Raw genomic sequence first — 576,716 nt, 5'->3', positions numbered from 1 at the left:
AGCCCACCAGTAGACGCTCCTCGATTACCAGGGAAGCCATAGAGAGAGTTATGGAATGCCCTGGAATGCCTTAGAAGTCATCTATGCTACAATTTTTTTTTTTTTGAGGAGTCTCACTGTCATCTAGGCTGGAGTGCAGTGGCGTGATCTCGGCTCACTGTAAGCTCCGCCTCCCAGGTTCACACCATTCTCTTGCCTCAGCCTCCCGAGTAGCTGGGACTACAGGCACCTGCCACCTCGCCCAGCTAATTTTTTATATTTTTAGTAGAGACTGTGTTTCACCATGTCAGCCAGGATGGTCTTGATCTCCTGACCTCGTGATCCACCTGCCTCGGCCTCCCAAAATGCTGGGATTACAGGCATGAGCTACCGTGCCCAGCCTATGCTACAATTTTTGACAGTTTTATTTGCCTTCTAGTCTCCAAGGAGGAAGGTGCAGTTACCCTTTTTTTTAGAAAATTTGAGCCTTTACCTGCTATCACAAGGATTTACTTGCTTTGTATTTGGGGGGAAGAAAAGAATGTTGATTTTTTAAAATGGTTTTAAAGATAATAATTGCATCTCCCTCCCATCTGCTTGTTTACACAGTTTAGCACAGAAGGGGTTTAATTCCTTATTTAGAACCTGCTGGAAGTTTGAGTTATAAAACTCCCAATTCTGTGCCTAACGGAAATGATGTTTAAAGTTCTGTAGCCAGCTGCCATCAAAAGACACTTGGACAGCTTTAATTTTCTTCATCACAGAAGCCAATGCCTGAGAAAATGGAATCAGAAATAAAGGCTCTTGAAGCAGTAGTATTGGCCCAATAAAGCTAGAGGAGGGGGAAACTGAGGCATCATGCAGCCTTCATTATTTGCATATGTGCAACACCGTTAGCATCTTCTTTAAATGCAAAGTGACATAGAACATTAGAAAATGTAACTCTTCTCCCAAAGGCTTGGCTATTTCTGCGTGGAATGCATGACTAAAGTTACAATTTTATTTTATTTTTAGGCAACTCTATAGACCACTGGGGACTCATCCTGCAGATATCATTCAAGATATCCAGTTCAGAATCTATCACCAGCTCAGATTGTAGCCTCTAAAGAGATCTCAGATGTTTTGTGCCTTATACATTTAATTCTGAGATCATAGAGCCCGAGGAGGTTTTGAGGACCCTCTACCCCCACCTTCGGATGTTTTCAGAGGAGTTAGTGGCAGGGCTGGGCCACTGGGCCTTGCTGGGCAATAATTCTCCTACCCACGTGTGTCCTATAGACCATGAATTTTCTCCTAAACACTCTTGACTTTTCACTTATTAAATTAAAGCATTTTCTTAAAGAAAAGATTAAAGCCAAGAGGTGTGAACATTTTTTTAATGGGAGAAGAGGTATGTGTGTGTTTCCCCAGCCTAATCCACTTCCTCAATGTGCATATCCATACATCACATTCTTATTTTCTTTAATCCTAACTTGGACTTTTCCCCCCTCTTTAAAAAACTACTTTGCTCAATTTCTTTTCTTTTTCATTTTCTTCCTGTCTTCTGTGATGTACAAAATACTATTTCCAGGGTTTTTCTCCTCCTCCTCCTCCTCTTCTCCTTCCTCACTTTCCTTTATGCAAAGTTATACTCTCTGGGAACATAATTAACGTTTACTGGGCACTGGTGATTGATCCATTCCTCTGGTAATCCTCTCCCACTCTATGCTCTCCTTCCCCATGACTCCTCCTCCACCCACCTTATCCAGGAATACAGAATTTTCCACTGCCTCAGATTCACGCCTTTATAAGAGTTCCCACCCTTTTCCTTCTAATATGTGCTGCCTTTTCCAAGTTGAATTACAAGACTGGAACCAATTTCTGTTTATAGCCTCATAACTCTGCAAGACCCTCCATTCTTACTACCCTGGGATATGGAGACTTGAAATCACCTGACTTTCTCCCTTGCTTTTTCACATGTAAGGGAGCACCTAAAAGCAGCATCATTTTGTATAAGATTGGATTCAGTGCAATTTGGAGCTCTGCTCTCATGACAGTGTTTTTACATTATACAAAATGCCTGTAGGTTCCCTCATCTGTGAATTCTCAAGAAAGATCCATCCAAGTAAAGAGAAAGCTTGATTTATGACTCATCAAAGAAGGGGGTAATAATAATTTTTAAATAATAAATTATTCTTTGGGGATTTACAAATAAAAATGTTAAAAGCCTTGTTGAATTAAAATTACGAAAATCATTTAAAAATTGAGATCTCCCTTCCAGCTCCAATCTTATCATATAACTGTGACTTTGGCCCAGTCACCCCTCTGCAGCCCCAGGCTGCCTCATCTGCAAAATTGTAGCTCTAGGGGCTCTAAGAAGCCTATGAATGCATCTGAGATGGGATATTTTGCCTTGGTAACTCCTCATTCTGTCCTCCAGCATAGAATAACCCCTCACCTCTGAGCCAGAGTGAATCTTTTTCCTCATCTTGGTTTCTACCTCTGTGGATCATGGCACCTATCACATCATATTAGAGTGAGATACTTGCCTGCCAGTTTTCCCAACCAAACAACAATCAGATTCTATTATTATGTCATAAGTAAGAGAAAATACAAATCAAGCAGGCTGAAAAAATAAAGGTAATTTTTTAGTTCATGCAACTGAAGGGTCCAGCCATGTCCCGGCCTCAGGTCTGACTGGATCTAAGCTCATGTAATGTAACAGGCTTCAATTTCTCTCCTTGCTGTGCCTCTGCTTCCCTGTTTGCAGGTCCATTCCCAGGTGGACATGAGATGGCAGCCATAAGCTCCTGCAATTACATCCATTCTCAGTCACATCCAAAGGGAGTGAGAGAGCTTTTTCCGGTGGTTCTAATAGAAGGAAGATGTTTTTCCTTCCCAGAAGCTTCTGCAAATTTTCTCCAGAGGTAGTGACTGGTGGGGTCGGGTCACATGTCTATCCCTGAACCAATGGCTGAGGCCAAGAAGATGAGATATGCTAATTAGTATGAGCTACTCAGGCTGCCCTGCCTCCTGGCAGCTAGGGGTAGAGTCAGCCCCACCCACCTGCATGGCTGAGAATGGGGTGGGGGATGGAGGGGGAGGAGTGAATCCCTAGCCAGATGTTAGGGCATCAGAAGTGGGACAAGGCAAATGGTGGGGAGGTCTTTGGAGCTGTCACTCCCCTGGCCATGCTGAGAGCCTGCGGACCCCATCTTTTTACTCCACAGCAATATTAGTGTGTTCCAGCATCAGAGGAGCTGATGAAGAAAAGAATCCATCAGTCAGGCTTTGGATATGACATTTATGACAAAGGGACACAGGTGGGTATAAAAATAAAAAAAAACAAAACAAAAACAAACAGCTTAACTTCTTTTGCTCAGTGATAAAATTACCTGGGTTGAGCCTCTATCAGAAAGAGACAGGTGAAAGGCAGTAGTGGAAATGAGCTTTTGCCCTCATTCTCCAAAAGCAATCTGGTATTTAGCTGGAGGCAGCTACTGTAAAAAGATTTGTGGCAGTGACTGTGAAAGAGAAATGAAATGTCAGGGTCTTCTGCATGATGGGGCTGTGTTGGGTCAGGGCAGATGGTATCTCCCATCCCCCTTCATTCAGGAGGCTGAAAATACAATTTAAAGGATATTTCCTTGACTTAGCAACCTATGGTCACCAAACATAATGGAATATGAGATAGCTAATGAGATGCTATGTGAAAATGTTGATTAATATGGATGCTCTATTTGAAATAATCTAAGTTAAAAAACAAACCCAGAATTTAAAAATAGCATAAACACCCTGATTATAGCTCCACAAAACATGTGTTCACTTTTAAATATTGAAAGAGTGTTTGCAGTAAAGTAAATAGTTTATTAGGTTGGATTCTTCTGTAAAGTGCCTTAGCTCATAAATTTTAGAGGACTTTTGCAGAAAGGCCTTCACTGGGAGAATGAGTTGTGCATTTTCAGGAACTGAATTCTGCTCATTCCAGGCCAGCTGGGTGTGGGTAGTGGTCTCAGCCTAAAAACAACAGTGTAGAACATGAGGAGAGAAAGGAAAGAAGGAAGGAAGGAAGGAAGGAAGGAAAGAGGGAGGGAGGAAGGGAAGGAAGGAGGGAAGGGAGGAAGTGAGGGAGGGAGGAAAAAAGGAAGGGAGGAAAGAAGGAAGGAAAGAAAGAAAAAAGGAAGACAGGAAGGAAGAGAAGGAGTAGGGAGGGAGGGAGAAAAAAGGAAGGAAGGAAAGATAAAAGGAAGGAAGGAAAGAAAGAGGGAAGGAAGGCACGAAGAAGGGGAGGAGGAGGGAGGGAAGAAAGAAAGGAAGGAAAGAAGGGAGGGAGGGAAGAAGGAAGGAAGGAAAGAAAGAAAGGAGGAGAGAAAGAGGGAAGGAAGGCAGGAAAGAAAGGAAGGAGGAGGGAGAGAAGGAAAGAATGGAGGGAGGAAGGAAAGAAGGAAGAAAAAAGGAAGGAAGGAGGGAAGGAAGGAGGGAAAAGAATGAAGGAAGGAGGGAAGGAAGGAGGGAAAAGAATGAAGGAAGGAGGGAAGGAAGGAAGGAAAAGAATGAAGGAAAGACAGAAGGAAGGAGGGAAGGCAGGCAGGCAGGATTGGGACAGTCCAGGAGTTTCCCACCTAAGCATGTCAAAGCCCATAGTGATCATCCTGCAGTTGTGCAAAACTGGAAACTTTCTAAACTTGTGAAGCAACTCAGACTGACTTAAGGCAGATTTATATCTCCAGTCACTGAAGCCCTGGTCTCAAACAATAACTGTGAGTTCCTTGGGAACCTGATGTGAATCCTTCGGTTAATACAGTGTCCAGGCCTGTGCTAGGAGCTGTGGAGGGGCCACGAGAGGAGGAGCGTGGTCTGTCATTAGCACACCTTCCATCTCATAAAACAGACGACAAAAACATATATTAGGCAGCTTGAAAACAAAACCACATATACTGAAATGCAAGATTGAAAAGTACCGAGAAAAGAAAAAGTGTTCTATAATTGAAAAGATAAATTAATGACTTTGGGGGTAATCAAGGAAGGTTCCTGGGGAAAGGTGGCAATTTGACTGGGTCTGAGAGCATGGCTGTGGTTTAGATGGGGGGCCCCAACCCCCAGGCGACAGACCAGTACCAGTACCACTACCAGTCCCTGGCCTGTTAGGAACTGTACCACACAGTAGGAGGTGGGGGCCAGCGAGCAGGATCGCCTGAGCTCCACCTTCTGTCAGATCAGCCGTGGCAGTGGCAGTAGATTCTCATCGGCGCACGAACGGTATTGTGAACTGCGAGTGCGAGGGTCTAGGTTCTGAGCTCCTTGTGAGAATCTAATCAGTTTCATCCCCCAACCCCACCTCCACCCTCCCCCACCATCACCTCCCCATCCCACCTCCACCGTCCCCCACCGCCCCCCACTCCCAGTCGGTGGAAAAATTGTCTTCCATGAAACCCGTCCAGGTGCCGAAAAGGATGGGGCGTGCTGATGTAGATGATTGCATTTACAAAAAGGCCCAGAGACCATGAGCAAGGGGAGCCAGAGGCAATGAGTCCCACCACCTGGGGCGGCGTGGGTAGAGCAGAGGGACACAAAACTGGTGGGGGCTGTGAGTGGGAGTGTGGGGGTTGGTGGGGGTAGATCCTGGAGAGTCTCAGCAGCCAGATGCTACGGAACTCAGCTTCAGGAGAAAGGAGGCCACCGTAGGTTTTTGAGAAAAGATGGCATTTGGGGAACATTGATTTGGCAGCGTGGGTTTGGGGGATGGGGTGCCCACTGGGGTCAAGAGAAGCAGTCCCCGGGGGAAATTCACTAAACTCCAGGTGAGGCGGGGATGGGCCGCGGAAGAGGGTGGGACCTCCAGAGCTGTTGTGAGTGGAGAGGAGAGGACAGAGAGGAGAACCACAAAGAAAATTCAACCAACCTCCTTTCCCCGTATCTGACCCCAATGTGTAGGTTGTAAGACAGAGGGCTTGAGCTCCCAGCAGCTCTGCTAACTTCTTCCTTGGCCTTGGGTAAGTCACTCCATCTCTGTCTCTGTCTCCTTTTGTGAAGAATCAGCATAATACTTGCTTTATTTCTTTCAAAAGATGCCTGAGGGAAGCAGACAAAATAATTTTTTAAACATTTTGCAAAATGTAAAGTATTAGGCAAATACTTGCTGTTATTCTATATGATTCCCATTCTGTAATCTAAGATCAGGCTGCCATCAGATGAGCTACGACTTTCTGCCTTCATCAGAGATGGTCTCAGGACACCATTCTTTTCAGCCTCTCTCACAGCTTTCAAATCATCTCCCTCCCAGAGTGTGGTCTTGCTTCTGCTGCTAACCTCTGTGGTTCCTGTGTCTCTTATACTTTTGTGCTTCTACCATAGAGTTGTAAGCCAAATAGCCAGTTTCATTAGGACTGAATGTAAAATAAGAATAAATAGGTGCTGAGTGAGACCTTAAAAAGGCTCTCCTGCAGCAAAGTTATAAATGTTGGGTATTAATTTTTTGGCATCACTTTGGCTACTCATTTTACTTAATAAGAGTAAAGATATCCTGAATGCTTGGCGCTGATTTCTGGACTCTCAGTGCATTCCAGGCCACAGAGACTGTCGGGTGAGTGATGGCTGAGCAGGAGAGATGTCGCACAGTGATGCCATTGGAACTCTTACTGCGCTTGGTGGAGGTTGACCACGGGGAGTCAGATGCAGTATACAGGAATTCAATTAAATAAACATTTCATTTATAATTTGTATTTCTGTCAAAGGAGTATATAATGGAAATGAATCGTGAAATATTTGCCAAAGACGAGGACGTTAATTATAGGAGCTGGTTTGCAGTGAATATAGATTATTCTATTTCATACATATTACATTTGAGGTGATGACAAGACATGGCCAGGGAATTGTCTCATGGCAAAGGGGAGATTCAGGAGTAGAACCTGGGTGACAGAGAAGGACTGAGATCAGAGAGAAGGCATACGAGTTATCTGCAAATCAGTGGTGGGTTTATTTAAAAAAAAAAAAAGTACACAAAGGGGCTGAGGCAGGAGAATAGGGCCTGGAGGCGGGGAACCTGAGGACTTCCTGGAATGAAATCAAATGGAAACACTTCAGCAATGACAGGAGTGTGACTGGCTTTGTAACGTCACTTTATCCTGCCCATTTACACAGGCAGTAATATCCTCTCTGTTTCCACAAGATGCATACCAAGTAAATGACTTTGTAACTTGACTTCATCCTCTTTATTTACATATGGCATACACCAAGTAACCAATGGGCAACCTCTAGAGGGTATTGAGAACCCAGAAAATTCTGTAAGCAGGGCCCTTGAGCCCCTTGCTCGGGCCCACTCCCACCCTGTGGAGTGTGCTTTCGGTTTCAATACATCTTTGCTTTTGTTGCTTCATTCTTTCCTCGCTTTATTTGTGTGTTTTGTCTAATTCTTTGCTCAAAACACCAAGAACCTGGACACCTTCAACCAGTAACTGGACTACTCTATGTGGAGAGGGTCAGAGGACCAAGGGTTGAGCCCCGCGCAAAGCCAGAGGTGGGAGCAGAGGGTGGAAAGCGTGAAGCACCGCTCCCAACCCCTAGGAGAAGCCATCTTATTGGAAACACTGAACACGCACATCATGAAAGATGACGGAGTGACGCATGGTTATAAAAAGGACACACGGTCATTTGGGCTCCCCACGCTGTAAATGCTATAGGCAGTCAGAAGGAGAGACGCCCTGAGTTAAAGCAGCTGCAGGAGGCTTCCTGGGAAGAGGGAGAAGCTCAGCCTGGGAAAGGTGGCCTGGGGGTTCTGAGCTGACTTCAGTGTATTTGGGGAGCCCTTTAGCACAGAGGCAAGGGGGTAGAAATGTGGGGGGCCTCATCCACCCAGTGAAAGAGCTCCCTCCCTGCCCCCAGACACCAGAGACATCTCCCCGACACTGCCTCCCTCCTCCACTCCCCTAAATTCTTCCTCCAGGTCCTGTGCACAAATCTTGCCTCTGAATCCTGGCCTGGGCCACCCTTCCCTGCCTGGATGGCCTTTCCCTTCCTCTCCCTCAGTGATACTTTCTGGAAACCTCGCAGGGCCTCCCTAGTTGACCTCTCCATCTGTGCAACTCTAGGAACATTATTTTCTTTGCCATGTGTTTGGAACGTTAGATACAATTCTTTATATTCCTGTTCCTCAATTAAATTGTGTATCATCTGCCTTCAAAGATTGTTCTCAGGCTCAGGGGCAATGTCTATAAGGCACCAGCACAGGTAAGCACTTGGTAAGAGCTGGCTGTTATCCATGGTATTGTGATGCCCCTTGAGACCAGCAGCCATGTGTGATGCCCTCTGCACCCCTAGCTAGTGGCAGGCACATGGTGAGTGCCAGTGAATGGCAGGAGAATCTCCCCCCAGTCAACTGGCTGCTTCTGCATCTCTGCCAGGGATAGCAATTTTGTTTAACAGCAGAGACTTTAAGAGCTCATTTCTGGGAAGTCTTGAGAAGATATTTACCCATTTATTTTTTTAAGAAATGGCTGGAGAAAAGCCAGCTCCCTTCTTCTTTCGTGATGAAGGACAAGTTGCTTTTGTTAAATATAACATCTTAAAAATGTTTCAAATGAATATGAATGCTAATGACAAGACTCAACCTCAGCAAACTGCTGACAAATGGGGACTTATTGGCTCAGGAAGAGAACACACACAGAGAGTTTTAAATCCCTGGCTGTCCCTGGGTGCTTGATCCATTAATGGAGTGAGTAATGCCCTTCTTGCCCTGTGCTAGTTGGGGATTTTGCCTCATATTTTAGAGCACCTGCAGAAGGAGAGAGGGGAGGGGGAGGAGGAGGAGGAAGATGAGAAGGAGGAGGAGGAGGAGGAACAGGAGAAGGAGGAACTGGGAAAAGGAGGGACACCAGGAGGAGGAGAGGGAGGAGGAGGAGGAGAAAGGGAGGAGGAGAGGGAGGAGGATTAGGAGACAGGGAGGAGGAAGAGGGAAGGAGGAGGCGGAGAAAGGGAGGAGGAAGAGGGAAGGAGGAGGAGGAGAAAGGGAGAAGGAGGAGGAGAGAGGGAGGAGGAGGAGGGAAGGAGGAGGAGGATGAAGGGAGGAGGAGAGGTAAGAGGAGAAAGGGAGGAGGAGAGGGAGGAGGAGGAGAAAGGGAGGAGAAGAGGGAGGAGGAGGAGAAAGGGAGGAGGAGAGGAAGGAGGAGGAGAAAGGGAGGAGGAGAGGGAGGAGGAGAAGAAAGGGAGGAGGAAGAGGGAAGAAGGAGGAAAGGAGAATGACCTGGTTTTCTTCTTGCAAGTGGCAGGTATGAAGCCCAGCCTGGATGATTTCCATGATATTATTTTTTGAAACAGCCATTTTTAGAGTTTGGAGTGGCTTCAATCAGATCAGCCCCGTTGTCTCTGATGCTGGCAGGAAGAGGAGGTGGAAGTGTTCATGTCCCCGGAGAGGGTTCAGGTTTCCTCTTAGCTGCAGCAGTCATGGTCTGGTCTGCTGCAGCATTTGCTGGGAGAGGGATGGAGATGCAGCTATTGGAATTCCTGTGCCACATCTCTTTTGCACACTGACCTTCAGATGTTTGCTATTTTTTTAAGTTGGTATCCCCAGAATGAGAACAAAAAGCCTGCTTATTGATACTTATGAGTATTTCACATTTCACATTCCTGTAGTGAATGTCTAAAGAGTGGTAAAGGGAAGACATGCTTCCTAGTTTCTTGTCTGCCTCCTCCAAGAAGCTTGGGTGCATTTCCATGTCATGGAGATCGAGCCCAAAAGGAACTCAGATAGGTGGCCTGTCCTTAGGACATGCTGCTGGTCCCTCTGGTCAGCACGACCTTTCCAGGTGACCACCTGGACACTTCCTCTGCACTAGACAGGCCTGGCTTCATCATGCAGTCACCTTTAGTTTCCTTCCAAGGAAACAGCTGCAGAGCCCCCCAAGAAACCCCGCTGCACCCTCAATTCCCCCTCATCCCCTAGATGACGACGTGGGAAGGATGCCTGCCTCTGGGGCATCCAGTCTGTGCTGCCGACTTGAGATGTGACTGGGAATTGAAGCCTCACCCAAGTGGGGCAAAGTGATTAAAACCAGAACCTCTCCCTCTGGAATCTGCATTGGAGAAATGGGGTCATCGCTAATGCTGGATTGCCTGAAAAGACCTGCAGATTGCACAGGAGGTCCAGGAGGGAGCTGAAGCAAGCAGTGAGGCCGAGAGACGCACACTAGGTGGGCAAGGGAGGGACCCTTTGCTGGTGCCAGGGGCAGAAGAGGAGGATGTGAAGGGCTGGCTCCATAAGAGGGACTACTACGCTCCGGCCACCTGGTCACTAGCGTGGCCTCGAATCAGAAACTCTTGCCACCTCCTGCACCCTGTGGGTTCTGTACTACGTGAGGCCAATGCCCAGTGGCTACTGCTCATCCCTGGGCCCAGGGCCCTGATGGTCCAGCTTTTCCCGATTTCCATGAAGTCCAAACAAGGGTCCCATTTTCCTCACTCCCACACATAACCTTAAGGTAAAGTCCTAAGGCCGGGTGCAGTGGCTTATGCCTGTAATCCTTGCACTTTAGAAGGCCAAGGTGGGAGGATCACTTGAGTTCAGGAGTTTGAGACCAGCCTGGGCAACATAGCAAGACCCCATCTCTACTGAAACACAAACAAACAAACAATCTGGGCATGGTGATATGCGCCTGTAGGTCCCAGTTACTTGGGAGACTGAGGTGGGAGGATTGTTTGAGCCTGGGAGATGGAGGCTGTAGTGTGCTGTGATCACACCACTGAAAAAAAAAAAAAGAAATGAAGTCCTTATTCCTTGAATGTAGACTGAGTCTGAATCCTGACTCCTGCTGAGCCAGTCTATCATCTTCTCACCTCTACACCAAAATATCCTCATTTACTATGATTTTTTTGTTTGCTTTAGGAGAAGATATCAAGACTCTGTGGGACAGGGCTGGGCATGGTGGCTCACACCTGTAATTCCAGCACTTTGGGAGGCTGAGGTGGGCAGATCACTCGAGGACAGGAGTTCAAGACCAGCCTGGCAAACATGGTGAAACCCTATGTCCACTAAAAATACCAAAATTAGCTGGGCATGGTGGCGCACACCTGTAATCCCAGCTACTTGGAAGGCTAAGGTGGGAGAATCACTTGAATCTGGGAGGTGGAGGTTGCAGTGAGCCAAGATTGCACCACTGCACTCCAAGCCCAGGTGACAGAGCGAGACTCTGTCTACAAGAAAAAAAAAAAAAGACTCTGTGGGATGAATAATGCATTAAAGTTACACTGAGACTTGATGGATATTTCACTCTAAAGAGCTCAGGCTTCCACCTGCAGAGCTCAGGCCAGACAGTCGCCTTAGCTTCTCAGGTTGAAACCAAGTAACTAAGAGCTGTGCAGGAACCCCAGGGGGGCCAAAGGCCAAAACCAGCAAGGCTGATGGGCCCTGGAGGAGAAAAATGAAGACGGAGCCAAGGAGAAAAGGGACTCCTCAATGCCCAGCCCAAAGTGGGTCCTGAATGGATTTGCAGTTGACCTGATCTTTGTTGATCTATTAATTCATTTATTCAACAGGGATTACTGAGCACCTGTGATGTGCCGGCAACATTTCTAATTCTTATTGTTTATTGCATAAATAATAAGGTATATCAGGTGATGCTAATGCCCAGAAGAAGAGTAAAATGTTGATGACGGCGAAGGAGAATATGTGTCTATGTTTGCAATTTTAGGTAGCTGGCATTTGAGCAATGGTCTGGTTATAAATAGAAACTCAGATGATTTCATAAGAGAATTGCAGGAAGTTGCTCCTGAGACTTGCCTCTTTTTCTCCTTTTTTGCTTTAAAAATCAGGGCACTGACTGGGGGAGTGTTAGCCTTTAGAGTATCCAATCAGGAAACAAAATGCAGAAGAAAGGGGGTGCCCAGAGAGCTCTCACCATTTTGAAGTAATCACCCATCCATGCCCAGTGTCTCAGCGCTTCGGCAGTTCAGACGGATCACACCTGTCTTTCAGGTCTGGATTCAGAAGCAGATCCCAGATCTCTGTGACTCCATTGGGACCTGCCCTCTCCACCCTCACAGGTGATCTGGACAAATTTGTGACATGTTGCTGAGGCCTACTGTTGGCCATTTTCCCCCCAAGGTGTCCTGGGATTTATCCGGGACATGTGGCAGGCATGAGGCAGCTGGTGGGGGCTCCCGCTGAGCGGGCACGCAGGGCCCTTCAGAGCCCCTGGGTTCAGGCTCATGAACACCAGTGAAATGGACTCAGGCTGCCCACACTACTTCTGGGAAACCAAACCACTGGCTATTCAAGTAGCTTTTGGAATAAAACCACTAAGAAAGAAATGACCCCATAGCTTAGGTCAATTAAAGATTTGAATGTCTCAGATGTTTGATTTTTAAAAACTCTTCTGGCCGGGCGCGGTGGCTCAAGCCTGTAATCCCAGCACTTTGGGAGGCCGAGACGGGTGGATCGCGAGGTCAGGAGATCGAGACCAACCTAGCTAACACGGCGAAACCCCGTCTCTACTAAAAAATACAAAAAACTAGCCGGGCGAGTTGGCGGGCGCCTGTAGTCCCAGCTACTTGGGAGGCTGAGGCAGGAGAATGGCATAAACCTGGGAGGCGGAGCTTGCAGTGAGCTGAGATCCGGCCACTGCACTCCAGCCTGGGCGACAGAGCGAGACTCCGTCTCAAAAAAAAAAAAAAAAAAAAAAAAAAAAAAAAAAAAAAAAAAACTCTTCTAACTTGACTCATGATTACTTTTGTATTTCCTGATGTGGGCTACCTCTGTTGATAGGGGTGTGAAGCAGAGTGGCTTATGTCAGGGGACATTCAGGCATCATTCATTGTTGAATGGTCCATCACTGCCTGGCAGAGGGAGGATAGAACAGTTGCCCCAGGGGGTGGGGGGGTCTTCACCATGACAGGCCCCCCCTCAGTGACCTCATGTTGCTGCAGTCAAGAAACTCGATCCCTAGAAACTTCACTTTTTTGGGCTTGAAAAAAGTGGCCTGTGTGTCAGCTGCCCCTGCTTCCATGTGAGCAGTACTACCACCTGTTGCTCGATGGATGTCTCCCTTTTGGGGACCCTCCCAAAGTCCCTGGCTACTGAATTCAAATCTTCTTGCTGCAGAATGCAGGAGTTTACAAATCTTCCCACACAAACATCTTCCCTGTCATCTCTGGTGGGAGATGATGCAATAAGCAGAAAACAGCAGGGTCTGGCAGTGACCATCTGAATGTTGATACTTTTTTTTTTTTTTTTTGAGATGGTATCTCACTCTGTTGCCAGGCTGGGCTGTGGTGGCACGATCTCGGCTCACTGCAACTTCTGCCTCCTGGGTTCAAGCAATTCTCCTACCTCAGCCTCTGGAGTAGCTGGGACTACAGGCACATGCCACCATGCCCAGCTAATGTTTGTATTTTCAATAGAGATGGGGTTTCACCATGTTGGCCAGGATGATCTCGATCTCTTCACCTCGTGATCCACCTGCCTCAGCCTCCCAAAGTGCTGGGATTACAGGTGTGAGCCACCGCGCCCGGCCGTGTGTTGATACTTCTGAGCTCTCAGGGTGGGAGCCGCTCTGGAGTCAGCCAGCCCCTCGGTGTGGCAGTCTGGACTCTGCCTTGGGGCTAGACATGAGGGCCTGGAGGCAAGCGTGGTTGGTGCTCTTGGTAGTTTGCTAACTACAGATCCCGGACAAAGCTGAGCATGTAGCGAAGGATGTGACAGACCTGGTGGCCTCCCCAGTGGAATACTACTTCTGCACCTCAGCTCCAGAGCGCTACTGAGCTGGCCCTCTGCTTTTCTTTCCATCTACCTCCGGGCTTAGGAAACCACATGAGCTAGAGTCAGAGGTTGGGGGGGTCAATTGTTGGGCTCACCTCCATAGCTCACAGGGCTCTGTGGCCTAGTGGCAGGACATTCTAATGGTTACACACATAGACACTGCAGGAGGTGCCCATTTGACTACCTCCCAGCTGTGGGTAAGTTACTTCAATTCTCTGTGCCTCAGTTTTCTCCTGGGGACAATAATATTGCCTATTTCATAAGGTTGTCGTGCAGACTGAATTTCTCAAACATATGGATTTTCAGACAGTGCGTGACACAAAGCAAGCATTTAATATGGAAAATAGCTTAAAAACACTGGAGGCACTTGAGGTCAGGAGTTCGAGACCAGCCTGGCCAACACGGTGAAACCCCATCTCTACTAAAAATACAAAAATTAGCTGGGCATGGTGGTGCATGCCTGTAGTCCCAGCTACTCCAGAGGCTGAGGCATGAGAATCGCTTGAACCCAGGAGGCAGAGGTTGCAGTGAGCCGAAATCATGTCACTGCACTCCAGACTGGGCGACAGAGTGAGACTCCATCTCAAACAAACAAACAAACAAAACATTGGAGGCAAATGAGTAGGAACTTTTCTGTAGGACTGTTTGGACTATAAAAATTCAGGTCTAGTTCTTTTCAAATATTCTGATTTTCTACTATGAACCAAAAGGTATCTGAGACAGGTCTCAAACAATTTAGAAAGTTTACCTTGCCAAGGTTAAGAACACGCGTCTGGGAGGCAGGTCTGTGCCTTCTTCAAAGATGATTCTGAAGGCTTCAATATTTAAAGGGGAAAGGGTGGACACTGGGGAAACAGGAAGGCCTTTTTTAAAGGTTTGGGTAGATAAGAGACAAACGATTGCATTCTTTTGAGTCCTTGATCATCTTTTCACCAAATACACAATTTACAGGTGAGAGGGGGTTACAGGAATAGTCACTTATGCCTTCATCTAGTTCCGTGAATCTGCATCTTTGCATCAGAGAAAGCAATCAGACATGCATTTGTCTCAGGTGAGCAGAAGGATGGCTTTGAGTTCTCTCTGTTGTTCCGCACCTGCGAAGATAAGCTATCAATTTACGTTGTTAGGGTGAAATTCAACAGAATTGTATTAGGATAAAGATCTTGGGGCCCATAAGGAATTTCCTGGTAGGCAAGTGGTGAGGGATGTAGGTAGCTTTTAAAAAAAATCTTTGTAGCCATCTTATTTAGGAATAAAATGGGAGGGAGGTTTGCCTGATGCAGTTTCCAGCTTGACGTTTCCCTTTGGCTTAGTGATTTTGGGGTCCTGAGATTTATTTTCCTTTCACACTACTCACTAGAAGCAAGAGCAACATCTCTTCCACAGATTGGTTGTGTTTTGACTGTTACTGCCATCCAGAGACCACCGCTTGCAAAGCTGCAAGTGGCCACTGCTCTCTGTCCACCTGGCACGTGCTTGTCACACAGTAGATCCAGTGAGGACATCACCAAATGTCTGTTAAGTAAAGGGGGAGAAGCGGTGGGCCTATTTTGAACTTGGATGGAGTTTTGATTTCTTCAAGACCTTTGCATGCACGTGAGGTTCTTGCTAGTGTCTTTCCGGAGGCCACGCCTTCTCAAAACAGAGCCTTCCTTGCAATTCGTAAGAGATAGTGACATGGATAGACAAAATCTACTGTTTAATGAATTTAGTGTGTCAATCAAATCAGACTCAAAATACAGCCTTCAATATAAATGACCCTGCCTATAGTTGAGGACAGGAGGTGAGGTACATGGTTTAGTTACAGCAGCAGAGGAGGCTGAATGTAGCTGTGTGTCCAGGCAATAGGCCAGGCCACACACTAAAAGGAACTCACTACATCCATCAGCTGAGCCCAAGCCCAGATATGGTTTCAGCCTGGTCAGCAGTGGCTTCCTCGTGTCCTCTCAGCTAATCCTGGCACAGAGCATGTGGAGCTCAGAAGGCTTACGCAAGGTAAAATGCACTCTGGAGCCGTGGTGTATTTTATCACTGCCTGTACACTGGTTGGGATACCTTGCAAAGTTGCTGATTTTCTATGACTGGGAGCCACATGGGGGCTCTTCCTGGAGTACAAAGATGACATAGATACAAAATTAAAACCAACTTATATTCTGAGAATTAGTGCTTCTTATCATGACTAAAGTCAGTAAGGATGTAAAAAGGAGTCAGCCAACTTCAGGATTAACAGCACATGTTTCACAAAATTTCAGAGCTCTTCAATTTAGTTCATTTTTTGCAGATGAGAAAACTGAGGCTCTGCGGGAATTGAGTGAGTCTAACAGGGTCACACAATTTGTAGCAAAACCTTGATTAGAACCCAGATTTCCTCATCTCACATTTTGATGCTAAAAAATAAAAAGAATGCAGATTTTCTAACTTCAGTTCAATTCCTGGACTAAAACTACTCTTTTTCTTTTCTTTTCTTTTCTTTTTCTTTTGGTTTCAAATGTTGCTAATGATACATTGTTTCCAAGGTATTTATTCAGGTTTGTTATTTTGAAGTGACAGCCAATTGGAACCTTTTTTCCCAAGGATTTTTTTTTTTTTTTTTAGGGAAAAAAATATATATCACCACCATTGATAAGCTATCACCATCTGAGTTAGCTGTGATTCCTCCTCCTCCTCCCCTCCCCATCAACATCTAATCTGTCAGGAGGTCCTGTTCTATTTTTGAAGTGCATTTCAAATCCATCTCCCTCTGTAAAACTTCTGTTACAAGCCATTTCTTGCCTTGACTGTTGCAAAAGCCTCCCATCGATTCTCCATACTAAGAATTTTTTTTAGAACTTTTTATCTTGAAATAATTATGACTCACAGGGAGTTGTCAAAAGAAAAATCACGTTTTGGGTAAATATTAAGATAGTTCTCTTTCTTTTTCTGTGTCCTGTTTTGTATACTTAAGAAGGATTCAAACCCATCTCTATGTGTATACTACATGTCCCAAATAATGCGATGTCGCCCTGATGAGAAAAGTGTATGCTTACCCAATAGCTTGTGCTGCCTGGATTTGCCTCAGCTTTCTCAGCCCCTCCCATGCAGGGGACTTCATGCTGATGACAGTGTTTAAGTTTTGTCCTGAATGCACGGCTGCAGAGTGCCCCTCGGTTAAGATTTCATGCCGCCTGGCCATCAACATGAGATATCTTGTATTTATTAGGTCCTTTCAAAACTTTCTCTCTCTATCACAAGCCCTGAGGATGCATTCCTATCATTGTTAAGTATGAAGGTTAATTTTTCTTTAAATGTAGCTGCTCCCAGAAACTCTCATTTTCCTGTGAAGCCCAAATAAGCTCCCGAAGCTAGCTCTGGACCCCCCATGGCAATGGGGCCTTCCTCGTCAGAACAGAGGAGCTTTCTTTTTATACTTTGAACCGAGGGAGTCTGCTGAGGTGACACAGACCATTGGAAACACAGGCTATTCTGTGAAGGGTCCTTGGTCACATCATGCCCTGTGGGTGGACACCCTCCTTTGTAGGACCTGCCCTGGACAAGACTGAGAGGTAGAAGACACTTGCCTTTCCATTTCTCCCCCAAGATTCCCTCCATTCAGGGCCATCCACAGCTCTTTCTGCAGCCCCATCTCTCTGAAGCTGGCAGGCAGGGACAGCCTTTGGTCATCATTCCACGTTTCCTCGGGCAATCTGGACTTCAGTGTTAATCCATTACTTCATTAAACACCCACTCATTGGGACATCTCTGGGCTAGGCTTAGCGTCAAATCCTGAAGATAAGAAGATGAAGGGCATGGAGGTTCAGGCCATTTTGGAACTTCCAGGCCCCGCAGGGATGGCAGAGAATTGGACAGGCAAGCCCAGGAACCCGTGAAGGCAGCTGTGCTGCTGTCAGTTATGTGTGTTACGCAACCAAGGCTCGTAGATTTTGGTCCCAGCAAAGCCAGCTGGGAAAGGAAAAGGGACAGTTCTGAGCTCTGAGAGTCAGCTTCCTTGAATTGTTCTTTGAGCTAAACTCAAAGCTGTCAATTAAGACTCTTTTGCTACCAATCTGTGGAACAAATTGCCCCAGGAGGCCTGACTTTCCCCTTTCCTCACCCTGCAAACACCAGCAGCAGGTTGTCAACAGAGGGCAATGATTGATTCCTCTCCCAAATCCCCTTAGTCGCCCTGTGTTGTGTTTTTCTTTTGCACCTGCTGTCTCCTTGTCTAAAATCCAGATGTAGTCACAAGGACAGGAAATTCAGGCAGGCCCTTGGCATGGCCCGGGCACAGCCAACTGCAGTCAGAGGAGACCCTGGCAGAGACCCCCACTTGTGGTCTCTATGTTCACCATCCTCTCCTGGTGACTGAGTGCCACCTGATGAGGGAAGGTATCTTTCCAGTGCCAGGGTTATCCTTAGGTTTATTAAAATATACTTCATACTTTGCTGATTTTTCTCTCTACTTAAAAATGTTTTCAGCCAGGTGCGGTGGCTCACGCCTGTAATCCCAGCACTTTGGGAGGCCAAGGCAGGCAGATCACGATATTAGGAGATAGAGGCCATCCTGGCTAACACGGTGAAACCCCGTCTCTACTAAAAATACAAAAAATTAGCTAGGCGTGGTGGCGGGCACCTGTAGTCCCAGCTACTCGGGAGGCTGAGGTGGGAGAATTGCATGAACCCAGGAGGCGGAGCTTGCAGTGAGCCGAGATGGCGCCACTGCACTCCAGCCTGGGCGACAGAGCGAGACTCTGTCTCAAAAAAAAAAAAAAAAAAATTTCTTAATTGGAATTTATAATTCAAGAAACAGAATCTATTTGTTCTCCCTTTATTCTGAAAGAAAACTATTGATAAAGAGCTTACATTCCTTTCAGATATTTCTATTGCTCTTGCCTCACCCGGTGATTCTACTGAAGATAAAAATCTCATTACTGGAAGCAGATGTGCTCTGGGGCTGAAACTGCCTTGTTTTCTCCATTTCAGGTCATTGTGCATTGCAGATAGACCCCAGGGGCTGCTCAGCGCTGGAGTGTATGTTTATCTTCCTTGGAGTGTTTCAGGAGGATTAAAAGACACTTGGTGCCCAGGAAGAACTGAGTGCGGAGGCAGCAGGGCAGGGACTTCAGGGACTGCCTCTGCCCCACGTGCCCCTGGCCCTGTTTCTTGACTGTTCTGACAATCAGTTTCTTCACCTGCTAAATGGGGGCAATTCGAGTGCCTGCCTCACAGGTGATTTGGACTACACGTGTGCAGCACAAAGCCCAGGATCTGGCACAGTAAATCTTTTTGGAAATGTCAGCTACACTAATTATTATACAACTTATTGACTGACCTCAAATGTGAACGAAACATAAAGTAGAGACAAAGAAATGCTAAGACCATGGTAGGGCGCGGTGGATCATGGATCATGCTTATAATTCCAGCATTTTGGGAGGCCAAGGTGGGTGGATCACTGGAGCTCAGGAGTTCAAGATCAGCCTGGCCAACATGGCAAAACCCTGTCTCTACTAAAAATACAAAAATTAGCTGGGTGTGGTGGTGCACGCCTGTAACCCCAGCTATTTGGGAGACTGAGGAAGGAGAATTGTTTGAACCTGGGAGGCAAAGGTTGCAGTGAGCCCAGATAGCACCACTGCACTCCAGCCTGGGCAACAGAGTAAGACTCCGTCTCAAAAAAGAAATAAAAAAAAAGTCAAAGAAATGCTAAGACCATATGTGATGCTTCTTTGATTGCCTCGAAGCCTAAAAAGAGCAACAATCACAGCGCGATGGGGCAGATGACCTCCCCAGGCTTTTGTGACCAAAGCCTCTCCACAGCCAAATGAGGCTTTCCCTCCCAGGGGTTCTGCGTCTGCCTGGTTATTGGCATCCCCCATCTTGGGTAAGATCACTCAGCTGGACCATCTCCAAAGCCCAGCTGCTCCCCTGCAGTCTCCTGGCAGCAGCTTCTGCAGATGCAGAACCGCACTGTGTGACTCAAGAGGAATGCACTCACCTCCACAGTCAACCTTGAGTGAATGAGTGAGTGACAGCCAGAGTGGATGGATCCCCAAAGTCCATTATAGCCGGGAGGAAGGGTGGGAGGGAAGTGAGAGAGAAAAGACTACATATTGGACACAGTGTATACTGCTCAGGTGATGGGTGCACTGAAACCTCAGAAATCACCACTAAAGAACTTATCCATGCAACCAAAAACCACCTGTATCCCCAAAATTAATGAAATAAAAAAAAGAGTAGATGGATCTTCTCTGCATCTTGGGACCCTCTGAATGTAAAGGCCGAACAAAGCTATTCCTGGTGTTCTTAGCAGTATGTGTCAGGTTCCTACCGTAAAGCGAGCTACACCACATAACTGAGAAAACAAAACAAAAGAGGCCAGAGGCAGACTGGGGACAGACCCAGCAGCTGGTAGGGGAGTGGAGCAGAATGAGAAGGGAGCTTGGGGAGAAAAAAGAGGTATAGGCAGGCCAGGAGGCCTCCCCAGAGCCCTCAGCCCCTCCAATCCCCCACTGTGGGCCCAGCTTCCCTTGAGGCCCCATAGCTGCTGAGGGCCTGTTTCTTGTGCTGGAAGGACAACCGGTGATGGCCAACCTCAGGTGTTCCCAGGAGAATTCACTCCATTTCATTCATCAGCTTCTCGCTGAGGCTGTAAAAATGGAAACATCCTGACCTGCCCAGCCTCTGTTCCCTGGCATCCTCGTTTTCGTTGCTAAGTTATTTCTTTGCACATTTGAAGAGTCCAAAGGAGCACAAAGTCACAGCCCCCATTTCTCTTTCCTCCCTACTGCCTGCTGCAGTCTGGAGGCATCTGGGTGGGAGGGCACACCGGCAGCTCAGCAGGAAGGCAGGGCAAAGAGCCATGTGGGTGCTGGTGTTCTGTGACTCCTTCCAATCTCAAACATGTAGTTACCTTTCCTTATTTGCTCCCTCAGGTTCCAAGGGACCTGGAACCTTTCCAGGTGCCGGGAACAAAAATGGCCAACAAAGTAGAAAAGCATTTCCTGCTCTCAGAGTTTCTATCCTGGTGAGAGACACCGGCAAAAAATATTCACTGTCAAATGGCAATGAGTGTTACAAGCAAAAAGGAAGCTGGGAAAGAGGTAAAACGTCTGGAAAGGTTTCAGGTTGCAGTTTTAAATAGTGAACAGGTGTCATCGGGCAGGGACTTGAAGGAGGAAAGGGGGTGAGCCTGCAGATATCAGGGCAGAGAGATGTCAACCTACAGTCACAGGAGACAGCAAGTGCAAAGGCCCTGAGGTCGGAGGGGGCCCAGCCTTTTCAGGAAAAAGCCAAGAAGGCCCAAGTGGCTGGAGCAGAAGGAGTGAGGACAGACGAGGAGAGGATGAGGTTCCAAAGGTGAACTGGAGATGAAATAATGCAGGGACTTGCAGGATTTTGGCTTTTACGCTGGGTAGGATGGAAAGCCAGCCAACTGTTTTGAGAGTGTCATCATCTAAATGATGTTTCAAAGAATCACACTAGCTGGTGTCCTGAGAATAGAACAGGAGGGGCAATAGCAGAAGAACAGACAAGAGTTAGGAGGCTAGTGCCTGAGGATGCTGGCTTGGACCAAGGATGGTGCAGGGGAGATGGTGAAAAGTGGGTTAGCAGATGTGATTTTAAGAAAGCTGAAAGGGAGAGGGAGAAACTATTTTTCTGGGATGGTGAAAACTACAGAAAGAGCAGGTTTGGGGAAAACAACAACAACAACAGGACTTCAGTGTTGAGCAGACGCTGCCTAAATAAGTCTGGAATTTGGGGCAGGAACCAAGAATGGCCATTGTTTAATGGCAGTTAAAGTCATCAGCCATATAATTACTTGCTCCCAATTTAAAACGTGATTAGGGGCCTGGTGTGGTGACTCACGCCTGTAATCCCAGCACTTTGGGAAGCCGAAGTGGGAGGATCGCTTGAGGCCCGGAGTTTGAGATCAGACTGGACAACTTAATGAGATCACGTTCTACAAAAAAAAAAAAATTAAAAATTAGGCGGGCGTGGAGGCACATGCCTGTAGTCCCAGCTATTCAGGAGGCTGAGGCAGGAGGACCACTTGAGTTCAAGAGTTCAAAGCTGCAGTGAGCTATGAGCACACCACTGTACTCCAGCCTGGGCAATAGAGTGAGACCGTCTCTAAAAAACAAAAAATAAAATGGCAGAAAGAAAATACTGGAGTAAAAATTCACAGAACCTGAGATCTGGAGGAGACCCCTCTTTTAGGGCTGTTTTTTTTTTTTTACCCCGTTCTGTTTTAAAAAACTTTTATCCATTTTTCTTTTTTATTCCAACAAAGTTCAGTCTCCATAGAGACTGTCAAAAATTGCCAATGCTGACTATATTTCAAGTTGTCATGGCAGGGTATTGGGAAAAGTTTTCAATTAACAATAATTGTGCCTCAGATAAATCTAATTGGCTCCGATACTGACACTGTGCAAAGCTTACCCACTTTTCTATGCCTGTTTTCCTCACTATAGCTTTTTGGAAATTTCTCTTTTGCTCCATTAGGAATTGGAGAGAAGAGGATTCAATGACAATCAGAGCCAGTATGATTGTGGGTGCTGCCTGCTGCGTTTCTATGCACAGATTCTATTCAGCTGGGATTTTTTGGTGGAAGTCTCAGAGGAAACAAGAAATTGAGGTTTCCTCGGGCTTATGTGAACCTGCCACATACTGGATTCAGATGACCTAGAAGTTCTTTTCTTGAATCAGGAGCTTGGATTTCTTTACTCAGGTAACTCCTGCATTACGCCGCTGGCTCATGAGTGGGCCCTGGCAGCTGAAAGAAGGGAGGAACTTGTTGCTGGAGGAACCAGCAGCTGGACCAAAAGGCGTGGCTCAAGCCCTTGTCTAGCCACTCACATGTAACATAACCTTGGACAGCTTATGCAATATCTTAGCTGTAATGACTGTGAAACATGGGTAACAGGTCCCCATTATTCATGGATTCCGTATTTATGAACTAATCTGCTTGCTAACATTTATTTGTGACCCCCAGGTCAGCACTCAGGATGCTTTCCCCGTCATTCACAGACTCATGTAGAGCAGGGAAACCATAGAGCACCCACCCTGAGGCCTGGGGCCGATGTTCCGCCTCCTTCCTGCTCTCGTAGTGTAAACAAAGGGATTTTTCACAGTATTCACTTAGTGCCACAAATTTTTATTTTATTTTATTTTATTTTTATGATTTTTCTGTTTAAAACAGCACCTGGCTGGGAGCAGTGGCTCACACCTGTAATCCTAGCACTTTGGGAAGCCAAGGTGGGAAGATCACCTGAGGTCAGGAGTTCAGGACGAGCCAATATCGTGAAACCCTGTCTCTACTAAAAATATGAAAATTAGCTGAGCGTGGTGGTGGGTGCCTGTAATCCCAGCTACTTGGGAGGCTGAGGCAGGAGAATCACTTGAACCTGGGAGGTGGAGGTTGCTGTGAGCTGAGATTGTGCCACTGCGCTCCAGCCTGGGCAACAAAGAGACGCCATCTCAAACAAACACACAACCCCCCGCCCCACCAAAAAAAAAACACAAAAAACAAAAAACAGCTCCCAGGCATAGCACTAAGACACCAGGTGTTCCTTGGCACAGGAAGGCCAGGATGTGCCTTATGGAGAAAACACACGTCTTAGATAAGCTTTGTCCAGTTGTGATTTACAGTGCTGCTGGCTGTGAGTTCAATGCTAATGAATCAAAATCGTATATTAAATAAAGTATGTTTAAACAGAAACACACATGAAACAAGGTTACGTATTGATCAGTTAACAAAAATATTGTGGCCAGAGGCTCCTAGGAACGAACCTTGAAGCAAGGGTTCGGTGTGTGCTCATGCAGGGACTTTCCAGGACATGACTACCATGAATAATGAGAATAGCTGCACTCATTCTACCCAACTCAAAAGATTGTTGTAAAGGTCACTTGATGCAGGAAATGCACAATTGCCTTTTAAACCAGAAGAACTGAGAGGAACCACACTTGCCTGGCAGTTTACAGCAAAAATACTTGGACGTGGCCGGGGGCGGTGGCTCACGCCTATAATCGCAGCACTTTGCGAGGCCGAGGCGGGTGGATCACAAGGTCAGGAGATCAAGACCATCCTGGCTAACACGGTGAAACCCTATCTCTACTAAAAAGAGAAAAAAATTAGCTGGGCATGATGGCAGGTGCCTGTAATCCCAGCTACTCAGGAGGCCGAGGCAGGAGAATGGTGTGAACCCGGGAGGTGGAGCTTGCAGTGAGCCGAGATCGCACTACTGCACTCCAGCCTGGGTGACAGAGCCAGACTCCATCTCAAAAAAAAAAAAAAAAAAAATACTTGGACGTTCATTATCTCAGCTGATCTCCATCACACCTCTGTGGTACAGGATTTGTTGTTATAGCTGTTAAATGTTTCAAATATAAGAAAATCAGAGGCAAGAGAAGTGAAGGGACCCTTCCATGGTGGGTGGTGTGCATCTACTCTCTGTGGGGCTCTGTATGCAATGCCGTGAGGAATGCCACAATGAATGTGCTTGACTCTTGTGCTTCCTAAACACCTGAGCTTGGCTCTCACCTTCCTGGGCATCCACCTGCCAGGCTGATGATCCACCTGCCAGGAGGATGATATGGTTTGGCTGTGTCCTCACCCAAATCTCAAATTGTAGCTCCCATAATTCCCACATGTCATGGGAGGGACCCAGTGGGAGGTAACTGAATCATCGGGGCAGGTCTTTCCTGTGCTGTTCTCGTGAGAGTGAATAAGTCTCATGAGATCTGACGGTTTTATAAAGAGGAGTTTCCCTGCACAAGCTCTCTCTCTCTTGCTTGCTGCCATGCAAGATGTGACTTTGCTCCTCATTTGCCTTCTGCCATGATTGTGAGGGTTCCCCAGCCATGTAGAACTGTGAATCCATTCAACTTCTTTTCTTTGTAAATTACTCAGTCTCATGTATGTCCTTATTAGCAGCTTAAAAGTAGACTAATACAGAGGGTTTGAAATGGACAGCAGGAAAGCAAGGAGGAAGCTTTCCGCTGTGTGCCTCCTGAATTTGCCTCTCTGGGTTTTGGCCATGGAGAAGATATTTTGGATAAGTTAAGGGCTACTTAAATCTTGCCCTCTGACTAGTTTAGGGGCCTGGAGAGGCTGATATATAAGCCACTGCCACATCAGGCTAAGGGATGTCACAGATGAGTCAGTCAGAACCCCAGTAGTCAGATGCAGGCTCTCAGGAATCATTTTACCAGGATGCCTGAGGTCCTGATGTGGCCTGTGCAGGGCCCAAAAATAGCTGGGACTCTGGCTGAGGGCCCTGCCAGAGGAGGGTTCTATTTCTGGGCAGCATAAAGCCTGTGCCAAGGGACCACAAGCTAGGCTAAGTGGGAGTTTTGCCAGGCTTCTGGTGGGTCTACCGCACTGAGTAAGTGACAGTCTTCAGCCCTGAAGCTCTAGTGGCCAGAGTGGCCCAGGGTAAAAGGGAGAGTCAGAGGAGGAGGACACTGCTTGAGAGACCCAGCACTTTTATCAGAGACTGAACCCTGTCCTGGAGGGCCTGCCTCAGTGCCTCTCAAAGTTCCATGTGCATGAAGGCCACCCAGAGATCTTACAAAATGCAGATTTGGATTCATTAGGTCTGCAGTGGGGCCTGAGACTGGCCAGTCCCCAGCTGAGGCTGGTGCCTTTGGGCTCAGGCCACACTTTGAATAGCAAGATTCTTTGTTATTGGATCAAATCACCCTTGAACTAGACTGGAACGTTAACAATTTCTTCTATTAGGTAGTGGTGGAGACTCAGGGGGAGAACAAGAGAGTCATAGACTCATAACAGAAATATATATATATATATTTTTGTTTTCCAGAGAAACAAAAACAATAAGATGAGGTTTGTTATGAGAATTGGCTCACACAATCGTGGAGGCTAAGAATTGCCACGACATATGATCTGCAAATTGGAGACCCAGGAAGGTCAATGGAGTAATTCAGACTGAATCCAAAGGCATCAGTTAGGAAGAAGGCAGAAGAACACTGACGTCCCAGCGCAAGGGGAGAAAGTGAAAATGTACCTTTCTCTGGCTTTTTTGTTCTATTCAGGTCCTCAATGGATTGGACATTGGTGAGGGCAGATCTTCTTCACTCAGTCCACTGATTCAAATGCTCATCTTCTTTGAAAACATCCTCACAGACACACCCAGAAATAAGGCTTTACCAGTTTTCTGGATATTCCTTAGCATAATCAAGTTGACAAATAAAATTAACCAGTACAAATCCAGCTCTTATCAACCTGACACTCATATGTTCCTTAAAACATCATTAATCTCCAAAGAAAGACAAGGTCATAATTTATCCCACAATGATACAGTTATCCTGCCTACAGCTGAAACCCACTAATCCCTTCCCTGGAAGAGGAGATAAAGTTCTTGCATAAACTTTACTCTTTGGATATCTGTAACTTCAATTATATGATATAAAATTAATAATACTTCAATACTGATACAAAGTCAATACATCTTATGTTACATGATAAGGGAATAAGAGGAAAGAAAATAAAGATATTTACTTCATATAGTATATATACACACAAGCATATTGAAAACAAAATAAGGAGGAATACTCATGAAAATTACAGTCCTTCTTTCTGTAACTGGTCACATGGTCATAGCTGGTGTTTAGAACTACTTTTTTTTTACTGCCCATTTTGTGTTCCCTAAGCCTTCAGCAAATACTTCAACCAGTAATGATTCTTCACCTAGTAGAGTGACCCAAATATTCATTCATGAAGGATCTAGGCCATTTATAGCCCTGCCTGGATGGCGTTGCTGTAGTTTCCATTGACCTAATCACAGGTCATGGTAATACTAAGAGACACACTAAGGGACCTTTTGCATTCTAGACATACTGTTTCTTATGTCCATGTTAAAGTAGCAGTCCAATTTGCTCTTGGCAGTCCAGATCAATCACCCTAGTCAGCATCGTTACTCCGCTCTTAGCCTGCTGACCCAGAGACACGAGGAGTCCAAAGTGGCTAATGGCAGTCTTAATTTCCAGTTCAATGAACTTGTGTCTGCTGGTGGAAGCATTTCTCCTTCTGGAACTAAGACCTCTAGTCAAGCAGCGAGCATAAAGCTTTGGGAACAAGAAGCAAACCTCTTTGCTAGTGGGTCACTAGGGTTAATGGTCAGTGGTGCCACTATCATTTCCACCCCTTCATTCCTGGACCTGTGAATCCTGGCTGTGGGAGAAATAGAACCATATGTTAGATGCTGATTCCATGCATATACAGCCATCTGGAGAACACTGCCCAGGCTCTGCAAGGTATTACCACCTACCTAGTGCTGTAACTGAGTTAAAAAAAAATTGTTATTTTTTATCCAGTCATACCCCTGAACCAGAACAGGTTCAAAACACCTACCAGTAACTGAGTCTATAAAAGGCCATTCCAGTGTTCTATTAAGCCAGCTGCTTCAGGATCGTGGGAAACATGGTCAGACAGTGAATTCTTGGACCATGGCCCTTTGTTCTATCTCTTTCGATGGGTGGTGAGTCCCTTGAAGAGAAGAAATGTTGTGTGGAATACCATGACAGTGGATAAAGGGTTCTGAAAGTTCATGGATGGTAATTGTGGCAGAAGCATTATGTGCAGGGAAGGAAAATCCGTATCTAGAGTAACTGTCAATTTCAGTAAGAACAAAATGCTGCCTTTCCATGATGAAAATGGTCCAATGTAACCAACCTGCCACCAGGCAGCTGGGTGATCAGCCCCAGGGAACGATGCCATACTGGGAGCTTGATGTTGATCTCTACTGCTGGCAGATTGGGCACTCAGAGATAACCATAGCCAGGTTAGCCCTGGTGAGTGGAAGTCCATGTTGCTGAGCCCACACATAACCTCCATCCCTGCCACCATGGTCCCTTTGTTCACGAGCCCATTGGGTGATGATGGAGTGGCTGGGGAATGAGGCTGACTGGTATTCATAGAACGGGTATCTTATCCACCTGATTATGAAAGTCTTTGGTCGCCCTTTGGTGCTTTGGTGAGCATCTACATGAGACACAAATGTCTTCACATTTTTTTGCCCATTAAGACAGGTCGATCCATGCACCTCTTCCAGATGTCTTGGTTACCAGTTTTCCAGTCATGTATCTTCCAAATCCCTGACCATCCAGCCAAACCATTGGCTACAGCCCATAAATCAGTACATAATCACATGTCTGGCTATTTCTCCCTCCAACCAAAGTGCACAACCATATGCACTGCCCAGAGTTCTGCCCATGGGGAAGTTTTCCTTCACTATTGTCCTTCAGCAGTGTTCCAGAAAGGGGCTGTCATGCTGCCATTACTGCCCGCTTTCAGGTGGTGCCTGCGTATTGTGCAAAAGCATCTGTAAACCAGGCCCAAGTCTCTTCCCTGTGATAGAGTTACTTGTGTCTGTAGGGGCTGCTCAGGCCCTGGCATGTATATATGCCTTCCATCTGATGATGTAGTGCTGCTGTGCATGCCTAACTTTATGGCTTGTTGGGTCCAATATCACTCAGTTCATGATGGAGAGCCCAGATTGCCTGGTAACTTGGTGGCTCATGGTCAAGTGTTCAGTTTTTATTAAGGCCCAGTAGCAGGCCAAGAGCTGTTTCTCAAAAGGATGGTAGTTATCCATGGATGGCAGGGCCTTGCTCCAAAATCCTAAAGGCTTCCACATGATTCATTTATAGGGGCCTGCCAAAGACTCCAAACAGCATCCCTGTGTGCCATCGACACTTCAAGCATCATTTTATCTGCTGGATCATACGGCACAAGTGGCAGAGCAGCTTGCATAGCAGCCTGGACCTGTTGCAGGGCCTTCTCTTGTTCTGGGCCCCATTCAAAACTGGCAGCTTTTAGGGTCACTTGTTAATAGGTTGGAGTAACACACCCAAATGTGGAGTATGTTGGCTCTAAAATCCAAATTTGCCTACCAGGCATTGTGCCTTTTTCTTGGTGGTACGAGGGGCCAGATACAACAACTTATCCTTCACCTTAGAGGGTATATGTCCCACATCACTGCACCCCTAGCAATTTCATTGAGAAAGAAAGCCCCCAGATTTTAGTCAGATTTATTTTCTACCTTCTGACATGCAAATGTCTTACCAGTAAGTCTAAAGTTGCTACTTCTCACTCACTAGGTTCAATCAGCATAATGTCATCATGTAATGGACCAGTGTGATATCTTGTTGAAGGGAAAGGTAATCAAGATTCCTGTGAACTAAACGATAAAATAGGGCTGGATAGTTGATATGTCCCTGAAGTAGGAGAGTAAAGGTGCATTGCTGGCCTTGCCAGCTGAAAGCAAACTGATACTGGTGGGCCTTATGGACAGGGATGGAAGAAAGGGCATTTGCCAAATCAGTAGCTGCATACCATGTACCAGGGATATGTTAATTTGCTCAAGTCATAAAACCACCTCTGGTACAGCAGCTGCAATTAGAGCCACCATTTGTTCTTATGAAAACCTACTGTTATTCTAGAAGATCCATCTGTCTTCTACACAGGCCAGTTAGAGCAGTTAAATGGGGACATGGTGGGAATCATTACCTTTGCATCTTTCAAGTCATTGATGGTGGTAGTAGTCTCTGCTCTTCCTCCAGGATTGTAGTATTGCTTTTGGTTTACCGTTTTCCTAGGTAGGGACAGTTCTAAAGGCGTCCATTTGCCGTTATTACCACAAAAGCCCTCATTCTGGCCATGCTCAGTGGCTCATGCCCGTAATTCCAACATTTTGGGAGGCTGAGACAGGTGGATCACCTGAGGTCAGGAGTTCAAAACCAGCCTGGCCAACATGGTGAAACCCTATCTCTACTAAAAATACAAAACTTAGCTGGACGTGGTGGTGGGTGCCTGTAATCCCAGCTACTCGGGAGGCTGAAGCAGGAGAATTGCTTGAACCCCGGAGGCGGAGGTTGCAGTGAGCCGAGATCATGCTACTGTACTCCAGCCTGGGCAACAAGAACAAAATTCCATCTGAAAAAAAGAAAAGAAAAGAAAAAAGCCCTAATTCTGCAGGTCAGGGAACCAATGTGGTGATTCTGCCAGCTGCTGTCTGGGCCAGTGATGTATCTGGAAGTGGGGAAATAAACACAGGGTAAGTTCAGAGAACCACTGGCCCCACTATGAGATGGACCTAAGCTATGATTCCACTGATGCCCTGACTTCCATAAGCCCCTACTCTGAGTGGAGAAACCACAGTGACATTTTGGGTGTACACCAGTGTCCTTCCTTGAGGGGACATTGCCTTCCTTTCATTCAAGAGATTCTGGGTCTGTAAACTGGCTGAAATCTGGGAATTGACCGAGGGGTTATGATTCTTTTTATAATTCAAGTTAGGCTTTTGTTCACTTGACCTGAAACTTTTCTGCCTATATAAATCGAGTCAGAATTTATTAGGCATCCTATCTAATTCTAGGAGCGCCACAATTAGCCAGTGCCAATAGTGTGCTAGCATGCGTGAGTCGATAGTGTGTGCGAGTCGATAGTGTGCCAGTTGATAGTGCACCAGTTGATAGTGTGCATGAGTCGATAGTGTGCATGAGTTGATAGTGTAACAGTTGATAGCGTGTGTGAGTCGATACGACAGTGTGCCAGTTGATAGCATGCACGAGTCAACTGTGTGCATGAATACATAGTGTGCGTGAGTCGATAGTGTGCATGAGTTGACAGTGTGTATGAGTTGATAGTGTGTGTGAGTTGATAGTGGGCACGAGTTGATAAGCATGCACGAGTCAACTGTGTGCATGAGTCGATAGTGTGCGTGAGTCGATAGTGTGCGTGAGTTGATAGTGTGTATGAGTTGATAGTGTGAGTGAGTTGATAGTGGGCACGAGTTGATAGTGTACACATTGATAGTGTGTGCGAGTTGATAGTGTGCACAAGTTGATAGTGTGTGAGTTGATTGTGTGTGAGTTGGTAGTGTGTGCGAGGTGATAGTGTGTGAGTTGATAGTGTGTGCAAGTTGATAGTGTGTGAGTTGATAATGTGCACAAGTTTATAGGGTGCGAGTTGATAGTGTGTGCAAGTTGATAGTGTGAGCAAGTTAATAGGGTGCAAGTTGATAGGGTGCGAGTTGATGGTGTGTGCAAGTTGATAGTGTGTGCGTTGATAGCGTGTGAGTTGATAGTGTGTGCCAGTTGATAGTGTGTGAGTTGATAGTGTGCATGAGTTGCCAGTGTGCACGAGATGATAGTGTGTGAGTTGATAGTGTGTGCACTAGTTGATAGTGTGCACTAGTTGATAGCATGTGCATTGATAGTGTCTACAGGAGTCGACGGTGTGCGAGTTGATAGTGTGTCAGTTGATAGTGTGTGCATGAGTTGCTAGTGCACGAGTTGATTGTGTGAGTTGATAGTGTGCAAGTTGATAGTGTGTCAGTTGATAGTGTGTATGAGTTGATAGTGTGTGCATGAGTTGATACTATGTGCGAGTTGATAGTGTGTGTGCATTGTGTGTGCATGAGTTGATAGCGTGTGAATTGATAGTGTGCAAGTTGATAGTGTGCATGAGTTGATATTGTGTGCATGAGTTGATATGTGTGCGAGTTGGTAGTGTGCATGAGTTAACAATGTGCAGGAGTTGATAGTGTGCACCACTTGATAGTGTGTGAGTTGATTGTGTGTGAGTTGGTAGTGTGTGCGAGGTGATAGTGTGTGAGTTGATAGTGTGTGCAAGTTGATAGTGTGTGAGTTGATAATGTGCACAAGTTTATAGGGTGCGAGTTGATAGTGTGTGCAAGTTGATAGTGTGAGCAAGTTAATAGGGTGCAAGTTGATAGGGTGCGAGTTGATGGTGTGTGCAAGTTGATAGTGTGTGCGTTGATAGCGTGTGAGTTGATAGTGTGCAAGTTGATAGTGTGTGAGTTGATAGTGTGCATGAGTTGCCAGTGTGCACGAGATGATAGTGTGTGAGTTGATAGTGTGTGCACTAGTTGATAGTGTGCACTAGTTGATAGCATGTGCATTGATAGTGTCTACAGGAGTCGACGGTGTGCGAGTTGATAGTGTGTCAGTTGATAGTGTGTGCATGAGTTGCTAGTGCACGAGTTGATTGTGTGAGTTGATAGTGTGCAAGTTGATAGTGTGTCAGTTGATAGTGTGTATGAGTTGATAGTGTGTGCATGAGTTGATACTATGTGCGAGTTGATAGTGTGTGTGCATTGTGTGTGCATGAGTTGATAGCGTGTGAATTGATAGTGTGCAAGTTGATAGTGTGCATGAGTTGATATTGTGTGCATGAGTTGATATTGTGTGCGAGTTGGTAGTGTGCATGAGTTAACAATGTGCAGGAGTTGATAGTGTGCACCACTTGATAGTGTGTGAGTTGATAATGTGCGAGTTGATAGTGTGTGCAAGTTGAAAGTGTATGTGTAAGGAGCTGATAGCATGTGCGAGCTGATTGTGAGAGTCGGTAGTGTGTAATGAGCTGACAGTGTGTGCGAGTTGTTAGTGTGTGTGAATTGATGGTGTGTGTGTGAGTTGAATGTGTGAGTTGATAGGGTGTGCGAATTGATAGTGTACGAGTTGATGGTGTGTGAGTTGATAGTGTGCGTGAGTTGGTAGTGTACAAGTTGATGGTGTGTGTGTGTGAGTTGATAGTGTGCTTGAGTCAGTCTACTTTGATTAAGGCTTTGCCTCCACTGCCTGTTGAGGTGGCCACGCCCACCTTGCCTTTGGTGATTGAGTGCTGCCATTTGGCTTCTGCCAATCCGATATCCAATTACTCTCATTGCCTTGAGGTCTTCAAATTGTGTGGCTGAGGTCCCACTGTAAGTTCTGGTCTATAGAAAAGAGCAGTCCCAGCACTCTTCAGGGACACTCCAAGGACTGTTGTTACCGGTTTATTTTTCAAAGCATTTGCCACAGGTATGTCTTCTAGATCCTCCCAGTGGAGGTGAGCAGGTCTTTAATGGCAAATCCACTCTGACATTCCAAGCTTCCTAAACCCTCGAATCCCTTCCCCTACCTTAAATCAAGGGAGATGGGGCATTTTCAGTTTGCTCGTGGTGGGCCATTTTGTGGCCCACATTTCAGTCAATCAACCAAGCAAACTGTTAGAGCCCTTTCTCTCTCCCTGTGTGCAACACTGCACGCAGACTCTGCTGGGTGGACCCACATGAATACAGTTGGCCTGATCCAACTTTATGCTCCTTCCACGATTATCCCACACCCTCGATATCCCTCCTTGCACACACTCCCTGGGTTTCTGTCCCTATAAATTGGAAACATAAAGTAGTTCTTTGGAGGGTAGTGCACTCCTCACAGGCCACACTTCGACCCTCACCTTTAGAGACCTGCTGGAACTTGAGTCTGGTCATAAGTCTGGAAGCGAACAGGGGTGATGGGGGTGGGTTCTGAGGAGAATCAGCAGTGTCTTGCATGGCAACTGCCTCAGGGGAGGCCATTCATGTTTCCTCCAGCCATGCAGGGTGAAACCCCTCACAGGGATATAGAAAGGCTGGCATCACTACTGGGTAGGAAGGCCACATCTCCGAGTTTGGGGACAGAGCCTTTCTGGGGCTTGCAGAGGCCACTTTTGGTGATGACTGGGAGGTCTCTTTCACTGGCAGAAAAGACTCATCAGAATTTAGGGGCTCAGTGTCCCCAGTTTCATCAGGGTCTTCCCACACATCCCTGTCCCAAAGGATAGGATTCTATTGTCTTAATCAATGCCCTCACTTTACCAGTCACAGTAATTTAGCTAGTCTCAGTCTTTGGCCTTCTTGTATTTATTATGGTGATTTTTTTTTCTGTGTATCTGGTTGTAAGGGGCACAGCACAGTCTCTGTCCTTGAGCTGCACCCACTTAACCAAAGTCCCGCCAGGCAGGCCTCTACTCCAGGTCTACTGACTGCCACGTTCATATTGTTTTCATTCTTCTTGGTGGCCAGGGATCCTACAGCCAAGGCCTGGGGGAGCACCTGACTAGTCACGGCCCCAAAGAGAAGAACCTAGGAGAGAAATCAGAGGGGAAAGGTGTGATCACGTCAGGATTTGATGGCTACACTGTGGTTCCCCTTGGTGACCAAGACCTCAATTCTACAAGCATTTGCCAAGCACCTTTTAGGGCAGGTAGGTTCCATTCCTATAGGGCCATCAGTCCATCAGGAATACAAGGATGAGAAGAGATAGTCCTGCCCCAGGGATTTCCTATCTGGCAGGGAAGGTAGGTGCACAAATAGCCACACTTCTACGGTTCATGTTAATTTTCCTTTATGCAAACCTTCAGAATACAGTGCGGTTGTTTAGATAGAATCTAATAGGACCATGTAGGATCTATTGTCTAATAGGGAATTGTGTCATGGAAAAATGTATTACTTCAACGTTTCATGGAAACTTTGCAGCGGCTTCAATTTGGTCCTGTTTGTACCTCTCACCCCACCTTGTGGTCATTTATCTGAGTTGCAAGGTCAGTTCTTGGGTGAATCCTCTTGGAAAATGAATTTGCAAATCTAAATGTATCTTGAAATGTTACTAAATGTCTCAGAGAATGACAGCCTCACTGTTGAATGGGACATCTTTCCTACTTTGGAACCCTGGAAACTTCTCAGTACATTTTTGTATGGCTGTTTTTTGAAACTGAAAAATATTACCTTTTGGCTTAGGTGGTTTTCACGAGTTGATTTCTAAAGAGGAAAGGATCTTTTAAATGTTTTTTCCAGCCATGTTTTGTTAGACTAAGCCAACCAGAGAGAGAGAGAGAGAGAGAGAGGGAGAGAGAGAGAGAGAGAGACAAAGAGAGGAAGACAGAGAGGAAAGGTGAGGAGAGGAGCAGGCAAGAAAGAGAAAAATTAATAGAATACAAACAGTAAAACAACAACAACAAACGCAAAACCAACTATTTTTGAAAGCACTAAATCTTAAATAGCACAAAAGTAAGATATTTTGTTCCAAATGTATGAAGGCATTCTTTATGGCTATCCCATCTATTAAGCGCTGTATATTCTCATGATCAAGATGTATTTATTAAGTAGCCTTTTTCCTGGTGCTAGGCATGGTGCAAAGGGAGTTAAGCACGTTGTTTTAATTCCAAAGGCTTAAAGTAGCAACACCATTATTAAAAGTCACTATTATTCCAGGAGGAAAAATAAAATAGGAAAAATTAGCAGTTTGTTTTCAGGTGTAAATAGTGACAACAAGAACTCAAATCCCAGTGGGTGTCAAGAGGTCAGGAATGGGAACTTTCAGCTTTCAGCCACGATCTTCATCAATTGGTTTTCTCATTAAATAAGGTTACATTTTGACATTTTCCACTCCAAAGCAACTTTAAGCCCTGTCTTCCAACCAACTGCTACTCCTCTTTCCTATAGAAATTTTGGAGCCACCATCTCTAAACATCCTGCCTAACAGGACTTCTAGAAGTTAGCCAAAGGTCTCCTCAACCCCAGTTCAGTGATGTAATTTTGGTTTCTGAAGAGTGTTGACATTTATGGATCACCTGGTTGGAGGACTGAAGAAATTTCTGGCAAGTGGATACCGCGTTGACAAGGTGCTCACAACTGGGTGAGTGAGCCAATTAATTACTCGAGTGTGACTCACAAGCCTGCCAGTCATTAAACAAAGCAGGCCATTCATTGTGTTTAACTACGAGATCTGCCAGACTCAACTCAAAAGTTGGTTTCCTTTAGTTGCAAACTGTATGCAATTCAGATCTCTCATTCCCATGACCACAAGACCGCAGGCTAACGTGAGGTCAAAAAGTATTCAAAATATCTGGTGGAAATGCCTGGTTCATATTTAAAATAAAGGTTTAGTAAAAAGAAAAGATGAAAATGATTTGAAAGGGACTAATTACAATAACCACAAATGAACCAAATAGTAAGTCAAAAATTTCGCAAAAACTCCCTGAGTAGCTTTGTCCCTGAGTGGCTAAGATGGGAGGTTTAATGAGACGTAACATGGAAGGTTATTTTAATGCCCAGGAGAAAACATATATCTCGTTGATAGATGATAGATATAAAATATAAATCAAATGGGTTCACAGAGAGAAGAACAGGTTGCTGAGGAGAAAGGAGGCGGTGGAGCACACTCATTCATTCAGCATTTTTTTATTGAGTGCCTAAATCTATTCATTTCTTCAGCTCAGCATTCATTTGAGTGCAGGTACTCCGCTAGGCAAGAATGATACCAAAGTCAGAGAGTCTGTGTTTATGGAGCTTCAACTTAGATGGAGAGGCAAGCACATGAATAATGTCAGCTAGGACCATGGCTACTAAGAGGGGTAGCTGGATCATATAATATTTTTAAAAGGAACAAATAGGCCCAGAAAGGCTCCTGAGAAAGTGACACTTGGGTTGAAAGGGGTTAATTCCTAGACAAGAGGAGAAGAGTCCTGCAGATGGTGGGAACAGCATGAGCAAAGGCCCTGTGATACAAGGAGCCTGGTGAGTATAAGGGCCTGTGGAAGAGCAGTGTGGCTGTGGCACAGGCTGTGAGCTGGTAGGACCTGGAAGATGCAGGGCGCTGAGGGCTGTGTCGGGAGTGAATGGGTAACATGCTCTGTTCCCCTGCTCCACTCAGAAAGTGAGTAGATCTGCTTAGAGGAATGTGACAAGGCAGAAAAGAACCGCAAGGCTCCCCTGGCTTTGGTTTTCAGAAAAAAAAGTTAGGGGGTACCTAGTGTAGTGGCTCACGCCTGTAATCCCAGCACTTTGGGAGGCCAAGGTGGGCATATCGCTTGAGTCCAGGAGTTTGGGACCAGCCTGGCCAATATGGTGAAACCCTGTCTCCCAAAAAATACAAAAAAAAAAAAAAAAAAAAAAGCCAGGCATTGCGGCTCATGCCAGTAGTTCCAGCTACTCCATAGGCTCAGGTGGGAGGATCACGTGAGCCCAGAAGCTGGAGGTTGCAGTGAGCCGAGATCACACCACTGCACTCCAGCCTGGGTGACAGAGTGAGACCTTGTCTCTAAAATAAAATAAAATAAAACAAGTGTTAGGGGCATGCAAGGGACTCCCAATTCAGGAAAAATGTTTAGAAGGTCTCCTTCCATCAAACTCGAAAGAGTTCCTTGGAGGCTGAGGAAGGAAGAGGAAGGTGAGGAGAGGGGCAGATGTGGGTGCTGAGGATCCCAGCGAGAGGGTTCCTGCTCTCCACTCTTCCTAGAGAACCCAGGGTGAGTAGGGGGCTGAGGTGGGAGTGAGGAAAGCCCACGGGAAGGTCAAGCAGCTGGGGCCTTGGGCAGCCTCACAGCATGGCTAAGGGACAGCAGAAAGAGCCATTGAGCCTGGCAGACCATGTGGTCCCATTGGGGCAAGATGAGGGACGTTCCAGCAGTGACCCGGGAGGACCCATGACAATCTGGGTCTCTGTCTGGACCCCTCCCCACACACAGCATGGGAGACCCCTAGACTCTAGATCCAGTCCCAGGGAAGGCAGAATGGACTGTGTGGAATTTGCAGATTAACTGGGATGTGGTTCCTGCAAATGCAACCATACCGAGATAATAGAGAGGAAAGGAGGTGGGGGAAGAGGGACCTTTTGTTTATGCACTTCTATAAGCATAGACTACCCCTGGAAAGACAGGCAAAAATCATTGGCTGTGGTTGTCTTTGTGGAAGGGATACATGACAAGGGAGATAAACGTTGGCTCTTTGTCCTTTTGAGTTTTGTGACACACGTACCACTTACCTATTTTCGAAAATGTGATCAGTGTTGAAAACCCTAATGCTAGGTAGAGATGAATTTGTATATTTTTCGCGGGGTTTTCAATTTGCTTTAGCAGACAAGAAAACTTAAAATCTAGTGCTTTTACCAAGGGGCTCCAACTCGCCTCGGTCTGAGGACTGCAAGTACATATGACTTTAGGAAAAATTTGTGCCACCTGCCTTGTGCAATATATTATTGTGTCTTTGTACTTATGTAGATCAGTAAGCTATTTCCGATTCTTTCAGGAGAGCATGTGGGATGAAACTTAAATAAGAATAGGCCACATTTGGTGACTCATGCCTGTAATCTCATCATGGGAGGCCGAGGTGGGCAGATCACTTGAGGTCAAGAGTTCAAGACCAGTCTGGTCAACATAGTGAGACCCCATCTTTACTAAAAATACAAAAAAATTAGCTTGGCCTGGTGGCACAGGCCTGTAATCTCAGCCCTACGGGAGGCTGAGGCATGAGAATTGCTTGAACCCGGGAAGTGGAAGTTGTGGTGAGCCAAGATCATGTCACTGCACTCAAGCCTAGGTGACAGAGTGAGACTATGTCTCAAAAAAAATAAAATAAAATAAAAGAATAGTACTTAACTTCTTTTTTAAAAGTTTAATAAGAAAAAGTTCCTGCGTCATTCCAGATAAGTGAATGCAGTTATATTCCCAGTAATAGCAAAGGATGTTGGGAGATTTTATTGGCTTGCATTTTACTCCTACTCCAGTTATGATGGTATTTTCTCATTCTATTTCCAACTCTGCTTTAAATTTTTGGAAAGAGGTAGAGGGTTCTCATTTGTATTTATTCTTTCTCATTTCTAAGTTGACACCTCTGTATCAATGGTACAGATTGTATGTTTCATTTGCAACAATTATTTAATTATAGTTTTCAAATTTGTCAGTTAAAATAGAGTACAAGAAAGCAGACGTGAATAGAAAATGCTGACAAACATCTGTGGCATCAGGAGCAGAATTCTGTGATGCCAGCCTTTAAAGAAGGTGCCAGAACTGTGCATCCATAATCTGGGAAGGACACATCTCTTGCTCTGGAGTTAGCAACAGTGATGTTGCAGTGACTCAACATAAGTTGCTGACTGATCAGTGGCATCTTCTGAAGAGATTAGTTGAATTGATTTCTTATTAATGGGGTCCCAGATGATTTTCTTTTCTTTTTTTAATACAATGAACCTTTATCTCAGATGTATCCTCCAGAGTTTAAATTTATTTGCAAGTGATCTGAAAAGTCCAAGGTATGTAGCAACATAGACTGGCTTGTGGCTAGGCACTGGGTGTGCTTTAACGCTGGTTTGCAGGAACAATCTTGTGGCTAGTGAATGAGCCTAGCTGGCTGCTAGTGTGTCCATTGCTACTGGAGTGATCTGTTCTCTATTTATTGCTTCATTTACAATAATCACCCATAACGGTCCAAAGAGATTGCTTTGCCTTTTTCCATTAGACTTACCATATTTTATGAAGAAAATCATACTCTATAAGTGGTACTTGCTATTTGGAATTCCTCAAAAGGTCAATGATCCACTGGTAAGCCTTTGAATGAGACACAGAGGAGGGGACCTTATGTTCCTTTCTCTTATTTATTAAGTGTGCTTACCTCTGAATGCCTCCCCATTCATATGTTGAATAAATGTAGCTGTATTTGGGCTGGGCATGGTGGCTGACATCTGTAATTCCAGCACTTGGGAGGCCAAGGAGGAAGGATTGCTAGAGATCAGGAATTCAAGACTAGCCTGGACAACTTAGTGAGACCTCGTTGGTTGGTTAACCAAGGTTAGTGAGACCTCAATTTTAAGAAAATATAAAAAACATTAGCCCCGCATGGTGGCTTGTGTCTGTAGTCCCAGCTACTTGGGAGACTGAAGTAGGAGGATTGCTTTGGTCCAGGAATTTGAGGTGACAGTGAGCTATGATCATGCCTTTGTTTTTAATCCCATCAATTTCAATTTAATTCATTTAATATCTTTTCTTTCTCTTTTTCCTCTCTCTTTCTCTCTCTTTCTTTCTTTCTTTCTTTCTTTCTTTTTCTCTCTTTCTGAGGCAGGGTCTCACTCTGTCACTCAGGCTGGAGTACAGTGGCATGATTATAGCTCACTGCAACCTCAAACTCCTGTGCTCAAGTACTCTTCCTGCCTCAGACTCCTAAGCAGCTAGGACTACAGGTAAGTGCCACCATGCTAAGTTTTTAAATTTTTTGTAGAGATGGGATCTTGCTATATTTCCCTGGCCTCAAGTGATCCTCCCACCCCAGCTCCCAAAGCACTGGCATTGTAGGCACGAGCCACCATGCCCTGCCCATTTTTTAACCATTCAAAGATTTCCACCCTGCTGATTTCCATGGCCTCTCTTTTCTTTTTCCTCTTAGGTTCACCCCATTAATGTTTTCTTCATTCGTCTTTCTTTAATTTGATAAGGCTTCTTGAACTATTGCTCAATTCTGCAGGATTATTCCTGCAGAACATCACATGGAGTGACCATGTAGAAGGGGCCCTCTTAACCACAGCGCTTACCATGACCTGGATAATGGGCATAGCCATTGGATGAATATTCCTGTCATCATAAAGCCAGTCCCATATAGCTTGCATACAGCAAAGCATATCAGTTGCTTATCTGGAGTGCTGTAATTGGTACTTATAAGGGGAATTGAGCCATCTCCCCTCTCAGTGTAAAGAAGCCTTACAGTGACTTTTATCCAGTACACCAGACTTGCTGTTACCTCAGTGATAACCTGTGTGTCTGGATCACATCCAGCTTCGTCTGTGATTGTTCAGTAATGAACTGTGGGTTCTGCATGAACCCAAATATGTTCTTCCACTCTGCAGCACTTAAAACCAGAGTTACTGCTTCTAAATTAGTTACTCTCATAATCCATTTTAAAGTTTCCTCTGGAAGCTGATGACACTAATCTACAAAGTAGAACAATTTCTTCACATTATGCCCTCTGGTTTTCATAGTTACTTGGTTTTGTCCTTCTTTCACATTGACCACCTTCTTGGTAACTATGGGTCTCAGAAGTATCTTCCATTACCCTGGCATGACTTTTCCGTTTGTGGATGGCTTTGAGGTACTTTCTGTTGCCCTGGCATAATCTTACCCTTGTGTATGGGTGGCTTTGAGGCTAGTGACCTGACCTCAGACAGACTGAAATCTGAGCTTAGTCCAGCCTCGAGGTTGAGGCCTGACCCAGCACCCTCTTTTGCTTTCACATTAGCTATTACAGTTAGCAATAACCAAAAGATCATGTACTGAGAGACAGGACTAGCTGGATTTCCTAGGCTAAGAATCCCTAAGCCTCGTTGGGAAGGTGACTGCTTCCACGTTTAAACACGGGGCTTGCAACTTAGCTCACACCTGACCAAACAGATAGTAAAGAGAGCTCACTAAAATGCTAATTAGGCAAAAACAGGAGGTAAAGAAATAGTCAATCATCTATTGCCTGAGAGCACAGCAGGAGGGACAGTGATCGGGGATATAAACCCAGGCATTCAAGCCGTCAATGGCTACCCTCTTTGGGTCCCCTCCCTTTGTATGGGAGCTCTGCCTTCACTCTGTTAAATCTTGTAACTGCACTCTCTTTTGGTCCATGTTTGTTACGGCTTGAGCTGAGCTTTCGCTCCCCATCCACTACTGCTGTTTGCCGCTGTCACAGAACCGCTGCTGACTTCCATCCCTCCGGATCTGGCAGGGTGTCTGCTGTGCTCCTGATCCAGCGAGCTGCCCATTGCCGCTCCCGACCTGGCTAAAAGCTTACCATTGTTCCTGCACAGCTAAGTGCCCAGAGTCATCCTAATCGAGCTGAACACTAGTCACTGGGTTCCACGGTTCTCTTCTGTGACCCATGGCTTCTAATAGAGCTATAACACTCACCACATGGCCCAAGATTCCGTTCCTTCAATTCCGTGAGGCCCAGAACCCCAGGTCAGAGAACACGAGGCTTGCCACCATCTCGGAAGCAGCCCGCCCACATCTTGGGAGCTCTGGGAGCAAGGACCCCCAGTAACAGTATTTAGTGCACTTCTTATTAGCTTGCATTTCCTCATGCATCCAGTGAACCAACTCCCTGCGAGCTCCCTTTTATCCTTTCTCTTTTTATCCATTTAGCTTTATCTGTATCTTTTTTTAACCTTCATTTTGGAAAAAAAAAATCTTTAAATGACCTCTAAACTAGACAAAATTACATCTCCTTTAGCAAAAACCACATCTTCGTTTTTTTTATAACTTCACCCAAACACATCTTTCTTTATACACTCTGTATATAGAACTGTTTCTCTTGTATCTAGTAGTTTTAATTACATACATTAATTACAATATTAACTCTTATGAACTCTTATTTTTATTGAAAAACCTAGGAAGTAAGCAATCATAATTGTGTACCAGATATAGAGGCCATGAACAGAGATGTGGAGAAAATGCCTGACCTTTTCCAGCATAGCCAGGAGGCACAGCTGGGTCAGGGAGAACTCTGCATATGTTCCCAGGCCTTACCATGGCCATTTGTTTAGAGCCTGGAATATAATGGTTCTAAGACATAAGTTCACAGGCAAGTCGAACAATTACCAAAAATATCGCCTAGTCAAGTTTATGATCGTAAAATGTCTAGGAGAGCTAGCTTAAACCTGTTTGGCCAGCAGACCCAGGCAAAAATGTCTAAGTTATATTTAGTTCTGACAATTCTGAAGACATTCCTATTTATTTTACCAACAATTTTAAAACTAGTTTTATTTACCAAAGATTACTAAAGTCATGCGAGCTAAAAAGCATTGGAGTTAGTTTCCCTTTTCCTAAAAAAAAAGATATAAGTGCTTACTTTCTCATTAAGTCAGTTTACTGGAGCTATTTCATATATTTTGGTAGTAAAATATCACATCCGCATGACACATATCAACATAGAGACATAGAGACACACAGATAGAAGCAGGTCTTAAAGATTTATAAGACTCTGTTGGCCAGTTTTCAAGTAGCTTCTCTCCTTCCTTTAGATTAGCAATCATTTTCAAAGACATAGTTCTTAGGTAAAATAAGGTAGAACATTTACATCTCAGAGGCACAGAACTTATGTCTAAATACCATTACTTGCTGAGACAAAGGGCACAGGTAAAAGCCCAGTTAAAACAATATTGCCAGAAAAAGTATCTTAAACATGGTAAAGTTTTTAATGTAAACGTTAAGACTTTGTCTTCTTACCATAAAGGTTTCTAGTGGTTTAGGTACAGAGAATGAGACACTTTTATAGATAGTGATCTCCTTTACAGATGTAAATTTCTTTTACAAAGACTATCAAAATAGCCAGCTAAATGTAGACTGATTTAGTTTGATAGGTGAACTTTTCAACTTGGTTTGCTTCTTGATTAGATTACTGGCATGAAAGTCGAGCTCTTTGATGAACAGGGCAAAGGAAATCAGGCCTAGTTGGAAGGCAGAACACTTAGATCTCCCAAAATCAGAGATCCCATTTTTACACTGAGTTTTGGGTCCCTAAAAGAGGAAAGTGCCACTGGGCTGGACACTGCAATGCTTCCATTGTCACCGTACTGTGATGACATTCCCCCAAGGCTGGTGGGCAACTCAGCATCAATCAGTTCACTCCGTGATCAGTCCATCCCCCATGGGAGTCTCATCCCTCACTGAGGGGTGTTTCCATGGCTTCTAGGTGCCCAAATTGTGCTTTTTCATATCAAAATGCCCAAAGAAACAGGTATCCCTTGGTAGTAATAACCATCTACTGTCAACAACTGCTGTTAGCCATCTCTAACACTGTAGATCTTGCCTGTGACTCACCAGCCATCACATGCTAATGTGAGTTCTCTAACAGTACAAAGTAACCTCTGGCAGACCCCAAAAGCCAAGGAGATTGGGTTATGCAGTACAAAAGAGAGCAGAGTTTTATATCTGAGAGGAATCTGTCTCTTTACAACTCTTGAGGTTTCATTAAAAAATAAAAAGGAAAAAACAGAAGTCCCCCCGCACCCTCCAAAAGAGGAGACTTCGGCATCTCTTCTGTTTTCCTTAAGGGATCTCAGGCTGTTAGAAAATCTCTTTTTTGTTCTGTTTTGTTTTTTGGTCCCCTCTTGTGGTATTGAGGGTGGCAAGGGGGAGGAAAAATAGACAGAAGTAAATGGAAAAACAGAATTCAGTTGACTCATTTTTGCCTTTGGGTAAATAAAGTAGCCTATGGCTACTACCAACTGGATGGTTTAGTGGGGCCCTTGGCTGGGCCCCAGGTTGGCCCACAGTCCTGGTTGGCCCACAGCACTGAGAAGACGCTGGAATTTGATTGTAGAGGAAGTAAAAGTCATAACAAGGCCAGTAATCCCAGCACTTTGAGAGGCTGTGGTGGGCGGATCATGAGGTCAGGAGATCGAGACCATGCTTGCTAACACGGTGAAACCCTATCTTAACTAAAAATACAAAAAATTAGCCGGGGGTGGTGGCGTGAACTTGTAGTCCCAGCTACTTGGGAGACTGAGGCAGGAGAATGGCTTGAACCTGGGAGGCAGAGGTTGCAGTGAGCTGAGATCACACCACTTCCACTCCAGTCTGGGTGACAGAGCGAGACTCCATCTCAAAAAAAATTGTAACAAGGTAAAAGCCACAACAAAGGAGGACATGCAGACCTGTGCTGGTCGCTTGGTGCTGAAAAAAGCCAACTATTGACTGTAGAGTTCTTATAAAAGAATAATTTCCATTCTATTGCAGCAGCTGCTAGCTGCGTTTCCTTACCCCAGTGAGGTAGATGGCTCTCAGTTAACTATCACATGAAACCTGCCAGCATTTTTTGGAGTGTCCCTGTACTCATGTGGTGGTCCATAAGCGTCTACATGGGGAACCATACCACTCCACACAGAAGTGGCTGTCACTCATGGATTTTCCCCCGTGGATACTTCATTCCCTTCACTCATTTCTTGGTCTCTCAGCTCCTGGTTAACTCACCAAGTATTCTGCAGTGGCAGATCTCTGCAAAACTAGCACTTAAGACTGAGGAAGGCCGCGCGCAGTGGCTCACGCCTATAATCCAGGCACTTTGGGAGGCCAAGGTGGGTGGATCACCTGAGGCCAGGAGTTCAGGACCAGCCTGGCCAACATGGCGAAATCCCATCTCTGCTAAAAATACAAAAATTAACCAGGCGTGGTGGTGCACGCCTAGAGGCTGAGGCGGGAGAATCACTTGAACCCGGGAAGTGGAGGCTGCAGTGAGCCGAGATTGCGCCTTTGCTTGCCAGCCTGGGCAACAAGAGTGAAACTCCATCTCAAAAAATAATAATAAAAAAAAAATCTGAGGAAGCCAAGAGGCTGAAGAAAGAAGCTGACAAATCCAGTTTCACAGAAAAAAAAAAAAAACACTTAATAGGGACTTATGATCAGAAGCCATGTCTTAGGCAGCCACAAGATGAGGTCCCTGGACCATCAACCTCCAGGCACAGGGCTCATATACCATAGAGAATTGGCCTAATGGAAGGACTTCTGATAAATGTGGGTTTCTGGTAACCATCGAGATTGTTTTGACTTAAGGACAGGATTTACGGTAATCACATGGAAATAGAAATCTTAGAGGCATTCCCGGAACTTGGGTTAATCAGAAAATGGTGGCTTAGCATTCAAGATGGAGTTGCTTTATCCTTCACATAGAGTAACTGTTCTTCCTCTTACATTTTAGGTTAAGATGCAAGACTGGCTAGAAGGATAAGCAGTGGGAACAACGGCACAGGAGATGTCCTTATGTGTCCCCTACACTTTCTCTTTTGCCCTTTGGCAGGTACTAGTGACAGGTGAGACCTGACCAGAAGTGGGGAAAGGGAAGTGGCATCTTTTTCCTTTCAGGAGATTTGATTGCGAACCTGATGGAACCAATTCTGACATATCTACTGTCCCAGTCTGACATTCCTAACCCATGCCAAACCCTGCACACGAGGGTATTTTTTTTTAAAAAGACCCAAAGTTTGTGTATTTTTTTTATTTTCCTGTCAGGCACTCAGGAGCCCTGGGATCTGCCATCTTGTCATTCATCATTAGTGAAGGGAAGCCCCACACTTCCCTTCAGAGGAGAATTCCTAATAATATCTTCCCTTTGGAAACATTTCTGCCAGTTTCTAAGGACTTTACTCATCTATCATGAGCTTTGTGACCACTCTGTGAGGCAGGAAGAAAGAAAAGGTTTTGTCATCTTCACTTTATGAGTAAGAAAAATAAGATTGGAGAGGTTAAGTGACTTGCCCAAGGTCAAACAGCCTCTAGGTGGTTGAGCAGAAATTTAATCCCGGGTCATCTGACTCCAGGGCTCAGCGGGGAGAACACTGACTTGGGAATCTGGGGATCTGGTTAATGTTTCAGATCTGCAGGTAACTCTCCTGCAACCCATGGTAACCACTTGTCAACAGGAAAGTAGGAAGTTGGGGTCACCTGGGGGATCTCTAGGTTCTTTGATTCTCTCTGCTGATGGGAAGTGTGGCTATCCATTTTTCCCTCCCAATGCTCCCCAGTATTACTCAAGCTATGGAAATCAGAAATAGAGGTTAATACATTCCAGAGAGAATTTATTTCTTTCCTGTAAGTACAGATATAGGTGAAAAATCACTGAGGAATTGGCAAAATGCACGATAGCCCCAAACCTCCTTAAGTCACTTGTGCTGCCTGAATCTGAAGTTAAGCTCTGGCTTTCTCCTAAGCTGCTGGCAAGCTGTCCGTCTAATTACAACATGGCAGGAATCTCCGTCATGGCTTGCAGAGCAACAGTGTGCTTTACCTGAAATTCACTTATGAAAACTGCCCTTTTAGAGTGTGAGCAAGGAGAGGCTGTTACAGAGTCTGAATTTGGGGTGTTGGGATTACTTTTTTTTTTTGAGACGGAGTTTCACTCTTGTTGCCCAGGCTGGAGTGCAGTGGTGCGATCTTGGCTCACTGCAACCTCTGCCTCCCTGGTTCCAGTGATTCTCCTGCCTCAGCCTTCCGAGTAGCTGGGATTACAGGCACATGCCACCACACCGGCTCATTTTGTATTTTTAGTGGAGATGGGGTTTCTCCATGTTGGTCAGGCTGGTCTCGAACTCCTTACCTCAGGTGATCCACCTGCTTCGGCCTCCCAAAGTGCTGGGATTACAGGCTTAAGCTACCATGCCCGACCCTGTTGTGGTTACTTTGAACTTGATATCTCCCACTGAAGCCACCCCTGCATTTCCTTCAATAGCCTTCCGCCAGTGTTCCTAACTCTACAAACTGACTCTTTTTCATTGGCAATGACATTTCAGTCTTCTGAATGCTGAATATTGCTTTGATTTCTGTGGTAACACCCCAGAAGGGAGATCAAACAAATAGGTTCACATCACATCACATAAGCTCCATGCCAAATCCATGAGAGGAAATGGGTTTGGGCAAGACCAGCACCATCATCAACTTCCTGGCATCCCTGGAAATCCACCTCTCCTCAGCAATGCCCTCGTCCTCTCCTGGGACAACTTTGCTTTACACATCGCTCTGCTCTTCCTTGTTTTACAGCAGAGTGGTGGTAATTGAAGTGAATGTTCTATTAAACAGACAGAAGGGTGAGCCAAAGGCCTCTTAGTTAATAGACAGTTCAGTTCTATCAAACTTGTTGAAATACTTTGCATTCTGATATACTTTTTAAATTTTAATTTATTTTATTTATTTTTGAGACAGGATCTCAGCTCCATCACTCAGGCTGGAGTGCAGTGGTGTGATTTCCAGTCACTGCAGTCTCTACCTCCCAGGCTCAAGCAATCCTTCCACCTGAGCCTCCCGTGTGGCTGGGACCACAGGCATGTGTCAACATGCCTAATTTCTTTTGTATTTTTTGTAGACTTGGGGCTTCACCATGTTGCCCAGGCTGGTCTTGACCTCCTGGATTCAAACAATCCTTCCACCTCGGCCTCCCAAAGTGCTGGGATTACAGGCATGAGCCACCTCACCACTGGCTGGACTCCTCCAATTGACTTTTATTCACCGGAATGATGATGGCTCTGGTTCTCACCCTGTTGTCGTTTGCATGGGAACATTCCCTAGAATATTGGAATCAACCCAAATGTCCATCAGTGACAGACTGGATTAAGAAAATGTGGCACATATACACCATGGAATACTATGCAGCCATAAAAAAGGATGAGTTTGTGTCCTTTGTAGGGACATAGATACAGCTGGAAACCATCATTCTCAGCAAACTATCGCAAGAACAGAAAACCAAACACTGCATGTTCTCACTCATAGGTGGGAACTGAACGATGAGATCACTTGGACTTGGGAAGGGGAACACCACACACCGGGGCCTATTATGGGGAGGGGGGAGGGGGGAGGGGCTGCATTGGGAGTTATACCTGATGTAAATGACCAGTTGATTGGTGCTGACGAGTTGATGGATGCAGCACACCAACATGGCACAAGTATACATATGTAACAAACCTGCACGTTATGCACATGTACCCTAGAACTTAAAGTATAATAAGAAAAAAATTACCTATTCCAAAAAATAAATAAATAAATAAATAAATAAAATATATATCAGCATTATATCATCAACATAATAAATTACAATAGCTTTCAATTGAAAACAAAAAAGAAAAGAGATAAGACCTCTCTCCTGCCCTTCTTCCACCCAGATTAAGACTGTGAGATGAAGACACAAACGGCATCTGCTGAGGCACCTTCTCTTGTGAGTTCTCTGCTGCCAACAGACCTTGGGTGGGCACAGCCTGGCAGGCAGGTGACAAGGGGAAGTGAAAGCATCATTACTGCCGAGTGGCCTTAAAATGGTACAGAAGCCTGGCCTGACACTGTGAATCCCAACCTCTGGCTTTACAGGGTTTCCCTGAAATCTGGTCTGAGAGTTTAACCTCTTCCTTTCTGGTTGGACCCTTGAAGGTAGCATGATATAAGTAGCACACCAAAGTGTCAAGATTGGGATGAAAACACATTTTCCTTAGAATCACTTTCCTAAGCACTATTTTAGGTCACTGTGTCTTAAACAATGGGCTTCTTAGACTTTCGGACGCTATATGTAAGTTGTGACTCTTGAGAGTGTATTTGTTTCCTGGGGCTGCCACAACGAAGCACTGCAAAGCCAGTGACTTAAAGAACAGGTATCCTCTCCAAACTCGAGGCCAGAAACCTGACATCAGCTATGCTCCCTCTGAACCTCGTGGAGAGAATTTTCCCTTGCCTCTTCTTAGCTGATGGTGTCAGCCGACAATCCTTGGGTGTTCCTTGGCTTGTAGACACATCACTCCAATCTCTGCCTCCACCATCACAGAGCTGTTTCCCTGTGTCTTATATGAACACCAGACCCATTTCCCTGGGTCTCTTATACACATACCAGTCCTGTTGGATTTGGGGCCCAGCCTACTCCAGTATGACTTTATCCTAATTTACCTAATTATTTTGTGTTTCGTTTTGTTTGTTTTGAGACAAGGTCTTGCTCTGTTGCTCAGGATGGAGTACAGTGGCGTGATCACGGCTCACTGCAGCCTCAACTTCACAGGCTCAAGTGATCCTCCTGACTCAGCTTTCCAAGTAGCTGAGACTACAGGCGCATGCCATGATGCCCAGCTAATTTTAGTACTTTTTTTGGGTAGAGATGAGATCTCCCTATGTTGCTCAAGCTGATCTCCAACTCCTGGGCTCAAGTGATCCACCCAACTTGGCCTCCCAAAGTGCCAGGCTTAAAGGCGTGAGCTACTCCACCCAGCCTAATTTACCTAGTTACATCTGTAATGACACTATTTCAAAATAAGTTCACATTCTGAGGTACTGGGTATTAAGACTTCAGCATATTTTTGGGGGGAACAATTTCACACGTAACAAGAAAGAATACAGAATCCAAGATTTCCTAGACATATGTGTCCAGAGAACTTTTTTTTAAAGTTGGGGGGTCTCCCTCTGTTGCCCTAGCTGGAGTGCAGTGGTCCCATCATGGCTCACTGCAGCCTCAACCTCCTGGGCTCAAGCAATCCTCCCACCTCAGCCTCCCAAGTAGTTGCAACTACAGGCGCACACCACCATGCCTGGCTAATTTATTTTTATTTTTTTATTTTTTGGAAAAATGGAGTCTGGCTATATTGTCCAGGCTAGTCTCAAACTCCTGGGCTTCTCCTTTTTCAGCCTCCTAAAGCACTGGGATTACAGGCATGAGCATGGCACCAGGCCTAGAGATGAAAGATCAAAGAGATCAAAGAGAAGGCTGTGGAACTACGGACCTGTGGAAGCTATTGGTAGAAGGATGCCCTTGGCTCTCTGAAATGCTTGCTCATAGACTTCTCCAGCTCACCTTAAATTTTACTGTCAACATCACTGCCTTTCAGGCTGTGACACCGTTATTCTTCCATTTCAATTTCCTAGAGGGCCATGGAGCTTGCCACCCACGAGAGGAACTCCTGCCTTTTGGGTGAGGTTGCACAACTGGCCTGTTCCTTCCAAGTTCATGAACTTGCTCTCTCAAATGGAAACTGGGACCCTCTCTAAGTGTGTGCCTGCCAGCTTGTGGTGGGGTCTGTTTTTTTAAAACAAGAGAGAATATTTTGCCTCTGCCAAGATTGACACTGCTTCAAAGTGCAAACCATCTCACTGCAGCTGCTCTGCACCCTCCTGGACCCCCCTAGTTATGCTCTGGTCTTTCTGAAACTGGTCTATGTGCTGTTTCACCTGTTCTGTCCCTACACTTCTTGAGGTGTCTTTGACCCCGTTGACTACTCTAGGACATCACACTCCCTTTGTCCTTGCAGCCTACTCTTTTGTTGTTGTTGTTGAGATGGAATCTCGCTCTGTCTCTAGGCTGGAGTGCAGTGGTGCAATCTCGGCTCACTGCAACCTCCGCCTCCTGGGTTCAAGCAATTCCCCTTCCTCAGCCTCCCAAGTAGCTAGGACTACAGGCTCAGACCACTATGCCCAGCTAATTTTTGTATTTTTAGTAGAGACGGGGTTTCACCATGTTGGCCAGGATAGTCTTGATCTCTTGACCTCATGATCCGCCTGCCTCAGCCTCCCAAAGTGCTGGGATTACAGGTGTGAGCCACTGCATCCGACCACAGCCTACTCTTAGTTCCTTATTAAGTCATCTTTTCCTGGCCTTGGTTACATAATGCAACCTGTATACACCAGTGTGCCTTCCCAATCAAGACCAGTGTCTTTCTAACTTTTGTTACCAAGATCTACAATAAGAAGTTTGCTTTTATTTTATTATTATTTTTTTGAGACAGAGTCTCCCTCTGTTGCCCAGGCTGGAGTGCAGTGGTGTGATCTTGGCTCACTGCAACCTCCACTTCCCAGGTTCAAGGGATTCTTCTGCCTCAGCCTCCTGAGTAGCTGGGAATACGGGCGCACCACCAAGCCTGGCTAATTTTTGTAGTTTTAGTAGAGATGAGGTTTCGCCATGTTGGCCAGGCTGCTCTCAAACTCCTGACCTCAGGTGATCCATCTGCCTCAGCCTCCCAAAGTGCTGGGATTATAGGCGTGAGTCACTGCGCCTGGCCAAGAAGTTTTCTTTTAATCCTGAACCAATGCACATACCCAAAAATATTTTTCACTACATTAAGTATCATGAAATAGTTTTTACCATTACTGAATGCCATGCACTCAATTTTCTTTTATATTCTAGTCCAGCCTATGCTAGTTCATTAATAAATGTTTAAGGTCATAAACCATTGAATTTGATTTCACTACCCATGACTGGGCTGCAACTTGCCTTCTGAGAAACAGTGACCTAGATGTAGGCAGGACTTTCTTGAATAATCTTCCTGCCTCTACTCTTCTCTCTAATTTATTTGTCCCGGTAGCAAGAGTGATATTTTGCAAACCTAAATTAGATCAGGTCTCTCCAGTACTTAAACCCTCCAGAGTCTTTCATTCGCTTAGCATAAAACCCAAACTCCTTATCATAGCACACAACCTCCTATCTAGAGAGACCCTTTTCCAACTTTGGTTTCTACTGCCCTCAACCTGAACCACCCCGTTCCAGCCTCAGCAGCCTTCTCTGTTCTACCAGTGCCTGCTAATCTTGACCATTGACTCTGATGCTTTTTGCCATTCAGTTCTCAGTCCCAAAGTTGTCTCCTCAGAGAGGCCTTCTCTGATCACCCTAGCCATGTTATATCACTGTTTATCAATTTATCCTTTTTCTGTTCCTCTTAGTACTTACTAGCTCCTGAAAGTATTGATTAATTTGCTTGCTTGTTTGCTTTCCAGCCGTCCCACTAGGATATAAGCTCCACAGGAGGGGACTGTCCTAGATTCTGAGGGGAAGATTAGCACAGGACTTTATCAGGGAGAATTCTTGGGGTCAACACAGCAGGAGGGGGATGGAGAAACAGGACTGGGCAGAGGGAGACATTGGGCTGTGATGTCATCACCACAGATGCCACAGCTCAGCCTACAGGGAATTCTGAAGATGGGATCACCCTTCAGAACTGTCTAGATTTAGCTAGAGAGCCAAGCCTTTGGATCTCTTGGTGACCAATAATTGGATGTAGAAAGAGGGAGTGATGCTGAGCAAGACCCAGTGTGTCTTCAACCAAGTAAGACCTAGTGGGGTGACAGCTGGACTAGTGAGTGGTGGCAGCACTCCCTGGCTGGAGATGGAGACCCCATCACACCATTTGCCGTGCGTTCCAAACCAACCTTTTCACAACCATCACTCCAGCATGGTGGACAGTACCAGTGCTCAGTAGTTGCCTCTGTTTTGGTGGCTGTTCTCCTGAAACTGCCTTTGCAAAGATTATGACAGTGAGATAATCTAACATGGCTGAGTCCACCTTAATTCTAGCCTCACAGGCTGGCTGTCCTCATTCGTTCCTGGATGTGGGCCAAGCTAACTTTGGGAAGCATTTAGTTTATAGTTTAACTTTGAAGCAAGGATGATAATAGTCCCTCCCTAAAACTGACCCCTTCCTTCTTCCAGGGCTGAAACCCTGATTAATGAAAGGCTACAAGAGTAGGATTATGAGAGGGGCCTGCAATCTGCTAAAATGTAGGCATAGTTTCTATAATCTCTTACTGCTCAGGAGTCATGTGGCCAGAGCTCACAGAATTTGTGACTTCCTCAATTGATCTTAGAGATAATATCACTATTGTAGAACCTAAGATTGGGCTTTTGAGATGTTTTTAAAATGTTTGCATTCTGGCAACTCACCAACCCCATCCAGACTCCTGACTCATGTCTCAGACAGTCCTGTGGCCCCATCAAGAGGCAGACTCAGCATGTGAGGACCATTTCCCACACTCATATGATTTTATCCCCAACCAATCAGCAGCACCCATTTCCTAGTCCCCTGCCTGCCCCCCAAATTATTCATAAAAACCCTAGCTTCTGAGTTCTTGGGAAGGCTGTTGTGGGTAATAAACTCTATCTTCCGCATGGCTAACCTCATGTTAATTTAACTCTTTCTTTACTGCAATACTGCCATTTCAGTGAATTGGTTTTCTTGGTGCAGTAGGCAGGAAGAACATGTTGGGCAATTACACTCTGACCTCCCCTCTCCCTTCAGTTTCCTACTTAGGTTCCCATTACCAACCTCAAAGTCAATCTGCTCTTAGTCAATCCCTTCTGATGCCCACATCTTCCCTTGAATGGGATCCCACTCCCCTACTGCTCGTCAACTTCTAATATCAAGATCAGACTCCCCACTACTTTCTTTGGGCCACATTCTAGGATTCCTTACCCCTTACCCAAAAGCCAATAGCTCTTCATTCTCAACAGCCACAGGAGGCCCTCAGTCACCCAGTTCCTTGTGCTGCCAGAAGGTGTTGTTGTTGCTCTAAGGGCAAAAGTTGTGCAGAGCATTTTGATAAAAATCCAAGTGGCTACTTGAGATTTGCTTTCATTAACATCTCATTGCCTATATGTTCAATCATGATATGTGCTTTGGTAATATGACAATGACGATTTTGACGATAGAGCCATATTTTCACAGTCTATCCATGCAGTTCCCTTCTGATATTTGCAATACTTAAGCAAAATGAATAACAGGAATGGGCAAGAAGGGGCTGGCATCTTGTTTTATAGGCAAGGAACATTACTATTGGCTCAGCACTATTTCTGAGGTTTTCTGGGGGAAGGTAGTGGTAAAGATATAAAATAACTAAGAGAAATGGGCCTTGTTTTTAAGAAGTGTGCAATCTGGTTGAGAACTCTTTCTTTTTATATATAATAATAACATTATGTTCATAAAACTTGTTCTATGCACTTTACATATATTAACTCAGTTACTCCTCACTACAACCTTATGGGCTGGGTACTTTTATTGTTCCATTTTACAGAGGAGAAACTGAGGCACAAAGGAGTTAAGTAACTTGCTTAAGTTCACACCACTGGCAAGTGGCAAATTCAGGACTGAAACACAAGCAGCTTGACCCAGAGCATGCACTACGTTACATGATATTGTGTTTCTTCACTAATGATTCTAGACCCTTGAACACCAGTAAGGGAGTTTTAATGTATTAAACCATATATACTTTAACCCTTAAAATGTATAGAAATATTATATATTGATTGTTGAAAATATGAAAAATGTTGAACAATATAAATAGGAAAATTGAAAATCAAGTATGACTCAGAGATCACCAGTATTAATATTTTGATACATGCTCTAAGTTGTTCTATGCACATTTCTAATACTCATATAGTCCTTTAAAATTTAATATTGTGTTATAGGTTTTATATAAAATTTTGAACGTAAAGTTTTGTAGCTAATGTTATTTTCAATTTACTTGTATAATTTCCAATTTATTTCTTCATATTATTGAATATTTCACAAAACAGAATTTTGCTTTTTAGTAGTCCATCACAATTTATTTAATCATCTTTCTAGCATTGCTGTTTATTGTTGTTTTCAATTTTGTGCTATTATAAGTAGTGCTGAAATGAGCATTTTTATGCAAAAAGCTTCTTTTGCATTTCAGACTCTTTGAGGTTTATTTCTAAATTTTTTTTTTTTTGTTTAAAATTACCTTTCAAATGATACTTAATGAATATTGGCAATTTTCTTTTCACAAAAGCTGTATCAATTTACATACCCCAGATGTGTATGAAACGAGAAAGACTGCTTTATCTCACTCTTGCCAAACTTGACTATTATATTTTAATATAATTCCATGAGTCTGGCTGAGTTGGTGTACTGATTAGAGTAATTCAACATGGTATTCTGTTGTTAATTTGCATTTTTATACTGTTGAGTTTGAACATTTTTTTTCATTAAAAAATTTTATTTAAGTTTTTTAAGAATAGTAGAGACATGGTCTCACTATGTTACCCAGGCTGGTCTCAAACTCCTGGGCTCCAGCAATCCTCCTACCTCAGCCTCTCTGAGACCTGAGATGTGCTACAGCTACATCTCTTTTAACAAAGATTCTTATTGACAAAGACTCTCTCTTTGACCACACTCGAGTCAGCTCCTCAGGACCCCCTTTTCAACGAAGTCCTGATCTTGGACTCTGCCCTTGGCCTGCTTAGTCCAGTTTTAGCAAGAATCCTGTTGAGTCAGCTTATCTAAGATTCCCCTCTCCATTGAGAGCCATTTTCGTCAATATCTAACCAAATTCCTCAAACTTCATTCTTGGTTTCTGACCATCTTTGATATCTGATCAAATTCCTCTTCCCCACCCTTGATGTCTTGTCACCCTGGCCCGCTTTCCACAAGAATGCCCCTAGCCTTGATGTATCCTCTTAGTAATTTTCCATCTACTGACCCTCCGCCCTACTTTGCCTTACTCCAAGGACAAGCATAAATCTCCACTTGTCCTTGTTGTATTTGGAGTTGAGCCCAATCTCTCTCCCCTACAGCAAAACCCCCATTGTAATAGTCCCTTGTGTGAGACAAAGTAGCAAACATAAGAAACCATGTTTGTTCATCTCTGCTTGCCCACATAATTTCACAAAATCCCTGCCTCTGTGATGATGTGCAGCTTTGAAGACAAAACAAGATAGAGCACACAGCCTCCCACATCTCTTCCCTGAGTCACTGTATTCCTTAAAAGATAAATAACCCTAATCCTTGACTCTTCCTACATAGGAGATAAAATCTGACAGCGTTAGCAATTGTGCCTCTGTAATCTATAACCAGATGTGCTCTTACACCCAGACTTTGATGTAGTTCTGTGATACTGTGACTTCTGAGCAAGTCTGATGTACTTTTGCACACTCTGACACCCTGCCACCACTATATAAGCAGTGGGTTGAAACACTGTTCTGGGGAGTCTAACAGGAATGCTCCTGGGCTGTCGTCCTCAGTCTCTGTCCTCAAGACTTCTGAATAAAACCAATTTTAATTCTTTAAAACCTTGATTTTTGTTTGCTTGTTTAGTTGACACTTGAATAGTCTTCCTTACCATCCAACAAATGTCAGGATGAATTTTTCTGTAACATTGTAGACTACTGCAGGAGGACTGCAGATCGATGAACACTTTGGAAGCCTGCTTGGTATTACTTTGTAAAGATGAGTGTTTGCCCACCCTATGACCATACTTCTCTGCCTAGGACACTCTTCCCTGGGGGTACCAGGACCAGTGCAACCACTGTGTGGGGCGGGAAGTTGTGCACTGTGCATGCAACTTCAGGAAGGTGCCTTTTACATCACAGATGTGTAGCAGGTGTGAACATGGTGGTGATGCAGGATTTTTCTTGGCCCCTTTACTGGATTCACAGAAGGGGTGCCCCATCTACGCAGCCCACTGTGCTCAGCACTTTGTGGGAGGGAGCATATGAGCTAGTGAGTGCAGGATCCAGCCCATGGCTCTGGGCACTGATACAGGAGCAAACTCCATGCAGGGCTTGTGGCCAGACCAGCTATGTCGCCTTGAGGGGAATGTGGCAGTGCCCAGGTGAGGGTACCTGCAACCCTGAGGCCCAAGAGGGGGCATTACAGTGCTCTTTTAATTATGTCATCCACAGATAGAAGCATGTTAGTAGATCAATTGGCCCCTTGTATCATTGTGTGGGGCAGCTGCCCTCCACCAGTGAGGGCAAAGGGCAGTATGACAGCCTTTCTGGGTACTCACGTTTGCTGCATCCTGAGCTCTTGTCCAGCATCCAAGAAGAATGTGGTCACACAGATAATTGAAGGATGGTGAAGGTAGAGAATTTTACTGAGCAACGAAGACGACTGCCGATGGAGAGGGGAGCTAGAGAGGGGACAGGAAGGGTAGATCATCTTCCCCAAAGTCAGGTTGTCTCTTCCCTGAAGTCGGGTCATCTCCTCCTCTACTGACTGAGTCTGGGGTCTTTATAGCCACAGGATAGGGAGTGTGTGCTGATTGGTTTGTGAGTATGCAAAAAAGGTTAAAGCAAAGACACCACTCAAAGGTGCACACAACAGCATAGGAAACAATTAGGAAATGGTAGGTATATGCAAAATAGGTGAAGCATGGGGATCAATCAGAGGAACGCGTGCCAAACAGGAACACAAGTTCTCAATCTTGTCCGCAGATTTAACTTCTAGTTTGGCTTTCAGGCTTTAGATTGTCTTTCTCAGTGGCCTATCTTGGAGACATACCAAGACTGTTCATGTATGTTGCTTAACCCCTCTGATATGGTTTGCATGTCTGTCCCCTCCATATATCATGTTGAAATGTGATCCCCAGTGTTACAGGTGGGGCTTAGGGGGAGGTATTGGATCATGGGGACAGATCCCTCATGAATGGCTTAGCACCATTGCCTTGGTGATGAGTGAGTTCTTGCTCAGTTATTTCACTTGAGATCTGGCTGTTTATGAGTCTGGGACCTCCTCCTCCTTTCTCTTGCTCCTGCTTTCACCACATGACACAGTGGCTCCCCATTGCCTTCTGCCATGACTGTAAGCTTCCTGAGGCCCTCACCAGAAGCTAAGCAGATGTTGGTGCCATGCTTCTCATGCAGCCTGCAGAACTGTGAGACAATTAAACCTCTTTTATAAATTACCTAGTCTCAGATATTTCTTTAAGCAACACAAGAACAGCCTAATACACTCTTCAGGCCTCAATTTCTTTAATAAAACAAGGACAATAAAAGTGCCCGCTGTGGAGCTTGAGTGGGATTGTTACCACCTTTCCCTCTGCTCCTCAGAGTTCAGATGTAGACCAGAAGTTAGACTGATCAACCCAAATTACTAGTTTCATTACTGGGAAAAGTCAATTGAAGAATGCAGGTGGATTTCGGGGTAGAATCGGGCTTCCCACTTCTTCCTCCTCACAACTACCACTGTCTTGTTCCATTTCTCTCATCCCCCAATTCAACCAATTCTGCTCCAGTAGGCTTACTCCTGGGAGGAATAAATGATTCGTGCATCTGGACGGGCCTCGAGGAAATAGAGATAGCAGAGGGACGACAGTCCTGCAGCAGTCCTCTGCGAAGCAGTGAGCAAGGGGAGGTTGAGAGAGAGGCCTGGGAGCCAGTGGACATCTCTTTCTTTCTAGGTGGAAATGTAAGGAGTGAGGGAAGAAAATGCTTCTTGACATCTACCTTGTAGATCTGAAGTGAGTATTAAATGTTGTCAAGTGAGTATCACAGTGCCTGACAGAGGAAATGCTTATGAAAACATGAGTTGTGATTTTATAATTATCATTACAGTTGGCTAAGCAAAGCCAGCCAGTGTCTCCCTCAGTTGACTTTGCAAATCTCTGTTCCAATCCACTCCAAAATGATTTAAAATTAAGATACAGGCCATCTGATTTTTTAAATTTTCAGTTCTTATAGTGCATTTCATTATAATAGTGGGTCTATTATATACTTCATTCTTAATTTTTTGACCAGAATTTCAAGGACAAGAACACTAGAGTGAGTTTTTTCCTCCTTCTTTCTTTCCTTTCTTCTCTCCTTCTTTTGTATGTTGATTTCTGATTTTAATAAAATTGCTTCTTGTGTTTTATCAGAAACAACGTTGATTGAGTTTAAGATAGATTTTTAAAATTACTGGCTTCTAAAGAAGTTTCTAAAAATCAGAGTGGATGTTAAATATCAGATAACTTCTAGAAATCTTTGGACATTATTATATAATTTAAAAATTTGACCAACAGTTGTAATATATTACAGGTTGAACATCTCTATCTGAAATGCCTCTTACCAGAAATGTTCCGGAATTTTTATTTTTGGAGGGTTTGAAAGTTTTTTGTTATAGATGAGCACCCTAATTTGAAAGTCTAAAGTCTGAAATTCTCCAGTGAGCATTTTCTTTGAGTGTCATGTTGGTTCTCAAAAAGTTTCAGATTTTCGAGCATTTTCAATTTTCGATTTTCAAATTAGGGATTCTCAACCTGTAACAGGTTTCTTCTTATTTAATTATCCTGTATCCTTTGGGTAAATCGTATTTGACTATAGAAGATATATTTTAAACACACTAATAAATGAAATGGCCAATTCTTTTTGTAAAATTTATGAGTAGGATTCATAAATGAGACTAATTTTTATTTTCTGGTCTGCTATCTTTGTTAACATTTTAAAATAAGATTATACTATTTTGCTCAATAAATTGGGAAGCTTTTCGTGGTTATATATACTCTGAAACTTTTTATTTAGCCTGAGTAATACCTGTTCTTTGAATCTTTGAAAAGTTCACCATCTGAGCTGGGATACTTTTATTCACATAAAATGATTTGATGTTTGTAATTTTTTAAACCATAGTCATTGATTCTTTTTTTTTTTTTTTTGAGATGGAGTCTCACTCTGTCGCCCAGGCTGGAGTGCAGTGGCACGATCTCGGCTCACTGCAAGCTCCGCCTCCCAGGTTCACGTCATTCTCCTGCCTCAGCATCCCAAGTAACTGGGACTACAGGCGCCCACCACCACGCCCGGCTAATTTTTTTTGTATTTTTAGTAGAGACAGGGTTTCACTGTGTTAGCCAGGATGGTCTTGATCTCCTCACCTCGTGATCCACGTGCCTCAGCCTCCCAAAGTGCTGGGATTACAGGTGTGAGCCACTGCGCCTGGTCAGTCACTGATCTTTTGTTAGTTTTGGAACTTTGTTTCTTTTAGGGAAATTATTCCAGATTATCTGGGCGGTCCCAGTGTAATCAGGAGAGAGCCCTGCCTCTTAGTTGACACCTTGATTTTGGACTTTCAGCCTCCAGAACTGTGAGAGAATGATACATTTCTGTGTTTTAAACTATCTAGACTCTGATACTATGTTACAGCAGCCCTGGGAAACTAACATATTCAGGCATCTTCTTAAATGCCAAGCAACAAATGCTTTTATTGAGAGACACCTTGTAGTCTCAGATACTTGGAAGGCTAAAGTGGGAGGATTGCTTGAGCCCAAGAGTTTGTAGCTGCAGTGAGCTATGCTTGCACCACTGTACTCCAGCCTGGGTGACAGAATGAGACCCTCTCTCTCTCTTAAAGAAAACTATCTTGTTTTGTAAAAATTAAGTCTCCATAAGAAGCGAATATACTATTGATAACTCTTACATAATACTACTCCGGAATATGACATTTTCCTATTAAAAACATTTGTGACTAATACCACTACAGAGTTTCTATCCTCTTTTCTTGAATGCGTGTCATGTTGTTTGTGGTTAAGCTTTTTCATATAAAGGCATTGATTTCAAAAGATCATATAATATGGTGGTTGGAGAACTTCTATAATTTTTATTTTTTAGGCCCCTACCCAAGACCAAAGCAGCACTGTTTAGATATTTTTTGGATAAGGAAAAGAAACACTTAGAAAATCCCTCAACCTCAAAATTAATGCTTTGATTGGAACAGAGACAGACTCACTTGAATTACGTTCCAGAACCAACTTCAACTTTCTGAGACCTGTATTTTCTTTTGAGCTTTTTTGCCTGAGAGCTCTTTCTATGAAGAGCCTCTCCCCAAACCCATCACGGCTCCACTTAAATGCTCATCATGTTGAATAGTACATTCAGCTGGGGAAATCCAAAACCCTTTCTCCAAGGAAAGTAAGGAGTAAGGCAAAGTAAGGACGGGAATATGTGATTTGCTTGGAGAAGGTGGGATATAACCTTTAATTCCCGCTCCATAGTCCTCCATATTGGGACCATGTCACTTCCACCACCACCAATTTTTTTTTTTTTTTTTTTTTTTTAATTTTACCTTAAGTTCTGGGATACATGTGCAGAACGTGCAGGTTTGTTACTTAGGTATACATGTGCCCTGGTAGTTTGCTGCACCTATCAACCCATCATCTAGGTTTTAAGCCCCGCATGCATTAGGTATTTGTCCTAATGCTCTCCCTCTCCTTGCCCCCCACCCACTGACCAGCCCCAGTGTGTGATGTTCTCCTCCCTGTGTCCATGTGTTCTCACTGGTCACCTCCCACTTATAGTAGAAACATGCGGTGTTTGGTTTTCTGTTCCTGTGTTAGTTTGCTGAGAATGACAGTTTCCAGCTTCATCCATGTCCCTGCAAAAGACACGAACTCATTCTTTCTTATGGCCACATAGTATTCCATGGCACCACTGCCAAATTTTATGCAAACAGTTCCTCTTCCCAGTCCCACAGTTTCCTTTCCAAATAAGACCCCTGTTAGCTTTCATTTGAACTGCTGCAATGGTTCTTTGACTCATCTTCCTGCCAAAGCTTTTATTGGCCCCTGATTTTGTGACCAGATTATTTTACCTTAAAATAGTTTTAAAAACATCACTTCCATTCTTTATTGAAGCTTTGAATATCCATTTACTGGGAGTTTATTATGTGCAAGACACTGTACACATTTCTGTTGTTTTAAACCATAGAGGTTACAATACTCTGTCCCAGCAGCTCCAGCAAACTAATGCAATCAGGCATCTTCTTAAATGCTAAGCAGCCAACGCCTTTGTCAAGAGCCATCTTGTTTTCCAAAAATGATGTCCCAATAAATTATTCTTAGAGGAAAAATAAGAGTGAGAAATATTTACTAGCTCTGATGATATTTTTTTATTTGCAGAAAAGCAAAATGGTGCTTTATTAAGACACCATGTAAGAACAATTTTCAATAATTGTTTTATCTTTAGAATAATTTGCTTTTCTGGGTGATGTAGGGGCTTGGGTTTGGAGAATCTGAATTTGGAATAAAGTAGGGCATGTGAGAAAGAGCCTTTCCTGTAGCTCAGTGGCTCTCAAACTTTAGCCAGCATCAGAGTCACTTTAGGGCGGTTGAAATGCAGATTGCAGGGTCATGGTCCTACAGTTTCTGATTCAAGAAGCCTGGAGTGAGGCCTGGGAACCTGCATTTTATCAAGTTCCCAGGTGCTGCCAATGCTCTGATCCAGGACCATACTCTGAGGACTCCGGCTCTGACTCACTCACTGTGCCTGGGCCACGGTAGGTAGTTCTTCATTTGCTTTTCTTTTCAGAGCAGTGGAGTTTCTTATAAGATGCCTCATCCTGAGAATTCATTGGGCTAATGTAGATAAAGGGTTAATACAGTGCTGGCACAGAGTAGGTAATACATGATAAACGTCAGCATCATAAACCCTCTGAGCAATTAGCTATATGATAAATACCCTTGGTGGGTTGATATAAGTGAGCATAAGGCCAATTAAGTTTTAAAGCATTTGTGAATTCCTTAGGTTTTTCCAGCTTCACATTGGAACATTGATAAGATCATGAAGTACAACATAGGCACATCCTATTTCAAGTCTTCAACTTGAACTTGCTAAATGAGCAGTTGATTTAAATGTTTGACACCAGTTGGCTTGTGTGAATGGATAGAACAGTCACCTCACTCAATGCCCCAAAAATTCTCTTTTGTGGAAAGTTTTTCAAACATATTTGGCTTCTTTGGTGAATACATATTCGAAAAGCAAAAAGGAAAATGAACACAGGGATCATTAGATTTAATGTCAGCATTGAGAGTTAAAAATAACCTGTGTGTCTTGGGGAGTTGTGTCTTCTAGAATAGTATTATTCAAAATGTGGTCTGCAGATGGGGCTTCTGAACATGACTCTTGGTTACCAGTTCCCAAATGAGGTAAGAAACATGTACTAGAATGTAAATTCAGGGACATCAACCACATCACTATACACACTGTTTAGTTCCACTGGCCTTTATAAAAGGAAAGTATTGTCCCCCTCCCGTAAGAGGGGGGGGACAAGACTGGGGGACAAGACTTTCCTGAGGAAGGAAGCTGCATTGATTACATCCTGGCACAAGCTCCTTTCCGGACTGGCACCTTGAGCAGCACTGTCCCAGAAGACAATGAGTTCAAGACTACATAAAAGCTTCGAAATCTCTGTGGGCCCTGTCCCCTCTTAGCCTAAATCAGGGACTCCGTGTGTGTGCGATTCTATTGTCAGCCCACAGTTTAACGAAAAGAGGCTCTCTTAAAAAAAAAGTTTACTTAGGGATTAGGAAATTGCAAGGTAATACGCATGCCATAATAAGCTATGTTCATATTCAGGGAGGTAAGGGAAAATCATTTCTTTCTTTTACTATTAGTATCTTTTAATTTTTAATTTCATTCATTTATTATTATTTTCCCTTACCTCCCCGAATATGAACATAGCTTATTATGGCATGCATATTTTATTTTGAAATAAAATAACTATGTCGAAATTTTGAGATAATTATCCTTGGCTACAAGGACCAATAATAAGAATGACGCCAGTTCATGATTGGACAGGCAGTTGCTGGGCAGATGTCCTTCCAGAAGTGTTAGGTTGTGATGACCTTTGTGTGAGATTAGGGTGTCTGCAATCTTTTGAGAGAGTTCTGACGCCTGCTACAACATGGATGAACCTCGAGGCCATTATGCTAAGTGAAATAAGCTGGTGACAAAAGGACCAATGCTGTGTAGTTTCACATGATACGAAGAGCCTAGAGTCATCAAATTCACAGAGACAGAAAGCAGTCTGGAGGTTACCTGGGGCTGGCGGAGGGTGAATGGGGTTATTTATTTAATGGGTCTCGAGTTTCTATTGCGTAGTGAAGAAGGTTTGGAAATACTGGTGATGGTTGCACAACATTGTGGATGTAACTGTAATGCCACCAACTGTACCCTTACAAGTGGTTAAGATGATCAATTTTATGCTATATATAGTTTACCACAATAAAAAATGCAAAAGTGCATGTTGATATATGCATCTACTATGTACCCCTCAAAATTTTCAAAATATGTATTTTTAAAAATTTAAATGCATGCTAATTGAAAAAAATCAAATTATATAAGTGAGAGAGGACTGAGATAGGCAACAACCTTCCTCCCCTTCCCCTAGTCTCCAAAAACTCAAGGGAACAAATATCCCAAGAGACTTGGAAACTACTCCCAAGGGGCATGGAGATTGGTTGATGACGGACCAGCCAGAAGGGCCCTGTCATCTGGGTTTGGAGGATGCAGAGGTGGTGGGAGGCAGAATATGTCTGGGTGTAAGTGCAGCCTGCACACTGTCTGTTGCCTAAGACCACCGGGACTAGACCCTTCCATGGGACCCATCAAGATGGGGCCACACCAAGACCTGCCTCTCTCTCTCCCAGTACCAGGACACTCTGTGGGCACTCAGGGAAATGGAAGGGCAAGAGAGAGAGAATGCTATTTGTCTCTGTATCAAAACAGAGGGGTAAAATTGTCAGTTATTTATTTATTACTTATTTGAGGCAATAATTAATAAATAAATTATTTATTACTTTTATTTATTATTTGAGGCAGTGTCTTAGTTCGTTCTCACACTGCTATAAAGATACCACCTGAGACTGGGTAATTTATGCGGGGGAAGTGCAACACTTTTAAACCATCAGATCTCACGAGAGCTCACTCACTGTGATGAGAACAGCCTGAGGAAACTGCCCCCATGATCCAGTCACCTCCCCCCAGCTCCCTCCCTGGCACATGAGGATTACAATTCGAGGTAAGATTTGGGTGAGCGCACAGAGCCAAACCATATCAGACATATCAGACAGGATCTTGCTGTGTCACTCAGGCTGGAGTGCAGTAGTGCCATCCTAGCTCACTGAAGCCTCAAATACTTGAGCTCAAGTGATCCTCCCACTTAGCCTCCCGAGTAGCTATGGGCCACCACGCATGGCTAATTTGTTAATTTTTTATTTTTTGGTAGCGATGAGGTCTTGCTATGTTGACAGGCTGGCCTCAAACTCCTGGCCTCAAGTGATCCTCCTGCCTTGGCCTCCCAAATCACTGGGATTACAGGCATAAGCCCCCATGCCTAGCCAAAATTGTCTTGACAGCAAAATTAAATTTTCTGTCATCAGTGGAAATGTAATGATTAAACCAGACAACAAATCTGAAGTGAGTAATGAAACACAACCGGTGTGAAAGTGTCTCATACCATCTTCCAACGCATCCATCCTCAGCACTCCTCCCTTTTCCTCACTTCATGAGGAAAACATGTTGTGGAAACAAGCTGACCAGGGTGCTTTAGAGCTACTCAGAGTAGAGAGATAGTTGGGCCTTCCCCAAGTCAGCAGTGTGGCATGACACTATGCCGCCAACCACAGCTCTGCTTCTAAAATAAAACCAAATGGAAACTTTGATATTAGCAGAGGCCTTTACCATCAAGGTTGGTGGGGAACACAAGGCATTTGCTATCTTGACTTGACCATGAAAGAGAGGCCTGGCCATGGAGATGGGGTTGGATATGGAGAACTGGGGGTCTAGCTCAGGTGAGCATTGTGGGAATCCACATCAAGAAGGAGGCAGGGATGGTATTGTGGAAATCCAAGAGTGAGAGTGCTGGGAAGGATGCACTTCACTGGCCCTGCAGGTGCTTTGGAATATAAAGCAGTGTGGGCACCAGAGTTCCAGGGCTGTGTGCCTCCCCTCCTGGTGTCACCATGACCTGCCCTGCCCCTCTACACTACCTATTCCTGCCACCCTTTGCCCCCTGGTAGCAGCTGCCAATTCTTTTCCTCTATGCTATATGCATTTTTAAACCTCTTTTCTGTATTTCTCCTAAGCTAAGCTGGAGCCACATGATGCCAAGTACCTGTACCTGCTACATCAGTGCAAGAAACCTGCACCTCCTACTTTCCATTCCCCAACCAGGCTGGTGTGGCACCAATGGGCTCTGGCCAAGGACTCTGGCCTGCTATGAAGAAGTGAACAACAGGGGAGCCATTCCAATGGGATACACACAGGGCTTATTTCTGCCCATTTATCTGACACTGACCCTCGGCCTATTTGTACTTCATTTTCTTCATTTGGAAAATGAAGATACTAATGGGATCTATTGCACAGGGTTGTTGTGAGGTACATATGAGTAAACATGCGTAAGTGCTAAGAAGGGAACCTGGTACCACAATGTGTGTGCTTGATGTGTCCCCAATTCTCAACCTGTCACTGTTCCCCGCCCCCACATTCCATTTAGGGTGAAGAAAACATTTACCAGCATGACCTACAGAGACCTGCCTCATCTGGCACTTTCCTACCTCTCTGGCTCCCTGCATCCCCTGTTTACGCCCTCCTGAAATCCTCAGCTCCTGTCAATCCTCTCCACAGGTACCTGTTCCTTCCAAGGCATAGGCTTTTGCCCACACCTGGAACTGGAATTAAAAGAAATTTTAAAATGTGTAAGCAAAAGCTCAGTTGTATGTAAGAAAAACCAATTCCCCCTGAGGAAGAGAAAGAGCTGAATTCCTTTAAAAATTGACTGCCTGTTTTTCTGAGGCTAGTGAGTCTTATCTCTTCCTTTCCTGGGCATTGTGAAGACCCTGTTTCTCTAGGTGTGCAGCTGCAAGGTCACTAGATAGATAAACTCAAGTCATAAAACATGTTGTTCCTTGAAAAGTAAGAAATAATGTAATGCATGTCTTAATTGAATAGCTCTCTTTGTTTCTCACTTCTGTAATACGCTTCACCCTGCACAAATCTCCCCCCACCCCACAAAATGCTTAAAAGGTAGCTTGACTCTTTGTTTGGGGCTCAGTCCTTTGGATGTTAATCCGACTGGTTTGGTGCACCTAAATAATTAAGTAATTCCTCCTCAACCCCTTGGTCTCTCTGATTCCTCAATTATCCTGCTGCACACCATGACCTCTGCCTGGAAGGCTCTCTCCTCCCCCATGACTGATTCCCACTCACAGCTCCAACCTCAACTCAACCATTCCTTCCTCTGGGAAGCCTCTGATTTCACCAACTCAGCCCAGTCATGCTCCAGTCAGCTCCCTAGCAGCTCATAGGGAAGTTGGAATGTGGCCTTAGTATGTGAGATTCAATCTGCTTGTCTGTCTGTAGCTCCGGGCTCCATGAGGCATGTGCAGCCCCTACTGCCCTCTGATCCATGTCTGGCCCCAAATGCAATGCCTTTTGCATGGATCCCCCAAAAATAGATGTTAAATTAATGAGTTAATGAATGAATGAAGGAATGCATGGTCACTTTGCTTTTCTTCTCTGTCTTGAACCAAGCAATTGAGAGCAAGAATCTTTTCTTTTCCATTGCAAGTTGCCAAACATGATGGAAAGCCACCCTCGGGCATGGTTGTCCTTAAGTTTCTGCTCCTCTGGGGCTCTCAATGGCTTTAGAATCCCCTACAGACTCATTCTGCTGGGCATGTGGTCTGAAACCCAAGAGACTCAGGCAATACTCTAACTAGCCGGCCAGCTGCTGCATGCCGTAGCTGTTGGTATTCCCTTCTGAGATGGGGGTGCCTCCCAGACTTCACCCACCAGTACACTGTAACCAATTTCCACCACCCCATTTTTCCTGGGCTTCATCCTGTTCCTGACACTGATATGAATTCTGCTTTTGTAGTTACAGGCACAGAAGATCTTTCTGATTCTTCAAAGGTAAGGAGACACATGGGCTGAAACCTAGCCAGGCCTGGGACCTCCTAGGAGCAGAGGCAGTTGCCACCCGTGTCCCCTCACCTTGTCTTTCCCCTGGGCTGTGAGGTGTTGCTGCCTCACAGGCCTTGTTTCTCTCTGCACATTTGTTCTGCTCTTCTCTTGCTATGGAGTGGTTCCTTTATTCTGTGTTTTTAGTGGGATGTAAAGAGAAGCTGGGCCCCAACACAGGCTCTACCGTTTTCAGCTGCCTGTGTGGGGTTGGATCACATGGATTGGACATGTCCCCTCTGACACACTTTCAGCAGGCACAGGGAGGGCACGAAGCTGTAGGCATGGCAGGCAGCACCACCAAATTCAGTGGTCTGTGGAGGCCAGTGCTTCCATAATAAACTTTGCTTATTATCTTTTTTTTTTTTTTTTGAGACGGAGTCTCTCTCTGTCACCCAGGCTGGAGTGCAGTGGCGCCATCTGGGCTCACTGAAAGCTCCGCCTCCTGGGTTCATGCCATTCTCCTGCCTCAGCCTCCCGAGTAGCTGGGACTACAGGCGCCCACCACCACACCCTGCTAATTTTTTGTATTTTTAGTAGAGATGGGGTTTCACTGTGTTAGCCAGGATGGTCTCAATCTCCTGACCTTGTGATCCACCTGCCTCGGCCTCCCAAAGTGCTGGGATTACAAGCTTGAGCCACCGCGCCCGGCCTGCTTATTATCTTTTACAGAGTTCTCTGGAGTTAGGGAACCAGTATGATATACATTTTAAAAAACAGCTGTCTATCACAAAAAGGAGTATTACAATATATGATACAACAAAACCATCAAAATGACTATTCAAATAAATAACACATATTCAATTTATAACAGCTCAAAATTCTGAAATTATGGAATAGTATTCAGTAGAAATTCTCTCACCATTGTCCCCCATCTATCCAGTTTCCATATTCCCTCCAAAACAAGTAACCACTGTTTTTTTAACTCTTTATTTTGAAATAATATAGACTCGCAAGAAATTGCAAAATTAATAAGGAGAATTCCTTATATAACCACTCTTTAGAGTATACTCTTCCAGGAAATACATACATAAGCTTGTATAAATGTATCATATTTTCCACTCTGTTTTATTCAAGTGGCATCATGTTATACATACTTTTGCACTTTGATGCTAAAGACTGAATGTGTCTTGGCAAAATTCATATGTTGGAGCCTTAACTCTCAATACAATGGTATTTGGAGGTTGGGCCTTTGGGAGGTGAACAGGTGATGAGAGTGGAGCCCTCATTAATGAGATTAGTGGTCTTATAAGAAAAAGATGAGAGAGATGGTCTATTTCCGCCATCTACTGTGTGAGGTTACAGCAAGAAGGTACCTGTTGGCAAACCAGGAGGGGAGCCCTCACTAGGAGCTGACTTGCCAGCACCTTAATTTTGGACTTCTCAACCTCCAGAACTATGATAAATTTTTTTCTTTCTTTCTTTCTTTCTTTTTGTGAGGGAGTTTCACTCCTGTCGCCCAGGCTGGAGTGCAATGGCACAATCTCGGCTCACTGAAACCTCCGCCTTCTGGGTTCAAGCTATTTTCCTGCCTCAGCCTCCTAAGTAGCTGAGATTGCAGGCATGTGCCACCATGCCCAACTAATTTTTGTATTTTTAGTAGAGATAGGGTTTCATCATATTGTCCAGGCTGGTCTCGAACTCCTGACCTCAAGTGATCATCCCCCCTTCAGTCTCCCAAAGTGCCAGGATTATAGGCATAAGTCACCACAACTGGCCGAGAAATAAATTTCTATTGTTTAAGCCACCCGGTCCATAGTATTTTTGTTATTTCAACCATAACTGACTAAGGCACTTGCTAAAACAGACAGACAAACAAATGAAAAGCCCTACTGAATTTATCACATAAATAATCAAGTTGTCACTTTAATTTTTTGTGTCACTTTTCCTGGATCAAAGTCCTTCTCTGATGCAAAACATGATATTCTCTTTACTCCATATATTGACTCAGGTATCATAAAAAAAAAAATCAAAACCGTAGTGCTATTTTCACAAACATGCCATTTAAAATGCATGGTGCCAAACCTCTTTCCTGAATATTTTCTTCCAGCAGATCTGAGTTGGTGTGCAGAAATCTATTTAAAAAAAAAAAAGTTCTTCAGGTGATCTAGCTAGATCTAGCACATGGAAGTTCTTACTCAGGTTCTGGCAATTGTTGTCTAAGAATATATTGATAGAGTACAAACTTTTAAAAAGTGAATGCACTGGTGCATGACCAAAGGCACAACACCCCACACATGTGACTGTGATCTTTGCTCCTTTGCAAAGTCCTCATAGAGTTAAAGAGTTCTGCACTTTGTTCCTTCCCTGGCACACCTCTCTCTCTGCATTCCTTCCATCTCCTGACATTCTCCACTACTGTCTCTGTGTTTTAAAACCAGTGTAGGAAGTGTGCATGCTTGTGGCATCAGACTCCAGGCCATGTTTTTCCTGACTCCCATATTGGTAGCCATTCTCTGCATTTTGGTTGTGTGGATCTTTAAAAATGCTGATAGACACATGGAGAAAAAGAAGGGGGAGCCTGGAGCCATGGCCGAGGCTCGCCCCTGGGTGGATGAAGACTTAAAAGACAGCAGTGACCTGCACCAAGCCGAAGAAGGTAAATATACCAGCTATGCTGCTTAGCTTTGCTGTCATATGTGTTGATGATGAGTGTGAGTCAATGGCAGGGCTTATGGAGAGGAATAAACACACACAGGCCAGCTTCAGCATCAACCTCTATTCTGCTAATGAATCAGTGCCTGGCACAGACAGATCATCTGTCTCCAGTGATGAGCTTGTCACCTGCTGGGACCAACCCTTTTTTATTTTGGATGCTCAGTGAAAATGCTGTTGAGAGGCTGAAGTTTTCCCTGGCTCCAATTCTGTTCTGGTTGTTAAAATCTTTCTGCAGGGATTCATCCCAGGCTGGCAGTGGGCAGGGTCTAAGTGGCCAGGTTTTGATCAGGAACTTTGAAATCTACCAAGTGTCATCACCTAGGAGGCTGCCACCTTTCCCTGTGCCAGGTCCTGAAAATGAAAGACTGGGGTGGCCTTTGTCCTCAACACACTGCATGTCCCAATTCAGCTGCCAAGAGGATACACGAGAATCAGAGAAAGTAACAAAGAGACAGACCCGGTGGAACTGATTCTAAGGTGTTTAGAGCAGGCCTGGGAGTTTGACAGTACAATCAGGGAAAGGACAAACCGGGCTGGGAGGATGAATGGGGTACAAATAGCAAGTGCTGGGCGGCCTGTCAGGCAACAAGTGGCAGAAGAAGCAGGAGCACCAGGAGGCCTGGGGTGGGGGTAAGAGAGGAAGTGGAGACTCGAGGGCAGAGGGAGGGGGTAAGAATGGAAGTAGAGAATTGAGGGTGGGAGGGTTATGGCCACCTTGAGAAGAAGAGGTGATGAAGGAGGCAGGTAGGAAGGGAGAGACTGTGGAAGAGGCTTGAGCCACCAGTGTTTGAGAAGCTTTGTCTGGGATGGGTTTGATTTGGAAGAGGCTCCATGATCTTCAGCTGGGCTAATGATGCCCCTATCCCCAAACAGAGTCTATCTGGACATGTGAGTGTGAGTGTGTGTGTGTTCATGAATGTGCATGTGTGTGTGCAGAAGAGTGTATGTGTGTGTGCATGTGTGTGTTTGTGTGTGAGTTTGCATGTGAGTGTTCATTAATGTGCATGTGTGAGTGTGTGTACATGAGAGTGTGCATGAGTGTGTGTGAGTGTGCATGTGAGTGTGCATGTATGTGTGTGCTTGCATGAATGTGTGTGAGCATGCATGAGTGTGTGTGTGTATGCGTGTGTTTGTGAGAGTATGTGTGCGTGAGTGTGTGTCCTAATCTCAGTTCCGGGGCACAGGGTGTCCAGCTGTACCTCAGTGCTAGGAGCCTGCAGTGCTGAATGCACCGCACAGGAGTCTAGCCTCTCAGCAGGGCTGCCTCTTGCTCTCCTACACTGAAAGCTCTTCCACTCAGAATGTCAATTCTACCCAGCAGAGAAGCACTTTTAATCCAGGGGACATCTGCTGTGAAGCTGGGTAATGGTTTGTGCTGGTAAGGGTGGCCCGGATGGTGGGGGCAGTGGGAATGCAGGGGAAGGGGTGGATCAGAGTGAAGTTAATGGAAGAGCAACAGGGTTTGCTAATAAATTGGATATTGGGAAAAGGAGGAGATAGGGAGAGTTGGAAGCTGGAAGCTATTATAAGTGGGTGAGGGAATGAGGATCCAGCTTAAAGGGGAAGATGTTGAGTTCCATCAAGGACATGTTTTATTTCAGATGACAGTGACACACCTGAGCAGAAAAGGGAGAGAACAGTCTAGGTTAGAGGCCCAGGCCACAGATACTGACTGGAGAGTCACCAGTATGGGGAAGATACTTGGAACCTGGACAACTAATGAATCCACAAAGAGAGCATTGCTAGAGAGAAGGGTGAGGATAGAACTTGGGGGACACGTGCAGTTAAGAGGAACTGTGGAAGAGAAATGTACTAGAGAAAGGGAGAAGCTGTGGGAAAGGGAGCTCTGGGATCACAACAGTAACAAGCCCTTATATATTAATAGCACTTACGGTATGCAATCAGAGTCACATTTTATGTGTAGTAAATCGTTTCATCTTCGTGACAGTACAATGATTCTAATAGGTAGGTACTATTAGAATCACCATATTATAGATAAGGAAACTGAGGCTCCAATAGGGTAAGCCCAGGAAGGTGACTGCAGAGACAGGACCCAAGCAGTCTGGCTGTAGGGTCCAGATATATAGCTGTTTGATGGGCTGCCTCTCACCTGGGAGAATGACCTAGAATGGAGGAGGCAGGAGATAACCAGCAGGGACAAACATTAAATGAGAGACCAGAAAGAGTGTGCATTGAGGAAAGGCCACTGGATTTGAAGACTCAAGAGGTCTGAGGACACAAGAGAGCTTGGGCAGGCTGTTGAGGGTGAGGTCCTGGGGCTGGGCCTGGAGGCTGGGAACACTGAGCAGAACTGGAGGGCCATTCTCTGGCTCTCTGCCTGATCACTTACTTTTGCAAAGTGCTTTGTCTCTTCATTCTCTGTTCCCTTCCATCCTCATCCTTCTCTTATCTTTATGCAGAGGAATGAAAGGGACAGCCTTAGTGTCCTCCTTAGCAGCTGGGGCAAAGACTGCCCTGAGTGTGGCATTCACAGATCTCTTGTATGGGGATTCTAATAGTGCCTACCTCATTGTATTGTCATGAAGATGAAATGATTTACTCCTCATCTCTTATGTTTACGTAAGTGGTGCATGCTAAGGTCACACAGGTGGCCGGTGAGAACAAATGCTTAAACCCAGGCTTCTCAGCCCCCAAGTCTCTGCTCTTAGTCACAGGGTGGTGGACATGATCTATGTGGAGATCTTACTCTAGGTCCGGAAGGGATTGAGAAGGAGCTAACTGGAGAAGAGAACGGACTCCTTTACTTAAGAAACATGGAGATGGCGTTGTTGACTGGAAATAGATACTAGATTCAAGCCATTTTTAATATTAACAAGACGCTAAATGGTAAAATAAGTATTGTAGGACATTCTAGCATGAGTTAAGGAAAATATGGATACCAATCTAACCTCCTGCAGCTCTGATTCACAAATAATTCCTACTCCATGTTCACAGGTCAGAGAATTGACATCTGTGTGTAGGGGTGGGTTGGGGGGATGGAGATGGAACATTGTGTGTCCATGCTTATTAGACATGTGTATGTGTGTGTAGGGGGGTGGGGAGTGGTGAAGGAACATGGTGTGTCCATGCTTATTAGACATTGTGTGTGGGTGGGTTGGGTGAGTGGTGAGGGAACACTGTGTGTCCATGCTTATTAGACATTGTGTGTGGGTGGGTTGGGGGTTGGTGAGGAAACACTGTATGTCCATGCTTATTACACATGTGTGTGTGTGGGTGGGTTGGGGGGTGGTGAGGGAACATTGTGTGTCCATGCTTATTAGATGTAAAGTATAGTCTTCCTCTGCAAATGAGCCAAGCTTGGTGTCCTGTTAATACCTTGTTTGTCTACAGTTAGGGTCCAAGAAGGAAGAGTTGCTGAAGTTTATCTCAAAGAAATAAATCTCAGATTGTCCCAGTAAAATGAATTGAAAATCCTACCCACAAATCCTTTAGTTAGGCCCAGAATCATAGAAGTTCATAGAAATGGGAAAAGAAGAAAAAAGAAACACATCTCATTAAGATTAATCTGTTTTAATGTTAGTGGGGGATTCTTCTGTACTTAGCTTCATTGGCCATCCAAAAGCTATTATTCTAATTGAAGTCACTAACTGAATAATAAGAGACCTATCTTGTCCAGTCTTTTCTAAGAAAGAAAGGCCTGAGTTAATTTTTTTATCCAGTGTGGGTAACACTTGAGGACAAAAATGTTCCTACAAACTTGGGAAACAGACTGTTATATGCCCATAATAACAAGTAGCTTTCAGAACTGGTTCCAAGTCTGAGCAGTGGATCCATGACAACTCATTTCAGAATAAACTTGGCAAGCTAACCAATCAGTGTCAGCCTCATGCTTCTGAAAGTCAGCCAACCAGGGGTGGACTCATTCCCAGGGCCAGCTCCTCTGAGTGTCAAGAGTCTCAACCAAATGACACTGATCCTACAAATGATGTGTGTCACTCACACCCTTGAAAGTCCACCAGTTCCTAAACTTCATGCTTCCCAATCAAGTAGCATACTAGGGCTAGTCTCTGGGGATTAGCAAGGACCAATTGTTAAATATTTAGGAGTTTTTTTGTTAAATCATCAGTGGCTTGAAGTCAGGCCATGGTGTGATTATTTGCATCATGGATACTGGCAAGTGCTATAAATCAGTGCTTTCTCTCTTCCACCCTGCAAAGAGTTGGCTTACCAGCACACCATTGCCAAAAATTCTATACTAAGTCGGCATTCTACTCTGCTCAGAGAGTCATGCTTGATCAGCATAGTTGTCTTTTACTATGGGAAGCAACACAATCAGCTTTGTCTTGGACACACCCAGACATTAATACTTTGACATGACTAACTGAAGAAGTTGGTTTGCTAGACTCCTGTAAGACCTTAAGCTTTTAGAACAAGAGACAGGCAAGTTTAGATGAGAGAAGAGTAGGAAAGGAAAAGGACTTGAATGAAGATGTTGTTCTTGAGATCAAGTCTGGGTGGGTTCCTACTAGGGGAAAGTTAAGGTCAGCAAAGGACATTGGGGTACTGAAAGAGATAAAGGGACTCAGAAGAACAAATCCTGTCAACTTCACTCCATTGCTTTGGAGACAAGGATAAAAATACCTTTTTCTCTACCCAATCTAGGTTCATGGCTGAGGCTCCTGTAACAAAAGACAGATTCACAGAAAGTGTAAATGTTTATTTAGCATAAGTTTCATGTGATACAGGAGCCTTCATAGGCAAATGAAGACCCAAAGGAACAGTTAAACCTGTGTGTTTTCATGCTAGGTTTCGTGAAAACTGAACAGTCGTGGAGATATACAAGAGGACAGAGGGGCTATGGTCTAATGTGATCTAATGGCAATAAGCTGGAGAAACTTCGTGTATTTGTCTGTTTTCAGACTGCTGATAAAGACATATCTGAGACTCAGTAATTTATAAAGAAAAAGATTTAATGGACTCACGTTCCATGTGGCTAGAGATGCCTCACAATCATGGTAGAAGGTGAAAGGCTTGGCTTACATGGTGGCAGGCAAAGAGGGAATGAGAATCAAGCAAAAGGGGCTTCCCCTTATAAAACCATCAGATCTCCTGAGACTTATTCACTACTACAAGAACAGTATGGGGGAAACTGCCCCTATGATTCAATTCTCTCCCACTAGGTCCGTCCCACAACACATGGGAATTATGGGAGCTACAATTCAAGATGAGATTTGGGTGGGGACACAGCCAAAACATACCACTTTGCAGTATCTATTTGTTCAGATTTTTCTCTGTGTCCCTAACATCTTCAGAGATGAGGATGCTGCTTTCCTCTGGATGGGCACCTCTTACATGGGGGACATATGTCCTGCCTCAGGGGAGGGTCAGAAAATTCTTCCTAGGTTTTATGACCTGCTTCAGGAAAGAAAGCTCTTCTTGCTCTGAAGTTGGCGTGTTTTGGGGTAATATTTTCTGAACCCCATTGACTTTAGGATAGCATTGCCCTATTCAAGGTTTCTCTGTCTGGGCACCCTTCAGCCTTCTCAATCCCCACCCACCTCAGTGCTACCAATGAAATAATCCATCTATACAGCAGCCAGGTGTCACCTTAATAGTTCAGTTGCTCGAAGCACATAGCAAGTCAATACATTGAGAAACCAGTTTGCAACAGAGAAAGAGGTTTAATCATAAGGCTACTGAATGAGGAGGCAGGAGGAAACCTTAAATCCATATCCCTGAGGAGTTTGGAGCTAGGATTTTTTAGGGTTTTGGAGTGGGTCAAAGTGTGGCGGTCATTGATTGGTCAGAGTGCAGGGTGAAGTCATGGGACAGGGAAATGAAGAATCTGTATTCTCATGCTGATTCCACTTCATCATGGGAGTCTTCAAACTGGTTGGCATCAGCTATTACTGGAATTCACGATTTGAAAAACATTTTAAGTAATTTTAAAACAAAAGCCTTATGATACTGATAGAGAGATCTTATCTATCTCAAACAAAAGCCTTGTGATTCTAAGGTCAGAAATTCTATGTATAGGAACAGTGGGGATGCAAAAGGTCAGTATCTACTAGTGCTATGAGACTTTCAGAACAAGGAAGTGGGTCAAAGCAGCCTGATGAATGTTGATTATAACTGTACTTCTGTCTACAATTCTTGTTAGCCCTATGAGGATGGCCTCACAGGAAGCGGGATGACTGAGAGGCCAGGTAGAGAGCAGAGTAATGGTGAAGCAGCTGGGAAAGAGGCATTGTCGGGGCAGGTGCTGAGCCCTGAAGTGACTCCCATCCTCACCTTCAAAATCTGCATCACCCTCTTCCTTAGTAACGTTACTCCTCAAGGCTCCCAAAATTGCAAGAAGGGAACAAGGATGATGTGACACAAATTGTCCTTGGTTTCTTAATTAGAAAATAGTGGCCCGTTTGCAAAGACTGTGTAGTAGAACTGAAAAAAAAAAACACTAAAGCAATGCATTTCGAGATACAACCAGAAAAACACCTCCATGTTAAATGTGAAAAGATAGAAGTGACCTAGAATTACCTCGCTGGCTAAACCTAATTATGGCACAATTAAAGGATTCCTTGGCATTAAAGCGATTGTAGGGACCAAGGGATTGATTGCTAGAAAGCTGATCGTGTGTATTACCACTCCCTCTTCATATCTGCTTCCTTCTAACTAAAATTATACAGTTTGGGCCAAAACTGTTCCTGCTAGTGAACTATGAAAAGAAGTTTCTCCTCTGCCCTCTGAAGGTTCACTGAAAATGAACTGACAAGAGACAACTTAACAGAAGAAAAGGCATACAAATTTATTTAACATGTGTAAGCACTGGGGAATCCCAGGAGAATGGTTACCCAATAACCCAATGGGGTCCAGATGCTTATATATCCTTCTCCATAGGGGATGAGGGGATGGTGGGGGTGCATAGGAGTAAATGATTTTCAGGGGAAATGAGTGGGTCCAAAGAACAATGCTTTGGGATGAAGTTCCTTGAGCTTATGAGAAGTAGTGGGAAGGCGAGGGGTGGAACTTCAGTGTGAACAAAAGTCTTCTCATTATGCAGGTAAAGTCCCCCAGGTTATCTCTGTCTGCCTGGATTCCTAGGCAGGGGGTCTTAAGACAATTACATTTCTTCATCTTCTTCGTTCCTTTTCTTAATACATAGGGTATTGCTTTGTTGCCCAGGCTGGAGTGCAGTGGCATGATCATAGCTTACTGAAGCCTCAAACTCCTAGTCTCAAGCTATCCTTCCACCTTAGCCTCTTGAGTAGCTAGGACTATGGGCACACACCACCATGCCTAATTTTTAGATTTTTTGTAAAGACGAGGTCTCTCTATGTTGCCCAGGCTGGTCTTGAACTCCTGGGCTCAAGCAATCCTCCTACCTCAGCCTCCCAAAGTGCTGGGATTACAGGCATGAGCCACTGGGCCCATCCCAATTACATTTCTTTTGGAAAGAAATGTCCTTAGTCAGATTGGGAAATTCCAGAAAGAGTCTCTCTCAGTGCTTCAGGAAAAAGGATCAGAGAGACCAGAGACCAGGCAGGTCAGAGGGAGACCTGGAGGTGCTTCTTTAGTTCACCAGATCAAATGTCAAGTGTCAGTATTTTAGGGTATTGTTTGCAGACCCCCAGTGCAATGATACAAGGCAAGTTACTGTTGGCATCAATAGCAAGCCCCAAGTGTGGCAGCACAAGATTTACATTCAAAAAGCAGGCCATAATAGTACACATTTACTTTGCACTATGTGGGCCTTAGAGCTTGAATCCCTGGTGGCTTGACTGCTCTAGAGTGAAGGCAGGGAAACACAGGAGTTTACACAGCCTGCTCTCTTGCCTCTGGGTGAGGGCCACATTCCTCGGGAGCAGTCAAGAGTTCAAGGGAAGGGGAGAAGTGGAAGCTCACTGAGCTCCTAGCCTGGCCCTGCTGGTCTCATTTGCCAGCCATAGTATAGACCTTCTGCCCTGTGAAAGGCTCCAGGAATGGCAGCCCGGCTGTACACTTTTCCGAGAGTGCACTCAGGACAATCCCATCAGGAGGTGATGAGGACCATTTGACCATTCCCTGATCAGGGATAATGGCTGGCACTGATAATGAGGCAACAGTTTGCTTCCTTCTGCTAATTAAGAGAGTCTGCCTTGGACTCTAGAAGCTGCAGAAACTGCCAAGTCATGCATTTAGACCACTTTTAGTTTTTACAAGTGCTGAATGGATCTTAAGAGTTAGTAACTTATCTTTCAAACAGTTAAGGAAGCATTTAATGCATTTACTTATATTTCACTTATTAACTACAGAGGCTGCCAGACTTCATCTTAAATGGTGTCGAAAGGATCATTTGTGTTGAAAGTCTTTATTGACACCTTGGTAAAATTCAGGGTTGTCACTGTGACATTGATGATATTGGCATTTCGTTAGGACTGATTGTTAGAAAGCTGATAGATGTTTATTACCACTCCCCCATCACACCTACTTTCTTCTAAACAGGCCCAAACTATCCCTGCTAGAGAAATATAAAAAGAAGTTTCCTCACTAAGTTTCCCAGGCAAACTTTGTCATAAACCATTGTTCTCAGGTCCCATTCAATTCCCAAAGGGAATTATTGACGATATATCATCTGATCGTTGGGTCCATTCATTCCCCCTGAAATTCATTACTCTTACACCTCCCATCTCCTCTTCCTCTATAAAAAAGGGTGTATAAGCATTTGGACCCCACTGGGTTATTAAGTGATCATTCTCTTGCTATTGTCCCATGCTATGCATGTTAGAATAATTTTGTATGGCTTTTTCTCCTATTAATCTGTCTTTTGTCAATTTGTTTTCAGTGAACCTTCAGAGAGTGAAGGGGGGAGCTTTCCCTCTTCACCCCTATGGTATAAAAGTCACATCTATCTTGTTCACTAATATATATCAAAGTCTCAATAAAAACCTTGTTGAATGAATTGTATATTTCCATCTTCCAGGAAGATTTTGAGAGCTTTACTAAATGTAATTTGCATTATACATAGTATGTTTTGCAAATGTATAATTATAACCTGAAAACTTGTTTTTTTCCCAACTAATCATATGCACCAGAGACTTTTATTCCACTATACCACCCTTCTCTCCCTAAAACACCACAACTACCACTACCACTACCACAACAACAACCATTGCAAAATCATTGCTATTGGCATTTCCTGAACAGATGTCTAAAAAAAGAAAGTTGTTTAGTTCCACTAATTTAAAACAGATCAACTTTAGGACTTGCATTGCTTTTTCATGCTTTGTTCTTTTAGCTAATGTATAATACTTACATAACCTAGGGGTCAGCTGAGCTCATCCTATTTAGAAAAAATAAATAAACTAAAAATAAGATTTAGAAAAGGCTGAATCCTCAATCCTACATGCTTTGAGGAGGCCAATTCCCTCTCAAGGATTTGAGAGTCCCCACAGAACCTGGGTCCATGGAGTCACCTCTGGCTCTGAGGTTCATTCCTCATGGACTCCTAATTTCCTCTATGTGTTTTCTTCTTCCACCTCACACCAATTTATCTGTGGAAATCAACCTTTGTTTCTGTTTGTTTCTTTGGTCCCTCATCTCCCAACTTCTCACACGGCATGTTAGCATGTGAGGGAACCCTTCTTTCTTCTAAAGGTCTTTTGAACCACTGTCGTAGGTCTCCCTTTGGGCTCCACTCCCTGAACTCTGTTCCCCTCACTTGGTCATGCTCAGCTCCTCTCCCTCTAAGACTCATGCCTGTGCTCTGAAAAAGCGTGGTCCATGGAATCCAGGGACGTGGCAGTACAGGAAAATCATCAGAGGTTTAGAATTTTACACTATCTTCTGTCCTCATCAGCTTGGTGAGGAGAAGTGAGCAATTTATTTTCCACAAATGATGCTACTTTGCTCAGAAGGCAAAAGTACCTACGGCCGGTTTTGTTTACATTTTTAAGTTCTTACTCATTGTTTTAAACTCTAAATCTTTCTTGAAAGCATTGACATTTTAAATATGAAACAGGAATTTTAAATATTGGTTTTGCTATTGTACTTAGAAAAATGGTAACATGGCAAGAAATTCATCTCTAAGGATCTAAGTTTCCACTGTATCTAGACTTTACCTACTTTCGCTGAACTTGAACTTTTGCTGCATTGAGAAAATGTAAGCATCTTTTGTCCTTTATAGAATTTTTTTTTAAAGTTCTGGACAGTTGACCTATTCTTGATTCCTCTGGTAATTAATCTCTACGGCCTTCTTCTCATTGAAAAAACTCTTAATTGTGAAATGTACTTACTGACGAAGTGTATAAAACATAGATGAACACCTTAACAAATAGTTATTAAGCAAAACCTTACACAATTATCACTTAGGATAAGAAATATACACATTCAACATTTCATAAACACCCATATGTCATTCCCTAGTCACAACCTTTTCTCTCCCCAGCAGAAGTAACTACTATTTTGAATGTTACGGAAATTATTTATTTGCTTTTCTTCTTAGTTGCATCACTCTTACACAACTAAACGTTCCTAAACATTAAAATTATACTGTTTATATTATTTTGACTTGCTGTTTTATATTTGTAAGAGTCAAATATAATGCTAAGCAGGTTGAGCATGTAACTGAGGCTCATTCATTTTCACTATTGTATAGTATTCTATTATATGACTATATCACAATTTATTCTACTGTTGACGAACATTTGGTCTATTTCTAGTTTAGGACTATTATAAACTATTTCTGTAAACATTTTAATACTAGTTTTGTACATATGCGCATGGATTTTTCTGGTGCATGCATGGAATTGCAGAGTCATGGTGTGAAGGGTCTGATGATGTACCACGCGGATTCCCCCTTGAGGAAGGGTTTGCTGCCTCTACTGCTGGGGGTACTGTCAGCCTCTTCCAGGGATGGCCTCTGCTGTAGACAGCTGTCTCTCCTGAGATCCCACCTCTCCCAGGATGGCCCACATCTAATGACTGATTGCAGTGGTTGTTTAAAGACCCAACCATTATGGCCTAATCTAAGACAACTCTGATGGGTACTTTTAGTTTCAAAATAGCCCTTGCTGTGGTTGAGGCCGTCTCTCAACTTGCATTGCAGCTTGGCTTCTTCTGCCCAATCTGTTTCTTTCCTCTCCCTTCCATAGGTTTTAATCCCAAAGATACTTCCTATAAACGTTCCACACAGTAGACTCAGTCTCAGAGTCAACTTCTTGGAGAACCTAAGTAGAGACATGTAGGGTACCCCTCTATCCAATTTTACTAGACGATACTGAGTTCTAAAATCTCAAATTTGTATTTTTCAACAATTTTGGAAAAATTTCAGCCATTGCCTTTTCAGATATTGCCTCTGGCCCATTCCCTCTCTCTTTTCTCCCTTCAGGACTCCAGTTAAATGGTTAGACCTTCTCACTGTATCCTCTGATGTCTTTTACATTCTCACCTATGTTTTCTATCTTTCTCTTTCCATGCTACATTTTGGATAGGTAAGAAGAAACTATCTTTCTATTGATTCATTTCCTCTTCAGCTGTGCCTACTTTGATGTTAAACCTATTAATTAAATGTTTAATTTCGTTTGTTTTCATTTTTGTTTCTAGAGGATCTTTTTAGTTCTTTTTTCAAATTTGCTGCCACTTTTTTTCACCAAAGTCATGTGTCTTGTACTTCTTTGGACATAGTGAGCATAGTTGTTTCATGATCTGTGGCTGGTAACTCCAGTATCATAAGTCATTGTTGGTCTGTTTCTGATGCCCATAGTTTTTTGATGGTTCTTATTCATGACTTTGTGTTTTCCTAAATACACTCTTATTTTTCATTGTTTGCTAGTCATTCTTTTGGAAAATTACTTATAAAAACTTTGTGAGGTCTAGGATATTGGTACTTATTTCCAGGGAAAATTCACTTTTGTGCTTACATGGTGTGACACTAATACTCTGGGATGACTTTAACCTAAGGTGAAAGCCTGTGGTTCCCTGGATCACTCAGATGATATTGTCTTAGGCTGCAAGCATATATCAGGGCTGGTTTATTTTAAATTCCCCCTTACTGTGAGACTGTAGACCTTGAGGGTCCCAGCTTAAAGTGTAGGGGCTGTCAAGCTCCCAGCCCTGGGTAGACCTGGGATTTTGGCTTTTGTTGTCATCCTTTATCTCAGATCAACCTCACAGCTGTTTCTTGGTAATTGGAAAATATATAATACTCTGGGCATTTGAATGCTGGTCTACCTCTGTGGTACTAACCTTCAGCTAGATTTTGACTGTCATTTTCTACAGTAACAGATGAGCATTCCAATGCATATAAGAAAATGTTTTAAAATATATTTTACAAAGCATTTCAGTTTGTTTTTGTTTTTCTAGCTTACAGCATCCATAAAAATTCTCTAATTAACCACTACTAAAAGTGGAATTCCTTTAATAGATGCCACAACCACAATTGCAACAACTATAACCACAGCTGCATCAGCTAATCAATGAGATCAAAATGGATTTATGGTTGGGTGCAGTGGCTCATGTCTGTAATCCCAGCACTTTGGGAGGCTGAGATGGGAGGATTGCTTGAGTCCAGGAGTTTGAGGCCCGCACAACCTAATGAGACCATGTCTCTAAATTTATAATAATAATAATATTATTTAAAAAAACCCTCCTCCCAAAAAAAATCACTTGAAGTGGATTTGTATCTACTAAAAGAAAAAAGTAACAAGTTATTGTCTTCCATCACACAGCTCAAGGCATGGGATACACATCATATCAAGCACATATAATTGGGTTTTGGGGAGGTTGTCAATGAGGAAGATGTATAACAACATTATATTCAGTTTCCTAAAGACACAGTTTAGGTAGTACAATAATGATTCAGGTAGACCACAAACACGTGCACATACATACATTTTAATGGTTTAAAAGACCTTAAATTTGTTACTTTAGGAAAGTGAGTGTGATCATTTTCAGCCATATGATGGCAGACTGATGGTCTGTTCTTATCTAAGTAGGAGTTGCTTTCTGTGGTGATATTGCTTCTCTGCACCCATTCCCATCAGACTGAAAAATATTAGGGCAGGCTTATTAAAGACTGAATTATCTACTCATTAGATCCCAACATTTCAGTGTTTGCTCTGTGGGTAGCCTTCTCAGTGAAGCTTTCTGTATGTGATTCAAATTTCACTGAAAAAATTCCAACTCACAGCAATTCATTCTGATTTAATATACTGAGGTTTACTTTCTATACTGGCCTCATTTTGGTATATTTTGCCTCCTAGGTTCTAGGAATTGATAAAACTCAACAACAACTGGAAGCCCAAGACCAGCCCAAGACAAGCAAGGAATATCTTTTTTTTTTTTTTTTTTGCCATCCAAATATTTTCCCCTCAATAATTTTAAGTGTTTGAAGACAGCATCTTAGAATTTTTTTCTGTTGAAATCTTTGTAGTTCAGAAGTATGTCTTTTCATGAGCTTAAGTGAAATGAAGAAACAGTATTCAGAAGAGCTGTGAAATTTTGGATATATAACAAACAATTTTGAGAATATTGGAATGTAGTATCTGGGAATTTGACAATATCGTCTTCAAAACCCTTGTTTGTAGAGACTATCTTGAATTTCACAATGTTATTTGTTGGAAAATCTTCTTCTAAAATAAGGTAACTGGGTCTGCCCTTGGTGAAGCTTTTAGTGCACTAGACACATCATCCTTCTTATCTTCTGCCATATCTGTGGGCTCATTTTGTTTCTCATAAGTTTTATCATTTTTAGCTTCAGTGATTGACCCTTCTGTTGCACCTTTATCTTCTCTAAGATCTTGAACTACTGATAATGAGCTTGCAGAACTCTCTGAACAGGAGGGTAATGGGGAAAACAGAAGAAGTGGCAGAAGCGGGCAGATGTAATGAGAAATTTTATGTAGTTAAATGTAAGAGTTCTTTTCTTATGTTTAATTTTTTTGTGTCTTGTTTAAGAAATCCTTCTCCACTCCAAGGTCATGAAGACATTCTCTTATATTCTCTTCTAAAAGCTTTAAAAATTAATCTTCCATATTTAGAATTGTGGTGAGAACATTCAACATCCTATTGTTCTCAATCTCTGATGGAAGAGTTTCAAAGATTCATCATTACCATAGCTGGATGTGGTGGGGATTTTCCCCTCATAGTTAGACGATTCATCATTACCATAGTTGGATGTGGTGGGGATTTTCTCCCCATAATTAGACTATGAGATTAAGAAAGTTCCTTTCTCCAAATTTACTAAGAGATAAATGTCAAATTTTATCAAACATCTTTTCTGCATTGTAATGATTTTTGTGGTTTATGTTCTTCAGCTTTTTAATGTGACCAAAAAAAAAAAAAAGATTGTTTTTCTAATGTTAAATTAACCTCTTATTCCTGGGATAACTCCAACTTGCTCAAGATGTATTTTTTAAATAAATTGCTGAATTCTGTTATTCATATTTTGTTTAGGATTTTTGTACCGTGTTTGTGAGGAAATTGAGCCTGTAGCTTTTTGTTCTCTTAATGCCCTACTTACATTTGGTATCAAGGCTGTGGTCATTCCATAAAATGAGTTGGAGGGTGTTTACTCTTTTTCTAATGTTGGGAAGAGTTTGAGAATTTAGCAGTATTATCTCTGTGAAAGTTTGGTAGAACTCCTTCATGAAGCTATCTGAACGCAAAGTTGTTTTCTCTTTTAGGGAAATCTCTGCTTACTAATTCAGTTTATTTAATAGTCAGCAGACTTTTCAGTTTTTCTATTTTGAAGTTAGTCTTGGCAGGTTATATTTTGAAGAAATTGGTCTATTTTATATAAATTTTCTAAAATATATTGGTATAATAAGTATTCTCATACTGTTTGTTAAATGACAGTAACATCTATAGTGATGCCTCCTTTTTCATTCTTGAAATTTGTTATTTATGCTTTCTCTTTTTCTTGATCAATCTTGCCAGAGGATTGCCAATTTAATCAGTTTCTACAGAGAACCAGCTTTGGTTTTGATGTTTCGCCCTACTGGATGTTTGTGGTTGTTTTCCTTAATATGTCATATTTAATATTTGCTTCTTTCTACATCTTTGGTTTTAGTTGGGTATTTTTTCTAACTTCTTGAAACTGATCTTTAATTCATTAATTTTTAGGGTTTGTTCCTATCTAATGTATGTATGTAAGGCTTGGAATCTCCCTCTAATTATAATATTTTAATGTTATTGCATAGATTTTTCTTTTTCTTTTTTTTTTTTTTTTTTGAGACGGAGTCTCGCTCTGCCGCCCAGGCTGGAGTACAGTGGCCGGATCTCAGCTCACTGCAAGCTCCGCCCCCCGGGTTTACGCCATTCTCCTACCTCAGCCTCCTGAGTAGCTGGGACTACAGGCGCCCGCCACCGCGCCCGGCTAATTTTTTTTTTTTGTATTTTTAGTAGAGACGGGGTTTCACTGTGGTCTCGATCTCCTGACCTTGTGATCCGCCCGCCTCGGCCTCCCAAAGTGCTGGGATTACAGGCGTGAGCCACCGCGCCCGGCCAGATTTTTCAACACATAAGAATGTCATATTTTAATTCTGAAATATTTTCTAATTTTCATTAAGCTATTTTGTTTTTTTAACTTATCTTTTTGTTACTAGTTTAGTTGCATTACAGTTAGAGATCATTATCTATTGGGCCATTAAAATATGTTGAGAGTTATTTTCTGGTCCAATAAGTCTGCTTAAAAAGAATGTGTGTTCTGTAGTTGTTTGTTGTAGTGTCCTATATAAGTCTATTTGGTCATCTTCGTCAGTTACCTTGTTAAAATTTTCTGTATCCTTACTGATTTTTTTCTTCTGCTTATTCTATCATTACTGAGAGAGATGTGTTAAGATCTTTCACTGAGTTGTGGATTTTTACATTTCTTCTTAAAAGTCTGTCTTGAGGTCATGTAATGTAATTGCATACATATTTAAAATTATGTTTTCCCAGCAAATTAAATTATGTTATTATAAACTGACCCTTTTTATTATCAGCAATGCTTTTTGTCTTTTTTTTTCAACTAGTATAGTTACATGATGCACGGTATGACTTTCAAACTTTCTATATGCTTATGTTTTAGGTGTGTCACTTATAAACAGCATACTTGGACTTAAAATAATCATTGGCCTTTATCAGGAACATTTAGTTCATTTCTATTCAATGCAGCTATTTTTGCCTTGCTTAAAAATTCAGTTATTTCTGTGTTCTTCCCGAGGTAACTTTTTTTTCCCTCTGGTTGCTTTCAATATCTTTATATTTTATTGTAAAATGTATAGTTTTTGAAAAAATAACTCTTTGAATTTACTAGGCCTCAGAGTAAAAGTATGCCATTTACATAGCTTACCTGTAGGCAAGAAGCCTGAAATAACTTGTAGTTTGTCATCTAATGTAGCCCCTGATTTACTTTCATTGTTGTCAGGATCAATTATGAAACTGAAGTTTGGCGCCTTCTTTTTAATCACATTTTCCTCCTTGTAGCAGCTGTGTTTAATGTCATTAAAAATAGTCAGGTGCAATAGTGCACACCTGTACTCCCAGCTACTCAGGAGGCTGAGGCTGGAGGATCCCTTGAGGCCAGGAGTTTGAGTCCAGCCTGGCAACATAGCAAAACCCCATTTCTAATTTTAAAAGAAGAGAAAGAAAAATGTTCTCATAAAAAAAAGAAAAAAAAAGAACTTACCAGCCCCCGCCCTCTTGAATCTGTAGATCTGGTATTTTTCATGAGTTCTGTGAAAATCTCAGATGCTATCTTTTCAAATATTGCCTCCACCACATTCTCTTTGAATAAAATGATCATATGTATATTAGACATTCTCACTCTTCACTCTACTCTATTTTTTCTTGCCCTTTCTTCTATATTTTCTTTTTGCCTCTCCTTGCCCCATTCTAAGTGTTTTCTTCTGACTTATCTCTCAGTTCATTAATTTTTCTGTAGCTAGTCTAACCTGCTAGTTAACCATCCATTTACGTTCTTAATTCTATTATTTTCCAATTCCAGAAGTTCTCTATTTTTTCAGATTGTTTTTTTTTTTTTTTTTTTTTTTTTTTTTTTTTGAGACGGAGTCTCGCTCTGTCGCCCAGGCTGGAGTGCAGTGGCCGGATCTCAGCTCACTGCAAGCTCTGCCTCCCGGGTTTACGCCATTCTCCTGCCTCAGCCTCCCGAGTAGCTGGGACTATAGGCGCCCGCCACCGCGCCCGGCTAGTTTTTTGTATTTTTTAGTAGAGACGGGGTTTCACTGTGTTAGCCAGGGTGGTCTCGATCTCCTGACCTCGTGATCCGCCGTCTCGGCCTCCCACAGTGCTGGGATTACAGGCTTGAGCCACCGCGCCCGGCCAGATTGTTTATATTAACTTTTATCTTTATTTTTGCTGTTGTTTTTGTTTTTTCTTCTTTCTAATTTTTTTCTTTTGTTCTTTCGTGTACCCTACATACAGATTTATATAAGTTTGTCTTTTTTCTCTAAATATAGTAATCATAGTTGTTTTATCTTCTGGGTCTGATAATTCCAGTATTTGGAGTCTTTGGGCATCTGACTTTATTTTTTAAAAAAATGGATTCTGCTGTTTCTTGTCCAAGATGCTTTCTTCTTTATGTGCCTGATTGCATTTGGTGGGTTGCTGATGATTATACTTAAAATTATTTGTATATTGGCATTTGCTTTTACTAGACAACCGGGGTACTTTCAGACAGGACAAGTTTATTCCAAGTTCAAGTTTGAAGCAAGATGCATCAAACTGATATAAACCCTTGAGGAATAATTTATTTATGATTCATACTTCCCCTACGGATGTAGTTTTGGGGTCTTAGCTTATTAGACTTCACATTCTGTGTGGGCCTGGGCTTTGATATCTGTCACCCTTGATCCCTGCAGATATAAAAATGGAATTCAAATGTGTGGGGATTGGCAAATACAGTAAGGGAAAAAAAATGTACCTTCTGCGTTTGTTTACTTGTGTGAGTTCAAATTTTCTCTTCACTTTGGCCTGCAAATTTCTTGCTATGTTGTAGGCTCAATGATTTCAAAAAAGACTTATTTTTCTAAATAAAGAAAAATACTTTACTTAGAGATCTGAGTGGTTTTCAGCTGATGGGAGATTGTTTCAAATAACCTAGTCCATCATTAACAGAAATTTGAATTCCTCATCTTTTCGTAGGTAAAATTTTTCTTTTCTTGATTTATAATTAGTCTGGAGTTTTTGCTTCTTTTTTTTTTTTTTCTTTTTTTTTGAGATGGAGTCTCACTCTGTCACCCATGCTGGAGTGCAGTGGTGCAATCTCGGCTCACTGCAAACTCTGCCTCCCAGGTTCAAGCGATTCTCATGCTTCAGCCTCCCAAGTAGCTGGGATCACAGGTGTGCACCACAACACCTGGCTAAGTTTTGTATTTTTAGTAGAGATGGGGTTTCACCATGTTGACCAGGTTGGTCTCGAACGCCCAACCTCAAGTGATCCACCCGCCTTGGCCTCCCAAAATGCTGGGATTACGGGCATAAGCCACCACGCCCAGACTTTTCTTTTTCTTTCTTTTCTTTCTTTTTTCTTTTTTTTTTTTTTTAAAGAGACTGGGTGTCTTTCCATTGCCCAGGTTAGAGTGCAGTGGTGTGATGATAGCTGATTGCAGCCTTGAAATCCTGGGCTCAAGCGACCCTCTCACCTCAGTCTCCAGAGCAGCTGGGAATACACGTGTGAGCCATTGCACCCAGCTGGAGTTTTAAGGATAGCCAAGATCAGTGGTAAGGATTCTGTAAATCTCTTCTTTTTTATTTTATTGTATTTTTTTTAGTTCATAACCTTACATATTTGAGAACTTTTCTTCTTCTCCCCAGTGGTCACCTTATGACCAAGAGATCATTTAGTTTGTTACCTTTCTTGTTCTTATTTGCAGATGCTGATGAATGGCAAGAATCAGAAGAAAGTGTTGAACACATCCCCTTCTCTCATACCTACTACCCTGAGAAGGAAATGGTTAAGAGGTCTCAGGAATTTTATGAACTTCTCAACAAGAGACGGTCAGTCAGGTTCATAAGTAATGAGCAAGTTCCAATGGAAGTCATTGATAATGTCATCAGAACGGCAGGTCTGTACTTGCAGATGGGGTCTTTGGAAATGTTAGCCACTTTACTGGTGTGACTCCAACAATGGAAAAATGTCAAAGTTTAAACATAGTGAATAAAGCCTAGAGTGATATGTTTATCTATAAAGTCTTACCCAAGTGCTGAGTGACTGTCAGAAACACAATGACTCTACTTTCCACATTTTGACTATTACAGGCTTCTTGGAAGCAGATATGACAATAATTCAAAACTTCTGCAATTATTCAGTTCATGATCTTTTAATTAAAAACCAAGATTTCTGATCACATCATTATATTAATATATTGGAGAAGATACAGCTTCTTTCTTTCCCTCCCCTTAAAACACACCAGACACATACACACTTGCATACTCAGTTATATTTGTTTTCTTTGGAAGCAAATTTCTTATATTACACACCGTGATGCTATAGTCCAGTATTCTCATTAACTAGCAAAATTTACTTATGTAAATTTGCAAAGTAAATCAAAGAAAGAAAAAACTCATTTTAATGTAAATTAATATTTCCACTGAGAAAAAAAAAGAGCTACAGAAAATGGAGAGGAGAAATAAGAGAAATCTCACTACTTGAGAATTTCCTGTGATTGGAGTCTTATTCTTACATAAACCACATTTAAGTTTATTTGCAAAAATTTTCACATGCTCATTGTTAATCTATTGTCCAACGTGAAAGGAAGCAAGAATAAAATACTTTACTTCAGTTAGGAATACAAATACATTAGATTGTTGAGTCCTTAGTCTAACTAACAGCAGTTACTAAATTTCACCTTTACCTGTATCTGTATTTGTATATGTGTATGTACACATATGCTGTGAAGGTAAATTTGACACAACTAAAAACGTTAGGGAAAACTTTATTTCTTATGTTTAGAGATACAAATGTTTAGTAAACAAATAAAATGGGTACAAAGTTAACTGGAATCACTCTGCAGAAATTGGGGTCTCGTGTTTAGCTTTTGACTTGCATTTCCCAAGCCAGTTGTGACTTCTAGTGTTGGGAGTGGTGTGTGGCAAGCAAGAACCCCACCAAGAGTCTGCAGCCCTTCCTCCTCCATCTGTGGATTAAACTATCCATTGGGAAGGAAGGAAGAGTTGCTTCTGAAATATCTCACCTGTGAGTCACTGTGGTCTCCCCCTGGGAACAGTGGGCCATCTCTAGGTCCGAGGGACGACACCCAGATCAGAAGCTGGCCCCTACTCTCACCAGAATCCCACAGGGAACTGAGGCTCCTTGGACAAAGGTGATGCACTGTGAAGCTTTGCCCTGGGACACTGGAACTGATCAAGGTGTGGGCTGAGAGGTCCCAAAGTCTCCCTGGGAGTAGAATGACACATGGCTGTGCGTATCGAGTACCCATGTCTAAGAGTTCTCCAACTGGGCCAGGCCTGGTGGCTCACGCCTGTAATCCCAGCACTTTGGGAGGCCGAGGCAGGCGGATCACGAAGTCAAGAGATCAAAACCATCCTGGCCAAAATGGTGAAACCCCGTCTCTACTAAAAATACAAAAATTAGCTGCATGTGGTGGCGGGCACCTGTAGTCCCAGCTACTCGGGAGGCTGAGGCAAGAGAATCGCTTGAACCCGGGAAGCAGAAGTTGCACTGAGCCAAGATAAGTGACACTGCACTCCAGCCTGGTGACAGACTGAGACTCCATCAAAAAAAAAAAAAAAAGAATTTCCCCAACTGTCGTGTGTCCCCAAGGATAAACCTCACAGTGCCACACTAATAGCTTTGATATAGGGACCAAACACTGTATAATTAAGTTGCCTTTTGAGGAATGTTTTAAAAACCATCTTACCGTATACATTTTGCCTTCTTCAATAACCTTCACAACTTTTTTTTTTTTTTTCCAAGAATACCAAAAGAAACAACAGTCTGGAGAACTCTGGCTGTCAAAATTTCCCCTCTGAGTTTCTTTCCTTAGTGGTCATGGTGCAGTTACTTGGGGACATTTTCTCCCACATAATTAGAGAAGCAGAGGTGGAGTTCCCACAACCCTGGAACTGCAGAGCTTGATCATTGATCAGTTGGCCTGATGCTGAACAAAACGAACTTGGCAGCAGCATGACAGGGTTCCCTGCCAGGCATTTGTTTTCCAGATTATCTAACTTCATTTTGAGCAAGTATGAATTATTATTTTTTTTTTGAGATAGAGTTTCACTCTTGTTGCCCAGGCTGGAGTACAATGGGATGATCTTAGCTCACGGCAACCTCTGCCTCCCAGGTTCAAACAATTCTCCTGTCTCAGCCTCCCAAGTAGATGGGATTACAGGCACCCACCACCACACCCGGCTAATTTTTCTATTTTTACTAGAGACGGGGTTCCACCATGTTGGCCAGGCTGGTTTTGAACTCCTGACCTCAGGTGATCTACCCACCTCGGCCTCCCAAAGTGCTGGGATTACAGGCATGAGCCACTGCGCCCGGCCAAGTATGAATTATTATGTTTATCCTTAGAAAAAAAATTTTTTAAGAGATAGGATGTCATTCTGTTGCCAGGCTAGGGTGCAGTGGTGCAATCATGACTCACTGCCTCCTGAGCTCAAGCAATCCTCCCACCTCTGCCTCCCAAGCAGTTGGGACTACAGGCACACACCAGCACACCCTGCTAGTTAAAAAAAAAAAAAAAAAAATGCAAAAATGTTTTAATTCTCCAGCTCCAGCCTCCCAAAGTGCTTGGACTACAGGGATGAGCCTCTCCTTAATTAGCAGCCTCACACTTTCCTGCAGTTTTAATTTCTGATTTTAATGGAATGGGTGACAGGAACAGCCCCAAGTGGGGCCCACACAGAGCCCTGGATCTTCGTGGTTGTGAAGGACCCAGATGTGAAGCACAAGATTCGAAAGATCATTGAGGAGGAAGAGGAGATCAACTACATGAAAAGGATGGGACATCGCTGGGTCACAGATCTCAAGAAACTGAGGTACAAACAGTGGTGGAATTGGGGATGTTTGCCTTGGCTTCTTAAAATAAAATCACCACCACCACCATGTCCTGGCTTTGTTGTAAGTGTGGACAAGCTTGATTCTGCCTCTGGGAGGAATTATGGAAGTTAAGACAGAGCTCACTCCCGTATCGGCATGTGAGTGTTTGGTAAATAGGCTCTGACTCAATTATTTGCTTAGTAAATAATTGAGGAATTACTTCACTTTTCACCCATCTGGAATATAAAATGGCGAAATTCTTCTCAAGATCTTGCATGAAGCAAATTACATTTTGCTAAAGTGATCAGGTCTTCCCAATCATTTTACTAAGCAGGTTTTAGTTTTAGGACAAGTTTAGCACAAGTGTAGTTATCTGTGAGGCCTTAGTAACTTTTTGGCTTCCTCAACTCCAGGAAAAAAGTGGAGGGGAATTCAGTGTAAGTAGTTTCACTGTGGTCCCTCAACAAATGCAGCCCCCGGGGTCTGCTCCGGGCATCAAAGTCACAGTCCATGTGCTCTATGGAGGGAATGGAGAGTGTTGGTTCATTGAGTGAGTCAGGAAAGTGGATTACGAGTGGCTCCTCTGTGTTGATATTTCCATGATTTAAAATTCTGATGCTTGGCTTTATTAAAAACCACTTTATGTATTTTAACTATTTTCACCCTTGCAATAACCATAGGGATTGGGTACACAAGAGTACATATTACAGAGGAGGTAACAGTTCCATGGGAGGCCAAGTAGCTTGCCCAGTGGCCAAGACAGTCCAGCTCCAGTGCAGATCTTCTAAAGCATTACCATTTTCCCTCTTTGTAGGGAGAAAAGAAATGACAATAGTCAAATGTAACTAAGCTGGTTGAAGTACAGTTAAGTAGCTTTGAAAGTGTAACATACTGATGTTCATAGTATAAGAGGAACCATGGAGAAATACACAAATGAGTTTCGTGTGCTTCGGAACAAGGAAGCACAACCAGGCTAGAAATGAAATGAACGGTGATTGTCTCTTGCTAATGAATGACATAAGATATCCTAAGGTAAAATCCCAATATATGGGATTATATGACTCTCTGTCCTTTTTGACTATCTGTGCTAGAATAAAGCTTCTGCCAAAATGTGTGGGCCAGGGTAATGAAATCAAGAAAGAGATTTCTGAGCTGGAAAACAAAAATTTAGCTCTGCATTTATACCTCACATGAATGATCTCCCTCTCCCGCAGAAGTTCCCTTCCTTTTTTCTATAACTGGGTGAACAGCATTGCCATCTGCCCACCTGCGATTTTGTGATTTTGGTTAAACCTCACTGCCATCCTTGCCTTCTCCCTGGCTGAATTTTGACCCAGTGCATGCTGGGTAATAGGACCTGCCCTTGTATTTTTCAGCATTTCATATGTCTTGCCATACTAGGCACTTACTAAGACATGTTTATGAAATTGAATGATCCTGGTCAGAAAAAGAGGAATGAGACAAAAATAAAAATTCTGCAGCTGTTCAATTTAAATATAAAAGATGAGTAAATAGGTTTTTATTTTTATCATAAAGAAGCTAAGATAGTAAAAGAGAACAAAAAGTATGGGCAAATATTCTCCTGAATCTCTTTTCTCTTCACAGAACCAACTGGATTAAAGAGTACTTGGATACTGCCCCTATTTTGGTTCTCATTTTCAAACAAGTACATGGTTTTGCTGCAAATGGCAAGAAAAAAGTCCACTACTACAATGAGATCAGCGTTTCCATTGCTTGTGGCATCCTGCTAGCTGCTTTGCAGGTATGTTGGGACATCAAGGGTTAAAGGGTGGCCTTATTAAAACATTTCAGCTGAGTTTTCAATTCAGGGACATTTGGAAATTGTTTTTTAATCTAAAGTGAAATTCCTAAGTGAGGTAACTCTGATGTGAAAACTGACTCTGGAAACCTGGATTGGTGAGTACGATGGTTCAATAAGTTGGGAATTCACTTATCACATCATTTCAAGGTTAGAAAAATTGGGGGTGTGTTTGCCGTCATCTGTAACAACATGAAGTTTCAAGGGTTTTGGCAGACACACATGAAGAACTTTGGAGCCTAAAAGTCAGAGGCTAACTCCCTGGATACGTTTACTGTTGCTCTTAGAGAAGATGAAATGACTAAAAAGCCATGAGAAGGGCTCTTCATAGAGCCCCCTTTCTGAGAAGTTTGCATTGCATGGCATTAGGAAGATGGTCACATGCTTTTCAAAAATTCCATCTGCATAGGAACAAGAGCAGTGCTAACATGAAATGGAGCAGGATTGCTGTATAGTTTTCAAACTATTCATGCATTCACTCAACAATGCATTCACTCAACAAATATTTTCTGAGCTCCTTTTTGTTTTGTTCTGAGACAGGGTCTCATTCTGTCACTCAGGCTGGAGTGCAGTGGCGCTATCACAGCTCACTGCAGCCTTGACCTCCTGGGCTCAAGTGATCCTCCCACCTCAGTCTCCTGAATAGTTGGGACTACAGGCATTCACCACCATGCCCGGCTGATTTTTACTTTTTTTGTATAGATGGGGTTTTGCCATATTGCCTAGGCTAGTCTCAACTCCTGAGCTCCAGTGATTCACTCTTCTCAGGCTCCCGAAGTACTGGGATTACAGGCGTGAGCCACCATGCCGGCCTCTGAGCTCCTTGTATGTGGCAGTTACTGGGAGCCACCGGGGATAGTTTGTCTGATGAACTGTATATTCTAGCAGACACTGGGGGCTGGGTAGGGGATAGAGAGAGATGGTAAACCCATAAAATAAACGTGGAAAACGAGATTATAAGAGCAAGAGCAAGTAATCATACTTTTAAGAGACAATGGAATCCAAAAAAAAAAAAAAAAAAGAGCTTCTTCACTATCTCAAAGAAAAGTATGTAATGTTGAATAACACCTCCCAAAATGTAGTCATTGAAATGTGTTTTAGGTTATTGGGAAAACTATCCTGAAGGAGCTGGCATTGATTTCCTTCCTGAATCTGTAAGCAGGTAAATAATGGAATCACCATGCGGCGTCAGACTGCAGGGCACCGCTACCTGATCCAGGGTCCTGGAAGAAGCGGCGAAGCCTGCAGTAAGCTCAGCTCACAAGGCTGCCCGGGTGCCTCTGCAGCGGGCAATCTTTTTCACTTTGCCATTGAGTTTGCTGCCCCCTAGCTTTCATTAGGCATAATCCCGAGAGTAGGTTACGATTAGTGATGGAGGCAAGAAAAATCTCCATGAAGCCCCCATCTCCGGTATGGTGACTGGGTCCAATAAGCGCGCCATGCATGTCTTATAGAGGCAGCTTCCAGAACTTCCTGGTCAGGTTTAGAGGTGGTGATCTGATTGGAAAAGCTGGAAAGGGGCAGTGAGGGGGAAGTGTCTGGAAGCTCCTCATTGCTTTTACTCAGATGTTTGTTATTTGGAGGCTTGGAAAGAGGTCGATCGGGTACCCCGTGGCCACTGAGTTCCCCATCAATAGGCATCAGCATTTCACTGGGTGGGGAAGCTCTGCTTCCATGGTTGGCTCTGTAGTCACAGGAACTTGCCGTGGTGGTTGTTGTTTAAAATAAAATATACAAGCCTTTATTAATATATTAAATACTAACGGCTAGTAGTAGCTCTATAATTTTAAAGTAGTGATGAATGTAATGATACTTTAAAATATCTGTAACAACTGTAAAATGATATGAAAATAACTGGATTTCATCGGTGATAAAGTCATAGATATTGCTAACACTACTGTGGTTTGCTGCCTACATTTACAAAGGAAGAAACTGCTAAATTTCAGTTAGATGTTAGTGAATATAAAGACTTTGTTTTTCAAATTCAAGTTCATGGACCCACCAAATTCAATCTTTGGCCCTTTGGGGGTCTGAGGATTCCAGTTTAAAAAATCCTGACCTATGATAAGACCAAAGCACTCACATCGAGAGAGTGAAAGATAAAATAATAATAGAAGTCAACTTAACATTAATAATATTAGTAAGAGGAATTGTTTAATATGGTCTGTGTATTTGCAGGTTTCTACTGCTAGAGACATACAAAATTAAGTATGGAGTAAAAGCTATGTCTTGAAAAGGACAAAATATAAAATGACACCAAATTAAGGTGTAATTATTTTCTCAAAAAAGTTTAAGATTTATCCATTCCAAGTTCAAATACTATGTGAAGATATGATCAAGGAGAAGAAACACCATGATAAAGTAGAGCTAATGACAGAAAGAAGAAATCAGTTAGGTTTTCTGATGCATGTATTCTTGAGAACAGTCTCTCAGGTACTGTGAAATCTTTGTTAATCAAGGTATATGATGATGTTGTATAAAAGACCTTCAGCAAGAAACTATATCAAGTCACTCTAGATTCATATATGTGTATATGTGCATGTGTAGATATATATACACACACACATATGGGTTCACGTATATATGGGTTCATATATATATATGGTCCAAATGCCAATATTAGAGTTATTGATAATAAATCATAGATCCCAGGCAGATCACTGGACTTCAGGAAAGAATATTTAGCAGGAAAATTGGCCAGGTATTATGGTTCACACTTGTAATCCCAGCACTTTGGGAGGCCGAGACAGGCAGATCACTTAAACTCAGGTGTTTCAGACAAACCTGGGCAATATGGCAAAACCCCATCTCTACAAATAAATACAAAATATAACTGGGCATGGTGGTGCATGCCTGTAGTCCCAGCTACTCAGGAGACTGAGGTGGGAGGATAGCTTGAGCCTGGGAGGCAGAAGTTACAGTGAGCTGAGATCATGCCACTGCACTCCAGCCTGAACGATAGAGCCATACCTTGTCTCAAAAAAAAAGAATATTTAGTAGGAAAATTATGTCGCATTTGGGCTAGTACACTGCTTTGGTAGACTGCTCTTATGATTTGGTTCTTGTACCAGGACACAGACCAACCACTTAGCTAAAAGGAACTCCCTGTGGTTTTTGCCTTTCCTTTATTATAGTTGTATTCCTACAGTATTTTCCTGTAAAATAACCATTCCTATTTCTTAAGCATCAATGAAAAATAATAATATTTTTCTTCTTCCAGAAGCTTCCCACTGCTTGGTTAAAAGAAGGGAGGGGATGGGGAGATTGATGGTGGCAGGGAGGTTCACGATACCATTACCTGAGCTGGCAGCCTCTTTGCTGCCCAACTTCAGGGAAATGATAGGAAGAGCAGGTATAAATGGGACAAGAAGGTCCCCAGGTTAGAAGGGAGAGCAGTCATTCTGCCTGCTGACTTTCAAATGCTTTCTTGTCCTCTTATTTTAGAACGCAGGTCTGGTGACTGTCACTACCACTCCTCTCAACTGTGGCCCTCGACTGAGGGTGCTCCTGGGCCGCCCCGCACATGAAAAGCTGCTGATGCTGCTCCCCGTGGGGTACCCCAGCAAGGAGGCCACAGTGCCTGACCTCAAGCGCAAACCTCTGGATCAGATCATGGTGACGGTGTAGGCAGGGCCGCCCAAGGGAGTGGCAGGGAGACGGTGCCCCTGCTTCTCCCTGTGCTTCTTGCCTGCTCCTCTCAGGTCTCTTGGCTGCTCTTTCTCCGGGTGTCAGGTCCCCTCATTGCTCTTCTCGGGTGGCCACACTGTGTCAAGAAGCCTCTCCACACTCTGTGGCACTTCCAGTCCCATAAGTCCTGCTTCTTATCCACTTTGGAAATGCATGAACACTTTACAAAGAACATGCCCTGGTTTTTAAATTTTAAAAGTTACTCTAGAAAATCACTGTTGGCTTTTTTCTTGTATTTTTAAAAAACTCACATAGAGGAGACAATCAGAAATTTACCACAGTCCCAATAATTCAGCTACACGACGACTCGAATTTAAATTTAGATTAATCAAATGGTCTCCTGCTCTCTGACTTCTGGTGTCTTTTAGACAAAGGATATGCTTTTGAGAACTACTTTTTTTTAACTGAACTTCAGGGACACTCTGCTAGTTTTGAATAAGTAACCATCAAAGTTACTGAAACATGGCCAGGTGCAGTGATTGATGCCTGTAATCTTAGCACTTTGGGAGGCTGAGGTGGGAAGATTGCCTGAGCTCAAGAGTTCAAGACCAGCCCGGCCAACATGGTGAAACTCCATCTCTACCAAAAATACAAAAAAATTAGCTGGGCGGCATGCACTTGTAATCCCAGCTACTCAGGAGGCTGAGGCAAGAGAATTGCTTGAACCTGGGAGGTAGAGATTGCAGTGAGCCAAGATGGTGAGATGCCATCACTGCACTCCAGCCTGGGCAACGGAGTGAGGCCCTGTCTCAAAAAAAAAACCAGAAACAAAGTTACTAAAATGTCACCTTCACAGAACAGGACAGGGTACACTTGGGTCGCACGGGCCTGGCTGGCATGTAAATGGTCAGTTGCACTGCCTAATGGTGTGTAGATCTGACTTGTAGCATTCATAGAAGCTGCTAAATACTCAAGAATCTTGCAAGACAGTTATTAAACATTCATAGCTTGAAATTGCCCATGGTGGGAGAATTTACATCACAACCACTATAAATCAGGGCTTGCTTTCTTTTTCTTCAAGAGAGCTACTTACCATACACAGCACCCACAGTCTCCCTTCTCTTTTACCCTACCCCATGAAACATACTGACCCCTTTTCTCCAGATGATAACACAGCTGTTTGGGCCTGATAGGGTCACAGGTGCCAGGTTGGGAATGCCAGATGTAGTCTTCACCCATCACCTTCTGTCATCCTCCCAGGGTTGTCATATACAGAGGCAAACTCTTATAGCTTGGATAATTTCTCATCAAGCAACTCTACTCACTCTTTATCCCCTTCCACTACGCTTTTCTTCTTGTTGTCCTCATTTTCCTTGAGAAAACTCTCTCTATAAAAAAATTTCCATAGAGTATGTGGCTTATAAACAACAGAAATTCGTTTCTCACAGTTCTGGAGGCTGGAAGTCCAAGGTCAGAGTGTCTGCATGGTCAGGTGCTGGTGAGGACCCTGATCTGGGTTGCAGACTGCTGACTTCTCATTGTGTCCTCATATGGTAGAAAGAGGGTTAGAGCCTCTGGCATGCCTTTTATAAGGGCACTAATCCCATCATGAGGCCCCACCCTCATGACCTCATCACCTCCCAAAGGCCCCCCTCCTAATACGGTCACATTGGGGGTTAGGGTTTCAACATATGAATTGTGGGGGACACAAACATTCCGTCCATGGCACCTACTTTATAGGGTTTGGCATGCTGCTTGGTACATGATTAACATTCATAAATGGTGGGTGCCCTTACTGTGGTAGACACCATTGTCATTGCAAGGCAGCCCTGCTTGGGATTCAGGTGAGCAAAGGTAACGTGGGTGAGTGAGGGACTCGCTCCTCTTCAGAGAAGCCCTCCTGTGGCTCAGGGGCAGCTGCAAGGCCAGATGGAGTTGGCCTGCAGGGAGTCAGCCTTACCCCATCAGAGACCAACTTGAAGGATTTTTTTCTCTGTGTAGTTGAGTTATCAATCTGATATGCAGCCAGGTTACTTACTTCTGAAGCGTTGTGGCTGTTGATTGCCACTGCCCCGTGGTTCTCACTCTTTGCAGGAACTCTTTAAATTTTTATTTTAAAAATTACAATGGAAATGTCTGGTCATCACCTTAACCAAGTGACAAAGTCCTAGCACACCATTAATGGTAGGATAACTGACATTAGGTGTTCCTGTTGGGATGCATTATGAAGCATTCCTTCCAAAGATATCAATGGAAACTAATCAAGTCTTACACCTAACTTTCAGTTTACAGTAAATACTGAGGATAAAGAAGTTAATGGCATGGTGGAATAACCAAAATGTGCGTCATTTTATAAGAAATAGGCCTGGACTCTTTAAGGAGTGAGTGTCACTGTGGGAAGAATAAGAGGGGGACTGTCCTGTCCTTGCTATTCAAAGGGTGGGCCTGGGCCCATAGCATCATTGGGACCACCTGGGCGCTTGTTAGAATCAAAGATTCTCAGGCCTCACTTAGACATCCAAAATCAAAATCTGCATTTTAACAAGATCCCCAGGTGATCTGCATGTCTGTTAAAGTCTGAGCTCTGTTTCAGATAACCAGAGACCCAACAACCAAAGGCAAAGCATAAGCCTTGATTGGATTTTGTTTTAGGAAAAAATCTCATAGGTATAAAAGACAACTGGGAATGTTGAATGTGGATCTAGTGGTAGGTGATATTGTTAGTGATGTGAGTGACGCATGCTGAAGTACTGAGAGATGAAGCATAATATTGACAACTTACTCCAGGAAAAAAGAAGGTGTGTGTATATGTGTGCGTTCAGCGAGTGTGAGCGAGAACTAACATGGTAAAATGTTAGATGGAGCATATAGGTTCTCATTATACTCTTATTTTAAATGTATGTTTGAACACAGTCAAATCTGAATGGAAATACATGTAAATAAGCATTTCTTTCAGTCATATAAATAATTTGCCTAAAAACGCCCTCTAAGTCCATCATTAGGTTAAGCGATTTACTGAAGGTGCAGATATTATGCTTATTTCATTGGGTTGTTTTGGAATGTCCCCTAGTTGGATAGTTTGAGGCATGAAAATGAGAATCAGAGGAGAAATAAGGCCAGAGGCTCACATTGCTTGCAGGGAACCGACTGAGCAATCAAGAAGAGGAAGGAAGCCCTGGGAAGGAACGTAAAATCCATTTCAGCCTGCCTGCCCCTTGGAATGGAGGGTCTTCTAGGGACCGGAAACACCAGACACTTCTTCTGCCCCAAGCACACCCCACACTAATTTCTGCTGCAGCATCACGATCAGGGCAAATCAGTACAGCCCCCCAGCCATCAGTGGTGTCTAGAAAAGTAACGATAATTTTCTTCCTTCTCTCTGCAGCCTCAAGCTCTTACTAACCTTCTTTTATGTGTGCATAAATGTAGTCATGTGACAACTGTGCTCAAAGTTAGAAATAGTGGTCTGGGAGGCTTATAGATCCTCTTGCTGTTTTGAGGCCTTAAAACAGAAAAAATAATGGAATGATTGCATCACTGTGAGGAAGTATACTTAATTAAGAAACTTGAAAATGGTTTGTGTCTTACTGATAGGACTCACCTGAAGACTCCACTTTGCCGAGAGGGAATTTTTAACTGAAAGCTGTGTTAGCCAGCACAGGGTAGAGCCATGGTCCTCATACTTGCTGGCATCACTCATGTAGGGGTCTGTTAAAGCACAGATTGTTGGGCTGCACCCTCAGGGTGTGTGATTCAGCAGGGCTGGGTGGTGCCCAAATGCTCCGTTTCTAATGTATTCCCAGGTGTTGCTGATGCTGGTGATTGGGTACCACATTTTGAGGACCATGGGGCATTGGCAATCAACAAATGCAATGCTTGTGACTTGACATGATAAAAGTTCATTTGTTGGGCAGGCAAAGTCCCCTGTGGGCCTGGAAACCCTCCGAGACAATTACTTGCATGGGGTAACCCAATAATCTGGTGGGATGCACCTTCCAGGGCATGACTGCCTTCTTCCTAGAGGCAGCAGGGGGAGGAAACACTAGAAGAGCTCACCCCAACAATTCCATCCTACGTTGGCCCAGGAGTGACCTCCTCACTCTCATAGCCCTTTGGCTAGAATTAGTCATGTGACCTCACAGGAGGTGGAGCAATGTCATCAATGTTATCCCCCTGCACCTGCAAGGAAGGGGGCCCAGAAGTGTGTAGGTGCTGGATGTCTCTTCCCCAAAACACTTAACTCTGAATTTAGAAAATAAAACTGGATATAACAAACAAAAAAAGGAGGGGAGAAGGAAAGTTGAAGAAATTGGTGAAATCAGAATAGGACAATGAAAAGCATAAAGATTTTCTTCTGAAACACTAAGATCGGTTGATATTTGTCTAATACAGCTTTAAATAGAGTATTACTTTGGGCCAAAGAAAATTGATACAAACATACATAAAGTGGAACTAAGATTGACTTCTTCCTAGACATCCCTGCTTCTGCCCACAAAATGGAAACTTCCATCAAGAAGTACTGGAGGACACTTCAGTATTTCTTTTTATTTTCTCCTCCCTATGAAAGGAAGAGTGACTTCTCTGATGCATGAAATTGGGGGTAGTTATTGCACATGTTCAAACCCCAACAAAGTAGGGTTTTAAGCCAAATTTACAAACTGGGGGTGATTCACCTTACAAAGATGATCCACCAATTGGTTTTTCTATTTACTTTATTCCTGCTCTGTCACCCACGCTAGAATTCAGTGATGTGATTATAGCTCACTGCAGCCTCCAACTTCTGGACTCAGGTGATCCTCCCACCTTAGCCTCCCAGGTAGCTGGCAATACAGGTGCACACCACCACACCCAGGCTAGTTTTTCTAAATATTGGAGTTCCCAAAGAGTATTCAAACTGATGTGATATTTGAAAAGACATTTTGTAAGCATCTTTTAGGAATATCGGTAAGTGGAAGAAAAACACATAGTTATCAGTGGATATTTTGCCTGAGAGGCATGAGAAATATAATTGTTGTTTTGCTAGGTATCAGCAGAGTGCTCTCTTATAATTTGTGTGAAATGGAAATAATGGTAACATCATGTTTTCAATTCACACTTATATACAAGTAATGAGAGGTCCAGAAGGAATATTGCTCCAGCTCTGCTGCCACTGTGCCTCCCTTCTCCTACCCCACTCACCCCACAAAAAAGGCTGGACACTCAAAAAAAGGTGCGTTTATCTACCGTTTAGAGAAGGTGAATAGCAGAGAACTGGAGGTGGGAATGGTAAGGAACTTCCAGCAGGAGATTGGAGGGAATGGGCTGATGCATCTAAGGCTGATGCCAGGTCCGTTCCCTACCTGGGTGGCCTCAGCAAATGACGTCCAGGACATCCAGGGGCAGGCTCGAGAGAGAACAGTCCCTGAAGCCAAAAACCTGCCAAGCTAAATACAGTAGTTCTAATGAAATGTGAGAGGCTATAATCTCATTTGGGAAATTCCTAAAAAGTCATGAGGCAGGGGAATGGTTTATGTTATTATCATGACCTGAGAGTCATGGCTCAGAGCCAAATGTTCAGGATTAAATTCAACAGCATTTAAATTTCGTTAGAGCGAGATGGAAATATGTTAGCAATGTCTGCAGAGTGCCAAGTAAATGCAAAAGCCAATGAGATCATAGAGGAAGTTGTTAGCTAGCCTAGGTGGAGTCGCCAACTTCCTTCTACTCTAATAATTAAAAATAAAAATAATACTTAGGAGGTAATTTGAATAAAGATTCTAAAATCAAACTCCTCTGAAGGGTGAAAACTGGGAGCCTCCTCTTGCCATAGTAACCATAGCACTCAGGGCACTGTCTTCCAGCATTGGAGTACTGTCTTCTGACCTGAGATCCTAAGCAACCTCTGCTCATCTGAGATGTCCACCATATTGCGGGCATGAGTCCTTGACAACAGTAAATAGTACATCTGTTCCCTTGTTGGGTAAATGATTTTCCAAGTCTGAGAATGTGTGGAACTCATTATGGAAATAATGCAATAATTCAAATCCATAATATTGATACTTTCATGTTAAGTTTAGGAACAATCTTGTGTATGCTCCTTAAGTGATTTGAATATTTAAAAAGCTTATGATTCCAACTTGAAATATGAAATTGATTTGAAGTTGAAAGGTATAGGAATATTTAACTTAGCTCATTACAGTATTAGACTAGATTTACTATGTTTATAAGTGTAATGTATTAGATTTACAAGAGATGCTTAAATATATGAGAATATTTTATCTTAATTGGCTATAATCTTGTCATATCAATGATTTGAAGTGCTAAAATAGAAAATCAAATATGATAAATTATACAAGAAGTTTAGAATGTTTAAGAGATTTTAATAAACAGAGCCTGTAACTGAGACTGATGGTTTAAGGGAGTTTGGCTTATTCAGCTTGAGTTAATCAAACATGAATTAAAGGCTCCCTTCCCCAAAGAGATTTGTTTTATTTTATTTGTTTACTAGTTTTATACATAGAATAATAAAATGTGTATTATCAGGTCAGAATGCTTTTGACAGAAACTAATACAAACAAAAAAACCTCACTATAACCTAAACAAATAAGGGATTATTTTTCCCTCCTAGTGAGAAGTCTGGAGGTAGATATTAGATGCTGGTCTATTGGTTCAATGAAGTCAGTGCCAAAGTCTCAGTGGTTCTCTTGGCCTTTCTTCATAACCACAGGATGCTGTTATAATTTCACCAATCACAACAAGCACAGTGCTTGAAACATAATAGGTGCTCAATAAATACTCAGTATATATTGAATGTGTACAGAGATATATCTCTATCTAGTCATAAAATTTTAGAATGCAAGATCTGAAAAGGACATGGAAATCTGTGTTTTTAACTTGTGTTCCAGGTGATTCTGCTGACCAGGTGAGTATGGTAAGCGTGGCAAGTGTTCTCAAGTGAGCTCATCAGTCCCAGGGCTGTTAGCACCTTCCATCTGCTAGGGCCTCCCCGGTCTAGACCTCCAGCCTTGACCTTGCCCTGAAGCTCCAAACTCTTATGCCCAGCTGCTTTCTCTGTCCCTTCACTTAGATATCAGTAGGCACCACAACCTTTTCATACTCAGAGTACTACTTTTGAGTCCTTTCCACCCCTTACTTGGCCCCTCAATTCATACTTTTTGGGGTAGAGCCTCAAATCTAGAAATCATCTGTATTAGTCCATTCTCACACTGCTAATAAAGAATACCTGAGACTGGGTAATTTATAAAGGAAAGAGGTTTAATTGATTCACAGTTCAGCATGGCTGGGGAGGCCTCAGAAAACTTACAATCATGGCAGAAAGAAAAGCAAACATGTCCTTCTTCACATGGCGACAGGAAGCAGAAGAATGACAGCTGAGTAAATGGGGAAACCCCTTATAAAGTCATCAGATCGCATGAGAACTCACTCACTCTCATGAGAATAACATGGGGGAAACTGCCCCCATGATTCAATTATCCCCCATCAGTTCTCTCCCATGCCATGTGGGGATTATGGGAACTACAATTCAAGATGAGATTTTCGTGAGGACACGGCCAAACTGTATCATCATCTTAAATTTCTGTGATTCTCTTATTCTGCACATCCAAATCCATGAGCAAGTTATACTGACTTTATCTCTGAACATTGACCATGGGAGGGGAGCAAGGAGAAGCAGTGTGAAAGGAAGAGCGTGCTGCCTGCTGCTGTGAATAATAAAATATCTTGCTCCGACCCAGTAGTCTCGTGTCTTCTGTCAGCATCCACACTACTAAGTCAGACTACCTTGCTATTTTGCAAGGAGGGTAAAATCTTAGGTCCTTTACAATTCATGACTCTTGGCATTAGATGTTCTCTCCACCTGCAATGCTCCTCCCCTAGATACTGTCATGGCTGCTTCCTTCATGTCAGTCATGATTCAGCTCAACCCAGTACTTCTGCTGAGAAGCTTTCCTTGACCACCCAATCTCCAGAACCCGCAACAAAACCCCAGTCACTCTCAATCACTTCAGATTTTTATTTTCTTCAGAGCATTTATCATTATTTAATAAATTTTAAATTTTTATAGGGCAACATTTAAAATATATACACAAAATCCTAAGAATATTATAATAAAAACTTTGTAACACAACTTGGGTTAAGATACAAAACATTATCAATACAGTTGATATCCCCTATGTATTACTCCCCAATTCCATCCTCCTTCCTCCCTCCACAGAAGAAAGCACTAATCTAATTTGGTCTTATTAATGCCCATGCATATAAAAAATACTCTTGCTACTAAATAGTATCTAATATTTGTCAATTTAAACTCTGCATAGATGGCATTATACTTTACATATTTTTCTGCAACATTTTGAAGTTATACTTGTGAGATAGTCCATGGTGATATGTGCAGCTCTAGGTCATTCATTTTCACTGCTCTACACCATTGAATGAACATATCACGCATTTTTCATTTTCTTATGAGTTGTCATTTAAATTCTTTTACATTCATTCTTTGTCCTGTGGGAATGTTTAATAATTTCTCCAGGATATATACCTAAGAGTAGACTTACTGGGTCAAAGAGCAATCAAATTTCAGCTTTTCTAGAGCTTGCCAAATTGTTCTTCAAAGGTTTTCCCCCACCCTATGATTTTTAAAATTCATTTACTGAGTAGCTTCCATAATGCAATTGTAAATTCTAAGATAGCTTATCAATCATGCTCCCCTCTCTATTCCTGGTGCCAGTAGCTGCTATGTGAATATTTGTTGAATGGATGAAGAAATGTAGGCTGAGAGGGGTGCTGTGACTTGTCTAGGGTCACAAAACTCTCTTGGTGACCAAGCAGGATTTGAGCCCAGGCTGCTGACTCCCTAAGAGGAAGTGGTTATTGTAAAGCCAGTTCCCCAAGCTGTGATTGCAAAGGTCCTGTCTCCAAGAGAAAGTCTTACACAATTTCACACTGAATAACCGGGGCCCTTCCCACAGTGCCTGAGCTGTTGTGTGCCAGACATGCTCCCAGTGCAGATGGGAGTTGCAGTTCTGGAAGATTCTTCAGCAGATGCAGATCTGAACCCCAGAGTGCAGGAATTGAGCATCTGTGGTGATGGCGTTGAAGTAGCAGGAGCACCCCCAGCAGGGTGGGGAATGGCAGGGTAAGTGGGTCACTCAACTGACCCTCAGAGGTTTTCTATACAAAGCCCTGAGGTTACGTCCACCTTAAATTTAAAAAGCAAAGAAGGAAGCACAAAGAGATCTTCTCTCCAACTCCCCCATTGTCCTTGGAGGACAGCCCTGGAGATTGCTTTGAGCAGAGTTGGAAGGCCCCATGGGGACAGCGCAGATGCATGCACAAGCTTGGACACTGTTTCTTTGGGGTCTTCAGTTTGTGTTTATTCCGGCCCTTCCTTCTAGCCAGTTTGCATTTGGTTTTCATCCCACACTGTCTTGGATCCAGCCTGGAATGTATAAATCACTTAGCTAGCAAGCAAACAGCAGGGCCACCAGAAGGATGGAAAAGAAAATCCTCAAAGTGGGGTTGAGGAAGGGCAACTGGAAAAAGGCGAAGAGGGAGAGAGTGGGCGGGCAGGAGGCAGAGAGAAGCTGAGGACGTGAGCTGTGATTGTGCCTCCCCATCTCCTGAGGATCAGCTCAGCCAGCTGGGATACCTGGAGAGAGAGAGAAGAGAAGCTATATGGAGCATGTGTGCAGAAGGAATATAAAATAGAACAAGCCCATGAACCTAGCTTCAGGGAGCCTGACCATCACTCTGAGTGTCTGCTTCCCACCAGGGGGTTCCACTGAATCAGCTTGAACCTTCTGCTGTGCCCTTTGGGCCCCCGGCTTGCCCTTCTTGCTGAGATCAAGAATCCCCTTCCATGTCCTTCTCCCAGATTTACATCCCCATCCTTGAAGGCCAAGCCTTATGTCACTTTGTCAAAGCCTCCCTGGATTCTCCCATCAGACTTCAGTAGGTAAAGACGAAGGCTGGGCTCATCTCTTTCCTCTGAGCATCCCGTGCTCCCTTCCTATGATGCTGGCCACCCTCCTCCTGGGGCCAAGCCTTCTGCTAGACTCTCAGCTCTCAGAGAGCAGAGACCAGTCTACTCCAACTCTGTGTCCTGGGGCTCCTGGGGGCCATGGTAGGTATCGGCTGGTAAGGTTGTCATTGCAGAGAATCCTTGCAATTTGAATGACACCACTGGATGGTTGCAAGACTCCAAAAGCTTTTCTGCATTTTCTGCTGGAGAACTCTTGGGAAAAAAGAGTGCCTGGATCTCTCTGATTTAGTAGCTAGATGAACCAGTTACAACACAACCCACGTAATTACAGGGAGTGTTGGGGGGTGTGTGAGGAGCAGGGGCAGCAGGAAGAGGTTACGCTTAGTGTGACCTCTTTACTCTTTGGCACCCTGCATTCATAATATAGTTTTGGTCACAGACTGGTAGCATTGAGCTGACTAAACATTTTGTGAAATTCTGGACTGGAAAAGGAATTGAAAGGCTATTTCTAAGCCCGTCTTCTGCTCTTGGAAGGAATAAATGCACCCCATGCTGCTGTACTCTAAGAGATTACAGGGCCGCTCAGACAAGATCCAGTCAGGTAGAGAGATACCATCTTAATTATTTCCAGAAGGGGAATTTAAAACAAGGATTTGATTGCACTGGGGGGACAGCGAGGCAAGAGTGATTAGCCCTGACCCTCCTACCCAGCGCTAGAGGGGCTAGAGGGATGGGAGCACCTGGAGGAATCTGGAACCATACAGAGCTTGCCAGGTAGGCAATGCGGCCACAGCCAATGACGCTGCCTGAGGCTGAGAGGCGGAGGAGGTCTACCCTGAGCTTTCTCTTCCTCCCACCAATGCTTCCCATTGACTGAATTAACCCCACTCCCTCCTTTCCTTCTTTCCCTTCTTTCTGCCTTCCTCCTTCTTTCTCTATTTTTGTTTTAAGAAAAACTTTTTTTTTAAGAGAAAGGAACATTTTTCTAGAGCTCACCAATATCTCTAGAAAAGAGAGTAGCACATTTAAAATAAAGAAGTAAAAAAGATTGTGTCCTTGTAGCCCTGACAGCAATGAGGAACGATGCCTTTTTCCCCTTGATTTCAAAGCACCCATGTGAACTGCAGACAAATGAACCCATCTCTCTGGAGGTGCGGTGGGACATTGGGACACAGTGGCTAGTGAGTAGGAGCATGGGCCCTGGAGCCAGACAACTCGGCCCTACTCCTAACTGGTGATCTTGGGCAAGTGTTTCAACACCTCTGTCGAAGATCTACATCTACAAGTGAGATATACATCTCACTTGTAGAAAGGGGGAAGTGATCACAGTAGTCCCTACTTCATGGGGTCAGTGTAAGGATTATGAAGTTAATACATTTGGGGATCTTAGAACAGCACCTGGCAAACATATGAGGGCTGTGACTTTGAAAAGATTCCTAAATGATCCTGTGTACTCCGCTGTCTTCCAGGCTCCTCAGAATAGAAAACATGCTTTGGCATGCCTCCATGGGGCAGTATTTGGACTTAGGGATCAAATATCATCAATTTTTAGCTTTTAATCAAACACACAGTATTTCTACCAGTAAGAGTCAGGTGCTGGCTTGACATCCTGCCAAGTGTCATCTGGCAAGGACTCAATTAAACTAGAAGCAGGAAGTAGGAAAGACAAAATAAGCCCCCTACTTTTGTCTCAAAATGTCATTTCAAAGACTGCCAGTCTCAGCTGCTGCCCCAGCACCAATCAGGGTTAATGTGCTGCACCTGCAGAATCAGGGCCCTGCCACCACCAGCTGTGACATGGCCACCCAGCACCAGGCCAGGGGAGCTTGATGGGGTTTGAGTGCATTGGCCCAATCATTTGGTTGGCAGGTTGGGCCAGCTCCTCCAAAGCCCATGACACTACAAATTGGTTTCTCAAGTAGCTTTTTCCCTGGTTCCTGCGTGGTCTCTTCTTTATCTTTCAAAGTTATACTATTAATTTCTGAAAGAATGAAAATTGGGCTAGGGATCCCATAACAACACATATTAACCATTGAAACAACAAATGGTTCTATGAAATATACGAGACCCCCAAAGCATCAAGCAAAGATTCAGTTCATAAAATTGAAATGGGGCTTTGTGAAACTTTTATCACAGACTCTTTGTGAACTTAGAAGTTAAGGGACTTCTGATTTTCAGTTAGGTGTTTAAATGTAATTAAATGAACACTTCTGCAATTCCCTTAATTAAGGAATAAGGGAATTAAGTGATCTAACTTATGCCAGTTTTCATCCATGCATGATTTTTTTTTCCATGTTGAAAGCAAAACTCAGAGTTTCCTAGCTTAGAGGCAGAAACTCAACCAGAGCCAGTGTGAACTCTGGCAGTGACCTTAGAAGCGGGAAATTGTGGGGGAGGAGCTGGAGAGAAAATATAGCTTAAAAGAGACAGGATATCCACTAATTAAAACTAATACAGGACATTAAAATCAAAGCTAATGGATGGTAGCTTTAATTCTTTAAGACTTCATTCATATCTAAACATGCATTTCAGTGGCCAAGTCCATCCTTGATGTACTATGAGCATTTGTTAATTGCATGAATCTCTCTTGTTTTCAAAAATATGTCAACTTTCAATAAAGACTTAAGGCAGGTGTTCCTATTAAAACTTGTTTAAAAAACAAAAAGCAGGAGAGTTAAAGACAATAAGGACGGCAAGTTCTAACAAGCTATTTCCCTTTTTCCGGCACTCTTATGTGTAAATATATAAACCTTAATTTAAGAGGATCACATTTAATTAAGTTGTCCAAACATAGGCTCACATGAAAATAGCCTGAGTGTGGAAAGGCTTTTCTAAAGAATATTCCAGTGTTTGTTCTTCATCACTTGAAGCTGCAGTCTTAATTTTAATATGACATGTGGCGTTCCAGACATAGAAGAAGCCATAGATCATAGCCATGGAGAAAAATGACTCACTTCAAAATGATAAATTATGTTGAGGTATTAAAACTTCTCCAAGTCTTACATACAAGTAGATATGATTTAAAAATGCCATTTTGCTTTTATAAACCATATTTCAGTGATTGATCACAAGAAGAAATCTGGAATATTTAGCCAATTTTCAGACCTATATTTTTCAAAGTCAAGTTTAGAAAGGAGAGATTCTGATAGCTCACTGGCTTTCTTCTATATAGTAAATTATGTGTTTATATAGTGAACAGTGAAGAGTATAGTAAACACTATTTCTAGAGTAATACCTGCTTACTCACTATTTCTCATTTGGAATCATTAATTCATAAAATGTAGCATTGAAGTGAGACTTCTTTATCAAACCTAAAACTTAGGAAGCAAATACAGATAAAAACTGCTAGGTCAACATTGGCCAAGGTTCTTTAATGAGAGAAAAACCAGCCATCTCAAAGACTAATACTGTCAGTCACTCAGAGTGGTCGGAAGCCTCCTGTACAGGAGTCAGAAGAAAACCTTCATGTTCCTCCTCTTTGGGTAACATCAGCCATGCCTGCTTTGTTCATTTAAGAACCAGATGAGATCAGGTATATTTTGAAGCTGTAAAGCACCATTTACATATTAGATGTGATAGTCACAGTAGGAACAGAAATACTGGAGATTCAATTCAAGCTATTCTTATTCTTAAAAAATAACCCAAAGTATGTTTCTATAAAATGGAGTCAGTGTCAACTCTCTCTAATTCAATGGACAGCAAGTGAAATAAATAGCCACTCTAAAAATGGAATTGAAACAATAATCTCTGAAAATACAAAAAAAAAAAAAAAAGAGAAAGCTTTTCCCAATGATCTTCAGTCTCAAAACAAAATAGATCTGATCACTGGCTTCTTGGGAGACAATATTAATGGAAGCAATCATATAACATTTATCTTAAGAACCCAACAACTACAATTATAATATATTAGTTGTACTTTGTAACACAGAGCACTCTTCAAAAATCAGTCTGTAAGGTTGAATCCAAGTGACTTAACCATGGGACAAATTGTTCTGTGAACTTGCTCTAAAAATAAATTGTTGGACTGAAAAGATCTGAAGATTGACTTTCATCATGTAATAAAGTATAGAAATGGAAAAAAAATCTTTTTTTTCCACGACGGCTCACATGTCTTAGTTTTGATTTTCAAGGGACTAGTTTCAGCAGCAGGACATAGTTTGTTCATAGGCTCTCTAAGGGTAAAACAAATAGTGTGCAGAGTTTAGATCAATAGCAGAATGACTCGCTTGACAGATATTTGGATCTGTAGAAACCTCAGCCCTCTGGTTCAGATGCTCTGAACTGCCACCTAATTTTTCCCTCTAATATCCTTATAATAACTGTCACAATCCGTATCCTAAAGATGCAGAACAATCCTCCACAACGAAACATTCTTCAAACATTTGCTCAGAGTTAGTTTACTCTATTTTACCATCAATTCTAAAAAGCACACTTATTTTAATTTCCCAGCATATAGTACATAGAAACAGGAATTTAGAAGGTGAAAGAAGAAGAAAAAAACAGGAAGAAACAACATTAAGAAAGATGTGAGCCCAAATGGATGATGGCTCACACCTGTAACCCCAGCTACTCCTGAGACTGAGATGGGAGGATCACCTGAGTCCATTTCAAGCCCAGCCTCAGCAATATTAGTAAGACTCCCTTTCTAAAAAGTAAATAAAGTAAAGAAAGATGTAAAAGCTGACTGTGTACTAGGTAGGCAACAGACAGAAAAATAGAAGCCAAGATGCACTCACTGCAATCAGGGGACAGTAAACTTTCAAGGGTACTTGCCAATTGAATAGTGTTTAAGGCTGTTAATGCATTCAGTGATAAACTTCAAAGTGAATTAAAACATTGAAAGATAAAGGAGGATATATTAAAATAATTTCTTTTCCTGTGGAAAATTTGGATCACGTATGAAAAATATATGAAAAAAAGCCATAATGATCTTGTATCTTAGAAATAATCACTGTCAACAATTGTTTAATTTCCTCCTGCTGCCACCACGTGCAGTAAATTTGCATACACTAAGATCTTATCATTAGGCCATTCCCTAATGCCCTGGCCTTGCTCTTTAAATAGAAACTAATTGTTGGAGCTACTGAGGGGAATCAGTGGACCTGAAGGGGTTCTGGGTGTTTTCTCCCTCATGTTGTAAGGTAAATTGATCTTCTAGAAGAAACTATGAAGATTATAACCATTCTAAAGGGATTTCAATTGCATTTTGATGACATATGTTAAATTTGTTGTGATAAAATGTAAAAATCCGTAGACCTACCTCCTTTAGCTATGTCAAGAGGGCAGCCACATCAGCAATTTCACATGCATCAAAATGTCCACACATCTGCAGATTTGCTTTTAAAAATATGATTTCAGTAACTGGAAAAATGAAGGCAAGTATCTAGAACATAACAACACATAGGAATCCAGCACTTGGAATAAATGCATATTTACATTTTGTAATTTTGCATTCTTTTAAAAATAAAAGTGACAAGGCATTACATGTGAATGGGTAATACCTCATTAGTTTCTTCTTGGTTTTGATGCACGGCAAGTGAGCCCCCAAATTGGGGCTTAGCCTGAGAGGGTTCTTGGCTTTGCCCAGGAAAAACTTTAAAGATGAGCCAGCGGTGTTAGCAACTTCTATTGAAGTGGTCGTGCACAGCAGCAGCAGAGGGACTGCTCCTTGCAGAGCAGAGTCACCCCATTGGCAGGGTGCCCAGAGTAGCAGGGGCAGTTCTGCAGTCATATTTATACCTGCTTTCCATTACATACAAATTAAGGGGCAGGTTATTCGACATTTCTAGAAAAAGGGTGGTAAATTTCTGGTCATTGCCATGGAAGGGAGTGGTAACTTCCAGGTGTTGCCATAGCAATGATAAATTGACATGGCACTGGTGGACATGTGTGATGGTTAATACTGAGCATCAACTTGATTGGATTGAAGGATACAAAGTATCGATCCTAGGTGTGTCTGTGAGGGTGTTCCCAAAGGAGATTAACATTTGAGTCAGTGAGCTGGGAAAGGCAGACCCACCCTCAATCTGGGTAGGCACAGCCTCATCAGCAGCTATCATGGCTAGAACATAAGCAGACAGAAACATGTGAAAAGAGAGACTGGCCTAGCCTCCCAGCCTACATCTTTCTCCCATGCTGGATCCTTCCTTACCTCAAACACTGGATTCCAAGTTCTTCAGTTTTGGAACTTGGATTGGCTCTCCTTGCCCCTCAGCCTGTAGACAGCCTATTGTGGGACCTTGTGATCTTGTGAGTTAATACTTAATAAATTCCTCTCACTCTCTCTCCCTCTATATATATATTCCATTAGTTCTGTCTCTAGACAGATCATGTGAGTTAATACTTAATAAGCTCCTATATACATATTCTGTTAGTTCTGTCCCTCTAGATAACCCTGAGTAATACATGTCTTATGGAGAGGTGTTTTCACCTCCTCCCTGTTTCAGCCAGTCTTCAATTCAGTTTGGAGTAAAGTCTTACCTCCTACCTCAGTTTCAATTCATTCCCTCCTCTTCCTGAGGCAACCACTCCCCTGTGGGTCACTTTTAAATGAAAGGCATCAGTTACTGGCAGAAATCTTTGGAACGTAGCTAAGAAAATGGATGCTGTCAGTAGGATATCACAAATAGGAGTTTTTCTCCTTTTCAAGGGGATGGTCACAACTTCATAAAAGGCTTTCTAACTCTGGCTTGGAACTGACTTGGGTTCAGATTCTGACCTACTAAGCAATTCACCATGTGACCCTGGATGATTTACTTAAATTCCCTGTGACTCAGTTTTGTCATACCTAGAATGAAAATAAAAATGGAACTTATAGGTTTGATGTAAGGATGAAATGAGTTAATTTACATAAAATGCTTAGCATAAATCCTGGCGCATAAAAAAGCCTGGAAAAACGTAAGCGATTTTTTTTTTGAGAACTTGAAAGATGGAGGATATATTAGGAAGTGAATTGTTAGCTGTACAGAAAGTGTCATTGAATGGTGTTTTTTGTTTTGTTTTGTTTTGTTTCCATGGCTTAAGATAGCTAAAGAGTGGGATTTTTATCAAGGGACATCAACAAAGCTCTAGGCTGACATTTGAAAGGGAAATTATTCAATTCAATTAAACGAATATTTATTAAGTGACTAGTATTTAACACGGACAGTGAGATTTCAATCTAATAGTGAGGCAGACAAGTGAACAGCTATTCTGTCATTGCTGCTGGATGATGCTGCATCCGAGAATAGAAGCTCATCTGGAGAGGAGGCTTTCTGCATGGTTCATAATAAGGAATTGGTCAAACATCAATAAAAATATCTTTCTAATTCATAACTGACATAAAGCTGGCATGGTGGGGTGAATCCAAAAGATTATAACAAGCTGGAATTATAGACTAAAATTTTTTAAATGAGATTTAATATGGAGAAATATACACTTCAAAAACCAACTATCCAAGAGCAGCAGGGTAACAGCAGGTCGTTCGAAAAAATCTTGAGGATTTTAGCAGATTTGGAGGAAGCACTATTTGAGCTATCTTACATAGTTGTCAAATGTCCTGCAGACTTGCACTGTATTATTAAGAGAAACACAGTACTACAACCAATAAAGGTCTGGTGGCATTCCCCACTGGCCAGAGCACATTTTGTTCATATTTGAGGGATAGCTGCTTAGAAGGATATTGACACATTGTAATATCTAGAGGAAAGTATCAGAGATGGTATAGGAATGGAAACTATGACTTTATAGAAAAGGTTAATATGTGAAGGTGGCTTCATGGAAAGAAGTATTGAGGCCGAGGACATGGTAGGTGGCTTGGTATACTTTAAAATTTGTCACTCAGTTTTAAAATTTACAGGAAGTTATAAGATGACAAACTGAAAATGTCAAGAACAGCATTCTAGACATTGTAAATAAAATGGTAAGAAAAGAGTTTCCTGCCACTGGATGAAGTGAATGAAATGATTAACTGTCAGATAAATTGCAGAGAACCTTCTTGCATCAATGGGATGAAAGAAGACAGTTCTGACTCACTCTCTCATCCTACAAACGCCCTAGTAGCAAAGTCTGTATCTGAACAGGCTGTGTAATTATTCTCCTCTGTGCTAAGTGAGGTAGAAGTATGTAATTGACTTTATTATGATGAGATCTTTTCGAGCTCCAAAGAGCATTGATTTGTTTTCTAGTCTGTATTTGCATTAATATTTGCTCTTTAAAATAAAACCATTGACCACTTTATATCTACTAAGATGGCTATAATAGTAATATATTTTTAAAATACAGAAAATAACAAGCGTTGGCAAGAATATAGAGAAATTAGAGCCCTCATGCATTGCAAGTGAGAATGTAAAATGGTACAGATGCTGCTGAAAACAACTGGACAGTTTTTCAGAATTAAAGAATTGTCACATAGAATTCTTATCATGGAATTAGCATGTAAACCAGAAATTCCACTCCTAGATATATATACCCAAGAGTATTTTGAAAATATTCATGTTCAAAAACTGAAAAAAAATCATGTACAAAAACTTCCATGAGAATGTTCATAGTAGGATTATTCATAATAGTAAAAGTAGAATAAACACATGTCCATCAACTGATGAATGTGTAAAGTTTGGTATACCCATACAATGGAATATCATTCAGCCATAAAAAGAAAGAAAGTACTGTGATGCTACAAGATGGATGAGCTTTGGAAACATGCCGAGTGAAAGAAGCCAGACACCCAAGGCCATATATTGTATGATTCCATTTGTGTAAAATGTCCAGAATAGGCAAATCCATAGAGATAGAGAGTACATTGGTAATTTCCAAGGGCTGGAGCAGGAAGAGGGCACTGGGAGTGATTGCTGTGGATACGGGTTTATTTTAGGAGGAATGAAAACGTCCTAAACTCAGTTTGAGGTGATGGTTACACAACTTTGTGAATATACTAAAAACCACTCAGCTGTACTCTTTTAAATGGTGAATTTTATGTTATGTAAATTATCTCAATTAAAATCATGTCAATGATTCGGAATACTCTAGTTTTAAAAGTAGGGTAATGTTTTAAAAATTATGACACATTTCCATTTTTCTAACATTTCCAAAGGTTATAGAGGGTTCTGGCCCCACCTTGCTCCCCTCTTAGCCTAGCTGTTTTACCACTCTGTACATTCACGTCTTATAGATCTACATGAAGTGTACAGTTATTCAAAACAACTTGTAACATAAACCATCACTATTTATTCCCTGGAGATCTGGAGGTTGTTTTCTTATTTTTCTTCCCCGAGTTCCTTGTGGCTCTTGTACTGTGGTTGGCATTGAGGTACCCGCAGTTGAGAATGTGAGTGGCTTAGCAGGGAATTGCAGGGAACTGGGGACATTTGCAAGCTGGGAACAACCTTAGGTGGGCACTGGTGGCCTCCAGAATGCAGATGAGAGAGCAGGAAATTCCAGGTAGAGGAAGAGACAGCACAAGCTGGTGTGCCTGGGCTCCAACTTTGGAGCTAAAATGATCAAAGATCCCCAATGTTTCAGAGCAAGAAATACGGGGAAGTTAACGTTATTGTGTGAAGAACATCAGCCTTTGGCTGTTTGATGGATGGCTATTGAGTTTGGAGGTTCTTCTCTATCCTTATTAGTTGCTACAGATATTCTCACTATGTCTTAGCACCTTGTAAAACAGAGGAAAGAGAAGCCTGCAGCTCTCTATCTGCAGATGCCGATAAACATCTGGGGACAGTGACAAAGCCCACAGACTCTGATGGTGTCTTTGATATACAGCCACAATACACATTTTGACACTGAGTAGATGCTTTTAGATGATGCAATCAGTGGTTTTAATTTAGTCATTTGTGTGAAGTTCATGACCTTTCATGCCATGATTGGCTTAAGTAATTCAGAATTAGCTGCGTGTGGGTGCCCTGGAAATACTCTTTCAATCTCTTTCTTATCGGGCCAAATTTGTGCAAAATAAATTGCTGTTTTAATGGGAAAAACAGCAATTAATTTTGCACCAACCCAAGAGTTCACGGGCTATTCAAAGCAATTTTGCAAACTGTATCCTCCAACTCAAGGACTGTGAAACCACTAGATGGCACAGTCATGCTAGATGTAATCAAGACTTCAGCAGAGAAGAAAAATGAGTCTTCCTGGATAACTTTATCAGATACTTAAGCTGTAGTTTACTTCCCCTCTCCAAAATTTTTCTACGTGTTAGTAATTTATGTCTTCCAGATCATGTAAATACAGATGTGTTAGACTTAGTCATCTAAATCAACTGTTCAGTGACTAGAGCCAAACTATAAAAAATGATTACTTCTCTTTGTTTTCAGTTCAAGTATTTTTACTATTCCTTTGCCACATTTATTTTTCATACAGTTACATCAGCGCCCTGGGTCCCTTTTCTTTTGTACACATACTGATAGAGAAATTACTCATCTCCAACGTCCTGGAAATTGTTTTACAGCGCATAAATTTCCTTGCCCTCTGAAAGATGTCACTCATTTTCTTTAGCAGGGCATTAGGGAACTGGAGTTCCCTTTCAGAAAGATGTTAGAAAAGAAATGTCATGTTCCAAGACACAAAGTAAATGATTACTTTCTTTACCCAGCTTTATTTGTCATTTGTCTGAAAAAAAAAATATATATATAGGAGAACTGTTTTATTCACAGTCAGAGGCTAAGGAAGCAAGACAAGGCATGTTAGTGAGGCTGTAAATACCACTGTGTCCACGATCACTTAACACACGCCATCTTCCAGCACAGCCCCAGCCCCTCTAACCCCCCTGCCCCACTGCAGCCCTTAAAGCCAGAAACACTCAGGCCCCCCGAACGTTTAGTAGGGCTGCATTTGGAACAAGTCCAGAGCCAACAAAGGAAAATAGTGGAGACACTTAGGAGGAGGGAGAAGAGAGAAATGAAATTTATTTAGCCCGGGGTCCCCACGCCACGAATGTGGCCAGCAGGGGGCTTCTCGTGCAGACGCTCAAAGCCGGAAGAGCCAGCAGGCTCCCGAAGCCCTCATGGGAGCCGGGGGTTCCATGGCGCAGGCCCCCCGCTGCTGCCCCAAGAAACGCTTGGGTTTGAGAACTCAGGGAACACGGAGAGCCCCCACTGCGATGGTGATGGCCTTGGATTGGGTGGTGCTAAGGAAAGGGCAGCACACCCTTGAGGGCGGGAAGTGAATGGGGTGAGAGTCGGCACTGCTGGCCGTGTTTTCTTTTCCTCCATTTCCTTATGGGACTCAGTTTCTTCAAGGGAAGAACCAAAATGAATAAAGTGTGATATGGTTTGGCTGTGTCTCCACCCAAATCTCGTCTTGAATTATAGCTCCCATAATTCCCACATGTAGTGGGAGGGACCCCATAGGAGGTAATTGAATTGGGAGGGTGGGCCTTTTCCATGCTATTCTCGTGATACTAAGTCTCACGAAATCTGATGGTTTTATGAAGGGCAGTTTACCTCCACACGCTCTCTTGCTTGCCTTCATGTAAGATGTGGCTTGGTTCCCCTTCCTCCTCTGCCATGATTGTGAGGCCTCCCCAGCCATGTGGAACTGTGAGTCAATTAAACTTCTTTCCTTTATAAATTACCCAGTCTTGGGTATGTCTTTATTAGCAGCCTGAGAACAGACTAACACAGAGTCTAAATTACAAAAAAGAATGCCATCTAGTTTTTTATAGAACGAGATGGAGAAAGAGCCCTTGATTGTGCCGACAAGATTTTAGGAACTGTTTATAAGTGCCCTACTGAGGACTCTAGAGATGATACTTCATTCTAGAATTATAAGGTTAAAGTTGTTTGTTTTTTCTACTGGCCTAGTCCTTGGTGTATATAAAGAATCTTGTGGTGCTTTGGTATTTATTAAGAGAGAGAGAGTGTTTAATTTTTGAATACATTGGATCAATTTTTTATACAGTATTGCATTTTTTATAACCCTTATTTACTTTTTATTTTTAAACCCCACCATCTCCTCTATTCTCTTGACCTAGATGTCATGTAATAAGTTATGATATTATACATTTTCACCTTACAGCTATGTTCTGGGGCTTGGCACTCTTATTATTTAAAAAATGGTATCGTCTATGAGAAAACATGAATATTAAAGTAGACATGAATTTAGTTTTGTAATAATTAAATTGAATCCCAGGATGGCAAAGATTTAAATATGATTTATACTTGGCATTAGTCGCAGCAAGCAATACTTGCTGCAGTAACAAAAACCCATTTCAGTGGCTTCGTACAATGAAGGTTTATTTCTCACTCTCATCATCATTCAACATGGATCTCTCAGGAGGCAGAGAGAGCTCTGCTCCATACATTAATTCAGGGATCCAGGCTCTTTCAAACTGGTTGCTCTGTCATCTTCTAGTGCCACGGTTTCCTCTACCAATGCTTTGCATCCTATCAACAGGTGACAAAAGAGGGATAAATCGCATTCCACTCAACCACCTCAGTCTGAAGATGACATACATAATTTCTGCCTACAGCCCATTGGTAAGAATTAGTCCCAAGGACCTATCTCAGGAAGAAGAGAACATGGATATTGTTGCAAAATACTCTGATATCTACCATACACACATGTTAAATCAAGTTTAGCCTAAAGCCGCCTCCTTACATATTTTAAATTTAGCCTAAAGGTTTCTCCCTATATGTTGAACTATAAATTAAATGGCGGTATAAACAGACTGTAACCTTTGTCTGTGCCAATCATTGAGTTTTGGCCAGTCGAAGAGGGCCAGCTGTTCAAACCATGTTCAAATAAGGTAAATGCCAAGATATAACCAACCCAGCTGTTTCTACACTTCACTTCTGTTTTCTGTATATCACTTTCCTTTTTCTTACCATAACTTTTCCACCAGGTGGCTGCGTTGGAGTCTCTGAGCCTACTCTGGCTTGGGAGGCTGCCCAATTTGCAAATCATTCTTTGTTCAACTAAACCATGTTAAATTTAATTTGTCTAAGGTTTTTCTTTTAGCACACATGTGCCAGCAATACAAAGTTTGAGAAGACACTAAACTATTTGTTTCAGGGTGAGAAATGCCATGTCTTACTGCTTGATGTACTCCCCCAGAAGAATCCACCCACTCATACCATACCCAGTCAAGAATAAGCAAAATATGGCCTTGGGGATTAACTTCCTATTTCCAGCATTTGTTTAAACTCAAGAATCTTCGTGAAGTCTTGACCAAGGGAGTTTTAAAGTAAAACAGCATATTTTAAAAGTTGATTTAATCTAGTTCTTGAGAAAACAAGCTTTAAGTCCTTTGTAAATGTGGTGGCCAGCCTACAAAATGGCCCCCAGTGATTCTGTTGCTGATATTCCACCCTGTGTCGTCTCCTCCCACTTTGAATAAGGCTGACTTGTGCAGCCAATAGGATACTGTGAAATGAGAGAGTGTGATTTTTGAGACTGGTCACTAAAGTCATTGCAGCTTCCCTTGCTTTCTTTTGGATTACTTGCTCTTGGGAAAGCCAGTTGCCGTATTGTAAGAACACTCAAGAAGCCCTGCAGAGAGGGCCACATGATGAGGAAATGAGGTTTTCTTCCAACAGCCAGCACCGACTTGCCAGCCACGTGAGTGCACCATCTTGGAATCAAATCTGCCACCTCTAATTAGGCCTTCAGATGGCTGCAGCCCTAGATGACTTTTGACGACAACTTCTTGAGACACCCTGAACCAGAACCACTCAGTTAAGCTGCTCCCAATTTCCTGATCCATAGAAATGGTGTAAGAAAATAAATGTTTATTGTTGTTTTAAGCCACTAAATTCAGAAGGAATTTATTCCATAGGAACAGCTAAAATAAATACAGTATATCCAGACAATCTGTTCTCCTGTTGTGGGTTTTGGAGTGGTGGGTTAACAGTAGACAAAAGGCAAAAGAGGGGACTCCGTGATCTTATCCCACCAATTAGAAATATAATATATATGATTTAAATAGATTCGCTTTCTGCTTTTTTAATGTTATAAAAATATTGGCACTTCAACCAGATTAAGTTCTTTACCATATAAATAACCCTAGCTAGATTGCTTTTCTTTTTGAGGAGAAAAGATCATTAACTTAAAAAGAATATCATTTATTTAAATTTTCACAAAAACCGTATGCTGGAGGTTATTGCCATCTTTACAGATAAGAAAAGAAAGTCTTATAGAGTTTAAACACTTTGACCATACTCTAAATGGCAAAGTCAGGATAGTACAATTCTAGAAGCTGCGTTTCATCCATATTGGTTCCTAAGCCTACCTGAAGTCAATCATTTTTCTCTGTGAAGAGTCGAGACCCCAAGAGGAAGGTAGAGTTAGTTTTGGAGCCTGGTACACGCTAGGCAAGGAGAGACCCGGTTGCAGCTTGGCTTAGTTCAGTGCAGTTGAACAACTGTTTACCAAACACTAATTTGGTAGCATAAATGCTTTTTAGGTCCTACTGGCTGTGGATTATTGATGGTAATAACAATGTCAACAATGGCAGCATGACGCCAGCTGCATCTCAGATGCTGTTCTGATATATTCACATGTGTTAACCCATTTTATCCTACAACAATCCATGGGTAGGAACTGTGATTGTCGCTCTTTTACTGATGAGGCACTAAGGCAAAGAGAGATGAAATAACCTGTCCAAGGTCACCCACCCAGCTAGTAAGAAGTGGAGCGAGGACTCAAACCAGAGAGGCTGACTGCAGTCTGTGTGTCTGACCTTTCCAGGTGGCTTGATTAATGAGCTAGGCCTGTCCTATATCTGCTGGCTTAGTGTCTACCCCACTGCCATCCCTACTCCTCGCATTCCTCATGTCTTGTTCTCCACCAATGTCTTGCTGCTGCTCCGGCCCTGCCCACCGTTGCTGAGCTCACCTGCATGGATGCACTGTGTTCTACTGCTCTGTGGATGCCCATATGGTGGCCAGTGTTGTCTTGGACCCCTGGGAGTCCTTGGGATATCTGTGCTTCCTGTTAGAGCTATATGGGTGCTGGACAGGCAATTATCCCAATGTCCCTAACTTTGATGCAGCCTGAATCAATCTTCAGAGACCGCCAAATAGTTTGAGCTCAAGCAGGGCAGGGTCATTCTCAAGTTGTGATTTGTAGAAGAATCACCTGGTGTACCTACTTAAAATGCAGATCCCCAGGCACTGTGGGAAATTCTGAACCTGTGGGTTTGGGGTAGTGCTGGTTATTCTGAGGCAGGAAACCACCTCCAAGCCTTAGAAGACACCTACAGCAGGGAAATGCCCTCCTCTTCACATGCCCTTCCCCCCTTGGAGGACCTACTCTCCTTCTGGGAGTTTTTATGTTTCAAGCATCATTTTATGCCGTCTTAATCCCTTCAGGCTCTTATGCTGTAATGCCATAGATTGGATGGCTTATAAACAACAGAAATTTATTTCTCACAGTTCCAGAAGCTGGGAAGTCCAAGATCAAAGTGCTGGAAACTTCTGTGTCTGGTGAGGGCCTACTTTCTAATTCATGGACGGTGACTTCTCGCTGTTCCTAGCATGGTAGAAGGGGCAGGGTAGCTCTCTGGGGCCTCTAATCCTCCCAAAGGCCCCATCTCCTAACGCCATCACCTCGGGGATTAGATTTCAACGTGAATTTTGGGGAGACACACTCATTCAGACCATGGTACATGTTTTCCATAATGACTGCCTCCTTCTCTCCAGACTAGGTAACTGGGTCTGGCCCCCACTGTGGCCCACACGCTCCTTTTTCATGCTCGGTGATCTGTTGTCCTCTAGGTCCCCAGGTGAACAAGGGAAGGTGTCTCAGACACCATCCCAGAGTGCCCAATTCCACTCAGTGGCTGCTGGGAGAAGCAGGCCAGGCCTGCATCACCAGCCCTGCCCATAAGGGCCTCAGTTGCTGGTAGACAGTCAGAAATGTAAGCAGATTATCAGTATCTAATGGAAAGAGCTGACAAGTATGAATTGGGTGCCACTGATGGCAGGGGTCGGCCTTCTGGAGCAGCCACTGCCATCACGCTGGTTGCAGCAGGGAGGTGCAACCAGGTATGCACACTCCATGGAGCCAGTGGGAACTGGGGACAAGCAGGTGCCCCGCCCCTTCCAAGTTGGGACAGGAGCTCCCTGGGTGCCGCTGCAGCCACCCAAGCCACGAATGTGGGCCCGGGCATCCCTGTGCTCTTGGAGGGGCCAGGAGCAGGCAGGAACCCCACCCTCCCAGGCACAGCTGCAGCCACCCAAATCAAACTGCAGACCCAGACATTTCTGTGCTCTTGGAGGCCTGGGAAGGCCACCCCTGCCCTCACAGGCTCAGAAGTGCCTGCTCCTGCTGCCTAGTTTCTCCCTGTTGTCAGCGCCTACCCTGATCATGGAGCAAAGTCAGGGCTGAGTCCAGGGCTGTTACAGCTTGGCTGGGTGTGCACACGCTTAGGGCAGTGCTGACACACCAGGCCGCTTCCACCTTGGCCCTCTCTGGACTTTGGGTGCCAATGAGCATAGGTGTGAAGCCAAGGGGGTGCTGAGGACAGCTCTGCGCAGGCCTACAGGTGCCGCTTGGCACCTACAGCCTGGGCACCATAAACATCAGCAGGAGGCAGACAGGTTCCTGGGTGGAAGGGGTCCTACCTTCACATCAGGGAGGGCCTGAAGGCTGCGGGGTGGGCTGCCAGTCCTGCTGACTGGAGTGGGAACGTGTGGTTCATTTTCCAGGCCCACCCATGGCCATGGGCCAGTTGGCATTCACTTCTTCCCCTCTGTGGCTTATAAAAGCCCCAGGCTCTGCCAAAGCTGAGCAGACATTGGGATGACCAGCTGCAAAGAGGAGCTACCCACCCAGGACCTCCTGTATGCTGAGAGCTGGGAAGATGATGGGACGACTTGCATGTAGAGAGGAATGACCCAGTTCAGTGCCACCTCTCTGCTGACAGCTGCAGAGATGATGGGATGACCTGCCTGCAGAGCGGAGCCTCTCACTCCAGGGTCTCCTCTGTGCTAGGATCTGAACAGTCATCGGGTTGCCCTGGCTATAGAAAGGACCTAACCCCTGCAGGTCCCCTCTAAGCTGTTGTATTGCTCAACAAAACTCCTCTTTGTCTTGCTTACCCTCCACTTTTCTGCATAACTCATTCTTCCTTGCTGCAGGACAAGAACTCAGGACCCATCAAATGGCAAGGCTAAAAGAACTGTAACACAAACAGAGCTGAAACATGCCCCTTGCTCACCACGTTGCAAGTGAAGAGAAGGGGAGACGAGCTGTAGCCCTTCAGGGGACCCAGACCTGGGAGCTGCCTGAGCCAGGGCTGTGACTTTCTCTTTGGTTCCTGGTATCTCCAAGCTTCTGGGCACCATTGCAATTCCCAGTGCCAGCAGGGGAAGTTGCTTGTGGTGTGCCTGGTCCAGCTGCAGCCTTGCAGAAAGCTGGCACCCATGCTGGCACCTGGAGCTGCCCACATCATGGCAGCAGCCAGTATGTCTGACTGCATGTGGCTGGACCCCTCACTTGCTCACACAGCCCTCTGCCACTCCATGCCTGACTCACAGTCTCCCTGGGAGATGTGGGATCCAGGCCGGTAGTATGAGCTGAGTACAGCCTACATGGCCAAGTGGGCAAACAAGCCCAGCAGGCCCAAAGCAAAACTCGGGCAAAGACACCACCGGCCACAGGTTTCCAGCAAGAAAAGCAATACCCCAAAGATCCTGTAACACCATCAGAGTTTAGACAGGGGACCTTTTGCTTAAAATGCTCAACACTCAGGGAAGTTTACCAAATAAAGTGACATGTGACCTGGCTGCGAAAGACTAGTAATAGCCTAGGCCCGGGGCTGGCAAACTACATCCCCTGGGCCACATCCAGCCCACTGCCTGCTTTTATACAGCCCACTAGCTAACAATAGTTTTTACATTTTTGAATAACTGAAAAAAAAATCAAGAATATTTTACGCCACATGACAACAATATGAAATTCCAACTCCAGTTTCTATAAATCGAGGTGTGTTGGAATACTACTGTGCTCATTTGTTTCTGAATTGTTTGTGGCTGCTTTTGTGAGTTGAGTTGTTGCAACGGAGACTGTGAGGCCTGCAAAACCTCAAATATTTACTGTCTGGCCCTTGACAGCAAAAGTGTGCTGACTTTTGTTCCAGATAGGAAGGTGCTCTGGGCAGAGGTACGAGGTGAGAAAACACATCCGTGGTTTGTGCATGGAGCTGCCTGCTTTAAGCAGTGTTCTCAGAGCAAGGAGGGTGAGGTAGAGGACGCTGGACAGTGAAGCCGAGGCAACCAAAGGGGCCACGTGGTCTGGGGAGTGATGGGCCTTGCTTAGATGTTGCTCCTGTGTAATGAGGAGCTCTGGAAAGCAGGGAGATGCAGCAATAAGAACTGAATGCTAAAGCTGAGGAGGGGAGGGATGGCAAGTTGGCCATTTAACAGGCTGAGGGGAGAGAGGCCCAGAGGTAGAAGAGAGAAAAGCCAGGAAGGGTGAGGAAGCTCTGCATGTTGGGCAGTTTTGCAGAGGATGAATATGTAGGTGCTGTCGTGCCAGGCACTACTGCCATGTCCCCGTTGCCCTTCCAGTCACTCAGTTCCTGTGATAAAGTCTCATCTTTGTTATTTATTGTCCAAGTCCACAATAAGGATTTCCAGTGGGATGTTACCCTTTTGGATTTTCTCAGATCATGAACCTAAAAATATGATTACGTACCTACAAGATACTTATAACCAGTGAAGTGCCATATAAATGTCAGCTGTTACTGATCGACTGAGGTAAAATTAGGGCTAGGTCACTGCAGGACAGTTTAGGTGGTTAAATGTTGTCTTTTCTTCAGTACCTACCACTATTTGCAGTTTATTCCAGAGATTATTCTTGATTCATGCTGTGTCACTCCTTATGTGACTTGCCATATAAAATTGTCCCCATGAGTTATTAGTTAGGCAAACAGTTTAATCATTTCTCACCATTTGTCTCTGTTCAGGGAGAACTAGCATAACTATCATGCATTTAATGAAGTCTCTAGATAATTATACTCAATGTCTTGCAGGAGGTAGGGGAACTAAAGATCCATGGCTAACTCTATTCTTATTTGGTAATTAATCACTCGAACAATCTTCCAGTAAAAGAGGCACGAACCCTGCAAAGGCCAGGAACTGAGGGAAGGGAATGAGGAAGGATGGAGCACTTTAGAGAATCTTTCTAACCTCAAGTACACCCAGGGAGCACTGAGTCTTGGGCATTAAAACGAGAAAAATGATTAGAAGCCGTAGCAAATGCTCTCTCAGCACTATTTTGCTTTTATTTATATTTGGGGGGAGGAATGAAGTCAGAATTATTTTTAAATAAGAGAGATGATAAAAACCAAACCATTAAAAGGTACTGATTAAATATTCATAAGCACAATCCCACATCCTTAACAGGCAGCCTTCTATGAGGAGGTGGGATGTCTTCCTGTGATTCAGGGAAGGCACATTCATCTTACTTGGAGTCACTTTGCTGGTGGCTGTCTCAGGTCCCAGCCACCCCACGTCTCAAATTAACCGTCCTTGGGGCTGGACCACTGCCCACCATGTTCATATTCCTTCACTTTTGGGGCTTTCTTTTCAAACCACAGCCACAAATGCAGTCTTCAGTTTGCTGAACTTGTCATTTCCCCTAAAAGAGCAAAATCTCACCGTTTGTTTTATTTCTGGGAGGACAGAGGTAAAAAGCAGGCCTGGAGTGGTGACCATAAACCCATGGCTGTGGGCTGCTCTGAATAGACTAGGGGAGGTGGGAGGGAATATTATATTTCCACTGGCCATGAAAAACCACTAAGACAGAGCAACTCCCATGACCCTTCCCACCACAATTAAAAGGGGCAAGGTTTACAAGCTCAGTTTACTGTGGAAGAGGGTTCCAGTCTCAAAGTAGATTCTAGCCACGCGTGTGAATTCACAAGAGGTTAGACAGCAAAAGCTATGAAAGTACACTTAGAACCTTTCTCTTCTTAATCATCACCTAAAAGCAGGAACGGCTGTCTACTTTGAGGGGCTGAGTATAAAACAAACATGCAGGTCCCCCGGTTCAAAATTTAAGAAGTCTATACTCATGAGAGCAGAGCATTAAACCCTTCTGAGTTTGGAGCCCCGGCAACTACACAGATCACACGCCCATGGAAGTTCAAGGCACTTTTTGTTTGTTTGTTTGTTTATGAGATGAAGTCCTGCTCTGTCACCCAGGCTGGAGTGCAGTAGCGTGTTCTTGGCTCACTGCAACCTCCACCTCCCAGGTTCAAGCAGTTCTCCTGTCTCAGCCTCCCAAGTAACTGGGACTACAGGCACATGCCATGATGCCTGGCTAAGTTTTTTTTTTTTTTTTTTTGAGATGGAGTCTTGCTCTGTCGCCGAGGCTGGAGTGCAGTGGCGCGATCTCGGCTAACTGCAAGCTCCACCTCCCGGGTTCACGCCATTCTCCTGCCTCAGCCTCCCGTGTAGCTGGGACTACAGGCACCTGCCACCACACCCAGCTAATTTTTTGTATTTTTAGTAGAAACAGGGTTTCACTGTGTTAGCCAGGATGGTCTCGATCTCCTGACCTTGTGATCCACCTGCCTTGGCCTCCCAAAGAAGTTTTGTATTTTTAGTAGAGACAGGGTTTCACCCTATTGGTCAGGTTGGTCTCAAACTCCTGACCTTAGGTGATCCACCCACCTCAGCCTCCCAAAGTGCTGGGATTACAGGCGTGAGCCACTGTGCCTAGCCATAGCAACTTTCAAAATGTGTCTAATTTACACTAAAAGAGTTAATTCGCCTACTAGGAGTTTGTCTTGTCTAAGTAGAACAAGATTAAACTGTCTATAATTTTTCTTTAAGCTTGCAAAGGAGTGGGTTTCCCTAGAACACACGTGTCTAATTGGTTAAAACCAATTCTTGTCAGTGAGATGCTGGGGGAAGAGTTGTCAGTGCCTGCCTGAGTACCACACATGTGTTTGCAAGCGTCCTGATGTCAGAAGGATTTAACACTCTTTGGAATTATATTACCTTTGTATAGAAAAACTGGTATGTGGAGTTTTGAAAATACATACATTTCTTAAAATTTCATTTCCTTTGTTGCTTTCTCCCTTAGTAGGAATCTATTCACTACTGTCTGCTATTATCCTCAAAAGTTTGGTCTGCTTAGGTGCTTCTTTGGAAAACTGTCTCATTGAAGTTATTCGACAGGGTAGTAGGAGGGGCAAACAGTGTGATTTCAGCTACAAGACAAAAGTTCAGTAGATAAGGCAAACCTTTCAGATTCTGAAAGTCAACATGGATGTGGGATCAGACCTAAAAAGGAAGTAGCAGCCCTGGAAATGGGGAAGGAAGCTACAAAGGAGTCACTCCACAAAGAGAAACAACTCCAAGGAGCTCTACTCTTGGAGGGGGTAGAAGCTGGAGAGGGAGGGTCCAGGGGCAGCCAACTAGAAAATAAGCTGAGGCCCTAAGTGGGCAAACATTCTCACACCTACCTCCACTCCTAGGCCAGGCCATTGCAATAGAGAGATAGCCCAAGATGAAAAGAGCAGACTCTGCAATGTGGAAGAGGACAAGTTAATCCCCACAAGGACTTGTAAGTCAGGCCTCCCACCAGTGGGAGGAAGTACAAGGAGGCCTCAGGCTGCGGTGCCCATCTCTGGGTGGTAGAAGCTGCAGAAGTTGCCTGCAGTGAGCTGGCGGGTGTGGTTCTGGTGGGTTCTGATGCCCGGACACAGTTCCTTTAGTTGTTAGACCCCTGCTTGCCAAAAAGACTTATTCTACTGCTGAGCTGGCTGTAAGGAGGCATTCGGCTTGGGTGGGCCAAGCTAGCCCTGGGCCTGATCCCTGCCTGCACAGGAACTGCCAGCAGTGATGTGAGCAGCCAGAAACCAGCCCAAGCTGAGAGGTGGTGGTTCTACACAGGCCAGCTGGGTGGGTCGGCATTAATATTTGCATGATGTCATGCTGCTTCATCTCATTTTACCAGCATGCACTTCCTAGCCTAGAAATTCAAAAGCCTCATTCTTTGCAGCCGGGAGGATTTTTTTTTTTCCCCACAATATCTTGCTGTTTTTCCCAGGCTGGAGTGAAGTGGCGTGATTTCAGCTCACTGCAACCTCTACCCCCCAGGTTCAAGAGATTCTCCTGCCTCAGCCTCCCAAGTGCCTGGGATTACAGGCATGTGCCACTACACCCGGCTAATTTTTTGTACTTTTATTGGTGATGGGGTTTCGCCGTGTTGGCCGGACTGGTCTGGAACTCCTGACCTCAGGTGATTCATCCGCCTCAGCCTTCCAAAGTGCTGGACTTACAGGGGTGAGCTGCTGCACCAGGCTGAGGATTTTATTTTCACCGTAAAAATGTAGAACAAGAAGCAGGAGGAAACTACTCATACCTGCTATATATGTTCTTCAGAAAATATATCTTTCACTACTGAAAAAAAAATTAAAGAAGGAAAGAGGACAGTCAGGGGGTTACACAAGATCTCTCTGGGCAGGTTTCTCATTTTTCTCTGCTAGATGCTGCCTTCTGGGGAAGACAGATCATGGGGCAAAGGAGGGCTGAGCTCAGAGCTTCCTGCCCTGGCCCTTGGTTTCTCTCCTGCAGAATAAGGGGGTTTGGCTGGATGATTTCTGACGGCAATTCCCCCCAACCCCAACTACTAGTCTTCTATGATTTGAGACTCTCACCTTCCTTTTTGGCACTATTTATTTATTTATGCATTTATTTACTTTTGGCTGAGTTTTCATTTTACTCCTAAATAGTACTTGGGTTTATACTAGTGTAACTGTGGGACCAGCTGAGACTGATTAGCCATTGCTTAAGTTGTTACAGGTAATGCAGAGCCAAAATTGCCCTGGCATGTGCAGTGGGAAAAGTGTTAACCTTCTTATTGTTACCACCACCAGCCTGGCAGACTGGCTGCATTGACATCACCTGGGACCAGTTAGAAAGGCCACAGAAGCTTGACCCACACCTGCACTGGGGAGACGATTTGAGCATCACCTCCTGTGTCCTTACCAGTTGATTCACAATAAAGCTTTTCTTTCTCATAAGCTGTTGCATGGTATTGATTTCCGTGTGTGTTAGAGAGTGAGCCCATTGCTCAGTAACACTAACAGGGTCAAAAGCATAAAAGTCAGAAGAGTGTCTTATTTATGCATCTTTAATAACTGTGTTTGTAGAGAAAGTGTGGGGGACAAGCACCATCTGGGCACAGTGGCTCACACCTGTAATCCCAGCACTTTGGGAGGCCAAGATAGTAGGATTACTTGAGGCCAGGAGCTTGAGACCAGCCTAGGCAATACAGTGATACCCCTGTCTTAATAACAACAACAAAAATTTAAAATTAGCTGGACATGGTGGTGTGCACCTGTAGTTCTAGCTACTCAGGAGGCTGAGGCAGGAGGATTGCTTGAGCCCAGGAGTGAAGACTACAGTAAGCTATGATTTTGCCACTGCACTCCAGCCTGAGTGACAGAGTGAGACCCTGTCTCTTTTAAGAAAGGAGAAGAAAAGGAAGGTGTGGGGCAGAGATAGCTCCAGGTGGTCTGTCTTCTGCAGGGGTTCCTGCCAGAGGCCAGGAGCCTTGTCACTCGAAACCTGAGGATCTCACTTGGGATTGTTGCCTTATCCACAGGAGAGACAGCACTTCAAAAACCCCTAACTCACCCTCAGCATTCACAGGCTCCTTAGGACTCTATTGCCCTCTTCTGAAGTAGAATGCACAACCAGATTTGTTCCCTATTTCTAGAAGATAAAATCTATAGACTGACTTTATGTTTAGGCATTGCAATTAGCTCAACTGTCTACCTCAAACGGAATTTAGGAAAATATTTAAATTCACATAAAATACAATCTGGAAGTTTATAACACTACATATATATGTATGAAATCCAGCCCCATTTTACCTTAGGCCCTGTGACAGGAAGGATGAAACGGCTCCAGCGTCAAGCTCTGCAGCCAGGCAGCGGAATGAACAAATAGCCTTGTTCAGGGAGTGTCACAGTGTCCAGATTTCTGTCTAGGGAGGAATTTATTGTTTGGTTTGGATCCAACCTCAAAGATAACCACCAAAAAAGAGAGGAATTTCAGAGTGCCTTAATCTATGCTGCAGTACAGACAGAACAGGAGGAAGCTCTTCAGAGAAAAGAGTCACTCAGATTTAGACGAGAAAATTAAAGGATCATTCCCCATAAGACAAGCATCTCCTGGAGGCAGCATCCACCCTACTTTTCACACCTGATGTTTCCAGTTCTTCCACTCTCATTTGTTCCTCAACCTGTCCCAGTCAGGTTTGCACCCACACCTCTCCACAGACACAACCCTTGACAATGTCCTGGACCATTTTCATCCATATCCCATGGACAATTCTCAGTCACATCTTACTTGCCCTCTTAGTAGCATTTAACCAGTTGATCACTTCTCCTTAAAACACTTGACTTCCAGGTCCCCACACTTGCATTAATTTCCTTTGATCTCACTGGGCTCTCCTTCACAATCTTCTTTGTTGTGCTCCAGGACTCAGTCCTCAGTCTTCCTGAGGCAATTTCAGCCATTGTCATGGGTTCCATGTTATTTGTACATTGATGGTTTCCACACTTACGACTCCTGTCCTGACCTCTCCCTTGATTTTGAATAACTGCCAGCTTGATATCACCTCTCAGATGTCTAACAGGCATCTCAGATTGAATATGGAAAACCAGAACCCCTGATTCCCTCCCTCATCCTCACCATACCCCTGTCTTCTCCATACCACCAAGTTGTACAGGCATTAATTGCCCTTGAAAGGGATTTAAAAAGGAATGAAAACCGTTTTTCAATCTTTGTGTGTCGGCCAGGTGCAGTGGCTCACGCCTGTAATCCCAGTACTTTGGGAGGCCAAGGTGGGCAGATCGTGAGGTCAGGAGATCGAGACCATCCTGGCTAACACGGTGAAACCTTGTCTCTACTAAAAATACAAAAAAATTAGCCGGGTGCGGTGGTGGGCACCTGTAGTCCCAGCTACTCGGGAGGCTGAGGAAGAATGGTGTGAACCCGGGAGGTGGAGCTTGCAGTGAGCCAAGATCGCGCCACTGCACTCCAGCCTGGGTGACAGAGTGAGACTCTGTCTCAAAAAAAAACAAACAAACAACCTTTGTGTGTCATTGTCCTAAAATTTCCATCTCATTGCTAGTAAAAGAACCAAAATATGGGGGCCAGGCATGGTGCCTCATGCTTGTAATCCCAGCACTTTGGGAGGCCGAGGTGGGTGGATCACTAGGTCAGGAGTTCGACACCAGCCTGGCCAACATGGTGAAACCCTGTCTCTACTAAAGATACAAAAAGCTAGCCGGGCATCGTGGCAGGAACCTGTAATCCCAGCTGCTTGGGAGCCTGAGGCAGGAGAATTGCTTGAACCTGGGAGGCAGAGATTACAGTGAGCCAAGATGGTGCCACTGCACTGCAGCCTGGGCAACAGTGCGAGACTCCGTCTAAAAAAAAAAAAAAGAAAGAATCAAAATATGTTCTGGCCCAGGTAAAGCCCTTGCCTAATTTTAAGAAATCCTAAAACATAGATACTCAAGCAGTATGTATGGAATGAATGAACGAATGAATGGATGAGTCGGAGGAGATGGGGACTTAAATAACCACCCTAGGTCTTTAGGGCCTCATTTATCTAAGGCATTATCCTCATTTACCAACATGTCAGGGTTTTTTATTTATTTATTTATTTATTTATTTATTTTTTTATTATACTTTAAGTTCTAGGGTACATGTGCATGACGTTTATATCATGTATAACTCCCCAATGCAATCCCTCCCTCCTCCCCCCTCCCCATGATAGGCCCCAGTGTGTGATGTTCCCCTTTCCGAGTCCAAGTGATCTCATTGTTCAGTTCCCACCTATGAGTGAGAACATGCGGTGTTTGGTTTTCTCTTCTTGTGATAGTTTGCTAAGAATGATGGTTTCCAGCTGCATCCATGTCCCTACAAAGGACGCAAACTCATCCTTTTTGATGGCTGCATAGTATTCCATGGTGTATATGTGCCACATTTTCTTAATCCAGTCTGTCACAGATGGACATTTGGGTTGATTCCAAGTCTTTGCTATTGTGAATAGTGCCGCAATAAACATACGTGTGCATGTGTCTTTGTAGTAGAGTAATTTATAATCCTTTGGGTATATACCCAGTAGTGGGATGGCTGGGTCATATGGTACATCTAGTACTAGATCCTTGAGGAATCGCCATACTGTTTTCCATAATGGTTGAACTAGTCCTCAGAAATAATACCACACATCTACAGCCATCTGATCTTTGACAAACCTGAGAGAAACAAGAAATGGGGAAAGGATTCCCTATTTAATAAATGGTGCTGGGAAAATTGGCTAGCCATAAGTAGAAAGCTGAAACTGGATCCTTTCCTTACCCCTTATACGAAAATTAATTCAAGATGGATCAGAGACTTAAATGTTAGACCTAATACCATAAAAACCCTAGAAGAAAATCTAGGTAGTACCATTCAGGACATAGGCATGGGCAAGGACTTCATGTCTAAAACACCAAAAGCAACGGCAGCAAAAGCCAAAATTGACACATGGGATCTAATTAAACTAAAGAGCTTTTGCACAGCAAAAGAAACTACCATCAGAGTGAACAGGCAACCTACAGAATGGGAGAAAATTTTTGCAACCTACTCATCTGACAAAGGGCTAATATCCAGAATCTACAAAGAACTCAAACAGATATACAAGAAAAAAACAAACAACCCCATCAAAAAGTGGGGAAAGGATATGAACAGACATTTCTCAAAAGAAGACATCCATACAGCCAACAGACACATGAAAAAATGCTCATCATCACTCGCCATCAGAGAAATGCAAATCAAAACCACAATGAGATACCATCTCACACCAGTTAGAATGGCAATCATTAAGAAGTCAGGAAACAACAGGTGTTGGAGAGGATGTGGAGAAATAGGAACACTTTTACATGTCAGTTTTTTAGAGCAGGCATCCCTGACACCCCGCTGCAGACTGGTACCAGTCCATGGCCTGTTAGGAACCAGGCTGCACAGCAGGAGGTAAGTGGCCGGGGCAAGCATTACCACCTGAGCTCCGCCTCCTGTCAGATCGGCAGCAGCATTAGATTCTCCTAGGAGCATGAATACTATTGTGAACTGCACATGCAAGGGATCTAGGCTGCATGCTCTTGATGAGAATCCGATTGATGTAAGGAGGAACAGTTTTATCCCCAAACCATCCCCCTGCCCGCCCCGCCTTCATCCATGGAAATATTGTCTTCCATGAAACTGGTCCCTGGTGCTGAAAAGGTTAGGGGACCACTGTTTTAGAGACTTAAGAACCTCTCTCTCTCTGACTGGCTAGAGTTCTCAGCTGTTATCTGTGGGCACTTCTCTGCCCGAACTTCTAGCCCTAAGCATGCATGAACTATTAGGCTATACAACTCTGATATTGAAATAGCAGCTTAAATTTAAAATTCTAAGTAAAATACACTAGGCCCAGCATACACCGGTCTACTCTACACAAATTCAAAAACACTTAAAATTGACTACTTGTTTCTGTGGCTTTTCAGGTGGTTCAAAAATAAGGTGCAAATGTTGCCTCTGCCAAATGTTTGGAGAAGAGCAGAGATTGTCAGCTTTCCCTTCCTCATAAAATTGCATAAAAGAAGAGATGTCATAGGCTGAAAGATCAATTTATGTCATCTCTAGATATGCTTAAGAAATAAAGTGGACAACTGTAATCCCAGCACTTTTGGGGGCTGAGCTGGGCAGATCACAAGGTCAGGAGTTTGAGACCAGCCTGGCCAATATGGTGAAACCCCATCTCTACTAAAAATATAAAAATTAGCCAAACATGGTGGTGCGTGCCTGTAGTCCCAGCTACTTGGGAGGCTGAGGCAGGAGAATTGCTTGAACCTGGGAGGCGGAGGTTGCAGTGAGCCACAGTCGCACCACTGCATTCCAGCCTGGGCGACAGAGTGAGACCCTGTTTCAAAAAAAAAAGAAAGAAAAGAAAAGAAAAAGAAAAAGAAAAAAAAAAGAAAGTGGACAATATCACTGTAATACAGATACTCTCTTTTTGCTTTAAAAATTTTCAGTTACTTGCACTCTTGATATCATCTCCCTTTTGAGGACAATCCTCCTTTTAAGCAACTTCAAACAGATCTTCATATTAAAAATACCAGCGATGATGGAATGAAAAATGGGGCAATGAAACCAATAATGGAGGGGAAGTGTGATGTCATTAGGTGTAACATCATTTGTCTGCATCTAAATAAAAACTCTCAGCACGTGCTAGAGAGCTACAGGCTGACTTTTTTTTTTTTTTTTTGATTTTTTGAGATGGAGTCTCGCTCTGTTGCCCAGGCTGGAGTTGCACAGCTGAGATTACAGGCGCCTGCCACCACGCCTGGCTAATTTTTGTATTTTTAGTAGAGACGGAGTTTCACCACGTTGGCCAGTCTGGTCTCAAACTCCAGACCTCAAGTGATCCGTCCACCTTGGCCTCCCAAAGTGCTGAAATTACAGGTGTGAGCCACTGCCCCCGGCCAAGAGAGCTACAGGCTTTCTTCTGAGGTTTTGTGAGTCAGGCTTTATGACAATACATGGATAGGAAAGTCAGCTGCCCCTTCACCTGTTACTCACTGAGGTGACGGCAGGACCAGATGTGATGAAGGACAAAGAACAAGAGGAGGTGGCCCTGACAGAGCCTCACACAGGCAGCCATCTCTGCTGTGCCCATGGGAGCTGGCCTTGGTGCCTTCCATTTCCCTAGGACTTTTCCTTCCCTTCCTCTTTTTCTTCCTTTTTATGGCTATAATTCCTCTCTGTTTCCCTCTCCAAATTCTTCCTCTCCTCCCTCTTTTGGAGCATCAGTCTCAGTCCTTACTTCTCGAGATCACATGAAGAGGGAGAAAGGGAGGAGAGGCCTCCCCCACAGCCCTCTTTCTGCACCACAGGAAGTCTCTGCTCTGAGGAGAAGGAAGGAGGCAGGGAGGGAGTGGAAACTCTGTTTTTTTGCTGCTGCCGCTGAGATACTTGTCTGGGTGCCCACACACCATGGCTGGTATGGCAGGCAGTGGGAAGGGAACCAGGAACAGTGCCCATCTGTCCTCTCCCTGGCCCCTCTCTAGTTCCTCAGGACCCAGGTGCCTGGCCCAACTCACTCTGTCAAGGCTGCTGAGCTCCTGCTCTCCATGGGACCGCAGTAGGAGCTTGGTGGGAGGGAAGCCCTCCTTCCACCACCTAACAGGATGAGGTGAAGTACAGAATCAAACTGTAGAGTCACTGTCAAGGCTGGTGGCTGGGAGTATGTGATGGGAGAAGCAAGGAAGCAGGGAATAAAGGAGCATAGCTTCCTGACAGTCTAGGTTGATATTTATTTCTCCATAGAGAAGTCATTGAAAATAGTGCATTGCTTCTTACATATTTCTATACTCACATACTGAATATATCTATGCACACACATGCACAGTTATCCCCTGAACAAGTGGGTTTGAACTGTGTGGGTCCACTTATACACAGACTTTTTTTCAATAAATATATTGGAAAAAATTTTGGAGGTTTGAAACAATTTGAAAAAACTCAAAGACAAACCCCAGAGCCTAGAAATATAAAAAACAAACAAACAAACAAACAAAAAAACAACAAAAAAAAACAAGAAAAAGGTTAAGTGAAGTTATGTCACAAATGTATAAAACATATGTAAATACTAGCCTAATTTTTTATTTACTACTGCAAAATACACACAAATCTATTATGAAAGTTAAAATTTATCAGAACGTACACACACACAGATCATACATGGCACCATTCACATTCAAAAAAATGTAAGCAAACATAAAGATACTGTATTAAATCATATGGCATAGTCCTAGCTAGAGCAATTAGACAAAAGAAAGAAATAAAGGACATCTAAATTGGAAAAGAGGAAGTCAAACTGTCATTGATCACCAATGATATTATTGTATACCTGGAAAACCCTAAAGACTCATCCAAAAACTCCTAGATCTGATAAATGAATTCAGTGAAGTTTCAGGATACAAAATCCCTGTAAACAAATCAGTACCACTGCTATACACCAATAGCGACCAAACTGAGAATCAAAAGACCCCAATCCCTTTTGCACTAGCTGCAAAAAAGAAATCATAGATGACACAAACAAAGGAAAACACAACCCATGCTCATGAATGAGTAGAATCAATATCATGAAGATGACCATACCGCCAAAAGCAATCTACAGATTCAACACAATTCCCATCAAAATACCATGATCATTCTTCACAGAACTAGAAAAAAGAATGCTAAAATTCATATGGAACCAAAAAAACAGCCCACATAGCCAAAGCAATACTAAGCAGAAAACACAAAACAAACAAAAAAGACCACATTTCTTTAAAATGTTTATTTCAATAGTTTCCCCCAAAACTATTGAAATAAACATTTTAAAGAAAAGAATAATTATAGTAAAAAAATAAATATATACCATAGAATTAACTATAGTACATATAACACTACTGTAATAATGGAGGTATCTCATTACCCAACTTCAAGCTATACTACAAGGCTATGGTTACCAAAACAGCATGGTACTGGTATAAAAATAGGCAAGTAGATCAATGGAACAGAGGAGGGAACCCAGAAATAAAGCCAAATACTTACAGTCAACTGATCTTTGACAAAGCAAACAAAAACATCAAGTGGGGGAAAGGACACCCTATTCAACAAATGGTACTGGGACAATTGGCAAGTCACATGTAGAAGAATAAAACTGGATCTTCATCTCTCACCTTATATGAAAATAAATTCAAGATGGATCAGTCTTAAATCTAAGACCTGAAACCATAAAAATTCTAGAAGACGTCAGAAAAACCCTGCTAGACATTGGCGTAGGCAAAGAATCCATGACCAAGAAACCAAAAGCAAATGAACAAAACCGAAAATAAATAAGGGACCTAATTAAACTAAAAAGCTTCTGCACAGCAAATAATAATAATAATAATCAGCAGCAGCAGCAGCAGAGTAAACAGACAACCCACAGAGCGGGAGAAAATATGCACAAACTGCATCAGACAAAGAACCAACATCCAGAATCTACAAGGAACTCAAACAAAAGAACAAGAAGAAAAACAAAAGAACAAGAAAAAAAAAACAAATATCTCCATCAAAAAGTGGGCAAAGGACACGAATAGAGAATTCTCAAAATGAGATATACAAATGGCAAACAAACCTATGAAAAAACGTCCAACATCACTGTAAGAGAAGTACAAATTAAAACCAGTGAGGTACCACCTTACTCCTGCAATAATGGCCATAATTTGAAAATCAAAAAACAACAGATGTTGGCATAGATGTGGTGAAAAGGAACACTTTTACACTGCTGGTGGGAATCTAAACTAGCACAACCACTATGGAAAACAGCATAGAAATTCCTTAAAGAACTAAAGTAGAACTACCATTTGATCCAGCAATCCCACTACTGGATATCTACCCAAAGGAAAAGAAGTCATTACATAAAAAAGACACTTGCACATGAATGTTTATAGCAGCACAATTTACAACTGCAAAAATATGAAACCAACCTAAATGCCCATCAACCAATGAGTAGATAAAGAAAATGCATACACCATGGAATACTGCTCAGCTATAAAAAGGAACAAAATAATGGCATTGCAGAGAGTTGGATGGAGCTGGGGACCATTATTCTAAATGAAGTAACTCAAGAATGAAAGAATAAGTATCATATGTTCTCATGTATAAGAGGGAGCTAAACTACGAGGATGCAAAAGCATAAGAATGATGTAATGGACTTTAGGGAGCCAGGGAGAAGGGTGGGAGGTGGGTGAGAAATAAAATAAAAATTAGGTTCAGTGCACACTGCTGGGGTAAGGGGTGCACCAAAATCTCAGAAATCACCTTTAAAGAAATTTTCCATATAACCAGAAACCATCTGTTCCCCCAAAACTATTGAAATAAACATTTTAAAGAAAAGAATAGTTATATTTAAAAAAACCATATAGCATACAATTAGCTATAGTACACACAGCACTACTGTAATAATTGTGTAGCTACTTCCTGTTGTTATTGAGGTGAGCCCAAGTGTTGTGAGTATCCATTTAAACACCATGTTATGCTAATTATCTCCGTGTGATCAGTTCATCTCTCCAGTAGGTTGTGTACACCAGTAAAAAGTGATCTCTCACAGTTCTCTTGCAATTTTCATCATGTTTATGCAATACCATAAACCTTGAATAACATCATGGGACTTGTAGGAAGTGTCACTAGTGATGCTATAAGTGCTCCCAAGAAGCAAAGTCATGACATTACAAAAAAAAAAAAAAAAAAGCTTAATTGCCTGATGTGTACCTTAGGTTGATGTCTGCAAATGCCTGCCATTTCAAGACAAATTAATCCAGCATAAGGACCACTGTAAAAAAAAAAAAAGAAAGAAAGAAAGAAAAGGAAATTTGTGAAACCATCCCTGCAGCTGTCAGCAGGCACAAAAACCTTGTACTTTTTGTGAAATACAGTTTTTTTAATCTTGTATTGAAAATGCAACTTGTGTGTATGTGCTTGCAGGATTGCTATAAGAAATGATACCTACAGACTCTAATATGATTAGAGAAAAAGCTAAGTCATTATATGACACCTTAAAAAAAGGAAGGTGAAGAATGTAAAGTTGGAGAATTTAATGCCAGCAAAGGATGGTTTGATAATTTTAGAAAGAGGGTTGACTTTTTAAAATGTCAAGATAACATGAGAAGCAGCTTCTACTGATGAAAGGCACCAGATGAGTTCCCAGGCACCATTAAGAAGGTAATAAGGACTTGCCTGAATAACTTTTCAATGCAGATGAAAGTGGCCTATTCTGGGGGAAAATTGCCACAAATGACATTTATTAGTAAGAAAGAGAAGCAAGCACCAGGATTTAAGGCAGGGGTAGCTAACTGTACTGTTCTGTGCAAATTTACTTGGGTTCGTGAACAGGACTGTCCTTATCTGTAAAGCTGTTAACCTCTGAGCCTTGAAGGGAAAGGATAAATACCAGCTGCTAGTCTTTTGGTTGTACAACAAGAAGGCCTGGACAAAAAGAACCTTTTTTTTCTGGATTGGTTTCATTGATGGTTTGTCCCTGAAGTCAGGAAGTACCTTGCCAGTAAGGGACTATCTTTTAAAGTTTTTTTGATATTAGATCATGCCCCTGGCCACTGAGAACCCCAGAAATTTAAAGTTGAAGTCGTTGAAGTGGTCTACCTGCCCCCAAACACAAAGTCTCTAATTCAGCCTCAATATCAGGTGGTCATAAGGATCTTTAAGATTCATTACACATGGTACTCTATGGGAAGGGTTGTCAACGCTATGGAAGAGATCCCTGATTAGAAAGAACATTATGAAAGTCTGAAAGGTTTACACCATTGAAGATGCCATCACTGTTACAGAAAAACAAACAAACAAACAAACAAAAAAACATGAAAGCCATCAAGCCCAAAACAAGAAATTACTGTTGGAGAAAACTGTGTCCACACATTGTACATAACCTTGCAGGATTTACAACAAAGCCAATCAAGGAAATAATGAAAGGGATTATGGAAAAAAAGATGGGGGTGAAGGGTTTCAAGATATGGTTCCTGGAGAAATTAAAGAACTAAAAGACACCACACCAGAGGAATTAACAGAAGGTGACTTGATGGAGAAGAGTACTTCCAAACCAGTGCCAGACTATGAGAAGAAAGACAGATGAAGCAGTGCCAGAAAACATTAGACAATCTGGAAGACGTCTCCTGATTATTCAAGACTGCTTTGACTTCTTTTATGACATGGACTCTTCCATGATACTGGCACTGAAACTGAAGCAAACAGTTGAAGAATTGGCACTGTAGCATAGAAACACTTTTAGGGAAACAAAAAAGCAATAAAGTCAGACAGAAATTATGATGTATTTCTATAAAGTTACACTGAGTGCCTGCTTCTCCTGCCCTTCCTGCTTCCACCTCTGCCTCCCTGAGACAGCAAGACCAGCCCCTCCTCATCCTTCTTCTCCTTAGCCTACTCAACATGACAACAAGGGTGAAGACCTTTATGATAATCCACTTCCACTTAATAAGCAGTAAATATATTTTCTCTTTCTTATGACTTTCTCAAAACATTTTATTTTCTCTAGTATATTTAATTGTATGGATGCAATATATAATACATATAACATATAGAATATGTGTTAGTGGACTGTCTGTATTATCAGTAAGGCTCCTGGTGAGCAATAGGCTATTAACAGTAGTTAAGTTTTGGGGGAGTCAAAGTTAGACCCACACTTCCGACCTGCACAGGGTGTTGATGCCCCTACCCCTCCATTGTTCAACTATCAACTATATACATACATAACATGTAGTTTTATACTTCAGAAACATTACAGATGAAACAAGGTTTTTAAGGATGGTCTAGGACCCAAACACCATTTATTTTAGGAGGTGCACACATGCAGGAGATAATTCAATTAACCCTTAAGTCCTTGCATTAGTGAAGTACTTATACTTTACTTGTAAAGATAAATACATTGTGTATGATTTCTCTGCTCATTTCTTTTTTTTCTTTCTTTCTTTTTCTTTGAGATACAGTCTCACTCTGTTGCACAGGCTGGAGTGCAGTGGCACAATCTTGGCTCACTGCAACCTCCGACTCCCAAGTTCAAGCGATTCTCCTGCCTTAGCCTCCCAAGTATCTGGGATTACAGGTGTGTGCTACCATAGCCAGCTAATTTTTGTACTTTTAGTAGAGACAGGGTTTCACCATGTTGGCCAGTCTAGTCTCCAACTCCCAACCTCAAGTGATCTGCCTGCCTCAGCCTCCCAGAGTGCTGGGATTACAGGGATGAGCCACCGTGCCAGCCCTCTGATTCTTTCTTGTTTGGTTTTCCTGAGAATCCATCTTGAGCCTGGGGAACTGTATATGCATGTGCTTCCTGTACTGAGTGAAAAAGCAGCATTCAAAGGAGGGGAAATTGAGGAGGAAAACTAGTAGACAGTATTGGCAAGTGTATTAAGGACCAACCTTCAAATCTTCAAATTCCAGCTGAATTTGAAGATTTTGTTTTTGTTTTTTTCAGGCTTAAACTTTTTTTTTTTTTTTTTTTTTGGTTCATGTGTCCAGCACCATGATGAGATTTTGTTTTTGAGAACACCTTGCAAAACTCTATTGCATGATCTTATTTTAGTGATTCTCACCACAAGATATTCCAGCCACAGGATACTACAGTCTGGTCAATACTTGTCCTTGTTAATCTCTTGTGTATTACCTCATCTCAGTTATGAGACATCAAGGACATGACCATTTCAAGCTTTATGTTTCAGGTAGAAATTCTAAGTTTATATTGGTTTTCCTCGCTCAAAACTTAGGATTTTAGGGAAGTCGCATCTCAGGGGTAACTGGATAAAGTGAAGCAAAAAAACTTTGGGCCAGGAGTAAAGAGAAAAATTGGTTAAGGCGTAATTGGGATCTTTTTCTCCCCAACTCCCTAGGTACAGAAGTCAGGAGAAAAGGAAAAGGAAGATAGATTTTATTTTCCAGGAAAAGCAAGCACTGGTAATTGCCGTACTGACACAATATAATCTCAGCATGGTGTCCAAGAGGAAGCGTGGGCTGAATATGTGACTTTAAATGTGTCACTTCATCTCTCTGGGCCTCCATTTGGATTGAACTGGCACCCACTAACCATACTCCTTCCTCTTCATCTATGGAAAACCAGTTTTGTTCAGGCGGTCACTGCTCAGGAAAGTTGCCCCCTACTTTCAGCCTTGGGGGATGAATCTGATTGATCTGAGCCAATCATAGTAATTCTCTATGCTAGTGATTGGTTTGGGGTGGCTATGTGTTATGGACCGAATGGTGTCCCCCATCTAGCCTCAAAAAAAAAAAAATGTTGGAATCCTAACCCCTAGTAGCTTAGAATGTGACCTAATTAAAAATAGGGTCTTTACAGAGACAATTGAGTTAAAATGAGGTCATTCAGGCGGATTCTAATCCAATATTACTGGTATCCTTATAAAAGGAGAAATTTTGACACAGAGACCTATCTAGAGGGAAGCCCATGTAACGAGACACAAGGAGAAGATGCCATCTCCAAGCCCAGGAAAGAGTCTGGAATACACCTTTCCCTCGGAGCCCTCAGAAGGAGCTGATCCTGTTGACACCTTGATGTCGAACTTCCAGCCTCCAGAACTGTGAGACCATCAGTGTCTGTGGTTTAAGCCATCCAGTCTCCGGTACTTTGCTAAGGCAGCCCTGGAAATTAATACAGCATGTTCTGGTCTATGTGCATAATGAGGAAATTTGCTTCCCAGTAAAAAGAGGAGAGAGTGGGAAGAGAGCCACTTTCCCTTCTTACCGCCTTGCCCATAGCATGTGAAGCCTGGGACTTTGGGGCTCTGGCAGCCATCCTGTGACTGTGCCAGGCAAGTCCCAGGACAGATGCTTCTCATGAGGATGGCACAGCAGAAAGAGGCTGGGCCTGTAGGCACTGCTGAAACACCGACCCAACCCAGAACCTCCAACTCTCTGGCTTAATGTTTTATGAAGCACACACACATCTTTATTGCATCAACCAATGTTAAATATTGGGAAATGGGGTTATTTAAGCTCCAACACAATATGATTCCAATTGTTTATCCTTATATGTCCCCAAAGCTGATCTTTGAATCTCTCTTAGTGAGTGATCCCTGAAAGGAAAAAAGGAGTTATCGCTTATAATAGTATGTTTTCTGCAGATGTGGCTCATTTTTCTTTTTGATGTGATGTAGAGACTACCAGGAGAAAGTATTAGAGTGGCATATAATTAATTTCTATAGGAACTTTTTAAATGAATTGTTTATACAGGATACAAAAATGTAAGAAATGGAAGCTTGCACTTTCTAGTAGCTGTTAAATTGCCATTGACCCTGGAAACAGATCACTGGACAGTGAAGACACGTTTTGGAATTGAATGATTTAACTTTCGTATTTGAATTTTGATAGAAGGCTCTGTCTTGAGAGCTGTAGCATCTGCATGTAGTGTCTGGGTGCTGCCCCTGGCTCAGGCAGAGGTAGTCATGTGCCACCCTCTAAGGGGTCATGCCTAGGTAGGCAGGCCCAGGGCCAGCAGGGCCAGGAAGCTTGAGAAGCGCAGACCTGGGGGAAGAGAGCCAAAGCTCAGGAAGAAAGTGGTATCAGGTGTGAAGAGTGAAGAGCAGCTGGAGAAGGGAAAAAAGGAAACTGAGTCTGAAGTGGGAAGGATGAGACACTCCAGGAGGCAGTGCCACAGTGACAGGCTGAGGTTACCAATGGAGAGGGCCCCAGAGTCCCATTTCTATATGGTTACCTGGAACGGGAAAAGTGGTGTTGAATTAAAGAAAACTCTAGGGTTGAACTACATGGTAGGTTGTTCTGATGCTATTCTCTGAAGGATATCCTTTCAGGCAATGTCATTGCTCTTGCCATAACCCAGCATATGAATATGTACTCACCTCTGAGATGAGATACCAGTAGCATGGGGAAAGCACCCCTTCTCCCTAAATATGCCTCCTGAGTCTATCTAGGTGCCTGAAACCCACTACACCAATCCTTTTCTTTGACTATTATATACAGGTACAATTACTCAACTTCTGTCTCTGGTGACACAGTGCACAATGTAATTTAAACCAATCTTTCTGCTGATAACTAAAAGTTCTGGACAAAAAATGTTTAAATATCTTCTTAAAAGTGTCAAAACATTGAGAAGATAGTAAGGAATAATCTAGACATGAAAACTGATGCAGAGAAAAAAATGTTAGCGAATTGCTTATCTGAATATCTGCTTATTTTGCTGGACTCCTAATATACAAGTTCTACCATTACTTTTTGAAGGGTAACAACTTAGCAATAAAATATTTGTTTAAATTTGAGAATATCTTTTATCTCCTTTTCAAAACTACTAATAACTCATTACATGCCAAAATGACACTGAATCTAGAATCTAACCAAAAATCCCATCTGACTTAGAGTATAGTGACACACAGATTAATACTTAGTAAGTATATCAAACAGGGTTTATTTTATTCATTAATGCATTCATCAAATATTTCTCAAGTACCTGCATAGATCAAATATTGTTCTAGTTGCTGGGGATGTAATAATGAACAATAAATAACTGACATTTTCCTTACAATCACGGAGCTTGTGGTCTAATATGGATATAAGCATTAACCAAAAAATCACACAATGACAAAATGTGATAAATGCCCTGACATGAGAGATCTAGAGATCTGGATAAGAATGAAGATTAACATGGAAAGAGGATGGGGCAAGTGAACACCCCAGGCTGAAGTAACCCAGCCTGGGTGCAAAGGTCCTGTGGCATGTTCAAAGAACTGAAAAAAGGCTCAAGAGACTGGGGCAAAGAAAGTGTAGGACAGACGAGGTAATCATGGGCCATGGAGGGCCTTTTAGGTCATGTTATTGATTTAGCTTTAAGAGCAATGGAAAAACCATGTTTTAAGCCAAGAAGAAGATGTTGGTAGATGGGTGTGATCGTATTTTCGCTTTGGCTGCACTGTGAAGAATATTACTAAAGAAGAGTAAGAGTAGATTAAGGAGGACCAGTTAAGAGACCACTGAGGACTGGGAGTGGTGGCTCACGTCTATAATCCCAGCACTTTGGGAGGCCGAGGTGGGTGGATCATGAGGTCAGGAGATTGAGACCATCCTGGCTAACACATTGAAACCCCATCTCTACTAAAAATACAAAAAATTAGCTGGGGCATGGTGGTGGGCACCTGTAGTCCCAGCTACTCAGGAGGCTGAGGCAGGAGAATGGTATGAAGTCGGGAGGCGGAGTTTGTAAGTGAGCTGAGACTGCACCACTGCACTCCAGCCTGAGCGACAGAGCGAGACTCTGTCTCATTAAAAAAAAAAAAAGAGAGAGAGAGAGAGAGAGACCATTGAACTCCAATGAGACATGATGGTGGCTTGGATTGAAGTGGTGACTATGGAGACAAAGAAGTGTGGAAAGGTTTGTGAGATACAGGTGGGTGGACTGGAATTGGTGGTAAGGACAAGAAGGCTCTATTCTTCCAGCTTGTATGGATGAAAGAGAATCATTCAGTAAGGTAGGAAACCTTAGCAGAGGAACCAGGCTTAGCAGAAGATCATGCAGTTTTGATCATGTTGAATTTGAAGTCACCCTAAAGGAGATGTTGAATAAGCAGTCAGACCCATAGGTCTGGAGTTGAACGAGGGGTCTGGGCTGAAGGTACAAATTTGGAAGACAATGGTATATTGTAATTGAAAACATAGGCACACATGGAATTATCCAGGAGGCATGTGCAAAGAAGGAAAGAAGTCCTAGGCAGTGCCTCTCAACGTTAATGGCTAGTGAGAAGAGAAAAAACTCATAAGGAAAAAGAGCGGCCAGAGGTGTATTGGTGAAAGAATAGGAGATCTATGGCAGCGTGCAGTCAAATAACTGTGTTGAACCCTGCTGAGAAGTCAAGAGCCTGAAAAAATGTATATGGATTTACTAACATGGAGATCATTGCAGCTGGTTTTAATAGGATGATGAGGGCAACAGCCACATGGAATGGGTTGAGTGGTGAACAGGAGGTGGAGACAACAGGTGAAGACAGGTCTTGAGAAGTCTGGCTCTGAAAGAGAGGAAAGAAATGGGATGAGCTGAAGAGATATGGGTGGTCAAGGTTAAAATAATCAAAATATCATAAATAATGACACAAATACATCAAAAGACTATCATATGCAACACTACATGCTTGAAATGTGTGATGTCAAATAATTCAAGTACATGCATTAAAATGCATCCAACTGCATTTCTATAGTAGAGGTTTTTCTTTTTTTCTTTTTTTACCTATCTTTAAGCAAATGGAATCTTTTTATTAAAGGATGTTCCATCTACAATCTCAATCTATAAAACAGATCAAAGTGGAGGTGATCCTCATGGCACCTGCACGAAGGACTATGACCCACTCTGTACAAACCAATGTCCTTTGAAAAGGCTGTAGCAAGATGGCACACCTGTTATTAAGTTGATATTCAACAATGACTTCCCTTGAAATGTATTTATTTGAGGTAACTGACAAAGATACATAAAATACAAAAGAATAAAAGAGAAAGGAATTAGAGCAAAGTTAGCCATTAGAATAGCATATCCAAATCTACACTAGCTAATTCTGTACAGATGTCAGACAGGTGAGAATTCTGTCTCTAAGCTTCCCGGTAGCAAAAGCAAAGACATATGCAAGGTTACTCACAGTGTCCTTAAGGTAAGATGCCCAGCTGTTCAAGAAGGTAGCTTTTCATGATAAGGAGGCCCCGAGAAAGCCGTCTCATATGGGAAAGCTAGTATAACGGACGACATCCTCAACAATATCTTCTTCAATAGATACAGTGACACATTTTGTGCAGCCGTTTCTTATTTTTCTCAAGAGGAAATAATGGTATAACATCAAAGTTCAGTCTAATAAAAGGGATTTTTTTGTGAGATTAAGGAGATATGGCAGAGAGGGCAAAGAAATTTCTGAATATCCAAGATGCAGCCCTTTAATGATATTTTAAACCTCCCTTTTTCTCCTCAAGAACAAGCAGGCTTACCTTTTCTGGAAAGAAAGCCAAAACCTTTAAATTTTTTTCATTTGTACAAAAGTAACGTACATTTATTATGAAAATGATAATAATTCTGAAATTTATAAACACAAAAATATAATTTCTAGTAATCCCATCCATCAAGGTAACCACTATTTTCAGTTTCATTATATTCTCTTGAGATTTTTGAATATATGGAAGGCACTAATTTTTGTACATATTTACAAAATGGGATCATACCCTATCTAATGTATAGAACCTTATATTTTAGTGACTGTGGATTAGCTCATTACATGAACGTAAAATACTTATTTAATCAACCACCTATTGATGGATATTTGGGTGTTTCCATCTGTCTCACTATTAAAAATAAGCTTTAATGAATCTTTAATAGGCAAAATTTTAACATCTTACGAGGTTTTTTCCAGGCCTCTCAGGATGCCCTATCCAAACCTCTTCCTGGTAACAGACCTGATTTTAGCTCATCTGTTTTCTAGCTTTACGTTTACAGAGTTATCTTGTGCTTCATTTCTTAAGGACCTGACCTCTCTCCAACGACTCATAGCTTAGAAGAAAACAATTCCCTACTGAAAGTCACTGAGCATTGATGGCCTTGGGGTTTATTCTCCCAGTTATTAATACATTTCCATTGCAGTAGTGTCCTTCCAGAAGCAATGCTTCCTTCACTTGCAGACAGAAATATTTTTTTAAAAAATTAAATTTTTAAAAAATGGGTTCTTGCTATGTTGCCCAGGTTGTTCTCAACTCCTGGGCTCTAATCCTCCTGCCTCAGCCTTCTGAGTAGCTGTGATTATAGATGTGAGCCACTGTGCCTGGCTAGACAGGAACCTTTTGAAAGTGAGAGTTAGGTGGGCAGGTGAGATACCTTAGGTCAGATATATTGAGTCAGCTGCCTAGAAATGGAGCCAGTTTTGCAAGTGTTCACAAACATGCAGTTGGCTTACCTGGAAGGCTGCATGGCACAGTGTTGAAAGGTGACAATTCTGGAGCCCAGCTGCCTGCGTTTGTAATCCTGACTCCAGTGCTCGCTGTGTGTAACCTTAGACAACTTATCTTCTCTCTGCCTCAGTTTTCTTACCTCTAAACTAGATAAAAGGCTGGGAATGGTGGCTCACATCTGTAATCGCAGCACTTTGGGAGGCTGAGGTGGGTGGATCACCTGAGGTCAGGAGTTTGAGACCAGCCTGGCCAATATGACAATACCTCATCTCTACTAAAAATATAAAAATTGGCAGGGCATGGTGGCGAAAGCCTGTAATCCCAGCTACTTGGGGGGCTGAGGCAGGATAATCGCTTGAACTTGGGAGGCAGAGGTTGCAGTGAGCCGAGATCACGTCACTGCACTTCAGCCTGGGCAACAGAGTGAGACTCTGTTCTCAAAATAAATAAATAAATAAAGAGTTATGAGGACAAAATGCATTAATAACTGCAAAGCTTACAGAGCATAACTGGCATAGAGTCTATGTAAACATTTACAATATAAGTATAATCTATTGTCAACCTACCATACACTGATTCAGACACATCAAGCCCCTCCTACCTCAGGCTGCTCTTAAACGGGGCCCAGGCTGAGGGCTGAGGGTTTGTAGCAATCAAGGCCCAATTTTTCTATGGCTAATCAACTCATAGGCTGCTCATCTAGTTCTCCATCCATACACACACACACCGCTATACCCAATGCTTTATTTCCATTGAACACAGCTTCATATAGGCCATTGAAAGCTCTTTTATTCTATTAGTATGAAAATTACTATTCCTTTGGGTGAATTTATAACAGGTTAGAATTTAGTTTAATAAATATTTACTATTGATAAATTTGTAATAGGTCAAATACTTTAGATGCTAGAGAATGGGCACTACTGAGTTACATTTTATTAATTTACTTATCATATGACTTTTTTTTTTGAGACGGAGTCTTGCTCTGTCTCCCAGGCTGGAGTGCAGTGGCGCAATCTTGGCCCACTGCAAGCTCCACCTCCCAGGTTCATGCCATTCTCCTGCCTCAGCCTCCCAAGTAGCTGGGACCACAGGCGCCCGCCACCACGCCCAGCTAAATTTTGTATTTTTAGTAGAGACGGGGTTTCACTGTGTTAGCCAGGATGGTCTTGATCTCCTGACCTCGTGAGCCGCCCACCTTGGCCTCCCAAAGTGCTGGGATTACAGGCGTGAGCCACCGTGCCCGGCCCATATGACTTTTTAAATTCCCAATTTAGTTTGAAAACAGACTTGAAGTGGCTTGACAAATACCACATGAAGAATAAAAAATACTCCATCAGTGTGCCTGTAAGGACAGAGACACTTTTCAAAGCAAATCCTAATTCTGCAGTGGATTTTACTAGGCTTTTTTCCAAATCAGCCTATTAAATTAGTTTCATTATTTTTTGGTGAAGAAAGACTCAACAATAACCACCTTTATTCACCTACAGAAGCGTCTTCTAGAAACAGCACAGTGAGTGCTTACAGACAATGATCTTGTCATGCTCCACCTAGTCTTCCACAGCAGCCATCACCAGGTGCTTTGGAAAGACTGAAAATACCAAAAATGTTCATAAATGGCCGGGCGCGGTGGCTCAAGCTTGTAATCCCAGCACTTTGGGAGGCCGAGACGGGCGGATCACAAGGTCAGGAGATCGAGACCATCCTGGCTAACATGGTGAAACCCTGTCTCTACTAAAAAATACAAAAAACTAGCTGGGCGAGGTGGCGGGCGCCTGTAGTCCCAGCTACTCGGGAGGCTGAGGCAGGAGAATGGCGTGAACCCGGGAGGCGGAGCTTGCAGTGAGCCAGGATCCGGCCACTACACTCCAGCCTGGGTGACAGAGCGAGACTCCGTCTCAAAAAAAAAAAAAAAAATGTTCATAAATATACAAAGTTAGCTCACTGATTTCTTCTGGGAGTGTCTTCTGGGCTATAATGGCTGCCCACTTTGCAACCTGAACTATGAGGCAGTTTTTGTTCATGTAACTAGCTCTAGTTACAGAATTCTTGTCCAGCAATTGCCATTATGCATATGAAACTGTGATTTTTACAAGCCACAATCAACCCTGTTGCACATTGAACAATGAGAACACATGGACACAGGGAGGGAAACATCACACACTGGGGCCTGTCGGGGGTTGGGGAGCTAGGGGAGGAATGGCATTAGGAGAAGTACCTAATGTAGATGATGGGTTGATGGGTGTAGCAATCCACCATGATTTGTGTATACCTACGTAACAAACCTGCAAGTTCTGCACATGTATCCCAGAACTTTAGTATAATAGAAATAAAAACATACCTTGTATTAATGTTTAGTTTTGCTTTTTTGTGGTCTGATATATGGCAATAGCTCATTATTATCTAAAGCCAATGTAACTGTATTGAAACTAAATTACATTTACTTGTCTTCACAGTGTGAGAAGAAAAGACACTTCCATCTCCTCCTTTGGGAGAAAATATCTTAAAGTTTTTCATTAGGGAGTTAAATGCATAAACAAATATAGAAAGCATTACCTTGTAAGTGTTGCCATTTTGATAGCTAATCAGTTAGTTTCAAAAATGAGAGTCAACATCTCAAGTTCAATTAGAAAAATTTTCTGAAAGTGTTTGTTCTAAAGATTCCCTAAAGAAAAGTATTTTTGGCTCAAGTGAAGGTAGGGCTGTAACTTTTTTGTATCTGTATTCCCTATCACTGCCAAGACATGATAGATGCTCAGTAACTGCTGAACTCCATAAATTGTTAAGAATTGGTGAAAATCTTGTTTTAGTGACTTGCCATAAAAGCGAGAACACGGACTTTGAAGTCCAGCATGCCTCAGTTCAAAATAGGTCTCTCTCGCTTGCCATAAGACTGGGCACCTGAATTATCACGTGACCTCCAGTCTGCTCATCAATGAGACGAGAGCAAAAAGACCAATATCTCTGGGCTTCTGGGGAGAACAGTCATAATGGATGTTGGTTACCCAATGTGAAGAAAAGGAGGCTATGGTTATGAGGATTATAAGATAAGGTCTTGACCATGATCATCAGAAAATGACTTTTTCTCTAACATTGACAATCAATCCCCACTTCCTTCGTTATTTTCTCTGTTGATATATATTTCTTGATACTTAGTTCAATTTCCTGCTTTACAGCAAAATATTGCACCTAATGGTCTCTTTCTGATGTTTGATGAGGGGCCCCACAGTAATTATTCATCCTAAACATCACGTAGGATTATTGAGTAAATGGTCATATGGAAAGTGTGAGAAACTGGGTTAAATGTGTCTTGGACCCAATACACTCTGGAAGATGTTTTATTATTTATTTTTTTTTCAAAAGCAACATTATCAGTTTGATTCCTTTAGATTGCCTAACTTCTTTCTCCTAAAGGTAAGGGGCAGAGCACATTTAAGTCAGTGATCTTATTGGTGAGTCTGGGGAGTACAGTGGACATACCAGCTTGACACACTACCCAGGAATGAGCTGTTGCTTTGTAAGTGGGTGGAAAAGGCTTCAACCTGCTCTGGTGCCTAAGAGGCAGAATCTCAGATAAGGGTGGACAGACCGTGCAAACAGGTGCTTCACACACAAATCACAGGGAAAGCCTCCGGATGTGAAGTATGAAAAGAACTGCTCACCACCTAGTGGCGTTATCAGCGACGGGGCGTGTGCATGCACATAGGGCTCTTTGTGGGCCATCCTTGGGGGTGTCTTTGAATTACCAAGGACAGGACACTAGCAGAAGGGTTCGGCAAACAGCTTCTGCATTCTTGAGCTGAATTGGAAGGATGAGAGGTTCAGAGGTAGCCGGAGAGGAAAAGATGTTCAGCTAGAGAGGAGTTAGAGAGTTTTCAGCACTCTATCCCTCTACAAAGGCTTTCTGCAATATGAATGAGGGACGTTTCCTTGCACAACTGACCTTCTCATTGCTTGACATACAGTTGCCGATAAACCTGTCATCAGTGAGCTAATGAGCAGGCCCTTGTGCTGCTGCCTAGAGTAGACAAGAGCCACAGGCACACCGTGATGCCTTTGGAGCCTGTTTTTTCCAATTGAGGCATTTGAAATATGTCCTACACCATGGAACATTAGTGATATTTTGAAATGAAAAAAGGAGCTGTTTCTCCAGCTCAGGGCCCAGTATTGGTAGTAAGGCTGTTTCCTGTGATCCTCAGCAGGCAGGCATGTCACCTGCCTTTTCCTTCGTATTCCATTACATCTCCTGGAAATGACCTTGCCCTAGAGGCCTTGTGTTTGAAGAAATATATCGTCCTCAGATCTGCAGCTTCAACACCGGGAAGCATCGCTCCAAGTAGTGGAGCTGGAGAAGTGCTCTGGAAAGCCAGCAGTAGAACATTCCTCGGTTTCCACCGAGACAGGCCTCTTAGAAAGGCCAGCCTCCGGGCCACACACTTGCTTGGTCCTGGAGTCACTGAAGGCCTGTCTTGCTGGTCCAGTGCTCCTTCCTTTAGGCCAGGCTGTTTCTACACCTATGACCCGGTATTAAAACCAGGCCCACGTGTTACCATGTGGGTCACAGAATGTAAAGTAGCCACCCTATTTTTTTGGATTGTATCCTAATGTTTATGATTCCTGGCAACTGAAAAGTGCTTCCAGGGACAGGACTTATGGTGGGGCGGAAGAGGGAGGAGAGGAAAGTGATGTGAATACTGCTGACACCATGGAAAGGCTGCCAGGAGGGCCCCTGAATCAGCGGGAGTTCACCTTCCTTCCCGTCCCGCTCTCCAGGCCCCAGTGCTGGGGTCAGCAGTTCATGCATAAGAAATCAGGATTCTTTGGAGCAATTCATGCTGCCAAATGCACACTGACATTCCAGGCCAAACCCCACTCTGCATTTGAAGGTCACTTGGCCTGCATCAAGCACACTTGACAATTGCTCAAAGGGAAATGAGGGAATTGTTTTGTATAAATGAGTCAACTTACCTTCAGTGAACACCACTGGAAGTGAACCTGGCAATGATAGATGAGTTTGCCTGCCTTTACCTGAGCACTGTCATAAATTATGACATGTATTATGTACCTCTCAGCTTATGCTCTATGTCAAGTATGGGGAAGAAAATAATATAGTCTAGGCAATTTCAGCAAGACTGGGGGCAACATGTTAGGAGCATGTGTTCACATGTCAGCGACCTGCAGTAAGGAAGAGAGAAATGAACATAGTCCAAGGTGGGAGGTAACCAGCACCAACCTCTTCCTTCCCCTCATATGCCAACCCATGGTGTTAGCTTCTTCTAGGGGTGGCTGGCCACCTACCTCTCAGCGGGAGGTGGAATTACACATCCAACGCACAGTACTGTGGACACTGGCAGGAGACCTGGGGCAGGCTGAGGGGATAAAGAGGTGCCCTGCAGAGCATGGCTAACCTGCACCAGGGACAATGAAGAGTTGGATATGAAGATACCTGGATAAACATTGGAAAATACCTTCAGTTTGACAAAATATTTACAAGTGATTCAGGGAAGAGGATGAGTCCGTGATGCTGTGGGTAGTAAATTAACAACCATATATATTGTGTGCTGAGACAAAACAGGATTGGGAGAAGTCATTTTCATTTAAGAGAAAAGTGGATTTTCCCCATCTTTTCCAACTTGTGCTGCAAGCTCCAATGATGCTGCTGGAGGAAAACTTAGCTCATGGAGGTGTTGGCTACTTTGTATTGTACGGTGGTACAAGGTAGAGGTAACCTCAGAAACTCTGGCAGCCCTTTTATGATCTGTGTTAACTCCCTCCATCATGAAACTGGTGCCTTGGCAGAGGGATTCACAATCCTCACTGGGTTTTCAAAAACATTTGCCACTTAGACATAAATTTTCACCTGAAGTCAGATTACATAGCTATATGCACAAAGGGAGCGCAAGGTCTTTACAGTCAGTTTCCCACTAATCCCCAACATATGCTCGGTAGGAGGGCAGGAAGAATAAATCCAACCTCAACATCTGCAGAGAAGTCCAAAGCTCTGCCAGAGACCCCTTGGGGTTGGCTGCTGCGGTCACCTGGTGGCCCTTCTGCCTAGCTCGATGGAAACCTGTGCACTCAGTCTTGGGGCTATAGACAACCTGATCCAGAAAAGGACTTCCTGCCAGCCTCTCCTCTCCGCCTCCCACCTGGTATGCACAAGACTCCAAGAAAAATTAAAAATTAAATGTTCCTACTTCACAGTAGTTGAGGATTCATGGTATAACTTAAACCTCACCTAGAAAACCAGGAGAGAGAGAGAGTCAGGGTGAGTGTCTATCTCTTTTGACTTCTAAATCTGTGCCCTGTTTTAGTCATCCTGCTCGATGCTTTGCACCGGAAATGGATTCTCTTGATTGTGCCAGATACCCACAATGCCGTGTGTGTGTGCATGTGTGTGTGTGTGTGTGTATGTTTGCATGTGTTATACGTGGGTGCATGCATGCTTGTGTGTGTGTACATGCTTGGGCATGCACGCAAATATCAGGGAGCCAAGGCCAGGTGTAGTGGCTCATGCCTGTAATCCCAGCACTTTGGGAGGCCAAGGTGGGTAGATCACCTAAGGTCAGGAGTTCGAGACCAGCCTGGCCAACATGGTGAAACCCTGTTTCTATTAAAAACACAAAACAATTAGCCAGGCATGGTGGTGCATGCCTGTAGTCCCAGCTACTCAGGAGGCTGAGGCCGTAGAATCACTTGAACCCAGGAGGTGGAGGCTGCAGTGAGCTAAGATCACACCACTGCACTCCAGCCTGGGTGGCGAGTGAAACTTTGTCTAAAAATAATAACAATAATAACATTTTTAAAATTATATATTTTATACATATATAAAATCAGGGAGTCAAGTTTGCCTTCGAGATGCTGAGGAGCAAGCGCTCTAATCCCTCCCTGGTGTTGCCCTGCTGGAAAGAACTAGTGAGAGTGTGGGGAGGGGGAGGCTGAGCATCATCAGGGAACTTGAATGAGGCCTGGCAGTGCCAGCCAGCTTGTGGGAGGAGAGGCGAATTCCTTCTAGAAGATTGCACTATTGTGGGCATGAGGGGAAGTGTGTACACATACTCCATTGTTCGAAGAGGGCCTGGAGAGTAATTGATCAAAGTCTCTTTGGGTTGAGAACAAGGCATAGGCTCATGGCTCATTTGCCTAAGACCACGCTGGGCGAAATCTATGGAAATTAGAGATCACAGATCTGAGGAATTAACAGAAAAACTGAGAGAAATTCTTGTGGAGCTGAAAGCTGCTGTGATCAGCAAGTGCTGTACATGGTGGAGGGCACCACCTGTGACCAGAGCACAGATTCAGTGGGGCAGGGAGACCTTTTATGTTTTGCTCTAATCTCATTTCCTCACTAGGATCTCAAAACACAAGAGATCAGGCACACACATACAAAAAACAGGAAATAGATATGGAATATTTCAAGAATCAGTTATCAAGCTTGAGTTGTGCAGAGCTCTGACAGCCGGTGACCCTGGCTCTGCCCAGCCTCAGCCACCCGCTCCCTGCTCACACCTGTGACCTGACTTCACCACGAGGGCAGTTGCTCCAAGACCTGAGGTCTAGGCTCCTCACCACCACTCACCACTTCCCAGCATCACTGTCCATGACCATTACATCAACAACCCTTGAGCTTTGCCAGAACCCACAATCCAGCATCTTTGCGCTCATTTCTAGCCCACTCTTCAGAATCCTCACTTCCTTCTACCCCAAGCAAGAATCCCATACCTTGTTACTGTAATTATCCCTTCTTGCATCCCAAACACCTGCTAATCTCTCTCCAGCTTACTCACCTGGAAATACCTCCGCTCCTGGTAACATCCAACTCCCTGCCTTCTCTTAGCCTCACCCGGGCAGCTGATGCAGCTGGAGACAAACACACAATATTGGTCAACACTGTCTAGCAGTCTTTTCATATTTCCTTAGAAAATTCATTCCCTGACTCCCCCAGACAACCCTCTCTTACCCTCTTCCTTCTCCTCAGTCCTTCAGCATCCCTGCCTTCCCAGCTGGAGGCCTTGTTTTTCATTTGGTTGAGATCACAGAAACCTCCAGAAGGCACGCTTTTCACCTTCCAGTGCTTAGACTCACCCATCTGACCACACACCTGTCCTTCCTTTTCACTAGATGAACTCACCAAGGCCAGCTCACGAGTTCTAGGTTGGGTTCCTCAGACGTGGATCCTGAGATGAGGATTTGGGTGAAGCAGTTCTTAAGGAAATGCTCCTGGGAGAAACCAGGAATGGCATGGAGAAAGCACAAGGAGAGAGACGAAACCAAGCAAGGGTGCAAATTTCAGACAAAATCCCTTGGGGCGTGGCTTCTGTTGGATCTTGCGGAACTCCAGATTTGTCCTGCCTGCAGGCCGGGGGCTGGACTCTCACTGGCCTGCGTTTACCAGCCACTGGCCAAGGGTCACCCGGGGGCATACACACCCCCAGGTATTTACGGCTTTGTGGGAGCAGGCAAAGGGCTCTATTAGCCTGAGGGCAGTGTTTGAAGAACTGCCGGTATGGGCCTTTGAAAGCAAAAGCACCAAAAGTATATCTATCTATCTATATATATATAATAATTATATTTGGGACATGCAGGAACATGATAAGTTGTAAAAAAAAAAAAAAAGAAAAAGTGGAGTAAGAGAGATTGGAGGCAGGGGATTTAGGAGAGGAGAGCAGGTTCAGTATCAAGTAGGGTGTTCAGGATAAGCCTCATTCAGAAGGTGACATCTGAGTGAAGCCACGAATGAGGCAAAGGAACTAGTGAAAAAGATATCCTGGGAAGAGTGGCTCAGGCAGCAGGACCTGCTACAGCAAAACCCCTCAGGCAGTAACACTCCTGGCAGTAACACTCTTGGCAATTGGGTGACCTGCTCATCCCATTTGCCTGGGACTTTCCGGGTTTATGCCAGCAGATTCCAGGTGCAGCATTTTGGCCAGCATAGCTGGGAAAGTAAGAGGAGGAAGTAGGAGAAGAGGTCAGGGAGGTTACAGGGAGGGTGGCCAGATTAGGTAGGACCTTGTAGAATAAAGTATTTGGCCCCGAGTAAAATGAAGAGCAGAGCATTGATGGGACCATTGTCTTCTTGCTCTCCATCTCCCTTCCTGCTTTGCTTTTGAAGCACTGATCACTGCTATTTGTCTATTTGCTTGTTTATTTTCGGATTCCCTGATTGAGATTCCCTGATCTGAGCCCTGATTGGGCTCCAGGAGGGCAGAGGGTGTCTATGTTGTGTTCATTTCTATGACCTCAACGCTGAGAACAGTACGTGGTGCGTAGCAGCTCGTTAATGAATATTGGTTACAGCGAACGAATGGGTGAATCTGGTATCCAGTAATCTGCCTGAACTGCCCCTGACAACTCCCTAACCCTCTCAGACCAGGAGCCAGTGACTTGGAAGCTCTTTTCTCTTTGTCGTTGGGAGACAATGGGACCCCAAAGCACCTGGCACCCTGGTTTCACCCTCCAAGAGTACCTATCTCGATAGATTGACTTTTTTCTGAGTAGTGTCTGTCAGGACGAAATTGCCTCTCTAATGCCCTAGGCAGTTAGACCTGAGCCATTCTCAGTTATGATTGCAGCAAAGATTTGTGCTCAAAGAAATATCCAATTCACAAAAACCATCAGAAATATTGTATGAGGCTCACTTGAATCTTATAGCAGGATATACACTCTTCCAAAATGCCTGTGAGGAAAACATATAAGAGTTTCAAAATCAAACAGAAGTTAAATGTTGAAATATATTATGCCATTTGGTTGAAAACTCTAAAAGAATATTTCTTTTTCCAAACTGAACAGAAGATGCATTTCTAGTCATATTTCTTCAGTCCTTAAGTAGCCAAAACACTAAATATTTGTCAAAGACACTGCTGCCTAAGCAATAAAAAATGGGGGTCTAAGGACTTCTTTTCCATTAAGGACTTCATTGGCAGTTTATTGACCTGACCTCACTGTGGATTCCATAGGAGATACACCAAGGAAAATGGGGTGATTAGTTTAGTCGATCTTATTCCAACTGTATCTTTACTTCTACAGTAAAATTTACCCACACTTTACCTTTACCACCCATATATTAATTCTAGCCTAATTGCCTGATGGCACATTATTTTCATAATATTGATTTTTCTTCTCATTTTAAAATTAGTGCATACACAGAGTAAACATTTTTTAATTTGCTTGCTCCAATTCATTCCACTTATCCTGGCCACAGCCACAAGATAGAAGAATGAAGGAGCTTCTCAATTCATTCGTATTGATGATGTTGTTTATAAAAATTTCATCTTTGGCTCTGTGTGGTGGCTCACACTTGTAATCCCAGCACTTTGGGAGGCCAAGGTAGGAGAATTGCTTAAGGCCAGGAATTGAAGGCCAGCCTGGGCAACACAGTGAGACTTCATGTCTTTAAAAAAAAAAAAATTAATTACATAAAGAAAAAGAAATTCCATCTGCTTTGGCATGTGGCCTTTTCTTATACTTAACATTCAGGAAATTCAGCAGCTTTTATGCTTGTATTACTTGGGGTGTGTGAGGACAAAGCAATAGTATTGTCATGGAAACTGGCAGAAGGTACCTCAGGAATGTCAAGCCTAGCATATAAACCAGAATCCCATGATAATTCCTAGGCCATGGGTATCAGAGTAACAATAAATTCTCATTTTTAAAAATAGTGAAAACCTACGTGCATATATAATAAAAATAGCAAACACATAGTCTTTTGTGTGTTAATGCCAGACACTATCCTAGGTGCTTTAAACTGAACTCATTTAACCCTACAATGTCTCTTGAGGTAAATACCATTCTCTCTAATTTACAGATAATAAAACTGAGGCACAGAGAGGGTAAGTAACTCATCCCAGGTCACACAGCTCCCAGGTGGATAAGCTGGGATTCAAACCTGTAGATCTGGCTGGAGATCTACACTAGACATCACGAACTGTACTGTCCGCTCGCTGTGAGTGAGGCTCTCAAATACAGTACTTTTCCTTCTCTCAGAACGAGTTGCTGTCCACGGAGTCTACTTTTTTCCTGATCTTGGTTATCCAGCTCAATCTAGAAGTCTAGTATATTATATTTCTGTAACCTGGCACAACAGCATGGGGGAGACCAGTTCTGTCACTGATTCAGGAAGCCATAAAAGTGAGGGGAAATGTGTTGTTCTGGTCAAACATAGGCCCTCTAGTATCAATCTTTTTTGTTTTGTTGTTGTTGAATTTTCCCCCCTTATCTTCTGCTCTCTGGTTGGTGTAGACAAGCCCCAGGTTTTCCTCTATTTAAAACATTCTGGATGTGAAGTTAGTAAACAATTTAGGTGAGCGAGCATATGTGAAGGAAGTGGAAACAGCTGGGGCTGTGAAGCTGCCCTGGCCTGGGTTGTTTTTACATGCGGGAGTCATTGGGAAAGCTCTCAAACCCGGCCTGGAGTGTCACTCTCTGGCTCTTGTGGGACCTGCTGCCTCCTGTCCCTTCCCTTTCCCTCCCCTCCACTCCCCTCCATTCCTTCCTCTACCTCCTCTTTCCATTCTGTTCCCTCCTCTGCTTGGGCTTCATTGTGAAGAAGCACAAAGTCGGCTAGGCTTGGTGGCTCATGCCTGTAATCCCAGCACTTTAGGAGGCCAAGATGGGCAGATCACTTGAGTTCGGGAGTTCAAGACCATCCTGGCCAACATAGTGAAACTCCATCTCTACTAAAAATTCAAAAATTAGCCAGGTATGGTGGCAGGTGCCGGTAATCCCAGCTGCTTGGGAGGCTGAAGCAGGAGAATTGCTCGAACTCGGGCGGCAGAACTGCAGTGAACCAGGATCGTGCCACCACACTCCAGCCTGGGCGACAGAGCAAGACTCTGTCTCAAAAAAAAAAAAAAAAAAAAAGCACAAAGTCTTCCTTCTCAAGATGCCCCCTCTTCTCTCTCCTCTTTTTTATTTTTTAATTGGGAGGTGGTGACTGTTATCATTGTGTTTGCCTCGAGCCCCACAGGACACACAAGGGGCCAGAAGGAATGGACTCTGTTGCCCATAGCACCTGTAGCCAGGACAGCAGCTGTCCGCAATCTTAGTGAGGGAAACCACAGCGGACGCCAAGGCTTCAGGACTGGAGCCCCAGAGGGGAAGGCCAGCCAGGGGCTGCGCAGGAGGAAAGGGGTCAAAAGGCGAGGAGGAGCCCCTCACAGGCAGCACGCTCACGGGGTCGGCTGGAATTATAATGGCGGCATAGAGCCTAACTAAATGCCTCCCTTTTCATTAATAATAGTACTGATAATAATGCAATAGTAGCAAACATTTATGTGACACTCGTTACATTCCAGGCACTAGCCTAAGTTCTTTATCTATAAATACACACATACACATACATATTCTTTTCCTCCTCATAGCAGCCCTTTGAAGTCTGTCTGTATGTTATTGTTGTTGTTATTTTTATGTTTTACAAACAAGGAAACCAAGGCATAGGGAGCGTAGGTAACTTGACCAATGCCACCCTGCCCATAAGTAACAGAGCTGGGACTCCAATTGAGGCAATCTGGCCAGAGTTAGAGCTGCAGTTTTTTGTGTTTTTTTTTTTTTTTAAAGACTTTAAGTTCTAGGGTACATGTGCACAACGTACAGGTTTGTTACATATGTATACATGTGCAATGTTGGTGTGCTGCGTCCATTAACTCGTCATTTACATTAGGTATTTCTCTTAATTCTATCCCTCCCACCTCCCCCTACCCCACGACAGGCCCCCATGTGTGATGTTCCCTGCCCTGCGTCCAAGTGTTCTCATTGTTCAATTCCCACCTATGAATGAGAACATACAGTGTTTGGGTTTCTGTCCTTGCGATAGTTTGCTCAGAATGATGGTTTCCAGCTTCATCCATGTGCCTACAAAGGACGTGAACTCACCCTTTTTTATGGCTGCATAGTATTACATGGTGTATATATGCCACATTTTCTTAATCCAGTCTGTCAGTGATGGACATTTGGGTTGGTTCCAAGCCTTTGCTATTGTGAATAGTGCTGCAATAAACATACATGTGCATGTGCCTTTATAGTAGCATGATTTATAATCCTTTGGGTATATGCCCAGTAATGGGATTGCTGGGTCAAATGGTATTTCTAGTTCTAGATCCTTGAGGAATCACCACACTGTCTTCCACAATGGTTGAACTAGTTTACACTTCCACCACACACTTGCTTCAAAGAGACTAAAATACCTAGGAATCCAACTTACAAGGGATGTGAAGGACCTCTTCAAGGAGAACTATAAACCACTGCTCAACGAAATTAAAGAGGACACAAACAAATGGAAGAACATACCATGCTCATGGATAGGAAGAATCAATATTATGAAAATGGCCATACTGCCCTAGGTAATTTATAGATTCAATGCCACCCCCATCAAACTACCAATGACTTTCTTCACAGAATTGGAAAAATCTAAAGTTCATATGGAACCAAAAAAAAGCCTGCATTGCCAAGACAATCATAAGCAAAAAGAACAAAGCTGGAGGCATTCAAACTATACTATAAGGCTACAGTAACCAAAACAGCATGGTATTGGTAAAAACAGAGATATAGACCAGTAGAACAGAACAGAGGCCTCAGAAATAACACCACACATCTACAACCATCTGATCTTTGACAAACCTGACAAAAACAAGAAATGGGGAAAGGATTTCCTATTTAATATATGGTGCTGGGAAAACTCACTAGCTATATGTAGAAAGCTGAAACTGCATCCCTTCCTTACTCTTTATACAAAAATTAATTCAAGATGGATGAAAGACTTAAATGTTAGACCCAAAACCATAGAAGAAAACCTAGGCAATACCATTTAGGACATAGGCATGGTCAAGGACTTCATGACTAAAACACCAAAAGTAATGGCAACAAAAGCCAAAATAGACAAATGGGATCTTATTAAACTAAAGAGCTTCCACACAGCCAAAGAAACCACCATCAGAGTGAACAGGCAACCTACAGAATGGGATAACATTTTTGCAATCTACCCATCTGACAAAGGGCTGACATCCAGGATCTATAAAGAACTTAAACAAATTTACAAGAAAAAATCAAACAACCACATCAAAAAGCGGGCAAAGGATATGAACAGACACTTCTCAAAAGAAGACATTTATGCAGCCAACAAACACATGAAAAAATGCGCGTCATCACTGGTCATCAGAGAAATGCAAATCAAAATCACAATGAGATACCATCTCATACCAGTTAGAATGGTGATCATTAAAAAGTCAGGAAACAACAGGTGCTGGAGCAGATGTAGAGCTGCAGTTTTTTTTTTTTTTTTTTTTTTTTTTTGAGACAGAGTCTTGCTCTGTGGCCCAGGCTGGAGTGCAGTGGCCGGATCTCAGCTCACTGCAAGCTCCGCCTCCCGGGTTTACACCATTCTCCTGCCTCAGCCTCCCAAGTAGCTGGGACTACAAGTGCCCGCCACCTCACCTGGCTAGTTTTTTTGTATTTTTTAGTAGAGACGGGGTTTCACCATGTTAGCCAGGATGGTCTCGATCTGCTGACCTCGTGATCCACCCGTCTCGGCCTCCTAAAGTGCTGCGATTATAGGCTTGAGCCACCACGCCCGGCCAGAGCTGCAGTTTTAAGGGCCCATTCTCATGCCTGGCTTAACCATGACAGTCAAACAAACAACCTGACCATTTGGCATGGTATAGGAGTGCTTGTGTGTAACAGAGTCGAGCAGTGGTGCGGAATGAGTTTTGAATGTTCTCTAATTCTTCCAACAACTTCACACATGATCATGTGGCTGGATGTAGGCCTGTTAGTGAACACATTCTGTCTACACGTGTGTCTTCTCTGAATGGTCTGAAGTTGAGAAGGAATACTGGAAAGGCAAGTTACCTATTCATTTATTCAATTATGTATTCATTGTCTACATGTGGTAGATGCTGGGACAGACCCTATGGACCTGGAAAAGGAAGGCCATGGCCTGGTTGAGAAGAGAACCAAGTAGAAATAAAGTATATTAATTGCATCAATATGAGAAGAACTATAAAACCAGACAAGCATGCTTATATGTGTGAAGCTATGAAAACCTCTCCTGGCTCTGGCAGAACACAGCAGAAGTTGGGAAGGAGAGATACCAGGGCATCTTTCAGGAAGACATGGTGTATTAGTCAGTTGTCACATCGCTATAAAGAAATACCTGAGACTGGGTCATTTTTATAAAGAAAGAGGTTTATTTGGCTCACGATTCTACAGGCTGAACAGGAAGCATAGCATCTTCTGCTTTGGGGGAGGCCTCTGGAAACTTCCAATGATAGCAGAAGGCAAAGGCAGATCAGGGTTATTATATGGCAGACGCAGCAAGAGAGAGTGACAGGGAGGTGCTGCACATTTGCAAAGTACCAGATCTCATGAGAACTCCCTCGCTGTCTAGAGGACAGTGGGAAGGGGATGGTGCTAAACCAGTCATGAGAAATCTGCCCTCATGATCTAATTACCTGCCACCTGGCCCCACCTCCAACATTGGGGATTACAATCTGACATGAGATTTGCTGGGGACACAGATCCAAACCATTTCAGATAGCATTTGCAACTCATCCTAGAGGATGAGTAGGCACTGAGAAAGTGACCGTGAGTACCATTTCTTCTCTCAGGGTGGAGTTCCAGGACATCCTGTGGTCCTCATGGTGTACACGTAATTGATCATGCTTTCTAGCTAGTCGTCTGTACCATGGGGGAGTCAATAGGTTAATCTTTCTTGTCTGGCACAAACTCCCCAGTGTGGCAAGGGAGAAGGGTACGAGTCAGCACTGGGCAATGCTTCTCAGTGTTAGGTGGTGAAAACATCCTAGCTATAATTGTTACGGACTTGTTTTTCACACCTCTCAATTCATATGTTGAAGTCCTAACACCCAGTACCTCAAAATGGAACTGTGTTTGGAGATTGGGTCTTTAAAGAGGTAATTAAGTTTAAATAAGGTCATTAGGTATACCCTAATCCAATATGATTGGGATCTTATAAGAAGAGGAGATTAGGAAACAGAAACACACAGAGGGATGACCATGTGAACATACACGAAGACAACCATCTGTAAGCCAAGAAGAGAGGCCTCAGAATGAAACCAACCCTGCCTACACTTTGGTCTTGGTCTTCCAGCCTCCAGAACAGTGAGTAAATACATTTCTGTTGTTCCAACTACCCGGTCCGTGTACTAATTATGGAAGCCCTGGGAAATTCCCACACTGCCTTACCCTCATAAATGTCTGTGCAGAACAAACGTGTCTGTCATTGGAGCAATGTCTAAGGGGAAACTCCGGGTTGAAGGCACCAAGGTGGGCAAATCGGGGCTTCAGAGTAAAGACTGTCACCATTCCTTGTCTTAAGGAGCTCTGTGACTTGAAGTGGCACACTGAGAAGGAATGTCTCTCAGCAGACCTGGTTGCCTGGCACAATGCAACATCCAGAATGCAATAAGCTCGGCCTTTCTCTTAGCCCATATTAGGCCAAAAGTTATAACAAGAAGAGATTGCAAAAATGCACGCACAACACATGTGTACAGAGTTTCATGTGTAGAAGGATTCCAAACCCTTCAATGTGTACATAGTTAAATGTGATTGATGAGCTTTAATTCCACATTCTGCCAAAATATTTTCTTCCAGAATAGAAGTATAATTTACTTATGAAGAGCAGATGAACGGGCACTTGGAATCTTAGATGTTTTCTAAAGTAGGGTTTTTGAGGTAATCCTTGAACAAATTGAGTAACCAAGTCAGCTGAGATTTTTTCCTGAAACAGTAAAATAGAAAATTGTGCTATTTTTCCTAATCTAGCATGATTTAGAAGTTAATTATAAGTCATTCCCCCCCCAACACTCCCCATTTATTTCTAGTAATAAAAAACAAGCAGATGGGACAATGCTGCTTATTAGTTAGAAATCCCTTGTAATTACAGTGGTAATATAATTTATCTCTCAAACTAAGATATTTTTCAGAGTAAAAGAAAGCACTATTAAAAATTATGCCAGGATGTCAGAATCCAAGGTTGTTCTAAGCCAATAAATAATCATTGTACTAGACAAACAAATGTGTTTACCCTCCTTGCAGCTGTTATTGAGGAATCTTCCGTGCATTGTCTCATTGTGAAATCCTAAAAATCACAAGCACATAGTTTTCTTTAGACAAAGCCATTTAGATAAACTCAGGATATCATGGATTTTCAGTATTTCTCAAAGCTTTGCCTGTGAAATAACTGCAACTTTGGGTACCCGCATCTGGATGCTTCAGATGAGCTGTAATTCTGCTGACTGACATAACACTTTTTTATAAGATTGACGAAACAGCAATTGTCCATGTCTGAAAATGAGGACAGGGTGCAGACAGAAAGTGCTGGGGCTAAAGCACCCCTGCAGTGTTATTTCCATGATTCAGCTCTAAAGCGTATTAACCTAGGACTTGGTAAGAATAAACATAACGACAAAAAATGAAAGCTGAACATTAACTGCAAGACTAGAATGCACCTAACATGTCAAAATTCCTAAAGAAAAGTGGAACATCACAGTTCTGATTGAGAAACGAAAACATGAAGAAGCATAAGTGATCATCCTAACAACTTTCTCATTAGCCACAGCTTCACTGGCAATAACTTTTAGGATATAACCCTGTAGTTTGGCCTCCTCCATAAATACCTATCACATAATCAACAGACATTTATCTCAAAGTGGGAAATTACGCTTTTCACCCACTAGAATGGCAAAAAGTTAAAAATGCAGTAATAACTGGTGACAGGGAGGCTATCAGGAAACGGACATTAAAATGTGCTTGGTGGGCGTATGAACTGCTTCAACCATTTTTTAAAAAAATAATGTTTTTTATTAAGATATGACTCACAGTAAAATGTACCCATTTTAGCTGTGCATTTTTTTTTTTTTTTTTTTTTTTTTTTTTTTGAGGCGGAGTCTCGCTCTGTAGCCCAGGCTGGAGTGCAGTGGCCAGATCTCAGCTCACTGCAAGCCCCGCCTCCCGAGTTTACGCCATTCTCCTGCCTCAGCCTCCCGAGTAGCTGGGACTACAGGCGCCCGCCACCTCGCCCGGCTAGTTTTTGTATTTTAGTAGAGACGGGGTTTCACAGTGTTCGCCAGGATGGTCTCGATCTCCTGACCTCGTGATCCGCCCGTCTCAGCCTCCCAAAGTGCTGGGATTACAGGCTTGAGCCACCGCGCCCGGCTTAGCTGTGCATTTTAATGAGTTTGACTAATACACCCATAAATCACCTCCACAAACATATAACATTTCTATCACCCCCAAAATGTTCCTTGTACCCCATTCTAGTTAATCCTCCCAATTCCTTGAACCCCAGCTCTCCATTATCTGTTTTCTGTCACTATAGATTAAATCTATCTTTTCTAGGATTGCACATAAATGAAATCATATGTATGTATGCTTTTGTGTCTGGCTTCTTTCACTCACTATCTCACTGTCATGTTTTTAAGATTCATTCATGCTGCTGCATGTATCCGTAGCTCATTCTTTCTATGATGAATTGTACAGAGATAACACAATTTGTTTATGCATTCAACTACTGATGGACATTTGGGTTGTATTCAGTCTTTAGATATTATGAACAAAGCTTCTACAAACATTTGTGTAGAAGTTTTCATGTGCATATAGATTTTCATTTCTTTTAAGAGTGGGTTCGCTGAATCGTATGGAAAGTATATATTTATAAGAAATTGCTAACTGTTTTCCACTGTGGTATCTCATTTTACATTCCCACCAGCAATTCTGCTGATGTGTAATAGGACCCCATTGTAGTTTTACTGTGCATTTCTCTGATGACTGATGGTGTTGAGCATCTTTTCACGTGCTTATTACTCATTTATACATCTTTTGTGAAACATCAGTTCAATAAGAGTTCTTCATATATTCTGGATGAAAAGTGTTCTGGATGGTATAGAGAGAATGTTCTCTCAATTTGTGATTTGTGTTTTTGTTCTTCATGTTTTTTGAAGAACAGAAATTTTTTATTTTGATTAGTAGAATTGTAATTATTATTATTTTTTCAAATTGTATGGTTTGAGTCCTTTGTTTTCTTTTAAAGGCTTTCTTTTCTTATTTTTACATGTAGGATTATGACCACCTGAAACCGATTTTGGTGTAGTGTGAGATAAGGGTCAAAGTCCCTTTTGTGTTGTTGTTTTCTGTAAGGCTAGCTAACTAACCTCGACCTTTTATTGAAAAGATGTTCTTTTCTCCCACTGAATTAGTGTTTGTTTTCTTATTCTTGACTTGTCTTCTAGTTGAAAATGCTATGTTATTAATAGTTATATGTATTAAGAGCATTTTCTCTTAGTCTGTCATTTATCTTTTCATTTTCTTCTTCTGAAAAGTAAAAGTTGTAAAGTTTGTTTTGATAAGTAAAAGTTTTCTATTTTGATGGTCCAACTTATCAATTTTTTTTATGATTTATGTTTTTGGTGCCTTGGGAAATCTTTGCCTAACCCATGGTCATTAAGATTTTCTCCTCTGCTTTCTTCTAGAAGTTTTATAGTTTTAGTTTTACATTTAGTTCTATGATCCATTTTGAGTTAACTTTGGTATACGGTGTGAAATAAGAGTCAAAGTTCTTTTTGTTGTTGTTGTTATATCATTATTTATTAACAGACTTTTTTTTTTTTTTAAACAAAGTCTCACTCTGTTGCCCAGGCTGGAGTGCAATGGCACAATCTTGGCTCATTGCAACCTCCACCTCCCAGGTTCAAGTGATCCTCCTGCCTCAGCCTCCCGAATAGCTGGGATTACAGTCATGTGCCATCACTTGGCTAATTTTTGTATTTTTAGTTGAGATGAGGTTTCACTATATTGGCCAGGCTGGTCTCAAACTCCCGACCTCAGGTAATCCACCTGCCTCGGCCTCCCAAAGTGCTGGGATCACAGGAGTAAGTCACTGCATCTGGCCTATTAAATAGACTTTTTAAAGAACAGTTTTAGATTGGCAGAAAAATTGAACAAATACTAAGGAGAGTCCCCATATATCCCACACCCAGTTTACCCTATTACTAGCATCTTACTTTAGTATGTACATTTGTTATAATGAATAAGTCAATATTGGCACATTATTGACTTATCTTATGACTGAAGTTCATAGTTTATTTATATATATCCTTACTTTTTACCCAATGTCTTTTTTCTGCTCCGGGATCCCATCCACCCCATTAACTCTACATGTCTTATCTCCTTAGTCTCCTCCTGGTGGTGATAGTTTCTCAGACTTTCCTGTTTTTGATGACCTCGAAGAGTTTTGAGGAGTACTGGTCAGGTAGTTCGTAGAATACCTCTACGTTGAAATCTGACTGATGTTTTTCTCAGGATAAGACTGGAGTTAATGTGTTTGGGGAGGAAGATCACAGAGGTAAAGGGTCATTTTATGTCATGTTATCAATATGATTTATGATTGTTGATGTTGTGACCTTGGTTGCCTTGTTGAGGTAGTGTTAGCCAGTCTTCCCCACTATAAAGACACTCTTCTTTGCCCTCCCTTCCCATGCCGTACTCTTTGGAGGGAGTGACTGTGCACAGCACACATCTGAGGAGGAGAGCATTATTCCTTCTCTCTTTAAGGTGGATATCTACGTAATGAATTTTTTTTTTTTTTTTTTGAGACAAGGTCTCACTCTGTCACTTAGGCTGGAGTGCAGTGGCACGATCTTGGCTCACTGTAGCCTTGACCTCCCCAGACTTGAGTGATTATCCCACCTCAGCCTCATGAGTAGCTGGAATTATAGGCATGAGCCACCGTCACCGTGCCTGGCTAATTTTTTGTAGAGATAGTATTTCACCATGTTGCCCAGGCTAGTCTCAAACTCCTGGGCTCAAGTGATCCAGCCACCTTGGCCTCCCAAAGTGGTGGAATTACAAGCGTGAGTCACCGCACCCGGCCTAGAATTCTTCTGCATAGGAAAGTTATCTCTTCCCTTCCCCATTCGTGAATTTGTTTAGTCTTTTATTTATATCAGCATAGACTTTTGAACGTTTATTTTATACTTTTGATTATAGTTTCATATTACTTTATTTGTTCTTGCTCAAATTACTCCAGCTTTGGCTACTGGGAGCTCTTTCAGCTGGCTCCTGTGTCCCTTTGATATACCCCATAAATGTGGGTTATTCTTTTGACTTTTTTAAAGGATAGATTTCTAGTTGTTTCAACATTATTTTTGGAAAGACTCTAATTTCTTCCATTGACACCTTTGCCACGCTGGCACCTTTGTTGAAAAGCACTTGACCGTCTATGTAGTCACCACGTCTTTCTCAGGCCATGGATGCTGTTTTTAACCATTTACCCCCCAAAGTGGGAAGAGGAGTAGCAGAAGACACCCCAGAGGACCACTTGATGGTTATCTGTTTCTTTCTTGTACCCATTTTGTAACTACAGCCCTACCTGCTCCTGTGATCAGAATCAATTACCACTGAGAACGTGGGGACTCCTATTCTTGTCGTCTGATCTCTCAGACCAGTAGACTGACTGCCATGGTGTAAAATGTAAAGGGATTCTTTCTGGTCCCCTGATGGAAATGTCCTCCTACTAATAACCAAGATCCCTAGAGCCACACAGCCTAAAGCTCTCTTAATGGAAAGCACAAACTCCCAGTGGGTTCCTGAGTAAGTGAGCCACTCCTACTTCTACCTGTTGGTTTCTAGACATTTTATTCAGCATTTCAGGGAAACAACAGCATACAATGGTTGTGGATTTAGGATGTACACTAAATCCTGGAGGATGGCGCCTCATCCCTTCAGAGTGTCATGTGCAAGTTGGCACTACAGCTATGCCTTCAAGAGTGTTCTATCCTTATATCAGAAAGCAGCTTTTGGGTGATGTGTTATGTGATAGGACCAGTGGATTCTAGAGTCTTGCACCCACTCTCCCACTTTCTTTGCTGTAAAGTGTGTTCTTTGATTTCAAGGGATAGTATGTGAGATCCTGTGGTATGCAAGTCCTCTGCTAGTGGAACTGGTAGAAACCCTCAGGGTAGAAAGGCAAACTCACACATGGACTATGCATAAATCACAGCTCAGATGAACTACTGCTCCTTCCAGTGTAATCCATTTCTCACCAAATCAAGGGGTAATAAATCAGAGACTAATTACAGGTCTCTTGCTGGCAGGCTGGATGTTAGGCAGTAAACTAGCTAGATCAACCTTGGTGAGTGTGAGCATGTGCTAATGTGCTGATGGGTATTTTCCGTTCGGCTATCATGGCTACTGTGTCCATGGACCCATCATCCAAATGCCAGAGTGGGCCATCTCAGGGCCTGCTGAAATCAGCTGGCTTAGTCATTGAGTCTTCCTGGCTGCTCAGGGCATTTTCCATGGTGGGCTCACTCCCATAGGGCCATCCACACACCTCTTCCAGGACTCTTCCATCTTCCAAACTCTCTCTTTTTAGACCTCAGATCAACAGCACATGCATTTGCCACTGCCCAAGAGCCGTTTATCTTCTTATCTCAGGCTGCTTCTCTTTCACACAAAGTTGAAGACCAGGTACACTGCCCAAAGATCTGCCCGTTGGGAGGATTTCCCCTCATCCCTGCTCTTCAGGGCCACCCCTGAGTGGGGCAAAGGTGCATCAGCAGTGCATTTTGGGCTTCCACCCACATGTCAAGCCAACACACCTCTAATAAAACTCGGCTGTTTCTCTCCTCTATCAGCTGGTGACAAGAACCCTCCGCTCCCCATACACACACACCTATGCAGCCACAAGCATGCACAGAGGGTGAAACGTATGCAATAGCAGAGGAGGACATGGAGGTCTGGGCTGCCTGCTTGGGCAGCCTACTTACACTGTTTGGTCCTGCTCATTCCCAGTCCTGAATGCACTACCCTGTCATACAATGGATTGCGATTGGGCCCACCCAACTTTTAACTTGGTAGGTCTGACAAGTCCTTGCTCATGATGGACAGCTCTAAACACATGACCACTTAATGTCTTATGGTTAAATGCTCTGTCTTTACCAGAGGCAAGTAGCACACCAAAAGATGGTCTTTGAATGGTATAGAATTCTCTCCTATAGAAGGCATGGTTTTGGTCCAGAACTCCAGGGTCTACATTGAGATTCTTCTACTGTGGCTTGCCACAAACTCCACATAGTGACTTTCCCACCACAGACATCTCTGGTACCACAGTGTCTGTTGCATCAAATGGCCTAAGTGGCAGGGAGGCTTGCACTTCTGTCTGACTTATGCAGAACCCTTTCCTGCTCTGGGCCTGATTCAGATCTTGAAGCCTTCCAGAGCCTTAGTAAATGGGTCATTCTCATGTGTAAATAGCATTCTCACGTGTGAAGTATGCAAGTTCTAGAGCAAGAAGAGGCCCACTGAGAATTGTGCTACCTTCTTAATACTAAGAAGCAACAGATATAATAATTTGTCCTTTAATTTGATGGGATGTTCTGGCATATCCCTAAACACTTCACTGATGTGATAGGCCCCTGAGTCTTCATGGAGTTTACCTCCTACTTTTATGGAGCATACCGAGGCCTCCAATGTACTGGCCACTTCTTGCTACATAATTAACATAAGATTAACACAGTATCATCACATGATAATGTAATTAGTATAATAGATTAGTGTGATATTCTACAGGATATCCAGGTGGTGCATAATATATCCAGGGAGTTAACACAGCTCTGGGGCAACATTGTGAATATATACTCTCGTCTGTCCCATATAAACAAGAACTGTTTCTGTGCCTTCTGTCTAACAGGGGTAGAAAAGAAAGTGTTAAGGAAATAAATGGCCACATACTGTGGACCTGAGGTGGTGTGAATCTGCTCTTGTAAATAAAACACATCTGGCATTGCAGCTGCAATTGGAGCATGAAGAGAGGGAGTGTGTGAGAAGATGAGACTGGAAATGTAGGTTAGTTGCAAGTTGCTAATGGAACTGAAGGGCTCACTAAGGGATTACACTTGATCCTGAACACAATGAGGAGAACTTACAGGTTTGGAAGCAATGTGTTCTATCCCCTCACTAGCTTCAAACAGAAAACAGCGCTTTCTAACATTTTAAGAGTGAAGGGGCTACTGTATGCCGAAATGGGCTGCCCAGATCCTAACCTCAGGACTGAAAGACGCATTCTCGTGGCTGTCAGAAGTGTTGGCTGCTGAAGTCTCACGGCTCGGTCCCAACCACCAGGATTTTCATATTTCCAACTCTTCGCACTTGGTATTCTTTCTCTGGAATATCTCCTCTACTTCTGATGCCTGAAGAAATTCTATTCATCCTGCAAGACTTCCTTAGGCATCTCTTCTCATCCCAGGTAGGATTAACTGCTTCTTTCTGTGTTTCTAGAGCATTTTGTTCATCATGTGAGCTTAGAACTGAAAGAGTTCTGTGTATCATACCCTGGCTATCCACTTCACTGGCTCCCTAACTGGGTTGTGCATTTCTTGATGTTCAGGCCACATCTCACTTATCTTCATGTCACCAGAGGTTTCCATGGAGCCTAACACAGGTAGGTATTCAACGAATGATTACTGAATTAATTTTTTTATTTAATTGAATTTTATTCTGGTGTAAAGAAAGGGAAACAAACCCAGGCTGATATGCACACATTTATTCTCCCAAAAAACATGTTTTTGCTGTCATCAAACATTGGGCTCAAACAACACTTTTGTGCTGGTATCATTTGTCATTCTGAATTTGTAAAGTAAAACTGTCTCAAACCTCAATCTTTTTGTCTTCCTTTTATCTGAATTGGAAATATTTAACCAGGAATACAAATGACACTAATACCTTTACAAACTGTTTAAGTGTGCATGTGTGTGTGTGTGTGTGTGTGGATGTGAGTTTGTGTTTGGAAACTCTCACTCTTTGATTCATTCATCTTTTGTTAATAACAATTAAAGCAACCAGATAGTGCTGAGGGCAAAGATGCTTTTGCTTCTATAGTCTCAAAATTACAACCTGGTTTTTATTTTGTAAATAGATTGAGGGCATACAAGTGTACTTTCATTACACGGATATACTGTGTAGTAGTGAGATCTGGGCTTTTAGTTTAGACATCACCAGAATAGTGTACATTGTACCCTATATGTAATTTCTTATCCTTCACCCCCTCCCACCCTCTTATCTTTTGGAGTCTATTATTCCACTCTGTATGTCCGTGTATATACACTGTTTAGCTCCCACTTATAAGTGAGAACATGCAGTATTTGGTTTTCTATTCTGCATTGTCACTTAAGATAATGGCCTCCAGTTCCATCCATGTTGCTGCAAAAGACATAATTTCATTCTTTTTTAAGCCTGAGTAGTATTCTATGGTATACATGTACCACATTTTCTTTATCCAATCATCTGTTGATGGACATTTAGGTTGATTTCATGACTTTGCTGTTGTGAATGGTGCTGAGATAAACACACGAGTGCAGGTGTCTTTTTTACATAATGATTTCTTTTCCCTTGTGTAGATACCTAGTAGTGAGATTGCTGTATCAAATTGTAGTTCTATTTCTAGTTCTTTGAAGAGTCTCCTTGCTGTTTTCCATAAGGTTGTACTCACTTGCATTACCGTATAAGTGGTCCCTTTTCTCCACATCCTCGCCAACATCTGTTGTTTTTTGCCTAATCACCATTCTGACTGGTGTCAAATGATACCTCACTGTGGTTTTAATTTTCATTTATCTGATAATTAGTGATGTTAGACATTTTTTCATATGTATGTTGGCTGCTTGTATGTCCTCTAAAAATGTCTATTCATGTCCTTTGCCCACTTTTTAATGGGGTTATTTGTTTTGTTTTTTCTTGTTGAGTCGTTTTGAGTTCCTTATAGATTTTAGATATTAGTCTTTTGTCAGATGCATAGTTTATAAATATTTTATTCCATTCTGCATGTTGTCTGTTCACTCTGTTGGTGATTTCTTTTGCTGTGTAGAAGCTTTTTAGTTTAAGTCCCATTTGTCTACTTTTTGTTTTGTTGCATTTGTTTTTGAGGTCTTAGTCATAAGCTCTTTGCCTAGGCCAATGTTCTTCTTGAGTTGACTTTTGTATATCATGAGGTATATGGGTCCCATTTCATCTTCTGCACATGGTTATCCAATTTTCCCAGCACCATTTATTGAATAAGATGTCCTTTCCTCAGTGTATATTTTTGTTAACTTTGTTGAAGATCAGTTGGTTGTAGGTATGGAGCTTTATCTCTGTATTCTCTATTCTTTTCCATTGATTGTGTGTCTATTTTTGTACCAGTACCATGCTATTTTGGTTACTGTAGCCTTGTAGTATAATTTGAAGTCAGGTAATGTGATACCTCCAGCTTTGTTCTTTTTGCTTAGTATTGATTTGGCTATTCAGACTCTTTATTATTCCATATAAATTTTAGATTTTTTTTTTCTAATTCTGTGAAAAGTGATGTTGGTAATTTGATAGGAGTTGCACTGAATCTGTAGATTGCTTTGAGCAATATGATCATTTTAACAATATTGATTTTTCCAATTCTTGAGCATGGGATGTTTTTCTATCTGTTTGTGTCATCTACGAATTTTTTCATCATTGTTTTGTAGTTCTTGTGGAGCTCTTTCACCTCCTTGGTTAAATATATTCCTAAGGTTTTTTAAAAAGCTATTGTAAATGGGATTGAGTTCTTGATTTTTTTCTCAACTTGATTGTTATTGATGTGTAGAAATGTTACTGATTTTTGTACATTGATTTTGTATCCTGGAACTTTACTGAAGTCATTTATCAAACTTAGGAGTCTTTTGGAGGAGTCTTTAGGATTTTCTAGGCATAAATAATATCATATCATCAGCAAACAAAGATAACTTAATTTCCTTTTTTTCCAATTTAGATGCCTTTAATTTCTTTCTCTTGCTTGATTGCTCTAGCTGGGACTTCTACCACTATGTTGAATAGGAGTGGTGAAAATGGGCATCCTTGTCTTGCTCCAGTTCTTAAGGGGAATGCTTTCAGCTTTTCCCCATTCAGTATGATGTTGGCTATGGGTTTGCTATATATGGCTTTTATTATTTTGAGATGTGTTCCTTCCATGCCTAGCTTATTGAGGGTTTTTATCATGAAGGGATGCTGAATTTTATCAAATGCTTTTTATGCATCTATTAGATGAATACATGGTTTTTGTTTTTAATTCAGTTATGTGGTGAATCACAATGACTGATTTTGCATATGTTGAACCATCCTTGCATCCCTTGAATAAAACCCACTTTATCATGGTGTATTATCTTTTTGATGTGCTGTTGAGTTCAGTTTGTAGTATTTTGTTGAGGGTTTTTCATACATGTTCATCAGAGATATTGGCCTGTAGTTTTCTTTTTTTGTTGTGTGCTGGCCTAGCTATGGTATCATGGTGATGCTGGCTTTGTAGAATGAGTTAAGGAGGACTCCCCCCTCAATTTTTGGAACAGTTTCGGTAGGATTGATTGATACCAGTTCTTTTTTGTATGTCTAGTGGAATTCGGCTGTGAATCTGTCTGGCTCTGGGCATTTTTTTTTTTTTTTGGGGGAGATTTTATTCATTACTGATTCAATCTCACTATTCATTACTGGTCTATTTAGGATTTCTGTTTCTTCCTGGTACAATCTTGGGAGGTTGCAGATTTCCAGGAATCTCTCCAATTCCTCTGGGTTTTCTAGTTTGTGAGCATAGAGATGTTCATAGTAGTCTCTGATGGTCTTTTGTATTTCTGTGGCATCAGACACATTCAGTTGTAATGTCCTCTTTTTCATTTCTGACTGTGTTTATTTGAGTCTTCTCTCTTTTTTTCCTGGTTAATCTAGTGAGCAGTCTATCAATTTTATCTTTTCAAATAACCAACTTTTTATTTCATTGATTTTTTATATTTTTTTGTCTCAATTTTATTTAGTTCTACTCTAGTCTTTGTTGTTTCTTTTCTTCTGCTAGCTTTGGCCATGGTTTGTTCTTGTTTTTTTAGTTTGTTGAGGTGTGGCATACAGAACCTTCTACCTAACAATCACAGAATATAGGTTTTCTCATCAGCATATGGAACATTTTCCAAATAGACCATGTTAGACCACAAAACAAGCTTCAATAAATTTTAACAAATCAAAATCATATCAAGTATTTTCTCAGACCACAGTGGAATAAAACTAGAAATCAATACCAGGAGAAATGCTCAAAACTATGCAAAGACAAGGAAATTAAACAACCTGCTCCTGAATGATCTTTGGGTCAATGATGAAATTAAGATGGAAATTAAAAAATTTTTTGAAACAAATGAAAACAGAGACGTAACATACCAAAACCTCTGGATATAGCAAAAGCAGTATTAAGAGGGAAGTTTACAGCCTACATCAAAAAGAAAGATCACAAATTTATGACCCAATTTTTAGTTTTACACAAGCTCCAATTCTTTTAAAATTTTGATTACAGTATAAACTATTTATTTCCATGAAGGATTGTGAGTTTGACATGTGTTTACACCTTTTTAGGTACAAATATTCAGTGGAAGGATTCCCAATACAAAGTGCTCAGCACTTAACACCCTCCCACTATGTTTTTTAAATGTGAACCAGATTGACATACATACATCATTTGCCTGTGTCTGCATTATGGACCAAGTGTGTGCATTTTAGACAATAAACAACACATTTAAACAAGCTAGAAAATTGCACACCATATGAGTTAGACCCAACTCACCACTAACTTTAAAATCTTAAATCATAGTGGCTTAAACATATGGAAGAGCACAGAGTGCACTCTCTGTCATGCAAAAGTCTGGGTGTAGAGCAGTCAAGAGCTTTCATGGCAGCTCCATGATTATCTGAGCCCAGGTGAATCCAGCTTTCTGTTAACCAACCCGAGTCTGGTTCTCATTCTCATGGTGTTCCATCATATCTATGTTACAATACCGAATGGATAAAGGGGAGGAAAAGGGGCCTCCATTCTCCCCATCCCCCTTTAGAGACCTGTCCTGGAACTTGTGCACATCACTTTCTCCCGTACTGCATAGGCCAGAACCTAGTTCTGTGACTACAAACAGCTGCAAATGAGACCGGGAAATACAGTTTATTTTTAGAATGGCCATATGCCCAGCTAAGTATTGATGATTCTGTTACTGAAGCAAAAGGAGAAAATATACATTGGGGACCGCTGATATCTCTGCTACATGCACGCATAGCAAAGAGAAAACACAGTGTTCAGATGACATATTGCAAAATAATAAATTGGAGAATTCCAGCTTTGGGGAAGCTGGCTTTGTTTGTCTTCATTTCTTCCACTTGCCCTGGTAAACCTCCTGCTTCCATTTCCTGTTTTCGTGTCTGAAGCCATGTGTTCATCCAAGCCTCTATAGCTTGGCAGGCTTACTCCACAGAGGGCCTCCACACTGGCTCTGCTTATTCAGGAATGTAGCTAATCTACACTCCATGAGCTCAACTGTGAATATTGGACTCATTTGGCAACAATATTTTATTTATAAATAATCATTAACCTTTTCTTACATGTTTTGTTTTGCATTTTGTTTGCTAAAGTTAAAACTCTGGTTTTCTGAGGGCTTAGAAAAATAATTCCAGTAAGTTGAGAAAAAGAACGAGGGCCATAAAGTGGGAGTGGGAAATTGAAGCTAAAACTACTTAACTGGTTCTCTTGGAGTTGCTTCAACTACCCAGAGTAGCGAAATTTTCCATCTGTTTCTCTTTCAACCTGGAATATTTGTGACTTTCATAAACCACATCAATGCTAAAATATTTTTAAGGGGAAGACTGCTATAAGCCTGACATTATCCTTGTTGCTGCAAGATATACAAAAATGTATATATATCCTAGATTTCAGTGGGTAATCTACTCAAAGGAATTAGACAAGGGTATGAATTTAGTCAGGACAAAATAGACTATACTGCAGTACCAAATAAATTGTGGAATTGCAGTGACTTAACACAAGAAATTTGCATTGCTTACTCACCTTTCAGTCTGAGGCAGGTCAGACAGTCTTATAGGACTGCTATCTGGAACTCAGGTCCTTCAAATTTGCCATGGAAGGACGGAGAGGACTACTGCTTACAGTATTCAGTACATTAACATGTTGTTCAGGTCTGTAGCCTGGGTGCAATGTCTATACCCTGCAGCCTAGGTGTGTGGTAAGCCATGCCAGCTAGGTTTGTGTAAGCACACTCTGATGTTCGCACCTTGATTAAATAGCCTGACAATGCAGAATGTATCCCCATTGTCAAGCAACACATGACTATACCTAAATTATATTAGCTTTCAATATTATTTCAAAGACTTTACCTTTTTATCAGTGCAATATACCATTCTTTTACATTCTCTCTAAATTTTCTATGGCATCCTTCTTAAAATGTAAGAACCTATGCATGGCTATTTCACTTAACATAATGACCTCCAGCTCAATCCATCTTCCTGCAAATGATGGGATTTCATTCTTTATTTGACAAATATCGCATGTTCTCACTCACATGTGAGTCAGGACTCAACTCACATGTGAGTTGATCTCAAGGAGGTAGAGAGTAGAATGGTGGTTACCTGGAAAGGGTGAGGAGTGGTATGAAAAGAAGCCAGTGAATGGGTATAAACATAGAGTTAGGTGGAAAGAATCAGTTCTAGTGTACAATAATATAGTGGGGTGACTACAGTTAACAACAATATATTGTATATTTCAAAATAGCTAGAAGAGATTTGAAATCTTCCCAACACAAAGAAATGATACATGTTGGAGATGATGGCTATCCTAAATATCTTGATTTGATCATCACACATTGGATTTGATCATCACACATTGTATGCATATATCAAGATATCACATATACTCCATAAATGTGCATAATTATTATGTTACAACAAAAAATTTTAATGTAAGATTCTAAACAACAAGAACCTGACCAGGAGTGGGAATAAGAGGAAGACTGGATGGACCAACTGGTGTGGTGGGCAGGGGTCAGATCTCTCTGGTTCGGTGCTAAATACTATGCCTTGCTCCACACCTGATAGTAGGAGATCAATAAAATAAACAACACCCTGTCCCACCATCCTTCATCCCAACCCATCAGTTGTTATCATCAGTTCAAAGGAGTAGATGACACTTTGATAAAAGATGACATATCATTGCCTATGGCAGCATTGAAAGTAGTGACCATAGGAAAAAGTTTTATCAGAAAGTCTGGATCAGAAGAATATTATCACACCTGTGATAACTGGAGAGTTTAATCGTTTAAGAGCAAAACCAGGACTGGGAAAACAATAAACAATGTAGGGATAAAGAGAGAGGGAGTAAGTCAGAAAAGAAAAAAGACAACATTAAAAACACAAAATAGGCCAGGTGTGGTGGCTCACACCTGTAATCCCAGCACTTTGGGAGGGCAAGGTGGGCGGATCATGAAGTCAGGAGTTCAAGACCAGCCTGACCAACATAGTGAAACCCTGTCTTTACTAAAAATGCAAAAATTAGCCGGGTGTGGTGGTGCGTACCTGTAATCCCAGCTACTTGGGAGGCTGAGGCAGGAGAATCACTTGAATCCAGGAGGCGGAGGTTGCAGTGAGCCGAGATTGTGCCATTGCACTCCAGCCTGGATGACAGAGTGAGACTCCATCTCAAGAAAAAAAAAAACACACACACACACACAAAATAAAAACACTACATCTGAGGGAGCTACACTACATCTGAGGTGGGCAGATCACTTGAGGTCAGGAGTTTGAGATCAGCCTAGCCAACATGGCGAAACCCCATCTCTACTAAAGCATATATATATATATGTATATATACACATATATACACACAAATTATCCAGGTGTGTTGACATGTGCCTGTATTCCCAGCTACTCGGGCTGGGATAGGAGAATCGTTTGAACCTGAGAGGTGGAGGTTGCCTTGAGCTGAGATCACGTCCCTGCGCTCCAGCCTGGGTGACAGAGAGAGACTCTGTCTCAAAAAACAAACAAACAAATAAACAAAAACCAAAAACAAACAAAAAACACTAGTTTTTGCCTGATGACTATATGTCTAAGTACACTCACATTTAGAATGGCAGCAATTTATCAGGGAAAATTATGCGTTAACGTAGTACCACTCACAGATGTTTCTTGGACATAACCACCATTAGAAAATAGTTTGAAAGTTTATAAGTAAGCAGAATACACGATGTTATGAGATAGACAAGCTAGCCTGCTGACATGACGAGTGTTCTCAGGGCCACACATTTAGTGTTTTAAATCACTGACCTGCACAAAATCATGTTTATTAATAAGTGTTTACAAGAGGGAAGCAACTAGGAAGAATCACAGGATCTTTAGAGCCAACTGACAATTCCTGACTCTGATTGGTGAAGCTCCCATTTGGGCCAGTGGTAGAAAACCAAGGGTTATGGACTCAGTTATGAGCCAAATCAATCCCCTAAAATCGTCGAGGGAGTAAAATACCAGGAGACTTGCAAACCGTCTCTTTAAAAATCCAACGTAAGGAGCCTTGGTCCTGGCTGGGCCATGGACTACAAAGTCACAGCTAAGCCACAATGAGGGTCCATCCTTCACATCAAGTGGCAAGAAGCCAATTATCATTCTTGACCCCAAAGGGAATCCTTGAGATCAGAAAAGAGCGCTACTTTCAGCCAGGCACGGTGACTCATGCCCGTAGTCCCAGGACTTTGGGAGGCCAAGGCGGGCAGATCACGAGGTCAAGAGATCGAGACCATCCTGGCTAACACGGTGAAACCCTGTCTCTACTGAAAATACAAAAATTAGCCGGGTGTGGTGGCAGGCGCCTGTAGTCCCAGCTATTTGGGAGGCTGAGGCAGGAGAATCTCTTGAACCTGGGAGGTGGAGGTTGCAATGAGCTGAGATCGAGCCACTACACTCCAGCCTGGTGACAGAGCAAAACTCCATCAAAAAAAAAAAAAAAAAAGTGCTACTTTCTACTCTCTTTGATTTCTCAGTCAGGGTTATCTTTGTATTATTGTATTATAAAAGAGAATTATGTGGGTTTGGGGGAGGATGATGCTAGTTTTATGTCAACTGAGCTAGGTTACAGCACCCGCTTATTCAATCAATCACTAATCTAGGAGTTGCTTTGTAGATGTGGTTAACATGTACAATCAGTGACTTTGAGTAAAAGTGATTACCCTTGATAATGTGTGTGGGCCTCATCCAATCAGTGGAAGGCCTTCAGAGCAAAACTGAGGTGTCCTTGATGAAGAAGAAATTCACCTGTGGGACTACAGCATCAAGTCCTGACAAAAACCAAAAGCTCCAAATAAAACCATGTGCTTCTGTGATGACTCAGAAAGTTCTGCTCTGACCACTTCGGTTCTATAACCTGGTCTGCCAGAGACTGTGTGACCTTGGCAAATTTCTAAAATACACTGAGTCTTTGTTTCCTTATCCATAATTTTTTAAAAAATACAGTGACTATTAGATGAAATAATTTAAAATATATAGTAAATAAAAGTAGCAGTTGACAAATATAATAAATACAATTTCCTTCCCCTTCCCCTTCTAAATTGTTTCTCCCAAAGAAAGGGCTTCAACTCTTTTGCCTTCTAATGATCTTGTGTCAAAACTGAGCCACTAAAATAGGCACCAGGGATGTCCATGGTCCATGGTAACTTTTTTGTTGTTTCTTTGTTGTTTTTCTTGCTTTTCTTTTCTTTCTTTTTTTTTTTTTTTTCTTTTCTGAGACAGGATCTTGCTCTGTCACCCAGGCTGGAATGCAGTGGTGTGATCATAGCTCACTGCAGCCTCAAATGTCTGGGCTCAAGCAATCTTTGCACTTCAGCCTCCTTAGCAACTGGGACTGCAGGCACACACCACCATGCCCAGCTAATTTTTTAGTATTTTATTTTATTTTTGTAGAGAAGGGGGTCTTGCTGTGCTGGCCAGGCTAATCTCCAACTCCTGTCTTCAAGCAATCCTCCCATGTTGGCCTCTCGATTTGCTGGGGTTATAGGCTCCAGCCACCATGCCCAGCTGTCCATTTGTTTTGAGGTCTTTCTTTGGTATACAACACTTGAGATTAATAAGTCAGAGGCATTCAGAAGAAGCCACCACCCCAGGCATTTCCTGCCATAATTAATAACAAAATCAGGCCCTCATTGCTCACAGACATACATATATGAGCACCAAAGTCCAGTTCGTTTATCCTGCCCTGCTGATCTGAATACATTTCTATTGGAAAAGATACTTCTTTTTAAGTACACAGTTTCAGCATAACACTACCAAAGATACAGAAATCTCCGTAACCTGTCAGCTTTGTAATCTCTCCCCTGGCATCCCTTGCTTTGTTTCTGAGCCCCAGTCCTGCCTTTGGCCCCATCCCACCAAACTCTCTTAATTTTTCCCCACATACATTTTCTGCTCTAGTTAGTTCCACCTCATGAACAAGTCTTAGTCCTGCCTCCCTCCGTATCCCAGGTGGAAAGCCAGAGACATGAGGTCTACACATGGCCTTAACGCCTATTTTTTGCTTGCTTGTTTTAATTTTATTTTGTAGTTGACAAATCATAATTGTATATATTCATGAGGTACATAGTGACGTTTTGATACATATAATGTGTAGTGATCAGATCAGGGTAATTAGCAAATCCATTATCTCAAACATATATTATTTCTTTGTGTTGGGAACATTCGATATCCTCCTTCTAGCAATCTGAAACTATATGTTACAGTTAACTATAGTGATCCCACAGTGCTACAGAACACTAGATCTTATTCCTCCTACCTAGCTGTTATTCTGTATCCTTTGACACAGTGGTCCCCAACCTTTTAGGCACCAGGGACTGGTTTCATGGAAGACTATTTTTCCATGAACCAGGATATGGGGGATGGTTTTGGGATGATTCACACGCATTACATTTATTGTGTACTTTATTTCTATTATTATTACATTGAAATATATAATGAAATAATTATACAACTCACCATAATGTAGAATCAGCGGGAGTCCTGAGTTTGTTTTCCCGTAACAAGACAGTCCCACCTGGGGGTGATGGAGACAGTGACAGATCATCAGGCATTAGATTCTCATAAGGAGCACGCAACCTAGATCGCTTGCATGTACTGATCTGACAGGAGGCAGAGCTCAGGCAGTAATGTGAGCTCACAGGCACTCACCTCCTGCTGTGTGGCCCAGTTTCTAACAAGCCACAGACGAAGTCCAGGACCCAGCAGTTGGGGACCCCTGCTTTAATAAATCTCTTCATATCCCCCACCTGATTCCCTTCCCAGACTGTAGTATCTTCTTTTCTACTTTTTACTTCTATGAGGTCAACTTGTTTGTAGCTTCCACATATGACTGAGAAGATGCAATATGTGACTTTCTGTTCCTGGCTTATTTCACTTACCATAATGTCCTCCAGTTCCATCCGTGTTGCTGCAAGTGACAGGATTTCATTCCTTTTTATGGCTGGATAGTATCCCATGGCCAGCACCTGCGTTGGTGTGGCCTTTGTGTCAAGCCCACCCAGGAGCTTACAGTGCTAAGCTTGGAAGCCATAGTGGCAGCCTGTCTGGCTTCCTGTCTGACCACTAACTGCCTTTTTAGAGAGGAAGGTTGCTGGTCAGACAGAATTTAAACTCCACAGGCTGACGAGGTTGAGCCCTTTGCTCTCTACCTATTCAGATCATGTCACTTGCCTGGTCTACTCTTCTCCCCAAATTTCTATGTGTCCTTCAAAATCCTGTTGCACTTGCCTGCTTTTCCTGATCAACCTTCCATGTCTTAGGCACTATTTTGCCTCATTTTTACCAGGAACAGCCTCAATGGCTTGGTTGTGCACTGATTTTCCCATTTGTTCTTGTCACAGTTCATTCTTGGCTGGTAGCAATGCTGGCACCATCTCAGTGACAACCAGTCATTACAAATTTCAACATAACTAGCCATGCAAAGGTGAGAAGCTTCTTTAAATTCTTTGAACTCACAAGGTGAATATACATATATGTGATTACAAACGTAAGACTATTATCATTGTGTATCTAGGGGTGATTTCAAGCAGTGACAGGTCCAGAGCCATTCTGACTGAGCCAAGGTGCACAGTTGAGTTTGTAGCCAAATAATTTAATTTGGAATTGAGTTGCTAAAGGAGAAACAACCATAACACAGAGTAGCTCCTTCTACCCAGGGACTCAACCTTAATAAAAAGACACATTCAAGATGCTCCTGCCTCACTGAGTCATATCCCCAGGGACACTTTTGTTCAACGTCAGGAATTTGCTCCAGTTTCTGAAATGGTTGCTCACCTCCTTGACAGAAAGCAGAAGGAGTCCTGTTTCCTTGTTGTTTCCTGAAGGAAAAACACTGACCTAAAATCCCTTTTGTCAATAAGTCTGAAGGAACCAGTCCATGTGAGTGGTTTTTCCGGTCCCACTGCAGTTGATTGTAGCCTCAAAGGCTCTCGCAGGATGTTTCTCTCCCAAGTATCTGGACCTCTCATCCCTCAGATGTCCTTGAATAACTCAACAGAGATGACGTCATGCTCCAGAAGCCTTCTCACCTGCGTTCAGGGAGAATAACATACTTCCCTATGCCTGACCATGTAGCTTTGTCTTAAGTAGAGGATTCTACGTGTGTGTGTGTGTCTACATATACATATGTTAGTACATGTGTATATGTTCATGTATATGTACAGATATAAACAGATGTGTGTATGTGTTTAGAGCTTTACCTACCACAAAACCCTACTGCAACAAAATTACACCTCACTGCTGAGGGTGACTTAGCATTTCTGAGTACTATGTACTGAGTAGCATGCCTCTGTCATATAATCCTGCACGACACATGCTCACTTTACAGAGGAGCAAACTGAGGCTCAGCTCACCCAGCTCACAAGTGCCTGAGCTGCAATGCCAACTCCGCTTTATCTGGTTCCATGACCTTTCTCTGTTTCTTCTTCTGTTTCTCACTCAGGCTGTTTTGCTATGGAAGGCTCTTCTTCCTCCCAACCTGCCCCCTTTTTAGAACCTGCTGAGATTCAGTTTCTTCCTGAACCCCTAATTTCCCCAGCCCTCACCCTTGGTGGGATGCTGGAGCCAGCTTGTACTGACTGAGACTGACTCGCAGGAGCCAGCTGGTGCCGTATCTTCCTACTCCGTGTTCAGTGGCATCAGGCTAGGGGTTTGGAATTGGCTGTTGGGGATATTTACACTTCAGAAATCATCAAACAATACAAATCAGGGCTTTCTTTTTAGAAAGCCAGTGGTTAAACATTTACTAGTACAATCTCTTCTTCTAAAATTTTAAACTTACATCCATTTGCAATGTATTGTTTCCTTTCAAGATTATTATTCACATATGCCGGCCCCAGCTCTCAATTATATTACATAAATTTCTCTGGGTGGTGGTGGAATTTTATTCCTTTACCGCTTAGCATCTTAAGAGACTCAGCGCTGTGAAACTAGAAGGCTTTAAGGAGCACTTGGTTAATAGATTTTGTTTTGTTTTGTTTTTTGAGACTAAGTTTTGCTCTGTCACTCAGATTAGAGTGCCATGGTGTGATCATAACTCATTGCAGCCTCAGATTCCAAGCTCAATTGATCCTCCTACCTCAGCCTCTTGAGTAACTGGGATTACAGGCGCAGGTCACCATGCCCAGCTAATTCTTTATTTTTTGTAGAGGCAGGGGTCTCACTACATTTCTCAAACCGGTTTCAAACTCCTAGACTCAAGCAATCCTCCTGCCTTGGCCTCCCAAAGTGCTGGGATTACAGGCGTAATAGATGTTGATGCATCAAATATACACTGATGCCCTTCGTAACGTCATGAGTATCAACTCAGAGATTCCACCAGTTCTGACACATCTTCCCTGACACACCCACTTGTGCCTAAAAGTTGAAGAGTTAAAACAGAGCTTCCCATCCTCCCTGACCCCTACAAACACCCCATCCCACCTTTGGTGTCTCAACCATACCATTCACCAGCTTCTCAGGCCTGGAGTTACTTGTGTTTTTACTTCTTTCTCTCACTACCTGTATTAGTTTCCCAGGGTTGCCATAACAAGTTACCACATACTAGATGGCTTAAAACAAGAGAAATTTATTCTATCACAGTTCTGGAATCTAGAAGTCTGAAATCAAGGTGTCAGCAGGGCCATGTCCCCTCTGAAGGCCCTAAGGAGGGGTCTTCCCTGCCTCTTCCTAGCTTCTGGGGGCTGCTAGCTGTCCTTGGCATTCCTTGGTTGGCAAGTGCGTCACTCCAATCTCTGCTCTGTCGTCCCTTGGCCTTCTGTCCTGTGTGTCTGTGTGGCTCTGTACTGCTCAAATTTCCCACTTCTCAGACACCGGTCACTGGATTTAGGGCCTACCCTAATCCAGTGTGATCTCATTCCAATTTGATTGCATCAGCAAAGACCCTATTTCCAAATAAGGTCACATACACAGGTACCAAGGGTTAGGACTTGAAGATATCTTTTCAGGAAACACAATTCAATCCCCAACACCATCCCAGCTGTCAACACTTGTTTTTTTGCTAATTTGCCTCAGATCTGCTGCTTCCATAACATTGAGAATGCAGACACTCCCAGGAAACTTTCTCGGACTCTAAGGAGAGATGGTAGCACACATCCCTGTGGACAGTCTACCACTGGGATGATCATCCTTGCCACACGACCACTTTCTAGAAAGGCCTCTGACTTGACTCTGCATTGCTGCATGCATCCGCTGATGCCATTAGGGTCTTCCCAATCACCTCCATTTGGTCCCCTCTCCAGTCACTTTTCCTAGAGCCCAATGTATCATAAAATATTTATTAATTCAGTCAAATGGAATGATGCTCAGGTGAAAATGCCAATAAAATAATGTAGGAGAAGGAGCACCTCGAGAGACTTTTTCAGTGTATATTCCTTGGTTTGTTTTCTTCCAAAGCTCTATAAAAGTACAGAATTCTGAGCCTTGCCCTGGAATCAGTAAATTAGAATTCAAGAAAGGGGATTTGGACATCCACATAGTTCTATACTGTTTTATTGAGTAGCTCATGTTTACATGGTCTGAAAATCCATGTGTAAAGTATACATACAACAAAGTATTTAGACGGCATCCTTAAGGTCCTGTCCCCAGTCACCCTCCTTCTCTCTTATCCCCTATATTGTTCGTTATTTTTGTTTTTTATGCAAATTCACATGAATATTAATATATATTTTTCCTCCTTTGTTGCAAAAGTTAAGTATATATGTATACATATATATACAACCTGCGATTTAATTTTTTCATTTAACACTATATCCTAAAGATCTCTTCATATTAGTAGTATATAGGTAAATATTCATTGCCTTTTTTATACTACATAAAATTCCTTTGTGTGGATCTACAATGGTTTAATTACATATATCTTATTGCTTTACACTTGGGTTATTTCCTATCCCTTTGTTGTTACAAACAATGAGACAATGTCTGCATGTGTCATTTATTCTATGTACAGGTGTATCTTTAGTACAGATGATCAGACATGGGCTTCTGGAAACGCACCTATAACTGTGTTTGGTATTGCCAGATGCCTCTCCTCAGGGACAAAGCCAACCATGCCTGAGTGTTTCTTTCCACCATAGCATTACCAACAGAAAGTACCAGGTGTTTTGCTGATTTGACAGGTTAGAAATATTGTCTTGCTATAGTTTTCATTTGTGCTTCTTTTATTATAAATGAGGTTGAGGATCTTTTCATGTTTAAGAACAGATAAGCTACATTTTTAATAGAATCCTTGGATGATTTATATATATATAACTCTCTAAAGTTTCTGACCTAAAGCCAAAGAATTTGAAGGAAAAAAGGGTGCCATGAATGCTGATGCTAAGAAGCAGATTCCTGCCCAGCCTCCCTCCTGAAGATTGTTAATAGCCCCTCTAGGAACCGTTTCCGACTGAGCACATCTTCCCCTGGGACTTTATACCCAGAGAGTTCACCTCACTCCACCTCCAGCAGATGGACCAGCAGGTTTTGAGACAGATTTTGTAAACTGTAGCCCATAACCCACTTCCAGGCTAAATAAGGTGTCGGGAGACACTAAGGATTCTGGGAGAAGGCAGGCTTGCTTTGGAGCGTCAGCCCTCATGTTCTGTTCTTCCCACTTCAAGGACCACAGCCTGTGCACTTCCCCTACCAGGCAAGCCTCGAGGAAGGGCTGCACTGGCCATTTGGAAGGCTTTCCATAAGTCCCTGGAGTTTGATGAGCATAAGAAATAGTATTTAATTCACACCGTGACACTGCAGCTGAAGTGCAGAGATGTGCCTGTTTCAGGTCCATATGTTCTAGGGTGACCCACGACCCTGGTTTGCCCAGGACTGAAAGGTTTCCTAGGAGGTGAGACTTTCTGTGCTAAAACCAGGACAGTCCTGAAAAAACCAGCATAGTTGGTCACCAAGAGTGAGACAAAGGTACCTTTTTCCAAGGAACAGGACTTGGACTGTGGGGACATTGTCTAGCCATGAGTCATCTTTAAGGAGCTCCTATGCTAAAGGAGCACCTGGGAGGGGAAGGGATCCCACAGAGGAGTGCACATAAAAATTCCAGGCCTGTGTGGGGCCACGGCAGCTGGCCGGAGAAGCACTGTCCGTGCAAGGAGCTGTAGTCAGAAGTCCTTGGAGGGATCTTTAGGGAAACCGCAAACACTCCTCACTGAAGACCAGTTTGCACTTGCACATCTGTCGGAAGGTTTCAATGGCAGGTCACACCTGTACCAGCTAAGAATTGTGCCCTTTTTCTCCCATTCCCTGTGTGGACACTGCGATGTCCTAAAGCAGGATGAAGGGTTGGTGCCCTGCTGCTGGGACTGCTGCCTGCACAGAGTCATGCTGCCTTCCTGAGGAGGCCAGCAGCCACTGGCCAACAGATGTGAGAGAATAAAGGCCTGGGCCCTTTGCCAACTGGGGACATCTCTGAAGGGTCATCCCAGCTTCAAAACTCTCTGGGGTCAGCTGAGGCGCCATCGAGACTATATGGCAGCTCAGAGTTCCTTCCTCCCTTCCCCTCCCCAGGTGGTGTGGCCAGGTTTCAGTCCAGAGGCAGGCAGAGCAACTGGTCCAGACTGAGTACACTGGGGCTCAGAGGGTTTGGCTGACATCGTGCTGAATTCAGTTCATTCAATGTACCCCTTACACTAGCTCCACGGCTCTTTCGCTATCCCCAAAATGGGTAAAATAGTGCAATATCTGCACCTTATTTTACAAAACCCTCAACAAAAAACAAAATGATTCAAACTATGTGAGATAAAGGTAGTCAAATGTCTAACCACAAGTCAGGATGTGGGGATTTTATCTGAGTCACTTAACCCAGTTAGTCATTAACCAAGTTTGCCAAGTGAGCTTAAACTATCTCCTTAATAGAAATAATATGGACCCTGTGCTAACCCTGGGCAAATGTGGATACTTGAGCTCTAACCTGGGTTTCTCCTGAACCTTTGAAGACCCCAAGTCACAATTGGACAGGGGACATAAGTGATGTTTGAAAAAGTACTTCACATGTTTAGTTGAGGTCACTAACGGCTCCAGAACAGAAACCTCAGCCTGGTTTCTTCCTGGGTATGGAAGGTTGCAGCCCCCTTGCCCCCTCCCTACCTTCTCAGCAGGTGTTCCTGCACTGCTCTATTTCAGGAGTTTAGGAAGCCTAAGAAATACATGTGTATCCAGCTCTGTTTTCACAACAAGGGTCAAACCAAAAAACCACAGGTCAAAAGGAACCAGGAAAAGGAAAAAAAATACACTTTATCCATAAAATGTATTTTTAAACATCTGTTTTTCCTGTGCAGCTGTCTGGCCTGATTCCTCTCCATTGAAGAGCAAAATGTTTCATGGGTTTTTTTTTTAATGTATAATAATTAAAAATAAATTTTGAAAAGTTACCTCAGGATCAGAATTTTTTTTTAGAATTGAAAAAGTCTCGGCCGGGCGCGGTGGCTCAAGCCTGTAATCCCAGCACTTTGGGAGGCCGAGACGGGCGGATCACGAGGTCAGGAGATCGAGACCATCCTGGCTAACATGGTGAAACCCCGTCTCTACTTAAAATACAAAAAACTAGCCGGGCGACGTGGCGGGCGCCTGTAGTCCCAGCTACTCGGGAGGCTGAGGCAGGAGAATGGCGTGAACCCGGGAGGCGGAGTTTGCAGTGAGCTGAGATCTGGCCACTGCACTCCAGCCTGGGCAACAGAGCCAGACTCCGTCTCAAAAAAAAAAAAAAAAAAAAAGAAAAAGTCTCATAACTCATTTAATCCAACCCTTATTGTATGTAAGTGAAGAAATGGCACCAGGAGGATGACTTGCTGGTTCGTGATGGGACTCCCTTCTGCTGATGCAAGGGCTGACTGCCATAATCACCTCGTATGGGGGCATTTATGACATCCCAAGACTCATAATTTCCCTTGAGAAGTTCCAAGTTTAGTAGATGGAAAAGATATTGCCTGCTCCAGGTAATACTGGAGACATTAGGTGATGTGCTTCAAATTTCACAGCTAGTAACCTTACATCCCTGTTCAAAATTCGATGGTTTTTCTACATAAGAGATAAAGCCTTTGGCCCGCCCCATCACTCATCTTGCCCCTTCACTAGTCCCACCCTCCACGGGCCCTACCCCTCTCTTGCCCCGCCCTCTCTCTGGCCCCACCTTCTCACTGACCTGTCTTTTCATTGGTCCTGCCCTCCCAATGGCCCTACCCTCTTCCTGGCCCCACCTTATCATTGACCCACCTTTTCATTGGACTTGCCCTCGCACTGGCCCCACTCTCTTTCTGGCCCCACCTTCTCACTGACCTGCCTTTTCATTGGCCCTGCCTTCTCACTGGCCCACCTTCTTACTGACCTCTCAGGTCCTTCCATCCTCCCTCCTTGTGGTTGCATGGCTTCCCACATTCTGTGCCTCTGGTGGCACAGGGTTCCAGCACCATCATTAGCTGCGAGGGTGATCCCTGCAAGTCCCCTAAGACTCGAAATTCACTTTCCTCCTCTGTGAAATGAGAAGCCTGCACAGGCCCCCTTTTGAGGATGTCTGCCGGAGGTCGGATCTCTGGATCGGGACAGGCACAGATGTGAGGGAATCGCACCACTCTTGCTGGACTGGCACACCAGGGCCACAGAATGACTCAGTCATGCAGCCCTCGGCCCACAGGTTTCTTGGCTCACTTCCCTGACTCTCCTCTATTCCCTTTGTCTAATAACGTGTCTGAAAGTAAAACAGTTTCCTGGGGAACATTGTCTTCCCATTATAAATTCCTTTACAGCAAGCACCAAGTGACTGTATGTGCACTGGTTAAAGCTCAAGGGTATTTCCTGAGGGCTATATTGAATGTGGAAATTTTATTTACTTGCCTGGGGATTGTGAGTGAATGAATTAAAAATACAAATATTTCCTTCAGAACTCAGTTAAAATGTCATTTCTCAGAGAGGTATTTCCTGACATACTTAGGTCCTCTGTTATTTGCTGGCATAATAGTCATTTTCCTCATCATGATTGTAATAAAATAATTATGTATGCAACTATTTCTTTTTTTTTTTTTTTTTTTGAGACGGAGTCTTGCTCTGTCACCCAGGCTGGAGTGCAGTGGCCGGATCTCAGCTCACTGCAAGCTCCGCCTCCCGGGTTCATGCCATTCTCCTGCCTCAGCCTCCCAGGTAGCTGGGACTACAGGCGCCGCCACCTCGCCCGGCTAGTTTTTTGTAGTTTTTAGTAGAGACGGGGTTTCACCGTGTTAGCCAGGATGGTCTCGATCTCCTGACCTCGCGATCCGCCCGTCTCGGCCTCCCAAAGTGCTAGGATTACAGGCTTGAGCCACCGCGCCCGGCCGTATGCAACTATTTCTTTAACATCCACCTATCCAGTGACACTGGCAATTCCATTTCTCTTGTCATGTTTTATCTCCAGTACCTAGTATAGTATGTGGCACAGAGTAGAAACTCAATAAATATTTGTTGAGTGAATAGTCACCCAGGCCTCCAAGTGTTGTCTACAAATCCACAGCAGCCACACAGCCCCCCTGGGGACTTGTTAGGAATGCAGACTCTAGGCCCTCACCCCAGCCCTACTACATCAGAATCTTGGGGGTGTAGCCCAGCATTCTGTGTTTCATAAGCCTTCCAGGTTACTCTGATTAACACTTCAAGGGACCTGATGAAATAAGTTCAGGTTTAGCACAAGACTATACCATAAGAGATCTGGAATCATAGGGGGAGATGGAAAAGAAAGAAACCTGAACCTGTGGCTTTGGCAAGCACAACCAGGAGTAGGGGCTAGTTATTGTAGGGGGTGGGTGTTGCAGCCACTGGGCACACTGGTCTCTGACATAGTAAATTGGTTCTGTGACCTCCCATCTAATAAGAACAATCAGCTTACTCGGCCTGAGCAGATTTTTGTGTTTTTAATTGTTCTTTTCCTAAGAGAAAAGGTCAATGGCTATATCATTTAGAAAATAGATTCATATTGGATACATAAATTTCAGTGGGAATGAGAACGGTCCCAGCAAAGAGGAGTCCCTGACCGTGAGCTGGGCATGTTAGGTACACTGATTCATAAGGTCTCAGGCTAGTTGCAATAGATGGTGCTACGGAAAGGCTTCATTTGGGATCAGGTTGGAGAAGGTGTGTGGAGGGGCGAGGTGGAAAGGGAATTTCCTCAAGTAAGCTACAAGAGAAGTTGCCTAATATGGTTTGGTTCTGTGTCCCCACCCGAATCTCATCTTGTAGCTCCCATAATTCCCATGTGTTGTGGGAGGGACCCAATGGAAAAGGATTGAATCATGGGGGCGGGTCTTTCCCCTGCTGTTCTCGTGACAGTGAATGGGTCTCACGAGATCTGATGGTTTTAAAAATGACAGATCCCCTGTACAAGCTCTCTTTTTGCTTGCTGCCATCCATGTAAGATGTGACTTGCTCCTCCTTGCCTTCTGCCATGATTGTGAGGCCTCCCCAACCACGTAGAACTGTAAGTCCAATAAACAACTTTATTTTGTAAATTTCCCAGTCTTGGGTATGTCTCTATCAGAAGTGTGAAAATGGACTAATACAGTGCCTCACAACCCCAAATGGCTGATCTCTGAGTTACTGTGGCCTCTGTCTCTCCTCATATCTACAGCCTCCTGGGTATTCCCTACAACCTGTTAGGTGAGAGGCCAGAGAATTTAAAATGGACTTGAGGAGCAGAATGCCACATATCAAGTCCTGTTTTTAAGAAATTGTTACCAGCTAATGAAAATACACATGGAGTATCCACAACGCCTTTGGAACTGAACCACTGTACTTACTCTTCCAGATTATTTCGGACAGTGACGATGTTCTTTCTGAAATGTTCTAGTTTATTGCCAATGAGTAAAAATAGAAGAGCGGAGAAAAAGCCAGGGCTTGAGCCAGCCTGTGGGCCTTTCTAGGTCACTATTTTATTGGTAATCATTTTTTCATAACTGTATATTTATTCCCTATGGGTGTGTCCTGGATTCCATGGCAAATATCCTTTGATGACCACAGCAGTGTCTTCCGATGAAGGTCCAGGGCTGCATCCCAAATACCTCCGCCAATAGCTCAGCCAACAGGATGGATCACGACCAAAACAGATGTTCTTGCTCCCTGCGGCCGAAAAGTTGGAGTCCCTACCTGGAGATGAGACACTTCCCTTTGACACCAGAAGCACCTTCCTGATTTCATCAGATGAGATACTTGTTTGGGGGATGACCCCAATGTCTTGCTTAAGCAAACAAATAAAATGTTTGAATTTAGTGAGGGCATGAACCTGATATGTAAAATGTAGAGTTAGGAAAATTATATTATATAGAAAATAGCACATTATTTCCCTGGTGAACCAGCAACCTCCCAAAATGATTGTGTAAAACAGAGGATGAAAAGAGCTCAGCAAGAAATGCTTACATTCTCGAGAAGGCAACCAAATTGGAGAATGAGGTTTGGTATATGGTATTTCTTAATAAGAACTGTAAAACTGAATTAAAGCCTCAAAGCAATGATGCAACTCTTCCTAAAATATGTAGTCCATGTATTTCTTATGTGTGATTCTTCTGTGTGATTCTTTAGAACTGAACTGAACTAAACACCTTTGGAACTGAAAGGCTGTACTTACTCTTCCAGGTTATTTCAAACAATGAGAGTGTTCTTTCAAAATTAATGTGCTTCTCAAAACTTAACAGGCACATGAGTCAGCTGGAGATCTTGTCAAAATGTAGGGTCTAATTCAGCAAGTCCTAGGTAAGGCCCCAGATTCTGCATGTCTAACAAGCTCCAAGGTTTACACTATTCTTAAAGCAGTGCAGTCATTTCAAAGTGTGGTCATTGGATCATTTGTATGAGAATCTCGTAGGTGATCTGTTGAAAAACACAGATTCCTGAGCTCCACCACAGACTTACAAAATCCAGTGTTTACAGTGATTGCCCAGGAATCTGTATTTAACACACTTACCAGATGATTCTTATTAAAGCTTGAGAACTGACACTGTCTATGGATAAATGGCTAATTTGGGATAACTAGGAAACTTGTAAGAGATGCCATAAGATTGTTGCACACAATGAAGAAGGTTTGGGCTGTGCTAAGTGGGTTCTTGTGCTTCTACAGTAAGGGAAACTGCTAAGCAGTTAAGTGGCTGGGGCATAAATAGCAGGTGCCAGCAAGTCAGGCAGTCCAGGTGACAGGGAAGGAGCTTACAGGAACATTAATGATGATAGAATACTGTACTAATTTCTGTTGGTAAAAGAAACTATAATTTTCAGTATTAAGCAGATGTTCCTTACTTTAAAAAATAGTTATCATTTTGGAAAGTTGCAGAAAATTAAGTTTTTATTCTCTTATCTTCTCATTGACTTCCATTATAATTTTGGAGGAGTTTTGTCATCATTTATGTGAATTCTACAATTGGTGGCAAGTCTTAGCATTTAGTTTTTATATATTTCTAGTCCTCAGTCTCCATTTCTTTGATGGAAGAGAAAAGAACTTGTAAATATATGCTAAATTTTATCAAGTAAGTTTCTCTAAGAAATACAGTAAGTCTTTGTTCAAGATTACACTTGTTTGGTAACAATGATAGCTAACATTTGCAATGCATTTATTACACACAGCACTTGGAACTGTGACAAGTCAATTAAATTTATAATTTCATCCTATCCTAAAAACAACCAAATGAATATGTGCCATTATTATCCCTATTTTCTACTGTATGAATGAATTGCCCAAGGTCACATAGACCACGAGGGGTCAAGGTCAATAAGGGGCCTGGTGCTGGGGCCTGAGGCCTTAACACTGCACTTCTTAGAGATGCTTATTGATTTAATCTTTAAACATTTTTTATTCAAGAAATGGATGTAATTTACTTAAATGCAGTGTTTTCAAATTTAATCTTTTGTTCTTTACTTTTTTCCTTTGATTCTCTATCCCACGTTTTATCCTGTCATCTCATATGAACTACTCGGATAACCTCATAACTATCTTTCCATATTTTTCTAAGTTTATCTAATTTCACACACCCACACACATAAACATGCCTGTATGGATGAAATGTGACTTGTTATTATAATTTGACTTCCCCTGATAAATAGTGGTTTGATCATTTTCCATATTCATCTTAGCTGTGTGGATTTATTCTTGTGAAGTGCCTATTCGTCTTCTTTACTCACTTTTCTGTAGATTGCCTTTCCCTTTTCTTTCTTTTTTTTTTTTGAGACGGAGTCTTGCTGTGTCGCCCAGGCTGGAGTGCGGTGACGCGATCTCCGCTCACTGCAAGCTCCGCCTCCCGGGTTCCCGCCATTCTCCCACCTCAGCCTCCGAGTAGCTGGGACTACAGGCGCCGCCACCGCGCCCGGCTAGTTTTTTGTATTTTTAGTAGAGACGGGGTTTCACCGTGTTAGCCAGGATGGTCTCTATCTCCTGACCTCGTGATTCGCCCGCCTCGGCCTCCCAAAGTGCTGGGATTACAGGCTTGAGCCACCGCGCCCGGCCTGCCTTTCCCTTTTCATCAGTTTCTGAGAAGTTTTAGTATATTGCAAATGTTGTCAGATACTGTTCCCTGCCTTACAAGTATTTTTCCAGATCTGCTGTTTTATCTGTTTTTAAACGTGTACAATTTGCATGGGTCAAATATGTCTTTTTAATTTTCTACCTTCTGAGTTCCTAGACTTTGTTAATAACATCTTCCTCTCCCAATATTAGACAGATTTTCTTAGATTTTTCTGCAGAAATTATTGCTTGTTTTATTTATTCACTTATTTTGGCATTCGGTCTGTAAGACATCTGGAATTTATTTTTTATATAAAGTATGTAGGCGTCCAATTTTATTTTCCAGATAGTGGCAGTGCTTATATTAAATAATCCATTATTTTCCCACTAAATTTAAATCTCACCTAAATTATTACCTATACTCTGTTTATTTGCCTTTATTTTTGGATTCTTCTTTCTGTCTCACTCTTATTTATTCCTATATGAATACCCTATTGATTTGATTACAATGCTTTAGAGTTTTCCCATATTTGGTAAGGCAATTATTTTTCAAAAGCATCTTGACCAATATCAGATAGTTATTCTTCTCTGCAAATTTTAAGATCCTTTAATCTAATTGAAATATTTGATGGAATTCTAACTGGAATTGCATTATGTCCAAATGCTAATTTGGGGGGTATCAATATTTTTATTGTAATAAGCCTTCCCACCCAAGAATATGTAACATTTTTCTAATAGTTTGGAAACTCTATTTCATGTCCTTTGATAAGATTTTATTGTTTGCTTCTTTTAAATCTGGTGTATTTTGTTACTCCTGTATGTGTTAGGGTTTCTGTCTGCATGATAAGTGGTATATTTTACCCATTTATTTAAATTGGAGGTGGGGGGGAATATTGATTTTGAATATTTAGGTTATATCTAAAAACCTAACATGATTTTTATTAATTCAGTTATTAGTCTCAGATGTTTATAGCTACATGGTATTATAATCAGCGCTAGTTTTCAATGTTTACAATGTAATTTCATTTTCTTATCTTACCAAACATTTCTAAGAAACTTAAGGCAGTGTTGAATCTTTTTGTTAAAAAGGAGCATTTCTGTTTTTGCCCAATTTTAACTGAAATGATTTTAAGAATATACTATTTAGGATTAAATTGTGATTGATTTTTAATAGTCTTCACTATATTTATACAGCATCTGATAGTCCTATAAGACTTTGAGATTTAAATAAAAATAACTGCTATTTTGTCAACTGATTTTCACTTTAACAACAGACATTCTAAACACTCTATGAAAATAGTTATACTTATATGCCTTTTTTTTTCTCTCAAGATAGGGTCTTGCTGTGTTGCCCAGAGTGGCTCAAGCAGTCCTCCTACCTCAGCCTCCTAAGTTGCTGGGACTATGTTCAGCAGATTTTTATGGCTACAGAGGGTTTTATCTGTTGGCTGTACATAATTAATTACTACAAACCATATGATTAAAGTTTTAGATGGTTTTCAAAGAGTTCACCAGTATGAACACCATCACAATAAATATTGTGAAAATGTCAGCATTTTCAATAGCTTCTATGGCATGGATATGTCCCTGTTTATTCAATCTTTTTCCTATTGATGGTACTTCAACTTTTTATACTCTTTTGCAACTATAGCTAATGCTTCAACACATTTTCATGTATATCCTGGGGGCCTTATGTTTATATTCTATAGAGTAAATTCATAAATAAAGAATTGTGTGCTGGTCCAATTATTTTAATTCTATTTGCTTATCTTACCAGATTGCTTTTCAAAAGAAATGTAACAATTTATACTTTCACCTGCTATGTATGATAGTGATTTCTTCCTGATCCTCATCAGCACTGAATACGAGTGGCAATTTTATTACTTGCCATATATAGATATATGAAATATATATGAAATAAAATATGGATATATTCTTTTATTTCATACATGTCAGATATATGACATATATATGTCTTTTCCCTAAACTTTTCCCTAAACTTCACGTGTGGTTTTTATAAACAAAAAATGCTGTTGTGGTCTATCCTTCAGTAGAATAATTCAGCCCATTTACATTTAATGGAACTACCAATAAGTTGGATATTATTCCTTCCATTGATTTATGACTTTTATTTATTCACTTTTTTAGTCTCTCCTTTCTCCCTTTTCTTTCTTTCTTTCCCCTGAATCACTTAAGTTATTATCTCTTTCCCATTTCTTCCTATTTTCAGAAGTTCTATTCTGCTTTACCATTTGACTAGAGGTTACAGTCACAATCCAACCCTTATTTCCTACTATTACAATAAAACTAATGTAGCCAGAAAACATGGATGCCTAACACTTGTTCACACATATGCAGTAGAGAGGGGCTGAGGTGCAGAAAAGGAAAAGGGGGTAAAAATGAATTATTTCTATGCCTTCCAAACATCTTTGCCAGCTGCTTAGGATCTAATGCCTCTTTGGATGAAACTCCTTTGTTGATCTGGTTTTGTCCCTATAAAGGCAAGGACTAGAGTCACCCCAAGGTAGGATTCCACACAGGGGTGCAACGTTTCTGTGCAAAGTGCACATAGGAGGACAAGAAGATGCAGGCTGGGTAATAATACAGCAGGATGGAGATTACTCACATGGACTCTTGCTCACTTCTTCTAGCTCAGTGACCCCAACCAAGCCAGGCTAAGTGTAAGAAAGAAAGCTCTGGGGCAAATTTGGACAACAGAAAAAATATCCAGAAGAAAACAGATTGCCATCATTCCACTGTCCACAGAAAGCCACTGCTGTAGGAGTATTCTCCTTCACTGTTATTTTTATGTGTTTGCTTCTGTGTTCACAAGAATTTAGAATATTGACTCTCTCAGCTGGGCACGGTGGCTCACACCTGTAATCCCAGCACTTTGGGAGGCTGAGGCAGGTGGATTACCTGAGGTCAGAAGTTTGAAAGCAGCCTGGCCAACAGGGCAAAACCCCATCTCTACTAAAAATGCAACAATTAGCCGGGTGTGGTGGCAGGTGCCTGTAGTCCCAGCTACTCGGGAGGCTGAGGCAGAAGAAGGGCATGAACCCAGGAGGTGGAGGTTGCAGCGAGCCGAGATCGAGCCACTACACTCCAGCCTGGGTGACAGAGCGAGACTCCATCTCCAAAAAAAAAAAAAAAAAAAAAAGTTGACTCTCTCATTTACTGTGTGTCTTTGGTCTAGCTACTTCTTTTGAATCTCACTTTCTTTTCTGAAAAATGGATATAAAGATGGTACTAGCCTCATATATCTGTAATGAGAGTTAAATAAGGTAAGGCATGTACAGTGTTTAGAAGCCAACACGGAGTAAACACTCAGTTAGGTTAGCTTTCACCTCCTCCTGCTCTTTCTCCTCCATGGTCATGATGACATAGCCTTTCTCAGGCTGCTTACTTTATACTTACAGAGTTGTTGTGAATATAACAAGAGATAAGAACTATAAATGTCATCCTTGTAAACCACAAGCCTCCTGAATTTATTTCTAGGATATTGGAGACCAAATGTTTCCTTTTTCAAAAAATATTTGGCAATCACCACCACGTTCACACAAGTTAGCTGGATTCTGGGGGGAATACAAAACTATTTAAGATGATATCCCTTCCCTTGAATTATGACAATTGGCTTCTTACATTATTCCCTAGGAGGACTCTAGATATCAAGTCATATTCTAAAATTAAGTAATTAAGCATTGTGTTATTGGCACAAAAATAAGAAAATAAATCAGTGGAACATATTACAGAGTCTAGAAGGAAACCCTTGTGTATACGGGAATTTAGCTCATGAAAACCAAGACATTTCAAATTGGTTGCAGAAGAAACTTCAATCAACAGTGTTGAGAAAATTTGCCTTGGGTGATGAAATGGTCTGTACACCAAAACCCTGGGAAACAAGTTTGCCCGTATTTACAAACCTGCATGTGTACCCCTGAACCTAAAACAAAATTAAAAGACATTAAGACAAAATTGGGTATACATTTAGCAAAAGAAATAAAGACCCCTTAAAACACTGATATGGTTTGGCTGTGTCCCCACCCAAATCTCATCCTGAATTCCCATGTGTTGTGGGAGGGACCAAGTTGGAGGTAATTGAATCATGGGGTCAGGTCTTTGCCATGCTGTTCTTGTGACAGTAAGCCTCATGAGATCTGATGGTTTTAAAAAGTAGAGTTTCCCTGCACAAGCTCTCTCTCTTTGCCTCCTGCCATCCATGTAAGATGTGACTTGCTTCTCCTTGCCTTCCGCCATGATTGTGAGGGCTTGCCAGCCACTTGGAACTGTAAGTCCTTTAAATTCTTTTTCCTTTTACTTTCAATGACCCAGTCTCAGGTATGTCTTTATCAGCAGTGTGAACATGGACTAATACACACATCATGCACAAAAATAAGCTTCATGTGGGTTAAAGAGTTAAGAACCAAAAATCCCAAAATAAAACCTCATGTTAGAAGAAAATATAGATGAATCAGTTATTTACTGCCTCATAGCAAACTTCCTCTAAAACATAGTGCTTTACAATTATAATTATCATTGCTCACAAGTCTACAGGTCCTCTGGGCAGTTCTGCTGTTCTGGGTCAGATGGGGCTGACCCCAGGTGGGCTTGCTCACAAGGCTGTGGTCAGCAGGTGGATGTGGTCAGCAGGGTTCTAGGATGACCTAACCTACTGTGTCTTCTGGTTGGCTGGATACTGGCATGAGAATGACTGGGTCACATGCCTTTTATTTTCCAATAAGTCAGTCTGCATTGGCCAATGGAATGTGGTTGAAGTGGCGGTGCCTCATGAAAATTCAGGCTGGCTTATTGGAAAGAGCAAATGGTGCACACTGTCAGTTCTACCACAGGCCACTGGTCAATGCAGGCCACACACAGGGAGATAGCTGGCATCTTTTGATAGACAAAGCAGCAAAGTTGTATTATAGGGCCTGGATACAGAGAGTGAAAACCTGTAGCCATTTTTGCAATTTCCCATGGTGAGAAGTTATTTTTTTTTATTTAATGCTTACAGAATTGATTTCATAAACATTTTAAATTTAGGCACAGTAAAAGATTCTATAAGCAAAGTCAAAAGAAAAAGATCAAACTGAAAAAAATATTAATTTTTGTCTACCATATATGAGCAGCATATATGGTAGACAAAATGTTTCTATTAAACAATCCAAAGATGACATTCTAATTTAAAAATGGACAAAAGTCCAAAACGGCCAGTTCCCTAAAAGAAGTACACCACCATTCAATAAACATATGAAAAGATGCTCAATCTCAACAGTAATCTAGAAAAACACATTTAAAGAAAAGCAAAATAAAGATTGTTATTGAAATGATTGACAAAGATAAAGATAGCATTCAGAGTGTTGTAGGTATGCAAAGAAACACTTTCATGTACTACTGAGGGAGGTGTAAATTCGTGTATCTTTTGTGAAGGCCCATCAGCAATATATATCAAAATACATTCAGCATGTGGGTACCTTGTGTCTCAGCAATTTCTCTTCCAGGGATGTTTCTTAAATGATCAATTGTTTATAACAATTGAAAGCAACCTAAAGTCTAGCCATAGAGAATTAGGCACTCAACTTATGGCATATCCACACAATGTGATAATGTGCAACTATTAAAAAGAAAGAGGTCTATTTGAACTCTTGGCGGAAAGACTACATGACATATTGTTCAGTGAAAAAAGTGATATTATGTATCATATAATCCTATTTTGGTGAAGGCCACTTTGTTTCAACCTCTAGGACTTTACCCACGTTATTCCTTCTGACGGGAAATACAACCACTCGTTTTCTAAAATACACTAGAGTCCATCCTCAACAGCCTCCAGATGACACATCTTTCCCTCCCGGGAGAATTGACAACTTCCTCCCTGGTACTCCTTGGACCTGTACACAATTCTACAAGTCCATTTCTATGTTTATCCTGTCTGCTGCCTAATCTCTCCTTCTCTCTGTCTTTTTATCTCTCTCTCTCTCTCTCTCTCACACACACACACACACACACACACACACACACACACACAGAGTAGCTGGTTTAAAGAAAGACTAAGAAAAATAAATAGAAATTTTGTTAATGGAGAAGACTGGGACATTCCCCATTCATCTTCGTCTCTTTTAATGTTAATCAGCTCAAAATACACTAACACTATTAACACTAATAATGTTATGAGTACTATTAATTAGTGTTATAATACTATTAATACGAATAGTGTATTAATACTATTAACAGTGTTATTAATACTATTAACTAATACTAATCATGTTATTAATGCCATTACTAATAATACTATTAATTATATTATAATTATTATATTTATATTATACTTATAATATTCATATTATATAATTAATATTATAAAATTAATATAAAATATAATTATTATATTATTTAACTAAAAATTAAATATTATTAACATTTAATGTAATATTAAATATTATTAATATTAAATATTAACACTAACATTAATATTATTAATAATGATACTATTAATAATAATATTAATAGTGTTGTTAATAATGTTAATACTAATAGTGTTATTAATACTGTTATTAGTATTAATAGTGTTAGCATATTTTGAGCTGATTAACATTAAAAGAGATGAGGCTGAATGGTGAATGTCTTCAGTTGTCTGCCTGTTTGATGAGGGAGCAATGCCCTGGCTCAGGGCTGCAAGGACAGAGGATCATGTTAGCACATTAGACTGCAAAAGGCAGGCCTATGCCCCTACAGTGTTTCTGGTGCAGAACAAAAATGGGTTTATCCAGTATATGAACTTTACTTGTTAAAAAATGTATGCGTTAATCTACTGAAGCTTTATATAAATTTCCATAGTTCATAAAAAGTGGAAGGCACTTTGAGGGAAAAGAAGTCTGTCTGAATCCTAAGTCAAAAGGACAAAGCTGGAGGCATCACGCTACCTGACTTCAAACTATACTACAAGGCTACAGTAACCAAAACAGCATGGTACTGGTACCACAACAGAGATATAGACCAATGGAACAGAACAGAGTCCTCAGAAATAATACCACACATCTACAGCCATCTGATCTTTGACAAACCTGAGAAAAGCAAGAAATGGGGAAAGGATTCCCTATTTAATAAATGGTGCTGGGAAAATTGGCTAGCCATAAGTAGAAAGCTGAAACTGGATCCTTTCCTTACCCCTTATACGAAAATTAATTCAAGATGGATTAGAGACTTAAATGTTAGACCTAATACCATAAAAACCCTAGAAGAAAATCTAGGTAGTACCATTCAGGACATAGACATGGGCAAGGACTTCATGTCTAAAACACCAAAAGCAACGGCAGCAAAAGCAAAAATTGACACATGGGATCTAATTAAACTAAAGAGCTTTTGCACAGCTAAAGAAACTACCATCAGAGTGAACAGGCAACCTACAGAATGGGAGAAAATTTTTGCAACCTACTCATCTGACAAAGGGCTAATATCCAGAATCTACAAAGAACTCAAACAGATATACAAGAAAAAAACAACAACCCCATCAAAAAGTGGGGAAAGGATATGAACAGACATTTCTCAAAAGAAGACATCCATACCGCCAACAGACACATGAAAAAATGCTCATCATCACTGGCCATCAGAGAAATGCAAATCAAAACCACAATGAGATACCATCTCACACCAGTTAGAATGGCAATCATTAAGAAGTCAGGAAACAACAGGTGTTGGAGAGGATGTGGAGAAATAGGAACACTTTTACACTGTTGGTGGGATTGTAAACTAGTTCAACCATTATGGAAAACAGTATGGCGATTCCTCAAGGATCTAGAACTAGATGTACCATATGACCCAGCCATCCCACTACTGGGTATATACCCAAAGGATTATAAATTACTCTACTACAAAGACACATGCACACGTATGTTTATTGCGGCACTATTCACAATAGCAAAGACTTGGAATCAACCCAAATGTCCATCTGTGACAGACTGGATTAAGAAAATGTGGCACATATACACCATGGAATACTATGCAGCCATCAAAAAGGATGAGTTTGCGTCCTTTGTAGGGACATGGATGCAGCTGGAAACCATCATTCTTAGCAAACTATCACAAGAAGAGAAAACCAAACACCGCATGTTCTCACTCATAGGTGGGAACTGAACAATGAGATCACTTGGACTCGGGAAGGGGAACATCACACACTGGGGCCTATCATGGGGAATGGGGAGGAGGGAGGGATTGCATTGGGGAGTTATACATGATATAAAAGTCATGCACATGTACCCTAGAACTTAAAGTATAATAAAAAAAAAAAGAAAAAAAAAAAAAAAAAGAAGTCTGTCTGCTTGAACTGTGCTCAGAACAGTGGCATGTCAGCAAAGTTAAAAATCCACAGGGATGGAGAGAATAAAGCAAGGCACTGCCTCAGACCTTTCATTGCTATAAAGAAATACACAAGGTTAGGTAATTTATAAAGAAAAGAGGTTTAATTGGCCCACAGTTCTGCAGGCTGTACAGGAAGCAAAGCGGCATCTGCCTCTGGGGAGGCCTCAGGAAACTTCCAATCATGGCAGAATGTAAAAGGGAAGCAGGCATGTCACATGGTGCAAGCAAGAGCAACAGTGAGAGGGGGTGCCACACACTTTTTTTTTTTTTTTTTTTTTTTTTTTTTGAGACGGAGTCTCGCTCTGTCGCCCAGGCTGGAGTGCAGTGGCCGGATCTCAGCTCACTGCAAGCTCCACCTCCCGGGTTTACGCCATTCTCCTGCCTCAACCTCCTGAGTAGCTGGGACTACAGGCGCCCGCCACCTCGCCCGGCTAGTTTTTTGTATTTTTTAGTAGAGACGGGGTTTCACTGTGTTAGCCAGGATGGTCTCGATCTCCTGACCTCGTGATCCGCCCGTCTCGGCCTCCCAAACTGCTGGGATTACAGGCTTGAGCCACCGCGCCCGGCCGCCACACACTTTTAAATGAGATCCCCAGAAAATTCACTCACTAGGGCGAGGACAGCACGAAGAGAACGGTGCCAAATCATTCTTGAGGTATCTGTCCCATGATCCAATCACCTCCCATCAGGCCCCTCCTCCAACAATGGGGATTACATGTCAATCTGAGATTTGGGCAGGGACACACATCCAAACTGTATCAGGCACATTCCCCAAGAAAACCTATTTTAAAAGAAGAGATCATTGTTGCGAGATGAAATCATTTTGTGTGACAAAAGAAAGAAAAATAAAGAGAAAGAAAAATAGAGAGAGAGAAAGAGAGGAGGGAGGGAGGGAGGGAGGAAGGAAGGAAGGAAGGAAGGGAGGGAGGAAGGAAGGAAGGAAGGAAAGTAAAGGAAAGAGGCCGCTTACCCTCTAAGAAAAACAAAACAAAACCTACATATACTCATTATGTGTACAGAAAACTTGGTGCATTGCAAAGTACAATACTGGATTTGGGGTCTTCATGTATATTTGTATTTTGTTAAAGTGTGACCACCTAGTAGTAATCTTTCCATGTTGCCCCACCTTGAAACACACTGTGTGTAATGATTACATTTTAAATCATGTCCTTCTCTGTGTTCTCCTAGTGCAAACCCAAAACATGGAGTTTAGTGATTTTTTTAAATGTGATCATGTAGGAACCTCTGTCAACTACCAGACCCCAGACAATTTTTTAAAAACTACTTCACATATAATAGCTATCAAATACAGAACTGGCTGGGGTTACAATGGGAATAATGACAATACATATAACCTCTAAGTATTTGATATAAAAATTATAGAAGGCTAAAAACTAAAACATGCCAACAGTCTTTAAATTTTCTGAAAGCATGAGATTTTATCTTAACATAGAAATGAACTCTCCCCAGACAAAAGCACCTATACTTTCCCTAAATCTTACACATCAATTAAAATTTATCGGATTACTCATCAAACAGATTTATTTTACAGTTAAATATTCTAGATTAACTATTGACTTACTGCTTTCAGTGACTCTTGAAGAATGGAGTTGGGCTATTTTGTCTTTGCAAAATCCATATTTTCTGAGCATTTCTTCTGAGTGTTCTCCTAGGAGTGGAGTTCCTCTGGGATGGCCAGAGGCTGGCATTGTTTAAGGAAATAAAACTAACACTGGGGCTGTCCCATCTTGCTGGCTCATGATAAAAGAAGTGTGCTACTCAGCAAAGGAAGCAATCAACAAAGTGAAGACACAGCCACAGAAGGAGAGGAAGACTGCAAAGCACCCACCTGAAAAGGGACTAATAACCAGAATACATAAAGAACTCAAACAGCTTTATAGGAAAAACTGTAATAATTCAATTTAAAAATAGGCCAAAGATAGGAATAGACATTTCTCAAAAAAAGACGTACAAATGACAAACAGGTATATGAAAAGGTGCTCAACATCACTGATCATCAGAGAAATGCAGATCAAAACTACAATGAGATATAATCTCACCCCAGTTAAAATGGTTTTTATCCAAAAGACAGGCACTAACAAATGCTGTTGATGATGTGAAGAAAAGGGAACCCTCACACACTGTTGGTGAAAATGTAAATTAGTACAACCATTACTCAGATCCGTTTGGAGTTCCCTCAAAAAACTAAAAGTAGAGCTACCATATGATCCAGCAATCCCACTGCTACATATATACCCCAAAGAAAAAAAATCAGTATATTAAAGAGATGTCTGCACTCACACATTTATTGCAGTGCTATTTACAATAGCTAAGATTTGGAAGCAGCCTAAGTGTTCCTAAACAGACGAAAGGATAAAGAAAATGTGGTACATATATACAATGGAGTACTATTCAGCCATAAAAAGAATGAGATCCTGTCATTTGCAAGAATATGGATGGAACTGGAGGACATTATGTTATGTGAAATAAACCTGGCACAGAAAGCCAAACTTTGCATGTTCTCACTTAGTTGTGGGAGCTAAATAGAGAATGAAAAGATGGTTACCAAAGGCTTGGAAGGGTAGTAGCGGAGGGGAGGGGAAATGGGATGGTTAATAGGCACAAAAATATAGTTAGAAAGAACGAATAAGACCCAGTATGTGCTAGTACAACAGAGTGACTATAGTCAAAAATAATTTAATTGTAGATTTAAAAATAATTAAAAGACAGGTCGGGAACAGTGGCTCATGCCTGTAATCCCAGCATTTTGGGAGGCCAAGCCAGGTGGATCACCTGAGGTCAGAAGTTGAGACTAACTTGGCCTACATAGTGAAACCCCATCTCTGCTAAAAATATAAAAATTAGCCGGGCATGGTGGCGCATGCCTGTAATCCCAGCTACTCAGGAGGCTGAGGCATGAGAATCGCTTGAACCTGGGAGGCAGAGGTTGCTGTGAGCTGAGATAGCGCCATTGCACTCCAGCCTGGGTGACAGAGCAAAACTTTGTTTCAATAAACAAATAAATAAATAAAGGGAAGAGTATAATTAGATTGTAACACAAAAAAGAAGTGCTTAAGGTGATGGATACCCCATTTATACTGATGTAATTATTACACATTACATGCCTGTGCCAAAATATCTCATGTAACCCATAAATACATATACCTATTATGTACCCACAAAAATAAAAACTAAAAAAAATTTTTAAGTGTGCTCCTTATTCTTCAGGAGTTGGGAAATATCATCAAAAGACAGAACAGGTGGCACCCATGCACCCGATTCTTTTTTTTTTTTTTGAGAAGGAGTGTCACTCTGTCACACAGGCTGGAGTGTAGTGGCGTGATCTTGGCTCACTGCAACCTCTGCCTCCCAGGTCCAAGCGATTCTCCTGCTTCAGCCTCCCGAGCAGCTGGGATTATAGACACACACCACCATGCTCGGCTAATTTTTATATTTTTAGTGAATACAAAAATTCACTGTGTTGGTCAGGCTGATCTTGAACTTCTTTTTTTTTTTTTTTTTTTTTTATTTATTATACTTTAAGTTCTAGGGTACATGTGCATGACTTTTATATCATGTATAACTCCCCAATGCAATCCTCCCTCCTCCCCCCTCCCCATGATAGGCCCCAGTGTGTGATGTTCCCCTTCCCGAGTCCAAGTGATCTCATTGTTCAGTTCCCACCTATGAGTGAGAACATGCGGTGTTTGGTTTTCTCTTCTTGTGATAGTTTGCTAAGAATGATGGTTTCCAGCTGCATCCATGTCCCTACAAAGGACGCAAACTCATCCTTTTATATGGCTGCATAGTATTCCATGGTGTATATGTGCCACATTTTCTGAATCCAGTCTGTCACAGATGGACATTTGGGTTGATTCCAAGACTTTGCTATTGTGAATAGTGCCGCAATAAACATACGTGTGCATGTGTCTTTGTAGTAGAGTAATTTATAATCCTTTGGGTATATACCCAGTAGTGGGATGGCTGGGTCATATGGTACATCTAGTTCTAGATCCTTGAGGAATCGCCATACTGTTTTCCATAATGGTTGAACTAGTTTACAATCCCACCAACAGTGTAAAAGTGTTCCTATTTCTCCACATCCTCTCCAACACCTGTTGTTTCCTGACTTCTTAATGATTGCCATTCTAACTGGTGTGAGATGGTATCTCATTGTAGTTTTGATTTGCATTTCTCTGATGGCGAATGATGATGAGCATTTTTTCATGTGTCTGTTGGCGGTATGGATGTCTTCTTTTGAGAAATGTCTGTTCATATCCTTCCCCACTTTTTGATGGGGTTGTTTGTTTTTTTCTTGTATATCTGTTTGAGTTCTTTGTAGATTCTGGATATTAGCCCTTTGTCAGATGAGTAGGTTGCAAAAATTTTTTCCCATTCTGTAGGTTGCCTGTTCACTCTGATGGTAGTTTCTTTAGCTGTGCAAAAGCTCTTTAGTTTAATTAGATCCCATGTGTCAATTTTTGCTTTTGCTGCCGTTGCTTTTGGTGTTTTAGACATGAAGTCCTTGCCCATGCCTATGTCCTGAATGGTACTACCTAGATTTTCTTCTAGGATTTTTATGGTATTAGGTCTAACATTTAAGTCTCTAATCCATCTTGAATTAATTTTCGTATAAGGGGTAAGGAAAGGATCCAGTTTCAGCTTTCTACTTATGGCTAGCCAATTTTCCCAGCACCATTTATTAAATAGGGAATCCTTTCCCCATTTCTTGTTTCTCTCAGGTTTGTCAAAGATCAGATGGCTGTAGATGTGTGGTATTATTTCTGAGGACTCTGTTCTGTTCCATTGGTCTATATCTCTGTTGTGGTACCAGTACCATGCTGTTTTGGTTACTGTAGCCTTGTAGTATAGTTTGAAGTCAGGTAGCGTGACGCCTCCAGCTTTGTCCTTTTGACTTAGGATTGTCTTGGCAATGCGGGCTCTTTTTTGATTCCATATGAACTTTAAAGCCGTTTTTTCCAATTCTGTGAAGAAAGTCATTGGTAGCTTGATGGGGATGGCATTGAATCTATAAATCACCTTGGGCAGTATGGCCATTTTCACGATATTGATTCTTCCTATCCATGAGCATGGTATGTTCTTCCATTTGTTTGTGTCCTCTTTGATTTCACTGAGCAGTGGTTTGTAGTTCTCCTTGAAGAGGTCCTTTACATCCCTTGTAAGCTGGATTCCTAGGTATTTTATTCTCTTTGAAGCAATTGTGAATGGAAGTTCATTCCTGATTTGGCTCTCTGCTTGTCTGTTACTGGTGTATAAGAATGCTTGTGATTTTTGCACATTAATTTTGTATCCTGAGACTTTGCTGAAGTTGCTTATCAGCTTAAGGAGATTTTGGGCTGAGACGATGGGGTTTTCTAAATATACAATCATGTCATCTGCAAACAGGGACAATTTGACTTCTTCTTTTCCTAACTGGATACCCTTGATTTCTTTCTCTTGCCTGATTGCCCTAGCCAGAACTTCCAACACTATGTTGAATAGGAGTGGTGAGAGAGGGCATCCCTGTCTTGTGCCAGTTTTCAAAGGGAATTTTTCCAGTTTTTGCCCATTCAGTATGATATTAGCTGTGGGTTTGTCATAAATAGCTCTTATTATTTTGAGGTACGTTCCATTAATACCAAATTTATTGAGCGTTTTTAGCATAAAGGGCTGTTGAATTTTGTCAAAAGCCTTTTCTGCATCTATTGAGATAATTATGTGGTTCTTGTCTTTGGTTCTGTTTATATGCTGGATTACGTTTATTGATTTGCGAATGTTGAACCAGCCTTGCATCCCAGGGATGAAGCCCACTTGATCATGGTGGATAAGCTTTTTGATGTGCTGCTGAATCCGGTTTGCCAGTATTTTATTGAGGATTTTTGCATCGATGTTCATCAGGGATATTGGTCTAAAATTCTCTTTTTTTGTTGTGTCTCTGCCAGGCTTTGGTATCAGGATGATGTTGGCCTCATAAAAAGAGTTAGGGAGGATTCCCTCTTTTTCTATTGATTGAAATAGTTTCAGAAGGAATGGTACCAGCTCCTCCTTGTACCTCTGGTAGAATTCAGCTGTGAATCCATCTGGTCCTGGACTTTTTTTGGTGGGTAGGCTATTAATTGTTGCCTCAATTTCAGAGCCTGCTATTGGTCTATTCAGGGATTCAACTTCTTCCTGGTTTAGTCTTGGGAGAGTGTAAGTGTCCAGGAAATTATCCATTTCTTCTAGATTTTCTAGTTGATTTGCATAGAGGCATTTATAGTATTCTCTGATGGTTGTTTGTATTTCTGTGGGGTCGGTGGTGATATCCCCTTTATCATTTTTTATTGCGTCTATTTGATTCTTCTCTCTTTTCTTCTTTATTAGTCTAGCCAGCGGTCTGTCAATTTTGTTTATCTTTTCAAAAAACCAACTCCTGGATTCACTGATTTTTTGGAGGGTTTTTTGTGTCTCTATCTCCTTCAGTTCTGCTCTGATCTTAGTTATTTCTTGCCTTCTGCTAGCTTTTGAATGTGTTTGCTCTTGCCTCTCTAGTTCTTTTAATTGTGATGTTAGAGTGTCAATTTTAGATCTCTCCTGCTTTCTCTTGTGGGCATTTAGTGCTATAAATTTCCCTCTACACACTGCTTTAAATGTGTCCCAGAGATTCTGGTATGTTGTATCTTTGTTCTCATTGGTTTCAAAGAACATCTTTATTTCTGCTTTCATTTCGTTATGTACCCAGTAGTCTTTCAGGAGCAGGTTGTTCAGTTTCCATGTAGTTGAGCGGTTTTGATTGAGTTTCTTAGTCCTGAGTTCTAGTTTGATTGCACTGTGGTCTGAGAGACAGTTTGTTATAATTTCTGTTCTTGTACATTTGCTGAGGAGTGCTTTACTTCCAATTATGTGGTCAATTTTGGAATAAGTGCGATGTGGTGCTGAGAAGAATGTATATTCTGTTGATTTGGGGTGGAGAGTTCTATAGATGTCTATTAGGTCCGCTTGGTGCAGAGATGAGTTCAATTCCTGGATATCCTTGTTAACTTTCTGTCTCGTTGATCTGTCTAATGTTGACAGTGGAGTGTTGAAGTCTCCCATTATTATTGTATGGGAGTCTAAGTCTCTTTGTAGGTCTCTAAGGACTTGCTTTATGAATCTGGGTGCTCCTGTATTGGGTGCATATATATTTAGGAGAGTTAGCTCTTCCTGTTGAATTGATCCCTTTACCATTATGTAATGGCCTTCTTTGTCTCTTTTGATCTTTGATGGTTTAAAGTCTGTTTTATCAGAGACTAGGATTGCAACCCCTGCTTTTTTTTGTTCTCCATTTGCTTGGTAGATCTTCCTCCATCCCTTTATTTTGAGCCTATGTATGTCTCTGCATGTGAGATGGGTCTCCTGAATACAGCAGACTGATGGGTCTTGACTCTTGATCCAGTTTGCCAGTCTGTGTCTTTTAATTGGAGCATTTAGTCCATTGACATTTAAGGTTAATATTGTTATGTGTGAACTTGATCCTGTCATTATGATATTAACTGGTTATTTTGCTCGTTAGTTGATGCAGTTTCTTCCTAGCCTCGATGGTCTTTACATTTTGGCATGTTTTTGCAATGGCTGGTACCGGTTGTTCCTTTCCATGTTTAGGGCTTCCTTCAGGGTCTCTTGTAAGGCAGGCCTGGTGGTGACAAAATCTCTAAGCATTTGCTTATCTGTAAAGGATTTTATTTCTCCTTCACTGATGAAGCTTAGTTTGGCTGGATATGAAATTCTGGGTTGAAAATTCTTTTCTTTAAGAACGTTGAATATTGGCCCCCACTCTCTTCTGGCTTGTAGAGTTTCTGCCGAGAGGTCTGCTGTTATTCTGATGGGCTTCCCTTTGTGGGTAACCCGACCTTTCTCTCTGGCTGCCCTTAAGATTTTTTCCTTCATTTCAACTTTGGTGAATCTGGCAATTATGTGTCTTGGAGTTGCTCTTCTGGAGGAGTATCTTTGTGGCGTTCTCTGTATTTCCTGAATTTGAATGTTGGCCTGCCCTACTAGGTTGGGGAAGTTCTCCTGGATGATATCCTGAAGAGTGTTTTCCAACTTGGTTCCATTTTCCCCCGCACTTTCAGGCACCCCAATCAGACGTAGATTTGGTCTTTTTACATAATCCCATACTTCTTGCAGGCTTTGTTCATTTCTTTTTCTTCTTTTTTCTTTTGGTTTCTCTTCTCGCTTCATTTCATTCATTTGATCCTCAATCGCTGATACTCTTTCCTCCAGTTGATCGAGTCGGTTACCGAAGCTTGTGCATTTGTCACGTATTTCTCGTGTCATGGTTTTCATCTCTGTCATTTCGTTTATGATCTTCTCTGCATTAATTAGTCTAGCTGTCAATTCTTCCACTTTTTTTTCAAGATTTTTAGTTTCTTTGCGCTGGGTACGTAATTCCTCCTTTAGCTCTGAGAGGTTTGATGGACTGAAGCCTTCTTCTCTCATCTCGTCAAAGTCATTCTCTGACCAGCTTTGATCCGTTGCTGGCGATGGGCTGCGCTCCTTTGCAGGGGGAGATGCGCTCTTATTTTTTGAATTTCCAGCTTTTCTGCCCTGCTTCTTCCCCATCTTTGTGGTTTTATCTGTCTCTGGACTTTGATGATGGTGACGTACTGATGGGGTTTTGGTATAGGTGTCCTTCCTGTTTGATAGTTTTCCGTCTGACAGTCAGAAGGACTGTCTGTTGGTCTGTTAGAGATTGCTTGAGGTCCACTCCAGACCCTGTTTGCCTGGGTATCAGCAGCAGAGGTTGCCGAAGATAGAATATTGCTGAAGAGCGAGTGTACCTGTCTGATTCTTTCTTTGGAAGTTTCCTCTCAGGGGTGACGCCACCTGAGGTGTGGGGTATCAGACTGCCCCTAGTGGGGGATGTCTCCCAGCTAGGCTACTCAGGGGTCAGGGACCCACCTGAGCAGGCAGTCTGTCCGTTCTCAGATCTCAACCTCCGCGTTAGGAGATCCACGGCTCTCCCCAAAGCTGTCAGACAGAGTCGTTCGGGTCTGCAGCGGCCCCGCTCTTTCCCCTAATGGACTGCAGCTGTGCGCTGTCCGCAGCGGTAGAGTCTACAGAGACAGGCAGGCTTCCTTGAGCTGCTGTGAGCTCCACCCAGTTCGAGCTTCCCAGCGGCTTTGTTTACCTACTTAAGCCTCAGCAATGGCGGGCGCCCCTCCCCCAGCCTCGCTGCTGCCTTGCGGATAGATCGCTGCAGACGGCTGTGTTAGCAGTGAGGGAGGCTCCGTGGGCATGGGACCCTCCCGGCCAGGTGTGGGATATATTCTCCTGGTGTGCCTGTTTCCTTAAAGCGCAGTATTGGGGTGGGAGTTACCCGATTTTCCAGGTGGTGTGTGTCTCAGTTCCCCTGGCTAGGAAAAGGGATTTCCTTCCCCCTTGCGCTTCCAGGTGAGGCGATGCCTCGCCCTGCTTCAGCTCACGCTGGTCAGGCTGCAGCAGCTGACCCGCACCGATTGTCCGGCACTCCCTAGAGAGATGACCCCAGTACCTCAGTTGAAAATGCAGAAATCACCGGTATTCTGTGTCACTCGCGCTGGGAGTTGGAGACTGGAGCTGTTCCTATTCGGCCATCTTGCTCCGCCCCCCCGATCTTGAACTTCTAACCTCAGGCGATCCACCTGCCTTGGCGTCCCAAAGTGCTGGGATTACAGGCATGAGCCACTTCGCCCGGGCATCCAATTCTGCAAAGATCTAGCACCATGGTGCACGTGTCTTCTTAGAGCCTATGTCTGCACAAAGTGATGCAGCATCGGCCAGTCCAGTGAACTCAGGTGTGTAAACCAAAAATAAAATCTTAAGCCCCTCAACTACTGAAGAGACCCCCCTCTTTGCCAAGGGGACCCCAGAAAAACATGAAAAACTGAAGTCCCAGTCCCGGACAGAAAGGCAGATCAGACATGCGCTGTTGTACCCCTCCCTTTGGAAAGTAGCATAGCTGACCAGCATTACCATTAACACAAAGGACATGAGGCTGACAAAACAGACTTCTTAGTAATAAGATGCCACATTCCAACCTGAGTCTGGTTAACATCACATGACAGACAGCAAACCCTGAAGCAAATTAAAATATTTTATCCCAAAATATATTCCTGTGACATATTTGAAATGGCCCTGCAAAGCCATCTTTTGTGGGGGGAAATTGGCATCTGTTAGAGAATCTCCATTAATGCAGCCAAATGTCCCCTTTCTATGCCTTTTCCAGATCTAGGAGATTAAATGAGAGTGTGACACTGTTAAGGTCCAAAAAGAGACACTTACCATCTATTCTCTGCAGGTGGCTGCCTGTGAGTTTCATCTACATAACAAGAGCCTTGGTCTCCATAACTCCCCTTATCTTAGCTCAAGAAAAGATATCCTGCCTCTTTAAGCTGAACAAAAATATACCTTCCTCATACTGACTTATGATTTTGCCTATAATTCCTGACTCCCTGAAATGTATAAAGCCAAATTGTAACCCAATCTCCTTGGGCACACTTAATCAGGACCTCTTGAGATGGTTCTGTGGGCCATGGTCATTCCTATTGGCTCAGAATAAACCTCTTTAAATATTTTACAAAGTTTCTGGGGTTTTTTATTCCCCTCAGTAGGTGCGTGAGAAGTTTTGAAGGGTCAAGATGCAATGTTTCCATAAATTTCTCCTAGATGGGTGCTTGCAACGCCCCCATAGCCATGAACTTCCCATGAGAGGCAGGACATGTTTCCTGAAGGGTGCACCACCATGATGTAGATTTTCGCCCTTTGTCTGCATTAAAATTGTCCATGTCCTACCTATACCACAGGCAGAACTATCCTATGCTCTACCTCCTATTACATTTGCATCCATTGTTTGTCCTTTGGCAGATTGGGCACATTCAAAAACAGCTTACCCATTGCCCCAAGAATCCTCCAACCGAGGGAGCCAGGACACTTGGAGGCACATATCGTTTCTTGTGTTTCTAGCCAAATTTCGACAACAGACTAGAAAAGGCCAAAATGTTAATATCATGACTTCACTTTGGAAATACTTACTGAATAAGTGCATTCCAGTAGAAACCTAAGCAGAGGCGACTCTTGGATTCTTGTGTAGCATCTCCTCTGGCAAAAGTTTCCCTTTGCCCTGAGCTAGAGATCCTCTTGGGAAAGGATCTCCTGGCGTGTTGGTCTATAGGCAAATTTCCTCAAAGATGGCAGCACCTTCTGGACTTTTCATGTTTAGAGCCCGTGACTACTTACCTTAGTTCACAGACTCAGACATGTCTTTTTGGTCTCAAAACACGCAAACCACCTAGGCTCCAAAGTCAGCACGAATCATCTCACAGATAGAAGGAAATTTCCCACCAACTCCAGTACCAAGACATTTCTCAAGGCCATGTGGCTTTACAAGCAAAGAGCTGGGACTAGCTGAGATATACCTGGAAATTTATTTTAAAATCTGAGCTCAGGAGGAACTTAAAAAAAAAAAAAAAAAGAAAAGAAAAGAAAAACTCCACCTATTCAAGAGTCAATGAACAACTTTCATTTCATTTATTTCTTTTCAGACAGGGTCTTGCTCTATCACCCAGGCTGGAGTGCAGTGGTGTGAACTTTTAAAATTTGTTTGTGGGCTGTCTTCCAGCTTCCACTGCTTTAATAGCCTATCTCCTCTCAACTATTAACTATAATTAGTGCATAAAGACAGCTATTTCAACCCTTGAGGTCCTTACTTCAAACCATCCTAAAGAATTAAAATGTAGTCCTAAGTGGTGCTTTTCCAGGATCATAAGAATTCCTTCCCCTTCAAAAGCTTAGAGTAAAGATAAATCAGACAGAAGGAGAATTATCCTTTTATTGGCTCAAAGCAACCACTGGCTCCCTTCTCAGTGGTGTGATGTTCTGGAAGGGAGATTAGTGTCTTCTGAGGGTTGTTGCAATAATGGAGAAACACTTGGCCAAAACTTTCTTCCCCTGCCAGTGTCCTCTGCCTAGGATTGTCAGATTTTGGAAATACTCAAATGTTCTTCAATTTAGAGGGATATGCAATGAAAAATTTGCTACTGTTCGGGATTCGTTAAGTCAATTTAATTTCTGCTTAATGTAAAGTTATACTGCCCACAATTTTGTTACTATTATTAACTTTCCAGAACCAGTGATGTGCTAAGATTTCTGCAGTGGTTCCAGAGTACTGGATTTAAGGTTTGGTGGTGAAAATGATCAGTTACAGTCATATGCTGTAACTGATATGCTAGTCCACCCGTCTGAAAGGAGACAACGGCAGCACGACCTGCCGTAAAGAGACCAGGGTATGCTCAGTGAGATGACTTCTCCAGTCTCCCCAGTCGAGTCTCCCACCATATGGTTGGATGGTGGTGATGGCCACAGTGAGGCCTTGCCCAAACTCAGAAATGTCCAAGACTCTACTATTCCCAACCACATTTCCCTGAACCTTCAGCACACTTACCTTTAGGCAAGCCAGTTTGATGTTGTTTAAAAACAATTTTTTTTCTCTGCCACAGCACTGGATGGCCACATATTACGGAAGAACGGCTTGTCTTTACTCATGCTCAGTTCCCTTGTGATACCATTGTGGTGGCCCATCTGAGGAGTACAATCCTTTCAAGGCAAAGAAGAAACTGCACTCAGAAGGCCTGGCCAGGACCTACCAGCTTCACAGGGGCAAATCTAGAGCAAATCCTCCCACAGTTTGTTAGAAATGATGCCAGCCTATTAAGATTGTTTCTGAGTGGTGAGAAACAGCGAAAAGAGTTCACGCAAAACACAAGTGTAAATGTCATCATTTTACTCTTTTTGTTGATAAACTGCTGGAGAGTCAAGGTCACATCCTGAATTTCTTTCAGATCCTTTACATAGTAGGCATAGAATCCCTAAAGTTGTAAGTTCTGAAGAGTCTTTATCATATACTGACAAAAATATAAATGACATTTGTTTAAGGCTACTTATTGTAAAACTACCATAATAACAAAAGACTGAAAACAGCCTAAGTCTCATTCATAGGAAACTGGTTGAAATGGAACACCCACACAATGCTGTACTCTGCAGCTATAAAAAAGTATGAAGATGTCTGTATATTGCAATCGAGGGATTTCCACATGTATGAAGTTAAAAAGCCAGACGCAGAGCAATGCGGCAGCATGCCACCATTTATCTAAGAAGGGAAGGGGAGTTAAACAGTTATAAGTATTTGCTTGCCTGTTGTTTAAAATAATGGCAGGATAAGACATAAAGCTAATCAAAATGTTAACGATCTCAATAATTGCATATAGTGATTACATGTTGAAATGCTAACATTTTGGGGACGGGCACAATGGCTCACACCTGTAATCCCAGCATTTTGGGAGGCTGAGGCGGGCGGATCACAAGGTCAGGAGTTCGAGACCAGCCCGGCCAACACAGTGAAACCTTGTCTCTACTAAAAACACAAAAATTAGCTGGGCACGGTGACAGGCACCTGTAATCCCAGCTACTCAGGAGGCTGAGGCAGGAGAATCGCTTGAACCCGGGAGGCGGAGGTTGCAGTGAGTAGAGATCTAGCCACTGCACTCCAGCCTCGGTGACAAAACTAGACTCCATCTCAATAAAACCCAAAAAAAAAAAAAAAACAAAGCTAACATTTTGGACATACTGGGTTAAATAAAATACACTATTAAAATTAATTCCATCTTTTTTTTTATTTATTTTTATAATGTGGTTCCTGGACAATTTTAATTACATGTGTATCTCTTGTATTCCTATTGAAGAGAACTGCCATGGAGATGCCCTCTCATCACCATATACACCACTTGCCAGCAGAAAGGACGTGGACTCCCAGGTGAGAAAATGTTGGTGGTACGGACTAATAAGACTATTTGAGACAAATACTCTTGACATTCAAAGAGGTTCTCAGCCAGGTGTGGTGGCTCAAGCCTGTAAATCCAGCACTTTGGGAGCCTGAGGCGCATGGATCACGTGAGCTTAGGAGTTCAAGACCAGCCTAAACATAGCAAGACCCCATCCCTACAAAATATGCAAAACTTAGCTGGGGGTGGGGCACACACCTGTGGTTCCAGCTAGTCCGGAGGCAGAGGTGGGAGCATTGCTGGAGCCCAGGAGATGGAGGCTGCAGTGAACCATGATTGCACCACTGCACTCCAGCTTGAGCAACAGAAAGAAACCCTGTTTTCTTATTTTTTCGTTTTTGTTTCACAAAAGGTTCTCTCACACTCTTAGATCTACTCAGCCCCCAAATCCCAAGCTAGGCAAACAATGTCACATGCTGTTAGACTAGAAATTAGGAAATAATGAATCAAAGAAATACAAATTGTTGAGGAAAGAGCTGCCTTTCTTCAGAACTTAGAATTGATGTTTAATGGTATTAGATTCCACAGCGGAGCATCCAACCCACAGAGATATTTGTATCTGTGAGAAAACGAAATACCCGCGGATGTCTTCAGAGGTCATTAGAAGTTGGGTTTGGTGTAAACCTGTGGTACGATCATTGTTCACTCACGGAATGTCTTCTAAAAAAACATTCTCTGTGTCTGTAATGTTTGCATCATGAAAAATGTAGGAAGGTGTCATCGCTGCTAATATCAAAGATTAGGGAGTTTCATCTAAACACTAGTATTTTCCCTAACAAGTGATCATTCCTCTATGTATGTAAATACTTCTCAAGGTTTTTTTTTTTTTAGCTAGTTGGTTTTTTCTTTTGAATGTAGCTTTTGTCTGATTACAAAAATAATATAAATGGTCCCAAAATTGTTAGAAAATGCTAAAAAGTATATATAAAGAAAGATCTAAAATCTCAGGACCCAGATGTAGCCTCTGTTAACATTTAGAAATACCTTCTTTCAGGTAATGTTCTCTGCATATTATAATAATTAGATATAGAATCCTATATTTTTTAATAAAATGATACCATATTATACATACTGTTTTCTGTCTTGCCCTTTTGCTCATCAATATGTTGTGGACGTTTTTTCATGACATGAAATTTAACGCTACATTATTGTCTTCATATTTATAAGCTATTTCATGGAACAGATGACTCTTATTTAAAGTCTCTTGTAGATGAACATTAGAATTAATTCTAACTTTTCCTATTACAAACAACACTGCAATGAATATCCTTTTACACTGATATTTTCATATTGTCTGATGTAAAACTACACTGTAGATTTCTGCCCTTCCAAGACTTTGAATGTGATTGCCTTAAAGAAAGTTTTCCACAACTTATACCAGCAGCATATGATTATGTTTGTTTTCTGATGCTTTTACCAAAACTAGGTATTTTAATAATTTTGATGGACAGAGATGCCTGTCTGTTGTGCCATAACATATTAAATTGCCATTTTTCAGTCTCTGTTGACTTATAAACTATTATTTCATATGCACAGACTTAATATAAATTTCTTTTTCTCTTCTTTTCTTTTTTTTTTTTTTTGAGACGAGTCTCACTCTATCACCCAAGCTGGAGGTCAGTAGAACAATATCAGCTCACTGCAACCTCCTCCGCCTCCCAGGTTCAAGCAATTCTCCTGCCTCAGAGTCCCAAGTAGCTGAGATTATAGGCACCTGCCAACACGCCCAATTAATTTTTGTATTTTTGGTAAAGACATGGTTTCACCATCTTGGCCAGGCTGGTCTCAAACCCCTAACCTCAAGTAATTGGCCCACCTTGGCCTCCCAACGTGCTGGGATTACAGGTATGAGCCACTGCATCCAGTCAGAAATTTCTATAAACACATTTCATTATCTTATATTTACATACAATATTTTGTTAAGATTTTAAAAAGACATTCTATCAGTCACAAAGCCTTACAGATTGACCTTCTTAATAGCCACCAACTCACTTCTCTCCTCTCATTTGTGAAAATCCTGATGACATATTGTTGCCACGATGATAAATAAATCTGATCATGTCACTAAAAACTCTTCAATGTCTCCTTGGTGTAGGGTGATTCAGCTGCTAAAATTAGAAAAAAAAATGGGGAGGATTATGTTTATGGAGGGGGAAGAATGAAATCAGAAGTTTCATTTCAAACACACTACATTTTAGGTGTGTGACATATTCAAGCAGAGGTGTCAAAGAGCCAGACAGAGATACGATCCAGAGTTCAGAGCAGAAGTCTTAGCTGAAAATTTGCATATCATCTGCCTAAAGATGGCATTTAAACCTGCAACCATCAAACCTGTACCTCCCTGTACAGTGCACTCTGTGTGAACTGCTTTAGTGGCTTTATCCTAAGCAAACTTGTGTAGGATGATGAAAGACTTTCTCTCAGACTGTCAGCAAGTATAATTTATTAGGGAACATTTACATGCACGGAGGAAAGGCAACATTAATTCTCCTGTCCTCAAGGAGACACAACAAAGGTAAATGCGAAGATAAGCTAAGATGCGGTTCAAATTTGCAAGAAAAATCCTGGAAGGAATGTCTGTCTTCTTCAATCTTTGTCACTAACTTCTACATCTTCAGAGTCACCGTTTGTCCAAGGTGGCTCCACTCTGATTTATGGGAGGTGAAGCAATATTATGTATCAGGAAAAAGGAAGGTTTCTCAGTCAGAGAGACAGCAATCTGAATTCTCAGTCAGCCCTTTATAATCTCTGTGGCTTTGAGCATTCTTTCTTAACTTCTTGCACCTCCTCACCTGTAAATTAAGGATAATAAATGCCTACCCTTGGGAAATTCAGAGATGAAATGAGTTCACAGTGTAGCACACTTTCTGGCTCATAGTAGACCTTCAGTGAATACAGAATATTATCACTGAGAAATATATAATTCCCTTTTTAGCTCAGAGTTTTCACCCAGAATATGGCAGTGCATTTGTCATGTGTGAAGGGGACTGGGTCTCCCCCATGCCTGCACTGGCCATTCACATCAACTCCTTGTTTCTTTACTGCTGAAATTCAAGACCTCTGTGTGTTCACCAGAAGTAAACACACACACCCGCAGCATGATGGAATGGATAAAATGTTCTGTTTCTGTCTCCTTGTGCTTGGGGTGGTAGGAAGAAAATGCACACAGGAAAACTTCTGTTTTGTTGCCAGAGTGAGTATCTTAAAATTGTCAAAGTTTTAATTGTCAATTTGAGAGATTGCAAGTGATTCTGCATTTTGGGGTAAAGGCCGAACTAGTTTCCCTCCCTTTGCTCTGGAAGGAAACCTGTTTTCTTGGTCATGAGGGTGTTAGGCAAGAGCCCACTCTGTGGTTGAGAAAGACCTGACCAAGGGGCACAGGTGTTTGAGACAGTGAGTGCTGACCTGTGGGCAGAGCGGGACATTTGCAGACATTAGGAGGATGCTGAGTCCAATCTGACTGGACTCAAGCAGGGCAGAGACTCAGATAGAATGGGGACAAGGGACTTCCACTGGAGAACTTGCCAGCTTTCTCAATTTCAACAATTTTAAGATACTCACTCTGGAAACACGACAGAATGACGGCCAACAGGAGACCCCTGGGAGAAGCAGGGCTCATGGATTCTGGTAGTGATATCTGATTTTGACTTAAGTTTTCCTGAAATACTACACAATCACCGTCAACAACAACGATAATAAAGGCTAATCCTTATAAAGTGCTGTTAATTTTACATAAATGAGCACATTTAACCCTCACAGCTCTAAGTCCTCTTAGTATATCCATGTTACAGAAAAGGAAACTGAGGTACAGAGAGATCAGGTAACTTGCTCAAGGTCACACAGATAATAAGATGTCTTTCCTGCATCACGTTAGAGCCAAGCCCTTGTTAGACTCTTTTTGAACACTTGAGTCTATTGCTAGCTGTATTTTACGGAATTGGAGTAGGAGCTGTGTTCATGCTTTGGGTAAATCAAGGAGGGGGAAGGGCAAAACTTGAGGAAGATACACACGATCTGACCAACAGAGGCACAGATATCTGAGCAAGAGATGACCACGATGACCAGGTAGCTGCTGGGAACATACAGGCAGTCCTGGAGGAGGCTCAGGAGTGACCTGGGAGGGGCTTTCTACTGAGGGGTGCAGTTGGAATTCTGCTGTGAATTTTAAAAAGGATATGTCCTGCAGACTGGAGAGTATTCAGGTTACATTTATGTTAGAGACATAACATTGAAGACAACTTGACCCAAATGGGATTTTGTCGCCCCAGATTCCTATGTTGAAGCCCTAACCCCCAATTTGACTATTTTTGGAAAGACGGTTTTTACGGAGGTAACTAAAGTTAAATGAGGCCACATGGGGAGGCCCTAATTCTAGCATTTGATGAAACTACCTTCAAAGAAGTGATTAAATAAAGTGAGGCCTACTGGATGGGGCCCTCGTTCAATATGACTCATGTCCTTATGAGAAGAGAAAGAGGCCTCAAGAGGCCATCTGAGGACACAGCGAGAAGGCAGCCACCCGCAAGCCAAGGAGAGAGGCCTTGAGAAAAACCAAACCTGCAGCACCTTGATGCTGGACTTCAGCCTCCAGAACTATGACGAACAACTTTCTGTTGTTTGAGCCACCCCCTCTGTGGTATTCTGTTATGGCAGCTTGAGTAGACTAAGACATCACTTCAGACAGAAATATTAAAGAAATGCCTTCCAAATTCCCACAGGACCCATCTTTTCCCCTACTTTTAGAACTGTATCTCAGAATACTTGATGGAAATCTTCACTCATTCATTCTGCTGACTGCTAAAATCCAATCAACCCAAACCAAACCCTTTATCCCTGCTCTCAACCAGTGCCCAAAGCAACTCCCCACCCTGACTTTCCAGTCGTGGGGAGGCTGTCATCTCTTTAGTCGCCTCCTCACCTTGGGCCCCCTTCCCTCTGTCACCAAGTCTTCTCAGCCCCTCCCTGGGACATCCCTTAAAATTATTTCCTCTTTTCTCTTCCCACTGCCAGGCTGCATATCCACATACGTATTAACTCCTCACCTATACTATCCCCTGGTGGGATTTTTCTTTTTTTAAAAAGGCAGGGTCTCACTCTGTTTCCCAGGCTGGAGTGCAATGCTGTTTTCATGTTTCACTGCAGCTTCGACCTCCTTGGCTCAAGGGGTCCTCCTGCCTCCCCAGTAGCTGAGACCACAGGCACATGCCACCATGCCCAGCTATTTTTTTTTTTTTTAATTTTTCGTAGAGACAGGGTCTCACTATGCCGGACTGGTCTTGAGCTCCTGGGCTCAAGGGATCCTCCCCTCTTAGCCTCGCCAAGTGCTAGGATTACAGGCATGAGCCACCATGCCTGGTCCCTGGTAGGATTTTTACCTCCCAATTGCCCTACTCATACTCCACAGAAAGGCACTGGTTCTAAGGGTCTCATTGCACCTGTTAGTGTGCAGTAGTGCATGGTGGTGGGGGGCGCTTGGGACAGCATCTAGCAGCCAGATATGATGAGGAAGAGAGATGTCCATACCAACAGTAACAGGGAGTGAATGAGATAGCACAGGAAATTCTTCTGGATTCCAGGTGAAATTGACTCCTAGAGTGGGGGAGACATTCTGAAGGCCCTCCCATCCCGAGGTGTGGCCAGTGATGAAGAGGCTCCACTGTGTCTGAGGCCTGGGGAGGACACAGGCCTCTCCCTTCTGCTTCACCACAACCCAGAGAAATAGACACAAGTATCCCCATTTTTATTGATGAAGAAGCTGAGGCCTGGCAAGGCAGTCAAATGGCAAGGATCCCTGATGTTTCTTTCCAAGTAGGTAGGTTAGAATAATATCCTGGGTCTCTCCCCACTTCCTGGGATTAGGCCTGCCAGTTCAGTTTGTCTCTCTTTGGGATCAGCCTTGTCTGCATAGATCTTCCTGCTCTGTGCCATAAATAGAGGTAGTGGGGTGGGGCGGGGCAGAGATACTAGCCCTGGGTGGGGTTATGGTGCAGTGTTACCTGTAACTCTGCATGTCTGTGTCTGCCTCTTGTTGGAGACTGGAATAAGAAAGCCATTGTTGTGTGCGCACGCACACACACACACACACACACACCCCTACCCTGATCCTTCAAATTAGCCTTTCTCAGTAATAAGGCTGGTATTTTGAGTGCCATCTTCCTGACTTCAGCATCTACTAACTAACTATCTCCAAACAGGGAACAGGGTGAGCTGACTGAGCCCCATCAAATAGCAATAGGGGTCTAACCACATGTCTGACTACAATTTCCCATCTCTTTCCACTCTATTCCTCCCCAGAGCCTAATGGCAGTGGGGATCAGGTCTCGTTTAGCGGTAGAAGTTGGGAAGCCCCTGACTCCTTACCCTTAGGATCATGTCCAAAGGTCCCCTGGGTAGAGTCCCAGGTTGAGGCACTAGGATGATGACAGATTTCTCCTGGTTCAACTGTAGCTGCCTTTGCACTACGAGTCTGGAGGCACTCAGGGCCAGCGAGCCGCATGAGTGAGGCAGCAGCCAAGGACTGGCCAACTGCATGACTTGGGAACGGTTCAGGTCAACAACTACTCTTTGCTGGGTGCAGAGATGCAGTGACAAATAAGACAGAGACCTTGCTCTTGTGAAAACTATACCTTCAGGGAGAAGCTGATACCTCAATGTAATTGACAAGTAGGATAGGTACAGAGTACATCACCTATAGAGGGATGCCTGAAGGTCAAACTGGGGGTCAGGAAAGCCCCCTAAGGAGAGGACACTTGAGCTGAGTCATAAAGAATTGATAGGGACATGCTTGTTGGAGAAAGGTGAGATGAGCTTTTGAGGCAGAGCTGACACCTGAGCAGAGGTGCAGGGCTTGCACCAGCTTGGCGTTTGCAGAGACCTGGAGTCAGCAGGCTTTACTGATCACATTGTGAGCAAGAGGGTGTGTGGAGTGGTCAAGCTAGGAGCACAGCAGCCACAATACATAGTGAACCTCGTACCACACCACAAGGAGCTTCCACTACATTGTACAGTGATGGGAGCCTCTAGGAGATCAGAATGGCTTCTTAATACACTGTCTGTTGTGCGGAAAAATGATTACAAGGGAGGATGCAGGGTGGTAGTCTGGAGGCTTCTGCAAAAATCTAGATGAGAAATCATGATGACCAGGCAGGGAATCAGGCTAGAGAGGAGAGAGTGGGGTCAAGAATCATTTCCTTGATTGGATCAATTATTGATGATTAAGGGGTAAAAGAGAACTCTGTCTGGGATGCTGTATGGTGATGGGCCTTTAAATGGTTTTGGAGTTTATGGTGGACAGAGGAGGCTGGTGCCCCAAAGGAGATAGACACTCTAAGCAGGAGGAAGGAGGGGCATCAAGAGAGAGCAGGGTCCCAGGACTCAGGAGAACAGAGTGCAAGAAGCAAGTGGTCACTGGGAGTAAATGTGGCAGAGAAAGCCAGGATGATAGGAACTAGAAAATATCCATTGTTTTTGGAAATTGTTGATGTCCTTTATCAAAGATATCTCCATGAAGTGATTAGGTGGAAGCTAGATTGCAGAGGGTTGAAGAGGAAGAAGATGAGGAAACAAAATCAATGTAGAACATAGAACACTCTTTCAAGAAACTTGAAATGGGAGACATGGGGCTATAGCTAGAGTGATACAAAATGTCACCTAATATCTTTTTAGGATAGGAAATCTGCTAGAGTTTGGATGTTTGTCCCCTAAACCTCCCTCATGTTGAAATTTGATCCCAATGTTGGACACCGGGCCTAATGGGAGGTGTTTGGATCATGGGGATGGTTCTTTCATAACCATCTTGGTGCTGTCTTCCAATAATGAGTGAGTTCCTGTTCTATTAGTTCCCACAAGAGCTGGTTGTTAAAAGGAGCCTGGCACCCTCTCCTCCCGATCTCTCTGTATCTGTCTCTGTCTCTCTCTCTCTCCCTCTCTCTGTGTGTGTCGCTTCCTCTCTGGCCACATGATCTCTGCACAGGCCATCTCCCCTGCACCTTCTGCCATGAGTAGAAGCAGCCTGAGGCCCCCACCAGAAAATGAACAGATGCCAGTGTCATGCTTCTTATGTGGCCTGCAGAACTGTGAGCCAAATAAACCTCTTTTCTTTATAAATTATCCAGCCTCAGATATTCCTTTACAGCAACACAAAAGGACTAAGACAAGATCCTTGTGCACACTTAAAGGCTGAAAAGAAAGTGATAATAAAATAGAGTGGGAAGGATTAAAGACATAAGAGAGAAAGGGATAATGACACAATCCTCTATTGGAGAAAATGGTATTAAGAGTGTGGGTGGCTGTGTGGCCCTTGGACCTGAGGCAGTATGCCTCACCCATGTGACATGTGAGAAGCTCCTGATAACAGGCAGCTTAACTCTGCCCTGAATGTCCTCAATTCTTTCATTTGTTGAAAGTTCTGCTTTTCTATTAAGATCAAGAGCAAATGTCAACTCTTATCCCTGGTGAGCTTCCATAGCAGGTTCTTTGATTGTATCCTGCAATTGTTAGAATTCTGTTACAGTTCTTTCTGGACATGTCTTTTACCCCTACTAGATTTACACATTTGTTGAAAAAGGAAAAATAGCTTACCTGTCTATATTTCAACCAAATGATTAATAAATATTTTTTGGATTTTCAAAATTTCCTTCTCAATAGTACTCTAATAATTAAAATTAAACTTATATTATAAAGCCTTGTAATCTCAAAAACAGTATATTAAACAAAGGAAGCCAGACACAAAGAGTAAATACTCCACAATTGCATTTTTATAAACTTCTAGAAAAGGCAAACCAGTGACAAAAAGCATTGGTTTTTCTGGATTCTGGGGAATCATTGCAAGGGGTAAATGCAACATTTTGAGATGATGGAAATGATTTACACCTTGATAGGAGTCCACACTCCTATCATGTGACCCAGGCACACACCTGTCAAAGCTCATTAAGCTGTACATATTGAATGGGTACATTTTGTTTTAGCTAAGTTATACCTCAGTAAAGGTGATTTTAAAATGTAAATTTTAGTTCTGGGTGTGGTAGCTCATGCCAGGAATCCCAACACTTTGGGGTGTTGAGGAGGAAGGATTGCTTGAGCCCAACAGTTCAGGACAAGACCAGCGTGGGCAACAAAGCCAAGACTCCATCTCTAATTCGAAAACAAAACAAAACAAAACAAAAATAACAAAATTAAAACGTGAAAACCCTAATAGAAATCAGGTTAACCTGACCAACTCTCTATGTACCAGGATCCTCTGAGAGCCATTGTTAAGGACATGAGCAGTATTTCTAGATAGCTGATGGGATGGAGGAGGCTTGCTATGAATTAAGAGGTAAAATGTTTAAGTGACAATAACAACAACAAAATAGATTTTCTTTCCAAGACTGAAATTTTCCTTTCTCTTCCTCTTAGACCAAAAGCAAACAAACAAACAAACAAAAACAAACAAAAAAACAATTGAGGGTGGATGAGGTCTTTCCCCTGACAAGTCTACACCTATGGTCTTTCATGACCCATGGCAAATGCAGATGGAGGGTTTCTGTGAGTGCTTTGGGAGCCAAATTGCATTGAGGTCCCACAAATTTGGGAGCTAGGAACAAATCCTAGGAAATTCTAGAACCCATTAAACACATTTAAGAGTGATTATATTGAACAGTAATTGATAACAGCATAAAATCAGAAAGTTAAATCATAGTTTATCTTTGATGGGTGTTTCTTATAATTTTTCTCTACATAGATGATCTAGGTAAATATAATGATTAGAAACTTTAACAAACTTTATACTTAATTAACAGCATTTTATTGTTTGAAAAATCATATCCCATTGGTGAAAAAATTGTTTAGACCTGTGTCCAGAAGAGGTTTAGATGAAGAAGCTCTTGCATGGGCCCTGCTAGGAGTTGCTAACCTGCTTGTACATGTCAGGGTGGACAGGCTTTGCAATGCTAGCCCAGCAAGCATTTAGAAGAAAACAAAACCATAGACATATCATCTGGCACTTAAGAGACTGTGCTTCACGTGTGTTTATTGCAGCACTGTTCACAATAGCAAAGACCTGGAACCAACCCAAATGTCCACGAATGGTAGACTGGATAAAGAAAATGTGGCACATATACACCATGGAATAATATGCAGCCATTAAAAAAGGATGAGTTCATGTCCTTTTCAGAGACATGGATGAAGCTGGAAACGATCATTCTCAGTAAACTAACACAAGAACAGAAAACCAAACACTCCACGTTCTCACTTACAAGTAGGAGTTGAACAATGAGAACGCACGGACACAGGGAGGGGAATATCATATACCAGGGCCTGTCAGGAGGTGGGGGGGTAAGGGGAGGGATAGCATTAGGAGAAGTACCTAATGTAGATGACAGGTTGATGGGTCCAGCAAACCACCATGTCCCATGTGTATACCTATGTAACAAACCTACACGTTCTGCATGTGTATCCCAGAATTTAAAGTATAATTATAAAAAAAAAAGAAGAGACTGTGCTCCATGCTCCCATATATGTCTCATTTGTCTTGTATTAGTTTTGACTCCCATATTACGGGCAACGGTCCACTTTCTGTTTCCCAGAATACCTAGAATACCTACCATACTCAAATTTGGTTCCTGGCACCACAGTGCTCCCTTTTTAATGATTCTTCTATTCATGGTCTCAACTCAGGCCTAAGTTCTGAAGCTTATTCCCACTTACCTGCTCTACTAACATCCTGGGTCTACACTTCTTTTTGACTAGTCTAGCTCTGAGACCCCATATTTCTTCATAGTCCTCCAAGGAGCAGCCACCTTTCCTCTTCTTCCCCACCCCAGCAAGAGGGCCTGAGGCCCCAGCCTCTCTTCTTTGAGGCTGCTAATACCCCCCATTAGACATCTTCCATTCTCCAAAGAGATCTTGCTGTGGGAGCCAACACACAGGGCAGGTAGGTTATTTGTAGTCAATGCAGGTTTACCTTGGTAACTACAAATACCAGAAGGGGACCTAGAACCCAAACATACAGATTTCATATAAGAAGTATGCCACCGAGTGTAACAGGTGCCTGTGCCCTCATCTATATCTGACATCCAGACCCAAATGGATTCTGTAATTATTTATACCTCAAAAATTTCCACTGTGAACTAAACCACACAGGTAGCTCCCTTCTCTCTCTCTCTCCAAGGAATATAGGAGGTGTGGGGACTTGGAATAGCCCTCAAGTCCCCACACAAGGCAGAGATACTCTACCTGGATTACTTCTTTCCAAAAGAGCAACTTTCTTTTTTCATATAAAATCTATTCAGAAAATTGACTCTGATTCTCAGTTCTATTCTTGTGGTCTTATACTACAAAGCCTGTGTACTCATTTTCTTTCCCCAAGATTCTTATTTCCACTAACTCTAATGCTCCAAAAAATATATATGAAAAAGCAGCTATACATGCCATCAGGCATGAGATTCCCCCAGATTTGAGCAGTAGATATGCATTCTGAGAGAAGTCATTTTCCCTTTTGGAAAAATATATTAAAATTGTTTCTTTCTATAAAAATAAGGAACCATCAAATAGTCTTCCTATTAAAAATAACACATGAAATAAAATCCAGAAATAACTGCTACTCTGAAACTGAAGAGACAATAAAGAGTCTCTTGACTCTCAAATACAATTGAGAGGCAAAAATAAAATAGGGACATTTCAAAAAGGGCAGGACTATTTCCCTATAGTGTTTGACAATGAGCAATGCCTACAAAAAGAAATGTGCAGAAGAAATTAATCATAAGGGCAGAGACCTTTGTTAAATAATTTAAAACCATCATATTTGGTAGTTACTTCACAGAAGATTTTAAATAAAATATCATATCATTTTTGATGACCCATTCCTCTAGTGGAGGATGTCCATCTGAGGAATTTTGTGTGGGCTTTTTAGATCCAATTTAGCCTTTTCATCAGTTCTCTTTGCATACGATTCACCACAAACTGGACAGATGGGACAAATGAACAACTCTTTAATGGAGTAGAAAAGAGAAAATATTTCTTTCTTCATGTGAGATGGCAAAAGTGTGTGATCATTCTGAAGGGAAAATGATTTTCCATTGTTTCTATTGCTCTTATGAAGAAAGCATGTGAAGCATCTAAACAAATGCAGAGCCAACTAATTCACAATGATTTCAAAGATGTTTTCTGTCTATATTCAAATAAGGGTGTGTCTTAGTCTCCAGAAATTCACATTTGGAGTGAATTTCACATAATAATTTCCATATTTGCATAGAGCCTTGTTTCAGCCAGTTCAGGGCTTAGTATCTGACAAAGACTACAAACTACATCTTGTAGAAAGAAATCGTTATCATCTCTCAAATGTTAGCATTATAAAGTAAAAGTGACCATTTTCCTTAACAACCCAGCATGGTCCTGACCTTCTCAATCCCCCGTCCTTTCAGCCACCACATTTGTATCATAAAAGAATTAGAGCCCATGGCCTTAGCACTCAGCCATTCTCCTTCATCCAAGCCTTTCCAACCTTCCTTTGACCCCTAGCCTTGGATGAGGTTTTTAAGTTTCCATTCTTACTTTCTTTTACCCCAGTTCATCTACCCCATGTCTTGTCTCCTTTCCATAGATTGTGGTTCCCCAAATTAGCTACCCTCCCTCAAGAAATCCCTTTCAAGCTATCTCTGCTTTAGACCTTCCTATCCATACTGTGTATCATTGCCCTTCCTGTAGAAATTGGTCCATACAAATTGTAAAAATGGATTCTGTTATTTCCCGGAGATAATGAGTACAATTTATTCATTGTAGAATTTCAAGTGTTTAGGAAATGATGCAGAATAGAACAATCTTTCTGTTTTTTTTAAACACCATTCCTAGAAATGTTTATTATTTGGCTGTTTTTTCTGGTTCCAGCAGGACAATGGGTTGAACATTTTATAGGTGATTCCTAAGCTCTCTCCTAGGTTGTGACAATTATTTCAATGTTGGTCATGTGAATGGAAAATAAATCTTGGGACCCTAAAATCACTAAGCCAAAGGGAAAACTCAAGATGGGCAGTGTGTCAGGCGAACCCGCCTCCCATTTTAGTCCTAAATAAGACAGGTACAAAGATTAAAAAGCCACATACCTCCATCACAATTTTTCCACAGGGAAATTCCTTGGGGGCCTTAAGATGGTTACCCTAAAACAGTTCTGTTGAATTTCACCCTGGCAATGTAAATTGATAGCTGATCTTCACAGGTGCGGGACAAAGGAGAGAATTCAAAGTCATCCCTCTGCTCACCTGAGACAGATGCATGTCTGATTGCTTCCTTTGCCCTATGTTTAGGTAAAAAATGCAGATTCACTAAGCCAGACTAAGGCAAAAGTGACTATTCCTCTAACCCCCCTTCACATGTATATTGTATATTCAGTGAAAGGATAATCAGAGACTCAAAAGAATACGACTGTCTTATTTACCTATGACATAGGTGCCCCATAGTCCCCCCAAGCTATGCTCTGCTGTGCCACAACCACTTTGGGCACATGTCATCAGAACCTCCTGAAGCTGGGTCACACCACATCCTCAACTTTGGCAAAAAACACTTTCTAAATTGATTGAGGCTTGTCTCAGATACTTTTGATTCATAGTCATTTACAAGACAGGTTCATTTCCCTTGCATGCACTCACTTGCATCTAACCACATGCAAACTCAATACTACTCTTCTGGCCAATCTTTGAGTCCCTGTTGATCTTTTGGTTCAGTACCATGTGATCAACATCTGACTATATAAACACGATTGGTACTCCCTGCACACTTTGAAAATTCCTGGAGCACTTTTGCTTTTATATGACAATTTCTTAGGTTGTTCCAATCTTGTTTCAAATTTTAAAATCTAGGCTGAGTGTGAGAAAGATTCCAGTCATTTGATCAACCAGTCTATCAACTGGAGTTTATTGAGAATGTGCATTAACGTGCCGGGGAGTGTGGTGATTGGGGGAGTGTTTATGTCTGTCTGGCTTATGGAGACTGGAAGTTTGAGTCATCGTTTTTGGCTCACAGGGTGCCCCTGAGTGCCTGCCTAGGAATATAAATAACACTGACAGTTCAGCAGTTCTCTATGAAGCATAGTGTTCCTATAAAATTAAAGTTGCATAATTTGGTCAATAAGTCCACAATTTCATTCCACCTTTTCCTAATGGCTTGGCTTCACCTCCTCCGTTCACAGGTCTACTATGTTTATCCATCATTTACCCATTTCAAATGACAATTTAGGAGTTGGAATCTCCCTCTAGCCTTTTCTCCAGGGGTAATTCTAAAGAAGAGCACATTCTTTCCTTAAAAAACAATCAGAAAAGGAAGAAATAGTGATGTAATTATCAAGAGGCAGCACTAGGTAGCTTCTTTAAACAACTTCTTGTGGTTAGACTTGGAGGAGTGCTGTATCCTCCTTGGAGCTCTTCCTTTGCTCAGAAGCCAGTTTGAGTTCTGGTTGTTGCTGACCTAAAATACTTTCAGATCTTCTCCTTGGGGCCAACAAAGCATGGTCCCCAGCCTCCCTCCAGTCCCTGACCCCGCCTGGAAAGCTCTGTGAGTCTCCCTAGAGGGGACTCTCCCTTGTCTTCTATCATCGAATCCTCTCCTTCTCAGGGAATGAAGACAAACTGTGGGTGAGGCAGTGGCTGACAGGAGGCTCCAGGCTACCCTGGTGTGACTCTGGGTTCCTTGTGACCTGGGGCAGATTACTGATCCTATTTCTGTGTTTCACTTTCCTTGCCTGTAAAACAGAGACAGCCGGGCTGTTCCCAGGATAAAATGAGTTGATATAGATAGAATGCCTGCAATAGAGTAGAACCTATTAGCAAGTATCAATAATTGTTAGTAGTAATATCAAGGGAAAAAATAGGATTCTACCAATCGGAAAAACCTCTCAACTCTTGACACCAAACATACACACTAACTTGGATTCATTCATATCATTTCCTCCATCCTCCTATCATGAAAGGAGAGATTCTTTCAGGCTGAGGCTAGTGCCTCCCGCTGTGTGCTTCAGAGACGTCCCATGACCCCTGCTTTCTCAGGTGTCTCCTCTTACCATAACCTCCTGCTCTTTCTCTCCCACATCTTAAGTCTCACCCCAGTTTCACTCTAATCCCTCTTACCAGCATTAAGCACACACAAGGCTTTCTCATTAAAAAACAATACAGGCCGAGGCGGGCGGATCACAAGGTCAGGAGATCGAGACCACAGTGAAACCCCGTCTCTACTAAAAAAAAAAAAAAAAAAAAAAAAAAAAAAAATTAGCTGGGCGTGGTGGTGGGCGCCTGTAGTCCCATCTACTCCGGAGGCTGAGGCAGGAGAATGGCGTGAACTCGGGAGGCGGAGCTTGCAGTGAGCCGAGATCCGGCCACTGCACTCCAGCTTGGGCGACAGAGCGAGACTCCGTCTCAAAAAACAAACAAACAAACAAACAAAAACAATACTATGGGAGGCCAAGGCGGGTGGATCACGAACACAGGAGTTCGAGACCAACCTGGCCAACATGGTGAAACCCCATCTCTACAAAAGATACAAAAATTAGCTGGGCGTGGTGGCGGCATCTGTAGTCCCAGCTACTCGGGAGGCTGAGGCAGGAGAATCGCTTGTACCCGGGTGGCAGAGGTTGCAGTGAGTCGAGATAGCGCCAATGCACTCCAGGCTGGGCAACAGAGAGAGACTCCATCTCAAAAAAAGAAAAAGAAAAAAGAAAAAAACCCAACAACATCAACAGTAATCCCTGCCACTGTAATGATGACTTTGTCTCTCACCACCTCTGCAAAGGCTAAAAGCTTGGAAGCATCGTCTCCACTCTGGGCTCCTCCTTCGCCTCCCTCCGCCCTCAGCCCCTGCAGTCCGCTCTGGCATTCATCGTCCACTTGCTTCCGCCTGTTCTCACCAGCGGCCCTTCCTCTCATTAAACCCAGCGGACACGTCCCAGACTTCATAGTACTGGAATTCCCCGCAGCATGTGGCCCTGCGAACACGCCCTCCTGACAGCAGTCTCTTCCCTCAGCCTCTCACACTCCACAGTTCCTTGGCTTTTCTCCTTACTCTCTCATCGTATTTCTCAGTTAAAACTGCTGCTGCATTTCCTCTGACTTTAATTGTTGTGCATTGGACCTCTGTCCTGGTTTCTCTTCCTTTTCTATCACTATTCTCTTTGTACCTAGTGCTTTTGGTGTTCTGTTTAAGAATTTTTCCTTCATCTTGACATCAAAAAGATATTATTCTATATTATCTTGTAAAGCTCAATTGTCTTGCCATTCCCATTAAATCTCAATCCAACTGGAACTTCTCTCTCTGGTGAGAGAAATGGATGAATCTGTTTTCCTCCACACGGATATTCATTTGATGCAGCATTGTTTAGGAAAAGACCATCTTTACCCACTGCGTATAGTATTTATTTGCCATAAATACCGTAGTATAAGCACACGTGCGTCTGCTCCTGGGCTCTGTGCTGTTGCCTGCTGTTTGACTACAGTTGTGCTAATGTCAAGCTTTATAACAGGTCTTGGGCCGGGCTCGGTGGCTCACGCCTGTAATCCCAGCACTTCGGGAGTCCGAGGCGGGAGGATCACCTGAGATCAGGAGTTCAAAACCAACCTGGCCAACATGGCGAAACACCATTTCTACTAAAAATACAAAAATTAGCGGCGCATGGTGACACGCACCTGTAATCCCGGCTACTCTGGAGGCTGAGGCAGGAGAATTGCTTGAACCTGGGAGGCAGAGGTTGCAGTGAACTGAGATGGCACCACTGCACTCCAGCCTGGGCAACAGAACAAGATTGCTTCTCAGAAAAAAAAAAAAAAAAAAAAAAAAAACCCAACCAACCAAACAAACAAAAAAACAGATCTTGGGATCTTGGTAACCGAAAGAACAAGTCTTTCCACATTTTTTCTTCTTCATAAATTGGTTGTTTAGTGGAACTGAAATTTCATTGAATACATATATCAATTTGGAGAGAGCTTAATACCTTTACAATATTGATAATATATGAACACAGTATTCCCGCCCCCAAAAGATTTAGATTTATCTTAATGCTTCTTTATGTGCAAAGAAGTGTTACACATCTTTGTTAGATTTATTCCTATTTCATATTTTTGATACGACTTAAATAGAATCTTTAAAATTACATTTTCTGTTTATTTCTGGTTTTTGTAATTCTCCACAAGGTCCTGCTAGTGCTACACTCACCTTATAAATAAGAATATTGTTGAATATTTTTAGACTCCTCCATATATCTGCATAATGTCATCAGTTTTATTTCTTTTCTGTACTTTTTTTTTTTTTTTTGACAGAGTCTTGCTCTGTTGCCCAGGCTGGAGTGCAGTGGTGTGATCTCAGCTCACTGCAACCTCTGCCTCCCAGGTTCAAGCAATTCTCCTGCCTCAGGCTCCCAAGTAGCCAGAATTACAGGCATGAGCCACCACGCCCAGCTAAATTTTGTATTTTTAGTAGAGATGGGGTTTTACCATCTTGGCCAGGCTGGTCTCGAACTCCTGACCCCAGGTGATTTGCCTGCCTCGGCCTCCCAAAGTGCTGGGAGTGAGCCACCATGACTGGCCTATTTCTTCCTTTTCAATATTTGTACATTCTGTTTCTTTAGCATCCCTCAATGCACCAGCTTGAACCTCCAGGTTAATGTTGGATAGAAATGGTGACGATGGGAGCACTTGCTTCTTTCAAATAATGCTATTTGCCTATTGTTATTTTCCATAATATTATTTTTCTGGTTAGCTCAAAGTGTAATAATAGGATTACAGCTGAAAGAAATCTTGAGGGCCATTGGTCGAGATACCAAAAGGTGAATTAAATTCCTTAATGCCACACATTGAAAGCAAAAACAGGGATTAAAACTGAAATATTCTAACTGCTAGTTTAGTGCTCTATCTCCTACAGGAAAGTCTTTGCAAAGAAGGAATATAATTAGGACACTTTCTTTTTATCTCCTGAAGTTAGGGAGAGCACGAGGTTCAGAGATTTTGGAGTTGAATAACTTGCAGGTCATGCCATCAACAAGACAACCACAGTCAAGCCAAACACAGGGAGGCCTCACTGGATAAACCCAACTCATTCCACTAGAGCTTCAGCCTATCACATCTCCAGGGAGCTCCCAGAATGGGCACCAGACCTATTCAATGTGGGAATCTTTAGTAATTCCACTGACCGTTCTCCATGGTCCTACATCAACCTATCCTGGTACCACACAAAAAGGTGAATAAAACTGTTTCTAGACACCTCTCCTTTAATCTCCTGTGAGATCAAAGGAGATGAGTTTGCCTTTTCCTCGTTTCTCTTTGGAGTTAAACTATTGGCAGAGCATGTCCAATGATACGTTTGTCTGTCCTGTTGCCATTGGTAGCACTTTCAATTCCTTTATCTCCTAGCCCCCTCATTGGCCCCTGCTTGGTAAACCTCATCCCAATTTTACAATCTGATTTCACTGCTCCTTATAACTGGGCTGCTAAGCCCTGTTGGGACCCAGTCAGCCTAAGAAAGGATAATCCATTGATTTTCAAGAGGCCCCTCAAAAGACAATGGAGATATCATACATAGTGCTAGACTGTAAAGACCATAATCTGGCTGAGGAGACAAGATTAACACACATGAATTGCACAGCAGTAAATGATATAATTTCTGTTAGCAAATAACATACAACAAATAGCTCTAACAAGGGAATAAGTCCAAGAGTACTTAGTCTAATGCCCACAGTCCTGACTTCTGCTTTGTAATTGTTCCTGCTTTTTCACAAGTTACTCCCCGGCATCTTAGCTCTACTCACTGCTTCATTCTTCTCTTTCCCCCACCTAAGTCATTGAGGGAAATATTTGCTTTGGGTATTGTCAGTTGAAACTTGGCATGTACTTTCTTCTAAGACAGAGTGGTTAGGAATGATGTAAATACTTCAGTCACATTACAGGTTAAATGGGCTTTTGTGAAATGACTATTTATAACTATTTATTTGGAAGAGTTGTTCTGAATACAAAATGACCTGCTTTCAAATGAAATTTCAGAACACAGACCCTTCTTTTAGCTACAAATACTCAAGACTAAGCACTCACAAAGTGTGTCCCACTAGCGCCACGATGTTTTACTTCATTGGCAATGTTGATTGTCTTGTTATCATATAAACGCAAAAGAATAATCATGAAAGTACCCAGCAATAGAGAGTGGTGGGTCACATGCTCTTTGTTTTCACAGAGACAAGCATTCTTCTACTCCTCATGGTCTTCTCCTCTACAAGGACAGGAGGACTAAAAACATTTTAGGAGAATAGACTGGATGTGGTTTTTGTACAACCACAGCACCCAAGTCTGTAAAATGAACCATGAGATCTTGGTTTGCACTCTTGGCCTAACCTGAGGAAGACAGCTTTTAGAACACACATTATTCATCATTCAGAGGCTGCTAAATAATGAAGTGGAGCTGGATTTAAGGAGGACAATTTCCCAGAGTGTCTATGGCAGTGCCACTCAAAGTGTGCTCTGTGGACCTATAGCATCAGCCTCACCTGGAAGGTTATTAGAAGTGCAGATTCTTGGAACCACCAAGAATCTCTGAGATGAAGTCCAAGTATCTGGCTTCAACAAGGTTTCCAAGGCATTTTTATGCATACCAAAGAGAACAAACTAGGCTGTCTTCCTTCTCTCAGCCCTGTGGACCAGCATTGGTGACAATTTGCTGGGACTTGTAAAGGTTGCATGGCCCCCGAGGTGCCCTGCCTGGCTGTGATGGGGCAGATGGTTGGCTGAGCTCAGGGCTGGGCAGAGAACAGTGCTGTGGAATGAATGCACCTGGCACAGCCCTGGGTATCTTCTGAATCTCCTCGTACCCTATAAACTTCTTGTTAACTGTTAGGGGGTGAATTGTGTTCCCCAAAATTCATATCTTGAAGTCCTAATCCCCAATACCTCAGAATGGAATCCTCTTTGGAAATAGGGTCTTTAAAGAGGTAATTAGGTTAAAATGAAGTTATTAGGGTGGGCTCCTAATCCAATGCCTAGGTCCTTACAAGAAGAGGAGATTAGGAGACAGGCATACACAGAGAAAAGATCAAGTGAAGACAGAGGGAGAAGGTAGCCATCTACTATCCGAGGAGAGAGGCCGCAAGAAACCGGCCCTGCCAACACCTTGGTCTTGGACTTCTAGACTCCCGAACTGTGAGCAATTAATTTCTGTTTTGAAGCTTCCAGTCTGTGGTACTGGGTTATGGCAGCCCTAGCACATGACCACCCTCCCCATCTCTGCCCTCAAGTGTCTGAAGTGCTTCACTCAGAGCTCAGCCCAGAGTGATGGCTAGTTCCTGCAGCAGTATACCAGTGGCCTTTGCAGTGGGGATGCTCACCAGATTTTCTGCAATGGACCATTTGTGCAGAGCACCTGAACCCAGTTCTGCCTCTGGTGAGAATGTAATCACCTGGGTCCTGATGTTCAACCAGGCCTAACACTCAAGAGCCTAGGCTTCTAGTGTTTACCACTAGCTACAGGTGTGTCTACGGAAAGGCTCTCACTCTGGGTTTGTTTCTTTATATATAAAATGGAGACATTAGTGACCTTAACCTTGACAAGTCTCTTTCTCACCCCTATAGAAAAGATCAAATGAAGCAATATACATAAAGCATGAAAATACATTGTAAATGGAAGGTGGGGTCATGGGCTATTGTATTGACTTTACCATTAGGGCTATGATTAGCAAACCTTCTCTAGTTCTACAGCTTGGACAGAACAGCAGCTGGGAGCCTAGAAGGGGCATCTGCTTCACGCAGCTCAGTCACCTGGTAGAACGGAAGGGCCCTCAGCTTCAACCAGGCAGCCATTCCTTTGGAAACTTGCCAAAAAAAAGTCCTGTAAACACGTTTGTATTTTTGTAATCTGTTTGTCACTAGACATTTTCATCTCCACTTCAGGGCACGTGAGTGAGAGAGAAACAGAGAGAGGAGGATGCGTGTGTTCCAACTCTCAGCAGATTGTCTAGAATTTGGGCTCCATCTTGCCTGTCTCCTTAGTTTAAACATCACATTCCTTCCTACTCTCATTAAAGAATGCCTGTATCTTGGATCAATATGGGTATAATTAGATTAAAAATAAAGGCCCCCTTATTTCTGAGTTTAAGACATCAGAACAAAGAAGTCATACCAAGGGCTCTGTTCATCCAGGAAACACAGCAGATTGAGAGCTAAATGACACCAGACAAAACAAGGGAATGTTTTGAGAGATCACTGGTGGGGTTTAGACTCAAAGACTTCTATTTAATTCAAACCACATAACAAATAGTGATGATATCATTAAAATAAATATCCCACATGGGCCATCCTTTCCCTCCCATATCACAGCACTGACATCATTTTTGCATATTATATCCATGCCGTTTTCCATATTCTGCTGAAAGGTCACAATTCTGTCAGTAATGAGATTCAGCCCCCAGTCAGGCCGTTCCAAGACACCACCGCCCATTTCCAAAACAATTTTGAGGGCGGCTTCCCAGCAGTATGAGTTCCAGAGAGCAGAGGTCCAGAAAGCAGATGTCTCCCTGGGTGTGAGCTGCAAGTTGAACTGGGGCAGCACCATGGCCATCGATGCTGTGGCCAGGCCACCTAGGAGGACCATAGTAGCACACAATATTCAGGAGGTGAGAGCTGCCACAGAGCAGGTGGAGGGGGGCCAAAAGGGGCCCAGTGGCAGCATCTCTCTGGGGCCAACCCTTGAGTCCATGCTAGTGCAGCCACAATTGTCAAATAATAAATCCCTGAAACAAGACTGGGAGCCACAATTTGTCTAACGATTTAAAGGTTCTTTGGAGTTAAGTCATACTGGGACAGGGCCCTGGTTCTGTTTTCTGTGTAGCTGTGTGACTAAGTAAATTGCTTAGGATCTCTGAGCCTCACTTACCCCAACTGTAAGATAAGAATGATAACGATCCCTCCCTCATAGGCTTATTGTGAGAATTATGAGGTAATGCATATAAAGTGCCTAGCACAGCAGCCAGAACATCGTGAGCCCCCCATAAATGTTGATTGCTATTTTTACTGTTAATGAGGATCTTAGGTTTATGCTGAACTTGGATATCTGTCGCAATAGGGACTTACCACCTCTCTTGTTGGGGCTGGGACGTAAGGTACATTTGACACTTGAGGAATGTGGTGATTCTCAGAACAGAAAGGGAGAGAAGTACATATCTGTGAGTGTGTCCTGGAATCCTCAGAGGCTATGTTATCAGTTACACATCTTTTTCTCCATGTAAAATGTGGATCTGTGCATGGGCTATTCTTGAGCTCATTTACTGCGTCAATAAGACTTGTTTCCACTCCCCACTCTGCTGTGGCTATGCACTTTTTGCCTTTATATTAACAAACCCCCTTCACCTCCCCCAGGATCCAGTAACCTTCCCATTCCCACCTGAATCAGATGGAAAGGGCTCTTTTAGGCCACTAACATTTTAGTGTGGATTAATACAACATGTTAGCCTTCCCGGGGGTGTTTACCTTTCAAAAGAGAATGCATGTGAGAGAAACAGAATCTTTTGATTACTGTATCAGGAGAATGATATACACATAGATTATCTGGATTTCAGCAGTGCAGTTGACAAAAGCTCTCACAATATCTATGTGAAAGAGATGGAGAAATATAGACCGGAAAGAGCCCAGTTCTGCTTATGATCAGTTCAGTGCCCTTGACCAAAAAATACTTATTAACAAAACAAAGGTGCAAGAGAGTAGTGTCCTTGGAAAGGGCCACTGGGCTCTTTCCCAGGTCACATCCTGGTCAACACTTTTATCAGTAACATGAATGAAAACACAGATGGCATGCTGAACAAGCTCACAGGCGGTAGATTTGTAGCTGGTTCAGTTTGATGATTAAGACTATTCCACGCTCTTATTTGACGTGAGGGTGTGGTTTAATGGGCCAAATCATTCCATGATTGAGTTCCCGCTCAGTCCAGGTGATGTGTCAGGCAATTTGCACACATTCTCTCCAAAGAGATAGATTATTGCCTTCATATTATGAATAAGGAAATTGATGTTCATCCTGGTTAAAAAACTTGAAGGGGCCAGGCGTGGTGACTCATACCTGTAATCCCAGCACTTTGGGAGGCCAAGGCAGGTGGATCAAGAGGTCAGGAAATCGAGACCATCCTGGCCAACATGGTGAAACCCCATCTCTACTAAAAATACAAAAATTAGCCAGACGTGGTGGCAGGTGCCTGTAGTCCCAGTTACTCAGGAGGCCGAGGCAGGAGAATCCCTTGAACCTGGGAAGCGGAGGTTGCAGTGAGCCAAGATCACACCACTGCACTCCAGCTTGGGCAACAAGAGCGAGACTCAGTCTTAAAACAAAAACAAAAACAAAAACTTGAAAGGATCGGCCGGGCGCGGTGGCTCAAGCCTGTAATCCCAGCACTTTGGGAGGCCGAGACGGGTGGATCACGAGGTCAGGAGATCGAGACCATCCTGGCTAACACGGTGAAACCCCGTCTCTACTAAAAAATACAAAAAAAACTAGCCGGGCGAGGTGGCGGGCGCCTGTAGTCCCAGCTACTCGGGAGGCTGAGGCAGGAGAATGGCGTAAACCCAGGAGGCGGAGCTTGCAGTGAGCTGAGATCCGGCCACTGCACTTCAGCCTGGGCGGCAGAGCGAGACTCCGTCTCAAAAAAAAAAAAAAAAAAAAAAAAAAAAAAACTTGAAAGGATCCTGCAGCTAAAAGGAAGGACATATCATTATGTTTTGTATGCTTATATCAAAATATCACATGTACCTCATAAATATGGACAGCTGTTATGTGCCCGTAACAACTAAAAATAAAGAGAAAACTTTAAGCAAATCAAATCAAAGGAAAGACACACCGAGACTGGAATTGAGATCCTTCAGATCTACATAACTCCGAAGTATGGGCTCTTTCATGACCTCGCACAGCTTATGTGTTAGTTCTGTACTTCCCTTTAAAGTGTGCATGTCATATAATGGAGGAAACAATGTCTAACACAGTTTCTGGCACATGCAGATGCAAAAATACTTGTGGGAATTAAAAGAGGAGCGAGTGGGACGGAGGAAGAGCAGGAGGACAATGTCGGCTTCAATCTGTGCTAGTAATCATGACCAATGAGAAACAGCTGAAGATATTTAGTTTGGCAAATGGTGACACACTAGTTCTCTTCAAATATTTAAAAAACTGTTATGTGGAAGAAGTATTAGATGCAACCCAGGGAGGTGGATTTTAATTCAATCATTGCTGGAACTTTCTGAAATAAGGAGCGAGCATTGTTGATTCATGCAGCAGGCTGCCTCCTGGGGTGGCATCCTGTCCTTGAAGGTCTTCAGGCCATATGGGGTCACCACTCACTGGAGGTGATAGAAAAGGGACCCTAGAGCAGGAGCAGTGGGATCAACCAGCTCTGCTTTATAAAAATATTCTGGAAGGATTTCAGATACGTTAGCTTTTGGGTGGGACTCTTCGTTGTGGAGGGAGTGCTCTATATCCTTAAATTATACCTCATGGGTTTCTACCTCCCCACTGGACATGCAGAAATTATAAGTATCAAATAGACATGGCCCCTTGTTATGCCAAATGTCAGCTAAACAGTGGCCTAATTTGAAGGAAAGGGCTAAAGGTCCCTAAAGCAGGCGTCTGGGGAAAAGAAAAACCCTCGAAAGTACAGCAGGGGTGCTTTGGGAAGCACAAAATAGGCTTTGTTCTGCTGCTGCAAGCCTGTGCCAGCCAAGCAGTGAGCAAATGGAAAACCATCCTGCCAGCTCGCATTGATCACCCAGGCCATCTTGCTTTATTCACAGATTCTTACGGCCCTTCTTGCTGGGATGTTTATGCTGATGAGTTTGAGCTGTATGGAGTGTTGCTAGTCTTTTCTTTTAATTTTCAAGACAGTAAACTGGGAAGAGCTTTAGACATCCTCCCAGTAACTGGAATACTAACAATAAAACACACCAAGACCACAGCCTGCTTGATTATTTCCTAATTTTCTCTTTATGCTGGTTCCAGCCCGGAGACCCTGCCAGATGCAGAAAGCTTCCTTCATGGCAGCACAAACAGTTTCCATTTCCCAACTGAGAGCCAACATCCAAGAGGATCTTCTGATGTGAAACTGAGTGAAACAAAAGATGGCCCAGAACCCAGCTGTAGCCAGGAAACAGAGGTTCAGAAGCCAGAAAACCTCTGTAATGTTCCAGAAATCCCCACAGAGCAGAGAGAGGGCACATCAGCTACTCTATGCGAGGAAGCATGCTTGCAGCACAGCCTCCAGCTACTTGTCTAACAAAGATGTTTTCAAGTCCTTCATGAACTTTTGTAAAAATACATTTCACATGATACTTCTAATAGTGAGCCCTCAGTCCTATTCTGTTTTCATTTGTCTATACGGAGTTCCATAAATTCATCATCTGTCATTTTTTCATTTGTTGCTTTATTCATTTAGCAAACATACATTGAGCATCTCATAATTCATTCATTTCTTCAGTAAGTTTATATGTTTTGAGCACCTATCACAAGCCAGAATAGGGTTGGGTTAAAGAGGTCAATATAATTGGTTTCTGCTCAGTATCATTGCCCCTATTCACTGAGGTCTGCACTTTCTCTCTTCCTTTTTTTTTTTTTTTTTTGGTGACAAAGTCTCACTCTGCCACGCAGGCTGGAATGCAGTAGCACAGTCACTGCTCAATGCAGCCTCAAACCTTCCACATTCAGGTGATCCTCTAACCTCAGACCTCAATCTCCTGAGTAGCTGGGAGCACAGGCATGTACCACCATGCTTAGCTACTTTTTAAAAACAATTTTTTGTAGAGGTGGGGTCTCCCTATGTTGCCCAGTCTGGTCTTGTGCTCCTAGCCTCACACAATCCTCCCGCCTCAGCCTTCCAAAGTTCTGGGATTACAGGCATGAGCCAGCACCCCAGCCAGAGCTCTGCACTTTCAAAGAGCTTCCACCCACAGGCAAAATGCTCTCAACCATTTATCTCCAACTCTGTTTTCCAGAGCCTTCAGCCAGATGTCAATGCACCGGCTGGATCCAGCCTCTTCTGACTGTCCCACTGGCCACTGACCTTGAAACATCAACATAATGAGAACTGAACCCATGTCTTACCCCTCTCAGCCTTCTGAGTCTTCCTCATTGCTTCCCATTTCTCCTTTTCTCATTTTTCATTTTCTCAGTACCTGAGCTCAGGCTCAAAGATACCTTTGATGTTCCCTTCTCCTTTACTCAAGACAATAGCAATGTTCACCTCCAATATGTCAAACAATTGTTTTGTTCCATTTCTGCTGCTACCATCCAAGGACAGGACAGGAGCCCAGCAGTTCTAACCTGGACTTCAGAAACAGCCTCTCAACTGTTCTTCTGGCCTTCACATCACCACATTCTGGTCCATCCTGAACTTTGCCACCAGAATAAACTCTGTAACTCACATTCTCACGATGTCACTTTCCTACCCATTACTTACAAGACATTACACTAGGATGGCATTCACAATCCTCTGCCATATACCTTATACTCTACTACTCCCCAGATGTTCCATGTGCCCCCAAAACTGGAAAATCTCTTTGCCAGATACTCTCTAGGCTTTCCTGCCTCCATGCCTTTTCTTATGCTATTCCCCTTGGCTGGTGCCCCCTTTCCAATTTCTACCTGCAGCAATCCTCCTAGACCTAGCCTTCTAGCCCAGGCCCTCCATGAAACCTTTTTACCAGCTCTCTGATGATGAATGCCTTCTTCCCTGAACTCTAGTCACACTGATTGCATCTCTCATGTTCATGCAACACTTACTCATACCTTGTCTCTCTTTTCAGTGCCTGAGCTTCCTGAGGTCAGCACTCTGCCATGTCAATCATTGAGAAGACTTCCTACTCAAGTTCCATATTATTTTGCACAGGGAGATGAATGGACAAAAGCTTTTTCATGAAAAGGAATGAGTGGATAATGAAAGATTAAAGGTACAGAAAAGGAAATGGAAGGGGAAAAATCTTATAAAATGGTAAAGGGTAGAATCAAGGCAAAGGGCATGGGTCCATTTTAGACTAGTGGTGAAATCTCTCTTTTTTTCTGACTTTTCAGGGAAGGATGGAGAGTAGAGGAAATGCTAAGGAGGTGACATGCCTGGTGCTTTCAGAAATCCAGAATGAAGCAGTGCTTCTGCTACAGTGAGGGAGGGCACAGCAAAGTCAACAAATGCCTCACTCTGTGACTTGGGCAAGTCACCCTCCAACCCTGGTTCTTCATTAGTAAAACTGGGGAAAGGGCAGCCCCTGTCATGCATTTGTTTAATGCATATGAAATCATGTAAGCAAAAGGTTTAGCATAACGCCAGGACCCCATCGCATTAATTGATATGGGTGCTTCTTGTGGGTGACTGCAAAGGGGAGGAGCTGAAAGTCCTGGACTCTAGAAATGGCAGGAAGTGTGAGAGAGATGTAAGCGACAAGGTGTTGAAGCAGGTGTTAAAATTGAGAAGAGATAAGATCACAAACAGGAGGAGGCCTGATTAGGTGGCCAAGTAAGTGATGAATTAAGAGCAGATCACTGCCTTTATCAGGATCTTAAAAATAGGGACTGGCTCTCTGTAACACTTACCTAGGATCATAGAGGTAGTTTGGGTGGGCATCAGTAACTGGCTATAATAAGAACCTGTTATAGAGAATAGTATAAAAGTGAAATGCTTCTTCCTTCCTAAATGCAGTTCCCTTCATTGCATCATCAGTAAACCTCATCTTAATTCATTCCTTCATAGGACTCATCTCTCTCCTCTTCAGACTCTAGTACTGTCCCAGGACTTCAAAGTAGGTGAGGGACAAACTTCAATGGCCAGAGCTCCCCAGCCCCTTGAGCTACTTCTCCAACGTCTCCCGTGGGGGCTCACACGTCTCTATGGCATAGTGATTTGTAGAGTGAGGAAAGGAATTAAGGACAACTGCCCACCCAGGGGAGCATATTAAACTAATTTTAATTAGGAACAAGAATACTAGGGCATCTATATAGAGTTATTTAAATAGCTCCTGGAAGAAATCCCTCTCTCAGTTTACATGGCCCTGGTCTCCTTGCTGGGAAGATTTTTAGTGTCTCTGTTATGCTAGGGATTCATCAGGTAGTTTTCCAGTCTATCTCAGCACATGCAACTGTGATTGCAGGTAAATGCTCTAAGCCTGAGACTGTCCCAGAGACCTAATTAGTGTCTCCGACTGGACTGATGCATTCGGAGTGACCTGAGAAGCTGGCATTCCTGGATAACACTCTTTGCCTTAGTGGGTGATTCAATACAGGATTCATTTTCTAGTTCTGACTCCCATATCAAAAGTAGAAAATTAACTCCAGGCAATCACCTCTCCATATGTATTTTGGTTAACTGGCATTTAAGGGTAGATAGATGCCAGATTTCACTTGGAAAGGCCAAAGGTAGTGCCTTTCAACAGAAGCAGGTGGCCGAATTAGGACTGTAGGTTGCTAAACAGAAGGCATAGGTTCATTATTTTGCCTTTATATTTCCTGGATATGGAAAGAATAGTAAATTTTCGCTTTACTAGTAAATCTGCACTTTAACCCAGAACTCCTAGGAGGTGTTCCAAATAGTATATTTTTCTTCTCTTGGTTTTATTTTCTTTCAATAAGTGCCTAATTCTTTTGTTGAAAGATCGAGTTGAACTTCGGTAACAAAGAGCTGATAATTATTTATCTTTCATACTTGCTTGTCTGTTTTTAAAAACATTGTATTAGTCTGCTTAGACTGCTATAACAAAATACCACAGACTGCATGGATTAATCGACAGAAATTTGTTTTCAAATAGGTCTAGAGACCGGGGAGTCTAGGATCATGGTCCCAGCATGGTCAGGTTCTGGTGAGGGCTCTCTTCCTATACACATACACACACATATATATATATACACATACACACACAAAGAGTCCATAGAAATCTAATTTTAAGCAATGTTACTTCCTGGTTAACCCTCAAACATAAACTAGTTGTAAAATGTATACATCGGAAGCTAAGTAAGTTGATTTGCTGTACATGGATTTTGGATAGAAGCCAATTAAAACTCTCAGGTCTTTTTGACATAAACTGCACTTGAGTTATTGATTTTTTTTTTTAAGCCCAAACACAGGACTTTACATTTATTCCTGTTTCCACCCATGATTCCATTTGAGTGGCTGGCTTGAGTCCATGAAGCTGGCCTCACTTGCCCCATGCTCTCAACAGCTGAATTCATAGGGGACAACCCTGCATTTAAGCTTGTAGAATGTTTATCAAAGTCAGTCGATTTTCTTGAATTGACAATGAACAACGTATTCTATTTAAAGTTTTACATTTTCTTTCTAAGTTTAATTTCTTATTTGGCAGTTAACTAAAAAAAAAAAAAAAATGATTTAATGCTTCTTGAAGTCTTTCAGAACCTAAAGGGCAATCGCTACGTTCCATTCATCTTTAGGTGACACCAGTTCTTAATGAGAGAGGGTAGCAAATGATTGCTGAATGAGGGAATGAATGAATTCAGGTATAAATCAGTTTAGAATTTGAACCAAATTTTCCAATGAAACAAGATTATACCTGATGGTTAAATGACCATGCTAGCACCAAAAACCAATTAAGTAATTGATTAATATAGATCAGCTGTTCTCAAGCGTGGTTTTTCTCCCACCCAGCAGCAAAAGCATCACCTGGAAACTTGTTAGAAATGCAATTAGGGAGCCCCCGCCCCAGATCAACTGAGTCAGAAATGCTGGGAGTGGGCCCAGCGACCTATAATTTAATCTGGCCTCCAGGTGATCCAAGTGCACTGAAGTTTGGAAACTTCTAAGATAGTGTTGGTCCTTCAGAGGTCACACACATTGCTGGCTCAATAAAGTGTTTTACTCTATACATGTAATTTGTGATTCAGAACATTTCATTGAGCCCTGACTGTATACTAGGAACTGAGCTAAACATTCAGGATAAAGACAATAAAGACGAAGTGATATTTTACCATATTATATTTTTCTTCAGCACAACATAATATATATTCATGGTAAAAATTTTAAAGTATAAAAATAAGTACATAAGCAGGAGGGGGGGGAAACTCACATAATCCCATCACCCAGAAGTGACCTCTGTAATTCCAGTGAAGTCTAAAGAGTAGTACCAAGAATGACCCTGAGTCCTGCGTCTGAGGCTGGTTTGGGAAGGTTCCAGAGCTTGGGCAGCCTTACCAGCAGCAGCACAGAAGGCCCTGGAGGTGCCAGGGGTTGAAGCAGCCAATTGATACATGCTGCTGTATTTTCAGCCAGCGTTAGGGTGGCCAGCTGTCCTTGTTTGCGCAGTGTTTGGACATAGGACTTGAAGTGCCCAGTGTTAGCACCTCCTGGGGAACCCCTCAGTCCCCAGCAAATCAGGACAGACAGTTGATGACCCTAAGCAGATGTTTCTTCCTGTTATGAAGAAAAAAGGTCTGAGGACTTCGGACGGCTGTGATGTGGTAGAAGTAATGCTGGAGTCAGAACTCCTGAGTCCAAGACAAGATCTGCCACTTACTAGGTGAGCCTGGCAATTTATGGAAATTCCCAGAGGCTGTGAACTTTAAATAACCTCAATTTTCTTCCCATGTAGCTCAGAGTCAAAGCCAAAGTATTTACAGTGGCCTCCACGATCCCTCTGAGTCCACCCTTCCTCTACCCTCTCAGCTCTCCTCTACTGTTCCCACGGCACACTCCATTCTAGCTCCACTGGCCTTCTTGCTATTCCCCAGACATATGAGGTGTTTCCACCCCAGGGCCTTTGCTCTGGCTCCTCTCTGCCTAGAACAGCAACTCTTCACCCAGACATCCACAATCTTGCTTCCACACTTCTTCAGGTCACCCAAGAGCCAGCTTACCAGTGAGTTTTTCCCCAACCACCCAATATAAAACAGCAATGACCCTCCCCCTTCCCTGCTGGCCCTACCCCCATCCCCCTCACACTCAACAGTCTCTATCCCTTTCTCTGCTTTATCTTTCGTAGCACTTATCACCAGCTGACCTGCACTTTATTTGTTGCTGGTGTATTTTCTGTCATCTCCAACTAGACCATGGGCCCTATCTCGGCAGAGATGTCTGTAATCTTGGTGACTCAAGTAGTCCCAAGCACTGTGAGCAACGAATGCTTGATGGAAGAATAAATGAATGAATGGTGGAAATATCATCTGTGAAAGTGCATTGGACAAGGTGAAAGCATCACCATAAACAAGCTCTATAAATATGTGGCAGACTGGGAGATGTTATTTGCAACACATATAATAGAAAAAAAAATAGTATCTATACTATATTTTTTAAAAATCCAAGACAGCAATAAGAAAAAGATCAGCAACACTATAGAAGAAATGGGTAATGGACAATAACAGGAAATTTACAGCAGAGGGAATCTGAATGGTCAATGACCTTGGAAAGTTAATTTGACTTCAGTGTCTAGTTTTTCTCATCTGGTAAAACTGCTCCCTAACTCCTAGGGTTGGGAGAGTATAATGAGCTAAGACAAGTTAGCTGCTTGAAACAGCAGATAGCATAGGAAGTGCCACACAAATGCTAGCAAGTATCATTATCGGTGGTAATCAGAGAACTAGAACTTAAAAATACCACTTTTCATCCTTCAGATTGGTAAACAAGTTTAAGTCTGAAAACAGAAAACATTAAGGATATGGAAAAAATGCCTATTTTACAATGCTGGTGTGATGATTCAGTGGAACAGTGCCTTCAGAGAACAATGAGGTAGTATCTAGTAAAATTGAATATGTGCCCAGCCTGCGATCAAACAATTCCACTTTTGAGTATATAACCCAAGGCAGCCCTTCCAAAACCTCCTTGACTAAAAGGACACCTGGAATGGTGGTGAAACACACAGATGCCTGCAGACCCCTAGACCACCTGATTCAGACGCTCCCGGGAAAAGGCCTAGGAATCTGAATATTTAACCAGTCCTACAATACTACAGGTGATTCTCATTATCAGACAAATTTTGGAAACACTGAAGTAAAGAAATTGTTGGCCCTTAATCCAAGACTTGTAAAAGGAGGCTAAATACAGCATTCTTAGCAAAAATAAAATGATGGAAACAACCTAATGTGTATCAATAGATGAATTAATTAATAAAATATGAGGTACACATATAATGGAATAGTCATAGTGGTTTAGAGTCATAGCTCTATATGTCAATGTGAATGGGTTATTTCAAAAACTGGGTGAAAGAAACAAGATGCAGACCGATATATGGTACTGTTTCATATTGTAAGCACTGTGTGGTGCTCTTTAGCACATTTCAGAAACAATACAAACTGGTGGAAATACAAATTGGCATTAGCACTTTGTAAAATGGTTTGGCAAGGCTTACTGAAGTTCATTATAATCATATCAGATGACCCAGCAATTCCACTCCTCATTACGTACCCAACAGAAACATATGTGCACATGAAAACATACGCTCAAGAATGTTCATAGCAGTACTACTCATAATAAATGGAAACTTTGGAAATTGGGAAACATCCCAAATGTTCATCTGTAGAAGAATGGTTAAATAAATTGTAGTATGCTAATGTGGTTGAATGCTGTTAAATTAAGTTTAGCCTAATTACATATTAGCTGCCTCCTTACGTATTTTAAGTTCAGGATAAAAGTTTCTCCATACAAAGTGAACTGTAATCTGACTGGATGCATAAGCAGACTATATAACCTACTCTTGTACCAATCACTGAGTTTCCGGTGATCAAAGGTGGCCAACGGTTCAAACTGTGCTGTAACCAGCCCAGCAATTTCCATACCTCCCTCTCCTTTTTCTGTCCATAAATCCTCTCCGACGACACAGCAGAAATCACTTAGAACCTATTCTGGTTGGGAGGTGGAGGGCTGCCCAGTTCTTCAATCTTTGTTTTCTCAATTCAACTTGGTTAAATATGATTTGTCTAAAGTTTTTCTTTTAACAATACTATACAGCAATGAAAATGAATGAACTACAGCTATATGCAAAAGCATGTTTGAATTTCACCTAAGTGTTGAGCAAAAGAAGCCAGACACGAAGATTATATAACACAGTATAGAATTCAAAATGAAGCAAAATGAACATACAAAGTTACAGTATGAGGTGGAGTGCTAGTAATAACTCTGTTAAAAAAACAGAGATAAAAAATCTGGGTGTTTGGTTCATAGATATACTTACTGTATAGTTATTTACTGCGCTGTAACTTTTGAATATGTATGCTTTTTACATACACATTTTGCTTCAATAAAAAGCAAAACACACATATAAATGTACTGTATATTTCATGGGTATGTATTACATGTAAAATGTGGAAATGATCTTAAATTATACACACCAAACTCATCACACTCACTGTATAATTGCATAGCTGGGGTGGTGGGAGGAACCAAGGTTGGTGGAATCAAGGATGAAGTGAACCTAAGCTACCTCTGTGATGCTTTAGTTATTTAAAATACGGGGAAAAATGCTAGAAGCAAATATATTAAAAATTAAGTTGATATTTCTGGGCAATAGAAATATGTATCGGGTATTATATTATGCATTATTTTTAGAACTTAAAATGTTTTTAAAAAATAGGAAAACATTCTAAAGCTCAAAATTTTAACATCAAAGAACTGCTAAATTTGAGAGAAATATTCACGTATCATAGATCAGCCCTAAGAAAAAGACGTAATTTTTTTGAGTTGTTTTAATAAGAGTAACATTTCTTTAAAATCCTCATGCAACAACTGAGTTTGGAGAATAAAACGAAGCAGTCATGTTAATTACAGCCATCACCCCCTCCACCCACAGCTACTAGATGCCACAAAAATTCCCTGGACATTCACAATGTCATTTGTTCTACTGTTAGTAACAAAACTGAGAAAATCTTGTTTGCTTGCAGGGGCACAAATGTTAGCATCCACCCACTTCTGGCTAAGAAAGCCACAGAAACAGCGACAGATTAAAAGGATATGGAATAAGATGAAGCTTAATCTACTCATCTGAAAAACAAAACTAATATTTTACAAACAAGGTGGAAGTGTTGTGAGCCATCTGGGCCCCGCAAACATGGACTTTGGCAAAAGCCTGAGCGGGCCCTGGGCAAGTAGTGCACGAGGTGCCATAGGCTAAGTGGGGCTGTCTGCAGCTCTGGATGAAGCTTGGCCAGGAGGATGCTCTGGCCAACACAATTGACTTCCTGGTCTCTGCATCAAGATAAAGCCATCCTCAAGGAAGAATGCCAAAAATAGGACATCTTAGAATACAAAGGAAACAAACGTTGTTTTTTCCTGACATTGATGCTCTTGACGAGGGCCGCCAAAAGACAACTTAACTCCCTTAAGAGAATATCTCCATCCCAATAGAAAGAGGGGAACAAAATGCAGTTCCATCCGTGAACCATCTGATTTTTAGATTGGACATTTCTGAGAGGCAGCTTTTTGACCATGGTCAAAAGCTACCAAGCCACTGGATTTCAGGCATCAGCACATTTTCCAGCGTCTCCAAACACCTCCAAGACAGCTTTTCACGTCAGTAATTTACAACCAATAACTAAGCTCTTACTTGTTATTCTTTTCCTGTGTCTTTGCTTAGCAGTGAAAACTGTGTGGCTAGTTGTTTGCTTCACCTACCCAGCCCTGATGGAGGGTGAGCTGAAAGCAAACAGGCAGACTCAACAACCAGTGGATGGGCAGATTTGTGATCTGGCCCAGAAAATGTCCGTTCTGAAGACAAAGTCCCTGCATAAGGGATGAAACGTGTTATGTTGGTTTGCTGCATGTTTGTTGCCTCATGCTTTGTCCAGGATTCTCTTCTTTCCCTTCGGTCTGGAAGTTGCTTTTTGCAGGCATCTTACCAGTAGAGAGAATGGTCTTCCAGGAGCTCCCTCCTAATGCTCTAAGGATTTGATTTCTTGCTCTCAGACAGTCATTTTCATGCACATTTTGCAACACATGGAAATAGATGCATCGGTCTGCTTCTGGAAGTGCTGCCCCTTGTGAGGAAGCTGGACGGGTCCTTCAGTCCTGCTCTCAGCATGGACTTTAGTTACATGCCTACATCTGTGGAACTTGTATCTATTATGCTCTTGTCTGTGTCCAGGCAGCTGGCAAGGAGGCAGAGAGACTAAAGGAGAAAAAAGAGGGAGGGAGGAGAGAAAAGGGAGGGAGGAGGGAGCTGGGTGGATTGAGGAGCATGAAGTCCCTAGAAGTGAAGGAGAGGAAGACCAATAGAGTGTGTCTGTGACTGGAATGTCAGGAACTAGTTTTCCATGTGGCTGGAAACTGACCCTGAAGGCAATCCCTGGGGAAAAGTTTGGTAAACTTTGAACTGGTGGTTTGGTTGGGGAAGGAATGTCATGACGTTAGAGGAATGCCTTCCCTTCAATCCTTGCATCTCCTTGAGAAGTAGAAAATATACAGCCCCGGCCAAAGTTACAGGTAGGAGGTTCGGTGCAGGAATTGTGGCAGGAATGAATAGACCCTTGATTCTGTGGCTTCCAGCTCAAAGGCCACACCACATGCCTCTGACTATAGTTTCAACTGAAATCAAAATTTGAAGCCCTTAACAATGGGGCATCCCTGCCAGGTGAAAAATCAAAAGTTGGATTATTTGGTGTTTGACAAGAAGGCATAGCCAGGGATTGTGACAGGCGGGTCCCCAGAAAGACCCACAGCTCTAACCCTGTTGCCTAAAGCACATTGACAGTGAAAAACAGTGGGCAGCTAGCACAGGCCTAATAGGATTCTTCAAAGGTGCCTGTCCAAGTCCGTTCAAATGAGCCTTCCTGAATTCCCCGAGTCAATGTTGTAGGGGTCACACATATATACATAAAAAGAAAATAAAAGTTCAGGACCTTCCGAATTTATTACGCCAAAGGGAATAATTAAGACCTGGAAACTGACTCAGGGAACACGGCTGTTTTTCTTCTCTGGTGCATGGTCACCGTTGCTTTCTGACTTTTGTGTTGGGATGTTATACATTAACCAGACTCTATTCTTCATTCAAACCTGGGCTAAATGATGTGGAGATAGAGACCGTTGTGATGGCTACCTCTTTACAATAAAATGTTAAACAACCCTCTTAGAGTTTACAATCATCAGTAGCCAATCAAATCTTATATTTGTATGTTAGCTTTTGTATGGAAAATGTGATTCTATTCAGCACCTCCGTTTTGCCTACATAAATGATCCTCATTTTACCCAATGATCACCTTTTTCCAGCGTCACTCCGCTCCCCGGACAGCCACCCTCACACTTTGCCCTTGAATAAACTCTCTTTAAATTAGATTCTGACCCTTTTGATTAATTTAGGCTGACACATGTCATTTAGGATATGTGCGACTGGTTACCATGTAACATTATAAAGTTGTATTCTGGATCTGGAGGGATAAATGGAAGATGTTGCACCATAACCAGATCTCATTCTCTACTCTTGCCAGCCTCGCCCATTGACCAGGCCCAGTGGGTCTCAGCGAGCAAGGGAGCTCCCCAGTGCAGCCCATAAAGTTCAGTTCCAGAATGCACAGAGTCAGGAGGACTACAGGGAGGATGGTAAACAGTGGCCCATGCTGGGAGCTAAGGCCACCCCTCTGTCTATAAAAGGGGATATGGCTGGGGGCTGTGACTCACACCTGTAATCCCAGCACTTCGAGAGGCTGAAGCGGGTGGATCACAAGGTCAAGAGATAGAGACCATCCTGTCCAACATGGTGAAACCCTGTCTCTACTAAAAATACAAAAATATTAGCTGGGTGTGGTGCGCCCCATAGTCCCAGCTACTCGGGAGGCTGACGCAGGATAATCGCTAGAACCCAGGAGGCAGAGGTTGCAGTGAGCTGAAATGGTGCCACTGCACTCCAACCTGGCGACAGAGCAAGACTCCATCTCAAAAAAAAAAAAAAAGGTGGGGGGGAGGTAGGGGGCAGGATATGACAATGTGTAAAGCCAGAGAGACTTGTGTTACTTCAGTGGATTAGGTGACCAATGTGTGACTGGCTTTAGATGCCTCTTCCCCACTTCTCCCACTTTCGTGGATCCCCAGGACCAACAGTCACCCGACGTGACAGCCCCTTCTGCTTGTTTTTAGGACTTGAGACAAAGGGAGTTTTATAAGAATTGAGAATAACAAGGAGCTTTTAGATATAGTGAGGATCCTTTAGAACTCTTCAAAATCTAATATTTTATCTATTAATTTTTTAAAATAGACTTGTTTTAAAGAGCAGTTTTAGGTTCACAGCAAAATTAAGAGAAAGTTCCCATATCCCCCTCCCTCTGTACATGCACAGCCCCCAAGATCAGCCACTCCCACCAGAGAGGTCCATTTGTTACAATCAGTGAACCTGCGTTGACATACCGTAATCACCCAAAGTCCAGAGTTAACATTAGGGTTCACTTTTGGCGTCATGCATTTGATGGGTGTAGGTAAATGTCTACTGACATGCATTCTCCATTGTAGCATCATACAGAATGGTTTTACTACCCTAAAATCCCTGGTGCTCCTCCTATTCATCCCTCCCTCTCCACTAACCCCGCCAACCACTGATCTTTTTACTGTCTCCATTGCTCTGCCTTTCTCGGAAGGTCATACAGTGGGAATCATTCAGCATATGGCCTTTCCAGAGTGGCTTCTTTCATATGGTATGCATTCAAGGTTCTTCCACGTCTTTTGATGACTTGGTAGCTTCTTTCTTTTTAACTCTGATTAATATTCCATTGTCTGGATATATCAAGTGTGTTTATTCATTCACCTACTGAAGGATATCTTGGTTGCTTCCAAGTTTCGGCAAATTGTGAATAAAGCTGCTATAAAATTCCATGTAAAGGTTTTTGTGTGGACATAAGTTTTCAGTTCATTTGGGTAAATATGAGTGTGATTGCTGGACCATATGGTAAGAGTATGTTGTTTACTTTTGTAAGAAATGCCAAACTGTCTTCCGAAGTGTCTGTACTATTTTGCGTTCCCACCAGTGAGTGAGATTTCCTGTTGCTCTACATCCTTATCAGCACTTGATGTTATCAGTGTTTTGAATTTTGGCCGTTCTATTAGGTGTGCAGTGATATCTCATTGTTTTAATTTACAATTCCCTAATGATGTCATGTGGAACACCTTTTCATATGCTTATTTGCCATCTGTATGTTCTCTTTGGTGAGGTATTTTGACCTGTTTTTTAATTGAATGGTTAGTTTTCTTATTGTTGAGTTTTAAGAGTTTTTTTTCTTCAGGTATATGGTATTTTATTGTGCTTCACAGATATTGCATTTTCTACAAATAGAAGGCTTGTGGCCACCCTTCTTTAAGCAAGTCTGTTGGTGCCATTTCTCCAACAACATGTGTTAACTTCATGTCTCTGTGTCACATTTCGGTAATTCTCACAATATTTCAAAAAAATGTACTATTATTTATTTGTGATGGTGACCTGTATCAGTGATCTTTGATGTTACTATTATAATTTTAGGGGAGCACCATGAACTGCACCCATATAAGATGGTGAACTTGATCAATCAATGTGTGTGTTCTGACTGCCCCGCTGCCCATCATTCCCCATCTTTCCCTCTCCTCAGACCTCTCTAATCCCTGAGACATAACACTATTGAAATTAGGCCAATTAATAACCCTACAAAGGCCTCTAAGCATTCAAGTGAAAGGAAGAGTCACGTATCTCTCACTTTGAACCAAAAGCTAGAAATCGGTACACTTAGTGAAGAAGGCATGTTAAAAGCTGAGATAGGCCAAAAGCTAGGCTTCCTGCACCAAACACGTAGCCAAGTTTTGGATTCAAAGGAAAAGTTTTTGAAGGAAATTGGAAGTGCTACTCCAGTGAATACATGGATTATAAGAAAGCCAAACAGGCTTCATGTTGATTTGAAGAAATGTAAGTGGTCTAGATGGAAGATCAAGCCAGCCACAAAGCCACAACATTCCCTTTAGGCCAAAGCCTAATCCAGAGCAAGGCCCTAACTCTCTTCAATTATATGAAGGCTGAGAGAGGCGAGGAAGCTGTAGAAGAAAATTTTGAAGCTAGCAGAGGTGGGTTCATGAGGTTTAAGGAAAGAAGCCATCTCCATAACATAAAACTGCAAGGTGAAGTAGCAAGTGCTGATGTAGAAGCTGCAAGTTATCCAGAAGATCTAGCTCAGATCATTGATGAAGGTGGCTACACTAAACAACAGATTTTCACCGTGATAAAACAGCCTTCTATTGGAAGAAAATGCTATCTAGGACTTTCATAGATAGCAGAAGTCAATGCCTGGCTTCAAAGCTTCAAAGAACATGACTCTTGTTAGGGGCTAATGCAGCTGGTCACTAAGTTGAAGCCAGTGTTCATTTACCATTCTGAAAATCCCAGGACTCTTAAGAAGTATGCTAAATTGACTCTTCCTGTGTTCTATAAGCACATCTCTCTTTTTTTTTTTTTTTTTTTTTTTTTGAGACAGAGTCTCACTCTGTCACCCAGGCTGGAGTGCAGTGGCACAATCTTGGCTCACTGCAATCTCTGCCTCCTGGGTTCAAGCGATTCTCTTGCCTCAGCCTCCCAGGTAGCTAGGACTACAGGCACCCACCACCACACCCAGCTAATTTTTGTATTTCTAGTAAAGACGAGGTTTCACTGTGTTGGCCAGGCTGGTCTAGAACTCCTGACCTCAAGTAAGCCTCCCATCTTGGCCTCCCAAAGTACTGGGATTACAGGCGTGAGCCACTATGTCCAGCCATCACATCTCTTTATAGCATGGTTTACTGAATATTTTTAGGGTCACATTCATTCTGTAGCCCTTAGATTAAGGAGTAATTTTGCCTTTCAAGTCTTACTATTTAAGAAATACAGTTTGTAAGGCTATAGTTGCCATAGGTAGTGATTCCTCTGATGGATTTGGACGAACTAAATTGTAAGCTTTCTGGAAAGGAGTTACCATTCTAGATACTATTAAGAACATTTGTGATTCATGGGAGGAATTTAAAATATCAACATCATTAAGAGGAGTTTGGAAGAAGTTGGTTCCAACCCTCATGGATGACTTCGAGGGGCTCAAGACTTCAGTGAAGGAAGTAACTACAGATACAGTAGAAATAACAAGAGAACTAGAATTAGAACTGGCACCTGAAGATTTGACTGAATTGCTGCAGTCTCGTGATCAAACTTGAACAGATGAGAAGTTGCTTCTTATGGATGAGCAAAGAAGTGGTTTCTTGAGATGGCACCCACTCCTGTTGAAGATGCTGTGAACACTTTTGAAATGACAACAAAGGATGTCGAATATTCCATAAATGTAATTGATACAGCAGCAGCAGATTTTGACAGGATTGACTCCAATTTTAAAAGAAATTACTCTGTGGGGAAAAGGCTATCAAACAGCATCACATGAAATAGATAAATCTTTCGTGAAAGAAAGGGTTAATTGATGCGGCAAAACTCGTTGTTGTCTTATTTTAAGAAATTGCCACAGCAATCCCAATCTTCAGCAACCACCTCCCTGATCAGTCAGCAGCCATCAACGACAAGGCAAGACTTTCCACCAGCTAAAAAAATATGACTTGCTGAAGACTTTGATGATTGTTAGCATTTTTCAGCAATAAAGTATTGTTGATTGAGGTATGTGCCTTGTGTTTTTTTTTTAGACATAATGCTGTTGCACAATTAATAGACTATAACATAGTATAAACCACTTTTATATGCACTGGAAAAACCAAAATTTTGTATGCCTCACTTTGTTGCACTATTAGCTTTATTGTAGTGGTCTGGAACTGAACCTGTAATATCTCCAAGGTATGCCTGTATATTCTAGATAACAGTCATTCATCAGCCATATCTTTTGTAAATATTTTCTCCTACTCTGTGGCTTTAGATCTTATTTTTAAAATTCCTTTAATTTACAAAAAGTAATTGTTTTCACTCACAGAAGGAAAGGGGAGGATTACAGTTTTGAATTTGCATGATAAAGGGCTTAGAGATTATTAATAATCATGATTAGTAATCATAATCCCAAAGGAGCTAGGTAGTCTGCAATAAAAGTTAAGGAAATTGTGTTTGTCCTATCCTAAACATTTTCAGGCAATTTCATTTTTAAAATATTTTTATATATGACTTTTATTTTTTAACATAACTACAATATCATTATCAGACCTCCCAAACCCCAACATATCTCAATGCCATCAATTACTGTTCAATTTCTCCTGTTGTCTCAAAACTGGCATTTTTTTTTTCTTTTTCAAGAATATCTTGGTTATTCTAGGATATTTGCATTTTCATGCTTATTTTATTTTATTTTTACATATTTGGGGGTATACATGCATTTTTGTTACATGGATATATTGTGTAGTGGTAAAGTCTGACTTTTAGTGTAACCATCACCTGAATAGTGAACACTGTACCCAATAGGTAATTTTCATCCCTCAGCACCCCCATCCTCCCACCTTTTGTGCTCCAATGTCTATTATTCTACTCTGTATGCCCATGTATACACATTGTTCAGCTCCCACTTATAAGTGAGAACATGCGGTATTTGACTTTCTGTTTCTGAGCTGTTCCACTTAATATAATGGCCTCCAATTCTATCCATGTTGCTGCAAAAGACATGACTGCATTCTTTTTTGCTGGCCTAGTAGCATTTCAAAATCAGGCAATTTTAAATGTCTGTACCAGTTCCACAGAGATTTTGTTTTTAGGATAACTGTATTAATTTCCATTGAATACTTTAACTTGCCTCTTATGTTTGATTAATTATGGTACATCAAAATCCTTTATAGACGTGTGGTTAGGGTTTTGGGAAAAGTCCAGATCTTGGGTAGTAGCATTTTCTCAATGTAAACATTCCACCTGAACCAGAGAATAATGCTCAGTTCAGCTCTTGAAACCACCATTATGCAACAGAACTGTACAAATAATTCTGAAGCAGCCATTATTCTTATACCAATGTTATATGCATATAAATACTTACATACAGATACATCATTCATTTGAAACCAACTCAAGCATTTCAACGTGTTTTTAAACTGGCATCAATCCTAAATGATCACTTTAGATATAGTCAGTAAACTTTCACCACGTCAACCAAACTGGGGGAAATAGCACTTTGAATTCATTAACAGCTAAAAATACAAAGACTATTTAAAAGCTTCAATCTTTCGCAAGTCATAACTCTAAGTGAATATTTCATTGTGCTGTCTACAGTTCTAAGCAAATATTTCACACAGAAGCCCTTAATGAATAAACAAACATTGCACACAAAGGAACAGCAATAAAGATAGGGGCTGGCTTTTCATCAGCAGCAGTGAAAACCAGGAAGCAACAGTACAACATCACTATAATGTCAGAAGAAGAAGAAGAAAAGCCTGTTATCTTAAATAATATACCCAAAGAAAATGTCTTCCAAAATAAGCAATAAGACAGTTTCAGATAAAAAAAAAAGCTGAATTAAATTGTTTCTAGCATAAGTCCACTACAAGAATACTAAAGAAATTTCTTCTAGCTAGAAGTGAATACCATTCGACAGCAATGTGTATCTACCTGAAGAAACGACGAGCACTAGAAAGAGTAACTTTGCTATACCTAATTTTTCTTTTCTCATTTTCTTTAAGAGATAACTGAACTATTTAAAACAAAAATAATAACAGCATATTGTGGGCTTTGTTAAGAAGAAAAATGTAAGACAACAATAGAACAAAAGACAGAGACAGATGGAAATACACTGTTTTAAGATTCTTACATGTAAAGGCGTGTGGTATTAATTTAGGGCAGATTGAAGTTGAGGATACATATTGAAATCTTCACAACAAAAAATCATTTTAAAAAACAAACAGATATAGCTGATGTTCCAATAGATGAGAATAAAAAAGGCTAGGCATGGTGGCTATAATCCCAGCACTCAGCACTTTGAGAGGCCAAGGTGGGAGATTCGCTTGATGCCAGGAGTTTGAGACCAGCCTGGAAAACATAGTGGGACCCCTTTTCTAAAAAAAATTAAGTCAGCCAGGCATGGCGGCACATGCCTGTAATCCCAGCTATTTGGGAGGATGAAGTAGGAGGATCATTTGAACCCAGAAGTTTGAGGCTGCAGTGAACTATTATCACACCACTATACTCCAGCAGTCTGGGTGACAGTGAGACCCTGTCTCAAATAATAATAATAATAATAATAATAATAATCCTACTGAGTATACCATGAATTCAAAAGAAGGAAGAGAAATAAGAAAAACAACAACAAAGAAGGTGATGTGATAACTAGAAAACAAATAACAAGATAGTAGTCTTACATATGGGACTTTTCATAATGATATAATAATAAATTCATTAAAAAGATATAAAAATTATAAATATGTATGTACTTAGTAACAGAATTTCTAACCACATAAGCAAAAACTGACAGAGGCAAAAAAAAAAAAGAAGAAATAGATAAATCTAAATCTATTGTTTGAGATTTTAATACTTCCACCTCAACAGTCCTAAACACGATTATTTAGATAAACAGGAAACTTTACTTTCTAAATTCCTTTAAATACATAAATTACTGATATTGACTCACAAAGAAATAGAAAACTTGAAAGGCTCTAGATCCATAAAAGAAATTCATTTGGTACTTACATTTCCACAAAGAAAACACCAGACCTAGATCCTATCTAATACAAGGAAAAATGTCAAGCACCAGCAGGTTCAGTTATCTAGTTAGGGTCTGGTCTCTGCTTGCAAATCAGCACCTTGAACCCTGCATCCTCCAGAAGGCAGAAGGGAAAAGGGAAGAAGGGGATGCATTTCCTCCAGCAAACCCTTTTATTATTTTTTATATTTATTTATTTATTTATTTATTTATTTATTGAGACAGAGTCTCACTCTGTCACCCAGGCTGGCGTCCAGTGGTGCAATCTCGGCTCATTGCAACCTCTGCCTCCTGGGTTCAAGTGATTCTCCTGCCTCAGCCTCCTGAGTAGCTGGGATTACAGGCGCCTGCCACCACACCTGGCTAATTTTTGTATTTTTAGTGGAAATGGGGTCTCACCATATAGGCCAGGCTGGTCTCGAACTCCCGAGCTCAAGTGATCCACCTGCCTCAGCCTCCCAAAGTGCTTGGATTACAGATGTGAGTCACCTTGCCCAGGCTAGCAAGCTCTTTTATAGGGATACTTAATCCCATTCATGAGGGCAGAGCCCTCATGACTCAATCACCTCCCTAAAGCCACACCTACCAATACTGTTGCATTGGGGATTCAGATCAACATAAAATTTGGATGAGACAAAGACATTCAAATCATAGCAACTTCTAAACTCATTTTATGAAGCCAGTATCACCATGATATGAAAGCTAGACAAAAATTTAACAGTGAAAGAAAACTACAAACAGATATCCATCATAACCATTGTAGTGAATTTCTGTAATCTTATGCTATCCCAGCATCCTTTGGAAAATAGGTTTTGCTTTCTCATGCCAGAAGCAGGGCTTAGTCCTCCTAGTTCCTCCATGTGGTCCATCCAGATATCTGCCTTAAACAGCTGCCTCCTGGTGACCACCACCACCACCACTGATCCTCACACTCTTTATGGACTGCACAGATATGCTACCACTTCTCAGTCACAGCATGACCCTACAGAATGTGCACCTCCTTGCTCCAAACCCACCAATTAGAACTCCCTAAGGGAAACCGCTAGGGTTATACCCCAGACCTCAATAAAGGCGTTGGCCCATAAGTCCATCTGTCTCTCACTCCCTACCTGCTGGTAAGTGCATTGCCCCTGAAACCTTCCCATCAGCCCCCATCAGTACCCCTCTTCTCCCAGAGACCTGTAAGTAATAAACTACTTCTGTTATTCAAATATTTTGGTTGTGTTGTCTCCTCTATGTCTCATCCAACCAACACATCTAGTCCTAACTTTTCTCCCAGTCAAGGCTTTTCTAGAGAGTGGCTATCTTGGCAGGAATAAACTGGACACAGGTCATATAAGAGCCACAGTGGTATCTGCCAGTATAAACAAGTTTCCTGTGAGAGCAATACCTGATCATGAGTCAAACAATTAGGCATTAGGCCATCTACCAGGATAAAGAAGTATTCTGTGAAAGGCACATTGTAAACATACATGACCAAATTCCCTAGAGCCCTGTCAGGGCAGAGCTAGTTTATAGCCATTCTCCCAAGACAAACCTCAAGACCAAATTAAAGAAAAATACAGAGGCTGAGGTGGGCGGATCATGGGGTCAGGAAATCCAGACCATCCTGGTTAACACAGTGAAACCCGTCTCTACTAAAAATACAAAAAATTAGCTGGGTGTGGTGGTGGTGGGCACTACTCAGGAGGCTGAGGCAGGAGAAAGGCATGAACCTGGGAGGCGGAGCTTGCAGTGAGCCGAGATTGCGCCACTGCACTCCAGCCTGGGCAACTCCATCTCAAAAAAAAAGGAAAAATACAACAAACATATTTGCAAAAATTCCTTACACAACATTAGCACATCAATTCCCTACAATATGAAAATAATAATATATCATGACCAATTGAGGTTTATTCCAGAGAATGCAAAGTTGGTTTAACATTTAAAAATCAATGTAAGTTATCATAGTAACAGAATAAACGAAAAGAATCATATGATCAATAAGTAGATGCAGCAAAATCATTTCACACAATGCAGTGCCTATTCACAGTCTCAAAAAATTAAGCAAAGCAGAAACAGAAGGAAACTTCCTCAACCTGATATAGAAAAAAAGCTTGCAATTGCCATCAAATGTAATGGTAAAAACCTGAATACTTCCATCCTATTACTAAGAACAAAGCTAATATGTCTGCTCTCACAGCTGCTATTCAATATTGTACTAGATATTCTGGCCACTGCTGTAAGGCAAGACAAAGAAACAAAAGTCAATTAGATTGAAAAGAAAAATTTTAACTCTTTTTTTCAAAGATGATATAGAAAATCTTATTAAACCTATAAATAAATAACTAATAAAGGAATTTCAAAAGGTCATATGAGAGATAGTTACTATATCCAGAAAATTGTATTTCTGTATCACAGCAGCAAACAATTGGAAAATGTAATGTAAAAAGCAATACCACTGGGTGCAGTGGCTCACGTCTATAATCCTAGCACTTTGGGAGGCCAAGGTGGGAGGATCACTGGAGCCCAGGAGTCCAAGACCAGCCTGGGCAACATGGCAAAAACCCATCTCTACAAAAAATACAAAAATTAGGCAGAAAATACAAAAATTAGATGGGTGTGGTGGCATGTGCCTATAGTCCCAGTTACCTGGGAGATTGAGCTGGGAGGATTGCTTGAGCCCAAGAGGTCGAGGCTGAAGTGAGCTATAATTGTGCCACCACTGCACTCCAGCCTGGGTGACAGAATAAAAAATAAAAAATAAAAAATAAGCAATACCAAAAAATAGAATACTTCAGGATAAATTTAACAAAATATGAACAAGACCTGTGCACTCTTAACTACAACACTTTGCAGAGAGAAATTTTAGAAGAACTAATAGGTAGAGAAATATATTCATGTATTGAAAGTTTTACTATTTTAACATATCAGTTTTCCTCAAATTAATTTATACATTTAACATTATTGCTTCCAAAATTCCAGCAAAGTTTTTGTAAAATTTATAGGCTCAATCTGAAATGTATATGGAAATGCAAAGGACCTAGAATAAACATGACATTTTGGAAAACAGAAACATAGGTAGTGGAATTATAATAATGGGTTTTCAAAATTTACCATTAAGCCACAGTAATCAAAGCCATAAACAATTCTGGCCTAAGAACAAACAAATAGATCAATGGAATACAATAGTGTGGGAATATCACACACGCATATGTATTGTCAGTATATTTTTGACAATTCTACTGAGGGAATCCAATGAGGAAAAAAAAGTCTTCTCCACAAATGATGCTGGAAAACCTGAATATTCACAAAGGGAAAAAAATAAATTCTGACACATGTTTCACATCATACACACAAATTAATTTGAAATGGATTATAGATCTAAGTATAAGAGTTAAACTTTTAAAATTCTAGAATAAAACAGAAAAAAATCATTATGTTAAGGAAAGATTTCTTACATAGGACACAAAAACATGACCATAAAAGAAAAAAGAATAATAAATTGGATCTAATAAAAATTTAAAACTTTTGACTATCCAAATGCATGGTTAAGAAGATAAAAATTCAATACACAGCCAGGTGCCGTGGCTCATGCCTGTAATTCTAGCATTTTGGAAGGCCGAGGTGGATGGATTGCCTGAGCTCAGGAGTTCAAGACCAGCCTGGGCAACATGGCAAAACCCTGTCTCCACTAAAAATAGAAAAAACTAGCTGGGTGTGGTGGCACACACCTGTAGTCCTAGCTACTCAGGAGGCTGAGGCATGACAATCGTTTGAGCCTAGGAGGCAAAGGTTGCAGTAAAGCGAGATAGTGTAACTGCACTCCAGCAACAGCAACAGAGTGAGACTCTGTCTCAAAAAAAAAAAAAAAACTTCAAGATAGACTGGAAAAAAACATTGCAAGACATGTATCTAATAGAAGACTTGTATCCAGAATATGTAAACGACTCTTATAACTCAACAATAAGGCGATAACCTGCTTTTTAAAAAGGGGACAGAAAATTTGATTAACGTGTCACAAAGAAGATAAGCAAATAGCAAATAAGCAGATGAAAAGATGCATATTTTCAGTCACTGGAAAAATGAAAATTAAAAGCACAATGAGATACTACTATACAACTGGCAAAATGGCTAAAATTTAAAAGGAACGCAATACCAAATGTTGGCAAGTATATGAAAGAATTAGGACTTTCATACATTGCTGCTGGTGAGTGCAAGGTGGCACAATCACTTCTGAAAGCAGTTGCTGGTTTCTTGGAAAGTTGAACATGCACTTACATTATACCATAAATCCCATTAGGCATTTACCCAAGAGAAATGAATGCCATGTCTACAACAATACTCGGACATGAATATTAACAGAAGCTTTGTTTATAATTGCTGAGAAGTGGAAGCAACTCAAATGTCCACAAACAGATGAATAAGAAAACAATATATGATATATATGATATATTCATACACTGGAACACTATTCAGCAGTAAACAAACAATAAAATATTGATAGTTGCAACAACTTGTATAAGTCTTGCAAATATTATACTGAGCAAAAGAAGCTAGCCACAGGTGAGTATGTGCTCTGATTTTACTTTGTGACAACCTTGGACAGGCAAAACTAATTTATAGAAACAGAAAGCTGATCAGTGTTTGCCTGGCATCAAAAATGGGAAGAATTCACTGTGAAGGGATGCAAATGCAAACAAACAAATGAACAAACTTTGAGGCGATGGAAATATTTTACATCACATCATCACTGATTAAGGGGTGGTTACACAGGTATCTACATTTTGAAACACATGGAACTGAAAATGGGTACATTTTATTGTCAGTAAATTGTAACTCAATAAGGTTGGACTAAAAGGAAGAAAAATACCCGATGAGATACTGCTATGCAATTACTTGAATGGCTAAAATTAAAAGCACTGACACTACCTAGTGTTAGCAAGAAAGGATCCTATGCACTGCTGATTAGGGTATACGTTGATAAAAATCACTCTGAAAAGCCATTTGGCATTATTGATCATACGTGTAAACTTGGACACAGAAATTCCTTTTTAAAGTACATACCTAACAGAAATGTGTCCATATATTCACCAAAAGAATGTTCACAGTCGCATCGTGTGCAATAGCTAAAACCTGGAAGCAACCAAATGGCCCACAAATAGTAGAATGAATGAATAACTGGTAATATATTCAAGTATTAAAATATAGCAAAGAAAATGAATGCTTCTATGTGCAAGAAACATGGGTGAGTCTCACAAATCTTAAATTGAGCAAAAGAAAGCAGACACAAAGTCTACAAACTGTATGATTACATTTGTATAAAAATTTAAAATATAGAAAATTAATCCATGGTGTTAGAAGTCAAGAGAGAAGAACAGGGAGGTTTGGAGCTAGGAAAGCAGCATGAAAGGAGCTTCTGGGAGGCTGGGAACTTTCTATTTCATGACCCCTGTTGCTACCGGAGTGTGGTCACTTTGCAATGGCTCATTGAGTGAGACACTTCCGGTTTGTGCATTTTTTGTGTGTGTATGCTTTATGCATGTATACAAAACATTTTTTAAAATAATAAGGGATTTATGAGTAAATGGACATCAAGGAAGTAGAAGAAGCCTAGAGCTTTCTGTCAGTAAGTTTGCTGTTGAGTGGAAAGATGTAAAAAGCAAGGAAGCTTGTGATGTAGTACTACCACTGAAAGACATTTTTTGGATTAGAAAAGATGTGAGCATGCTCATATTCTGATGTTTTATTTTATTTTATTTTATTTTATTTTATTTTTTGAGATGGAGTCTCTCTCTCTATTGCCAGGCTGGACAGCAGTGGCATGATCTCGGCTCACTGCAACCTCTGCCTCCTGCGTTCAAGTGATTCTCCTGCCTCAGCCTTCCGAGTAGCTGGGACTACAAGTGTGTGCCACCACACTCAGCTAATTTTTGTATTTTTAGTAGAGACGGGGTTTCACCATGTTGGCCAGGCTGGCCTCGATCTCTTGACCTCGTGATCTGCCTGCCTCAGCCTCCCAAAGTGCTGAGATTACAGGTGTAAGCCACAGCGACCGGCCCATATTCTGACTTTTCAAGTCAGTGAAAGAGAAGACTAACACTATAGGAAACAAATGATTTAAATGATGAATACTGTTTTTAAAAAACTGTGAAGCAGGGGGCCAGAGATGGTGACTCACGCCTGTAATCCCAGCACTTTGGGAGGCTGAGGCAGATGGATCACCTGAGGTCAGGAGTTTGAGAGCAGCCTGGCCAATATGCTGAAACCCCGTCTCAACTAAAAATACAAAAATTAGCTAGACATGGTGGCAGTTGCCTGTAATCCCAGCTACTCTAGAGGCTGAGGCAGGAGAATCGCTTGAACCCAGGAGGCAGAGGTTGCAGTGAGCTGAAATCACCCCACTGTACTCCAGCCTGGGCGACAGAGCAAAACTCTGTCTCAAAAAAAAAAAAGAAAAACAAAACAAAACTCTGAAGCAGGGGCTCCGACGGGAAAGGAGGAGGGCTTTTGTGGAAGTCCTAATCTTATACAAGATTGGCTTTTTTTCCTCTAAGTCTCAAAAAAAGAACATAATGATGGGAGCCACATAGGAAACCGATGAAAACATGAAGGAAGAGTGGGACATTTTGAGAAAAACTGCTGAGGGAGTCTGTGGTCTGATACAAAGCACAGCCACATGCTGAGAGGCTGTGGATCAGGTTTGGAATCTTAAGAAAAGAGTGGCCAAAGGAGGCACATTAACCATAGGAAAGTGAGGGGCAGCTGCTCACAGATAAATGAATGAAAAATTTAGTGCTATTAAGGGTTCAACTAAATGTGGAAACTACACATTTCTTACTGTGTTCATTGGCACGATCATTCTCCTGGATACCCAAGCATGAGAATTTGAAGTCACTGTTTTATGACCGTGTTTTATTCCTCCTCTCACCATCTTCATGTACCTAACACTCCTTCTCTTTCTGTCTTCCATAATGGAGGCCATAGCGGAGAAAATATAACGCCTGGAACATCTTCCCAGTGGAGTCTCTGCCTCTGGTTTCTTCTTTTTATTTCTGTCTCTCTAACAGAACACTTAGATATTGTCGTGCCCATGTTTAATGACCTTCAGTGGCTGCTGGTATTGATTTCCAATACCAGCAGTTAAACTAAAAACTAGTTAAACTAAAAAGTTAAACTAAAAACTAGTTAAACTAAAAAGCTTAGTTAGCTGAGTTCACCTCTCATTTCAGCCCAGGATGGAATCAAGAGCACATGGCACCTTCATAGACCAGACATGAGCTCAGCAGCCCTAGCCCATCCCACAGTCAGGCTGTCACCCAGGTAAGTATAAACTAATCAGAGCTGGCCAGTATTGGTCACTTATTATGTATGAGGCATTGTTCTAAGCACCTGGTATGTGTTAGCCCATTTGAGTCTCACAACAATATCTGGGCTAGGTTTCCATTTTTTCATTTGATAGGCAGGAAAAATGAGATCTAGAGAGGCCAAGTAAATCACCCCACTTAGAGTTAGAGAGTGAGCACACCAGGATGCAAATCCAGGTAACTGGGCTTCAAAACCATATTTACAACCATTACCCCAAGAACAGGCATTGGCTTGGCTTCCAACATCTCTGTCTTTGAGTTTTCCTGTCCAAGTTCAAAATCTTACTTTTGCAAGCCACCTTCAGCATGGCCTGGGATGCTCTGAATGTTGACTTTTCTTCTGGTTCCAGGTGCTACATGCTGTCTGGAAGCAGAATTCTCCCCTCCCTTCAATCTGTTGGTTGGGATCCAACTTCCTGCAACAGCTCCTTGTCCATGAGTCAACCCTGATGCTCCAAATTTGGAAGCTCAATGGTGTGCTAATGTTTCTGTCTCTCCTACTCAGTCTTGAGAAGTGGTTAATCATTTTTAAATGCTGGGAATACGTATTAGGAAGTTTAAAAAATGGAGAGCAAATTCCATTTTTATAGATAAGTGGTCTCCTGAAAGATCATTTTCATCTTCTTCCAGGATCTATAGTTCTGGTTTTAACACAAAACTATCTTCATATATTTTACCCTGTTCTGCTGGATTGCTGTATTTTACCTTTATGTATCTTATCTTGCTCTGTTGGATTGATTCTCATTTGCAAAAAAAGATTTTTTCTCTTTTTCCCCTTGCTTTTCTTAAGAAATTCATCATCTGAAGAAAGAAATGTTTAAAGAATTGATTTTCCTGCCCCAGAAGGTTTGTTTTCCCTTTCTAAAGAGTTATTTCCCTTTTTCTCAGAACATTTTTTCCAGGACTTTTTTAAAAACAAGTTAACGGTTATAACAGCCTTTTCTATGCTATCAAGGGACACTCTTAAGATTCCATTGTAGATATAATCCTTATCAGTTTGAATAGTGTTGACCATGTAGGAGAATTTGTCTGTCTGAGTTCAAACTCTTAGTTCAAAGATTAATATACTATCTTTAGTCACAGATTTGTGCTAATATACTACAAACTAAAATGCTGCAATCCTTTGAAAGTTGTTTTATAGGCACTGCTCTGGCACTTAATGTATTTTTTTCTTCTCACAAGACAGAGCTTAAAGGCTCGTCATGAATAACATGAAATCTCAACTTCCCACGCCTCAGTGTGGAAGCCCTATCATAAAAGCATAGTACATTACCCTTAAAACAAATTTCTCTCTGACTTCAGTGACACTGAAATGGACAGCAAACAATGGTGCTGGCGGAGTTCCAGGGTTTCTGAACACTGCTCCTTAACATAAAGTGAGTTCACAAAGGCTGGGGTTGCATTTCTGAGGATAACCGATCCTTTAAATACTGTACACTTTTGTGTCTACACATACAAAGTAACACAGTGAATTGAGGCAATTATCCTTGTAATTCAAGTGCGCCCTTTCCTCCCCACATACATATTTTGGCTTCAATTTCTGAGCATTTTAAATAAATGGTATCTTTTTCCCCCTTGGATAATTGCTTCATTTCTCTGCTTTATCTTGTGTATGTGAATTTAAATTATTCCCAGATCTGTATGTATAGGTGAGAGAAACTTTTGCAAATAAATCCTTTTGAAACCAACACTTCTCTGTTTTCTAATGGAGGACCATATAGCACTGCACATATCAACAAGCAAAAGGGCAGAGTCTTACCCAGGCAGGGACATCCTGTCCCCTCATCTTGCAGGGAATTGTCCTGTGGATCAGGGATGATGGCAGAGGCCTTCCCCCCTTGGGGACTTGACAGAAGCTGTCATCCAGTAGGCAGGCACACAATTCACCTGTGGCCTGTTCATTATCATCAGACGTGTTGACAGGCCTGGGGCCTGGGAAGGAGGCACAGCGGTCTTTCCATGCCAGCTGGTGAAAGGATGGGAGGCTCCATCTCACAGCAGGAGTGAAACATGGTGCCAGCGTCATAGACAGGCATAAGTATTTCCAAATCATGGACAGAAAGTCCCTCGATGCCTGTGGACTCTTTTGCAGGGCTTCCTTGTGTGGGGAGGGACTTGCAGATTGGGATAAGAAATTGTAGACTGGTCTCTAGTGTTGGACTGAAATATGATGTGATTAGCTGGTGACCCGAAGTCCCAGAGGAATCAGGCATCTTAATGAGCTCACATCAATTTAAGGAAAAAAGTCTATGGTTGTGTAGGTAAGCAATGCAGTCCATAATTTTGTTGTTGTTTGTCCTTCTCACTAAGCCATGAAAGGAATGTGTGGCTTTCTTTCAAAATGTGTATGGCTGGGCATGCTAGCTCATACCTGTGATCCCAGCATTTTGGGAGGCCATGGCAGGAGGATCGCTTGAGGCCAGGAGTTTAAGACCAGCCTGGACAACATGGCGAGACCTGTCTCTGCACATACACAAACATTAGCCAGGCTTGCTGGAGCACGCTTATAGTCCTAGCAACTAGGGAGGCTGAGGTGTGAGGATTGTTTGAGCCCAGGAGTTCAAGGTTACAGTGATCTGTGATCATGCCACTGCACTCCAGCCTGGGTAATAGAGCAAGACTCTGTCTTAAAAACAAACAAACAAAAATGTGTAGACATACATATGCACTTCATCTCAGGAATCCTTTGTTGACTGCAACTGAGTAAAAGGAACGTATGTTTAAGATACAATAAAGTCCATTCTCGGAACACTTACTGATATGCCAGAATCTCTGAAAATTGTGGATTTTTCACGTTATGAAACATAGGTCAGGGGAGGGCATCCCTAAAAGACCTTACAGAACCTTAGGGGAAAACTGTATGGTTTTTATTGTATTGCAGTTATAGTTTCAAGGTTTTAGACTGCAAACTCTAAAAAATGTGATTACTTCCCTTAGCATTGAGCAGGAGAGCTTGTTGATTCCAAATCAACACAGAATGAGTGTGTGTAGGTATATTCATCTCAGAAGTCAATTCCTTCGTTCATCAGCTGATAATGAAAACAAAATGCTTTGTTTCTGGAAGCAGGGGGATCTGTGGAGCCATATATCCAAGAGATGTCAAGAGGCCCCAATTCATTAAAACTATGAAGAATGAGGTGCCAGAATGAGGCTGGAACCATTTAAGATTAGTGGCTGGGATCAAAGATCTGTGATGAAGTCCTGGGAATTGTCAGTAGCTGATGTAGGCACACGAATGAAAGAAAGATTATTTCATGATGCTAAGGTTTTCATTTTCTGGTTATAAATCAGTATTTATTTATGTCAGTTTACCTTAACAGGAACATTTAGTCACATAAGATATTTTAATATAATTTATTATTGCCCCAGGTCAAAAACACCAAGAGATACAAGACCCTGCAGGGAGGGAATCCCTGCTTAGAGTGCAGATGGCCAGTTCCGTGCTCAGGACTGCCAGCTGCTGCTGGACGGCTCCAGTCTTTTCTTCTCTTTCTCTGTTAATACGTTTAGAGATCCCAAAAGGCTATCCCTTGCTTAAACTTATATCTGTAGCTACTTGCCTTCTGTCCTGCTCTGTTGTTTTCTTGCTCAAGTCTTCAAGCCTGTGTTTGAAGTTCCCACTCTTTCACCCATTTATTCCCTTCTTCAATCCCTGAAATTCCCACCTCCACCTCTGGATGGGACCTGCACTTTCAAAAGCTTCTCTGATCTCCTCTCTCCTCTTGATCCTCCTCTTCTTCCTCCTCACTCTCTCTCTCTCACTTTCCCCAGCTTTCTCCCCTCTGCTCTCTGCCTGTCCTCTCTCCCCAGTTCAAATGCAGGGGTTTAATTGCCATCTCATTCTTTCCAGCCCTTCTTTGATCTTGACTTCTTTTTTTTTTTTTTTTTTATACTGAGTTTTAGACTGAGGTTTGCTCCTGTTGCCCAGGCTGGAGTGCAATGGCGCGATCTCGGCTCACTGCAACCTCCACCTCCCAGGTTCAAGCGGTTCTCATCTCTCAGCCTCCCGAGTAGCTGGGTTTACAGGCATGCGCCATCACGCCTGGCTACTTTTGTATTTTTAGTAGAGATAGGATTACTCCATGTTGGTCAGACTGGTCTCGAACTCCTGATCTCAGGCGATCTGCCCACCTCAGCCTCCCAAAGCGCTGGGATTACAGGTGTGAGCCACTGCAGCTGGCCCTCACGTCTCTATCTTTAGCTCTCTTCCTTTTCCTCCATCTTCTTTGCAAGACCCTTCATTTACTCTGTGATGCCATCTAAACTGTCATCTCCAGTATTACTTTCTTATGTGACTACAGTCAATTCAGCTAAACTCAACACGGATTGGGCGCCAACCCCTGTGCCCAGCTGCCTATGAGATCGCTCTTGCTATCTGTCCTGGTGGTGCTGTGGGCTGGAAATGCCCGGTGCTTAGTATCTTCCCTCCTAAATGACCTCCCTTCCCATCGGTCCCCTATCTGTTATCACTCATCCTGCTTCCTGTCTTTGAAGTGAAAAACTCTACCATTTGATTATTTCCTATTCCTTAGTTATAATATCCAAGCTGTCAGGTTTCTGACTTCAACAGCCCTCCTTGGTATAGGCTTTCTTAGCCCCCTCCCCAGCTGCGATATTCATATGGTTTCTTTCCTTTTGGCAGAGATTTCCATGTCTCCTGCAACAGTGCTCCTTCTACTGCTTCTTCCTACACCAGCGCAGTCTTTCATCTCCCACACCTACCCCTCCTAGCATTGCAGCAGCCTGAGCAGCATCTATAACCTCTCCAGAGAACTCACAAGTCTTCCTGTCCAGGCTGCAGGATACAGCATAGTCCGAGTGGCCAGCACTGGAAGCCTAATTATATGTCAGTTTACTGAAGGCTGCATGTGTATTCCTATCACACTGTCCTCCTGATAGCCCTGCGCAGTATAACGAGCAAAGGAATGATGAATTAACCATAGATACTGAAACTAGAGTTTAGGATGGTTCAATGTTTGCCCAAGGTTTAAGAGCTGATGACTGGTAGAAGCAGGACTCACATCACTCAAGTTGCAGGGGCAGAGCCCAGAGTTCCCTTGTATCTTTCAGAAACTAAACAATGATCATCTTGTTTTGCTGAAATCTCCCAGTGGACCCTCACTGTCAGTGAAACAGAGTCTAATTTTATTAACCTGGCTCTCAAGATGGAACCCTCATGGTCTGGTTCCAAGCTACTTCTCTAGATTTATTTCCTGGAAAAATAAACTTATGTACTGGATTCACGTACCACACTCCAGAAAAAGGTAGCCCCTACAATTCTTAGCTGATCCCCAGCTTCAACCTATTTTATAGTCAATTCTCCTTGCAGCAGCCAGAGTTTCCTTCAGCAACGTGAATGAGTGCATGCTTTGCTCTACATTCTCAAGATAAAATCCCAAGTCATTACTGTGGTGCACCAAGCCCCATGTAATCTGGCCCCAAGGTTCTCTTTAATCTCATCTCTATAATTCACCTCCTTGGTAACTTGCCACGTTGGTTCATTTGTGTTCATTGGACACACTCTGCTGTTCCCTCTGCAGGCCCTTTAAGAGTGCTAGTCCCTCCACCTGTGGTGCTGCATCCCCAACACCTGCATGGTGGCCCCTGTCACTTCCAGAAGATTTTTGTTTGTTAGAAGGGCTTCCCTGATGACCCTCTTAAAAATATGTCCCTTGTCACTCTCTGCCCCTTATCCTGCTTTTATTTATTTATTTGTTTGTTTGTTTGTTTTTGAGACACAGTCTCACTCAGCTGCCCAGGCTGGAGCGCAGTGGCACGAACTCAGCTCACTGCAACCTCCACTTCCTGGGTTCAAGCAACTCTCCTGCCTCAGCCTCCCGAGTAGCTGGGATTACAGGCATGCACCACCACACCTGGCTAACTTTTCTATTTTTAGTAGAGATGGGGTTTCATCATGTTGGTCAGGATGGTCTAGAACTCCTGAATTCAAGCGATCCACATGCTTCGGTCTCCCAAAGTGCTGGAATTACAGGCGTGAACCACTGCACCTGGCCAGCTTTAACTTTATTTTCAGTGCCTAACACCACCTGGCATATTATAGTTTTATTGGTTTAGTGTCTTTCTCCTGCTGCTAAAGCACAAGCTCCTTGAGGGCAGGGACATTTTGTGCTCAGTTTATTCCTAGATCCCTAAGACCGAGAACCATGCTTGTTGCACAGTAGCAAACATTTGCCAAACAAATCAGTTCATCAGTGAAAACAAGGCTGCTTGTTGTTTGCTGTCTCTACATTATTACTTATGCTGCTCTTTCTGCCTGGAATTTGTGGAACGTCCACTTTGCACCAGATCCTGCAAAAGACCGCAATGCTGTACTCTCTCTGCCTATTACTACCCAATTCATTGCACAGCTAAATGTCATATTTTCCTGACCATCTCTGATCACTTCATCTGCTAGTAGTCTACTCTTGTCTACATCCCAACAGCAATGTCTTTGTATCCCTTTTATGACATTTATTGCCCCCTATCTGTGGTGAGGTTATTTGTGTACCAGATCCAATTCTCATTGTATTTGGGACAGTGCCTGGCACAGACTTAAACACATAGTATTTGAATAGAATAGTATTGAGTGATACATTATGAGAGTATAATTGTGTATTCAATTCAATGTATAAATAGAAAAGTAAATATAAGTGAAAAAGCCTAGAATAGGTGCAAGAGTGTAAGTAACAAAAGGAAGAGAAAAATGGAGGAAAAACCCAAGAGGAGTAGAAATTTATTATCCTTCCAGAAAACACACATCCTTCTTTAGGTTAATCCCTTTCCTTGAGAAAATGGCCTGGAGAAGATGACTGGTTAATGTCAGACACCCTCGACTTCCATTTGTTTATTGGAAGTCAGCTGGATGGCTGCGTGGAGGCTGGGGGGCGGAGATAAGGACAGATGGCTATCGCTGCTTACAGTCTTCCGAGGGAGGAGCTGGTCCTGCCCGTGCCCACAGTTGTCAGCACTTTCCCCTGCTGGCCCTGTTGACATTGTTCTGACACCTTGTGCACCACCAGAAAGTTCACTGACCCTTCACAAGCAGGGGTCATAGGTCCATTTCCCAGCGTCATCGGGGATCACTCCAGGCTGTGTGCTGACCCAGCTCAGGGAGCAGTGGCCAGCGATGTCAGCCAGCAGGAGCAGCGCAGGGCCCCAGGCAGGGGGGTTAGGGGCAATCCCAGAGCAAACCAAAAACGTTATTGCAAAGTCCTGGGTGGTGGCCTCCGAGAACCTAAGAAGCAGGAGGAGGGTGCCTGCTTCTTAGGGGGGCCTATCTGCAAGGGTGCCAGAGGCAACAGCAGTAAGGTGTTTCCTGGTGAGTGGGTCAAATCAGCTCACACAGTGGGGATGAGCTCACAGAGAGCAGACTGAGAGCAGACCAGGAGTACACAGGTGGCTGCCCTATCAGCCTTTTCCAGGAGGGGTGGTGGCGCTTGCAAGAGCTACTCTGGCTTTGTCCCCTGCTGACCCAGTGCCAGCAGTCTTCCGCATTTACCCCAAGTTCATCTGCACCCCTTTCTTCCCCACCCTTACCACTCACTCCTTTCCACAAGGGGCAGTATGAATAGGCACTAAGTGTGGCATCCAAAAAGCCTCAAGTTCTGAAGAAGAGCCATATAACCCCCCTGCACCTTGATTTCTCCATCTGTAGAACGAGTAGGAGAATACCTACCTGCTCTATGCTTCAAATGAAATGCTTATGAAAAGTTGCTACTAAACCATCATGCATACGGTACTCATGTTAGTTTTCTTTAGCCTCCCAGCTTATTTATTTCTTGTCTTCCTCATCTTTGCTTACCTGCCCCTTTAAAAATCTGCTGTAATATGGGCAAATCATATTTGTAAAAATGCAATTAAGCCAAACATAAAGGCTCAACCCCTGAAAAGAGATAGCTTTGTGCTTATGTGTATAAACCAAAACCAAAATATTATTTTTGTTTAAAATTTCAGGATATTACAGATATTTTGCTTTAGTACATAAAAATATTACTCACAACCGGTTGAAACAGGTCACACTGATTTTGTGTCAGATCGCCTCTGCTGGGTGCAGGAAATGATGTTTCTTCAACAGATCTAAGCACCATGGATGGCTTTGACAAAAGTAGGGTCCCAGGTTGCTTCGTGAGGCGATTCTAAGTGTGAGTGGGAATTGTTCTACACCAGCTTTACACCTCCTGCCCCCAAATTTCTCTCTCTTATCTACTTGTGATTCCTAAAATGTCACCATCAATTAAATAAGGCAAGAGTCCCAGGCTAGAATGAGAAGCTATGTTCACTCATGGGCATGATTTAACTCTAGCTCATGTCCAGCTTAGAACAACTTTCTAGAAGATAGTACAGAAGAGAACTGCAACCATTTATGCATCTGACATAGCAGAGGGAGTGGTTAAAAGATTTTGGTGAGCAAAAGGAAGGAGGGAAGCAGTTAGACACTGCTTCTGACCTCAAAGAGTTTCTGAGGTTTGAAGGGGCACGCTTAGTCATGCTTACTCCAGAGTCGGGCTTCTGTCTGGTGTGGGCTTCCCTGGACAGGTACAGTAAGAGTGCCTTACCTGGCCAGCCAAGAAGACAACAGAGGGTGCTGGATACCCACATGGGGGAGATGGGTGGGGGAGGTGGAGTCACCTCAAAGGAGGAGAAAGCACCGCCGCGTCAGGGGGGATGTTCTCTAATGCTATTGCCACGTATGGCTGAACTTGGGCTGTATGTATTAGACAGACAAGTAGGAGGTGTCATCTCCTATTTATTGTGTCCTACTCTAATAATAAAAAATAAAAAATAAAAAATAAAAAAACAGGCTGGGCACAGTAGCTCACGCCTGTAATCCCAACAGTTTGGGAGGCTGACACAGGCAGATCACCTGAGGTCAGGAGTTCGCGACCAGCCTGGCCAACATGGTGAAACCCTATCTCTACTAAAAATATAAAAATTAGCCAGGCATGGTTGTACATGCCTATAATCCCAGCTACTCAGGAGGCAGAGGCAGGAGAATCACTTGAATCTGGGAGGCAGAGGTTGCAGTGAGCCAAGATCATGCCATTGCACTCCAGCCTGGGCAACAGAGTGAGACTCTGAGTCAAAAACAAAACAACAACAACAACAACAAAACCCAGCTACCTTTTTTCGGATATGTACTGTGTCAAGTAGTATTCAAAGTCCTTTACATTTAAGCACTACAGCAACTCTTTGAGGGAGGTCTAGTTGCTATTCCCGTTACACAGATGAGAAAACTGAAGCCTGTGCCATTAAATTAGCTGCTGCAGCACTCTCAGCCAGGTGATGACAGAACCAAGATTTGAACTCAGGCCCTCGGACTCCAGGGTTTCACTCTCTCAGTCAGATGCTGAGTCTCCTGTGCAGTGGTTTACATAAGGCCCACAGAAGGGCCCCTCTTGGATACTGACACAGCCAGAAATACATCCTGCCAGCCCCCTGGGTAAGGCATGGCTGCGGCTCGTTTCTCTTTCATTCTCCCAAAGGCCACAGATGTTTTTGGGAGTGCCCACAGCAAGGATTTAGCCAGGGGACACTGGCTTCTCCACTCCCCTCCACCCTGAGATAGAAGCAATCCTTAAAGCCACCAGTGGGGAAGGGCCAGCAGGATCCAGTGGCCCTGTGGCCAGAGCCAGGCCCTTCTGACTCTCCCAGGGAGGCACACAGGATGACAATTCGTCGCACCGAGGCTTTGCAACAGCTGCGTCTCTTCAGACATATGCATCTGTTCACATACACAAGTGCCCACACATGCAGATGTGCACACACACACAAACACACATGAACACACCCAGGGAACGGAGTCACGTAGTGACTCAGCCTCTCCCCAGTGTCCACACGAGGAAGATGGAAGGTGTTTCTGCTGATGTGACTGAACGGTCCATCTCTGTGTAATTTATGGGCCTCCGTTCCCTCTTGCACTAGAAAGGTAGGCTCCCCTCCCACCTTTTACCCAAGGCCCTGGCACTGTGAAGAATGAGGCTTCCTCTCGGTTTTGAGATATAGTGAATGCAAAGAAGAGGCCGGGTCTGCATGCTCCTTGAGATGCTCAAGTAGGCAGAAGCTGTCAACCTGGTGGCTAGGGGCCCACGGTCCTTCCCCGACTTTGGTAATTATCTGAGTCCCTAAGATGAGCTCCAGGAGAATAGGGGCAATCTTTCATCCATTTTTACATCTCCAAATCCTAAAGTAAGGGCTGGCATATGGGAAGGAGGAAGGATGGATGGATGAGTCACGCACCACCCTGCCTTCACAGGGCTTACACTCTGGGAGGAGGAGACAAGGGCACTTCTCATGAGACATGGGGGGCCTCAGGTGATGAGGGGGGTTGGATGACAAAGAAAGGACATCTGGTGGGCAGACTGAGGGAGATGAAACATTCTTGGAGACAGCATTAGAGGTGGCCGTGCAGGACGGGTAGAATTACCTCAGGCAGAGGAACAGGTGTGAACAAGACCTGCTGCAGGAAAGCATGTGAATGTTCTGGAAACAGGAGGAACTTTCCTTTGGCTGGAGCACGAGGTGCACACAGAAGAACGACAGGGCCCTGAGAAAGTGTGGTGTTGGGGCTGGGCTGGGAGGAGGGTGTTGCTAGGCTGGGGCGGGAAGCAGGAAGGCCAGGATGAAGGGGGCTCCCTGCCGTCTGTGTTTCCCCTCCTGCCTTTCTCCTCTGGTTCCGAGAATCAGTTCCTCTGTGTGAGGTAGACGAGGGGACTTTCCTAGCCTCCGATATGCACTTGCACTAGACTGAGTGGAGCCTAGGACAATGGCTTTCCGCTCAGAACCAGAAATCAGGCTCCGGGAAGGCACTCTCCTAGAGGAGGGAGAGAAGGTATTGTTACCTATTTGTGGAAAGACTCCATGGCGATTGTAACCATCCTAATTACATCAAACTTCAGTGGGCTGCTTTCCTTTGTTAATAGCATAATCCTTTGTCCAGAACACACACACTGCATCCCCAGAACCTGAATGATTCAACTGGATGCATAAGTGGGGAATGTGAAGTGTAAGAATCACTGGCAAGCCCGCGGAGGATTCTGGGAATAAGGCAATTGAGTAGAAACTATTGCCAAGTGAAATATTAAAATATTACAAATAAGGCTAAAGTCCCCTTTGACAGACCCCTGATCCAGCCTCAGCCCTCCCCGCATCCTCCCCCATCCTCTCTATGGGGTGGACCTTCAATATCAGTCTGTCGTCTGTATTTCCAGAATTTATTTCTATATATTTACAAATTTAGAAAATGCGTATTTGTGGCTGGATGCAGTGGCTCACGCCTGTAATCCCAGCACTTTGGAAAGCCGAGGCCAGCGGATCACTTGAGGTCAGGAATTCGAGATCAGCCTAGCCAACATGGTGAAACCTCTGTCTCTACTAAAAATACAAAAATTAGCCGGGCATGATGTTGCATGCCTGTAATCCCAGCTACTCAGGAGGCTGAGGCAGGAGGATCAGGAGGATCTGAACCCTGGAGGTGGAGGTTGCAGTGAGCCGAGATCACATCACTGCTCTCCAGCATTGCACTTGTATTTTTGTATACCTAAATGTACTACGTGTGTGGTTTTGAACTCGTTTTAAAAGCTGGAGGACAGAAAATGAAGAGAACACAGAGTATCTGATGAAGTAGAAATAAGAAGCTCTTGTTTGTATTTTCCTTCCATGCTCAGGAAGATGTGGAAAGAGAAAGTTACACTTTTATTTTCCTGCTTGGATGCCTTAGCGCCTTCTGGAAATCTCTGCTAGATAACCCTCCTCACACAATCATTCACAAGTCTACCAAGAATATGTAGATGGAGAAATGCAAGCACCACAGGCTGTCACCCACTCTGCTCAGCCAGAGGTGGACACCCACCAGCCCCTCATACTGCCAGAAGGACACTGGCTACCGGGGCTCCTGACACTTGCATCCACCATTTCAATTTAAAAAACACGAAACTGTATCCCTCAACCCAAGGATGCGGGAATTCATCCCATAGCTTGCTCAGATCTGTAGTTTGATAGACACTGTGCAAGTTCTCTTGCCTTCTTTTAGCTCAAAATTCCAGGAAACACAGAGACTTGCAGATGGAGGCTTTCTACTGAGAAAGAGACAAGCAAGCTGCTTAGACAATTCATAGACTGGAAAAATTGAGGTGAATTATTAATAAATTTAGCAATAAAGAGTATTTCTGGCTGGGCATGGTGGCTCATGCCTGTAACCCCAGCACCTTGGGATGGAAAGGTGGGTGGATCACTTTAGGTCAGGAGTTCAAGACCAGCCTGGCCAACATAGCAAAACCCCGTCTCTACTAAAAATACAAAAATTAGCCAGATGTGGTGGGTGCACACCTGTAATCCCAGCTACTTGGGAGGCTGAGGCAGGAGAATTGCTTGAACCTGGCAGGCAGAGGTTGCAATGAACCAAGATCACGCCATTGCACTCCAGCCTGGGTGACAGAGCTGAACTCTTGTCACCAAAAAAAGAAAAAAAAACAAAAAAAAAAAAAGAAAAGGTTTCTTCTCTCAGATGCTAAAGCATACTTTTTGAGCAGATAAATTCTTAAGTGTTAACTCCCGTGCTGTGAAACTTAGAAAGTTAGACTGCTTTTTCATGTCAGCTGTTACCGAGGATCAGCTCTCACTCTGGGTGAATTAACTACTGATTTTTTTTCTGCTTCCTAAAGTGACACAACTGATTTAACCTGATAAGTGATCATTTCATTAGGGCAAACTAAGGCCACGTCATCCTCCCCTGATAATTTGTCTTCCTTTTTATTTCCATGTGGCACTTAGAGGCCATGTTGGTCATTATCAAACATTACAAAAATTTCTTCTGCCTTCATCGTAAGGACAAATTATAAATTGCTTTGGGCTCAGGTTTTATGAAGATGATGAATACCTCTAATGGGTTCCAGGTGCTTCTTTTCCACTAGCCATGAGGCCATCCACAGGTTACTGCACAGATATTATCACAGCTCAGTAATATTGATAGGACAGCTGTGCCTAATGTTTTCCTTCTACCACCTCTTTTTTTTTTTTTTTTGCCAATCTCACTCTGTCTCCCAGGCTGGAGTGCAGTGGCACAATCTTGGCTCACTGCAACATCTGCCTCCTGGGTTCAAGTGATTCTCCTGCCTCAGCCTCCCAAGTAGCTGATATTACAGGCACCTGCCACCATGCCTGGCTAATTTTTTGTATTTTTAATAGAGACGGGATTTCACCATGTTGGCCAGGCTAGTCTCGAACTCCTGACCTCAAGTGATCCACCTACCTTGGCCTCCCAAAGTGCTGGGATTATAGGCATAAGCCTCTGTGCCCCACCCTCTACCACCTCTCTTAAAGGATTTCCATTGACATCTGGAGGTCTTAGATGCTGAGATTTGTTATATGAAAGAAAAATGAATTTACCTTCCAACTTTCCTTAAATATTTTACTTCTGGAATGATTTTTATAATCCTCAAGAGCAATTTTCTCCACTGTCTTTCTATGCCATGAAGTGACACATCTCTGCCTGCCACCAAGCATGGTTCCTCGGCAATACGTGGGTCATGTCTGGTGACAGTATTCCTGAGGCCTGCCAAAGACATCATTGGCTTTGGACGCCAGACGGTCCTTGGCTCCTGGAGCTGCTCTTTACATGTGAGTGAGTGCAAGGCAGCACTTCAGATGTGGGATTCTGAGGTCTGATCTAACATGCAGCATTAAGAAAATATGTTGTAAAAGAGAGAACATAGTGCTGCACTAAAATATCGTTTTCTGTGATTCCAATCTGCAAGTGACAATGTACCAATTCTATTCAACTATAGCTTTGCTTACTTTTTAAAGTTTCATGTTAAAATGGTAAAGATTTACATGAAAACAGTTCTCTCCAGTGGACTGTAAGTCTCATGAATGAAGGAAACGGGCGGGTTTGGTGATCTCTTGATGATGCCTCGGAGTGCATCACAAGCACACCCAGCACAGCCCCGGGAGTGTTCTGGAACACACCAACAGTGGAACTCTGTGCTGACCCCAGCTGTCATTCTCAGAGCACCAAGAAAGGGCAGTGTGACAGTGCCTCCAGGAACATCATCCTCACCCCTGGGTTCTACAACTCCTTCCCAGGCAGCACAGTCAAGCTCTTGCTTGCCCTCCCCCCCAGTTTCCACCCACCCCTCCTCTTGCCTGGCTGAAGGGAAGCATGAGTGCCCTGTTCCCAGCAGCTTCCCCTAAGTGGCTGCCTGACAGCCCTTGTTCAAGTGCCTACAGCCAGGGGTGACAGGGCCTGTGCAGTCACACCCCATCAGGAGCTGGGGGCCCACCCAAGCCCCATCCAAGGGTCTCTGTGTGTTACCTGTCCATATGGTGAGGGTTTCCCACTCTGAAGAAAAGGCCTTTCAGTCAGTTCAGCCTGCATCTTAAGCACAGCTTCCGTCATACCAGGAGGCTATTAGATGCCATTATGTTACATACCATGGCATAGCACCTAAGTCACAGGCATGATGACATCAGTGTCAAGTAGAACTGAGCTCAAATTTAGTCTCCAGCTAGCTGGACAGGACTGTTCAAATTTCACAACTTCTCTAGTCTCTCATTTTGTAAATCAGTGAAACAGAGGAGGTGATGATGGTGATATTGATATTATTTTCATAGGGTTCTTTACTGTATTAAATGAAATAATGTAAGTAAACCACTTGGTACTATCTAGCAACACAGAATCTCTCAATACATAGCAGCTGTTATGAAGTTTCCTCTCCACATCCCATGTTCTCTTACCTATCCTATAGCACAGAGTATGTACTTTTGTGCATTTTTCAAGTTATGAAAATGTGCTAATAGCATGTTAGAGCACATGTCAATCATCCAGATACTAAACAGGTTAATCAGTTAAATAGATTAATCCTAGGTATTCCATTAATGCAGAAAGCAATAAACTAAAAGAAAATAACCTAACAGAGTAGCAGTGTATTTTTAAAAGTGGCTTCCATGCTAAGGCCTGAGTGTCTGTCCAGTCTGCTCTCAACAGGATCACCCTCCACATTACACAATAAAAATTCATTAATACTCAGAAAGATTAACCTGAGCTACTACAAGGTCTGTATTGGTGAGAAAAGACCCCAATTTTTTTTTTTTTTTTTTTTTTTGAGATGGAGTTTCACTCTTGTTGCCCAGGCTGGAGTGCAATGGGGCAATTTTAGCTCACTGCAACCTCCGCCTCCCTGGTTCAAGTGATTCTCCTGCCTCAGCCTCCCGAGTAGCTGGGATTACAGGCTTGTGCCACCATGCCCAGCTAATTTTGTATGTTTAGTAGAGATGGGATTTCTCCATGTTCATCAGGCTGGTCTTGAACTCCCGACCTCAGGTGATCCGCTCGCCTCAGCCTCCCAATGTGTTGGGATTACAGGCATGAGCCACTGCACCTGGCCAAGACCCAATTATTTCAAAAAGACCTTTTAAGTTACAAATATTCCTAATGCTTTTCTATATGATATATTGCAAAGGAAAGGGAATGCTAGTGATCCCAAAATTCAGCGAGCCAAAATGCCCTATTTTGCAAGGTTTTATTTTATCCAGACTTGATTGAATTGAGTGAGTGAAGAGCATCTGCAGATTGGAAGATTTCTGGCTGTGTGTGGTTGAACTGGCATCCATCACAATTCTTTTTCTTGTGTACTCCTTCAAGACCATGTCATTAGTCATTATCTATGGTTTAGGCCTCAGAGTAGGGAACATAAAATATATAATCACAAGATAACATGCTCCACTTAAAGCATTTTTTCATACTATTACATTAACCCTGAAAATACTTCTATGAAGCAAACATTAATATGCAGAACTTACTAACTCCCTTTGATTGCTGGAGAAATGAGGGGCAGTAAGTAGCTGAAGGGCCACTGAAATTTACAACATGAGCTACTCCTCTCTCATTAATACCAGAATTTGTGTCTGTGGATGCCCCATCACCTCTTTGCTATCACATTGCCTTTGAAGGTTTGCAAAGAGCTGCAGTTCTGACTTCCCCTTAAACTGAATATAACTGACTTAGGGGAGAATGACCATTTCAGGGAGGGTGTGCTCCATCTCCCGGGGCGAAAGCACAGTAGTGCATTCACTATGCTGATCCCTGAGTGACTCATAACGCAGCTGCTTACATAGATTTATGGCCAGTTGATGGATTTAAGGGCTGTTGGCTCTTTTGTTTAATTCATATTAATAAAGAAGGGGGCTGTATAAAAATTTACTGTTGCATGGAGAGAATCTATGAAGCATCACAGCACAAGGATTATTATGTCTTGACAGCTCAAGAAGTAGAGTAGTACCATGCTTTCTTTCTTCAGGTTTTGCAGTCTTAAAAGTAAGCATGCTTTGATGGAATTTACCCATAAAATGTGTAGAACAAACTAAACTCCAGCAATTATATTAAAGCCCTGTTTTCTTCTTACCCACCGTCACCACCAGCACCAAGAAATTACTTTTACCACCAAGACATAATGTGTGTGTGTGTGTTTGTGTGCGTGTGTGTGTGATGCGGCTTTTTTAAAAATTTTGATTGGACATGAACACTCCAAGGCTGAATTTTGGCAAGTTCTTTTGTCCAAGTTCTTAATTTATGCTGACATACAGTGTGCATACATCAGTTTACAGCTACTATGGAGAAATCAAATCCTGATGATGTCATATAGTGGCATAAAATTCTTAAAGAACATCTGAACTTGCAAGGGACAGGATTCATTCTTACTTTCTATAGAAGCTGTCTTCAAGTATTAGGGGCTAGTTGGGTTCTCAATGCATAACACTGAATATGAGATGCATAGGAAAGGCATCTCATTCGCTACATATTTGCCATGTTTTAGGTACAATGTCTATCTTATTTTACTTATCAACACAATGATGGTTCAAGGTATGATTCATGAGGAAACTAAGACCAGGAGAGGTTAAGTAACAGTCTCATCAAGGTCACCTTGAACAATGGTGGTAGGCAGAATTCTGAAAATGACTCCAAAGATTTTATGCTTTAATCCACAGAACTTGTGAATCTAATGCAATATCACCCCCATGATTATATCATATGGCTCAGTTGACCTTAAAATAAAGAGACTATCCATGGCTCTAATTTAATCACATACATTCTTAAAAGCAGGAAGTGTTCTCTGCCTGCTACTCAGGAAGTCAGGGAGATTGAAAGCATGAATGGTTTGATGGACGTCCCTTGCTGGCTCCAGGATAAAGGGTAAAAGGTCTATGTGCAAGAATAAGAGATAGGCCTCTAGGAACTGAAAATGACCCCAAGCAAGGAAACAGGGACCTCAGTCCCACAACCAAAGAAACTGCATTCTGCCAACCATTTGAACACGCTTGAAAGTAGATTCTTTCCCAGAGCTACAGACAGTTAACTCCTTGAGCATGAGGTTGTTGGCAGAGAACCCAGCTGGGCCACACCAGACTTCTGACCTACAGCAATCGTGAGATAGTAAAGGGGTGTTTTTGTTTGTTTGTTTTTGTTTTTGTTTTTTTGAGATGGAGTTTCACTCTTGTCACCCAGGCTGGAGTGCAATGGTATGATCTTGGCTCACCGCAACCTCCGCCTCCGGGTTCAAGCGATTCTCCTGCCTTAGCTTCCCGAGAAGCTGGAATTACAGGCACGTGTCACCACGCCTGGCTAATTTTGTATTTTTAGTAGGGATGGGGTTTCTCCACATTTGTCAGGCTGGTTTTGAACTTCCGACTTCAGGTGATCTGCCCACCTCGGCCTCCCAAAGTGCTGGGATTACAGGCATGAGCCACTGTACCCAGCCACGGATGTTGTTTTAAACCACTAAATTTATGGGAATTTGTCATGCAGCAATAGAAAACGAACATAGCAAGGAGGTGGAAGAGCTGAAATCCAAATGCAGCTCCACTTGGCTTCAGTCCAAGTGAACAAAAAAACTTCCGGCCTGATCACAAAACTGACATAAATAGGTTAACATAGAATAAGGAACTAAATCATTTCCAAAGCGGATTAGCAAAGTGAGCTCTTGGTTTGGTATTCACCTCCACCTCAGTCCTTGACTTCATCCTCAGGAACACCTGTGCTTCTGCTGTTGCACCTCTACTCACCACGATTGCATTCCTGTCATTACTGTTACCTTCGTTAGGTTGTGCTTCCCAGTTTTTTAAAGGATTTTCAGGTTTGTTATCTCATTTTCTCTTCAAAACAACTCTGTAAAGCAGACTAGACAGGAATCATTATCCTTGCTGTCTGGTTGAAAAAGGTGAAGAGCAAGGCATTAGCTAATTTTTCTGATAGTCACCAAGTTAGTGAATAGGATAGCCCCAGGAACCAACTCTGGCTTTCCTCCAAGTACAATCTTTCCCTTGAGATTATTGAGAAACCAGGCTGGGCGTGGTGGCTCACACTTGTAATCCCAGCACTTTGAGAGACTGAGGTGAGAGAAAGTGAGATTCTGTCTCTACAAAAAATTTTAAAGTTAGCTGGATGTGGTGGTGTACACCTGTAGTCCGAGCTCCTTGGGAGGCTGAGGCAGGAAGATTGCTTGGGCACGGGAGGTTGTGGTTGCAGTGAACTGTGATCGTGTCCTTCAACCTGGGTGACACAGCAAGACCCTGTCTCAAGCAAACAAAAAAAAGAGGCCAAAGCTCAGAGAAATGGAGCAGCATGCAGTGGGTCACGTACCCACTGGCCTCGCAATTCCTGGTTTCCCCACGCACTGACTTGGAATTCCTCCGTGTCATCTGACCCTACCTTCTCTTCCCCCTGGAGCCCACAGCTCAACTCCAGCACCACAGCCTTCTTCCAAGCACCAGCCCTCTGGCTGGGATCCCTCTTCACACAAGCCCCCAGCCACATGAGCCGTCTTTGCAGGGGCTTTGCCCTCCTTCCTCAGGGCCTCTGACTGGCTACAAAGCTTCTCTGCCTGGAACACTCTGCCTCCTCCCCTGTCTCTTTGCCATCTTAACTCCTACTCGTTCTTCTGATCCCAGATCAAAGAACGGTTTTAGAGACAACCCTTCTGAACCCCTAGACTAGCTGAATATTCTTACATACATTCTCACAGTATCCTTTACTTTACACAGTTGGCAATTTACACAGTCAAACAATGTTTCGGTCAACAATGAACCGCATATATGACGATGATCCCATAAGATTATAATGGAGCTAGAAAATTCCTATTGCCTAGTGACATCCTAGCCATCATAAGGTCACAGCACAATGCATTACTCGTGTGTTTGTGGCGATGCTGGTGTAAACAAACCTATTGTGTTACTAGTCATATAAAAGTCTAGCATATACAATCATGTACAGTACCCAATACTTGATAATAATAAAAGACTATGTTACTGGTTTTTGCATTTACTATACTATGCTATTTTATTTTACTTTATTTTTTGAGACGGAGTCTCCCTCTGTCACCCAGACAGAAGTGCAGTGGCATAATCTCAGTTCAGTGCAACCTCTACCTCCCAGGTTCAAGTGATTCTCCTGCCTCAGCCTCCTGAGTAGCTGGAATTACAGGTACCCACCACCATGCCTGGCTAATTTTTATATTTTTAGTAGAGAGGGGGTTTCACCATGTTGGCCAGGCTGGTCTCAAACTCCTGGCCTCAAGTGATCCACCCACCTCTGCCTCCCAAAGTACTGGGATTACAGGCATGAACCACTGGGCCCAGCCTGTTATTTCAGAGTGTACTCCTTCTAATATATATATATAGTTGTTGTTGTTTAAAGGTACCTGTCAATCAGCCTCAGGCAGGTCCTGCAGATGGTGTTCAGGAAAAGGCATTGTGATCCCAGGAGATGACAGCTCCCTGCATGTTACTGTCCCTGAAGACCCTCCAGTGAGACAAGATGTGGAAGTGGAAGACAGTGATATTTATGATTCTGACCCTGGGTAGGCCTAGGCTAATGTGTGTGTTTGTGCCTAGTTTTTAAGAAAAAAATTTGAAAATAAAATAATTAAAAATTTTAATAACAGAAAAAGCTTATAGAATAAGGATATAAATAAATAAAATATTTTTGTAGGGCTATACAATATGTGTTTAAAATGTGATTACAGAAGTCAAAAGTTTTTAAAAAATTAAAAGTTGATAAAATTGAAAGGTTACAGTAAGCGAAGGTTAATTGATTATTGAAGAAAGAAAAAAAGTTCATGTAAATTTAGTGTAGCCAAAGTGTCCAGTGTTGACAGAGTCTACAGAGGTGTACAGTCGTGTCCCAGGCCTTCCCATTCACTCCCCACTCACTCACTCACTCACCCAGAGCAGCTTCCAGTCCTGGAAGCTCCATTCATGGTAAGTGCCCTAGAAAGGTGCACCATGTTTTATCTTTTATATCATATTTTTACCATACCTTTTCTATGTTTAGATACACAAATACTTACCATTATGTTACAATTGCCTATGGCTTTCAGTGCAGTAGCATGCCATATAGATCTGTAACCTAGGAGCCAGAAGACTGTACCATGTAGGCTGTACCATATAGCCTGGGTGTGTGGTAGGCTATGTCATCTAGGTTTGTGCAAGTGGACTCTGTGATGTTCACACAATGACAAAATCGCATGTACCCCACCCCGCTAAGCAACGCACAACTGTACTGATTTGGGTATTGTGTCATGGACGCTGATTTCCTCCATTATGTGGCAATACCATGAGGACTGGATCAGTGTTTCTTTTGTTCATACCGTGTTCCCTGTGCCTCGCATAGCCTGGCCTATACGTGGGACCCAGCAAATAATGGATGACTTAATGAATGCACTTGGCTGGGTGCGGTGGCTCACACAGATGATCCCAGCACCTTGAGAGGCCGAGGTGGGTGGATCACCCGAGGTCAGCAGTTCAAGACCAACCTGGCCAACATGGTGAAACCCCATCTCCACTAAAAATACAAGAATTAGCTGGGCCTGGTGGTGCACGCCTGTAAACCCAGCTACTCCGGAGGGTGAGACAGGAGAATCGCTTGAACATGGGAGGGAGAGGTTGCAATGAGGCGAGATCATGCCATGCACTCTAGCCTGGGAGACAAGAGTGAAACTCCATCTCAAAGAAAAGAATTATATATATATATATACACACACAAATATATGCATGTATACATATGTATATACACACATGTATATATATTATATATATACACACATATGTATATATACTATATATATATGAACACACTCATGCATTGCAGTACAGCTAGTCTTCTGGTAGGCTGGCCATTACATCAAGGACAGCCTCTCCAAGTGGCCAACCTGTGGGGGTTCTTTTGGCAATACTAGACCTCCTCTTTCTACCTCCACCATCCATACACCAAACCCATGAAGTGAGAGCAGGACCTTTCCAGTAAAAACGTAACATCCCCAGTCCCTTAAGATCCCTTCACAGGCCTGACTGGAAAGCGCCGTGCACCACTTCTCCTTTCCGTGGACTGGCACGGATGCTATTTCTCACCTCCTCCCACTAACAGCTCTGTTGCCCGATCTGCTGATGAAGAGCCTCTCCCCTTCCCAGGCGGCTCTCACCAAGACACCCCCTGGAAGCTACTGTGCCGACGCTGCTCCTGTGGCTGAGTCCATCTCCTTCTCACTGAAGAATTCAGTCATAACAACTGCGCCATGTGTTAGCCACTCATGAATAAATTGGCATTTTTATTTTCCTTTCTTGACAATTGCTATTGAGAAAATTGTTTGAAAAGTTGCACTAGGCAGCCTGAGTTCCTTTCCAGTTCTGAAAAATGCTGTTGGTCTGAGATGTGCTGGTTTTGCACTTCAGACATAGTAAGTAATGCACCAAAGTTCCCTGTAATCTAGTTTCAGCTCATTTATTCCCTACACTTCTGCCAAGAACTTAGCAGTCTATTAAGAAATACTATAGTAAAGAGGCTGTGACTTTAAAGAACCTGCCAATGAATCATTTTGTTATATGAATAATTACCTTCAATTATATCAATTTTGTTTGCTGACATTTTTTTAAAAAGCGTATCCACACAGGTCTGACTTTTATGAAATTCAGTGTATCTCACTGACCCTATTCTATCTTTACCAAAAGTCACAGTTTGAGTGCATACTCGGTAAAGTATTTTGGTCCTTGTTGGAGTCGGGGCAGAAGAGGACAGATAGACAACGTGCGGTTTTAGACATTCTGAGGAGGAACATATCCCAGGGATGATTGGGGTATACCTAACATAGGAAGTGGTGCTGAAACTTCTCCTTGGAGGAAGGGTACATCTCAAAGAACACAGGAAAGCACATTCCTGCCATAGACAGAGAAATTCACATGATATGCTTGAGAAATACCACTTATTGGTAGATTGGGCTAACTGAAAGTTTTGGGTGGAATAAAAATCATGGTGATGATGATGATGATGATGATGATGGAAGCCATGGTGGTCAGAGAGGGGCTAGATGAACAGGTCTTGAAATCAGGCTAAGGAGTTTGAACTTGATTATACACTAGGGAATCAGTGAAGGGTGTTCCAAGGATGGCTGATGTGCGTATACATAAGGTACAGTCAGGGCTTCTTCTGTGAAGTCCAGGTGTTCCTTATCTTTTCTGCACACTCAGAGTATCAAGTTGAGAGTGAGGTGCCCCTGATTCCAGTATCTTTCTTTAATAATCCTGAGAGATTGTTTGAGTACATTATTTTGTGAAGTCAACTAACAAGAAATTAATTGAAAATTAATGCATCCACCTTATGGAATGACCTATACATAATTTGTAAAGCAATAAATATAATTAAATATATATATACACAAACTTTGCCCAGGCGCGGTGGCTCACACCTGTAATCTCAGCATTTTGGGAGGCCGAGGTGGGCGAATCACCTGAGGTCAGGAGTTCAAGACCAGCCTGGCCAACATGGTGAAACCCCGTCTCTACTAAAAAATACAAAAATTAGCTGGGCATGGTGGTGAGTGCCTGTAATTCTAGCTACTTGGGAGGCTAAGGCAGGAGAATCACTTGGACACGAGAGGTGGAGGTTGCAGTGAGCTGAGATCCCACCACTACACCCCAGCCCGGGCGACAAGAGCAAAGCTCTGTCTCAAACAAACAAAAACAAAAAAACTTCAAACAGTATGCAGATATTCCAATAAGTGTTGAGCCCTTCTTACTTAGAAATTTGTGAAACAAATAAGACTAACTGGTATTGTAAGGACTCTCACACCCATCACTTTTTTTTAAGGGAAATGTTTTTGTCCCAGGCCTATCAAACTCTTCTTCTTTCATTTTCTAATTTAGGATAACTTAGTGATCTTTATAGGTATCTAATTGATCCACATTCCATGCTAATCCACAATGGATTGATTGTTTCCTTGCATTGGAGGTAAAACAAGAAAAAATCCAGAGAAGCAATTCCCAATCAAGTTTGCAGTTTCTCAAAATTGAGTGTGGAAGTAAAGAGTCTTCCTCAACTCTAATCCTAAACTCTAGCCACATTGTTTCCATTTAGCCCCTGAGCAAGTCTGGACAAAGCTGACATTTAATTAGATGTGTTCTGCTCCAATGTGCACCCGGCAAAACCACCTGCTCCAGTTCCGTGTGACTGCCTAAGGACCAGCCTGCTTTGGGTTATATACGTCAGGGCTCTGGAGAGCAGGGGCCGGGAGTTAGCTGGAGGGAGAGGATATGCAGGTTGTAGGCCTCTTGCCCAGTTTCCCCACTACCCATAAGTCTTTGATTCTTCACTTACTTTCTGGATCACAATCACAAAATTCTCTCTGGCCACACAGCTTGGTTGCGCTTTTAGCCATTTAGGGGCGCTTTGTGCGTTATTAGCTATGCAAACAGTATCCCACTGAGACCAGGCTGGTAGGAGCACTATGTAGAATGCGTAAGAGCCTGAAAGTGGGCATATCCCAGGCAGAGGCTTCAGTGAGGAGGACTTGAACTATAAGGCCGGAGTAGATGGACAGGAAGGAAGGAAATAGACCGTAGTACCCCTAGAAGGTATATGGTCATTTCATCTTTATGTGTTAGATTTTTCATTGTAAGATTACAGGAGATGTTTGTTCATTTAATTAGCCCATATCAAGGCTATCTCCTTTTTAAAATTTTGTTTATTTGTTTATTTATCTGAGACAGAATCTCACTTTGTCACCCAGGCTGAAGTACAGTGGCGTGATCTCAACTCACTGCAACCTCTGCCTTCCAGGTTCAAGAGATTCTCCTGCCTCAGCCCCCAAGTAGCTGCGATTACAGGCGCCCGACACCATGTCCAGCTAAGTTTTGTATTTTTAGTAGAGAGGTGGTTTCACTATGTTGGCCAGGGTGGTCTCAAACTCCTGACCTCAGATATCTGCCCACCTCGGCCTCCCAAAATGCTGGGATTACAAGTGTGAGTCACTGAGCCTGGCCTATCTTCTTCTTTTTTTTTTTTTTTTTCTTTTTTAACTTGATGAATAGTTTTAAAAGATCCCTTCTTTTCCTGAAAGTTGGAAGGATATGTTTCCTAAAGGAAATAGGAGCTCAAAACATCTTGCTGAGAATGTGGGAGTCAACTCTCAGGAAGGTATTTGGTTGCTGGAAAGTGACCATGAAGTTGGTTTCTTCCTGGTTGAAGTCCTTCTGTAATTACAGAAAAAGCTACTTTGAAACCAGTATACTGAGTGTGTCTGAAGTTAATCACATTACAAAGGACTTCAATGTACACAGGCTGCTGAGTCCCTGTGATTTGTGGGGCTTCAATCTTCTCTCATATTTCTGTCTAGATATTTGGTAGGCAGTTTTTATCTATACATAAGTCATTTGTTCAACCATGGTGAATAAGTTGAAGGGGAATAACAAAAATGAAGCCATCAATTTTTATAAGAAAGATTTTTGAAGAGACATTTAGAAAAAAAGCATGACCAAATTTATTTGGTTCTGATTTAATTTATTCTATTGCAAAATTCCAGAGAAATGTGGAGCATCTTGGAATTCATATGTAATGTATTGATATTACATAATCAGGTTTTGCTGAATTAGGCTGGAAGGAAAATGGTAATAGGAACAAGGACTTTGATAATGTGAGTTTTGATAAAGTTGAGTTTTTTGGAGGGAAGGGGACTGGGAAATTAAAAAGAAAAAAAAGGAAAGCTAGAAGGATAGACCTGTACAGAGACAGGAATACGTGTGCAAATGTGATTGTGATGAGGAAGTGGATTTTATTTCTGTTCTGAAGAGAGTGATACATCCAGGTGGAGAAGGTGATCTCATCAGTATTTGATGCAAAACATGATTCTAAATATTTAGGGTGTATTCACTGAGCAAGCATTGAAGAATTAATATCTATTACACATTTTTCACTTATTCTCTTTTCCAATTTTTTCTTAATAACTTCTAAGTTTATCCAGAATATTTTAATAGAATCTGGGTGCTAAAGGTAATGAATAAAATTTCCTTGAGTTTAGTAACAATGAATTTGGAGAAAAAAGAATGGGTTTAAGGTATTTTATTATAAACTGGCACATAGGAAAAAAAAACCCAGTTTCCCATAATATTTTAGCAAGTCAGAAAGTTTGATCATGCTAACTTGAATGAAGAAAGTATGTTGGGATCATAATGATGTCACCCTCAGTTCTCACTTCAGGGACCTCTAGAGACAAAGTAGAAATTCAGTTCTCTGAGGAATTTTCTCCATTCCCTGCTCATTTCCCCCCTGCTCCCCAATATTGTCACACTGTTTTTCCAGGACTGAGTTTATGATCCTGCTGATAACTGCCTCCTTCGTTATTATAATAAACTCTGCTTAAGGTTCAGGTCTTCAGATTTTCAAATATCAATGTTTCTCCATCCAAAATGAATTTTCATTTTTATTTTTGAGAGTTATATGAGATTTCTTTTTTTTTTAAGTTAGCATTTTTCTTACGGGTTGAACTATATGAAACTATACTTCAAAGTTCATGTTTTAACTTGCTAAACATGTAATGTGAAAACCCAGGTCTAGATAATTTCATGCCCAATTCCAAACATTTTAGACATTTTGCAGTTGATGAGAGAATAATGTTTAAAGCCTGGCTTCATTGAAACTTTTCCTTTTGGAGCTTTTTGCATGAACTAGGCATTTTTTTATTTTTCGTGAAACATAGCCTGCCACCATTTGAAATAGAAATGGAAAAGAAAGAGCGCTGACCATCGCAAGGCTTCAGATTTGCCAGCAGCTCCTGAAGAGTTGCTATAGATACCTTAGTGATGGCCCTCAGTAATTATTTCTAAGATGATGTCGTGTCTGAAAGAACGCTGCCAATTTGCAGTCTCACAGACCTTTATTTGGCATTAATGAATGAGGATAATCATGGGGCTTTTTTCCTTTCCCCTGATTGCTTTTTCTCACTCATGATTCAGTCCCCACTTTACTGCTCAATCCCATCCTGAATGTAAACTTTCTTTCCTCACAGGTAGAAGAGCCTTATGTGAAGATACAGAGAAGAAAGGAGAACTTGACAATAACAAAACTTCATCAGAAGGTAGCCACATACAAGGGGGAGGGTTTCTGTGGACTAAAACTCTTGTTCCCTCCAATTTGTATTTGTTCCTGCACTGATCAAGCCTGCCCTGCACTCTTCCTTCCGCCCCTGTACTCCAGCTGACAAATAAGGTCCACGCATCTTACCAGGGTTGCGTGGGACCACTGAAGGTGGCACCATTCACTGGTCCTTTTCTCTGCCTCTGCCCAACATTCCCGAGTGCCTGTGGTTCTGGTATCCTTTGGAGAACCATCTTTGCACAGTAAAACTTTAATCTTATTATTTTTCATGTCTTCCTTTAAAGGGGTGGGGGTGGGGGTAGGGGTGGAAATTCACATCTCAGTCTTTCTTTCTCACAAGTCTTGTAAAACTGGGATCATACCCATCATGGCAGCAACAATTTTTTGCAACACCCAATTCTGAGATGAGGACTTGGATGGAGAGTCTAAGGCAATGCCGCAGGTCCTATTTTTATTGATTTATCTATAACACATACCTCAAATCGATAGCTCCTCATTCTGTCCAAATGCCTACACTGCTCCTTACTAATTATCGGACTTTGGCCACATTACCTAAACTCTCTAAGCCTTAGTTTCCTGATAAGCTTAAATGCATCAGACAATCCTGTTCTGGCACTCATGCAATTACTCTCAGGACAAAAAGATAAAAGTCTATAAAAAGTGGTTTGCGCGTCAGTGAAACCAAGCTGACAATTGCTCTTTCTCTGCTGTAGATCCTCCCTTAGCACCAATCGGCTCGAGACCTGGCCCTTCCAACTTGCTGGGAAGGGTAAATAGGAAGAGCTCACAATATGACATTTTTAATAAGCAGCTGGGGTGGACATAGGGGAACTGGACACAAGTCCCTGATTTGGAGTGTTTGCCAATTTCTGTGGTGTAAATATCCCCACCATGGCTGATTTCAAGCCACCAATGTGATGTCAGTTAGTTACAAAAGTTCAAAAATGTCAACAACCAGCTCTTAAAAACTAGTACAAGCCAGCAGCAACACAGCACTGCTTCTTACCATTCAGAAAACATAGTTTTGATAGTATCCATTCAGTATAGCACGGGGTCTTTCAAATCTCAGATTCATAATTCCTATTTCAATATTTTATGGGTTTTCTGAAGGGGGATTTTAGAAAGGTCATACAGTGCATATGCCACATATTACGCAAGAGTCCTTCAGGAGTCTGGGCCAATACCCCAAAATCAAATACCTTAATATTTCTGCATTTAAATTAGTGGAGATTCAACTAAATAAGATACTTTTTAAACTACAAATAGTCTCAAATCATTGCAGGTGTGGTTTTATTGCCAAATGAATTCAGGTCAGGGCAGGCTTTGGCACAAACGATTAAAAAAAAAACTTCCCATTTGCAGGGTTGTTGGACTTTAGAACTGAGGATAGAAGACTGTGGATTATTGTATACAGTATCTTACCAGAGCACATGTGTGCATTTTCCCATGAACTATTGTTTAGAAGAACTTAGGTGGTCATGCAAAGAAGAAGGTGACCATGAGAGATGAAGATGGCTGGCTCATGTAGAATCTCACTATTTACTGAGAAACCTCAATGGCGCGTGGTACATGAGGGGACAGGTTTGGAGTCACAGAGCTGGTTCCAAATTCCTGCATTGCCCCTTACCAATTATAAAACCTTACCTTGGCCACATTACCTAAACTGTCTAACCCTTAGTAGCCTCATTTAAAAAATCTACTTGTTAAGATTAAATAAATAATGCATGCAGAGCACGTAATGTACAGTTCGGATACGGTAGGTATTCAAAAACCAGTAGCAATCATTATGTCTACTAACTTGTAAATATACGTGTCCCTCCATATCTGTGGGGAATTGGTTCCCCAGAGAACCCCTTCCTGACCAGGATACCAAAATCCTCCAGCCTCTAATATAAAATGGCATAGTATTTGTATATACTACATACATCTTGTATGTACTTTAAATCATCTCTAGATTAGTTATAATACCTAATACATTGTAAATGCTATGTGAATAGTTGTTATTCCAGGCCATGTGTGGTGACTCATGCCTGTAAGCCCAGTACTTTGGGAGGCCAAGGTGGGGGGATTGCTTGAGACCAGGAGTTCAAAACCAGCCTGGGTAACACGGCAAAAATCTGTCTCTACAAAAATAAGTACATAAATAAATACAAGAAATTAGCCAGATGTGGTGGTGTGCGCCTACAGTCCCAGCTACTCAGGAAGCTAAGGTTGGAGGATCACTGGGGCCTGGTAAGTGAAGTTTGCAGTGAGCCATGATCATGCCACTGCACTCCCTGTCTCAAAAAAAAAAAAAAAAAAAAAAAAAGTGGTTATACTGTATTGTTTAGGGAATAATGACAAGAAAAAAACTGTACATGTTTAGTACAGATTCCACTACTTTTTTCGAATATTTTTTATCCAATGTTGGTTGAATCCACAGATGTGGAACCCATGGATGCGGAGGGCCAACTGTATCTTGTTTTGCATCATTAAAACTGGAAAAGAGAAGAGACACAGAAGGGGAATGAAGGAACATGCTTGAGGCCTCTGCCATCAGTTTATTGCTTAATATTTTTAACAGTTAATTTAATTTTTCATGGGTGAAATAGTCCTTTTTACCTCCCGATTATTTTATTACTTTAATTCTAGCATTCATGACACTGAATTTTAAGGGAGGGGAACAGTATTTTCTATCCATCTTTACTCACACAGTGGACTACAAAAGAAGAGGGAGGAGAAAGAGCAGGGCGTAGTGATTCCTTCTTTCATTTTTGTCTGAAAAGTTATCAAAAAGTAATTGGGAGTGAAAGAGGAGCAAGCTGGAAACCCACAAGAAGAATCTGGCTTCAGGGAATATTTGTATTTGGCCAAAACAATGCTTAAGAAAATTTGAATTCATATGCCTTCAGGTATGTACTACATCCTGACAAGCTGGAACTGCTGACCAAATTATTTTACTGGCCTGGCCTCTGAAAGCGTTTAAATTTGAGAAACCCCATCTAAAGGCACTACTCACAGTGTGCACTTAAGGAGATGCTACTGGTCTTTAGGATGGGACAACTCGTTGTTGTGCAAGACTGCAGAACAAGTGCATTGCAGAAAGTTTAGCAACCCTCGTACTCTACCATGAAATACCAGCAGGCTCCTCCTTCCACGTGACAATCAACACCCTCCTCACCACCTCCACCACACACACATCTCCTAATGATTCTAGTACTTCTGGGGATAACTTCTAAACATAGTGTTTTTGAGAAATAAATTTGGAAGTAGCTCTTCCCTCCAGCACATCCAACATAAAGAAAATGGCTCAAAAAAATACACTAAATTTCAAAAGCATCCAACGGTATACTCTATTATCAACTTGAGCATCCAAAGGAATGCTCTATTATCAACTTGAAAATAAAGTTAATTTTGAAGCAGAAGTATAAACTGGCCAGTGTTGCTTTATATTTTAGTAGAATATGATTAAAGATGTGTTCAGTTAAATACGATTAAAGATGTCCAGGATATCTGCCTAATATTGGATTTTGTTTGTATCTAAGATGTATTGCCCCAAAGTTTAAAAGTCGAGTTCTAGAATTCTTATTTTTGCAAATATCAATATTTGTAAAGCAGGTACACACACAGCTTATTTTACTATATTGGTCAAAATTAAGGTAACATAGGCAGGTAAAATGATGATGTTGACCATGAGCTATTTACACTTATTTTCACATGTCTGTTACCTGCCTACATTCCCTTTTTCCATCTCTCGGTCCCTTTGCTCTTTCTTGCCCTGGCCGACACTTGGTGTCCGTCCCCTGTGCCAGGGCCTCCTTTGCCAGTGAGCTGTGCTTTTTAAGAGGATCTGATGCGCTTGCTATGCTAATCTGATCATGTGTAAGATAATCCTTTACTATGTTATCTTTGATGGATAATGAATTTGCACTTGCCTCCTGCATGCCAGGTCTTAACCTCTAAGTCACTAGTGATGGAGATTTTAGGTACTCTTGTTCAAGCAAGCAATGGGGATATTCTGAAGTGTCAGGATTTCCAGAAGGCCTCAAATTCTTCTACCCACTTTTAGGCCCAACTCAGCTAGACACTAATAATCATGAACAGTTCTTATTGTATCTTTCACTCTTTGGGCTTAGTACAGCTTCTCAATTTTTAAATCTTCTAGCTAATTAGAAGATTGAGAGAAACAGCAGCACCAATGTAGATTTTGATGGCCACTCCTGGCTCCAGAGAATTTGAAGACATGTGTCATCCTACATGCACTTACTTATGCTCTTGGCCTTCCTTTTCCCTACATAAGACTTTTTCCTACGTGAGTACCATCTCTTACCCTAATCCCTCTAATAAGGTCAGGACATTCTAGAGAGTGTTTTTTAAGCCTCACACATCCAAATTTGAAATTGAAATAGCTTCCCCACCCCCTGCCAAAAAAAGGGATAAACGCTACCTGTTTTTTTTTTTTCCTCAGATTCTTCTACAATCCAGTGGACATATATCTGATCTTGTGTAATAAAAAATTCAGTATATTCACTACTCGCATCATAAAAGTTATCACCATATGTCATAAAGTTAAGGCAGGGTGTGATCAAGCCTTTTAACTCTGTAAGTTTTGCAAACATTAGATCCCGGGAATATGTGCATGGATTGGTGACCCTGAAATATGACACTGCACAAAACTATGCAATTGTGCTGCCTTTCAGGATGAAGAGCTGAGTTCATGAGATGAGCATAAGAACTGGAAGGCAGAGCTGTTTGCATTCTGCTCTGCCTCACATAGCTCTGTGGCCTTGAGCAAGTCACCAAACTTTCCTGAATAGCTGTGACCTTATGTATAATTTAGGGATTATAGTATCTACTTTACTGAATCTGTGTGAGGAAGAAATAAGATGCCATAGGAGGCATTTAATAATCTTTTTTAAGTTCTGGGATACATGCGCAGGTCGTACAGGTTTGTTGCATAGGTAAATATGTGCCATGGTGGTTTGTCGCACCATCAACCCATCACCTAGGACGTTCAATCATCTTAAAAAGCAAGAACTTCTCTTCTACAGAAATCTAATTGATAGACCCACTTTTACTTGAGAAGGAAAAGGTATAATTTGAGGGTGGGCTAAGCCTGGGCCTGTTGCCCTCAGCCTCTTCTTGTTCTTTTCTCATTCAGAATCACAGCGTTATGGGGATGGGTGGGGGAACACCCCTTTCAAGCTATGTCTTCTGAATTCCTCTGTCTATAGGTGGTCGTGACTTTCTGCTGTTGTTAATTTCTGGGCTGCCTCACTGTCTCTTTTTGGATTCTTGATTCTTCCACCACTTGTAGAGCCAATTTCCTGCATTAAAATCCCTCTTTTATATACACTTGAACTGGGTTCTGTCCCCTTTGTCTGACATTGACTGGTAGAGTAGTTTTAGAGCAGTATTGGAAAGACCACTCGCCAAAATAATTTTCCCAATACTGGATGTACCATTAGAAAGCCATTCCACTGGGTCCTTTTCCTTAAAGTGGGAGAGTAGATTATTACTAACAGGGAAAGCTATAGCATCTTTACAACTCTTATGTTGTCTGTTCATCCATCCATCCACCCACACACTGAATATTGTATACCTATTGTGTGTTAGGAGCTGAACTAAGTGCTGGGCACACAAACTAGACCCACAATGTGTCAGGCCAGGTGATTTCAAGGAGCTCAAATTCTAAAGATCTAAAGGGCAGAGTTCATTTACTTGGAAATCAGGAGTGATCATGGGAGTTAGGTGCTTAGTGCTGTACTTGGCATACAATCTCAACAAGAGACTTTGGCAGATCACAAGGTCAGGAGATTGAGACCATCCTGGCTAACATGGTGAAACCCCGTCTCTACTAAAAAGAAAAATACAAAAAATTAGCCAAGCATGGTGGCGGGCACCTGCAGTCCGAGCTACTCGAGAGGCTGAGGCAGAGAATGGCGTGAACCCGGGAGGCGGAGCTTGCAGTGAGCCGAGATCAGGTCACTGCACCTCCAGCCTGGGTGGCAGAGTGAGACTCCATCTTGTTCCTGTTTCCACTTTCTACCTTCCACCTCATTAATAAACTGAGATGAAGTAAGCAGGCTGGCCAGGAAATATTATAACCATCCCATAAGCACAGTACCAAATTCACAAGAGTTACCTGCCTACGGGTGAGTGCTCTTGAGCAGCAGCATCTGTAGCTAGTCCAGTCTTTTCATCAGATCACAGTGCTTCATCGACTGCTTCATTCGCAGTATATGTGCTAAGAAATGAGTGACTGAGACCAGGCACAGTGGCCCACTCCTGTAATCCCAGTGTTTTGGGAGGTGGAGGCTGGAGGATTGCCTGGGGCCAGAAGTTCGAGACCAGCCTGGGTAACAGCGTGACCCCTGTCTCTACAAAAAAATTAGAAAACCCAGCATGGTGGCACATACCTGTAGTTCCAGCGACCCAGGAGGCTGAGGCCAGAGGATTTCTTGAGTCCAGGAGTTCCAGGCTACAATGAGCTATGATTGGGGTCACTGCACTGCAGCCTGGGTAACAGAGCGAGATCCTGTCTCAATCAATCAATCAATCAATCAATCAAAGAGATGCGTGACTGGGGGCCAAGGAGGAGACAGCAGAGAACAGGAATCCTCAATTCTCCTTCCTTCCTTTCCAAGTTGTCAGAAATCCTTATCTCTCATCCACAAACACTCATCAATGAACTTCTTGAATCCTAGATGCTTTGAGGGTCAGATAAGGGCTGGCACCTACCTCACAGGGTTGATGGAAACCATTAATGAGATACTATTTCACAAACATACTGTACACTTCTATCACAAATCACAACATAGAAAGATGGGGTAACAGGCATGGTTTTGTGTGAGCTCCAAAAGCTGGGCAGGGTCTTAATTAAGCTCAGTTTCCTGTCTGTGAAAGGCAACTAGCACCTGTCCTGTCAACCTCACAAGGTTATTCCAAGGCCAACTGAAACAATGCTTTGAAGATGACAAATGTCTGTTTCAGTCCCATTGCAAATCTACCGTGGTAAATGTATTCCAAGCATAACCCAGTCCCATAGCTTTAGTAATACAAGTCAGTTGTGGAGACTCAAATAAATTATAAAACAGAACATAAACTCCACGTGATAGAGAACTGTGATGCTGTGTGGCCTTACTGCACAAACCTTGCTTTGTTATCAGTCTTTATTATAATTTCCATAATCATATATATGCATAAAAACAAATAAAAGGGAAAAATCAACAAGAATAGCTAACATTTATTCAGGCTTTAGAGCATGTGCCAGACAGTCTCCTAAGCCCTTCATGCACATTCTCTTATTTAAATCACATACAGCAACTCTATGAGGTAGGCACTATCATCATCATCATCATCATCTCCATTTTACAGATGAGGAAACAGACACAGAACACAGGTTAAAGTGTTCTCTCAAGGCCACGAAGCTAGCGAGTGGTAAGGCTGAAGGTCTGTTAACAACTAAGAGTGAAATCAAATCTACTACCAAACCTAAGGAGGTCCACAGGCGAACCTGATACGTCCGACTTTGGCGAGACATCAGTGTTAAGAAATGACTTCACACGCCTTTAACTGTCGCTGCAGGCACCTTTGATTGGAGTCATAACTTTACTTCAGAGCTGGTGCCTTTAAACATCTCTCTGGCTGTCACCAGTTATTCTTTACCTCCTTTTCCACTTTTACTTTCTCTAGGCAAAGGTCGTTTGGTGCTTTAACCGAGGTGATTAGGGTAATGACGCCTGAAGAACACCAGGCTTCCCCCTCTTTTTACGTGATTACCAGTAAAGCTTCTATGTAAAACTAGAATGTTCACTTAAAACCATGATTTAGGGTATTATTTTAAAGGACTCACATAGGAAATTATTATGTCCAAAGGAACGCCAAACCTGAAGAGCTCGGAAAATGAAGAAAAGTGATGTGTCTGCGAAAACAGTAGCAGAATATCTTTAAAAAAAAAAAAAAAAACTTTATTCCCCCGAGGCTGTAATTTGACTGTTCTCTTTGGCAAGGTTCCAGAGACAAGGCCAAGTTCCTAATTTCTTTTTCTCTTCGCTTCCCTCCTCTCCACCTTTTTCGCCCTCAGGGCAGAGGGGAGGCGGGACGAGCGATCCGCTGCTCTGGCCGCCGAAGCCCGCGTCGGGGCGCGGGGAGGGGCGGGCGGGGGCGCGGCCGAGCAGTGGGGCAGAGCCCTAGGAAGAGGAAGTCGGAGCCCGAGCCCGAGCCCAACGGCGGCTGAAGGGAGCTCCGGCAGCCCGAGCCGGCGCAGCGCAGCCCGCACCTTCCCCGCCCGACCCGCGAGCGCCGCCCGGGCTTGCGAAGCCGCTCCTCCCAGGGTAAGCTCCGGTCAGTCCCGGACGCCCCGGGGATTTTTCCAGGGATGGGAGGGGGGACCCGGGGATCTCCAGTCGGAGCCCCACATCCGCAGGTGGGGCCGGGCGAAGCGTGGTACCCGAGCCCCGCCGACCCCCGGTGGGGAGGGCCTTGGGGGGCGCCGCGCGGTGGGGACGGAGGGCGCTGGGGGCACCGCGCGGGGCGGACGGAGGGCACTTGGGGGCGCCGCGTCTCGGAGGTCGGGGTCAGGTCGGGGATGCTGTCTGCCGCCGCCTCGCTCGGGGTTCCGCGCCCCCAAGTTCCCGGTGCTCCCGCCCCTCGCCGCAGCCACAGCGGCTGCAACACTAGCACGCAGAGGAGTTTCTGCGAGCACCCGGGAGTTGTGGTCACCGCTCCCCTATCCCCGACTCAGCAGGACAGCCCCAGAACGGGACCCCACGGCCAGCCAGCTGCGTCAGCTCCCCAGCAGCGAAGCCGGGAGCCCGAGGACCTGGGGACACGCGGTGGGGGCGGCGGCCGAGCAGCTGCGGCGCTCAGAGCTTGGGGTCGCCCCGGTTCTGCAGACGCGCTTTTCGGCGGGTGGGGAGTCGAGAGCCTGCGGCTCTTGCGTCACGGGGTAAACGGTAACACCTGGGCGGCCGCGACTCTGCGAGCGTTCTGGCCTCGGAGGGCGATGGGGATCCGCGGTGATGCCCGAGCTCGCCCCTTTTGTGTCCTTGCGGTGAGCCCCGTTCCGAAGCCGGAAGCTTGGGAACGCTCTAACTGGGAGAACGGCGCTCAGCTGGTCAATTCATTCCGCTTCTCGGAAACAATGAGCTGGATCCTTGACTTGAATGTGCTGGAGGAGTGGGGTTTGTAAGCCGGCGTTTCATCCAGCTCTGGTCCTCAAGGCGCCCTTTGTACCACCCGCAGGTGGCCGAGGCTACTGCATGTATTTTCGAAATCACCGAGTGTAGGGGTTTGGGGCAGGCATCAACCCTGTGAGGACCATCTCAGACTCAGAGTTGGTTTAGGAGTTTTGAACAGATTGGATATAGAACTATCTTGTGTTTTGTATGTAGACCGGGAGAAAGACTAGAATGTTAACTCTAGGTCCAGTTTGTCATCTAACAGAATTCCGGGCCTAGATAGATCCTGTGGTGCGGTACAATAACAACCAGGTATTAAAACCGGCATCTTCTGGCTTCTCAGATTCTGTAGATGGCATACTTCTAAAAAATGTAGAGATTTTGGATTTTGATTAAATTGCTGTGAAAACATTTCCAAGCTCATCATTTCAGGAGATCAGAAAACTGTTCAAACTTTGGCTTTGCCCTGTGGGACCCTGGGCAAGATATTCGCCTCTAGTCATCTTGGCTGCCTCCCTTATAAAGCAGTGTGCACGAACCAGATAGCTTCTACGGCTGCCTGCTCACTCCTCATCCCCCTCCCAAGTCCCTATCCCTGTAATTTGGTCTACAATATTTAAGACAGAGAGAAAAGTAATAGGTAGATGTTTGACTCTCTTAACATTTCGAGTCTGGCTTCCCAATTCCTGACTTGACTTTTTGTCTCATTTGAGGTCCCAAGTCTAAGCCACCCAACCACCTGACTAAAGAAACTTTTTTATTCAGAGTTCTCCCACCTCCCTGGCTTCATCCTCAAATAGGTCATCAGTAGCAGTCTACAGTCAACGGCAATGGCTGCCCGACCTTCCCCATCCTTGTGTAGCAGCCCCCCAAGCCCTCTGCTAAAGGGCAAAGCAAAGCAAGAATAAACAGTTACCTGGCGATCAGATGCCAGATAACTGCCCCGATTCTGCTTGTCCTTGGTGGCATTTTCCTGCTTCCTCTACCCTAAATGGGCACCTGAATTCGGGGCACCAGCTTCCTTCAGTGCCTTTAATATAGATGACTGTCACCAAATACAGGCTTAAATATTTCAGTAGGGGATTCAAGCTGTAGTTCAAAGAGGTTAAATGGTCATTTTTAAAACAAGGGGAAGTGGCACCATAATTTTTCAAAACCAAGAATAATCAGTCCTATGTTGTGTTCCCCCTTTGCAGATTTTTCAGTGATTTAATTAAGATTGAATGGTTCATAGTCTGTTCCATAAATATGGGAAGTGCTTGAGTAGCACTAAATCTCTTGAGCCCTTCGTCAACCAAAAGCAATTCCTGGAGCTATTATCTTAATGGTGGCCATTCACTTTTTTGCAGGTTTCTTCTCCTCTCCACTCCTTTCATTGCTGGCAGTTTATCTTTCAAGCATTTGATATCTTTTAATCCTCCTGCAGCATGATTAAGTCCCTGGAATATTAAACTCAGAAGGGCTCTTGGATGTCCTAGTCCAGTCCTACATCTTAAAGATTTAAGAAGTCTGGTTAAGATCCAGTGATCTGGAATTAGCCCGCTTGTGTGATGCTCACCTCTGTGTCTCTGTAGCTTTGAGACCTTCACTTCTTTAAGGAGATTATTCAGATGTAGATTATTTCATAACCAGGGAAAGTAAAAATCATAGTTGGTGTCTGTCAGTTTTCTCACCTTTCCTCGTTTTCACACCTTTCCTCCTTACTTCTCTGCCCTTGTCTCAAGTTATGCCAAGGATTAAATGAAATGATTCGTATCAGTGTTTGGCACATAAGGTGTGCTTTCAAGATGATTGTTGATAAACCAAGTCCCAGGAGTATAAACTTCTGTGATTCTGCAGAAGTTTATACATAGCTCTGGACTGTAAGAACTGTGATTTAACCCAGGTTCTCTTCTCTCTCCCCTGCCCCTCTTAAACTGCACTGCCTAAGATGTGATGGTTGCATGGAGATGTATTTTTAATTAAATGTAATGGTTCAGTTTTTAAGAAAAAATAATAATCACTTGTCTCTTTTGACTTAGGAAAAATATGGTTTCTAATGCAAAATGTTCATGTATTCAGGCAGGGATAGGAATGAAAACATTTTCTAGACAAAGACTCTCTAAGCAACCTCATGCTTGTGTGTGGCAAGGCATCTCAGATATTAATGTTTCATCATAGGCTTGCATCAATCTTGCTTGATAAAATGAAAAGCTGACCCCAATCCATTCGGTCATTCAGAGTCATGGGCAGTCTGTGCCAAGTAGAATTTACTGACAGAAGAGCCAGCTTTCAAGTGATTAAGAGATAACTACATCTTCAACTTTATATTGTCTATGCTGATGAAAAGCAATAGATGCTTTAGCCGAGAAGACAGAAGTATATGGCTAATCACCTAGCGATGCGGCCCAGGTTTGCTATGGAATACCTGGGCCATACCGTATCTAATGCTGCAAAACAGCTTCAGGTATGCCTGGGTGATCTCCATTCCAGTAATTAAGAGTTGACTGTGTATCTAGAATAGTTTTCATGTTTGAATCTGAGTTGAGTACATATCTTTTCAATTTGTAAACATAAGGTTACCAAAAAAACAAAAAACAAACAAACAAAAAAAAAACACTTTTTCTGATGAGATACAAGCCAAAGTAAAATTTCCACATCTAAACATCCTTCTTTGGTAAATATTGAATTACCGTTTGATGGAAAGCTAAATCCTGCTGGATTCATGGATCTGCATATCCATAACTTTCCTCTTCTTTTCCCCTCCCCTCATGGTCCTAGAGGAAAGGCAATTTGAAGAGTGTTAATGGTAGGCTAAGATCTTAAAAAATTCCATCTACACCCACTTGTAATAACCTGATGGGAGGAGAGTCAGGGCTTTCACTAGGTCGTTAATTAAGAAAGTTGTTTTGGTAAGCTTTAAATACCAGGGTGTTGTGAGGCCTCTTAGCACCAGCACTAGGAAGGGCAAACCCTTTGCTGTTATAGCATTTGGCCAAAAGCTAGCAAGCCTGTTGATGTGTAAGAAGGAAATTTTTTTAAAACATCAAAGAAAAATTTAAGATAAGCATGAGTCTAATAATAGTTAGAACTTTAGTATTCTCAGAGGAATTATTGATCCATAAATCATCATAGTATAAAATGAGCTCTAATATTTGAAGTAGGTGAATAGATCTAGTTCTCGGGGTCTAGTTACATTGAGCACCAATTTAAATGGTCTGTGACTGTCTAGACATTGAAAATGACATATAAAGTCCTAGGTGGGGGATGGCAAGTCTTTTCCTGTAAAAATCCAGGTAGCATTTTAGGCTCCACGTGTCTCTGTCATATGCTCTTTGATTTGGGATGAGGGTTGTTTATTTATTTACAATCCTTTAAAAATGTAAAAACCAGTCTTTGCTCACAGGCCATACAAAAACAGACTGGATGTAGTCTGCAGCTATAGTTTGCTGGCTCTGTTTTAAATGAGCTATTCTGTTTTGTAGTCCTTCAGTATTTCTGTTGAGACTCAAGATGACAAGTTTCATTGACTCTATCTATGTTGACTCGTCATAGACTGACTTATAATCAAGATCATTTCGTCCCTCACTTTCCTAGTCACCTTTTTATATTTTCTCTTTGCCCTGGGCTAGAAGTCTCTGTTAAACACAGCCATCAGTTAACATAGAAATGGCAGAGCCAAATGTCAACATTCTGCTTCAAGTTAGATGCTGAATGGAGGAGAGAAGCTGAACTGGATTGAGATAAAACCCATGTTGATACAGACCACAGATGACTCCTATGAAATGAGGCCCAAACCCCTGAGCAAGGCACCCACAGCCCTTGTACCTACTCTTCTCCCGATACCTCTTCATATATACCCTATATCCTTGCCATTCAGGATAACTTGCAGAGCCCTGGGTGGGCCGCACTCTCTCTCACCAGTGGTGGGGTCATTCCACACAAAGTTTAAGTATCTGTCTCTTCCCTGGAGCCCTTCCTCATTTACTGGACAGAGATGCCGGCACCTCCATCTCTATGTTTGCACAGGAGCTTATAAATGAAGCACTTAGAGGTCTAGAGAAATGTGACAATTCCCCATTGGCAAATATTACCTTTCAGAAGTGGGTGAACAGTTGTATTCTTCTTTGTATAATAACTTCATCTTGCTTTACATCTCTAAACCAGCCAGAGAATCAAGCACAAAACAATTCCAGGGCTTTGGACGCGATACACAGTGTAGCAGAGTACGTATGGGCTTCGAAGTCAGGCTGAGCTCAGCTCTAGTTCTTTGCTTTCCCACTTACCTGCTGCAAGTTCCCTATCTGTAAAGTAGGGAGTAAGAATGACCTTTCAATTGCTAGGAATAAATGGGATTTCCCTCTGTAAAGCATTTAATTCCGGGTCTGACATGTAGTAATTGCTCAATAAATGGTAACTTTTATTCATTCCAGAGCATTTATTGAGAGCATACTATGCCTAGGATAATTCCTGACCAATACAAGAGACGATCTCCATGGAGATGTGATTGGTAAGGTGGTGGAGACTCAGAGTAGTGGATGGGCTGCCTTTGATTGGTGGTCCGGGAAGCCTCTAGGAGGAGGAGGTGGCAACATTTAAACTGAGACCTTGATGATATTGATGAGTCCCTCTTTCATCAGATCTAGGATACCTTTGAATTATTTCAATTTTTAATGAAATATACAATTTTACAATTTTAAAATGTACCACTTTAGAATGTACCACAAAGAAAGAAAAACTACTGTCAATAAAATTGGCACCATCTACTGTAAGTTGCATCCATAAGTTGTGAAAAATGTGTTTTAGCGTCAGTGAAGTGTGTTCATTGTATTTGTGCTCAGTAAATACCCACTGAGTATATGAGTGTTACTCTTTGATTGCATACAGCATTCTGCTACCACACTGTGACTGAATTTCTTTCCTCTGTTTCTTAGCTCTGGGGTGTTGACTTAGATCTGAGAAAAATAATAATATAGTACATACATAAAAGTATTGCAAGGCATTTATCGTCTAATATATTTTTTAAAATAGTTTAAAACATTTACTTTGGCGAAACCTTCACTTTGATTGCCAAAGTGTGTCAGGGAATCCTGTTTATGTGAAATTGCCCTACACATAACTTGTGTAGGAGTGCAGTTGAGCAGCTCTTGCAGCCGGATAATTCCTTTTGGCAGCTGTCTGCAGAGATGTGTGAAACCTTAATGCACATGAATGCCATCCGAAGGGCAACAAAGGCATTACCTCCAGTCTTCTTTCTGTTTTCTAGATTTAATTTAACATAAATACTCCTTCTCTCCTCCCTATCCCACGGGCTGACGTCCCTGTGACCCAGTAGGTCCTTTGGAACAGTGAAATGGAGGAGGCTCCATTTAGATCCAACCCCCTTCCCAGCTCTGGCAAGCCTCCAGGTTTTCACACTCCAAGCTGGGTTCTCTTCCAGTATTTCCCCACCCTCCTCCCTGTTTAGAGAGTAAAATACTGCTGAAGTCTTTGCTTTTTCTGACCAGCCTCTAAACTCTGAATCCTAGTCAAGACCTGTTTTCTGTGCTCACTTTGGAGCCTGTTGACCCTCTCTAGCTTTTCTCTTCCTATCCAAGTTCCCTTTAACTCCTCAGTTTCTGGATGATTCAGTGGAAATCTTGATAAAACTTGACTGTTTCTGGCTGTAATAAAGTGTACATTCATGCTGTTTTGATTTTCAATTCAACATGTCACCCAAGCCCCTGGCACTCAGCAGCACTCGGGGGCATGCTGGCTCACATGGTGATTGGACCCTTCTGTAATCTGTTCCTTTGGGGCATTCTTCAGCTCCTCCCACCCTCTCCCAACTCTGCTAGTGAAGCCAGAGCAAAGTCCCCTTCCTGCACCCTGTCTGACAGGGAGGATCAGTCAGCACTTGGCCAAGAGGGAAGGAAGCAAAGCATGGACCTGTTTTTCTTCCCTCCAACTTCTCGTGTGATTAAAGGCCCTCGTGTTTTAAGAGTTCTTCAGAACAGACACTAACTCTGGCTGAAATTGGAGTCTTTGGAAACAAGTAGAAGCAAAGGAGAAGTCATTTGTAAGCATTCCAGGGATGCATATTAACCATGGTCCAGCCTTAGCCAGGATGATTTAAGGCCATCTCTGACCTGTGACTAGCAAGCTGGTTGCAGCAGAGGGAGTATGGGGAAAAGGTGAGGCCCCATGGAAGAGCTGGTGAGGCTGATCCCTGGCCATCACGGAGCTCAGCTTTCCATGGCTGTGTGATTACAGACAGGCCTCAAACACTGACATCTGCACTTCTGTGATGTGCTGCAGAGAGAGGAAAAGCTGTAATCTGAGGCATAAATATACGATCCGGTGTGTTCCCTCTAACCATGTAACCTACTATTAGTTTAAGCATCTATGTCGTGCTAAACTATTAGACCTGCATCAAAGGAGGATATGGTTGTTGTTCTGAAACAGCTTACAGTTTCAATATTCAGATGTCTCCCACTTTTTTAAAAGTTGAAAACAACTAAAGGTGAATGATGCCATGTGAAGGTCAGAGTCAAGGATATGGGATTACTGAGTGGGTGGTAGTGGGGATATTAGAGGAGATGCAGGCTTTAAAGGTTTATTTTTTAAAGGAAAAGCTTTTCCTTACATTATGCCTTTCCCAACATATGTGAGAGTTTTTAGGGAGTTTCTTGATGAGGAATAGGCAGGGTGGGGCTATCAGGGTAATGAGACGGTCAGGGAGCAGATGGGAAATGGGTGCATGGATGGGCTGATGAGTATTGGCTCTCTTGAGGAAAGCACTTTGGGAAATACTTGGAAGCTTTGGAAACATAGTTCATGGAGGAAAACCTTGGTGGTCTTGGCTTTTTTCCATTTTTTAAAACTGTCTATATAAGGTAAATGCTATTTCCCCCTTTGACAATTGTTTAGATTCAACTCAAAGGAACATCATTTCATCACAATACTTAGTGATATCTGACCTTGAAGCTGAAACAGCAAGGACAGAAATATGAAAATAATGATTCTGTACACATGGAACCTTCGTGGTCCACAGGTGTGTCCCATCCCAGTGAAGCATTACCTTAGCCACTTAGAATTCAGATGGCTTCTAAAAGCATCCTTATTATGAAACACTCTTATTTTTCTTTCTTTTTAGAACTTATCTGAAAATGGAAGCAAATATTATGAAGTTCTGAGAACTGAGCTGTGATGAGTTCCATCACAGCCATGACTTTCAAAATCCAGAAAGCCCCTGAGGAACACAAGGAGACTGGTTTTGCCTTATGATCTGTCATGTATCAGAATGTGATACTGTCCAATACTATAGTTTAAGACATTTCTAACTAGGGAGTGAACAGGTATTTATTCTTCTTACAGAAGTAAAGAAGAGAATACATTTCTGTACTAGCTAAAGTCATAACAGCTAGCAATAACTATTCTAAAAATCTCCCTGGTTTTGGATTACTAATATATGCAGAAGGCATGCAAGAACATTGGCAAATGTTCAGAAACTATATGCCATATCTTTAATGAGATTATTACTTGATACTTCAATATGCATAATATAGACAGCAGTTGAATCTAATGTTTTCTTTATTTGCTTACCTATTATAGTACTAGTTCAAGTTGGTTTCTGGGATATTATGAAAAAAAATTTGTGCATGGAAAAGATAAGTTTGTTTTTCTAAGATCTGAATACTAAGTTGAAATGCGGGAATAGTGTAGAAATTAGGCAGTCTCTGTTATTTGGAAGTTACTTGAACATGCCTTCTAAAATGGGGATAAGATGATACAGTAAAGACGTTATGAGGTTTAACTGCATAATATATGGATGGCATCTAGTACATAGGAAGCCTCTGATAAATAGTGGGTATCTTATTATGTTTACTGATTGTCACACATAAGTTTTATTCTCTGTTACTAGAGGGCTGGAATAATAAACCAACATGAAAATAACGGGGAAAACAGTCGAGGTGTTAGAAGAAGGGCTTTAAGTTTCCTGAGGCAAAAGTCAATGGTGAGAGGGGACGAGGGGAACACATTTTTGCTCGACTGTAGTAGAGACCTAATGTTCATTACACTTGGGAATTGAGATTAGAATTAGTTTATTCAACATATGTCCCTTTCTAAGTTCTGGAGATTCAATCTTGAACAAAACAGACCAAACCTAGAATGAAGAGGAAATCCTACATATAACAAGTACTTTGAAGAAAATTACACAGGGAAATGGGGTGGGGCACTGTATTTTGCTTGGGTGGTCAGAAAGGCCTATCTGGGGAAGTAACATTTCAGCCAAGGTTTAAATCATAAGGAGTGATCTTGAGAAGATCCAAAGGAAGAACATCCTAGACTGAGGAAGAAAGTTAAGTAGGGCAGGCCTTGGAGAGAAATAAGCTCCATGAGTTCTAGAAAAAGCAAGGCAGCCAGTGTGTGTGCACAGAGGAGGAGCAGTAAGCAGGAGATGAGGTGGGAGAGGGAAGCATGGCTGGGTTATGCAGGTCTTTATGACATCAAAGACCTTTGCCACAGCTTGGCAATGTGATGCAAAACCATAGGAGGGTTTGAAGCAGGGGAGTGACATAACCTGATGGATGCCCAATTACCACTCTGCCTGCTGTGCAGGGAAAGAGCTGTCATGGAAAGTTCTGGAAGCAGGTAGAGCTGTTGGGAATCCATGCATTGGTACAGAGAGGGAGGATGGTAGAAGAGGAGGTGGTGAAAAATGTCTTGGTTCAGAAATGGCATGTCGGCCAAGACAAGGTAGCCCCAGGAGAAAGAACGTGTGGGGCTTAGACAGCGTAGCTACTGTTGCTGGCTCTGTCCCACCTGTTCGCGGTCTCCATTTCCCACTTCCAGCATCCTCTCTCCTTTAGTTCCCCAAGAAAAGTACCCAAAGCAGCTCATGGCTCCTGGTGATGCTGTGAAGCAATGCTGGGTGAGCTCCCCTCCCCATATGCACCTACAAAGCAGGTACGCCTTCCTTTCAGTTCCCTGGCATCCTGGGTACCTCTATTCTAGCTCTTTTCCTTCTCTCTCTCCTCTCTCTCTCTTCTCTCTCTCTCTCTGTCTCCCCTCTGCCCCAGGCTGGAGTGCAGTGGCGCCATCTCGGCTTACTGCAAACTCCACCTCCCAGGTTCAAGCGATTTTCCTGCCTCAGCCTCCTGAGTAGCTGGGATTACAAGCACCTGCCACCATGCCTGGCTAATTTTTGTATTTGTAGTGGAGATGGGATTTCATCATATTGGCCAGGCTGGTTTCAAACTCCTGACCTTAAGTGATCCACCTGCCTTGGCCTCCCAAAGTGTTGGGATTACAGGCATGAGCCACTGCACCTGACCTATTCTAGCACTTTCTATGTGGTATTTTTTGTAACCATTTCGTTGTCCACCTTCTCTCACTAGACTACAAGCTCCTTGATAGCAAGCATTGGAACAAAAAAAATTTTACTAGTTGAAATTAGCTTTAAGAAATTTAAGTTTTAAAAAATCACAAATTAATCAAGGAATAGCAATTCTGAGTAGGTAGCTAAATATTTAAATAGGAAAGAAGAGGAAGGAAAAAAAGAAGAGGAAGAAAAGGAAAGCAAAGAAAAAAGAAACCCATTGGAGCAATTCAATAGGGCCCTGGGTTAAAAGGTTTCTTTAGAAAGTGTTTTTGTTTGAATGATTTTCTGTCATGGGAGTCGAGTAGCTCCATTGGTTTAAAGGTTTTATAGGTCTGTAATAAATGTGGGGCTCTGTAATATCTATGTTTCTTCCCTTTCACTGATTTATTGTAGAGTTGCAAACTCAACAGGGATTGTGTTTATTCTGAAAGACACAACTATCAAATAAATTGTAGAGGTAAGAAGTCTCTAATATTCCAAACTATTTGAGTGTTAGGCATTTCTAAATAGGATATCAGCCCTATTCCAAGCCTGCAAACGTACCTTCTGATGTATTGGAAGGGCATCATAGACCTTTGGGTAAGGTGAGAATCACCTGGGCACATAGATCATGCCGTACTCATCCTTCTGTTCCCACTAGAGAGCATGGGAACTGGCACACCATTGACCTTTAACCAGTTGTTTGACTTGAATTTCGGTCCACTTCTTTATGTATACTGTAGAGTGGAATTTGCGGATCTGATGTTCAATGCTAATTGTGTGGGTTCTGAATGAAAACCTTGCTTCTGGTTTACCAGCTTAGAAATGAAAAAACAAGTCTGAGAAGTCTGTTTGTTATGCTCATATTCAGAATGTAGCACTCCTGTTGGCAAAAAGACCCAAAACAAACATACAAACAAACAAACAAAAAAATAGCTAAACTGCATTGTAGAATGTGAAGTGGTACAACAATTGCTCTGTGATTGTAAATCCAGTTTATTGAGACAGATCTCCAAAGAGCCCCTTCATATTGAAAAGGAATGGATTCTGGTGGCCTAGTTTTAGTTGCTGTGCCTATTAGAAAATAATCAAATGGTGGCCAGGCATAGTGGCTCACGCCTGTAATCCCAGCACTTTGGGAGGCCGAGGTGGCCGGATCACCTGAGGTCAGGAATTCAAGACCAGCCTGGCCAACATGGTGAAACCCTGTCTGTATTAAAAATACAAAAATTAGCCAGGCGTGGGGGCAGGGGCCACCAGGTGAGTCGAGATCACACCACTGTACTCCAGCCTGAGTGACAGAGCGAGACTCCCATCTCAAAAAAAAAAAAAAAAAAGAAGAAGAAAAAAGAAAATAATGACATTTCTCATAGAATATGCTGATTTAACATTTCTGCTCAAATAGTGAGGCCCTATTGTGTTTCAAAATAAGTCAAGAGAAAAACTCTGAAATAGGGTTGGGGATTTATCTATTTGGCTTTTGCACAATTGACTCAAAGTCACCACCCGTAACTGGACTCATAATCTCTATTTCCAGACCTACTTTCAGCTTCCTGGTGTTGTTTTTCCTCCCCCTCCTTTTCTAGTTCTTAGTTAATAGCACCACAATTCAGTGGTCACAGCAAGCCATTTTCCTTCCCTTTCCTGCCTTGTCCAGTCAGTTCGCAATAATTGCTTGAATAGTTCTCAATCCATGTTCACTTATTCAAGTCTCCTTCCTAACCTTTTAGACTCTTACCTCTTGCCTAGACTTTTGGAAGAACTGCTAAGCCAGTGTTGATTGATATATTAATAACTAGAACATGAACCTGACATTGAATGTGTGTTTTTTGTGGGGTGTTTTGTTTTGTTTTGTTTTTGAGACAGAGTTTCTCTCTGTTGCCCAGGCTCGAATGCAGTGGCATGATCTCGGCTCCTTGTAACCTCTGCCTCCCGGATTCAGGAGATTCTCCTGCCTCAGCCTCCCAAATAGCTGGGATTACAGGCGACTGCCACCACACTTGGCTAATTTCTGTATTTTTAGTAGAGACAGGGTTTTGCCATATTGTCCAGGCTGGTCTCAAACTCCTGACCTCAGGTGATTCACCCACCTCAGCTTCTCAAATTGTTGGTATTATAGGCTTGAGCCACCACGCCTGGCCTGAATGTGTTTTAATGAAGACTTCTTCTAATGGCTCAACCCAAAGGGAAAGGTGAGGGTGGAATTTAAGGTAGAGATCAAAGTCCCTTTAGGGCTTCCCTGGTCACATTTGTTTCTCATACCTCACCAATCTATAGAAAACCTCATAGGCTCTACATCCAGCATCCAGATTTATACAACGTCTCATGGTCCTCGATCCAAGGTCCCTCTTGGTCCAGTCCACTGTCTTCTTCTTTTCCTGGTTTATTGCAGTAGGCTCCTAACCGGTCTCCTTACTTAGACCTCGCCTACTATCAGCCAGAGCAATCCTTTCATATGTCGGTTAGCTCAATCCACTCTACTAGTTTCTCATCTCAGAGTCAGAAGTGAGTCCATGGGGTAGCCTGTGAGACCCTCCCCGGTCTGGCCCATGCTCTGCTGTCTGGTTCTCTCTGATCGCATCTCCTGCCCCTCTCCTGATACTCACTCTGCATCAGCCCACCGGCCTCTCTGGTTCCCGAGTACTCCAAACAAGTCCCAGCATCAGGGTCTTCTTATTGTCTCAGCCTGGAATGTTCTTTCCCAGATATCAGTGTCTTGCTGTCTCACTTCTTTCAGTTCCCTACCCAGGTGTCCCCTTATCAAAGAAGTCCTACTGACCATACTTTATAACATGCAAACCCTTGCACCTTGCAGGTCAGATCCTTCTTACCCCACTCATTTTTATGTATAACATGTATCAATACCTAACCTAGGATACGTTTGCTTAGTGAAAACAGAGACTGTGTGTGGCTATGATATTTCCAATGCCTTAAAATAGTGCCCAGTGCAGAGAAAGGCTGAAACACTTGTTGACTAAATAAACACCACTTTGGCAATTGCTCTGTCATGATCTGAGTAAGTTATGATTGTCTGATTCTGTGATACCAAGTTCTAGAACAGAGAGCAGCAGCCTAAGTCCTGTGGGTATGAGAGGAAGCAGTAGAGAACCTTCACTTTGTTTTTCCATCCTTGCCTGCACTCTCCTGGCTTCTGAAGAGGCTTCCATGTGAGGTCCTCCTTTGAGGGCCGCCTGGCTTCTTGGCCTCAGTGTCTGCTCTCCAGTGCCGTCCTACCCAGAAAGCCTTACTTATGGCTGTTCCCACATCTGCCCTCCACTCCATTCAGGTTACTCCTTCTTACTCTGCCTTATTCCCCTCTAGTATCCTCCAGCACCAAACAGCATCTCACAAATGGCAGACACCAGAAAACATCAAGCCACTGGTTTATTTAGGTCTGCATTTTTTCTCATTTATCCAAATGCTACTTATCCATCACAGTAGGCAGCATGGTTTGATAGTTAAACTTTGAGACTCTGGAGCCAGACTAGGTGGATTCAAGTCAGCTTCCAGCATTTAAAGTTCCCATGACCGTGGGCAAGTTATTTAGTCTCTCCAACCCTAGTAACATAATCTCACAGATGATGGAAACAACCAACTTTCTGCGGTTATAATGAGGATTAAATCCAATCATTCTTTTTTTTTTTTTTTTTTTTTTTTTTGAGACGGAGTCTCGCTCTGTCGCCCAGGCTGGAGTGCAGTGGCCGGATCTCAGCTCACTGCAAGCTCCGTCTCCCGGGTTCACGCCATTCTCCCGCCTCAGCCTCCGAGTAGCTGGGACTACAGGCCCCCGCCACCTCGCCCAGCTAGTTTTTTGTATTTTTTTTTAGTAGAGACGGGGTTTCACAGTGTTAGCCAGGATGAGTCTCGATCTCCTGACCTCGTGATCCGCCCGCCTCGGCCTCCCAAAGTGCTGGGATTACAGGCTTGAGCCACCGCGCCCGGCCAAATCCAATCATTCTTTAACATGCTTGCAGAACCTAGTCCTAACTAACATATAGAAAAAGTTAGGTAAATGTTAGCCATTATTTTCATCAAAGTTTCTTTAAAAGTCACATCTTGCATGAAGCTCAAATTACTCTCTTCCTTCTTAGAAAATTATGTATTCTTTAATTATCATTTTATTCAGTTACTTGTATATTAATTCCTTCTCTAATATAGGTTAACCCATCTGTGCCTCATCTTTATATATAAAATAAATATTACATGCACATGGAAAGATTGTATTTATCCACCCACTCTTAGCTTTGTCCACCTCTCTTTCCTGGTCTCTTTTTCTGCATAGCACTTATGTCTGTCTGATTGACATGCCATAAATTACTGTTTGTTCAATATCTTTCTAAGCTCCTTGAAGGGAGGAATTCATCTTCCAATGAAGGAAATTTCCAAATCAACATAAGTAGAGAAAATAGCATAATGAACCCCCACATACCCATCTTCCAGATTCAACACTTATAACCATCTTACCGATCTTGTTCCATTGGTTTCCCCACTCACCTTGTTCTTCTGATTTGGAGTATTAAAAGCAAAAAATCCCAGGTGCCATGTAATTTTGCCCACAAATACTTCAACATGTATTTCCAACTGATAAATCTTCTTTATAACTACCACACAATTAACACCTCTAATAAAAATAAGTTAGTTATATAGTACAGTAGTTCCTGATGTCAACTCTTACCCTGTCTATAGTCAGATTTCCCTGTTAAAGCAGAGGGTTTTGGTCTATTTTGTTCACTACCATACCCCAAATGCATAATAGGCACTGCAATATTTCAATGGATGAATGAAAGGGTTGTATTTTGAAAGTTTATTTTTGGAAGTCAGCTCTACAAAATATTATAAATGCTGATTGTGATCTTGGACTCATAAAAGAAAACCCACTTGACTCATAATGTGGCAGAGATGTATGATAGCTCTAATGTTTGTGAGTGCTATAGAGCTAACACCTTGAGAGCTCTAACTTGGCCTAAGCTATCTTTGAAGCTGACTCTGTTGCCTCAGAAGGGTCTGAAATCCCACCTCTCCTCCCCTTCTTGAACAGGCAATGAAGGTCACGTAGTTCACACTCACAGAGTTGGAGGGACTCTTTTGAGTAGGAACCGTACAATTTACTAGCTAGTTCTTCATCCATAAAATGGGAGATAAGGCCGGGCGCGGTGGCTCAAGCCTGTAATCCCAGCACTTTGGGAGGCCGAGATGAGCGGATCACAAGGTCAGGAGATCGAGACCATCCTGGCTAACCCAGTGAAACCCTGTCTCTACTAAAAAAAAATACAAAAAACTAGCCAGGCGAGGTGGCAGCCGCCTGTAGTCCCAGCTACTCAGGAGGCTGAGGCAGGAGAATGGCGTAAACCCGGGAGGCAGAGCTTGCAGTGAGCTGAGATCCAGCCACTGCACTCCAGCCTGGGCGACAGAGCGAGACTCCATCTCAAAAAAAAAAAAAAAAAAAAAGGGGAGATAATTATAACTACTATAGAGGATCATGATGAACATGTAATAATAATGGAGAAAGTGTTACACAAAGCTTGGCCTTTACCAGCAGTTTTATGGACAGTGGTGGTCTTTCCACTGTCACCAAGTCACTGTTGTTGCAACCAAAGCACGAGTTCCCAAGACACAGGGGCAGGCCCCGATGGTTGGGTCAAAGGGCTACCAAGCAGAAGCTGGTCCTCGACAATGTCATCTCCCCAGGCCTCCCAGACCCTCTGTCCACACTCCTGGCTCTCCCTCACTCTCCCTCACTCTCTGTCATTCACTCTTTAGGGTTGACTCTGCAGGGTTCCTCACTTTTGCTGTGGTCTCCTGCAGAATGGAAAAGTTGTGTTACAGTCTTACTTATGGTCAGTGCACCACCCTTCTGAGAGTTTTTACTGGACGGTTTGTACTGCTATTGAGGAGACTTAAACAAACACATATTCTCTTTTGAGTCAATATTAGGGAAAATCAGTCACATGAAAATCAGATTTTGTGCTATCGTGTAAGTTTGGAGGATTGTATCACCTCTCTAAAATTAGAGCTGTATTCCTAAAAACCCCCAAATGAATGACTGAATTACCCTTTAGATTCATATCCAGGTGAAATTGTTGTCAGGCACTTTGGGCTCCTTAATAAAATTTTGAGGTCACAAGTAGTCATCAGTAACACATTGGCAAATCATTTCTCTAAATCAGTTTAGAGAGAAGGTTTGTTTTTTCTGTCTGGCATTCATCTGATGCTTAGAAATGCCTTTGCGACTTCATGGTTTGAAGAAGTTGCTCTGTATTTCCAGGACCACACCTTGGTCTGAGGCAGATTATCCGGTATTTGAGATGAGTAAAGCTCTGGATAACCTATAACCTCAGCACAGCTCAGTCCCCCTCCATAGCACAGAGGGATTCAAAGCATTAGACCAACTCTGATAACTGTCTACTGGAACGTACACCATTGAGCTTTCTTCTCTGGTATGTCTGTGGCCCTACCCTCAAATGTACCCCAAAGCCAGAGTTCTCTGTTAACTCTCCCTTGGCCTTCTTTACTCCTCCAAAAGCCGGCACCTAGTTTATTTCTCATTTTCCTGCCTTGCAGCCGGTTCGTCTTTCTAAATCTCCCCAATATAAATCTTATAACATGTATTGATTTAAATTCTCATAACAGAAAATACCATACAGTTGTAAAAATCACATAGGCTAGAATTTCCTGAGAGAAGAATCAGACTGAGGAGGGATTTCAGTGGCTGAGTCTACTCTAAAGAGTAGAATGGAAATTCTACCGAGGAATAAGCAGACTGGATATGAGGACAATGAGGGCAACGGAGAGGGGAGGAGGTGGTTAGGAAGCTTTACCTCTGGTTCCCATTGGCCTCCTGCCTTGCGGTTTTCTGTTGTACTAAGAAATAGCAGATGCTGGACTGATTGGTACAGTGGTGATGATAGCTTACATTGACTGAGCACTTACTAGTCCAGGTGATGTTCCAGAGGCTTGGCATATGTTTACTAATTTCATGCTCACAAGAACTTTGAATATATGCAGTTATTTCCATTTCACAGATGAGGAAACCGAGGCAAGCAAAAGATGAAGTAACTTGTCCAAAGACACCCAGCTAATCAATGGCAGTGTTGGGATCAGTGCCCAACAGACTGGCCCCGGATCTGAAGCTCATAGTATACATGGTGTTATGAGCTAGGACTGCAAGTGAGGAAAAACACAAACAGCAGTTGAAAAGAGAAATTCACTTTTTTGCCCCACAGATCTTAGTAGCTCCAGGGCTAGTATAGGTGGCTCTCTGCAATTAAAGACCAAGTTCTCTTATCTTATTGCCCTGAAACATGCCATCTTTGTTACAGGCAGCTACATACCTAGTTAAAATTGAGGATGGTACTGTTGTAGAAGGAAAGAGTAGCTAGTTGGCAGGCCACCCACTTGGGAAGAGAAAAGGGAGGTACCATTAGAAGATGTGGCAGTTGGGAGGGAGGCAAGAATGCCCTTGGCCAGCATTGCTGAACTGTACTGCTCATGTGCCTTGCAAAGCTGGGGCTCACATTGGCTACTAAAGTACTTGATCAACTATTGAGGTGTCTTCTCTAGAGAAAAAAGCAGTATTTAAAATGTTTAACATTTGGTAGAATGCCCCACTTAAGTACAAATGAATACTAGAGCTAGTATTTAATTAACAACTGGGCATTTCCAAGAAAGATTTCATTTTGGCAAGGGTTGTTTATTGAAAAATTCAGAAGCATTCTCCTCTGGAGAGGAAACTTCTAAAGATGTGAGGCTTCTTAGATTATCAATCTTTCATGGTGACATCAGGAAACCCTGAAAACTAATATGCACTACTTGCCTGCTTCAGCTTACTGTCTTGTAAGAACATGTTCATCTCACAAGTGTACTAATCAGACTCCTGTTTGAAAGACTTAATTTATTAAAGAAATTATTGAGGTTGCAATATTCTCACTCTATTATGATAAAAATCATTGGTAAATGCTGAAGTTCTAGAATTATGACCTCAGTTGAAGGAGGTGTGATTTAAATACTGAGAAGATTAAAAAGAAAATCAAGAACTTGGAATATATGATTTTTACCACCATTAAGAATTTGAAGAAGTGTAATTAATATAAGTTGTATATTTTCAGATATTTAAATTCTGTGAATTTTCTTGCATTGCATATTCCCAGAGAATTACAGGAAATCCTTTGTAACAGGGTATCCTGAGTTTGGAGGATTTGTTAAGTTAAAAAAACACTCATTTGGTGGTATGCTTCTGGTGAAGATTATAGAATCCATTATGCTTCACTGAGTTTGAAGAATAACAATCACTTTAATCACACTTGTTTTCATGGTGGCCCAGAGAAGAATTAAGAGACTTCCTTTTTAAAAAGTTTTTGCTAAGACAGCGCTTTTATCCTCCAGTTGAGTCAACGCAATTGTTGTTTCTATTGGAATTTCAAAATCAAACTTGATGTCCTAGTGAAATTTAAAAGTAAATTGATGAGAAGTAATTAACCAGTTAATTATGAGTGTGGCAGAATGCACTTGTACCTTTAAATGTTTTTAATGACCTCAAAAGCCTGGAGGCTTTTAGGAGAAGACTGTTAATGTCATGAACCTTTGGAAGTAGAGACCTCCCAATCTCCTTGGCTCTGTTTCCCCTAGAGCTCTGTAAGGTTTGGGGCTAATTTGAAGGTGTTTATCTCTTTCCAGCTGCCGAAGAAAGTTGAGAACAGTGATCCTGATGGTGAGCGGTGAACACAGCTGCCAACTGCTCTAAGTCAGCTTGTGAAGCCAGGCAAGAGAACCTTCACCAGGGCTTAAAATGCAGAGAATTTCCTTCCATTCTTTGAGGAAGTTTGACAGACAAACCTATTGCAGCTTATTGATGGGCATATCAGCAGCCATTGTTTTGTGTAAGGCCTGGGGTGTGGGAACAGGTCTTAAGGGGAGCAAGAATACATTGAAACACAGGAGCAGTGGAAAGCTTATATGATGTGTACTGGTTAATGTTTAACAACCTACTGGAATAGAGGTGGGAGATTCAGCGTGTGTGTATGCACACATGAGCCATTACGTATACACACATATACATGTAAGTTTATTATAAATTATACTCATAGAATGTGTGATACAATTTGCAAATAATAATTTATATTGATTCTCATAGAAGCTGTTGTTAATGTTTGCAAACTTTTTATGTTAGTAACCGACCTATTAACAGGTGAATGTAGTTTTGACACGATTATTGTTTGATATTTTCTTTTACATGAATGAGTAAGACAAAAGTGAAACAATGAAGATATCAGAACTTTACTCATTTGTCAGTGACATGAGTGATCCTCTGCTGAACTGAATGATTGTTTTTGAGTGCTGGATGAATATTTTGGCTTTTTCTGTGTGTGCTATTTATACAACATGGTGGCTACAGACACAACACACTTTTGTGTTTAATCTGTATTATTAACATGTTCTCCAGGCCTGATTCGTAATGTTTGCCAATATCCATGGTGGAAATATTCCCACTATGGCCGATATCAAGCTGCCAGTGTGACATTAAATTCGGAGTGGGGAAGAGATGTGCAGTATTGCACTGTTTGTCTAGTATCTCTACCACATAGATGCAATAGATGTAAATAACCCTAAGAGCATAGATAATAGTAAAATGCAGGGAAATAATTAAGAAGTGATGAGTTTGGGGCATTATACCTTGTTTTTAATGGGATTTATTTAATTTTAAATGTATATTATTTTACTTTTTAATAATGGCTTTAACACCTGGCTTACAAAATTTCTGACATTTAACAATTGGCTCTTAAGAGTTGGTACAGAAATAAAAGGGAAGAAATGTTGGAAAGGGAAAAACAGGCTGGGTGCTGTGGCTCTCCCTCAAAATCCCAACACTTTTGGAAGCCAAGATGGGGGGGATAGCTTGAGACCAGGAATTCAAGACTAGCTTGGACAGCATAGTAAGACCCTGTCTCTATAAAGAAATTTTTTAAAAAAATTAGTTGGGCATGGTGGCAGTAGCTGTAGTTCTAACTACTCCAGAGGCTGAGGCTGGAGGATTGCTTGATCCCGGGAAGTCAAGGCTGTGGTTACCTATGATTGCACCACGCACTCCAGCCTGGGCAATAGAGTAACATCCTGTCTCTAAAAAAAGAAAAAGAAGAAGCAGTTCAGATTTACTTTAGGAACAGCTCCTAGACAAATGATGGCCCTTTCTCAAAATTCGACGAGAGATCCGTTTGAGCTAGAGACATTTGGGTTTAGGGGAGGGCGTTCAAAGGTCATCTGAGTTCTGTACTCAGTTTCTCCTTCCAGTGGTCTCCTTTGCACTTTAGCACCCCTGCCTGCATTCCCCTTTCCCACCTCCGCACCTCCCTGCCCTCTGCCCCATAAATGCTGTCGCATTCTTTCATTCTCCCTTCTTCTGCCTTGTAGAGTCTTTTTAAAGTACTCTTCTTCCTTGTGTCTTTCTGATGTCCATCATCCAGCTCAGGAAACCAATGACTCTCCAAATTCCTACTCCCTTAGAGGGCAACAGAATCTCATACAACTGGTCATGGATGTTTTTCCTTCACAGTTTCATTTGAATTAATTGAGTGTTGACTGCTTTATTCCTGATACCCACTGAGATGCTCCATGCCAAGGGAACAGATGATGAAGGGCATAGAAGGCAGTTTGGGAGCAGGGAGCTTTTGCAGACATAAGGCGGCTTTCATGGGGCAGGAGTAAGAGGAAGTACAGGGGTAAAGAAAATAAGATGTGTGCTTCTGGATGCTTTCTTTAGCCAGTTGTAAATTTTTTTTTTTTTAATGCTCTTTTTTCTTTCACCTTTCCACATTATGTTCTTCACAGCTCCAGTGACCAGGGCTTAGGATAGCGCTACTCCGCTCCTCGTAGGAGCACACGGTAAAAACCAGCTCTCAGTTCTGCCTGAGATGGCAGATCTTTTAGACAACAGCCCATTTGCTACCTGACTGCTTATAGTTTGGGGGCATAAACTGATCTCTTTTTCCTAAAAGGTGTGTTTTGCATTAAGGAGAGTGTGTCCATATGTTTTTGTTATCTCATTAACACCAACATACATGCTGCTGCATTTTCTCTATGTGTATTATCCTTTATTTGATCACAATCATACAATTGTTACACATTTTATATTTTTGTTTTTTGTCTTTGTGTTTATTTTTATTATGTTTATTTTCTTGTGTATTTTTTTATAACTTTTATTGTGTTTTTAATCTGAAAGAGAATTTTCGTGTGGGTGAATGGAAAGAAAAACACCAATTTCGGTTTGATCCTTAGAATTAATTCTAAGCCTGTGTTTCCCAAAGTCCTTGACTGGCCCTGGGCCGGGAGCCCTGAATACTGGGAGACCTGACAGTGTTTCTCTCCAAGGAAGACACCACTACTCAGAAGCACCTCAACTCTACTGATTCCAGGCTGCGCCCAAGCCAGACCTAGTGGGTCTTGATCAGGGAAGAGATTGCTGCAGCAACCTGGCCTGTCCTTTGTCCCCCAAGACCCCTTCAGTATTTGTGCAAGAGGGGAAGGGCTCTATGTAAACACTGTCACTCCCTCTATGGCCATTGGGCCCTCCACACCCACTTATTCCAACTGGAGGGTAAACAGAGCCAATTGTGTGTTCTATTTTGCTTGTCTTTTAAATTGCCAGATCTTAATGACTCGACTTACCTATTTTCAAAAATTTGTCTATTTCTGTTGTTAGCAGGACTATATGTCTGAGTGTGTGTTCATTCAGCAACTATCTCTGTACCTGTTTTGTGCCAGGCATCAATCAGTTACACCAGGCATTTGGGATATAAGGGAGATAGAATGGAAGCTCTGCTGTCGTGGGGTTTGCAGTCTCTGCAAGAGACATTACAAACAAGGGAACATCAGATGTTATGAGAAATGATCAGTGCCATGAAGAATGGGAGAGAATGAATTGAGACTGGAGAGAGAGGTCTCTCTTAGGAACACCCAAATAAAACTCATTTGTTCATAACCAGAAGAAGGAAATAAAGCGATGCAATTTATCCTGCCTCTGACAACAAGGGAAAACCTTTGGCCTGTCTTGGATTGAATCTCTAAGTCCCTGACTTTAATCTCTCTGGGCCTCAGTTTTCTACCTTTAAAATGAATTTAATAATGGTCACAAACTCCTGGAGTTGTTGCAAAGAGTCATTAATACTGGCAGTGTGCTTAGACTAGTGCCTGACAAGTAGAAGTAGTAGGACCTGATATAATTATGTATAGGAATGATGGTCGGTGAGGGTCCAGTGCAAGAAGGCCATGTTCCAGAGTGTCAGACTCTGAACTGGGGCTGTTGCTTTGCTGGGAGATAATAAAAGTCACAGCCTCTCTGAAGATCAGCTTCCCTTTTTGACACATGGGATCCTATTAGTTGTGCCACTTCAGAGGCTTTTGTGGCACAAATAGATTTTTTTTTTTTTTTTGAGATGGAGTCTTACTCTGTTGCCCAGGCTGGAGTACAGTAGCACAATCTCGGCTCACTGCAACCTCCGCCTCCTGGTTCAAGCGATTCTCCTGCCTCAGCTTCCCAAGTAGCTGGAATTACAGGCCTGTGCCACCATGCCCAGCTAATTTTTCTATTTTTAGTAGAGTCGGGGTTTCGCCATGTTGGCCAGGCTAGTCTTGAACTCCTGACCTCAAATGATCCTCTAGCCTCAGCCTCCCAAAGTGCTAGGATTACAGGCGTGAGCCACCATGCCCAGCTGGCACAAATCAATTTAAACAATATAAGCACACAGTTTGAAAACTGGCAAATACTAAATGAGGGTAGATGATGTTATTGAGCAGTAACAGGGACCATTAGTGACCTACTTCAATATATGGTTATGAGTGCTGTCTGAATGTACATCTGTCATTTGTGCTACACATCTCGTTCTGTTTACTTTGATGTCTGTTTTCTGCTAAGGTAACATCTTATGACTTGAACACGTTACAGTTCACTACCTGGTCTTACCGTGTTGCATCCAGCACTGTTGTGTGAGTGCAGTTAACCTTGAGCTGTAGGTGAGAGATGCACATTTGAACCCAACTCATATTTGAGTCTCTGATTCCCTTACTTCTCCCTAACACCATTTCCTCCCCCAAGAGCTCTGTCCACATCTGAGGTCAGCTTGGTTGTGCCAGCCAACACTTTATGTTATATCAGACGGAAGGAAGCAGAGAGCTGAATGAGCCTATCGTACTGTGGGGTCTCACATGTATATAATTTTGTTAAGTGAATGAATCTCAATAAAAACCAACATGTTATATGGGCATTTATTGTATGCCAGGCACTCTTCTACATGCTGTGGTGAGTGGTAATTTTGGCCCAAAGGTAAAAAATAATAAATTAGTATGTTACACTACTTTCAATAACAAAGAGGCAACATTCCCAGACTTTATTTTTTTTTTAATTTGCAAAAGTCAAAATGACTAGAGACACCAGGCTGTGTTCTAGTGTGTGGGCAGCTTGGTGGGTTACCCATCCTGTGCCTGCACCCCGTTCCCCATGGGTAGTCTTTTGGTGCCAGAGCTTCTCAGGCAGCAGAGAGCCACCTCCAGAATTCTCCCTACCGTACCACTGTTCTGAGTTAGGTTACCGTAGTGAACCCTGGAGCCCACCCTTCGGTAATGAGACAATACTTAGATGCCATTTTCACCCCTCACCAGCCTCCCCTTCCCAGTGTAGACAGAATTAGTAGGAACCTCTGATGCATCCCCTAATCACCTCCAATAGGTTTTGTTCAAGGACGAGTTACTTCTACAGGATGTGTTCATCTAGGCATCCTCTGCCCTAGCTTCATTTCATTGTGTTGTGGTGTTTTGCCACTGCAGGAGATTGGACAATTTTTCTATAAGTTGAAATTTAAAATCAGCAAATGTTTCTCTCAAGATCTGAGTTTGTAACACCATGTAAGACCCTTTTAGAAGATAGAAAAAGAGGGAGTTTTGTAGTGGCATCCCCGCTCCCAAGGAAAAAGACTTGGTTAACTGCATTGTTTGAGCCAGTCTATTAGAGAAGAGAGGAGGTGGCACTTCCTTTTGTGTCCAATAGATACGGGTTCTTAATGAGCATCTTTTTTTTTTCTTTCTCTGTAGGAAATGAGCGCAGAAGCTTGTTGAGGCCACTTCTGCTTCTGTTGTTTGTGTTAAGTATCCTGTATGTCAATGATACATTCTTGAAGTTTCACTTCTCCCTACCCCAGACCTCACTTGAATATAATTCATCAAATGACACTGAAATCACATCTGATGTTATCATGCCTTCAACTACACAGGTGCAGCCAGAAAGAGGAAAACAGATGGGAAGTCTTGTTTTGTTTCATTTTGCAAGTTAAATAACCTTGGGGGGAAACACTTGACCTGGTTTTGTGAGCGCTTGGCTGTTGGGTTCTTCAGTAGTGTTTTATGAGGAGGTAGCACCTGCGTCCTCCATCAGCACCCTTTTAACGGGCAAGCACGTCACGCAAATAACGAATGTCACCTGCCTTTTATGTCTCAAGTCATGCCTGTCTCATGTAGCCTGTAATGATCAGATGATGAGGCAGGTCAACTGGCATTCTCTGTAGTTTTCCAGTGGGAACTCAAAGTCTCAAACTCACGTATCTAGTAAGTAGTAGAAGCAGAACTAGAAATTAGTTCTCTTCCCTTCCAATCCCGTGTTCAGCCCTTGCGCAGACTGCAAACGGACAACACAGAGTTGGCCCCAGGCCCTCCCTGTGTACACTGTACAAGTGTGGTGCTCTTTTTCAGTCTATTCACTGGGTATGTGTCATCGGATCGCACGGCCTTGCCACCGCCTCTGTCTTCAACCAACCAGACCCACATGTTTGGCATCTGCCTGTCTGAGCATCTGAGGTTGTAGCGACCTGTTTACTGTGCTGCCCTGTGGTATTGGGCTTTTAGAGAGGTCACTGTGCATGTATATGTATGATGAAGTTTTATATAAACCTAAAAACACCTACTCAAGGAGGAAAACAGAATTTTCAATGTGTCTTAAATCTCCAATTAAGCTGTGCACAGTGGTTACAGAATGTCACAGCAGTTGAGCTAGATGCAGTAATAACAACTTATCAGATTAGTGTATTAGATTGTAGGCTGCTTAAGCTTCTGGAACCATAGCGGTGGCTAATTGAAAAGGATCATCTATGTTAGGCACAATCCTCATGTAAGATCCTGCGGTGACTACATGGTGCTGTAGAATTTATTACATATTTCTCCCTCTGAGCCTCATCCCTGAATAAGACCCTAACTCTTGTTCCAGCTCTTTCTCCCAATACTGGCCTATTCAAAACCCTGTGCTCCAGGCAGTCTGGAGGTGCCTGGGCCTTGGGGGTGCCGCTGCCTTCACTCAGGGGCCCTCCCACCCTGCCTATCTCTGCTGCTTGTCTCCAGGATCCTCCCCTCCCCAACAAGGGACTCCCACTGCAGGCAACCTTGCTTCTCCCTCCCATACCCTCAACACCTGAGCCCCAGTTTTCCTCTTTGCTAGGCTCTGTAAGGATAAAACAGCACCTCATAGAGTTGTTGTGGAGAACAAATGAGTTAATTTCCAAAGTGCTTCGCACAGGGCCTGAAACAAAATAAGTACTTAAATATTGGCTTCGATTATGAATAAAAATGATTTAATCGTGTGCCTATCACCCCCATTCAGACTCTGTAACTCTTCATGGGAAAAGGAGGTCTTCCATCCTATGGAGCACCTAGCAATGTGACTGCTATAGGACAGCCTCTTAAGAAATTCAGCCAGATGATTTTAGTTTGCAAAGTACAATAGGGGGACGATTATCATCATGATGGCTCCTGGAGGCATAGCCATCAGTTCTTCATCCTTACTTCCAACAGAGACTTGTAGATTTCTGTTTGGATTAAGGAATGAGAGGAACATTTGCTGAAAACTTTCTATGCACCAACACTTTCATATAATTTTTTTTCCCTTAGTTGTCACCACAGTTGGCCTCACTTCAACAACAGCAGGCAGTGTTGGCTGGTGTCTCTGATGAGGAAAGTGAAGCCCAGAAGTAAAGAATTCAGTTCAAAGGCACCTTGTACCAATTTCATACTTGAAATCCAGTTTGGCTAAAATAAAAGCCTGTGACTTCTTTTCATAACAACTGAGTATAATGGATAAAATTTGGTTAATGATTTTTTTTTAGACCAGGCATGGTGGCTCACACCTGTAATCCCAACACTTTGGGAGGCCAAGGTGGGCAGGTTACTTGAGGTCAGGAGTTTGAGACCAGCCTGGCCAACATGGCGAAACCCCACCTCTACTAAAAATATGAAAATTAGCCAGGCTAAAATCGCCTGAACCCAGGAGGCGGAGGTTGCAGTGAGCTGAGATCCTGCCACTGCACTCCAGCCTGAGCTACAGAGTGAGACTCCATCTTTAAAAACGAAAAAAAGAAAAAAACAAAAAACGATTTTTTAAAAACTATAAAATAAGTTTAGAACAGTATATTTATTTGTTAGGTATATTTATTTGCAAAGTACCATTGTCTGGGTGGCTTCAGTGACAGAAATTTATTTTCTGACAGTTCTGGAGGCTGGAATTCCAAGATGAAGGTGTCGGCAGGGTTGTTTCTTCCGAGGCCTCCTTTGCAGATAGCGTCTTCTCCCTGTGTCATTATATGGTGGTCCCTCTGTGTGTGTCTGTGTCCTGATCTCCTCTTAGTATGGGAGTACCAGTCATAATGGATTAAGGCTCATCCTAAGGACCTAAGGCTCATCCTAAGGACCTCATTTTACCTTAATCATCTCTCTCTCTCTCTCTTTTTTTTTTTTTTAAGAGACAGAGTTTCGCTCTTGTCACCCAGGCTGGAGTGCAGTGGTGCAATCTCGGCTCACTGCAACCTCTGCCTCTTGGGTTCAAGCAATTCTGATTGAACTCAGCCTCCCGAGTAGCTGAGATTACAGGCATGCACCACCATGCCTGGCTAATTTTTTGTATTTTTAGTAAAGATGGGGTTTTACCATGTTGCCCAGGCTGATCTAGAACTCCTGACCTCAGGTGATCCGCCTGCCTCAGCCTCCCAAAGTGTTGGGATTACAAGCATGAGCCATCATGCTCAGCATTTAATCATCTCTTTAAAGACCCTAGTTCCAAATAAAGTTATATTCTGAGGTACCGTGGGCAAGGACTTCAATATATGAATTTGGGGAAGACACAATTCAGCCCATGACAGACACAGCTGGATATTAGATGACATCATGGAATTATTGGTACTTTTTCAGGTATAATAATGGCTTGTGTTTCTGTGGGAAGATATCATGGGGGGATGCATGATGAAATATGTTGGGATGAGGAGTGATAGAGAATTGCACGTTACTTTCAAAGGTTCCATACCAGCAGAAGTGTTTGTGAGGGTGATAAAAAAACTGCAAAGGCACCATGATGGCAAGTAAGTTATGCAACATAGGCCATTGTGGGGCAAGGGGGTGGGGAGTCTGCTGTACAAAATGCATAAGATCTCCTGAGGGCCAGTAAGCAAGACAAAAAGCATCTGTAAGAAGGCTCATATTTTGTTTCCATTAAGGAATAGAGAGAGATAATAAGGCACTGTAGATTTGCCCAAAGAAAGGGAGTTATCTTCTGAGCCCTTCAGGCGAAGGCTCAGGGTTCCATGGCCAGCTGAGCTTCAGTGTGGTCTCTCCCAAAGGAGAACTCGCCATGCCAACCTTGGACATTCCATTGGCGCCTTGGGATCAGGAGTCCATATTGATCTGTGTGTCTGCCTGCGAAGGGGCATTGGGGACAACAGAACATGTGCTCTGTCTCTATTTACTGCCTGGCTCTCTGGAGCAAAGGAGAAATCTCCGGCCTGCTGCACCCACGCTGGTTAATTTTCTGACCCTACAAGGGCTTTAGATGTACGCTGCTGGCAAGCATTTTTTGTTTCTAAGGTTCAGCCATGACACCACCCAGATGAGTAAAGCTCTTAGAGGAGGTGCTTATAAATTCCTTTTCAGAAGGCTCAAAGGCACACAAACAATTCAAGCCCATGAAGATTCATGAAGGACAATATCCTACCAACAGTTAAGAGTAGTTCCATTCCATTTGCATCCCCACACTGTGCGTATGTGTGTATATGTGTGTCTGTATGTGTGTATATGTGTGTGTCTGTGTGTTTTATATTTTTACCCTCACTATAGGTCTAGGTTACCTGAAACTATAACCTGAAGTTAAATATCTTTGTGCTCAACCATTAGTAAACTCAGGAAAGCTTGTGAAAGAATAGTAGCAACTAAACCATTCTTTATAGCGCATGGGACATGTTGGGAAGAAGGGGCAAAGGAAGGCCACTACCGGCACTCCATGGTGTGGTGCGATCTCTTGTGATAGATCAAGGGAAGAAGAATTTGCTCATGAACCCTATTTCAAGAGATGTGACACAACAAGTTAAGTCAGCAAGTCCATATCAGACATATTTGTTTATACTGTGGCAAATTCTGGACAAAATATTTATTTGAAAGATAAAAAATATTTAGGTCTTAAAAGGCATTTTTGTGGCAGTCAGAGATGTCAAGTTTTTTATCATTTTTATTACTAAGCTGTACTTAAAAGCTGCAAAATCTATTCTTAAAATATACGTATGAGTGACTCAAAAGCATCACTTTACTCCTTAATTTTGCTAACATTGTAATATTCTCTGTTCTGATTGAACATTTTTCTTCAAAAATAAGGTTCTCAGGGTTTCTTACACTCAGAAGGGTGGACGTTCCCACAGATCCTAAGGCTGAAGAGAAACAAAACTTGAGCTTACAAATAGCAGTGACCTTTAAAAAAAAAATCAACACCAACATCATTTTTGAGAATAAAACTTAAACATCTGGTTTTCTTCTGGGAAACTGCACTTTTTTTCTTAACCATAATCTTAATCTTAAAAAAGAAAAGTATTTACTAGTCTGCAAGCAGGAAGTTAAGAGAATGACTGCATACCTGAAAAATCCGACATTGACACGTAGATTTTGTTTTTTAGGATCACCAGGATAATAAAACTGGATATAAATGTATCCTGCCTGGCAGAATTGCATATAAATATCCATGTCAACATATGTTTGCCACAATTAGGAAAGGTTTCCATCACCCTCTTGCCTTGAGCACTAGTGGAAGAGTTTATTGCCATCTGTGATCATTAGAAACTGAAATCCAAGATTACATAGATGATAATAAACAACGGCTGCCTTGTCTTCCAAACGTGCTGCTGAGTAATATGCAGGGAGTTTTATGGGATGCAGACTTCATTCTGTTTTAAGAACTGATATGGGCCTACATTAATATTTATTTTAATGATATCCTGTAACCACATGATAATGGGATTTTAAAATAGAACCCACTCTTGTGCGGAATAAATATTGTGAATTCAACTATTCTTGTATCTGACATATGGGCAACAGATTGAACTCCAAGTGAATGTTTTAAAGGTTTGGTAATATTGACATGATTGTCACAGGGAAGGCTGTTGCTGCAGTAAAACTGGCAATGAAGAAATGATTTAAGCATGTGAGCTCCCACTTCCAGAGCTTTGAAATGTTATATGTTTCTGGTTGTTTTCTGCCCTGAGTGGAATTTTCTGTTTTACTGTAAATTGCTGCTGCTGTTTAATATTTGTATATTTTTCTTGGTATAAATTTCAAAGAGGATGTTGACCCAGTAGAAAACCCCTTCACTGTAAGAAGAGCAGAAAGTGGCAGCGTTCCACACATAGGACTGCAATCCTGGTTTCTCTTTAGATTCCTTTGAGATCAATTTTCAAAGAGTCCTCAGCAAATGGACGTTTGTTTTGGGATGGTATGTAGGTAGGAAAACACACACACACACACACACACACACACACACACACACAACATCCTTGCCCTGCTGCGCTGAACCCTCTGTATCTGGATTAAGTATTAACTTGACTTGAGTGAAAGGACTCAGGGTTGAATTCATTTAGTTCAATGGAATTAGTTAATATTCTGCCCCTACTATCAATGATGTTATAATCTAGCAGAGAGGATAAACAATTGCACAGATTACAATATTCATTGTACTATCCTGTAGAATAAGAACCTGTATTGTAGTAATAGCCCCAGGTAATTCACTGGTTAGAGAAGCACTACTCCAGGTAAGAATGCAGTGCTTTCATCTACTTGCAAAGATGATGAGGCTTTGCAGAGGACTGGAATGCAATGGAAATAGAGAAGTTCATCCACGAGCAAGTGAGTGTGTGCACATGTGGGATTTGGGGAAGGGGACCTGATGAGAGAGAAGAAACTGAGGATTCTAGCCTGGAAGACTAGACCTCCATTGGCCACAGTGGAATAACCAGCCATGGAGCCTGTTTGGATGTAAAGAGTAGGATTCACCAGCACCAGTTTAGAACTAGAGATGACTTCAGTACACACAGGTGGTGTGTACTTTGGCCAGTCTGAAATAAAGGATTGGACACAGGGACACATTGCTGCTTGAAGTGATGCTTCTCAAAGCCATTTGACAGTATCTGTCAAGGCCTTGAATATTAGTACTCTGACGCATTTTTAGGATATACCCTAAAGAAATAAACCTTTCTGTACACTAGATTCTACGTTGCGGCAACATTTAAACTTAAAGCTTCAACACTAGAGGGTTGGATAAGTTATGGAATATTCATACAAGGAACTATTATATGCAATTAAGATTTCCCAATAGCAATGGTAAAATTAAAACATTTAAGACATGTGACAAAGGAATCATCCTTTTTTTTTTTTTTTTTGAGACAGAATCTTGCTCTGTCACCCAGGCTGGAGTGCAGTGGCGCGATCTCGGCTTACTGCAAACTCCGCCTCCCAGGTTCAAGCGATTCTCCTGCCTCAGCCCCCCAAGTAGCTGGGATTACAGGCACGCGGCACCACACCCAGCTAATTTTTGTGTTTTTTAGTAGAGAAGAGGTTTCACCATCTTGGCCAGGATGGTCTCTATCTCCTGACCTTGTGATCTACCCGCCTCGGCCTGCCTAAGTGCTGGGATTACAGCTGTGAGCCACTGCACCTGGCTGAATCATCCATTTTTTAAAAGTCAATACATCATAGATTTTCTATGATGTATTTCCTTTGATGGCAGGAAATTAGACCAAAATAATAATGATAATTAGTTATCTTTGAGCTTTCATACTTTGATTTTTATCTTATTTATACTTTTCTATATTTTGGGAGATTTTCATATTTTTCAAGGTTTCTACAATTAGACAAAGAATACTTTATTTATAAAGTAAAAGTTAAAGATATTTATCTTTCCTAGCAAGCATGATGGAGGCCATAGGCTATTTAACAGGGGATTACTGATGATACCATTCTTTATATTTGAACAGTACTGCCCACAGTGCTGTCTTTAAAGCAGTTTGTACCTTGTTCAGCGGGGAGGCCAGTACATGGAAAGAATGGCACCTGGGGAATAGGTCCTGGTTAAAACATTGACTTTACTCCGGTTGTCATGGGCAGCCCCTGGTAGAGTTTGAACCCGGGAGTGCTATGATACTGTATATGAGCGAATTACTCTAGCTTCTGTTTGGAGAATCAGTGCTAGGAGGCATGCATATAGGCAAAGAGATCAATGGCTAGGAGGTGATTGTAACAGTCCAGCTGAGAGCTGGTGGGATCTGGGATCAGGGTGAGAACTGAAGAAGTGGTGAACCATGGTTGAGTGTCTACTGAGAGTGCAGCCCACAGGGTTTGTGGATGGCTCAGTTGTGGGGCATTGGAAAGAAATAGGTAAGAGAGGAAGCCAAGGATATTATCCTGAATATCTGAGTACAGTTGACACCATTTTCTGAGATTGTGAATGCAGGGAAAGGCAGGTTAGCAAAGGGAAGAAACTGAGAATTAGGCTTTGGCTATGCTGAGTCTGGAAGATGCAGCTCAACTTTAAGTGGTGATGCCAGGTAGGTATGTGGATGTGTGAACCTGGTGCTCAGGAGAGGGGGCTGGTGTGGCAATACACACCTGAGAACCATCAGCAAGTCAACATGAGGTATGCATTCTGATACCTCATCTAGACCAGATATTTACAATCACTGGGCTAGATGAGGTATCAGAATGCAGACAGAGAAGAGGTCAGGTGGCTGATCTCAGGGCACCCCAGCACTTGGAAGACTCGGCCCAGGAAATGGGGAAGGAGCTGCCAGCAAGGGAGGAAAGCCAGGAGCCCATGGCCTTCCAGTAGCTTAGTGGAGAATGTGCATCCTAGCAGCCGAAAAGTAAAGTAAGATGAGGAGAGTCAGAGTCAATCATTGGATTCTGCAGTGAGGTCATTGGTGGCTGTTTCGATGGAGTGGCGGGGGCTAAAGCCTGATGTTCCTTCTTAGAAGAGAATGCTAAAGCTGAAGCTCTCAAAGATTTGAGCAAATACTGTGGAAGCGTAAGAGAGCCAAGAAAATCTCCTATGCCCAGGAATCTACAAGCTCACTTGTGGAGCAGAGGTTTCTGCATCTTCTGTGGCTCTGTCATCTAAAGGCTTCTAGGTCCTCCAGCCTGTTTGAAATAAATGTACATAGCAGCTCCAACTTTGCAAGTCCTGTCTCTGGCTGATCACCTCAGTCTCTCTCTCTGTCTCTCTGTCTCTCTGTCTCTCTCTCTCTCTCTCTCTCTCTCTGTGTGTGTGTGTGTGTGTGTGTGTGTGTATGTCTTTGAATTAAAACCACAAAACCAATTCTACCTTTTTTCCATCTAGCACCCTCCTTCCCAGGTCTGCGTTTTAGGCAGCTTTTCAGGTGATGGACAGACAGGACCGTGAGGAGTGATGCAGTGGGTACTGTTGTCCTTTTGGGGACACCCCATCCCGTACACACAGGGAATATTAGGACCTTGAAAGCCCAGCATGACAGCCACACCTTACACCTAGTGGAGTCGAACAGAGTCCTGTGACTTGGACACTGATCATAACAGAAGCATTTTTAGGTCAATATGCTGGAAGTAACTGAACAACACTGTGCAGTTCAGTTACCTGTAGGAAAACTTGCAGTAAGACTTGCAGGAAAATACAGGTTCTAACCTTGCATTTCAGAACTCCTCTTTACCTGCTACAGTGGATTCGGGGGTTCCCCTTCCTTGTGCTGGGGCAACCGCTCCCCACCTACGGATGCTTCAGAGCATGGTTGGGCTCCCAAGGAGGAGAACAGAGGGTAAGACAGACCTGGGGGAGGAGAAGAGGATGTGGGCTAGTGGAGGGCTATGAGCGAGTAAGGGGAAGCCCCACGGAAGTGGGCATAGGGCTTTCTAGCGGCCCACTTCCTGCTAGTGCTGTCCTGCCCCAGGGGCTGGCTGGCTGCTTCCTCGGCCACTGCCACCAACCTGTCCACCAGAGCTTCTTGGCTCTCTGGCCTTCTGAGAGTCGGAACAGTCTCACAACTTCAGGACTCTCTGGTTCCTACAACGAGCAGGCAGTGTTTGACATTTTCTGAAGAATTTTTCCTACAAGTAGCAAAAGGTCAACAGTTTAAAATTTGCTCCTACAAATGTGCATGTTGTAATGTTCAGTGAAAAAAGAAAAAGGTCAGAGTACACGAAATTGTTTAATCTCCATTCTTTATTATAAACACACAAGCAAAGCTGGAAAAAATCACCAGAGTGTGGGCCATGATTGTCTCTGGCTTACAAGTGATGGTTTTTCCTTGCTTTTCTTTTTTCTCTGGACTGTTTTTTTTTTTTAACAGTGAGGAGTTATTGTTTTTATAACTTAAAAAGTAAATTTAAAGAGTTCTTCCAAAGTTTGTCTCTTTGCTTTTATCATCAGCCTTGGCCAACTGGACACACAGAGGGCTGCTCTCAGGGCCTCGGGTGCCTATGGGGGACCGTCAGACTGGGTGGCCTGGGTCTTGGTCGTGGGCAAGGTGGGCAGGTTGGAGAGGCCCCCATGTGAGTGTTGCCTGCATTGGCCATACCCCTCTACCTGGTCTCTCCCTCTTCCTCCATGTCCTGTTCTCAACAGGATGGCAGGAACACGTGCAGGCTGGTAACAGATGTCCTAGGGCCATTATTCAGGAGCAAAAAACAAAGGAGAGAATAATTTCACAAACATTTATTCTTACATGGGCAGTCTTGGTGAAAGGATACTGATAGTTAAAAGACAAGGAGTGGGTAACTGAGGAGAACTTTACCTTCAAGTGATGTTTTAAAGAACACTTTGTAAGACCTTCTGCCATGAAATGATACATGTCACTAATCACTGGTTTAATTTGCCAAAAAGTTTCTGGGGAAATAAGCTTGAGGATCAAAGACTAAAATTTGCATACATTTCTAGTATGATTTCATTTGAATTTCCCCTTTCTAACTTAGCTGATATTTTGCTAATGACTTCTGTATTTTCGCTTTTAAACTGTTCTATGAAAATACCTTATGCAGTGCTTTCTTTAAAACCCTATTTGTTGATTTTTACTAAGCTGAAAGCACACTTTATGTTTGGGAGCAACCAAATAACAAATTTGCTCTCCTTTGAAGATTCATCATTTCAGTTAAACATTTTAAAATAATGACAATGGGTCTCGAGTTTCAAAGTTGAGACCCAATTTCTGCACTTGAGGAAATCACTGGTCTAATCAGAGGGCAACAGTGTCATCTGGAAGTGCCGGCTCAGGGATGCCATCCAGACGGAGGTCATGAATGCTGGAAGTGGGTCTCGCAGGGTGAGAGGAGTCACCAGGTAAATATGGGTTGGAAGGAGCTGGCAGGCAGAGCAGGGAGCAGGGCCCAGTCAGTCCAGGGCAGCAGGGAAGGGGGAGTCTGGGCAGAAATGGTTCCAGGCAGCTCAGTATTGCTGGCCCGTTCATCCTGAGACTTGCTCGAGTTGCAGGTGAAGCTGGTGACGATCAGGTAGCATGCGGAGCTTTAGCTGGGACAGGGTTAGCCGAGAGCCTGTCATGGAGCTGCTCTCTGGGCACTGGGAAACGTAAGTCTGGAGGCTTTGGCTGCAGCTGCAGAAAAAGATGCAGGGGCCTCTGACGATGGAGGCCTCAGTCATCTCAGAGGTGTTTCAGGGGTTAGAAGCCTGACTGAGGTCAGAGATGAGGAAGGAGAGGGTCAGAAACAGTGATCCTAAACCAATTTGGTTGAGGCAGAAGATACTAATGGCTGAGGGGAGGAGAGAGGGAGCGTAGACTCTAAAGGGGAAGCTTGTTAGGGATGATCAATTGTATCATCCTACGTGGAAGCTGAGAGCCAGTGCAGAGGGTGAGTTTGGATGTGTGGGAGGCAGCAGTGTATGGCCGAGATGGGGAGTGCTGGTGACCAGGTTGCCCCTCTGCAGTTCTGACCGTCCCTCTTCTGTACCTGAGGGAGGAGGGGAAGAAGAGTGAAGTTGAGGCTGGGCACAGTGGCTCAGGCCTGTAATCCCAGCACTTTGGGAGGCCAAGGTGGGCGGATCATCTGAGATCAGGAGTTGGAGACCAACCTGACCAACATGGAGAAACCCCGTCTCTACTAAAAAAAAAAAAAAAAAAAAAATGCCAGACTTGGTGGTGGGTGCCTGTAATCCCAGCTACTCTGGAGGCTGAGGCAGGAAAATCGCTTGAACCCAGGAGGCAGAGGTTGCAGTGAGCTGAGATTGAGCCATTGCACTCCAGCCTGGCCATCAAGAGTGAAACTCTGTCTCCCCCCCAAAAAAAGAAAAAAAGAAAAAAAAAAAAACAAAAAAAACCTGTGATCAAGCAGCCACATGGGAGGTAGAAAACAATGTGAGAATGGTTTTATGGTGTAGTAAAATGTGTGGCCTAGGGTAGGCTAGGAGAGCTTGATGGAGTTGGTGAAATTTTAAAACAATAGTCGGGGAGAAAAAGGATGGGAAGCTCAGGAGGCAAATCGTATGCCCTCAGTATGTTATCCAGTGCCACACTGACTTCCACAAAAAAAAACACGCTCAAGACTAACTTGAAAAGTGCATAGAGGTCAGAAACTCAGCTTTGGGATAAAGCATTTTTTGTAAAGAGTTAAGTGAATAAAAATCAACATCTAAAATACTTCAACTGAAAGAAAAAATAGATTCCCCATCATTAGAGCCAGTGGTTGAAATTCAGACATATGGAAAAATTTAACTTTCAATTCCAGGCTCTAAGCCTAATTCTGAAAGAAAACCCATTAAAGTAATGAAGTAATAAAACAAATGAACAATAAAGCTTGATTTTGTAGAGAATAGAAATGCTTGGAGATACATCATCATTTTCGTGTTTGTGGATTCATACAGACACCAGTATCTTTGCCTGAAAGTTACAAGGCTGTGGTTTGTAGCTGACCTCAGAGTAGGAGTGGGTAGGAATTTACAGGATGTTATTCTTCTAAGAAGAGTTGGGAGCATTTTTGGGGGATGTAGAAACTTAAAACAATCCAGGTGTTAAAGTAGTTAAGGGACTCTTCTGGAAAAATAATTAGTTCTTAAATCTGTTTAATTTGAATATTCAATAGAGCTATCACCAGGAACCAAAGGAAGTGAAAATGAGGGGCAGATATGGTTCCTACCCCTAACGGGCTTATCACAGAATGCTTTGACTTTCACACAAATGCTTTACATCATTTCATTACCTTTACTCTGGCACATTCCAATTAGCTTCCTGGAGAGCAAGTAAATTGCAGCTTTCACAGACTTTTTTTCTTTTTAAATTTTGTTTTTGGAGTTGTGGAGACTGTGTGCTGCAAATTTTGCTCTTAATAAAGGACTTTGAAATGTTTTTAATGCCCTGAAATAACTGAATGGGAATCTTAATAGTCTTGTAATTAAAATGAAAAATAGAGAAGTCATGGGTGGACATTTTAGGAGTGTAGTTCTGTTGTTTCTTGTTTGGGAATTTGTGGATACACTAAGTGTAAATTGTAGTTAAAAATGGGGAAGCAACCTTCTACTTTGAGCTAATTTTGTTCTTTTTAATGGTTCTACTTTCAGCTGTCTTCACTTACAGGACAATATCTCAGCTTACCTGGAGCCACGTTTATAAAAAATTATTTTCATGAGTTCAGTTATGTTAGTTATTATCACATGCATTTCCAATGAGCTGTGTATGTGGCATTTTTTGGTTTTCTTAGTTGCTAGACGCTGGGTTTTTAAGATAATTGATTTAACTTTTCAAGGAGCATAAATAAACTGTTAAATGTTCATGTTAATTATGAGCTACATCCTGATTTCAGGTATGGTTTTAAAACACTGTGTATCTTTAAAAAAAGGAAACTTGATAGATGTGCAATGATCTAGCAGGGACTCGTTAAGCAGTTTAATATATTAAGGCCCCTGGTTTCATGCACTGTACGACACTCATAATGGGTGTTGATTTATATGCTTGGTAACTAGCGGCTTACAGAAAGCAGGACTATGGGCTTTTTCTATTTTGAATTGAAAATAAACATCATATCTTTTGGGTGTTAACAGAGGCATTTTTGAGTTGAAGGGTATGAAACAATTATCATCTTTATGGTGAGTTATTATTTGCAGATAAGTTAATGGCTTCCTGTGCAAATAATTGTGGAGTCAGCATACCTAAGACTTGAGTTCTCTTTAAAGAAAAAAAAAAATGTGTCTATAGATACCTCTTCAGGGTCATTACACAAACTTCAAAGTATTAATGCTTATGAAAAGACCCTTATTTTGAATTTTTCCTATAAGTAACAGTTTTGCCATAAAATGGCCAGATCATTGTACATAACTCATGACTTTTATTTAAAAAGCTAGTGTAATACATGACACTCACACGCAGCCACACCTTTAGAGAGGGAGAGAGAAACAGCGCTGTGTCTTTTGAGCCATTTTGATGTGGATGAACTCTGGTTTCTCCAGCAGTAGCTGTAGTGGCAATGTGGCATCTAAATGGCTTATTACTGTAATTAATGTGGCTCAGTTGGTTTCCCCCCTCCTTTTTTTTTTCTTTTTTTCGTTCACTAGGGTCTTCTTCTTGTCCTTTTCTGTGATCATTCATCCTTCACAATAGTACAGACATGGGCCCTGGACAGGAGAGCAGATCTTCCTGTCCTTGGTTTGTTTATACCCTTGCTTTCATATCAGAGTTTAGATAAAAATCTCTTATTTAATCATTTTTAGTTGGCTTCACGTGTTTGGAGTTCTAGGTTGTCCTAATTTTGAAATATTCTCTTTGTTAGAAGTTAGATGCCTCGTGAATAAGAGATGACCCATTGTGCTCTAAATGGATGTATTGTTTTAAAAATCTAAAGTTTGGAAAGGGTGAAATCAAATATTAAAACCTCATTCCTCAAGTATAGTCACTGCTAACAGTTGCTATATTTGTCTTGTCACCAACTTACATCTTTTCTAAAGCTTCTATTGAACCTTGGTCTGAAAAATGATATTAGCATCCTTTATTCATTTCTTCTACCCTATTACTAAGATGACAAACTAGTCCTGGTTTACACAGGACTTTCCCAGTTTTAGCTCTGAAAGTCCCATATGCGGGAACCCCCTTGGTCCCAAGAGGGTCTATCACCCTACCCATGACCTCCCCATTAGCTAGACTCTGACTATTACAGTGTCACAGTTAATACACTTATTTCTTATTTCTGTAGCCTAACTATGAATATGTTTTTTGTTTTGTCTCTGAGTGGCTTCTGAAAACCTAAAGCCATTATGCAAATATTATTCATTGTGGAGACAAGTAATAGAATTAGATCCATAGAGAAAGAACTCCCATCATGGGTCATGAAATGTCGCCACTTGAAGGAGATTTACCCAGTAGCTTCACTTCTTTTTTTTTTTGAGATGGAGTCTGGCTCTGCTGCCCAAGCTGGAGTGCAGTGGCTGGATCTCAGCTCACTGCAAGCTCCACCTCCCGGGTTTATGCCATTCTCCTGCCTCAGCCTCCTGAGTAGCTGGGACTACAGGCACCCGCCACCACCCCCGGCTAATTTTTTGTTATTTTTAGTAGAGACAGGGTTTCACCGTGTTAGCCAGGATGGTCTCAATCTCCTGACCTCGTGATCCGCCGGTCTCGGCCTCCCAAAGTGCTGGGATTACAGGCTTGAGCCACCGCGCCCGGCCAGCTTCACTTCTTTATAGACATTTCTCTGCTTTGGGGTTATATTTAGCTTTTCCGGAGTTTTTTTTATTTTTGTTGTTTTCGTATTTCATGTCGTCCTCTTCCTTAGATTCCTTTTTTCATTTGGTAGGCTACTCCCTTTGAATAACTTTTGATGTATAATATGCATAGACTGTAGGCACTGTTATTGCACGTTTGAAAATGTCTGATTTTGTTTTCACACTTGATTATTTCAGTCTAGATTCAAAATTACTGTTTCTGAACTTTGAAGGCATTGCACCTCTGATACCTACAATCTAGTGTAGCCAATAAGTCTGATGTTAGACTTACAACATAGTTGATTGTGTGTGTGCATGGGTGTGTGTCTTTTTACCTCTTTGAACCATATAGGACTTTTTGCTTTATCCTTAGTTCTGAAATTTCATCATTATCTTTTTGTCATCAGTTCTTTTATTTTTGAGCTTTATCATCTGAAGTCTTCTCTAGCTTGGGATATTTTCGCCTCACTAATATTAATGTATCTTCACCTAGAAATCGAGTAGGTGGATTTTAGACCTCTTGGAACCGATTCTTCCTTTATTATTTTCCTTCTCTTTGTTTTTTGTTGTATGTTCTGGAGATTTTCTTGGCTTAAATTTTCCAGCCTACTGAATGAGGGCTTAGCCATATAAATGCCATTATTTAATCCATTAGATTTATGTTTTGGCACTTATTTGTTTAAAATCTGAGAGCTTTCTCATTCTCGTTATTCTTTCCATGAAAGAAGTGTGAATGTCTATGGATATTGCTCTGGCCCTTAAGAAGGTATTGTTCTTCAAAGATGATCTTCTTGGATTGCTTATAATTTTTATTTTCTAGCATCAGAAGCACATACTGAATTTACTAAATTTTAGGTAGAATGTATTTCTGTTTTCCACCAAGGCCGCAGCTCCGGCTAAGTTACGTGTCTTATGGCTCCTTGGAACAATTTAGTCTTTCCTACCTCCTGCACTCTCACGTCATTTTTTAATGTGTTTCCTTGCATCTCCCAAGTCTTCTATAAAAGCTAGTCCGATTGCCCTCCTTCCACCTCAAGTACACAGAAGGTTCTGGAATGCCACCCCTCCCCCGCACCACTCAGCCAGAAGCTGATTTTCTCCTAACATTCATTGACCCTTGCTTGAACCTTTCTTCTCATTGCCCCTCCCTCTCTTGCCAGGGTCACTCCTGCTAGTGTAGAATTTCTGAAGTGAAGGTAAATAAAGGTGTCAAGAGGACAAGAAAATTCCCAACCATGAGAGGGAGAGGATGGAGAATTCTGGGGGCAGGTAGAACCCCCCTTGCCAGGTACCGCTTGTGTAACAATTGCTGTTCAGTGGTGGGGAGCTTACATTTCTACCTCTTACCTAGAAACTTAATTAGACTGAAACGTAATTTCTCTAATTATTTTATGTTCCAAAATTCAGTTCTAAGTCAAAATTAGTGAATAGATGACCAAAATAGAAGCTATTAGAATTCTCTTTATGTAGCAGGGAATGGAATTATATAACCTGGATGCATTCCTGAAATTTCTTTGTGGTTTGGCTTCAGTAAATTACTACTTTACCTACAGCTTTAAAAGTATATTTAGACTTAAGTTTAAAGAGTGAGAACCACATGTGTAAACATCATTGAATACCATTCTTTTAATGAATGGGGAATGTTATTTATATTCTGTCTTCACTTCCTCTGGAAAGCCCATTTCTTTTGGGAAGGCTTTAACTTATATTGTACTCATCTTAGAAAGTGAAAAGAATTCACTTTAGTATATTTTAACCCAGCCACAAAATTTTCACTGTTGCTGCTGGGACCTGCTTGGCCCCAATCTCTGAGTACAGTGTTTTAAAATTGAACTGTCTTAAAATAGCAAGACAATATATATGCCAGTAGAATAGAGGATGGGTATGTTTAAGGGATTCAAATAACCCTTATTAATGCTTTAATTTTTTTACAATGCTATGTTTTTCTCTAGTTTTCTTTTTTAATTTTTAAGAAATTGACAATGAACATACTCATGGAATACATAATAATGTTCATCATCTCTAACATTTTATCACTTTTTGTGTTGGGAATGTTCAATATCCTTCTAGCTATTTGGAACTACATATTATTGTTAATTACAGTCATCTATGGTGATAAAGAACACTGGAATTTATTCATCCTGTCTAGCTGTAATTTTATGTCCTTTAACAAATCTCTCCCTATCCTTTTTTTTTTTTTATTTTGAAAAACAGTTTTGCAGTTAGTATTTCAGTGACAATGAGGCAGACAGGTGGGTGGGAACCGATGACCGAGAGCTTCCTGGGCTGGCCTGAAGAGTCTGGCCTCATTTGCGTAGCAATGGGGACCATTGGAAGGATTGAAGCAAAGAACTCCATATGATCATGCTTATTGTGTAGCTGGCAGGGTGCAAGTAGACTGGGAGGCAGACCAGAGGGGAGGTCTTGTGTAATGCATGTCGGAAAGCAGTGGAGCCACAGACCAGGCAGGAATTATGGTTCCTGTCCAATTCTGAACTTTTGTCCGGTATCAGTGGTGCTGCCATTAGACTAATTTGCTGGTTATTTTATAAAGAGTCCTTTTAGGGCTGGAAGGGACCTTGGAGGTTTTTATGCAACTGTCATTTTGTAAATAGTAAAAGCCTAAGGAAGTGAAATGACGCCTCCAAGTCAGACAGCTCATTAATAGCAGATCTTGGCCTTGGGCCCAAATCTTTTGATTCCAAAACCACCGCTTTCCCTGTAGGGTTACCCATCTGGTCCTACCTGCTGTCTGCAAAGCACATGCCCAGGCCAGCATCCCGCCAGTAGGACCTATCACCTGATTGTTGATGGTGCAGAAAGTGATATTGACAGACTTTCTGTTTTTTTCTAGTCAGCTCATGACTGACTCTCCTAAATGACTTCATTATAATTTTCCCAACTCTTCCCAAATGCACAGCCTTGCCCAACTTTTTCAGAAGGTGATCTTGACTTGTACTTCTCTGAGCAAATAGAAATCACTTGAGAACACACAGGGCCATGGCCTGCCACCACATCTACCAAGAACCATCATGTTCCTGCCTTTGTCATCACAGCAAGTGTGTCCCCATCTTAATTAACACTAGGTCCTGGGCTCTGGATCCTCGTTCTTCCTGTCTTTTCAGGGATGCTTTGACTTACTCTTCCTTTTTCAGTATTTTCAACCCCTTCCTCTCTAAAAGATCTATCTTGTCACTATTTATATATCATCTGGACTCTCCGACGCAAAACCCTGCTTGGAATACCTACCCCACAATAGCTCTTTCTACTTCCCTCCCCTCAGGCCTTGTGTAAGATACATGGTGTTTCACTCATCGCCCTGAACTGTCTCCACTTTAGCCCTTACAATTTCCCCAAACTGCTCTCACTGACCTCATGCCACTAAATCCAGTGAGCACGTTCTACTTGGTTATTCATTTAACAATTATTTGCGAGCATCTGCCATGTGCTGGGCATCCGGCATGCTGTGGTACACAGAGAAATGGGGTCTCCTGTGGTCTAATGTTGGGGACAGATGTTAAAGAAATACCTATAGTTGCTGAATATTTAGATCAGAAAGTGCAAATCTAACTAATTTTATGGCAGGAGTACTATATGTCAGTTTTTTAGTGGGCACTAAATGTCAGTTTCATAGTGCAAAACTTGTGGCTAGAGAATGCTCTAGCTTATCTGTGCACTTTGAGTGTCCTGCTCTTTAATCTGGGTTTAACTGTACACACAGCCAAATGCCCCCACTATTAGAGGCTCTTTTACCTTTTATGTAGTCAAGATATCTTGGCTGAACATGTGCATAAACAGAATCTGAAGAAATATTACTCTGTTCATGGAGTTAGAAACTAGAAACCATATATACCTATATTATAAATAAAATTATTCTAAAATAAACAAGTTTAATATAGTCTAAACTGGCAAGATAGATTGAAGAAAACCCTAATGGCTTCTGTGAAGGAAAGCAAAAATATTATGCAGAAGAGATGATCTGTGAGGTTCAGACTCTATGAAAGATTTTTGAAATGGTAATCATATTCAGTTTTGAACCATTTTAAGATCAACAAAATAACCGTGTAAGCACATGTTAGATATGCTAATGAAGGTTTAGTGAAAGTAAAAGTTTTCTCAAGTCCAGACTGAAAATGGCAAGGTGTTTTTGCATATGTCAGTTGTCTCTCTCTTATTTTCCTCAAGTGCTACATTATTCAATTTTAACAGTTCCCCTCTTTTTAGAAGTAAAAATGGTCCATGTTAGCAAAACCAAAGGTTTCCAGGAAGTACTGGTGGCTGTAGTGCCGTGGAACGTGTGGATGAATAAATCACCGTTTGGTAGTAGCTGTAAAACGTTTTATTGGAAGCCAGCCCTTCGTATTCATGTTTCCTTTTTCCCTCCCCTGAAACTGAAAGCTCATTGAAATAGCCTCAAGATAGATGTTAAGTAAAAACTCTGTGATATATTTGGAAGTTCTCTTTTTTAAAAACCAATATGTCAAAGCCTGTTTAACTTGACTGATGTGGAAAGGAAAAAAAAAAAAAAAGCAAAAGGAAATTACCCTTCTAAATAGAACATTTTCAAGTGATGTAATACTTTTTTCCATATGTTGCCTGAATAAAGTATATTTTTACAGAAGCCTGGTTAAAAAAATTGTGCTTCACCATTAATTAATGGGTGAATACAGATTCAGGTTTTAAAGTTATCTCCTAAAATATTAGTTTATTAAATAAGTGGCACAAGAAACTTAATATCCTGTTTCCCTTTATCAAATCTGTTTGACATGTGAGACAGTACAACTTTGGAAACCACAGCCATCTGAATTCTGTTCATTTGAGGGAATTTTTTTATTTTAATTAACATTCATTTTCACTGCTTGTTAACACATTCTGAATTGCTTGAAGTTATTGACCTAGATTGAAAGAAGCTCTTGAACTCTATAAAAGGTGGTACATATAAATTTTTTCTGCTTAGAAAATGTTGCTCAGTTTCTGTGGCTTCCTCCATTTTATTACATGTAGAATCTGCCAAAACCTTGCTAACTTTCATAATTGCCTTCCTTTTCCCCATTTATGCCTGGACTTGAGTATCTCTGGAAAGTCTTGTCTTACCCATAATTTTCCTCCACCAGTATGCTACCAAGACCCAAATTTTAATAGCAAAGTTGTATTTTGTTATGCTTTCAGAAATTTACTGTATAACTACAGTTGCCTTTGGGCATTGTCTTTAATGCTGTGCCAGCCATCCCACTGGCTAAAGGTCCCATGACAGTAAGGACTGAATCTGTCCCAGTCATGGCTGCATCCTTAGCACCTGCACTGGTATGCTGTTGGTGCTCAAATGTTGGATGTATTCAAGGCATTTTAGGAGTAGCACAGGCTGCTCAAGTAAAAGCATTGGTAACTGTATTACAGCACTTGTGATACAGCTGCTATCCAGTTTGTCTCCTGGTATGTATCCCTTCAAGAACCTGATGTCTTAGACAGTGGCTCAGTATTTTTCTATGTAACCTTAGTGTCTATAACAGCACCTGTAATAGTAGCAGTACTTAAGTGATGCTCATTCATTGAAGAAACATTCCCTACTTTTTACATTTTTGCCCAGCATCCCGTCCAACTTTAAAAACTCAAGGAAAATAGTGACAGAATCCCCAGTTCTTTGGCCAGCTTTTCTTTATTAAGAGGCCATCTTTGCTGTAAGTATGAAAAACAGAGACATACCAGGGAATATGAGGAAGAGGTCACCTACTGGAATGCCTCATCTCTAACTAAGTATTAGAATTAATTATCCCTTGCCAGGTAACTATGCCAATTTTTAGTCTGTTTAAAAAAAAATAGGAAATGGTAAAAATCTAAGGTCTGGACCATCAAAATTTGGTGTTGAGTTCTTGTTGTTTGTCTGCTTTTAGTTTCCTTTTTAAAAGCTCACAGTCAACTTACCATGAAATCTAGCCCAGATTCTGGAAGCATCTGTTATCAGTGTAACACATCTTAATAATGTAGTAAGAACCTCAAATCAGTCCTGCCTCATATTGGTGTGTGTCCTGTGGAACCTAGGAATTGATACAAACTGGAAACTGAACTCATCTTAAAAGCTCAACTCATTTCATAAATTGTATTTACATGCAGCATGTGGTGCCTGATGAGACAGGCAAATATAATATACAATATCTGGATTGAGTGGGGAGAACCTTTCTTTTGACAAATCTTTCCTAATATATCTGTCAAAGCACCACTGAAAACAATTCAATGGATTAAAAACTGCTTGATGTATGTAGCTTTTCTAAAATGTGAGCTGTGTTTCTTGAAGATACCATACTTCATTCACTTTGCAATTCCTCATGCCTGCATAGTACCCGGCTCATACCAGGCATTCACTACATAATTGAATCAAATGATGAGTAAAACTCATATATGTACTGGTTAGGAGACTAAGAAATATCAGCTACCAAAAGATTTGTACCTCTCCTGTGTGGTTTCCACTTCCAAATTCTAGGATTTTTCCCCCAAGTGATTGACACCCACTGTATTTTTTTTTTCTTTCAAAAGAAGAAATGGCCATTTGCATGTATCATATTAGAAATTAAAATTGACTTGGATTACAGGCATGAGCCACCATGCCCGGCCAACAGTGTTTTTTGTATTCTTCTTATTTTTGCAACTTTTCTTGGTATTTCCAAATATATTCTTTTAAGTTAGTAATATCCTTTCTAGAAAAAAAACAGGATACTTTTTAAAAGGTAACTTCTCCAGGAACAACAAAAAGATCCCTAGAAATACATCTAGTGAAAGATACATGAGACCTTTATGTAGAAAACGGAATAATTTTAACTTCATTGGAAGTTATTTTTAAGGATCTAAATAGTGTGGAGAGGTAACATGTTCATAGACAATATCATTATTATAATATAAAAAGATGTTGATTTTCTCATATGTAGATGTAGTGCAACTCCAATCAAATTCAACATGCTTTTGGTGGAACTTAGGTTAATTCTAAAATTTATACAGAACAAAGATTCAAAAGTAGCCAAAATAATTCTGAAGAAGCACGTAGAAGGATTTACCAATGTTACTTATATTGTTACAAAATCATAGTTATTTAGGCAGTGTGATTTTGGCAATAGGGATAAGCAGTTAGACCAATAAAATAGTAGTCTTGAAACAGGCCCACATTTCTATAGAATCCTAATATATAACAGATGTGCATTGCAAATAAGAGGAAAGAATGAATTAGTAAGTGACTCTGGGGTAATTGGTTATCCTTATGGAAAAAATGAAAATGTATCCCTGCCTCACACATATACAGTCATCAATTTCAACTGGATCAAGGACTTACATGTGAAATTACAAAGTGTTTAAAAGAAATATATAAGAAGATTTTCATGTCCTTGGGATAGGAAAATAATTTCTTAAGACAAAAAATCATTAAACCATAGACATATGTAACTGCATTATATTTAAGATCCTCTGTTGAGAGTGAAGATAAATCATAATCCATAACAGACCTGTGGATTTATATATTAAGAATATATGAAGAACTCCAACAAATTCATAAGAGAAAGACAATTCAGCAGAAAATGGGCAAAATGCATGAACAGGTTTTTCACAGGGAAGGAAACATAAATGCATATGAAGATATGCTCATCAACCTCATTAGTAGTTAGGAAAATGCAAATTTAAACCATAACAATACCATTCCACACCCAGGAGAATAGCTATAGCTATAATTACAATTTTGTAGCATCAAGTGTTGGCCATAATGTAGTGTAGAGCCAGTGGAACTCTTATACACTATGGGTGGAGTGTAAATTGGTACAATTCTTGAAAAACTTTAGCATTACCAGTAAAGTTCACCATGTGTGTAGTGAACAGCCTAACACTTTCAATTCAGATAAATACAATGTAGAATCTCCAGCACATGAATACAGAAGAAATGTACAGCATTGCTTTTAGTAGGAAAAAAAGCCCAAACTGGATACAGTCTACAGGTCCAAACACTAGAACATATAAATATACCACAGATTATTCAATAACATACTATCCACCCATACAAACAGTTGAACTACATGATTGGCAAAATAACACAGGGAAATCTCACACAATATTGAGTGGGAGAAAGCAAGTCACAATAGTGTATGTACAAGCCTGTTTTACAGTTCAAAAGCACATAAAATTTATCAGAATGGGGTTTCTCCATGTTGGCTTATCCTCGAACCCTATGTGTTTGCAGGATGGCTGCAGCAGCTCTTCCCTCTCTTGTTCTTATCTAATAGTGGGAAAAGTTCTGTTTCCTTCTTCATAAAACCCAAAAATTAGATCTCGGTGGCCCTGATTGGTCTGGTGTGGGCCATGTGCCAATGCATGAACTAATCACAGTAATTAGGGGGATGAAACATGATGAATGGCTTAGCCTAATTAATGTCATTCCGAGCACATGGGCTGGGAGTAGAGCAAGGGACAGGAAAATGTTGGTGTGAATGCCAGAAGGAGGGTAGATGGATGTCAGGCTTCAAAACCAACAGATGATGTTATTCCACCCACTTCATAGAAGCCAGTTTGTATTACACAAGCCATTGTTACTTGCTGATGTCTATGAATGAAATGAAACAGCTCAAAGAAGGGCAGGTAGAAGCAAGAAAGGGATTTTGATGTTGCAGTGGATGTAGAGTCACAAGTTACCTAGCTGACATTCTCAGATTGGAATGGACAGATGTGACATGGCTCTTCAGGATGGCAGGTAGAAGCAGCAGCAAGAATCTATTCCAAATAGAGATTATTTTGAGATTTAACTGATCAGATTTTATATCCCCTCAAAAATATTCCCTTTGTTTTTGTGTACTTGACCATCTTTGTTACTGACTTAAATCATATTTTCTGGAAACTCATGGGAGGAACATTGATAGATTTACCCTTTCGGCATTATTACAGTTCGATACTGATCTGAAGTCCTGTCATTTCCGGTAGCCCTTTATATGGATTTCTCCCCTCACTTTTGTTTCTTTTACAAAGTTCATGTGTTTTACTCAAGAAACAACACATTTTGTGCTTATGAACAAATTTATTGGACTCGTATATATCAAACAATTGACATTTTTGGGAAAATGTTTATGCTTTGGGTCTTTGCATAGTCAGTATCATTTTTAGAAGTGTTATTATCAGACATGACTTTAAATCAATCTTGTTTAAGCCACACCTAACTCAGACCATTAAAAGCCACTTTACCTAGTCACATAGAATAACAATGGCCTTTTATTTTGTCCTGCATATAAAAAGCAAGGTTGGTCTTTTTCGTGGGTAATTGTTGTTAACATTCATTCTGGAATAACTAGAATTGATCCACAGTTATTGTCAGGGACACACAGCTTTGAGTCTGTTGTCTAAAATTAAAGGTAAGCTTATTTTAGACGCTGTAGTTAAAAGGACATGGTGATACGTTGGTCTCCTTTTTACAAAATCAACCCTGACATTTTATTTATTTTTATACTCAAACTCACATGAGTTGTGTTTTGCCCATATAACTTATTTTAAACATCACCTTGCTTATAGTGTGGACTTTAAGTTTAGCATTGTTCTTTGGCCAAAAGCAATAAAATGTGACCTTTTTTACCGTGATTCAGTGAAGTGCAGTCAGCATTTTCTCTTCACAAATACAACACTGATGGCTATTTTTAACACTTCCCCAACCTGCAGAAGTGTAATGAAGTTTTGTTTTGACGTGAAATTCTATTTGGATTTAATGTCCTGAGTATAATATATTAGTGGATTTTGCACTTAAGGCCAGATAATCAAATATTCTTAATTTTTTTTAAAATCCTATTTTGAATTTATAGAACAGCCTCTGAGGTTCTCAAGTATTCGCCTATAAACATTGCTGATTGTAAAAGCCCTCTTGCTGTTCTCATATTCCTATAATAACCAAAATTATAAATTCATTGGTTTACCTCATATTGAATTTCCTGACTAGACGATGCTGTTTTCTTTTTTAAAAAAATACGTTTGCATTTTCATCATTTCTCACCAGGGAATCATTGTCTAAAGATTACTTTAAATGTCTTCTATATAGATTCTTTAAGCATTATTTTTCTGAATATGATCTATTCTCAGACTGTCTTCATTTTCATTTGTTTATGACTCATCATTTCTGCCACTGGATTAAAAACCGGTGCTTTTTAAATAGCTTGTTTTAAATGATCTTAACCTTTACTATTTCTAATAGTTTTTAAAAAGATATTTATTTTGTGGTATCTTTCTAGGTATTCAACCTCGTCACCTGCTGATGGAGGTAATTTGGCAGTTCATTTTCTTTCACTGTTGCCCAGTGAACATCTTTTATTCCTGACTTTTAATAAAAATGTCTGTTGATTTCAGGTCTTCTTAAAAATCATGGCAAACTATCCTATTTCTGCATGCACTGAGAGATGACCGCATGTAGATGCTGAGTTTACCCCATGCCATTTTGGCATCTTTGAAGATAAGAGTAGGTGTTGATCTTCTGTGACCTATTGATAGGGCGTAATGGATCTATTTATATAATATTTATAGAATAAACCTTATCTATGTAGATGTGTTGTATACTAGAAATTGAGTTTTCTGAGCACTTAATTTAGGGCTCTTACATCTTACCTAAGTCAAACATGCCTCTTTTCTCTCTTTGTACCTTATCAGATTTGTGCTGGCTTTATCAAATTGGGGAGCCTCATTTTTCCTCTATCTTGAAAGCTTTTCATATCGTTTGGGAATTATCTAATCCTTGAGGTAAACCATATATATTAGTTGTTTAGCCTTTGTATTTTTGGTTCAGTGTTGATAATTAAATATCACCTTATAAAACTGTTTCCAATGAAATGTTTGAATTTCTTCACAGGATATTTTTATATAGTATTCATGATTTTTTTTCATCCTTTCCATTTCTGTGATATAGTCCTCTAATAATTCTAGTTTTGTGTTGGATTTTTAAGACCAAATTTGTCAGAAATCTGCCCATGAAGTATTTCGTTCTGCAATGAACCATCTACTGGGTTTTAAATATTTAAATCACAGAATCCTGCTTTTGTTTTTATTTCTGTCTTGCCTATATCATATTTATTTCAGACTTAACTGAGCTTAAATATTTAATTTCTTTATTCCCTTCAATGAAAAAGTACTCGTGTTACAAATGAAACTGCATTGTTTTTACTCCTCGTATGCAGAATAAAATTAGCTAATTTTCATTATCCCCACCCATTTCCACATTTTTGATGATTTGAGCTAGGGTTTCAGACCTAGGTGGAGCTAATTATAGTAAAGCTTTTTATTGTGTTTTTATTTTTTTTCAAAAATGTTGGAAGCCAGCACTCTAGTTGGGCTGTTTTTATAATAATAGCACATTCTGTGCCTGCCTTTAATGTTCCCCACCAGTGCTACTGTGTAGCTACCGTTTCACTCTGAAGTTTTTCTTTTGATTCATCCCTCAGTCAACTGGAATATATTCAAGTAACTTTTTTTCATGAAGATACCCAGCTGAGAAATTTCTAGGCACTTTTTTTTTTTTTTAATTTTAAAACTCTGCAAATGTTGAAATGTCTGTGGTTCTTTCTTTTTAAAAACAGTGACCAGGCTGGGCACGGTGGCTTATGCCTGTAATCCCAGCACTTTGGGAGGCCGAGGCGGGCAGATCACCTAAGATCAGGAGTTCAAGATCTGCCTGGCCAACATGGTGAAACCCTGACGCTACTAAAAATACAAAAAATTAGCTGTGTGTGGTGGCATACACTTGCAGTTCCAGCTACTTGGGAGGCTGAGGCAGGAGAATTGCTTGAACCTGGGAGGTGGAGGTTGCAGTGTGCCAGGGTTGTACCATTGCACTCCAGAATAGGTGACAAGAGCAAAACTTTGTCTCAAAAAAAAAAAAGAAAAAAAAGAGAAAAAAAAAAGAAAAACCAAAACAGTGACCAGAAAAACTGCAGCCGCAAATTTCACCAGATGTAAGCCTCACCCCAATGAGCTCGACCCCTCAACTCTCTTGCATTGATGAAAAGTGAGAACTCAGGGAAGAGTGGCTATGGCCTTAGGCAGTTGTTGGAGGACTTGTGTTTTGGAGCTAGGGATGCTGCGGTGGACAAGGACTGAAATCTGAGCCTCTCCTTCCATTCCCTGCTTCATGGCCTCGAGTTTTCTCTCTCCTTTGTTGGTGGAAATTCTTCCTGGCTTCTGGCAAGTCACTGAACTCCTTTGTTCACAGAGCTGTTGTACGTTCACGTCTCCTTTTGAATTATCAGAGTATTTCAAGGGAAAGGAAAAAATCAAGGATGATAGGACATCAGTAACTTTCTAATACCACATCCTGTGAATCTTTTCATTTTTGAATTAAATGTTTATGATTATTGCTATAGGTCCAGTAGCATGATATGGCCTTTTCCTGGGAAAATCCTGGCCTTTGGGCATCTAGTCTTCCTTTTAAACCACTTAAAATTAGCCCTGATAGCTCATCCATGTTCCATTAAAAGAATTCTGAAAAAGTAATATTTAGGTAAACAGCAATTTATTTTTTGTTTTTACTGCAGGTGAAGGCTGATGAGAAGAGTCTGTGGGTGAAGACATTGAAAAGGTTTCAACTATACGAGTGAGCTCTTTTCATTTTTTTGCCACTTCAGTATGAAACATATGTTAAAAGCTTAACATATTCATAATTTCAGTTTGTTGGATATTTTTGTGTAAGTGTGCTCTGTAAGTCACATTTTTCGATTTTCAAGTATAGCAGTCCCCCTTATCTGTGGGGGATATATTCCAAGCACCCCGTGGATGCCTGAAACCATGGATAGTATTGACTCTATATGAACTGTTTTCCCTACACATGCATATCTATAATAAGATTTAATGTCTACATTAGGCACAGTAAAAGATTAGCAACAATGAATAATAAGATAGAACAATTATAACAACACACTGTCATAAAAGTTATGTGAATATGGTTTCTCTGTCTCTCAAAATACTGTAATACTTTCAGACCACAGTTGACTGCAGGAAACTGAAACTGCAGAAAGTGAAATGACCTATTAGAGAAGCTACTGTAGTCATTTTTTTCTTTTTTTGGGACAGGGTCTTGCTTTGTCACCCAGGCTGGCTGGAGTGCAGTGGTGCGATCTCACCTCACTGCAACCTCCTCTCAATTTGAAATGATTCTCCTGCCTCATTCTCTGTAGTAGTTGGGATAACAGGCACACACCACCATGCGTGGCTCATTTTTGTATTTTTAGTAGAGATGGGGTTTCACCATGTTGGCCAGGCTGGTCATGAACTCCTGACCTCAAGTGAGCCACCCACCTCGGCCACCTAAAGTGCTGGGATTACAGGTGAGAGCCACCACGCCCAGCCCTGTAGTCTTTTTTAAAACAGAAAAATCTATTCCCAAATAGTCTTTAGACCAGGCACAGTGGCTCACACCTCTAATCCCAGCACTTTGGGAGGCCAAGGTGGGCAGATCACCTGAGGTCAGGAGTTTGAGACCAGCCTGGCCAACATGGTAAAACCCCATCTCTACTAAAAATATAAAAATTAACTTGGCATGGTGGCACATGCCTGTAATCCCAGCTACTCAGGAGGCTGAGGCAGGAGAATCACTTGAAGCAGGGCAGCAGAGGTTGCAGTGAGCAGAGATTGCACCACTGCACTCCAGCCTAAGGGATAGAGCGAGACTCTCTCAAAACAAAACAAGTCTTTATTTTATATAGAATAATGACAAATATTGTTACCAAAGGATAAAAAATTAAAGAAAATGCGTACTACAGGTTAACATACACAGAGACTCAAAATGGAATCAGTGTAATCGCTCATGACCCATTTCAGAGTCATTTCTTCCCACTGGCCTTCTGGTGTTATTGAATTCGTCTTTAGGTAACATTTTAAATCCTTTTCATTGGTAGAAAAGTTCTGTGCTTTTTTTTTTTTAACTTATTTTTCTTTAAGATTGAAAATCTCATTTTAATTTGGTGGTAGTGGTTCTTGAAAAATCACAGTGACACTAAAAGGGAAAGGAAGGAAGAAGAGATATGCCTTTCTGTTAGGTCCAGGCAATTATTTTACTCTGTTTCTTTCCTAAGTACTTTGATTTATCAGGCTCTGACCACATTATCAACTATTTGTCAAGGCCTGCAATGGTAAACTACTGCTACTCAATCATACATCAAATGCTTACTAGAGTGTTAGGAATAGATGAAGAAATTTAGTCTGGTAAGCACAGTGGTATCACTTTTTACTGATAAAGAAGTTTATATTTTCAGCCGGGTGCAGTGGCTCATGCCTGTAATCCCAGCACTTTGGGAGGCAGAGCGGGGTGGATCACGAGGTCAGGAGTTTGAGACCAGCCTGGCCAACATAGTGAAACCCCTTTGCTATTAAAAATACAAAATTAGCCAGGCGTGGTGGCTCATGCCTGTAATCCCCGCTACTTGGGAGGCTGAGGCAGGAGAATCCCTTGAACCCAGGAGGCAGAGGTTGCAGTGAGCCGAGATTGCACCATTGCACTCCATCCTGGGCAACGAGAGTGAAACTCTGTCTCAAAAAAAAAAAGAAAAAGAAAAAGAAAAGTTTATACTTTCAATTTTATAACAGATCTTTTTTTTTTTTTTTAACCAAGCAATAATGTAAAACAATTAAAAGCTTAAGTGCAACAATGGGTTAGAGACTTGCCTTTAACTCACAAAATAATATTGCTTTATTGGAGACATAAATATTTAAAACACTGGACTGTTCTCGAAGTACTCAAAGTTATTACAAAGACAAATAGTATTTTAATAGAGTCAAGATTGCTTTGCTTGTGTCAGAGTTCATCAGTGCTTTGCTAACTGGTAAAACAATGGTTTTCTTACTGCAGATTTTATTACTGGCAAGAAAATCCCAGAAGTTCTTTTCTCTAACTTATGAGTAGAACGCTGAGTAGCTTGAAAATCAGTAGGTCCTGGCGTAGAGCTGACTTATTCATTAGTCACAGTGCTCAGGGCCCGTGATACTTTTCAGTGGCCCATGGAATTGTTTTAACTTTATTTTTAAAACAGAAGAAAAAAATGAACATAGTAATAAGGAACATATAATATGGAACCCTAGCTTGGATTATATTTGTCTTTATACCAATGCAGTTGTAAAATTTAATTTAATATTTTTTCGTGGAGGAAGAGGCTCACAAAGGCGAAATTGTCCAAGGCCCACAAAAGTCAACATGGGGCCCCACCTGTGTTATAGGTGAGGCTCACCCCACGTGTGTGTGAGATTCAGTCATTTGGATGCATTAAAAAAAAAAGAGTAAACAGGCCGGGCACAGTGGCTCACGCCTGTAATCCCAGCACTTTGAAAGGCCAAAGCTGGCAGATTGTTTGAGCCTAGGAGTTCAAGACCAGCCTGGGCAATATGGCAACACAGCGAGACCCCATGTCTGCAAAAAATACAAAAATCAGCTGGACGTGGTGATAAGCTCCTGTAGTCCTAGCTCAGGAGACTGAGGTGGGAAGATTGCTTGAACTCAGGAGGCAGAGGTTGCAGTGGGCCAAGACTGCGTCAGTGCACTCCAGCCTGGGTGACAGAGTAAGACCCTATCTCAAAAAAAAAAAAAAAAGAAAAAGAGTAAATATTTCTGTTTTAGAAATGATGATCTTCTCTGTAAATGAGTCCATATATATGTCTGCTCATAAGAGAGATGCGTGCTTATATCAACAAAGGAAGAAAGAAATGGCATGTTGTTAGGCTAGATTGCTCTAGTTGTTCATTCTGTTTTCCTAAAATCAAATAAATAGTTCCTTGTCCACACTCATTGATATTGTTTGCTTTGTAATATGACTAATTTATTTGGTGCTACAAAAACTGCTAGATGGATAGATACAAAGATAATTTTCTGAACAAAATTGTCCCCACATTTTGTTCTCTGTGCCTTCTTGTCCAGGGTTTCACCTACCCTGGTTCTTTGATGGAAGGGCATCAGGGCAGAGCTGCCACTTAGGTGGCAGCATAGGACTGACAGCATAGGACTGCCCAAGTGACAGAAAGATGCACGTTCATGTTCCAGGGCACGTCCAGGCACCGGGTGCTGAGGGCGCCCTGATCTTTGCTGTTCTTGCTAGCATTTCCTGAGCCTCTTGTGCTGGTGAGTGGGATAACAGGATAGTGGCGTGCCTTTTACTAAAGACACCAAAGATTAGAAATGATATGTTTTTTAGCCTAGATTTTGCCATTGCTCAGCACAGCTGTGCTCTGTAATCCGTGGTGCCTTGTGGCCCTACTGTGAGGCAGTCCTCGTCTCTGGAGGGTAGGCATCACCCTCCAGTTTCTTCCATCCCCATCTGACTGAGGCACTGACACTGCCCTCTCATGAGCAGGTGCAGGAGGACCACACTGAGCCCATCCCAGGTCAGTAGCTACTTTTGTGGTACCTTGGTATTGTATAATCTCAACATTGAAGGCCTTGTGGGATTGAAATATTACTGCTTTTTACCTCTAAGACTTAGAAATAATATGGTGAAGGCATGCTCAAGAAGGAATCAACACTGCTCAGCCCTTCACATGTCTTCTAGGTGACTTTGCTACTGTGTCCCAGGGCCCTGTAAGTGTTTTCCTCGGGGCTGATGGATTTATTGTAAGGCAGCTAATAGAAGAATGATTGGTGGCTATAGCATAAATGATTCACATTATGAATAAGTAACTTGTTGTACTGAGCTAGACATTGCTAAGAATATAACCATCTGGGGGAATTCTTGGCAGAATGCCAGAGGACAGGGATGGAAATGCAATGTTGGATCTTTAGAAAGTCATTGAAGTGCTTTCCTTCAGGTTCTTCCATTGCAAAATCTCCTGATTATCACCTGGCTTGGTGGTGTTATAAAAATGATTTTTAAAAATATGTAAAGATTAAAATTGTTATACAAACCAAATATGGTAGTTACAAAAATATGCACAGAATTACAACATTCGGAAAGTGTGCAGATTAACTCTGCCTAAGTAGTGAACATCTCTTTTCCTTTAAAAAAGTCTCCTAGAGAAATAGGAATGCTTTTACACTGTTGGTGGGAGTGTAAATTAGTTCAACCATTGTGGGAGACAGTGTGGTGATTCCTCAAGGATCTAGAGCCAGAAATACCATTTGACCCAGCAATCCCATTACTGGGTATATACCCAAAGGATTATAAATCATTCTGCTATAAAGACACACGCATGACCAGGTGTGATGGCTCATGCCTGTAATCCCAGCACTTTGGGAGCCCAAGGCCGGCAGATTACAAGGTCAGGAGATCAAGATTGTCCTGGCTAACACAGTGAAACCCCATCTCTACCAAAAATACAAAAAATTAGCTGGGCGTGGTGGCGGGCGCCTGTAGTCCCAGCTACTCGGGAGGCTGAGGCAGAAGAATGGCGTGAACCTGGGAGGCGGAGCTTGCAGTGAGCTGAGATCAGCCACTGCACTTCAGCCTGGGCAACAGAGTGAGACTCTGTCTCAAAAAAAAAAAAGACACATGCACACATATGTTTATTGCGGTGCTGCTCACAATATCAAAGACTTGGAACCAACCCAAATGCCCATCAATGATAGACTGGATAAAGAAAATGTGACATATACACAATGGAATACTATGCAGCCATAAAAAAGGATGAGTTCATGTCCTCTGCAGGGACATGGATGAAGCTGGAAACCACCATTCTCAGCAAACTAACAGAAGAACAGAAAACCAAACAACCGCATGTTCTCTTAAGTGGGAGTTGAACAATGAGAACACATGGACACAGGGAGGGGAACATCACACACCAGGACCTGTTGGGGGGTGGGGGCTAGGAGAGGGATAGCATTAGGAGAAATACCTAATGTAGATGATGGGTTGATGGGTGTAGCAAACCGACATGGCACATGTATACCTATGTAACAAACCTTCACATTCTGCACATGTATCCCAGAACTTAAAATATAATAAAAAATTTAAAAATTTAAAAAATCAACCAATTAAAAAAAAAGTCTCCTAGAAGTTTGAATACCCTAAGGTGGTATAGGGACTAGACATTTTGTAGGGGAGACTTCGTCATTGTAGACCCTTTAGTTATAGCTGGTGAAGAATCTCAGGGGCTCCCTAACTCTTCTTGAGAGAAAAAGGGTATGAGTTTCAAAAACAATACTTGTTTTCTCTCAAAGGGGTGACCTTCGGAGCGAGGAAGGAACTAGCTCCTGTTCCTGTCCTTGAAACTGGGAATTAGGAGCCTCTTGGACAGTATGTCCTCAGTTTTGTAGAATTATGGTAATAGTTTTCTGTTGAAAATGAGGAGGGCAAGGGGACATCGTGGTCAAATAAGTTTGGGATTTCAGTAAGGTCAATCAGCTCCTGTTGCTGCAGACTCTTACATGCTGCCCTGAATGGCATGTGTTCAACAAGGAGGTGTTATAGGCAGGGTTTCCCAAACTTCATTAAGCATGGAACACCTCCTTTCATGCCACCACTCCTTTAATTTTAAACTACTTTAGTAGTTTAAACTACTAAAAACTACTTTAGGGCCAGGCGCGGTGGCTCAAGCCTGTGGTCCCAGCACTTTGGGAGGCCAAGACGGGCGGATCATGGGGTCAGGAGATCGAGACCATCCTGGCTAACACGGTGAAACCCCATCTCTACTAAAAAACAAACTAGCCGGGCGTGGTGGCGGGTGCCTGTAGTCCCAGCTACTTGGGAGGCTGAGGCAGGAGAATGGCATGAACCCGGGAGGCGGAGCTTGCAGTGAGCCAAGATCCAGCCACTGCACTCCAGCCTGGGCGACAGAGCGAGACTCCGTCCCAAAAAAAAAAACTTCTTTAAACTACTTTAATTTTTAAACCTATTACCATATTGTTCTGTGGAAGATAGTTTGGCAAATGCAGATTTAAGGTCAACTACGGCGAAGAGAAGTGGCCAGCAGAAACACAGGAATGGGTTACAGGAAGAAATATGAATGGATTGAAACAATAATTGCATTCTGCCCCTGTTGGAGGAGCTCAGAGAAAGACCATTTGGAGGACAAAGTTCTGTACAATAGTACCATGCACTCTAGCTGGATAACTTGTGATGGCACCAACCCTCATGTTTGCTAGTTAGGGAGCCCGTGGCCTTTTGCTATCTTGTTGGGCTGACTCTGTGCTTCGTGCATAAAAGTGATAGGGCATCCCAAAACATTTAGTTACAGCACTGGCTCCAGGACCAATGAAGAATGACTTTCAGTCATCTCAAATTCTAAGGTGAAAATTTGTTTAGACCTTTTGCTATCAAACTACCTCCAATCTAATAAACTTAACAGATCCTGATGGAGTCCTTAGGCAACACATGGTTCAAAGAGAAGTGGCATAAAATTACTTAGCCAAAGTTGTTATTGATAACTTCATTAAAAGTGACCTCTGTGGGATGATCAAGAATTTCTGCTTTGTAGAAAGCACTGAGCTAAGTATTGTGAAGGATATGAAGGCAAAGATACAAGGCTTCTGCCAAGAAATTAGAAATTAATCTGAAATTTACGGTACCAAAGCAGTTAGAAAGGTGATCGGAAGAAATGGGCTTTGCTTGGGAAAGGGCTGTGTCTTTGAAAATACTGCATGTTTTCTGTTGGTTGGGTACAATTATTTATTAAGTCAAAATTGTTTAATTATTATTCAAATCATCAACATCCTTCTCTACCTGATCTGTCATTTTCTGAGAGAGCTGCTTTAGAGCTCTCCTTGTGTTGGTGGATTATCAGTTTTTGCTTTTAGTTGTATCAATTTTCCCTTAATATGTTTCAAGGCTATGTTTTAGATACATAATGGTTAGCAAGTTATTCACTTGTTATAAAGCTAGGTACAAGATCATTGTTGTACTTTAAAAACCAGATAGAATATCGTAGCCCATGCAGTATGGAATCATGGATGTCTCGTGTTCTTAACATCTGCAGCTAATGATCAACTTGTAGAGACCCATCAGGGGCTTGCTCGGGGACCATTCTAATAGGCACGGAAAGGCTATCACCTAAAATGTCAAAAGGACCAGATGGGCCCAGTAGTACCAAATCTGCTTTTAGCAGCTGTAAATAAGGAATCCAGTGTCTGGAACAGACATTTAGTTATAATATTTGAAAAACTTGTAGAAGCACTGGGCCAGATTCCCCAAGCTTAAGAAGTCGATAAAACAAAATTACCCACCTTTAGGCTTTAGGTAATCAAAGCCTGCATTCATGTTGACTGAGCTACAGCCAACCTTACCTCCCCTCCGCCTTGTCTCCTTTCTTCCTGTCTCATCCCAGATCCCAAACATCCTTATTTCAGTTGCATTGTTCAAGGTAGGCATACTTCAGAAATCTGTGTTTTATTGCGTTATACCATCATGCCTTTTCTGTGCCATAGGAAAGCCTGTTCTAGAGGAAGATTACATTTGTGATAAAAACTTTTTAGAGTTAAGCAGGGTATTACAGCAATCATTGTGTTTTAAAATAGAAAGACATGGAATTGCAGTTGATCTTAAGTCCTGTCTTAAGGCGAGTATTTTCTTTTAATATTCTTTGTCTTAAAAAAAATGTGGGGCCTAGCTTCTTACAGTGTTGTAACTTCATATACACTTTTTTGATTTCTAAAGCATAGTCATTCAAAGAGAAACGGAGTTCAGCAATTTCCCAGGTCCTCATAAATTGAATATAGCAACCAGACTCTTAGTCAAACACTTGCCAAATCATTTCTCTCTGGTTTCCCTTTAATTCCTAAGCCCCTGCCCTCATTTCTAAGCCTTTTCTGGGGTTTTCAATTGAGGACTTCCAGTCACCACTATGATCACGTGTTCTTAAAGCTGCGTCTACCTCCTAACTCTCCTGTTTGAGGAAATGAAGGGATTTTAGTACAGCCACATCACTTCTAAGCCATGTTTGACATCTGTCTCCTTTCCTTCTCCCTGCTCCTCACCCTGCCCTTAATATCAAATTTGTCAGCAAATCTCACTAAATTTACCTTACCATCTGTCTCATCTCTGCTTTTTCATTTGCACTGCCTTCAGAAAGCAAAAAACTAACATTTACGATAAGCTACATGCTGTATATTATTTCTTAATTCTTTTAGCCTTGTGCAGTTATCATTAATTGGATTTTACAGATTAGGAACCTGAAGCTTGCAGAAATCTAAGTCACTGCATAACTCATGCAACTGGCAGTTTTTGAAACAGTTTGAGGTCTAAATACCCAACTGCAACTCCAAGCCTTGTGTCATCTTCACAGCCGTGAAATGCGCATGCAGCCCAGCCATGCTGTGTGCACCCGTGTTGGGACTGGATTCTCTTTCTCTCTTGTTTCTCTGAACTCATGAACCTCCTGTTCATTCAGTCCACCAGGCTGGTCCACTCAAAGTGCTGAGTTAATTACGTCAGGTGTCTGGTCTAAAACTTACAATGACATATTGTTGCTTGCTCTGTAAGCTCCACGGTATTTTTTTTTTTCAGTTTTAATTCAAGTGTTCTAAAAAGTATTTTGGGTACAACCAGAACTCTCTCTGCTCCTTGGAGTCAGTGTGAAAGGAACATAGTGGGCTCTGGGATCAACTAGACCTGGATGTGGATCATAGCTCACCTCTTCATTGGAAGGCCTCAGGCAAGTTATTTGCCACCTTATCTACAAAAGCATGATGCTAAGCTCATTTCAGTTTAGTTGTGGATATTAGAGCGTATGTATACAATGCCTGCCATAGTGAGTGCCTGGCCCTTGGCAGACTGTCAAATGGAGCTATGGAGCAGTAGCCGCAGTAATATTATTATCTAGACCTTATCTATCCTTTTAAACTCAGTTCAGATTCCTTCTCCTTTTTAAATTACTGCAACCTGATTTTATCTGCCCCTGCCTCTAAGTAGCTATATCAGTTAGCCTCTGAACAATTCATTTAGCAATTTTAATTATATATTGCTTCTTGACACTGCTTTGTGATCTTAAAAACCCTTCTTGAAATACCTACTTGGTTGCTTTTCCTGAGTGCTGTTAATTCCTGCTCTAATGGACTAAAGTAATTTAAAGGCAGGACTAGGTCTTACACATGGCATGCAGTCCAGTGCCTTACATGTAACTATTCACAAACTTTTTTGATCCAAAATTAAGAAACGTCACATGCATTCATAAGAAACCAGTAAAAATAAGCTAAGTTGGTTTCAGATGCAGAGGATTCCCAGGAAGGTGTGTACATTGGCAATTAGCCCAAATGTCTTTGTTCATAATTTTTTTTTTAAGTAGAGACAGGGTTTCACCATATTGGCCAGGCTGGACTCGAACTCCTGGCCTCAAGTGATCTGCCCACCTCAGCCTCCCAAAGTGCTGAGCTTACAGGCATAAGCCACCATGCCTGGCCTGTTCATAATTCTTAATGTGAAGAATATTACAGGGTAAATTTTATAACTAAGTAATTTTACTCTCTTAAACTCTGAGAAACCTTAAAACATGCCTGTATATAGAAACATATTTTATTTTCTTAGAGTTCACACACTAAATAAGGAACCATTCTAATTTTTTCATGATGATTATCTTCCACGTGTAAATTTTTCTCAAGTGGATTTACATGTTTCTTTCCTGCCTCTCCAATCCAGATAAATTCTTCTCTCCTCCCTACCAAATTTTTCCTTTGGAGAGTCTGATGGAGAGGATGATGCTCTAAAAATATGTCTGAGGAAGGGCTCTTCTAGAGATAAAAATGTGGCATCTTTCAGTTGACAAAATAATTTCATTAAGTATGGGCTTCTTAGTTTATTTAAGCACCTCATACTCAGAGCCAGTTGTTTAAAACTCCATACTTTATCTATAATTCCAACTGGAGCTCTGAAGGCCTCTTCTTAAACCATAGAGGTATTACTGAAAGAAAAATTATTTGGAACAAGTTGTAGATAAGTCTCACCTGCCAACGTGTGTATTTTATCCTGGTCACATTTCAGTGTATTTGCACAAAGTGTATTTCTAAACAAAAGACGTACTATTAATTTTGGCAGTATTTTGCGTATATAGAAAAAGGTGTTTGTGGAAATACTTACCTAAGGATGAAAGATGCCTCGTTTATCTGCCAAGCTTAATGTTGCTAAATTCAACTGTGCTGGGAGATCCCTGGAAGGGCCCTTTCCAAGGAGAATAGCATTCTTCCTTCTTGGGGTCAAGGAGGGGGAGTGAATAGTGGAAACTGGATCCTTCAGCTAAGGAAAGATGTCCTCCCCTGGAATGGAATGCATGGTTCTGTGAGCGAATTTGAATGTGTTGCTTTGGGCCCTCTGTCTCACTCGCCTTGTCTACATGGTGATGCTAGAAGAAGCCTCAGCCAGTGTAGGGCGTAGGCTGGCCCAGTGCTCACTACTATTAGAATCTAGCAAAATGTCTCTCTCAGCAAAATTCTGAAGACAATCTTCAAAAGGTTTTTAAGAACATTTGAACCTTCAAGATTAGGATTTTATAGAGAAAGGCTGAGAACAAATCAGGATTCAGTCAGTAAAACCATGCATATATACAACAGATGTTACATGCAGGCAATCTTCCACTTAAGCCAGGGTTTTTTCCCAAAAGTTCATTTGAAAAACATGTTGGAGTGGATTCTTTCCTCGTTAGACATAAAGCTATGCATGTGAAGTCTTCAGGCACACAGAGCCTATTTCACTCATCCTGTGCCTGAAACACAGTTAGGGCCATTTGGGGGCCAGTTCCCGTGACTGACATTCTTCCCATTGTTCCTAAAAACGCTGAAATTCCAGTATTTGTGGACAAAAGCCATGTTCTGGAGTGGTTCTTGCAACTAGAGAATGTGGTGTAAACATTCTTTATTAGGCCATGTATCTTGATGTTAGAGTTTAGAGATATGCCCATTAGCTGTGAAACTATAGTGATATGGAAATGAGTAACCATGTGTAAGAATGATTCAGGGGGGCTTCATGTGTATATCAGAGCAATAACAGAAGCACCTTATGAGCATATAGCACTTGAACATTTTAAACATTTATGTATTATCCCCATTTTAATTTTGAAACTCTGAGACCCAAGCATTCTTGTTTGTTTTGTGGCAAGAGCTTAGGTGGAATGCTTTGAAATAAACAATAAGGTAGAGGCCAGAATCCTAAGAGAAGGGTGAGGAGATGATCAGAATGAGGGTCTGAGGGAGAGGAGGGAGAGGCCGATAGTTCAGAGGAGTGTGTCATGGTCCACAGGACCATCCTACCCTCACCATATATCCCAAGGCGAGAACCCAAATTGCAGATAATGTTAGGTTGAAGGAGAGAAGAAGGCAGGGGATAAGGAAATTTTTTCCTCTTCCTGTCAGTCAGCTCCTAATCTTCCCAGTCATGGTTTCCTTCTGGTATCCTCAACATATTCTTCTAGAAAACATTCATAACCTTTGCTCAGCTCCCGCATTTGAGGAACATGTTGAGCTAAAAAGCATTTTTAAGCAGGGCTAGGAACCATATATATAGCATTGGAACCCGGAACAGATTTTTCTGTAGAAATAAACAACCATTTACAAAGAGTGTTTTGGAACAAGCTCCATCTTTTGTTTTGTTTTGTTTTGTTTTTTTGAGACAGAGTCTCATTTTGTCACCCAGGCTGGAGTACAGTGGCACGATCTCGGCTCACTGCAACCTCTGCCTCCCAAGCTCAAGCGATTCTCCTGCCTCAGCCTCCCGAGTAGCTGAGATTACAGGTGTGCGCCACCCCACCTGGCTAATTTTTGTGTTTTTAGTATAGGCAGGGTTTCACCATGGTGGCCAGGCTGGTCTCAAATTCCTGACCGCCCACCTCAGTCTCCAAAAGTGCTGGGACTACAGGCGTGAGCCGCCGCGCCCGGCCCAAGCTCCATCTTTAAATGGGTTTTGCCTGTGCTTGCAGGATCTGGTGAGCCTGTGAAGAGAATAGTAAAACGCTGCATTCTCATGGGGGTGCAAAGCTTTTTCCTCTGAAACTCAATGAACTGTTCTACCACTTCCTACACCTAGAGACGAGTCTCAACTATGTATTTTTTAGACAAAAAAATTCAAAGCTTTTTATGTTTTATGATATTTTATGAACATGAGCTTTTCTGTCTGAAGAACTTTAAAGCACTTATGAAAATTATGATGATACTCATGGGGTCACTTTAGAGTACACAAGAAAACAGACGGGAAGAGGTTTGTTGACATGACCTGCTGACCTGCTGTGAGATATTGAACACGTTATTTTTCTTCCCCCATGATCGTTCTTCTGACCATCTTGAAAGACAGCCAAGACTTTTTCTTCTAATTATTTCCAATTATTGTAAGTTCATTCAGACCTGCAATTAAACAAATTATCCATGTTTTGAGAATATTGATTTTAAACATTAAATGTTTACATTTCTATATAGAGAGAATTCATTCTCTGCCCTCCACCACCAGATTTTAGCCTTAAAGGCAAGTTATTTAGTTTTGCTTATTCTCGTACACTGGGCAGTTGTTTAGCAAATGGGTTAAATAATGTGGTCTCTTGATTCAGGAAAATGTGGCTCACAAATGAACCATTTAGAGCAAATGGTGCATCTTTTGTATCTTAGATTTATAGTGCAATGAAGACATACTCTAAAGTTCAAATTTTTATTTTTATAGTTCAGTGTATTTGCAGGAAGAAAGGACTAGAGATTTTTCAGGCACTTTCTTCTCTCTCTCTCTCTCTTTTTTTTTTTTTTTTTTTCGAATGGAGTCTCATGTTGCCAGGCTGGAGTGCAGTGGCATGATCTTGGCTCACTGCAACCTCCACCTCCTGTGTTCAAATGATTCTTCTGCCTCAGTCTCCTGAGCAGCTGGGACTACTGGCGCGCGCCACCACACCTAGCTAATTTTTGTGTTTTTGGTAGAGACGGGGTTTCACCATATTGGCCAGGCTGGTCTCGATCTCCTGACCTCGTGATCTGCCCTCCTTGGCCTCCCAAAGTGCTGGGATTACAGGCGTGAGCCACGCCCCAGCTAGCACTTTCTATACTAATGTTCAAAGCACGTTCACATCTATCACACCTTTTATCTCCCACTCCCCATCTCCAGGTTGATACTTTCATTGGTACTTTATCAGAACACTTTCTACTGTAATAGCAACTCTTACTAAAATTTGGTAAAACAAACAGAAATGAGTAAATTCCTCTTGAAGGAGTACAGCCTCTAAGACTTATTGGTTCAGTGACTCAGAAACATCATAGAGGACTCAGTTTCTTCCCATCTCTCTGCTCTACCATCTGTGGGGTTGGCTTCTTTCTCAGGCAGTTTCCCCTAAGTGGCGACAAGATGTCTACTAGCCACAAATGGAATAAGAGATTCCCGTGTCCATGTGCACTAGGAGATAGAAACCTCTTCACAGCCATTTAATACACGTCATCCTTTCTTTCAATCTGATGTGGCCACTTACATCATGAAGGGCAGTAACCGTACTCAACGCCTGCACTGATGGGCTTAGATCCGGCAGGATCCACCTCTAGAGCTGGGGATGACTTAGCTCCAGCTATGCCATATGACTGTGTGTAGAAGAAACAAGGAAGTGGTTACCTTGGGGAGAAGGAGAGAACCAATGCTGGGTAAGAAACCAATAGTGCCATTAAAATGGGGCCATTGTACTTCATTGTGGCTCTCTTTTTATTCTCTAAATAAAACAAATTCTGAATATAATCTGTGAATCCCCGGCTCTTATCCCTACACACTATTACATACTCTCCCTCCTTCTTCAGAGTCCCTCAAGGCATTTCGTGGCACCGTGGTGGGGGTGCCTTGTGTTGTGAAGGGCTGTGGTGGTGTCTTCATCTCTGATCCAAGTCTCTGAGTCTCCTTGACTGGAAGGTGCTGGCAGTTCAGCCGACACCGCCGTCCAGAATCATTCAAGCACGACAGCCCGCGCTGGGCCAATTGGGGCTTTGTTCTTTGGGATAGTGCAAGAATCATACCACATTCAGTGCAGACTCGGGGGAGATGCTTCTATCTCAGGGAGTTTTAAGTGACAATTACTCTATCAAATTACTCTGTTACTTTCTGCTTTCCACTCCTCTGTCTTTAGGATTCAGACATAGGCTGTGGGAACAGAGCCAGATGACACTAAGGCCAATAATCGAGCTACTGAGAATGACTTCCAAGCTGCTGGTGAGGACAGCTGGGTAGAGACAGGTTGTAACCAGGAGGACAGGCTCCTTGGGTATTTAGTGCCCAAGTTAAATAGACCAATATAGGTGATCTGGGAACACATTTATTCTTTATAATGCGTGGTCTGTGAGAAACTGGGTTCCAAACTTGAAGTCTGGGCTCAGAATGATTTAGAACACAATCTGTTTGCAGGTTGCAAGTTACTTAAATAAGTTACTGCTCTTCCTCCCTCTGTTGTCAGCCACTCTTCTCCAAAACACTATGTCATTAGAAGAGAAAGCTAATATAATAGAAAAAAATAGAACTTTTCTTCCTGCCTGTATCAAAGCAGTAATGATTTGATTTAACAATAAATGTCGTGGCTTACACCTATAATCCCAACACTTTGGGAGGCCGAGGCAAGTGGATCACGAGGTCAGGAGTTCGAGACCAGCCTGGCTAACACAGTGAAACCCTGTCTCTACGAAAAATACAAAAAATTATCTGGGTGTGGTGGCACATGCCTATAATACCAGCTACTCAGGAGACTGAGGCAGGAGAATCACTTGAACTCAGGAGGCTGAGGTTGCCGTGATCTGAGATCTCACCAGTGCACTTCAGCCTGGGCAACACAGCAAGGCTCTGTCTCAAAAAACTAAAACAAAATAAAAATAAAAATATTAATGTCAAGGCTGAGCCAGGGGGACTTTCCCCCCCACCCCCAGTTTCTTGACTGCACCAGCACAGGTTCCTGGGGAGATGCTCTGGTTTCTGCCAACTATAGAATCAGTGGTAAAATTCCCAGCTGCTTCTTGCATTTGTCCCTTTATTCCCTATGGTTTGGCCAACCAGGGGAGTTGGTTGGGGTAGCATGGGAAGCCCACAGGAGCTCAGTCGTAAGGGAAAGGCACAGTTAAGGCTAAAGGAATCCATAATATATAAACTTGGCCTCACTGGGCCATCTACCCACATGGGGCCTTGCCTCCACCTCTCCTGTGGAATGGTTATCCAATAGATGGTCTGATGTCCCCCTCATGCCTTCCCACATTGGAAATGCTCTCGTTTAGACAACAATTTCCTGTTAAAAACAAAAGCATAGCAACACAGATACGTGGTTTCTTCTGAGTCCTTCCTCTACCCTAGCAGTACTCTGGATGAAAAGAGGCAAGTTCTATAAATATAATGCAGCTTCCTGGACAAAATGTATTAAAAGGGTCAGATGTTCCACTTTCTGCAATCCACTGGAGTTGTGGTTGTCTGAAGTCAACTGATGCATTCAGGTTGGAATGGCGCCCAGGGAAGAGAGTTTAGGAACAAGCGTAAACTTGGCCTTCCTCTCATCACACTGAGGTCGCCACAGGATAACACTGTCTCCTACCCTCAAGGGTTTCCATGGTCTGACTGTCCAGCTGCAGCTCCTGTCACTTTGCCATCCCACACTCCCTCTGCTTCGGCTGTGTTGGTCCGTTCGTTGCTAACTTGCATTGTTTGCCAGCTTGCTCCATCTTCTCTGCTTGGGGCAGGATCAGGTAACCAATGATCCCAGTGTCTCTACCACTCCCTTTGCTCACCTCTACAGTACCTAGGTGTTCACTGCAGACACAGAAAAGACCTACTCCTAAATATCTCATGTTACTGATGAGAAAAGTGCAGTCCAGAGAGAGCTGGCAGTACCATCAAACATGCACAGCAAGTTCATGTCAGAGATTGAACTGGAATCAAGATATCTTGTCTGCTAGCTTCATACAGTTGCCATCATACCAGCTGCATTGATAAGGTTTTTAAATTTTCTCCAAAAAGGGGTGTGTGTGTATTTGTGTGTGTGTGTGTACAATGCTTAGGGATGCCAAGCTATTTAAATCATATAGCATGAAAACTGGGCCGGTTTAAACGTATATTAGGGTTGGAGCTACATCACCTTTAGTTATCTAACTACTAATAATTCAAGTTTTTAGCATCCCTAAAATGTTTGCTCACCAGTCTTTTTAAATATTATATTGCTGTGGACATAAATTTTTAAAAAAGAATTTCTACATGTGATTTTATGGATACTTAGACTTTGACTAAGAGTTGACTCTAAAAAGGCTGTTTCTATTATCTGTTCAACCAAGTCTTGTGTTTTCAACATATATGTACTAAACAGCATTATGTTGTCTTAATATGACACTAAAATGGTGTTGGAGGCAGAACATACTTCTGTTTGTTACAATTTAGATTTGTAAGCTATCTTGGAAAATAGTAGTCTGAAGTACAGCATCCAGTGACAGCCTCCTGTGGTCTATCACTTTTTTTTTATAGCGGTCTACTTTTTCCATTTTGCAACAGATTTGGCTAAACAATGTTTTATTAATTCAAGCAGGAATATTTTCCTACATTGAATTTGCATTAAAACTTCCTAGGAAATAATATTACCCGGTTTTCCTCACACACCCTCTATGCTGCTAGAGAACTTTTAGAAAAGTTGAATTCAGAAGTCTGGAAAGAAATGAAACAGTGAAAAGCAGAGGTGACTCTCCTTTAGAACTACAAGGGGTAGTGAATCCATCAACAGTTACAAGTAAAAATACTGTCTTCTTGTGGTAGAGTTCTCCTTATTCCTTTAAAAACTTTTCCAGTCCATCAGCAGGTATAAAAATGTTCAAGGCCTCTTGTCTTTTTGTAAGACATGTGTATAAAAAAGCATTCAGAGCAGAAGTGTTTGAAGATTGTCTTGTATACGAGGGTGGCTAAAATACGTACAAATAGATCCTTTCAGGAATATAAAAGTGAAGATTGATGCCGAAAGTCTTGTTGCTATTTTTCTAAGCTGGCTGCTGTTGGCTGTGAGAGCTTTCTTTGAATTAGTGAAGGTTTCATATGCCCACACATAGCCTGAAGTGAAAAACTCACTGTTGCTTGAACTTGCCAAAAGCATAAAGCATTGGCTGCCCTACCTGTAACTTTTGCTAAAAACAGAACACAGAATTATCCTGGGAGCTTTCAACAGCTAAAACACCATCTAAACAAAGTGCAAAGTGGTTGGATTCTATGTGGCTCCCTCGAAGATTTTTCAACTCCCTGTAGTCCAGTTCCAAAGAAAAGGAATGATGGTTTTCTTGGAGGGCCAACAGTTCCCTTTGTAAGTTTCTGGATTTTTTGTACATGATATTTTGAGTTCTTCTACAATAAAATTTAATGGTCCATTTGAGAAGGTGCACTCATATTAAGTGTGGTGTCTATTATTGGGTAGTCTGAGACGATTCCTGAGTGCTCAACTCTCCTTTGATCTGTGGAAACATAGTGGTTGCCATGGTGTCTTGCTGGCTGATGACCAAGTAGGAGTTGCACATTCCACTCAGCTGGGCGCAGTGTTCCTAATCGGGCTGGACCTGAAACTCTAGCACAAAGGACTTTCAAACCAGAATGCTTTATGTGTAATCACTGAAAATAAGTTGATTATTTGTAGGGCTGAGTATGGTAAAGGTTAAAAAATTCATGTTTCACTTATTTAAATTTTGATTTGTTTCTGGAAAAATATTTTAGTCTTTTGATGATACAAAATATAAAATTCTCCCTAGTCCCCCTGCTTTGTACAAAGTAATACAAAACAAGATTTGTCTTATCTGACCTTAAATGTAAATAAAATGGCAGCTGAATTATTGTGAGCGATGTAGCCCATGTATCTGGCCATCATCTTTGCATTTTATTGCAATGATGACTCCGTGCCATTGTTAATCTGGATTTATTTTTAAACATTTTAACTTGGGCCTTCTTTGCAGGCTTTTCTTTGTTTTCTCCCCTACTTAGTTCTGAGAATAGCCTAAAATAAGATCCCTGTAAACACTGATGTTCATTTTTTAACCCAAACCTTTGCACAGCCCCACTGTGGATTCAGGAAAGACAAAAGGAGTCCCCTGACTTAGAGCTAGCCCTCAGAGAGGGAAGAAAGCCTTGAAGACACATCACTATAGATAGCTGGGATGTGTTTTTGCTGTACAGAATGAGTAGGAGTGAGGAGAAAAGATGACTTTTGCCTGGATAGATGAGGGGGTTGAAGAGGCTTCTGAGATGGTTTTTGATTGCCTACCGAGGTCATTCTCTGACCTACTTTGATGTCTAACTCCCTTATAATTGCATCAGCTTGAACCCATAAGGCTCCAGTCTGTGGGGAGAATTAACCCTTTAGCTAATGGATAAAATCATTCGATATTCTTTGGGGTTAAATTTTTACCTAAATTACTTTTAATACCTTATGCGATGTCAGAGTTCTTGGAACCGTGTATTTAGTCCTTTCGGCATCATCCTGTGAAGCTGTGTAAAGAATTATTCTTTTCTTTTTTTTTTTAGATGGAGTTTTGCTCTTGTTGCCCAGGCTGGAGTGCAGTGGTGTGATTGCGCCTCACTGCAACCTCCACCTCCCGGGTTCAAGCGATTCTTCTGCCTCAGCCTCCCGAGTAGCTGGGATTACAGGTGCCCACCACCACGCCCAGCTAATTTTTTGTATTTTTAGTAGAGACAGGGTTTCACGATGTTGGCCAGCTGGTCTCGAACTCCTGACCTCAGGCAATCCACCCACCTTGGCCTCCCACAGTGTTGGGATTACAGGTGTGAGCCACTGCGCCTGGCCAAGAATGATTCTTAAATTTCAATCAGGTCCTTACCAAAAATGCTCTTCATGTAGACATTGCTGTAACCCAGATTTTGATCCTAAAATGTATTTCTAATTTCCTTTTCAAACCATTCCTGGGATAACTAAGGGATTTTTGTATTTAAAGAAAACAGTGGCTTTATTAATTTTTACCCTTGGTCCTCAATGAGATAATTGTTTATTTTTTTCATAAGTCCCATGGATTTTGATAGAAGAAAAATATTGATTGTACAGTATTTTCACATGTGTTTATGTTTTCAAAGTAAATAAACAATGAGGAATCAATTTTCAAAAATCAGTAACATTGTGGGGTTTTTTTCTAATAAAAAAATCAACTTACACAGGTTTTTCTTTTCGTAGCCTTCCACTGACCTTTATTTCATTGACCTTATAAGGAATATGTTCTATTTTGTTCATATTTGTTCATATTTTTAAAGCCACGTATAAGATAAATGTTGCATTTGTAATAAAGAGTAAACCTAAGAACAGGGCACAGAGACGGAAGGCTAAGCCAGAAGGACAACATCAAAGCCCTTGAGCAGGGCGGCCACCTATGCTACACAGCCGCAGCTTGCTCTACCAGTGGTGGTCACAAATCTGAGGGTGGGTGCCCCCTGGAGTTGTACCAACATGTCAGTCCTAGAACTAAGAGTAATAAAAAATGCTTTTGCATTCTTGTGTTCATTCAGCAGAACTTTGTGGTTCCCTATTTATCCTGGGAACAGTGGGGAAACCCTGGGCCACATGACCATACATAGATAGCTGAAGGGTCTGTTGGTTGTTGACCCCACATAGTAGTCCATTTGGCTGAGGGAAATGACATAATGTTAATGCTTATGTTGCTTCTTTTTCTATTTTACTTTATTGTTGTTGTTGTTACATGAGTAAGTTCTTTAGCGGTGATGTGTGAGATTTTGGTGCACCCATCACCCATGCATATACTGCACCATATTTGTAGGCTTTTATCCCTCGTCCCCCTCCCACTCTTCCCCCTAAGTCCCCAAAGTCCATTGTATCATTCTTATGCCTTTGCGTCCTCATAGCTGAGCTCCCACATACCAGTGAGAACATACAATGTTTGGTTTTCCATTCCGGAGTTACATCACTTAGAGTAATAGTCTCCAATCTCATCCAGGTCACTGCAAATGCTATTAATTCATTCCTTTTTATGGCTGCATAGTAGTCCATATATATATCAGTTTCTCTATCCACTCATTGATTGATGGTAATTTGGGTTGGTTCCTCAATTTTGCAGTTGTGAATTGTTCTGCTATAAACATGCATGTGCAAGTATCTTTTTTGAATAATGACTTCTTTTCCTCTGGGTAAATACCTGGTAGTGGGATTGCAGGATCAAATGGTAGATCTATTTTTAGTTCTTTAAGGAATCTCCACAGTATTTTCGATAGTGGCTGTACTAGTTTACATTCCCACCAGCAGTGTAGAAGTGTTCCCTGTTCACTGCATCCACGCCATATGTTGCTTCTTTTTCCTCCGTCCTAGAATATTCCTTTAAAGAGGAAAGGGCAGAGCCATTATGGGTAAGAAGGAACCAATGCCCCAGACTGTTGAGGAATTGGTCAAGTCAGAAATCACTTGCTCACTCTGAGCCAACATTTATGGAAGGACTCCATATGCCAGACACTTTAGTAAGTGCTGAGGAGGCAGTGGTTATATTGATAGTAACACCTGCAAGAAGCTTAGAGTCTAGTGGAGCTGAAAGATAACAGTTTTAAAAACCGTAAGTATATTATTTTAAATTGTAGTCGGTGCTATGAATGAAGAGACCAGGATGCTGTAAGAATTTACATTTTAGTCACAGGAGGAGATTAGGGAAGGCCTACATGAATTTGGGACGTGAATGAAAGAGTGAATGAATGGAAAACCAGTGAGGCTGAGAGGCAGTGAGCAGTGGGGATGGGGTTGGAGAGAGAGACGAGGATTAGCTCCTGTACAGCCCTGCAGACCATGTTCAGGAGTTTGGTTTTTATTCTAAATGCAGTGGGACTATATTTATAGGTTTTAAGCAGGAGGGTGATGGAATCCAGTTCAGCTTTCTGAAAATTCACTAGCTATTGGGTGAGAATGAATTGCCAAAAGTGTAGTGGTAAAGGGATGACAAGTTAGGAGCCTTGTGCTGCAGGCCAGTCAAGAGCTGGTGGTCCCTTGGGCCAAGGGGTCCCTGATAATAGAGAAGTTATTCTCCAAGACACACAAAAAAATGTGCAGGTGTTATCAAAGAACTACTATTTGGGTAATGGAAAAAGAAAATGCATAAGTCTTAATCCTAATATTTCCCCCACCTAACTCACCTTTTATCTGCTGTGCAAGTACTCCCTCCTCTCTACACTGTGGAGAAAATTAGAGCCTGATTCCATGGATGTTCATATGAATAAATTAATGCTACTAGGTGCTTGGAAGTCCAGTGCAAAGTCTAGCAATTGCTGCTACCTCCTCTGCTTTCCTTGAGGTTCCCTTAAGTTCCCAGGGGAAGCCAGACAACATTTATATTGTTTTATCATGGAGATGAGTGAAAATCGAGATTAAGGATGATTTCACAATTGTCTTAGAAGTGGAATCCTTTGAAAATACTTCATTAATTGCTCATTCTAAGTATTAGCCTATATTAAATTGATGCTATATTTCGCCAGTAGGAGCATTTAGGTGAAATCAGAGGATAGAAAAAATTAGTTGATAATTAAAGGAATGGAAAAAGAAAAATATGGTTATCTATTGTTTATTTGTAGATGTTTAATTTGATTTCCACACAGGTCATTTTATAATGACAGGAAGATAAGAAGTCCTCATTTTTCAAGTCTGAGTGAGAAGAAAGTGTACCATTTATAGATAAAAAAGATGAGATTAAATAAAGTAACTGCCCCCTTCTGATGCTCTCATTTGTTTTTCAGTATTTTTGCAGGTAGACTCAAAGCATGAGTGTCTACTTCTGAGCAGAATGAAATAAATAATTCAGCATTTTCTACTGCATATCAACTCTCTGCTTATTTCCCCCTTCAAATTGCATATTCTGGCAAGATTTCTCACTTGTAAAAGCATTTAATTACTGTGTTTGGCAGTCATGGTTGGTTGCATTATATAAACAAATACTACTTCAAACATTGAAACTGATTTTTTTCATAGTCAGCTGGAAAGCAAGACTATTTGATGTTCAGTTTGGATGCCCTATTTCTGATTATATAATTTAGGTCTGGGAATAGAATTTTGGCATGTATCTGCAGTTCTTATGCCATAGAAAATTAACCTTTAGCATCTTCTCTAAAAGGGCAAATCATCATGCATACAAGTTCCAAAAAAAACTTTTAAGGTAAGCTTCCTTCTAGTAAAAGATTTTTCTGTCTTCAAGCAAATGCACATCTCTCTAGTACTGTGTTACTTTAAAATATTCCGTGTAATCTGTGGCCTCTGCAGAGCCATAGCTAACTCAGCCCCCAAGCCAGACATGGAAGGATCCCTAGGTGTTTAGCTGAAGATCCTGGTAGACAAAGTTCATTTTCTTCTGCCTATCCATAGGCAATGCTTGCTTTCGAATCCTTAAATATATTCAAGAACACTTTTCAGCTCACCAGATTCTACAGCATTGTGTACACTTGTAGTCAAGTACAACTCAGGAAAGCCAAAGCCCTTAATGAACTTTTTCTTTTCTTCCCTCCCTCCCTCCCTCCCTTCCTTCTTTCCTTCCTTCTTTCCTTCCTTCCTGTCTCTCTCTCTCTCTCTCTCTCTCTCTCTCTTCCTTTCTTTCCCTATTCTCTTTTCTCAGGGTCTTACTCTGTCACCCAGGCTGGAGTGCAGTGGCACAATCATGACTCACTGCAACCTCAACCTCCCTGGCTTAGGTGATTCTTCCATCTCAGCCTCCCAAGTAGCTAGGACTACAGGCGTGAGCCACCACACCTGGCTAAATTTTTTTGTATTTTTTGTAGAGATGAGCTTTTACTATGTTACTGCAGGCTGGTCTCAAACTCCTGGGCTCAAGCATTCCACCCAACTTGGCCTCTCAAAGTGCTGCAATTAGGGGCGTGTGCCACCGCACTCAGCCTGTAAACTGTTTTTTTCTAAACTTGGTTTGTAGAGGAGAGTCTGACCTCCCACTCCACCACACACCACACACACAAAGACATGAGGAATTTATTTAAGGAAAAAAAGAATCTTTGAATGTGCATCAGCCTATCTGTGTTTATTAATCCTAGCTCCTCCACCTTCTTCCTAGTCTGCTCCCTGTTATAGATTCGACCCTGAGGCAGGCAACAATCTGAATCATCGGGGAAGGTTAAATTATAGTTTGTATACCGTCTTTACCTATCAAGGCAGGGATGTGCATGACCCAGTTTAGGAAAAAAAAATTAACAAGCGTTGAAAAAGGTTTTTATTGTTAACCCTAAAGTTAACAGAAAGTTCAGTTGGGCAGAACTTTTCATCTCTTAAGGAATTTGGATAATTGCTCTTTACTGTTAATGACAAAGAATGACCTCAGAGTCCAAGCTCTCTTCTCTTTCTGAGAATTAACCTGCAATCAGGAAGTGATATAAACTCTTCTAAGAATTATATCCACCTAAATGAAGAGTAGAGAGCTGGCCAGGTTCAAAGCATTGTTATCAGTTATTATAGACCTACATTTATGGCACCTGAGTTTCACTTTTATTTCAAGTTAATGCCAGATTACACCTCTAACATTTCTTTCTTTCTTTCTTTCTTTTTTTTTTTTTTTTTTTGCCATGGAGTCTTGCTCTGTCACTCAGGATGGAGTATAGTGGCATGATTTCAGCTCACTGCAACCTCTATCTCCTGGATTCAAGAGATTCTCCTGCCTCAGCCTCCTAAGTAGCTGGGATTACAGGCACCTACCACCACGCCTGTCTAATTTTTGTATTTTTAGTAGAGATGGGGTTTTGCCATGTTGGCCAGGCTGGTTTTGAACTCCTGACCTCAAGTGATCTGCCTGCTTCAGCCTCCCAAAGTGCTGGGATTGCAGGTGTGAGCCACAATGCCCGGCCACCTCAAACATTTCTGTGAAAAGGCACACACAAATTGCAAACTGCTTGCTATTTGAAAATGTAGTAATACACTCAAAACTTTGGTATGGATTGATGTAGTGGCCTAGCCGAGAAATATTTAATAACCACAGGCAGCATTTTGGGAGCTCACCATATGCCAGCAGACAGTGTAGGGCAAGTTCTTTGCATGAACATGATCATTTCTCCTGTATCACCTATAATAACAGCTGCTGGTTAGTCTTCCTTCACCCTTTAGTCCCCTCTCTGTTCACACCATTTAGTAATCTGCAGATGGGCAAACTTGCGTGATTGAGAAGTTTACCTGAAGACACACAGCTCATAAGTGGCAGAACCAGGACTCACACCCAGATCTTTTGTACACCAAAATGCGTGCCCTCAGCTGTGTGCGCTGTCTCCTGTGCATTCCTCACACATGCTCATCCATTCTTGCTTTTTCTCTCACACTTTCTGGATTAGTGAAGAAAGCTGGGCAAAGGGAGATCCTCCCTACAACCTTGTCTTTCAGTTATATTTGGAGGGTCTTTTATCCCCTTCCTAAGATAGTTTTATTTTGGTCTCTTGTCTTTAATGATAAAACTTATTTTTGTTTTTGTTTTTGAGACAGAGTCTCCTTCTGTCGCCCAGGCTGGAGTGCAGAGGTGTGATTGGCTAATTTCTGTATCTTTGGTAGAGACGGGATTTCGCCATGTTGGCCAGGCTGGTCTCACAACTCCTGACCTCAAGTGATCCACCTGCCGCGGCTTCCCAAAGTGCTGGGATTACAGGCATAAGCCACCACACCTGACCAATAAAAATTATTTTTCCTAGTGGGGGAAAAAGCATGAGGATTATTTAAATCTAAGAAGATGAAATTAAGTAGCAAAAAAGAAACTGTATAAACATTTATTGCAGTTATTAAATACCTATAAAAATAGATGAAACAAGTAAAAAGTGAGTAAAAATAGTTACTAATACAAGATATAATTCAAAAGAAAAAATATTCAAGATTCAGACCACAAGCCATATAATATATATCACAGTGAACTCCCAATAAACTAAAGAATTATAGATTTGCAGTAGCACAGTTTCAGCTGTAAAGAAGAAAATTTTTTTGAAGGAAGAGAAAATTGAAAAGGGCAAAGATGGACATATGTATTGATATGAAGTTTAAAACCTTTTAAAACTAAAACGTAAGAAAGCAACAAAATGGGAAAATATGCACAGCAAAAATTAGAGACTTAATTCATGTGCACACACAATAATTTATATAAATGTGAGCACAATATCAGATTCTAATTGGATAAGTGGTCCAAGGATAAAACCGGCTATTTCACACAAAGGAAAACAAATAGGCAACCAAATCTGAAAATAACACTCAACTTAAATACATTTTTAAATGGAAACATTTTACACCTATCAAATAAACAGAAGCCAAAAATCAACAAGGGACAGATTGTGGGGAAACAGGTTATATTCGTGCATTACTGTTAATAGTGTAAACTATGTAATCCTTCTGGAGAAAACCTGACAGTATATAATAAGAATGATGACAGTCTTACCCTTTGAACCTGCTGTATCTCTTCCTTCCTGGCAATTTATCCCAATGGTGTCATAAGACAAGAACTTATAGAGCAACTGCAGTGCTAAAAGCTGTGAGAAACGGAGATGAAGGAGACAGGTTCTACCCTGAAGGTGGAGCTGGTGCAACTCAAAGGCACTAACATAATTCACGTTCAAAAATGTCTTCATGGAATTAATTATAATGAGAAAAAACTTAGTGACAGCCTACATATCTAAAAATGGAGAACTCATTGTTTTCCGGAATCACCCACCACCCTATAACCAACTCTCTCCCGTTCTTCTCTGCATACCCTGAGACTCAATGGCAACGCCAGCCCCAAGGTGCCTTAACCACAAGCTTCAGCCTTTCCCTCCTTCCTCCTTCTCCTTCATGACACAGCCCCATCCAATGAGTTCTCAAACTATAGGCATTCTCCCTGCAAGTGCTTTTATCCAGGCTGCCACCGCCTCTTCCTTAGCAGGTGTCCATGCTTGCATTATTTCTTCCTCTGGTCTGTTTTCCAACTTCATTGAGAGTTGTCTTTTCAAAATGCAGATATGATTGATTATGGTACTCCTCCATTTAAAACATTCAGTCCAAACTCTTTACTGGATATATAAGACCCTATGTGGTCTGGTGCCTACTTACCTCTACAGTCTTGTCTCTTGTTTCTTCCCCTATACACACACACACATACCACCACCACCACCAATTTCTACCCTACTGCACTGCTTGCAGTGCCACTGGATAGGCACCATGGGTCTTTGCACATGGCACTCCCTCTCCTTAAAAGCCTATGCTGGCTTCTCACCCCATCCCATGACTCCAGGCTGGCTGACTCCTATTTATGCCTGTTTGTTCTTCCAGACTTAATCCATATGTCATCCCTTCTAGGGACATCTTCATGATATAGGTCCCTACCTGACACACGCAGACACAAGATTCAGGAGACCCACTTATGTTCACACACCTGATACATGCCCCTCATGTAGAATGCTGTCAGTGCTTTGGGAAGTTGAGGCAAGAGGATCACTCAAGGCCAGCAATTCAAGGCCAGCCTGGGCAACATAGTGAGATCCCGTCTCTAAAAAAGAAAAAAAAAAAAAAACAGTTTAAATTAGCTGGACACGGTGGTGCACACCTGTAGTCCCAGCTACTTGGGAGATTGAGGAGGGAGGATCACTTGAGCCTGGGAGTTCAGGGTTACAGTGACTTGTAATTGTGCCACTGTACTCCAGCCTCGGTGACAGAGTGAGACCCTATCTCTAAAATAAATAAATAAATAAATAAATAAGTCAGTACAAGTATTATATGATGCATAAAGACAAAATGCAGCAAAAAAAGGCCAATGTGTTCCCTCACTTTTTGTAGCAAAGTGTTTTTTAGTGTTATTTTAATTGATAATAATTGTATATATTTATGGGATACAATGTGATGATTTGATACATACATATACATTGTGGAATGATCAAATCAGGCTGTTCTTTGTGGTCAGAACATTTAAAATCCACTCTTTTAGCTCTTTTGAAATCTATGATACGTTATCATTAACTGCAGTCACCATGCTGTGTAATGGATCACCAGAGCCTGTTCCTCCTCTCCCACTGAAACTTCAGACCACTTGATCAACATCTCTCCTTTCCCACTCAGGCCCCTCTACCATAGCTGAGTGTTTTAAAACTATTCCCAATGAATACCTAAATTTAAGCAGTGCCTGAATAGCTTTCATAACTCTACAAAGTGAGCAGGGAGAAATCTAACTCCTTATGCCATTAATATATAAACAGGAATTGTTTCAAATAGTCAGATGCCCTAGTAAATAGGAGTTTTTATATTAGGTTCAGCCTGAATTACCCATCTTGACCTAATCTAATTGATGTAAGTGGTAGGAATTAATTTTGTGTAGGCAGGGATAAAGACTAATCCAGGTCATTCGGCACCTTGTAATTAATCCACGTACTCTTTAAAATAGAGAAAGAAATGCTGGCACACTCTCTGGCTTAAGGTTCTGCACCAATCTAATGTAGAGTTCTAAAATTTTATAGGATTCACATTTCAGGGTTGAATTACAAATAACAAAGCCTTTCCTAAAGATGGTTATTTCCAATGGCCAAATCTTGAGGTGTTCTTAGGAACTGGTTCTAACCAGTCATGAGCAAATGAATATGTGAATTAAAGACAAAATATTTCTAGGTGATTCTTAAATATGATTAGAAAACCTGGGTTTTTATCATATTAAGTTATCACTGATATTACAGTTTTAAAACATGAAATCTCTGAATATCAATTAATTGTAAACTAGAAATCAGCCTTAATTCATTACCTTTCATTGCTGAGAAAATAAGTAATCTCTGAAAAAACCAACAATATTAATGAGCAATTTTCTATAAAATCAAAATTTTAAACTCTCATTAAATTGTGTGTGTGAGTTAAAGTACCATAATGACGTAAGATAGTCTTGCCTTGCTTTGATATAGAGGAGAAAATAAATACAGAAATCATGTTTGTAGGATTTTAAAGGTTTGGCATGAGAAAGCTCCACTGCCTTGACTTTTCTAGGTTTCTCTGTTCTTAATAACAGTTTTTAATATAATTTAACCTAGGTTGTAATCATATAATAAGTATTAAGCTACAAAGAGATATTTAGTTATTTGTTAAATTTGTCGAACTTCATGACTATGTTCAGCAATATAGCATTTCTCAGGGCAGAGAAGATGTGAATATTAAATGTAAGTAAGGGAGAAATACAGGCAGCTCACTTTTCACCAAAGTGTTCTCTTTGAAGAATCCATAAAATAAAGTAGTTATCATAAAGCAGATCATGTTTTCCCATGGGAATGAGTTCATAATTACAGGCTTGCTTCTTTACCTAATTATAAGCAATGGCATACTTTTATAAATTACAACAGCTGTGATAGAAATATCACCCACACTAATTATACCAAAGTCCTCAGGGCCGTCTAGTTGTTCATTCAGTCATTCAGCAAGCATTCGTTAAGTATGTACTCTGTGCCAGGTGCTGTTTCAGGCTGTGGGAATTTGATGCGGGCAAAAAACACATGCGCTTTCCCCACCACCCCATCAATATACTAAACTAGACTAGTAGGAGAGATGGCTATAAGCCAGATATTCATTGTAAATTATAAATGCCATAAAGGAAAAAAAAAATACAGGTAGGCATTGTCATGAGGAGGTGATCACCATGCTGAGGTCTGACAGGTGAGCAGGAACTGAGGTGGCGGCAGAAAAGCGATGTAGAGAGACAGTGAGCTCTGGAGGGACTTAGAGATGAGTGATGCATCTGGCATGGTATGGGAGAGAAGGCCAGTAAGGTCAGCAAGGGGGCCAGGATGGGAACATGTGAGTGCTGGAGGCCAGGTTACATACAGGTTGTGATCCTTATCCTAGAAGAAATGAAAAGGCATGGAAGAGTTTTCAGCTGATGGGGTAAGGATAGGGTGACATCAGGTCTGCCATTTGAATGATCATGGCACTATAGTTCTGCTCCCCTCCAGAGAATATTTAGTAGAATGTTATACTAGTACAGATGGAAGATGACCAGGGTAGAGATGGAGAAAAAGAAGTGACATGCAAGTGAATGAAGAAGTAAAGAAATTGACTAGAGGTGGTAATGATTTGAATGTGTGGAGTGATGGGAAAAAAAGGTGAAAGGGATGGCTCTGACATTTCTGATTGGCAGAACCCCACAAATGATAGTGACATTCCTTGGAAGAAGGCCCAGTTTGGGAGGGAAGTTGTGTTTCATTCTGGGTATATTACATTTCAGTTTCCTGTGAAATCTCAAAGCTGAGCTATCAAATAGTCACTTGGATATACTGGTCTGGTGCTCAGAAGTTTGGGCTGAAAATATAAATGAGTCATTGGCTGATCCTGCAAAGGAGACTGAAGAGGGATGTTGGTACAGGGAGGAGGAAAACCAGGATTCTAAGGGGCCATGGTCCCCAAGGGAGGACAGTGCTTAACATGAAAACAGTGGCCAGAAGTATCAGATGCTTCCAAGAAGTTATATGCAGAAGAAACATAAAATACCAGTTGGGTTAAGCAGCATCATATTACAGAGAACTGTTTTGGTTGGGGGGGTGTGTGGTGAAGCAGGAAAGAGACTAGATTGGCGTGAGTTGGGGAAGAGATGAAGACAGTGAGTAGAGATAGATAACCCATTTGTAGCTTTTACACTTGAAGGAAGAAGAGGGCTACAGCTGGAGGAGGACACACTGAGAATCATGGGAAAGTTGCCTTAGATGGGCAAGTTTGAGCACATTTTCCCACCATTAGGACAGACAGAGACGAGGTGCCCTTGGGAAGTAATGAACATCTCTAGGCAGTAATGCTCTGTTATATAGAGTCCAAATTCTGTATGAATTTACAAATACATTTTTTGTGGATTAACTTATTTTAGCAGAAACCATACATGCATTGGTGTTTCCACTGCTTTTCTCATATACATGGCCCCCGCAACGCTGAGGACCATACAGACAGCATGGGAGTTAGCGAGTGCTCCGGTGAATTCTGTGCAACATCCAGTTCAGAACAGTTCAGCCTGGGTAGTGGTTATCACTTCGAGAAAACAACGGATAATAGGCCGGGTGTGGTGGCTCACGCCTGTAATCCCAGCACTTTGGGAGACTGAGGCGGGTGGATCATGAGGTCAAGAGATTGACACCATCCTGACCAACATGGTGAAAACCCGTCTCTACTGAAAATACAAAAAGTAGCTGGGCGTGGTGGTGTGTGCCTGTAGTCCCAGCTGTTTGGGAAACTGAGACAGAGGAATCACTTGGACCCAGGAGGCAGAGGTGGCAGTGAACCAAGATCATGCCACTGCCTGGTGGCAGAGGGTGACTCCATCTCAACAAAAAAAAAAAAAAAGAAAAGAAAGGATAATAGTGGATCATCTTTTTTTTATTTCCCGTCTTTAAAAAAGAGTTGTGGGGGGGGCGGAGCAAGATGGCCGAATAGGAACAGCTCCAGTCTCCAACTCCCAGCGCGAGTAACACAGAAGACCGGTGATTTCTGCATTTTCAACTGAGGTACTGGGGTCATCTCTCTAGGGAGTGCCGGACAATCGGTGCTGGTCAGCTGCTGCAGCCTGACCAGCGTGAGCTGAAGCAGGGCGAGGCATCGCCTCACCTGGAAGCGCAAGGGGGAAGGAAATCCGTTTTCCTAGCCAGGGGAACTGAGACACATACACCTGGAAAATCGCGTAACTCCCACCCCAATACTGCGCTTTAAGGAAACAGGCACACCAGGAGAATATATCCCACACCTGGCCGGGAGGGTCCCACGCCCACGGAGCCTCCCTCACTGCTAACACAGCCGTCTGCGGCGATCTATCCGCAAGGCAGCAGCGAGGCTGGGGGAGGGGCGCCCGCCATTGCTGAGGCTTAAGTAGGTAAACAAAGCCGCTGGGAAGCTCGAACTGGGTGGAGCTCACAGCAGCTCAAGGAAACCTGCCTGTCTCTGTAGACTCCACCTCTGGGGACAGCCCACAGCTGAGGTCCAATAGGGAAAGCAGCGGGGGCGGTGCAGAGGCGAACGACTCTGTCTGACAGCTTTGGGGAGAGCCATGGATCTCCCAACACGGAGGTTGAGATCCGAGAACGGACAGACTGCCTGCTCAGGTGGGTCCCTGACCCCTGAGTAGCCTAGCTGGGAGACATCCCCCACTAGGGGCAGTCTGACACCCCACACCTCACAGGGTGGAGTCATCCCTGAGAGGAAACTTCCAAAGGAAGAATCAGACAGGTACACTCGCTGCTCAGCAATATTCTATCTTTGGCAACCTCTGCTGCTGATACCCAGGCAAACAGGGTCTGGAGTGGACCTCAAGGAATCTCCAACAGACCAACAGACAGTCCTTCTGACTGTCAGACGGAAAACTATCAAACAGGAAGGACACCTATACCAAAACCCCATCAGTACGTCACCATCATCAAAGACCAGAGACAGATAAAACCACAAAGATGGGGAAAAAGCAGGGCAGAAAAGCTGGAAATTCAAAAAATAAGAGCGCATCTCCCCCTGCAAAGGAGCGCAGCCCATCGCCAGCAACGGATCAAAGCTGGTCAGAGAATGACTTTGACGAGATGAGAGAAGAAGGCTTCAGTCCATCAAACTTCTCAGAGCTAAAGGAGGAATTACGTACCCAGCGCAAAGAAACTAAAAATCTTGAAAAAAAAGTGGAAGAATTGACAGCTAGACTAATTAATGCAGAGAAGATCATAAACGAAATGACAGAGATGAAAACCATGACACGAGAAATACGTGACAAATGCACAAGCTTCAGTAACCGACTCGATCAACTGGAAGAAAGAGTATCAGCGATTGAGGATCAAATGAATGAAATGAAGCGAGAAGAGAAACCAAAAGAAAAAAGAAGAAAAAGAAATGAACAAAGCCTGCAAGAAGTATGGGATTATGTAAAAAGACCAAATCTACGTCTGATTGGGGTGCCTGAAAGTGAGGGGGAAAATGGAACCAAGTTGGAAAACACTCTTCAGGTTATCATCCAGGAGAACTTCCCCAACCTAGTAGGGCAGGCCAACATTCAAATTCAGGAATACAGAGAACGCCACAAAGATACTCCTCCAGAAGAGCAACTCCAAGACACATAATTGCCAGATTCACCAAAGTTGAAATGAAGGAAAAAATCTTAAGGGCAGCCAGAGAGAAAGGTCGGGTTACCCACAAAGGGAAGCCCATCAGACTAACAGCAGATCTCTCGGCAGAAACTCTACAAGCCAGAAGAGAGTGGGGGCCAATATTCAACGTTCTTAAAGAAAAGAATTTTCAACCCAGAATTTCATATCCAGCCAAACTAAGTTTCATCAGTGAAGGAGAAATAAAATCCTTTACAGATAAGCAAATGCTTAGAGATTTTGTCACCACCAGGCCTGCCTTACAAGAGACCCTGAAGGAAGCCCTAAACATGGAAAGGAACAACCGGTACCAGCCATTGCAAAAACATGCCAAAATGTAAAGACCATCGAGGCTAGGAAGAAACTGCATCAACTAATGAGCAAAATAACCAGTTAATATCATAATGACAGGATCAAGTTCACACATAACAATATTAACCTTAAATGTAATGGACTAAATGCTCCAATTAAAAGACACAGACTGGCAAACTGGATAAAGAGTCAAGACCCATCAGTCTGCTGTATTCAGGAGACCCATCTCACATGCAGAGACATACATAGGCTCAAAATAAAGGATGGAGAAAGATCTACCAAGCAAATGGAGAACAAAAAAAAGCAGGGGTTGCAATCCTAGTCTCTGATAAAACAGACTTTAAACCATCAAAGATCAAAAGAGACAAAGAAGGCCATTACATAATGGTAAAGGGATCAATTCAACAGGAAGAGCTAACTCTCCTAAATATATGCACCCAATACAGGAGCACCCAGATTCATAAAGCAAGTCCTTAGAGACCTACAAAGAGACTTAGACTCCCATACAATAATAATGGGAGATTTCAACACTCCACTGTCAACATTAGACAGATCAACGAGACAGAAAGTTAACAAGGATATCCAGGAATTGAACTCATCTCTGCACCAAGCAGACCTAATAGACATCTATAGAACTCTCCACCCCAAATCAACAGAATATACATTCTTCTCAGCACCACATCGCACTTATTCCAAAATTGACCACATAATTGGAAGTAAAGCACTCCTCAGCAAATGTACAAGAACAGAAATTATAACAAACTGTCTCTCAGACCACAGTGCAATCAAACTAGAACTCAGGACTAAGAAACTCAATCAAAACCGCTCAACTACATGGAAACTGAACAACCTGCTCCTGAATGACTACTGGGTACATAACGAAATGAAAGCAGAAATAAAGATGTTCTTTGAAACCAATGAGAACAAAGATACAACATACCAGAATCTCTGGGACACATTTAAAGCAGTGTGTAGAGGGAAATTTATAGCACTAAATGCCCACAAGAGAAAGCAGGAAAGATCTAAAATTGACACTTTAACATCACAATTAAAAGAACTAGAGAGGCAAGAGCAAACACATTCAAAAGCTAGCAGAAGGCAAGAAATAACTAAGATCAGAGCAGAACTGAAGGAGATAGAGTCACAAAAAACCCTCCAAAAAATCAATGAATCCAGGAGTTGGTTTTTTGAAAAGATCAACAAAATTGACAGACCGCTAGCAAGACTAATAAAGAAGAAAAGAGAGAGGAATCAAATAGACGCAATAAAAAATGATAAAGGGGATATCACCACCGACCCCACAGAAATACAAACAACCATCAGAGAATACTATAAATGCCTCTACGCAAATCGACTAGAAAATCTAGAAGAAATGGATAATTTCCTGGACACTTACACTCTCCCAAGACTGAACCAGGAAGAAGTTGAATCCCTGAATAGACCAATAACAGGCTCTGAAATTGAGGCAACAATTAATAGCCTACCCACGAAAAAAAGTCCAGGACCAGATGGATTCACAGCTGAATTCTACCAGAGGTACAAGGAGGAGCTGGTACCATTCCTTCTGAAACTATTTCAATCAATAGAAAAAGAGGGAATCCTCCCTAACTCATTTTATGAGGCCAACATCATCCTGATACCAAAGCCTGGCAGAGACACAACAAAAAAGAGAATTTTAGACCATATCCCTGATGAACATCGATGCAAAAATTCTCAATAAAATACTGGCAAACCGGATTCAGCAGCACATCAAAAAGCTTATCCACCATGATCAAGTGGGCTTCATCCCTGGGATGCAAGGCTGGTTCAACATTCGCAAATCAATAAACGTAATCCAGCATATAAACAGAACCAAAGACAAGAACCACATGATTATCTCAATAGATGCAGAAAAGGCTTTTGACAAAATTCAACAGCCCTTTATGCTAAAAACGCTCAATAAATTCGGTATTGATGGAACGTACCTCAAAATAATAAGAGCTATTTACGACAAACCCACAGCTAATATCATACTGAATGGGCAAAAACTGGAAAAATTCCCTTTGAAAACTGGCACAAGACAGGGATGCCCTCTCTCACCACTCCTATTCAACATAGTGTTGGAAGTTCTGGCTAGGGCAATCAGGCAAGAGAAAGAAATCAAGGGTATCCAGTTAGGAAAAGAAGAAGTCAAATTGTCCCTGTTTGCAGATGACATGATTGTATATTTAGAAAACCCCATCGTCTCAGCCCAAAATCTCCTTAAGCTGATAAGCAACTTCAGCAAAGTCTCAGGATACAAAATTAATGTGCAAAAATCACAAGCATTCTTATACACCAGTAACAGACAAGCAGAGAGCCAAGTCAGGAATGAACTTCCATTCACAATTGCTTCAAAGAGAATAAAATACCTAGGAATCCAGCTTACAAGGGATGTAAAGGACCTCTTCAAGGAGAACTACAAACCACTGCTCAGTGAAATCAAAGAGGACACAAACAAATGGAAGAACATACCATGCTCATGGATAGGAAGAATCAATATCGTGAAAATGGCCATACTGCCCAAGGTTATTTATAGATTCAATGCCATCCCCATCAAGCTACCAATGAGTTTCTTCACAGAATTGGAAAAAACTGCTTTAAAGTTCATATGGAACCAAAAAAGCCCGCATTGCCAAGACAATCCTAGGTCAAAAGGACAAAGCTGGAGGCGTCACGCTACCTGACTTCAACTATACTACAAGGCTACAGTAACCAAAACAGCATGGTACTGGTACCACAACAGAGAAATAGACCAGTGGAACAGAACAGAGTCCTCAGAAATAATACCACACATCTACAGCCATCTGATCTTTGACAAACCTGACAAAAACAAGAAATGGGGAAAGGATTCCCTATTTAATAAATGGTGCTGGGAAAATTGGCTAGCCACAAGTAGAAAGCTGAAACTGGATCCTTTCCTTACCCCTTATACGAAAATTAATTCAAGATGGATTAGAGACTTAAATGTTAGACCTAATACCATAAAAACCCTAGAAGAAAATCTAGGTAGTACCATTCAGGACATAGGCATGGGCAAGGACTTCATGTCTAAAACACCAAAAGCAACGGCAGCAAAAGCCAAAATTGACAAATGGGATCTCATTAAACTAAAGAGCTTTTGCACAGCAAAAGAAACTACCATCAGAGTGAACAGGCAACCTACAGAATGGGAGAAAATTTTTGCAACCTACTCATCTGACAAAGGGCTAATATCCAGAATCTACAAAGAACTCAAACAAATATACAAGAAAAAAACAAACAACCCCATCAAAAAGTGGGGAAAGGATATGAACAGACATTTCTCAAAAGAAGACATCCATACAGCCAACAGACACATGAAAAAATGCTCGTCATCACTCGCCATCAGAGAAATGCAAATCAAAACCACAATGAGATACCATCTCACACCAGTTAGAATGGCAATCATTAAGAAGTCAGGAAACAATAGATGTTGGAGAGGATGTGGAGAAATAGGAACACTTTTACACTGTTGGTGGGATTGTAAACTAGTTCAACCATTATGGAAAACAGTATGGCGATTCCTCAAGGATCTAGAACTAGATGTACCATATGACCCAGCCATCCCACTACTGGGTATATACCCAAGGATTATAAATTACTCTACTACAAAGACACATGCACACGTATGTTTATTGCGGCACTATTTACAATAGCAAAGACTTGGAATCAACCCAAATGTCCATCTGTGACAGACTGGATTAAGAAAATGTGGCACATATACACCATGGAATACTATGCAGCCATAAAAAAGGATGAGTTTGCGTCCTTTGTAGGGACATGGATGCAGCTGGAAACCATCATTCTTAGCAAACTATCACAAGAAGAGAAAACCAAACACCGCATGTTCTCACTCATAGGTGGGAACTGAACAATGAGATCACTTGGACTCGGGAAGGGGAACATCACACACTGGGGCCTATCATGGGGAGGGGGGAGGAGGGAGGGATTGCATTGGGGAGTTATACATGATATAAACGTTATGCACATGTACCCTAGAACTTAAAGTATAATAAAAAATAAAAAAAGAAAAAAAAAATTTGGAAAAATAAATAACAATAATAAATATATGTAACAATCAAAAAATAAAATAAAATAAAAAAGAGTTGTAGAATTTCCTCCATGTTCTTTGTATTGAGAATTCTATATACATAGATGGCTCTACATCCTCCAAATTTAGAAAACCTTTTTTCCCCATCCCCTGGAGTAGTTAGCTTTGCACAGCTATCCTTCCCTAAATGCAGCCCGGAGCAGAGTCCCGGTGGTGTCTGAGAGAACCCAGCGATCCGGAGCCAACTTGAGGCCCTGTAGTGCAGGGAGACCCTGAAACCTGTGAATGAGCTTCCTGAACCCAAACTTTGCCACTCCCCAATTTCTTTTCGGCCTTGAGTACAGAACGGAATTTGCAGCAGCTGATGAAGTACAGCTGAATGGGCCAGGCAGTGATCCTTTCAAGCTAAATCCCATTTTGCAGTGTGCACAGAGCATGCTGCTTTGCAATATGGCTCCACCCTTGATGCTAAAAAAACCTATTAACATAAAGACTCTGCTTTTCCTACAGTTGACTCTGCCTCAGTATATCTGGTGAGGGGCAAGCCTGATGCCTGCTCCCTAAATCCCCCCTTCTCCCACAGTTAGGCTAAGACCACCTTGCTGAGGCCTGAGCCTGCATGTCCGGACCTTGTGCTGGTAGGCCCAACGACACTCCAGAAAGAGCCACCACCTGTGGCAAAGTTGTCAGCAGCTGAGTCAGCTGCCAAAGTAAAAAGTGCACTAAAGCTGCTTACCAGGCCACGATAAAGGCCACCTGCAAGACTGCAGAAGCGAACTGTGGCACAAAATACCGTGCTGCGAGTGGCCGCATGAGAAACCAGTGGGCCCACACCCACCGTGCCACATCTGTCAGAAGCCACCATCTCTGAGGATCATTTTGTTTCTCAAGTGCCATGTCCCTGAGCCAGCCCACCAGACATGGAGGCTTGGGGAAAGGGCAGTGAAGACCCTCGTCACCCAGCCAGGTTCTGCCCACGTTGAGAATTTGAAACCAAGCAGGAAGGCAGAGGAAGACTAAATTCTCACCTTTATTGCTAATAAGCTGACATTGGAGATTATGTCTCATGTCTGGGCCTGTAGGCGTCTTAGTACCGAACTCAGAATTGGAACATTCCTAGGTGACAGGCTGACCTGAGCAGCCCTTCACACACAGGAGCAGACGTTGCACCTGCAAGGGGGAGACAAAGCGGGTGCTACTCGTGGGCAGCTCTGTGCCCTGAAAGCAGGAGTGCATCCAGATCATGCCTGCCCAGTTTTCCCTTCCTATGCATGCCAGTCTAATTCCTGAGTCCTGTCCCCAAGAGAGGCATATGGGGGTTAAAGAGAGACCAGGAGCTCCTGGAGGACCACCCAGATGGAGAGAACATCAGGAGTGAGGTTGAAACATGCCACACACAGCACCACCCTCACCCCAAGACTCCTCCCTGACATTATAGTACGAGGTCAAGTATTTGCTACAGAGTTGGATAGCATACTTAATGCTGATGGCTTTGTGCGCATCTTAACAGTTGACAACATCATCATCACAGCTTGACACACATTACTTCAATTAGCATGTGTTCTGTGTGCTCAGAACCACATTAGACCCTAAGAGACTCCAGAGAAACACAAGGCCCAATTCAGCCTCATCCTCTGTAGAGGGCAGATGGGGACAGTATTTATGTTTATGAAATTTAGAGGATAGTTGTCAACTTGTCACAGTAGGACATTAGCAACAAACACCCATGAATGAAAGTTTGTTGTGAGCCATGCTGGCCTTTAAACCAGCCTTCAGGATGATTCTGGTTTTCTAGATGTGTTTCCTTTCTCAGTGTGTCCCTCTTCATGAGAGGAGAGGGGTTGTATATTACAATAAGACAGGTTTGGGAGGGAAATGACTTCATGGGCTCAGTGTTGAGCTGCTTCCCTTTGCATCTCGGGGGAAGGTGTGGTTCACCCACAGCAGGTCCGGTGAAGGAAGCACGTGTGTGTGTGTGGAAGGGTGGCGCTGACCTCCCAGGCAGGACATTACCCTTCTTCCTCTTCCTGACCACGTTCCCACTGCAGTCACGGTCATCGCTCAGCTTCCTGTTGGGGGAAACCTTGGACACTGTGCACCCACCTGCTATAACTGGCAAACTAAGGATGACAGAGTGTTCAATGATGCTGTTCAACTTGAACCCTGAGTTGACGCACGGACTGCTCTGCGCTAGTATCCAGGGCATAGGACGTCTGAAGGAAAGATGGAGCCATTCTTGGTGGGGTGGAAGAGGCAGGAAACTGTTGCTTGGACAAATCGTATTCTGGGCCAAAGCATCACAGGTGAGTGAAATATGGGAATATTGAGGGGGCCTGGGGTGGAGGTAAGATGAGGCGATCCTATGGTGTGGCACCTGCAGCCAGGGTGGTGGCAAGGGCAGTGGCAAGCAGTGGGTTTCATGGAAGGATAAAAGTATCAGGCAGCCTCCTCGGGTGGAGACCACGGGTAGATGTCCCTAGCCTCCAGGACTCTCTTCACCCAGCAATGTATGTGCTGGGTACATACGCTATACTGGGCACAAAGAAGGCTGTGATCCGTGACTTTCAGAAGCCCTCAGGCCAGTAAATTGGCATCTTCATACTATCCTTGGATCAGATCCAGGCTGACAATGTGAGCAAATGTGGAAAGCTTTAGAAAATGCAGGCTCCCTGGCACTGTCTTAGACCTCATAGAACAGCCATTTCAGAGCAAGTCCTGGGAATCTGCAACCCCTTAAGTGCCCCCCAAGGCTTGGGGATAGATAATTGCATGAGGCAAACTCTAACAAGTAAATCATCTCAACAGAGTGCGAAAAGTACTGTGATTGGCTGTTCAGGGAATGACGAATGCACAAAGGAGGTTCCCCTAGGTGGGAAATTCAGGTGCGGGGTTGGGGACTTGTATTTGAAATTTCAACCAGCTCCATCCGCCTACTTTCTCACATACCTCCATATCCTGTCTGGTGGCTGATGGCAGCAGCTGTGCAGGGGTCTCAGTGGCTGAATTTGGGCAGTTTGCTGTGCTTCCAAAACGGTTCTGGCCCACCCTGTGTCTCCCCTTGGACTTCTGATTGGCCCACGGGGGATGGGGATTTTTGGATCTGTGGCAGCAGTAATGATCGAGGCCTCCAAGAAGAGCTCCATTTGGAGGGTGTTAGTAGATTTTTAGTAGCCTCAATACTGCGTCCTTTAGATGTGTTTCTTTTTTCAGTGTGTCCCTTTTCATGGTGGGGGCAGGGGGGTGTATCTTATAATAAGACAGGTTTCGGGGGGAAATGACTTCATGGGCTCGCTGTTGAGCTGCTTCCCTTTGCATCTCCGGGAAAGGTGTGGTTCACCCACAGCAGGTCCGGTTAAGGAAGCACGTGTGTGCGTTCAGCATTGCTGCGTTTTCCCTGCCACCTCACCCTAAGGATAGGGTCAAAGTTGCCTTCTGCTCGTCTTGATAGAGGCTCTCTTCAACTCCATACCACTCCTAATTCTCAGCCACGCGGTCTCCTACAGTGGAACACGAAGTTCCAAAGAGATGGTTCCAGGTGAATGCACAGCTGTGTTCCCGCCTCCTGATCCTGTCCCCAGTGAGTGACACTGGGTCATTCCTCAAGATCTCTCCTTAACCCCCTCTTCAAGACAAGACCAAACCCCACACTTGAGCACTGGGCTCCCCTGCTCTCTTCCCTGATGCCATCCCACTCCCACAGGGCGTGACCCCAGCAGAAGACAGCTTCAGCCTGTCTTATTGACTCTGGGTGTAACAGGAACAGAGATTTTGAAGGCCTCTTTGCCCTTTTCCCTAGAGAGTAGGTGGTTTTGCCCCTGAGCAGCTCTCCCCTGAACCCATCAGAGCCCAGCTCAGCCCTCTGTGGCAGACGTGGAGAAGGAATCCCACTCCAGTGAGGAAAGAGAGGCACCCCACAAGGAGGCCCAGGACACATGCCTCTCATCAAGGGCTGCCCCTCCAAGATGGTGCTGCAGGAATCCCGCCCTGAGATTGGGGTGTGGAGAGAATAGAGCCAATAGCTTCCTACTCTTCTACCATTTTAAAATCCCATCCTGCATTTCAACTTTCCCTCTGACCACAGTGATACCAAAGGTTTTCTGAATTTTGGAAAGGTCAAAATAATAAGGTAAATGTCAACAAAATGAATATGTAAGGTGTGTATCCTCGAAATACTCTTTCTTTGGTAAATTGTAGTTTTATTTAAATGTGATCAGTTTTAGGTGATTTGGGGAATTTGCCCACTTCCTGCAGAAACTATCTTGATCTTATTAAATTAAATAAGATGTAACTAGGGAAGGGGAGAAAAAGAGTGAAATCAGGCATGGATCATTCCATCTGTGTAACCCATAAAAGTCATAACAACAGTAAACAATACCAGAACCTCTCAGGCAGCCTACAGCTAATTCAATCTCGACTTCTACCACCTAGGCTGAAAGAATATAGCTTACAGAGATGGCCAAGGGAGCCCAGAACTTTCTAGAGCTACTTGCTCCTCCCCCTGCTTTAATGCAGTCATTGGTCACTGCCCAGTGTGTCCCTGGCATCTGACCAGTAGGGGGCACATGTGAGCAGTGTCCTATATGAGCACAGCACAGGCACCAGCTGGTCAGGATGAGGCACCTCTACCTGGGCTCCATAGGAGAGCTAACTCGGTCATTGGATTCGATTCATCTTTTTAAAGTCTTTGAGAGTTTACTTGATTGGGATTTTTATTAAATCTCTTAACCAACTTTCCTCATTCTCAAATGCCAGTGTAATTCTGTGAACACTCCAAACGTTAGAAATATTTTTCTTATATTGTAAACAAATTCCGCTTATGTAGAATATAGTTCTCTTTGGAAAAACAATTGCCTGAAAGCTCTTCCAATTTAGCAAGGAACATAGTCTGAGAAAAGAGAAATAGGTACGCAGGTACATGCCCTGCCTCAGCCCTCCCACATATGGTCATTTTTGCTTGTTGAAAAATTAGACTTTAAGTAAAAAAAGAAGCATCAAAAATGATCCCTCATATAAAGGAGACTGCTTTTATAATATTGGCCATTCTTTTCAGTTGATTGACTTTATTCCTATTCTGCATTTTTATTTTTGCTGTTGTCTGTTTTTCTCTTGTCTCACCTCCAAGCTTTCTTTCCCTGAGCCTCCTGAGGGAGGTCTGACAACGCAAGAAGGATGAGAATGTGGGCGGGAGATGAGGGTGGGAGGAACTGCCCAGACCTGTCAGGCTTGGGTGTAGCACCTGCAAGGAGAACATGATTCTCCTGCGGTGACAGCCTGACCGGGCCCCCCCACCCACCAAGGCAGGACCACGGCGACCCGGGGAGCATGCTGCCAGCAGCCATGGTGGGGGCTCTGGTCAGAGGATGGAGGAATCGAAGCTCTCCTCGAAGGGCTGAGTCAAAACTTGTTATCCCACCGAGCCAAGATGGAATTCCAATTCAGGGTATGTTTGACAGCTTGATGTGGCTGTGTGGCCCTTTGTAAAGGGTCCAGAGGGTGATCATGAGCTTATAAGCTTTTCTCCACCTTCAAATGGAATTGACAAATCCAGAATCTGTTTTTCTTCTCGGGTTATCATAAATTGTGACTAATTTTACTTGTGGGAGGTCTATTTTCCTTGCCTATCAGACTTCAGTAGTCACATAGTACCTTCAGTAGTCACATAGTAGAAGATTATTACTACCTTCTTTTTTTCCAGAGCTGTTATTTTAAGATGGAATTTTTGTTCTGTGGTATTTGTGTTTGCCTAGTAAGGTGTACTGGCTTTTGGCAAATTTTAGTCTAAATCACATCACTTTATTATGTCTGGAATGGGAGATGGGGAGAGTACTTAATTTCTGCTTTTTCCCAGTAATTCTATTTATTTTCTGTTTTGTTACTATTGTTTTGAGGCAACAATAGAACTAGTGACAAAAATGTAGCTTTCTTGTTAACTTAGTTCAAAGGGTTATTATGGCCTTTTTCTGAAATAAATTTTCATTAGAATGAAATACTTTGGAAATACCTGACCTCGTTCTTTTCTGTCTGGACCTTGGACTCCTTAATGATACTTACTAGAAGGGAACTCTTTGGTCTTGCCGATGATCAACCCATGGGAGGAATGCAGTGCCAGCTGAGGAAGCAAGTCTGAGCCCAGAAGTCATAGACTCCCAGGGGCTGTTGTAGCTGGCCTGCTGCCCCTCCATGCTCTCATCTGACTCCACGCCTTGAGAGTTTCCTAGGGAGTAAACGCAAGTGTTGTTGCCTTTCAATAAATAGGTATTGCAAGCAAATATATACTACACATTTTTTTAGGCAGTCTCATGCTCTGGTCTGTAGCTAATCTACTTTTAAGAGGTGTAAAAAGCAAATGTTATCATCTGTTTTGTTTGGACAGTGGTTTCCAGCCATACTTTTCAGGCTGACTATATTCAAGAAGAGTCCGGCCAAGAAACTCTTTTGAAAATAGCCTGATAAATATTCATTGCAAGGTAGTAAATTTGTCATTTAACCAGGTATCCGAAAGAGACAAGGCTGTTCTATGTTCTAAACTGCCAAAAGATGAGTGATTATTTGTAAAACCTAGGCATTCAGTAAGAAGTGCTAATCACAGTATTTAAAAAATTAATCACCTGATTTTGCTCCTTTGCTTCTCAGATGAGAAAACAGAGCCCAGGGAAGTTGATTATTGAGCTTCAGGCACCACAACCAATGAAGTGGCAAAGCAGGCCTGGAATCACATGTCCCAGACTCTTAATCTTACATTTTCTTTTCTTTTCTTTTTTGAGATGGAGTCTCACTTTGTCACCCAGGCTGGAGTGCAGTGGTGTGATCTTGGCTCACTGCAACCTCCGCCTCCCGGGTGCAAGTGATTCTCATACCTCAGCCTCCTGAGTAGCTGGCATTACAGGCACGCTCCACCATGCCCAGCTAATTTTTGTATTTTTGGTAGAGACAGAGCTTCACCATATTGGCCAGGCTAGTCTTGAACTCCTGACCTCAGGTGACCCACCTGCCTTGAACTCCCAAAGAGGCCTTCTCTCTTTGGGATTACAGGCATAAGCCACCAAGCCCAACCATTTAATCTAACATTTTCTCTCTTGTCTCATACTCTCCTGAAAAATTTGACAAATTTCTGTAACAATATTCAGAGCTTTGCAAGGTAACAAAGTAAAAACATAGTAAAAACTATGCTAACATGTAAAAGATTTTTTAAAAACCAGTGTATTGAGATATAATTCAGGCCGGGCGCGGTGGCTCAAGCCTGTAATCCCAGCACTTTGGGAGGCCGAGACGGGCGGATCACGAGGTCAGGAGATCGAGACCATCCTGGCGAACACGGTGAAACCCCGTCTCTACTAAAAAATACAAAAAACTAGCCGGGCGAGGTGGCGGGCGCCTGTAGTCCCAGCTACTCGGGAGGCTGAGGCAGGAGAATGGCGTGAACCCGGGAGGCGGAGCTTGCAGTGAGCCGAGATCCGGCCACTGCACTCCAGCCTGAGCGACAGAACGAATCTCCGTCTCAAAAAAAAAAAAAAAAAGAGATATAATTCACACAATTTACCATTTAAAGTGTACAATTCAATGGTTTTTAGTATATTACATTATTTACTTTTTAAAGTGTGGGAAAATATATATAACATAAAATTTGCTATTTTAACCATTTTAAGTGTACAATTCAGTGGCATTGTATTCACAATGTTATGCATCCATCACCGGTATTTTTTATAATTTTTTATCACCCCAAACAAAAATTCTATAACCAATAAGCAGTAACTCTGTTCTCCTCTTGTCCTGTCTTTAATAACTTCTAATCTATTTTCTGTCTGTATGAATTTGCCCATTTTCCTCTGGGAATTTACTAGATATTTTGTATGAGTGGAATTATCTAATATTTATCCTTTTCTGTTTGACTTTTTTCACTCAATATTTTCAAGACCCATCCATATTGGAAGTTCATTTCTTATGACTAATGAAATGGTCTAATTCCCTTTTATTTCATTATCTCTCCTTTTAATACACTTTAATTTCCAACCTGGTCATGAAATCCTTTAAGTATTTTTCAATCTATTGGTATTTTTATATTTAAGTTATTTAAATACAACTTAAGTGTGAAGAGACTCTTAGGACGGTATTTATTTTCAGTTAGTTCTTTAAAGGCAGGAGCCATATGTTAATCTTTGTTAAAAAAATCTTTTTGTCGCTAACAATTAGTGTAGGCCCTGGCATAGAATAAATACTTAACAGATTTATCCTAAGATGGACAGATGGATGATTCTTAAGGTTTTACTTTTAGGTATGAGAAAACAGATTTTGGCTGGGTATGGTGGCTCACGCCTGTAATCCCAGCACTTTGGAAGGCCGAAGTGGGTGGGTCACCTGAGGTCAGGAGTTTGAGACCAGCCTGACCAACATGGTGAAACCCTGTTTCTACTAAATACAAAAGATTAGCCGTACATGGTGGCACATGCCTGAAATGCCAGCTACTCAGGAGGCTGAGGCAGGAGAATCGCTTGAACCCAGGAGGCAGAGGTTGCAGTGAGCTGAGACTGTGCCATTGCACTCCAGCCTGGGCAACAAGAACGAAACTCTGTCTCAAAAAAAAAAAAAGAAGAAGAAGAAGAAGTAATATGGTCTTTGAGCTTTAGTTCTTTATTCTCTGGGATAATATTCTCTTTTGACATAAAAATTTATAGTTGCAATTGTTTCCCACTCCATAGAATTGGTAAATATAAAATGGTCATGTGTTGAATAATATAAGCATTTTACTGTGCCATGTCAAAAGTGAACTCAGGAAATCTGACAATGGCTAGTTCCTGCCTTTAGTGACCTTCTGTTGGTGTTTATTACTGAGGGTGGTGGGAGTCTCCTGGATGCTCAACAGTGTGACTTGAGATAGGTCCTTTAGATTCATAAGTGCTGTTTTGTTTATTTTATTTTATTTTGGAATTTTTATGTTTTTTTAATTTTATTTTTCCATAAGTCATTGGGGGTATGGGTGGTATTTGGTTACATGAGTAAGTTCTTTAGTGGAGATTTGTGGGATCCTGGTGCACCCATCACCCAAGGGGCATACGCTGCACCAAATCTTGACCCCACCAACATGGTTACTCTTTCTCAGTGCTGGACTCAGGAACTGACAGCAGTCAAGCCAAAACAGAAGCTGCTACTACTTCAAGAAGCCTTTTCACACCTCACTAGAGTAAGGAAATGGAACACAAAGGTTTATTTCAGTAATTCATAGATTTTACCTCCAAATATCAAATGTAACTATAATTCTCTAATGGTTCTGTCTCCAAGTGAAGTAAGCATGCATATATTTGTATATGAGTAGTCTGCCATTCAGCACACTAAAACATGCCGTTCCTGGGCTTCAGCTATTTCAAAAGGTGTGGAGGATGTGAGAGGAAGGGTGCAAAATGAAACCCTGGATTAGGAGTTAAAATTACTGTAGGATGTCTTTACTGGAGATGATTTCCCATGCACTCTCTCAAAGATCTAATCAGGAACAAACATTTGCACATTTTATGTTGCAAACAAGTTATTTGGTTTGTTGAGTGGAATCATGGTTATTTTCATGCCTGTGTGATTTCAGGAATTCTGTTCTCCTGCTTTTGGGAAGCTGCTTCAGCTCACAGATCCCTGCCTCCCATGAACACCTGAACGGCCTGTGGGCTGTGTTGCTCTTCTGCAACCCAGCGCATGCATTGTTCACTTTCCCCATAGTCCTCCCTCATCTGGATGATGAACCCAGTTAGATCTCTATGGCCTGATACTCTCTAAATCCACCATGGCGGGTGTCCTACACAGAGTAGGCACACAGCGAATATAGCAGTGACTTCAGAAACCTGAAATACAAGACGTTATAAAGGACAGAGCCTGGTTCTTATATATGGCCTGTGTAATCTGTCTTGATGCTTTGCAAGCCAAACCAGATACTTAAGTTATTATTGCTTTTTACATTTCAAAGGCCTACGGACTGCCGTTGGCCTAAATATAAAATAATAATTTCTGTCTGTAGAGCTGTACACCCTGTAGTCGAAAAGAAAGCCCTTCCTTCCTCATTTCTTAATGACAGCCTATAATCATCTCTGAGCAATTTTTAAGATTTTTTCTAAACCACCGTTTCCGTCATTATGTCGGCTGGGGAAGAGCCTCTTCTTCTATCAATAGAATGGTTCTCATTCCTTCCCAAGTCCAACCACCCACCTTGTGAGAAGAGGTCGTTGTAAATCTCAGCCAACTTTCTTTTTCAACAATTATGTTGGGAGAAATGTCAGATGATAAAATCAGTTAATCACCGAATATTTACTGAGGACTTGGGAAAAGTTTTGGGGAGCCATTGGAGAGAATATGACTGAACCACTATATGTTCTACCCGAACTCTATTTCCTCATTCACTTCCAGCCTAGGCTTGAAGGAACAAGAGACGAGGGGTGGATCCAGGTTCCTGTCTAGCTGGGACATGGCCCGTTTCCTTTGCGAGGCCTGGGAGCAGTTTGAGGAAGCCTGGTTAGGCATCTGTCAATCCCAACTGAAGTCACTGTTTATATGGGGTGAGGAATTTTTAACCTCACCCCATATAAGGCCTAACAACTTCAGGTATGAGTAAAATAAAGACAGAAATTGCACATCACAACTTAATGTTTGTTGTCTTTATGTACTGAAAGTATTTTATGTTTGTAAACTCAAAATTAACCCCATTTTATAAATAATGGTAATGACTATAATGGTTTAAAATAGTTTAGTGTATCTGTCACTCTTTTCTGATGGAATTTAATAGACTCGCATACTCTTATTTTACTTCAGATCAATAATACAACTCTTTTCCCGTATTTCTTCATAATTAACTATGTAATTATCATTTGATAAAAGCCTCTTATAATAATTAGAATAATATGATCATGGGCTAATGACTCAATAAATATTCACTGAGCAGCTGCTATGTGGAAAACTAATGGCATGCTGGAAAGAAAAGAATTTTTCCTAAGGCTTGTCCTTGACCTCAAAAAAGCATTTGTGATCTAGAGAAGACAAATTTAAAGAAATGCTACAAGTATAATATGAATAGGCAGAATTAAATAAGTACTAATGAATATCAGAGGGAAAAAATGCTAATTTTAAGGGAGATATAGAGTTTCCCCAGTAAGTAGAATTTGAGTGGAGCCTTCCAAACCATTGAGGATACTTTCAACTCTGAAATTTGGGCCAAGAGAAAGTAAATATTTGCTTTTGTCACACACTCAGTCTCTTTTAACTTATGAAGTTTCTACTAAGTCAAACTGAAATTAATTAGTTATACTGTCAGAGTGAGTGCGTTGGAGATTTCTCTGTGTCGAAAACAGTGGAAAGGCCATCCAAGGGCAGGCGCTAGCAATGAGCAAAGGCGCAGAGGAATGAAAGCAAATGACATGTGGGGGTTGAGATGTCCATATGGCTGAAGTTCCAGGTCAGAACATAGAAGGCCCTAAATGCCAAGATAAGGAGCTTGGACTTGATCTGTAGACCTCAGGGAACTGTTCCTGCGTTAGGATCACCTGAGGTCAGGAGTTTGAAACCAGCCTGGCCAACATAGTGAAACTCCGTCTCTACTAAAAATACAAAAATTAGCTGGGTGTGGTGGTGCGCACCTGTAGTCCCAGCTACTTGGGAGGCTGAGACAGGAGAATCACTTGAACCTGGGAGGCAGAGGTTGCAGTGAGCCAAGATCACACCACTGCACTCCAGCCTGGGTGACAGAGCAGGACTCTGTCTCGAAAAATTGACAAACAAACAAACAAACAAAAAACCTATGTATGACTTATTTGGTGTCTCTCTACTTCCTGGAAGTTGCTTCTCAACTTTTGGCTTCTCTCTGATCATTCTAACTCTGGGACTTGGAAGCTCTTATGTCAGCAAACAAAGCCCACAGTGGCTTTCTTCTTCCCTTTGTATGATCAGCCAGTGATTCAAATTGCCATTGGAATAATCTCTGAATTCCCTGGGATAGACTCTGAGGTCCTGCATCACTAACCACCCTCTCTTTGGTCAGACTGCAGCACAGCTGCTTGGTTCAGGCTAACCACTCCCTCATGTGTTTCGTCTCTCCTGGCCTGGCTCTCTTCTCCAACACTTAGCTGCTTTCTCACCCCGTCTCTGCACATCCTCACCCATCACCTTCTTCCAGAGCCAGCTCGAAGCCCAGCCTTTGGGAAAGCATATATGGCCCATGTTGTTACATTCATAAATCATACAGCAGCATCTCTGGAGTGTCTCCTTTGCACAAGGCTACGAGAGGAATGCACAGCCATGAGTGGCCCAGGTCGGGATGCAGGGACCTCGTGACTAGCTCGAGAGGCAGGGCAAAATGGCAAAAGATGCAAACAGCGCTTCAAGAGAATGGAAGCTGTGTCGCATGATAGTTTAGATGTCATTCCCAGCCAAGTTGGTATAGGCTTTGTATATAGTTATTACTTCCCTCATCTTCATCTTTGTATATGCTTCTGGGAGTTTACATGGGAGGCTTTGAATCCTTGACTGTGATTCATTCAAAGACATGTAGCACAGATCTAGTTTATAAGAGCCTTTGCCAATGAACATGGCAGAATGTTCTGTTTTATGTCTGCCATTAGTTGTTAGGTGGGGGCCGTCCCTGTTCTAGCATGCAGGACTCTGCTACTGGAAATTATTATAGCATACAGAGTAAGAGTTCCAGTCCCAGACTTAGACTGTCTAGGTTCAAATGCCAGTTTCACTCCTTACTAGTTGTGTGACTTTGAAAATTATTTCATCTCTCAGTGCCTTATTTTTCTCAAGTAGGGATGATAGTAACATCTGCCTTTTAGAATTGTTGTGGGCATTCAGTGAATTAACTTAAAGAGAAAATGTTTCAAATAGTGCCTAGGTGGGCACGGCGGCTCACAGCTATAATCCCAGCACTTTGGGAGGCTGAGGCGGGTAGATCACCTGAGGTCCGGAGTTGGAGACCAGCCTGGCCAACATGGTGAAACCCCGTCTCTACTAAAAATACAAAAATTGGCTGGGTGTGGTGGTGGGTGCCTATAATCCCAGCTACTTGGGAGGCTGAGGCAGGAGAATTGCTTGAACCCGCAAGGCAAAGGTTGCAGTGAGCTGAGATGGCACCATTGTACTCCAGCCTGGGTGACAGTGAGACTCTGTCTCAAAAACATAAAAATAAAAATAAAAAATAAAATAGTGCCTAGCACATAGCAAGTACTCAAAAAATGTTAGCTATAATAATTGATTTATATTATTAAGTAGTCCTCATGACTGTGTAATTACCATCTTTTTAAGTGTTTTCTAGTCAATTCCTAGTAACTGGAACTGCAGTTCTTAGTAGCTAGGGTTATCAATATATCTGCCTTCTGTGTTGGTAAATTTTTATACGTCTAAAGTTTTAAAACCTCTGCATAAACATTCCCCCTGGAAAACTAGACTCAATGGTATTTTATTATTCCTACATTGACATTTTAATAGCCAAGAATGGCTTTTAAAAGAATTAGGAAGACACACGGCATCTGTCAGTCTCGATATCATAGTTCCTGTTATGTTTCTGTTTCCATGTGAACCCTGTTTTTTCAAAAGTTTATAAGTCTTTTGCTCCATGGTGAGATTCAGCAACAAGTTTCTATTCCAAAGAACAATATTTGTCCTACTTGAAAACCTACTCTGGTTTCCATTTTCTTTGCTCAATGGTTTATGCTTCTAGAACTTGAATTTTGTTTGATGTTTTTGCCAATACGATTTTTCATATTTGGTAATTTTACAAATCTTCTTAAAAGCTCCAAGTCTAGCGCATTTTCCTTTGATTTTTAGGTAGTGAGCTGCTTAATTTGGTTTTAAGATAAGGGTATAGAAAATATTAGGAATTCGGCCGGGCGCGGTGGCTCAAGCCTGTAATCCCAGCACTTTGGGAGGCCGAGACGGGCGGATCACAAGGTCAGGAGATCGAGACCATCCTGGCTAACACGGTGAAACCCCGTCTCTACTAAAAATACAAAAACTAGCCGGGCGAGGTGGCGGGCGCCTGTAGTCCCAGCTACTCGGGAGGCTGAGGCAGGAGAATGGCGTAAACCCGGGAGGCGGAGCTTGCAGTGAGCTGAGATCCGGCCACTGCACTCCAGTCCGGGCGACAAAGCGAGACTCCGCCTCAAAAAAAAAAAAAAGAAAATATTAGGAATTCACTAGAAATATATCTCTGTTCTACCAACTAGGATCCTAGACTGTACTGGGTGTATCTTCCTTATAGAGAAAAGAGCAGATTCTGCTTTCCTTGAAAATTTAAAGTATAGAGCAGTGGTTAAGAACACTAAAATCCTAGCTCTTCTACTTAACATCTATGTGATCTTGGACTTGTGTAGCTTGCCTAAGCCTTGAATTGCCCATCTTTCAAATGGGAGCAATGGAATTCTCCTGAGGACTGGATGAGAACATGCATGTCAGTTGCTTAAAGTTAAAAGAAAAACAAACAAAAAGCCATGCACACCCAAATGTCCATTATTATTGTTTCACAGAGGTCTGACTCCAGAGTTTCTCTCATGAACTGTATTTCTGGTTGTTGATATTTTCTTGTAACAAGATGGGCCCTCCTTGAATGGAGGAAGATTTTGTGTTGTAAATAGCTGTAAAGTGACTAAGTAGATGTGGTTCAGTCATACTTGTTGGGAAGAAAGGGCAGGAAAATATAAAACTAATTCAGACTTAATATCTTTACCTTAAAAATGTTAATTTTTTACTTTCTTGGCCACTTTCACAAGAAGTCTAATGAAATGGAGATATTCTTTATAGAAGTTACATGGAGGGGGCAGAAGACTGGTGTGCAAAACCGTGGCTCTATGTCAAGGTTGTGATGAGGAAGAATTCAGATCAAAGAGACTATTTTAGGATGTCCTCCCTCTATCAATAGTTCTTAAAGTCCACATATCCTTTAAATGATTTATTTGACAGCTTAGGTTGAAAGTCCCTGGGAAGCCTGGCAGAGGAACTCGTCCTAAGACCAGGAGACCCAGGGTAGAGCCGCAGCCGGGGAGAAGCAGAGGGCTGTTTGAGCGACATCTGTTTCCCCCTCTCCCTGAAGCCCAAAGCCACTTCAGGGCCTGCAGTGATGGCAGGCTGCCAGCTTCAGAAGAAAATCTGCAGTTTTCCATTTGAGATTAGAGGATGACACTTAGACATTTGATCATCTTGCATTAAACACTTTGAATATCTCATTACACACACACACACACGGCACATGCACGCACTTTCTCCCTTCTTCAAGGATGCATTAGCATTGGTTCTGGCAGTCTGTTCTTCAGCCCCGTTAATCTGACTTTGTGGGTGTGTTTCATAACAACAGCATCTCCATGCAAACTGCACAAAAGGAATCTTCAACCAACCAGAAGTTGGAAATGAATAATTGCTTCGTGAGCGTAATTTTACAAGTGATTTTTTTAAAGTCTAGAGATACCAGAAATTATTTGTGAGAGGGAAAATGTCTCAAGGTAAGTATATTTTAAAAGTATTCCTGTGTGCATGAGACTGAATCCCCTGGTGGTGGTATGGTGGTTTTAGAAATCAAACTATAGGGCCGGGCGCAGTGGCTCATGCCTGTAATCCCAGCACTTTGGGAGGCCAAGGCAGGTGGATTGCTTGAGGCCAGGAGTTCAAGACCAGCCTGGCCAACATGGTGAAACCCCATCTCTACTAAAAATATAAATATAGTGGCATTTACCTGTAGTCCCAGCTACTTGGGAGGCTGAGGCACGAGAATTGCCTGAACCTGGGAGGCAGAGGTTGCAGTGAGCCAAGATGGTACCACTGCACTTCAGCCTGGGCAACAGAGTGAGACTCTGTCCAAAGAAAAAAAAGAAGAAGAAGAAGAAGAAGTACTTATAAATACATGAATCCTTCTGAGCATTTTAAAATTTCCCCAGGAGATAGAATATATATGATGATTTGATTCTGAAAGAGTAGAAACATTACAAACAATTTGTAAATTCCCAAGCTTTAAGAAGGTGGATAAAATGGTAAAGTTTCCACTGCTGAGACCTACCAAAGAGCTTGTCATGCTGTAGGCCATGGAGAGAGCAGTGAGCTTGGACTCAGGCCTGTGCCTAGGAAGACTATCTTAGCTCTTGAAGTTTCCTTGGAATTTTTGCAAGGTTGGGGAGCTTAAGGCACTAAAGAAACGAACCCTGAGTGGGGGAGATTTAAGGACAAGGCAACTGGGAAGTAAGTCAGGTGCCTGGGAATTGGGCAAGTGGCCCCGGTGTGGTCCTGAACAAGCGTCTCCTATTTCAGAATCTCGCTGAGGGCCGGCCCTAGGAGGGGAGCCCTTTACAGAAGTTTGGTTGGTCATTCAGAATTCAGATGGTCCCAGCAGGGGCATCAGCTCTCTGTGTACAACTGGAAGGGAGTTTGGCTTCTCCACATATTGAGACATCTGTTTACTCTGGCCAGCCTCCTACTGGAAGATTGACACAGACAGTCCCATGCTGTGCAAAGGGAAGATGCTGTGTTTTGTTTCCTAATACCAGAGCAGCTTTCTTACGGTGAGGAATCACAAATGTCCCCACATCACTACCTGCTTAAGAAAGTGATTCTGGTCCTCTTTGATAGATCCTGAAGAATATGCTTAAGAGTTTCTCAAGACATTTTGTTCTTCTGGTGGTATTTTTTTTTTTTTTTTTAAAGAATGTTATGGATAAAGACCAAATGTTGGCTCATGCATCAAACAAGTAGATCAATTGTGAAGTACGGGTTGAAATGCTTGGGACCACAAGTGTTTTGAGTTTCAGATTTTTTTGGATTTGGGAATATTTGCTTTACATAGTGAGATATTTGGGGGATGGGACCCAAGTCTAAACATGAAATTTATTTAGGTTTCCTATGTACCTCATACATGTAGCCTGAAGGTAATTTTATACAATATTTTAAATTTGTGCACGCAACAAACTTTTTGTTAAGTACTTAACATGTAGTGTTTCCCATGTGTGGAGTTACCCACTTGGAAATCATGTAGATGCTCAAAAAGTTGTGGATTTGGGAGCATTTTGGATTTTGGATTTTTGGATTAGGGATACTCAAGCGGTACTTGGGATTATACCAATTTTGATCATGTTATGACAATTTTGTTAGTTAAGGAAGTTGTTAGCATAGAAAGGGTTTGACTACCTAACCTGATTGTGTGTGTATACACTATACACACACACACATACATGAAAAAGTATGCTCAAGGAAGACTATTTTGGACACTTTTAATAAATTGATTACACTATAATAAATGCAGTAACTGGAGTTGCTAAAGATTATTTGGGGAAGTGAAACAAAATACAAGTACCTCCTATAACGCAACTGTAGGCTAGACCATCTATAAAGTTCTAGAGCTCTCCTTGTGTGTTCTTTTCCAACAATTGTGCAGGTTGTTTGTATGTCTGGGCAGGGTTAGGTGGGTTTAGTAGAATCTGTGTATTTTAAATTTCCAGTTCACCTCTTTAAAAGACGCCAAGTGTCTTCACTCATAAACATTTGTATCTGCAAATGATTCAAAAACAGGTTGATTTGATTATAATTGTTAAGCTCAATCTCTGAAAAACAATTAAGTTTTTTTTAAGGGAGTTGTATTTATACAATGCATTTGCTTAACATGTATTGTTTTCTCATAGCTGGTACAAAGATATATTTCAAAGTACCATTAAATGAGATGAAATTGGTGATTTTGTTTGTTGCTTTTACATTACCTTTTTACGTCTTCACAACCAAAATATAACTGTCCTTAAAACTGGCGAAATCTGAATGTACCCTGTGGACTGGACCAATGTCAGTTTCTGTTGTTATACTATAGGTATGCAAGATGTTATTATTGGGGGAAACTGAGTGAAGGGTACAGGAGGGCCTTTTGTATGTTTTTGGTTTTGTTTTATTTTTGCAGTTTCTTATAGATTTATACATATTTCGAAATAAAAAGTGCAAACAACAAAAAGTAACTGTTCTCTAGAACTCTTACCTGAAGTCTCTGATGCCTGGCAGGGATTCAGAAAAGACACTCTGATTCAACCTTAAGTGACTGCCAAGCATTAAGTCCTGTGAGGTTTCCTTCGTGCAACAGATACTGTCTTGTAGATGTTGGTGCTCCAGAAGTGCTTCTTGAGTGCCATTGTCCCCAAACTACCTTGCTAATAGGGAAGAGATACTTTAGACTCTGAGGTCTCTACTTACTCAGGTCACACCCTTTGCCCAGGTAGGTGGCCACTATATGCCCAGGTAGGTGGCCAAGCCCTGGGTTCCCCCAAATATTAGGAACAGTGACATTGAGAAGAAGTGATGTTCTGTGAGCCCTTAGTGTGTGTCTGGCTCAGTCAGGCCATAGGCCTATTAAATCACTTAAGCCTCAGAACACCCCACGAGGCCATGAAAATTAAGCCATTTTAAACAGGGCAAGTTTAAACAATAATTCAATGGTGTCTCTACTTTCAAAATAGTTTATTAGGGATCTCAATGAAGGCCATGGTTCCTCTTAGCTAAACAAATAAACTAAATTTCTTTTGAATTACAATGTCAACAAAAGAAAACTTTGAAATTGTCTGATCGTCCTTCCCTTCTGAGGATAAAGACTGGCAATTATCCATGGCCCCTGCTATTTTTGCTAACCCCTGCTATGTTTAGCATCGATAGAGCCAAATTTTAGATCACTGGTTTCGGTAAATAGCTCATAGTGAGACTAATGTTTACTCAGCAGACAGTGGGTTCCTATTGCTTCAAATTGGTTTTGCACCGGGGAAGATGGAGAGGGACATATAGAAGGACCCAATATTACAGTGAATCGGGGTGAACCTGCCAGAAAGAAGCCTCCTGTATGTCTCAGCTACAGGGAAAGAAGGAGGCCAGGAGAGCCTGCCACGCCAACCAGCCTCCCTCAGCCCCTTACTGCTACAAAGCAGCAGTGTCCACCATTGATCTGGGAGATGCATAGTGAGGCATGCAGAAGCCTCATTCTGGAGCAGCCACAGACTGAGGAAGTCACTGATTCCCAAAATGCGTCCCCAGGACCAGCAGCTTCAACCATCTGGGAACTTGCTAGAAATCCTTGGGCCCCACTCCAGCCCCACCAAATCAGAGACCTGGGGCTAGGACCCAGCAGTCTGTGTCTTACCAAGCCTCCAGGGGACTCCCAGGCTAGCTAAGGTGTGAGAACCCCTGGGCTAGAGAACCTGGGGCGATCCTGTTTCCAGGCTTCAGAGTCTATGAAAGGAAAGAGTTAAACATATTTACCTAGGGCCCACCCCTTCACCCCCAAGGCACATATTCCAGATTCTCTAATTCTATACATCTGTGATATAAACACACATATCTGGCAGTATTGAATAGTGATTAAGCTCTGAAATCTAACCACCTGGGTTCAAATTCTGGGGCCTCCACTTCCTAGCATTGCACATCCAAGCAATCTGCTGAGCTTGCTGTGCTTTGAGCTCTTCATCCATAAAGTGGAGACGGTAGCACATCTGTCCTAAGAGAGGGTTGTGAGGAATTAGTCTAATACAGGCAAAACAGCACCAGGCACTTAGAAAGTACTCACACATTAGCTAGGGTTAGGGTTTGCGAACTTCACTCTCTCTAAAGAATTCGGAAACTTTGAAGATGGGGGTTGTAGCTTGTACAGCTTTATTTGTCATATTTGGGCATATATTTAAAATGTTCTTAAACACTTGTTAAAGAAATAAGAAATCACTGGTGTTAAAATTTTATGTTTAGGCTGGGCACGGTGGCTTATGCCTGCCTGTAATCCCAGCACTTTGAGAGGCTGAGGTGGGTGGATCACTTGAGGTCAGGAGTTTGAGACCAGCCTGGCCAATGTGACGAAACCTCGACTAAAAATACAAAAATTAGCCAGGTGTGGTGGCAGGCACCAATAATCCCAGCAACTCGGGAGGCTGAAGCAGGAGAATCACTTGAACCCAGGAGACAGAGTTTGCAGTGATCCACGATCACGCCACTGCACTCCAGCTTGAGTGACAGAGTGAGATTCTAGCTCAAAAAAAAAAACAACTATTTATAGGAAGGCCGTACATTGGGTTGTATCTGTAGAGGACCTGGAAGCTGAATTTGTAAAGAATAAGCAAAGCCTGTAATCCCAGCACTTTGGGAGGCTGAGATGGGCGGATCATGAGGTCAGGAGATCGAGACCATCCTGGCTAACACGGTGAAACCCCGTCTCTACTAAAAAATACAAAAAACTAGCCGGGCGATTTGGCGGGCGCCTGTAGTCCCAGCTACTCGGGAGGCTGAGGCAGGAGAATGGCGTGAACCCAAGAGGCGGAGCTTGCAGTGAGCTGAGATCCGGCCACTGCACTCCAGCCTGGGCACGAGACTCCGTCTCAAAAAAAAAAAAAAAAAAAAGAATAAGCAGTAATTCTTTAGGAAGGCATTGAATGTTCCTATAAATCTAGTGGTAGGGATGTATGTGAGACCTGTGACTGTTTCCATGCTGTAACTTAAAAAAAAAAGAAGGAAATTCTTTTCGACTTACCTGTATTTGGAACTCTTTAAGCCTTTTGAAGCTTGTCTATCCATAATAGGAAGGAAATTAATATGAATGGGTGCCTTTTAGGTGCCATGCATGCACCATGATGAATGTTCACCAAGCCTTATATTGTTTAAATCAAAAGGTAATTCTGTCAAATGAGGCAGTTCCCCTGATTTTAAAGAGACTGATATCGACTGAAGTTAAAATCTATGATCATACAATAAGTCACAGGTCCAAGATTGGAAACTTGTATCTCATTCCATAATTCACCCTTTAGTATCACTAGTTTAGCTGTTATACTTTTAAAATATAAAACTAAATTTTCAACAAATGAGACATGAACATCTTTTGCCACTTCAAAAACACAACTGGACAACACAGTGGTTGTTGAAGTTATGTTGTAGGCTGGGCGCGGTGGCTCATGCCTATAATCCCAGCACTTTGGGAGGCTGAGACAGGCGGATCACGAGGTCAGGAGTTCACGACCTGCCTGGACAGCATGGTGAAACCCTGTCTCAACTAAAACTACAAAAATTAGCTGGGCGTGGTGGCACATGCCTGTTATTGCAACTACTCAGTAGGCTGAGGCAGGAGAATTGCTTGAACCCCAGTGACAGAGGTTGCAGTGAGCCAAGATTGTGCCACTGCACTCCAGCCAGGGTGACAGAGCAAGACTCGTCTCAAAAAAAAAGAGTTCTGATGTGTGGGGCGTGTTATAAAGGGTACTGGGAACCTCTCGCCATCAACAGTACTTCTCATTTTGTTTTGGGGTATCTGTGTGTGTGTGTGTACTTATATATATGGCATCTGGTACCCAAATTGTACCCTCTAACAGTTATTTAAATCACCTAGTGTAATGCTTTAACATGTAGTTATGTTTTGTTCTGTCACCATAAATAAAAAACAGAAGCACAAGCTGATGGGGAAATAATAATCCCAAAGACAACCATCAATAACAAAGATACTTTCTAAATCAATCTAGAACCTGTCAGTCTCCATAATGGGTCAACTTCCAACTTGTTCCTTGTTGCCTCAGGGCTGTTCTGAACCCTGAAGTCCTCCCACTCTGTAGCTGATGACCTGCTGTGTTCACTCCTTACAAGGAAGCAGCCACTTCCTCCCATGGACTTGTAGCCTGGCACTTCTGCATCTCTAATGGCAGAGCTGAGTGGTACCAATGCTTCTAATTTTATACTTACGAAAATCAAAAAACCTTAGCAAGGCCTGTGTTTTCATCTCCGTCATTCTCCCTTTATCTGCCTAGGCCTTTAGATGAAAAAATGGCCAAGGTACTTAGAGAGATACGAGATGCCAGGTAGGCAGGGGAGCCAGACCCAGGTTTTAGTCTCGTAATAAAGAAAATCATGAAGTCCCTTCCCACTTCTCTCCTTTCCTGACTCCTTCCCGTCAGTTTATCAAAATGAAAGCAGATTAGGATACACAGGTTGCCTACCAAGGGTTCTTAGATTCTGACTTGCTTAATACTTAAAATATAATTTTATTCAGTCCATTAGAAAAGCTCTTGTCTGGCCGGGTATGGTGGCCTGTAATTCCAGCACTTTGGGAGACTGAGGCAGGCAGATCACTTGAGCTCTGGAGTTCGAGACCAGCCTGGCCAACATGGTGAAACCCCATCTCTACTAAAAATACAAAAATTAGCCGGGCGTGGTGGCAGGTGCCTGTAATCCCAGCTACTCGTGAGGCTGAGGCAGGAGAATCACTTGAATCCAGGAGGTGGAGGTTACAGTGAGCCAAGATTGTGCCACTGCACTCTTGCCTGGGTGATGGAGCAAGACTCCATCTGAAAAAAAATAAAAACTTTTTTCTACTTGAAAAGCTACTTCCTACAGTATTAAAAAATAATCAGTCTAGAATATATTCTGCTTTTTTGTTCAATTGTACCTTAATTTGGAAGTGTAGAACATTCTTGTGTCACAGTAGTGTCTCTCTACCCTGGCAACACATAGGAATCACAAGAAAAAATACTCTGGTCTTGCCCTCCAGTGAATGTGCTATTTTAAAATAGTGTTTGATTGCTGTTTAGCACCTTGATTTTTGAAAACTTGCAGAATTTCTTGTGGTGTTTTTACATAGTTGAATGTACTCGGTGCCTTTGAATTTGCTTATATATTATTATCACTGACAATGGAACTAATATTAAGTCTTTTCATTTTGACATAGTAGAGCCTTTCACTCTGGTGAAGATCAGGACTTACAAAAAGATTCAAAGTGCAAGTAATAAACAATTGCAAACAATAGCTTTCTGTTGGCGCTGAGTTTCAGTGTTGAAAGTATCTTCAATGGTTGATGGTCCAACCGACTGACCTGTTAGCATGGTGAAAATGAATCTCAGTTGGTTCTTTGGAGTGAGGGGGAGATGTTTGGCTGGTGCTGTCCTCTGAGGGCAGGGAATCGTCAGCACAAACGCACTCTTTATTAACCTTGGGCTTCAGACATAAACCTTCCTCTGGTCTCCTTCCAATGGAGTTTGGCAGCATTTCACATGGGTCTCAAGGGCCCCTCTTGTCCCTTCTGAGCAAGCCCCCTCTGAACTCAGAGACAAAAGTGACTTTTCCTACAACACACCTCACCCTGGACCCCAGCGTGATTCCTGCCTAGTTCTATTCATAATCCCTTATTTCTCCTTTGGAGAGTCTAATCCTTGAAGTCTCTCATCCTTGACCCCCTCAAAGAGTTTTTCACTGGGATGATGGACTAGGGGAAGGCTGAGGCGGGTGGAGTAAGGGGCTGCAGGCAGCCTTGAGCTCTCCATGGAGCACTGGTTCTCAACCTTACATCACCCAAAGAGTTCAGGTACCTTTGCCCATTCCTGGGCCCTGTCCCTGAAAATTCTGATGTTGTGCTCTTGGGCAGGGCCCAGCAATCTGGTTGCTTGTTGAAAATCTTGCTGATGATGATTGTTAGCGAGCTTGGACTGCCATAACAATAACACAGACTGGTGGCTTAAATGACAGGCATTTATTTTCTCATAGTCCTGGTGGCTGTAAGTCCAAGATCAAGGTGCTAGTGGGGTTGGTGTCCAGTGAGGCCTTTCTTCCTGGCTTACAGACAGCTGCCTTCTGGCTGTATTCTCACATGGGCTTTTGCATAGAGAGAGAGCAAGATCTCTAGTATTTCTTCCTCTTCCTGTAGGGACACCAGTCCTATTGGACTAGGGCCCCACCCTTATGACCTCATTTAACTCCACCTCCTTAAAGGGCTTGTCTCCAAATACAGTCGCCTTGGGGGTTAGGGCTTCAACATCAACATATGTATTTGGGCAGGGGGACACAATTCCGTCCATAGCAGTAATTTAGGAGGTGTTAGGTAACACCTGGAGAAATAATGGTTTAGGGTGTGTACTAAGGATCACCAGTTTTTTGGTTTACAATACCATTATGATAATTGATGTATTAAAATGTCTAAATAGATTAAAATCTCTAAGTGTCAGCAGAATAATGAAATGTAAAGCATATTTCAAAGATATGCCGTCGGAACACTCATTTTTATAAGCTATAAATGGTTTATCTCATCTTCAGGGGAACTTTTAAAAAATAAAATCCTGGGATGGGATTTATCCATGCAGAAAAGCACAAGAATTCCCTGTTTTCTGACACTGTCTTTGTCATGGGGTTTCCAGAGAAACATGGAAAGCGGTGGGGACCACTTGTCCCACTCAGCCCTTGCCCCTCTCCAGCCACCACTGCCCATGCACAGAGTCTCCTGAGCCCAGTCGCCCCGCCTGCCAGGGGGTGTACTGGAAACAAGCATGTGGCCTCATAAACGAAGCAAGTTACTAGACTTGCTCCATCCACCTCTAGTCTGGAGTAGCTTTTTCCCTGGGGGAAGCTTTTAGCTTCTGCTTTTTCTTCCACATGAGGATTAGGGGAAAATGGTTGGTTTTGTTTTTCTGTCCCCCTCACCCACTCCCTCCTCCTCATGCTCCTGAGGGAAGATATCACATATCAGAGGCAATTCTTCTTCAGAAAGACTTAGGTATGTCTACAAATCCTCTTGGAGGCCTCGGTGTATTAAAAGTTTTATCTCTGGGGTTCAGAAAGAAAGAAACACTGGGATGGCATGCAGGGTAGGGCTTCCCCTTTCTAGGAAAAATGCTGCTGATGAACTAGTGCCTCTAAGTGCCGTCTTAAATGATCAATGACAAAATGCACAAACGCTCTTCCAAGTTATTCCTCTTTGTTCCTTGCCCGTAAATCCAGTTTTATAGTCATTGTTTATTTTGATAGGACTTGAATCTCCAATTCTAAGTCTTCACTCCTGTCCTATTATTTTCTGAAAAGGTACAACAAAACAAGTGGTTTATGAGATTAGGATGTGTTACGTAAATGTTGGCATTTATAGTAGATCTTGTCTTATTTTTCAGAAGAGCTCGTAAACAAATCCTCATTTCAATACTTCCATAAGGGTGAGCAGATGGTAGCAACCCCTGAGTCTCTCCAGTGAGCTCAGTGTGTCATTCTTTGGGGGCTGTGGTTTGTCTTGATGTTCCATCAAGTTTTCCATTTCAAAAACTACGATAGGCATGGTGCAGTGGCCTATGCCTGTAATCCCAGCAATTTGGGAGGCCGAGGTGGGAGGATCACTTGAGCTCAGGCGTTTGAGACCAGCAGGGCAACATAGGGAGACCCCATCTCCACATATAATTTAAAAAATTAGCCAGGCATGGTGGTGCACACCTGTGGTCCCAGCTACCCAGAAGGCTTAGGCAGGAGGATCACCTGAGCCTGGGAGGTTGAGGCTGCAGTAAGCTGTAATCATCTACTTTGCTCCAGCCAGGGCAACAGGGCAAGACTCTGTCTCAAAAAAAAAAAAAAAAAAAGTAACTATGACACCAGTTACCTGTTTGGTTTGGCAGCATTAATTGCGTCTTCTATCTTAATTCCTTCGTAGAAACCCTGACCAAATTCTAATGTTTTGTTTAAATGGAGGTTTGCAAAAGAACTGATAGGATAAGATACTTTGACTATAAAGAGACCAAAAAAATGAAAATAAGAGTTAATTCGGATAAATGGCAAAGACATTTTACATTTCCTGACCTGTGATTAATTTTTCCCCACCCCTCCACTGTAAACCTTCTTCCCTCCCCTCACCAAATTTTTCCATGATGGGAAGATTGGTCTTCTAGTGTATGTTTCATTTTCTTTTTTTCTTTTCTTTTCTTTTTCTTTTAAGATGGAGTCTTGCTCTGTCACCCAGGCTGGAGTGTGGTGGCACAATCTCGGCTCACTGCAGCCTCTGCCTTCTGGGTTCAAGCAATTCTCCTGTCTCAGCCTCCTGAGTAGCTGGGATTACAGGTGTGTACCACCATGCCCGGCTAATTTTTGTATTTTTAGCAGAGACAGGGTTTTGCCACGTTGGCCAGGCTGGTCTCGAACTCCTGACCTCAGATGATCCACCTGCCTCAGCCTGCCAAAGTGCTGGGATTACAGGCGTGAGCCACCGTGCCCGGCCTATGTTTCATTTTCATATGGCTTACACATGGGAGGAATAAATTGTTCTTATCAGATCATATAGTCTGGTAATTTCTAGGACTAGTAACCTAATATACAATGCAGTGTCCGGATGTGCCCATGTGTATAATCCAGAGTCATGCACCTCAAGGGCCAGGCAGATCATATAAAGGAGTGGCGGAGGACAGGTGTAATACGAAAGGGGATGTGGGGACTGGGCACACTGGGAAGTGCACAGCCAGGGTTATGTGAACAAGCTTAACTCTACCCACTGCTGCTGTGCAAGAGCATTAGACTAGTGTTAACCCATGTTTATCCCCTTTTAACTTTTTGGCACCCCAACCCCAAGCCCCCCCAAAATCTGTTTTCTTAATGCAGAGTATCCTGATTATTTAAACTTAGGTCATCAATACAAAGAAATTAAACCCCGTGTTGACCAAACAACAGATCCACAGGTCACACTCTGTCTAACCAGCCTCAGCTCCACCAGGCCTCGCCAGCCCTGTGGGTACAGGTGAAGTCACTTTAAAAGATCAGACTTGGCCAGCTCAGCTATCACTTCACACAGACATAAAGACAGGACCTCCCAGGCAGCACCTCCTGGCTCCCATTTCCTCTGGCTGACCTGTCACTGCCCTTCCACCCACACTGTACTGATCCTTCCAGGGACCCCTGCCCTGGGATATATAGCATTCCCAAGCTCCCTGTAGGAATTCTCCTACTGGGCCACCCAAACCTCTGCCCCCAAGCTGCTAAGAAATCCCTGTTCTTTCCTTTATGGGAAAAGGATTCCTCTCCTCTTGTGTTTCCTTCTGTTAGACAGAAGGATCTCACAGCCAAGTTGCCTGACACATTACAGTTGTTAATTCTCTTGATTTTGGTTTTGGTTTTTCGGCCACCCAGTCTCTTTGTCAGGTCATTCACAGGCTGTCCAAATGGCTAGGTGAGGCCAGTCTGATTACTTGCCACATACTAAATCAGAAACCAGTACTTCCTCTCACCAGAAGAATGGCCTTCTGCTTATTCTACTTGCCCTACCAGACTTCCTTCCCCTCATCTCTGCCAGGGTCACCAAGGCTTCTGTGGCCATCAGATCTCAGCCCCAGGCCCACCTTCCTTCCCCACATAGAATCTGTGCTATGTGCCTGAAAATATCTGAATCCTAGTTTTAGATACTGTTAGAATACTTTTTCTAGGATCCCTCTTAGACAGGCCCCTTGTAAATCAGTCAGTCATTCCATAAAAGTAAGTAAATGGGTTAGGGGATAGCTACAAAGACCCTTCTAGTCTCACTCACCCAGTCTCTATGGAGGCTCATCCAGGACATCTCACTGGAGTGAATTTGTTCTAATAATCGTAATTGTACATAAACTTAAAATATAAGAGTTCCTTGAATAATTCAGAACTAACTGTATATTATCTGTATATTATAGGAGCATAATTTTTGCAGGTGTACAGTTAGCTCAATTGCTGTGCTACTGCTTTGTCAGGGATATATTAAGGCAGGTGCTTGTTTGGGATGCAACCACAAATGATGACAATTCCCCTGTGGTAAAATGAGCTGTTTCATAATCTACTCTATAACCTGGTTCCAGAATGCAATTTTGCAGAAAGTGGAGACGATGTCAGTGAATAGGTAAAAAGCATGACCTGGATACTAGACATTGGCTTACTATCAGATGATGTCATCGAAAAATTTTGCCGAGTTTTTTATTGATCATAGTTAACACATCAATCACAAATTCTGCCACAGAAGGAATTACAGGGCTGGGCGCGGTGGCTCACGCCTGTAATCCCAGCACTTTGGGAGGCTGAGGCAGGTGGATCACAAGGTCAGGAGATCAAGACCATCCTGGCTAACACGGTGAAACCCTGTCTCTACTAAAAATATAAAAAATTAGCCAGGCATGGTGACACATGCCTGTAGTCCCAGCTACTCGGGAGGCTGAGGCAGGAGAATCACTTGAACCCAGTAGGTGGAGGTTTCAGTGAGCCAAGATTGCGCCACTGCACTCCAGCCTGTGAGACAGAGCGAGACTCCATCTCAAAAAAAAAAAAAAAAAAAAAGGAATTACAGGGAATCAAAAGCAGTTTCCCTGTACAAAGGCCACATGCTCCTGGTTTTGCATTGACCTGTGGTTATCTGACCATAATGGTGGGACCATGTTTTACAATTCTAAAGTTATTTGATAGCCTCAAGAGAGACAGTCTATGGAGTTAAAAAGTGGATTGGTGGGACCCTCACCCCAAATCGTGGAACCTTAGATTCTTAGATTTGGAAAGTCTTCTTAACCGTCAGAGACTCTAGAGTTCTCGTTTATACTAATCCAGAAGGAATCTGGATCACAGAGAGGTTAGTAACTTGTCCAAGAAGATAAAATTGGGAGAGCTGAGATTCTACACATCTCAGCTTCAGATCTTGTGTCCTTTCCACACATCATTTCTTGAGCCGTAGGTGATGATTTAGATTGAACAAAATAAATTTGGCTTTGGGGATGGTGTTTTTTGTTGTTGTTTGTTTGTTTTTGAGATAGTTTTGTTCTGTTGCCCAGCCTGGACTACAGTGGTACAATCACAGCTCACTTCAGTCTCAACCTCTTGGGCTCAAGTGATCCTCCCACCTCAGCTTTCCATGTAGCTGGGACCACAGGCACATGCCACCACGCCCAGCTAATTTTTTATTTTTTTGTAGAGACAGGGTCTTACTCTGTTACCCAGGCTGGTGGGGATGCTTTTTATTATTAAATTACTAGACTGATAACCAATAGTCATTATGGAAACATGATTCCTCAAAACTCTTAGAGCAGCTTAATTCATTAGGTTTACCATTTTGTTATGCCCTAATTTGTACAGGCTCTTAAACAGATATCTTATGTCTGATCCGTACTGGCAACCAGGCAGTTGTCCCTGGTTCTGGGTCCCCCAGGAAAGGTGTCCAGCTGATCCTGGGAAATACTCAAGGCTCAAATGCACATGGTCAGTTCTTAAGGCCCCTGGAAGTAGTAAGACAAACAGTGGCCTGACCACTGCCCTCAGCTGTCAGTCTGTCTTTTTGTGACCCCCTCTTTTGGGGCTCCTTTGATGTTCATTTTAATCTGATAATACCCAGATGGAAATGCTGGGCAGGGAAGTTTACATTGTGATTTACTGTAACCACACCTTTTAAGGACCTAGTCGAAGCTATTAGGCAAGAACAGAGTCATGGTTACCGCCCAAGCAGCTCTGCCCACTGTCTGGAGGAGAAAGAAAAGGTAAGACTAGAGAAGACTGATATATGCAGGTGAAGGGATGGGATTACCCCAGAGTGGAGAAGGAAAGTAGTACCTACTTTAATAAAGGAGCATTGTTGGAGTAAACATAGTTATTAATTGTGGTATTTAACAGTATATTTGCAAACAAGATTGCCCAGAAAAAAAAAAATCTAGGTTGGGTGTTCACTGTGGATATAATGCCAGGTACACCAGCAGTCTATGCCAGTGGGAAGTAAAGCAGCCTGGATGGTCTTTTCTCTTTGGCTGGTTTCCCCTGGTTGACCTCTTCTCAGCCTTCAGATGTCAGTCTACACATCCCTTCCTCAGGGAAGCCTTCCCAGACCACCCCAAACTAGGCCTGGTCCCCTTTACACATTTCCATAGTGCCTGTGCCTTCCCAGCCCAGTGTGCACGTCACACAGCCATCAGTCACCTGTCCGAATGATCCTTCAGTGTGTCTGCCTGGCCAAACTCTGTGCCTTTTGAGGACACAGCGATATTGATGTACCTAAAAGTCTGGCTTGGGAGGAGTGGGGAGAACATTTATTTCCTTAAGGATGTTCTCCAAAAATGATATCTTTTTTAACATTTTTAATAGTAAGTTGGCATGAGGACTTAAAATTCTGAAGCCACTTTGGTGGAAGCAGTAGGAAAGCATGTTCTTGACATATAAGGAGAAGGTAATCAGAGGGTGGTGACAGTGTTAAGTCCGCTCTACCCCATGCGCCCCACAGCCACAAGCGGCAGCTCTCCCCTTTGACCTCTCTGCACTGCTCCCCCATCACTGAACCCTGCCTCCAGGAATCCCTTAGGGTAGTTATTCCATCAGTAGTTGAACAAAGATGCAAATACATATGGGAAACTGATAGGACAGCTCAAATAATTAAGGAACTACAAAATGGAGGTGAGGTGTGATTGCTCCTGTGTTTTCCTATAGTGGTCTTTAAAGCACTCCAGGGTATGATCGATTATTTGTGCAGGGTTGGGATGTCTGGTAACTAACAGTGTCTAAACAGAGACCAGACACACTTGGTGAGATGTTGTAAGTAGTGATTGAAACACCGGATTAGAAAGCCCCAGAGTATCTTTCCAATGTTGACATGCTGTTATCATAGGATTCTTTTTAGTCCATACAGCTCCCCCTAGAAAATAAGTGTCATAAAGGCAGGGGTGTTTGTCTGTTTTGTTCACTGTTATGTCTTTACTGCCCAAGGCAGTGCCTGGCACATAGTAGCTGCTCAATAAATATTGAGTAAATGAATATATCAGCAGATATCAAATTTGCAATATTTTTCTGGCATAGAATAGACTCTAATTAAGTGTTTATTTCATCGACCCGGATCAAGCAGGCCATAAGTCAAAACAGGGCTAAAATTTGGCATTGTATCACCGAGTAAAAAGCTCAGGCCAATATTCTGACCGCCTATGAAGTCAAACTGCTATCAGCATTTTAGACCAATGATTCTGGAGTTAGGATGACATTGCATCAGCCAGGGACCTGGCAAGAAACTGAATTGGCTCGACTGGTTCAAACGAAGGGTGTATGTGAAGCAAAGAGAGACGACAACAGTGGGAAGCCTTAGCCACTGCTTTTGGGGCAATCTATAGGGATCCCTGAGGGACCGGGGACAAAATAGAGTTAAGGGAGCCCAAGAAAGGCTGGAACCATGGAGGACCTACCCCAAATCAATGAGGGAGTAGAGGAAATGCCCCTATTTCCCTCTCTTCCTGCTTCAAACTATTGGTGCCTCTAGCCAAACCTACCTGGAAGGCAGCCAGCCAGGGAGCGGAGTGTGCAGACCTTCAGACAAAGCAAGACTGGAAAAGATTGGGCTGGGGGTGTGGCAGGAACAAGACCTGCCATGTAAATTCATTCTGTTTTTCTTATATTTTAACCATACAAATAATACATATTCATTAAAGAAAATGTAGAGATCAAACCAGCAGTCTTCATGTTTTAGCTTTTTCCTCCTCCTTTTTCTCTTCTTTCATTTACTTGTAAAGGATTCAGTAATGTTTATTCAGAATAAACAGAAATAAATTTGGTTACACTTGTTTCTTGACCTAATTCCGATTCAACCTGCAGTGGAACAGAGAGCTCTCTTTCCTTTCCTTTGTTGTGTTAACATAAACAAGTTACTTCATGTACCTCTGTGGGAACTGGGAATTAGGCAAGTGTTTAGACTCTCAAAAACTTTCAGCAAGTTTGGCTGTCAGCTTGGATACCAAGTCATTAAATATAAGATGAAAGATGAGTCTGACTGGGCTTATTCTCTAAGATTAGAAAGTGAACCATAAGTGAAGGCAGCCTAATGTAGCTTGATTTTACTGTCAACATAAAGTTGCTATCCACTTTTAATTTTAATTGAAGGACAGTTTGAAACTAAGGGGAAAGAGAATTTAGGAAAATAGTGCAAATGCTTATGTACACAATTGTTGGTAGTTTACATCGGCAATTCGGACGCTGCTTCACAGCACTTATCATACTTGTCATTTTTTGTTGGAGGCTTAAAGCCCACGTCCATTCACTGCGCCCAGCTTGAGGCCTGACGTTCAGTAGGTCCTGGTACATAAGGGTGAGTAAGTGGTGATTGCCAGTTCAAGTGGAGAGAAGGTGTGAAGGAAGAAAGATCAGCAGGATGTTGCCGTGTGCCTGGAAGTTCTGAAAGCTAAAGGTCAGAACTTTATGGCAACAGAGGGTATTCAAGGCCATTGTAACACTGATATACTAAGGTCAGTGAACTCCATTGCCTTCTTTAGTTGAAAAAAAAAATCCTGGAAAGTAGTAAATCATCTCAACTCATTTAGAGAGAAGTGAGTTCTGCTTTCCTGGAGTGGAATCTATATTTGGCCTTTACAAGTATCTCCGTCAATGGGATTGTTTCCATGACTTGGTGCAGACCAAGTGAATATCAGCACAAACCACCCCCTTTCAGTTCTAGAAAGCATATAGGCTACCCTGAGATAAATCATTTGCTCACAGGTCTTATGTCTTAGAGGTTAAGCTGTCAACTATTATGACATTGAACGTAGCCTTAGGAGTGGGGGAAGAAGAACGATTGTGATGACTCCAAGGATGGTAATTGCTGGAGGTCGGGCGGGGGTGCGGGGAGTCTGAACCAGTTCAGAGATTGATTCCTGTTTGCTCCCAGAAGCTTGTCTGTGTATCCCCTGCAAGCCATATTCCCTCCGCTGCTGCTCTTGAGAATTGCCTCTCGCAACCTACCACCCCTGGGTCTATGGGAAGGGGTGGGGGGCAGTTGGCAAGTTTGAGCTGAGCCCTCCCCTTCATTCCATTGCAGCTATGGGTTTGTGTCCAGAAAAGAGGAGGAAAGGCTACCAACTGGAGTTTGCCTCTCTCCTCTGCCAGGATGAGAAATTCCTTTGCAAGCCTCCATAAAGGTGATGTAAGTCTCAATGACTGTTACTCTGAAATTATAAGATAATCTTGTTTTAATTGGTATTTTGGAAAATACATTCTGCTGTAAGATTTCACAGAGCATCCAAGCCTTTTCTTCCAGCGCATTTTTTAGAGTGTTTCAAAAGTATAGATTGTGTTGAATGCCTTTACTTATGAATGGATTAGATGTGTATTATCTCCTGGAGAAAAATGTGTCTGGAAGCCGACTGCATTCTTCCACGGATAATTAGTTCATTGTGCTGAGCACAGCGAGTCTCCGATGGTGTCCTTAGAGATGGGACTGATAGATTATTGAAAGCAAGAGGCTCTTTGCAACATATTTGCTTGCTTGATATCTAAAAATTGTTCAAAAATAACTAAGACTTGGTTGTATTGTCTCTGAGAAAGAAAAACCAAGTATCCTAATCAAAGAACTGAGTGACAAATTGAGCTAACGATTGTCATAGAAGCAGAAAAATGATCCCAGGGAGGAATGCTTGAAACAGCAAGATTTTAGAGTCTGGAACGTGTGCCCTTCAAGGCCATCTCAGTTCATGTCATGGCCGACTGTTGAAAGGACGATGGAGATGTTAAATCATAACTTGATTGCAAGGGAAAGGCAGGCCATGCAAAACAGTGTGGTGAGTAATAGGCTTTATTTGTTCATTTGTTTTCTAAAATTCTTAGGACCATGTCTCAGTACTGACATTTAGTGCAGTAGGGGCTGAGAAACTACCTTTTCAGTTGGATGGTTGAAGTCCTGGTAACTATTTAGTATTTCTAGTTTGGTTTCTATTGTTAGATTCAGTACTCCAGGACTAACGAAAAATGGCTTCACTTAATTTCTTCTATACTTGAGTGTTTTTGTCTGCTTTAGACCTGTGTCTTTTGCTGACAGAATTTTTTTTTTTTTTTTTTTTTGAGATATAGTCTCACTCTCTCACCCAGGCTACAGTACAGTGGTGCCATCTCAGCTCACTGCAACCTCTACCTTCCAGGTTCAAGCAATTCTCGTGCCTCAGCCTCCCAAGTAGCTGGGACTACAGGCATGCACCACTATGCCCAGCTAATTTTTTGTGTTTTTAGTAGAGACTGTTGGCCAGGCTGGTCTTGAACTCCCGGCCCCAAATGATCCACCCACCTCAACCTCCCAAAGGGGTAGAAGTACAGGCATGAGCCACCACACCTGGCCTGCTGACAGGTATTTTTTAAATTTGTAAAAACAAACTCACTTGTCACTAAAATTATTTCACTTTGAAAAAAGTCCTTTAGAAATCATTTGTTTTAAGAAAAAGGGGTTAACTTTTTTTTTGTTTGAAAAAGTCTGCCGGGCACGGTGGCTCAAGCCTGTAATCCCAGCACTTTGGGAGGCCGAGACGGGCAGATCATGAGGTCAGGATATCGAAACCATCCTGGCTAACACGGTGAAACCCCGTCTCTACTAAAAAATATGAAAAACTAGCTGGGCGAGGTGGCAGGCGCCTGTAGTCCCAGCTACTCGGGAGGCTGAGGCAGGAGAATGGCGTGAACCCGGGAGGCGGAGCTTGCAGTGAGCTGAGATCCGGCCACTGCACTCCAGCCTGGGCAACAGAGCGAGACTGTGTCTCAAAAAAAAAAAAGAAAAAGTCTGTAATTTGGTTTGTATAACAATAGCAAAGGAGAATTTGTAGTTGGTGATATTTTCTGGGTTTAGAGTAGACAGTCTGGAAGAATGTGTATAGATTTTTGATAAATAGCAGCTGCAATGCAGAATGATGTTAGTACATTAGCTCTTATTCACAGGGGGAGGGTCAGTGTATTTTTCTAAGGGACTTCAATACGGATGTGTGACATCTTTTGGCGTGCAATTGACTTTAATGTTTATCACTTTTTTTTTTTTTTGAGATGAAATCTTGCTTTGTGGCCCAGGCTGGAGTGCAGTGGTGCAATCTGGGCTCACTGCAACCTCCGCCTCCTGAGTTCAAGCGATTCTCCTGCCTCAGTCTCCCAAGTAACTGGGATTAGAGGCGTGCACCACCACGCCCAGCTAATTTTTTTGTATTTTTAGTAGAGGCAGGGTTTTGCCATTAGACTGGTCTCGAACTCCAGACCTCAGGTGATCTGCCTGCCTCAGCCTCCCAAAGTGCTGGGATTACAGGCGTGAGCCACCGTACCCAGCCCCTCACATTTATGCTGTGATGTGTTCATAGAAAATGTGATCACATGCCTTATTCTTTCAAAGAAAAAACTTCTAATAGCCTAAAAACACATTAAGAGTCTTTTGTCAATGGCCTGTGCTTCCAAAAATGGTTGGTTTTACCATTTTCCCTGAAAAGTGTGCCACAATGGCAAGATCTTAAATTACAAGATAAGCAGGCCACACCTCCTCCAGGGCTTAAATTGTTACGCTCCTTGTGTAAAATAGTATTTTTGTTTTCAAATACCCCTTCTCACTTCTAGCACTTTTGCATATGAAAGTCTAAGATTATTTTCTAAACCTACCTTATCCAATGTTGATTATATGAAGCAAAATATTTCCTTGAACCTAAAAATGTCTGCATGCCTTTGCCTGTCCGTCTTCCTGTCTCTGGGCCGCCCTTTCCTCCTTCCTTGCCCAGCTTTTTGAGCTGTTGCCTGGCTGCACAGTTCTGCAAAGTGCCTCAACTAGCTCAGGCCTTGCCGAGTCCCTAGATGTGTGTGTTGTCTGTGCTTCCTGCCCTCATCCCCACCCCAGCCCTCCTAGACAGCCCCATTGTGGTCTCATTCCCAGAAAACCTGGAGAGTTCCTTGGAAGGATGATGAAGCTAATTCACACTACTGTGGCAGTGACTCCATCGCCCTTCCCAAGGGGAGATTAGGGTTTTAACTGACAACTTTTACCTTAAACCCAAAAGATTTGGAATTCCAGACCCTATGACAGACTTCTGGGAAGGGATTTTTTTTGTTTGTTCGTTTGAGATAGGCTCTTGCTCTGCTGCCCAGGCTGGAGTGCAGTGGTGCGATCCTAGCTCACTGCAGTCTCAAACTCCTGGGCTCAAGTCATCCTTCCACTTCATCCTCCCACCTCATCCTCCCACCTCATCCTCCCACCTCATCCTCCCAAGTAACTGGTACTATGGACATACACCACCCTGCCCAGCTAAGTTTTGTATTTATTTATTGATTGATTTTTTTAAGACAGATTCTTACTCTGTTGCCCAGGCTGGAGTGCAGTGGCGCAGTCTTGGCTCACTGCAGCCTCTGCCTCCCAGGTTCACATGATTCCCCTGCCTCAGCCTCCCAAGTAGCTGGAACTACAGACACGTGCCACCACACCTGGCTAATTTTTGTATTTTTTTTTTTTTTTTAGTGCATTCTGAGTTTTACCATGTTGGGTAGGCTGGTCTTGAACTCCTGACCTCAAGTAATCCGCCCGCCTCAGCCTCCCAAAGTGCTGGGATTATAGGCATGAGCCACCAGGCCTGGCCTAAATTTTGTCTTTTTTGTAGAGATGGATTCTCATTAAGTTGCTCACTCTGGTTTCGAACTCCTGGCCTCAAGTGATCCTTCCTTCTGTCTCAGCCTCCCAAAGTGCTGGAATTACAGATGTGACCCCCCCACACCCAGCCTGGGAAGGGATTTTTTTATGTGGCGGGGACTTTCTGGTCTTCCTCCAATTAGGCCACAAGGCCACTTGCACCTCCTTGATGGCTGGTTTGTGTTCTGGTTGCTATAGTTACATCCTGTGGGTGCTGCTCTTCTGTGCCTTGATTCTCTACTGCAGGTGGGGACGCTGGGAATGGAATGCAAACTTCCCGGTTGTGTAACCCGGGCTTGCAGGGAGTAAACAAAGCTGCTTTCCAGCAAGGTTATCTTTATCACCTAACAAGGCATGCATGTGCATTTTATCTGTGGCCACTCTATCATTTAAAAAGAAATTTGGGGCTAGGCACAGTGGCTCACACCTGTAATCCCAGCACTTTGGGAGGCCGAGGTGGGCAGATCACCTGAGGTCAGGAGTTCGAGACCCACCTCGCCAGTATGGGGAAACCCTGTCTCTACTAAAAATACAAAAAAATTAGCTGGGCGTGGTGGTGCATGCCTGTAGTTCCAGCTACTCAGGAGGCTGAGGTGGGAGGATCGCTTGAACCTGGGAGGCAGAGGTTGCAGTGGGCTGAGATAGTGACACTGCACTCCAGGTTGGGTGACAGAGGGAGATTCCGTCTCGAAAAAATAAATTAATTAAAAAATTAAATTTTGCTGAGCAAAAATAATCTTTTCACCCAGTGTTAGTATTGGCAAATAAATTATACAGGAAAAAGTAGCAAGGATACCAGCATCTGTGCCTTTTGTGAGTCTTAAGATTGTTCATTTTCCCTGCATGAACAAAAGTCTAGTGGCAAACCAGCAGCACACCTCCAAGAATTGTTAACAGTTCAGTGTGTCCAGTGTGTGGAATATGTGGTGGGGAGCACTGGAACGCAGAACCACTGCAGAGCCAAATGGGGAGAAACCAGGGTCTTAAGAAAATACTGAAGTGTAGAAGGTGCCTCTGCTCTCAGGTGTGAAAGAACCTGGACTGTTGCTCAATAAATGGAGGCGTTTCTTCCCTTTTCTTTTTTTTTTTTTTTTTTTTTGAGACAGAGTCTCACTCTGTCACCCAGGCTGGAGTGCAGAGGCGTGATCTCGGCTCACTACAACTTCCGCCTACCTGGTTCAAGTGATTCTCCTACTTCAGCCTCCCGAGTAGCTGGGAATACAGGTATGCACCACCACATCTGGCTAATTTTTGTATTTTTAGTAGAGACGGGGTTTCATCATGTTGGACAGGATAGTCTTGAACTCCTGACCTCGTGATCTGCCTGCCTCGGCCTCCTGCCTGGCCCTTCTTCCCTTTTCTTTTCCTTCCTGCTAGTATGTGAATGTGTTATTCCTCCCAGGCCTCATGCGCTATCCATTGGTTAATTTATTCAAGCAAATGCTTGGTACTAGGATAAATATAAAGGAAAAAAAAAATGTGTTTGTGTGTGTGTGTATCCCCTGCTCTGAAAAAGCTTATTATTTAAAAAATGAAATTCAACATACTTTAAATCTTTGATATTTGTAGATGCAAGCATAGGTGGTTTCACTTATTTGCCAGTTATAAGAGAGGTCGTTACTTACACAAGTTGATGATTTTGCTAAAGCAGAAACCATGGATGAACTAATAAATGACTGTCCTGTAGGACCCAATATGGCCCCCGCTGTCACTTTAAAGCTGTCCTTCAGGACTGTCACTTTTCTGGTGGGTAAGCTTAGTAAACTGTCTACCATCCACACACAGCAACTTTGCTGTTTTTGTTTACGTGTAACATACATGGCATCTCTCAGAAATAGCATTTTAGAAACATGTTTCTTGGCAAAAAGTAAAAAAAAAAATCCAAGTACAATGTAATTTTATTGGAAGTTAAAAGTAGCTGTGTTGTGATCTGAGGCCATGCACAATGGATGAGTCATTAGGAAGCCTAGAGCCTCTGTGTATTTTATCCCATCTAAGAGTTTAGATCTTCGTATCTGCCTCAAGAATATCAAATCTACGGTATAGGAAGGTTCCCTGCCCCCAACAGCCACCATGCAGGGTAGGAGAGAGACACTTAGAAAACAATTAAATACGAGACCACATGAGCCTTATTCTAAGTGTAATAAACAGCTGTTAAACTAATGGAAAGAGCGGTGGGTTAGAGTGGTTGTAGCAGATAGAATGGGAGCTTGATCTGAGCTGGCTCTTCGTTGAGCAGAAAGGAAGAGCCCAGCTTAGGCACTGGTATGGGAGACAGACATGCTTTGGGAGGCCAAAGGGGTTGCTGTGGAGGCCAGAATAGAGGATGAAGAGTCTCTACAGCCCAGGGAGGACCCTTCCTCTCACACTGCCTTCTCAGCATCCTGGATTTACTAATTTCCATCAAACCGGTGAATTTTGTGGGTGAGAAATTCCGAACTATTTCCTTTAAAAATCACTTATTTAAATAGCCATGTGTATGTTCAGCCTGATTTGAAAGGAAATCAGCATTAAAACAAATTATCCTATTATATTGTTAGTTTAAAATCACTTAATAGGCATGATAGAAATAGCTATATTAAGGATGATCTGCTAATGGTGTTTTCTATAACCACAAATGAATGCTTTAAATGGAACTTCTATTTAAAGGATCTTAATCCTTTGATATAGTTCAGTTTTAGATGTCTATGCAAGGACATAATCCATATTTTGAATTGTAGTTCCATAGTGCAGTGGTATCAGTTTTCTTTTCTTTTTTTTTTTTTTTGAGTTAGAATCTCGCTCTGTCACCCAGGCTGGAGTGCAGTGGCCGGATCTCCGCTCACTGCAAGCTCCGCCTCCCGGGTTCACGTCATTCTCCTGCCTCAGCCTCCCTAGTAGCTGGGACTACAGGCGCCCGCCACCTCGCCTGGCTAGTTTTTTGTATTTTTTAGTAGAGACGGGGTTTCACGGTGTTAGCCAGGATGGTCTCAATCTCCTAACCTCGTGATCCGCCCGTCTCGGCCTCCCAAAGTGCTGGGATTACAGGCTTGAGCCACTGCGCCCGGCCGGTATCAGTTTTCAATAGCATTTTTGTACTTCTGGAGACCTTCATTTAAAGAACTCAAGATCTTTGTCAAATATATGCCTTCTGAATCTTTCTGTAAAAATAGATACAGCATTTTCAGAAGGACCGGTGGTCTTAGAGAAATCAAAAACCCAAAATAATTAGAAGGTCTCACTAAAGTATTGTAGGAATACTAGATCATTCTGTCTTTACTACTTAGTATTTATGACTATAAAATCACAGAACTTAACTGTTCTCCAAAGAAATGCATGTGCATATCAATTTTAGGTATTTGTCTTCAGATAGGTTTTTTGAATGTCGGCCTTAAATGTTTTCTCCTTAAACTTTGTTCACCTAAAGTTCTATTAAGTGTCTTGTTAACAGAAACTAATTATCCAAACTGTTTCCCACTGGTTGTTATTCACCACCCCACCCCCACCCCAACCTTCATTTTAAAACTTCAGTTTAAAGATGTGTCCGTTTACTTTGAAAGTTAAACATATGTCCCTTTACTTTGAAACAAGCCCATGCTTCAGGAAGTGAACTTAAAAATATCAGAGTTCCAAAGATCTTGCTTATTTTCTAGAGTTTAATGAGAACCGTGGCCAGAGCCAGGAAGGTGAAGCCCAGCAGCTTTGGGGGAGTGTGGGTTGTATTTGATGTTCACAAAAGAATGGAAGTGGTAGGGTGTTGCTCAGTGAAGTGTGCATTTTCAAGTTACCCACAGTGGTGTCTATTGTCCTGTTTCTCAATTGAATGATGTCATGTTTCATTTAAGGCTCTTAGTGATGCTGAAGTCTGTGGTCTGCACACTAGGGGGAAAAAGGCAGTGAGAAAGTTGCAAATCAGGTTTTTGTAAAGCCTTTGTGTGTTGGGTTTGGGAGATAAAAGCTGACTCATGCAATATTTCTACGGAAGGCGCTGCACAGACTAGCAAAGGCTGTTTCTTTTACCTGACTGAAGTCACCGCATCAGCTGAAGGCAGACGATGTGCTTAAGCCTGAGTGGAGCAGAGGTAGGTGCTAATGTGAGTGTCCCCGAAAACAAACGCTCCTTCCCTCTGGGAGCAGCCAGAGAGGTCCACCGAGGTGAGAAAGGGTGGCAGGGGGGCTTTCTTCACAAGTGTGCAGGGACGGAAGCTTGGCTGGATCAAGGAAAACTCTTCTGTTACAAATACGATAGCCTGAAGTCTAGAAGATGATTTTTTCTCCCCCTCCTGTCTGAACTGCAGCCTGTCTCAAATAGGTTTTGTCTTATTTTGTTTCATTTGATTTTGCTCTTTCCTTAAAGTGAGGTTGAAATATCTAGAGAGCTGATGTTTCTGACTCTGGGGAGAACTCTGAAATCCTCAGTGGTCACGCGCTGAATGCCCAGCATTTTAATATGCTTTCTTTTTGAGGTTCATATGCAGTCAAAGTTGGAGGAACCAAATAAATGTTTGCAAATGTATGCTTAGCAACTGCAGTGATGAAATTTAGTCTGAGTCTAGTGGCAACCAAAGTTGCCTAAGAAAATGCAGTTTCCATTTTGAGTGTTTCTTGGTAGGAAATACTTTTGTGAGGAACAATGATTGGGGCAAAGGAGGCGTGGATTGTATTCAATACTGTTGTCCATTGGAATGTGATTTCATTTGGCTTTCTTATTTGAATTTAATGATACATTTTTGAAAGATATATAAGGCATTCCTTAATCACATATTGAATATGAAAATTATGTTAATTTAAAATATTTAGATATCTGACACCAATTGACATTGTGATTTTAATTGCCTTAAATAATTTTTTCAGGTTATAAAAGGAATACACCTATTGAAGAAAAGAGATATTTACAGATAAATACGAAAGGAACAAAATTATTCATTCTACTCAGTAAAACCAATGTTAACATTTTATTATATATTTCTTCAATCTATTTCTAATGTAGACAATAAAGAAGTGGCATTTTAAATTTAAAATTAGGATCATATTATATGTTTTTTAAACTATCCATTTTACTCATTGTATATTATGACCATTTTCTATACTTTTAAAGACATGACATTTAATCATTTTACATTGTACCTTCTAGATGGCTTTATTCACTTGGATCTCTGTTACTAGGCACTTTAATTTCTCTGCCTCCTTGTTTTTTTTGAGACTGAGTCTCACTCTGTCACCCGGGCTGGAGTGCAATGGCACGATCTCGGCTCACTGCAACCACCACCTCCTGGGTTCAAGCGGTTCCCCTGCCTCAGCTTCCTGAACAGCTGGGATTACAGGTGCCCGCCACCATGCCCGGCTAATTTTTGTATTTTTAGTAGAGACGGGGTTTCACCATGTTAGCTAGGCTGGTCTCAAACTCCTGACCTTGTGATCCACCTGCCTTGGGCTCCCAAAGTGCTGGGATTACAGGCGTGAGCCACTGCGCCCTGCCTTTTCCTCCTTTTTTAAAAGAACATGTCTAATGTACTTCATGGATGGATTTATTTGTTCAGAGTGCTATTGTTAGTCACTTGAAATTGGCCTTTTCTTCCTCCTCCTTTTTCTTTAAGAAAATGTGGTTTCTCTTGGTGCCTCCCTCCCAGCTGTGCAGGGATGTTTTGGAACTGAGTGTGTTCCATACAGATGGAGCTTGTGTATATTACCATCATTGTTTAGTTACTGCCTTGAGACTGATAATGTTACACTAACAGGAAGGTACTATTCAAAGCAAAGCTGGAGCATAGATTATTATTTAATCTAAAGTAAAAATAGAGATGTTTTTTAGCCTTTAAAAAACTCAGTGATACAGTTTTTCATCATCCAAGACCTGGCGTTCGTAGGCTGTAGAAGAAACTGCTGTTAGGGGGTCACTGCTTGTGCTGTGCCTCCAGCTGGGAAGAGGCCATGCAGTTGTGACAGCCAGTGGTTTGCTGGGTTTTCAGGATTGGAGTCATGGCCCAAAGGTTGGATGAGACTTGGGGAAGTCACCTAATCCAGCTGCCTCACATACAAGGAAACCAGAGCTGCAAAGATCAGTATAAACCTGGAGGGTACAGAGCCAGGGCAAACATGCAAATCCTCTGACCAAAAGGGAGTATTAGGACATAATTTAATTTCTGGTTGGTTCTCTGAAATGTGTTTATACAGAGGGTTGTGGATATATGTATTTCTGTGCACACATAGCCACACACTGGGTAGTCCCTTTTGGCATATGGTACCATGTGCTTTAGACAAGCCCCTTATGTTGAGTCCTTCATTTCCTGATCTCTAAGTTCCTTTTCTACCCTGCTACTTTATGAGTAGAAGGAAGGATGGACTAGAAGTTAGAAAGTGTAGTCTCTGATTCATAGTTCAACTTTGAGCATGATGTTATGTAATCTCTGCTTTTCTTTTTCCCCATCTATACAGTTTTTGAAAAGTAATGAGACACATGAAAGACCACTGAGGTTGGTTTTGGGGGCTTTTTAAGGGTGATTTTGACACAGAATTGTAGCAGCTGTATCATAATAAGACTCATCTGTTATAATAGAGACTGTTTGGGTTATCTCATATTGCCTAACCAATCACCCCGAAACCTACTGGCTTGAAACAACAAACATTTATAATTGCTCAAGGTTTCTGTGAGGCAAGAATTCAGGAAAGGCTATGCTAGGTGATTCTGACTTGGGGACTGTCATGAAATTTCACTCAGACATGACAGGGCTGGGGTCATCTGAAAGGCTTCTCATCCACATGTCCAATGTCTTGGCTGGAAACACTCACAGCAGGGGCTGCAACAGTCGGGGTTTCTTGGGCATCCCTCTGCGTATCATCGCGGTCTCATCATGTCTTTTCTCTAGTGTGGAAGAATCAGGATAACCAGATTTTATGTCTAGCACCAGTGACTGCAAGGTTTTGCATGTCTTTGGGCCCTGCTATACCCTAGGGCACTAGTATCCTTCTTAGAGTGGAGGCAAGATTTCTGCCACATCTGGGTTCCAGCATGAAGAGGAAAGAATGTGGACTAATAAAATCTAATGTCTTGAGAAATAGACCCCTAAACGGGCATATATCATTTCTTCTGGGGAGAACTTGACCACATGGCCAATATCTAAAGGCAGAGGAGGCTGGGAAATGTGCTTAGTGAAAACTCTATCACTAAAGAAAAGGGTAGAGTGGATTTTGGTAGACAGCTAACAGTCCCTCTCTAAGTGGTGACATAATGGATGGTTTAGAGTGCCCCAAATAATTTCCTTCATCCCCCACACTAAGTCACCACACACACACAAAAAGCATACAACAAGAGTAAAAACAGCTGCATTTGCATAAAAAGATCTTAGGGAATTCCTTTTTTTTTTTATTGAGATGGAGTTTCACTCTGTCACCCAGGCTGGAGTGAAGTGGTGCAATCTCAGCTCACTGCAACCTCCACTCCCCGGGTTCAAGTGATTATTCTGCCTCAGCCTCCTGAGTAGCTGGGATTACATACACCTGCCACCATGCCTGGCTAATTTTTGTATTTTTAGTAAAGATGGGGGTTTCATCATATTGACCAGGCTGGTCTCAAACTCCTGACCTCAGGTGATTCACCTGCCTCTGCCTTCCAAAGTGCCAGGATTATAGGCATAAGCCACTGTGCCTGGCCTAGGGAATTTTTTAAGGTTCTTTTTCACTAGACTGGTCCAGAGGCACCCCTTAGCTAAGGCAATTTATCTAATGCATTAGTTGCCTTAGGTAGCTGCTTAATCCCTACTCAACTGAGTAGCCGTTATACCTCTTAGTTTCCATTGACTAGTGTCTTAGTCCATTTGTGCTACTGTAACAAAATAGCTTAAACTGGGTAATGTACAAGGAACAGAAATTGATTGCTCACAGTTCTAGAGAGTGGGAAGTTCAAGATCAAGGCGCCAACAGATTGTGTATCTGGTGAGGGCCTGTTCCTCCTATATGGTGCCTCCTGTGTGTTCTCACATGGCAGAAGGAGCAAACAAGCTCCCTCTGTCCTCTTTTATAAGGGCACTAATCTCATTCATGAGGGTAGAGCCCTCATGACCTAATCATCTCCCAACAGCCCCCCCGCCAATACCATCACCTTGGTGAGTAAGTTTCAACATACGAATTTTGAGAAGGGCACAGACATTCATACCATAGCAATTAATATAGGAATCAATCGGTAAATTATCTGAGTATTTCGTATCTGACTTTACAGCTTGAAGGAATCTTTGTTCCTCTTTGTTCAACCCTTCACCTCCTGTTTGAATGAAAATATTTTTGCAAAATACCTTTCTCATTCTTGATCTTCTGGTACAAATATGTGCTTTAACACCTTGTTGGATGCATAGTTTGCAAATATTTTATCCCATTCTGTAGGTTATCTCCTTGCTTAGCTGATGATTTCCTTTGCTGTGCAGAAGCTTTCTGGTTTGATGTAGCCTCACTTGTCTGTTTTTGCTTTTTGCTATTGTTGCCTGTGCTTTTGGTGGCATATCCAAAAACTCATTGCCAAGACCAATGTTATGATGCTTTTCTCCCCTAGGTTTTTTCTTTTTTTTTTTTTTCTTAGAGGCTTTATGGTTTCGGGTTGTATTTTTAGGTCTGAATGTATTTTGAGTTTATTTTTGTGTAGAGTATAAGATAAGGGTTCATTTTTATTCTTTTTGCATGTGATATAAGAACATGTGGCACATACACATAATGGGAAAATTATCTGACCATAAAAAAAAAAGAAGGAAATCCTGCCACTTGTGACAACATGGATGAACCTGGAGTCTATTGTGCTAAATGAAATGAGCTGGACATAGAAGGGCAAATGCTACATGACACCACTCTTAGGAAGAATCTAAAATAATCAAACTCATACAAGAAAAGACTAGAGTGGTGCTTGCCAGGGAGTAGGGAGAGGGAGAAACAGGGAGGTAATCGTGAAAGGATACAAATTTTCAGCTATGCAAGATGAGTAAGTCCAAGAAATCTGCACAGCATAGTGCCTATAGCTAACAATACTATATTGTATAGTTAAAATACTGCTAAGGAGGTAGATCTTAAGTGTTGTTATTATAAAATGTCTAATAATAATAAAGAGGCATAAGAAAACTTTTGGAGGTGATGACTATGTTCGTGGTATAGATTGTGGTGATAGTTTCACGTGTATACTTATCTCCAAATTCAAGTTTTATACATTAAATACGTATAACTTTTTGTATTTAATCATACCTCAATAAAATACATTTTTTAATTTAAAACATTTTTGAGCTATTTATTTTGAAAATTTTTTAAGTGTACAAAAAAGTTACAAAGACAGTGCAAAGTTCCCATATGTCTTTCATCCAGCTTGCCCTAACATTAACATCTTGTGTAATTGTAGTACCTTGGTTAAAAACTAAGAAATTTACATGATAAAACTAAGAAATTAACATGGTAACAAGATTTTTTTTTTTTTTTTTTTTTTACTCCTTGGTTCTTCATCACCAAATAACTACAAATAAATATGAAAATCATGTTCCCTGAATTGAACATGCTGAACACTAGAGAACATGAGGAATTATAGTCCTGGCCCTACCATTAAACAGGAATCAAGTATGATAATTTAGAAAACCAAGAAGTGAAAACCCATATTGGTGTGGGGGAATAAAAGATGTTCCTTAAATATCTAGTGTCATCTTTGAAATATATAAATGTATATTTTTTAACTTGGACTCTTAAACAACTGACTTAATGCTTTAAAAAATGTTTACAACGTTGAGGCTCTAACAAAACTGCGCTGTATATTAAATGAACGTCACTAGCTGATAGAGTAACTATTTCTGTATACTTTAGTCTTTCTGTGGCCTACCCTCTTTGAGTAATTCACAGGAGGTGTAATAAGGAACTGCATAATTTCAGCTACTCGTTGGTACTGAACACAACACATTCTCTTGATTTCCATGGTTGTCCTGCCAAGGAACTCAGACTAGGTATTTGTTGTCTAGAATAGCAATGAGCAGAATTTGGAAACCCTGATCACCCCTCAATCCCTGCTGTGAGTAGGATTTCTGTCCTGCCTCCTAAGTTTCTCCTTGGGAGTTGTAGGCTGTAGGACCCGTCAAATGTCCCCCCTTCTCCGTGTAAATATGGTCACAGGAAGCCATGGAACGTTCTGCATGAAACCTAAATCAGCCTAAGAAACCAGAGCCGAGAAGCATTGCTTTTGATTCTGGCAGTGATTTTCCAAAAGAGAGCAATTAAAATAATGGAAGTTGGAAGAGCAAAGAAAGAAAAGCCCTGGAATTCCAGTTTTTTCACCTAGAAAAAATTAGAGGGATTTGTCTTGAAGTAAAATGTATGAAAGCCTAGCTACATAGAAGCTGTCTGGGCATCTTTTCCTTTCATTGAGGATGGCACACAGAAAAACAGTATTTTATCTGGATGGCTTTTAGGCTAACCAGTGCTTCTCATTGTGAGACTCGGTAAGTCTCTAAGGTTCCTCTGTGGGTACTTCCACCCCCACCACCTCCAGGTTTACGAAGGGTGAGATTGATCACAATCCTCTAAGTGGGTGGAACCTGCTTGTCTTAGGGTCAAAAGATATACCTCATATAAGCCATTAGCAAGGTTTGGCTGGAGTTCTCAGAAATTCTTACATTATTAGCCCTGTGTTTGGGATTTTGGAATAGACAGAAGTTATGAGAAGAAAAGCAGCAGCTCACACAAATACTAACATCTTTCACTCAAGGCAAATGAAAAAGCTTTCTTGCTCTATAGTTTTTTATCTGGATGTTTCAGTTTGTCATGGAAAATCAGTTAGCCTGATATCTGCTACACAGAGATGACCTCCCAACTCTATTTTTGCTAATTTTTAATAATATTGTGCATTAATAAGTGGAATAAAAAACAAAAATGCAAACTTTGAGTTGTATGTATCTCTGCATTCACTGTTATTTGAGCAAAGATTGATAAAGAGGTAAATTTAAACCTTCAAGAATAATGAAATTATATCAAAGACTTCTAGATCAGCATTGTCTGACTAAAATATATATGAACTACATATGTAATTTTTTATTTTCTAGTAGCCACCATATAAAAAAATAAAGTGATGCCGGGGTAGTGGCTTACACCTGTAATCTCAGCACTTTGGGAGACCAAGATGGGAGGATCACTTTAATCCAGGAGTTGAAGACCAGCCTGGGCTACATAGAAAGACTTCATCTCTACAAAACTTAAAAATAAAAATTAGCTTGGTATGGTGGCGTGGTCCCAGCTACTTGGGAGGCTGAAGTGGGAGGATGGCTTGAACCCAGGAGTGAGCCATGATTGTGCCACTGCACTCCAGCCCAGGTGACAGAGTGAGACTCTGTTTCAAAAAATAAAAATAAGAATAAATTTAAAATAAGAAAGTAGACCAGGCGCAGTGGCTCACACCTGTAATCCCAGCACTTTGGGAGGCCGAGGCGGGTAGATCACGATGTCAGGAGTTCGAGACCAGCCTGGCCAACATGGTGAAACCCCGTCTCTACTAAAAGTACTAAAATTGGCCAGGCATGGTGGCAGGCGCCTGTAATCCCAGCTACTTGGGAGGCTGAAGCAGGAGAATTGCTTGAACCCAGGAGGTGGAGGTCACATTGAGCCGAGATTGCACCACTTCACTCCAGCCTGGGCAACAAGAGCAAAACTCTGTCTCAAAAAAGAAAAAAAAAGTAAAATGAAACCAGTGAAAATAATTTCAATGAGATGTTTTATTTAACCTAATCCAAATTACTATTTCAATACACAAATATAAAAATTATTAATGAGGTATTTTATTTCATGTTTTTAGTTTCATACTAAGTTACTGAAATCTGGTGTGTATCTTACATCTCAGCTCAGACTGACTGTGTTTGTTTATTTATTTATTTATTTATTTTGAGTCAAGGTCTCACTTTGCCACCCAGGCTGGAGTGCAGTGGCACGATCATGGCTTACTGCAGCTGTGACTCCAAGCAGCTGGGTCTACAGGCACGTGCCACCACACCCAGCTAATTTTTTGTATTTTCTGTATTTGAGGTGGGGTAGTAGGTTGCCCAGGCTAGTCTCGAACTCCTGAGCTCAAGTGATCTGCCTGCTTCAGCCTCCCAAAGTGCTGGAATTATAGGCATGAGCCACTGCCCAGCCTGGCTGCGTTTCAGGTTCTCAGTAGCCACATGTGGCCACTGGCTACTGTGTGGAGCAACACAGCTCTAGAGATAAATATTAATAATTGGTGAGTTGCATTAGAATAGGCCAGACAGGGTGGAAATCTTAAATTATTTTGAGGAAAGTGAGAACAAGACTAGACAGTTTTTAAGAGGTGTATTTTCCTATGTGAGGAAACTATAATTATCTTATAAGCAATGAATCAACATAAAAAATGTTAGCCATTAGCAAGTGCGGTCTCATATTACATGCCATTATATGACCTGACTTTAAGTGTTTCACTTCTGTCATTGGTAATTTTGGAAGGTCTTTAGTTTGGGGTGGTAAGCTTGGCTAAATACTATGGACACCAAACTTCTAAAATGGTCTATTTTAGCAAGTGCCTGGTTGGCAGCCAGGCCTGACCATGGCATTGGAACATTTGAAGCTGTCCCCGCAGTGGTGCCCAATCTATGCTGCTATTTAAGATCTATCCATGAAGGGGTCCCTATTGATGTACGTTTTATATCCCACTCTTTCCCACCTTTGAAAGTATTTCTAAAGACATTGTCATTTCTAGCAGCCCAACCTGGGGTCCTCTAAAAGCAGCTTTTATTCCTCTTTAATCCTTCTGTCCCAATATTGGGTATCTAATTTAAAGTGAAAGTAAGTAGAGAAAAGAAATGATGATAAGAAAATAATGTGTCTCTCTGTTATGTCCATTTTTCACTAGTCCTGATCATGAATATAGTGCCAAGAGTTTTGTAACTGTGTGAAAGACAGTTTCTATTCTGGAGAGATTGATTCTTCTCCAGTTAGAAAATCAGAACTTGCCCTGGAGACAGTATGTACAGATCTATGGGGGGGTAGACCTTTCCAGATGTCTTGGCCTTTCAACTTTTTTGACACCAGGGACTGGTTTCATGGAAGGCAGTTTTTCGAGGGATGAAGGGTGGGTTGAGCTGGTGGGGGTAGGGGAGTGGGGATGCTTTCAGGATGAAACAGTTCCACCTCAGATCATCAGGAATTAGATTCTCATAAGGAGCGTGCAGCCTAGATCCCTGGCATGCATAGGTCGCAATAGGGCTCACACTCCTATGAGAATCTAATGCTTCTGCTGATCTGAGCTCAGGCAGCAATGCTCATTCGCCCACTGCTCACCTCCTGCTGTGCTGCTTGGTTTCTGACAGGCCATGGACAGGTACCGCACCCCTGTTATAGAGTATTTCCAACTTGGCCGGGCGTGGTGGCTCACACCTGTAATCCCAGCACTTTGGGAGGCCAAGGCAGGTGGATCATCTGCAGTCAGGAGTTTGAGACCAGCCTGGCCAACATGGTGAAACCCCATCTCTTCTAAAAATATAAAAATTAGCTGGGCATGTTGGCACATGCCTGTAATTCCAGCTACTAGGGAGACTGAGGCAGGAGAATTGCTTGAACCAGGGAAGCAGAGGTTGCAGTGAGCTGAGATCATGCCATTGCACTCCAGTCTGGGTGACAAGCACAAAACTCCATCTCAAAAAAAAAATATATCCAACTTATGTTTAGTCCCAAATCATAGCCTCATTGGACCCTTGGTTTCCCAAAGTATCCTCAGATACTTCCCAAGTGAGTGCCCATTTCCTACAGTGAGATCAGCCTGATGGTCCTGGTTATAGTGGATGTGAATAGAAAGAAAACATTGTTGTGTCTGCCTCTACTTTAGACTGTCCATGACTTTCTCAACACCAGTCCCAAACGTGAGCAAGCGTCCTTTGCTGCACGCATACCTAAATGCATGGCTGCTGCTTGGATTTTTGCCACACTCAAGTTGGATCAGGCTTTCTAGGTCAAGTGCATTTTAACTACTATAACCAATTCATGTTTTATAGGTCGTAAAGTTGTTATAGAACAAGCAGAAAGAATATTGCAAAAGCATTAAAAATTTGTGGCAAACTCTAGCATGTGGTAGTGGTTTCGCAGATAAACTGCTCATTTCCTACATGTCTTACCACTCCTTCTTGACTCAGAATTAGTTCCTTCATTTTTTATTCATAACTTTAATATTTGCATGGTAAGTTTGTACTAATACTTGTCATGAATATAAACTATCTAGAAACAGTACATTGAAGGAGAGACTTGATGGATACTTTATATTCTAAAAATATTAGTACCAATTGTTTAGTGATCTTTATTATCGAATCAAACCAAATTTCCATTACTGTTGAAAAATGATCATTACTATGTATCCTTTTTACTGTGTTTGTCACATTGTAACCTTCCAAACATAAGTTTCTCTCTTACATTTTTCTAGTAAAACCTATAAGCATGTTTTTGTGGTAAGGTAACCTAGCAAAATGAAGCAAATTTCTTTATTAATCCCATTCTATATCACAAGACATTTTGTTTCTATAAACAAAATTTCTCTATGAAATAATGAGACGTGGAACCTCATTATTTGAGGGAGAAATGTTGACCCTGCCTTAGAAGTGAGGAAGATTGGAATTTTGAGTGTTTTACCCAAACAGCTTCTGAATGTTTAATTTTCATGTGGGTCCTTTTGGGGCCTAACATCATATTTAAATGCTGTGGGTATTAAGTGACTTTTTTTTTTTTTTTGAGACGGAGTCTTGCTCTGTCACCCAGGCTGGAGTTCAGTGGTGTGATCTCGGCTCACTGCAAACTCCACCTCCCAGGTTCTCACCATTCTCCTGCCTCAGCCTCCCTAGTAGGTGGGACTACAGGCGCCCACCACCAGGCCTGGCTAATTTTTTTGTGTTTTTTTTAGTAGAGACGGGGTTTCACCATTACGTGACCTTTTGACTTTGCAGACAGTTTTTCCTTTTGCCCTTTTCTAAATAGGACGGCACCGTCTTCTCATAATTGTTCTCATAATTTAGTTCCTAGATTCGTCATATAATTACATGATTTTATAACTGTACTTGTGGAGTGTTGTAGTTAATCAAACATACTCTCTAGTAGTATTGTAACTCCATATATGCCACAAATAGAATGCCAGTTTTTAAGAAGTGATCTGGAGAAGTGCTCTGTTAAGAGGATAAGTTTTCAGTGGGGTGTGAGTCTTAATACAGTCATGCATCACTTCAGCATGGGGGTACATTCTGAGATGCGTTGTCGGGCAACTTCATCATTGTATGAACATCACAGAGCATACTCTCACAAACCTATATGGCATAGCCCTTGACACATCTAGGCTGGATGGTACGGCAGATTGCTCTGACCACTGCCATATACACAGTTTGTTGTTTTGTTTTGAGACAGTCTCGCTCTATCGCCCAGGCTGGAGTTCAGTGGCAGGATCTCGGCTCACTGCAACATCTGCCTCCCGGCTTCAAGCAATTCTTGTGCCTCAGCTTCCCGATTAGCTAATTTTTGTATTTTTTAGTAGCGACAGGGTTTTGGCATGTTGGCCAGGCTGGTCTCAAACTCCTGGCCTCAAGTGATTTCCCCCCCTCCCAGCCTCCCAAAGTGCTGGGATTTACAGGCGTGAGCCACCGTGCCCAGCCTGCAGTTCATTGTTGACCAAAACATCATTATGCTGTATATGACTATATCTTTTTCTTGCCTAGTACTAGAAAATTATTGTCTATGTGACACTTTCTTTAATACTGTATGCAAGTGAAATATAAAGTTGCCAGCATTATTTAAATCAACTAGTGGTGGCTCCAGGATGCTAGCCTAAAATTTTGTGGAATTATGGTGAAATACTTAAAATCTAGAACAAGGTTTTTCAAAATTCCATAGAAGTCACTTTGGGTCCCTTTTAAGTTCATAAGAACCACTTGTGGTGCTTGTTAAAGTGATCGATTCCTGGTGCCCTGACCGCTGAGTCTTTAATTTAGTGAATCTAGACTAATTTGCATAAGAGTCATTCCAGGTGGTCACACTTTTGAGACAACAGGTCTAGTGTTTCTCAAACTTTAATGCTTATAAGTCATTCTGGGATCTTATTAAAGTGCAGATTCAAGTTCAGCAGGTCGAGGTCAGAGCCCGAGACTGTGCATTTCTAACAGGCACCCAGGTGATGCTTTGGGAACACTGATTTTGCATCTTGCTCCACCAACAGGTACCTTTGTATTCCCTTCTATAACTGGACACCTTGTTATTGACTGTATTTATTTGAGCCAGGTTTTTACTTCCTTTCAACCCTCTGCTTGATAGAATTGCTTATCTTGTCCTTTTTATTTATTTTCTTTAATGCATATAGATGGGCACCAGTTGTGTCTTGAAGTGCCATCAGCTGTAACCAAAGTTCCAGATCCCAAGACCACAGCCAGGCATTCCTGCCCTCAAGAACTGAAGACGATGGAGCTCTCTGATAGTGACCGACCCGTCAGCTTTGGTTCCACGTCGTCCTCGGCCTCTTCCCGCGACAGCCATGGTTCCTTCGGCAGCAGAATGACCTTAGTTTCAAATAGCCACTTGGGCTTGTTTAACCAGGATAAGGAGGTAGGGGCCATAAAACTGGAGCTGATTCCGGCCAGGCCGTTTTCCAGCAGTGAGCTGCAGAGGGACCACCCCGCTGCCGGGCAACAGAATGCAGACGAAGGCAGCGAAAGGCTGCCCAGGGCGCAGTGGAAAGTGGACTCTAACAGGACACCCAAGACTACCACAGACTTGGCCACCAGCCCCAAGCTCCTCTATGTGGATAGAGTTGTTCAGGAAATTCTGGAGACCGAAAGGACTTATGTGCAAGATTTAAAAAGCATCGTAGAGGTAAGGCCGACTTCACTTTTAATGTTCAACATGCAGAAGAAATATGCTTGCAAAAGAGACGGCAAAGCCAAGCCAGGTGTAGGGGATGTCTTCTAAGAGGCGGAAGGGATGTGAATGTTTAAAGAGAGAGTAACTTTTAAGAGAAACCCTAAGGCCGTAACTCACTGTATTAACATCCTCTTAATATTTGCATTAACAAATTAGTTATGAGTGAGGAACAAGAATGATGATACAGTGCCCATAGCAGGATGCTGTGTTAATGAATCCTACCCAAGATGTCAGAGTGACTCACACGCAGTGGGGCAGGTGAGGATGGAGGAGGACTCAGGTCTCCTGCAGCATAAGTGGCAGGTGTATGACTGAACCTCTCAGCTGTCCTTACCTTAATCACCACTCTCTACGGGCGTCTGGGAGCTTCCAAAACCACTGAGACATGAATCCCACACTCAGCAACTGTGATTTCATTGGCCTGGGTGGGGCTTGGGTGGTGGAATTGTGGAAGATGCACAGGTGATTTTAATGTGCAGACAGGTTTGCAGCCGCTGCTGTGTGCTACTCCTGTATTGGTTGGTGTTTGGGGAAAGGGTTGAAAGGTAGAGAAAAGCCATGGGCTTTGTCTTGTCTCAAGTGTCTCCTTTCTGTTCACTGTTTACAGTGAGTAATCCTATATAAATTATTTTGCATATATTATTATTATAAATTACTTGCACAAATTATTTCATGTGAATTGAGCTCAGCTTATGTACCAGGTCACATCCTCTGGAAATTCAATTATTTGATATTGATTTTCTGGGTCATTTTAAAGGATAAAGCACGAATTATCAGAGAAGCTCAGATGTTAACTCACTCCCAATTATATTTAAAAATATTACTATCTCAAGGGCAGGTTTTTGTTTTGTTTTGTTTTTTGAGACAGAGTTTCACTCTTGTTTCCCAGGCTGAAGTGCAATGGCATGATCTCAGCTCGCTGCAACCTCCACCTCTCAGGTTCAAGCGATTCTCCTGCCTCAGCCTCCTGAGTAGCTGAGATTACAGGCATGCGCCACCACACCCAGCTAATTTTGTATTTTTAGTAGAGATGGGGTTTTACCATGTTGGTCAGGCTGGTCTTGAACTCCCGACCTCAGGTGATCCGCCCACCTCGGCCTCCCAAAGTGCTGGGATTACAGGCGTGAGCCACCGTGCCCAGCCTCAAGGGCAGATTTATATGTTATAAAGCTACACTTGCTTTGCTGCCTACTAATACAGCAGGTTCTTTCATTTGTTTGTACCTGTTTCCTGTTTTAGACATTGACTCTAGAGTATGTTTCAGAGTACAGTAGAATATTGCCAGTGAGCATGTTCTTCCCTCAAGTACATTCTCATAGCTTTAGAAAAAGAATTCTAAAGCATGACTGTGTGTGATCCACAAATGATAGTACCAGACTCTGTCTACTAAAAATAGTTATGACGTACCTTCCCAGTAAAAATAGAAAAGTCAATTGATGGTCAACTGAAACAATATGTGGTACCAAATGTAGAATAAAGTAGGCCTGTTTTTTAAAATTTTCAACAATGATGTCATTTGTACTTGAGAAGAAATACCTGTAAAACAGCCAAAAATTTTACAGCCTCTCAGGAAACATATGGTTATTCAAGCTTTCTTTGGTCTATGCTTTTTTTTCCTTTCCTTCTTGGAAACTTTTCTACCTAATCAAAACTCACCTTATGGAGAGAAACCTTTAATTACTGAACTGGTATTCCATTAACACTTATTTTTTCCTGAGGCTAGTTGATAAACCTTAGGTGAGAAGAAACAGGTAACAGATGAATGAAAGAAAACAGATAAAGACAGAATTTATTTTTTCTAAGAAAATTTCAATGTAAGTTCTATGTGAAGCTGTCCAAATGTTCTTGCCTTTTTTCTTTATTCATGAATCAACTGTGTTTTACACCAGGGGTTGGTGAGCTTTATCTACGCACGGCCAGATAGTAAATAGTTTCGGCCTTATGGACCCTAAGGTCTTGGTCACAACTGATGAACTCTGCCATTGAAACTCAAAAGCAGCCACATACACTGTGAATAACGGGGCCTAAACATGCCAGTACCTCTTTAGAGTCTCGTTTGACCCAAGGGCCACAGTTTGCTCACCCCTGTCTTAGGCTATAAGTTTGTGCCATGTTTCATCAACTGTCAAATGGGACTAATAAGCAGGACCTGCCTCATAGGGTTATTAAGAGAATTGGGTAAGATAAAGTATAAAAAGCTCTGCACCTGTGCCTGGCACATAGTAATCAATTAGTAAATGGAAACTACACTCATCACTATTGCCAGCCTTCTCCTAAGTTTGCTAGCTGAGAGTGATCACTGTGTATACTATGTTTTACCTAAAGTCTTTCACAAAAATAATCAGATTAGGCTGGATGCGGTGGCTCATGCCTGTAATCCCGGCACTTTAGGAGACCGAGGTGGGCAGATCACCTGAGGTCAGGAGTTCAAGGCCAGCCTGGGCAACATGGTGAAAGCCCATCTCTACTAAAAATACAAAAATTAGCCGGGCGTGGTGGTGCATGCCTATAATCCCAGCTACTTGGGAGGCTGAGAGAGTAGAATTGCTTGAACCTGGGAGGCAGAGGCTGCAGTGAGCCAAGATCACACCGCTGCACTCCAGCCTGGATGACAGAACAAGACTCCATCTTAAAAAAAGAAAGAAAAAAAAATCAGATTAGCCAATTCACTAGAGCAGAAATTTAATTAGAGGAAAAAAAAAAAAAAACCTTAATGGGTGATTTTACCATTATTATTTTGATTATTTCTAATGAACCCACTGGAAATATGAGGTGGAAATTAGGGGAAGGAGAGGCGCAGAAGGGGGTGGGTATTAGAAAGAAGGGTGCCTGGGGAGGAAGAGTCCCAAATGAAGAGGGAGGGATCCATGCAGGAAGACATAGATGCTCCCCTGTTCCAGAAGTCACTAGAATGCTTTACATCATTTACCCTAGAATGTTTCCTCCTAGAAAACTTTCAATTGTTTCGAATCAGAGATTAGTTGGTTGAAGCCTCTTCATCTATTTTGGCTATGAGACCACAGCTGTTTCTCCAGATCACAACTTTATCAGAGTGGCTAGACCACTTTTATCGAGTTCTTTTCTTAATGGAAAGTAAACAGTTATTGTCAAGCCTGTAGTAACTCTACCCAATAAAAGACTGTCATATGGGTATTCTTTTAAAACACAAAATATCAATTCCTTCAAAATCTGTTTTCCTTGATCTAGTTCTAACCTATTTGTATAATGTTGTAAATGAGTTATCTAATGTTCTCCATTTTTCAAATGCAGAATTTTAAATTAAGAAAAGGGCTGCTTGTTAACAGCCTATTATGATAAAAACTTTTACCCTGACTAAAAGACAGACTTTTTTTTTTTTAGTTGGCTCTTTATTTATCTATTTTGAATAAGGGTCTCACTGTATCACCCAGGCTGGAGTGCAGTGGCATGATCATGGCTCACTGCAACCTTGACCTCCTGGGCTCATGCAATCCTCCTGCCTCAGCCTCCCATGTATCTAGGAATACAAGTGCACACCACCACACCTTACTAAGTTGCTTTTTTTGTTTTTAATTTTTGTAGAGACAGGATCTCAATATGTCGTCCAGGCTTGTCTCAAACTGCCAGCCTCAAGAGACCCCTTTCCCTCAGCCTCCCAAAATGGTGGACTTACAGGTGTGAGCCACTGCGCCCAGCCTTAGCTTCCTCTTTCCAAGCAAAAATAATTTCTGGGGGAAAAGAAGCTCGTCTAATTGAAGTCACTTTTAATTTCTACAGTAGCGTATTTCTGACTTTGTACACTCTGTACACTCTGCTTTATTGAATCTCTTCTCAGCTTAATTACCCCCATTAGTAGTACATTTTATCTGCATGCCATATAGATACATAATCCTTACCACTCGTTTCGATTTCATTTTTAGGACTTGCGAACAGCAACATTTTTGTGAAAGATCATTGATCTGTATACACTGAGTTAAAAAAACATGAGCAGGAATGATGATTTGACATTTCAACACAGTCCCAAATATCAGAGCAGCTTATTTCGAAGAAGAGATCCTCCTGACCGCAGTTGAACAATAGGATTCCCAGATGTTGGTTACACATGTAAAGAGTGTGGTATGCCCTTCTTTCCCAGATGTGGAGACATTGTATTAAAATAATCTCACATATTTAGATATTCTTTCCTATGCCATTTAGGAATTCAGAAATGAATTCCTAATGTTTTCTGAAAGTTGAACCCCAAAATGTGGTGGTTCTTATTCCTGTTGCTCTTCATTCTTCCCCAGATCCTTCTCTCTCATCCCTTGTCCCCTCCCCAGCTGTGGCTCTTCCATCCTCTGCTCCTAGTCATTTACTTTTGTACACTTGACATTTTAGAGAAAGAGGTAAGATCTTGACTGTGAATCGTAGTCAAAGGAACAATGGAGCTGTTATTTCTATTTTATTTATACCTCTAACAGCATTCACAGATAAAATGAGATGATAAATATGAAAGCAAGTTTTAAAAGTTAAATTTCCAATGATACAATTTGTGGAGAGATAGAAATCCATAGTTGGAAAGCGGGAAATAAGGGTCTCTTTAATGTTTAATGGGACCTTCGATTGACTGGGCAGGGACTGTCATGGGTAAGCTGGTTTCTTTAATCTTTCTAAATGATCTATAAAAGAGCCTTTGAGAACCTCCTAAGATTTGGCCTCAGATATAGTTCATGGCCTGTTGTAACCTGTTAGTAAAGTTTTAGAATAGTTCATCATGTTAATGCTGTGTAATGAGAAGTTACATTTCTGTTACAAAATGGCATCGTTGACCTCTGAAAGATACTAAATTAAGCCATATTTGGTGATATTGAGGACATGTGTATTTAGTGAAAAAACTGGCTGAATTGTTCATTATAATACGATTTTATCTTTTTCTATTATATGTCAGAGAGCTAAAATCCTTTTCATGCACCTTTATCCATAAAGTTTGTTTAAAAAAAAAAAAACTAAGTATTGGGGCCGGGTGCTGTGGCTCACCCCTGTAATCCCAGCACTTTGGGAGGCCGAGGTAGGCGGATCACTTGAGTTCAGGAGTTTGAGACCAGCCTGGCCAACATGGTGAAACCCCATCTCTACTAAAAATACTAAAATTAGCTGGGTATTGGTGACGCATGCCTGTAGTCCCAGCTGCTTGGAAGGCTGAGGCAGGAGAATGAATGGCTTGAACCTAGGAGGCAGAGGTTACCGAGATCACGCCATTGCACTCCACCCAGAGCAACAGAGTGAGACTCCAGGAAAAACAAAACAAAACAAAACAAAAACCCTAAGTATTCTAGCCTTAATGTTCAAAATTTAAACAGCAGAAGCGTAAGCATATCTTTATTGGAAGCATTCAGCATTATTCAAAAGCTGAAGCTAAACAAGGATTAGAATGGTGATCACTAACCCCTAGCTCTGTGTTCGTTAGTCTTTGTGGACTCTTTGTTTATTGAGTGATCGTACAGACAGTGTCAGGGAAGATAAAAGAGAGAAGGGTGTTTTTCACACACTTAGCGCCCTGAAACACATTGAACGCTATTCTCCCCACTGTCATAGCCTAGAAGAGGCTTCTCTTTGTGCTGGTGATATCCAATTAATTGAAGAACTGTCTTATGCTGGGGAAGCAAACCTTCTCCAAAATTTGTGCAGAATGAAAGAAGGAAATCGAGGACGCAGGTCCAGAGAGCTTCTGCAGTAATTTCACCACATACTCTGCCTGGACACTTAGCTCTTAGCCCTGTGAGATGTCTATGACTTGGATGAAATGGAATCTGAGTTGGCTTTTGTCCTGGGGGCACCCCTCCCTTGAGGACAACACTGTCAAGTGTGGAGGTAGTTTCTGATTAAGCTTGTCTTCCCATTGATCTTGCTGGAGAGACAAAATTGTTTGGTATGAAAAGGGCAGTGTGCGTCTGTTACTGTTTTTCCTTAGCCATAATGGAATGGTTGTGCATAGGCATTCCCTGGCCTGGCCATACCTGCCTAGGATGCTGGACTAAAAGAGTCAGGTTTTGCACCAAGAAAGAAGACTGTTGAGAAGAGGGGAATTGTCACAGATTTTGTTGTCTTTTTATTTACAGATCTCTTCTCTCTATACTTTCCCTCCAGTTTAAATAACATTTATTAGATACTTTTTACAAGGTTCTCTTAGACTAAAGATTTTTAAATACCAAGGGAGAAAAACGTGTTCCATGCTTGAGTGTAGGAGTTGGTAGGGATTGTTTTTAATGAAGGCTTGTTATGTGGGTGGATTTAATAAAGAACTTACACTGTAGTACTTGGCATCATTTATGTACTTTTTAATGAGGCATTTGAGCACTTTTATGTGAATGAGTCTATTTTTTTCCTCCAAGAGATTTTATTGTAATGGGTGAATGAGATCTTTCTTAAAACCATTTAATATCGATGATAATTTAGAGACAAACCTGTTAGTTTTCTGCTTATTTAGGAGTCATTCCTTAAATAGTACATCAAATCATTGTACATAATCCCTCAAAAATCTCACTTTGACTACATATTGCCGTATCTCTGTATTATTATTGTTGTTCTTGTTATTATGACCCCTTACTCCCCACCTTACCTCACCTCACTCTCATCTTTCACCACTTCAACCACAGCAGCACAAACTTAGAAGGTGGCAACAGTTAGTGATTTTCAGTGTTCGTGTCTTCATACTGCAATCTGATGTGGGAAGGAGGGCAGGGAGAACTGATCTTTCACCTCTTTTCATTTCTAATGGGTGTGCCCATTTTGAATGTGATATAAATACCTGCTGTTGCATTGCTAATGACTAATGAAAACAGTTCAAGGTGGGCAGCATTTGGTGAAAGCAAAATGAGCTGAGATTTGCAGAGTTGCTCTGCAAAAGTAGCTGTTGGCTGAACAAAAGAGTTCATGTGTACTTTGTGACTGATGTCAAGTTGAGTTATTTGCTCCAAACTTTTATGGCCAGATCTTGAGTCAAAACTTAGGAAAATAATTTAATATACCTGTATTGGTTAGATTCTCTTGTGAGCATGGTAGGCAATGAGTGTCTTGTGACATCTTAAGTTTTGTAACCATCCCCATCACCTCGATAGATTCCCACAGCTATAAACATACTATTCAGCTACCATTTCTAAATTTTCTAGATAGATGCCTCAATAAAACAAAAACACTAAAAAATAACATTAGTAGCATTTAGTATTTGAGCACTTACCAGGTATCAGGCACTAGGCACTTAATTTGCTCACTCACTGTCCCATCATGTGGGTAGTATTTTAATTCCTATTTTAGCATGAGAATATTGAATGTACAAGAGGACAAAGTGACTTGTCCCAGGTCACATAGTTGGCTAGTGGTTGAGCTGGAACTGAAAAACAGCCCTTTCTCCAAAGCCCACTGCTTTCACTGCATACCTCCCCTTTGACTGTAACAGAAGCTTCAAAGTTCAGCCCTCTTCTTAACCTCTCCAGAGCAGGCACCAGCAGTACCATAGACGTTTTGGACTGCATAGTTCTTGGCTGTGAGGGAGAGTTGTGTGCATTGTAGGAACGTTTAGCAGCAAACCTGACTTCTGTCCATTAGAAGCTAATAGAACCCTTGCCGTCCCCATTCGTGACAAACAAAATTGTCTCTAGACATTGCCAAGTACCCCCTAGAGGGCAAAACTGTCCCTGGTTGAAAATGACAGCTTTTGGCCGGGCGCGGTGGCTCAAGCCTGTAATCCAGCACTTTGGGAGGCCGAGACAGGCGGATCACGAGGTCAGGAGATCGAGACCATCCTGGCTAACACGGTGAAACCCTGTCTCTACTAAAAAAATACAAAAAATTAGCCGGGCGAGATGGCGGGCGCCTGTAGTCCCAGCTACTTGGGAGGCTGAGGCGAGAGAATGGCATAAACCCGCGAGGCGGAGCTTGCAGTGAGCTGAGATCTGGCCACTGCACTCCAGCCTGGGCGACAGAGCGAGACTCCGTCTCAAAAAAAAAAAAAAGAAAATGACAGCTTTAAATATTTGGAACACATAGTGTATCATTAAGGATAGGCTAAGCCACAGTAACTGTATTAGGCCATTCTTGTGTTGCTCTAAAGTAATACCTGAGATTGGGTAATTTATGAAGAAAGAAATGTATTTGGCTGATGGTTCTGCAGGCTTTATAGGAAGCATAGTGGCATCTGCTTCTGAGAAGGTCTCAGGAAGCCTCCAATCATGGCAGAAGGCGAATAGGGAGTAGGTATGGCACATGTCAGGAAAGAACATGGTGGCCAGGTGCAGTGGCTCACGCCTGGAATCCAGCACTTTGGGAGGTTGAGGTGGGTGGATCACGATGTCAGGAGTTCAAGACCAGCCTGGCCAATGGTGAAACCCCGTCTCTACTAAAAATACAAAAATTAGCCGAGTGTGGTGGTGTGCACCTGTAATCCCAGCTACTGGGGAGGCTGAGGCAGGAGAATCAGTTGAACCTGGGAGGCAGAGGTTGCAGTGAGCCAAGATAGTGCCATTGCGCTCCAGCCTGGGCAATAGAGTGAGACTCCATCTCAAAAACAAAAAAAAAGAGAGCGCAGGGAGGGGCCGCACACTTAAACCACCAGATCTTACAAGAGCTCAATCACTATCCTGAGGACATTACTAAGGGAATGCTAAACCATTACTAAGGTGCTAAACCATTCATGAGAAATCCGCCCCCATGATCCAGTCACCTCCCACGAGGCCCCACCTCCAACATGGGAGATTACATTTCAATATGAGGTTTGGGCCGATCCAAACTATATCAGTAACATACAGACCTCCAAATCTAGTGACTTCACCCAAGTTTCTTTCTTTCTCCTGTAACCGTCCTTTGCAAGTGTTCAAGTGAGGAGGAGCAGCACTCCTCCATGCAGTCATTCAGGGACCCAGGCTGAGGAGGCTTAGCTGTCTTCAGCATATGGCTTCCAAGGTTGCCATCTCAGTCAACTAGACAGGCAAGGAGACATGGAGATATGTACGGGGAAGATTTTGAGACACACATAGAATTGATACACCACCCTTTTCTCAAACTCCCAATGAGAATCTTGTCACCTGGCTACACCAAACTATAAGGGAGAATGGGAGGTGCAGTCTAGCCATGTGTCCAAAGAAGGTAGGAAGCAACTTTTGTAAACAACCAGCAGTTTCTGGCATGCATTATGTATAACGAAGGCATTTTCATTGTAAAACCTATCATTTAGTGATGGTGTATCCCCCACCACCCTCACTTAAAATAAAAAGGAAGAGGCCGGGCATGGTGGCTCATGCGTGTAATCCCAGCACTTTGGGACAGCCAAGGCAGGTGGGTCATTTGAGGTCAGGAGTTCAAGACCAGCCTGACCAACATGGCGGAACCATGTCTCTACTAAAAATACAAAAAAATTAGCTGGATGTGGTGGTACATGCCTGTAGTCCCAGCTACTCAGGAGGCTGAGGCAGGAGAATTGCTTGAGCCCAGGAGGTGGAGGTTGCAGTGAGCTGAGATTGTGTTACTGCACTCCAGCCTGGGCGACAGAGCGAGACTCCGTCTCAAAAAATAAATAAATAAGGAAGAAAGTAAGAAAGATTTTGGTGGTGCTTACCTGCTGAGATGAACATTACTGTCTACTAAATAACCTCATAGAATGTTTTAAGTGCATTCTTTATTTAAGGCTTCAGACCAGTATATCGCCTACTGTTCCTCCCTCCCTTCTTCTATGTCTCCACCCCTTTTCCCTACCCTTTCTCCCATCATTCCTGATTACTTCCCACCCCCTCCTTTTTTTCCTACTCATTCCAGTTCATTTGACCTGCCAGTAGGGCTCTGTGAAATTATTTAGCACCCTAGTTAGTGTTTCAGGCTAATAAATACCGGGCCTAGCCTAGTTCAAAGGCAGGGACTGTGCTTATCTTGGTAGCATTCTGAAAACCCTGTGAGTGGGAGGGAATCAATAAGGGTAATGGATGAAAGCCATCAGACACCTAATAGAATGATGCTTGGAAGCTGAAGGTTCATTGCCACACTGATAAAGTTTGTAAGAAAACTGAATGCCCTCCCTTGTACTGTCTCGCCCTTCTTATTTATTTTTGTTGTTGAGACGGAGTCTCGTTCTGTCCCCAGGCTGGAGTGCAGTGGTGCGATCTCTGCTCACTGCAACCTCCGCCTCCTGGGTTCAAGCAATTCTCCTGACTCAGCCTCCTGAGTAACTGGGACTACAGGCGCCCACCACCACGTTCAGCTAAGTTTTGGTATTTTTAGTAGAGATGGGCTTTCACTGAGTTAGCCGGGATGATCTCTATCTCCTGACCTCATGATATGCCTGCTTCGGCCTCCCAAAATTTTGGGATTACAGGCGTGAGCCACCATGCCTGGCCCCTGCCCTTCTTTTAACCTCATTTCTGTAGCCATTCCAAGAAGCCAAAATGAGAATGTGCGCACTGGAAGAAAAAGTAGGCAATTAAAACAAATTACTAAAAATTTTTTACTGCATTTTTAAGACCCGCAGTCCCCAAATCAACCAACACTGTTGTGGATGCTTTTCCATAAGAAATTGAAGTCAGCTCACATCTTTTCAGAGGTGGACTTTTAGAGAACAAATTTACATTGTTAACCTTTACTTGTGGTACAGTTTTCAAATTACCAAGAACTTTGTGGCAATAGTGTAATCACTTCTTGGTATGATAATTATGGATGTGGTGACATCCCTCAATGTCACCCTGAGAAACACTAGATCTCAGATAAGGGCAAGGTCACCCTTGAATTCCTGACAGTCTTGACTGGCTTCTTGCAACTTGGAGCTGGGATGAATAGTTGAGTCAGTCCAAGGAAATCCGGGATATATGAGGTCCCAAATCAGGCTTTGTAGGCCATTCTTCCCCGGTTGCAAGAATGCATGATCTGAGAATATATTATACACAGGGATTGTTTTTACTCCTGTATCAAATGTCTAAGACCCAGGAAAGAGAGTACAGATGATAGAGGGAAAGAGCTAAATGAGTTTCAAAGTGTCTGTGATCAGTCCTGCAGTAATATAGTCATGTATCACTTAATGACAGCGATACGTTCTGAAAAATGTCAGGTGATTTTACCATTATGCAGGCATCATAGAGTTTACTTACACAAACCTAGATGGTACAGCCTACCACACACCAAGGCTATATAGTATAGCCTATTGCTTCTAAGGTACAAACCTATACAGCATCTTACTGCACTGAATACTGTAGGCAACTAAAACACAATGGCATTTGTGGATCTAAGCATAGAAAAGGTACAGTGAAAATCCAGTATCGTGATCACATGGGACCATCATATCTGCAGTCCATCAGTGACCAAAACGTCATTTTCTGGTGTGTGAACTCTATGATGCATAACATATGTGTTCTCAGAAATCACACACTTTGGCCAGCCACAGTGGTTCATGCCTGTGGCTTATGCACTTCAGGAGGCCAAGGCAGGTGGATCATTTGAGGTCAGGAGTTCAAGACCAGCCTGGCCACCATGTTGAAACCCCATCTCTACTAAAAATACAAAAATTAGCTGGGCGTGGTGGCAGGCACCTGTAATCCCAGCTACTCAGGAGGCTGAGCTATGAGAATTGCTTGAACCTGGGAGACAGAGGTTACAGTGAACTGAGATTGCACCACTGCACTCCAGCCTGGGTGACAGACCGAGACTCCGTCTCAAAAAAAACAAAAAAAATCACTCAGCAAAATCACATGGAGGAGAAAAATGGGGTACTAAGAATAACACTCAAAAACTTCATCCATGACACATATACAAAAAAAATCAAAAATGGAGGCATAGTTTTATACATAATAAATTATTAAAACATACATACATGCTATAGTAAATATGGAACTCACCTTCAAAAAGATTTGAAGTTGTATATGGAAGCCACCAGGTGCCCACACCGGCCACCCTGGAGAACAAAAGGAAGCAAGAGAGGGAGAAAAAGATAAAAAGAACAGAGAACTCAGAAGAAAAAGATAAGATAGACTGAGAGGAAAGAGAAAATTAGAGAGGGGAGGCTGTGGGCAGGGCTGCAGCTTATGCCTTGTCAAGGTGGAGGGTCACCTGCCATGGACCTGGAGTTGACAGACTGATGTGAATGGGCCAGGTTCCAAATGCATTCAGGGGAGACCAAGGTAGCTGCTAGGTTGTCAGGAGCCTGCGTGGGTTTTGTTCCTATGCTGCTGTCACTAGATGGAATTTTCTGCATCCACCCAGTGTTTCTCATGGATGAAATCGTGCAGAAGCAAAATTCAGAAATGAGACCAGGGGCGGTGCCTCAAGCCTGTAATCCCAGCACTTTGGGAGGCCGAGGCGGGTGGATCACGAGGTCAGGAGATCAAGACCATCCTGGCTAACATGGTGAAACCCCGTCTCTACTAAAAATACAAAAAACTAGCCGGGCGAGGTGGCAGGCGCCTGTAGTCCCAGCTACTCGGAGGCTGAGGCGGGAGAATGGCATGAACCCGGGAGGCGGAGCTTGCAGTGAGCCGAGATCGCGCCACTGCACTCCAGCGTGGGCAACACAGCGAGACTCCGTCTCAAAAAAAAAAAAAAAAAATTCAGAAATGAGAAGTACATTCAAATTGTTCCCTAACATATTAGTCTCGTGGGAACAAATTCATGTTTTCAAAACAAACATCATAGCAGAACTGACTGTACCTATTCTTTGGAGTATTATGACTTGTTACAAATACGTTTCACCACTCCTCCCTCCCCTTTTCTCAGACTGGAAGATTAAAGAGTTCTACCACCCTTGCCAAAAAAACATGGTCTGCCGTTAATGTTAAATAAGACTAATAAAAACTGCCACAGATATCCTTAATTCACTTTTTATTTCCACCTTATAAGAAAAAAATGGTTTGAAAGAATTTTAAACTCTTAGTAGTGTGAGTTGATTCATATTTCTGAAAACTAGCGTGATTACTTGTAAATAGTTGTAGGAAGTTTTTTACTGAAAGGATTTGCATAATTTGGTCAAATATTCTTGCATAAACTATAGCATTTGCTATGAATGTGAAACTAGTATGCCAAGGAGACTTAACATATCAGTGAGTTTCTAATGCTAAAATTAAAATAATTTCCACCTATATTTGTAGATTCAGAGTTAGTGTATTAAACGAGAGGACAGACAGTGTAATGGGAGGGAAGTAGAATATATAGGTAACTGTTCTTTTCATCGACATAACTAGGTGTGTTCAGTTCATTTGCAAGTTTAAACACTTTCAAAAATGCCTGTAACTGTAAAGTTCCTTTTTATTCTCTCAGGCTTTGCTTTTAAGGCAACATTTTGACTTTTAATGAACAGGCATTTTAAAAACGTCAGTTCATTCGGGTGATTGAGTAGCTATTATTACTGGTCTGCTGAGGAACTGCTCATATATTGCAAAGACTGCTGTAGGCAAAATTCTATTGAAGATTTGCTAAAACAGGTCCCGTTTGGTTGGGTTAGAATCACGCTGCATTTTAAGTGTGTGCCATCTTGAATATTCAGTTATCCAGAGTGGATAGAAAATTATAGAATTCAGAAAATTATCTTCTAAACACATCAGCCTTCATTTGGGAGAAGTTTCCCACGGCCAGAAATTTCTTCCAAAGTGAAGTATTACTTGCACCTTGGAAAACTGATCATGTGGAAGATTTACCTGGGTCATGCGATAAGCTGAGAGTTAGTGTGACAGTCCAAGCAGCCCTGTTCTGTAACACGTAGAACAGGAAAGACAGCTTGGACTAACTCATGACTTTTTCACCTACATAACTTAGTAGTTAAGTGCTTTCTGATCATTTATGTTTCTGATTTTTCCTCTTCCTACTAAGATTGTTTTGCCACTTGAAGGAAATGGCAATTGTTCTAGATAGCAGCTTTCATGAAATGTTTTAAGTCCGTTTCTTAAATTGTGGTAATGTATACATCAGAATTAACAACAAATTTTGGTCGGGCATGGTGGCTCACACCTGTAATCTCAGCACTTTGGGAGGTGGAGGTGGGTGGATCCCCTGAGGTCAGTAGTTTAAGACCAGCCTGGCCAACATGGTGAAACCCTGTCTCTACTAATAATACAAAAAATTAGCCAGGCGTGGTGGCGCACGCCTGTAATTCCAGCTACTCAGGAGGCTGAGGCAGGAGAATCACTTGAACCCAGGAGGTGGAAGTTGCAGTGAGCCGAGATCATGCCATTGAACTCCAGCCTAGGTGACAAGAGCAAAACTCTGTCTCAAAAAAAAAAAAACTTTTAAGCATGCAATTCAGTGGTACCAAGTACATCAAGTACGTTCACATTGTTGTGCAACCATCACCACCATCCATCTCCAGAACTTTTCCACCCTCCAAACTGAAATTGTGCACCCAATAAACAATAACTCCCCATTCCCCACCTCAGCCTCAGAGAACCACCTTTCTACTTTCTGTCACGAGGACTTCGACTACTTGAGAGAACCCATATAAGTGGAATCAGAATACCTGTCTTGTTGTGACTAGCTTACTTCACTTAGCATATTATCTTCAAGGTTCATCCATGTGATAGCAGGTGTTCATTGTGTTCCTTCTTATAGCTGAGTAATATTCCATTGTGTGTGTAGACTGCATTTTGTTTACCCACTCATCCATTGATGCACACTTAGGTTACCTCCAATGGCATGGGATTTTCCATTGACTAGAACCACACCAAATTTTAGAACTGGAAATAACTCAGTTAAATCTGACCATAAATTCTGAAAGAGTAAGGAGTGTTTTACTTAAGTTTGATATTTTATAAAATTTTATATATGTTTTATATTCCTCACACTCAGCACTGTGTCTGACACTTAATAGGCCATTCATAAACATTTGCTGAGTAAATTTTCTAGTATTTGCTGTCATTTTTATACACAGGGAAATGGAGATCCAGAGATGCCAGTGATTTCTCCAAATGGAAGCAAATCCTGGCTCCCACTTACTACCTGTGACCTTTTTTTTTTTGAGATAGAGTCTTGCTCTGTGGCCCAGGCTGGAGTGTGCAGTGCCACGATCTCAGCTCACTGCAACCTCCACCTCCCCAGTTCAAGTGATTCTCCTGCCTCAGCCTCCCCGAGTAGCTGGGATTACAGATGCCTACCATCACACCCAGAAAATTTTTTTGTATTTTTAGTAGAGGCTGGGTTTCACCATGTTGGCCAAGCTGATCTGGAACTCCTGAACTCAAGTTATTTCACCCACCTCAGCCTCCTGAAGTGCTGGGATTACAGGCGTGAGCCACTGCACCTGACCTATCTTTAATGTTGAACAATTCCTTCTGTGACCTGCAGTTTCTTCATCTTAAAATGGAGGAGATGTTGTGTTCCTTTTAAAATGGTGTGAAGATTCAGTGAGTTAGTGCCCATGAAGTCATTAGCACTGACCTGGCACAGCATAAACACTCAACAGCTGATAGCTGTTCACACCCTACATCTTGCAGCTAAATATTGGCAGTGCTGGGATGCATCCTATTCCTGCCTCCCAGCTATTTCATTTGGAGACAACTGGAAAAACCCTGAAACATTTTATTGAGTGCCTCCTACGTGCCAGTTAAGGCGGGTCCTCAAACAAACTTGTCAATGAAAATTTCTGGAAACATACTTGATTGCCCAGTTGTCTGCATCTCAGCCACCGACCAGGGTGAAATCGAGCCTGGGCAGGTGTAAAGGGAAGAGCTGGACATTTCATCTACGACCAGCGGCCACATGGTTCAAACAAAACCAGAGCCTTGAGACAGAGGGGAAATCTGTGCTAAGGGAACAATTAGGGTCACTTCCTTAGTAATGTCTTGAGATGAGTCTAAAGCAATCTGTGACGTTACCCTTTTTTCCCCTAGCAGAAATATAGGTAGCCTTCTGAGGGTGAGAAATTGGCACCCACTATCCTATAAGACCAGAGAGACTTTCTGGACTCATCTGCATGTGGTAATTAACAGACCAGTTGATAGTCTGGGACCTGATTTTGCCACCTCCTGTTCTAAAGTAGGAGCTGGCTCTGAAGTTTCAGGTCCTATTTGAAAAGGGATGAGGAAAAGAAGACTACTGATAAAATATGTAAATTTACTTGTATTCAGATTTATCTAGAATGTTCAAGGACTACTTTTGGTAAGAAAATGCACCAAAAGGGCCAGGAGTGGTAGCTCATGCCTGTAATCCCAGCACTTTGGGAGGCCGGGGCGGGTGGATCACAAGGTCAGGAGTTCAAGACCAGCCTGGACAACATAGTGAAACCCCATCTCTACTAAAAATATAAAAATTAGCCGGGCATGGTGGTGGGCACCTGTAGTCCCAGCTACTCGGGAGGCTGAGGCAGGAGAATCACTTGAAACCGGGAGGCTGAGGTTGCAGTAAGCTGAGATCACGCCACTGCACTATAGCCTGGGTGACAGAGCAAGACTCTGTCTCGGAAAAAAAAAAAAAAAAAAAAAAAAGATCTAGAAGAACATTCTTACTTCAAAAGGAGGAATAAAGAAAATACTATAATGTCTTTTGTGAGAAATATACAATTAACTGGTCATGAGTCATAGTAATACCAAGGATAGGAAGCTCACATACACCGGTTTAGAGGGACTATTATTTAAGCGACTAGAGGCTGTTGCCTAAGAAAGCTGGTTAGGAAGAACAGCTGAAAACTAGGAATCTTTCTAAAGCAGAGGTTGCACATGAGAGTCACCTGGGGAGCTTGTATAATTCCCTCCACCTAAGCTGTATCCTGGGCTAGCGGAATCCCAGTCTCTGGGGCTGGGGTCAGTTTTCCTTAAAGTTCTGCAGATTCCAATAGACAATCAGTATTGAGATTTAGTATCCTAACAGGAATTTTTTTTTTTAGTAAAGCAAACAAACTTTTAAAGGCAGCACAAATTATCTCCTGATCCGTATGGAATGTAACAAAAGGACAGAAAACAGACTTTAAAATCTCCAAGAACTGAATCCAGATCCAGGCCCAGCCATTTCCCTGTTTGATGTGGACAAGTTACTAAGCTTTTCAATTTGTCAGTGTCTTCATCTGTAACATGGGAATAATAGGATTGTTGCAAAAATTAGATAATTTGTGTACAATGTTGAGCACAATGCTAGGTGTAGTAAGCATTCAAATAAGAGATATTATTATTCATATAGTTGGGCAAGACCAATAATTTCTGGTATGTTCTAAAGTATTGTAATATTGTTATGCTTCCTAATCTATGTTAAGGTATTTCAGAAAATTATTTTAACTTTACAAATAAAAAAGATATTTTGTTGCAATTTTTAATTTACCTGACATGTCTTCATGTAGTTGGAATTCATTTCCACTATAATAGAGGGCTGCAATGGTGGAATGAATAATTTTTTTTTCAGAGTTTTGATCTGAGCTGAGTCAAATTGGAGTTAATTTCATGGACAGAGCACATAGGTCTGGGCTTCAGACCCATGCTGACAGTCAGCTGTATGCCCATGGACAAATAACCATTCTGACCTCAGCTTCATCCTCCGTAAATGAGTCTAATTCAAGAAGCATAAGTCTACTGATGACTAGCGATGGCATCTCCACCAGCCTCAGCCCTCAAAAATGCAACCAGGAAATAAGTAAGTCCTTTGAGCAGCCAAAATAGATATTTCAAATGCCAAACAGTGAGGCCTGTGTCTTTCCCCAGGGAGAGGCCCCGAACTCTCACTAAAAGCCTATTTACCCTACATGTTTAAAATAAGCTTAATTATTTGGTGTCTTAGCCCACAGCAAATGGAGGGGGTAGGAGGAAGTGGAAGTGAAAGCACCAAGGAGCCAGAGGAAAGAACTCCTTAGTAGTCTAATTAATGTAAGGCCATTTGGAAGGGCGAGGACTCACCTTGATCCTCCTGGTAGTTTTTACTTGTGAATTATGGCCCAGAGCATTACTGAAATCCTTACCGATGAGCCTAAATAGCAAGGAAAATTTTTATAATGTTTGCTGTAGTATCTCAAATATATTGTAGTGGCCGGGCGAAGTGGCTCACGCCTGTAAACCCAGCCCTTTGGGAGGTCGAAGCGGTTGATTCACCTGAGGTCAGGAGTTCGAGACCAGCCCGGCCAACATGGTGAAACTCTGTCTCTACTAAAACTACAAAACTTAGCCGAGCATGGTAGAAGGCACCGGTGATCCCAGCTACTCGGGAGGCCGAGGCAGGAGAATCACTCGAACCCGGGAGGCAGAGGTTGCAGTGAGCCGAGATCATGCCACTGCACTCTAGCCTGGGTGACAGAGTGAGACTCTGTCTCAAAAAAATAAAAATAAAAGTAAAATATATTGTCTGTTGGCTGACCTTCATAAAAAAGTAAGTTTTTATTTATAATGAACTTCGTAAAGGTTTTTCATTATGGGAAGACATACATAACTTAAAACTTATTTTAACCATTTTTATATATATAATTCAGTGGCATTAGGTAGACACACAGTGTTGCCCAACTACAGCTGCTGTCCATTTCCAGAACTTTTTCATCATCCCAACACAGAAACTCTGTACCTGTTAAACACTGACTCCCCATTCCTCTCTCTCTCCAGCTCCTGGCAACCTCCAATCTACTTTTTGTCTCTGATGCCTACTCTGGATCCCTCATGTAAGCAATGCCTTACAGGATCTGTCCTTCTGTGGCTGGCTCATTTCACTTAGCATGTTTCCAAGGTTCATTCATGTTGCAACATCCATCAGGATTTAACTAAATAGAATTACCTTTTAATACTTAGCAAGGATCCCTGTACAATAACTGATCCCTTAACCAAGGTGAGATGACACTTTATAAAAGCAAAGAATCCTCCTTACTCTGTAAGGGGAGGAGGTTTTATGAAAATAATGCAGACATGATGAGAAATTGCCAGCTTCCGTCCAACCCAAAGCAAAACTGAATGTTAAGATTCTTTGTTTTAGTTGTGGCACAGTGGCTCACGCCTGTAATCCCAGCACTTTGGGAGGCGAGGCAGGCAGATCATAAAAGCCAGGCTGAGGTGGGCAGATCACCAGGTCAGGAGATCGAGACCATCCTGCCTAACACGGTGAAACCTTGTCTCTACTAAAAATACAAAAACTTAGCCAGGTGTGGTGGTGGGCACCTGTAGTCCCAGCTACTTGGGAGGCTGAGGCAGGAGAATGGCATGAACCTGGGAGGTGGAGCTTGCAGTGAGCAGAGATGGTGCCACTGCACTCTAGCCTGGGCGACAGAGCAAGACTCCATCTCAAAAAAAAAAAAAAAAAAAAAAAAAAACCAGCCTCGGCAACATGGCAAAACCCTGTCTCTACAAAAAAAAAAAAAATACAAAAATTAGCCAGGCATGATGGCACCTGCCTGTAGTCCCAGCTACTTGGAAGGCTGAGGTGGGAGGATGACTTGAGCCTGGGAGGTGGAGGCTACAGTGAGCTGTGATTGTGTCACTGCACTTTAGCCTGGGCAACAGAGCTACAGCCTGTCTCCAAAAAATAAAATGTTTCTGAAAGATTCTTTGTTTTGTTGAACTAATATAAATTAATTCCTAATGACCAACACTCCTCACCCCCACCCCGGTAAAGTAGGCCAGTTTAAAAATGGAGAGAGCCTGCTGTTTCAAATGGCTGTATCTCACTGGGGCAGAGTCACCCCAAAGGACATTGTGGGGTGGGTATGTGTGCGTGTTGGGGGAGGCAGGGGGAGCCATCCCTTTATACTTTAAAATATTGTCTTTTGAAAAAAAGCCTTTATCTCTTTGGATTCACAAGGAATGTTACAGGTGTCCCTTCAGTTTCATAATGGGGCTTACAGTGATGCCCTTAACCTTTCAGAAAGCCTGAAGTGGGTGCCTCGTAAGGAGGGGACCTGCCGAGCTGGCTGCCCAGCAGTGGCTGACCATAAATACACAGCTGCTGAAAAGACTGCTGCTTTTGTCTGGTTTTCCATAAAGCAGTGGCTAAATCACTCAACCCAGGGGTCTGTTTATGGCCTCGTAAATGCTGTTCCAAATGCAAATGCACAGAGAGAAAAGGGTGAGAGTTAATCTACTTTTGATTAGAGAAGCGTTTCTTTTCTTATGCAAAGGCGAGAGTGAGGTGGGTGGGAAGAGAGTTAAAAATGAAATGCATAGTTTAGGGATCTTTGTCATCTTCAAGAGGTGGTGTTGTAAAAAAAAATGCTGTCCCTGTGACAAAGGCCGGGAACAAGGGAGGAATGTTGGGCTGGGTTAAGATTCGGTACAGCCCTCGCCTCTTAGCTAGAGAGGGAGCAGCGGGGCAACCATTAACCCTTGCCTTCCCGGGCTGTGCACATTGCTCGTTTCTGGGAGTTCACTCCATGAGGTTGCTGAGTCTACACTCATTCATTGCTGGGAAAGCTGAAGCACAGTGCCTACTAACTGTTGATACCAGTTTCAGAGAGAGAAGGAATGACAAAGATATTTTTGTAGCACTACATGATGATGATCCTATGCTTCCTTTATCATGGAGTTATACAGACTTGGAGTACCTGACCCAGACAGGGGGCAGGAAGGTGGTGATGAGCAGGAGAGCCAATACTGGCAGTGGGAAAAGAATCGATAATAATGGAACAGCATGAGAGGGCAGGGGACAGGGACATTCCTGAAAGAGCAGTGAGTGAGTGCCTGTGTTGGTGGAGGTGAGGGAGTTGAGGGGGAGCAAGAAAGTGGTCAAAGATGAGCCCAGGAAGGTAGGAGGGATTTAAAGTCCTTGAAGGATTTTACTCAGGAGGCATGACATCAAATTTGAGTTTTAGAAAATCATACTGGATAGGTTTGAAAAGTTGTGGGCAGTCAGACCCACAGTAGGGAGATGGGCTAGGATGTCCTTGCAGGAGTCCAGGAGAGAGATAAGAACAAGGTCAAGGCAGCAATGAGAGAGAGGACAAGTCAGTTTCAGAAAAGATGTAGGTGGGAGAGGAGAGGCAGGATTTATTGTCTGGGTGGTCATAGCAAGAGGACAAGGGTCTTGGAAACTTTTAGATGGCATTAGGACTTTGGTGGTGGTGGTGGTGGTGGTTGTTGTTGTTGTTGTTTGAGATGGAGATTCACTGTCATTGTCCAGACTGGAGTGCAATGGCACGATCTCAGCTCACCACAGCCTCCACCTCCAGAGTTCAAGCAGTTCTCCTGCCTTAGCCTCCAGAGTAGCTGGGATTACAGGCATGCATCACCATGCCTGGCTTATTTTTTGTATTCTTAGTAGAGACAGGGTTTCTCCATGTTGGTCCAGTTGGTCTCTAACTCCCGACCTCAGGTGATCCACCTGCCTTGGCCTCCCAAAGTGCTGGGATTAAAGGCATGAGCCACTGCGCCCAGCCGGCATCAGGCCTTTTTTGTTTTGTTTTGTTTTGAGATAAGATCTCTCTCTGTTACCCAGGTTGTAGTGCTGTGGCGTGATCATACCTCACTGCAGCCTTGATCTCCTGAGCTCAAGTGACCCGCCGCCCTAGTTTCCCAAGTAGCTGGGACTACAGTTGCATGCCACCATGCCTGGCTAATTTTTTAATTTTTTTGTGGAGACAGGTCTCACTTTGTTGCCAGGCTGACTTCGAACTCCTGGCCTCAAACAGTCCTTCCGCCTCTGCCTCCCAAAGTGCTGACACTATAGGCATGAACCACTGCACCTGGCCGGCATCCAGGACTTTTTATGCACATGTCTTCCCGACAGTAATCTTCAGACTCTCTGCCAACTGTGATGGTTAATAACAAGCTGTTTAAGTAAATTATCCTTCCTACAGCACTGTTATTGCCAGTGGCAGAGAACGGTGGGGGGATAATTTTTTATTATGATTTATCAGCATATAGAGTTCATTTACTTTTGAACCCAAAAAGGCTCCAATCTGACCTACCTTGCCTCTCTGGGAAGGAACCTGGGACCTGGACGGCCACACAGCAGCCACCAACACCTGCACATATGTGCCGAGCTGCCTTGAATGGACCATGTGTGCAGTTTAACCCCTGGAATGTTGAGGAGGCACTGGTGGTTGTATTCTTTCTGCTTAATGCTGAAGCTACGGAGCCTCAGCAAGGAAGTAACTTGCCCAGAGTCTGAGTCCTAGACCCAGACTGCCTGACCTTGAGGCTGGTGTATTTCCCACCTCGCTACATCTGGAGCCAGCCCTGCAGCTGAGGCCTTCATGTTGCATCCGGCAACCCTACCCTGTCCTCAGGACGGAAACCAAGTTTACTTTCCCAGGACAGTAAATGTAATGTTTTTATTAAAGATATAATTTTTAATAAAATGTAATTTTTCCATCTTGTAGTAGATGGAAACTGCATTTACTACAAGAAAAAGCAGAGGGCACTTCTGTTCAGATTGTAAAATTGCTGCTGTGGAAATTCATCTCTCTTGAAAAATCACTTATGGAAACCTCATCCATAAGAGTCCACTCTCTTAGATTAAAGAGGGGAGAAAATGTTCCCCACATCACCTTTTTCACCCTGTGGGCATGAATTAGGACCAGGCCTCCTGGACAGTACAACAGAAGGACATCTTCATGTTTACCCCCTGGCCCCATGCTCTTTGAGAAAGTCAAGTTTCTGGGGAATATCCCGTCACTTTGGCCCACGTGCCTTGCTGACACCCTCCACCTCCATCTGCACGGTGCCTCTGCCTGCTCCCCTGCGGATCCTCAAGCCTGTGACTGTTTCTGTATCAATACAAAACTTTTGGTTAAGATTTTTCTGTGATGAGATCAACAACAATATAGTCAGCGAGACAATCAGATATATCCTAAGGGCTCCTCATTGTTTTTGGTACAATGAATGGAATAACTTAGCCATAAGTTTCCATATTTAGCAGCAGATTACCTAATGCCACCAGGGTGTTAATCACATTCATCTGCCTTGACAAACCGCCCATAAGGAGGTCGATCCTTGTGTAGATTCTTTATTTTAATACATACAACCGCACTGCATTACAACTTTCAAGTAGAATAGTTGATTTTGAGGGTCATTACCAATCTCCATGACTCAGGAGATGAGAAGTTGAGCTAATGTCTTCCAGCGTTTTCCAGTTAATATTGTCCAGGTAACCCCTGCCTTTTTTAGCTGGCTGAAATTTCATTTTGATTCAGGGTTACAGTTTCAAGTCGTTTAGCACAAATAAGTCAAGGCTTTTGTCTTTAAGGCCTTGTTTCTTGTCCACCAAATGAATGCTATTTGAGTACCTACTGTATACAGATCAGTTGCTGTGAGATCATCTATACTACTGTTCCTGTCTCAGTAAAATTAGATGGGCAAGTGTTCCAACTTATATAGGTAATTATTGTCCAACACATGTTTAAGTAGAGTGATAATTGAACCTGTGTATGTGGAAAAGCTGTACCTGTTTTTGTCTGTTTGTTGTGAGATAGAGTCTCACTCTGTCACCCAAGCTGGAGTACAGTGGCACGATCTTGGCTCACTGTAACCTCCACCTCCCAGGTTCAAGCGCTTCTCGTATCTCAGCCTTCTGAGTAGCTGGGATTACAGGTGCCCACCACCATGCCCAGCAATTTTTTTGTGTGTGTTTTTAGTAGAGACAGGGTTTCACCATGTTGGTCAGGTTGGTCTCGAACTCCTGACCTCAGGTGATCTGCCCACCTTGGCCTCCTGAAGTTCTGGGATTACAGGTGTGAGCCACCACGCCTGGCCTGCTGTGCCTGTTTTAATGGGCCATTACTTGGTGTCCTTATTTCAGAATTTCTTGTTGGCTAGAATTAAGAATCCTCAGGTAAAGTGTGGGTTGTTACATGATTTGTGAACAGGAGATGTTTTCCTCCAATAATCAACTGCCATTTTGATGTTTGGTGAACGCTTTTAAGCCATCAGTGTATTAAAGTGGCATGCAGAGCTCATGGATGAAGTGAGAACAGCCCTGATAAAAACGCAGATTGTCTGTGGTGCACACAAGTGTGTGTGTGTGTGTGTGTGTGTGTCAGAAGTTCCTCTAACAAGCTTCTTCCTTACACACACTCCTGTGTGAAGTGTTAGAACACCTGCCACGGTCACCTAGCCATAGTGATAGGGATTCTTTTTTTCTTCCTCTTCTTCAACGTTTAAGTTCCAGGGTACATGTGCGGGATGCATAGTTTTGTTACATAAACATGTGCCATGGTGGTTTACTGCACAGATCAACCCATCACCCAGGTATTAAGCCCAACATTCATTAGCTATTCTTCCTGATGCTCTCCCTTCCCTCACCCCCTCCCAATAGGCCCCCCAGTGTATGTTGTTCTCCTCCCTGTGTCCATGTGTTCTCATCATTCAGCTCCCACTTATAAGTGAGAACATTTGCTGTTTGGTTTTCTGTTCCTGCATTAGTTTGCTGAGGATAACGGCTTCCTTCTCCATCCATGATCTCATTCCTTTTTATGGCTGAATAGTGTTCCATGGTGTATACGTACCACATTTTCTTTATCCAGTCTATCATTGATGGGCATTTGGGTTGATTCTATGTCTTTGCTATTGTGATTAGTGCTGCATTGAACATACGCGTGCATGTATCTTTATAATAGAATGATTTATATTCCTTTGGGTATATACCCAGTAATGAGATTGCTGGGTCAAATGCTATTTCTGCCTCCAGATCTTTGAGGAATCACTACAATGGTTAATTTATCCCACCAACAGTGGAAAAGTGTTCCTTTTTCTCTGCAACCTTGCTAGCATCTGTTTCTTGACTTTTTTTTTTTTTTTAAGACAGTTTTACTCTTGTTGCCCAGGCTGGAATGCAATGGCACGATCTTGGCTCACTGTAACCTCTGCCTCCAGGTTCAAGTGATTCTCCTGCCTCAGCCTCCTGAGTAGCTGGAATTACAGGCATACACCACCACACCTGGCTAATTTTGTATTTTTAGTAGAAGTGGGGTTTCACCATGGTCAGGCTGGTCTCAAACTCCTGACCTCAGGTGATCCGCCTGCCTCGGCCTCCCAAAGTGCTGGGATTACAGGCATGAGCCACCACACCCGGCCATTTCTTGACTTTTTAACAATTGGCACTCTGACTGGCATGAGATGGTATCTTACTGTGGTTTTGATTTGCATTTCTCTAATGATCAGTGGTGTTGAGCTTTTTTTCGTATGTTGGCCATGATAGAGATGCTCTTCTACACAGGTCCTGAACCTCTTTGTACGTTTCCATTTCAGTACATGAGCATTTTCCTTTGAAGGCTCCTTCAGAGCTTGCATCTTTCTCTTCATTTCTGATTTGTCTTCATTTCAGAATGATTCCTAATTCTCTACAGCTAAAACACCCTGCTTTCCAGGCTCCCCATCGTGTCATGATTTCATATTACTTGAAAGTAGTATAGTGCTCAGAGAGCTGATCGCATGCATCTGCACTGACTCCCTGTGACTGATTGGGGAAGGAGTGTGTTTCTGTGGGAAGAGGTATGTAGAGACTTGTCCATAAAGAGGGATCAAGTGACCCACCGTGGGTGGCTGGCAGGAAATGGGATGTCTTAAAGGAGTGTAAAGCCATGCATTAGTGAGAAGGAAGGACGAGAACTCATGAGCCAGTCTTGAAAGCTGGTGTGCCTGGCTGATGGAAAACATGTCATGCGATGTATACATATGAAAACATGAAGGCAGTGGGTACTGCGTGTGAATGGGACTGATCCTAATTCAGATATAGCCTGTGATGATCCTGGCAGGTAGGAGGTGCCTAGTCAATCAGGATGGCTATTTTTGGTTGGCTCCTACCTGACACCTGATAAAAATTACCTTCAACTCTCAAAATTAATCATCAGCAAACCCCTCCTCCTGTTTAAATATACTGTGTTAAGGTATAAAACCTTTGAAGTGACAGTATGGGGTTTCAGTGCCCAGGCGATTGTCAGCAGATCCTGGTTTGAGCATGACTTGAGGCATTTACTTTCTGTATGACCTCAGGGGAGTGATGGAGCCTTTCTCAGCTTCTGGGAAAATGGGATTAATGGGACCCACCTCCTAGGGTTGTGGTGAAGATGAAATGAGAGTGCATATAAAGCCGACAGCCCAGTGCTTAGCAGTAAACTTTAAAATAACAACAATGATGATTGCTGGATGTGGTAGCTTATGCCTATAATCCCAACACTTTGGGAGGCCGAGGTGGGAGGATCACTTAAGGTCAGGAGTCTCCTGGGCAACATAGTGAGACCCCATCTCTACAAAAAAATAGAAAAGTTAGCCCAGTGTGGTGGTGTGTGCCTGTAATCCCAGCTAGTGGGAAGGCTGAGGCAGGAGATTGCTTAAGGCAGGATTTCCACGTTGCAGTGAGCTGTGATCATGCCACTGTGTTCTCGCCTGGATGACAGAGACCCAGTCTCTAAACAAAAATAAAGAAAAAAAGAAAAAAAGAAAAACCAATAATGATAAATAGCAGTGAGGAGTTAAAATTCAGATTATGTAATAATGTACATTTATTTTACTGATTTTTTCCCCATATTAAAAACCCTTTGGGCTTTATTTAATTTTCCTTAATCACCATGTTTCAAATTACACCAGTAGTCCTCTGATTATAATTAAGATGAATCAGTTTCTTATTTTCAGATGCTTAAAGTGTTGCCAAGACATTGCATCCCTTCACCACCTCACTAGCCATTCCCATTTTCCACTTTAAGGATTATAGCCACGTCTAATTGTGTCTGTCTGCTTCCCTACCTGGCCTGGGACCTGGAGAGTAAAAAGGCAGTTTAAAAAAGAAACAAAAAGCTGTGTAAAGTTAACCTGATGACAAGGAAAACAGAGTTGTAGGAAAGGAAGTCATCTGGCGGGATCATTCTCAAAAGAGTGGTTAATAAACTCGCTTCAAATCTCTGTCTAGTGAGTGCCCACTGCAGCCTCATACTGGGCTGTACTCCAGGGGATTCTGGTAAACAGGGTGTTGGCCCATTTTGAAGACTTTAAAATACAGAGTCTTCAAAGACTGTATTTACATGCATTCAAAAGCAGATAGATTATTTCAGAAATGCTTTGCGTTTTTTTTTTTTTTTTTTTGGTAGCTACAAATAATGATAGGATTTACACTATAGAAAAAACAGTAATAGGAGGTTGCAAATAGGTCTGGAAAGATATTTCAGTATGCAGCAGGACTTCATCATGGCCATCTCTCTACCTCTCTCTGTTTTAGAAGCACTTTGGCATATGAGAATATTATCAATGTAATTTGGAAACTCTGTGCAATTTCAAAAATAAATATTTAGGCCGGGCGCGGTGGCTCAAGCCTGTAATCCCAGCACTTTGGGAGGCCGAGACGGGCGGATCACGAGGTCAGGAGATCGAGACCATCCTGGCTAATACGGCGAAACCCCGTCTCTACTACAAAATACAAAAAACTAGCCGGGCGACGAGGCGGGCGCCTGTAGTCCCAGCTACTCGGGAGGCTGAGACAGGAGAATGGCGTGAACCCGGGAGGCGGAGCTTGCAGTGAGCTGAGAGCCGGGCAGCAGAGCAAGACTCCGTCTCAAAAAAAAAAAAAACAAAACAAAAATAAATATTTAACAAGGCAACAGAAAATTAAGTTTTTCTGCTACATTATTACCGTAAAAAGGCCTCTTATAAGGACTTTTCTAATTGTTATACCAAAAGGTAATATAAGGAACTAATTTTAGTGTTATATTTATACCAAATTGCTTTTCCATTATTATGACTTTTTTAGGTTTCACCACATTTATACATATCCACATGAAGTCAATAAATGACATCACTATGAAGTAAATAAAGACAATTGATTTCTTTCTTTTTCTTTCTTTCTTTTTTTCTTTGAGATGGAGTCTCACTCTGTTGCCCAGGCTAAAGGGCAGTGGCACGATCTCAGCTCACTGCAACCTCCACCTCCTGGGTTCAAGCGATTCTCCTGCCTCAGCCTCCCAAGTAGCTGGGACTACAGGGACGTGCCACCATGCCCAGCAAATTTTTGTATTTTTAGTAGAGACGAGGTTTCACCATGTTGGCCAGGATGGTCTTGATCACTTGACCTTGTGATCTGCCCAGGCTGGAGTGCAGTGGTGCAATGTCGGCTCACTACAACCTCCACCTCCCAGGTTCAAGCGATTGTCCTGCCTCAACCTCCCGAGTAGCTGGTATTACAGGTGTGTGCCACCATGCCCAGCTAATTTTTGTATTTTCATAGAGACAAGGTTTTAGGCTGGTCTCGAACTCCTGACCTCAGGTGATCCACCTTCTTCAGCCTCCCAAAGTGCTGGGATGCAAGGGTGAGCCTAAGACAACTGATTTCGGTAATGATTGTCAGAGTGTAGGAAAAGATGGGCGTCCAGTTGTTTTAAGAACTTTAACGTATTAATACTAATTCTATTTCTAAATATCTTGTTCATAAATGTGCTTTTGCTTAAAGTCTTTAGGGGAAAACCAAACAAATATTCCTAATTGTCTTCAAGCAAAGATGTATTTCTCTTTCTACTCATCATTTCTATTTTTTGACAGAATTCCTGTTCCAAGTTTCTTTTTCTGGGGAGAGCTGCTACCTCCTGCCCCTTCCTAGGCCTGGCTGGCCCATCGCCTCACTATGAGAAAGCTCCCAGCTCTCCCCCTTTCAGGAGGAAGTAGGAAAACAATAAAGGGGACTGAATAGGCGCATGTATCATCTGTCACAGCTTAACGAGAGGCCATTCCTAACATTTTTTTTACCAATGGTTTATGTACTGCAAGTATTATAGATGGTAAATGAGGCTGAAACCACCCAATTTTATTCTTTTACTCAGACATCTCAGAGCCATTAACAGAGTTCCACACATTGAGATCAGCCTCTATATCATATCTTTCTTCCCCCTTTGTCCTTTGTCTTCCCCGTCTTTCTCTTTTTCCTTTTTTTTTTTTTTTTTTTCTTTTGGAGTCTTACTCTGTCATCCAGGCTGGAGTACAGTGGCACAATCTCAGCTAACTTCAACCTCTGCCTCCTGGGTTCAAGCAATTCTCCTGCCTCAGTCTCCCAAGTAGCTGGGATTACAGGCGCCTGCCACCACGCCTGGCTAATTTTTTTCTTTCTTTTTTTTTTTTTTTTTTTTTGTATTTTTAGTAGAGACGGGGTTTCGCCATGTTGGCCAGGCTGGTCTCAAGCTCCTGACCTCTGGTAACCTGCCTGCCTAGGCCTCCCAAAGTGCTGGGATTACAGGCATGAGCCACTGCTCCCGGCCCAACCCTCTATTTTTCTTTCTTCCCTTTCCTTCCCCCTGCCCAAAGCTGTTGCCAGAAAGATTGTGTCCCATTCCTTCTACATTGGATTTTCAGTACATTTCTCTGTGGTGTGGGGTCTAGACTGTATGGACCCAGGGAAAACACTTCCCCACAGTAAGAACTTTTTTGTATCCAGCCTAATGCAGTGGCCAGAGACCACGATTCCCCAGATCCCGTTTCTTTGGCTGTACCTTCCTCCTCCGTAGATATGCACAGGGAAAGAAGAGAAAAGAGATTCACTGGAAGATTGGACTTCTGATTCTTTTATCTATAGGCTACAGCACGACATTTTACTATACCCTGTTCAGTGGCTTATTTGGAAGAAAGATAAAGGGCTTCTTTCATTTGGAATGTGTTCTTCTGTACTCACAGTATTTTGTAAATAATTCTTGTAGCACTTAAATAGTCAAACTCTGAACTTCTTTTACATATTTTTCTCCCTCATTCTCCTTTGGGCACCTACAAGAGGGATAAAGCCCATATCCTCATCATTTCTTTCTTTTTTTCCTTTTCTTTCTTTCTTTTTTTTTTTTTTTTTGAGACGAAGTTTTGTTCTTGCTGCCCAGGCTGGAGTGCAATGGTGCAATCTTAACTCACTGCAGCCTCTGCATCCTGGGTTCAAGCAATTCCCCTGCCTCAGCCCCCAAGTCGCTGGGATTACAGCTGCCCACCACCACACTTAGCTAATATTTTTGTATTTTTAGTAGAGATGGAGTTTCACCATGCTGGGCCAGGCTGGTCTGGAACTCTTGACTTCAGGTGATCCACCTGCTTCAGCCTCCCAAAATGTGGGGATTACAGGCGTGAGCCACCGCGCCCGGCCCTGAACCAATGTCTTATCAGTCACGATGTTCTGAAAGAGCACTCTTTGTGCAAAGGACAATGGCTGGAAAATCAAACCCCTATTTCTTCTTAGAGCTTGGGCCCTAGCAAGAACAAAACGAGCCAGTCTGAGCACATGGAAATCTACGATCTGGATTAACTAGGCCAAAAGTAGAACCGTCTCCTTTCACCACAAACCCCCAGAGATGCCTTTCAGCATTTCATCTTGGCTTGAAGAAGTCCAGTCCGGGGGGTACCAAACCTCAGAATAACCCTGCCCAGGCCTCTGCAGATGGGGCCCGCTGGAGCTGGCCCTGGCTTGGTTTTACCTCACCAGCCACCTAGGAAGGAAAATCAGAGAACAGAAACCAATGGATCCTTCTCCCTGGAGGAAGCAGCCCTGCTGTCTCCATGCTACAGCCAAAAGGAAGAGGAGACAGATGGGTCCCCATGTACTCATTGACTTTAACTCACTCATGCCACAGTGGATGAGAAGCATCCTTCCTAGGAGCTGGAGCAACAGCAGCTTCCTCCTTAGGGTGGGAAGTGATGGGGAGAGAGGAGCCCTAGACTTCCTTCCACTGAAAGGCCACATGGCTTATCAGTCACTTCAACCATGCTGTCACTCTGGACTCCCTCCTTTCTCTTATTCTCCACATCCCATTAAATACCTCTCCTCTCCACCTGACTCAGGGTTAGGAGTTGGTCTGCGCATACCTGTGCTGCTGCACGCATCACCTAACCAGCCTCCGTAGCAGCTTTATAGCTTCTCCCCTATTTTCTTTTTCTTTCTTTCTTTTTTTTTTTTTTAGACAGAGTTTAGCTCTTGTTGCCCAGGCTGGAGTGCAGTGGTACAATCTCATCTCGCTGCAACCTTTGCCTCCCGGGTTCAAGTAGTTCTCCTGCCTCAGCCTCCCGAGTAGCTGAGATTACAGGCGCCTGCCACCAACGCCGCTAAATTTTGTATTTTTAGTAGAGGTGGAGTTTCACCATGTTGCCCAGGCTGGTCTTGAACTCCTGACCTCAGGTGATCCACCTGCCTTTGCCTCGCAAAGTACTGGGATTACAGGCATGAGCCACTGCACCTGGCCCTGTTTTCTTTATTGATGATGGAACCATCTTTAATCTCACCACGCCCTTCAGTGGTTACCACCCGCTATGTAGCATGGAAGATTCTGCATGACCTTTCCCGGCCCCCATTTAGCCTCATCTAGCAGTGCAGGCCCACCTTCAAGGGTCTATGTGTTCAGGCTCACGCCCCGTTCTGTCCAGCTGGTCTCAACCCTGACATCTGGATGGCCTGAAATCTAGCCCTTTTCAACTCCTTTTAGTGCCCTTTTTGTTACCCTGTGCCTTTGTTTACCCATTTCTGGCCTCCTGGATGTTGTCTCCTTCTTCCTTTCACTGTATTGAAACTTCATCCTTCAAGATTCAGCCCCACCCTCACCTTCCCTATGAAGCCTCTCCCCTCCCTGGAACTGACCACTTCTGCCTTTCCTGCCCTCTCTTGTGAACTGAATATTTATCAGTCTTGCTGCCAAAACACTGTATTCTATTTATTTGTTTACACTTGGCTCTTCAACTAGACAGGGAGCTTGCTGGGGGAAGGGATCATGTTTTATTCATTTTTTTTTTTAATTCCTAACTTGTAAAACAGCACTTGGCACACATTCTTACATTCTCAAAATAAAAAGATGGGAGGAAGGTTTGTATAAATGAATGTTAATGTGCTTTTAAACTGTAAATTACTATACACATGTAAGTTATTCTAGTTTCAGAGGCATCCCAATGTAATACATGAAATTTGAAAGGCAAGTTTTTGGATAAACAGACTACTTTCTAGAAAAGGTAGAGGGGTTGGAGAAATGAAAAAAAGATTATTTCTCAGGGCTGGGCACGGTGGCCCACACCTGTAATCTCAGCACTTTGGGAGGCCAAGGCAGGTGGATCACCTGAGGTCAGGAGTTTGAGACCAGCCTAGCCCACATGGCGAAACCCCGTCTCTACTAAACATACAAAAATTAGCTGGGCATGATGGCGCATACCTGTAATCCCAGCTACTCGAGGGGGTTGAGGCAGGAGAATAGCTTGAACTTGGGAGGTGGAGGTCGTAGCGAGCCAAGATTGTGCCACTGCATTCCAGTTTGGGCGACAGAGCAAGACTCTGTCTCACAAAAAAAAAAAATGTAATGTGATATCAGAGGAAGAAGGGAAGTGGAGGAGCCATAAACTAACCTATTTCTGGGCATCTCATAGAAATAAGGTAAACTCCCAAGGGCGCTGAATTTGCCTTCTGTCTCAGTTCTTCTTTCTATGGCATGTCCCTGCTGAATGGTTATGTAGATCAGAGCTTCTCAAACCATCCATGGTGAGGGGCAAGTGTGTGTGTTTTCTTTCCATCAATCACACACTGATTCTTTTGCAAAATACAATTTAAAAAAGAATACCAGAAAAGTTAGAAGAAGAATAAGATGTACAAAGTACAAGCACAAATTTATTATTAGGTTAATATTAAATCATTCTGTAAACTACTGTAAAACGTTTCTGCATGCTTACTTGATGTCTGTACTTATCTCCTTCTAGATCAGCAGCAAACAGTTTGCAAATTGGCTCCTGCCCACTTCCCATACTTTGAATAGGACCAAGTCAGATCTACTTGGATATCTACTTGGATATTTTCAATAACAGATATTACAAGGAATGAAAAAGTTAATTAGAGGAGGATGCTCGAGTGCAAATCTTATAATGATAGAGATCTTAAGGACATAAACTGATTAGAAAATAAATAGGAGAAATTTTAGATCACAGAAAATCATTCAAATGGTGAAAAGTCCTTTTTTGTGTGTACTCTCTGCTCCTTCCCTCACCAAAGTAAATTCTTTGATCCTCTTGGAGAATAATTGTTTTCACTGCAAAAGTTTTAAATTGATCCTTCATAGTTGTTAGCAGTAGGGTAGCCATAGGTGCTGACATCAAGCCAATAAAATTAATAAGCAGCATGACAGGCTCTAATAAATTTCGTTGGTGTCCTTACTCTGTCATTTCGGGCGCAGAATGAACTGTTATTATCACCAAGCTTCAAACCACTCATTTTGGCTACAGATGATTACAGCTGCGAATACAGGGCATGCTGCCATAGTTTTCAGGAACTAGTCTTGGGTTAAAGTATTATATTTAAAAGATGTGCTTGTGATCAGTGGAGGGAACTAGTTATGACCATACAACTTTGATCTGTTTTCTAGAGTCATCTACAAAAATGTGGACTCCTCACGATCTGTTTTCTCAATAATTTCTGAAAACAAGCAACTTTTAAAATTTAGTTTCTCTGTCATGGACTCTGAGGTTTTTGAACCTCTTTGAGCTGGCGATGGGCCATCAGTTGTTGGATGCAGGCCACGGTTCTTTGTCTGTAACCCCAGATGAAATTCTTTAAGCCCCTTAACTCAATCTTTCTCTCACATGAAGAATTTAGTATCAGGTTTCTGCAAATGAGCAAGCTTAACACTTGAAGTAAGAGAAAGGATTGTTCATTCTCGCTTTCAGCCCCACTGCGGAGCCTCTGAATTCAGCCAGGTGAATGTGGCTTGCATCCGCCACCTCTGCCCCACCCCTCATCCTGCCATTGCTGGTGTGGCTCATGCCTATCTACATCCTTCTGTTTTACCTTCTTAATTTTGTGTACAATATGCCCCCCAAAATGTCCAGCAAACTCTTAAGCTGCTATTAAATACAAACAGTCACTGCACGTTGAGTATTAGTCCATCCTTTTGGACCATGTGTATTTAACAGAAATATCGATGAATATATTTATTTTGAGGGAGTGTATGGTTTATATGTTGTTCAAAATGTACCATTCTTTCAATTCTGGCCTCCATTTGTTTTTCTTTTTGCGTCTTTTTTGGGCCTGTCCTATGCAGGTACTCAAGCTCTTATGATTGTTCCATTTATAACAGTAAGGAGAGGGCCAGGTGTGGTGACTCATGCCTGTAATCCCAGCACTTTGGGAGGCCGAGGTGGGCGGATCAAGAGGTCAAGAAATCGAGACCATCCTGGCCAACAAGATGAAACTCTGTTGCTATCAAAAACACAAAAATTAGCCGGGCGTGGTGGTGCGTGCCTGTAGTCCCAGCTACTTGGGAGGCTGAGGCAGGAGAATTGCTCGAACCCAGGAGGCAGACGTTGCAGTGAGCCAAGATTGTGCCACTGCACTCCAGCCTGGCAACAGAGAGAGATTCTGTCTCAAAAACAAAAACAAAAAAACAGTAAGGAGAACAGGCCAAGCTATTTGGGGATTTTATTGCCAACTACTTTTAAATCTTTTGAATCTACTTTCTTATTGAGGTGACTACTTTCTTTTTTTTTTTTTGAGACAGAGTCTTGCTCTGTAGCCCAGGCTGGAGTGCAGTGGTGCAATCTCGGCTCACTGCAAGCTCCGCCTCCCAGGTTCACGCCATTCTCCTGCCTCAGCCTCCCAAGTAGCTGGGACTACAGGCGCCCACCACCACGCCCGGCTAGTTTTTTGTATTTTTTAGTAGAGATGCGGTTTCACCATGTTAGGCAGGATGGTCTCGATCTCCTGACCTCGTGATCCGCCCGTCTCGGCCTCCCAAAGTGCTGGGATTACAGGTTTGAGCCACCGCCCCCTGGCCGGTGACTACTTTCTTAAGAAGAAAAGTTGTTACCACAGAGCTTGTTTTGAAAAAAAGTTTATGAACATTGGTTTATGCCTGACAGTGATTTTAGTATGAAAGAACTGGAATGAAACCTAATTTGATGCAAACTGTGAAATGTGCTGTTTGAGAAAGTTAATGATGAAAGCCCTGCCTATTTTGCATTGGAGGAACCTAAAGAACATGAGAGAATGAAGGTGGATTAATAAAAGGTATAAGAAACAATTATCTAATGGTTCTTATATTTCAGCTTCTCCTTTCTCTAGCTGCATCTAAACACAACAGTGTTTGCTGTTGGACATTGGAATGCGGCTGCGGTGCTGGGATTTTCCTGGTCTGCTTGACTTTTCACAGAGTTACTTCCTCTAAATGCCGCAGACCGCCATGTTGCATTTGGGAGGGAGCCATACTTCATCGTTCAGCCTAGGGCAAGGACTATATTTATTTTTTACTTTACGTTATTTCAGCTGTTTTTTCTTTATTGTGTTCCTGCCTCCTACAGAATCCTTTTTCAAGTCTTGCTAGGGAAAGGGGAACACTCAGTTATGAACTCTTTAGCATACACGGGGCAGAAAGCAGCCTTCATCTTTCTCAGCAGTTCAAATTGCTTCTAAGCCACGTCAGTTTAACCCACTGTGGGTCTGAATCCACAGCAGATCTGCCTGGGAGCTATTTCTGTGTTAAAACATATAAAATCAATTGAGAGTTTTTCATGGCTCATTAACACAGCATAGCAGAGAGCATAAGTAAATTATATGCTTATTTTTTTCACTTAAAAAAAATAAGTTGGTATTTGAAAAAGAATTTGGTTCTATAGTTTAACAACAGATAGTTTTGTGACTTAAAGGTTATGTTTAAAACAATTCTGTCAGTTCAGAATTTTTATTTCTGCCTTTTCACTATATGAATTTTAGAGTATGTTTTTATCACACCAATCAGTCAAAGAAACAGCGGACGATGTGGTTATAGCAAAACTGACGTTGTGGGCACTGTGGTCCCTGTAGCCCCATCTAGGGAAGCTCTAATATATTTGGGGGGTAGATAGAATGTATACCATACTCTTTCTCTTTGCTAAAACTCTTCGTTCTATAAATAGGTGAGTATTAGGGCCAGTAATAAGAGAGCAACTGTGTACTCTCAGAGTTAATGAGCACATTAGTATAATAATTACTTGAAACAGATATGAAAGATTCACTGGACATAATTAAAGGTGACTTGGAAAGGACATGAGTGTTTAAGGCATCCTTCTCATTGATCTCACAGGATTACCTTGACTGCATCAGGGACCAAACAAAACTTCCCCTGGGGACCGAAGAAAGATCAGCCCTTTTTGGAAACATACAGGATATCTACCACTTCAATAGGTAAGTTAATATTCAAAAGGTCATTCTCCCATAGGAACATTATGAACATTTCTCAAATGAATGCAGCCTGAGAAACTTTACCTGTAAGCCCTGACTCATCTTTATACATTTTTGTGGGCTATTGTGTCATGAAGCTTTCTACTTAGAAGTATCCTTATTTCCTTATGAGTCTCACATATATTCCATATTCTCTTACTCTCCATCCTCCTGGCTCAGAGAAGAAACCTATTTGCCCTGGTGGGACAATGACATCTTTTCTTCCACAACATGACATGAACAGGACATCCAAGAATATGTACTTGCTTAGTCTCTGAGATCCCCAGCTACACTGGATTTTCTATAACTTTTCTTCTACCTGGGGAGTGGGCTGGACACAGTAAACATACAATACATAGTTCAAGTCATAACATAATAATTCAATTGAATTGATAATTTCAAATAATCAGTTTAATTAAAAATGTAAGTATGTAGCAGACACTGGACTAGAAAATTTAAATAGTAAACAAGACAGAGAGTGAATAAATAAGTCATTATATTAATGCTGCTTGAAAGAAAAGTTAGGGCCAGACACGGTGGCTGACACCTGTAATCCCAGCACTTTGGTAGGCCAAGGTGGAAAGATCACTTGAGGTTAGGAGTTCGAGACCAGCCTGGCCAATATGGTGAAACCCCATCTCTACTAAAAATATAAAAATTAACCAGGTATGGTGGTACACACCTGTAATCCCAGCTACTCAGGAGGCTGAGACAGGAGAATTGCTTGAACCCAGGAGGTGGAAGTTGCAGTGAGCCAAGATTGCACCACTGCAATCTGTCCAGCCAGGGTGACAGAGCAAGATTCCATCTCAAAAAAAAAAAAAAGGAAAGACAAGTTAGTAGTCTGGTTAAGAGCACAGGAGCTAGTGTACAACATACGTGACTGTGCATCCCAGCAAAGCCCCCTGTATGTGTTGGGTGAATCTTTAAAGGGAATGAAATTAACCCCTGTATCTCAACTCCTTCTCGCTGAGGCTCCCTGAGTATCCACATATACCTTACCTTCTCCACTTGTCCTTTTCCTCATGGCACTCATCAATTTCTAACATACTATATGATCAACTTTTATACTATGCCTGTTGTTTCTTTCCTCTCCACCCTGACTCACAAAACACTTGCTCCACAAGGACAGGAGTCTGTTTTGTTACTGTCTAAGTGTCTAAAATGGTGCCTGGCCCATAGGAGGCATCCAAACTTGTATTGAGGGAAGGAATGGAAATAATAGGAAAATCTCCCTCATATGGTTACGGTGAAGCTCCCGTGAACTGATAAACCTAAAGTGCCAGCACAGAGGAAGTACCAAAATATAAGCCCATGATGTTCTTGACTTTGCGATAGTGAAATCCCATTATAAAGTTCTGCAGTGCCCTGTCATTTTATGACTCAGCTGTAAACACAAGCTCAGTCCTACCCATCTTGGCTTACTAAAATTGGTAAATGTGAGCTCCTTGAGGGCAGGATTCACATCTCCTTTGCCACCCTTGAATCCCAACACCTAGCACAAGCCTGACCTGTGGGAGACAAGTTCCTTGACTTGAAATACCTTATCCTTTAATTCTGAAAGCCTAGGATGTAGGAAGTGTCAGTGTTACCACAGAACTTTTTTCATTTGACACAGACTTTGAAAAACAGTTTGTGTATTTTGCATCAGTATTTCTCAACCTGGGCTACCCACTGGAATCACCTGGGAAACTGGATCCTACCTTCAGAAATTCTGACTCGTTGGTCAAGGTGGGGCCAGAATATCAGAATTTTTCAAAGGTCCTCAAGTGTTTGGAATGTGCAGCCATGGTTGAGATACACAGTCTAGATAAATAAACAAAATAAAAAGAAAATAGAGAGAGGGCGTAGAAACTGAATTGGAGAATCCAGAGTCTACATGTTCGTTAGTAATGTGCTGGTGTGAAAGCCAGCCCTCATCGTGCAATCACTGATGATAAAATCCTGTGAGCCCCTGCATAGTTTCTCCTTCCAGAGCCTGCTAATGGCCCTGTAACCCAGAAGGAAGCAAGAGGGCTAGATCCTGGGAGGCCCCTGGCCTAGGTCTTCTGTGATTTGGCTGTGAGTTGATGGTAAGGCATATTTATAGAGTGCTTGCTCCATACCAGAGGCCATAGAGCTTTAGGTGCATTTTCATTTCATATGCATTATCTGAGCCTCTCTGACTCCAAACCCCAGGCATTCAGCCACGTGCCCTCTTGCCAGAGTGGAGCCTTGCTTCTCTGGTTCATGAAGTGTGGCTTACTCCAGGAGGGGCTTTTAATCCCTGGAGTTTAAATCTTTATGTGTCTCCTAATTTAAAGAAAGATAAGAATGAGGCTGGACATGGTAGCTTACACCTGTAATCCCAGCACTTTGGGAGGCCGAGGTGGGCAGATCACAGGCTGGCCAGCATGGCAAAACCCTATCTCTACTAAAAATACAAAAAAAATTAGCCAGGCATCGTGGCACATGCCTGTAATCCCAGCTACTTGGGAGGCCAAGGCAGGAGAATCACTTGAACCCAGGAGATGGAGGTTGCAGTGAGCCGAGATCATGCCACTATACTCCAGCCTGGATGACAGAGTGAGACTCCATCTCGAATGAATGAATGAATGAATGAATGAACGAACGAGTTAGCAAGAAGTGATCTTTGCAGTGGACCCCAATCTGCAGAAGTTAGGTGACTGAGATTTACATTCCTGAATCACGTCTCTGTTCTTTTCCCTCTCTCTCTTTTTTCTTTTTTCCCTGAGGCACAGTTTCACTGTATCACCCAGGCTGGAGTGCAGTGGTGCGATCTCAGCTCATCGCAACCTCTGCCTCCCGGGTTCAACCAATCGATAGGTGTGTCGATTTCAAAGATATACCTATCTGGCAAATCTGTGGTTGGGGCTTGAAATAATAACTTTCAGCTTCTGTTCAGGTCCAAGTTTTTCAAAATAATATAATAATACTGTGACCAACTAGGCAAGACTTAAATCTAAAATTAAAGAGGGCATAAAGAAATGATATTATGTTGGCCTGAAAAATTCAACTGACTAGGTTTCTTTTTTCAGCGAAGATTTCCAAAAGACAGAAAAGCACAGAAAGACATTCTGTCAGAGAGTCGGGCGTGGCTCATGGGAATCTGTCATATTACTCCTTTCTTTGTGCCTTATTTGCTTTAAAATTTGTTTGAAGCATAAAGACATTATAAACAATATTGAATCCAATTATATCCCCTTCCCTAGTCACATTCCGCTCCGTGAGGAACAGCACACTGATGTGTTGGTAAACCAGTTCTCCAGCATGGGGAAAGGGGAGGGAGGATCTGGAATTTATAATGTTTTTTGATTTCTGTGGTATGAACATTCCCATCACAGCAGATTTCAAGTTACTAACACAACATCACTGAACATGGAATTAAGAAGAGATGTGCAGAATTGGCTCAGGGAAGCCAGAGTAATCTGGCTTAGTACATAACTATGCTGGAACTGCCATCCAAAACTTGGTGTTTCCTTCCCAAGCATGGTTTTGTTGCCATTACTGTATATATGAGTATTTATTTAAAATGTGTAACATGCTGTGGGAGGCCCAGGTGAGAGGACTGCTTGAGCCAAGGAGTGTGAGACCAGCCTGGGCAACATGGCAAAATCCCATCTCTACAAAAAATAAAAAAGTTAGCGGGACGTGGTTGCACATGCCTGTGGTCCTACTACACAGGAGACTGAGGCAGAAGGATCACTTGAGCCCAGGAGTTTGAGACAGCAGTGAGCTATGATGGCACCACTGCTCTCCAGCCTGGACAACAGAGCGAGACCCTGTCTCAAAAAAATAAAAGAAGCGTCACATGCACCTATTTCAAACATGGCATACATGGTGTCAACTTATAGGTGATTTTCACTCAACATTGTTTTTGGGATTTATAGCTCTAGTTCATTTAACTGCTATGTATTATCCATTGGTGATGATCTATCTCTGCATTTTGCCAATTGCGTTAAAATTGAGCATCTTTTCCTGTTGGCCAGTTTTATTTCTTCCGTAGTTTTCTGGCTCATATCCATTGCCCATTGTTCTATTGGGATATTTCTTTTTCTTATTGTTATATGGGAGTTCTTGATGAATTTTGGCTAGTGATCTTTGCAGATTATGTGAGATGTAAATATCTCCTACCATGAGACATGCCTTTTAACTTTAAATATGGTTTATTTGAAAATAAGTTGTATAATGTGTAAGTTCGACTACACTAAGTATACTTTTTATAGTATGTAGGTTTTATGTTGTGTGTTTTTTTAAAGTCCTTTCAATCTCAGGGCATAATATACTCTATTTTTTTCTAAAAGTCTTAAAATTTTGTCTTTCACGTTTGTCCTTAATGTGCCTAACACTGATGGAGGCATGGTGTATGGTAGGAAATCTAAACTCTTATTTCCATATGGCTAGCCACTGATTTGAAAAATACTTCTCTCAGCTGGGTGCAGTGGCTCACGTCTGTAATCCCTGTACTTTGGGAGGCCAAGGCAGGTGGATCACCTGAGGTTAGGAGTTTGAGACCAGCCTGGCTAATACAGTGAAACCCTGTCTCTACCAAAAATACAAAAATTAGCCAGGTGTGGCAGCAAGCGCCTATAATCCCAGCTACTCAGGAGGCTGAGGCAGGAGAATTGCTTGAGCCTGGGAGGCAGAGGCTGCAGTGAGCCAAAATTTTGCCACTGCACTCCAGCTTGGGCAACAGAGCGAGACTCCATCTCAAAAAATAAAAATAAAAAGACTTACATGGATGTGTGGGTCTGTATTCTCTTTCACTGGCCCACCCATTCTTGTCCCATACTATTTTGATGATCAAGCCCACATATGTTGCTCTTCTTCAACACTGGCTTAGCTTTTCTTGACTCTGCACTGTCAAGGAGTTTTTTTTTAAATTTGTTATTTCTTTGAACTACTCTATTGGGATTTTTTTTTTTTCTTTTTTTTTGAGACGGAGTCTCACTCTGTCGCCCAGGCTGGAGTGCAGTGGCTGGATCTCAGCTCACTGCAAGCTCCGCCTCCTGGGTTTACGCTATTCTCCTGCCTCAGCCTCCTGAGTAGCTGGGACTACAGGTGCCTGCCACCTCTTCCGGCTAGTTTTTTTTTTTTTTTTGTATTTTTTAGTAGAGACGGGGTTTCATCGTGTTAGCCAGGATGGTCTCTATCTCCTGACCTCGTGATCCGCCCATCTCGGCCTCCCAAAGTGCTGGGATTACAGGCTTGAGCCACTGCACCCGGCCTCTGTGGGGATTTTTATTGAAATTGCATTAAATTTTATAGATTAATTGACAGAATCGATATCTTTACATTACTGTCATTCCATCCATAAACATATGCCTTCAAGCAAGCCTTTAAAAGTTTCTTTAATGTGTTATAATTTCTCCATCACAGTCATACATGTAACTTTTATGTTTTTTTAATACATGTGACTTTTAAAACTTTCTTCCTAAATGCTTATAGCTTTTGATGTTATTTGGACTAGAACATTTTTTCTATTGTTTAAATTGGCTATTATTCTCATCTAGCAATGCTTTTGATTTTTATATGTCAAAACTGTAACAAACTTTCTCAACTTTCCTGTTCTAAGAGTGGTTCATAGATCTCTTGGATTTCTGTGTAGACAATGATGTCTGAAAACGAGGAAGCTTTTTTGTCGTCTTTTACAATTCTTCTACCCTTTATTGTCTTTTTCATGTCTTATTGCTTTGGGCAAGTCTCCCTATACAACATTGTTCAGATGTTGGCATCCTTATCTTCTTTTTGGCATTAGCAGGAATGTTTTGCCATTAAGTGTGATGTTTGCTATGGATTTAGACAAACATTTTTCCTATTTTGCTAAGATTTTATTGTGAATATTGAATTTTATTCAATGCTTAGTATGCCTTTAATAAAGTTAGCATATGATTTTACTCTTTCGATTCATAATGTGGTAAATATTAATAGGGGATCTGATTTGAATCATATGTAACATTACTAGAATAAACCTACCCAGTCACGATGTTTTGTATATTTAGGCACTGATTAGTTTGATTTTTGTTTGAGACAGTCTCACTCTGTCATCCAGGCTGGAGTGCGGTGGCGCAATCTTGGGTCACTGCAGCCTCCATCTCCCAGGTTAAGTGATTCTCCTGCCTCAGCATCCCAAGTAGCTGGGGCTACAGAGGCACATGCCACCATGCCCAGCTGATTTTTGTGTTTTTGTAGAGACAGGATTTCACCATGTTGGCCAGGTTGGTCACGAACTCCTTGATCCACCTACCTCAGCCTCCCAAAGTGCTGGGATGGGAGCCACTGTGCCCAGCCCAATTTATTTATATTTTTTAAATAATTTTTTCAGGCATGTTCATAAATGACAATAGTATATAATTTCTTTCCTTGTCCTATCTTTGGTCAGTATTGGTATATGACCAGATTTAAATTGCTATTTCACAAAATCTTCCATCATGAAATGTTTTGGAATACAATTGAAAATGTATTTTTGTGTACTTTTTGATATCTAAATATCTCTTTCTCTTAGCATCCCTATGATAACCTAGAAATTTAAGTCTCTGGTTTGGTGTCTGGAATAAATAACCACAAGGTCAGGAAACTGGGTTAGTCAAAAGAAACCACTTTCCTCATTTGAGTCAGCCCCCTAAAATCCAAAAACGTGTTTTACTGCAAACCAAAAAAGAAATGCCAAGTTTTAAAAAGAAAGTACCCCTCTCTTGGAATACAGAAACGTTACCTAAATGGTAATTTGAGCCTTTCTTTAAGAATGAAGACTGAGGAAATAAAGATCATTCCCCCATATTGAATGTCTGATTTTAGACATTCAGTTGTTTCTTAGGAGATTAAAATCACCCAAGCTCTCTCCTTCCCTCAGATCAGAGTAAAACCTTCCTTTTTCCTTCAACTCTTTTCTTTATTCAGTATACCTATGTTGAGTCATTACTCTGCATGAAACCCTGGACTAGTGTAATAGTGTAAGGATGAATGACACCATTGTACAACAGAGGCAATAAGCCACATAATCAAGGAAGGAACAGAATGCTTTGAGAATGCTGAGGAATGTGCAATTAATTTTGTCTGAGGGGGACTTTACAGAGCAACTAACACATGTCTGAAGACAAAAGAAATTCTTTGGGCCACGCTTTTGCTTCCCCTTGCAATGTAATTTAGGGAGTGAAATCATGGGATTCGTACAACAGCAAGGCAAAAGAAGGTGGAATCATTTTCTTTTTTAGTGCATTTTCATACCACCAAAATGTCTGACTTCTACACAATGGCAGAGATATTTTTGCCCACACTTTTTTCAACTGGACTTTTCCAGAACAGTGCCTGGAAAGTATGAGTGAAATTATTGGAGTAATTTCTCTTCCGTGCATATGTGTCTCTGTGGATGCAGTGGGTTAAAATGCCAGCTGATTAGGCAATGGGAAAAGGAAGTGCTGCTCAGACCGGAAGGGGAGGGGCCACATCCTTGAATCTCTCTCAGTGTAAAGCAATAGAAGATTCAAGGTCATAATACAATTCCTGCCTCAAAGTTCACATCAGGGGTCAGAAAAGCTTCACATGGGATATATTCTGTAAAAGAGAACAGTGTGTCCTCTCATTTCCCACCCAACTAAGGGACTTGAGCTCAAGTAGGAAATTTTGTAATTGTTTTAACAGTCCTACTCAAAAAGGAGAAAATATTTAAAATAATCACTCAAGGAAAAGAGAAAACATCCAAATCCTGAAGGCAAGATGACTCGTTGAATACAAAACACAATCTGTGAGTTATTTCTTACTCCTAGTGCACATGTGGGGTTGCACATTAGCCACACTGATGCAATCCTGGTGCACATGTCCAGCTGCAGATTACTTACGCTGATGCAGTCCTGGTGCACATGTGCGGTTACACATTACTCACACTGATGCAATCCTGGTGCACATGTGCAGTTGCACATTACTCACACTGATGCAATCCTGGTGCACATGTGCAGTTATACATTATTCACACTGATGCAGTCCTAGTGCACATGTGCAGTTGCACATTACTCGTGCTGATGCAGTCCTGGTGCACATATGCAGTTGCAGATTACTCACACTGATGCAGTCCTGGTGCACATGTGCAGCTGCACATTACTCACACTGATGCAGTCCTGGTGCACATGTGCGGTTGCACATTAGCCACACTGATGCAGTCCTGGTGCACATGTGCAGTTGCACATTAGCCACACTGATGCAGTCCTGGTACACATGTGCGGTTGCACATTAGCCACACTGATGCAATCCTAGTGCACATGACTGATTCAATGAGAAATCCATAGTCTCCACCCCCTGAGACTGTAACTGTAGAATTGTCCCGTGTCTGGTATTTAGGAGTGTCTTCAGTAGCTGATGCACTGCATTCCGGGCCCCCAGTGTGCTCCCATAGTACTTTGTGTGTTTGCATATCTTTTATAGCGAGATGTCTTCCTCTATCCCGCCACACTCTCTGTTGCCCACCAAATTCCAGCCACTGTGGGTTCCTTTGTGTACCTCACAGGAGAACCCACCAAGCTCATTCTATCCTGGTTTGCAATCACATTCTTTTTTTTTGAGACAGAGTCTCTCTCTGTTGCCCAGGCTGGAGTGCAGTAGTGCAGTCTAGGCTCAGTGTATCCTCCGCCTCCCAGGTTCAAGCGCCCCTCCCTCCTCAGCCTCCCAAGTAGTTGGGATTACAGGCGCTCGCCACCATACCTGGTTAATTTTTGTATTTTTAGTAGAGAGGGGGCTTCACCATGTTGACCAGGTTGGTCTCAAACTCCTGGCCTCAGGTGATCCACCTACCTCGACCTCCCAAAGTGTTGGTACTATAGGCGTGAGCCACCATACCCAGCCTGCAATCACATTCTTAAATGACTTTCTTTTCCAAGTCTTCCTGCACTCAAATATCACCTCTTCAGAGAACCTTCCCTGACTGTCCTAACCTTCTTTCACCCTTGCCCAGCCTCTGTTGCTCTCTATCATACTACCCTCTGTTTCCTTCATATCACATAGTACAATGTGGTATTATGTTGTCTATTCACACTTATTAGTACTTTTTGCCTGTGATCAGAACATAAACACATGGGACAGGGCCTTTGTCCACTTTCTTTACCCCTGTAACCTCCTTACCTGACATCCAGTCTTTTAGCAATTGCTTATTGAATAGCAAGCAAACAAAGTAGATAGGAACAGCTTCATGGGGATGATAGGCCCAGTGACAAGAGCATGAGAGAAAGCCATTACTTCCTCTTTACTAGTCCCATTTTATTGTGTTTATCCTGTTTTAGAAAAGGGTTGTAAAGGAAAGTTGACCAGGTAACTCAAATAAGACCTGTCTGGTAGGCAGTACCGTGTTGAAGATATGACAGTGTGGAGTCTGGCCCTCAGCCTTGAGTGGAACAGCAAACAATTCTTTCAATACATGTGTTTCTAGGAGAGTACAGGACTGGGATTCAGAAGGCCTGAATCTAACCATGGCTGTGGCCATGCATTATTAGCAGTGTGACCTAAGGTAAGCTACCTCCTTTAACAAGCCATGGTTTCCTCACCTTAAAATTAGGGGTCGGGACTGGGCTTGGTGGCTCACACCTGTCATCTCAGCACTTTGGGAGGCTGAGGCAGGCAGATCACAAGGTCAGGAGATCGAGACCGTCCTGGCTAACACAGTGAAACCCTATCTCCACTAAAAATACAAAAAATTAGCCGGGCGTGGTGGTGGGCGCCTGTAGTCACAGCTACTCAGGAGGCTGAGGCAGGAGAATGGCGAGAATCCAGGAGGCGGAGCTTGCAGTGAACCGAGACCGGGCCACTGCACTCCAGCCTGGGTGACATAGCGAGACTCCCTCTCAAAAAAAAAAAAAAAAAAAGAAATTAGGGGTCGGAACTGAAGGTATCTGAGTGTCCTCCCAGCTCTGTGGTTCTTGAGCAACGAGTGCTAGGCATTCATTCACAGGTGAGGTACACCTGGAGCCTGGCTGGGTCCCCTGAGACACTGCCTCCTACCAGCACGTCCCCTCGTGAGATGAAACTAAAGCTTGGAGGCAATCTGAACATTCAGTTTAAAACATAGGGGGTTAAAGATTGTCAAGAAGGTTTTGTTTTGGTTTTTTGAGACAGAGTCTTGTTCTGTTGTCTAGGCTGGAGTGCAATGGTGCGACCTCAGCTCACTGCAACCTCTGCCTCTTCGGTGAAGTGATTCTCCTGCCTCAGCCCCACGAGTAGCTGGGATTACAGGCATGCGCCACCATGCCCAGCTAACTGTTGTATTTTTAGTAGAGACAGGGTTTCACCATGTTGGTCAGGCTGGTCTCAAACTCCTGACCTCAGGTGATCCACCTGCCTCGGCCTCCCAAAGTGCTAAGATTACAGGTGTGAGCCACCATGCCTGGCCTGCCAAGAAGTGTTTCTGTTGTAGTATGAGAAATAACAAGGCCGGGCGCGGTGGCTCATGCCTGTAATCTCAGCACTTTGAGAGGCTGAGGCCGGCGGATCACGAGGTCAGGAGATCAAGACCATTCTGGCTAACACGGTGAAACCCTGTCTCTACTAAAAATACAAAAAATTAGTCAGGTGTGGTGGCGGGCACCTGTAGTCCTAGCTACTCAGGAGGCTGAGGGAGAATTGCTTGAACCCGGGAGGTGGAGGTTGCAGTGAGCCGAGATCACACCAACCACTGCACACCAGCCTGGGCAACAGAGCGAGACTCTGTCTCAAAAAAAAAAAAAAAAGAAAGAAAGAAAGAAAGAAAGAACATGATGGAGTCTGCTCACAGTTCTTCCCTGCTAAGAGAGAGGACCTACGCTGAAAAACCAGGATACAATACATCCAGAGCACCCCATCCTCTACTAATGGAAAATACTGGCCCAAAAATGTTTCTCTGGCTATTATTTTCTTTTTCTTTTATTTTATTTTACTTTTTGAGACAGAGGCTCACTCTCTCACCCTGGCTGGAGTGCAGTGACACGATCTCAGCTCACTGCAACCTCCACCTCACAGTTTCAAGTGATTCTTCTGCCTCAACCTCCCGAGTAGCACCATGCCTGGCTAATTTTTGTATTTTTAGTAGAGACGGGGGTTTCACCATATTGGCCAGGCTAGTCTCGAACTCCTGACCTTGTGATCTGCCCGCCTTGGCCTCCCAAAGTGTTGGGATTACAGGCGTGAGCCACCGCACCCGGTCCTCTGGCTACTATTTTCTTAGACCTTTTGTCTTATCTCATCCAGTATTCAGGTCAGAATGATGCAGTTTCAACACTCCTTCAACCCTTTTCCTATTTGCCCTGAGAATACTGGACAGCGGTGCTCACAGGTGCAGCGTTTACCCCGAGATAACTTTACCATGACATATCTCGCTTTTCACATCACTCCACTATATCGACTTTGGAAACAAAAGACATCATTCTCTTTATAGCATTCTGTTTTTAGTAGTGGTATTTCTATTTACAAAATATAGTAATTCTCGATTGCTGAAAATGTCAAATCCTAGAAAACATAGCATTCCTACGCAGGATGTTAATGTCGTTCTTGAATGGTTGTTGGCCGAAGATTCAACTGATGAATCCAATTTCTCTGAAATAGACGATTCTGATGATTCAGATGACTGTGATATTCTGTTTAGAGATAACTCCAAGAACAGGTTTTGTTGTTGTTGTTGTTTGTTTTGTTTTGTTTTGTTTTCTGAGGCAGAGTCTCACCCTGTCACCCAGACTGGAGTACAGTGGCACTGTCTTAGCTCACTGCAACCTCTGCCTCCCGGGTTCAAGCAATTCTCCTGCCTCAGCCCCCTGAGTAGCTAGGATTACAGGCATGCACCAGCACGCCCAGCTAATTTTTTTTATTTTTAGTAGAGACAGGGTTTCACCATGTTGGCCAGGCTGGACTTGAACTCCTGGACGCGTGATCTGCCTGCCTTGGCCTCCCAAAGTGCTGGGATTACAGGCATGAGCCACTGCGCCCAGCCAAGAACAGTTTTTATATTTTATTTTCACATTGGAAATCAGATTAGGCCAGGCACGGTGGCTCACGCCTGTAATCCCAGCACTTTCGGAGGCTGAGGTGGGTGGATCACTGGAGGTCAGAAGTTTGAGACCAGCCTGGCCAACAGGGTGAGACCCCCGTCTTTACTAAAAATACAAAAAGTACCTGGGCATGGTGGCACAAGGCTGTAATCCCAGCTATGGGGAAGCTGAGGCAGGAGAATTTCTTGAACCTGAGAGGTGGAGGTTGCAGTGAGCCAAGATTGTGCCATTGCGCTCTAGTCTGGGTGAAGAAGCGAGACTGCATCTCCAAAAAAAGAAAAGAAAAGAAAACCAGTCAGATTAGCTTCAGCCTCAAAGAGCATGCTTATGTAAAATTAAAAGAGGGCTGGCAGAGAGCTGAACTTTTTTTTCTAAGTGGGAAAAGAGTTAATTTAATCACACCTATCTTTCTATAAAAGAAAATGATATAAATATCAGAACTATATTTTCTGATCTTACAAAGGGAGTGTTTTATAGGAATATGGAGAAAAATGTTTGGAATTGGGACTGTTTTAAAAGATCCTTTCTAAATACAAGATAGGCCACTGGATTTTAACGTAATGGTTTAGTAGCCAGGTGTGATGGCTCACACCTGTAATCCCAGCACTTTGGGAGGCTGAGGCAGGCCAATCACTTCAGGCCAGGAGTTCAAGACCAGCCCAGCCAACATGGTGAAACCCCGTCTCTACTAAAAATACAAAAATTAGCTGGCATGGTGGTGGGAGGCTGAGGTAGGAGAATTGCTTGAACCCGGGAGGTGGAGGTTACAGTGAGCCAGATCACGTCATTGTACTCCAGCTTGGGCAACAGAGCGAGACTCTGTCTCAAAAAATAATAATAATAATAAAATAAATAAAATAACAGTATAGTGCACTGATGTGGTGTCAGACTCAAACAGGCCTTTAATCCATTACCGCTTGCTGAGTTTCAGTGTAATATGAAGGATATTAGTGGGCTATCCATACTTAATTGGAAAGGCCATTAAAATACTCTTTCCTTTTCTAGTAACATATCTGTGTGAGGCTGGATTTTTTTCCTATATACTTCAACTAAAACAACAGATTGCAACAGATAGAATGCAGAAGCAGATATGAGAATCCAGCTATGTTCTATTAAGTTAGAGATTAAAAATTTACAAAAATGGGAAATAATGCTACTCTTCTCACTAAATTTGTTAAGAGTATAAACAGGTCCTGACGCCAAAAGTTTCAGAACCACTGCCTTGGAATGAGGAACACCACATGATAAACTCCATCCCTGCGAAGAGTTCGTGATTGACGTTGTGGCTCATTTTCAAATATGAAAGGACAAATGAAGATACTCAGAATTTGAGAGCAGTGTCTAATATGAATGACAGAAGCTGAAATCATCAAAAAGGGAGCTCAGCAGAAAACAAAGAACAGGAAAGAAAAGTACAAAATCATTATCATCACCATGGCATCTTTGGAAATAAGGGAAGATTTTGCACCCATGAAATAAGAACAGAAGCATAAGCAAGAAACATCCAAAAAGCATGTTTTAAAAAAAAACAACTTTGAGGCCAGATGCGGTGGCTCACACCTGTAATCCCAGCACTTTGGGAAGCCAAGGCAGGTGGATCACGAGGTCAGGAGATCGAGACCATCCTGGCTAACACAGTGAAACCCCGTCTCTACTAAAAATACAAAAAATTAGCTGGGCGTGGTGGCGGGCGCCTGTAGTCCCAGTTACTAGGGAGACTGAGGCAGGAGAATGGCGTGAACCCGGGACGTAGAGCTTGCAGTGAGCCGAGATGGTGGCACTGCACTCCAGCCTGGGTGACAGAGTGAGACTCCGTCTCAAAAAAAAAAAAAACTTTGAAATTGAAAATCTGATGATTGAAACAAACAAAAAGTCAATACAAGAAATGGGGGGAAAAACAGATGGGAAACAAAGTGGAGGTCTCTCCCTACCAAAAAAAAAAATGGAACAATAAACAGGAAGATAGAAAGTAGAAGAGGAAGAATAAGGAAAATTAGCATATTAAACCAGGAGATCCAATATGTGAATAATAGGAACTTTAAAACTGGAAGGAAGGAAATATCAAAGACATAATTCACGAGCAGAGATTTTTCTTTTTCTTTTTCTTTTTTTTTTTTTATATGGAGTCTCGCTTTTGACATGCAGGCTGAAGTGCAATGAGCAATCTCGGCTCGCCGCAATCTCCGCCTCCCAGGCTCAAGCGATTCTCCTGCCTCAGCCTCCCGAGTAGCTGGGACTGCAGGTGTGCACCACCACACCCGGCTATTTTTGAATTTTTTAGTAGAGATGGGGTTTCACCATGTTGGCCATGCTGGTCCCGAACTCCTGACCTCAGGTGATATGCCCGCCTCGGCCTCTCAGAGTGCTGGGATTATAGGCGTGAGCCACCACCCCCAGCCAGGAGCAGAGATTCTCAAGTGTTTTGGTCCAGGATCTCTTACATGCTTAAAAATTACGAAGAACCCAAAAAGCCTTTTTGTTTGTGTTTTATTGTGTTTTGTTTGCCACGTGAGAAACGAAAACTGAGAACCTGTTAAGATATCTATTTATTTAAAACTAAAAAAGAAACAAGTCCAACCTATTTCTAGAAAAATAATTTTACTACTTTTTCCACTAAATTTTTTTGTTTGTTTTGGAACTGTTTTACATTTTTACAGATCTTTTTACTGCCTGACTTACTAGAAGACAGCTGAATTCTCATATCTGCTTCAAGTTTCCATCTGTTGTGATATCACACGTCATGTAGCCTCTGGAAAAGTTCACTGTACTCTCATGAGAGAATGAAAGTTTAAAAATTTAATAATGTCCCAGTATTTTTTATGAGGTCCAACCTTGTGGACCTCCTAAAGGGGTCTCGTCTCAGGAATCCCAGGGGTCCTTAGACCACACTTGGAGAACTGCTATCCAGATCATTTCCCAAATTTGTACACTGGCTCAGTGCATGAAAAAGACCCACCCAAAGCCTGTTATCACAAAATTTTGTAATTATGTCAACTAAGAGAAACTCTAAAAGCTTTCAGAATGGGCTGGGGATCAGAATGATACTGGAATCTCAATAGCAGCATTAGAACCTATAAATCAACAGGTACACAAATAGCTCCCTGAATACTCCAAGAAAATTACTTCCAACCAAGACTTTTATATCTACTGACATTATTAGCCAAGTGTGAAGGGAGAACATTTTTGAAATGGGAAGAGTCTCAGAAAGCATACCTCCTGTTACTCATACTCAGAAAGCTATTGCTCAATTTTATAATCTCCCAAAGGAAGGAATACATTGGAAATGGCAATACAGGAGACTAGTGAAGGCTAGCATTAGGATGGTGTTGATGAAAGAACCAGCAGGCCTGGAGAGCAGCCTGTCCAGGTTGGAGCAGAGGTCACCAAGAAAGAAATGCAAACCATAGAATATATATTTGAACACAGTGAGACAAGACTTATACTTCTGGCACACAACTTGCTAATAAATTAATGGTGTTTATCTTGAAAAAAGGAAAAAATAAGAGAAACAATTTTAACTCCAGGGAAAACATGGTTCTCTAAGAAAGGAAATGAAATCATGGTATACTCTAAGACTAACAGGGCATAATACTTACATAGTCTTAAAGATGTAAATTCTGACATTTAATCGAATCAAATTACATAACAGAACTAGTTGAGAAGGCTGGGCACGGTGGCTCACACTACCCAGCACTTCAGGAAGATCACTTGAGCCCAGGAGGACCTGCCTGGTTGACAGAGTGAGACCCTGTCTCTAAAATTAAAAAAAAAAAAAGAGAGAGAGAGACATCTTAGAACTATTGAGAAGACAAAAGGGTAAGTTTGGGGAAACTGAGAAGTAAATAATAAAAAATAATAAAACTGAAAAATAATGAGAATGCATTATCAGCATGCTTAGAGACATGGACCTTCTTAGAGCAGAAACAGCCTAAAGAATCAAAAATGCTTCTGGGCAGTGCCCATCGAGAATGAGAAGCAGAGAACCAGAAACTGCTTGTTTTTATCATAATTCCTGTAGAACTACTTCACTTTTTATTAAATATATAACATATGGCTCATTAAAATAAACACTTAGCATAGTAAAGTGTATATTAATATAACTCATGTGGAGTGCAATTTAGAAATGTGTTAACATTTACACTAAGAATATTCTTTGACCCATCAATTCCATATATAGAATTTTATCCAACAGTATGAGATTCATTGAATTAATTACAGTACAGTCACACAATGAAGTATTATGCTGTTACTTAAAATAATGATACTCCCAGTAAAAAAAATAACGTGGGTTTACATTTGAGGAAAGATATTTCCCTTCCTAACATATCTTTCCTTTAAAACACTATCTCTATTATAATTTTGTATTCGTTAGTGTGATATTTCATTGAATGCCTGACTCTTCCAATGGATTGGAAGCTCCATAAGACCAGAGCCACGTAGTCCCCAACCCCTAGGTCACAGACCAATACCAGTCTGTGAACTGTACATGCGCGGGATCTAGGTTATGAGAATCTAACCATAAGTGTAATATGCTTGAATCATCCCAAAACCATCCCTGCAATCCAGTCTGTGGAAGAGTTGTCTTCCACGAAACCGATCCCTGGTGCCAAAATGGTTGGGGACCCCCGAGAGCCCATATCTCACTTTGCTCACTGATGTGTTCCTAATCCTTTACACTATACCTGGGACCCAGGCAGCTATTTGATGTCTGAATGAGCATCAATGAGCATTCATGTAGATGATGACAAATGTCTGCAAAACTTAAAGGTAGGCAGGGCTTAGCTCTGGTGGGAGAACTGCGGGTTCGACCTGGGTTTAATCCCCTGCTCCAGCATGACCTTGGACAAGTCCCTTACATTGTATCATTGTAAACATTGTGTCATTGGATACAATGACAGCAGGTCCTCAGTTACCCAATTATATGATTCCTTGTAAATGCCATGGAAATGTTTAAACTTTTAAATTATACAAAATATACTCACCCAGAAGACTACAATCTAATACTTCCTGGCTGTTATTTTTTTTATTAGTGAACTTCTGCAAGATTTGGAAAACTGTGAAAATGATCCTGTGGCCATAGCAGAGTGTTTTGTGTCCAAGGTAAGCAGGGTTCATCCTTCTGGGCCAACTGAGACAGATACAGAGTACAGAATTTTTCATTTTAAAGTTAAAATGACTGGTTTGTTTCATATCAGATAGAGTTAGCCACTGATCTTTCTCTGGTTTGTTTGTTTGAGTAGCAAAAATGTATTGTTCCTGGAGCCAGGGAGACACTAATCTCGTAGTTTTTCTAGAACTTGTATAGTAACTGAATAATGTGACTCTTTGCTGGGAAAAACTTAAAGCTTGGGAGGGGACAGCCCGGAGTAGAAGAATGTTAGAAAAATAGGCCAGGCACTATGGCTCACACCTGTAATCCCAGCACTTTGGGAAGCTGAGGCGAGCGAATCACCTGAGGTCAGGAGTTCGAGACCAGCCTGGCCAACATGGTGAAACCCCGTCTCTACTAAAAATGCAAAAATTAGCCAGGTGTGGTGGCATGCCTGTAATCCCACCTACTCGGGAGGCTGAGGCAGGAGAATCACTTGAACCCGGGAGGTGGAGGTTGCAGCGGGAGTCAAGATAACGCCATTGCACACCAGCCTGGGCGACAAGAGCAAGACTCTGTCTCAAAAGAAAAAAAAGAAGATGAATGTTAGAAAAATATAAAATACCACTAAACTGGTTTAGTTTAGTGAAAGTGAAAGTTTAGTTTTAGTGAAAGTCCAAGAGAATCTAAATATTTTACGTATAATATATGTGGCACCAGCCTAGTCTCTATGATTATCTTTAATATAGATAATTATCTTTTGAGGGATAGAGAGAAGCAGAATTAATCTCCTACATTTTAAAAAACGTACTCTTCCACTGTTTTCTTAAGCTGCATCAATGGTTTCGAAAAATACAAGGAAAGGATTTGACTTTCAAAGCTTAAATGACAGTGAGCGCGTGCTCTGAACTGGAATAGGAGATGGAATTCTGAAACCTACCCGGCGAGCCTTTCCTACATTACTTTCTCAGCATGCTACCTAGTATATAGAGATTCCTGTCTCGTTTAAATTATCTTAAACATTCAACAGCTTTTGTTTGGAAAGCCTTTAGCAGAAATTGTTTTGCAGCAGACTTTCATGTGGTTTCTGCAGTTGTAGTTTGAAATGCACGAAGGTTTAATAAAAGTTTATGATGGTGCTTTGAGACCCACTGGGAATTAGCACTGTATTTCGAGCTCCAGAGTCGGGTGTGAACTGGGAGATGTGGTTCCAGTCTGACTTGGCTCCGGACTGTTCCACAGGGTCATTTCTGATGGCGGCAGATCCATCCAGATGGCTTCCAAACACAACACCCTGGGTTTTATTGGAGCAAAGTTCCTTAAAGGCAATCCGTGGGCTCGTATATAAAACTCTCCTGACTTTGTGTGTGTGTGTTCACATGTAAAATGTTTGTGCACACACGTTTACCCAGGTGTAAGCTGAAACTTACAATCCTTTTCACAGTTGCCTGTGTCAAAATTGGATAGGGATTTGAAAAAAAAGAAGAAAAATGAAAGAAGGCGAAATGGGTAAAAAGATATGCTGAGTATATCAAAGGAGATATGTTAGAATAACCACAGCACATAAACAACGTAGAAGCTTTCGGAAATGTTTGGGCTTTTACTGGTAACTGTAATCACAAGTTGATTAAAGATGTTCCAGCGTATGCTTAGCTCTCGCTTAATTATTCACATAAAAGTTTGTTTATGTGCCATGTTGCCAACTCCCAAATCTTCCTTTTCATTGTAATATTGCCAAGTTTAATTAGAAGACTGACTTGAGCACTCTGCATTTTCGCATGGAAACGGGGAATCGTGAGGGAGTGCTGGGCTCAGGCACTGCCTGCCTTTCACTCAGCACCCTGACATTTAGAAGATGTTACATCTTCTGAAACACAACCAGCTGCTCAACTCTAGGGAGGAATGGAAAATTGCTTTAATTGGGAGGCCATTAATGAAAGAGGTGAAGCTGACAGTTGACTTCTGCTTTTATCTGAACCACTGGGGCCTGCACAGAGATTCATCTTTGACCTTGCTTACTGTCATGGTATGTGTAGGTTACAGCAGTCCTTATCAACAAATGGAGAACATGGTCGCTTTTAGAAGAATGAACACACAGTTCTCTCGAAGGACAGAAATTAAAGTTTCCTACTGGGCAGGCCAAACCTTCTTCCAGTAAACATTTGTCTGTTTTAGGTCTCTGGAAACACCTAGAATGGCTCACTTTGCTGCTTTTACAAACTCCACCTTCACATCCGTCCCTCATCTTAACTGGCAGCAAGGCTGACCCAGGGCAACGTTTAGGAGGGAGACAAAGTGTCTTTAGAGCCTCAACCTCCCCTTAGCTGCCTACTCTCCCTCGTTGTGTTGTGTCTACCCTCTCTCTGTTAGTGCCTTCTTCCTTTTAGAGCCCAGGAAGTGTGTGTGCACACACACACATGCATACATACACACACACGCACACACACACACACGAAAGCATGCACATGTACCACCCACTTACTAAAATTATCCTCAAGGAAGTGTGGATATTGGATAGTCATATGATTAGCGTGAATTTAAGTCAAAGTTACCTTACCCATATGCTGTTTACATATTCAGTCTTTCTTGTAGTGTCCAGTGAAAACTTCTCAGGAATCAGGGAGAGGAGGACCCTGTGGCAGAAGAAACCCTAAAATCATACATATTGCTTTACTTTGGCTCCCTATTCAATAAATATTTGAAGGACCCATGTGCTTGATTGGTCAGCACTGATTATATCATATTTTGGCTCTTTCATAATTAAATGTCTCATTTTTATGTCATCTCTAATTACAATTTGAAAGATTTGAAGAACTAGAAGGAATATATTTTCTTGTAATTTGTATGTATTTGTATAACACATTCCCCTAAATCCTTCTAAGTGGATTTGGGGTGGCATATTTAATAAATAATGGTATCTAAGTAGGAACTGTTGATTTTTATGTGAAACCGTCATTTTTAAGGTCCACAGAGCTTCACAAACCTAAGGGCAAACTTGCATTTAATTCCAATTAAGGACATATAGCTGATTTAAATCAAAACCCTCCAATTTAAAATAGGAATAGAGCCATGATATCACAAAATGCACAGAAATTCAGTCGTGCGTAAGTCATGAGGTCTTATGATAGCTGGGTACAAGTAGGTCACTATATTATGCAATGTCAACCTATTTTCATTGAAGCCATTGTTTTCTCATTTGTATTTTAAATGATCTTGCAGGTCCCAAATTTTAAGGAAAGTCAACTTGATATTGTTCTATTCCAGGTTGAGTATAGCAAGAGGCAGGAAAGAAAAAGCAAGAAACTCAGAAAGTATGAGCCAATCAGAGAAAAGTCCCCATTTGGTACATTAGCTTGCTCACAGACCTTGGGCAAGTCACTCTGGCATTTTCATCCATGGAGCCAGGGCTGGCTTCAAGAACCCATAAGCGAACTCAGGTGCACAAAGGGGCCCAGGTAGAGTCTGTAGCAGTCGAGGTGTTTGCCTGGTCTGGGGATGGTCATTGCCATGTGAAACTGCAGGCCCAGGGCTGGTGGGTCTTATACTTCTTCAGGAGAAGCTAGAAATTGAAATTTTTTTTTTCTTCTTGAGACGGAGTTTCGCTGTTGTCGCCCATGCTGGAGTGCAGTGGTGCGATCTCGGCTCACCACAACTTCCACCTCCCGAGTTCAAGCAAGTTTCCTGCCTCAGCCCTCTGAGTAGCTGGGATTACAGGCATGTGCCACCACACCCGGCTCATTTTGTATTTTTTTAGTAGAGATGGGGTTTCTCCATGTTGGTCAGGCTGGTCTTGAACTCCTGACCTCGGGTGCTCCACCCGCCTCAGCCTCCCAAAGTGCTGGGATTACAGGCGTGAGCCAGCGTGCCTGGTCGAAATAAAAATATTTGTATCTTTCAACTTTTAAAAGTTGGCAACTAATTTAGACTTTTTAAAATCACGTGCTTGAAAATTTGGTACAATGCTTGAAATGTTGGCAAGGCCATGGGGAAAGAGATACTCTCGCAATTGTAGGAAAAGAAACTGGCACGGTCCCTATGGAGAGGAATTGAGCTGTGTATCTAGCATCTGAATTCACCCTTTCACCCATCAGTCCTACAGCGAGAGATATATTCCAAGGATACACTGACAGAAATTCATGTAAGCATAATACTGTTTAATGTTTGTTACTGCAAAAGACTAGAAACAGCCAAATGTCCCTAAACAAGAACCTGTTTGAATCAACTTTGGTGTCCACATAATGAAGTACTGTGAAGCAATAACAGTAAAGAATATCTTAGCCAGGCATGGTGGCTCACGCCTATAATCCCAGCACTTTGGGAGACCGAGGCGGGCAGATTACCTGAGATCAGGAGTTCAAGACCAACTTGACCAACATGATGAAACCCCATCTCTACTAAAAATACAAAAAATTAACCAGGCGTGGCGGCAGGCACCTGTATTCCCAGCTACTAGGTAGGCTGAGGCAGAAGAATCACGTGAACACAGGAGGCAGAGGTTGCAGTGAGCTGAGATTGCACCACTGGACTCCAAGCCTGGGCAACAGGTGAGACTCTGTCTCAAAAAAAAAAAAAAAAAAAAAAAAAAACCTTTATACACTCCTCGGGGAAGGGAGTGGATAAAAGTGTGTGTACAGCACTGTGGTTCCCAAAGTGTGGTCCTGGACCTGCAGCATCAACGTCACTTGGGAACTTGTTAGAAATGCAGATTCCTAGGCCCTACTCCAAGACCTACTACATCAGAAACCCAGCAATCTATGTTTTAACAGGCCCTCCAGGTAATTCTGATACTCAAGTTTGAGGATCACTGGTATAACATTTGTTTATATAGGAGATGAAAGCCTGTAAGATTAAAAATTGATTATAAAAAATTGATTAAAATTGATTAAAAATTGACACAGGAATGGAGGGAACAGACTAGAAGGGAAAAGAATAGAGGTTAGGCTTCTTCGGAGGCAGGGAGTGGTGGCTCACACCTGTAATCTCAGCACTTTGAGAGGCCAAGGTGGGTAGATCACTTGAGGCCAGGAGTTTGAGACCAGCCTGGCAAACATGACAAAACCCCATCTCTACTAAAAAAAAAAAAAATATATATATATATAATATATAAAAATATAGTATATTTTTTAAACATAATATTAGCTAGGCCGTAGTGAGTAGCTAGGACTACAGGTGTACGCTACCACACCCAACACATTTTTTGAATTTTTAGTAGAGATAGGGTTTCGCCATGTTGGCTAGGCTGGTCTTAAACACCTGGCCTCAAGTGAACCGCCTGCCTTGGCCTCCCAAAGTGTTGGGATTATAGGCATGAGCCACCGTGCCCGGACTAAAATAAGGAAACTAAACAGAATACCATTGTTACACTTAAGTAATTCCATAACATCATGAGTTTCACCAGTCACTATTCATATTTCCTTTTTTCTTTTTAAAAGATTTTGCCTGTTTGATTTGCAAATAAAAATCACACTGAGCAGGCTGGGCGCAGTGGCTCATGCCCAGGAGGCAAAGGCTGCAGTGAACCAATATTACAACACTGCGCTGCAGCCTGGGTGACAGAGCAAGACTCCATCTCAAAAACAAACAACAACAACAAAACACACCACTTCCTACCTCTGTCTGCTGAGAAGTCCTAGAAATGATTACCCTACAGCAAGAGTGTCCCTGATACCCAGATTGTGGTCTCCCAACACTGTTTCCTGCCAGAAGGATAGGGACTCCATGAAGAAGGACTGTAGGGCACGAAATATACAAGATAGTCTGGAACATCTTGTCACACCAGGAAACAAGCTACAAAACACCATAGGCCAGGTCATGAATGCTCAAGAAGGGGCTCCTACTAGCCAAAAATAGGATAATTTCAACATCAGTGAAGATAATTAACTGAAAACAATGAAAACTCATTAAATAGGCCCATATTAATGAATTTGCAGTGATATTAAAACACCAAATTGATCACATTTGCATGATGCTGGAGAGTCAATGCATTATTTTGAAAATTAAAGGAAAGAATTGGCTGGGTGTGGTAGCTTATACATGTAATCCCTTACACTTTGGGAGGCTGAGTCAGGGGGATCACTTGAGCCCAGAAGTTTGAGACCAGCCTGGGCAACATAGCAAGACCCTGTTTCCATAAAAAAGTTTAAAACTTAGCCAGAGGTGGTGGCATGCCTGTGGTCCCAGATACTCTGGAGGCTGGGGTGGGAGGATCACTTGAGCCCAGGAGGTTGTAGCTGAAATGAACCATGACAACACCTCTGTACTCCAGCATGGGTGACAGAGCAAGATCCTGTCTTGAAATGAAAAGGAAAGAATTAAGCATTTATTCTGCCTTTCCCACACAAACCATAAACTGCAGAGTAACCAAGAGTTAATATAAGGAGGTTCTTTTTATGGAAAGATTCTAGCTAATAAATAAGGAATAAAGTATTAGAAATACCACTGTTTCCCAAGCCCTAATAAATTAATAGATCTAGCCAATAAGTACCAATGGTTGTTAGCATCACAGAAGAGAGACAACCAGACTTTATGTCCATTGGACTTCCCGATTCCATTAGACTTCCATTGTACTTCTATTAGAGGAAGCACAAAATAGCCATTAGTGTATTGTGCCAAATTATGGAACCTAAATCTGAGCAAGTCTGTACTAAACCAGTATGACTATAATGGACAGGGCATATTAAATGAAACCAGGCTGGGCGTGATGGCTCACGCCTGTAATCCTAGCACTTTGGGATGCCAAGGTGGGTGGATCACTTGAGGTCAGGAGTTCAAGACCTGCCTGGCCAACATGGGGAAACTCCGTCTCCAGTAAAAATGCAAAAGTTAGCCAAGTGTGGTGACGCATTCCTGTAATACCTGCTACTTGAGAGGGTGAGGCAGGAGAATCACTTGAACCTGGGAGGCAGAGGCTGCAGTGAGCCAAGATCATGCCACTGCACTCCAGCCTGGGCAACAGAGTGAGAATCCATCTCAAAAACATAAATAACAAGGAAACTCTAAGGATGTCATCAGTAATACTGGAACTGGGGCTGTGCAGCACAACAGTATGGTTTCTTCAACTCACTTGCAAAAGGAAGAAAAATAGGGGAGAACTGAAAGATTAAAAGAGACTACTAAAGAGATAGCAACCATTTGCTCTGTGTGATTTTTTTTTTTTTAAGACAGTCTCAGTCTATCGCCCAGGCTGGAGTGCAGTTGCGTGATCTCGGCTCACTACAAGCTCTGCCTCCCGGGTTCACACCATTCTCCCGCCTCAGCCTCCCGAGTAACTGGGACTACAGGCACCCACCATCACACCTGGCTAATTTTTTGTATTTTTAGTAGAGATGGCATTTCACCATGTTAGCCAGGATGGTCTCGATCTCCTGACCTCGTGATCCACCTGCCGCGGCCTCCCAAAGTGCTGGGATTACAGGCGTGAGCCACCACGCCCGGCCTGCTCTGTGTGATTTTTATTTGCAAATCAAACAGGCAAAATCTTTTAAAAAGAGAAAAGGAAATATGAATAGTGACTGGTGAAACTTCATGATGTTATGGAATTATTTAAGTGTAACAATGGTATTCTGTTTAGTTTCCTTATTTTAGTCCGGGCACGGTGGCTCATGCCTATAATCCCAACACTTTGGGAGGCCAAGGCAGGCGGATCACTTGAGGCCAGGCGTTCAAGACCAGCCTGGCCAACATGGCGAAACCTTATCTCTACTAAAAATTCAAAAAATGTGTTGGGTGTGGTAGCATACACCTGTAGTCCCAGCTACTCAGGAGGCCGAAGCAGGAGAATTGCTTGAACCCAGGAGGCGGAGGTTGCAGTGAGCCGAGATCACACCACTGCACTCCAGCCAGGGCAACAAGTGAGACTCCGTCTCAAAAAAATAAAATAAAGTCCTTATTTTAGAGATACATGTTAAACTATTTACAAGCAAAATGATGTCTAGAATTTAATTCAGGATGATGGGGAAGCAGAGGAGCAGCGGGGGGCAGAGACAAGGAGTTAATGATTATTGAGGTTGGATGAAACTTGGGGATTCATTATACCATTCTGTCTACTTGAAACTTTCCATTAAAAGAAAGTTTAACCTAATTCCAGTTGAGGTTAACAGGAAAGATTCTAAGTAGAGATTTTAGAATTTAAAAAAATTAAAGCATTAATGCTGCCAGAAAAATAGGCACTTAGGGTCACATGTGAATCTAGCATTAAGCGGTCTAAAAAGTAAAAGAAAGTAAAAGTTAAAACAAATTGCAGAATATGAAACCCCACCAAAATAATCTGTGGCTCTTTTTCAAAATATAATTTCAAGGCCAAGCATGGTGGCTCATGCCTATAATCCCAGCACTTTGAGAAGCTGAGGCGGGCAGATAACTGGAGACCAGGAATTAGAGACAAGCCTGGCCAACATAGCGAAACCCCATCTTTACTAAAAATACAAAAAATTAGCTGGGCGTGGTGACGCCTGCCTGTAATCGCGGCTACTCGGGAGGCTGAAGCACAAGAATTGCTTGTACTGGGGAGGTGGAGACGGAGGCTACAGTGAGCAGAGATTGTGCCATTGCACTCCAGCCTAGGCAACAGAGCGAGACTCCATCTCAAAAAAAAAAGTAATTTTATTTTAGATTTTGCAAGAGCTAGTAATTCATTGGCCTTGAATTAGTTATTCTGACTGACGGTCTTACCATCAAAAGTTCCGGCCACTTCCTCTCCCTGTCTACATACCTCTTTTCTTTGTCAGTCTAGGAAAAAATTGTGAAAGACATTGAAATCCACCAAAGTCGGGCATGGTGGTGCATTCCTGTAATCCCAGCTACTCGGGAGACGTAGGCAGGATAGTCACTTGAACCGGGGAGGCGGAGATGCAGTGAGCCAAAATCATGCCATTGCACTCCAGCCTGGCGAACGAGAGTGAAACTCCGCCTCAAATATATATATATGTAGAAATGTCAAGGCCCAAATGCTATTTCTTTTTATTGTTTTCAAATGAATGTGTCTGTGCTTTGTTGCCTATAAAAATATCTTCTGTTTCCTTGCAGAGTGAAGAGTTCCACATTTATACCCAGTATTGCACTAACTATCCAAGGTATGGATCAAGAATGGGACAAGAGTACTTTTGCTCACTTTCACATTGTTTCAAGTCAGCTGGTGCAGTACACATGGTTGTTAGGTGTTCCGTGCCTGGCCTTGTGCTGAATAATATGGGAAGAATGCAAAACATGCTGAGGACAGATTATAGGGGCACCCAGATATGGATCCATCTGGGCTTTGGGGCTCCCTGCAGAGCCAGTGTGGGGAAAAGTTGAGAAAGTCTATGGAGAAACCAAAAAGATGACTAGGTCTCTCCGAAAGGAAACTAAGCAAGCTGTTGCATCAGGGTAAGTCTTGCCTGCTAGCCCTTTTCTGTGCGTGTCATGTTTTTAAGAATTTTGGAAACACTGCTAATGAGTTTTTATAATCTAGGTGGGGAGAGAACAGGTTCTATTTTTTCCAAATAAATTTTACGAACTATGTAAGTTTAAGGGAGTTCAGAGGAAGGACAGATCATCATAAGCCTAGATGAGAAGAGGGGCTTCATCATCTCACCTGGGTTGTTGGTTCCGTTTTTCTTGCATTGGAAATCAATGTCACAAGGGCCAGGTAGGAAGCATCCTTGGTCAATGTATTGACCATTTCAGTAAGAGAGTTGGGCCTAAGATGATGGGCTACAACTGTAGGAATTTCTTTTTTTCTCCAGAAGACATCTATTGGGCCCTTACTAATTCCTAAGCACTGTACTAAATGCTGTAAATACAAAATACTAAATTTAACTTTTCAAAGAAATCCAGAGATATTGAGGGATTTTTTTTTTTTTTTAAAGCAGAGCACCCATCCGGGTGCCTGGCCCCTCCTAGGTTCTTCATAAGTGCTAGTTCATCATCATCCCTGCCCCTTCCCCATTTCATGGATGAAGTAACTGAGGCTCTGATAGGTAAGGTGATTCTCTGAGGGGTGCATAGCTGATGAATGCCCCAACCTGGATTTGAACCAGGGTTTCTTCTCCGACTTCTAAGACCTCATGCTACTATGAATATGTCCTTGTAAAAGTTGCTGAAACTGTGATTCTCCCCCTGCCTTTTTATTTTCCTTTTTTTCCACATGATTAGCAGACTTTGAGTTATGGGTTGTTTTGTTTTGTTTTTTTGAGACAGTCTCACTCCACCACCCAGGCTGGAGTGCAGTGGCGCGATCTCAGCTCACTGCAACCTCTACCTTTGGGTTCAAATGATTCTCCTACCTCAACCTCCTGAGTAGCTGCAATTATACCGCGCCCTGCCAGACTTTGAGTTATCTTAAGGACCAGCCAGGAAGAAGAGCGCTAGGGAGACTTTACACATTCTGTAGCCAGTCTTGGTAGACAGGTCCCTGACGATAAAGTGGATGGTGGGATCCACCTAGAAGAGAAGCCAACAGGCTGAGCCCTGAGTGTTACTTCTGGAAAGAAGAACAAATAGGTTCCCTGCTCCCCACTGTCAGCAGTAACCTCGGAAAGCCAGTGTAGATTAAAAGACCCAGGATGTTGCTGCATGTGGTGGCATGCATCTCTAGTCATAGAGCTACTCAAGAGGCTGCGGCAGGAGGATAACTTGAGCCCAGAGGCTGGGGCAGGAGGATAGCTTGAGCCCAGGAGTTTGAGGCTACAGTGAGCTATTATCGCACCACTGCACTGCAGCCCAGGCAACAGTGCAAGATCCTATATCTTAAAGGCCCAAGAAGCAGCCAGGTCCAGTGACTTATGCCTGTAATACTAGCACTTTGGGAGAGCAAGGCAGGCAGATCACTTGGGGTCAGGAGTTCGAGACCAACCTGGGCAACATGGCAGAAACCCGTCTCTACTAAAAATACAAAAATCAGCTAGGCGCGGTGGCACATGCCTGTAATCCCAGCTACTTGGGACGCTGAGGCAGGAGAATCCCTTGAACCTAGGAGGCGGAGGTTGCAGTGAACTGAGATCACACCACTGCACTCCAGCCTTGTTGAGAGAGAAAGAAAGACTCTGTCTTAAAAAAAAAAAAAAAAACCCGAGAAGCCAGAAGTTCAGAGGCTCAACTTACTCATGGCAAATACTTTCCCTGGGAGGATCCTTGCTTTCCCCAGTTTCCCCTAAAAAAACAAAACAAAAAATAAATAAATAGACCCACATGCATATTAGAACATTTATTATACATCCTTATCTGTAGACCCACCCATAGTTAATTTACATGGTTTCACTTAAACAATTTTCTCTCTTAAAGGATTTGTTTCCATCTTAATGCTGAAAACATCAGGAGATTGCAGGATGCCCCAGCTAAATCCCATGATTCTAAACCAAAAGCCAGCCTGCCTCACACCCTAACTCAGAGGGATCACAGAATTGGCCCTCAACTTCTCCACAAAACTTCTTCCTCAGGGAAGGGAAAAACGTTCAGATTCTGAAGAATCAACAAAGTTCCGGACCCAATTATGAGAATCTAAAACGATCCAGGAGCTTGTTTGGGGAATTATGTTTGTGTAAATTTCATTATAAACATATCATTTGAAGAAATAACTTCTTAATTTAAACTTCCAAAATTGCAAATTCAGATTTTGTGATTTACTAAGAAGAGTACAAAATAAAAACAGCCTCTCTATATGCTAGGCTGCCTCAGAGCCAAGGAAAAGGCAAAATCATTTGCGCAAGGACATTTTTAAGAGCTTGTCATTCATGGATCACTGTCCCAAGCCTGGTGTATGTTGGCAGGAAATAGCAAACAATGCCCTTGCCTTCAAGCAGTTTCTATTCTTTTGAAGGTCAGATGCAACTAAATGCAATGGTGAAAGAGCACGTTCTGGAAGATCAAATAAATATAAATTAACACAGGACCAACTCAGTAATGTGTAATAAAAGCTCAAGGTTAAGGATAATTTTCTGGAGAAAGTTGTCTTTTTTTGGAGTTAGAGTCTCGCTCTGTCACCCAGGCTGGAGTGCAGTGGTGTGATCTCAGCTCACTGCAACCTTTGCCTCCCGGGTTCAAGCAATTCTCTTGCCAAGTAGCTGGGATTACAGGCACGTGCCACCACACCCATCTAATTTTTGTATTTTTAGGAGAGATGGGGTTTCACCATGTTGGCCAAGCTGGTCTCGAGCTCCTGATCTCAAGTGATCCACCCGCCTCGGCCTTCCAAAGTGCTGGGATTACAGGCATGAGCCACTATGCCTGGTGAGACAGTTGTCTTTAAAAAAAAAAAAAAATGAGTCTGACTTTGAAGAAACATGTTAGCAGAGAGGTACTCAAAAGTTGTTCTCAGTGAAGAAGACATGTCCGTTTCTTGCCCAGTTGTGTGGTTTTCATATTCATAGAGAAATATTTTAACTTGTCTGCTTGTATCCAATCAGTTTGCTCTCTCAGACCCAAAGTTCCTTTCTCCCACTTAACAAGCCAAAAGTGCCAGGTGTTTCAGCCTATCTGACAATTTTCCTTCCCCCTTTGGAGCCAGGCTGATGATATTAAATGTCGCAGGCACATCTTGACAGTGTCCACTATCTTCATACCAGTCACACGTCAGTGATTTTACTGTGAAGAGACACAAGCTCCCACACTCTGTTCCCCAGGGAGGGGCGCAAACCCGGCCAGGTCCTTGTCCTCAGATGCCTGCCTGTGCCCAAGACTTCCAGGAACCTGGAGCTCAGCATACTACTAATTTGTTGCAGGCTTTTACCCTTAAGCAAGAGCCCAAGCCTTTAGGTGGCCAAAGGGCTACAGAGCAGCCGATTCTGACTCTGAAGCACCTTAGAAACATTCCTGGGTTACACGATGGAGAGTTTTGAAATCTTGACTCAAGGGGAAAATAAATCAATGTGAATAGATTTTTCTCAAAGTAGATTGGCACAAAAGGGATTCTAATGGTTTAATTATGAAAGTTGCGTTTAACTTCCTCACAGCCTTGTTTTCTTGTTTGGCTCAATCTGATTTTCTCAATCCTGAAAATGTTACTGACTTAGGGAGAAAAGGGCTGAAATTATTTCCACTGCTTCCTTCTACATTTTGAGAACAAAAGATTTTTAATTTACATGTGTGTGACTGCACAAGCCATTAGCTTGCTTTGTGATATGAGCATTGTTTCAACCATTGCCTTAAGATATTTTGGGGCTATCTATGCCCAGCACCTCGGGGGGATGTGGGTTGAAGGAATTCTAACCCACTTTTGGAACACCCTGATCTGAGGCGCACTCCATAGGAGCAAGGCTATCTGGCTTTCCCAGAAGCTGTATTATGTGTAAGGATAACAATTTGGAGGTAGAAAGGGAGACCTGTTCAAAGATTCCCCCAAGGAAAGAGGTCTCTAAGGAAGGCCACCACATAGGGTCACAGTTTGTGCATTATATAAAAGGGGCCAGCAGAGGGGGTGATAAATGCTCTGACAGGGAACCGGATCTTCTAGCAGGAAGGAACTCCTTTTTCTTAGTAAAAAGAAAGTCTGCCTACTCTTTATAATCTAACCTGTGGAAATGGAATACAGATGTGCTGTGTGAGCACTGCACAGAGATATGCAGATAGGGCACAGCTAGGGGCTAAAATCCCACTCAGATAAATTTTGCCAAGCCATGGACCCTGGCACAAGGCTGCATCTCCTAGAAAGAAGGAACTTGTTCCTTAGAAGCCATGAGTCCAGGGTGCCACTGCCGCTGGGTCCAGTGCCTTTATCTAATTCCCAGAGGGACCCCTTTCTCCAGTTTACCTAAAGGCATGCTGATCTGGCTGCAGCTCTGGAACTACCCTACCCATTTTAGAGCAGTTACACTTGTAATGGCATTTAAAACTTGAATATCCACATAAAGCATTACAATTTAGATAAAAACATGGATTCTTCCTGCAGATCCGTGGCTGTGCTAACAGAGTGCATGAGGAACAAGATACTGGCCAAATTCTTCAGGGAACGTCAGGAAACTCTGAAGCACTCGCTGCCTCTGGGGTCCTATCTCTTGAAACCAGTGCAGCGGATTCTCAAGTATCATCTCCTTCTGCATGTAAGTTTCTGCCTGGCGTGAGCACTTTCCAGGGGATGGGAGTTTTGTGTGTATATATTAAGTTTGGTGGAAAATAACAGAAAATGCTGTGGACATATGGAAACATTTCCCACACTCATATTTCACAACTGACTAATCTGCTTTGAGGATTTGGAGATATTTATATTCTAGGCCTGTAGCCCCATTGACAACAGCCAAGAGAAGAGATTAATCTTAGATCTGATTCTGATGGGGCTTAGGAGTGCCTCGCCCTGTGCACTGACAGTTTCAGGCAGGGAGCTATCATGTAAATGGAAAACAGATTTTGTAATGTTTCCATCAGCCCTGATTCAGTAGGCAATTGGAAAGGAAAGCTGTTTGTCATAGATTGGCTTTTGTATGGAGAGCAAAGAGAAGGGACTAAAAAGGGAGAGGACAGATGAGCAGAGTCATAAGTGACCTCCACGCTGGGCTTAGCGTCATTTCAGGTGTCTCTCCTCTTATATTATTTTCCACTACTTTTACAAAATTCAAGAAGGCTTTAGAAACAAAGATAATCATATCTCTTAAATTCTTTTTTCTTTTCTTTTCTTTTTTTTTTTCTTGAGACAGGGTCTGGCTCTGTTGCCCAGGCTGTCATGCAGTGGTGTAATCACAGATCACTACAACCTCCACCTCCTGGGCTCAAGCAGTCCTCCTACCTCAGCACCCTGAGTAGGTGGGACTCCAGGTGTGCACCACTATGCCCGGCTAATTTTTTTGTATTTTTGGTAGAGATAGAATGTCACCATGTTGCCCAGCCTGGTCTCAAATTCCTGAGCTCAAGCAGTCCTCCTGCCTCAGTCTCCCAAAGTGCTGGGATTACAGACGTGAGCCACCACGCCCGGCCTCAAATTCTTATTTCTTACCCTCCAAAAAAGTTGATGCGAATGAAAAAAAAAAAATACCTATGATAGTAGGTAATTTTCATTCTGTAAGTAGGACTTGCTTACTTTTGTAGCAGGAGAAAGACAGTGCAGTGGAGTGGTTAGGAACAGGGCTCTGGGAAAGACCGCCTGGGTCTAAATCTTATCAATTGCCTACATTACTGTGACTCACAGGCATTTGATAAAAGTAAGCTATTGTTTTTTATTATTTTTATGATACATTAAAATCCCCTTTTTAAAGGAATTTTAATTCAGAGTTCCTCTCCACATCAACAGGCCTGCAGTTTACAGGTATCTCTTTTTAAGTGATTCCAGGTTTCTAACTTGGATAATTATTTCAGGTTTGTTTGGTTCATATATATTTAAAATTTCAAGAACTTTGTCCATCTTTACTAGCAATTTCTTAGCTTCATCTGTTTGCCTGGGTGGCTTATCTTTGGAGAATCTTATGTTCTCTGAAGTCACATCGGGGATATTATTTTAATTTTTAAATTGATCCTTATGACCTCTTAGATTTAGTGGGATTTATTTGCGAAATCAGTGTCCAAATAACTCTTAAATAAGATTTGTCTCAGGACACATCTCTGCTGAATTCTGTTAATATAACGTCTAAGACGTGTGTGTCCCAAAAATCTCTAATATGGTCTTCTAGACAGTGAGATGGCCGTTAGTCAAAAGGAAAGTTTAAGATCTCAGTTAAGCGTGTGAGACAACAAGTCAAGATCCTTACAAAAAGTTAATTAACAGGAAAAACAGCCTTTATCCTGCATATTAAGGGCTGGCAATGAAGAAAAAAAAGTGGTTAGATTAATCCAAAACTGACTTCTGGTTGCTTTTGAAGTGTTTTCTGTTTTCATAGATGATTAGAGGGCTCCCTCTATGTCATTCACATCATTTCTTTCTTTTTCTTTTCTTTTTTTTTTTAAGATGGAGTTTCTCTCTTTTGCCAGATTAGAGTGCAGTGGCACAATCTCAGCTCACTGCAACCTCTGCCTCCCAGGTTCGAGCGATTCTCCTGCCTCAGCTTCCCGAATAGCTGGGACTACAGGTGCGCACCACCAAGCCCAGCTAATTTTTGTATTTTTAGTAGAGATGGGATTTCGCCATATTGGCCAGGATGGTCTCGATCTCTTGACCTCATGATCTGCCTGCCTCGGCCTCTCAAAGTGCTGGGATTACAGGAGTGAGCCACTGCACCCAGCCCATTCACGTCATTTCAAAGTTATGTAGCCATCCATGAAAATCCCCACAGAAATATCCTCTGTACCTCCCAGTCTGTTTACTGATGAGCACAATTGTCTCTCAGGCTAAAAGAAGAAATCATTGTGTTTTTAAATTTGCCATTTAGGACCTTGTTAACAGCTGAGTCCAAGCATGGAAAGAAAATGTAAATTCTTTTACAGTTTCTAGCTAGATGAAAAAGTTGAGTATTCAGTAAAAGTAAACAAAGATTTACGTCATTACTATAAAATAATGGGACTAATCTTCAAGTTATACCATAACATTTAACCTCCACCTGTTAGCTGATTATGTATAATAAATGTAACAAGAACGATCTAATTGATTAGTATTTTCTTACTGTTTTAGGCACTAATATAGGATTACTGTTATTGTTGTTTTTAAGAAGGCAATAGTTTCAGTTTAATAAGCACTTATTTACCACCCAGCTCTCTGCTGGTCACTGAGGAGAGATAAAGAATCAAAGGAACTATATACAATAGTCTGTATCTTTAGACTGTTGAGGATCAAGGGACAAGTGTCTTATGTGCTCAAAAGAATTAGAACAAAGATCCTGTCCCTCTCTCATGTTCCTGGGATTGTGGGCCTCCAGTGGTAAGATGATTGCTAATGTAACATACTTCTGACCATCAGAGAATTGAGTGCTGTAAACCATGAGATCCTTCTCAACACTCTGAAGGATTGTCTTTAGTCCACTTCATTTGGCCTTTAAAACCTTGTCTGTAGGAAAATGTGCTAAAATGCCTACTTGCTATAGAGATCGTTTTGTAAAGATAGTTTTTGCTATATTTTTGAGTCTGCTAATATTAAGGTCTTGTATGAAACATTTTGCTTCCTAAATAAATAAGGGAAAAAATAAGTATGCATTTTATCTTATAAGAGTGAGAACTATATTACTGAGAACTTTTTAACATTGGCCACCAGGAAGCTCAGAACTCTACAGCTATAAAATCAATTCCCACATCTGTTATAATAACTGTAATATCACTGTGATACTCAATGGGCTACATGCATGTTGTATTTTATCATGTTTATCCTGGAATTCTATTCCACTTTTATCTTTCCTATCCCTTTTTTTTTTCTCCTTGTCTTACCATTTTGTTGCAGGTATTTCCAGCCTCAAAATCTTAAAGAATTATGGTAGTCTGTAAATATTTTATCAATTAATTATTTATTTATTTTAAGGCAGAGTCTCACTCTGTCACCTAGGCTGGAGTGCAGTGGCCCAATCTTGGCTCACTGCAACCTCTGTCTCCAGGTTCAAGTGATTCTTCTGCTTCAGCCTCCCAAGTAGCTGGAAGTACAGGCATGCGCCACCATGCCCAGCTTATTTTTGTATTTTTAGGGAGAGACAGGGTTTCACCATGTTGGCCAGGCTGGTCTCGAACTCCCAACCTCAGGTGATCCACCCATCTCGGCCTCCCGAAGTGCTGGGATTATAGGCGTGAGCCACCACACCCAGCTGGTAGTGTGTAAATAAATAAGTAAAAATAAAATATAAGGAACTAATCATAGAGGTGGCATTTGTTTCACTGGCTGTATGAAAAAAATGGGGAAAAAATTGTTCTTTTTTGTTTAAGGAAATAGAAAATCACCTTGATAAGGACACAGAAGGCTATGATGTGGTGCTTGATGCTATAGACACAATGCAGCGAGTCGCCTGGCACATCAATGACATGAAGCGGAAACACGAGCACGCGGTCCGGTTACAGGTGAGCCTGCGAGGTGTCGGTGCCCGGCAGGGTTGCAGGTGTACTGACTGACTGTTTTCCCAATAAAATATTAAGACTGCGCAAGTACTACACTCCACTCACGGTCTTCAGTGTAGTTCTCCCTGAAAAAAGTTCAGGACATCAGTAATACTGACCATTGTCTAGTATGGCTATTTAAGAGAAAGTGACATTATAACTGTCTTTTTTTTTTTTTTTTTTTTTTTTTCTGAGATGGAGTTTCGCTCTTGTTGCCCAGACTGGAGTGCAATGGCACAATCTCAGCTCACCACAACCTCTGCCTCCAGTGTTCAAGCAATTACTCTGCCCTAGCCTCCCGAGTAGCTGAGATTACAGGCACGCCTGGCTTATTTTGTATTTTTAGTAGAGACGGGGTTTCTCCATGTTGGTCAGGCTGGTCTCGAACTCCGACCTCAGGTGATCCACCCGCCTCAGCCTCCCAAAGTGCTGGGATTACAGGCGTGAGCCACCAATTTTGTATTTTTAGTAGAGACGGGGTTTCTCCATGTTGGTCAGGCTGGTCTCGAACTCCCGACCTCAGTTGATGTGCCCACCTCAGCCTCCCAAAGTGCTGGGATTACAGGCGTGAGCCACCACACCTAGCTGACATTATAACTTTTAAGCTGATTGTTTGCTTATAGCCCCTTTGATGATCTAAGTTAAAATTTTGAGTCTCCTACTTCTATGAATTGCAAATTTAGTAATTCTTTTTTAAAGCAACTTTCCGTAAACTATATAAACACTTGTTAAGCCTTTATTCCTCTGCCACCAGTTCCTGCAAAATCATGAGGTGGTGCTTGGGTGGTCATAGGCAGGGGACGCAGAGGAGGGGGAGCCAAGGCTGAACCAGCTCCTTTACAGTCACTTGGGACGTGACCCGCAAGCATGTCATTTTAGTTTCCTTTTTTTTGTTGTTTTTGGAGATGAAGTTTCACTCCTGTTGCCCAGGCTGGAATGCAGTCACAATCTCAGCTCAGTGCAACCTTCGGCTCCCGGGTTCAAGCGATCCTCCTGCCTCAGCCTCCTTAGTAGTTGGGATTACAGGGGCCTACCACCACGCCCGGCTAATTTTCTGTTTTTAGTAGAGATGGTGTTTCACCAGGTTGACCAGGCTTGTCTTGAACTCCTAACCTCTGATGATCCACCTGCCTCAGCCTCCCAAAGTGCTGGGATTACAGGCGTGAGCCACCACGCCCTACAGTTTCCTCATTTTTAAAATAAGACAGAGAAATTTGCTAAAGGCCTATCCAGCACAAACATTTTGAGCCCTAAATCTTCAGGAACTTTTGACAGATGTTGGGCCAGTGATCATGCCCTGGGGACTTCAATAGATGCACTATGAAGAACAAAACAAGAGGCTGCGTGGGCCCAGAGGCCAGTTCCAGGCTCCTGGCTGTCCCTAGAGTGAGACAGAAAAGCCCAAAGTGACTCCACACTATACAGAGTGGCCTTGCCTAACACGAGAAAAAGGATACCTTATTTGGCTCATAAGTCAGAACAAACTCTGTAGGCTTCAGGTATAGGCAGCCAGAGTGTGGTGTGATGTCATTGACTATCAAAAATCAGAGGAAGATGACATTCTAATCTTCCAGGCTACTTTTTTTTTTTTTTTTTTTTTGGCAACGGCAACAAAAGTTTAATGCTTTATCATACAAGTGTTTTGCAGACATAATATCAGAATCCATTGAATACAGTCATCCCCCTGATCCGCACTTTCACTTCCGGCAGTTTCATTTGCCTGTGGTCAACCAAGGTTAGAACATTTTAAATGAGGGCCAGGAGTGATGGCTCACACCTGTAAGCCCTGCACTTTGGGAGGCCGAGGCAGGTGGATTTCTTGATGTCAGGAGTTCAAGTCCAGCCGGGCAAGATGGTGAAACCCTGTCTTTACTAAAAATATAAAAGATTAGCTGGGCGTGGTGGCACATGCCTATAATCCCAGCTACTTGGGAGACTGAGGCAGGAGAATTGCTTGAACCCAGGAGGTGGAGGTTGCAGTGAGCTGAGATCGTGCCATTGCACTGCAGCCTGAGTGACAGAGCGAGACTCTGTCTCAAAAAAAAAAAAAAAAGAAGAAAACTACAAAAAATTAGCCGGGCATGGTCGCACACACCTATAACCCCAGCTACTTGGGAGGCTGAGGTGGGAGAATCGCTGGAACCTGGGACACAGGGTTGCAGTGAGCTGAGATCACATCACTGCACTCTAGCCTGGGAAACAGGGCAAGACTCCATCTCAAAAAAAAAAAAAAAATTTACATGGAAAATTCTGGAAATAAACAATCTGTAAATTTTGAATTGTGTACCATTCTGAGTAGTGTGATGGAATCTCACGCTGCCCTTCTCCCTCCCACCTAGGACATGAATCACCTCTTTGTCCAATCACACTGCCTACGGCCACTCACCTGTTAGTCACTCAGTAGCTGGCTTGGTTATCAGATCGACTGTCTTGTTTTGCAATGCTTGTGTTCAAGTCAACCTTATTCTCTTCATAATGCCCCCAAACGGAGCAGTGATGCTGACATATTGTTACAATTATTCTAATTTATTTTCAGTTATTGTTGTTAATATCTTATGCCTAATTTATAAATTAAACTTTATCATAGGTATGTATTTGTAGGGAAAACATAGTATATTTAGGGGTCGATACTATCCCCAGTTCCAAGAATCCACTGGGGGTCTTGGAACATATCCCCTGCAGATAAGAGGGACCACTGTATTCAGAAATGTCTAAATGGCTGGTTTTTCATACTCTGTGAAGCTGCTTGACATTCTGAAGTCATTACTGAATCAGACTCTGGCTCAAACTAATACTCCATTTCTGTTCATTTCTGTTTTCAACCAGTAAAGTTTTTGTTGTCTTGTGGGTTCCTTAATTAAATGGTGCTTGTGACTGTTTTTGTTTTTCAAAATAATAAAATCAACTTCCTTTAAAAACACTGATATTGATATACAATAAATTCCACAGAAAAGTCAAAGTCATGTTATTAGTTTATATTTATCAATTTCCATTAAAAGCACTAAAATGGGGAGTGGGGCAAGTGGGGGTGGTTAATGAATACAAAACTTTACTTAGAGACAATAAGATCTAGGCCAGATGCGGTGGCTCACACCTGTAATCCCAGCAGTTTAGGAGGCCGAGGCAGGCAGATCACCCGAGGTTGGGAGTTTGAGACCAGCCTGGCCAACATAGTGAAACCCCATCTCTTCTAAAAATACAAAAATTAGCCAGGCATGGTAGTGGGTGCCTGTAATCCCAGCTACTTGAGAGGCTGAGGCAGGAGAATCATTTGAACCCAAGAGGCAGAGGTTGCAGTGAGCCAAGATTGCATCACTGCACTCCAGCCTGGACAACAGAGCGAGGCTCTGTCTCAAAAAAAAAAAAAATGTTGAAGAAGATCTAGTATTTGATAGTACAACAGGGGTATTATAGTCAACAATAACTTATAAAATAACTGAAAGTGTAATTGGAGTGTTCATAACACAAAGAAATGATAAATGCTGGAGGTGACGGAGGCCCATTTACCCTGATGTGTTTATTATGCATTGTATGCCTGTCAGAATATCTCGTGTACCCCATAAATATATACACCTACTGTGAACCCATAAAATTTTAAAATTTTAACAAAAAAAGTACTGAAACATAAGTTAGGGGCAAAGAAAGGTTCCTTTCCTTTCCCTGAGTAAGTAAATTTCAACTCAAGAAATTTCTGAGAAAATGACGTGGATGATTTATATAGGCTTTAGTTTTGAATTACTTATGTGTGGTATGAACTTCGGTATCTAGAAGAAAGTCTTCAAGTCAACAACTCTGAAGGGTTTTTTCCCCAGAGGAGAGGGGATGAGAAAAATCAAGGGAAGGGGTTGGGTGCAGTGGCTCACGTCTATAATCCCAGCACTTTCAGAGGTCCAGGTGGGCAGATCACTTGAGGTCAGGAGTTGAAGACCAACCTGGCCAACATGGCAAAACCCCATCTCTACTAAAATTATAAAAAAATTTAGCCAGGCATGGTGATGGGCATCTGTAATCCCAGCTACTCAGGAGGCTGAGGCAGGAGAATCGCTTGAACCGGCGAGGTGGAGGTTGCAGTGAGCCCTGATTGCGCCACTTACTTCCAGCCTGGGTGACAGAGCGAGACTTCGTCTCAAGGAAACAAAACAAAACAAAGAAAATCAAGTGAAGGAGGCCTATCTGAGAGGGTCCCATACTGGTGGCCCCTGGACCTGGCTTTTGAAAGATGTAAGGGCTGCTATGAGCCACAGCATGGCATGATGAAGGAATGGAAATAAGTAAGTAGCAGCTCATCAACTAACAGCCTGATTCATTTCTGTTAGCCCTTAAGTGACACCACCTGTAAATGCAGATCCATGTCATAGACCATCAGATACCATGTAGATCGTTAGACCCCATTGGGGACCTTTTGGCACCATTCTTGAGGCTCAACAGATGGGCCATCAAGCCCTTGGTGCCTGGCTTCTGCCTCCTGTTAAATACTATGGCCCATTCCCTTTCTCAGGAGATACAGAGTTTGCTCACTAACTGGAAGGGGCCAGACCTGACCAGCTATGGGGAACTGGTGCTTGAGGGAACCTTCCGCATCCAGCGAGCCAAGAATGAGCGGACACTCTTCCTCTTCGACAAGCTGCTGCTCATCACGAAGAAGAGAGACGACACGTTTACATACAAAGCTCACATCCTGGTAGGTCTGCACACTGGCCATGGGCAGAGACTCAGATCCCCAGTTCCATTCCCTCCTGAGTGTGCCTCACCCCCTCTGCTGTCTCTGCTCTAGTGTGGCAACCTCATGCTTGTGGAGGTGATTCCGAAGGAGCCGCTCAGCTTCAGCGTCTTCCACTACAAGAATCCCAAGCTGCAGCACACAGTCCAGGTAGTGGCCAGGCCCTGGCCTCTCCGCAAGGCCCCTTTGTATAGTGCTGTGTACCAAGCGGCTTTTTGAGAGCATTCTGGCCACATGGTCATTTCCCATCTCATCAGAGGGTCCTGTGGGTGGTGGTATCAAGTTGTCTGACTGTCTGCATCTCGTCTTGGCAGGCCAAATCCCAGCAAGACAAACGCCTCTGGGTTCTGCACCTAAAGAGACTGATTCTGGAGAATCATGCAGCCAAGATTCCAGCTAAGGTAGGACACTGAATTGTGCACAGTGAAACGGGAGAGAGATAGGAGAATCATTTGAACCTGGGTGGTGGAGGTTACTGTGAGCTGAGATCGTGTCATCGCACTCTAGACTGGGTGACAGAATGAGACTGTCTCAAAAAGAAAAACAAAGAGACTGGGTCAAAAAAAAAAAAAAGTTTAGAATTAGAATCTGGGAGTGAAAACCATTCATCAGATCATCTCATTACTAATGAAGTCCCAGCAAGGCATCCTGATAGGATAAATGTTCAACTTCAGAATACAAAGGTGGGCATGGTGGCTCATACCTGTAATCCCAGCTCTTTGGGAGGCTAAGGCAGGTGGAACACTTTAGCCTAAGAGTTCGAGACCAGCCTGGGCAACAAAGTGAGACACCCGTCTCTACATAAAATGTAAAAGTTAGCCCCCAGCATGATGGCACGCACCTGTAGTCCCAGCTACTCTGGGAGGCTGAGGTGGGAGGATCACCTGGGTCCAGGAGGCGGAGGTTGCAGTGAGCTGAGATTGCATCACTGTACTCCAGCCTGGGTGACACAGCAAGACTGTCTCAAAAAAAAAAAAAAGAAAGAAAGAAAGGAAATTGAGAGATAGGAAATGTAGGACCTGTGTCTCAGCTAAACCAGCCATTAACATCAAAAAGATTCACATGGGGCCAGGCACAGTGGCTCACGCCTCTAATCCTAGCACTTTGGGAGGCTAAGGTGGGCAGGTCACCTGAAGTCAGGAGTTCAAGACCAGCCTGGCCAACATGGTGAATCCCCATCTCTACTAAAAATACAAAAACTAGCTGGGTGTGGTAGCACATGCCTGTAGTCCCAACTACTCAGGAGGCTGAGGCAAGAGAATCACTTGAACCTAGGAGGCGGAGGTTGCAATGAGCCGAGATCGTGCCACTGCACCCCAGCCTGGGTGACAGAGGGAGATCCCGTCTCAAGAAAAAAAAAAAAAAGATTCACATGAGTTGCGGGCTCTGTGGAGTGGTGGTGGTTTTCCTTCTGGGGCTTAGAAGAGGATGCCACGAACCGTCTGCCAACCATGAAGACGTAATAGATGCCGTGGAAGAATAAAGTGTTCAATTCAGTTAAGTGAAGAGAGGAAGGAAAACATCTCTTACCTCGGTCTTAAAGGATGAGATTTTTTTTTTTTTTTTACACAGGATCTTACTCTGTCGCCCAGGCTGGAGCGCAGTGGTGCAAACATGGCTCACTGCCGCCTTGACCTCCTGGGCTCAAGAGATCCCACCACCTCAGCCTCCCGGAGTAGCTGGGACCACAGGCTTGTGCCACCACACCAAGCTAATTTTTGTATTTTTGGTAAAGATAGGTGTGGACTCATCATCTTGCCCAGGCTGGTTTCAAAATTCTGGGTTCAAGTGATCTGCCTGCCTCAGCCTTTCCAAAGTGTTGGTATGACAGGCATGAGCCACCATTCCCAGTCTTAGTAATATTTTTATAAGTGGGAAAAAAGGAAACCAGACCTAGAGACCTGCATTAAAAAAAAAAAAAAAAAAAGAACGAATGCACTGTGTTCAGGGTGCACAGATGGTGCCGGGATGGGAGGACTGAGTTCTCAGGGGCTGAGGCAGGGGCTGGGGCAGAGAGGGGAAGGGCAGGAGCCCCTGAAGGGCTGTGGGCATGCACTCTGAGGAGTCTGGATGCATTCACACTGGGAAATTACTGCAGGCTTTGGAGGAAGGGGAGATGGCGTGGTCAGTCCTGTGTTCTGAGAGTGTAACTTTGGGGACAGGGTGATAAATAAGTGGCAGGAGTGAGGTTGGAGGCTGGAGAAGATGGTAACCCACCACCATGGCCTAGAAAGGAGCTGAGCAGTGCTGCCATGGAGCCACAGCGACAGAGGGGACAAATGCAGAACGTGCCACTGAGGCAGGGGGCAGGATTGTGCCCACTGAGAGTCAAGGCTGAGTCAGGGGTTGAAGGAGAGCATGGTACTGTGGGTTCTGAGACAGACAGAAAGGGAGAGGAACCCGTGAGATGGGAGTAAGAGAGAGGAGCCCTCTGCTGTCACTGGCACCCATGCTGCTGGGCAAGGTCAGCCACAGGTGGAAATTCAGGTCTTGGAATCTAAGGATCAGGAGACATTTGCTAGAGGCAGTAATTGAAGCCCTAGGGTTTAGAAAGATGGCCCAAAAAAATATGCAAAGGAAAGACAATCGCTTGGGAATCCCAACATCTAAGTTATCCCCAAGCAGGTGGGGGGATTTGGAGAACAGCCAAAGAAAGATGGAAAGAGTAGCAGAGGAGGCAGGGAGGACGCCTGAGGAGGAGGCGCTGTGCTAACAAGGAAAAAGCACGTCTCAGAGACGGGAGAGGGGAGACACAGTCTCAAAGGCTGCTGAGGTCAAGGAGATTTAAACAGAAAAGCAGATTTTAGATTTGGCAACTAAGAGAAAAGGGAAAGTTCACAGTGGGTTGAAGAAAAAGGGGGATTAAGAAGGAACAGAATGCGTATAGACTTTTTTATATATAAAGTTGACAAAAGGAAAAAAAAATGATAGTTTGGAGAGAGAGGCAAGAGCAAAGCAAGACTCCTTGTCTGGGTTGAACGCTGAGTCCAAGAGCGGATGGCACGGCAGGAGAAGGGAGATGGGAGAGGAGACAGTGGCTCACTTCCTGTTGGAAGGGAGCCTGGGGAGGTGGGAAGGGAGAGGATGGGACACACAGGAATAGGGGCTTATCTTGGAAAGGGCTGGAAGCATCTCTCTTGAGCCAAGGGAGAAAAAGATGAAAGACAGAGGAACTTTGAGGTGGACTTGGGGGAAGACAAAGCGTTTGATTTCACTCATGCAGGTGATAAAGTCATCTGCTGGGTGAGTGAAGCAGAGATCAGGGGTGTCTGAGGGAAAGTGGAAGGGATCAGAAGAACACTTGCTAAAGATAATGGACCAGGCCGGGTGCGGTGGCTGACACCTGTAATTCCAGCACTTTGGGAGGCTGAGGCGGACGGATCACGAGGTCAGGAGATCAAGACCATCCTGGCCTACACGGTGAAACCCCATCTATACCAAAAATACAAAACTAGCCAGGCATCATAGCAGGCACCTGTAGTCCCAGCTACTCAGGAGGCTGAGGCAGGAGAATGGCGTGAACCCAGGAGGCAGAGCTTGCAGTGAGCCAAGATGGCGCCACTGCACTCCAGCCTCGGTGACAGAGTGAGACTCCGTCTCAAAAAAAAAAGAAAGAAAGAAAATGGACCAGTCACTAGAGATGACTAGAATAATCTGTGGAAGGCATCAAAGACCCAACTGAAGCTGGCCCCCATGAATCAGTGTGATGACGTCATTTCAAAATCTGCTCAGCAACTTGGAAGCTACTGGTGCCTGTGGGTTCCTCCAGGTTGGGAACCGGCAGAGCTGGTAGGGGAAGGTTCCCAGGGCGGGGGTGGGGAGGGTGCCAGTGAGCACGCAGTTGCAGTAATTGGGCATGACATCAGGCTGAGTGAGGAAAACCAGCTGGCAACAGAAGCGTGGGGTGAGGGATTGCAGTATTGTCATAAAGCCTGGTTCAGCAGGACTTACTGTTGGAGAGAAGGAAATACACCAATCTGTAGTTGAAGAAGGGACTTTTGGAGTCCTGCCTTAGAGGTGGGGCGGTTTTGAGTGGGATCAGGTTCTGAAGGTGGCTCTAATTCTGTGTTGCTGCTCTGGAGTGGAGGAAAAGGTCATTAGAGATAAAGTGGTCAGGGAACTAGGGTGAGGGTGGTGGGTGGATTATTCACATGGATGGTGAAATGGTCCAAGCTGAGGCTGGGAGGAGTGAGGTGGAGCAGACAGTGGGATGATGATTATGAAAATTGAACTGAGTGGAAAATAAGAAGGGCTGAGATTTCTGAGAAAGGGGATAGTCTATTTTTTTCTCTGTATATTTTGACAAGCATTTGAAGCTTGTTCTGAGGACTGCCAGCAATGATTTGGTCCTCAGGAAATGAATGTGCATAGGTGTGGACTGGGACCTAAGCATGAGTTTTCGTTTCATCAGGGTGTTATGAGATGAAAGGGAGTTCATGCAGAGAGGGGACTGCATTTTCTTTATGATTAGTCATTTTGTTGCTGGCCTGCTGCTTAGAACGCCCTTCTGAGCAATGGCAGAGCGTCTTTGATGGGTCCTACCTATTGTTTACCTGTCTGATGGGAAAATCAAAATTGCTAACAAGATTCTGAAAGGCAGTTACAAAACGAGAGACCACCTTACATACCTGTCTTTCTCCACACTAGGTGTGTGTGTCCCAGGAAGTTCCCTTTAAGTACTGAAATGGTTAATATAGTCAGTATGACATCATACTTTCTCCCCAGGTTGTCGATCCCTTCTATCTAAAAACATCTTTTCAGTTACAACTCATTGAGCATACACAGTGCTGAGTACTTATATTCTTATTTCACCCTCACCAAAATATGTTATGAGGTAGTTCTTATTCTTCCCATTCTAGAAAAAATAAAAACAGAAGCTGAGAGACATTAAATAAACTGCCCAAGTTTGTATAACTAGTACATGACCAAGCCTGGATTCAAACCAGGTCTGTCTGGCTCCAAAGAGCATCCTAACCACATTGTTCCCACTGGCAATTAAAAACACGTTTTTCTTTTTTGTTTTGTTTTGAGACAGGGTCTCACTCTGTCACCCAGGCTGGAGTGCGGTGGCGCAGTCTCCATACAAGAAAAAGCACACTGCAACCTCTGCCTTCTGGGTTCAGGTATTCTTATGCCTCAGCCACCTGAGTAGCTGGGACTACAGGTGCACACCACCACACCTGGCTAATTTTTGTATTTTTAGTAGAGATGAGGTTTCACCATGTTGACCAGGCTGGTCTCAGACTCCTGGCCTCAAGTGATCCACCAGCCTCAGCCTCCCAAAGTGCAGGGATTACAGGCAGAAGCCACCATACCCAGCCTCAAACACACGTGTTTAATATACTTTATTCACTATAATGTAATCATAATTTTCTATTTAAGCAGGATTATTATTAAAGTGAACTTTCCACATCTTTCCTTGAGATAGTTATTTTCCTAAAGTTTTCAAAATGTATTTCTATTATTTCTATGAAATAAATGCATAGTGGGAAATTTTAAAAATCAAGAAATGTATCACTAGTCTAATAATATCAACACAGCTGTGAGAAACTCATTAGTTACAGCCTCCCAGCTGCCTTCCGTTCTTTTAATTCCATGATGGTCCTTGGCTGACACCTAGTGGGAAACCTGGAAACAGTACTTTAAAAATTAAATATCAAGACAAAAAAAAACATTCTTGAAGTCAGCTCTACAGATACCAGGGAACTTCTTGGAAATAGCCATATTGCCCATTAGTGTATGTGGTAAATAAACTCTTCTCCAAATTAATTGAGAATAAAGGTATAGGTATTTTGCATTTTACATACTAGCATGGTTCTGTAATTGCACTTCCCAGAGACTAAGCTAACATTTGTGTTTGTAATTAATTTCAACTCATAATCTCAGACGCTGAATGTACAGGAGAGACAGCTATCAGTGTTACAAAAACTGAAGCATTTGTTTTCTCTAAGGTGACTCAGCCCCACACTTTTTCACTAAATATGATCACCACTTAGCCGAAATATTTGTACTGTGATATCACAGATGGTAGCAAAATAGAGTAAAATTATTTTAAAAGTTATTTTTAGCGTAGTGTTTTCTAGGTTAAATTATACTACCCTTAAAAAATGAAAATGACTTTAAAGAGGCAAGAAAGGCTACAATCCCCTAGGACAGTGGTCTTCAACCTTTTGGGCACCAGGGATTGGTTTTGTGGAAGACAATTTTTCCACAGACAGAGGCAGGGGAAGGCTTTTGGGATGATGAAAGCACATTATGTTTACTGCACACTTTATTTCTATTACTATATGGTAATATATAATGAAATAGTTATACAGCTCACCATAATGTAGAATCCAGTGGGAGCCCTGAGCTTGTTCTCCTGCAACTAGACCGTCCCATCTGGGGGTAATGGGGGACAGCAACACCCCAAGTGTGTTGTTTATGTACAGTCTGTTCTAATCTTATTTTGGTCACTGTCACTGCAGAAAACCCTGCTTTACAAAGATAGGATGTTGGAAATGGAAGCAGGCTTTTGTGCTTTTGTGGCAATCTCAGGATATTTGCCTGGACTTTAATCCAGAATATATGGACATTTGAAGTTGTCTCAAACATACTTTTTTCTTTTTTTTGAGATGCAGTCTCGTTCTGTTGCCTAGGCTGGAGTGCAACGGTGCTGCAACCCCTGCCCCCCGGGTTCAAGCAATTCTCCTGCCTCAGCCTCCTGAGTAGCAAGGGTTACAGGTGCACACCACCATGCCCAGCTAGTTTTCCTATTTTTAGTAGAGACAGGGTTTCACCATGTTGATCAGGCAGGTCTTGAAATCCTGACCTCGTGATCTGCCTGCCTCAGCCTCCCAAAGTGCTGAGATCACAGGCATGAGATACTACGCCCGGCCTCGAACATACTTTTAAGGCCACCGGCTGCAGCCATCCAATTGAAGTACATCGACTCACTTGCCACGATAGAGCCTGCCACCAGATGCAGCTTCATTGCCCCTTGTCACTCACTGACAGGGTTTTGATATGAATCTGCAAGCAATTGATTTATTATGATCTCTGTGCAGTCAAACCTCTCTGCTAACGTTCATCTGCTCGCCACTGCTAGCATCACTGCCTCAGCTCCACCTCAGATCATCAGGCATTAGATTCTTGTAAGGAGTGCTGCAACCTAGATCCCTCGCATGCATAATTCACAGTAGGGTTCACACTCCTATGAGTATCTAATGCTGCCACTGATCTGATAGGAGGTGGAACTCAGGCTGTAATGTGAGCCTTGAGGAGCCGCTGTAAATCCAGATGAAGCTTCTCTCGCTTGCCCACCACTCACCTCCTGCTGTATGGCCCAGTTGCTAACAGGCCATGAACTAGTACCAATCTGTGGCTCCAGGGTTGGGGACCCCTGCCCTACGAGGGTGGGTGGAACTCACCAGTTGAGCTGACCATTGAATCCTAATGACTGTTCTGAAAGAGAGGCTCCATGATCCCACTGTCCAGTTGAGGAAGCACACTCTGGGATGGGAGAGCACCTACCTGGTGAAGTGCCTGAGCTGGGATCACAGACATTGTCCTTCAGGGCCGTCCCACTCGGAGATTCTGCGGCACATAAAAGAGATGGGAGATGCAGGGAGTTGGGGAAACAGAGAGACTTAGCTCATAATAATCACATAGCATTCTGCAGGAAGGAAGCAACAATGAGAGGAAACTTCCAGCAGCCATTTTGCAATTAACTCAAAATAGTTACATGTCCCTAGAGTCGTGGTGAGGGCTGGTGATAAAGATACCAGGCTCCATGCCTTCAGCTTTTGGGTCAGTAGGTCAGGGTTGGGTGGCAAGCATCTGCAATTTTTTTTTTTTTTTGCAACGGAGTCTTGCTCTGTCACCCAAGCTAGAGTGCAGTGGCATAATCTCAGCTCACTGCAACCTCCGCTTCCTGGGTTCAAGCACTTCTGCTGCCTCAGCCTCCCAATTAGCTGGGACTACAGGCGCCCACCACCTTGCCTGGCTAATATTTGTATTTTTAGCAGAGACGGAATTTCACCATATTGGCCAGGTTGGTCTTGAACTCCTGACCTTGTGATTGTGATCTGCCCACCTCGGCCTCCCAAAGTGCTAGGATTACAGGTGTGAGCTACTGCACCCAGCCAAGAATCTGCATTTTTAATAAGTTGGCCAATGAGTGCTAATGATTAGCCGGGCTTAGGAACCAGCCTCCCTCTGTCCTCTTGCACAGGGTTGGGGGTGCAGTCTTAGCTCTGGTGCCTTGATGGTGTAGCAGCTATTACCCACATGAGGGCGCTCATCTGCTTGAATTCCCTGAACTATGTGTAAATGCTTAAAATAAATAGCGAGTTTTTAAACGTTTTTAACTCTGTTTATTCAGGTGGGATAAGATCTGTGTTGAGATTTAGAGTTTAAAGAAAAACAAAGCAATTGGAATTACAGCTCCACTTTCTCTCTTTCAGGCCAAGCAAGCAATCCTTGAAATGGATGCCATTCGTAAGTTTTATTTCCTTAACACAATTTGAAATTTCATTGTCTATTTGTATCTATCACATTTTCTATCTTAAAGTTCAAGAAAATGTCAATTGTTAGAAAATAGTATCTTTCTATTCACTGTTTTCACAAATTGGGTGGACAGTATAATCCCTTCTTAGTTCATTGGCTTGTTTCTACATTGGTTCTCCCAGGTTTATCTGAGTCCCTTGATGGCTGGCCACAGTCTGGGTTTCTGCATCAACTAACAATGTCAGTTATGTCTCCAGGGTCAACTCTACCCCCACCCACCCCCCAACCTCTACCACCACCAAAAACCAGGGCTTCACAATGCATTTCTCCCTTCATCCCTAACAGAATATTGATTATCTGCAAGAATCTCAATCGCTTCATAGTATTGGTTTTCCTGATGCAGCAGAAAATTCTAAAATCACAACCACCCCACATATGTGAGTGTATTTCTAGGCTTACAAAAGCAGAAGAGAAGAAATATTCCAGATCCTTCCTATTAAATAAGACCTTATTCAACAGCATTTATCACATCTTTGTTATTTTTCAGATTAAATAGAATAAAAAGAGAAAACAATGGCTTTAAATGCAATCAGGTCTGCTAGACACTTGTACTGAAAACACTTCTACTTTTACTTAACCCTTTCATAATACCTTACTTTGCGGAATCAAGTGCAAACGTTGATTCCCTTCCGTCCAGCCTGGCACTTGTTAACTCCCCAGGGGGAAAAGCAGCATCAGCAAAGTGGAAACAGGCGCATTCCCACCATCACTGCAGCTGAGGCTCCCATCTCCCATCCAACAGACCTGAGAAATGATGCCTGGAACTCCCCAGCAGAGTGCTAGCCTGCATTCTCTAGACCTCAACATTTCAGCCAGCAGAAATTGCCTTCAGATTTTATTATTTATTTATTATTTATTTATTTATTTATTTATTTATTTATTTTGGCTGGGTGTGGTGGCTCAAGCTTGTCATCCCAGCTAACAGACTCCTACAAGTCCCAATGTAAACAAAAAGCCCTGAGATACATATACAGCACCAATTACGGGAGGAGGATCATATCCATGTCAGATGAAAAAGAATAAATCCATATAGGCCAGGCATGGTGGCTCACACCTGTAATCCCAGCACTTTGGGAGGCCGAGGCGGGTGGATAACCTGAGGTCAGGAGTTCAAGACCAGCCTGGCCAACATGGTGAAACCCCGTCTCTATTAAAAATACAAAAATTAGTCAGGCATGGGGGTGGTCACCTGTAGTCTCAGCTTCTCGGGAGGCTGAGGCAGGAGAATCACTTGAACTTGGGAGGTAGAGGTCAGCAGTGAGCCAAGATCATGCCACCGCACTTCAGCATGGGCGACAGAGCAAGACTCCATCTCAAAATAATAATAATAATAAATCCATATAAATCTACGCTAGCCATAACCATTTTCTGAGAAGCCCCTGACAGCGCAGTCCCACTGATACATGTAGTTATCTTTACAGATCATCCAGGCTTCTGTTACAGTCCTGAGGGAGAGACGAAAGCACTGTATGGCTCTAAAGAAGGTTCTGCTCCATATCGGCTGAGAAGAAAATCTGGTAAATAGGATTTTGTCATAAAAATTTAATACTAATGGGGGACTGGAAATGAAAGTCCCTTTGAGTCTGATGAAAGGGCATGTTCTATCTGGTTTCTCAGCTCACTGCTGGTCTGAATACATTTGCGGCTGCCTTAAGATGGAACTCACAAACTTTTGATCTAAAACTCTTTTTCTCTGTAAACACAGCACTTTGGGAGGCCGAGACAGGTGGATCACCTGAGGTCAGGAGTTCAAAACCAGCCTGGCCAACATGGAGAAACCACATCTCCAGTAAAAATATAAAAATTAGCCAGGCCTGGTGGCGGGCACCTGTAATCCTAGCTACTCAGGAGGCTGAGGCGGGAGAATCACTTGAACCCGGGAGACAGAGGTTGCAGTGAGCCAAGATCGTGCCACTGCACTCCAGCATGAGTGACAGAGTGAGACTCTGTCTCAAAAAAAAAAAAAAAAAAAAGCCTCTTTTCTACTTAATATTTCCCGTGACTATCAAGCATGCCAGTCAACTAATTTTGCTTTGTACATCTTACCACTGGCATGCAGATACTTAAACCATATTTGCTATTGCTGATGAAAAATCACATCCTATGAGTTACACGCACAAAAGATTATCCAAGCTAAAATTTTAATTCATATTTGCTGCACCAGACTCCATGAAGTATTGCCTTAGTTCAGACAGGTTTGGGGTTTTATTTGAAGCAGTCTTTATTCATTACCCCCTTTATGCTTTGCTAAAGAATAGGAATGCAAGGATCAGTAATCCACGTGACTCCTGCTTGCAAGGAGCTCATGGTGCCAGAGACAAAAAATGCAAATAAGGCTGGGCGCAGTGGCTCACACCTGTAATCACAGCATTTCAGGAGGCTGAGGCGGGAGGATCACCTGAGGTCAGGAGTTTGAGACCTGCCTGACCAATATGGTGAAACTCCGTCTCTACTAAAATTACAAAAATTAGCAGGGTGTGTTGGCAGGCACCTGTAATCCCAGCTACTCGGGAGGCTGAAGCAGGAGAATCACTTCAACCCAGGAGGCAGAAGTTGCAGTGAGCCGAGATCACGCCACTGCCTAGGTGATAGAGGGAGACTCAGTCTCAAAAAATAAAAATAATAAATAAATAAATACTAGTCCGTGTGATGGAGAAGTGCCAGAGGTTGGTTGGATGGAAGGAAGAGCAGAGAGACAAAAACAGGAAAAATAAGAGAGAGGTTAACCCTGTAGGGAGGAGAGAGAAGGCTTCACAGAGCAGAGAACCAGTACCCAAGACAGAATCTGGCAGCAGGGGAGGCAGATGGAACAGGAACATCATATGCAGAGGCCCTGAGGCTTGAGCCAGCGTACTTTAGGACAGACATCTGTTGCCAGTCGTTCAGCCTGGGGAGAAAGTGGGATGGTGCTGGGGGCTGGAGGAAGAGGTGGGTGAGGTGAAATGGAAAGAGATGTGGCTAGAGATACGCAGATGGGGGCCTGATTCTGGAGGCCCAGTATGTCATGCATAGGGTTCGAACTTGATCCTGCAAGCTGTGGAAGGATTTTAAGCAGTGAACTCAGAGAACGATTTCCTTGTCAAGAAATAACTCTGGCTGTGTGCGGAGAATGAAGTGAGCAGGGAGACCAGATAGGGGGCTGTGGTGCTCATCTTGTTGAGAGATGAAGGCTTGTATTAAGAGAGGGGTGACTCAGGGAAAGGATTACAGGGAACCCCCAAGACTGTGATGGAAGAAAACAGGAGAAATGTAGAGTAACAGCCTGGTCGCTAACCCTGGAGGGTGATGTCAGCGATAACCAAGAGAGGATATGCAGATGAAGGAGCAGATCTAGGGGAGACAGGGGAGCTGGGATGGAGATGTTGAGTTTGCTGAAGCTAACACTTGGGACAGGGTCTGGCATAAGAATATACAGTTGATGCCGGGCGCAGTGGCTCACGCCTGTAATCCTAAGACTTTGGGAGGCCGAGGCAGGCAGATCACTTGAGGTCAGGAATTCAAGACAAGCCTGGCCAACATGGTGAAACCCTGTCTCTACTAAAAATACAAAAAACAGCTGGGCATGGTGGCGCGTGCCTATAATCCCAGCTACTTGGGAGGCTGAGGCTGGAGAATTACTTGAACCCAGGAAGCAGAGGTTGTGGGGAGCTGAGATCGCACCATTGCATTCCAGCCTGGGAGAGAAGAGTGCATCTCAGTCTCAAAAAAAAAAAAAAAAAAAAAAAAAGAATGTGCAATTGAACATCATCAGCTTGTAGGTGTTAGTGAAAGCTGAGGAAGCTGCTCTGCTACTGACAGGATTGACAAAGTCAGATTTTGCTTTTCTATTGGGTGACTCCTGATAACACAGCATAACATTTATTCTACCATTTTAGCAGAGTGAATGTCTTGCTCCTATGTATCTCTGAGCAAAGGGGATTTTGTTAAATTTGATATAAAAGTTATAGAGCTCTGTTAATCTGTCAGTAGAATCATAATCCTTTTATGAAGAATAAAGAAAAAGGTTTGATTTGGTTTTGCAAATGATGCTGGCTTTATTTTGTCTCCCAGAACCTTCCTCACGATCACATAAAGTTTTGAAGACTAGTGGTAAGTCATAAAATATATTTTCTTGTTTCATTCTTGTTGATATTCACTAAATCAAATCACACAAAAATAAATACCAGATAAATGACAGATTGACAGATTTGATTTGATTACAAAAGATTAACTTCTATAAATAAAAGTGTCCCATTATAAAATATATAGTCAAAGCCAGGCACAGTAGCTCACGCCTGTAATCCCAGCACTTTGGGAGGCCAAGGTAGGCAGCTCTCTTGAGGCCAGGACTTCGAGACTAGCCTGGCCAACATGGTGAAACCCCGTCTCTACTAAACATATAAAAATTAGCCAGGCCTACTGGCTCGTGCCTGTAATCACAGCTACTTGGGAGGCTGAGGCAGGAGAATCGCTTGAACCTGGGAAGCAGAGGTTTCAGTGAGCCGAGATCACGCCATTGCACTCCAGCCTGGGCAACACAGTGAGATTGCGTCACAAAAAATAATAATAATAATAAAATTTTAAAAAAATGTACAGTCAAATGACATAAAATACTTGTAATATATTTGACAGGCATAAAAAGATTAATATTCCTATTATATAAAGAAACTCCATACATCAAAAAGAAAAGACAGAGGACTCTTTTATTTATTTATTTTTTATTTTTTGAGACGGAGTTTTGCTCTTGTTGCCCAGGCTGGAGTGCAATAGCGCGAGCGCAGCTCACCTCAACCTCCACCTCCCGGGTTCAAGCGATTCTCCTGCCTCAGCCTCCTGAGTAGCTGGGATTACAGGCATGTACCACCACGCCTGGCTAATTTTGTATTTTTAGTAGAGATGGGGTTTTTCCATGTTGGTCAGGCTGGTCTCGAACTCCCGACCTCAGGTGATCCACCCGCCTTGGCCTCCCAAACTTCTGGGATTACAGGCGTGAGTCACCGCACCCAGCCCAAAGGACTCAAAAAAAAAAAAGAATTGGGCAGTTTCACAAAAACACACAAACTGGCAGTAAAATTTTTTAATGGCCGTCCACATTCATAATCAGAAAATCCATACATTTAAATGGAATAAATAGAAGGGAAAAAACTATGAGCTTGGCCAAAACATATAGAAAAATAGTCACTCCAAAAGTATTGGTGGGAGTATAAGTTTTTGCCATACTTCAGGGGCAAAATTTGGTAATAGTTGTTTGAATTTAAAATGTACATTTGCCCTTACCCCAACAGTTTCACCTGCACAGATGTACTTACCCGCATGTAGATGGATTTATCTACAAGTTTGTTGTTTGCAGTATTTGTAATAGGACACTATAAAAATGCCCATGCAGTCGGAAATATACTTAAGGAAATTGTAGTACATCCATACACACAATGGAATATTCTACAGCTGTCAAAAATAAAGCAGATCTCTACTTATTTACAAGAGTGTCCACATATATTTAGCAGAATATACAAAGTTGCATATTGAATCCTAATTTTAAAAGTGAAACAGGCTGGGTGTGGTAGCTCACGCCTGTGATCCCAACACTTTGGGAGGCCGACGAGGGTGGATCACCTGAGATCAGGAGTTGGAGACCAACCTGGCCAACATGGCGAGATCCCGTCTCTACTAAAAATACAAAAATTAGCCAGGTGTGGTGGCTTATACCTGTAATCCCAGCTACTGGGGAGGCTGAGACACAAGAATCACTTGAACCCAGGAGGCAGAGGCTGCGGTGAGCCGAGATTGTGCCACTGCACTCCAGCCTGGACGACTGAGCGAGACTTCATCTCAAAAAAATAGATAAATAAATAAAAGCAAAACCGTTATTGTGGTGGGGTGGGGGTAGTACAAGAGCTGGAAAGATAAACATTCAGCTGTTAACTGTTGTTTCCTCGGGGGATGGGATCTGTGGAGAGGGAAGGGCCTCAAATGCTTCTGTGATCATCTTTAAAGAGGAGACACCCATAATTGGCTAGCTCTAAGGGTGTCTTCTGTAAGGATGTGGCTATGTAAATCTCTCCCCACAACTCCACTGGCAACACTCCTTTGTTGCAAGAAGGCTGCATCTTTCCGTTAAAACCAATAAAATATTGCAAAATCAACAGAAGCAGTATCATCTTTACATAATTGTCATGGAATGGGGCATGTGCATTTTTTTTTTTTTCCAGGAAACAACACATTTTTGTTCGGAAGCTTTTGAAACATCTTGAGCATGAATTAGTTAATGGCCGTCAGGGATTAATGAAGACAGCTAGCGCTCAGATGCATGTAAAGTTGTTTGATGTAGCGTGGGGGTATGCAGCTGGGAGAGCTGACAGGGATTTTCTGAAAATTAGATGTAGAGGGCCCAGAAGTCTCTCGGGTTTCAATGACTAGTAATAAGTTTCTAAGTTCTATAAAATATTAGTGCTTACTTATATAGGAAGTACATTTTCATTCTCCAACTTGAAAAACAAAACCTTCTATTTTTCAGAAACAGCACAAGACATCCAAAAGGTAAGCTCTATCCCATTTCTTACTGGGAAATGTTCGCTTCAGACACCCTTCATAATGTCGCTTCCCCATCTCTCTCAGCCCCAGCCCGTATTGCAAGTGTCAACAGTTATTTTACATTTTGGAAATTTGGTATTTTACATTTTGAATTATTTACATTTGATTTAAGCAAAGACTCATCCTTATCCACTTCTTCCCTTCCCCAGCCCACATCTGAGAACCATGGTGATTATTTATTCATCCTCTGCCCCGCATCACACCTCAGAGGCTGTAACCTTATCTTAGGGTGTAATACCTGCCCGGTACTCACGTGAGCCACCTCACATTGTCCTTTGCCTCCACCAGTGTAAGACCAAGGCCCCTGCTTCCTGGATATAACTCCCTCCTCCAAGCACGAGCCTTCATTCACAAGGGCGAGGGGCTCCCTTCTAAGAATATGGTTCTGCTGCTGACATAAAAGATGATGACATATGATCGAATGAGACTTTGTTATATCAAGTTTTGATTTTTCTTCCCCTGACAAAAGCTTAGGAGAGGGAGAATAAGAATTGTATACTGTATTGGAAGGTATTATATCCAGCTGTATTACCTATGAAGAATAGATATTTTCTCCTGACCTGAGTGGTTTGTCCAGTGTGGCTACTGAGCAGTGGGCTTAATTAACAATTCTTAGAGAACTAATCATGGCTCCTTGTTTAATGTTCTGTATCTAGAAGAATATGGCTATGAAAACCTATCCCTACAATCTCATTTCCACCACGGCTTAGCACAGAAACAAAGTGACCCTGTTGATAACCACTGTATCTTTCCATTAAAACCAAGAAAATGTCTAAAAATCAACATAGTCTTTTTTTTTTTTTTTCTTTTGAGAATGGGTCTCATTCTGTTGCCCAGGCTGGAGTGCAGTGGTGCAATCTCGGCTCACTGCAACCTCTGACTCCCGGGTTCAAGTAATTCTCCTGCCTCCGCCCCCTGAGTAGCCTAGTAGCTGGGACTACAGGAACCCACCACTATGCCCAGCTAATTTTTGTATTTTTAGTAGAGCCGGGGGTTTCACCAAGGTGGCAATGCCAGTCTGGAACTCCTGACCACAGGTGATCCACCCGTCTCGGCCTCCCAAAGTGCTGGGATTACAGGCGTGAGCCACCATGCCCGGCCGAACATAGTCTTACCTTTAAGTGATTGTCATGGCTGAGGCGTGTGCATTTTTTTTCAGGTAATACATGTTTTTGTTTGGAAACATGTGAAACTTGTTAATATTAATTGGTTCATTGTCCTGAAATATGGCATAAGATTTTGATTTCATAAGTGGGGTCACTGCAGAAGGCTCCCTGCTCTTCAAAGCAGCCATAGTAGCATTGTGGAGCCATGCCCCTCTCAGTGCTAAAAGAAGGAATCTCCCCGTCAAAGAGTTCTAGAGATTCAATCTCAGGAGCTGCTTGGAAACTTTCTACAGCAATGCTCAAGCCAGGTCCATATGGGCATAACCAAACCTGATACAATCAGAAGGCAAGAAAGAAAACAGCCATGCTTTCTTTTTGTGATAAAATTCCATCTCCTAATAGTAATGTGCTGAAGGTACATTAAATTCAAGGAGATCAGATTTACTGCTAATTAAAGAGTTTATAACAACTAGGCGTGTTAAACAGGTGGCTCATACCTGTAATCCTAGCACTTTGGGAGGCCAAGATTGGCAGATCACTTTGAGCTCAGGAATTCAAGATCAGCCTGGGCGACATGGCAAAACCCCCCTCTCTACAAAAGAAATACAAAAATGAGCTAGGTGTGGTGGCTTGTGCCTGTGGTCCCAGCTACTTGGGAAGCCAAGGCTGGAGAATTATTTGAGCCGGGAAGCAGAAGTTGCATACATGTGTGTATGAGGCGGTTAAGCTCATGTGTAAGCTGTGGATTAAGACACGGATTCAAATCCATTTCTGCCATTTATAAACTGTGTGACTGCAGGCAAATTGCTTAACCTTACCAGGACTTGGTTTCCTAATTTACAGAACTGTTATAAAGATTAAATGCAACATGTTCTTAAAAGTGCTTATTAATGGAATATTTGGCACAAAACAAGTGTTCTATAAATTATAGCTAATATAGGCCAGGCGCGGTGGCTCACGCCTGTAATCCCAGAACTTTGGGAGGCCAAGGCAGGCGGATTGCCTAAGCTCGGGAGTTCACAATCAGCCTGCCTAACACGGTGAAACCCCGTCTCTACTAAAATACAAAAAATTAGCCAGGCATGACAGCATGCGCCTGTAGTCCCAGGTACTCCGGAGGCTGAGGCAGGAGAATTGCTTGAACCCGGGAGGCAGGGGTTGCAGTGAGCTGAGATCGTGCCACTGCACTCTAGCCTGGGTGACAGGGTGAGACTCCTAAAAACATGATAGCTAATATCATTGTTAAATAGCTCAAATGCTGAGAATGTGAAAGGACAGGAAAAAAGTTCATTCAGGCTGTGGTAAAATTGAGGTATCAAAATTATTAAGCTGGTGCAAAAGTAATTGCAGTTTTTACCATGACTTTCAATATTGTGACCAACCATATGCTGATTCTTTCCTTTAAAAAAAATTTTTTTTATTTATTTATTTTGAGACAGGGTCTTACTCTGTCACCCAGGCTGGAATACAGTGGCACAATCTCAGCTCACTGCAGCCTCCACCTCCCAGGCTCAGGAATCCTCCCACCTCAGCCTCTCAAGTAACTGGACTACAGGCATGCGCCACCATGCCCTGCTAACTCTCATTTTTTGTAGAGACAAGGTCTGACTATGTTGCCCAGGCTGGTCTCAAGCTCCTTAACTCAAGTGATCCTACCACCTTCACCTCCCAAAGTGCTGGGGTTACAGGTGTATGTCACTGTGTCCATCCTGCCTGTCTGTCTGTCTGTCTCTCTCTCTCTCTCCCCCCTGCCCCCTCTTTCTCTCTCTCTCTCCTTTCTCTCTCTTTCTCTCTTTCCCTCTCACTCTCTCTCTCTCTCTCTCCTTTCTCTCTCTTTCTCTCTTTCCCTCTTTCTCTCTTTCTTTCTTTTCAAATTTTTTTTTGTAGAGACGGGGTATCTCACCATGTTGCCCAGGCTGGTCTCTAGCTCCTGGGCTCAAGTGATCTGCCTGCCTTGGCCTCCCAAAGTGCTGGGATTATAGGCATAAGCTACCGTGCTTGGATGATTACTTCTTAATTTAAGAGCATCTTCAGTTTTCTTAATGATTAATTTGATGTAAATTTACAGCTTCCAAAAAACTACTCTTTTTTTTTTTTTTGAGACGGAGTTTTGCTCTTGTTGCCCAGGCTGGAGTGCAATGGTGCCATCTCAGCTCACTGCAACCTCCGCCTCCCAGGTTCAAGCAATTCTCCTGTCTCAGCCTCCCAAGTAGCTGGGATTACAGTCATGCACCAGCACGCCCAGCTAATTTTGTATTTATAGTACAGATGGGTTTCTCCATGTTGGTCAGGCTGGTCTTAAACTCCCGACCTCAGGTGATCCACCCTCCTCAGCCTCCCAAAGTGCTGGGATTACAGGCGGGAGCCACTGTGCTCGGCCAAAACTGCTATTTTCATTTCAAGTGTAATTACCCTAAAAAGATAACTTCAATATTAACAATTCAGGTCTCCTAATTTTCTAAAACCTATGAGAATTTTCTGGGATGGACGATCTTAGGAAGGATCACTTTTGGCTGAGAAACACGAAATAATTTTGTTACACTTTAAAAGTGTTTTGTCATAATTTGTTAATATTAACCTTGTTTTACTTTATAAAAAGTAGTTACTGAGTGCCTGTATTTTTATAACATTACACCAGTGCAGTCTGTGTACGGTGAAGAGGAAGATACATTAAATAATGTGAAAAACATATATATGAACAAATATTAGGTATAAATCTTGTGTGTGTATGTATGTGTGAAAAGAAATAAATGACTAATTGAATTGCTTAAGTTTTAATAGAAAAATAACATTTAGGATGAAATTTTATTATTGTCTCTCTACTCTCTTCCCTCCCTAATAGATATTCCAATTAACATATATCCCATTTTCATTGGCATGTGATGAAAAGTTCTTGCTTATTTGACATTTCTAGTAGGTTACTATAGTGTTTTATTAGAATATATGTCCCTGGTACTAATTAGGTCTTAACCCTTTCAAGCCTTTGAAGTTAATCCTTCTATCTGCAGAATAGGATCAGAGGGTATCTGCTCCTGTCTGCACCACCGAGCTCCATCCAGAAAGATTCCAAGTTATAAAAGACCTCATTGTTTTCTTTGATTAGAAATCACTAATTTGGCCGGGTGCAGTGGCTCATGCCTATAATCCTAGCACTTTGAGAGGCGAAGGTGGGCAGATCTCTTGAGGCCAGGACTTTGTCTAAGACCAGCCTGGCCAACACAGCAAAACCCTGTCTCTACTAAAAATACAAAAATTAGCCAACCATGGTGGTGGGCATCTATAATCTCAGCTACTCCAGAGGCTGAAGCATGAGAATTGCTTGAACACTAAGAGGCAGAGGTTGCAGTGAGCCAAGATCACACCAAGTGACCCAGGCTGCACTCCAGCCTAGGCGACAGAGTGAGATTCTGTCTCAAAGAAAAAAATAAAAATTAAAAAATTATTAATATCATTCCTATTTTACTTCCTTATAGGCAACTAAATGTTAATTAAATGTATTTTGAAATAAGTAAAAATATCGTTAACTCAACAGAGGATTAATTTACATTCCTACAATAAAAACTCTTTGCCTAGAATCTATAAACCAAGGTAGTGTTGGCCATGTTCCTGGTGGGTCTGCAGATTTAAGAGAAATCCTTGGAGTGTGCGGTCAGGTCAGCAGTTGGGGCTTTTGGTATACCAGAAACCACGCTAAAACCCCTAGGAGACAAGCACTGGCTCTACAGCATCTTAGAAAGTCTCAAATAGAAACCAGATAGCATGGCCCTTCACTTCTATATATATTAATTTATGCAACGAATATTTGCCAAGTGTACACCAGACTTATTTGAAGAATCTAAGAGTTTTCTGTATTTAGCTTATATCGTGCTTTGGGGCAAGGGGTTTGGGGTTAGACCTGGGTTCTAGCACCAGCCTTACTACTGACTAGAGCAAGTTACTGAAGCTTCAGGAACCTAGATTTCCTTACTGTGAGATTGGTACACTCATATCTAATTCATAAAACGATTGCGAATATTAAGTTTGGAGAATGTCTGCACATTGCCCAGCCTAGTTCCTAAGTATATATTAGTTCCTGTCCTTCCCTTTTTGAAAATATCTGAAGTGCTTTTCAAGTCAGTTAAACACTCAGCCAGGTGCAGTGGCTCACACCTGTAGTCCCAGCTACTTCGGAGGCTGAGGTGGGAGGATTGCTTGAGTCCAGGAGTTTGAGATCAGCCTGGGTAACACAGCAAGACCCCATCTTAGAAAAAAAAATAAAAGAATGTTAAAGCCTAGTGGGGGAGGCAGTGTGTAAACACAGGAGAAATTCCTGAGTTATGTGTCTTCTCCATGGTGCTGTGATTTAGTTGATATGTTTCCATCCTCCTCAGGTTTCTAGAGAGGAAGGATCTCCCCAGCTGACTTCAGCAAGGCCATCTCCTGCCCAGAGAAATAGTCAGCCTAGCAGTTCTGCCATGATCAGCGTGCTTCGAACAGGTGGAGCCCTCAGAAACATCTGGACTGATCACCAGATCAGGCAAGCCTTGTTTCCCAGCCGGCGGTCCCCGCAGGAGAACGAGGATGACGAAGATGATTATCAGATGTTCGTGCCGTCCTTTTCCTCCTCAGATCTGAACTCTACCCGACTATGTGAAGACAGCACTTCTAGTCGCCCTTGCAGCTGGCACATGGGACAGATGGAGTCCACAGAGACCTCCAGCTCTGGTCACAGGATTGTCAGGCGGGCCAGCAGTGCTGGGGAGAGCAACACGTGCCCTCCTGAAATAGGAACTAGTGACAGAACTAGGGAACTGCAGAACGGCCCCAAAACAGGAGGGCAGGAGGAAATGGCTCCCTTTGGGTCATCCATCGAGTTGACTATTGATGACATCGACCATGTCTATGATAACATCAGTTATGAGGACTTAAAACTAATGGTTGCTAAGCGGGAAGAAGCTGAATCCACTCCCTCTAAATCAGCCAGGGACTCCGTTCGCCCCAAGAGCACCCCAGAGTTAGCCTTCACAAAGAGGCAAGCTGGCCACAGTCAGGGCTCTCTTTATGCACAAAAAGATGGCGCTCTCTCAGGTGGAGAGGCATCCAGCCAAAGCACGCATGAACTCCAAGCGGTTGAGGAGAACATCTATGACACCATAGGGCTCCCAGATCCTCCGTCACTGGGTTTTAAGTGCAGCAGCCTAAAGCGTGCAAAGCGGAGCACCTTTTTGGGACTGGAGGCTGACTTCGTGTGCTGTGACAGCCTGAGGCCGTTTGTTTCCCAAGACAGCCTCCAGTTCAGTGAGGACGAAGCCCCTTACCATCAGGCCATCCCTGATCATGATTATCTGAGTTTGCTTTACGACTCTCGCAGCTGTAACTTGTCTATGCCTGATAAGCCTGTATCTGATAAACTGTCCGAAGAAGTAGATGAAATCTGGAATGACCTGGAAAATTACATCAAGAAAAACGAAGACAAGGCCAGAGACCGTCTCCTGGCAGCATTTCCTGTGAGCAAGGATGATGTGCCAGACAGGCTGTACGCAGAGAGCACCCCTGAGCTGAGCCGGGAGGCAGGGCGCTCTGTGTCCACACTATCCCTGCCCGAGAGCCAGGCTCTCCTCACGCCTGTGAAAAACAGGGTCGGCAGAGCCAGCCATGCCAACTGCCCCTTTGAGGAAGACCTGATTTCTAAAGAAGGCTCTTTTATGAGCCTTAACCGGCTTTCTCTGGCCAGTGAATTGCCCCTCATGGACAATCCCTATGACCTGGCCAACAGTGGCCTGTCTCAAACAGACCCAGAAAACCCTGACCTGGGGATGGAGGCCACAGATAAGACAAAAAGCAGGGTGTTTATGATGGCTCGGCAGTACAGTCAGAAGATTAAGAAGGCAAATCAACTTTTAAAAGTGAGAAGTCCGGAGTTGGAGCAGCCGTCGGCCAGTCAGCATCAGAAATCCGTGCACAAAGACCTGGCTGCCATCTTGGAAGAGAAGAAGCAAGGAGGGCCCGCCATTGGTATGTGCACCCTGCCCTTCTTCCTTCTCCAAAGTAAGAGGGGAGAGCGGTTTTCAGATTTCAGATGTTCTTTAAAAGGACACACCTGTGAGAACACTGACACGCTTTGTCATCTCAAAGTAAGACCACAAACAAAGCCATCCTGGCCTTTCCCACATCACCCCCTATGAATTACACACACTGTAGCATGATTTGGCCTCAGCGGGTGGTGGTGTGCATGTAACATCGTAACTACAGAGATAATATTTTAAGGAAGAGTTTTCTCTAAGGTAATCTAAAGTATGAAAAAAGCAATCAGTTTTAACTTAACTGTGATATCTCCAATTTTTCCAGTACATCAGTAATTTCTTAGGAGGAGGAGGGGTGTGTGTAATCTTCTAAGGTTTGGAAGCATATAGAATAACATTGTTTCTTGCTTCAGGATCTCGACAAAAATGCCAACTCGTGCTAACAAAAAGAGGGTTTTTTTTTTTTTTGCATACTTTTTTTTTTTTTTTTGAGACAGGATCTCACTGTCACCCAGACTGGAGTACAATGACATAATCACAGCTCACTGCAGCCTCAGCCTCCCCAGACTCAAGCAATCCTCCCACCTCAGCCTCCTGAGGAATGGGGACCAGAGGCACTAACCACCACGCCCAGCTACTTTTTAAATTTTTTGTAGAGAAAGGGTTTCACCATGTTGCTCAGGCTGATCTCAACTCCTGGGTTCAAACAGTCCTCTTGCCTCAGCCTCCCAAAGTGCTGGGATTACAGGCGTGAGCCACCATGCCACCCATTATACTTTCCTTAGTTGCTCACGCTATAAATCAGTTGTTTTCTCACATATTTCCATTACTACTCAGTTTTTTTGTGTGTTTGTTTGTTTGTTTTGAGATAGGGTCTGCCTCTGTCACCCAGGCAGGAGTGCAGTAGCATGAACATGGCTTACTGCAGCCTCTGCCTCCTGGGCTCAGGTGATCCTCCCACCTCAGCCTCTCTAGTAGCTGGGACTACAGGCGTGCACCACCATGCCCTGCTAGTTTTTTTTGTAGTTTTTTTGTGGAGATGGGATTTTATCATATTGCCCTGGTTGCTCTCAAACTCCTGGGCTCAAGTGACCCTCCCACCTTGGCCTCCCAAAGTGCTAGGAGTACAGGCGTGAGCCACCACACCTGGCCTAGTACTCGATTTTTTAAAATAGCTGCTGTAATGCATTCAACACTATCTCATTTAGTATTTTCATATATGCTTCTGAGTTTAATGTTTTAGTTAGACTCCTTTGTGGAGCACAACTAAACCAGAATCTTCAGTGTGATATTGTAGGATGAGGACTAGGGGAATGAGATGCTCATGGTTAGGCTTTTTTGAAGGCCAAAATTTAACACTGATCTCTGGGGAAGAGCCTACGTGTGAATAAAGCCCCTGATTGTCATGGAAAGAAAAGTCCAAGAGTAGTGGCTCTTGCCTGAGGAGCTTTTACCTCCAGATGCAGAGAGATTTCTGACTACAGGCTCAGGAATATGCATTTCAAATAGTATGCCCTTTTCATCATATTTTAAGAAATCCTGCCCCAGATTTTCTAACAAAGGACCACCTTGGCATCAAATGAGAGGAGTCTATTCTGTAATTAGAAGTGAAAGCTGGGTGATGGCTTAGTGTCAGGACAAGCATTGATCATCAGCTTCATTAGCACGTTGGGGCAGGTTGATGCCACTAACTACTAAATGCTGTCTTTGGGATTGACTTATTGACATCCATGGAAACTAAAGTATAGGAAAGGGATATCCAAATCTTAAATGAATCCACAAGTTACGTAACAAGAATCTGTAGGGAACTTTTTTTTTTTTTTAATTTTGAGAGTATTTAAGAATTGTCTAAAGTTTAAATCTTCAGTTCAATTTCTTAACAGATAGGGAAATGAAGTCCTGGAATTGATGCCTGAAGGATTTCGCAGACTCTGAGTTCTTTTTAATCAATGAAGGTTTTGTATGCATGTGAGACCAGAATGCATGTATTTTTCTCCTTGCCGTGATGCGCTATGAGTAATTCAAGTCCCTATTCTGATGCTAGCGTTTGCTAAGCTGGTTTGCTGTTACAAGGAAAAGTTCCAGCTGCAGGAGGACAATTTTGGTGGGGTAGGGGAATATATATGGCCTTAGAAACAGTTGTATACTGGCAATTGCAAGCACTGACTAAGTCTGGGTTGGGGCTCCTCAGAATAAGAGAAAATATAATGCTAGAGTTTTTTATGATGATGGCTTATGCCCACAGACTGTCACTGAGAAAGTAGTAATTCTCTGGGGCAGGTTGTTTTGAATATGGACCATCTGTTAAAATACAAAGCTCCAATCTTGATAGAAGCATGTCCTTTGATACCAAATCATTAGGGCCTATACCTACCCTAAATAGTCTTCTTTTTTACCCACCTTTTAAGTATTAAATGATTTCACATTGGGGTTTTCTTTTCACTTCTGGTTGGCTCTCCTTTTTGTTTTGCCTGCTGGTGTGTCTTGGGATGCCTCAGGATCTTTTCTCAGCTTTGCATCTGGGTCCTTTCTTGACATGGTGGGCTCCTGTCGACATTCTCCCCAGCAAAGAGGAGGAAATCTCTCCAGAGTCATCTTCTGAGAGTGCTGTCTTCCCCGCCATCTGGCAGGGGCACGTCCCTAGGACCTGATGAGTTATATCCACACCTCTTCCAGCTGGGTGATCGAGACCACTTCCTGTGCCCACTAGGCTTTCCATCAGTTGACATGATGACTCCTTTTCTCTTTCTTGTTTATCTGGGCACAGGACGTCGTAATCGAATGGACCGATTCTCCAGACTTCTCCGTGTGGGCCTTGCCGCTTTGCCAGGAGCTTGCTCTCGGTGCTGTGCGGAAGGAGGAGCACCTTATTCACCTGCTGAAACTCTCGAGCATCTTTATTGAACTCTCTAGCCGGGGTCTCCAGGCCCCGGGTCAGATTTCTGCCTATAAATCACCCAACCAGGTCCAGTTGCTCCCACATCTTAGAGCCTGTCATAGCATGCTGGTCATCTTGTTCCACCAGACCTCCCTCCTGATGGTCTTTGACAGCAAGGAGGCCTTTGGGTTTCTGGGGTTTTTGGTGATGTTTCACATGGGAGAAAACTCCGTACAGGCTCAAGAAATTTTCCTCCTTGTGTAGAGTAGGGAAGGCACAATTTTATGCTTTTGTCTGCATCTCGAGCAACATCAGAAACATTAATTTTAATCCTCTGTCTGGAGGATTAAAATGTTATTTGATATTTCCCTTGGCAAAGATTATTCTAAATTTTTGTCTGAGATCATAAGAACTCCAACTTTCAAATCTCAAAAAAGGCAGTAAACCGGAGACATTCTTGCAATTGTCATATAATCATAACGTATATGTTCTGTACAAGCTGTTAATACTAGAACTAAGGATATGGGGGAGCCTCAACTCAGCTAATACGAAGCTTTTTAGGCCAGAGGTGTCATCTCAGACTCACTGTTCCCTATACATCTGGCTAATAGAATCTGTTTAATTACAGCTGGAGCTCTGGAAGCTTGTTTCTTGTTCACATAGATGTCACACAAGCTGTAGACTCTCTTAGAAGGTCAAGTTGAAACAAACAAAAAACACCCTTAGATCAGCAGGTGCAGTGACTCACACCTGTATTGCCTACTAGTGAGATACCTTTTATTCAAAATTGATAAATGGTCAACTCTATCATCCAAAGATAAACTGTTCCCATTACGAGTTATCCATGGGAAGCATTTTAGCTGTCTTCTTGCTTCCCCTTTTTCTGCTATGACCTGGAAAGTGCATCCATTTTTAAAACTAGGCTTAAAATAAAAGGAGGAGGCTGGGCGCAGTGGCTCACACCTATAATCCCAGCACTTTGGGAGGCTGAGGTGGGCAGATCACTTGAGGTCAGGAGTTCATGACCAGCCTGGTCAACGTGGTAAAACCACGTCTCTACTAAAAATTCAAAGAATTAGCCAGGTGTGGTGCTGGGCGCCTGTAATCTCAGCTACTCTGGAGGCTGAAGCAACAGAATCGCCTGAACCCAGGAAGCAGAAGTTGCAGAGAGCTGAGATTGTGCCACTGCATTCCAGCCTGGGCAACAGAGCAAGACTCTGTCTCAAAAAAATCAGAACAATAAGTAAATCAAACAATAAGTAAAATAAGAGATAATAAGAGAAGTCAGAACAATAAGTAAAATAAAGGAGGAAGTGAAAAAAATATCTGAGTAATGAATTAGTTATTGAGACCAGTTTCTATCTAGAACTATGCTAGGTGCTATATAGGGAGTTGAACGAAATGTACAGCATTGTTCTCCCAGACCAAAAGCTCAGAGGCCAGGCGAGGTGGCTCACACATGTAATCCTAGCACTTTTGGGAGGCCAAAGCAGGAGGATCGCTTGAGCTCAGGAGTTTGTAACCAGCCTGGATAACATAGCAAGACTCTATCTCTACAAAAAATTTAAAAATTTAAAGTTTCCAGGCACAGTGGCTCATGCCTATAGTCCCAGGTACTCAGGAGGCTGAGGCAAGAGGATTATTTGAGCCCAGGAGTTTGAGGTTGCAGTGAGTTATGATAATACCACTCTACTCCAGCCTGGCTCACAGAATAAGACCCTGTCTCAAAAAAGAAAAGAAAAGCTCAGGGACTAATAAAGTAACTTACATAAAATAGCCAGGTGCAGTGACTCACACCTGTAATCCCAGCAATTTGGGAGGCCAAGGCCGATGGATCACTTGAGGCCAGGAGTTCCAGACCAGCTTGGCTAACATGGTGAAACCCTGCCTCTACTATAAATACAAAAATTAGCCGGGCATGGTGGTGCACGCCTATAGTCCCAGCTACTAGGGAGGCTGAGGCAGGAGAATTACTGAACCTGGGAGATGGAGGTTGCAGTGAGCCGAGATTGTGCCACTGCACCCCAGCCTGGGCAATAGAGTGAGACTTTGTCTCAAAAAAAAAAAAAAAAAAGCATAAAATGAAAATAAAGTAACCTACATAAAATAATTAGCAACACAGGAATACAAATTGTGTGTGTCTGCATGTGTGTGTGCGCACACAGGCAACAGCTAGGTACACACTATATAGGACTTCAGAGAAGAGAAATCAGAAAATGATTCAAGTAAGGAGAAGGATAGGGCTTATGGAGAATCTTGAGAGATGGGTAGGACTTGATTAAGCAAAGGTCAAGGAGCGTATCATAAGGAAGACAAAGGCCTGGGAAATACTGTGGATATTTTAGATGATATGTGATTTCAGATTATCTGGGCTAAAGTCAAGATCTGATTGTTCCTACAAGACTTGATGGTTAAATTTTGATACTGGAAGAGTTTGTTTGAATTTTTAAAGTTCTGCTACATTTTCCAAAATTGTTGTCTTCTTGGAACCTTGTAGAAGTTCAAAGCCTTCCTGATACAGCTGTGGGATCAGGCTCAGGGCTATACCATATGTGAGAATGACTTGAGCAGACCATCTACCTTTCAGGCAGACCATCTACCTTTCAGGTCTGCTAACTAATGACTATATTAAAGGCCCAGCTGCTTTTGATTAGGTTTCATAGTTAATGAAATATTATAGGGTTCAGGATGGCTACCATGGGCACACTGGTGTCTGTGGAGACTTTTACACTCTTTCTCTTAAGATGTTGCTAAACCCTAGTTAGTATTAAGAGTCTTTACTGCGCCTTTTAAGGAATCATTTCTCAAATTTTTATAACTAGAAATTTCAACACTAATAATCTCTGTTCTTCCAAGGAATTTGGAGTTGAAAACTCAAAGGATCTGAGTATAGGTGTGGAATGAGAAGTTAGACTATTTACCTTGATCACAGGGAATAGGGGTGAGGGATTGGGATTACAATTAAAGGTCAAACAATAACAGGTTGTTTTCTCTCCTCATAGAAGATAGACTCAAAAGAAATGGCAAAACTCACCTAAATGAGTATTTATTAATAGTTTAAGTTCGAGAAATAGTTTACTGATAACACATCATTAAAAATGTAAATAGCTTAAAGAAGAAGAAGAAAACAGTATTAACTGCTGGTTGTCATATACAGGATACATTTCCTTCACAGAGATTGTGTCAATGTGGTCTGAGCAAGACACAGGATGCATTAGAGGAAGCTTGTCCAACCCATGGCCCACAGGCTGCATGCAGCCCAGGACAGCTTTGAATGTGGCCCAACACAAATTTGTAAACTTTCTTAAAACATTAAGGGTTTTTTTGTTTTGTTTTGTTTTTGCAATTTTTAAAAAGCTCATCAGCTATCACTACTGTTAGTGTATTTTATGTGTGCCCCAAGACAGTTCTTCCTCCAGTGTCTCCTGGGGAAGCCAAAAGATTGGACACCCCTGCATTAGAGTTTTTTGACTCCAGGGTGGTTGTGCAGGTACCTGGATTGGGGAGGGTGGCAGATCTTGAAATTGACATCTCTGGGCTCCCATGTTAAATTATTTCTAACCAAAGAGAATCTCCTACCCATAGCATGGTTAGTGTATTAATATTTAGAAATATCTGTACTCAGAATCAGGGCAAAGGGGAGAATGGACTTGTGGCTTAATTTTATGTGGCAAAAGCTTTTGTGGAAGTAACTGTTAGGTCCTATTCTTGAACCAATAGTAGAGGGCATTAGATTATTGAGTACATGCACAGACGGTTCCTTCTTAATGTTTTGGCGGCCTAGGCTTTAGTGCTCTGCTTCTTGGGGATGTGAGTTAGTCAATACATGTGGTTTTGAAGCACTTGAGGGGAGAACTTTCCTTAGTAGACATTAGTTCCCCAGACAATGGCGGTGGAGGGCTGTCTCGAAGCAAAAAGTGCAGGAACAGCCAGGAGCCAACTCCTCTAGGAGCAGTTGTCTGAGAGCAAAGAAGAATGATCAGAAGCCAGGGGTAGCTATTGCATTGTGGATTGTGGTCATGCTGCTTTTTTTTTTTTTTTTTTTTTTTTTTTTTTGAGATGGAGTCTCGCTCTGTCACCCAGGCAGGAATGCAGTGGCACGATATCAGCTCACTGCAACCTCCGCCTCCCAGGTTCAAGCGATTCTCTTGCCTCAGCCTCCCAAGTAGCTGGGACTACAGGTGCACACCACCATGCCTGGCTAAATTTTTGTATTTTTAGTAGAGATGGGGTGTCACCATGTTGGCCAGGCTGATGTTGAACTCCTGACCTCAAGTGATCCACCTGGTGTGGCCTCCCAAAATGCTAGAATTATAGGCGTGAGCCACCACACCCAGCCCTGCGATGCTGCCTTTAAACACTGCTTGAATGATTTTTCATTGACCAGGCTGAAGTGCTGACTTTATTTTTATGATGCATGTTTTCAGCACTGACACTGTTTTATGCGTATAAAGAACACTAGAAACTTTCATTCTATATAGTGGACACTTGCAGACCTACTGTTGAAACAGAATAATGGAGCATTAGATGAAATTAAATGAACTTTTAGGTGGCATTTTTATTTATATTAAACCATGGATTTGTGTGTGTGTGTGTTGCTTAGAGTTCAATGATTACTCATCCTTCAACATCACTCAGTCTTGTCTACTGTCAAAATTTTAAAATATGTTGGTTAGAATATTATTCTCTTATTTTTAATCTTCACATATAGGAATCATCCTGTGTGTATTTACTGTTTCAATATTTGCCTTCCAGGTGCCAGGATTGCTGAGTATTCCCAGTTGTATGACCAGATTGTATTCAGAGAGTCTCCCTTGAAAATTCAGAAGGATGCCTGGGCCAGCCCTCAAGAATCCTCCCTCCTGAGGTCTGCGTCACCTTCCCAGGTCCACCATGGTAGTGAAGATTGGCTTCTGCATTCAACCTATAGTAATGGAGAGTTAGCAGATTTCTGTCTCCCACCAGAGCAAGACTTGAGGTCAAGATATCCCACGTTTGAGATCAGTACAAAAAGTACTCCCAGGCAATTGTCCGCAGCTTGCTCTGTGCCTTCTCTTCAAACCTCCGACCCTCTGCCAGGCTCTGTGCAGAGATGCAGCGTGGTAGTAAGTCAGCCCAACAAAGAGAACTGGTGTCAGGACCATCTTTACAACTCCTTAGGTCGGAAAGGGATCAGCACGAAATCTCAGCCTTATCACAGGTCCCAGTCATCTTCCTCTGTCTTGATAAACAAATCCATGGACTCCATCAACTATCCTAGTGACATGGGAAAGCAGCAGCTGCTGTCTTTACACAGAAGTTCAAGGTGTGAGAGTCACCAGGACTTACTGCCAGATATTGCTGACTCGTGTCAACAGGACACTGAAAAACTCTCAGATCTCACACTCCAAGACTCACAGAAAGTTGTGGTGGTCAATAGAAATTTACCCTTAAATGCCCAAATTGCAACACAGAACTATTTTTCCAATTTCAAAGAGAGTGATGGAGATGAGGATGACTATGTGGAAATCAAGTCAGAAGAAGATGAGTCAGAGTTGGAGCCATCTCACAATCGTAGAAGGAAATCTGACTCAAAGTTTGTGGATGCTGACTTTTCTGATAATGTCTGCAGCGGCAACACATTGCATTCCTTGAATAGTCCGCACACTCCAAAAAAGCCAGTTAACAGCAAATCTGAGCTTTCACCATATCTGACACCATATAATGATTCTGACAAACTGAACGACTATCTTTGGAGGGGGCCATCTCCCAATCAACAAAATATTGTCCAGTCTCTAAGGGAAAAATTTCAGTGTCTTAGTTCAAGCAGCTTTGCTTAAGGTTCTTCATAATAACTGCCTGAATCGACTTCTTATTTTGCTCATAAAACATTACAGATACTGATGAGGTGTTTTATGTGTACCAGATTAAAACAATTTTGTAAGAACCAGAGGTGTAAAATATACTTTCTTTTACAGCACAACTTTTTGAAATGGCTGATGATGCAGCCAGGATTGTACTGTAGCACATGTTGGCATCAACAGTATATTTTCTCATGCTGAGTGTCTTCATGTTTCATGTAAGTCAATCTTACTTGAAATTTTTTAGACTTTTAACACGATGGCCATAACCTGACAAAAGTGCCCACACCTTAAGAATGCAGTAATCCTTTCCTATTATCCAGAAGACCCAGGTAGTTTTATCCTGTGACTTAAAGGCAGCAAGGAGACTTTGTCACGTTTTAAAAGGCAACGAAAGCTGTTGAAAGAATTATGCTTATATCTCACATTTTGGTTATATTTGTGGCAAGACCTTAGGATAACGTAAACCAGAGATCTGTAATTGGTGTGTAGTCTGAGGTGCCCATTTTAGGGTTTTTGTGCTGGTATTCATTTGTTTCATTTTGATGCAGAAATTGTGTGACCATTGAAAATCAAAATGTAGCAGGACCCATTTTCTGTACGCAAAACCCCTTACCACTATTCCTGGACAAGGCCTAGAGAATGAGCTGCTCATCATGTTTATATATAATTTCTGGGGAGAAATGAATGATTTCCTTAATGACTTAGAGAAAACCAAGGTCAATAAAATGCAGACCGACTTAACTATTAGAATAGATGAGCTGGGCGTCTTGGCTCACGCCTGTAATCCCAGCACTTTGGGAGGGCGAGGGGGACAGATCACGAGATAAGAGATCAAGACCATCCTGGCCAACATGGTGAAACCCCGTCTCTACTAAAAATACAAAAAAAAAAAAATAGCCGAGCATGGTGGCACCTGCCTGTAGTCCCAGCTACTCGGGAGGCTGAGGCAGGGGAATCCCTTGAACCCGAGAGGTGGAGGTTGCAATGAGCCAAGATGATGCCATTACATTCCAGTCTGGCGACACAACGAGACTCCATCTCAAAAAAAAAAAAGATGGGATGACTTCTGGGAACCATTTGATTGCCTCTTCAAATGACAGACAGTTGAAAGAGAAAAAACAAAACTGAAATCCCACCAGACCATATTGTGTGCCTGTTTCTAATCAATACAAAGTTAAGTATGAGCTAAAATCAGACAAAGCACTTTAAACTTACCCTTTCCAGAGCAGCTTTGCACATGCACCCTCCTGAGTTTGGGATTCTGCCAAATGACCTCCTTGATCCTGGCCCTGAGGAGTCATTGGCTGCAGGAATGGGGCAAGAATCTATTTCCTAAACCACACATAACATGGGAGCCTTTTTTCATTGTTTTCAGGTATATAAAAGAATGACATCTTTGGTTACTAGGTGCTGACTAACACCTTTTATGTTCTGACCATTTGTGACGTTTCATTGTGACACTATACTAATCTAACTCCTTAGGCAACAAAAAAACAAAAATAAGACATTTTGAATAAAAAGCAAAATCAAAGAAGCTAAAAAGAAAAATGAAGACCGATAAATTGTGACTTTATAAACATTCGATTTTATTGAAGACTGCAGTTAATGCAGCAAGAATGCTTTCTCAAGTGGTGGCCTTTGTATTCTCATTTTAATCAGGTGTACATTCTACAGCCTCTCGACCATGCTCTTAGTTTCTATTTTAAAAGATACAATAATATATGTAGGGAAAGGGGCCTGGGCTCTTCATTTAAAGGTAAGCAGTAATATTGAGTAAGTGACATAATTCTTTCTCTTTGTAAGTCCTATGCCTCTTTTTCTTAACTGTAAAACATAAAATATGAGCATTTTTATCTTACAAATAGGTACCTAAGGCATTTGATTTTCTTTTTAAATAACAAAAAATAACCCAAGTTTCTTGCTTCTCCAAAATATTCTTCTTACAGCTTATAAAGGAAAGTCCACATTGAATAGCATGGTCTGGAAATATTCCTTCTTTATTGTCTTTATTTGAACATGATATGAGTTTTCAAGATGAAACAATCAAAAATAAGTACCACAAGAAAGTTTTTTTGTTTGTTTGTTTGTTTTGTTTGTTTGTTTCTTGAGACCAAGTCTCACTCTTTGCCCAAGCTGGAGTACAATCTTGGCTCACTGCAACCTCCACCTCCCCGGTTCCAGCGATTCTCCTGCCTCAGCCTCTTGAGTAGCTGGGATTACAGGTGCCCACCACCACATCTGGCTAATTTTTGTGTTGTTAGTAGAGATGGGGTTTCATCATGTTGGCCAGGCTGGTCTTGAACTCGTGACCTCATGATCCATCCGCCTCGGCCTCCCAAATTGCTGGGATTACAGGCATGAGCCACTGCGCCCGGCCAAGAAAGTATGTTCTTAGAGGTGTGTGTAAGTGCATTTGTAGTACCTATGAGCAAAATCACCTGACTCTTGTCCCAGGAAAGCTGTTTCGCATTTTCGCTTTTTGGTTGTTATTATCTGATTCTATATAGTTCATATTATTGCTCTGTCTGACTCTCAGAAATTACTTCTTCACGCCAGTGTCTTGTTGCATGACTTTGATGTCACCCATAGGAATACACCTCACTGCACGTAAGTGGGTATCTTACTGTATAAAATGTCTACATGGCTTTAGGTTTTAGGACAAATCTAGACTTATAGATCATTTCTGTTGGCCAGGACACAGGTTTTGAGAGCTGTGTGTATATATATAATCATGTTTGTATTTTTTTCCTGAAAGTTATCAATTGCTTTTGTTTAAAATAGTTTGTTTTAGAGGTGGGGTGGGGATGTATATAACAGGGGGAAAAGTTATACGTACTTTAAAGTATGTCAAGTTCTTACTAGTTTCCTGTACTGCGGGTTCAATTTTTTTTTATGTAAGTTTACTTTTCACCTGCTCTATTCTTTGTGGGGGAAAAAAAATGCATCTAGGAAAACATAGTTTAAATACTGTATATAAGATAATGTAAGTTAGTAACGCCCATTATTTAATAAAGTTTGTAAAGTACAAAGTAATTTATAGCGTGAGTTAATGTGTTTTAGAACATCAGGATGTTTCCAAACTACATTTAGCTATAATACTTTTTCTTGCCTTGTGAACCATGGAGCAATTGGTTCAGGGTCACAATGATCTAACTATGTCTCAGTGGCCCATGATAGACCATTTTCTACATCTTTGGATTACTTTTGAAACAGTGAATTTGGTGTCTAGGATTGTTTTTGTTTTCTTGAGAGACAGCTAAATTAGATCAGTTGCTAAATTACCTTTTTAAAAAATTCACAGTAACAGAAGACATTCGTTTAACTGTTTTATTATTGAATCAAAGAATTAATACAGCCAGGTGCGGTGGCTCACACCTTTAATCCTAGCACTTTGGGAGGCCGAGGTGGGTGGATCACTTGAGGCCAGGAGTTTGAGACCAGCCTGGCCAACATGGTGAAACCCCGTCTCCACTAAAAATGGATGGTGGTGCATGCCTGTAATCCCAGCTACTCAGGTGGCTGAGGCACGAGAATCACTTGAACTAGGGAGGCAGAGGTTGAAGTGAGCTGAGATCATGTCATTGTGCTCTGGCCTGGGCAACACAGACTCTGTCTCAAAAAAAAAAAAATTACTATAGAAATTTTTGGCACAAATTGAGATTCTTTTCATGTAACTTCATGTTAATTTTCTTTAATAGAAAGTTTACAGGGAACAAAAATATACTGCTATAAGTTGATAATTACAGACACTTTCCAAAGCAACTCTTTCCAAATATAAGCAAAAAGCTCTACCCCATTATAATGAAAATGTGGATTACCTGACTTTCCTCACACTGAAGAAACAGCCTTCAGCTTTCAGTGTATTTTAGAGAGAAGAATTTCCAACCTCACATTGAGGAGCCCTCAGATCTGCCTTATCTTCCTGTTCCACCTTGAGGTGGAATGGATTCGCTCCAAGTTCAGTTTAGAGAAACAAATGGCAGGAGAAGAACCGTGCCCTGTGTAATGGTAAACATAAATTCAGTCCTTAAAGAAAAATTTTAATGAGCAGGCTTATAATGAGCTATAAATACAGCTGTTGAACATGAATACTTGATAACATTTGTCTCTTAAGTTTCATTTGATGTAAAAACAATAAAAAAACTCTGTTTGAAAGAGCAAATGTTACTACTTCAAGAACTCTGAGATCCCCTAATGCTGTATAACTTTCTCTATCCAGATGGATTGTGATAACTACCCTCAATTCTTTTTTTTTTTTTTTTTTTTTTTTTTGAGACAGGGTCTTACTCTTATCGGCCAGACTGGAGTGCAGTGGCACGATCTCGGCTCACTGAAACCTCTGTCTCCTCGGGTTCAAGTGATTCTCCTACCTTAGCCTCTTGAGTAGCTGGGATTACAGGTGTGCGCCACCATGCCCGGCTAATTTTTGTACTACTAGTAGAGACGGGGTTTCACCATATTGGCCAGGCTGGTCTCGAACTCCTGAATCCAGGTGACCCTCCCGCCTCAGCCTCCCAAAGTTCTGGGATTACAGGCATGAGCCACCATGCCCAGCCTTGTTGGTGTTTTTTTAAAGAGATATGGTCTCACCCAGGCTGGTCGTGAGTTCCTGGCCTCAAGTGATCCTCCTGCCTTGGCCTCCCAAACTGCAGGGATTACAGGCATGAGCTATCATGCCTACCCTTTTTTTCAATGTTTTTGTTTAACAAAATATATATATGCTTATGATATATATATGAATATTATATATATGCTTATTCCACAGAGATACTGTGGAAATTATGCTGTATTAAAAAGCTTAAATGCAAAATATGATTGTACAACCTATATAACTGTAAATTAATAAAATTTGGAATGTCTGGTGTATAGCATATTTGAAAGCTCTTTAACAGAAGATCAAAAATTCATTTTTGATAGAATATTCTAGGCCAGGCACAGTGGCTCACACCTGTAATCCCAACACTTTGGATCACCTGAGGTCAGGAGTTCGAGACCAGCCTGACCAACATGGGGAAACCCCGTTTCTACTAACAATACAAAAATTAGCTGGGCGTGGTGGTGGGCGCCTGTAATGCCAGCTACTTGGGAGGCTGAGGCAGGAGAATTGCTTGAACCCAGGAAGTGGAGGTTGCAGTGAGCCGAAATCTCGCCATTGCACTCCATCCTGGGCAACAAGAGCAAGACTCCATCTTAAAAAGAAAAGAAATAATATTCTAAAATTTAGCACATGCAACCATTGTCTGCTTTGACCGGCTGAGGTAGAAATGGCTTTACCAGCTCCACACACTGCTGGGCAACTTGTAGTGTCCCATACATTTTAATCATTGAATAGAGTTAAAAACTCATCTGAGCCCAAAGCATGTGAAAAACATATTCAAACCAGATACACAAAGGAGGGAAGTAACAACAGCAAATAAGTTGCTTTAAAAAAATTCACAGCACACTCAGAAATCCAGTATCAACTTTCTCTAGTGCTCCTATTAGTTAGGTCAGGGGAGGTGGCATTTTGGAAAGACTCTGCACCTTTCCCATCTCATGGCTGATAGAATTCCAGAGACATTTACTCTGCAGATTTCCAGTAACCTTTTAGGCTAAGCATCTATATGGGCACAGGAGGGTGGGGTTATCAGACTCTCCTCAAAATTCCATGTAGACCAGTGCCTGTCCTGGTAACTGCTTTTGATGATGTGACGAGAGCACAGAGCACCCTAGCACGTGATGTGGGGTTGAAGTCAGATAAGGTGGAAGGAAAAGGCCCAGAATGCTGAGATTTTGGGTGCCAAAAAACACACTTGCCGACTTTACAACTGTGGTACACACCCATGGAGCAAATTCCACTTTATGTATCTACAAAAAAGAGTCTTATTTTCCTGACAATGGCTTATTCACATGCATCATACAATAGGAAAAAAAGACAAGCAGGCAGTTCCACCTCATTGGTTCCAAAACCATGTTTATTCAGCTCAATATAAAACAACAGGGCTTGGATGGTGATCAAATCATCTGCTCTAAGGGGCAAATACAAGCCCCCAGTTTGCCCTCCTGTTTACATAGCAATGTATGCCTCTCCACATAGTTCTCATGGAACCATCAAGACCACAGGGTAAGCAGATTCCTTCTACTAGAGCACAGTTAAGCCAGAGGCTACAAACTGCTGGCCCAGAGGCTCAATCTGGCTTGTGCAGTTTTATTTATTTATTTGGAGACAGTCTCGCACTGTTGCCCAGGCTGGAGTGCAGTGGCGTGATCTCAGCTCACTGCAACCTCCACATTCCGGGCTCAAGCAATTCTCTTGCCTCAGCCTCCCAAATAGCTGGGACTACAGGCACGTGCCATCACGCCTGCCTAATTTTTGTGTTTTTAGTAAAGACAGGGTTTCACCATGTTGCCCAGGCTGGTCTCAAACTCCTGGGCTCAAGTGATCCACCCCCCCTCGGCCTTCCAAAGTGCTGGGATTACAGGCGTGAGCCACCATGCCTGGCCCTAGGCTTGTATAATTTGAAAGGGCTAAGCATAAAATCCAAATTTCCACCTCTTGAAAAAAAAAAAAATGTGGTATGTGTGGACCTGGGTTCTGGTGAGGCCAATGCTGTGAGATCTAAGGAGGGGATCTAAAGGTGAAAGTCACCCTAAAAGGCAGACACTTGCTTTGACCTTTGGGCGAAATGGTTCCTCTGTGTTTCATTATGGACTTGGTCAACAAATTTAAAGCAGCCGTGGTACACTTGAATACAGACGCTTTAGGTAGAAAATAAGAAATCTCTCCTCTTAAGGTATAATAAACATATGTCACAAGTCTGTAGAACGTATTGCTGCTTTGGGGGAAGTTTTACACCTGGTCCACTTCCCTAGTTAATACTGTATTATCTGCCTGTCCTCTAGAAGCCTCCAGAGGCCTCAGGTTTGTGATACTAAATCATCTCCACTCCCTTCTCCTTTAATATTATGAATTCACTTGAATTCACTACTATATATACTCTGTTTCCCAAAACACCATCTCTAGGCTCAAACTCCCCTCTTAAGTGCCAGGAGGATTGAAGATTTTTCCTGCAGGACATCTCTACCTGAGTTGTCCGAAACTGATGTCATTTTTCCCCATGTACGACTCCTTTCTTCCTCAGAAGCTCCTCCTCTAGTTTGCAGTCTTTTTGTTGGACTACTGTAACAGTGTCCTAACTGGTTGTCTTGCCACGGTCTTCCCCACTTCCTGTCTTTTATTCTGTGTTTTAAACACAGAATAAAATCCTCCAGGGCCAAGCGCGGTGGTTCACACCTGTAATCCCAGCACCTTAGGGGACAGAGGCAGGCAGATCACTTAAGGTCAGGAGTTCGAGACCAGCCTGGCCAACATGGTGAAAACCCATCTCTACTAAAAATACAAAACTTAGCCAGGCTTGGTGGTGCATGCCGGGAATCCCAGCTATTCAGGAGGCTGAGGCAGGAGAATCTCTTGAACCGAGGAGGCGGAGGTTGCAGTGAGCCGAGATCACACCAGTGCACTCCAGCTTGGGCAACAAAGCGAGACTCCATCTCAAAGGAAAAAAAAAAAAATCCTCCACAAAGCCCTCCACAATCTGTCTCTGCCTTTATATGAATAGGAGCTGCTCCCTCTGCCTGCAATACCCTTCCCCTACTATCCAAAGGGAAACCTGCTGAGTCCTCAAAGCCCAGCTCAGAAATGATTGCCAAGAACTGTGAGATTTTACCCAGCTTGCAAGCTAACAAGGTAACCTGCATCAGTTTCATAAACCCTGGCAGAAGACACAAGACTCCTGGGTAAGAGATGAAGGACATGATTACAGCACAGCCAGCAGTACGAGCTTTACATTTGCATTGCTTCCCCTAGCCGCTCTAGTGTCAGAGCAACTGTGGTTCATTCCACAGCAGAGGACCCCTGAGCTCAGAAATCCCCAAACTTAAAAGAAGCTACTAGCAAATCTGCCAAACCTTTGCCCCTGGAGGGAGACATTATCTTTATTCTATGGAGGCAAACAAATCTGCCTTCTGCCCTAAGGGGAGACACTATTTCTATCTTCCAACACTGTATGCTCTATAAATGTACTTGAATTGATAGTCTGGGGTAAGAGAATAATACAAGACATTAAGAAATACAAAATCAGGAGACCCCTAAAGAATGGTCTCAAAAGCATGCTAATTTTGTGACAAAGAAATTTTTTTTAAATTTTTACGCAATATGATTAAGGATGGAGAAAGACTGTTAAACCCAATTGAATGAGAATATACATTGGTATAGAATATTATAAATGAATTTAGCAATATGAACCAGTAACATTAAAAATTCATCCTCTTTGAGCCAGTAATTAGACTTCCGGGAATTTAAGAGAATAAATTCAGCTGCAGTTAAAGATTCATGTATCAAATGTCTCCATGCATGCCTCACCTGTAGTACCATACACTGGTTGTTATTAATAATAAGACAGATTTTGCCAAGCATTGTTGGTGTCTATGCTACCCATACTCCTAGGGACCAGGCTTGCACCTTCCGGGGCCACGCTTTCCAGCCTAAACAATCAGAAACCAGGCTCAGACTGCACTCCCTGGGAGCTTCGGAAAAAGCTGCATCAAACCCGAGCTTCTCCCCAAGCCAGCAAACTACATGGCTCAGGTAGTCCTTCTGAGAGGTGACAACGTGCTAGCAGCCCTGGCTCGCTCTCGGCGCCTCCTCGGCCTCGGCGTCTGCTCTGGCCGCGCTCCAGGAGCCCTTCAGCCCACCGCTGCGCTATGACGGCCCCTCTCTGGGGCTGGCCAGGCCTGAACCCATTCCCTCTGCTCAGGGGGAAGTGTGAAGAGAGAGGCGCGGGCCAGGAGCTGGGCTGCGCACCGTGCTCCCGGGCTGGCGTGTGTTCCAGGTGAGTGCCGGCGCCTGCTGGGCTTGATAAGGAGGCTGAATCCTGTGCGTGGACCGCCATTCCCTCTTCGCAGGATCGTTGGCCACAACAGCAGGTCTCCCTCTCTTTCTTGCTTCCTCTCTTTTCCTCTTGATTGTCTGGAACCAGCTCCCTCTGTACTGCTGGAATGCCCAGGCTTGGTGCTCTAAACTCCCATGGTGAGTGCCAGTGAGAGGTGAAGCCTACAGGCTTCTGGGTCCTGTGGGGACTTGGAGAACTTTTCTGTCTAGCTAAAGGATTGTAAATGCACCAATCAGCACTCTGTCTAGCTAAAGGATTGTAAATGTACCAATCAGTACGCTGTAAAAACGGACCAGTCAGCTCTCTGTAAAATGGACCAATCAGTGCTCTGTAAAATGGACCAGTCAGCACTCTGTAAAATGAACCAATCAGTGCTCTGTAAAATGAACCAATCCGTAGGATATGGGCGGGGCCAAATAAGAGACTAAAAGCTGGTCACCAGCACCAGCAGTGGCAACTTGCATGGATCCATTTACCTGCTGTGGAGGCTTTGTTCTTTTGCTCTTCACGATAAACCTTGCTGCTGCTCACTCTTTGGGTCTGCACCACCTTTATGAGCTATAACACCATGAAGGTCTGTAGCTTCATTCCTGAAGCCAGGGAGACCACAAACCCACCGGGAGGAAGAAACTCCAGAAATGTCCGAACATCAGAAGGAACAAACACCGGACACACCATCTTTAAGAACTGTAACACTCACCGCGAGGGTCCGCAGCTTCATTCTTGAAGTCAGTGAGACCAAGAACCCACCAATTCCAGACACACTTGCTGGGAGACCCAAAGTGTTGGAAATAAATGCTTATTCCCTGCTGTCACAGAGAGGAGTTCACAATTAGACAAACAGTTTCCTGAACAAGGAGACTTTTACTCTTTGCAGAAAGGTTGGTGCCTGTCAGCAATCCTGCTGGGAGTACCCACAAAGTAAAAAAGATACTAGACTATTTTTGCCTTCCGCCTGAGGTCCCTGTTGCTGTGTCCTGACTCCATTGGCTGGAGCCAGACCTCACAATCTAAACTAAAACCCGATTGGCTAACAGTTCAAAACTTTTTTAAATAGGTAAAGGCAGTGAGGAACAAGGAAAAAAAGAAAGTTGCTTATGAAAGGACATAGAAAAGTAATAATATTCCCAAATAAGGGAGGAGTGTAGGCTGCAAGCTGGGATATGCCTGGGCACGTCCAGCACGAATGTTTTGACTAAGGTACAAGGACATAGAAAGTACTACGTGTCTGTGAGCATGTTTAACATAGATACTGAAGTCAGAGTAGGCTTATTCTGTTACATTTGCTACATAAGGCTTAACAGAGTTATTACCATAAAATAAGAAACAGTTTTGAGAAAAGATATCAATAAGATTTGTGATTTAAAGGGGAAATGTTGAAGAGGAACTTTTGCCTGCTACACAGGGCTTCCTCATTCATTGAAGAGGAAAACTCTTGGTGGGGACAAGAGTGACTTTATTTTAAATACCAATCCACTGACTAATCCTGAGTCTGGGAATGCCTCCAAAATGTTGAGTTGATGTATTATTATTTATGTAGAAACACCCATTCACTGTAAGTTTCCTTCAAAACAACCCTGGTTACTGTTGCAGAAATCATAGGCTGTGACACTGGTAGCCACCTACACATTCCTTCCAGAGCACGTATCTTTTTCCCCAAGATATAAGCCCTGGGTCTAGGGGGTTGTGGTACAGCGATCTACCTATCTTGTAGCTGCCCAAGACCACATTTCTGTTTGTAAGTTTCCTTAATAAATCACCCAAAACCCACACATTGGATTTCTCTGCCTCCTTTGGTTTCCAGGCTCCTTCTGCATTTGGGGGTTACTGTGTATATACAGCCCTTTCACAGAACAAACTCCCATAGAAGTGCAAACTATGTTGACCCTTGTTTTATCCAAGTGTCCTGTCTACCTTTGTAGCCTTCCAGTATTTCCTGGGTCTGTGTCCTTGGCATTTTAGGGGCCACATAAACCACCAGGCTTCACACCATTACTCTGGGTTGCTGCTCCTCTGACCATCCTTCCTGGCTAGTCTTACACCCTGCGTTCTCTCTCCTGACCCACCTTCTCACTGCTGCTGTTCTTCCCACATCTCTCTGCATGCTCTGGATCACTTTAAGTTCCATATTGAACAACTCTACATCCCTATATTTTCATGGAAGCAGTTCCCTCAATTAATTTTTTTTTTTTTTTTTTTTGAGATGGTGTCTCCCTCTATCACCAGGCTGGAGTGCAGTGGTGCAGTCTCAGCTCACTGCAACCTCCAACTCCCTGGTTCAAGTGATTCCCTGCCTCAGCCTCCCAAGTAGCTGGGAATACAGGCAAGTGCCACCACTCCTGGCTAATTTTTTAGTAGAAATGAGGTTTCACCATGTTGGCCAGGATGGTCTCAATCTGACCTTGTGATCCTGCCACTTCGGCCTCCTAAAATACTGGGGTTACAGGCATGAGCCACCACATCCGGCCAACTCATTTCTTTTTTAAACTAACACTTAGCTCTTCCTTAAGAATGTTTCTCCTGGGGACCTCTTAAAGGAAGGCTATTCAGCTGATAAGCAACTTCAGCAAAGTCTCAGGATACAAAATTAATGTGCAAAAATCACAAGCATTCCTATACACCAATAACTGACAAACACAGAGCCAAATCACGAGTGGACTGCCATTCACAATTGCTTCAAAGGGAGTAAAATACCTAGAAATCCAACTTACAAGGGATGTGAAGGACCTCTTAAAGGAAAACTACAAACCACTGCTCAATGAAATAAAAGAGGACACAAACAAATGGAAGAACACTCCATGCTCATGGATAGGAACAATTAATATCATGAAAATGACCATACTACCCAAGGTAACTTATAGATTTAATGCCATCCCCATCAAGCTACCAATGACTTTCTTCACAGAACTGGAAAAAACTAAAGTTTATATGGAACCAAAAAGAGCCTGCATTGCTAAGACAATCCTAAGTCAAAAGAACAAAGCTGGAGGCATCATGCTACCTGACTTCAAACTATACTAGAAGGCTATAGTAACCAAAACAGCATGGTACTGGTACAAAAACAGAGATATAGACCAATGGAACAGAACAGAGCCCTCAGAAATAATATCACACATCTACAACCATCTGGTCTTTGGCAAACCTGACAAAAACAAGAAATAGGGAAAGGATTCCCACTTTAATAAATGTTACTGGGAAAACTGGCTAGCCATATGTAGAAAGCTGAAACTGGATCCCTTCCTTACACCTTATACAAAAATTAATTATACAAAAAGATGGATTAAAGAGTTAAATGTTAGACCTAAAACCATAAAAGCCCTAGAAGAAAACCTAGGCAATACCATTCAGGACATAGGCATGGGCAAGGACTTCATGTCTAAAACCAAAAGCAGTGGCAACATAAGCCAAAATTGACAAATGGGATCTAATTAAACTAAAGAACTTCTGCACAACAAAAGAAAGTACCATCAGAGTGAACAGGCAACTTACAGAATGGGAGAAAATTTTTGCAATCTACTCCTCTGACAAAGGGCTAATATCCAGAATCTACAAAGAACTTAAACAAATTTACAAGAAAAAATCAAACAACAACATCATAAAGTGGGCGAAGGATATGAACAGACACTTCTCAAAAGAAGACATTTATGCAGGCAACAGATACATGAAAAAATACTCATCATCAATGGCCATCAGAGAAATGCAAATCAAAACCACAATGAGATACCATCTCACACCAGTTAGAATGGCAATCATTAAAAAGTCAGGAAACAACAGGTGCTGGAGAGGATGTGGAGAAATAGGAACACTTTTACACTGTTGGTGGGACAGTAAACTAGTTCAACCATTGTGGAAGACAGTGTGGCAATTCCTCAAGGATCTAGAACTAGAAGTACCATTTGACTCGGCCATCCCATTACTGAGTATATACCCAAAGCATTATAAATCATGCTGCTATAAAGACACATGCACACGTGTGTTTATTGCGGCACTATTCACAATAGCAAAGACTTGGAACCAACCCAGATGTCCATCAATGATAGACTGGATTAAGAAAATGTGGCACATATATATCACAGAATACTATGCAGCCATAAAAAAGGATGAGCTCATGTCCTTTGTAGGGACATGGATGAAGCTGGAAACCATCATTCTGAGCAAACTATCTCAAGGACAGAAAACCAAACAGCATGTTCTCACTCGTAGGTGGGAAATGAACAATGAGAACACTTGGACACAGGAAGGGGAACATCACACACTGGGGCCTGTTGTGGGGTGGGGAGATGGGGGAGTGATAGCTTTAGAAGATATACCCAATGTAAATGATGAATTAATGGGTGCAGCACACCAACATGACACATGTATACATATGTAACAAACCTGCACATTGTGCACACGTACCCTAGAACTTAAAGTATAATAATAAAAATAAAATTTAAAAAAATGGAAGGCTATTCATTCTCCCACAATACAACATCTCAAGTTCAGGAGGTGGAGTCAGTGCTTCATGGATTCATGCTGTGGCTGGAGACCATTCCTTCTCTGCCCTCATGAATGAATGAACTATTGCATGGTGGCTATTTGGAATGCAAATCTTTTTTTTTTCCTCTCTCTTTTTTTTTTTAGACGGAGTTTTGCTCTTGTTGCCCAAGCTGGAGTGCAATGGCTCTATCTCGACTCACTGCAACTTCTGCCTCCCGGGTGCAAGCAATTCTCCTGCCTCAGTCTCCCCAGTAGCTGGGATTACAGGCGGATGCCATGACGCCCAGCTAATTTTTGTATTGTTAGTAGAGAGGCGGTTTTACCATGTTAGTCAGGCTGGTTTCTCACTCCTGACCTCAGGTGATTTGCCTGCCTCAGCCTCCCAAAGTGTTGGGATTACAGGCGTGAGCCACTGTGCCCAGCCTGGAATGCAAATCTTTGTGTCACCTGACTCCTATCATCTATTAACCTTCTTACCGGTTGACCTCATTCAGTGAAGGTGAGCCCACAGCTCAGAGTCAGTTTTCTTATCCTATACTCTCCACCTCTATATACTACTACCATCCTGAAAATATCTAGAAAATCCGTATTTGATGGATATTTCGATGGATGACCTACCCAACATCTAGCCCCTTATTTTCTTGACTTGCTCATGGCCAGTGACCTTCACCTGCATTCACTTTAACCACTGTACAAAACAACAGAGGGCTTTGTTGTAAACGATGGAAATTGACTCTAGCAAACTTAGATCACCAATTTGAGATGTTTCTCCACCTCCTTCTTGATTTTTAAGATGGTGGTAAAATGCACATAAAATTTGCCCTCTTAACCATTTTTAAATATACAGTTCAGTGGCATTAAGTGCATTCACAAAGGTGACATGAACTCCAGAGAATATGCTGCTTGCAGCTTTGATGATTGTATCAACGGTGGTAAGTCTCCCCATGTCTGCAGGAGCAGCTGCAGCTAATTGTACTTACAGGGCCTATGTGCCTTTCCCACCCTTAATTCGGGCAGTTACATGGGTAGATAATCCTATTAAAGTATATGTTAATAATAGTGCATGGGTATCTGGCCCCACGGATGATCGTGGCCCTGCCCAACCCGAGGAAGAAGGAATGATGACGAATATTTCCACTGGGTATCGTTATCCTCCTATTTGCCTAGGCAGAGCACCGGGATGCTTAATGCCTGCAACCCAGAATTGGTTGGTAGAAGTACCTACTATCAGTGCCACCAGTGGATTTACTTATCACATGGTAAGTGGAATGTCACTCAGGCCACAGGTAAATTATTTGCAGGACCCTTCTTATCAAAGATCATTAAAGTCTAGGCCTAAGGGGAAGCCTTGCCCCAAAGAAATTCCCAAAGGATCAAAAGGCCCAGGAGTTTTAGTTGGAGAAGAATGGGTGGCTGATAGTGCGGCGATATTACAAAACGATGAATTTGGAACCATTATACATTGCGCACCTCGAGGTCAATTCTACCGCATTTGCATAGGACAAACTCAATCGTGTCCCAGTGCACATGTGAGTCCAAGTGTGAACAGTGACTTAACAGAAGGTTTAGATAAAAATAAGTACAAAACGTTAGAGTCTCTCTACCCTTGGGAATGGGATAAAAAGCGAATCTCATCACCTCGAGCAAAGTTAGTCCTGTTACTGGTCCTGAGAACCCAGAACTTTGGAAGCTTACTGTGGCCTCACAACACACTAGAATTTGGTCTGGAAATCAAGCTATAAAAACAAGAGACCATAAGCCATCGTATACTATCGACCTAAATTCCAGTCTGATAATTCCTTTGCAAAGTTGTGTAAGCTCCCTTATATGCTAGTTGTAGGTAAAATAGTTATTAACCCAGATTCCCAAACTATAACCTGTGAAAATTGTAGACTGTTTACTTGCATTGATTCAACTTTTAATTGGCAGCACTGTATTCTACTAGTGAGAGCAAGAGAGGGCACATGGATCCCTGTGTCCATGGACCGACCATGGGAGACTTCGCCATCCATCCATATTTTGACTGAAGTATTAAAAGGCATTCTAAATAGATCCAAAAGATTCATTTTTACTTTGATTGCAGTGATTATGGGATTAATTGCAGTCACAGCTATGGCCGCTGTGGCAGGAGTTGTTGCATTGCACTCTTCTGTTCAAACAGTACACTTTGTTAACAATTGGCAGGCCGGGCGCGGTGGCTCAAGCCTGTAATCCCAGCACTTTGGGAGGCCGAGATGGGCGGATCACGAGGTCAGGAGATCGAGACCATCCTGGCTAACACGGTGAAAGCCCATCTCTACTAAAAATACAAAAACGAGCCCGGCGAGGTGGCGGGCACCTGTAGTCCCAGCTACTCAGGAGGCTGAGGCAGGAGAATGGTGTAAACCCGGGAGGCGGAGCTTGCAGTGAGCTGAGATCCGGCCACTGCACTCCAGTCCGGGCGACAGAGCGAGACTCCGCCTCAAAAAAAAAAAACAAAAAACAAAAAAAACAATTGGCAAAATATTCTACGAGATTGTGGAATTCACAACCTGGTATTGATCAAAAAGTTGGCAGATCAGATTAATGATCTTAGACAAAATGTCATTTGGATGGGAGATAGGCTCATGAGCTTGGAACATTGTTTTCAGTTACAGTGTGACTGGAATACGTCAGATTTTTTTACTACACCCCAAGCCTATAACGGGTCTGAGCATCCCTGGGACATGGTTAGATGCCATCTACAAGGAAGAGAAGATAATCTTACTTTACACATTTCAAAATTAAAAGAACAAATTTTATTATTATTATTATTATACTTTAAGTTCTAGGGTACATGTGCATAATGTGCAGGTTTGTTACATATGTATACTTGTGCCATGTTGGTGTGCTGCACCCATCAACTCGTCAGCACCCATTAATTCGTCATTTATATCAGGTATAACTCCCAATGCAATCCCTCCCCCCTCACCCCTACCCATGATAGGCCCCGGTGTGTGATGTTCCCCTTCCCGAGTCCAAGTGATCTCATTGTTCAGTTCCCACCTATGAGTGAGAACATGTGGTGTTTGGTTTTCTGTTCTTGTGATAGTTGCTAAGAATGATGGTTTCCAGCTGCATCCATGTCCCTACAAAGGACGCAAACTCATCCTTTTTATGGCTGCATAGTATTCCATGGTGTATATGTGCCACATTTTCTTAATCCAGTCTGTCACAGATGGACATTTGGGTTGATTCCAAGTCTTTGCTATTGTGAATAGTGCCGCAATAAACATACGTGTGCATGTGTCTTTATAGCAGCATGATTTATAATCCTTTGGGTATATACCCAGTAGTGGGATGGCTGGGTTATATGGTACATCTAGTTCTGATCCTTGAGGAATTGCCATACTGTTTTCCATAATGGTTGAACTAGTTTACAATCCCACCAACAGTGTAAAAGTGCTCCTATTTCTCCACATCCTCTCCAGCACCTGTTGTTTCCTGACTTTTTAATGATTGCCATTCTAACTGGTGTGAGATGGTATCTCATTGTGGTTTTGATTTGCATTTCTCTGATGGCGAGTGATGATGAGCATTTTTTCATGTGTCTGTTGGCTGTATGAATGTCTTCTTTTGAGAAATGTCTGTTCATATCCTTTGCCCACTTTTTGATGGGGTTGTTTGTTTTTTTCTTGTAAATTGTTTGAGTTCTTTGTAGATTCTGGATATTAGCCCTTTGTCAGAGGAGTAGATTGCAAAAATTTTCTCCCATTCTGTAAGTTGCCTGTTCACTCTGATGGTAGTTTCTTTTGCTGTGCTGAAGCTCTTTAGTTTAATTAGATCCCATTTGTCAATTTTGGCTTTTGCTGCCATTGCTTTTGGTGTTTTAGACATGAAGTCCTTGCCCATGCCTATGTCCTGAATGGTACTACCTAGGTTTTCTTCTAGGGTTTTTATGGTGTTAGGTCTAACATTTAAGTGTCTAATCCATCTTGAATTAATTTTCATATAAGGAGTAAGGAAAGGATCCAGTTTCAGCTTTCTACTTATGGCTAGCCAATTTTCCCAGCATCATTTATTAAATAGGGAATCCTTTCCCCATTTCTTGTTTCTCTCAGGTTTGTCAAAGATCAGATGGCTGTAGATGTGTAGTATTATTTCTGAGGACTCTGTTCTGTTCCATTGGTCTATATCTCTGTTTTGGTACCAGTACCATGCTGTTTTGGTTACTGTAGCCTTGTAGTATAGTTTGAAGTCAGGTAGCGTGATGCCTCCAGCTTTGTTCTTTTGACTTTAGATTGTCTTGGCAATGCGGGCTCTTTTTTGGTTCCATACGAACTTTGAAGCAATTTTTTCCAATTCTGTGAAGAAATTCATTGGTAGCTTGATGGGGATGGCATTGAATCTATAAATAACCTTGGGCAGTATGGCCATTTTCACGATATTGATTCTTCCTATCCATGAGCATGGTATGTTCTTCCATTTGTTTGTGTCCTCTTTGATTTCACTGAGCAGTGGTTTGTAGTTCTCTTTGAAGAGGTCCTTTACATCCCTTGTAAGTGGATTCCTAGGTATTTTATTCTCTTTGAAGCAATTGTGAATGGAAGTTCATTCCTGATTTGGCTCTCTGTTTGTCTGTTACTGGTGTATAAGAATGCTTGTGATTTTTGCACATTAATTTTGTATCCTGAGACTTTGCTGAAGTTGCTTATCAGCTTAAGGAGATTTTGGGCTGAGACGATGGGGTTTTCTAAATATACAATCATGTCATCTGCAAACAGGGACAATTTGACTTCTTCTTTTCCTAACTGAATACCCTTGATTTCTTTCTCTTGCCTGATGGCCCTAGCCAGAACTTCCAACACTATGTTGAATAGGAGTGGTGAGAGAGGGCATCCCTGTCTTGTGCCAGTTTTCAAAGGGAATGCTTCCAGTTTTTGCCCATTCAGTATGATATTGGCTGTGGGTTTGTCATAAATAGCTCTTATTATTTTGAGGTACGTTCCATCATACCGAATTTATTGAGCATTTTTAGCATGAAGGGCTGTTGAATTTTGTCAAAAGCATTTTCTGCATCTATTGAGATAATCATGTGGTTCTTGTCTTTTGTTCTGTTTATATGCTGGATTACGTTTATTGATTTGCGAATGTTGAACCAGCCTTGCATCCCAGGGATGAAGCCCACTTGATCATGGGGATAAGCTTTTGGCTTCTTTGCCCATTTTATTGAGGGATTTTTTTTGCATCGATGTTCATCAGGGATATTGGTCTAAAATTCTCTTTTTTTGTTGTGTCTCTGCCAGGCTTTGGTATCAGGATGATGTTGGCCTCATAAAATGAGTTAGGAGGATTCCCTCTTTTTCTATTGATTGGAATAGTTTCAGAAGGAATGGTACCAGCTCCTCCTTATACCTCTGGTAGAATTCAGCTATGAATCCATCTGGTCCTGGACTTTTTTTGGTGGGTAGGCTATTAATTATTGCCTCAATTTCAGAGCCTACTATTGGTCTATTCAGGGATTCAACTTCTTCCTGGTTTAGTCTTGGAAGAGTATAAGTGTCCAGGAAATTATCCATTTCTTCTAGATTTTCTAGTTGATTTGCGTAGAGGTGTTTATAGTATTCTCTGATGGTAGTTTGTATTTCTGTGGGGTCAGTGGTGATATCCCCTTTATCATTTTTTATTGCGTCTATTTGATTCTTCTCTCTTTTCTTCTTTATTAGTCTTGCTAGCAGTCTGTCAATTTTGTTGATTTTTTTCAAAAAACTAACTCCTGGATTCATTGATTTTTTGAAGAGTTTTTTGTGTCTCTATCTCCTTCAGTTCTGCTCTGATCTTAGTTATTTCTTGCCTTCTGCTAGCTTTTGAATGTGTTTGCTCTTGCCTCTCTAGTTCTTTTAATTGTGATGTTAGAGTGTCAATTTTAGATCTTTCCAGCTTTCTCTTGTGGGCATTTAGTGCTATAATTTCCCTCTACACACTGCTTTAAATGTGTCCCAGAGATTCTGGTATGTTGTATCTTTGTTCTCATTGGTTTCAAAGAACATCTTTATTTCTGCCTTCATTTTGTTATGTACCCAGTAGTCATTCAGGAGCAGGTTGTTCAGTTTCCATGTAGTTGAGTGGTTTTGATTGAGTTTCTTAGTCCTGAGTTCTAGTTTGATTGCACTGTGGTCTGAGAGACAGTTTGTTATAATTTCTGTGTTTTTACATTTGCTGAAGAGTGCTTTACTTCCAATTATGTGGTCAATTTTGGAATAAGTGCGATGTGGTGCTGAGAAGAATGTATATTCTGTTGATTTGGGGTGGAGAGTTCTATAGATGTCTATTAGGTCCGCTTGGTGCAGAGATGAGTTCAATTCCTGGATATCCTTGTTAACTTTCTGTCTCATTAATCTGTCTAATGTTGACAGTGGAGTGTTGAAGTCTCCCATTATTATTGTATGGGAGTCTAAGTCTCTTTGTAAGTCTCTAAGGACTTGCTTTATGAATCTGGGTGCTCCTGTATTGGGTGCATATATATTTAGGAGAGTTAGTCTTCCTGTTGAATTGATCCCTTTACCATTATGTAATGGCCTTCTTGTCTCTTTTGATCTTTGATGGTTTAAAGTCTGTTTTATCAGAGACTAGGATTGCAACCCCTGTTTTTTTGTTCTCCATTTGCTTGGTAGATCTTCCTCCATCCCTTTATTTTGGGCCTATGTATGTCTCTGCATGTGAGATGGGTCTCCTGAATACAGCAGACTGATGGGTCTTGACTCTTTATCCAGTTTGCCAGTCTGTGTCTTTTAATTGGAGCATTTAGTCCATTTACATTTAAGGTTAATATTGTTATGTGTGAACTTGATCCTGCCATTATGATATTAACTGGTTATTTTGCTCGTTAGTTGATGCAGTTTCTTCCTAGCCTCAATGGTCTTTACATTTTGGCATGTTTTTGCAATGGCTGGTACCGCTTGTTCCTTTCCATGTTTAGGGCTTCCTTCAGGGTCTCTTGTAAGGCAGGCCTGGTGGTGACAAAATCTCTAAGCATTTGCTTATCTGTAAAGGATTTTATTTCTCCTTCACTGATGAAACTTAGTTTGGCTGGATATGTAATTCTGGGTTTAAAATTCTTTTCTTTAAGAATGTTGAATATTGGCCCCCACTCTCTTCTGGCTTGTAGAGTTTCTGCCGAGAGATCTGCTGTTAGTCTGATGGGCTTCCCTTTGTGGGTAACCTGACCTTTCTCTCTGGCTGCCCTTAATTTTTTTCCTTCATTTCAACTTTGGTGAATCTGGCAATTATGTGTCTTGGAGTTGCTCTTCTCGAGGAGTATCTTTGTGGCATTCTCTGTATTTCCTGAATTTGAATGTTGGCCTGCCCTACTAGGTTGGGGAAGTTCTCCTGGATGATATCCTGAAGAGTGTTTTCCAACTGGGTTCCATTTTCCCCTCACTTTCAGGCACCCCAATCAGACGTAGATTTGGTCTTTTTACATAATCCCATACTTCTTGCAGGCTTTGTTCATTTCTTTTTCTTCTTTTTTCTTTTGGTTTCTCTTCTCGCTTCATTTCATTCATTTGATCCTCAATCGCTGATACTCTTTCTTCCAGTTGATCGAGTCCGTTACTGAAGCTTGTGCATTTGCCATGTATTTCTCGTGTCATGGTTTTCATCTCTGTCATTTCGTTTATGACCTTCTCTGCATTAATTAGTCTAGCTGTCAATTCTTCCACTCTTTTTTCAAGATTTTTAGTTTCTTTGCGCTGGGTACGTAATTCCTCCTTTAGCTCTGAGAAGTTTGATGGACTGAAGCCTTTTCTCATCTCGTCAAAGTCATTCTCTGACCAGCTTTGATCCATTGCTGGCAATGAGCTGCGCTCCTTTGCAGGGGGGAGCGCGCTTTATTTTTTGAATTTCCAGCTTTTCTGCCCTGCTTTTTCCCATCTTTGTGGTTTTATCTGCTCTGGTCTTTGATAATGGTGACGTACTGATGGGGTTTTGGTATAGGTGTCCTTCCTGTTTGATAGTTTTCCTTCTAACAGTTAGGACCCTCAGCTGTAGGTCTGTTGGAGATTGCTTGAGGTCCACTCCAGACCCTGTTTGCCTGGGTATCAGCAGCAGAGGTTGCAGAAGATAGAATATTGCTGAACAGCGAGTGTACCTGTCTGATTCTTACTTTGGAAGCTTCCTTTCAGGGTGTACTCCACCCTGTGAGGTGTGGGGTGTCAGACTGCCCCTAGTGGGGGATGTCTCCCAGTTAGGCTACTCAGGGGTCAGGGACCCACTTGAGCAGGCAGTCTGTCCCTTCTCAGATCTCAACCTCTGTGTTGGGAGATCCACTGATCTCTTCAAAGCTGTCAGACAGAGTCATTTGCGTCTGTACAGGTTTCTGCTGCTTTTTTTGTTGTTGTTGTTTAGCTGTGCCCTGTCCCCAGAGGTGGAGTCTACAAAGACAGGCAGGTTTCCTTGAGCTGCTGTGAGCTCCACCCAGTTCGAGCTTCCCAGCGGCTTTGTTTACCTACTTAAGCCTCAGCAATGGTGGGCGCCCCTCCCCCAGCCTCGCTGCTGCCTTGCGGATAGATCGCAGACTGCTGTGCTAGCAATGAGGGAGGCTCCGTGGCCATGGGGCCCTCCTGGCCAGGTGTGGGATATAATCTCCTGGTGTGCCCATTTGCTTAAAGTGCAGTATTGGGGTGGGAGTTACCCGATTTTCCAGGTGTTGTGTGTCTCAGTTCCCCTGGCTAGGAAAAGGGATTCCCTTCCCCCTTGCGCTTCCCAGGTGAGATGATGCCTCGCCCTGCTTCAGCTCTTGCTGGTCGGGCTGCAGCAGCTGACCAGCACCGATTGTCTGGCACTCCCTAGTGAGATGACCCCAGTATCTCAGTTGAAACTGCAGAAATCACCGGTCTTCTGTGTCGCTCGCGCTGGGAGTTGGAGACTGGAGCTGTTCCTATTTGGCCATCTTGCTCTGCCCCCCCAGAACAAATTTTTTGAGGCATCAAAAGCCTGTTTAAATTTGGTGCCAGGAACTGAGGCAATCACAGAAGCTGCTGATGGCCTTGCAAATCTTAACCCGGTCACTTGGGTTAAAACTATCAGAAGTTCCACTATTGTAAATCTCGTATTAATCCTGCTGTGCCTGTTCTGTCTGCTGTTAGTCTGCAGGTGTACCCAGCATCTCCGAAGAGATGGCGACCAGCGAGAATGGGCCATGATGACGATGGCGGTTTTATCAAAAAGAAAAGGGGGAAATGAGGGGAAAAGAAAGAGATCAAATTGTTGCTGTGTCTATGTAGAAAAGGAAGACATAAGAAACTCCATTTTGATCTGTACTAAGAAAAATTGTTCTGCTTTGAGATGCTGTTAATCTGTAACTTTAGTCCCAACCCTGTGCTCACAAAAACATGTGCTGTATTGAATCAAGGTTTAGTGGACTTAGGGCTGTGCAGAATGTGCCTTGTTAACAATATGTTTGCAGGCAGTATGCCTGGTAAAAGTCATCACCATTCTCCATTCTCTATTAACCAGGGACACAATGCACTGCAGAAAGCTGCAGGGACCTCTGCCCAAGAAAGCCTGGGTATTGTCCAAGGTCCCCCCCGACAGAGACAGCCTGAGATATGGCCTTGTGGGAAAGGAAAGACGTTACATCCCCCAGCCTGACACTCGTGAAGGGTCTGTGCTGAGGAGTAGTAGTGAAAGAGGGAGGCCTCTTTGCAGTTCAGATAAGGGGAAGGTTTCCGTCTCCTGCTCGTCCCTGGGAATGAAATGTCTCAGTGTAAACCTGACCATGAGATAGGCGAAAAGCACCCTGTGGCTAGAGGCGAGATATGCTGGCAGCAATACTGCTTTGTTACTCTTTGCTACATTGAGATGTTTGTGTAAAGGGAAACATAAATCTAGCCTACATGCACATCCAGGCACCGTACCTTTCCTTGACTACTCATGATGTAATGGCTTACTAGGTGCCAAAGGAAGTTTATGGCTATCAGACAACCACCTGCTTAGATACCAGGCACTACTCCTTGAGGGACCAGTGCTTCAAATATGAATGTGTGCAGCCCTCAACCCTGCCACTTTTCTTCCAGAGGATGGGGAACCAATCGGGCATGACTGTCAACAAATTATAGTCCAGACTTATGCTGCCTGAGATGATCTCTTAGAAATCCCCTTACTAATCCTGACCCTAACCTATATACCAATGAAATTTCATTTGTCGAGAATGGGATACGAAGGGCAGGTTATGCCATAGTTAGTGATGTAACCGTACTTGAAAGTAAGCCTCTTGCCCTAGGGACCAGCACCCAGTTAGGAGAACTAGTGACACATACCCAAGCCTTAGAACTGGGAAAGGGAAAAAGAATAAATATGTATACAGATAGCAAGTGTACTTATCTAATCCTACATGCCCATGCTGCAATATGGAAAGAAAGGGAGTTCCTAACCTCTGGGGGAACCCCCATTAAATACCACAAGGAAATCATGGACTTATTGCACATGGTGCAAAAACCCAAGGAAGTGGCAGTCTTACACTGCCAAAGCCATCAAAAAGGGGAAGGAGAGGGGAGAACAGCAGCATAAGTGGCTAGCAGAGGCAAGGAAAGACCGGCAGAAAGGAAAGCGAAAGAGAAAGTCAGAGAGAGAGACAGAGAGAGGAAGAGACAGAGACAAAGAGGGAGTCAGAAAGAGAGAGACAAAGAAGTCAAAGAGAAAGAAAGAGAGATGGAAGTAGTAAAGAAAAAACAGTGTGCCCTATTCCTTTAAGAGCCAGGGTACATTTAAAACCTATAATTGATCATTGAAGGTCTTCTCTGTTACCCTATAACACACCAATATCACCTTGTCAGTGTAAACAAGAGTGTAACCTGAAAGCACTGAGGCCACTGACAACCCGTAGCCTTCCAATCAAAAATCCTTAACCCAGCAGGTTTCCTAACAGGGGATCTAAATCTTAATTAATTACCCATACAAAGGTCCAACCAAACCTAGGAGGAACTCCTTTCAGGACAGGAGAATAGATGGTTCCTCCTCTGGCAATTAAGGAAAAAAGACACAATGGGTATTCAGTAAATAAGGAAACTCTTGTAGAAGCAGAGTTAGGAAAATTGCCTAGTAATTGGTCTGCTCAAATGTGCCAGTTGTTTGTACTCAGCCAAACCTTAAAGTACTTACAGAATCAGGAAGGAGCCATCTATACCAATTCTAAGTTAATATGGGCTGAACAAGGTC

The 576,716-nt window shown here is 42.4% G+C and overlaps 2 protein-coding genes and 1 non-coding gene across 14 annotated transcripts; 2 read left to right on the top strand and 1 right to left on the bottom strand.

Annotated features, from left to right (window-relative positions):
* Positions 1–21,976: 21,976 nt before the first annotated feature.
* Positions 21,977–22,117, bottom strand: LOC117098217. Its single transcript, XR_004443261.1, has one exon. It is a non-coding gene; the product is annotated as a U4 spliceosomal RNA (small nuclear RNA).
* A 47,170-nt stretch (positions 22,118–69,287) lies between these two features.
* On the top strand, positions 69,288–104,783 carry IYD (iodotyrosine deiodinase). Of its 5 annotated transcripts, none has more exons than XR_004442896.1 (6): positions 69,288–69,604; positions 88,476–88,667; positions 91,449–91,608; positions 93,215–93,371; positions 94,530–94,702; positions 96,873–104,783. XR_004442896.1 is itself a non-coding variant. In XM_033235077.1 (6 exons), exons 1-6 carry the CDS (start codon positions 69,427–69,429, stop codon positions 96,953–96,955), a joined length of 882 nt encoding a protein of 293 aa, XP_033090968.1. In that variant the 5' UTR covers positions 69,288–69,426; the 3' UTR covers positions 96,956–104,783. The 5 variants fall into 5 exon arrangements, 4 of the variants coding, with proteins under 4 accessions (XP_033090968.1, XP_033090970.1, XP_033090969.1 ...); XM_033235077.1 differs by having other exon boundaries at positions 94,591–94,702; XM_033235079.1 differs by having other exon boundaries at positions 94,530–94,590.
* Positions 104,784–303,942: 199,159 nt separating this feature from the next.
* On the top strand, positions 303,943–552,879 carry PLEKHG1 (pleckstrin homology and RhoGEF domain containing G1). 8 transcript variants are annotated; one of them, XM_033235072.1, is made up of 17 exons: positions 303,943–304,087; positions 355,773–355,831; positions 444,948–445,456; positions 481,338–481,438; positions 498,504–498,573; positions 507,587–507,633; positions 512,424–512,574; positions 516,299–516,430; positions 520,965–521,147; positions 521,241–521,336; positions 521,501–521,587; positions 529,631–529,664; positions 531,155–531,250; positions 533,784–533,822; positions 536,227–536,249; positions 541,780–543,403; positions 551,045–552,879. In XM_033235072.1, the coding sequence occupies exons 3-17, from the start codon at positions 445,046–445,048 to the stop codon at positions 552,106–552,108; spliced, it is 4,158 nt and encodes a 1,385-aa protein (XP_033090963.1). In that variant the 5' UTR covers positions 303,943–304,087; positions 355,773–355,831; positions 444,948–445,045; the 3' UTR covers positions 552,109–552,879. The 8 variants fall into 8 exon arrangements, with proteins under 8 accessions (XP_033090963.1, XP_033090965.1, XP_033090964.1 ...); XM_033235074.1 differs by having other exon boundaries at positions 303,943–304,097; XM_033235073.1 differs by lacking the exon at positions 303,943–304,087 and adding an exon at positions 338,546–338,886.
* Positions 552,880–576,716: the final 23,837 nt, after the last annotated feature.

This window comes from Trachypithecus francoisi, unplaced genomic scaffold (genome assembly GCF_009764315.1).
Source record: "Trachypithecus francoisi isolate TF-2019V2 unplaced genomic scaffold, Tfra_2.0 Lachesis_group15, whole genome shotgun sequence".
NCBI classification, from domain to species: Eukaryota; Metazoa; Chordata; class Mammalia; order Primates; family Cercopithecidae; genus Trachypithecus; species Trachypithecus francoisi.
Note: the sequence above shows the minus strand (reverse complement) of the source record. Positions and strands in the feature narration are given on the sequence as shown.

What these genes read in the sequence shown, in the direction of transcription:
- IYD (XM_033235077.1), top strand. Translation starts at nt 69,427, where the DNA reads ATGTTTTTCCTGACTCCCATATTGGTAGCCATTCTCTGCATTTTGGTT. An exon ending in CCTGCACCAAGCCGAAGAAG is followed by an intron (nt 69,605 to 88,475) that starts GTAAATATACCA and finishes TCTTATTTGCAG; the next exon opens with ATGCTGATGAATGGCAAGAA. An exon ending in TAATGTCATCAGAACGGCAG is followed by an intron (nt 88,668 to 91,448) that starts GTCTGTACTTGC and finishes AATGGGTGACAG; the next exon opens with GAACAGCCCCAAGTGGGGCC.
- PLEKHG1 (XM_033235069.1), top strand. Translation starts at nt 394,757, where the DNA reads ATGGAGCCATTCTTGGTGGGGTGGAAGAGGCAGGAAACTGTTGCTTGG. An exon ending in GATATCTACCACTTCAATAG is followed by an intron (nt 481,439 to 498,503) that starts GTAAGTTAATAT and finishes TTTTTTTATTAG; the next exon opens with TGAACTTCTGCAAGATTTGG. An exon ending in TAAAGTTTTGAAGACTAGTG is followed by an intron (nt 533,823 to 536,226) that starts GTAAGTCATAAA and finishes TCTATTTTTCAG; the next exon opens with AAACAGCACAAGACATCCAA.